Source organism: Heloderma suspectum, chromosome 2 (assembly GCF_057233095.1).
Source record: "Heloderma suspectum isolate Gila_16-S chromosome 2, 16-S_ref, whole genome shotgun sequence".
Lineage (NCBI taxonomy): Eukaryota > Metazoa > Chordata > Lepidosauria > Squamata > Helodermatidae > Heloderma > Heloderma suspectum.
In genome coordinates, this window is record NC_139459.1 from 125597480 (window position 1) to 126174195 (window position 576716).

The 576716-nt window shown below is 44.2% G+C and overlaps 3 protein-coding genes, 1 non-coding gene and 1 pseudogene across 6 annotated transcripts; 3 read left to right on the forward strand and 2 right to left on the reverse strand.

The window, feature by feature from the left end:
- Nucleotides 1–277: 277 nt before the first annotated feature.
- On the forward strand, nucleotides 278–41028 carry SNX30 (sorting nexin family member 30). Of its 3 annotated transcripts, none has more exons than XM_084834718.1 (9): nucleotides 278–596; nucleotides 22112–22300; nucleotides 25820–25930; nucleotides 29902–30060; nucleotides 31788–31983; nucleotides 32202–32401; nucleotides 37052–37138; nucleotides 38657–38809; nucleotides 40596–41028. In XM_084834718.1, the coding sequence occupies exons 1-9, from the start codon at nucleotides 420–422 to the stop codon at nucleotides 40653–40655; spliced, it is 1332 nt and encodes a 443-aa protein (XP_084690844.1). In that variant the 5' UTR covers nucleotides 278–419; the 3' UTR covers nucleotides 40656–41028. The 3 variants fall into 3 exon arrangements, with proteins under 3 accessions (XP_084690844.1, XP_084690845.1, XP_084690846.1); XM_084834719.1 differs by having other exon boundaries at nucleotides 278–536; XM_084834720.1 differs by lacking the exon at nucleotides 278–596 and adding an exon at nucleotides 18388–18573.
- Nucleotides 41029–49689: 8661 nt separating this feature from the next.
- SLC46A2 (solute carrier family 46 member 2) lies at nucleotides 49690–62009 on the reverse strand. Its single transcript, XM_084834717.1, has 4 exons — nucleotides 60659–62009; nucleotides 55496–55579; nucleotides 53293–53449; nucleotides 49690–52135 (listed from the first exon to the last, which is right to left on the reverse strand). The coding sequence occupies exons 1-4, from the start codon at nucleotides 61704–61706 to the stop codon at nucleotides 51988–51990; spliced, it is 1437 nt and encodes a 478-aa protein (XP_084690843.1). The 5' UTR covers nucleotides 61707–62009; the 3' UTR covers nucleotides 49690–51987.
- A 4535-nt stretch (nucleotides 62010–66544) lies between these two features.
- Nucleotides 66545–382410, reverse strand: PALM2AKAP2 (PALM2 and AKAP2 fusion). The gene is made up of 12 exons (XM_084834726.1): nucleotides 381862–382410; nucleotides 325082–325162; nucleotides 307652–307782; nucleotides 241771–241885; nucleotides 238385–238406; nucleotides 235620–235721; nucleotides 225309–225989; nucleotides 184915–184988; nucleotides 96137–98525; nucleotides 80924–81102; nucleotides 69645–71193; nucleotides 66545–69275 (listed from the first exon to the last, which is right to left on the reverse strand). Exons 1-11 carry the CDS (start codon nucleotides 381904–381906, stop codon nucleotides 71101–71103), a joined length of 3912 nt encoding a protein of 1303 aa, XP_084690852.1. The 5' UTR covers nucleotides 381907–382410; the 3' UTR covers nucleotides 66545–69275; nucleotides 69645–71100.
- A 76695-nt stretch (nucleotides 382411–459105) lies between these two features.
- On the forward strand, nucleotides 459106–459597 carry LOC146352717 (centromere protein M pseudogene; annotated as a pseudogene).
- A 65117-nt stretch (nucleotides 459598–524714) lies between these two features.
- On the forward strand, nucleotides 524715–524798 carry TRNAP-UGG (transfer RNA proline (anticodon UGG)). The gene has a single exon. It is a non-coding gene; the product is annotated as a tRNA-Pro (tRNA).
- The last annotated feature ends 51918 nt before the right edge of the window (nucleotides 524799–576716 follow it).

Sequence of the window (576716 nt, forward strand, 5' to 3'; positions counted from 1 at the left end):
GGTACAAGCACGGAGGGCGAGCCCCGGCAAGCGCAGCGGGTGCGGGCGAGGGCGGCGGCGAGGGCGGCCGCTCCCTCCGCCTGGGGCCGCCCGCTCCCAGCCAGAGGGGCGGAGCCCCGGCGCCGAGTCTCTCCGGGGGAAATTGCTCGCGGCCGCCGCTGCGTTGCGCCTTCCGCGCGTCGCGGGCGCGCGAAGGGGCGAGGGGAGGCCGCTGCCTGGGCGAGGCGGGCGGTCGCGCCTCTTGGCCCTGCGAAGGAGGCCGCCGAGGCCCCTCCCCGGGCGCGGCGGCGCTGCTGCTGGCAGACGGAGCTGCCCGGGCGCGCGCGGCGGCCTCTGCCCGCGGGAGGCGACCGCGGGGGCTGCCGCGAGCCGCCGTCTGCTTCGGCCGGGGCTCCTCGCCCGCTGCTCCGCCTCCCGCCATGTCTGCGGCCGGGGCCGGGGGCGGCGGGGCGGGGACGCCCAAGGCGCTGCCTTCCTCCGGGCCCAAGTCTCTGCGGGACATGCCGCACCCGCTGGCCGCCTGCAGCAGCGAGGAGGTGGGCGCCGAGCTGACGCCCAGCCCGGACTTGCAGCTGCCGCGCAGCCTCACCGAGAAGGTAGCGGCGGCGGCGGCGGCAAGCAGCCCTCGCTCCGGGGCCGGCGAGTGGGGAGCGGGGGAGGCGGCTGCGGCGGGCTTGAGAACTGGGCTGAGTTTCCCTGGCCGCTTCCTGGTGGGGCTGGGCTGGCCTCTGGCGTAGCGAGCCTCTCGAGTGTGCCTGGAGGGGGCCCGACTGAGCGCCCCCGGGCCCGCTCGGCTTCGTGGGCATGCGAAGCGAAGGAGGCGCGGGGGCAAGACGCAGGCAAGCCCTTGAAGGTTCATTACTTGCCCCCTGAGCCAAGAGGGTGAGCTGTCCGGAATCCCTGTTGGCGGGGGAGGACGCCCCTTCCGAGTACTGATCCCTTCCCCCTTGCCGTCTCCTCTTTGTCCCATTTAAACTGCGAGTTCCCCGGAGCCGGGGATCTTTTTGTCAATTGTTGCTAATTTCTTTTGTTAATTCGTCATTTATTGGTTATTTTTGTCATTTTCTGGTAAATTTTTGTCATTTTTGTTATATTTTTGTTTGTTGTTTTTGCTGGCTTTCTAAAGTGCCACTTTTTCTGATTAGGGCGATGGAAAGGATCATAAGATGACTGTTTACGTGCATTGAGGACACTTGTGCAGAGTTCTTGTCAGCTGGCAGGCTTGCAGCGGGAGCATAAATGCAGACTGTGTATTGTAAGCAGCGAGCATGGCGAGGCAATCTCTGGATCAGTGCCAGGCTCTTTCCCTACACACCAGCTTGTGTGAATTGGCATGTGCGTGTGACTTTAAGGGCGATATATATGGGCTCACTTCATTTATTTAAGTTCTTTCTGTCCTGCCTCTTAAGGCAAGCCCTTGTGAGGCTTAGCTTGCAATAAGAATCTTTAAAAAAGAATAATCCAGTATTGCTGTCATAAGCGCTTCTTTGTTGAGAAAGGTTCTGGGGCAGTATCTTTTTTCTGGCCTTGCTCCACAGGCAAGCTGTAGTTCAGTGAACTTCTGCCTGCCCTAGGAGATTTGAAGAGGTAGAAATGAGCAGTGGCACTAATAATAATCTTTGCTGGCACATTGGAATGCTCTAGCCAGTGGCAAATGGCCTGCATCAGTCCAGGAAGCTGGATTTGGAGCTCAAATGGTAGATCACCTAGGCCAGCCTTTCCCAACTGGTGTCCTCCAGATCTGTTGGACTGCAACTCCCATCATTCTTGGAAATGATGGAAGTTGAGTCCAACATGGCAAAACTGGCAGCCAGATTAATAACAGGGACTGGAAGGGCTGAGGATATAACACTAATTCTGGTCCGCTTGCATTGGCTGCCACTGTGTTTCAGTCTTTCAGAGCATGAAGGTGCCAGCCTATAAAGCCTTACATGGCTCAAAACCACAATACTTGACAGAGCGGCTCTCTTGACATGAACCTGTCCAGAATGATCAACATCTGATGCCTTCCTCTGTGTGCTTCCTCCAAGGGAGACTTGGAAGGTGACAAGGGAGAGGGCCTTCTCAGTGGTGGCCCCCTGACGGATGATCTTCCCACTGAGGCCTGGCTGGCACTGATGCTGTAATTTTTTTTGGTGCTGGGTTAAAACTGTCCTTTACTCCCAGGCATTTCATGGCATATGATGGGGTGTTTATGTCTGCTGGTTTTATCAGGTCCAGGATCTCATTGTCACTGTCTTAGCTGTTTAAATTGTTTTATATTTTGTATGTTAAAGACTTTATATTATGTTTTTATTATCTTGTATTTGTAGCTTGTAATGTTTGTGAATTGCCCAGAGAGCTTCATCTATTGGGCGGTATAGAAATGAAATGAAAGAAATAATAATACATCTGGAGGGCTCTAGGTTGCGGAGAATAACACATTCTTTAGTTGTTAACCTAGTTCTCATCCTAGCTTCGAGGTAGCTGACTTTAGGTATGTGTCCTAAATATAAGGCACAGATACTGTAATTTGAGACATCGTCAGGATCTTATATCTGGGTAGAGGCAAGTTAACCACTCTTTTGTGGTAAGCGTGTAGCTTGAGTTGTATAATATTGATGTCAAAGTGAATAGAGGCATAACGGTAGGAGTGGAGGAACAGCCTTGCACCTTGCTCAGTTCTCTCTCTCTCTCTCTCTCTCTCTCTCTGTCTCTCTCATTTTCTCCCTTAGCTTCCCATGTCTTCTGAGTCCCTCACTTCAGGTGGTGCCTCATATGGTTGCCAACCTCCATTATCTGAGCACTGCAGCTGGCTGCTGTGCTCACCCAGGAATAGTAGGTGAAAATGGCCCTGTGCCATAGAGTAGTTATTAGTTTATTTACAAATGTTTCTAAGCCACCTTTCAAGTCTTCCCAAAGCAGCTTATAGTAATAAAATGGAATGGAATTTCCCATATAACAAATCATGGAAACTGCAATATCATTAACAAACCACCAATTTAAAATTGAGCCAGGCATAATATAATAAATTCAAAATACAATCTAGTCCAGAAAGCTTAAATAAGGCTGACAGAAAAGCAGCACAAAATTTTTCAGGTGGTGGTGTTGAGAGAGGTTGTGTGTGTGTGGGGGGCAGTGTTTCAGGGGTTTGTTTGGTAAGTATGGTCGTAGCACTTGTGGGTGCAACAAGTGAACCAAGCAAGGGATACATTTTTTTTTTTTTACCTTTTTAGAACTTGGAGGGGGCATTGCAAAACAAATTGGAGGGGATCCATCCAAACTTGTGTGAATGCTCAGCTGTGTGTCGAGCACGAATTCAAAACTCTTTAGCTCTGCCGTGGTTGACAGCTGCAGGCAGGGAGAGTGTAGTAATTAAGTACCAGGAGCTTTACACAAGCTGCAGTCCCACATGACACAACATCATGTAATTAGCTTTCCATGCGGTATCCATCATGTACACCAGGTGTGTGAACAAACAATAGGTTTCCATTCCTTACACCTTAGCTGTGTGATGACAGGAGTATTGGATTTCTCATTGCTGCCTTGTCTCTTTTGCAGTAAGCCAATGGATTCCTACCCTCAGGGATCCCTTTCCACAGTGACTTGCCTTCCAAGGGAACCTTGTGTGACTGTCGCCGTTGAAATCCCTGCACAGTCCTAGGAATATAGCTTAAATGTCATTGCTTCAAGCCGTGTTTGTTCCTTTAGCCACAACTTAGGGTCCACAGTTTGTTCCTTCCAACATGGTCTTAGTGGTGTGGGAGCTGCGGCTTCCCTTGCCACTGAGGTAACAGGGTTCTAGATCAAATGGGAAGAGTTGCTGATGTGGCTCCTTTCTGTGTTAGGAGAGAAGGAACTGTGTTAGCTGTTTCCTTGTGATGTAGATATGTTTTTGTTGAATATGGTAAGCTGTACATAAATCTATTTAACAATAATGGTAATATAATAGAGCAGGGCTTGGCAACCTGTAGGCTAAAACATCTGGAGGGACACAACCCCCGTCATCCCTCGCTACTGACTGTGCTGGCTAGGGCTGATGGGAGTTGTGGCCCTCCAGATGTTTTGACCTACAAGTTGTCCACCCCTGATCTAGAGCTTCCAGGGCTAATTGGCATGAGAAGAATGCACCAGCCCCACGCTTATAGGGGCATACTAGAAGTTCCCCTCTGTTCTCAAAAGTCCTGAGACAAGGAATAACAGAAGAGTAATCTCAGATGGTTGAATTGGGGGAGGGGCTTGGGCTGAAGACTGACCAGAAGCCCCTTGGTGTGTGTGTGTGTGTGTGTGTGTGTGTATGTAGGCTGTGCTTATGAAGGAAAATACGTTTTGCACATGCTCAGAAGTCTGCTAACGTCACTTTTGCATGAGTGAGTTTTGATATTGAAATAGATCTTTGAACTGAACCCTAGTTCAATTAAGTGCTGCTCTCCCCAGTCTAGAAGTATCCTGAAATCCTGGCTGTTTGAAAGAAATCTAGTAGCTTAGCAAGGGTGAATCTAGGACGGCAGTTGCCCTCACATAAGCAACTACCCAAAAAGGTCTATTCAGGGCCTTTTTCTGGGATACCTAGTTTTGGACCTGGTGCTGTTGCCTCTCTTCAAAATACTTGGGGGCAGTGGGGCTTCACAGAGGAGCAATGCTCCTTACTTTGCTGCTGCTGAGGTCTGTGTTTGTGGTGTTTACCTACTAAGAATCAGAACTAGCGTAAGTGGTTTTTGGTCTCTGTGGCCTTGGCATACTTTGGAACTTGGGATTCCATACCTGTTCTGCTTAGAGAGGTTGGTGTTCCAAGAATGCTTATATTGTGTAGCAGCAGAAGGAGGCTCACCTTTTGCAGTCTGATTTCTCTCTACTTGGCTGGTATATGGCTGTGAGTGATCCTTGAAGGTATCCAGTTTCTGACTAATAATCATCAACTTCGTCCTGCTATGCATCTGGATGGTGGAGCCTTGATGTTCTCCTTGTCTTCGGAGGCTACCATTGCTATGCATTAGTCTGAAGAGCATGTCTTCTGCTATCAGCATTTGGTGAGCAATGCCCATGAGCCATCTCATTGCTTGCGGCGTCCCTTGAAATACTGCAGCGTGTTTTCTTGAAATGATAGGAAGGGAAAGCTATGAAGGTCTTGCCACCTCTGTTTTCTCTCTCTTCCACCCCACCCAAACTTTGGTGACTTTGCTACTGAAGCTGTGATGAGAAAAACTTCTTGGGACTTCAGATCTTTCAGGGAAATGTTTTCTGCCCTTTGTAGCAGGGACACAGAATTCTAAGCACCTGAATTGAAAAGGGTACTTCCAAATGTTTAAAACCATCCTTTACATTAGAGCTGAGCACAGGTAGCAAAACTGTAGACTAGAAGAGGTGTCATTAGTCTGTCAGGCCTTCTCCTTATAATCCAGTTGCGTCCTCTCCAATAAGGAAATATCTGAAATTTACAGTGTCTAACATCTCCCTGAAGTGTGTGGCTGTTGCTAGGAGAATCTCATTACTTAATGCCACCTGTTTTTCTTAAGATGTAGATTTAGGGTGCAATCCTATGCATGTTTAGACAGAAAAAAGTCCTACAACTCCCAGCATTCCTCAAGCTGGCTGGGGAATGCTGGGAGTTGTGCAACTTTTTTTCTGTCTAAACATGCATAGGATTGCACCCTTAAAGACAAAGGGCTAGATTGGTGTCTTTGCTCTAATCTTAATGAAGGCCCAAAATATACGATAAGATTAACCCAGTGGCTGCTTCTCTACTGTGAAACATGGAGGGTAAAGGTAGTTGGTGGGAGTTCTAGGAGATAGGATTAAGTAAGGCATCACTACCCTGGTTGTTTTTGTCTTGGAAACTGACCTCCTCTTGAGGATGTTTTTGTGGTGAAGTGGCCATTAGGCTAATGTTACATGCAGGCATGTTAAAATGTGTAATTTCTCCCCAAGAGATCACATAATAATGATGCCATACAAAGCAAAACTACCTGGCTTGAAGGAATCTATGTATGAGAGACCATACCCCAGTGACTCCTAAAGAAGTTAGCAAATGGTTGGCTGTCTCAAATTGTCGGAGGGAAGCATTATTCTAGAGTACCTTGACATGTACGAAAGATGGCAGAGATAACAATGGTGTTGTACTACCTTTGTGTTGGCTAAATTATGTTTGTTCTTACTTAATAGCCAGCGTAGCAGAGTGGCCTTTCCCAACTGAGGTTGGAACTAGCAGTTCCCAGTTCAAATTTGTATTTGCCACAAACACATAAGCTGCCCTTAGGGAAGCCACACTCACAGCCTTAGTCTCTCTGTCTGTAATAAGAGTCTCTCTGTAATGAGGGGATACGTTGACTGACCTACCATACAGGATTGTTCTAAAGTGTACTGAGAAAGTGGCTGTGAAACCCGTTGAATGATCTAATGCACAAATTAGTGGCAAAAGTGTTGGACTAGGAGCTGGGAGATCCGGGTTCTAGTCCCCACTCGGCCATGGAAGCTCACTGGGTGACTTTGGGCCAGTCACACACTCTCAGCCCAACCCACCGCACAGGGTTGTTGTTGTGAGGATAAAACGAAGAGGAGGAGGAGAATGTAAGCCGCCTTGGGTTCCTTGCAAGAGGAAAAAAGGCGGGGTATAAATACAATCAATCAATCAATCAATCAATCAAAATTATAAATCCTCAGTAGGATTTATACTCATAGGCTCTCATAAGCCACCTCCACATTTATACCAAGTATGTGGAAGGGGAGCAGGACTCTCCCTGCTGACCCCAGTGTTGTGTTGAACATGTGTGTGGGTGGTGGGTGCGGCTGGCAGGGTGCACTGTATTGGAGGGGCAGTGCACACAGTCCTGCTTTCCCTCTATTCACTTATTACATGGGGACAACTTTGAAAAGAACTTATGCCTTGAGGAGAAGACACCAACAGCTCCAGTATCTGGTTTAGCATTAGACTTGTGGTAACTAACCATGCATCCCCAGGATTTCACAGACATTGCAAGACACGAGTATGTATAATACAGTATTTGGGGTCTTCTCCCCCACCTTTGCTTTGCTAAGTATCCATTTCCTTGCAAAAAGTGGGTATGTTACTTTTCTGGTGCATGGGTTTTCGGAGCTTAAGTCTCCCACTCCTGTTGTGATGACTCGTGTGTGTTGGGAGTAATAGTTCAAGTGCACTTTATTGGTGACTTACATTTTACCTTGGCAACATAATTGATAAAAAAAACTATCAAAGCATTATACTTTACATGAGTCTTCAGACACCCTCAAACTTGTTTTGACAAGAAACTGTTTCAGAAAGCTGGCTGTAACATTACTAGTCTAATAAACAAAAATGATCATGTTATATGTAATTGAATAAGCACACTGCCAAATAATAATAAAAATGTTTTCTTTTATACAGGCTGGAATTTTACTTTTGAAAAAAGACTATCTACTCCCACTTGATCTCTCACTACAGTGGGCATTTTCATAAACAGTGATCCAAGGATTCTATTGCATCTACCACAGGCCAAACCCAGTTGTCCTGATGTGAGGGTACCATAGACTTTGGAGCATATTTCATGTGCTGTTGTGGCTAACTGCTTAGCTTTTATCAGCCTGAATTATTTCTCTGTCCCTGTAAAATATTATGGTAGTTTTCTCTGTATTGATATTGGCTCAAGAGGATAAAGTTGATTAACTGCAGACTGGCTGGATATAGTCCAGAGAATGATCTATAATTTTTAAAGCTGCAGGGATGTCTTAAAGATTTTCCATGCCTGTAAAATGAAACTGCTGGGCAAGTTACACAAAAAGGGACCTCTTTGAGTACTGAAGTGGTTGCATGATTTAATTTTTAATATAGGAAAAACTTGTGGCTCCTTTGGAAGAAGGATTTTGAAAGATGCTTCAGGATGGTGGTATTATGTACCACAGTCATTACACAGGTTTATGTAAGCCATAATTCTTGTCTCTCCTGAAATTAAGGATTATGGATAACTTCTGGGTGCCTAAATTGGGAAGAGGGAAATGGACACAAGTAAGCTTGGTTTGACACAAGTCATCAGCTTATTCCTGAACCTACTGTAGGGAATTACAGTGCAGTCAATGGTATGTGGATGTGGCAAAATCCCATTCAAATCCCGCATTGGGAGATATGAATACTTGAGTTTTTTGTGGTGTAGTTGCATGCGGCAGAACTGCTCCCATGCCATATATGGTAATGTATAGATACGTCTTGGATGGGTATCTCTCTTGCTGGCATCAGCAGACCTGATGAAAGGTGGGGTCGCTAGTATAGAAAGTACTGGCATCACCCCAACTACCCATGTGGCACAAACTTCTCTAAATGACTGTTTCCTCATGGGAGTCAGCCACAGGAGAGTTATTTGCAGACTGCAAAGGTGATGTATAAATCTGTTCTGAATCATGAAGCTTAATAGGCTAGTGACAGCCATTCTGCTGATCATATCTCACAGAGGAGTTGGGAAAAAAGAAAACCATGTGACTTGTGCTTTCCCCACAAGCTCCTAGGCATATTAGGATTCAGAAGTAAAATCTGCACATTTGGGGCCATCTGTCCTCCTCCTTCTCCTCCTCCTTTTAAATCTACCCTCGTTTGTCATGTGTTGCCCCATATTAACTAATGGCTCTTCCTTTCTGTGTCATGCCTTTGCTACTCCTTCCCCTTTCTGGATGGGGGGCATACTTAATGAGACCCTTAGTCCATCCAGCTCAGTACTGTCTACCCTGACTGACAGCAGTTCTCAGTGGTCTCGGGCAGAGGTCTCTTCCATCCAGGCACCCATCAATGTGTGCTGGATTGCTTGCCACTGGTGAGCACATCTTTTATTATGGGGAAATGTCCTGCTCTTCTCCCAACCTTGAATGCTTTTTGCTTGCAGGGGTCATTGCTATCCATGAACCTTTTTATTTATTTATTTGTTATATTTATATCCCACCTTTTTTCTTGCAAGGAACCCTAGACAACTTGCATAATCCTTCTCTCCATTTTATTTTCACAACAACCCTGTGAGGTAGTTTAGTCTGAGAGTCAGTGACGGGCCAGAAGTTACCCAGTGAGCTTCATGGCCAATTGGGGACTAGAACCCAGATCTCCCAAGTTCCAGTCCAATACTTTAACCACCACACCTCACTGGCTATAGTTACGCCACACTGGCTCTCAAATCTTAGAGATTTCTGAGCGCCACTGAGAGTTCTAATATTTTGGGATGGCCTGGAGGTCTGATGTGAAAAAGGGTGTGTGTGAATGCCCCAAGCCTAGGGAGTTGGGTTAGATATGGCCCTTAGACCTTTCAATTTCAATTTCTGTGAAAGCTGTTCAGTGTGGTAAGCTGAGCTTTCCTTGCATGCTGTCTTCACCTGATCACCCCCACTTCCTTTTACTTCCCTGAGTGTATGCCTGTGGCATCTGTCTTCATAGTTGTGCTCTAGCAATCTGGATAGCAGTTCTGTCACACCTTTCCATAAGCAGCTGCATCTGTTCATTACTGCAATTTTGGAATGGTCATCTGGTGAATGTGTCAGTGTTCAGAGCATGTCTTTAAGGAACGTTGTGCAGAGCAGAGGAACTGCTACCACAGAAATAATTAATCCAGACTTGCAGATAACCTCTTTTAGTATAATTGCAACAGCTGAACTTCTTGTAGCAAACCTGAAACTGTCGTTATCTAATACTAAATGTCTAGCCGAGGTATTTTATTAGAGAGTTTAAAATTAAGTTTTAAAATGAAAGGCAGGCACAGAATGCAAGCATGTGTAACATTGGCTGTTGCAACAAGTGGGTGTGCTGAGTCAAGACTGTAATGTGCCGATCTATGTAGTGTTGTCTGTTTGCTGGAAAGAATTGCCCCGGGGTTGCTCTTGAAATAGCTCAGAGAGAATTGGCAACAAATGTTGAGAAAAGAGTAGAGAGAGACTGGGATTAGGTTAGAGGAGTATGCAGGTGATGGGTTATTTGAAAGGGCAGGAGCAGCAACTTAATTCGTTGTGTGTTCTGGGAATGTGGAGCAAGGCATCTGGGCATCTTATAGGATCTGTTCACACACAGCCATATTTCCCCAACTCAGTGAGCACACAGAGGTTTTTCCTGGATTAAAACTGGGAGGCACACATCTTTCTTATCCAAATAGCGAGTTAGTGAAATAATTATGTCTCTTACCAGAACAATCACCAGGGCACACTCCTTGGAACTGCAGGGTATTTCAATTAAAGTGGCCTCCCAATGTTCCACCTTCCACTTAATGTTATTTATTTATTTAAAATTATTTTTAGGCTGCTTTTAAGGGTGAAACCCTAGCAATAACAAATTGATAAATACGTACTGGGCAACAGGCCAAGGAGAGGCCGAATGGGGCTTTTCTTCCTGGGATGCACAGAGCTACTTCCCTTCTCTTCTGCCACCTGCCTTCCCCATAGTAAGGCCTTTTTTTTCCTGGGAGGCAGGGCAGCTGGCAGACAGGGTGGGGCAGTTGAGGAGGCAGGGTAGAGTTAGGCTTAAATACTCAAGCAGCCCAACACACACAAAAATAACAACTCTGTCAAGGGTTTTTCAAGTGTTTGGCTTGAATGCTGAAGCAGCCAAATGAATCTTTATGCTCAACAAGCAAGCAAGTTTCAAATGAGGGAAACGTGTGTGTTTGTATGTGGCAGCCTAGGTTCTATATGTGTGATCAGGGCCCCTGATCATGTGCAGAGGGCCTACAAGCATAAGGATTGTGCCAGGACATCGGCAAACATTATAGCAGCCTTCCCCAACCTGTTGCCCTCCAGATGTGTTGGGCAACAACTCCCACCATCCCCAGCCAGCATGGTTAGTGGCCAAGGATGATTGGAACTAGTCCAAAACATCTGGCATGCGCCAACTTGGAAAAGGCTGGTGTATAGGGTAGGACCAACTGTGCTGCCCTTTCACTCTTCTGTCTTTGAACATCTGAAGTGGGGGTTCATCAGCTAGTGTTCTTGAGGACTGCTGGCTTGACTCCTATAAATTTATCTGGGCACTGTCCATGCTCTTCCTCAATCATATTTTTTCTTATTGTTCCCACTGGGTATGCTCTTACAACATCATTGTTTAAAATAATTTCAAAAAATGTATTCTTCAGGGCATGAGATGATACTGATCTTTGGCTTATCTAGTATCTTCAGTTTAGCATGCTTTTTAAAGTCAGCAGCGTCTTTGACTCTTTGCTAAACATTTTAGAATTAAAATGGTCATGTGAGAGCTTTGTTAAAAAAAAATCGCGAAGGATCTTAAACAAAATCTTGAAGGAGCTTAAACAATGTTAGGGAATTGCTTTAAGGATCCCCCCTTCTTCAATTTGTGCATCTTGTTTCAATAAAGCATCTTGATTTTACACCTTGGTCCCCTGATACTTGGTTTAGAAGTTCTACTGATTGCAGTGGAGTTTAATTTCTAATTGTGTATTAGGGCAAAAACTGTTTTTAACTCTTTCAGATCACTAGAACTTGAGGTCATAAGGTGAAAAATGATTGATGGCAAGTCAGGGCAGAAATGCCTTCTCTTACACTCACAAAATTAACTTATGCAATTCAGTGTTCCCAAGATGTAGTGATGACCATTAGCTTTGTCAGCTATAATAAAAACAACTACAGAAATAGGTCTCTTACAGGCTATTTCCTATTGGTTGGGACATCGAAATGGAGCGTATTCAGAGGCAGTTTACTTCTTACCCCAGTAAATACCAGGGACGAATTGGGGAGGGTTGTTGCTTTCACAATCTGCTTGGGAACTCCTCAGGGGATCTTTCTGTCTGTTGTCAGAAACAGGGTATTGGATCAGATGGAGCCTTGGTCTGATCTAAAAGGATGGCTCTTATGTTTTAGCAGTGGATATGCATTCTTGCTGTTAAGAGGGAAATATAAAAGTTTCTTAAAGATGCTCTTAGTAGAAATCTGGTGCTTGGAAGGTGTTTCCACGATGGTGTATGCATTAACATTCTCTAATGCAGGGGTAGGCAACCTGGTGCCCTCTAGATATTTTGGACCACAACCCCCATCAGGCCCAGCCAGCATGGCCCATAGTAAGGGATTATAGGAGTTGTAGTTCAGCAACATCTAGAGGGCACCGGGTTGTCTGCTGCTACCTCCAGGAAAAAGCCCAGTGGGAAGGGGGAGAGACCACCCTTTTTCCTTCTGCAAACCCTTAATGTAAGAAAGGAGGAACGACTTCCCATTTCCCGTTGTGCTTTTTCAGGAGATAGCAGCAAGGCACCACTGATGCTTTCTGCAAAAGCCCTGCCTCTCTTTCATATGCTGGGTTTTTGCAGAAAGGTGGGGGGAACTACCTCTCCTTTCCTTCTCTATGGAGGGAAGAAGGGGTGGCTTCTCTCCCATCCCGGGAGCTGGGCTTGTCCTAGAAGTGCCCAGGCACTCTCCAGGGGTGCTTGCTCTTGGTGAGCAGGCCAGTGAATTTATTGAACTTTGCAGGAGGAAGAATTCCTCTGAGACGGAGCTGCCATCCAAGCTTACATTTTTAAAATAGCAAAGACCAGCACACTGCCTTAGGTTAAATACTGGAATAGGAGCATTTCTCATAAAGAAAACCACCTATCTGTGACTGATGTGCTTCTTACTGTCTAATACAATATTCCAAACAGTATGATGGTAGCCTCTGCCTGGTATTAAATAAACGTCAAGCCTGCCAACACAGGATTATATGTAAAGTTGCAAGAATTTAGCACTGCAGCACAATCCTCTTTCTATTAATAGACTTCAGGGCAACTTTGCATTTGCAATGTTTGGAGAGATGGGCCAAATCTGCCAACCTCTGTGATAACGTGCGTAATTTAGCAAGTCAACAGCTGTTAAATCCTACACATGAGCCAGAAAAGGCAGGGGGCAAGTGCAAGTTGCAGTAAATATGTAGCGGGGAAGGAAGAAGCTGATAGTCATTTTGTAGCATGTGGCACCAAGTGTTTTTTTTAATGCATGATGTAACAGAAACCAGGCAACAATTTCTAATCTTTTGGCACTATTTGTGCCTATTCTCTACTTAATTTAGATGTGAAACAAGTGGATCTGTTGCCTAAACTTGGCACTGCAGATGCAAACTATATGTGTATTCAGCAGCAGGTTGACAGCAGTGAGAAGTTGGCATAATGCTGGCCAAAACTCATAGATGGTGGTCTCTCATGTAATGTATGTTTCTTCCTGCAGTGCTATGCATTGCAGTTGGCATATGAGAAACAGCTTCTCTCTGTCTGTTCTGAAGGTGGAATTCCCTTCCTACATTTGTAGAAAGCTGGAGGGTTTGAAGTCAGGACTCTGTCCTTCTGCTGGTTATCTCCCTCTGCTAATCTTCCCTGATCGCTGGAAGAAGCAGGGAAGATTAGCTGCTGGAGATTGTAAGAAGTAATCCAAGCATAAAGCCCAGCTACTGGCTCCTTTTTCTTCCTGTGTTCATAGGCCTTTAAGCCTCCAGCTTTTCTTGCAAATAGGGAGGAGCCTTCAGAGGTGTTGAACAGGCAAACTAGTCTGTTTTTCATGTGGCATGCATAAAATAATGTGGGAGACAATTTGTGAAAGTAGCTTGAGGTGTTCCAGCCAAATTGGCAAACGCAACTGCTCTTTTTTCCTTCTACGCACACACCCAACAAATGTTAGCATTCAGCTGGTGCCGAGAGGAGTTCCTCGTTTATCAGAGGCACTCGACATTCTGCAGGTCTAGATAAGGCTTCTGAAATAGAAGTGGGATCTGCAATAGTGTAGCGGTGTGAAGTGCTCTTGTGCATGGTGCCAACCATGCCCTTTTGCAGAATACTCCATTCCATTCCCCCCCCCACTCCAGCTTACTGTTTCCCCCTCCAAAACAGACCATTAGGATTCAATGGTTGCCAAGCATGCTCAGTCCTTACTTGGCTGTCTCTGGGTCCCTCCCCCAACCACCACCTTTAGGTTTGTAGGTTTGGCAGAATCCCAAGGATTGTAGTTCTGCAAACCTTCCAATTCTGCCAAGCCTGCAGATAATTCCCTCTTGTGTCTGGATGGTGTTCTGGCTATATAAAAATTAGCATTTGGAGAATGCGTTCACTGTGTGTGTTTGTGTGTGTGTGTGTGTGTGTGTGTGTGTGTGTGTAAGGATATAGTGTCTATATGATCCATGTTGGAATTGCAGTATCTGGATATTCAATATCAATATCATTTTAAATTATGCTGGATTGAGTTTTTCGTTCTCACGTGTGAAGATTGGGGGTGGGAAGAGATGGATATTGCATTGCTGGCTAACCTTTCCCAGTTTCCTGCCAAATATTTTTTCCTACTCTCTCCTTGCTATGTCTTTCCACCTGCCATCACACTGCATCTTGTTATTTTTGATTGACTTTTTTTTTTTAAAGAAGATAAAATGGAATGTGCATGTACAATACAAGGTTGAGAATTACACAGGTTTCTTAATAGGGGTAGAGAAGCTTAAGAAAATAAAACAATGTTTTGGTTTTTCCTCACAGGCCATTGTTCGGTCTCAAATGACTTGGCAACTAGGTGGGATTATGTATGTGATATATATAAAGCCTTGTGGGATAGAAACCATTGTGGCCTTATTTGCAAAGTGGCAATAAAAAATGCAGTTTGTTAGATATACAATCCTTTCTCATAAATTCTCAGGATATTTACAAAAGAGAAATAAGAGAGAATAACAAACATGAAGGCTAGTTTGACTTCTTCCAGTTGCTGTTGCCAAAATACCGCGTGTACCAATAACAAATACTTTCATACATCTCTTTATCTTGCCTCGTTTTCTGTAAACAACTTGTCTTTTAGCATAATTCTATCCTTTGTGAGAGCCAGGAGTAAATTGTTGGTATGCGTTTATCTTTTCAAACATGAGGAATCATCCTTTTCCACGCCTAATGCAACTCAAGATATTTATGCTGTTTGTTACTTGGAAAGTGCCCCAATTCTACAAGGAGATCCAAGAGTCAGTTGATGTAAAAATAATAATAATAATAGTGTTAGTTTATGGCTTATGGCCAGTGGTGTAGTGGAACCAGGGCTTGCAGGGATGCAGCACCGATGCGTTTTCAGATTAGCAGGGATGCTGATGTCATCTGCCACCCTCTCCAGCATCCCCTGTTCTCTCTGAGTTTAGCTGCAATCCTCACAGTAGCGGGGTGGTGGTGGTGGTGAATGAATTTCCCCAGCAACAGTTTATTGTTCCCTCTTGTAATACCAAGTATTTTGGGGTGCCCTGGTCTTGGATGGGCAATTAAGACCCATTCGTTTTACACAAGATCTGCTCCTGGTGGAGATGAAAATGACTAGAACTGGCTTGTTGATATAGATCAACACAGTGGCCTGAATTTTTGGACTCTGCTTGGGTGTTTAGCTATGGCTATGGGGGTCTGTTATGATGAGCACCTGCACTTCTGACTTTACTGCTACACCACTGGCTGTGGCTAAGGTGAGGTGTCTAAATACAGAACCTGGCCAAGATGGAGCGGGGGGCAGTTCTACACTCCCACAGAATGTGCTAAATTAGCATTGGGAGCATTGCATCTGCAGAAGCTGACAAATTCCAGTCATTTGGGGGATTCGTTTTCAAAGAGGTTGTGTGGAATTGGGGGATGTTTTGAATTGAATGAGTTTCAAATTCAGCAGCCAGAATAAATCTTGGCTCGATTGCTTGTGCAATTGCAGTGAAGACTGCTTGCTTATTCCTCTGGCTCCAAAGCTGGAGCTTCATTCAATGTCAAATACACTGCTGGTGCTGAAGAGGGCAGCTGTGTGTCTGGCTCCCATTTCTTTCTCTGTAATATCTAGAACAGCCATCCCAACTCGATGCTCTCCACATGTACTGGACTCCAACTCCAGGGCAACAGGTGGGGGATGGCTGATCTGTGATGACTGACATAGGCTGATGTCAGAGCAGTGTGGCATTTCTCCACTCACCCTGCAGTGCCATGACATCAGGACATGGGTAAGCTGCCCTAGACATGTTGGGGAGGGCATTAAACAGGTGTCCTCCTTAGCTATGAGTTTAATGCAGGGGTGGGCAACTTGTGCTCCACCAGATGTTTTGGCCTACAGCCATCCTTAACCAGCATAACCAATGCCACCCCCTGGTTTAATGTAACTTGTAGTTGCTGAAGGAGTTGCACTGGTTACCAGTTGATTTCGGGGCCAAATTCAAGGTCTTGGTTTTGACCTTTAAAACCCTATATGGTTCTGGCCCAGCCTATCTCAAGGAGCGCCTGCAGCAACACCAGACAGGCCGCTTAACAAGATCAGCCTCGGATGGCCTTCTCTCTGTCCCATCAGCCAGGACAGCTTGACTGGTGGGGACGAGGGAGAGGGCCTTCTCTGTGGTGGCCCCCACTCTGTGGAACTCCCTCCTAGGGAACTCCACCATGCCCCCTCTTTAATGAGCTTCCACCGTGCATTAAAAATGTGGTTGTTCAGGCAGGCATTTGGGGTGGGTTAGGGTATTTTTAGAAATACGATGTTTTTACTGTAGAATTTTATTGTTTTAAACTGTTTTATTATACACTCTGTACATCGCCCAGAGTGGCGATTAATAAATTTAATAAATTAATAAATTTAATAAATTAATAAATTTAATAAATAAATAAATTGTAGTTCCAGCCTAATGCAAGTTGGTCTAAGGCAGGTGGGCAGCCTGTCGCCCTCTAGGTGTTGTTGGACTTCAGTTTCTGTCAGCCTCAGCCAGCCTGGCCAGCGGCCAGGGAAGATGGGAGCGGGATTCTAACAACATCTGCAGGTTGTACATCTAAGAGGTGCTAGGGCATGAGCTTGAATCTCCAGCACAGTGCATGCTCAGGGATGCCCCTGGTCAACAGCAGCTGTGGCAGTTCTAGGCGGACATTGTAAGTCATGGTTGGCAGGAATGCAAGGAATCTGTTCCCCTGTTCTTTTGTCAGGGTGGATGCTGGACCTTGCATGGAGCAAAGGAAAAGAGCTGAGTGATATACAGCTCTGAGCTTCTGGTAACAGATTGAAAAGCTGCATTTGGATTGCAAGGCCATGACAGGTCCTGTTTGGCTGACACTGGCTGTTTCAGTAGTGACCATGGAAGTGCCAATTAGGGGTTGAATTGGGACTGGGACTATTAGGGAGTTTGCACATAACACTTATTTATGTTTTTTTGTTCGTTTGTTTGGCAGCCTCCCCCTCCCTCCCCATCCTGAAGCTACAGATGCACATATAAAGCACTAGTTAAGTGCCATCCTATGCAAAGCTGAATGCTTCTGTATTTAACTTTCACTTCAGGCAATACAGTGCAGTCTCTTGCAATCCTGTTTAAATTTTACCTGTGCACTTTGATTTGTCAGATTTTCAGTGAGGTCTGACAAATGAAATTCAAAGTTTGCCTAGGAGATTTTTTTGAAGTTTACAAAATGAAACAAACACATGATACACCTGGCAGTCTGATCTAGACTGCCTGTCTGTTTGCCTGGCAGTCTGCGGCTCCTGATCTTGTGATTAGTCAGCTTTAAGAATAAAGGCAATTCAGGCCTCTCTGCTCTTGCTAGAAAACCTAGTGAAGGATAGTTTATGGTCAAGAAAAACACACACCTTAATGGGGGCAGTAAAACAACTAGAACACAGACTATAAATAGATGGGTGACAAGCTTCTCCCATCCTCAAAGTTTATCTTGTGGCTTATTGTTTAGCTTTTTTTGTCTCAAGAATACATAGTAACCTGGTGAGGCTTCTTGGCCTGATCTGAATTTGGACAGCCTTGCTTAATGAACTCCTAGCTTCAGTAGCATTTCTGTTTTGCTGAGTGACTGCACATCACATACACTATTTGTTTTGTAGTATGCTTGGGTCACAGTGGCTTAGTGGTTAAGGCGCTGAACTGCAGACTGGAAGGTCGGCAGGACAGCAGTTCGAGACCCGAGTGCCGCGCGACGGAGTGAGCTCCCGTCTTCAGTCCCAGCTCCTGCCAACCTAGCAGTTCGAAAGCAAGAAATTGCAAGTAGATAAATAGGTACCACTTCAGCGGGAAAGGTAACAGCGTTCCGTGCACCTCGGTGTCCAGTCATGCCGGCCACTTGACCACGGAAGCGTCTTCGGACAGTGCTGGCTCTTCGGCTTAGAAATGGAGATGAGCACCACCCCCTATATTCGGACACAACTGGTTAAGGACACCTTTACCTTTTACCTTATGCTTGGGTTAGTTAGAAAACGATGTTCACATAATTTTAAAATGTTGCTATGCAGTTGTTCTGGATTATTGGATGTTAAGCCATTTGTGGCTAAAATCATAATACCCTGTAGGAGTTGAAGATCTTCTGTCTTTTGTCACCCCCACATATAACGTGATGAAGGAGGTGTCTAATTCCACAAAAGGAATGGTGACTACTCATTTTTACCCATTTTCTTTCCACCTTTATACTTTTGCTTAAAAAGGAATAGTCTTATCAATATTTACCTATTAACTTGCAGTGATATCATAGGAACAGAGGAAGCTGCCTTATATCGAGTCAGGTCATGGGTCCATCCAGTATTGTCTACGCTGACTGGCAGTGGTTCTCCAGGGTTTCACACAGGGGAATTTCCTAGTCCTACCTGGAGATGCCAGGGATTGAACCTGGGACCTTCTGCATGCAAAGCATAGATTCTACCATTGAGGTACAGTCCTTCCCTTAAAGCTACAGTCCTTCCCTTTGGCCAAGGCCCTTCAGTGGCCTAATGTTGAATCTTGCATGCTACAAGCTTGCAAAATGGCACAACAAAATCAAGCTTTCCACATGCCCCTGGAGGTTCTTTCTTGGAAGGAATTTGAGACATTTTCATATGCCATTCAACTGATGCCACTGAAATTGTTGATGCACTGAACTCTTGCCTTGGGCTCAGTCACTCAGTGGCTATGGGAACTTAAAACCATAGAGTTGGGAAGGATCTTGGTGGTCATCCAGAGCTGGGTGGGCAGAAGGTAAATCTCCAGTTGTTTTGGATTTCAACTCCTAGAAGTCCCTGTCAGCATGGCCAATGGTCAGGAATGCTGGGAGTTGAAGGCCAAAACATCTGGAGATCTACTTTCTGCCCCTGTCTGATCTAGAGCAACTCCTCTGCTCAATGCAGGATCTTCAGTCCTGCCTGTGCTTAAATACCTATGGTGAAGGAGAACCTACCATTCCAAGGCAGGCTATTAGGGTGTTTCTCCTAATGTTTAGCCAAAACTGTAAGAGCTGTTGGACAGTAGATTAGCCTGCTGGTGGTGGGCATATGAGAAGGGCCTCCAAGACCATGGGAAGATTGGCATGGGTGAAGGCAGTCTTTCAGAGGTGGAGCTGACGGGGCACTGATGGAGCTTGTGTGTTGAAAAATCTCTCTCATGGGCACTAGGAGTTTGGACTGTTGGCTTCAGTACGCCCTGCTTGCAAGTAAATTTCAGTGAATTACAGGCAGCTGCATTTGTTTCTCTTCTTTCCACTGGGGGTCCTTAAGCATCTCTGATGTCAAGTTTGAAAAAATGACTAAACTATGGCAGGGTGACACTAGGAACCCCCAGTCTGCCTGTGCTGGGAGTCTTAGGCCTCACAGGCAGCAGATGTAATGAGGAGTGTTAAACCTGTTTCTGGAAGGAAACACTTCAGACAGATCCTCAAATGACTGAAAGTTCCTCCATATCAAAAACAAAAAACCCAATCCTTGCAAACTGGCATACTGGAAGAAATGCTGGAAGAAACCCACTCTCCTTGGGCCACTTTGCCATATATAGGAACTTTTTTTTATGTGGAGGAACATTGTCATGTGTTCCCACATCTGCAGTCTCAGGAGGGCACTCCAGAAATAGGTTTACCCCCACATCCGCTTCCTGTGAGAACTAAGCTTCTCACTACAATCCCAACCATGTTTTACTTGCAAGTCCTTCTGTGTTCTGTGTTCAGTGGGGCTTTCTCTCCAGTGTGTTTAAGATTACAGCCCTAGAACTGGTGTGGATATCCCAGAGAATTCATACATTTGCCACTTAACTTGCACTTAGAGAACTTTTGAGGTGTACCTTCATTATACGTTTCAGCAGACGTGTGAGTACTGCAGTCAGCTATATAGAAAATATTGTGATGATGTGTAGAAAATATTGTGTCATGTGTAACAATGTGTATTGTTATATTGTGGTTTTAATGTTCTGTATATTTTAAATTGTTTTATTGTGTGTTGTTTGGTTTTAGTTTTTGTGAACCGCCCAGAGAGCTTCGGCTATTGGGCGGTATAGAAATAAATAAATAAATAAATAAATAGGGCAGCAAGTATAATACAAAACAGGCCTCTTGAGGCATTTGTGATCTGTGTTCTCCATCTATTCCAAGGATGCTGTCCTTTCTCCTCAATCTTGCTTGTTTTTTACACCCATGTGTTCTTCTGGACTCACTCCCAGTTTTCGTACACTGAGAATAATAATACACTTCTGTGACTCTAGAAACAATATCCATGCAACACCTGAAATAGGGCAGCTAGTCCTTCCTATATAGCTGGGCTGCCTCCTGTGTAAACCAGAGGATATCTTGTCAGCTGCTTGGTTTAAGCTTAATGGTGGTACTTTACCTTCTTTGTAAAGGGAGAAAATGATTAAACCCAATGCCATCTGGCTCTGGTGAAAAGTTTTAAGTTTTTAGACTGTGAAATACGTTAACTTCTAAATAAAATTAACGTTTATAACACATTTGTACCGCTCTTCATCATAATTGGATTGTTATAAAGTTGGAAAAGGTTGTTATAACTGGACTTAATCCTATTATGGACTTAATCCTATAGAGTAATTCTATTGGGGACTTGAAAGGTTTGCATCTGTGATCCTTCCTGAAGGCAAGGGATAACTAGCACAGACGGGAGACTCCGTGGTTTAACGTCTTGCAGTGGCACCTCTATATGTGAAAAATTTGGCATACCCATTTAGCATAGTTGAGAGAGAATGCCTGTGTATGGGGTGTGCCTGTGTGCATGCGTGTGTGTGGGGGAGAGGTTGGTGAAAGCAGCACAACAGCAAAAACAAGGAGTCTCTGGATCCACTGTGGATGCAGTCAGCCTTAATGTAAAATATATAAGAAAGATAGAAAGACTAGCAACAGAGTTTTCAAAAATGTATTTAAGCTAAACTCAGCTGCTGATGAGGGCGGATGCCAAAACGTTTAGCTTAAATACATTTTTTGAATACTCTGTTGTTAGTCTTTCTATTTTTCATATATTCCGCATGTCTAAAGCATTTGTGGTTAGCAAATCAGCCGTCTGTTCTGAGCAGGGAGTTCTGAAGTGCTCTCTCAAAGCTAGTGTCTTATTTTACCAATAGAGTTTGAAAGACGTATGTGAAGTCTGTGGATTTAAGGACGGCTAGCAGCAGATACTGCAACAAGACTTAGTGAAAGATTCTGTATCCCAAAGGTTAATGTCTGTTTATGGCAGAATGAAAATCCAGACAAATGCTCTGGCTGGAGTGGAAATCCGGTTTTAGAAACGGAGTGAAAGTACATGGGCACAAGGAAAAACTGGACTGTATCAACAGGAACTGCTGCACTATAGATGTTCAGAACAGGAAGAGGCTAGTTTGAGTCTTGTCTGACATGAACTTGTTAGGTGGCTTTAGGTAAGCTGCTGTTCCTTGTCTTCAGTCCACCAGCTATTATGAACATAATACTGGTCTACTTTACAGAGTCAGTGTAAGGATTACAATAGGGGTGGGCAACTTGTGGCCCTCCAGATGTTTTTGCTGACATCAAAATTCCCATCAGCCCTAGCCAGCATAGCCAATGGTGAGGGATCATGGGAGTTTTAGGCCAAAAAATCTGGAGGGCCAGAAGTTGCCCGCCCTTGGATTACAACAAGGCTGTGTACATGAAACTCTAACACCTGAAGATTTATTGGCCTTTCCCCCAACTTGGTACTGTCCAGATGTTTTGGACTCCTATTTCCCATCAGCTCCAGCCAGCATTGCCAGTGGTCAGTAGTGCTAGGGGCTGTAGCCCAAAGCATCTGGAGGACACCAGATGGGGAAGACTGAACTATATAAATGCTAAGTATTATGAGTCATGCATCCGGGTTCAGCAAAATTAATTGGGTTTTGTTCCTCTGAGCTAGTCAGCTTGTTTGGATGGTGTTTTTAAAACTCAGTAACTGAATCTTTTTTCCTTCCTTCCTTCCCTCCCCCCTCCCCCCTTTTTGCTTTGTCCAGGATCTCAGTTTGCCCAATGGTACTCCTGTAGACACTTCAAGTCCAGCCTCTTCCTCCTCGCTTCTTAACAGACTGCAGCTGGATGATGATTTAGATGGGGAGATGAGAGACCTCTTTGTCACTGTTGATGATCCAAAAAAACATGTCTGTACAATGGAGACTTACATCACGTACATGGTCACAACGAAGGTACTACAGTACCATTTGCTTCCTATACATCGTGACTTTTAGCAGGATGCTGTTGCTTCTCCATTCTGTTTCAGGGTCCTTATATTCTAGTTTAGCAGTTGGAATCATTTATCATTTTCCTGTTGTCTGTATGGTGTGCATTCTCCCTATTCCTCTACATACTGACAGTGTTGCATGACAGCATTATGAAAAACTTCCCCTGTGTATATGCACTCATACAGCCTTTCCCAACCTGGTTCTCTCCAGATGTGTTGGACTACAGTCATGGCCAACATAATGGCTGGGAGTGATGGGTTTTATAGTTCAACACATCTGGAGAAAAGAACCAGACTGGGAAAGGCTGCACTAGTATGTTCCTCTTAGTGGGTTTTAAGTGGCTTTACATTGACCTGCCTGTTCATAATATGTTCAGACTGAAATTTGAGCATGGCACTACTTTTTTGTCTAGTGTTAAAAATGTAAGTTAGCTTATAATTTGATGGAAGCTTCTTCATGCTTTGAGTCAACCTTAATCATTCTAAAATCATGGCTCCCAATGTGGGGAGCTGTCAAAAATATTTCTGTGTACTTGGGTAGCTGTAACATTTGTAAGCTATTTACCGCATAGGCCTGGTTCACAAGTGTATGTTCATCTTGTTGATTCCTGACTACTATATACTTGATAGGCAGCTGAGTGAATGAATCAGTTCCTTGAAAATATTGGTGAGTTTGAGTGGAAGTTTTATCGAAATTATATCGCCATTATAACCCATTCACATATGCAGGCTATTGGTTGATGTTGCAGTTATCGGGGTTTGCATGAAATGGTGGCATTTGGCAGCAAATCATGGGCTAACTAATTAATCCACGATTTGCTAGGGATGCATGGAGCATGCGAGCAGCTTCCGGGTTGCAAAACAACCTATGAGTGCCCCATCCATAGGTTGTTAGCATGATGTCTGAATCTTGACACTTTGGGTTGTTCATGTGTTAAACAATCCAAAGTTAACCTAAGAACAAATTGTAGGTTAAGTTTGGGTTGTTTAACCCACGAACAACCCAAAGTATCCAGGTTCGGACATCACAAGAGCAACCTATGGATGAGCCAATCGTAGGTTGTTCTTTAGAAGTGGAAGTGGCAGAACCTTAGGAGGCAGTGTGCCCATTCTCTTCCTGCTTGTGCATGGCAATCCATGGGTTGTTTAAACCATAGGTTATCCTTATGTGTGAACCAGATCATCAAGTGGTAAGCATGCATGTGTGAACCAGCTCATAGACTGGTTGGATGATGTGGAGCATTCTTGTTTTGCCACCACACACATTGTTGGTGGCCACTGGCATGGAGACTGTGTGTGTGTGTGTGTGTGTGTGTGTGTACGTGTACACATCTATGTGGTTAGCCACTGTCATAAAGAAGTGTTTTTCAGTGCTCCCCATCTTCAGTGTTTGAATCAGCCATTAGTAATTATTAACAAAGCAGCTTCTCTTCCTGTAACCTTCCTGAACTGCCATTGATGAAGCAATTTCATCTTGTAGAATGTAAACTCTAAAGTAGGCAGTACTGTACAATTCTGCAAGGTTACAAAGGACAAATCGCTTGTATGTCATTTACTGCTGAAGAGTTAAGTGTAATTTTACTGCTGAATAATGTGTTAACAGAGAATTCTTCCCCCTGCATTGGTTACATCATGACACCTAAATATCGTAGGAGGAGACAGAAGGGCTTGCTTTCTGGATACATGCATGGGCCTTCTATGCAATAGGTTTAACACAATAAATGCACACTTGGCTACTGATTTGTGTGTGTGTGTGGTCCGTATGCCTTATCTGTAAAGTATACCACTTTTTCTGTGTGGCAACATTCCGCATAGTCCATATGTACTTGGAGTTGCTCTTGACAGGTGTCTCCTCCCACCCGTTCAGTTAGAAAGAAGATGGTGCAAATTGTTTCAGAGAAAGATGTCACATTCACTTTATTAATGCATATCTGTGTTATACCAGTTTAACTGTTATGACTTCTTCAAAGAATCCTGTGTTTAGTGTTGGATCCAGTCTTGGTCATACTTAGAGTAGACCCATTACAGTCGTGACTAACTTAAGGCTCACTGATTTCAGTGAGTCTAAGTATGACTAAGCCTGGATCTTACCCAACATTAAGAATTTTGTAAGATCTCTAACTTTAGTCATAGTTTTCAGGATTCCTTGGGGAGAAGGAATTCATCAAACCACTTTTATTAAACCTTTTGAGTAGTTTATGGCTAAAGATTAACACTTGCATAGCTATGTGTTACTGGCTTAAAATATTTTCTTGATTCAGGAATTTTGCTTGTCCTTGGTGTAAATCAAGTAGCTATCTAGGAATTCCTGTTCTGAGTTCCTCAATCTTCTTGTCTGGCTTGGAGAAAAGTATCTAGTAGACATGGGTTATGGACTTCTACAGAGGTTTTCTCATCTTGAGAGCAGATAGCACATACAACTTTTTTCCGCACAGAAATAAAGGAATTTTTCACACTGTGCTGCTGTTGCTGGTGTCTGGCATCCACATCAACTTGCAGTTGGTGAAATGAGACTCTCCCTCTTCATTAATACCTCTGCTTGTAACCTCTGGTGTAAAATAACTGCAAGTGTCATCTTCTATTGGATAATGCCTCTAATGTCATTGACAAGATACGGCACTACTCTATGCTTGTTTTTCATCTGTTTTTTTTTTTTAGAGCAGAGAACTGTTAACAAGGCTGCCTCTTACCTCAGGGATGCTCCCCATAGCAATTCTCTCATTATGCTAGTACAATAGTAGCATAATGAAGGAAGTCACTGCCATTGGTCCTGAAACTGTGTAATCTCCAAGACAAGAGTTGGAAGTCAGTCTGACAAAATCTTTAGCCTTTGTGTAGAAACAAGACTGGCATGAACAGAAAGTTATAATGTATATTTTATTTCCTAGCAATCCTCAAGATTCATTGTGAGCTCTATAGAAATGCTAAGTGTTGATTTCCCTTAAGACCATCTAGAATGAGCACAGTCTTTGAAGATATAAGAACTTCAGTTGGCTAAATAATTATCTTAAGGTTATTTTTACCTTCCTCCCCCTCAAGGAACATTCTATTCCAATAACTACGAGCAGAAACTTTCATCCAACACATGTCCAAGTACAATATTGAGAGATAGATTGTGTTATCTTAAGTTGCCAGAGGCGTGAAAATTTAAATTTGAATCTTCCCTTTTGCTATTGCCTGAACGCTTCATCTTGTGGTATGATTTGTACATTTAGCTGTAAGAAAGTAAACAAGGTGGTCTATGCAGCCTTTGAAAATGAAGTATGTTCTTTGATGGGGAACATGTTGCCTTCTAGATGTTGTTGAACTGCAACTCCCATCAGACTTCACCATTGGATATCCTGGCTAGGGCTGATGGAAGTTGCAGTCCAGCAACATCTGGAGGGCCACATTTTCCCCAGCCCTGCTGTTGGTGGCTTCAGCGTTCTTTTGACTTATCCTGACTTTTCTTGCTCGCCTACCTTTTTTGTTCTTTTGTTGCTAGACCACAAGAGCAGAGTTTGGCTTGCCAGAATATTCCATGCGCCGAAGATACCAGGATTTTGACTGGCTCAGGAGTAAACTGGAGGAATCTCAACCAACTCATCTCATTCCCGTAAGTAGTAAGCCAGTAAGTAGTAAGCCAGGGCCACCAGTTGTTGAACACTTAACTATTCTGCTTTAAAAAGTGCACATCTTCTGGTTTTACAGCAGTAACGGATTCAAGGTGTGTAAAAATGCAAAGCTTGACTCATTAATTCAGTGTTAGAAAACACACAGAGCACTCCAGAGCAATCCGGTGTCGGAACTAATTTCAGCTGGATATTATATAATTCAGTATAACAGATCTGTATTTTAGCTGCTTGCCTATGCTGTTTCCTGATCACTGGACACCATACCCTACCACTCATTGTAAAGCATGGCTTTGGTTAAATTCCAAAATCTCCTTCAGTTCTTGGAAGCTGCATATCTTCTGTGAGCATGTGAAAAGGTTTCTTGGCCTGGAAATAATCTTGTCTCTTATTTTGGGGGGTGTAAGTGCTCCATTTTTGTAGGTGACTATTGCCAAACTATGGCATTAAAAAGCAGTCTCTGTTTTCGTAGAGTGAGTTACAAAATGGACGTACCTATTGGGTTTCAAAAGGCCAGACTTTGCCTGCAGTGATCTCCAAGGTGTTTACTGTACACTCTAGTTCAGTTATTTTTGAATTATACTTGCCACCTGTCTTCACCAGTCTGCTGGACTGTTGACAATGACGGAAAACTACCACTGTGAAAATCAAATGAATTTTTCAGAATGTATGTCCAGAGAGTACTTGTGACATGTGGCAGCTCACAGAAACATTTATTTATTTCTATACCACCCAATAGCCGAAGCTCTCTGGGAGGTTCACAGAAAACAAACATGACCCCTGATCATCTGTGGAGTTAGCTAATGTTCTTCTAAGTGCTCTGATATTTATTTCTCGGGTACCTACATTAACTCGGTGTTCTCCTTAAATAGTGGCAGCTAGCGGCCCTTTCTGTAGGCTTGCAATCTCAAATACCAGGCACACAAGGGAAGGGAAATGGAGGGGGAAAGTAGAGGAGGGAATCCAGTCGGATGGTGTCAGAATAAAGAGATGACTCTTAAAGGGTATCTAAATCCATCTGGCTGGTGGTCATGCTGAAATGCAGATGGTACAACTACCCAGCAGCTCTTTTGACCTGGTGAGTGAGGTTAGAATGCCATTACCCTTAATATGAACTGCTTTATATTTGTGGCAGTGAAGCTTTTGGCTTGGCATATTTAATTGCTCAGGAAACAGCTGTTTGCAGTCAACCTTCTGTGATGGAAGGGAACATTGTCAGTTTTGGCTAGTGTCAAAACATCCCATAGGGATCGTGGAGGAATATAGAGAGGTCCCAGAAGGTAGGAAAACTAAGGGACAGGAGGTCCAAAGGCAAGAAGCCTGAAGGAAGAGAGGCAACTAGGCAATGGACTTGAGAGAGCAGAACCTGCAGGAATGGAGTAAGAAGAATGAGGCAGGAGGAAAGTGAAGCAAGAAAGGGCACTGAAGACACCTTAACAGCACTTAAGATGGAGGGGTGGTCAGCATGGTAAGAGGGGAGGGAAGAGGAGTGCTAGGCAGGTTGGTCAAGAAGTAGGGTGACTGAGGGAAGTTGAACAAAGGCTTCTGAGGTAGCAGTGGGAGTATCAGCAAGGAATTGAAAAAAGGAGAGGCCAAGGGAAAAGTAGGAGTGTAGGAGAACTAGACATGAGGACTAAAGGCAGGGTTTTTTTTAATATGCTGGTTTGAACTAATAGGTCATGAACTGGATAATTTATCCATGATGGATGGAAGCAGCATATTAAACTCATTAATACTCGCATTCTGATACAGAATACCTAAGACTATCACTGGCTTCCAGCGATCTAAGATCTAAAGGCCTTGCAAAACAAAACATTTCCATGTTCCTGCCCCAAACAGGACATGAGAGTAATAGCCCCCTCCTGCTGTAGTTAACATCAAGTGGTATTTAGAACCATGCAGCCTCTGATCCTGGAGGTCGTATATAACCATCATGACTACTAACTTTACCCTCCATGAATTTGTGCAGCTTCCAAAAATGGCTTTGGGAGGGAATTCTGCAGCTAATGTGCCACTATTAATGGTCCACCTGGCCCAGCATTTGCAGGATACGTATGTTGGAGGAGAGTATTTCATGCTTCTGCAGTGCAATATTGCCCCATGTTTGCCTATTTTGGGCCCATTGGGTTGTATCCAGATTTTGTTCTACTTAGGGTAGACCCACTGAAATGAATGGGTCTTAAATAGGCACGACCAACTTAAGTCCCACTGATTTCAGTGGGTCTGCCCTAAGTAGGACTAATATTGCATATAATCTACTATACCTAAAATCATGTTGAATCACAAAAACAACATCAGGGCTTGGCAAACTTTTAAATTCTGTCACTGAAAGAAGCTTTCAAGAAATAAGTGAAAGTTGATTGTTTCCTCTCAAATGCTGGAAGAGTTGCTGCTTACCTTTATTTTTGGACATAAAGGTACAAGTTGGCCGCTTCTTCTGACCATGTAACTTAGGGCTTGTAGCATTTGTTCTATGCTGTTGAACTCTCAAGGTACTGTTACCAAACATTTGCTTTGTTCTTGTAACTTGTGTTGATTATTGTCAAGGGGAAACTTCAACTATGAACTCCCTAAACTTGACTTTTTTTAGAGAAGTGACTTAAACAAAACATTAAAGTTCATTGATAGAGAGAACCTTTCTGTTATTGCCAGATGCTCTTAAGCAATTTCTCTTTCCTTCTCCCCCAGGTTCTTAGGGCCAAACAAACATTACTATAAATCCACATCTAGAAATCGCATCTCTTTTCTTTTTCACTCTAGAGTAGGCACAGGGCCCCAATCCAGCTCTTAAAAGACCCTCTGCCCCTGAGTAGGGTCCTGATGTGGATCAGCCCCTCTGTCCCTACTCTAGAGTAAAAATGAAAAAAGACATAGCTGCTAGACATGGATTTAAAGGAATGTCTGTTCTGGCCCTTAGAAATCACGAAGAGAAACTGGCAGTTACATGAACTGTCTTCAGCGCCCTGTTGGGAGAGGTCCTAAAATTTAGAAAAGCTGATTGCCAAGCTTTGCAAACAGTTGTGATCTCTAGCGCACAATTAGCTGGAGCAGTTACTAAACATTTGGTGACAGACCAAAGCCCAATTTTGGAGTATATTTTTTGCATAGCTACATAGTTTAAGGCTACAGATAATTTGCATAGTTTAAGGCTACAGATTTTCAGTGATTGAGGTCTATACTCAAATGATCTTGGGTAGGGAATCTGAGGGAAACCTTGTAGAGTGGCTTCCAGTTAAATTGTGCTTGGCTCAGTGGAGATACTCCCAGTATAACACAGCTACTCCCTATTTGTAAAGAATAATTATCTTTCATCCCCTCCCTTTCAGCTGCCATCACTGTTGGCAGAGTGTTTAAACAAATGTTACATTCTCATGGTATAAATGACATTATGCATGTAAATTTGGTTTCCAGCACAAAGGCCTGGTTCTCACATAACGACAACCCAGAGTATGGGTTGAGTATGGATTATTGTTGGATCATGGGTTGTCATTACATGTGAAACCTGCACTGTGGTTTAACTATAGGTTGCTAACTATAAGCAACCCAGGAAGAGAACCCATGGTTCAACCATAGTGCAGGGTTCGCACGAAACGACAACCCGTGATTCAACAAGTCACGGTTCAACTACAAACTATATTCAACCCGCACTCTGGGTTGACATTATGTGTGAATCAGGTCAAAGAATGAACGCAATAGAAAGAGCTTTTATAGAATATTATAACTCCAAATGAGAATAAAGATTGTGATGTAAACATTTGTGTTTAATTATTCCATTACTTCCTATGTTAGCATGCTGCCTTCCATTGTAGCCCCCTTCCCGTGATAACTGTTCATTCTAAACAGATATGTGGTATGCCTTTCACAACTCTACTTTGGCTACTGGTCTCTCCAGTTAAAAATATATATGTTGAAACTTTGACTTCCTCTGACTTTCTTCCCCTCCCCCTCTCCCCAGCCCCTTCCAGAGAAATTTGTGGTAAAAGGAGTTGTTGACCGCTTTTCAGAAGAATTTGTTGAGACAAGGAGGAAGGCCTTGGATAAGTTCTTGAAGAGGATCGCTGACCATCCGGTGCTTTCTTTCAATGAACACTTCCATGTGTTCCTTACTGCCAAAGTTAGTAAACTTTGCATAACTTTTTCAAGTGATATATTTAGAGGTGGTTGCCTTTCTTTAGAAAAGGATGAAAAATTCCTGAAGACAATATAAATATGCTTTTTAAGTAGTACAGTTAAATTAGCCAGATTACCACTTTTGTTAAACAGCAGCCTCAGGTGCTGGTATCTGATGAAGGTTATATCTTTTTAGATATGCCTTAATAGTTAATGGAGCACATTAGAACCTAGCTGGGGCAGAGGTCAGATGGAGGGAAACGGAGGTTTACTTTGTGGAAGGAAATAGGACTGAACTGGCTTCCTTAGGAAATATAGAACTTTGAAATCTCGCTTTGAACGAGTTGTAAGAAGAGCCCTGCTGGACCAGACTAAAGGCCTATCTAGTCCTGTTTCTTACAGTGGCCATCCAGCTGCCCCAAACAGGACATGAGAGTAATAGCCCCCTCCTGCTGTAGTTAACATCAAGTGGTATTTAGAACCATGCAGCCTCTGATCCTGGAGGTCGTATATAACCATCATGACTACTAACTTTACCCTCCATGAATTTGTCTAAAGCCATCTCAACTGGTGGCCATCACCACATCTAGTGGTAGAGAATTTAGTGGAGTAGGATGGCATCTATTTGTTGCCTTGCGCCATTTTTCTGTGGTATCCTCGCATATTGCAGAACTGGCTTCTTGATTTGTAGCTTCAAGCTTGTATAACAGAATCTTAGAATTAGGTTGGAAGGGGCCTACAAGACCATTGAGTCCAACCCGCTGCTCAATGCGGGAATCCAAGTCAAAGCATTCCTGACAGATGGCTGTCTGGCCTCGTATCAATATGATACAGTGTCATTCCCTTGTCTGCCACATGCCCATTCAAATTGCTGAGGGGTGACTGAGAAAGCACCTCTTTCAGGTTTGCATATAACAAGTTAAAATGAAACACTGGAAGTCAAAAGATATGCTGTGCTATTTGTATGTTTCCTGCAGATCACGTACAGTGTTCTGACAAGGCCAAGGAATGTTTTAATGTGGAACAGCCCATAGTTCAAACCTTGTTTTTGGAAAACGTCAAGATCACCACTGTGTTTACTGCTAATAGGAGAATGTAACTTGCACAGTGTTCCTTAACCAGTTTTACCTTACTGAATTCATTGGTGACTGTTTGTTGAGGCATCTCCTTGTGGGCATGGTACTGGACCACAGTAGTTTGTCGGACCAGGCTAAGGAAATGTTAAGTGTAATATAGTACAGATCACTATAGAAAGCATTGAGTGAGACTATCTGGAAGCCAAGCAATAAAATATACGCATTTTCTTTCCTTGGCTTAAACAAAAATGATTAAATTGGTGTTTGGGCCTGTAATTCTGTGTAGTGTTCGCAATAGCCAAGATGGAAACATCATAATCTTTCAGTAGCAACAGCAACAACAAAAACACGCCCCCCCCCAACCCAGACATCTCCACCGACAGTTCAAAATGGCTGTTGCTAAGGTAATTTGCATTACTTTAACCTTGCTGTTTAGGGTTTTGTTTGGATTCACTCATTTTAATTCAGCCCACTTATGCTTTAAAGCTTAACATTTGACATTACATGCATATTGAAAACTTAAATCGAAACTCTCAAAATGAAGCTACATCACTGAACCCATTGTAGAGGAGAAGTGTTTATTGTTGAACAAATATATTTGGGAGACATACATTTAACTAATTAGCTTCTGGCTATGTTTATCTGTCACCACCAGGATCTTAATGCTTATAAAAAGCAAGGAATGGCCTTGCTTTCTAAGATGGGTGAATCAGTAAAGTATGTCACAGGAAGCTATAAACTAAGAAGTCGACCGCTGGAGTTTGCGGCTATTGGTGACTATCTAGATATATTTTCTCTGAAGCTTGGAACCATTGATAGAATAGCACAGCGGATAATCAAGGAGGAAGTGGGTGAGTAGTACATGCAACTTTCCTTGTAACTCCATTTTGTACTGCTTGAGGTTTCTAACGTAAGGAATAGTGAATGGTATTTACATTCATCGCCTCTTCAATGTGGCGATATTATCCCATGCTGCATAAGGAGCTATGTGAAAGGATTTCTCATGGCCATGGAAGATCATTGGGTTGGATCCTCTGGCCCTCTTTTTCACACAATGGATCTCTTGCAGAATACCTGGTGGAACTCCGAGAGTACGGTCCTGTTTACTCAACCTGGAGTGGGTTAGAAAGAGAGTTGGCCGAGCCTCTTGAAGGGGTATCTGCCTGCATTGGGAATTGTTGTACAGCACTTGAAGAATTGAGTGAAGACATGACAGAGGACTTCCTTCCTGTTTTAAGAGAATATATCCTGTACTCGGAGTCCATGAAGGTAAAGTGGAATTTGTGTGCGGCACAGATGCTTCTATTAAACAGCATTTCAAGTAAACCTTATGTTCTGTGGGTGGCTTTTAGGGTTTAAGAACTTCTTGCTTTGTAAAGAAAGCAGTTTGATTCCTACAGTGCTTGAAGTCTTATGTGCATAAAAACCCACTGTAGCCTCTTCAAGAATGCTTTGTGCAGTGTGTCTGTGTGTGCCATCTATCATGCTTGCACAAGATTGGTCTAAAAATGGTGCATCTTCTATGAAAATTGAACTGTTCAGATTTATGGAACTGGTGCAGTTGTAACTCTGGCTTTCTGCTAACCATGATTAGCAGAGTCAGAGTTATTTTCAGAAACATGTGCCTTCTTCCTGAAGCAAATTCTCCTTTCCCCATCTTTTCATATAATGGGCATTTGGCTTAATTATGTTTAAGGCTAACTAGGAGTCGCTGTAAAGTAAGATCTGAAATCTGCTTCATACTGTGTCTTTTCAGACTTTGGTTTAATGGAAAGCTTTGTTTTAGCTTTAACCATGATTAAGCTCAATGTGAACCATACTAAGGGGGTGGGTGGGAGTTAATGTTGGTGCCAACTGACTGCTTAATTGTGAGTGAAGGCAGAGTGCATGGAATACATGTTCCGGAGTGCATGGAATACATGTTCCACCTCCTGGTTCTCAGTTTTGACTAGACACAGTTTATAACCTGTGTATGACAGATGACTTTTCCAGCATGCAAGATAGGCGTGCGTGCATGCGTGTGTGTGTGTGTGTGTGTGTGTGTGTATATATATATATATATATATTTAACAATCATTATCTTTAAAGCAGACTGGGGAGTCAGCCTTGCAGCTAAAGCTTCCTGCGAGATTTTAATGTGTGTAATGAGTATAAGGCAAGGATAAGCAACATTACACAAGAGAAATGCCAATCTTCATGGCTAGCCAATTCACCTGAAGACAGTATGGTCTCCTTAGGGGTTCTGGCTAGCCATGAAAATGGGCATATCTCTTGTGCAAGGTTGCATACCTTTGCCTTGTATGTGTTTAATATTTCTTGTATGGTGCTGTAGACTTCACTACCACTGAGAATTCACATATACCTGCTGCTTGACAGGCTCACCCAAATTTGTATCTCAAATTCTCTGATTATGACATATAAACTGGGAAGGACAAGAGAGCCTGCTATGTGTCATTTTCATGAGGATAGCTATTAAATTAAAAAGAAAAAGCAGAGCAGTAGGAACTATTGTGATGAGACAGAATATACTGGGCAGAGTTAGTATGAACAGTCCCCAGTGAAGTGTTTGGATAGTAGGTAAACAGAGTTAGCTTTAAATATTTGTAATTGTTCATGTAGCTTCAAAGTGTGCTGAAGTAAGTGGGCACATCCACTCAGCTGCCCTCTCCTATTGCTTGAGGAATTGCAAAACGTTTGGATGCCTTTGTAGAAATCTCTCTGCAGGCTTTTTTTTAACTTGAAATTAAACCTCAAGCCTACCTCAGCTTCAGAACACTGTTGGAACAGCTGGAACATAACATATTATAATCATATATAACAATACATTTTTGCAAAGCGCCTCTTTGTAAATAGATGGAAATCCCTGACCCAGGTTCTCTCTAACTGCCATTTAAACTTGAAAGTAACAACCACAGAAGAACTAATTGATACAACTTTTTGGAAGGACCTTCGGCACAGCACATGCTTTACATGCAGGAGGTGGCAGGTTCAATCTCCAACATCTCCATTTTTTTAAAAAGAGGGGTGGTAGTAGGTGATGTGAGAGACCTCTGCTTGAGACCTGAGAGGGCAGCTGCCAATATAGTGGGCTAGATAGACAAATAGTTTGGCCTGTTATAAGGGAGCTTCCTATGTTGCACGCCTGGTTTTCTTTACTATGAGGAAGTCCCCAGCCCCAAATCTAAACCTAACTTCATTCTATTTAAACTGAGAATATTTCAGCCACCCCAACGTACCTTGTATAAAAACTAGAAAGTGCTGAAAAAGCATTTAAGATGTAAACCGAAAGAAGACTGACTTTCGCTTAAGTAGCGTACTGACCAACAGTAGAATTGATAACAGACCAGCAGTTCGGTTTCAGACTTATTTAGAAGGTAGCTTTGAGAAAAAGCAGTGGATTTTTGCGTCTGTATGTGTAGATTTAAATTGGTTGCCTGTGCCTCTGATTCTGTAGTTTGCACAGCTGAGGATGGGTGGTTTGGGGTGGGGTGCAGAATTAAGCTGCCTTGTCATTAGTGGGATGTGATGTTGAACTAGAATTCCAGATGACAGTTAGAAAAGAGACTTCGAACAGCCACAGCACGCCTGCCTCTCCTGTAATGTGGACAACTTGGTCAGAAACAAATATTTGATTTGTCTCGGGTCTGTGCATACCCTCCTAATCTGTCTATTAATGATTAATCTCTTAAGTGGCGTCCCGACATACTCTGCAGGCCAATTCCTTTTTAGCCAAAGGCAGCTAGTTTATTAGAATTTTACATGCTTGTACCAAAGTAGCAATACCTGTTCAACTGGAAGTGCTCAGCTTTAAGTACCTAATAACTATAGAAAAAAGTTGCACATAACTACTGCGATGTGAATGTCTTCCAGAGCAAAACATTCCTATACTAGGGCTTTGCATTTTAACTGCAGAAAGGGAGCATGCTACAGGTTCCATACCTTATGTCAAAGGCTGTCATCAGCAGATGAGAAGATACAGATCTTCCAGCTGTTGAAGCACTTTAATCATCATGAAATCAGTAGGCAGTACTATGGCCAGGCTTCAAAACAAAACTACTCCAGTATTGGTGCAATATGGCCAGCTGTAGCACACAGTCCCTGACTTACCTACCTGCTTTAAGGTGTCAGTGTAAGGCATAGAGCCACTAAAAATGTAATTTCTTATGGTATTGTATCTGGTTAAGACTTCGAACAAAATGAAAAACTGTCCTTAGTTAGCATCAACCAGCCATGGGTTTCAATATGGATATTAAGCTTGATGTAACCATCACTGGAATACTGCAAGTAGTTCTGTTTTGAGTTGGGGATTTCAATATCCTATCTCTCGTGTAAAATAGATCCTCCATTTTCTCTCCTAGTAATTTCTCCAAAAGTGCTATAAAATCTCTGCCATGTATTTGTTGTGTGCTGTCATCCTGCAATTTTCTTTGCTAATTAGCTGGCAATTTACTTCTTCTAAACTAAGGACGCTTCTTAAAATGGTCACTGCCAGCTGTCTTTGTATAAATGGTTCCAGAGGACTTTACTGCCACTGAAATGTAATTGAGTGAAATTGATTATCATAAGCAAGTAACAAGTTAAGTTCAGCATGTTTGCGAATGAGTCTCCTGCCCATGAGATACCAAATATATTTGGTATCATGCGCTCCAGTGATTGCTACTATTGCTGTAGACTGGGCTGCCCATCTGCGTGATTTGATTATATGTTGCTTTTTAGATCTGCTCATCCCCATATTTTCAGAGTTTTGAGGTGGGTAACAAACCTGAGAGTGATCAATATCTATTCACAACTCCTTTAAGAGCATCTTAAGGGAAGAGCTTCATAGATATTATAAGACAAAGTGATTTGGGGGACATGCACATTAAATTGAATGCCTTGCTGTAATCAAAGGTGGTGGTGGTACTAATGCAGCCTACAGTACTTGCAGTTAGGGGCCACCCGTTGATAAGTTTACAGTGCTATGAAAGCATTTTTCAAGAGTCAGTATTTGTTAGAGTCCTCAAAGTCAGAAAGGGTTATACTTGGGGTTTAAGCTGCATTCAGTAGGCTTGCAAAATCTGTATTGGGGTATGAAATGCTTTCTTATGTGTATTCTGCTCTTCCTTCAAGGAGCTTAAAATGGCTGAGCTTCATAGTTGAGTGATGACTTTGAACCCGGAGTTCCTACATTGAAGCTGCTGGGTTCCATATAGTGATCACTTCTGAAGGGTAAAGATGATCGTGGATAGAAACCAGAGTTTGTTTCTCACTTATCAGTGAATTGGCAATGAATAGCAATGATCCTTGCGAAACCAGAGATCCATCTGTGGAAGGTGACGGGTGCAAGCTGACTTTCCTGCCTCCTACTTTCCCTGCCAGCCCTCTGTGGGTTTAGCAGGCTGTCAGAAGTCCGATTGTGCTGGAAGGAAGGGATGTGGTTGGATTCAGAACCATCGTTCCACCAGTGGAGGGATACAACTTGCTGAACAGTACTCTCTCATCCTCTCCTCCCCACTGCAGCCCTGTTAATGCCCAGGGGAGAAAAAGAAAGGGAAGTCCTGTCCCACAAGTGGTATCCCTCCAGTGGCAGAACAGCCCATAGTGAAGAGACGCATCCCTGTGTGAGCTCTTCAGCGCAATTGTGGTAGCAGCAGTGGCGTGGGGGAGAGGGGCTTCCGGCAGCTTCGGCACCTGCAGTGGGCTACACCAGCAACCTCTGAGGGCTGCATGTGGTGCAATGTGTGCTTGGTGTAATGCAAGAAGACCACGTGAACTCCTTTCCACTCCCTCCCCAGCTACTAGACCTTTCCAGCCCATCCTCAGGGCCACTGGTTTGCATTCGGCTTGATGTGATTACATACCTGGAAAGACCCACAAAAGCTGTAGCTCATCTGTAGCAGAGAGGGGGAACTTGATGCATCTCCTCTTTTCTACCCTTAGAACGTACTGAAGAAAAGAGATCAAGTTCAAGCAGAATATGAAGCCAAACTGGAAGCTGTGGCCCTAAAAAGAGAAGATCGCCCCAAGGTTAGTCTTTTTGGATAGCTACTGGAGGGGAGAGAGAGATCTCTTGTTTTGCATGCTAAAATTATACTGTTGTCTTCAGCACTTTTTCATGTGGCCCTGTAAGGTCCACTTGTGTACAGCCAATGTTGGCAAGTGCAACTTAACGTGCTAAAAAACCCCATTTCTTGAAGTCTCAGAATTCAGTACTGCAAAACTCAGTGTCACCTCAAGGTAGCTCAGGCAAGGAAGTATTTAGTGAAAGGAAATATTTTGCATCTTGTGTAACTGTCCTTTTGGACTAGGCATGTTCTCTCAATAACTGCTCACCCTGATAGTGAAATGGAACCTCTGTAGGCATCTGCATACCAGATGCATTCATGGAGAAGGAAATACATTAGAGGGCGGACTGTTGTCTGCATATCTTGCTTGCAAACTTTCCAGAAGCGTCTGGCTGTCCACTCCTGTAGACAGAATATTGGACAAAATTGTCCTCTCAGTATGATCAAGCAAAGCAGTTCTTATGTTCCTATTTATGCCTCACGTGTGTTCAGGCTTGTCATGCCCTTTGCTCATGGACAGTAGCTAAGTGTTCGGTCATGATTCCAAAGGAAACATCTAGAGTGTCAAGCTATACATCTTTTTAGAAGAGCAATACATGAGGAAGGCCCTTTGGCAGCCTGCCCGTGGGAGTAAGTCCCATTGATCTTGTTTACTGACTCCTGAGTAAAAATGCATAGCAGCATGTTATAAATCTATTCAGGGCATTATGCATGTGTAACTCTATTGTATTCGCTTAACAATCCTGTGAGGTTGAAAGATAGATGAGCCAGCCAGTGAGTTTCATAGCTGTGGTGGGGAATTTGAATCCCGGTGACCCTGGTCCAAATTCAACTCTTCCTTCACTATGCTGGATAATAGGAACAACTTGGTATGTTTCCAGACACTAGGGGGATGATAGAGAATGTTCTGTAGCTGGATCAGTTCCTATATCCTGCTCCCCCCTTCCTCTTCCTTCCTCCTCTTGCCTCTGCAACAAGCACCATGCGGTCTTTCCAGAGAGGAAGCAAGTAACTATATCTCACACATTTGCTCACTTACACTCACACACCCAGCTTTAGGGGGTGCTTGTAGTTAAACAGTGTTAGATAGCCTTCTCTGACGATGTGTATAAAAGCACTAATAAAGAAAGTTGATTTGAACTTCTTTTAAACCAGCTCTTAGCCAGCTGAGGGAGAGAAATGGCCCTGGAATAAAAGACCCCCATTTGTGCTTCGCATTTGATCATTGGATAACTGCCAACATTAAGTGATGGCTTTGATTTTACAGATGTTCCATCACAGGTCAAACAGGCAGTAGACTGTTTTGTTATCAGCACATTTGATTCATTTGATGGCTATAAATCCAAGTGGTGTGTATGCATATACAAGGCATTCCTTAGTCTTTTTAGCAAGGGGGGAACCAGTCATTTTCCATTTGGCTAAGAAGATTTATTAAGTTATTTCCACAGCAAGTGCTGAGAGATTTCTTCTCTGTCTCCAGGTGCCCACTGATGTTGAGAAGTGTCAAGACCGAGTGGAATGCTTCAATGCAGACCTGAAGGCAGATATGGACAGATGGCAGAACAACAAGCGACAAGACTTTAGGCAGCTACTGATGGGAATGGCAGATAATAACATCCAATATTATGAGAAGGTAATTCTCTAAGGTTGTCACTGAATGCAGGGAAGGAACTGAGTGTGATTTAGTAACTGGCTTGCTGATGCAGTAGCTTAGCTGAGTTTGAACGTGATTGAGAATACTTTAGAATTGCTATACTTCATATTGGCTATGAACCAGTCAAAGCTATTGGTTTTTTTCACTATTTAGCCACTATTTATGCTGAGGCTGTCCCAGTAGGTAAAGCATTCCCTGACCGTTAGGAAGTCTGGATTAGTTGGCCAGTAAGAGTGCACCATGCTGCAGGTTACTCAGAAATATTTACACAGCTGTTGTGAAATGTTTGGATAGGACAGGGATGGAGAACCTGTGGCCCTCCAGATGTTGAGGGACTGCAACTCCTGTCAGCCCTAGGCAGCATACCCAGTGGTGATGGATGATGGCAGTTGCAGTCCACGGACATCGGGAGGGCCACATGTTTCCCGTTGTTGGGATAGGACTTTATGTAGCATCACCTGCTGCTCACTGGCACACACATACACCACAAAGTGATGGGGATCCTCCTGGCAATGCTAGGCTGGCTGGTTTGTTGGTCTGGCTCTTTCTGCAAGGCAACTGCATGGGGGAAAAACAAACTCTGTCCTTTTATTCCAGATGTGTGTTGAGGCTTGCTCTCTTTCAAGGGTGCAACATTCCTGGTTAAACAGAGACTGTTGATTCTGCAAATACATAACACCCATTCAGCAATGACTTAAGAGTCAAGCAGCTGGAAAGCTTTCTTAGAACTGATTTATGCAAGGAGTGGGGAATGGGCAAAGCCCAGCATCACTTTTAAAACCGTTGCATTTGGGCACTTTGCATACACCATTAGCATACCAGTGATCTTTAGCCCACAGAGTAGTGGTAGATGCAAAGGGGCCAATGTACAAATTAACTGAGGTACCAGGCCATGTAAAACACTGCATGGTTAAGTGTGATGTGTGTGCCCTTAGGTTTGCAGATATCAGGGCTTTGCCTCTGTCCTGATACCTGCAGTTTTGCAAGTTGGCAGTTGCAACCTCCTTGGGCTCTCTTATGACTGGATTTGCATCTCTTTAAAGAGTGAGTCTCTAGACATGTTGGGAATAAAGGATATAGTCTTAGGGGGGAGCTTCTTAAAGAAGTGTTTGGGGTTTTTAAACTGCTTTTGCTTGGTAGGTACTTGATCATGCTGTGTGGCTGCAGACCTGCTGACAATGGTACTACCGAAGATGGAAATGCCTTTGGGGGGGAAAGCTTCCACTAGTCAGTTAAAGGCATATAAAAAGCTCTTGGCCAGTCTTCTTCAACCTGTTGTCTTCCAGATGTTTGGGTGACAACTCCCAGAATTCTTGACCACTGGCCATGTGGGCTGGGGCTGATGGGAGTTGAAGTCCAAAACATCTGGACAGTGCCAAGTTGGGGAGAGCTGCTCTTGACCTTTTCTAGGAAGGCTGTTTATTAAACAGATGCCCTATTCCATGTGTGAACAGATCTCGCTTGTGAAGGGTAAACGGGATTCTCTACAACTTAAGATGTGAGGAGTCCCATATAAGTGAGGGCAACACGCATAAGGTATATAGGCAGTGCCTGTTAATTGAAGACATTTTGTGGCTTTTATTATGCAAGTGTGTTAAGTTAAATGGTGCTGACAGGTACTGTGTGGGAATGTAGACATTGCTGATGAAACACGTTAACCCACCATTTGCATTCTTAGGGCCACCTGGGACTGAAGGGATCTGATTTTAAGTGACAGTATGGATTGGTTCATTTATTGGTGTGTCTTTGTCTTTGGTTTAAATAGTGCCTTACGGCGTGGGAGTCTCTTATACCACTCTTGCAAGATAAGCCTGAGACCAAATAAGAAGTCGCATCTTTTTTCCCCACCCCTCCTTCCCTGCACCATGGACCTTTGACCCAAGTGCACAGTACCACTACACATACTGGAGATACACTATGCACAACTTGGTGTAAGATTCCCCCCTCCTCCCCGAAGGAACACCACCAGTGTTGAACCTTGGGACTGCTCAACTTGAAAATGTTGGAACTGTACATTTTTTTGCCACCTTTTTATTAAACCGTCTGAGTTGGCCTTGAACACTCCTGCTCTGTGATCCTTGGCTAACAGCAGAAAATGCAGGGACTCTTTCTCCTCTTGGACCACTTTATATTGAATGAAATTGATGAGTGGAACACTAAAATAATAATAACAATAATAATAAAAAAATCCTCTTAAATGCAAGGTGCAAACATGACATCTTTATTGTCCTCCCTTTTTCTTGTTAGTCAAGTATGGGGTTATCTCTTACTCAGCAGTTATCTCTTAAAGATCTCTTGGTTCTTCCTGCTTCTTCATTTGTGGAAAGGGAATATGGCTATTAGAAGATACATGCTAGATTCTGTAAGGCCTCTTTGAATTAACCTGGACTTTTTGTGTGTGGAGTGGGGAGGGGCAGGTGGGGAGGCAGAAATTGGTATGGTCTTCGTAGCATGTGCTAGAAACTTGTAGAATGTTCATCTTTGTAATCTGACCTGTCGGTATGATGTATAGTCCTTATTGTTCTACAACCTTGCTAGCCATTTCTTGGGAATGGCATGGGTTGGAGAAGTGTGTTTGTGTCTGAAAGTCTGTACACAGGATTGCCCTTTTTTCCTTTAAGAAAGGAAGAAAAATCAGATAAGTACTTAATTTCTGCCTCTAGAATTGCTGGTGTGTTTGTCATAGCTAAAGTTTGTCTCTTGGTGACCCAAGTCATGTCAAACCTTTTTCACTGCAACACTTATTACTGTGAAAATGGTCTTACACATTTTGGGGAGGGGGTAATTAAAAAGGCAAATACCATTTATAAATATGGTAATTGCATTTTACTTGTATTTTATTAACCATCTGTGGGCTTTTCTACATGAGGCTTTTAACCTGCCACTTTACCAAGGCTTATGCTTCCAGATTCTTTGTGGGATTAAGGGCGGCTCCTTTACATGTGTTTTTTTCTGGGTGTTTTCTTTCTCTGCCTTTCTATATGTTCCATTACACAACAACTAGGTGGCACTGTGGTATAGCGGAATTGTACAAATACACCAGGATTTCATGCTGCCATTGACAGAAATACTAGACTTTCCTTGTTAGGGGGAAAAATGCTATAATGGTTTCAAAGCATGGGAGAGGCCCTGGAGGATGATGACATCATGTAAAGCACTTGCAAACTAATGTGAGTGAGGAATCATAAGCACACAATAAATACCTCGTGTAGAAAGGCTCACTGAAAGAAGCTGTTCATGTCACATTTGCGGGATGACGAGGGAATTAATAGCTTTTTAAACTCCAAATTTATCAGCTTAACATTGAAGCACTGCTATAATATCTTTTCTTTTGTTCTCTCAAACCTCCTTTGTTTTAACTTATTTTTTGGCATTTTGTGGTCATTGCACCTTTTGTAAGGAAGAAGTGCCCCTAAAATTCATGACTGATCCAGCATATCTGCTTTGCTTATCTCATAACAATTCCTTGGCCTAACAACTGTTTATATGGAAGGCAATTTTTTTTTTTAGTATGGCACATTTGTTTCATAGTAAAAATAACAAAGTATTGTGGCACCTTCAAGACAAGTCTGCAAAAGCTTATGCCATAATAAATGTGTTAGTCTTTAAGGTGCCACAAGACTTGAGATGCAATCCTATGCATGTTTAGATAGGAAAAAGCCCTACAAGTCCCGGCATTCCCCAGCCAGCAATGCTGACTAGGGAACGCAGGGAGCTGTAGGACTTTTTTTCTGTCTAAACATTAGGACTGTGCAGGGACCCCCCATCCAACTTGGAAGCCACTTTGTGGCTTCAGAGGCGGGCCTGATTCAGCTCGGGCTGATTGGGGGGGACGACCCGACTCGGCCCTGAACTCGAAGTGGGATTCGGGTGGCCGAACCCTGCCTCAGGTCCCCCCCGACGCCCCCGCACAAAACCCCAGCTCCTTACCTTGCCGCCGCCTCCTCCTCCGCTGCCGCCGCCACCATCATCGCCTCCACCAGCTCCTGAGACCTGGATGTGTGCTGGCTGTTATTGCAGGGAGTCGCCATTTTTAAAAAGGCAGCTTCCTGGAACTTCCTGGAAGTTGCTATATTAAAAATGGCAACTCCCTGCAATAAGAGCTGGCGCGTCCAGGCTTCAGGAGCTGGTGGCAGTGATGATGGAAACAGTGAAAGCAGCAGTGCAGTGGCGGAGGCAGCGGCAACAGAGGCAGGGATGGAGCCGGCAGCGATGATGGTGGTGGACGCGGCAGCAATGGCAGTAGAGGTGGTGGGGGTAGGCAGCTCAGGTAAGGACCTAGAGGCCCTGGCGCGGTTGGGCCGGGGTGCCGATGCTCCAAAGTGCACCAAGGTGCTTCAGAGAGCCCCTGACCCACTCTGTGTCGCTTTGTGCCCCCTCCGCTTCATGTCGGAAGGGGCTGAAAGTGCCCCAGAGCAGACCACTTTGACTCGGGCTTCAGGCCAAAGCGGTGCACAGCCATACCAAACATGCATAGGTTTTCACCCGTAATCTATGGTGCATGAAAAAACATCCCTTCTGGATTCGTTGTACATTTACAGTGGCAAATGTATACATACCACTGTATAAATACAGTTGTCTGTTTCCCCACAACCATTGAGTGCAGTTTACTGTCTTGGCGAAATTGATTAAATTGTTAAAATATCAGATACACAAAGTGCACAAATAGCAACTTTAAGCTTCAATTTTATAGTGTACACCACAGTTGAGTTCTTTCCCTTTCAGTAGTTCCTATGCCAATCGACAAAGCTGCTTTTTAACCGAGGAGATTGAAAAGCTGGGGTGGGGAGATCCGCTGAAGGGAAACCTTTCACTAATAACCATTTGTCTTTTCTGTGTATTTGGACCTAAACTGCATGCACAGTTTCTAGCGCCACTGAATCTTGGGGCTAAATTAATTCACAAAGAGTCGGCAACTGTTTGTTGATACATCTTGCTGCGTGAATTCCTGAGAAATTCTGGCAGGCCTGTACATTGGACAAGTGCTGTAAATATTATGGCTGTTGTCTAATTAAAGAACTCTTGTTTGCTCCGTTGTATGACCTTTAGATGATTAGAGGTACCTAAATTACCCTATGATGAAACAGTAGTCCCAAAGGGGGGGAGAAGTACTTCATTTTTTAAAAAACAAAAGTACTTTGTTTTTTAGAGGGAAAAGTACTTTGTTTTTAGATAATGCATACATGTGTCACACCATGTGCTTTCTTAAGAAGCTTTCCCTCCCATTGAAGAGAGAAGGGAAAATACTACTTCTAAGGGCCATATTAGACATTATGCAGGAGATGTGAGAACAAGCATTTTGACTGGGACAGGGAGGTACATGCAGTGTACCTTTGTTTTTACTGGAAAGTAGGCTCCAAGGAAGAGCACCAAGGAAAATGGGCTGCTCTTTTTCTTCCTGCCATTTCACCACTTTGCACCCTCCCCCCACCTGCCGCTTTTCCAAAACTGATTTCCCCATCTATGAGGGGAAGAGATAAGGGTTCACTATACCTTTTTGCCCTGTAACTGCAAGAGGGAGAATAGTTAAAGCCGTGCCTTGTTCCCCCACCCCTTCCTCTTCTCTAGCCTCCCCCAGCCTGGTGCCCTCCAAATGTTTTGGATTACAACTCCCAGCATCCCTGGATGTCTGGGGATGCTGGGAGTTGTAGTCCAACTTATCTGGGGGGCACCAGTTTGGGGAAGGTTGCTCTAGGGCAGCCTCCCCCAACCTGTTGTCCTCCAGATGTTTTAGACTACAATTCCCGGCATTCTTGACCGATGGCCATACTGGCTGGGGCTTATGGGAGCTGGTGTCTGAAATGTCTGGAGGACACCAAGTGTGGGAAGGCTGCTGTGCTCAAACTCCTATGGCTGCTTTTCTTTTTCTCAAAGATAAAAATGGGACTCTCCACACATCTTGCGTAATGCCTACTTTTGGCTGTCAGATGGTGCCTCTCCCCTGTAGCTTTTGTGACCGCTTGTCTTCTTTTTTAAAATGTGTTGCTCAATTCATCAAAACACCTTTTAGTCAGTCTAACCAAGTCATTGAACTTGGTTCACATATGCTGTGCCAGAAGCTGCATGCTAGACGTCATTTCATGAAACAGGAGCCCCATTTCTCCCTGAGCATCACCCGTTTGAACTTGTTAACCGTGGGATCCAATGCTCCAGTGGCTTCAGGTGGCAGCACTGGGTCAGATTATGTTGCAATCAAATCTTCCCAAGGGATCTGAAGACTGGAATGGTTTCTAAAGTTGCTGTGCTAGACATCCACAGGAATAAAACTCATCAAACTTCTTCTGAAAAGCAGTTCCTGCATTGGGCAAAATCGGCCTTTTGCCAATTCTTGCCTTGCAGTAAAAGAAGCAGATAAGGGGGTGTTGCGTGGTTTGCTCTCTTTCTAGTTTAATCTACTCTCCCCAGACATTGGATAAATATGTGGGAGGATAACTTGAGAACTATATGAACAAAAAGAAAATGCGCCTTTCTCTTCCCCCTACTTTATGTATCACAATTGTGTGAGAGTTAGTGAGATGGCTAACGATCTGAGCTATGACAGACAAGATCTCAGTTTGAATTTCAAGTCTGCGATGAATTTGCTAGGCAAGCCACTTCTCACCAACCCTGTTTGTCTTAGGTGGATAACACTGGCCTACCTTACTGGGTGGGTTGTAAGGAATACTGAGATCATATGTGAAGCTGTTCTAAGAGTGTTAAAAAAAAACCCCTATATAAAACCAGTTTTTAATACTTGTAGTAAACAATATTAAGTGGATTTTATTCAACTATACAATTATTTTCAGCTAGCGTTTGGGATTAAGCATGAGCTTTAATTTGTACAATTTTATTGTCCCCAAAATGTTATGTGTTTTTCTTTCTTTCAGCAATTGCACTTACAGTCTGTCTCATGTGAACACTTAAGGACTGAACTGATACTTTGAAACGAAATGTTAGCAATTAAAACTTAACAGGCATTTTCCTAGCAGCAAAATGTTCAGCGGGGGTGGGGAGATTGTACTTCACTGTAGTTATATATAGAGAGTCTTATTTTTCATGTCAACTAGTTATGTTTAAGAAAAAATCCCAGAAGTCATTGCTTCTGTTCAAAATGTCAAGAAATACTTATTTGTGTCAACTTGCAGGATCAAGAATATGTAGCAACATATGGAAATTGCCAATATGTCATCTAATACCTTTCCAGGTATAAGGAGCATGGATTAGTGTCTAACTGGGTTTCTGATATTTCACTAGCTTGAAAAATCTCTTTTGATTCCCCAAAGGATGGCCTTCAAACCTCCTTAAAGTTCATTGTGTGACCTGTGGCCATGGGTATAACCTGTGGCAAGTTCACATGCATTACAAGGAATAGATGGTTAGACTGATGCACCCCGTGCATCATGTCCGGAGTCATAAGCAAGGGGAGTCTGTAGATGAAGGGAAAAACAAGAATTTCTGGAAGCTATCAAGTCTAATTTCTATTGAATGGATAAAGCGTTCTGCAGGTTTTGTTGTGCTCACCCTTATCATAAAGTCTTGAGTAAGAAATGGACTGTCTTGCATTTTCCCTACACTTCCCAATAAAATTGGATGTTAAGAAGATAAGAGTGGGCTCACAACGCTTAATGAGACCATGCTTCAATTTGATTGTACTTTCACTGATAAAGTCAGCCTTAAATTGTAATGTTGGCCGTATTTACTTCTGGAATCATGCCTTGTAAATCTCTGATCACTAAAACCAGTTCTCTCGACTTCAGTATCCTTCTGTCTGCATGTTTTAATCTGCTGCAGGCAGCAGAGCATAGCTCGCAGACTCCATTCTTTGCTCGCCCCACAGTTGGAATGGGAGATGCACCAGATCAGGCTGAAGATGCGAAGCTTTAGAAAGAGGCACAGCTGGCACTGTGTCCTGCAGAGTGCTCTTGCTTTGATCCAAAAGAAATAAAATCTGGTTGTCACTCTGTTGCAGATGTGGAACCCAGCCCATTGGAATGGCTGTAGCACCTGAGGCTACATACTGATTTGCAAGGAGTCTATGTGAATGCCTGTCATTGGCTGGTCCAGTTCATTGGCCCAGTCTGCGTAGCCTCCTATCCCTCCCAAGCAGGTTGTTCATCACTGTTGAGTCCTGGCCTTCTTCCCCTGAAAAGCAAGGAAACCAGTGACGTTGAATCTGCATCTACTATTTGTTTAATGCGCACAGCAGCACACGTGAAATCCACTACAGCACAAGAGGAGTGGAATGAGGGGTGTGTGTGTGTGTGTGTGTAAACATTTTATGATGTCAAGGTACGCCAAAAAGGGACAGGCCTTCAAACTGTGTAATGCCTGATTCTGGATTGTGTGAAGCTGCTTCAGCTGCTTGTTTAAAAACGTTAAGCTTTTTGTATTAAGCTTGTCAATATAACAAGTGCTTTTGATCCGTTACGCTCATGGATTTTAGTTACTTTCTTAATCATATGTTCACTGCTTTTCCCCAGTGTTTTTATGTGTATGGTTCCTCTATCTGGATCTTACAGGTTTTTAACAACCCTTTTCTTATTCTAAGGTTTTTCAACAAAGAGAATAATCATTTCTAAAGATATTAAACAAATACTGTAGCTCCTTTTGCCAAATATTTTTGTAAGTGTATAATGGGTGTGTGTATGTATGTGTTTCTCCCGAGGCATATGTAAAGATGTAAATGTCTAAACTTTTTTTTTACACATGTTAAGATCAGTATTAAAGTAGTCATGGTGCTGACGTAGTGGCCCACTCCTTTCCAAACTGGGCAAACTGGATCTAGAGACTAGGCAAAAACTAAGCTTTGGATAACCCTTCTTGTCCTCATAGGTATTCTTAAAGTTGCCATTTACACTTGCATTTAATCTCCACAAATAAAAATGGAGGCGTGTTGGTTTCCCAGTTCCAGTTCTTATCCCAAAGACATTCTACAGATGCAGATCACCTGTCCATTTAAGTCTGCTTGTGCAAAAATTTGGGGCATTTTCACACATGAGGTTTTAAAGCACTGATTGCTCCAACGGAGACTGCAGTACAAATGTTCATTAGCCAGCATACTCATTTGTATTACAAAGGCGCTGCCTTTTCCCCCCAGGATGGTCACACTTTTTTTTTTTTAAATGGGAAGTAAGCATGCAGGAGGGGGACCCTTGGCTGACTTAAACTTTGTGTGTGAAAATACCGTTTTGCTGATGCCATGGTGGTGTTAACAGAATTTCAAGAGTGATGGTAGCTGAGACCCTGGCTGTACATTCCACTTGCCACGTAGGGGGGAAAAAAACAACTAGCTGGGCTGCCTGATAATGCTGAAGGCTTCCTCCCACAAGGTCAAGGAAAGCTGCAGTGGCTCACCCAGACACCATCCTGAGAAAGGAAAGAGGAGGCTATAAAGAGCTGCCTCATACCAGCTCTTTATGTCTAGTACTGTTGACTCTGACTGGCAGCAGCCAAAGCCAAAAGGAAAGCAGCAGCCATTAAAATGAAAATATATGGTTGGAATGAATAAAGAATCGCAGACCAAAGTGACATCTTTCAATGAGTCAGCCTAACAATTGCAAAACACAAGGATAACAGCCAACCTAAAAATATATGTGAATCAGGGTTGGGGGTGGGATTGTGAGTTAACTTTGGCAGCTGATACTAAAGTGGCAAAAAGACTCCAGTTCTTACTTACTCGCTCCAGTTGTATACGTTGGTTCTCCTTTTCTCCCCCAGCCACTTTCAGTTTACGTATCAGCCCAAGCCCATTCCCCCTTTGTTCAAATGTCTCGTGATGTCGGGGCACGTTGTGGCCAGACATTCTCCTCCACGTGCCCTATGAAGGTGGATGGCAGTTTAGCACAGCCCCTGTGGGGCTTGCCAAGTGAACTTCCCAGTGGATTGTGCTCGATCAGTCTGTTGCGGTGCTAGTATGGCCTACTCCCCCTTTTTTATATGCCCATGTGCAAAAACAATATTATTGTGGTGTGTTTGCTATGCAGTTGAAAGCTTTTTTTGGAGACAAACTAATTTATAACGGTTGGGGACATTGTGTGTACGTTTCTGAAGATAATTACTTTTATCTGGACAAAGGACTGGACTGCTAAATATATTAAACTTTCCTTTATCAATAACTATGATGCTTTGATGTGTGGTGTCTCAGCCTATATAATGTCCTAAATACTTGCAGCCAACAACCCCCATCCCAAGACCTTGGGGCTCACTTTAGAAAGTTTACTAAAACACATCAATGTGGGGGTGGGGTGGGGTGGGGAGTAACATATTTCCAGCATATATTACTGCAGCAGGATGGTAAGTTTCCACTGGGGGAATTCTCCCTCTCTGTGGTTAAGTATGACCATAAAATGTAAAGCTTGCAGTCAAAGAACTGACTACCGAGTTCTAATCATATGTGAAATTCAGCCCCACCACCCTGGGCTTTTTTTGCATGAGGCTTTTAACCCACCACTTTACTGAGGCTTCTGCTTCTGGATTCTTTGTCAGAGGCTGCACCATCATGAGCATGATACATTAGAGCAGGGCTGGGCAGAAAGTAGACCTCCAGATGTTTTGGCCTTCAACTCCTAGCCTTACTCACGATTGGCCTTGCTGGCAGGGGCTGATGGGAGTTTGTTGCAGCATCTGGAGATCTACCTTCTACCCACCCCTCCAATAGAGATCAGCCTTCCCCAACCGGTGCCCTCCACAGGTCTTGGATTGCAGCTCCCATAATCCCTAACCAGTGGCCACACTGGCTGGGACTGATGGGAGTTGTAGTCCAAAACATTTTGAGGGCTCCAGGTTGGAGAAGGGTGATACTGATCCTTGCTTTAAGTAGTTGCCTTTTCTTGTCTGTTGCATAAAGATATTTTGACCATGTCCAATCTAAATATTGATGGTGTGTCTGCTGTGGATGTCCACATCTGCAACTTTATTGTGTTTCCACAACCAGTGTAATGACCTATTCTTTATTCATGTTCACATACAGGTTTATGTACAAAGTACAAATGTGGCTTTATCGTTAATGCAAGCAAATCTAATTACAATGATAAAACCCCCAGATATTGAGATTCTCGTTCCATTGAACTATTTCTAATTCTTGCAGCTGCTACTCAAAGGAAAAACAATGTAAAGCAACCCACATCCCTAGTGTTCTTCACCTTTACAATATAAAATGACCTAACGACAATCCTATCTGAAACTTGCTCTTGTGTTGGACAAAGTTATTTGGGCTGCAGGGAGGATTTCCCTGAGGGAATAGGATGTCTTGGATCTCTGTCCAAGGGCAAAGAGAGATCTCCACCCTCAATGGGGAAATCCAGCCATGGAAACCTCCCATCCTTACTGATGTCAGAGCTCTGATGTCAGTAGAAGCAGAAAGGCATTCCATGGGTGTGTCAGGGAAGGATTGGGGAAAGGCTTGGCTCCACAGGATCCAAAGCCTTCCCATTCCTCTGTCATGACCCCAGCTGGGCAGCAAATTTATACCAGCCCTGGAATCTATGGAAGGGAACTCTGAAGAGGACAGAAAAATGGCCCCTAAAGGCAGGGGGGGGGGAACCCAGCCAAGTGAAACTCCACTGCTCCCTTCTTTTCTGCCTTGGCAGCCTAAGCCTGGGAGGGCTTGCAACATGATGGATACTGGGCCTTGGGTTCCCTTCCCCATGGTAGGATGATCATTATTTATTACATTTCTGTACCGCCCAATAGCCAAAGCTCCCTGGGCAGTTTACAAAGTTTGCTCTGCCCTGTAACACAATGTTTGTGAAGCCTTTTAAAGTATTTGGTGCTGGTCCAGAATAGGATTTAAACTTCATTTTAAGATTGGCACAATCCTGCCAAAGTTGAATGGTTTGATATTCTATTTATTTCAGTAGAGCAGGTGCGCTAGTAAGAGCCCTGTTCTTGCTACAGCACCAACACAGGCTAGCTGGCCAAGGGATGGGTTGCTGTATTCTTCAGGGATTGTGGCCTTTTCCAGGGTTCCTGGCAGGTTAAATCCCAGTTTGAGAGCCAAACTACATGTTATGCTAATTGCATATTTTAAGTTACTGGTTATATTTTTTTTACTGTGGTGTAAGCATAAGTGATCCAGTTTGGATCAGGACCACCATGCTCTGTGAGAGGATTAACCCTCCCCCTGTTTTCCCTGGAATCCCGCCCACACATCCATTTCTTCTTTTGCTAAACCTTCCCTCTATGTGCTCTTGGGAGGGATTTGGGGGAAAAATGCTAAACACTGCGAATACTAAGTACTGGTGCTGTGATGTCAGTAACATCGTGTGACAGAGTTGGGGGGGGGGCACTTGTGGCTATCAGATGTTTTGGCCTACAACTCCCATGATCCTTCACCATTGGCTATGCTGGCTAGGGCTGATGTGCAGGCTGAAACATGTTGAGTACCACAAGTTGCTCACCCCTGTTGTAGGCCCTCTTGTCCCATTAGATCAGGATCTACTCGTAGCTCTCGGTGTGATTTGCAGTAGATCAGTAAGGCTTTCTGACTCCCTATCATTTAACAATAGCTGCAACAAAATGGCTTCCTCTTGTTCTAAATTATATGCTGGACTGAAGAAAGCTTTGGGGAACCAGAAGTGGAATTTTGTATGGAAGAACTGTGAGCTGCATTCAGTTTTGATACTCAGAACAAATCCCTGGGCTCACCATTCTTTAATTCTATGGGTAAGAATATTGCACCAGGCGCTGATTGTTTTTTATTAGAGTCCACAGATCCACCAAAGTCAATCACACAAGTGCAAAGTTGGCCCACCAGTAATGTAGTCCAACCCCCACCTCAATGCAGGAATTCCAGAGCTAGAGCATCCCAACAGATGGGTGTCCGGTCTCTGTTTGAAGACCTCCAGCGAGGGAAGTTCTGCTTTAGAAAGAGGATACCTTGGTTGCTGGGGATATTTGCTTTCAGAGATGGGAGAGATGCAGATAGGAGATCCGACTTGGGGACCGCAACTTCTGAGTGGAAAGTAGAACCAGTTCTGTGTAAAGTGATCCCAGTAGCAACTCTGGGAGACAGGAAAAGCAGGGACAATGGCAGCTCCCCCCTGTAAGGACTAATCTCACGTTCTCTGGACTTTTTTTTTTTTGAGCAGCTGAACCATCCCAAACATGAGTCAATACTGAGACTATTTCCTAAAAGTTAGGCATCTCTCACAGTGCAGACTCAAGACCAAGGTGGTCTTTCATGCAGTTGATCCAGCAGGCTGCTGGAATGTGGTATTGGTTCCTGTCCGTATGACTTCTCCTGAAAAAGGTACAGCCCCATTCTGCTCTTTTTCGGTTAAAATCTCCAGCGAGCCAGACGATACTTGTTGCTTGTATGCTACAATACTGCAGGGGAGAGAATAAAGAACCAAAAAGGAGTGAATAAATGTGTACAATCGAAAGAGCAATGGTTCTGATGACCTTTTTTTCAGGCTCAAATGTTTGCTCTCCCTTCCTTGAGCTTGATGCATGTATAATTCTCTTATTGTGAACTGCCCAGAGAGCTTCGGCTATTGGGCAGTATAGAAATGTAATAAATAAATAATTTCAACGTCAAAGCTAACACACATTTTGACACAGAACTAGCAAAATAAATTACCTGATGGCTCATAAGTAGTCAATGAATATTAGGAACAAGAGAGCCCTTCAATGGAACGTCGTAGTGTGGATGGCCGAGGTTCCAGCCTTACCTTTGATCAAGATATTCCATTCCATTCATCCTCCCTCTCATTTTCTCTCTCCCCGCCCCCCCTGCTGCAACGGACAGTCAGAATTCTGTAGCCACTGAGCGTGCTCGTTCCTTATTGACTGTTTTTGGGTTCCACTCGTGTGGTCATGTGCCCCCTTTGACAAATGGCACTCCTCTGTTTGAAGGCATCCTCTTTTGGGAGGGCTGTCCAGTCCAAGTCTGTTTAAAGATGACGCACCATCAGAAGGGAGGTTCCCCATCCCCACTTAGCCCCTGGGCAGTAGACTGAGCAAGGCTTGCAAGTCCCCTGGTGCCAGTCTTCCACACTATGGTGAGAGGTACTGTATTTCTATTTAAATTATATTAATAGGGCAGTATCCAGTGGGGTACAACCACTAATGTAAAATATGTTGTGCTAGCATAAAGCATTCTAGTGTGCCAATTGCATCAGCTGGCGCTTTGATTTCCCCAGTGAGCTTTGTGCCTCAGTCGAGATCTGAACCCAGATCTCTCTAGTCCTAGTCCAAAAATCTTTAACCATGGTGGCTCTCAATTTCTTTCTCTTTTTTTAACCTGCTTTTAAAGCAAGATTTTTCAAGGCAGCTTGCAGAAGCAATAATAAGACAGCTAAAACATACTGATAATACAGAGCAAAACAGAGCAGCACACTAGAATAAAAGAAGATGCTAAAATCGGTTAAAATCAAACAATCTTATGAATCCATGCAAACATGCACCCCTTTGAGGAGAAAAAATTGCTCCTACCTTGAACGACAGTATCTCAAAAGAAGCAGTTTGCCCTTTGCTTTGCTTACCTGATGGGGATGATGCTTAGGCAACCTGTGCCACATGACAATAGGAAGCACAACCCGTTGAACCAGTCCAGTGTTTTTTGGTAGATTTTATTATAGGCTGTTAATGTCACAGCTCCTGTGATCACCAGTGACAGCTGCAGTACAACAAACACCTTTCCTAGAAACAAGAGTGGAAGGAAAATACAACAATATAGCACTTAGCAATACAATAGATAATCATTTAAAGTAGTCCTTTTTTTCGTTTCAAAATTTTTAAAAGAATTTTTTTTCTTTTTAAAAATAACATTTTTAAAAATGAGAATGGGTTAAAAGCCAGATAAAGAGACCCTGAATAATTAGGTGCTCTTGTCTCACCTCTGGTTTGACTTGTGAAAAGTGATCCTAGCAGTTTGATTATCTTGATTATGTAGACAGAGGTGGAATTTAGAATGCATTGCAGAATTAATATTCAAAATCTCCCTCTCTCCCTTGCATAATCAACTCTGAAACAACTTCTTGAACAGCTCTGAGAATGTCTCATTCTGTAAACAAACTCTTGCAACCCAGATGTTTTCTTACTATTAATAGAACAAACACAATTCAGTTCTGGAAACCCCTATACTGAGAACGTGTTCCACTTCCCATGACGAGTCTGGCAGTAATTATTTTGACCATGGTGAACAAGTATCAGTGTATGAACTAAAAACAATACCGTTGGGGTTTAGGATTACATGATCCTTATAGTAAAAACAGCAGGTTTCTGGGGTCCCTTAAAGACCATGGAGGCTCCTCTCATGGAGGATAAGACCATCAATGGATACTAGTCAGAATGGTTGTATAGTGCCTCCAGTGTTGAAGACAGTATGCCTGTGGGTACCAGTTGCTGGGGAACACAAGCGGGAGTGTGCTATTGCACCCTACTTATGGGCTTCCCAGAGGCAGCCAGGGCTACTGTGTGAACAGAGTGCCGGACTAGATAGGCCCTTGGTCTGATTCAGCACAGCTCTTGTGTTCTCCTCACCAACGCAAGCGCCGCGGAACCCTCTTCTTCTTTTGCTAGAACAGATTAACGTAGCTATTCTTCTGAACGTGAGAAAAGCCCTGCTGGATCAGACCAGTGGCCCATTTAGTCCAGCATTCTGTTTCCAGTGCTGGCCAGCCAGACGCCTTCAGGAAGTCTAGCCGTTGTCAGAACCTGACACCCGCAGGCCTCTGTTGGGGCCCCAGCACCCTGCAAAGGTCCACCACTGCTGATGCCACCACTGGGATTTCCATGCCCGGCAGCAGGCAGCTGCAACCCCCCCCCCTTGTAAAATTCCCCACAACGTTCCCCCATAGCACTCTGGGGCACACTTCCCACTGCTGCTACGAGGTAGACCTGTAGCCTTGGGGGCCCACGGAAGGCATTTCACTGGGGTCCTCCAGCCGGTCCTGAATTGGATATCTGCATAATCAGCTGAACCTGTGGATCACCCATGATACTATTTGAATGATGGAGGGGAAGGGGTGTGTCTGCTTCTCCATCCCATGAGGACTTGTGTCAAAGTCTAAGACACCTATAGAAATGTTGTAGAAGAGTAGATAAGTCAAGTGGGAATGAGAAGTGAGCTCAAAAGCATCCAACTTTCCCTCAGATCTGGTTATTGTAGAATTCGAGTCCACGGACTGAAACGACAGGCCTGAGCCCATCTGAATTACCTCATTCTGAATGAACCAAGTCAGGAGTCTCCAACATGGTCCCCGATGGCACCAAGGTGCCCCACAAACACCTCTCTTGGTGCCCACCAGGCTCTCTGCCCCTCCTGATTTTTATTATTATTTTTTATGAATACAACAAATTAACTGGGAGGCTGGCATGCTACAAAGTGAAGTGTCAGCCTCCAGTGCTATCTTTATTCCCAAGAAAGCCTCTGGGTCCCACATCTCTCAGCCTCAATAGTTTGCCTTCTGTTAAACCAGAATAGAATTATAGAGTATTAGGATTGGAAGGGGCCTATAAGACCATCGAGTCCAATGAGTGTTTTGGAGCCCAAAACCCACCTCTGCCATTTTGTGACTGGGCAAGTCCCCCCTCCATGGCAGCCATTTTGTGAGAGTACCCACAACACATTCTCAGCACTCCAAATATGCCCACTGACCCCAAAAAGGCTGGGAACCCCTCAACTAAGTGCACCTTGTTCATAATGAAGTAAGCAGCACTGAGCTCTTCAAAGCAGCTCCTTACCATATGACGATCCTGTTACATGTTTGGATAACAAAGATCTGATGGTTGGCAAGGGAATGAGAGCAAACAGCATCACCGCACGAGCTGGAACAGAACAGAACAGAAAGAATAGGTTTCATTCAGCTTCAGATCAAACGTCCAATGCACCACCGTAGCTGAAGTGGAACAGGTGCTGAATGTCCTCCCTGCAGGTCAAATGGGGCCTGCCTGGAGTCCAGTGGTGTAGTGGAGCTGGGGCTCTCAGGGTTAAGGCACCAGGACTTTTTAATTAGCAGGGATAATTACATCATCTGCCACCCCCATCAGACTTCTCTGTTCCTTCTGAGCTTAGCTGCAATCCTCACAGTAGCTGGATGGAGCTGGCTTTTTCCCAGCAACAATATCTTGCTGTGAGCTACCCCTGTTGCAATGCAAAGCATTTGGGGGCAGCTTGGCCTTGAATGGGTAATTAAGACCAGTTAGATTTACAAAAGATGTACGAAAGACATATATCATACACACAGAGAGAGATGAATCAACACAGCTGTCTTCATTTTTGGACTCTCCTTAGGGGTGTGGCTATGGGGACTATCATGATGAGTGCCTGCACTTCAAAACTGACCATTAAACCACTGCTGCACTCTGAATCTGGCCCTCCAGGGTTCCCCTAATGGCCACACCTCCTTCCTCTGGCGCTACTTCCTGTTCTCTGACCACTGATTGTTTGGTGGTTTCCCGGCTATGGTGCAGTTTCTTCCCCACCTGGAAGGAGCAATCCCATGGCCCCTAGACATAGTCTGAGGGGCCATAGGATAGTGGGGATTCCACCCCCCCTGAAGTCAGAGCTAGCACTCTGACCTTGGGAGGGGGAGTTGGAGATCAGCCCCCCCTCCCCTGCTCCCTCACAGCTGGCGTGGAAAGAATTGTGCTGGCTGGCCTCTGAGGTCAGAAAAGCAATCTCAGAGAGGGGGGAAAGGGGGTGTTCTGGTGGGCAGGGAGGGGAGGCGACTGGAGAGGCCAGGAGACAAGCTAAACTGGCCTCTTCCAGCCTCCTTCCCTCCTTCTCCAAAGCACCATTGCTAGATTAGCAAGAAAGCCTGTGTGACAAAAAATGCAACCATCAGAAGACGGGGAGGTGAAGAGTGCTTCCATTGCTCCTCCTGCCCTACCAGCTCCAGCCTGGCAGACCGCTGGATACACAGAAGCCTCTGAAGCTGGAGGCTTCAGTCTCATTTGGGACTGCGCCCCAAAAGGATCCATAGGATTGCGTCCAGAAAGGTTGAAATGCCTCTCCTAAGGCTAGGTACTGGCAGGAAGAGCTTTAAGCTACAATATGCTGGCAGTTCTGCCATTTTGGCCCCACCCCTTTGGCCCCACCCACAACTGGAACGTGGCCCCCCAACAGCTCCTCCAAAATTGAGTTCAGCCCTGAGGCTGAAAGAGGCTCCACACCCCTGAAGCAGAAGCTGAGAAGCTCCAGATTTCAGCAGAGACATGGCCTGTGCTCTGCTGTATCGGCGTAGGGCCGATGGAAGTTGCAGTCCATCAGTGTTTGGAAGGCCCCACGTTCCCCGTAAGGGGTCTTAAGGCGAGTCCCTCCAAGTGTAGCCAAGGCCCCACATGTAATGTGAGGATCATAATACTGGCTTGTCCTCCCTACACAGTTGCTGTAAGGATTAATAAACGCCGCTTCCTAGATACTAGAGCATTGTGTTTGCCACCGAAAAATGGTTCTGGGTGGTGGTGGTGGAGTTTCTATTGGGACACAACAAGGATTGTGAGCCACTGTGATGATTTGCATAGGAAGGCGGGATTTAAATGTTGTAATAAAAGCAACAATGGAATCTCCAGCCACAGATGTACTTGAATCCACCCTAGAGCAACTTTTGATAAGTGCCTGCAACTCTTCCTTGAGGCAGCTAGCACCACCATTTGCAAACCAGGGCTGTAGGGTAAGGCAAAGCTGGATGTATCTGGTCTGAGTACAACTTCCCATTCATTTGGGGCAATTCGGTTAGCAAACCGATAGCTGACTGAAACATGCATGGTACGCATGCATGATTCACACATGCTCATACTTAGTGACCCACAGTTGGATGTGTGAATTGGCTCCACTGAAAAATACAATGTCTGCGGTGACATCGGCTGATCCCTGTGCATTGTGACTAGTGGTGCCTGGAAAATTTCTCCCACATTTTTTCAACCATTCTCTTCAATTTGGTAGGAAGTAAATTGCTTTTGAAAATAAATTCAAAGTAGGAAGAAAATTTAGGAGAAATTCTCGTGAATTGGTTCTGGGGTTCTTGTGTCTACCTTACTTACGAGGTGGAGTGTGTGAGTGTCCTGTCTTTCACTGTATAGTCATCTCTCTGGAAACCTATAAACTCCTCAACTTCCCACACTTCAATTATTTTTATATGTTGGCTGCCTTCCCTCTCTTCCCCCACAATGCCCTGACACTAGGTGTGGGATATTGTGGAGGCTGCAAAATGGGAGCCAGGCTGCCAATACAGCTGCTGCTGTTGCCACTTGCATTGGCAGCGCACCCCCCCTCCAACCCCCCCCCCCTTAGGAAAGTAGAAATAAGCTGTGCTACAACCCCTGCCAACCTGTGAGAAACTGTTGGAAAATTTCTCCTCCACCTGGGGAGATTCAGTGAAATTGTCCCCCCAATTCCTCTACCCACAAGTAGGGTGGAGAATTTTGAGAGGCTGTTTGCGGACAGCTCTAATTGTCACTCAGCTTGGATATTTGCTTCACACATCCAAATGATCGCAGTGTGCTCACCTGATGGACAAGCATGTATGAAAAACTCTGGCAGCACCTTGCTCTATTCAAGTGTTATTTTTAAATTAGTTTTTAGTAGGACTTAAAGGTGTAGCATATTGGCCCTCCTGACTTGCTGTACCAGGAAGTGCCTGAGTGAGCTCTCAGGTGCTGTAGTTTCAGTTTCTGTTCAGTATTGCCTGCAGCTGCATGGTCTGTCTTCAATAAACCTTATTAAAGTGGCTGTTGTTGGTTTTGTATCTTCTGTGCGGCCTTCTTTTCATGATATACTTCACAATTAAGTCAAAAAAATTTAATTGACTAAAAAGGTGCCACCACATTAATGGAGAGTAGTTTTTTTTTTTTTTAAGAGAGTTATTTTTAAGGTATCAAGAAGTCTTGTGGCACTATGGCATTGGTTTTGGGGACTAGAGGCCAGTGGCTGGCTTCAAGATCAGTGGCAGAAAACATCTTCGCTTGTTGTGTCACTGAAAATCTCAAAGCAGGAAATGTGGGTGTGGCTGATGCGAACCTGTTTGTAACAAGTATTGCATAGTAACAGCGAGCTATGTACCTACACGGGCATTCTGAAAACTATTACATCAGCAGCTAACTATTAATACCTTCATTGAAATTGTTGCTCAATGCTAAAAGTAGCTTCCTCGATGCCAGCTTATCCTGTACTGATCGAGTTTTGCTTGGACTGCAGTCAACCGACTATTATTCCATATGGCGAAAGGCCTCAGTCTAGAGTTAGAGGTTGTTTACTGGCAAAATGTTAGTGTTTGCCAAATGGTAGTGAAGGGATTACCTGAGTGAAGAATTCATCCAGCATAATCTTCAGAAATAAATCTCTCAAGGCTTCCTTATCCCACTCAAATACATTTTAGTAAACTAATCAGTTAACTAAATGTGTATAAATTTCATATAGCTAAAACCATTCTGAAACAAGGAGCACACTTCCTTTGAAATTAGGCTTGTGTGCATCGTAGTGGTGCTTGTAGCAGATGGGCACTTAAGCATTGCCCAGAAAGAGGAAATGCACCCACAAAAAAGAGGACAAAAGAGGGCAGTGGTTGCATAATATTTGCATATGCAAACGTATATGTGTAGGTGCACATTTAGAAATAACAAGCAAAATCCAACACCAGCAAGACCACAACGGGGATTTAGTGCTTCAGATAGGAACTGAAAAGCAGAAACGCTCCTTTCCAAAATGGGGCAGGTCAGCAGAGCTCACATAACAGAGTTCCGCTGAACGGCCTTGATCCAGAAATGAGCGCCTCCACCCATTTTGGGGCTTGCTTTATGAAGTGCTAAATCCCCAGTGCAAAAGGGATGGGGCCCACTTGCATGACAGAATTGGTGGGACTGCAGCAGCCCCGTTGGATACTACCCAACAACTATTATTTAAATAGAAATAGAATCCATCTCACCATAGTGGGGAAGACTGTGAACAGGAGACCTGCATGCCTTGCGCAGCCGCTAACTGTGGATGGGCAACTTCAAGGTCTCAGTTTCTCTCCCTTCTGATGATTATCTTTAAACTGGACTTGGACAGGACAGCCCTTCAATAGTGGGGCATGTTCAAATAGAGGATGCTCCTCTGTAAAGGAGCACACATGGCCAAAGTGTGGTGGACCTGAAAAACAGTTCAATGATGAATGAGCATGCTCGGTAGCTGCAGAACAGCATAAACCACACCAATAGTGCTTGCTAGGCTAAGGGGAAAAGCAGTGATTTGCAATCGAATTTGGCTGGTGTGATTTGCCGCCACTGTGACCACATCGCATACTGCTCCATGCTGTTAGTCATGACTAAATGAAGTCCCACTGATCAATGGGTGTACCCTAAGTATGACTAAATCTGAATCCAACCCTGATGATTATAGTTCCTAAGTATGCCACTTTCCACCACTGCTAATAAAGTAGAACTCTGTGGAGACATGAGTGGATTCTAGTCCACAAAAGCTTATGCCATAATAAATGTCTTAGCCTTTAAGGTGCCACAAGACTCTTTGTTGATTTTGCAGCAACAAATTAAGACAGCTGTCCCTCTGATAGATCTGTCTGTCTGTCTTTCTGTCTATGGGGGGTTGGACTCGATGGCCTTGTAGGCCCCTTCCAACCCTACTATTCTATGATTCTGTCTGTCTGTCTGTCTGTCTGTCTGTCTGTCTATCTGTCTATCTATCTATCTATCTATCTATCTATCTATCTATCTATCATGCTCTTATCTGGTGATGGAGGAAGAGACTCTGTCACTCTGTTTCTCTGGGCATGGAAATAGAGCCAATTCAATACGGCTTACTCCCAGGTATATGTATATAGGTTTGCAGCCTAACCTAAGAAAAATTAGGATATAAATACAATAAACAAATTCCCTTTGAGTAAAAGGTATGGAATGGTTCTGACTCACCAATGTAAAACAAATATGTCTTTCGCACAAAGGCCATAATGAGGATGCCAGCTGAGAAGGACACGATCCCTATCATGATCATTGTGGTGTCTCTTAAAAATCTGGAGAACACCAAGACTCCCAGGAAACTGGTGATGAAGATCATGTAGCCAGCGGCATTGGCATAGCCAATATATTCTGGTCCCCAGCTCAGGGGTTCCTTGAGCATGAAGAGCGGCAGCACATCCATGGCTCCTGCTACGCTCAAGTCATACATGATGGCCCCTGCAAAGAGCATGCCAATGATGAGCTTGGAAGGGACCATGGGGGGATGCCTTTCCGTTTCATGTAAGATGGAGTCTCTGTCATCATCAGCCAGCTTGCTGTCAGGATGGTCCATGGCGCTGGCAGTAGCTGGGCAAGAACTTGCAGGTTCGGGCACTCGGAGGACGAGCATGCTGTAGAGGAGGCAGAAAGCGTATAAGGCGACGCTGGAAGAAACCAGCACCGTGCCATGCTGGTAACTGAGCTGGAAACTGACAAAGAGGTGTCCAGATGCAATGCTCCCCACAAAGCCGGCTATGCCATAGATGAGCTCAATAACAATGAGGCGTAGTGTTCTCCCACTGTCGGAGGAGCCCCGAGACCCTACGGCCATGACACCGGCCCAGTAGGTGGCGTAACCTCCTGCCAGACCATGCCAGGCAGCAGCCCCATACATCACCTCGATTGGCCATGAAAACAGGATCAAAAAGAGCAGAAGGATCCGGGAGATCAAATAGCCGCCCAGAGGCACACAGATGGAGATCTTCTGGTTCTTCGTATCACCCAGCTTAGCCAGGCTGTAAGCTGTCAGCAGCGGGGTCAGGCCATCAATGAGTTTGTAGATGATGTAGAAGTTGGAGATGGCTTTCTGCTGTGCAGACTCGGAGGAGATGGAAGAAGAGTTGGTCTGGTTATAGTAATTCTTCACTACCAGCAGCAGCCCTGTGTCATAGAAAGCACTGGCAAGCTGAGCCCCAGCAACAACTGGCTCAATCCAGGTCCTCATCTCCATTATGCTAACCATGTTAGCTGGAAGTCGGTGTTTGTTAATCCCTTTGGCAAGGACAGAAGAAAGGGAGGCTGGGAGCCAATCCAGGACTTCTGATCTTGATCATAAAAGCGACTCACGATACTAAATGCAGAAGCAGAGAGCTGTTCATGACAGACTCTGCTTTTTTTTATATCTCTCTGCCTCCTTGAACAAGCAGAGTTCTTCTCTCTCTCTCTCTCTCTCTCTCTCTCCCCCCTCTCATGCTCAGATTACCTTTATGCAGCTGGGAGTACGCCTACACCTTGTCCGTTCCTCCTGGTGTGGCTTTAAGAAGTCACATGGTCTTGCCTGGGGAAACTCTCAGCCTCATTTTAGGAAGTGAAAGTAGTTTGGTCAGTTTGTTTTAAAACAGAAGTGTCTAATGTCAAGGGACTTACTCCCCCTGGGATGCAGCTCCTGGCCTCTGTGTGTAAGGTTATGAGGCTGTCTGCATACACATGGACAGGCATGCATTAATGGGTGGTGGCGGCACAGAGACAGCAAGAGACGGTGTGCTCTTATGCATTTTTTTGCTGCAACCTGCTCTGTCTCTCTCAAAAGTATTTCTCAAACCAATCCCGAGTAGGACAAGCAATAAAGGAGAGTAAGGTGAAACTGGTGTCAGGGAGAGATGACAAATACATGAAACATCTTGTGAATGGGAGTGTGTGTGTGTGTGTGTGTGTGTGAGAAACATTTGAAAACATTTCTTGATCAGTAATGGTGGGTGATGGATAAACTCTGCACCTTTGCTAATTAACCTCTTTCTCCAGTCAAGTGATTGTGCCTCCAACCTCCTTTGAGTTTGCAAACTGGGCAAAATCTTGTGTGCTAGAGAAACCTTGACCTTTATACCTATAGACAAGCAATTCCCAAACGAAGTTCAGACATCATTGTTTGTGATGAGCTCTAACATACCGGAAGGATGAGTAAATGAAAGAGACACAAGGGACTGACTGGGAATTGCTCATCTGGGAGGGGCGATACCAAGAACAGCAACAAGAGACTGTTAAGCAAGGGGCTGTGGTCAACCAACATATCGCAGATGAAAAGAAGGAACATTCTGTGCACTTGTAACACTCCTGTTAGGAAGATAGGACTCTACCTCATACCAGATCAGACACGTTCCAGTATCATCTGCTCCAGCCTTCCCCAACCTGGTTCCCTCCACATACACTGAACTACAGTCCCTGTTATCCCAGCCAGCACATCTCTATGTGTGTATATCTATGTATGTCTATATAAAATCCCATAGCAATAGGAAGGAAAGCTTCTCTCTGTTTGTGCCAGGGAGTGTTGAAGCTGGAACTGGGGTGGGATGGGGGTATTCCATCAGAAAATGTCAGATTGCAGAGTATGTGTAAGGATTTTTCATTAGGGGCCATATTTTGAGCCTAGTTGTTCTGCACTTTTTTGGGATGAGCCAGGCACAAATGTTCTCAGCACCCTGAGAGTAGCTTTACACAGGAGCATCGCACAACAAACACATCAAAACATGGGCAATATAGACATGTTCCTGCATGTTTGAATGTGCACATTTCTAGGAACCCTAGGTATTAAAGGATGGGTCTTTCAAGACACATCTAGATGTATACTAGCACTTTACATGATTTCTGTGGGAAAAATTGGTGGGCGTAGAGCAAGCACATAGGCTGTGTGATATGTGGAGCTGACTTGAAGTGTTGGTATTACAGTGAATCTTTTCCTGGAAAATATAACGTGCAAACCAGAAGGCAAGGAAAAAGTTGAAAGAGACCAATTTACAGATTCAGGTCAGCTGACTTTGCACTCTACTCTTCCTCCCATCTATTCATAAAGTGAAGGCCTCAAACAGCCTTCCCCAATCTGGTCCCCTCCAGATGTGTTGGACTACAACACCCAGCATATCCCAGCTGCCTGGTTGGGGAAGGCTGGCCTAGAACAATGATGTCCATTTGGAAAGGAGATGGGCAGCCTTGAATCAACTGCTGTCCACCTGCCTCCATGGTACTCTGGCACACTGTGCATCTTAGAAAAGTAAGTTAAACAACAACAACAACCCCCCCATAGGACAGGGGTGGGTCACTTGTGGCCCTCCAGAAGTTTCGGTCTACAACTCCCATCATTCCTCACCATTGGCTATGCTGGCTAGGGCTGATGGGAGTTGTAAGCCAAAACAGTTATAGGGCTGCAAGTTGACCACAAGTTATCATAACTGGCATATTAAGAAAGTACATAAAAGAAAAAAGAAAGGAAGGATGCTCCTGCATTGTCTGACTTATGATACAATATTGTACCTCAACTCAATCCCAAACTGTATGTGTTGCTCTAGATTTTCTCCTTCCAATTATGAACCATGATCCCCCCTCCAAGGAAACACAAAGAAATAAGAGTAACAAGGCAAATGTCAACATTCCATTAGCTGTCACATGTTCATTAGCTATGCCTTCTTCTACGTATCAGGGTGATCTATGAATGAATGGCATTGTTCAATCCCTTCCAATGAAATTCTACAGGACTGTTGTCCAAAGCAATAAAAAAGTTTATTCCTAGCACTTCCCAAACTTCTGGTAGATGATACTCTCCCTGCTCTCCCAAATTAGAACTGGAGGCACACTTTGCTCTTACATTCAAAAAAGCTGACTTTTAGAGCAGGGCTTGCAAGGTATACTTTGTTTACTAAAACCCCATTATCCGCCAAGGCCCAGTGCAAAAGACATAGAAAGAATTATGAGCCTAGGAATTTGTTTTGAGCATCAGCATCAGTCCTTCCACACAAAAATCTAATCCTGGTTCAACAAGCTTTCTTCATTTCAGCAGTATAATTTAAGGTGTCATTTTGCTGCTGCTGCTATGGTTAAATAACTGGGAGTTAGAAATCCTTGCCAATCTACTCCAAATTAACAATATGTTATTGTTGTAAAAGAAAAAAAACAACCATATTTCTTGGCACACCCTAGCACCTCTCTTGTAGTACTACCCTCATGTGCTTCCTTCCCCTCACCATAGTTTGGGATGCTGCTCTACTCAGTGCCCACCTCTGAATGTCATGTGGAGCCCAAATGGTCACCTGTCATTGTGTGAATTACTTAAATAGTGTACAGGATGGCAGTATTACAGCACATAAATCTATTTGAACTCAAGGATTCTGTCATGTCTCTCGTGTGAGAGTAGACAAATTCCCTTTAGTAAAGCACCATTTGGGAATTCTTATTTTCTACTGCATTTTATTAGCACACGAGCCATCAGAAATATTGGAATAGATGCTGTCCTTGCAGGCTTGGTTTATTTGAATGCCAAATTAGAATTTTTGGCTTCGGAAACCAGAACCTGATGATGCTTTAGAAGCCCACTCAGGGTCACACCTAATCAGTGAAGCAGGAAGCACAAGTGAGTTATGTTTTTTCTTTCCATACTCTTTAGTCAATGTGCAAAGCAGACAGCTATCTGCCTAAGTGACTAACAAGTCCTATTGAGCTGTGCTTAATCCAGTCAAAACCAAGGGAACAAGCTAGTCCTAAATAACAAGTCCCATCACTTTCAAGAGAGCTTAGTTGACCAAAATGATTAAACAGCTCCGAATTAGTTTGTTCTATCTGAGCATTTAGGTCACCTCCCAAAATAATGTGGGAATTGTCAGACTGGCATTCGAAATTTCCCAAGGCAGATTCCAAAGATAACCACACGTCTTGGAGTAACAGTGATGGTTCTCTGATGGAACATAAACATTAATACAGAAAAGGGAGATATCATTAGTGATAACCTGTAACATCTGGATGCTATTATGCAACTGGAGTTCTATCATTCGGCAACTACCCTCCAGTTCTACTGAAACAAACACTGCCAACCCACCACAGTAGTGGCCCCTTTTGTGACAACTGACAGTGGCTTTAGAGAACACCCTGTAGGGAAGAAGCATCCTCCACCCATTTCTTGTAAGAAAATTATCTGAAACTGTTGTAGATATGTAATGAACTCTTTGTCCTCTATCTGGCCATGCCATCCGGAAATATTCCAAGACAGAATCTTTAATTCTAGGAATGTTTTTTCAACCTGTCTGCTGCTTAGTCAACAGTTTCGAGATTGGGGGGCATTGAGGGGTAGAGCAGAGTGCACATTGCCCCACATAAGTGGTACATGGTGCTCACTTTCCAAGCTGATGCGAAAAGCACCTCTAGCCTACTCCACAAGTGGTCTACAAATCTAGTGCTAATCTGCTAGTGATATTTGTGTTTTATTAGAAAGCTTAATTCTATGTGCACAATTCTCACCATAATTAAATGTGTGTGTGAATCTATCCATCCACCCACCCACCCACCCACCCATCTGGGGCCCTATAGACTCTTTAGAAAGACTGAAGTGTTGCTCACTCCTAAGGATTTCATGGTATTGTCTTCCTATGCAAATTCTCAATTAATATTTTGCAAGGAATGAATGAACTGAAAAGCTCGAAGTTGGCCAATCTCTGTATTCTCGGGGACCATGGAGTGGTTTGCTTTCTAAGAAAAGATGGCACCACTTTGCAATGAAGGATTCATGTTTAAGAACATATGCTTGGGCTTGGGCATGGCCATAGCCTTTTACACAAAATCCAGAGAGAGATGTAACAAAGTGAAGAATTTCTCTGTCTTAACTATTCAAAACAAGTTTAGTTACCTTACTGAAATTGTGAGCAAGCTCTTTCCCACACCTTGATTAAAGTTTGGCAGGGCCACAGGGAGTGAACAACATTGTTCTGTGGGCCAGATTTGGCCATGCTAAGCAACTTGATAAAAAAAAGGGCAGTGCACACATTATCACATCCCCACACCCCTTTTTTGGTTAAGAAACACAGGACAAGTTTAATTTTTAATGAGAAAATAATTATATACTTGTATTGTATGCCTCACAGTCACTATAAACAGAAGCAGGGTACAACAATGAAGTGGTTAACATATACAAGACACCACATATTTTGCAACTCAGTGACAGAGGAAATGACATGTTGCAGTTTTAGGCAATGAATCCCTCTGGATTGGGAGTGAAATGAAGTTAAAACTGGCAGCTTATTATTTTAACAAACAGTTTGAGGAAACTGCTCTATCATTTTAAAAAAGAAAAGAACCCCAGATACAGCCACAAATTATAATGCTTAACTATTTGTCAATGCAGTTTAATTATATCAGTATTTGCTGCAAGAAATATTCTTACCTCTGTGTATGTATGAAGACAAAGCCAACTGCAATAATGGTGGGGGGGAGGGTTTGCTGGAAGGGTTGGAGGGCCAGAATTATATATATAATTCATACACTGGCATATATTTATAGACATCTAAGCAGTAGTGGTGGGCAAAAGAAAATAATGGAAAAAGTCAGCTGCTACATTATGAAAGCATTAAGCTATGTATGCTGAAAATGGCAGTCAGCATTGTATAATTCCTGAAAGAGTAACTGTCCATTGACAGCAGTTCACAATAATAAACCATCACAAATCTAGTTGGAGAATAGCAGAACAAACTAAGGGAGCAATCCTATGGCCGCTAGTCAGAGGCTAGATGGCCAGAGGATATGTCGGTTTCCGGTAACCGACCTTGGAGCCCATGCTCCAAGAACTGACCTTCCCCCACTCCCACGCTGCCTTGCAGGCAGCTCAGAATGGCCCTGCGCTCAGCAGAGGTGCAGAGAGCAGCGAAAACAGGGTGTTCCAGGGTAGGGAAGGCAGAAATGTCGGCATGACACATCTAGGTGTCGTCGGGCAGCCGCTTCCCCTGTTCTGCCTTCCCGTGGCTAGACAGCCAAAATTGGCTATCTAGACACAAATGCAGGGCAGCTGAAGCACGGAGGGGATGATCCCCTCTGCACTTCTCCTGCCCTGCATTGGATAGGTGGTTGCCTCTGAGTTCAGAGGCAGCTGCCTATCCCCATAGGATTGCACCCTAAGCCTCTCTTTCCTTTTAGCAAAGTCATCGCATCCCAACATGCCAGACATTGATCTCATTATTGCTGTTGGGAAAAAGCACCAGGGGGGTGGGTGGGATAGAACAAGATACTTAGAAAATGAAACATTGTCTTGAAGTCACTTTTTATTGTTGCTTTTAGAGAAAAAGGGGATTTCCTTAACAACTCCATGCTTCTTCATGCTGAGTTGACTACAACCTAGGAAAAGGGAAGAAAACATCGAATTCCAAGCAAATATATCATCTTTGGTTTTATTTCCTCCATCATAAAACCACCATTTTGCAGTAAGGGTTGCCATGTAATAAGTTGTTCCCACATCTCACCCATGCTAGCTCTTTCAGAGGCATATTGTCAACACTGGCTCAAAGACATTTTCAGCACAGAATCCAACTGCTTCTTCATAATCCTGAGAGTTTTTGCCTTGCTTTGAAGAACACAGTCCTCTGGAGTTAAAAAATAAATCCCACCCCAACTTGATTGTACAGGAAGTTTCTGCTAAAGGCTCAAAAAACAGTGGAAATGTTGGTGGTGGGCTTTTGCTGGTCAGGACTAGAAGTTCCTCACTGCAGACAGCTCTCTGTCCCTTCCAGTTGCTGTGCCCCACTTCTCTCTCCCCACATACCTATTCTATCTTCCATCTAGAATTCCTCTTTCCTATGCAGTATTTTAGACCCTGAAAATGCCTAGCACACAATCCAGTCAAAATCGAGCACTTTTAAATCCCACTCACTCCAGTAGAAGACAGTTAAACATGTGGTCCTCTGGAAATCAATGTGACAACAGTGTTTAACTGAGGCTGGATTGCACCCCAAATTCTTATAAAAATATAATCAAAACAGTGTGTAAACCATTAATATAAATATATTTTATGTAAAGTATTTTCCAATTGTATAGTTGGATTCCTTTGGTTATAAAATATGCAAAGGGTATAAGATCCACCATGTTCGGCCCATGGTGTTGTAACAACAAGATGCTGATCTGGGCTTGTATCCAATGTTAGTCTAACTTAAGTCCCATTCATTTCAATGGGTCTGCTCTAAGTAGGACTAACATTGGATACAACCTCTGGCTTGTGATTGAGCAATGCAGCCCATGCATGCAAATGGGACTCTCCTATTGCCTGCTATGGCAGGGGAAAATTCTCCTTGCATACATGGAATTCTTATCTTCAAGTCTTTATTGTTGGCAACAGAAGTTCTGTATACATGTGGAAGTTTGGAGGTTTGGATCAGAATCCACCACAGATGATGTTTTCCAAGCAGTAGGCCAATTTATATCCAAACAGTTCTACTTTATTTCCACATACAATACAGAATGAATCCTCTCCAAGGCTGTTGTATTCATCATACTACTCTATACGTACATAGAGTTTTACTGGGAGGAAATTAATATATTTAAAGTTGAAACTTCCTTGTTTGTCTAATAAAAATATCAGAGCCCAATAATAGTGGAGGGGCATTTTTTTGCCTCCCTCTAAAAAAAGAAGAAATCAAAAGTAATATTTTACTTTTTAAGCTGCATGTACCATTGTTCAGTTGCCTAAAATGTGACAAATTCTAGTCCAGAAATTACAGGTTTCCATTACTGAACATTCTACTGCATTCCCCTGAACAAAAGAAGAATAAACCGGCACCTCTAATACAGCCTTCTCCAACCTGGTGTCCTCTAGACGTGTTGGACTGCAACTCCCATAATTCCCATCTCATGGCTGAGAATGATGGGAGTTGCAGTCCATCACATCTGGAGAGCACCAGGTTGGAGAAGGCTGTTCTAATACTATGCCAGACTACAAAGCACAAGAATAAATACCACATTTCTTTTCTAAATGCCAGATTATAAAACTGTTCAATACTTTTTGAAATGTTAACTCATGCAAATGCCATGTCTGGCCAGCTTCATTATTAGAAATACCGCATCACTTTAGTGCCTTTATAGATCCTCTTTTCATTAAAAAAGAGAAATGTTTATACCCCTAGAGCTGGCAAACAGCTTTGGAGAAAATAATCTGTACACCCACATCTCTTCACCATCTTAATATTCCAACTTCTCTCTCTCTCTCTCTCTCTCTCTCACACACACACACACACACCCCGTATTCCTTTGTCAGCACTTCCCAGCCTACCCGTGAACTTAAGCTGCTATATTATCTTTTCGCTCTGAAAACACTGTTGGAACAGCAAAAATATTCCTTTAACCCCTCTCTTGTTCTCCCATCTCTGTTACCTTCTCCAACTTTTCATTTCCTGGAAACAAAAAACATTCCCCCCTCCCCATGCTCTATTAACTCTAAGACTTTTAATGTAGCATAAATATAGTTAAAGATATAACTATTTTTCTTTCATATTCCTCTCTGTAAGAATCTGACTTGAGGGTCAGTTGTTGCCTCAGTAAAAAATATTCAGATGCTTCTGATTCTGCCCTTATCTTCCTAACTCAGCTTCAATGTTCCTTATATATTTTATTGTGTATCCCCTTCTGCATCATCATAACAACCATTAAACACAGATAATGCAAATACGCACTGAGAAACAAGAGGCCAAACTGATAACTGCAAGCATATACACCACTAGAACTAAGATATTCTGATTTGGCATTTCTTTCTACCTCTTCTACCCTACCTGCAGATTGTGCAGCAGTATTAAAAGGAAACTGTATTAAGCATACTGATTATGAAAAAAGGGATGGCAAATTTGCAACAGAAAACCACCTATGATAAGTTCAGAAAAAGGTGAACGATCTGCCATCTCTCCCTACCTTTCAAAATAACAGCAAAAACAATACATTTTATTTTATGGCTAAATATATGGATTGTACATTCACATTTGCAAATTAACAGCCTCTGTTTTGTTTTTAAATCTGTTAAATTGACTTCAAAATCTTCCCCTTATTTGTTAAGAACAGCAAAAAATATATATATCTTGGTATATTATGGCTATCTAGGATATAACAGAGTAATAGCCCTCTTCTTAACGCCACTTATGGGATGATGAAGAGCTGATGTCCAGGCTCAAACAAAGCTTGAACAACTGTTTATTTCCACATGAGATGCCATCTTGTGGTAAAATGCTGTGTAGGCCAAACTCTTCCTGTTCAGGCTGTGAAGAAGACAGTATGAAGAAAGCAACATGTGTTCATTGTACTCATTCTGAAATGTGTCCTCTTGGATGATCATGGCTGCTGTTTGTTATCACGGGTGATGACATCAGCTCCAAGCCTGCAGTCTACTTCAGATTTGGGGGGGGGGGGAGATAGCAGATGCTTTTCTTAGTATAACTTTTCTGTGGGTTTGTGCGTGTATATTATATATGAATTGCTCCTGCTTGAACATACCATTGCAGAGACTAGTACATTTGTAATAAATATCAGATTAAAATGATGTTGCTTTTTAAAAAAATTTAAAACTTTGTTCTCCTATTTGGTTTCTTGATCTCTGCAATTAACAAAAAAAAAGCTCTTTCATTTTGCCAAGAGAACTATTCATTTTCTTCCCGGTTAGCATAAATCCCAGCTTCCCACCGCAGTGCTAGGGCACTCTTTCTGCGGTTGACTCTAGTAGCCTCAAGGACCTGGCAGGAAAAGAGAAAGAGAATAGAGTTCATTTGGGTGCCCTTTTCCAATTCAGGCAGACTGAAAAGCTAGCCAATGAAAAGTTTTGTGCAACTCAAAAGCTTACATCAACAGAAAGCTGGTTGACTAAAAGACATACCCACCTTGTGTCATTCTGCATATCTTATTCACAGGGACAAACATATCAACACAGCTACAGCCTAAAACTAATTTAAATATGCCAGTGAAGCAGTGATTATTTTTACATTTCCAGCTGTGATGCCTGAATTTAAGCATGGCAATGAAAAACCCACATGCAGGGAAGAACACACAAGTATCTGGATGAAACACAATCACAGTGCAAAACACAAATGGTATCAGAAGCTGGCCAGCTGTTATGGCCTTTGACACAAAAGAGCTTTTTAGCCATGGAAAACCAAAGCCGAAGTCTCTTTTCTCTCCCTGCCACCCCCACTCCCACCCCAGCAACTGGTTCATCCTACGCCTTCTGTATCTTTGCAAAGACTTTGGGAAATGTCTGACTCCATCTTAAGCAGCATGTTCAACATTTTAGATTATCATGGGTTGTTTTGGTGTTTAAACTGTGAAACAACCTTACCAGATGGGGAACAAAATGCGAGCCAACAATGAAATGTCTAGTCCACATGCTTTAGATGAGAACTCAGCTGCTTTCAGATAGGCAGTTCCTAGAGCTACTAATCATTGCTCTTCTGCTGGAAGTGGAATTGCAATCAGCCTTCCACACAATAGGGGAGGTATTGCACCTTTTCTGCATATACAATTTGCTAAGTCCCATCCATACCAGCTGGACGTGACACGCCCGTTGTGGGTGGGGAAGGGGAAGCTCTGACTCTGTTGGGCCGCCATTTTTTAAAAAACAGATCCTTTAGAAGGCCAGTAACTTCATTAGTGCCAAAGCACTTATTCATTTAAGCTTGATTTCCTGATTACTGCTCATGAAATGTTTGTTTTGGATTGGAAATATAATTTGGAAATGTTTAATTAGAAAAAAAAATCGCTAAAATGTCTCTGTTGGGGGAGGTTACATGCCTGAAAATGTCTGTGTGTGTGTGGGGGGAAGGCCCGGCATCTAGCAAGGACCCTGTTGCCATCAAGGATGTAGCCTCCATACCCCCATTGTACAAACAAATTGGACAATGATTGGATGATGGCAGCATCATGTGGATGCCCCATAAAAAGTGGGTGAATGAAGCAAGGCAATTTCACACTAAACTTGTAATGGAGAAACACCCTTTGGGTCATGGAACGCTAACAGTGTGAGCTGATTTAAATCTCCTCATAACAACAAATTCACTGGGAAGTCTTAGGAACGTCACAATTTCATCAGCCTCAGCCCTGTACCATCTGCAACAGGGGGATAACAACGCTGTCCTACTTCGCAGTGTTGTTGTAAGGCAGCCTTCCCCAACCAGGTACCCTCCAGATGTTTTAGACTATGATTCCTATCACCCTTGACCACTGGCCATGCTGACTGGGGCTGATGGGAGCTGTAATTTAAAATACTGGGAGAGCACCAGGTTGGGGAAGGCTACTGTAAGGATTACTGAGTCATGTAGTCAAGTTCTTAGAGCACTTTAAAGCACTATACAGTCATAGAATCATAGAATCATAGAATCATAGAATAGTAGGGTTGGAAGGGGCCTACAAGGCCATCGAGTCCAACCCCCTGCTCAATGCAGGAATCCAAGTCAGAGCATCCCTGACAAATGGCTGTCCAGCCTCGTCTTGAAGGCCTCCAGTGTGGGAGAGCCCACCACCTCCCCAGGTAATTGGTTCCATTGCCGTATTGCTCTGACACTCAGGAAGTTTTTCCTGATGTTCAGTCGGAATCTGGCTTCCTGTAACTTGAGCCCATTATTCCGTGTCCTGCACTCTGGGATGATCAAGAAGAGATCCTGGCCTTCTTCTCTGTGACAACCTTTCAAGTACTTGAAGAGCGCTATCATATCTCCCCTCAGTCTTCTCTTCTCAAGGCTAAACATGCCCAGTTCTTTCAGTCTCTCTTCATAGAGAAGAATAATATATCTTCATATAAACAGTCGCTAAACATTATATAAACACATGCTCTGTGGAGGTATCTAAACAACCTCGTCTTTCTGTCAATTTTATTTTAATCTCACGAAGTTGTCTCTCGCTCTTATATTATGGGTACTGCCTTTCCTCAGAAACAAAACAGAAGGGTTGGGGGTGAAAGTGGCAGCCTGTGGGTCCCCAAGGTGCAAAAATTAATAAAAAGTGATACAGCTGTTACTACACAACAGGATCATGGAAGCTGGCTGTACCATTCAGCTCTGCTATAAATACGATACTCCCTTGAGACACAACAGCCTGGCCTTTTCTTGGGAACTTCCTATGAAGAAAATTCCACCCCTGCCCTGGCACCTTATTCTACAGAGAAACAGCTCTGAAAAACTGGATACGGAAAAGAGTGTTTAGGCTGCAATTCTATACCCACTTAATTGGGAGTAAGCCACATTGAACTCAATGGGTCTAACTTTTGAGTAGACATGTGTATGACTGCACTGTAAGTTCATTAAAGGTGATATGATAGAACCACTATTTATTTATTTATTGCATTTATACCCCGCCTTTTTTCCTCTTGCAAGGAACCCAAGGCGGCTTACATTATCATCCTCCTCTCCATTTTATCCTCACAACAACAACCCTGCGAGGTGGGTTGGGCTGAGAGTCTGTGACTGGCCCAAAGTCACCCAGTGAGCTTCCATGGCCGAGTGGGGACTAGAACCCGGATCTCCCAGCAGGTTTTGCTGGGTTTTGACCCCCCCCCCCCCGCCCCAGTGAACAAAGACACGCCATGGGCAAAGCTGCCTATATCTATACGCCTCTTCCCACTATACTCATGTCTAGAATCAATCTCTGGTAGTGTTGACTTGTACCAAACGTATACCAAACACATGCTTGAAAAAATTGTTAGATTTTTGGCATGTATGATTAGGAATGTGCCTTTAAAATCAACTAGGGAGGGCTTTGGCCAAGACACTATCTTTCAGCCTAAGCTAACACACAGTCATGCACAAATCTACTGTGAGCCTAAAATACCACTCTTAGTTCATTGGGGGAAGGACCCAACATGAATGCAATACAGGAAATGAGAGCTTCTTTCCTGCTCCTTGCTTTTCTAGTGAGAGCCAGTGTAGTGTAGTGACACTGTAACTGGGCCAGGCCTGGGGACAACTCAGGTTCAAATCCCTAGACAGCCATGAAGCCCACTGGTAACCTTGAACCTCTCAGCCTAACCTATCTCACAGAGCTTTTGCGAAGACAAAAATGGAGGATATGTGTCTGCCTTGAGCTTCTTGGAGGAAAAGTGAGATAGAAATGTAATAATAATTAAAAAAAACACACCTCATTTTATTTGACCATCTCCCATGGGCCTTAATCTTTACTTGTATTTGATTCTCTCTACTCCTGGTTATCTTAAGAACCCCTTTCGCATCCTCTGTTCACAGGCTCTACCCTCTGTGCTTCTTTTTCTGTGCATAGCACATTTCCCTAGACATATCCATCCCCCTACAGGTGTCCTCCAAGACCATATAAAGGCTGGCTGACACAAAATATGCAGACACTCTGGACACGAACCAGACCCCCACTCTTATATTTCTCCAGCCCTCCCCACCATTTTTCTTCAAATGCTCAGTAAGTATTTGAATCATTGTGGCTTTTAACACTACACACCAGTCTTTCTCAAACATTTTGAACTTGGGCTTCCCTCTAAATGGGAAACGGGCTCTGGAGGACTTCCAGCCCGTGACCATAGAGTCTGCGGGTTAGAGCATATGCCACTGTGGGCAACACTGTAAGCAATGCTGTGTGGTCACACAGCCATTTGGGACACTGGAGCGTTGTCGGGGAAACAAACAGGGAGCCTGTTTGCACCATGGAGGACGTTGGGATACATGGCAAATACGTTGAGAAGATAGCAGGTAACTATGGAGGGATAGTGATTGGTGGAACCATGCGGCGCTGCATGGTTAAAATAATATCAAAACATTATTTTTTGATAAACATTTTGATATGTTTATTTGAGCTGAGAACATTTGGAAAGTGCAGAGGTCTGTGGATAACTATGTTCCAATCTGTACCAGGAGATGCAGAACAGGTCAGGTCATATCGGAATTCACAAATATCAAATTCCTCCAGCGTATTGATATGGACACACAGAAGCAACATGAGAAGAGAACACAGTAGCAGACTGGCATGAAGAACCTCCCATTCTGGGAAAAATAAACACTGGAAGACTATTCTGTGGGACAGAGACTCAGGAATTACATTGGATTGATTGTCAGTTAATGTGCACCCTGTATTTTCAACAACATGCTCACTTTATTCATGCTTGGCGATGACTCCAAAATTCAGACCTAATGGAATGAGGTGTTGAAATTAATTAAGGATATGACACATTTTACGCTACCAGAAAGTTCTGTAACAATTCTGTCTTGTCACCTAAAAGAAAATACTGAATATTTGTGTTTAAGAATTAACCTAAATCTATTGTGGGCAGCAGCTAATTGGAGGAACACATGATCTGCAGAGCTTTATGGAAGTATTAAGGTTTGGACATAGGACAAATGAAGCAGCTACATAACTTTCAGAGTTGAGAAGTGCTGTCAAGTATCAGACAAATGTGTGGAAAATTGGATATTATTCCTTGACAATTGGAATTATAAACATCATAATGTCCCCCCTTATGCATTGTCTTCTTTATCTGCTTAACATATTTCTATCCTGCTTTTTTATAAAAATGACCAAGGTTACATTTTTGATCTAAATCAGTTATAAAATTTAAAATTAACTCATCCAACAACGTGAGATAAATGTTATGCCGGGGCACTTGTAAATTCAGAATTTACACAAAAGCAGGTATACAGTGTAGACCTGCATGGTAGTAAACAATATCCCCAAATTTCAGCTGCTTACAATTGGAAGTTTTCTTTCTGTCCACAAAAACCACTTGGAATAAAAAGTGTTCCCCCACCCCACAAAGCAACTGAATCCTTGGTTTGGGGATATTTTTTGTCCCAGCCAATGTGGCATGCTGGGGTAAAAAAATGTCTAACAAAAAGCGATCCAGAGAGGCAGATCTGAGTGTGATACAGTGCCTGGGGTCACACAACATGCTAACCCGCCCAGTGTGGGTTGTTGTTGAACCGTGAGTTATCATCTGAATGCAGAATGTTTTCCTCCGGGTTGCTTGTTAACCATGCAGTGTGGCTTCTTAACCACCTTGAACAACCAACAACAAGCCATGGTTTCTCAAGGTGGCTTGTTTGAGACAAAGAAACCACATTGTATGGTTAACAAGCCACCCTGTGGAAAATGCATTGCATTCAGACAACACAATAATCCATCCTGCAGAAAACATGCTGTGTTCAGATAACACGATAACCCAGGTGGGTTAGCATGATGTGTGAACTCAGCCAGAAGTTTCTCTGAAAATCAGAGAGCATGGGACAAAAATACACCAAGAAATCTCTTAATTTTTGCTGCTGGGGTGCTTGTGAGTCCCAGCCAATCTTAATGTGTTGGGATACAAAAATGTCCCAATGGAATAAAAAACGGGTGATTATACAAGCAAGCTGAATTAAGTGCAGGTCTTCAGTAACCACATATATGCCTTCGTTTTAGGGACATTTTACTACTTCAAGATCCATTTGAATGTGGCATCAGGTAGTAAAATACCCTCAAAGTAATTTATGTTAGTTCCTTTGGTTTTGTTCCATGAAAGTTAAGAAGCACTATGGACATTTATATGATGGTTTCACAGAGAGCTCTTGAGGTAAAGCACAGTGGTGGGGGTAGGGGAATGGGCCTCATCACAATAAAATCTTGAAAAAACATATGAATTAGTAATGTAATATTTTGGTTTCAGAGCTGAAATGTTGTTCCTGCTGGGAGTTCTCAAGAGTGGAAAGGTACGAGATGTTGTGATGCAAGGCTTCATTTCTATGAGCTGCCACATAAGCTTACAAGGTGCTGTGCAAGGGGAGTACAAAGTCCCCAGCTTGAGCCACATTATTGGCCTTTTAAAGACAGCTATGTTGTGGCAAAGGCTGGGCAACAATTGGCACAGTATTGTCAATAGTTGCTATGACATCTATGGTAGGACTGTGATCAAGTTCTAGCACTGTGACAATGAGGGTACTGCAGTTGCAAATACCTTTAGTAACCTCACTGGATAGGAATGGAAATCTAGTGCACAGTTTACAGACACACTTAAGTTATGGGGCTGAAGGCTACATTACACCACCAGTCTACAATCATAGCCATAATTCAAATATTCTGATCTTAATCTAGGAAGTGGTTCTACATGGAATGCTTTTTTTGGCCTCATCATAAATAGTATCTCCAAACTGTAACTGGTCTGGGGGCAGGAATACCCAGGAACCTGCTGGTTTTTCTTCTTTCAACTTTATTGTCCGGTCAAGAAATATACATTCAAGGGGTTGGACTGAGACTTAGTCATACTTAATGTAAACCCACTGAAATGGATAGGACTTAATCACAGCTAACTTAAGTCCTATTGATTTCAGTGGATCTACCCGAAGTATGACCAGATCTGGATCCAACCCACAGTCTAGTTTGGGGGAAATCAGAAAAAAATAATAATGAAGGCCGCCCTTTTTCAGACCATCACTCTGATGGTTATGCAAAGCAGCAATTGAAGGCAAACTGCAGCAGCATGCACTCAAAATACTCATGCAAAAAAGAAAAGAAAAAAGGTGAAGCAAAAGGCAAGAGCTTGAAAAGTACCTCAGAAGTAACCTTGTTAGACAGTAATTTACAGGTGTACTGGCGAAAAGGAAAAGACCATCATTAGTACACAAAGAATAGAAAAAGAAAGAGTTCAAATTAAATCAAGAACTAATATCTATCTCACAGTTCATCAGCTGAAGCAGCTTTTAATTGTTAAAAAACCCCTACTTAGCAAAGCAAAACAGCAAATTTAAGAACTGAAATTATTTGTCATTGCCACTGCATTAACCATTTAACTATGTTAATATTGAATTCTGTTACAAATAAATTAACTTCTTTCCCAAGTTTATGACCTTTATCTCATTCCTTTAGCCAGAGAAAGGAAGAGATCTTTCCCTTTAGGGTATAGAAATACTTCAAGTGTCCAGTTAGTGTCTTGCACTCTGTTGATGCTAAATAAGTGTTCAGTTGTTTGACCTTTGTTCTTGCTGGTTGCTTGCACCACAACACTTATTTCTGATTGAACAGGTTATATGGGGAAAATGTGCCCCAAGGACATCCTTGCATGGGAACTTGAACTCCCAACTCTCAGGTGCCTCTGAAAAATCTACTTCTGATGAGGCATTCAGATTAACATCCACAAGGAGCACATTTTGTGAAGTCCCCGTGCTTTGATATGAAGCCAAACTATTACTGATTGCATACTAGACTCAACCTTAATTGGCACCGTTATGGAAATTCACTGTCATTTTGCTTACATAATAAGTCACTTTTCTGCAGATGATCAGCAATGACTGTAGCTCAGACTGAGCAAGGCAAAGAACTCAGATCAGAACCCTCCATAGCTTTTAATTTCTGCTTGAACATAGGGGACAAAAGTACAGCATTTTAGCCCCAAACTGAAAATTCAGAGGTTATCTTGCAAAAAGTAGGTTCATTGAGTTGTGGGAGAACTGCCTCCATGACAAAAGTTGTGATGCCTGCTCAGGGTTCTACCAGAACACACTGACATTGCTAGGATCCCCTTTCACCCTGCAGAACAGTATGCAACAAGCACCCACAACTGTGGGGACCAGCCATGTTGAATGTGCCCCTCTAAACTCTGTTGTATGCATGTGTGTGGGGGAGGGAGGTCCCTCATGGACACCCTCCAGGTATAGTTAAGGTCACAGCCTTAGAAAATAAAACCAAATAAATCTGCCACAATGAAACCAAATGAATTCACATGTGATCCTATGGCGGTAGGAGATTGCTGTGATTAGGGACAAGACTGTATTGGGGTGAAGTGGGGGCAGTAATGTTGCCATTTTTCTTCCCAGAGATGAACTGGCTGTATTAGTGGCATGATGTTTTTTTTTCCAGAAAGCTTTGTGAAAAACTCCCTTTCTGATAAGACTTCAAAGCCAATTTAGCATCTCTGCAGTCCATGAGGGAGCTAATTATCTCCCAGCCTTGACCTTGGTTAACGCATCAAAGAGGTCAAAGCTTTCACCATGCCTCTTTCCCAGTTCAATGGGTAGAAGCCAACTGTGTCATTCCGTTAGCACAAATGACGTTGCACTAGCAGACACTAGGTTCTGAACTAGTTTCAGAGAAGAATCTAACTAAGGGCACAATCCTATCGAGATCCGAAGTTGTAGGCTGACAACTATTCTATGCAGGAGGATCTTCTCCTCTGCACTCTGCCCACCCTGCATTCTTGGCTAGACATGCGATTTCACATATCTAGCTGGGGCTTCAGAGAGGGGGCAGGTACGGGCCTGGAGACCCCATAGGAAGCAATGCAAAGGGGCTTCCACAGTCTCCTCCTTTCCCCACCCCCCAGGAACACCCTGAGGTCTTTTTGCTCTCTCTGCATTCCATTTCACGAGCATGGAGATGCAGCCTCTGTGGTCGTCCCCACACAGGCTCCGAGGGGGAGGGGAGCACAGTTTCCTGGCTCTAAGCGCTGTCTCTTGAGTTCGAAGCCAGTAAACCAAAAAAACCTATGGCCCTCTAGACAGTGTCTAGTGGCCTTAGGAATGCTCTCTAAAGTTACATTTGTGCAAGTGTGGTTCTGCAAGCGGCTGTGCATTATGGTTGCGCAACCCATAGAGCCAGTGTGGTGTAGTGGCGAGAGTGTTGGACTGGGAGCCGGGAGAACTGGGTTCTAGTCCCCACTTGGCCATGGAAACTCACTAGGTGGCTTTGGCCCAGTCACAGACTCTCAGCCCAACCTACCTCACAGAGCTGTTGTGAGGATAAAATGGAGAGGAGGAGGATAATGTAAGCTGCCTTGGGTTCCTTGCAAGAGGAAAAAAGGCAGGATAGAAATGCAGTAAATAAATTAATAATAATAAACCCATTGCGCATAACTCTTGTGCAACCAGCTGGGCAAGTGGTTGCACAACCAGTTGCGCAAGCATAATGGGCAACCGCTTGCGCAACAGAAAGATTCAGCAAAGCTCAGCTAGTGTTATTTGAGTTTGCGGAATGACACGGTTGGATACTGCCCAACAAATCTACCTTCTAGCTGCCCCGATCACCAGGAAACAAAGGTTGTTTTGCTCATCATTGCTCCTCACAACACTGACTTCCTACTCTTGCTCTTTGCTGCTTCCCTTCCTCATGTATCTAGTTCACTCAGTTTATCTAGCAACTGCTGCAGTTTGGATGCAGTGCTTGTCCCTGGCATTCTGCCCAGCCCCCATTTCCAGAATGCTGTGATCACTTCCAGGTGGAGTGACACTGAACAATCCCGACAGAGTCCCCACCCCTGCGCAATCCTGCACAAACTCTGTTTCAAAGGGTACCACTTGAAAAGTCCCATTTCAAGAACAGAATGTGGGATTGTAAAGAGGATCACAGTAGTATGCCTCTTTTCTGCTCATTGCCTTGTGCACCTAATTCTGGAAAGGTGAGCTATTAACAGTTTTAGAAGAAATAATTAAAGACAGATTTTTAAAGCTCTACTGCGTGCAGAAAAATGGCATGGGAGAAACGGAATGTGCTTACGCTGCTCTCATCCATCCTCTCCCGCCTCTTGGTTCTGTGACTTTCGTAATCTTCCATAAGAGTCTGCATCAGGTTCTTGGGCCTTTGGGATCCTCCAGATTCATCTGATGAGGAGTCGGAAGGCAAGGGGGGGCCTTCAGCGGTTGGGGATGGAGGTGGCTTGATCTTCTCTATTTTACCTGTAAAGACCCAATCAGAATTTCCTTCTCTAGGTAACAGACTAGCAAACAGAAGCTGAAAACACATACCCAAAGGAAAGAGAATTTAATCAGTGTGCACTGGAGAGATAATTACAAGTCAGGCATCTTGCTCCTCATTAAAAAGGGCCATGTGTGAATATCAGCCTACAGATTTTCATGCTTGGCTCTGCAACTATGATAACTAAAGAATTGTACGCATCTTGCACAGAAAACAGAAGTTTGTGGCAATTCTGGTCAGAAGCAGGGGAGCATTTCAGCCTTGCTCTAGTGTAGATTCAGGCCTATACTCCTATCTTCTTTTGGAGTGCTACGCTGCTTCCTGATCGCTGGCTTAGTAGACCAGAGGCAAACTACTCCAATACACACGAGAGGGCATTATATATCCCGGAGCATGTACTAGAATGGCACCCTCTCATACATTCAACTTGACATGCTTGCCTGTAAGGCTATCCACATCGTTCCTATAACCCGAGAAATACCAATCACGATGAGTCTTCTCTTGCATGCAAAAATAATGTACAGATTTCTTATTCACACACACATTCACAAATTATTCACAAATACTTTGTACCAAAGTAAGAGTCAATTGCTATTAAGGGAAGACTTGCCTGCAAGTCTTCCCTTAATAGCTGAGAATGTTCTAGTTGCTTGGCACCATTCCCTTTCTTTGGAGATACTCAGAGGGAGCTGCTGCCTAGTAGATGGTAGCCAAAAAGGCAACACTGGGAAGGACGAGGGCAGAAAATGCTGCAATCCTGGCTCCTTATGGACACTATAGCCCTATTCAGGCATCCTTAATTTGGCTTCCTGCATTGAGCAGAGGGTTGGACTCGATGGTCTTGTAGGCCCCTTCCAACCCTATGATTCTATGATACTCACACTAACACACAAGAAGGGAGAGAGAGAACGAACACTCTGCCCCCACCCCTTCTCATCACCCTCCTTGTCTTCAAGCAGAACTTCTGAAGTGGGGAGACTCCCCTCTGTAGACGCTCTCCGCACAATGTTGAGCTCTGAAAAATCAGTATTCCACATCCCACAGAGGCTCTCCATGGATATAAGAAGCTCCCCATTTCAGAAGTTCACCCTGATCATGAGAAGGGTGAGGGGAACAAGGACAAAATGTGTGGAGATAGTGTTCTTGGTCTCCCTCTTCAGTTGGCAGGGTAATTGAGACCATCTGAATAGGGCTTATATGTCAGTCTTCCCCAACCTGGTTTCCTTCAGATGTTCTGGACTACAACTCCCAGCATGTGTGACCATTGACTATGCTGGGTGAGGCTGATGGGAGCTGTAGTACAAAACATTTGGAGGGAACCAGGTTCGGCAAGGCTGGTTTATGGTATTTTTGTTCCCGCTACTAGATTTGAAAGTGATTTTTATGGTGAGAATCTTTTGTAAGTCGCTTTGAAAGCCTCTTGTGGGGTTGGACTCAATGGTCTTGTAGGCCCCTTCCAACCCTACTATTCTATGATTCTATGATAAAGTGGGATACAAGTGTTGCACATCAATCCAGAAAATAAACAGAAGCCCTAACTTCCCCATGAGGGCCAGATAGCACATCCTATTGCATTTGGCATTGTATCTCAACCATAATGTGACTTGCATCCTGCTGCCAGGTACAGACTTGGGAGATTTGTGGCAGGGAGTGGCCCCTCAGTACAATTCATTAGCCTTGTAGTATGGAACAACAGTGCAAATCAGCAGTCTTGCATCCTAGCAGAAGATCATGGCACATTAGGTATGTTGATGGATTTCTCTCCTAATTCCCACGTAATGGCCACAGTACAAACTATTGATTGTCTAACAACAGCAGAAGCACCACCACACCCTATCCCTGTTCTAAACATATGATGGATTATTGTGGATTTTTGTTACTGGATATGACACCCTGACAGCCAAACTACGTATTAACAATATGTATCAAAGAACTATGTCCCTCCTCCTCCTCCTCCTCCTCTTCTTCCTCCAAGTGCAGGGGACCTATCTGGATCAAGACTCTAGTGTCAAGGGTGGGGTCGCTTTCAACCTGGGGCAGGTATCGTCTGGCCCTCCAGATGTTTTGGCCTACAACACCCATCAGCCATAGCTAGCATAGCTACTAGTGAGGGATGATGGGAGTTGTAGGCCAAAAATCTGGAAGGCCACATTTCCCATCCCTGCTTTAAACCTTTGGACCCCCCCCCCCACTGTGGTCCTGATCTAGATTGGGCCCCTGTGCTTGCAATTTACATATAGAAAAACCCTCCATTCACTTCAATGGGGGCTTTTTTCCTATGCAAATTGCAGGTGTGGGGCCCCTGATCCACACTGGGACCACAGTGAGGGACTGAGTAAAAGAAAAGAACAGACATAGCTCTATACTACATATTATTTATAATTTCAAAACTATTTTTTTCAGTTATAATTGAACAAGATATAGTACAACCATGAAGGAAAGCGTGGGTGGGTAGGGAGAGAAGGGAGGGAGGAGAGGGACGGTAAGGCGTTTGAAATTTGGAGGCAGATTGAATTTGGATGGCAGCTCACATTAAGTGTTAGTCTATAAAACCCATACAGAGAAGAAATCAAGCAAACAGGTCTGTGTAGGGAATCCAAATAGGTGTTCGTCCGCTGTTGTCTGCAACAGGCTGCCTGACTGAATACAGAGAGGGAAGTAAGGTCTTAGGGGGTTGGACTCGATGGCCTTGTAGGCCCCTTCCAACCCTACTATTCTATGATCCTTCAGTTCGCTGGATAATAGGCGTGGAACTTGTCCTTCTAGTGTCACAGCACAAGTCTCTTTGCTACCATAAGTGCTCATTTAAGCCATGCGGGTATATAATTTAGCAATATGCACACATCTGCAAACTCCAAGCTCATTTCCAGGACAAAACTAATATGTATCACAACCTCTGCCAAAAAAGGGGCTACCTCAGCATCATGGGGGTCAGAAACACAAAGTCAGCCACACCTCCAACATCTTATTGCGGAGAACACGTCTTTCTAAGAAGAGGCATAAGGGGGATCCAATAAGTGTGATTTTTTTGGGGGGGGGAGGGGCATTTTAACCTTAATTTTAAATCAACATACAGAGAATGTACCGCTGTTCCTGTATGGGTTATCCAGTTTCCGCATGGTGAATATTAAAATAACATGTAGTTTGACCAGGACTGTGTGTGAATTATTTGCATTTCAGCATGCAAAAACTGCTTTGCAGGTGCGTTATTTCAGGAATCAGTGGCCTGGTTCACACAACCGCTGCAGCCCACCATGACCAGTGCGAATATTTAAGCCATGGCAGGCAGTGGCTGTGGCTTATCGTGACATGTGAAGCTGGTGAGGGTGGGTTGTTGCCGTGGTTAACAAACCACCCATGATGTGCTGTGGTCTGAATATTCACAATGGCTGCTGGCACATGCTTCAACCCACAGTGGCTTAAATGAAATCTCCCCAGGCGGTGTGTGTGTGGGGGGGGGACTTTCCTAGCAAGATTCAAATGTCTTCTCTTGGTAATATCCAGGATTAAATTGCAAAAGGCAGTATATTGAAACATTTGTTGTAACTACTTTTTAATTCTGAGGAATGTGGTCTGAAAGAAATGAATGGGGGGGGGGAGAGCGAGAGCACCTTTCCAACTCCTTTTTCCTAAGTGGTCACCCTGCGCCCTTGGATAAAATGCAAACTACTATTAAGTTCCCCCCAAGTAGCAGACACAAGTCTCCTCCTCCTCCTCCAAAGAAAAGGATTAGACAGTCGCGAACAGCCCCTGGCCTGAACTACTTTCCCATCATTAATATGCATTCAGTATATGCAAAGACCAAAGAGTAGCTCCTGCAATGAGCCACTATAGCCACTAGAGGTCAGGGATGCAGCAGAAAAGGGGAAATCTGCTTAGAATAGGGAGTTACGAGAATGTAGTTTCTGTTCAAAAATCATATAAGGAACGTGAATGCGGGGAGTGCTGGGGGGGGGGGAGGATGCTTGCTAATCCCCAAATTTGCGATCATATTGGAAAAATGCATTTTTTTAAATGCACACTTTGCAACACACTTTTTAAAAATGCATTTTCACCTTTTAGTCAATGGGGCAAAAGTACCCATGCTTGAATAATACGCACAGAAATACGCACTTCTCCTGTTTGAAAAGTCCACTTTCCCATTCCAACAAGCCAAAAAAACAGGTCAAAAACAAAATGGGAGCAAGTCAAACAAGCTTCAAAGTAATTTTTGGAGAATTTAGGCAAAGTTGAAAATTCGTGGTTCTCCCGCCCCTAGCTTAGAATGAACAGGCAGTTTATTTTAAAAGGTAGATGTTAAAATAACAGTATTTTTAAAAACCCAAACGGGAGTGATATAAGGTTTCAGATAATATGGATGGGACTACTAAACATGGTTCTTACTAAAACCTGCCGTGATTTGTAGAGGAATCTAAGTGTTGATGTGAATTCTTGATCCTATACGGTCTCTCTTTGTGTAGGAAACGGAGGAGACAGCATCTGCAATTCCTCCAGTAGCAAAGCAATCAATTGCTCAAACTAGAGCTACTGGCAAGCCTTTTTTTCCTATGGTGCTTATCCTAAGAGGAAACTAGTACAATATCTCTAGAAAATTTGCCTTGGAAATTAAATGTATGACCTTGCTCAAAACAAAAGATTTCCTATTGTACAGAAATCTTGGGTCCTTAAAACCCTGCCAGTGTTGGGCACAATCTAGCCAAGGTTAAGCACATTTAAGTGTCACAGACTACAATGGGAAAGAGCTACGCATAGTCTGAATTCTCTCCCACTGAAATTAACAGGGCTTGAAAGCGCTTACCTTCCTTTGTGACTAGGTATAAAATAGTAATATGGGTGTATATTACCCACGGGTACAAACACATGGGTCAATTTACCACTGCTGTACTAACCTACAGGCAGAACATTGGTCAGTGAGTCCACCAATGGACCATGATCTATTTCTGATGGACCACCTAGTGTCTACTGATTTCTGGGATTCTTAAAAAGGAGAGGAGGGCTGGCTTGGTCTTGTATGGTCTACTTTTTTAATGGAATCCCCATGTTCCACTGATGTACATGTTTCCCTTAAAAAGCAAGGACTTAACCCAGGATCTCTTAACAGTTCAGGTATAAACAAATCTGTATTTAATGATCCAGAACATGCAATTCTCACTTAACACCTTAAGAAACACCTGACTGCATCAGATCAAGGTCTCACTAGTCCAACACTCTTTACAAGAATCCCATAGCCAGCAAGCTGCACATGGTTTAGGGGGTAAAGATGGAATAGGTGCACAATGCCTTGAGGTCTGATCCAGGGTGGGAAATTTCATTTTTACACAAGTGGAACTTGACAGCAAACAGACTGATTGGAATAAAGCAACAGAGAAATGAGCCAGCTGTCCCACCCAGTCAGATTATACACATCTTGTGATCACAGCAAGCAAGTTAGAGAAATTCTAACAGATATTTTTCAGTTATCCACAAACTATAACTCCCAGTGGTCTATTTGTGTGTGTGTGTGTGTGTGTGTGTGCGTGCGTGCGTGTGAGACAGAGAGAGAGTCTTGACAGTTAAACTGGTATTGAACCAGTTTAAGTTTTGATTTTGTTTTGGTAGTTATGCCCCATTCATATTTTTTAGATCCCTTTAGGCTCTGTGCTTCCTTCTCCTAGTCCTGTGCAGCAGGCACACCAAGCCATGGTACTCCCCCCCAAAAAAAAAACCAGGAAGGACAAAGAACATACTTCATTCAGTATGCAAGAAGTGGACATTGTGCTGTTATTAATGTGCACAGCACATTTCAGATTTTTAAAAAATCTGCAAGCTCTTTAGGTTATGTTATCAAATAATAGACTGCTTCCATTACTGCAGACTATAGTTCCTGATATTTATTTGGTTTTTTCTCATCCACCTGTGAACTCTTTTGTTGCTTCATACACATGGAGTGTGGGAAATCTTCCCATCACTTTGCATACCAAAATAACCTAGCAGTAGCTTAACGGCAAGCTACAAAAATAGTTTTAAGCTATGATGTTATCAATTGGCTTGTTCGATGTACACACGAGCTATATTACCTGTAATACTGGTAAAATAATCAGAATCGCTCTCCTGCTTCAAGCCCTTCTCAGAATCTATCTTTCCCACGGGTCCTCTGGCCTAAACACTTAATTCTTGTTCCAACTGAGTCAAAACTGTAAATTTTTGTACGTGCATTTGCTCACCTGAATCCCTTGTTACTTTGGCTTCTCTCTTTCTTCCCTTACTTCCTTTTCCTTTGTTGCCTCCCTCACTGTTGAAATTTAGACTGCATGCTCATTGCAGGGTTCTTTGTCTTTTGTTTCTGCTACTCTATGAAGTGCTATTCACATTGCTCACACTATATAAACGAACAACAATTACTACAGATTTGAGAGTACATTTGGTAGGCAATATATGTTTAAGATTTTTATTAGGCACAGTGCAACTGGATCTACGCTAAAGGAATATGGCACAAGAGAGGAGGCATGTTTGTGTACAAAATGTCCATTAATTTTCATGGGGCTTCTGAAGAAGTAGTCCCAGGTGGCCCACATGTATTTGGAATTACAAGCAGCCATTCATAGAGTTTGATTTTTAACTTCTACTGGAGTTTTAAATTTTAAAAGAAATCATGTGGTTCTTTTTTGTTTTAAAGGAACATTTCATTGATGGGGAATTTTTTTTTATTTATTACATTTCTATCCCGCCTTTTTTCCTCCTTAAGGAACCCAAGGCGGCTTACATAATCCTTCTCCTCCATTTTATCCTCACAACAACCCTGTGAGGTGGGTTGGGCTGAGAGTCTGTGACTGACCCAAAGTCACCCAGTGAGCTTCCATGGCTGAACGGGGACTAGAACCCGCATCTCCCGACTCCTGTCAGTGCACAATCCTGTATATATCTACTCAGAAGGAAGTTCCATTGAGTTGAATGGGGCTTACTCTCAGGTAAGTGTATTCAAGATTGCTGTCTTATAGATGTGTATTTGAGCTGTAGCAAAAGGGAAACTGCAACCTGCTTTCTGTTTCTGTGAAGCAACTGTTTATTTACGAACACTAAAAGGGTCATAAATGGAGACTTAGGGAAAGCTACAGCTGCCATGAGGCATCAGTCATATCCTGTTAGGAATTTCCTGGTGCTCACAGATGAGACATCTGGTATATATGGATGGTTTTGTCCCTCACTGAAAGCTGTGCAAAGCCCTGAGCACAACAAAGGCTTACAAGATACTGAATTCTTCATCAGTTATATGGATATAATTTTTTGTAAAGCAAACACCAAGTAGCAAGGATGTGCTATAAAGGGTATGAGACAGTTATGTAGTTCAACAGAAGGGTCACTCCCAGGCAATGAGGAACAGAAAATTAAAATGGTCAGTAACTAAGTACAAATCAAATTTGTTGTGGAAAATGGTACTAAAATATCCAACACGTTTTGAGTAACATGCTGCTCTTCATCAGGAGAAAATGTGAAGATCCTAAATCTGAATCATCTCCCTCCCTCTCTGTCTCTGAAATTCAGAGCTCCCTATTAGCCTAATATAATAACATACAACAATTCCTACAAAGGCTTAGCAATCCACATCTCCCTTCTATGTGCAGAGTTCAGATTTTGCAGAGCTTAGCATCAGACAGTGACCACAGAGAACAGAAACAGGAACCCCCAATTATGAATGCTAAGCATTTCTTTTTCTCCCTCTAAATCTGGCTATGTATTTGGCTCACTGCAGGAGCAAAGCTTGATGGGGACAGTCAAATCGAGGGAGGATGCACTCCACAGCAGAAAAGTGAACAAACAGCAAGAACGTTTGTCCAAAAGCAGAATGAAAAGGGTAGCTGATGCATATCCCACACCTTCAGATAATAGTTTCGAGATAGTATTTAATCTTTCATTTTTATGCTGGGCACCGGCTCACTAGGATTGGTTTAATCTAGGTTATTTTTTTTTCAAATTTACAAATACTGTTCTATTATTATACAATTGTATCCCACTTATTAACATATAGCATCACAGAACATTACTTAAAAGCAGTTATAGGGTGCTCCAAATTTGATGGGAGCAACAATGTTTAGGGGAAGGAGATTTAATCTTGCCCCCCCGTGCCACTGATTGATTTATATTTATTTATTTAGTACATTTTTAATCCACCTATTTAATCCATTAGAATAACTAATGTTCCCTGGATGGATTACAACCAGTTAAAAAACTAAAATGCCATTTTAAAACACAGTTAAAATGTAAAATACAATACGAATATTTAAAAGAATAAATACAATATAATGCAAAACATTAACAGCAGAGCAACAGATAAAACAGCCACACTAATCTAAACTATGTCTCTAAGATGCCTGGGAGAAAAGAAAGGTCTTTGTCTGGAGGTGAAAAGAAACAATATAGCTGCCGGATGAACCTCTTTGGGGAGTTTATTCCAAAAGTGGGGTGCCGCTACTGAGAAGGCCCTTTCTCTTGTAGCCACCCATCTAGCTTCTTTGGGAGAGGCACCTTGAGGAGGGCTTCTGAAGATGACCTAAGGGTCTGAGCAGATACATACAGGAGGAGATATGCCTTTAGATATTCTGGTCCCAAGCCACTTAGGGCTTTAAAGGTCAACACTTTGAATTGGGCTCAGAAATGGGCTGGAAGCCAGTGCAGCTGACGAATCGGCCAGTCACAGTTAGTAACCTAGCATTTTCCTGATGTAAATTCTCCCCAGAAATCATAGAATCATAGAATAGTAGGATTGGAAAGGGCCTACAAGGCCATTGAGTCCAATCCCTTGCTCAATGCAGGCATCCAAGTCAGAGCATCCCTGACAGATGGCTGTCCAGCCTTGTCTTGAATGCCTCTGGTGTGGGAGAGCCCACCACCTCCCTAGGTAATTGGTTCCAAATAGCTATAAGAACAAACCATGGCTTCACTGATCATGCCTCAAAAGAAAAATACTTCATTTTTATAAAGTGATTTTTAAAAATCATTACAAACCACGGCGACTGGAACTTGACATGCCTTTATTCAGGGGACAGAATTGGCGCAATATTCCTTTTAGGAATCCTGGAGCAATGGTATGGAAGTGCAGGTACTGAATACTCCATACTGAAAATGAACTGTGTTGATTCACACACACATATATTGGTAGAGGATTCACTTACATGGCTCGTAAAAACAGCAGCCCCCTTTAGATATTCCAACCAGGTAGAATAAATGTGTGTGTTTGAAGGGGGCAGGGGAGGCATCATGGCAGCAGTCTCTGCCCTGACCCATATACATTAATTTTAACATCAGAAGTGAGCCTATGTGCACAGAAACCTCTCCTCATGATTAGGAACTCTGTGAAAAAGGTTTGCAGGGTTCCTGATCATGTGGAGTGATCCTGTCTGTAACTATACGGATGGTTAAATATATCCACTGTAACTATACGGATGGTTAAATATATCCACTGTAACTATACGGATGGTTAAATATATCCAATGGACATCATTTAGTGGATGGAGACCCCATCAAGATACACACATTCAATCCTGTTAGAATGTCTGAAAATAACTAATATGGCCAATATGGTTCCCATTAGATCTAGGAATTAATGGAATTTAAGATTTTTTTCTGCTAGGAACTGAGTTAGATTAAAAACAAACAAATCCTCAACTATAAAATAAAGAGAAGCTAGGAAACCCAACAGCCCTCTTCAGGCATTCAGTTTGGACAGGCAAAGGGACAAGTATGAATGTGCAGGGTTAGCCCTGCCCCCTCGATAATGGTGTGTGGCCACACTCTCTGGCTGACACATGATTAGCTTAATCTGAAGGGGGCTATCTTCTACATATATCGAGTTTTTGACATGGGAGGCCGAGACCTTACTTCATCAGGGTTCTCATCCTCATGAAGGAAACCCTACATGCCTAGAAGGTAGCCCCCTTCAGACGAAGCCAATTACACACTGGTGAGACACGTTCCCACGTGGGCATTTGATACCCATGGGTACTGAATGCCTGAATAGGGTTCCTGTCACTGTACATTGCTGGCCTTTTATGCCACATGATCAGAGGTTAGTTACCCAGCCTTGGAAATATAACTATCCAAATTTGGCACCTCAATTATTTATGAACTCAATAAAGAACTGTAAAATATCCACATCATATAAAATCTCATTTGCATTTTCAGTCATTCAAAATTAAAAAAATATGCACATAACATGGTCCTGCTGCTAGCTTCACCCAGTGAACTCCCTGGATGGGAACCACACATAAGCCGTTCCAAGTTCCATGGGGCATGAGTGGGGTACAAGTATAAGTATGTCAGTTTACATCAGGGATGTTGAACCTTTTTCAGCCCAAGGGCTGAATTCAGTTTTGGAGAAGCTTTCCCCAGGGTGCATGGCATGTTCTAGTGGTGGGTGAGGCCAAAGGCAAGTGGGGGCAAGGCCACAGGCAAAGGGGTAGGGTCAAAACACTAGAAATGCCATCATAAGCCTTAGGAGAGGCATTTCGAACTTTTCTAATGGAGGAAAAAAATGCACAAAAGTTGGAAAATCACCAAATGATTGGTGGTTGGCAGAAGGCGGATGGGACTAGGGGAAGGGGGCGTGGCCATCTGTGAAACCCTGGAGGAACAGATTTGGCCCACAGGTCTAATGTTTAACACCCTAGTCTAGATTATTGCTTAGCCAGGGGACCATATTAAGTTTTACCTAAGAAAAATGCAATTAATATAATCACACATATATACCCTTAGCAGTTTTAATACATTATTCCCTGTAGTTCCTCAAATATTTCTCCAGTAAACACACAATAAAGTTTAATGGACCAGCAAAGGATGCCTTTTCAGAACGTCAGGTGTTGCTCTTGCTCTTCTCTGGTTTCCAGTTCTTAAGCAAGGTGTTCACATAGATCTGGATTACACTTAATACTAAGTAAATTTGCGTTCTCAAAGTGGGTTTAAGAATGCATCCATTTTCATTTAACTCAAGACTCACAATAATGCTGAAACTAAGCGAAGGAGGTGTGGTGTCGTGTAATTTTCCTTTGTGAACGGCCTACACCTGATACCTTTACTTTACTGGTGTTGAATGGGGTACGGCTACCCTTGAAAGACCAGGTCCGCAGCCTGGGGGTCATTTTGGATTCCCAGCTGTCCATGGAGGCTCAGGTGTCAGCTGTGAGCCGGACAGCGCTGTATCAACTCCATCTGATACGGCGGCTGCGCCCCTTCCTTCCCAACCATCTGCTCCCATTGATAGTACATGCCCTGGTCTCCTCTCGTTTAGACTACTGTAATGCGCTCTACGTGGGGTTACCCTTGGAGACGGTTCGGAAGCTGCAACTGGTACAGAACGCGGCGGCTCGCCTGATTAAAGGCAGCTGCTGGCGAGATCACATCACTCCAGTGCTGAAGGAGTTGCACTGGCTACCAGTTGTTTTCCGGGCCAAATTCAAGGTGTTGGTTTTGACCTTTAAAACCCTATATGGTTCCAGCTCAGCCTAACTTAAGGAGCGCCTCCAGCAACACCAGACAGGCCGCTTAACAAGATCAGCCTCGGATGGCCTTCTCTCTGTCCCATCAGCCGGGACAGCTAGACTGGTGGGGACGAGGGAGAGGGCCTTTTCTGTGGTGGCCCCCACTCTGTGGAATTCCCTCCCTAGGGAACTCCGCCATGCCCCTTCTTTAATGAGCTTCTGCCATGCATTAAAAACGTGGTTGTTCAGGCAGGCATTTGGGGTGGGTTAGGGTACTTTAGAAAACGTTTTCATTGTAGAATTTTATTGTTTTAAACTGTTTTATTATACACTGTACATCGCCCAGAGTGGCTGGGTGACCAGCCAGATGGGCAATTAATAAATTTAATAATAAATAAATAAAAATAAATTTGTTTGAGTAATAAGTGTGGCACAGTTTAAATGATATGCTGGGCATGTAATAAAACAAAATAAAAAGACAACTTGTGCAGCATTCCATGAGGGAAAAATCTCACTTAAACTGGATTGCCACACCTATTCATACAATATTAGCATATCATGGATCCACTGAGTGAGCAGTCCCCACGCTGGCACGCTAACACTGCACACATAGCGGCTGGGGGCCTAGTTTAAACAAGAAGCCAGACCCATGGAATGCTGCACGCCAAGTACTTTTTTAAAAGAAAAAAACATCCCCAGCACCACATTTGAATCAGGCCTGTGAAACATATGTAATGCTGAATGTCTAAGCAGTGTATGGAGGGAGGGAGAAGGATGAACAAGACGGAACGAAAGCTCCATAAAGACATAGACCCACTAGAACAGGTTCGCCCAACCTGGTGTCCTTCAGATATGTTGGACTACAGCTCCCATAATCCCCAGTATGTTGTCTGGGAATTATGGGAGCTATAGTCCAACATATCTGCAGGGGTGGGGAAGCCTGTCTTAGAACATACATTACTTTTCTGTTCATTTCACTCTTGCATTCATCATCACGCTGCCCAATTTTTGGTTTGCCTTTCTAACAAAACGTGTATATTTTGCCCAGATCTTCACTGTGCTCTCCAGATAGGTGAATCCAGATGCACAAACTGTTCAAACCTCACTTTCAGTTATACCTTCAGTGTTTTACCATCATCTGGCTTTAAACTGCATGAAAATCTTCTCTGAATGCCCTAAAATCATCTGTATGGTTCACTCCTTTCTTAGGGCAGTGTCCAACAGGGCTGCTCCAGCTCTGCTGGTCCCACTGCTCTCGTGGGCCCCACTGTTTGCGGAACGAGGAAGTGGTGCTTGTAAAAATAACCCTGGAAACGAGAGGAAATGCTTGTTTCCGGATCAGGACAGGTCAGTGGAGCTCCCTTCTGTGAGCAATGCTGACCTGCCCAGTTTTGGAAACAAGTGTTTCCACTAATTGTTTTAGAACTGCAAAAGCCCTGTTGCACAAGCGGTTGCTCCCACTGGTACACGAGCACATTAGCATACTACCCTTAAAATCTGGAAATACGACAGAGCAGAAAATTCAATTTCTGGCAAAGAGTCATAAGACGCCTTAATGTTAACCTACTGCCATGATTAAAATGTGATCATTTATTTACCTCCTTTGCTTTTTCTTGCAGAGTTGTGAAATACAAAGAGAATATTTATTAGTTCTACGGAATAGTGGAAGCACATGTTTGGAAATGTTACTCAGGATAGATTCAGCAGTCTTCTCACAACTGCTGACATTAAAATGCAGCCAACCAGTTTGCCCATTTGGAACCGGAACTGAGGTTTGTTCTCAAAGCAGAAACTCACAGTTTCTGTTTCTGAAGAAAACTTCCAACATATGACATTAAGATCAGAAGTAAATGCCACGTGGAAAAATACTTTTCTTGCAATTAATGAAGTTCCACTCCTTCATTGCTGAAATTCTCTGTCATTTGATCTATAACATACACTATTGTTCTACATCATTTATCTTCCATGGGAAGGCACAGGGATAGTTATAACAGATACATTCTGGCTAAGACAAAGTGCTTTCAAGACCCATTGCTATCAGATGGAGAATTAAGTACATGTGTATCACTTTCAGCATTTTCACAGAAAAGTGATCAATAAAATCAAAGTCAGAAACTCTAAACTGCTGAAGCTTGACAAACCACCAGGGGAAGCAAGTAACCACAGAAATCAGCTTTTATGAACCCTTGCCATTTTATCCATCTCTCTCCCCATCTATATCAGGGTTGGGCAACTTGTGGGCCACCAGATTTTGGCCTACAATTCCTATCAGCCCTAACCAGCATAGCCAATGGTGAAGGATCATGGGAGTTGTAGGCCAAAACATCTCGAGGGCCACAACTTGCCCACCCCTGCCCTAAATTGTAGTCTGTATCCAAAGTTTAATGGTAGCATTAAAAAAAGCCACCTCAGATACCATTTTCTTGTCCAATCTTGCTTGCTGAATGTCTAGCTCAGTTTGTTGACTTGAGTCTGCCAATACACATGGAGTGCTCGACCTTCTGAGAACCTTTCTCCTGTGGCCCTGACAGGCTAGCGGGGCAAAGAAAATGAATATCATAGAAGCTTGAGGTCTGGCACCTTTCATGTTACAAATTAGAGTCAGACTGTACATTTTGCTATATTCAGCCCATTGCTGGCATGGACCCAACTCATCAGGCAATCTGTATCATGCTCCTTAGCTGCCCCATCCTTACAATTAATTAACCAAGACTCCAGTTTATAATGTCATGATGCACATATTATAATTAATGTCAGCCAACTGCTCTTTTAAAAATAGGTGCTGTCAAACATGCCTGATTGCAGATTTTGATGAGATTGAAGATTGGCTGGTAATAGTAAAAACAAAAACACAGAACACGCAACTTCTTCACAGCTGTGTTATAACCCGAACAAAATTTTGTTCTAAAATATACATATTGCCCAAACTCTAACTAAATATATTTTAGCATCTCTCATAATGACATTTGAGTTTAAAACAGAGCACAGTGTTGTCATGTTGGCTGAACAGTGGCCCTGTTTGGCTGAAATCCCCCAAAGGTTGATCTAATAGACATCATATACCTGGACTTCCAACAAGCTTTTGTCAAAGACCCATGCTCTCTTCTATAGTACTAGAATTCAGGATCACTTAATGAAATTGATTGGCAGCAGGTTCAGGGCTGACAAAAGAAAGCACTTCTTCAATAATTAACTTATGGAATTCCCTGCCACAAGATGCAGAGATCATTTAGTCACCAGTGGCTATTAGTTATGAAAGCTACATTGAACTTCCAGCTTCAGAAGCAGTATACCTCTGAATATCAGATGTTGGAGACAGACAACAGGGGGAAGGGGAGGCTGCTGTCTTCATGCTGTGCTTGTATACCTGCTGGAAGCATCTGGTTGCCATTTTTGGACATTAGGATTCTATGATTCAATGCACCCTTGCTCTGACCCAGCAAGACATTTCATATGTTCTGTTGAGGGAGTTCTGGATCAGGGTGAAAGTTTAGAACCAAAAAGAAAGGACGCAGTCTGAAAACAACAGTTTGGCTGGCTTAAGGATAAAATGTAAAGCTCTTACCTGGTGCAGTTCTGCAAGTCACAGTTCTGGTGGGCAGCGGAGGTGTGCTCCTTGCAACAGGGCTCCGGGTCAGCTGTATACCCTGCCTTTGTCTTTTCAGCTCCTCCTCCCTTTCTTGGGCTGCGCGAATCTCTTCTTCTATCATGGACAAAGTCCTCTGCTTTTTTGATCTTAGCTTGAATGGCCCTACTGTCACCTCTGCTTCTTGCATAGCCAGAAGGGAAGCTGTGCTCCTGAGCTCAGCTGCTTCTGAATACTTGCTGAAATAGCTGACTTCTGGCTTGGGTTCCTCCACAGTGATTGGTTGGGTGGTGTGAGCAAGGAGAGATGGCAGCGGGACCTGCCTTTCCCTGAGTGAAGAGTCTTGAACTGCAGACGTCTTTGGTGCTGTATCCCGTTTCTCTTGCACAGGAGATGACACCTGAGGTGGCTGAAATGTTGAATTGTGCTGTTTCTCAGAAGAGGGTGTCTTGTCCATCTCCTCCCGCTCCTTGACCTGACAGTTCTTTTGCTCTGTGGTGTCCTTTGCTTGCTTGGAACTTACTTTGTCAGCCTGCTCAGCTATGGCTTGCTGAATGGCATTCTGAACCAGCAGACCAGCCTGGTATTCCAACTGCTCATCGATGAGCATAGAGTCAAGTAATGGTGAAGAAGGAGAATAAAAGCCATGATCACTAAGAGACTTCGAAACACTGTCTCCCCGACCCTCGGAAGGCGTGTCAGCTTGAGGTGTCTGGGGCAAAGAGAAGTCAGTAAGTGAATTTTCTTGAAGAGCATTCATTGTCTCATTGGAGGCACCACTGTCACTGATATTGTCCATGCTGAAGTCATTGGAAAGTGTTTCCAAAACTGTTGTGTCCTGAGATCTCACAGATAGTTCATCCAAACCAGAGTCCAGTTCCTCTGGAGGGGAAGACACATTGACCGACCTTGAAAACTGATCTAATAAGCCCTGCTCATCATCCCTCACCAATGTAAACACTGCCTTCACACTTGTGAATTCACCATTATCTGACCATGTCTTTGCAACCTGGCCAGGCTTAGTGGCATCACTGCAAGGAGACACTTGCATTGGGTCACCAGAGATGTTCTGAATACTGTTGTCATCTGAGATGCAAGAGACCTTCTCAGCTTTCACAATAGTTATATCATTATTGCCAACCTGTATAGTGTGTCCACACAGAGACACAGGTTTTGTAACCGAGACTGTTCGCCGGTCCATTTGGGATGGGCCTATTGGTTTGTAGAAGGGTTGGATAGTGAACATTTTGGGATTCCCTGATCTCTTGGGTGCAGCTGTGTTGTCTGGCTGACCTGAATTTTCCATTAACTGAAACTGTTTCCGTGCAGCTGAAAAATCTATTTGCTCTGTGACAATGTCAACCTTTTTAATGCTAATTGGATCAGGTGGTGCAAAGGAATAGGAGACGTGTTTCACAGGTATTGATGGTTGCTGCTGCTGCTTCTCTTTGCGTTCTTTGTATTTTTTGTGAGACTCCAAATGCTCCTCATCTAGCTGCTCCTCCAGTGTTTTCTCCTGGTGTGGATTCCACCACTTGGCCGCTATGCCTGGGTTCTTCTTGACAGCCTGGCTGCGGATGAGCTCCCGCCTCTCTTTTTCCAGCTCCATCATTTCCTCAGAGGGTCTCACTTTACGCACTCTGTAATTCTCTCTTGGGTCCTCCTCTTCAAAGAGCTTGGATGGCTTTTTGTCTTCCTGAAATGCTCTCAGCTCAAACTTAGCTTCTTTCTTAATGGTGGCTAATGTTATTTCTCCATCCTTGGAAGACCTTGAGCTTGTGGAAGAGCATGGACTCACTGGCACTTTCAAATTCTCACAGTGTTCCTCTTGTAGTATGTCCACAGAATGGCCATTTGGTTTTAGCTTCCCAGATACCACATTCATTCCACTGTGGTCAACAACTGGAGGTGCTTGCCCACCAACTACAATAATGTCACTTTCACTGAGTGCTTTGGAATCATTAGTAATGTGAATAGATGGACCTGAGCCATCCACAACAATGGATGCAGTTGGCTCCGGGGAGGAGGAAGTCATCCCATTAAAGGGGTTATCGGTAGCAGAATCACAACAGTTTGCTTCTAGCACCTCATCAAGATATCTGATCTCTTTAGCAACCTCACTGTCCAAGGATTCGTGTCTGTCTTTAAGTCCATTGTGACTGGCAGCAAGGGAAAATAAGTGAGTTTGATTGTCTGCTGCATTTGTTGAAGTTCCTCCTGTGATGTTTTTATGTTCTGAGACAAGGGCTTCAATTTCCATTTTCTCTTCCTTTGTTGCACGAACACTAGCAGGCTCCATGAAATTGGCACAGTATCGGTCTCTCTCTTTTCTCAACCTGATGTCATCCTCAGAGAGTCTAGAAGGTTTCTATAAGGAAATAGAAAGTGGGTTGGGGGAGGGAGAAAGTAATGAAGTTCTATGGAAACAAATTTGCTAATGCAAAATGCCAAAAAAGGAGGTCAACATATGGAAAACAAATTCATCTAGTACTTCTTTCCTACGATATGTGTAAAGCCTTCCAATAATTAATTGGGAAGCCATACTTGAAATCCAGTAAAACAATCACTTATAACTCCCACCTGTGCTCATTGTTGCTGCTTACTAATTGTTATTTGCAACTATTTGTTTTGTCACTCAGCTCCAGTATGAATGTGCCAAGGGACGTCCTCCTCCTCCTTCTCCTCCTCCAAAACTAAGAACTGTAAAAGCAGCTCACTTTTATATCTGAAGATTTTAAAGAAATTTGTTTAAAGCATTTCTGAAATGTAAAGAATTAAAACTGGTTCCACAGCTGAGGAGGGCACTCCCAGCACTTCGTTATTTTAAATTATGATAGAAAGCCCAATAAGGTGAGAGTACTTGTTAATTGCCACTGTAAGGGAATAGAACCTGTGGCACCAAATCCTTGTATTATGGTGCTGATAAATACTAAAGCCTAAGATCCAAAGAGTTACTTTAGGCACACTCAAGGGATTGAACATGTCCGGTGAGACTGACTTGTTTTCTTGGAATATAAGATCTGTTTACCCCTGCCCCCTGTGCCACGGTACAAACTCTTTCAAAAGTTTGCCCACTTTCAAAAGCTGATTGCCATGTGGAATGGTGGGGCTACTGTTCAAGAAATACCAGTCCGAAGCCCCTTTGGACATGTGGAATAAGTTGTATGATCCTTTTGAACCCAGTCTAAGTGTTCATTTAAAGCATGAATATTGCCATTTTATCTTCAAGAAACAACTGGAGATCAAGATGTCAAGCTAATTTGATTCTTTAGCTAAAAAGCAAGTTTCTAGCCTCATAACTCCATAGGAAATTCTGGCCTACATAACCCTGAGGTGGCTTTTCAAAATCTTAAGAAGCAAAATGATAAAACTCTGATATTTGACATTCTCAGGATCCTTTTTGTTTTAAAACACTGCAATCCTAAACATGTCTACTCAGAAGCAAGTCCCACTGACTTATTTATTTATTTACAATATTTATATACCATTACACATCAGAAGATTTCAGAGTGGTGAACAACAGGTTAAAAGAGTTAAAACATTTTTTACTTCAATAGGATTTACTCCCAGGTAAATATATATAGGATTATAACCTAAGGGCACAATCCTATGGTTCCTGGGGGGGGGTACCCTAGGGGCTATGGGATATTGCAGACGTCTCTCTCCATAGGAGGAAAAGGAGATTCACACTCAGAGGAGATATATACTGCTGGGGCCCTCCTCATTGCAGTGGTGGAAACTTGTAACGTCACCGCTCTGATGGCAGTAGGGAGAAAAAAAGGGTGCTCTTAGGCAGATTGAGGGAGGTCTTGAATCCACAGGATTCAAAGCCCCTTTGTTCCTCAGACATGCCCCCACAACAGGGTAAAATCCTTCACCAATCCTGGAGCTAGCTTGATGAGTTTCCCTTCCATAAGAATCAATGGGGATGGTGGAAAGAAAAACTGGCAAATGAAAGGGAAATAAAAGGAAGAAAGCTCCCACCTTCCACTCTGGACAGTGTAAGCCTGCCAAGGCTTGGAAGTGGCAGATCCTCCACCACAGACTCTTCTTAGCTGACTGGGATGATGGGAAGTGTAGTCTGGAGGGCACTAGGTTTGGGAAGGCTAATCTGGAAAAATTCTCCACAGCTGGAACCTATTATTTTTAATTGGATGTAAATGTCAAAAATACAAAGGAAATCCTAATGGAATGTTGGATATTATAAATAGCCACTTATTGGGTCACCTATGGCAACAATTGCTTTCAGGTGACCAAGCTTGGAAGACAGAGATCTGTGACCCTCAAGGTATTGTTGGGCTCCAAATCCCATCAGTCCCAGCCAGTATGGCTGATGGTAACGGATGTGAGAAGATGCAAAGGAACAACATCTGGAATGGTCCAGGTTCCCTGCCCATGTAGGAGGGACTTTGGCATGGCTAAATGATGAAATGTTTCAAAATCGTAATGACTAGTTAAGTCTGTGGGCCGCTGTTAATTTACAATAGTTTCTTTGTTATGAATTGCAACTTCTGCGGCTGCTAATAATAAATATGGCACAAAGCCTGAAACAAACACACACACTTCTTATGTCCCCATCCTAATAGAAAAGAAGGACTGATTCTAAAAAAGGGATGAAAGACTGGCCTATTTGGTTGAAAGCGGTTAATAACTTGCATAATTCAGGGCCTAAATTAAACAACATCTTTTCTAAACAAGTTCAATTATGAACGAAGTAGTAAAAAACCCTCAATGTGAATAGTAGCCTGAACAGTCACAAATCAAGGAAATGCATTTTCAAATGGAAAATCCAAATGCACATTTAAAATACTCAATTTGCAGTAGTTATCTTTTAGAGGCTGGCTGCCACAAGTTGATCTAGCCAAAGTCAGGAACGTGGAAAGGGCATTAAAAAACACTTTGTCCACTACAGGCAACATGTCTCACTGATTTTAATGGAAGAGTGAAACCTATGCTTAAATTTCTCCAACTGAAGATAAATGGAATTTTAAAATTGTGTGTAGTTTGCCCTATGAATGCTGACATGCAAGTGTTCTTACAATGCTTTAACTTAGGACACTGACAATTTTAAACCACAAAATGTGATCACCAAGCATTTCATTCAGGATGCATAATTGTTCTAATTTTTTGTTTTTAAAATGTTTACACTACATTTCCAACTGCATTGTCAAATAGCCAAACTATAACTTACAACTATTTTATCTAATTAGTGGTTTATTTAATTATGGATTAGTTTCCCTATTCATATTCCATGTTCCACCCAGCCAGTTTACAAGTCTACCTTATGTCTACTTCATTTTTATTCTACTTTTCCCTCCCAGGAACTTAGGTCAACTCATCTGATCCCCTCAACAGCCCTACTGAGGGAGAACACAATGATGCGAGTGTGATTCACCTAGGTCACCTGTTGAGAACTACAAATTGCAGCTGATAAAACAACAGAAGTATTTTAGCACTTTAAAGACTAACACTTTTATTATGGCATATGTGCTTGTTAAATAAAGCCCACTTCATCAGATTACATAAAAATGCTCTAGTCCTTTAGGTGCTGCAAGACTTTTCATTGGTTTTGCTACAAAAGACTAACATGGTTACCCTTCTTGAAGTTATTATAGTAGATACATGATTGATGTTCAATGAGTCTTCTTTCCCTCTCCCCGCCACCCCATAATGTTGTATAAGGCAAAAATTAGATGTGACATCATCGTGTAGTGAATCCTGCTCCCCCACTCCATTTCATTGGCCACCATTTGTAGGGATGGAGAAACCCATAGTGCAATGGTGTCACCTCACATGCTTTGCCTTACTAAACATTATGAAGAAGACAGGAAAACAAGATGTTTGGCTCTTGATTTTGGTTATGGCCATACTTCAGACATAACATGTAGTTAAAGACTGATTATCATTGCTGTGTATGGCTTCAAACCTGCATCTCCTCGGTCCCACACTCTATTCACTCCTCCACACTGGCTAAATCACCCATACCACATGTATGCTGTGTATACAAAGGTGGATTCAAATGACTTGAGTAGCTTCTTCATTTTTCTGGATTGCTGAGCAGCTGTAGAGGGTAATGCTAGAATTTACCATGTCAGGTTTTTAAGTGGCTACTTTGTGGCTGCTTTGTGCCAGTAAACAGAATTCAAGTTTCTCAACTATTTCAATATATATCATAGATGGACATATATATGCTCATATTTTTAGAAAAAGCATTCATATAATACAGATGCCCATATTTAAACGAACATACAAGATTTGATGATCCTCCAGATCTTACCATTAACATTTCCTGGATATGTTGTACTACAGGAAAATCTGTTTCCGTTTAAACATTCACACTTTTGACAAGTTTGCAGCGCTCCCAATGACACATCAAATTTCAGGCAACAAAGCTATCAGACCATTGTTTATATAAAGCTAAATCTCTCACCAGTTTAGAACTATGATGAAGAACAGGCATGCTGCAAGCTGAAAAGAAAATGCTTCCTGAGGGCTTGAACACACTGTGGCAAACGTAACTGTCCCCAATACCTCCCTGAGGGTAGGGGTACCAAGGTGTAAGACGAATTTATTTAAGTGGGGGCTGCTGGCTGACGACAATATATTATGTGAATGTGAAGAAATCCAAGACCCAGCGCATCTGATCGTGTGTCGATTACTGCCCGAGTCTTGTACTGTTGATGATCTGCAGCAAGGTAATGACAAAGCTGTGGCGGTGCCTACATATTGGCAGAGCAAAGTTTGATATGAAATAAATAAATAAACCTCCCTGAGCCAAAGCTACAATGCCTGATCTCAATCTGCTGGCTACTGTTTGGCCAAGAAGATCATTACCTAAGGTCATGATGTCAACAACTTCTGAAGGCACTTTCCCCCAAGATATAGGATGATTCTTAGGAATTACTTAAGCATTTGCTGACATAAAACTATTTATGTACTCATCTTTAGACCCAAAGCAACATCCTTTTTTTGGAAAAAGCATCTAAACCAATATAACAACAAATAACACAATAAATGAGCTTTGCCTGTAAGAAACCAATGAACAGGTAGGCTCCAGAATCCACCTGACAGTTCATACAAGGCCTGGGGTGCTTTCAGATGGAAGGCTCCTAGCACTAACACTCGGAAGACATTGTGCAGCTATTTCATGTTTTTTTCCTTAACGAATTGTCCACAGTAAGAAAGATGACAGAAGCAGCAGCAGTGAGAAAACACAGGAGGAGTACGAGTGGAACATGGTGTCACCTGGACCCCGTACAAAATTCTGTGACCGAGAAGGGCAACAGCACAATAAAAGTCTCATCTGGATGCGCCCTTGGACAGCTCATTCAATATAAGACACTACATGTGTGTGCACTCACATGTGATTTCTGGATGCACCCTCGATAACAGTAGAAGTAGCTGAAGAAAATATGGTTAGGTGTGGTTAACCAGGGTTCTGTCCTAACCATAATTTTAACCCCCCCACTTCAAACTCTGGTTTCCAACTCTGGCTAAGGGGGAACTCTGCTTAGTGCTAGCCCACCCACACATAATGGTAAATCATGGCTAAGTCCAAGAAGGAAAGGGAGAGAGCCAAATAAGCCTGCAGCCCACTCCCACTCTCTTAACTAAATCCTATCCCCATCCCAATTATACCCCAAGCTGCTTCCCCCTCCCCTTGAAGTTCTAAATACATGCTTTGCCATGATAACTGTAGGGTACGGCATTTGCGGCAAAGAAACAGTGAGTAGGGAAAGGGTTCTGCTCCCGCTGCCTTTCCATTCAAAACCACCCATTTCTGAACTTGATTTTTGCTAGGAAAAGCAACCAATGTTTCCACTAAGACAGAAAAATTAAGGTTATTCACAGATAAAAATCCATCTGCACTATTTATTACCAATATTTTAGCATAATATGAACTATTAAAATAAAACAGATGTTGCTGACCAAGATTGTTTACTTCTACGATTGCTCTCATTTGCCTATTAAAATCTGATACTGTACAGTTATTTCACAACTTCTGTTTTTAGCATACAAAGCAAAAAGATAAAGTGTTTTGCTACTAGTTATGTAAGATAATTAGCAAAAAATCCACTAGTAATATCCTTGTTACATAATTATCTCATATACATCTAAATACCTAAAATTAGGACAAGCAATTATGGCATTACACAAGTGCTGAAATTTATGCCTTTATTATTAGCACAGTGGCTGTTGTTGTAATTAAACGTATGTTTACATATCAAGATACATAAGAGGCTAATGAAAATAGTTGCCAAAAATGGCATGTGTTTTTTTTTTAAAGGAGGTCAATGGGGGACATGGGAAAGAAGAAAGAAAGTGAAAAAGTCCGATGAATAAAGAAAATATATTTTAAAAATGCTAACACTATGGGCATAAAACCAGCGTTAAATTCTTTCTCATTCTATTTCAGCGGGAAAGATTTAAAGGTTGGCTGGATCATGCCCCATATAAATATGACATATTATTGGTAGGATCGAAATAAATGAAAATCTCCATATGAAAGTGAAAGAAATACATCCTCATAATGCCAGAATGCAATACATACTTGGAAGACTCATAGAAATCAGTGGGAATTATTTCCGCATAAACAATCAGAGCTTAGCTAAGTTGTTGCTGAATACACAGATGTTTCAATATACTGTAAATGGCCTTTGTTTTCAGCATAAAAATAAAACCAACTCCAAACAGGAGAGAAAAACCACATGCAACATTTAGCCAAAGGAACTCCTGCTTTTCTTGATCAAAAGCTCTATAATAGAATCTAGACTAGGACCATGACTATTGGTAGTAACAATGGTAGAACATGGATTTTCAGTGTGTAGAAATGATAAGGGAGCCTAGGAGAACCAAATAAACTGTATGCTGGGGACACATGAACAGAGTTTGAATAACTTACTAGAAACCCACAAGGGCAGAACATGGACATGTAATGTGAGAATAGAATAGAAAGGGCTAATTAAGTCCATGGGCAAAGTCGATGTGGAGAGTCCATGCTTCCTTGTCATCAGTAAAACGTGACACCTAGATCAAACCAATTTATGTTTAGAATTCCATTCTTTCAGTTTTCTCTCTCCAGATTATACATGCATACATGCCAGTCCCACCACTTTAACAGTTCCTAAAAGACTGTTAACTTTCCAAGGTTTTCTTGCCATCTCTGCCTGGGAGCCCCAAAGGCCTACTGAAGCAAAGATAAAATGCCAATACTTCAGTAATCACAATTATACTTCATAGGAGTTATTTTAAATGATTGCACACATGAGTCTTCCACACATCCATCCCTTAATTTGTCTTTTGATACCAGACACTATGTAGCAGTGACATTTCTACAATGTACTTTAGTAAAACCACAATTATTTTCTCTGAAAAACATAAATGCCTGAAGAGCAGAGTATGTAGGGAAGCTGTGACAGTAGTAGTACAGGAATGGGAAAAACAAGAACTGTTGTTTTTTTCAAGTTCTTTCCATGCATGAATATAATGAAAAAGAATGTGTGGGTGTGTGTCTGTGTGTGTATTCACTCTTTTCGAGCCACATTAATATCCTGAAATAATCACTGTTTGAAAAGAGAAGCATTTTAACTAGATTAAAATTTTTACCCCTACAATCATAAGAGTTTGAAGGTACTCTAGAGATCATCTAATTCAACCCCTGATCAATGTGGACCTGAAATATAGGATGCAGCTACAGCATCCCTGATGGATGGCCGTCCAGCTTAAATAACTCCAGCAAAGGAAAACCCACCACCTTCTAGAGTTGTCTGTTCCAGTGTCAAATATCTCTTCCTTTTACGTAATTTCTCCTAATCTTCAGCCAAAATCTATTTCCCTTCCATTTCCATCCATTGGTTCTAGACCTGCCCTGTGGAGCAGGAAAAAACAAGGCTGCTTCTTCTTCCACATGACAGCCTTTCAGATATCTGAAGGTTGTTACCATGTGTCCCTCTAAACATACCCAGCCTTTTCAACCATTTCTTCTAGGATTTGCTTTCCTATCACCATCCTGGTCAGTCTAGATGTGCTCCTATGTGTCAATGTCCTTCTTAAAACGTGACACCCAAAACTGGACACAGTACTCCAAATGTGCTATTGTTGAATAATCTATTGCCATTAGAATGACCACTCCGGTTTCAAATCTTGTTTAATATAAACCAGAGTTAATGATAGTGCCCACAGTGCACAGTGGTAAGCAGTGAAAGGCTGGGGGTGCAGATTTGTGCTCAACAGAAGATGGGAAGCACACATGACCCTGCAGTTAGGGATGTGTGAATCAGCAAAACACAAGCTCGCTGAAGTTCTCCTAATTCCATCTCAAAGCTTGTTCCGACTCAAGCCCGTATCAAATTACGAGCTTTGTTTTTTCTTTTCACATGAAAATCCGTGTGTATTTTTGTGCATATTTTTCCAAATGTACGCATCAATTGTCCACATCTTTGAAAGGTATGCATTCTTCTTCCATTGATTAAAGTGTACTTGTGTGCATTTTTCAAAAGTGTGCATTTTTATGTGCATTTTTCAAATGTATGCATGCTGTTGAACACATTTTTCTTTGGTCTGCGAATCACATTGCAAGCAGTGTATGGACTCCAGCGGCAGATTGTGTCCAAGTCCATGTTAGGTTTGGAAGGTGCACATTGGGTAAATCCTGATAAAATCGAACCAAAACAAATTTCTCATACATCCCTACCTGCAGCCCAGCCCCAATTCCTTAACATGGGTAACAGCTAGAGAGAGACAGCATTATGTCTGCACTAACCTCATAGGCTGTATACTTAGGATTGCATTTTTGGCATTATTAGGATCCATCTCTTTCACTTTCACCTGGGGACTTTCATATATTTGGATCCTCTAATAATATGTCACATTTATATAGAGCATGAAACATAAGAAAAATTATATGGGGCAAGTTAAGCCCTGTGAAGTTCCATTGATTCCAGTAGAGAACTGATACACTAAACTAGTTGTGGGAAATGTGTGGCTCTCCAGATGTTTTAGCCTATAACTCCCATCAGCCCTAACCAGCATAGCCAATGGTGAGGGATGATGGGAGTTGCAGGCCAAAACATGTGAAGGGCAACAAGCTCTAATTCAGTGTAACTTTAGCTTTGTCAACAAGAGTTGTCTATCCTCTTCAGCTTCAGCAGTGCAGAAGATCTGGCTCTTCTCATGAGTTATAAAGGCTAACCTAATTTTCTGTCCGTCCATCCATCCATCCATTTAATGAAACCTTTGCAGATAAAACAGTAGCAACCAGCGCTTGCGCCTTCCATCAGGAAGCCTACTTTCTCACCGTCATTGTCACCTATTGCTATTGCTCCTCATCCCCTTTCTCATTATTGCTACCACTTGCTTGCTTGTTGTTGTGTCGTGTGAACATGGGGACATGGGCGAAACAACCCTTGAATAACCCTAGAACAAGCCATGTTGTTTAACTGTTGCATAACCCATGCTTGCCGGGTTCGCATAACACAACAACCCCTGGGTTGGATGTGCAAAATGGCAGCTGTACGCACCCTGCAGCCTCACCATGGGTTAAATAACCCATGGTGGGTTGTCATGTCATGCGAACCGGCCCTGTGTGTATGTGTGTGAGGGGCATTCAACCTCACCGCTGTCTCATGAATTACCTCCTTGCAGCTTCGCCAGGGTCACTTCTGGTATTAGGTCCCAGTAGGAGAAAAAAGCACCTGGAGAAAAGGGCTATGGGAGACCCACAGGCAGGGCGACGGTACTGCATTCCTCACTTTGTGCCCCCTTAAAAAAAAAAAGTTTGCTTCCCGCTAACATCTTTCCACCTGACTACAGCAAATGCATGGAACTGCTGTCATCATGTGTAGTTTGAGCCTTTATAAAATAAGAGTGGATCCACTGTAAGTTGAAGTAAAGCATATTGACCTAAAGAGTTACTTTAGTATGCCCAAGGGCTTGTGTGTGTGCTCAGTGGGAGTTTTGCACTTCTTTCTTGAAAGAGAAAAACAAACAAAAATAGAGGGCATCCCATGGCACAAACTCCTTTTGAATCCCACTGTAGTTTCCAAAGCATTTTGTCATGGGAAACCTGTGGGCTGCTGTTTGGAAACACCAGTCTGAAGTTCAGAATTAGTTGTGTGGCTCTTTAAATCCTGGCCATAGGGGCTGGAGGTGGGAATAACTGGTTTGCTATCCAGATGGCAGAAAGTAGCCTAGACTTTCATCTTGCAAGTAGTGCTATAACAGGATGCTGGCAAATTCTTCACATGCCGTTGGTCTATCCGGGCTATAACATATGACCTACTATGTGAGACTAACTACCATTATAAACAGTAATGTCACTATTTTTTATTATTATTATTACACAGCTTAACCATTTGCCCAACCATAACCACCACCCAGCTCATTTCACTGAAGCATGATTCAGAAATCTCTCTCCTCCTCCTTGTATGGACAAAAGGCAGTCCAGGAATCCTAATGAATAAGACATTCTCTTCTTCATCCCACCCCACTCCTCCTACTCCTGTATTTCCCCCCAGCAGTCACTGATTCTCCATTTCCTGCTGAGAAAAGTCACCAATGAAATCACATGCAGCACATCTGGATTATGTTTAGGTATTTATTTGATCAACACATTTTTATGAGTGTTGCCTTAGACAGGAAAAGATTATGGTGAAGGGGGAGGATACGAGAAACCCAGCAAACACATTGCAAAATAACTATTCAAAACATGAATCTTTTAAAAGCCTGATAGGATAGTCTGAAATCTCAAGTAAGTGATCAGTATAATTTGAAATCAAGATGTTTCCCTAGCTATCCCATATCCCCAACTCCAAAACCATCAGAAATGGAAATCAAGTAAGCACTTGATAATTTCAATGAAACATTAATCATCACAGCAAAATAGTTACATGCAAATATATAGTTTACTCTACATAAGACAATTGTGTTAGAAAGTGACACAAACAGATGCAGGCACCGTAAGGTAAGAAACAACTCAGGACAGATGTTGTTTAAGAAACAATTAAAAAGCAGAGAGGAAAGGGAGGGACAAACTTTTCCTTATTCATTGTTCAACCACTAGTGAGTAAGTTAATTGGTTATAAAGAGAGCCTGGGATATAATCCTAAATAAATAGTGTTTTAACTACTAGATTAAGTGGACAAACAGTGGCAAAGCAATACGAGGTTGTTTTGAGAATGGTGATATAAAGGCACCATTCTGTGCTTGCTTTTAGTTACACTTAAACACACTCCCTATATCAATGGATGCATTATTAAGAGAGAGAGAGAGAGAGAGAGGATACAAAGGAGAAACAGACTCCACAAGTGCTGTACAAAATGAGGCGGCTACCACCATTGTGTTTTTCCAGTATCCATTTGTACTCAAGTAACCTCACATACATACAAAAATATAAGCTGCATTTTAAAACAATCTCTTGAAATGGGACAGAGAGCTGTATGATCCTACAGATAACCTGAAGTATGTTACGCTGCACTGCAGCAGAATGAGGCTGTTTTGAGTAACTCACGAACAGGTCCGCAATCATTTAGAGAAAGATTTCCTGCGCTATTTCTGAATTAGATGTTGTGCAGATGTGAAGCATTTTCTCCATTCATGCTCCCTTAATCTCATTTATTATTATTGGGGGCATGGGAGCAAATTGTTATTAAGAAAGGAAAAAGAAACACATGCGTTTGCAGCTGGCTACTGCACTATGCATAGTTTGCAACAGATGAGAGCCATGAATTCCTTAAAACCTCAACTACTCTGCCTTGCAACCTTAATGATAAACCCACTCTTTAGAACTAAAACAGTTAATGACAGTACAACACATGCCATCCAGAGTTAGGAAAGAAAGAAAAAAAGAGAGCTTACCTCATTTTTCATTTAATGCCTAAAATCTTCGAGCAGAAGTATGCCCCCCCCCCCCGCTTCCTTTTTTAGCTCATTCAAATCAAATTCCTTCTCTGCCTCCTTGTGGGGCTGTGATGTCAGCAGGCTGAGGGCTGGTTTATTAAAAGGGAAAGCACAAGCTTCCCCCGACTCAACTCATTCATACAAAGAAATGTTAGAAAGCAAATGTCAGGCTGCTTCTGTGCAGTGCAGCAACACTCTACATGATCTTCTATGCTCAGATGCTTACTTAACATTTGGGTGCAGCCTCACTACTCCATAGGCGAATTTAATGGCCATGCAAATTATGCCTGACAAATAACCTGGACTTCTTTGGTATTAGTATTTCATTTAGGTCAGGTTTGTAAATAGCCACTAGTCTAGTCACTTCCATGTAGCCTGGCAGGCAAGCTTCTTTTTACATTGGAAAAAGTTGCCTGTTTTCTTCTTTCACATTATCTAAGGAGTAATTTGCATAGTTAATCCAAAATTATTCACACGCTAACCTTTGTGGTGGTGGTGGTGGATTTTTAAATGACAGATTCAAAAGAAACAAGTAACTTCTTTTTTAATCGTGCCTGCATCTGTGATACTGCTGCGATTTTCCTCCAGTTTTTGCCAAATATTGTATTAGAGCCCCTCAAGCTAGAGAAACTATAGAACTCTGGTGCAGCATCCGTTGAGCCCTGGGGCGGGGCGGGGGGAATCTTCACGATAATAGAATGAGAAGCATGTTGGAGTATTACCCGGATTTTCATGGAATTGGCTTTGGTCCATCAGGGATACACGAAGCAAGATAAGCTGAGTGTAGTGTACTTTTACAATCCAGTTTTCAGGGGTCACACAGCGCTGGAAAGGAACATACTTCCGGGTGGGGTGGGAGGAGTAGAACTGAACATCATCAAACTGGCGGGGGCTGCTCAACCAATGGGAGAGACTTGTTTCTCACCCCTGTCCAGGCTCCCCCCTGCTGCTACATTATTATGGAGAGCAACTAGTTTTCTCTATGTGTGCAGATTTCTCTGAAGAGGCCAAAATCCCCAGCTGTCCAGTGCAGCATCTGAAGGCTCCCCCTGAGAGCTTTCCACCATCCTAATTTTGCCCATTCCAGCAATCTGCCGCAGAGTTATTGCTCCCACCCCATTTTCCCCCATGTGTGCACTTCTGACTATTGCTTACACACACACACACACACACACTTCTCTCTTTCCCTGCTTGCAAAGAGAAGCTCCTGTAAACCTGAAAGATCAAAGAGGAGAAGGGACTTTACATAATAACGGAGAATACTTTACATCAGAGAAATTACAGGACATCAAAGAAGCACAACATCGCAACAGATTTCAGAGAGCAACAAGTGAAAGAGTGCTTTAGGGAGAGTTACTAAAGTTAGCCCTTAACCCTTTCACTGCTGGGGAGTCAGATTTCTTTCTTACTTTTGAGTAAACATGCACAGAAGGGGGGATATGTTAGAGATTAAAAGCAGGCTAGCCAAGGTGAGTAAGTGTCCCCACTACTGAGGTAATATGAGGGGTCGCTGCTGCGCTTCTGGGGATTTTCTCAATGGGAAAAACTATTTCCATTGGGGAAACAAGAGGGAATGGGGCATCCCACTCCTTGACCACATCATTGCCAGGTCACAGAGGAATGCCCAGGATTTAATGAGGGGGAGACATGGCACTGTGTTAAAACTGCCAGGGAGCTGCTTTCAGTAAAAAAGATGGAGTAAAAGGAGTTGCAGAAAATGCAGCTTTTCGCGGCTGGTTGGAAGCAGATTGGTGACATCATCTGTCACGAAGGAACTCAAATTGCTCTAACTTTGCACTAAATCGCTCGTGAAGACAGCCCCCTGGGCTATGCAGGTGAACACTTTTCTAACGATACTTGAAGGGTTGAGTTTCACAAAACTCCACTTTTTTTTTAGGGAAGCAAACATGCCAGTTTTTCAAAAATTAAAACTGGATTTGGGTGTGTGTGTGTTTTTGATTAGGACCACACTCCAAAGGGGTTTTTTACTCTTCCCCCCCTCACTGTGATTTCAAAAAACTGCCCTAAGGCAGCTATGTGCATTAGAAAAAAACCTCCCATTTGGTGCTAATGGGAGCTTTCCCTCCCTAATGTTAATTGCTACAGGGGGTGGTTGTCAGTCCTGTCTGTTTGGCTGGGCTCCACCTCTTCCACTCCTTCTCCACAACCAATTTCTTTATTTCTTCTCTCCACTATGACTGCTTGCTCTTTCCCTTTCCTAAATTCTGGAGCTTTCCTGCTCATTTCCTTTCTCCCGTTTACTTAAGCCCCCTGCTTCTCATTCTGCTCCTCTTAGAAGACAACAAGATGGTGGTGGTAGTGCCATCAGTGTGACCCATCTTAAGTTGGGGCATGAGCCAGTTGTAGGTCCCAACACACCAGTGGAAGACACATGACTTGTGTTAGCAAACAACTGTTCTCCTAAGGGAGGCTGACCGGGCTCAGATTCCCTTCCAGTGAACTGTGAAGATATACTTATTCAGGAGGGTGCTTGGGAAAGTGTAGGCCACTGGTCCCTTCCAGATACGCTGGATTAACTCCATTCATCCCCAGTCAGTGGGAGCTGCAATCCAACACTTCTAGAAGGGAGTAGGTTGGGGAAGGATGAAGTAGGCTGCTTTCACTGCTGTTCTTTGCTGCTGGGTGTTCTCGCTTTCTGGACGTTGGTTTCTTGTTAATTGGATTGTTTTACAGTATATATTTTTATAAATGCTGTTGCTTGCCTTGGGGCACTTCTTTTGAGGGAAAGATGGGTTAGATTTAAAACCAAAAACCACAAGCTGTAGGATATCACCCTGTAGGATATCCTACAAGCTGTAGGATATCCACCATGTAGGGGAGGATATCACCCACACAACCTTTAAGCTCTTTTTGAAGAATGACAGTTCTTTTACTAGAGAAATAAAAACTCCACAAAAAACCTAAGCAACTTCCTTTGATGTTTCAAGGAGCCAATCATGGCCATGTATTTCTAAAGGAAATTGTTAGGGGTGGAGGAGGCCAAAGTGGTTTCCTCCTCTGTTCCATCACTTGTACTCTTCTAATTCAGGCTGTGATCCCATGAAAAGCCATTTACTGTGGTTATATATATTTCCGTTCAGTGCCTGAATTATAATAATTTGCAAAGATACATCAGCCTATGAAATTGGTAAAAATGTGTACCAAGGAAGTCCAAGCGGTTTCAGCTACCCCTAGGAGGGCCCATTTTCACCCCATGGGCTGCACCTCACTTGCAGGTGCTGGAAAATAGTAAGAAAAATAAAAATGGTGTCCCTTGTGGCTATGAAGCATCATTAGCTTTTGGTGCTTCATAACAGTACAGAGCATGAAAAGGGTCAACATTAGTTTGTAAACAAGCTAGTTTCGACCCTTTCAATGTTCCATCACCACTATGGATGCTGTTCCTTCCCCAGAGAATTAAGGGGACAGCAGGGTTCACAGCGGGAGGCCACATGTGGCCTGCGAGCCCTGTGTTGGCCACCCCTGCCCTAGAGTATAACAGGTACAGTCTTACTTCTAAAAGATCATTACACAGCTTAAAAATATATAATTCGTTGTACTCAATATTAGTCCTACTTAAAGTAGACCTGTTGAAATGAATGCAGTTTAAGCACTGGATACAACCCAGTGCCTTCACTAGCACAAATGGTATACTCCAGGGGTGCAGAACATTTGGCTTGCAGAGGCTTGTGCTGCTTCTGTGGGCCCCACCTTCTCCAGCCCAGAAGCCCCACTCCTTCCACATTCTCCGCCCCAGAACCCACACTCTCCCCACAAGTCCCACCCCTACCAGAGGTTGGAGAGGAGGCAAGAAGAGAAACCCTCACTGTTTGTCTTCAGTCACAGACCAGGGATTCCACTGTGCTGCTGCTTTGCTATGTGCAAGCTTTCCCAATCAGGGAAGCCCCATGTGCAACAAAGCCTTGATGGCTGCATCCCCTTCACTCTTCCATCAGAGGAGCGATAGGAACTTAGGTAGCTCCACCCTGCCTCTGCCCCAATGGGGGAAAGAGCAAGGCAGACGAAGCCTGAGCAGAGCTGGGGACTCGGTCAGCTTGGCTTTGCTGCACATGGGGCTTCCCAAACCCGAAAAGACTGCACACAGTGAAGCCCACTTTTATTTTGGCTGGAGCAAATGATGTCAGGTGGGCGTGGCGTCTTGGTTAATGTAGTTTGATAAGTATGCTGAGAATTCTCTGTTAAGAAATGCCTAGTCAATCCCCCCCCCCCCCCGAAGTACATCTCCCAGGTTTTCCTCTAGAGAGAGACTGACTGCGGAACAGGGCATCTGTTAGGCACATGGTGTGTTTCATGAATGAATGAATGAATGAATGAATGCAGAAAATTAAGTCTGTAGCAAATATAAGCCAGATAAGTCTAAAAGTATACACAGTTTCCTGAACTGCTCGAAAATAAAGACTATTCACCATAATGGCATAACATAAATATTCAGTTTCTAAGGAAAGTTTAGTTCGTAACCTCACACAATATTTTCAGTGTCCAATATGTTCCTCATGTTCTGACTTAAGAAACACACAACGTTTAACTCTTTACCTTATTATCTGGGGGCAAAACAGTCCAGTACAACAGGTTTTCCAAAAAAGAGCTGCCCACAGTTGCAAACATCCTAACGTGCCTGAAGTCCTTCTAATGATACAGAAAACCAGGCCATCAAGACATTTACATGTCAATGCAATTATGGGGTACATCAGAGAACAGTGAAATCTCTACAGTAGATCTGCAGAAGCAAAATTATTTTTGGGGGGGGTGGGGAGGAGAGGTTGTCAAGATATATTATCTCCTGTAAATTAGTTTGTTTACACTTTGCCTGACACTCAGAAGTAAAAGAAACATGAACAGATAACTTGTTTCTCTAGTTATAATGTGTGATACACATTTTGTAAGAACACCATTGGAACCATTAACTGAATAATAGGATTTCCCTGTAAATAGGAATATTTTTGAAATATGGAATGGCTTCTCTGAATCAAATCTAAACTCAGAAAGGCAAGGTAAAATGGAGAAACAAGCCATAGATTAGCTGCAGCTTCAGTTTAGAAAAGAAACAATTCAAAATTTCCCGAATGTTTATCCTTTTGGGTGCTACTGAACTTTGGAGCCTTTAAAGTATTTCTTTATTGTTATTCTGGTTTTTATCATTGCTCTTTCCTCAGATTTGTCCTCTAGATTCTAAAATTGTGTGCCAGTTTATAAACTAAGCAGGACTGAATGTTAAAGTGTCTCCTTTATTGTACTGCATTGTACTGCAAAAACCCTCCCTGCACACAGAAACTAGCATTAGGAATAATGGTTCAGTCTAGTCTTCCTTCTGACATGCTATGTGGTGGGAGGTTTTTCAAAGAGGAGCATTGAAAGAGGTGCAGAATGTGCCTGGATGGAAGACCATTAGAAGTCCCACTGCAGAGCAAGATATAAATAACAGGTACCACAGTTCAGAAAGGGGCCGCGGTGGCTTAGTGGTTAAGACGCTGAGCTGCAGACTGGAAGGTCGGCAGGTCAGCAGTTCAAGACCCGAGTGCTGCATGATGGAGTGAGCTCCCGTCTTCAGTCCCAGCTCCTGCCAACATAGCAGTTTGAAAGCAAGAAATTGCAAGTAGATAAATAGGTACCGCCTCGGCAGGAAAGGTAACAGCATTCCGTGTACCTCAGTGTTCAGTCATGCCGGCCACATGACCACGGAAGTGTCTTCGGACAGCGCTGGCTCTTCAGCTTAGAAACGGGGATGAGCACCGCACCCTAGAGTCGGACACGACTGGTTGGGGACACCTTTACCTTTTTACCACAGTTCAGTGCTACAGCACATGCCTCACATGTACAAGGCCCCAGGTTCAAGAGCTGGCATCTCCAGTTAAAAGGATTAGATAGCAGATGATGGTGAGAGCTCTGCCTCTGAGACCCTGGAGAGACCCAGTGACAATACTGGGCTGGATGGGCAAATACCTAGTATAAGGCAGTCTTCTATGTTCCTATGTTTATTTATTAAAATAATTCAAACGAGGTCAGTCAAACATGCAACCTGCAGTGATATACTCTAGGATAAGGGTGGGCAACCTATGGTCCTCCAGATGTTGTTGAACTCTGAACACCCATCACCCCCAATCAGCGTGGCCAGTGGTCAGGGGTTATGGGAGTTGTAGCAAAAGCCTGGTCATTTTGTATGAACTGGCGCTCAGTGCTGCTACAGATAGAAAAGGATGTACTTTGAAAACAGCAGAGTAACCATGTGATTCCTATTAGTATACCCCCCCCCCCCCGCCAGCAAAATACAGTATTCTAAGCTTGGTCTAAACAGCATAGGTATGCCTTTAGAACTCTTATGTTTTTCTTTATAATGACACTGCAGTAAGATTTGAAAAATAAAATGTCTGCATTTATATAATGTATATCATAGAAATCACTACCTCACAATGTGCTCTGTCATATTATTCTGAAAGCATCAAATACATCTGTCATGACCACAGATCTAAGCTGCAATGATATAGCTCCTGAAAAGGTATCCCAGGGGCTACAGAATACACTGGATCTCCCTGTCCAAGGATGGAGCATGTATTTACAGGTACATATAATTTCATTTTGTAGTGTAAACAGGACCTTACCCTCACTCTAAAGAGCTGCTTTAACCTCCTTTTTTTTCTTTTTATTACAGAAGACCACATACCCTTTCAGGCTAATAATTATGAAGCTGAAATGTTCTTTTATTGGGAACTATATGCTACCAAACTCCATTGCCACACTAGATGTTTTTTAATTGGTTTACTGAAAGTACAAATAACCACCAAGAATGAATGCATTAAAACAATATGCTATTAATGTGATCCCTTAAACGAAACAAATGTTTCCAATCCCATAAGTTCCATGTGTTTATTTTATCAGTACAAGATAAGCTTCTGATTATGCAATAAGTTAGCAGCAGGCCAGACTATCTATAGGATTTTTTCCCCTCCCTTAAACTGCACATCGTATGCAGTGAATTCATAAAATAATTGCTGGAAATACAAGACTTGATTTAGTCCCATAGGGACATTTGCATACAAACAAGGTGCAGCACAATCCTAAATAGTTTTACTAAGAAGTCCCACTGTCTTCAATGGAGCTTACTCCCAGTAAAATGTCCACAGTATTACAGCCTTTGACTTTGTTTTGGATATTTCTAGATTACCATTGAGCAAATGTACAGATGTGTTACTCATCAGTTCCAGACATTTTGACATAATTCTGTAAGGAAATGCTATTATGAAAAGGATATCATTTTCTCCCCCTTCAATCTGCAGTATTTTGTCTGTCCTCTGTTACTTCATGGACTATGCTTTAGAATGTGGGCGGAGAGTCCATGACACCTGCAAACCTCCTGGATACTACAAATTCCATAATTTAGATACAGTTCCATCCTATATTCGTGCCATTCCAGAGAACCAAAGTTTCTTTTAATAAACTTTGTTAGAGAATGAGGGCTTCTCATAGGACTACTCAAGTGTGTGAGCATTCAGCTAACCTAAAAAAAAAATAACCAAAGAACCAGCAATCCAACAGCAATGCTCTATCATCATGAGACTGGTTGGTCTGAATTACATCCCTTTTGTATATTCTGGATACAGATAAAATCCTGGTATTATTTTAGCAGTGTACTTGTGAGCTTTTGGCAATTGATCTACTATCCAATGAAGTAAACTGCTTCACAAGCTGAGAATACATTTAGAACATGTGAAATCCAGCTGAGCACATTTTCCTTCAACAGAGGAAGTTTCCCAGACAGCCTCTTGTATTTACGGCTGATCAATATATTGAGAGGCAATCATTTAGAGGCAGCATCCAAGCCCTGTATTATACTCATTGACACTTTAAATGTATTTATTTCCAAGAACTCTGAATTTATTAAGACTGATTAATGCATTATGTAGAGTTACACTGCTCAATACAGAACGATGCAGCAAGAAGTTGGGATTACACGGATCCAAATTACCTCTTGATTTACACAGTTATCCGTGATTGTACACCCAGAAAGAGAATTTACATCAGTTGAGGAGACAAAAAATCTGTAAGTCTTTGCAGTCATGGGTTTCTTTTACAATGTGTTTTTTTTCTACAAGATTTTATCTATCATATAAACAAGTACATGGCCAACTTTTTTAAAGAAAGAAAAATAAATATAAGCTCACTTTATACATGCAATATTTAAAGAGTTACAAATTATGTTCTTTCAATTAACTGTATTGCTATTAATAAGAAACATGCATGAAACATACAGAAATGAGATGGGATCCAAATTGCTGCTTAGGCTCACCTAAGAGGCTTGTAGGTCCATTCAGCCTTTTTCCTCTTTAAAACCTGACCTGGGCTCATGGAACACGTTCTATGGTTCTTTGAATCCTGGCCATAGGATTTTTATTGGCAGGTGGATGGGAAGCATAATTCATCCCCATGCAGGTGCCGCCACCCACACACCAACAGAATACAAACAGCTAAACAGAACCCTGTTCTCCTCTTTCTGCCTTGGTGTGTAGTGTGTACATTTTTCAAGTGTTCAGGCTACTTCACTTTTTCCATCATCTCCTACCAGGATACTTTCTTTTAACCTCTTCCTTTCTACCTTCCCCATGCCACTCATTAACAAAAAAACAGCATGCAATTTATTATCCAGCGGTATAGGGAGTGGCACAACACGGAAGCCCTCCTCCACATCATGTTTTCCCCCTTACAAATAAAGAAGAATCTGCACCTAAGTATGTGATCTGTCTTATGTATGGCAGGCTACTGTAGAAAGCTGTGCATGAAGGAAGGCAACTGTATAAATATCAATTCATCAAATTAATACAGTGGGGGGGGGATGTCTTGTTAGTTGTAGAGCATCTCTACACCAGCCTAAAATCCCACATTTAAAAGGGGGCTTTCTGCTTCTGTTTTAAATGAAGGATCACAGTGGACTCCCTTTAGATGTGCCTCTTTCCCCCCCTCCCCTTTCCCCCTCCCCCTTATCTGAGTCTCCCATATGTTTCATTGGTCTAGCTCCTTTTCTTGCGGCTTTTCCTTTTTCACAAGAGGGAATTCAAGCGGAACACAAGTGGGGTAATTTGATAGCTCATTATCCTCAATCTATTTAAAAATGGAATAAGGGTGCAATCCTATGCATGTTTAGACTATGCATGCTGGCTGGGGAATGCTGGGAATTGTAGGACTTTTTCCTGTCTAAACATGCATAGGACTGTACCTTAAAAGGTCATTTAGTGGAGGAGACGCCCTGGAGGTTAATGACGTCATCTAAAGGGCCCACAATGAATGAGCAATCTCAATAGCAGGATAAAAGCTCCGTGTGGAGAAGCCTTCAGTATTGCCTGGCTTGTTGAACCCACCAGGCAGGAAAGCTATGCCTAAGATTTGGAAATCACTTTGCAAACAACCCCCACCAGCCTCCTCCATTTTGGTTGGGGATCTCTTCAACTAGGAAAATCTCCAAGCATGTAGGCAGAAGTCTGGAACCCGTGCAAAATGCCTTGCAGTTTGAGTCACCCTCCCTCCTTTACCCTTAGGATAAATAGCACCAACAGCATTGGCAATGGAACTTCACCCATCAACCCTTTTCCCATGCTGCCACCATTGCTAACTTTGCAAAAGTCCTTTAAGCTGAGAAAGAAAAAAGGCTATGAAAATGTGTTAAAAAGGTCCACTGACCAAAAATAATAATAAAATGCCATCTCTGAAGTATCAGCAGAGCCACTGGTGGTTTATTAAAAAGTCACCAGCCATATATTTGGAAGTTCAGAAAACACCATGAGAGGCATCACTCATCTAATAAGTGAGATATACTGAGCTAGTTCTGATATTTTGTATCTACTCTTCCTTGCTAGGGAGTGAAGGAGCAGAGAGAAGGGTGGGGGAGTCGCCCTTGCAGACACAGTCAGTCAAAATCAATCATCACTGCTTTAAGTAGGAGTCTTTTTAAAGGGCATACATATGCATTGGTGTTAGTGAACAGAAATATTTTAAAGTACTTTTAAAGACAATGACAACAACAAGCCAGGCAATACTGAAACTAACAAGACCTTCCCTCTACTATATTAGTTTGATGAATGGATATTTATACAGTTTCCTTTCTTCATGTACATTTTTGCATGTTCGTGCTTGTTGAGGTACATCTTGAGGCTCAAATTTCTCGGCCAGATTTCCATGGGCCAGATGTGGAACCATCACTGGCTGGATTAGACTCATGAGCTGGAGGTTCTGCATCCCTGTTCTATATGAAAAGATCAAGCTCTACCATTGAGCTATGATTCATTTGGTATGCTTGCTGGAAAGGGCTGAGCTGTCTGGCCAGGGTAATCCACGCTCTAGTAACCCCCCAACTGGATTGCTGCAATATGTTATACATGGGGCTGCCCTTGAATCCACGTTGCAAGCTTCAGTTATTACAAAATACATCTGCTGGAATATTGGCTGATGCGGCACAGTTCATCCGTATCACACCCATTTTAAAAGAGTTTTATTGGGTGCCTGTTTGCTCCTGGCCCAATTCTAGAATTTGATAGTTACCTTTAAAGCCCTAAATGGCTTGGGACCCACATACCTGGAGAAGTACCTACCTTCACACCGACCTACTCATTCTTTAAGATCATTTGCCAAGCCCCTTCTCCAGGTACCTCTTCTATCAGCATACAAAGATCATCTACAAGGGGGGGCTTACTCCACAGTGGTGCATTGGTTAATGAACGCCCTCCCTAAACAGGTTTATCTGGCACCTACACGTGTGTTTTAAAGTTTTATCTCCCATTTTCTTTTGGGAGTTTTTGCATTTGTTTTATGCTCTATACCATCCTAAAACCTGGTATGACGAAGGGCAGTATAAACATGATTTAAATAAATTAAATTAAAGACTAGGAAGGCAATCACAGAAGTGTCATGCAGGAGAAGGGTAAGCATTCATTTCTTGCATTGCTTTTCTTCTCTAAATGAACCTCCCAGAAAGCTGCTTTGGGAAGTGGGGAAAAATCTGACTGCCTCCCCCCGCCCTTCTTTTTTTAAAGGAAAATTGAAATCAAAATTGTTCTAATGTATTAAGGCTGCTGAAAAAGAGTCAAAATGTGTTCAGTGAATGTCCATATGGAGGTGCTTTCTTTTATGAACAAACTATACTGAGTTTTAAGAAAACCATAATAAGATAACATGGACTATGTTGCCAGTTTTATAATTTTCATAGTATTTGTGATCATGAATTTATTTATGTTATTTTTAACCCATGCAATAATAAAATGTTCTCTGGGTGGATTACAAAAGCTAAAAGAATAAAATATGATACAGTATATTGAACAATAATATAGATACTCTTAGGGCGCAATCCTATCCATATTTAGACAGAAATAAGTCCTACAACTCCCAGCATCCCCCAGCCAGCTATGCTGGGAGTTGTAGCACTTATTTCTATCTTAATGCATAGGATTGTGCCCTTAATGTATTATCCTAACATTGACGTTTTGGGAGATTTGGTTTTTTAAGTTAGGCTAGCATTCCTTGTGTATGTTTCTTACTAATTATTGAATTACTGTCCTTTTAGAGCCAATATATCATAACACTAAAGAGCTACAGCTGCCGCTAATCACCGAAGGTAACTAGTTATCAGTTACAGTGGAATCCAGTGAATAAGCTCAGCAGGGCTTACTCCCAGCTAAATATGCATAGGATTGTAGTCTCTCAGTACAATCCTATGGGTATTTACTCAGAAACCTATGGCTGCAATACTATGCTCAGTAACCTTGGAGAAAGCCCCACTGAACACTGTGGGACTTACTTCTCAATAAACATGCATGACATTGCTCTTCATGTTGATAGCAGAAGGCAGCAAGGTGTTCTGCTACCTCCTCTCCCTCATTTTTAATTACCCTTTGCAAAGTTACCTTGCAAAATGCTTTTGCAGATCCCTTTTGCAAAATGCTTTATTTTTAAATCATGATGCTCTTTAGATCCTTCTATTTCCATGATGTTGAATGTCCACCCACTTACTATGAAAGAACACGGAAGTCTGGAATATTTTAAAAGGCACTAATTTTGCACTATGAAAAGATTAATCAGCCCCGCTACTGTACCACAACAAAAGTGGATTTTTAAAATTTATTCACAGTCCAATACATGACACACTATGATTTAATTCTCACCACTTCTGGAAGAGGAAGTTCTTATTGCGCTTAATGTTGAAGCTGATTGGTGGGAGATTCAGGACAGATAAAAGGAAGTTCTTCTTCACACAGCGCAGAGTTAAACAATGGAATTCATTTCTACAAGATGTAGTGATGGCCACCAATTTGGATGACTTTAAAAGGGGGTTAGACAAATTCATGGAGGAGAAGGCTATCAATGGCTACTAGTCCTGATGGCCATCTGCTTCTTCCAGTATCAGAGCCAGTATGCCTATGTACACCAGTTACTAGGGAACATGGGCGGGAGGGTGCCGCTGCACTCATGTCTTGCTTGTGGGTTTCCCATGGGCAGCTGGTTGGCCACTGTGTGAACAGAAGGCTGGACTAGATCAACTCTTGGTCTGATCCAGCACAGCTCTTATGTTCTTAAGCTCGCTCATCATTCACTCATCCACTGGGTCCTTGGCTCAAAATGGGAACTCCAGCTCATATTTATGCTCTTACAGTGCACACCCACTTACTTGGGAGTAAACCCCACTGGACTCAACAGAACTCATTTCTATATAGGCAGGCATAGGATTGCACTCTTACCCACATCAGCTCCCAGGCACCTAATTAACTTTTCAAAAACCCTTTTGGCTCTAACCTGTCCTCATTCTAAAAAACATAGTCATGCCACTGTTACAATATATCTTTCATCAACATGGCAATTTAAGGAATTGAGAATCATTGCCCTTTCAGGCACTGCCATGTTGTGTGATCTGGAGTAAGACACTTTTCTGTGCCTCAGAGCTTTCCCAGACTGCAACCCCACCTCTCCTGTCTGATTTTGCATTGTAGCCAAAAAACATGTGGGAGAGAGCAGGTGCAGCCACAGCGTTACCAACTAACACTGGAGTTTTGCACAAGAGCTACTATTTTGGATATGCAACCTGTGCTGAATTAGCTATTCCTTACTCTTTCATATGGACTCAAAAGGACCAGTGTGGGAATCAGCATAGCTCAGGTGGGCCCGAAGGTGTCAGGCACACTGAAACCTACTCTCTGGAATGCCACCTTTATCTTCCCTGTAACCAGAATGTTCCTTTGAATTAACATTCGTAAAGACTGTTGTGCAGCACATTTGGCATTTTATTGATAAAATTTATAGCTTTTTTGCCAAGTAGGAGCCCCACAAGATGAAACCAACAGTAACAACTAATAACAAAATCTATTATTCTGTCACACTCCAAGGCTCCAAACCAAACGTTCTCCTAATCACTCATAGTGTAGCAATGTTTGTTAGTTTTCCTTACTTTTGTGGCACTCCAGGAGGATGGGGGTGGGGGTTTAAACTTTTCCCCTCCACCTGTTTCCCCCTTGGAATTCCATCCCCTCCCATTGGAGTCAATGAAGGCATTTTTTTCTTTTCTTTTTTTTAAACCCCCTGTGTGGGGTGGGGGGATGGAATTTCAGGGAAAAACAGGTGGGGGAAGGTTTAACATTCCCCTCCTGGTGCCCCAAGGTCCCGATCCAAATCAGGGCAACGTGTGCTTACACAAGAGTAAGAAAACGTTTAGTTTGGCCCTGATGCAGGGATGAAGAACTGCCAGGCTCTGGGGCAGATGCAGCCCACAGTGCCTTTGGATCCAGCCTGTGGCCTCTCTTCCTCACCCCCCCTCCGCCTCCTCTGCTCTGGCTCCCTTCCGGTGCTCATGCTGCTGACCAGCATTTGGTCCCACCCCGCTCTCGGTCCTGCACAGCACCGAATCTATTTGGGGAGGCCTACCTGTCACTGCCTGAGTCAGAACAGAACCAGCAACAGCAGGAAGGAAAATGGGGCAGGAAAGTGCTTGCTGAAGGAGGGCAACCCCTTCAGGAAAGGCAACAAGGAACTGTGCTTTATCAGGAGTCAGAAGCCCAGTCTGCACAGTCACGGCTGGAGAAATAAGCCATGGTGGCTTACTTCCCCCACCCTGCATGCTGGTTGTGTGCTGGGGGGATTAGCATAATTACTCTTGCCATGTTGTGCAAACCCAGCCGTGGGTAACAAGCTACCCAGAACCCATGGGCTGTTGTAAGGCATGTAACTGCCATGTGCAGGGCAGCTAACAAGCCTCTGTGGCTTATTAACCACCTTGTGATTGTATAAACCAGGTCACTGCCTCAAGGCACCTCAAGCAGCTTGAAACAGTGGCTCCCACAGCTTCCCCCACCCAACTTTCTTGACAGAGCCCTCCATTTTGGTCAGCACTTCCCTGCTCTACCTTTCTTCCTGTGGAAGCTAGTTCCACTCTGATGCAGGTAGTCACAATGGATGAGATAGATAGATAGATAGATAGATAGATAGATAAATAGATAACGTCAGGGTGGAAACTGAGCCCATAGAGCCCCAGAGCAGTTCTGATTCTGAGGAAGAGCAACAACCCGTGGGAGAGGAGCTCGCTCATCGCTCACAGGCACAGCGGCAGGGAGAGATTCCTCCTGCCTGCATTCCTGAGGACATAGTGACCCTGGAAGTCAGAGAGCGGGGGAGAGGGCCTTGCTGGACGCTCGGCGCAGACGCAGGGAGCGGCGCCAGATGGAGGGCGCCGAGAGGAGGCGCTCTGCCCGCTTGGCGCTAAAGCAACGGTCGTGTCCCGAGGACCTACGGGTAAGAGGGAGGACCTCTCCATAGCCCATAGGTTCAGAGTCTTCCCGCCCTCCTCCTTCAAACGGGGACCAACTGCCTTACCTGGAGCTTGGGCTACTCTGCTAACTACCCCAGTGCAATTCCTGGCTTAGTCGCTGGTGATTAGCATCTGAAAGAGTCATTAAGTTGTAATGGAATAAAGCCTTGGAAAGAATCCTCTTCATCTGTGTCTTGAGTTGGCTATTGGAGGGGACTGTAAGAGGCAGCTAGGGCGCTCCTGACAGATAAATGAGAGAGGGGGAGAGAGCCTGGCTCAGTTCCAGTCCACACAGCTTCTTGCCCAGTGCCCACCCTCCTTCCTTCCCCATCTAAAACGCTGTCTGAGAGAAGGAGTAAAGTGAGGAACTGATGAGATGACAAGATTCCCAGTTGCCTCCCTTCTTCCCCTAGAAAACTGAAAGAGCAAGTGATCAGGAATTGGTGCAGCTGTGCAGATTCACACATGAACTATTGAAAGAGGGGATGGGCAGTATTTATACCAGAGTAAAATATGCATGGGGAAATAAATCAATTGAAGTTAGAGATATGGGTGCAGGGGTGGGGGTCTGATTTGAGGTGATCTCTGAGCCGGATATTAATTTGGAGGGCAATAAATTACTGAAGTCACATTTGAAGTCAGACCTGGTGTAGGTTGTTTGTGTGAGAGAAAAGAGAATGAACGAGGCATGAATAGCGCGTGTGTATAAAAGACTGTGAGTGTGTGGGAGAGGTGGGAAATGGCTTTTGCCCTTTGGTCCTGTCCAAAACTGGCATGAGGCTCCTGACTGATTGCCCCCAAGGGAATGTGGTCTGTGGGGGAAAGGTTCCCCACCCCTGTTCTAATGTCACCAAGAAACAGAACCCTGGATGGGTCAGTACAAATGAAAAGGTGGAGCTACACAGAGAGGAACAGGCTCGATTCTCAATGGCTAATGTCACAATGGTCAGGAAGCAGGTATAAGCCCCTTTGTCCCCATGTGCACCCTGTAACTTTCTCCCACATGAAACAGAACTTGCCATTCATTCCTTCGGAAGGAAAGTAAAGCACCTGGGAATGCTAGCATGCCAAGAGGAAAAGGTAATCTCTCCCCAGACCCTGGATGGCTTACCTCTCAGTGACAATGTGCAATGAGTCTCTGCACACACATATGCTGCACTGCAACCCACCCCCACCCCTGCCAGTCCTTGCACTATACAAGCCCTTGACACGGATTGTTTCGATCATAACAATGGACATGTTGCTGGTGAAATAGCACAGAATAAAAGTTTCAGTAACCAGGACTGGAAAAATCCAATGTCTGGGGTGCTTTAAAATGTGATGCTGCCTTTAGGAATCTGATTTTAAAAAGTTTTTCTCCAGCCCATTTCTATAGAAATGAAAAAATATTTGATTAGAACTTTTTACTTAATAATGCTGTTGTTCCTCAAATACTTTTTTACTAGTTGAAGTTTTTTTTTAATTTTTTAAAATTTCTGTACCATCCAATAGCCAAAGCTCTCTGGGTGGTTCACAAAAACTAAAACTACAAAGTGTAGTATAAAACAATATAAAATATGAAAGCTTAAAACCACAAAATAACAGTACAACCAGAATAAAAACTAACAGCAATGCAGAGATTTAAAATACAGATTTAAAACACTAGAGATAAAAGATTAGGAAGGTAAAATGCTAAAATACTGGGAGAATAAAAAGGTCTTCACCTGGCACTCATTCCACAGCCAGGGTGCCACAGCAGAAAAGGCCCTCTTCCGGGTAGCCACCTGCCTCACTTCCTTTGCTGAGGAACACAGTCATATATATATGAAATCTCTCTCTCTCTCTCTCTCTCTCTCTCTCTCTCTCTCTCTCTCAAAAAGAGCAATACAGAATCAGTGAAAAGAAACAGCTTGTTTTATCTACCAGAACATTTTTACAATACAAAAGGTCCACAGGCCAACAAATATTTCAAACAATAACTTCTGAGAGTACAAAGTAAATTATTCTCTTACCCTTAAACCTTGTTCCATCGACAGGCAGAGTACCTGCCATGGCGCTGTATACCTAAACATCTTTGGCAATTTCACCAAGTATAACAAATGGCAAAAGGCACACCCAATCTCTCAACTTTTTGGATTAATTTTCATTGGTAATACTGAACATGAGAGGATTTTTAAAGTTATATTCTCTAAGGGTCTCTCGTGCCTGAATAACAAGCTGCAGTAACAACCATCACATTTGCACCCAGAGGAACTGAATAAGTAATTCACTAAGAGGCTTTCTTTCCTGGGAAGAGCTTAGCTCAAACTCAATTAGCAAAAAATAGGATGATAGCCTCTGAAGCTGTCACTTCCTGAAGCTGTGGGTTTTGATCATGGATGGTATAGGCTAGTTCAGATGGAACAATAAACCATGGTTTATTGCTCCCCTCTGGCATGGTCACAAGAAGACTGGATGCCTTCATTTCCACTTGTGATTAACCGTTGCTTGTGGTTTTGCTGAAACTGGCAAATTGTGGTTAATTTTAACTATGGTTTCCTTGAAATTAACCAACTTCAAAGCATGGGTCATGAATCTGGCTTGTTTCAACAAACCATAGCTAAAGTTAGCCACAGTTTAGGGTTCAGACATAACATCACACTTTGATTAATCAAAAAAATGAAAGCAAAAGCGTTTGATCTCCTCACAGCCAAACCAGAGGAGGGAGGGAAAGAGCACAGGAGTCCAAGCCTCATGATTTATCATGACATCTGAACCAGCTCTAGGTCACTTACAACTCCTCTATTTGAAGAGGGAAAGCCACTGTGCGCGCTCTCTCGCTCTCTCTCACTCACTCACTCACACACACACATCAAAAATCTACAAGCAGCCTATTAGAAAAACTATGAGATGCTTTTGAAGCCAATTAGTTTATGTTAATATATTCCTCAGGTTACATAGACAATGCAACCTAAAAAAACTAGTCAGTTGAGATTATACCTTGTATATATTTCTATTGGTTAAAAAAAGGATCAAAGGCAGCTACAGTCCCTTCTTAAAGTCAAGCGTGGGATGACCACATGATGGGGAAGAACAGATGTAATATAACATTCCATCTCTTAACCCTCATGCATTCCTTCCCTCCTCATTTGTCACAAATGAATCCCTCCTTGCCCTTCTCTCACAGATCTTAATCATGGCTAAAAAGCACTTATTACTATTGTTATTTTTATATATAGCACCAGCAGTGTGTATGGTGCTTTACATTAATTGTGGATTAACCAAATTCCTTCTTAACTAAGATTTGCTAATCAACTTCAAGCCCTGGTTTCAAATTTTAGTTAAGAATAAACCCTGACTGGAATTAACTTTAGTTAATGTCTGTGCCAGTCTTATGCTTAAACAATGATCCACAGCTACACTTGGCAACCTGCCAGCAGCAAGCAGACAAATTAATCTGACAAGCAAGATTCCCCATGGGTATGATGACTGTGTAGCCCAATCCTGTACAAAGTCAGGCATCCTTAAGTCTGGAATTCTTAAGGTGCAGGCTGTTAACACAGAGGAGATGGCAGCAGAAGAGCCATGAAGATGAAGACCTGAAAAATTGAGGGTTTTGCAACGTGCTCAGAATTGGGTTGGGAATAAAAAATGTTGGGCCACTCAGCCTAGTACTGATAGGGGCAGCAGCAGGAAGGACTGGGACTTAAAAATGCTGTGCTTTGTAGCATGCACAATCGGGACTGGGTCAGGAGTGAGTGCCACTTAGCCCAGCACAGTCAGGAACAGCAGGAGAACAAGGAGGTGCAAAGGTGAAGGTGGGAAGAAGACCTAAACGATGGTTTTCTTGCATGCATGCTATCAGAAGTTGGATTAGTAGGGAAATTCTGCTGCTAAGTCCAGCATCAGACAGCAGGACAAGACAGCGGTAGTGGTGGTGGGACCTTGAAAATGTTTCACAGGAGAGGCAGGGAGGCAGGCAGAGAAAATACCAGGTCTCGGCTTCTTCTCCAGCTCCAGCTGGGCTGTACCCTCCCACACCTCAGGGCCACTTAAGAGCCCTGTAAAGGAAAATCCAGAAAAAGAAGGGTGGCAGGAGGTGAGAACATCAGGTGTTTGTTCCTTACTGGGCTGGTTTTGTTTTGTTTTAAATGTGTGGGATTTTAAAATTTAAATGCATCCATTGTCGTTCATAAGTGTTGTGAGATGCTTTGAGGACTCCAGTTGAAATGCAATACAAATCAATAACTCAAATAAGTACATAAAATAGTGTTTTACAGACCCTGTACTTGCTTGCCCCAGTTTCCTTTCCAAGGAGGAGCCCTCATGTTTGGTGCAAGGGAAGGCATGTGCTTGTGTCCTTTATAAGTTTGTTGTGGCTTGCCTATGAACCAAATCTACGCATGTAGTGGAGAGACTTTTTAAAATTAACTTAGGGGAGAGGATATAGGGGAGGGAACCTAAGCAACTGCACAGTCTATAAGCAGAGTCACTCTGAACGGTTGAAATGCCTCTCCTAAAGCTCAGTTAGTGGCAGCAGGAGCTTTAAGCTAAAAATATGCTGGTATTTTTGGCCTTGCCCCTTTGGCCCTACCGCCTTTGCCTTTAGCCCATCCACTCCTGGAATGCAGCCCCAGAGCTTCTCCAAAATGGAATTTGGCCCTTGGCTGAAAAAGGTTCAGTACCCCTGATTTAGATAATATGGTGACACTGTAGTACACAGTGGCACAACTTGAGATTCAGCCAAATACTTAAGCAAATGCTTAATTTTTAAGCATGTAGCCAGCAATGCCAAATGTTAAACAATTTGCTTAATTTCTTGCCTTTATGATATCATATGACTGCTTTATTTTTTCTCTCGCATGATGTTCTAAACATACAAAATTGACTACTAAAAGATGAAAGCGTAACGAGCTATGGTATAAGAACTACCTGCAGAGCCGTCTGAGCAGACATGCCACACACAAGATGTGCACAAGTATTCATTTCCAGTGAACATTGGTGGTACAGGTCTGTCATAAAGCAATTTATGTAGTGCCTGTCTTCTCTTTCACTCCCTCAGTTAAAATAATAACAAAACCAAAAAGAATGTGCTTTTCCAAAACCTTTAAAAAAGAAGAAATGGCTTGGTAATAAGTACTGTGATCTAAGATGCAACTGCTTAAAAGTTAGACAGTTTATACAATCTTAAACTAAAACAGACAACATTCTATACCAGCCTGTACATCTGTAATCTTTGAAGACAGAGGCAGGCAATGTGCATTCAGATCTGTTTCATATGAGCTGCATGCATGTGAGAATTCCAGCTTTCTTTTAAAACACATTAGTAAACTAATAGCTCTCTGATAGTGGCAGTGATGTTTGAAAAATATGCTAAAATATAGTAAAAAAAGAATAAAAGAGATGTCCACATTTATAGCATTTTCTACTTATGTACCCCAAGTCTACATGTCTGCAATTTGAATCCAAAGCAATTATTAGGCAATAGAATTTTCTCTGGCAGAAACATGCTGATTACAGTAAGGATATCTAGGGGTGTCTGGCCTGCTGTGTTTTATTGCCGGCCCAGGCATTGTGAGAAGGCACATCTGTTTAGACTATGGGCCACCAATTTATGCTTTACTTATACAAACTGGATGCTTAGATAGCATTGCTGGTGTGAGAAAGTAGCCATAACCTTGGGGATCAAGTTGTTAAATGTCCTTCAGCCGTTCCCATCAGCAGATATTCAGACATCTGCTATGCATGGAATGGAGAGAAGAGTCTGAAGCTGTTCTCATCTCCGTTGTTTACCCAGAGAAACATGCAGCTGTTATGACCTCTTGACTCATCCTCATCCTTTTAAGGCAAAAGATTGCCTCTCTGTACATGCCACACACAGAAGTAAATATTAAGTAACAAGATGCTAAATTGGAATAGGCTAAGTTGTTCTAGTTGCTTTCCAGATAACTATAGAACTAGACACACAGCAATTAGCACAAATGAAGAGGATAGTTTGCTATTATGAAGTAAAATTTTAATAAGCAATATAAACTGCATGACACTGTACAAACTCATGCTAACAGGGCTGTTTTTTCTGATACAGGTCCTAGTGCAGATGTAAAGATTTTCCACTTTCCTAATCATGGCCAAGCGATTGAGAGTCTAGAAGTGCCATGACGGCTCCTGCACACTCTCCCTCCTGTGGTAGTTCTCCCCTTTCTTGCCTTTTCCAGTACTAACCACAGTTACCATTACATCAACGCTGACATTAAAGCTATTAACTAGAGTTTGCAAAACAACTTCTAACTCAGGTTTTAACTTGTCTTACAAGTCATGAGGATTAACCATGGTGCAGGCATAATGGCCATATTTGGGTGATCAAATCTGTTTAATAAGCCAGTATGAATGATATAGCTTTGTGTGACTAGGGAAACAAGCCAGGAAACCACAATTAACCATAGCTTCCGGTTACATCCAAACTGGGAAACTATGGTTAATGGCTTCCAAACAAGATAATATATGATGCCATGTTTTTAAGTTGGCTTATCTCCCCACACACACAAAGGGAGAAGCAAACCAAGTCCATGAAACGTATTCATAATTCAGCTTATTAAGGTGAGATTTGGACGCAGCCATTGAATAGTGAAGGGATGGGGAATTCATGTGCGAGAAAGCAAGAGGAGGGATGGAACACACCAACCCATAGGGCATTCCCACTCTTTTAACAATGGTTAATAGACTGAGAAACATTGGTCATGTTCAGACAATAGTAAAACATAGTTTAGTACAGCCTTCCCCAAACTGGTGCCCTCCAGATGCTTTGGACTTCAGCTCCCATCAGCCCCATGGCAAATGATCAGAAATGCTTGAAGCTGTAGTCCGAAACAGCTGGAGGGCATCAAGTTGGGGGATTCTGGTTTACTGCTATACAAATGAGCCTCAGGCTTGTGTGCTGCCCCACCCGCTTCTGGCACAACTGTGGAGCATCTTCTTCCATTATAAATTAACTACAGTTTTTTGTTTTGTCCAAACTGGGACACACATTGGTTAATTTAAAGCAAGCTATGCTTTGTCCGGACAAGCTTAAATCAAACTGTGGTTTTTGATCCTAGCTTATTTAGATAAACCACAGTTCAGTGTTGCATCCAACCCAGGTTAATCTGTTTGCTCCAAGTCACAGCAGAGCACGGCTATTTTATGTTTTATAATAGTGTCAAACATTGGTTGCACTCCAAGTAGCACCACTACAGAACTACAGAGCAAGGATAAATGCCACCCACCTCCTGCACGATGAACACTACTAGGTTAACACGACTGCTTCACTGCTATAGGCAAACCGCATTCACAAATATCAGCCATGTTGCCTGGCTTAACCTGGTTTACTGAGAACGAGCAATGTGCTAGTGCACACAGCCTGTTTGCTCCCACTTTGCTCCTCCTTTCGCATGTGTGGGTAAAACCAATGCAGGAAGCATTAGCTTAGCATGATGTCTGAAACTGGGCTCCTGGTTTGTTGCTCTCAGACAAGCCAGTATTCATAAGCCAACAAACCTTGGCTAAGCTAATGCTTCTTGGTCAGTTCTATCAACTCACAAGGAGGGAGGAGTGAAGGGACTGCATGCACTAGCACACTGCTCATTCACAGTAAAGCAGGATAAGCCAAGCAACCTGGCTGATCCTTATGTGTGGATGTGACCAATGGGTTGCTATACCTGGAGTCTACCACCTGACACCTCTCTTGGTGCCCACCAGGCTCCTCCCTGCCCCTCCCAATTTTTATTTTATTTAAGATTTTAAAAAAACTAATTATTTTTTAAACTGGGGAGGCTAGCATGCTACAAAGTGAAGTACTGCCCTCCAATACCATCTCTATTTGGGTTCAAAAGAGAGATTTTTGTGTTTTGAACCTCAGAACCCATCTCTGCCTTATACTTGGACAAGTTACTTTTCTTGTAGTCTCACCAGTTTGCCTTCTGGGAGATGAGTATTTTGTGACCAGCCATGCCCACCATGGCAGCCATTTTGTGAGAGCAGCCACAACCCTCTCAAATTCCAAATGTGTTCACTGACTCAAAAAGGTTGGGCACCATGGCACTATGCAGTAGATTCCTATCCTATTTGAGGACAATGTATTTAAACCTAAAGTGCATGATCCTTAATACTTGCTAAGTCTGAAAGCCTACCCTCTCAGCAAAAATGATTAATACTACAGGAAGGTTATTCAGACCAAGCCTCAGTTCAAATAACTGGGCAAAGCCTTCTGTAGAAAGTTTTTTTGAAATGCCTTTGAATAATATAAGGGATTCATTTCATTCAGCACTGAAAATTGCATTTAGCATGGATACATAAGAAGCATATGCACATGTTGCGTTTCTGCAGCTTTAGATCACTGTAGGTCATTTATGTGATATGCTACTTTTAAGGGGAAATCAATGCTACCATTCTGCCTTTGTCCCCCACATCTGCTTCCCCGTTCCAGTCAATCCAGAACTAGTGAGCGTAGCTATTTATTCAAGCTAACAGTCACAAGACTGTTTAGTAGCCATAATCCAAACTGAAACACGTACCTCAGAGCGGGCGACACATACTTAGAAGTGCAATGTATTTCATCCCCCGTTGGCAAAACCCCATTCTACAGTCTGTCGTGTATAAGGCCTTCTGAAATTTTGGACAATTCACAGCTAATTAGAGGTGTTGAACCCACTCCCTTGGTGCATCATTCAGCATAAGGATCTATACTTCTTAATGATAACACTTGACAGTCTGCAGTAGTTTCTCTCTTTATTGGTGACCAATTCGAGTATTTCGATTCTGTAGTATTAAGAACAGACACATGCATTGTATATTGCTACTAACCGTTCCACTATGTTATGGTATAAGATTAGCACTTCAGACAAACTAGGTCCCACATGATAATCAAGATCATGTATTTGTGGGGCGCATCTGCTTAACTGCTTAACTTCAACCACTGAAACAGCTCAAAATATGGCCACCTTCCTTTATCACAATGAATATAACTGCTGTGATATTAGCAGTTATGGGGGAAATGTACAATACCAATATTCTACAAAGAATGATTGTTAGAAAAAAGCCCACCAACACTCGTTACAGAAGTTGTAATTTTGGGATTAATGAGCATAGAGGAATGGGTGCCTGACTTCGTTTATCTGAGCAAGTTTGCCCCTATGTGTACATGTGAATGTACACAGAGGTTGAAAAGCAGTCCCTATAATGTGTCTCTTTATGTACTGCTGCTTCTTGGAACACTTGTGATTATGCTTCAGTCTGGGGATTTACAAGTCTTGAACTCCACTTTCACAATCCAAGTAATTTAGATATGCAGGAACAGCTGTAAGGAAGCTTCAATATGTGCCAGTTTATGCTAGCTGAATGTTTTGCCAATTAAAGGCAAAACCCATGCTGGGTCACGCTAAAGACATGTCCACTGTTGGTCTCTGTACTCACACTTCATTACTGCTGAAGGAAAATGTATGTTTGTTTTCACTGGAAATACACAGTATTGTACTGAACCATTCTTCAGCAATTTCCTAACTCTTAGGAAATGGGTGTTAGTCATGAAAGGTTATGCTAGGATCAATGTTAGCCTTTAAGGCGAGATACTTTTTTGTTTGACTTGTAGGAAAGAAAGCTTTGCCCTAAATGCCATAGGATTCTAACGAGCACTAGCATACTGGTTAGTATCCATCAGTTTGGGATGAGCCCTTTCTTATATGAAGACTTAAGCCATTCATACAATAAGCCCAATCCATTAATAAGTCTAATTCTTTTTTTATTTAACTGTCCCACATCAAAAAGTCTCTGATGTCAATAGCTTCCTTATAAAACTTAAAACATAAACATTATTATTAAAAACATTTATATCCTGCCTTTCCAAAACGTTCAAGGTAGCTAACAAAGAAAAACATTTTTTAAAAAATACAAATACCAATAAAAAATAGTACTAAATAAAACAAGAAAAATTAAATAAAGATTACTGTGATATATAAAAACTACATCTGTACAAGTATTAATTGGAACTTCTGGGGCACATGCGTTTTCAGCCTAGTAAAGAGAGAGAGAGAGAGACAGAGAGAGAAGGGCAGGGCAACTTGCCAAAACACCCTCCACAACAGCTGTGTACAAGGGTAGCTCTTTCAACTACAATTCTCTGAAGAATGTATGAAGTCATAAAGAACAAGACCTTATCAACAACTGGATATTTCACTAAGGCAGAGCCTTTCCCTTTCCACTTCCTGCCTTGAGCTACAAACAACTGATGTTAAAAAAGAGAGTGCATGCTTTCATTATTTATATTTCATGTAACAAGTTGTTTTTAATTACAACCCTCTCTTAAATATCAGCTAGCATATCTCTAAACAAATCTGTGGACATGCTGATATGGTTTAGGTTTTGACCAAACCTCAATTATGCCAAAATTAGTCAATTCATGAACTTACTGGGATGTCAGTGTGGTTTTTAGCTAGTGCCTTCTCAACCCACTGAAAACTGGAAACCCTAATTAAAATTGTTTCCCAACTCCTTTCAGTTTCTACCACACTCACTACTTTAATCTGCAGTAATGAAAGTAAAATTCATTTCAGTAGGGCACATAACAGTTCCTTAAACCTCATGAAGACAAAAGGCTTCTCCCAAATTTTGTAGTATCATAAAGCCTTTTCTGTTTAGCCCTTTACAGATTCTGCCACAGCTGAAGGTGCTCTAACAAAACACAGAGTAAAGAGTATCTTACTTTGGGAGGTCAGCAATATACAAGGATGATACTTCACATACTCATCTAGCTGCATGGGAGCTGCTGCCTCACATAGCTCACATGTGGCTATGGTATGAATGTGTGAATATTGCAACCAATTATGCGATCATTTCCAATCAGGTGGGATAGCACTAGGGGAAAGTGGATACCATGCAGATGGGTAAGTATCTGTGAAGACCTAAATGTAACTAGTTTATAGATGCTACATACACCAAAACTGGAACAGAGTGACACACAGCTTCAAAAATCTCAGAACAAAGTTTCAGAATACTCCCTCTCCCTTTTCAATGAGATGGGAAGGCACTAGCTAAAAACCCAATTGACATCCCAATAAATTTATGAATTAAACACATACACAGTCACATTTCTGATAATTTTAACTTGATCACCAATTTACTGCTGTGTTTTTACCACTGGCATTGCTTCTATCAGATTTATATTTTCCTTCTGTTTGTTCAGTGTTGGATCATATTTCATTACATTTTAGCAATCCAGCAATAGTCCCAAATATTCTGTGGAAACTAGCTTTAAAATAAGGACAAATGCAAACAACTTCCAAATTCAGAAATTCCAGAGTGAAACCATTTGGAATGCAGCCAATGTATGGCATTGGCACTACCGTAATAACAGAGCAATGCTCTATCCAGTTGCTGCAGCATTTTTTATATGTAGTAGTATAGTACATCATTATGAAAAATAGGAGTAGCAGCTCCCAAACGGCACCAGCCACACGAGTGCCTCAAACAACATTCAGTTCAGTAGGTTACAAATAGCAGACTTGTCTTATGTTGCTCAGCTTGGTTTAGAGAGTTTGGACACAACGTCCTTGCTGTGTGCTTATTCCCTTCAAGTCCCAGCATGAAATTAAGGGACTTGGACAGATTACAAGAAGCAAAGTAGTTATCATAACAGTGGTGACCACAGAAGGAGATGGGAAATTATAGTCTATACTGTAAACTTTTTTTTAAAGTTCATAAAAATGTAAGAAGAGCCATGCTGGATCTGACCAAGGTTCCAACTAATCCAGCATTCTATTCACACAGTAGCCAAACAGCTGCCTGTGGGAAAGCCACGAATAGGGCATGAGTAGGGAGGATACAATAGCACCCTCCCACTTGTGTTCCCCAGCAACTGGTGTACATAGGCATACTGCCTCTGATACTGGAGCTAGCATACAGCCATCATGACTAGTAGGCGCTGACAGCCTTAGCCTCCATGAGCAAAATTCTGTGCTAAAGAAACCTAAATTCGGTACCAAGCTGAATATATGACCAGTATCAGGAAATGTATATAAGTTCTCTTAGCATAATTGCTTCGGCTACTCATTGAGAGAGGCAAGGAGCTAAGCATGGCCTCCTCATTCCACAATTGTTGGAAGTCTTATTCAACAAACTGTCTGGTTTATGGAGATAATCCAGCATTGCCTATATACTTTGCAACCATGAGGGCTAGAAAGTTGCTTTAAGGAAAGAAAACTTAGATTTTAAGGCAACTGATTTTTTACATTCGGTGGCTTAAATCCAACAGTGCACAAGCAGACGTCTGCTTGTGCGATGAAACTTCTCCATCCCATCCTATCCCATCCTCTCCTCTCCGCTGCAGCTCCCCTGCACACCCCCAAATATACTCAAAGGTTCCCTAACCCTCTGGAGCTAGGCTGACCACACGTACCCTTTTAAACGGGACAGTTCCATTTTTTTCATATTTCCCGGCTGTCCCGTCGTTTTAATATAAATGTCAATTTTGTCCCGTTTTCAATTTTTTGTAAAAAACTGAATGCGTTTATCATAAGGCTCTATGCTAATCAATGCGTGCAGTAAAACTACTAGTGTGACGTAAGAGGAAGCTCCATTTCCTTTATCCAGCCAGGGCCAGGCTTCTTGAGCTAGTGATGATCGGACGCCGCCCCCTTGCTTGTCTGCAGTGGCGGGGAATTCAAGAGGCGGTCGCTAAGCCCCATTCAGCGTGTGGGAGCCAGGAGGGTGAGTCTTACTGTTATTTCTACCATCATTCCACCCATAGAGATTCTTTCTGTCCTACATTCAGTTTGATTTGGACTTTTCAGACTCATATTTTGGTTCAACAGACTGCTGATAAGGTGTTGAAAGACCCAAATTTGCTGCGTAAGATTACTTCATTGGAGAAATATTCATGGTACGATCGTGGTGAAATACAGTCCCCTCTACGTCTACCTAAATTTTCGTATGAGTTCTGTCACTGAAGAATAATTGTTAGCTCAATATGTTCATGTAATAAAACTTTTCTTATTGGCTTACTTTTTCATGAATATGGAATATTACATAACCCCAACCCGTTTTTGTCATCCCAATATCCCATTTTTGTCTCAAGGAAATATGGTCAGCCTATCTGGAGCAGATTGGGAGGGCAGGGTGGGGGTTGCAGAGGGGAGAGGAAATCCCTTCTGCTAGTGGTTTCCACTCTGCTGTAGGGATGGCGGAGAATTTCTCCCCGAAACTTCGGGGGGCCGAGCACCAACGTGTTCGGCCCCCCGAAAATGTTTCGGGGAGAAATCCTCCGCCCCCCCGCCCCCCCCGGGACGGGACTTACCTTCGCTGAATTTCCCTCCCGGCGGCGCGTCCAGCCAGCGGTTCGGCGGCTGTTCGTGCGGGGCGGGAGCAGCAGCCGGTCTTTTGACCGGCTGCCACCGCCGCCATTCCAAGAAAAGAAAAAAAACCAAAAAACCGCCCCCTGATAGGCTACGTGACGATTAACGCAACCTATCACGGCTAGATTTGCAAAATCAGCCGTGATAGGCTACGTAAATCGTCACGTAGCCTACCACGGGTGACTTAAAAAAAAAAAAAAAGCGCGTACGGATAATGGCGGCCCCCATAGGGAGCCGCCATTCGCGTTCCTTATTTGGTCGCTGTAGTCTACGTAAAGATTTACGTAGACTACAGCGACCAAATAAGGAACGCGAATGGCGGCTCCCTATGGGGGCCGCCATTAACGTACGCGCTTTCTTTTTTTTTTAAAGTCACCCGTGGTAGGCTACGTGACGATTAACGTAGCCTATCACAGCTGACTTTGCAGATCTAGCCGTGATAGGCTACGTTAATTGTCACGTAGCCTATCACGGGGGCGTTTTTTTTTTTTTTTAACTTTCGAGTTCACGGCTGGGCGAGGCGGAAAGCCTCCTCCTCGGCCTGAATTTCGGCCGGGGCGGGGCAGGAAGCCTCCCCCCCGGCCTGAATTTCGGCCGGGGCGGGAGGCGGGAAGCCTCCCCCCCGGCCTGAACTTCGCGGGGGGAGCAGCGAAGCGCCTCCCCCCCACCGCGAACAAGCTTCGGCGAAAGGTAAGGGACTTTCGTCCACCCCTACTCTGCTGGTGTAAGGAAACTGTTGGATTCAAGCTAGTATCATGTATTATCTCAACATATTATTTGAAGAGTGACATTTTATTCACTTCTGTAAATAATTTCCGTTAATGAACATTTTATTTTTGTTCATTTCTGAAAGGTTTTCTCTAATGGTAGTGTCAATCCCATGCCTATACCATAAGGACCAGGCTACTGAGTTTCTTTTTGGTAGATAAAGTTTATTCTAGTGGCAGCAGTTAAAAGGTTTTATAGCTGAAGCAGCATTCCCTAGTGGCGAGGTCTAATTAAGAACTTTATTAAATACTGAGGCTGAGAGTTCTATAGACCCAAGCCTCAAAGTTAAGTAAAAAAAGAAATAAACATAAGTAGGATAATCCACGTACTATTCCATTTCATCTGGTGATGGTGGTGGGATAACTGACAGTGGGTTTTTTTTTCACATGTGGGTTTTAGATTAGAACTATGTTAACTGACTGCTACAGCATCTAACCAGAACAAGCCTAGAAAAACAAGCAAACAAAACTTAACAAAACTCAAACTGTGAAGAATATGATATGGTGACTCTACTCACATGTTGGGAAACTGAGCATGTCTTGGAATATCCCTGAATGTATATCAGTGAAAATACCTTAGGACAGCAATCCTATGTGGGCCATAGGATATGGTCTATTCCGGGAACCAACCTTGGAGCCCACGCTCTGAGGTCAGTTCCTGGAGAACTGACCTCCCTCCTCATCCGTGCTGTCTCCGAGGCTGCGTGGAAAAGCCCCATCCTCCGCGCTCGGAAGACAAGCGCGGAGTGACTGAAAAGGGCTGGGGGGGGCGTTCTGAGGCAGGGATAGCGGAGCTGCGCAAAGACACATCCTATGTGTCGTATGGCAGCTTCCTCTCCTGGCCGTCTGGCTGGCCGCCCTGCCACTAGACAGCCAAAAATGGCTGCCTAGTGAAAAAGAGCAAGGCAGGAGAGGCGTGGAGGGAATGATCCCCCCATGCCTCCCCCGCCTTGCTTTGGATAGGCAGTTGCCTCCGAGGTCAGAGGCAGCCGCCTATCTACTTAGGATTGCACCATAGACCAATAATTTTAATAAGGAATGGAAGAAATAACTATGCTGGGAATCTTACAGAGAGCATTAAAAAATTGTTTTCCTCCATGTCTTCATTGTTTCCAGACATTTTACATCTCTAGTCTTTCTATAAAAGTGTTCCTATTACATAGTTTTTAGAAATCATTGGGGGGGGGGAGTAAAGCCTGGGTAACAATATATAACCACCTTGTCTTAAATTCTAAAAGAAATATTTCATAATCCTAACCTGTTCAATTTTTCAGAAAAAAACAAAAACGTCCTTGGAAAAAAATGGGGGGAAATGGGTTTTTCTTGATTTTTTCCATTTTTTTCCTGGGCTTTCTCATCTCTAGTCTGAACTCAGACAAACTGTAGTTAATCTTAATGATGGTTAGTGGGAAAAAGCCAAGTTGTCTATGTAGCCAGCTTGTTTTCACTAACCATAATTCAGATTAAACAGAGTTTAGGGTTCAGATTAGCACGAAACTCTGGTCAAGCTAAAAACAGGTCCCAGGAGTAAGTTGTTTGGAACAGCCAGTCCAAGTAAGAAGCGTCGCTGTTCTGCTCTGCACTAGAAGTTTCCAGACCATCTTGAGAGGTAGCTCCGTGTATAATGCATTGCAGTAACCCAGGTGAGAGGTTACCAGTGTATGGATAACTGTTGCCAGGCTGTCATGGATACTTAGAGAGCCTTTTTGATATACGGGTACAAAATGAAATGATATGAAGGAGTTCACCAAAAAATATTCAACATTTCATTGTAGATTTTCCAGTTTTAGCTTTCTTTCTCAAGCAATATTCTCTCTACTCTCTACCCCCCCTCCCCACACCCACTTTTTATCCTTTTGAAAATAGTTTTTAGAGGTTGCCAAGCTATGTTGATCAATAGTATGATGTAAGGTCCCTGAAGGATGAATCACAGGGCATAAAAAGCCTGCATTTCAAACTACTACCCATGGAGCATTTCTAGAAGGAACGCTTTTAATTAATTAATTAATTAATTATTAGCATCCATATGTTAACATGATTGCCTTATCTGCCATCAACATATACAACAATGTAAAACAACAGAATCTTAAAACAATAAAAGCAAGAACATTAAAAACAGCAAAACATTAAAACTACACATCTTTCTAAAGGCCAAGACAGTGGGGGCCAATCTTAGTTCTTGAGGGAGCATATTCCATAGTTTGGGGGGCAACACAGGAGAAAGCCCTTTCACACGTGCCTGAGAAATGGGAATCTGTGGGTACCCTCAAAAGGGCCTTAGCATAAGGTATAAAGGTCATCTGCTTGAGCCCCCAAGCCAAATCTGCCCCTTGAAGGATACCATCTCCCAGCCCTCTAGTTGGCAACAAGAGGTAAAAGTGGAATGCAGCAGGACTTACAACAGGAGGCGATAAGCCACTTTGGGAGGTAGGGACCAGGGCCTTGTGTGTGTGTGTTTCTGTACACACACACACACACACACACACACAGAAAGAGAGAGAGAGAGAGAGAGAGAGAGAGAGAGAGCTGCTTAGATCAAACATGCTGCCTGGATTTTTGTAAAGAACAGCGTCACTAAACTGTAAATCACTAACATTTTTAACATCCTAGAGTTTTCCTTGGGAGGTCTGCCATCTTGACCCCGCTAATCTTATGAAACCCAAGGAGCTCACAGTCCAGTGTGATATATCCTCAAGAGTAATTTATGCTAGTAAAAAGAGTTCAATTCTGGAACCAAATCAGAATGTATTAAGGACATACAGGCAGACCTTGAATAGGGGAAATTTCAACAGGGTTGAATGAACAATCCATTGGCAAGCCAAAGACAAGAGGAAAAATGGTAATATGCTTACAGTTGACAGCTCTAGGTTTTTGGGCCAGGCCATGATATTAAGTAGCCTTTATTATATATATTATATAACTACACAGAGCGGAGAACAAGATTAGGGTTCTAGCTGAGATGAAATTCTGCCAGTTCATAATTATTAGTTTCCTTATCTCCAGCTCTGAAAGCATCATATTACTTTTTTCTTTTTTAAAGACAACAATTAAGAAATTTCATAAAGGCAGTGAAAAGGGTACAATTTTCTCCCAAGCTGGTGGAAGCAACAGATGTACTCCAACTCTAAGGAAACAGCACACGATAAATACAAGAAAGTGACATTATCCTTGTCCAATTCATCTTCAGCGCACTCCTCTGAGACAGACTGACACCATTTCTTACCCTCTATCTGTTTTTCAGGTACAAAGAACTCAGCCCTAATGAATGAATGATTAAGCACCAGCTTGTGCTACCGTATGCCCTGGATATAGTTACCAGCGTTTCTGTACTGAGCCAAATTCTTGGAGCTCAGTTCCTTGGCACTAAATAGTAGCACAAAAGGGAAAAACTGAGGAAGTTCTGATTATTCACTTTTCCTACTCTGGGGCAAATCTCAAAATAACTACAATTTGAAATAAACCACACATGGATGGGATAATGCACCTAAAGCACAATCAAAGCACATTTCCTAATCTTTTTATTAGCACTGGAATTAAAACATACATAATGTTTCATAACTTGGCATCTGTGTAACTGGGAGCTGGAACCTCAACACACATGTTGTATAATATTCACAGAACTATTCACAGGAATATTGGGAACCCTATGGTCATATAGTTGTCCTGCACCATGAGATGGTTACCTATTATATACTATCCCTTCACAGATTCGGCTACATCAAACTTAGTGCATGCTAAAAAGAAAACAGAAGTGTGCACCATGCTGGAGATGCCTGGATGGTTCAAGATATAGTTTTAGTAAAATAAACAAGCCAAGCACCAAAAACACCAACAACACCTCACCACCCACCTGACATAACCAGTCTGATTTGGGGTACATTTATAACAGTGCTTCTTACTAAATGCCTGCTTCAGAGCCAATTTTGATTCAGCAGAATCGAGGGCAAAAGTGTTTCCTGGACTCTACAATTTCAAGCTGTGGGATGGGTTATTACAGATTTGAATGTCAAAAAAGGGGGGACCTTCTCTGAAAGTCGAATACTGGCATGGCCTGGAAAAGGGTTAACCTGAGTTAAAAATAGGGCTGTACACTGCTTTGGCCCGAGTCCCGAGTCGAGGTGGGCTGCTTCAGGTCACTTTGAGCCCCTTCTGAAGTGAAGCGGAGGGGGCATGAAGCAACCAGGAGTGGGTTGGGGGCTCTCTGAAGCGCCCGGTGCACTTCGGCACCCCTGGCCCAGCCGCTCTGGTGCCTCTGGGTCTTTACCTGATCTGCCCACCTCCTCCGCTGCCACCTCTGCCGCCGCCTCCACTGCCATCATCGCTGCCGCCTTCTCCTCCTCCTCCTCCACCGTCATCGCTGTCTCTGCCAGGAACTTCCAAGAGGCTGCCATTTTAAAAACAGCGACTCCCTGCAATAAGAGTTGGCGTGCATCCAGGCCTCAGGACCAGGCAGCAGAGATGGCAGTGGCGAGGAGAAGGAAGAGAAGGTGGCAAAGGCAGCGGCAAGGAGAAGGCAGCAGTGAAGCTGACAGTGGCGGAGGCAACGGTGGAGGCGGCAATGGAGGAGGAAGAAGAGGAGGCGGTGGCGGCGGCAAGGTAAGGAGCTGGAGGGTCGCGTGGGGGTGTTGGGGGACCTGAAGTGGGGTTCGGCATCCAAATCCCACTTTGAGTTTGGGGCTGGGTCAGCGCCCCCCCGAATCATCCCGAGCCGAATTGGGCCTGCCTCCGAAGCCGCGAAGTAGCTTCCGAGTCAGATTGGGGGGTCCTTGCACAGCTGTAGTTAAAAACACACAAACAGTAAAAAAACAAAAACAAAACCCCAACCCCATCCTCCAACCATACTTGTAATTCAGAGTGAGATGCATGGTAATCTGGAGTGGGGCTGGTATTTTTGAAAGCAGAATCGTTTTAATGACGCTTAGTTTCATACTATGTGTTCAGAATAAGAGTGTAACAGTAGGTGCATGTTCAGAAGAAAGTTGCTGTTGAGCAAGAGAATTCCCTCATGCCAAATGTCGTGTCCTAAGGAACAATGAAAGGGTGCAGCTTGAGCAGGCCCTGAGTATCCACAAACCACCAAAGAGGAAGACTGTATAGTAAAATCATGGCTCCAAATATGGTAACCATACAACTCTTAATTGCTTCTGCTTCACCAGCAACTTCACAACAGCTGCTGCTACTACTACAGCCAAAGGCTATGACTTAAGATAAGGGCTATTTTCATGGATGGCAGGCAGTATTGGAGGCATTAACAACAGCCTGGGAATCCAGTAATGAAATAATTCCCTTAACAGCTCCATAGCTAGGCTGGTGTTTGTTACATCGTTTATGATGTGTGCTTGTTTTCTTGCACTAGGCAGACCCTGAGCATTAGGGCAACAGATCTGCTAGGGCCATTTTAGCCATGTGGCAATTGCATCAGGGATTTCACTATCCATCCTAATGGCCAAGTCCAGGTCACACACTGGGGACCATTCACTTTATGTAGACTTAACTCGCAAACATGTCTACACCCAGACTCTTGGAAAGAAAAACCAGATGTCAACTCTTGCTTACTTGTGTTACAGTTTTTCCGCAGCAACTACGCAGTAACAGATTTTTAGGACCATTTCATACATTAATTACAGCGAACACAGCTAGCTGTGTGCCACCCAACCAGGGGAGTCAGCTAGTTCTGGCTTCCCGAAGAAGCTTATATGCTACACATGTTTACCACATTTACACTTTACATTTTAAAGTGTACATTTGAAACGTCTTACAAATGCACCTAAATAATTGAATTCCTGAAGTGTTCCTTAAAAAGTATAAGAAACCAGTAAGGGGTAGGATTCACAGGGTTGTGCATAAAGATTTAAAGCAATTCTTGACTTTGTGAGTGAAATTTGTGTAGTGTTGCCTAAATGCCCTGGCTTTACCTCTTATATAGTTTCCTAGAAGATGTGTTTATGAGGAAAATCCTGTTACTTGTTGATTAGCATTGTTTTAAGAACAGCTTTGCTGGGCCAGAGAGGAAGTGCTCTTTTGGTTTCTAAGGACAGGATCAAGTGAAATACCATCAAAACAAGATAAACCCTGCAGTATGAACACATTTCTCAGCACGTAACTCCAACTAGAATGTTTTTTTTTCTTTTGGGAAGTATCCTTCCACTATATTTTAAAGTCAAGTACACTGTTGACGTTGCAGTCCATTTATACACGCTTGAATCCCACGGACTTTGATGGGACTACAGTACATGTAATTGGTAGTTCAGTGGTAGAACATATGCTTTGCATGCAGGACGCCCTGTCTTCTCCAACTAAATGGGTCAAGTAGCAGGTGGTGCGAAAGATGTCCGACCTGGTACAAGGCAGCTTCATAGGTTCCTATGGCTGAAGAAACTGGCATGACTGCAGCCACGCTTTTGTACACTGTTTTAGTAAAGCAGTCCGCCAGAGAAGGAATGTACACACTTCTGAAAATGTTCTGAGTTTCAGAGTTTAGTTGTCTCTGGGCAACTAGCTAAAATGAAAATAATTACAATATCATAGGAAGCTGCCTTATGCCAAGTCAGACTAACTCTTCATCTAGCTCAGTATTGCCTATAATGACTGGCAGCAGCTTTCCAAGGTTTCCAACACAGGACTTTCCTCGCCCTCCCTGGAGATGCTGGGGATTGAACCTGGGACCTTCCGAATGCAAAACATGTGCTCTACCGCTAAGTCAGGCAGCTCTTTCCACCTGTTGCCTTCTCTACAACCTTGGGCCCGCTACATGGGATTACAAGTGCTGATCTTATCACACACTGTTCTAATGAATATGCTTAACTATCAGATAGGGAGTAGGAGGAAGACTGAGGTTCTCTTTCCTGTCAGCACTAGATACTTCCTGACCCCTCATCCTGACATTAATGGCCCAGGCCCAGTTAGCCCACTGATACAAGCACAGACTACATATATAAAAGGAATATAGAATCAATTAGCCTAATCATCCATGGCTGTAGAGAATGCAGTGGCATGCTCAAGGCCACCTGGCAGATGCGGACTTCAAATGAAGGACACAAACAGCACCAAACCTAAATTAGTTAGCCACAAAGCTACACTTGCTCACTATGCCCTTAGAAGGCTTATTTACTTGCATCCTTTGCAATGCAAACCAGATGTAGTAACTTTTTTCTTGAATGATAGGTATCTCTGCTATGTATTCACATGACTTCCAATAATATAGATGTGAATAAACATGCTGACTACCTTTTGGAACCACTCATGTCTTTTTCTAGGGCAGGTATTATAACTGATCAGTTAACCTGACAGCTAGAAAGAAACAGTTTTGATGAGTAGACCAACACAGCACTCCAGTGGTGCCATGGGTCTCCTTAAAATTTAAGGATCTGGATCACACACGTGTATGTCTGTGTATGGGTGGGTAGGTGCGACGCCCAGCCACCCTCAGGGCCATACAAGTTGCCCACCTATGCCTTAAATGGTTGTGTTTTCAGATCCAAATTATTTTGACTCAGCCCAATGTTGATCTAAGATGTAAAGATGATAAAACTGAAATAATGACAAATACAATTTGGAGTGGGATTTCAAAATGAATATGAGGGATTAAACCAATGCAGCAATGCCTGAAAACAACATATGTGATCCAAAGTGCACTTACCTAGTAGTACATGCATGGACCTTTAGTGCAATACATCTGTTTTATGATAAGAATGCAAAAATGTAACCTCTCAGCCAAAGTTTCCTATGCAGACTTACTTATGAGTAAATCCCATTGAACTCAGTGGAGACGACTTCCAAGTAAACATGCATCAGATTGGGCTTTCAGCCAACTTTCTCCAGCATGAATTCTGTAACCTAAATGCTCCTTCCATTCTAATATAGCATTTCCAGGAAAGCAAACTGTTACATCTCCATGCCTTCTCGCATGGGATCTTCTTTGCATATTCATCTAGGTTGCTACTGAACACTGGTATATTTTGGATGGGTGTAAGGATAATGGTGGTGGTGTTTTTTCAGCATACAGCAAAGGCTTACAAAGCAGACCTAATGTGCCTCCTTAAGTGAAGAAAAGGAGTTAGCTTATATGATGCTAAGTAAGAACTCTTTTTAATCTAGATGGGTCACAATAACTTTGATCATGCACTACAGAAAAATGGAAAAGTCCCATTTTAAAAATCAAGTGTTTAGTTTAGTTCTGATCAATATAGCGTTCTTAATTCAAATTTAAAAGTGTAGGAAATTCAAAAGTTGTTCTTAGCATCAACATGTGACAATGCCCTATGCTTTGATAAATGTAAATATATTTTCTGCCCTTCCAATAGTGCCTGAATACTACACAGTCCCACCATTGGAAGAAAGAACCAATTTAAGCCCTTTATTTCTCTGCCTATACCCTACCACATGATAACCACCACATGAGATGCCCCTAAAATACACTAAGATATCACGGAGGAATTTGTTTACCCACAGATGCTCACACAGTTGCTCGCAGACAGAATGCTACCTCCTGGCCCAATAAAAAAAATCACATGCACAGAAAAAAATGTTCATGGGAAAGTTTGCATTACCCCTAGCAGTTACCTAAGCCTGCTTAGGCAGACACCTGCCTCACACATTTGTGCAGATCAAGAACCAAGTCACAAGGAAGAGATTGGAGATCAAAGATTCTCAATATCCTGGCAGAAAAGATTTTTACTCCAAGAGTTATGCACAAAAAAGGAAGAGAGATTAAGATAAATTGTCCTTGGCCCTTTTAAAGCTCCAGTCCACTCATTTTCTGCCCTTCTCCAAGATGTTATGTTCTAAAAATCTTAAGGGGAGAACATTTTTCCATACATAGTTAAATAAACACTAAGCATCAAATTAAAACCAAGGTTCAATTATGTTCCAGAATTTCATTTTTCTTATTCTTAGAAACTGCCTTCTGATCACCAACGTATTTTTATTATGCACAGAACTTTATTTTTACAGGGCAGCTTTTACTACAGTTTTATTATACATTTCCAGGTGAGAAAGTGATAAGCTATACTACTGCAAATTCAAATTAACACATTATGGATAACTACCTTTTCCAATTAGATTTTAGTTGCCATTTCCCAGTTATTTCTTCCATTGTACAGACTCTTTTGTATATTCCTAGCAGTTCTAACTTTTGCATAATTTTTGTTTTACATAGTCCTAGATTCCTTAAAGAAGATAAAGGCTATAAAAATTGCAGGCCTTAAAGAGAAACTACAAGAGAATGTCACACACGCCCTATAGTTTAACATTCTGACTCATTGTAGTTCAGCTCTTTATACATTACATTGTTTTGATCTAGATGTGGAGGATCCTGAACACAATAATTTCCCCTAAGGCATTATAAAGCAAGCTGTCATTATATTATTTGCACCTTAGATGTGGTTCTGATTTTGCTTTAAGAATACAATACAATCCTCAACCCACTTCTTTGGAAGTGATTTGACAAAATACAATTGCAGAGTAAATAGGTGCTTTCAAAATAATGCACTGGAAACTTCTAGTAGAGCAAGAGTAGACAATCTTGTGCTCTCCAGATGTTTTGGACTATACCTCCCATGATCCCTGGCCATGATGGCTGGTTCTTGTGGGAGCTGAAGTTCAAAACATCCAGAGGGTACCAGATTTCCTACCCTTGTAGTAGAGCATGGGAGCCTTATGCATATGGGCAGTAGGTTCTGATAGTGTAAGGGGGACAAGGAATGTAAACACCAACTTTTAGGTAGGTTCAAAGAAGGGCTTGTTGTGGTATAATTCAACAGAGTAGATAGTAGCAAAATAAAAACTTCAAGCATCAAACCATTTAGCATTTTATTCTCCTGAGCACAAAAGGAAACAGTATTTGCCAGTTTTACCTGCTCTCTTGACCCTTTCCTGCAGTGGAAATCAGAGGCAATACTGCGCAAGTAAACTTAGGAATTTCCAGGTCAAGCAGCAGGGGCTAAAAGGTTAGTGCTGAACAAAGACAAAAAGGCACCATAGGGTCCCACTGTGTAAAATGGTTGAGAACTGGTAAGTTAAAAGGATACACGCCAGCAGTAATGTTAACAAGAAAGGGTTCAACATTAATATCAGGAAGAATGGAATGCTACCTACCAAGTGGAAGAACAAAAGGTAATACCTACAATTGCAGCACCTTTTCACAGTCCACAAAGGAAAAGTACTTTTAGTGACCCAGTAGCTAGTTCCTGTTAAACATTTGTGGATCCCAGTTAACATTTCTATGAGCTTAGGCTCAGTACGTGAAATCTAACTCACTGATAATATGCAAGGAAAATGTCCTTGCATATTATTAAATATGCATATTTAAGAAAATTATCCATGTCCCTTGGGGTCAGAATGCACTTCTGTCAAGGTATTAATTTTTCAGTGGCCGAAAATGTGGGTCCACTACTGAGCTACAGTAGGCCACTACAGAAGCCACAGATCAGTTGCAGAGCTCATGCTGTGCATAGAGAAGGTCCCAAGATCAATCCCTGGCACCTCAGTTAAAAGTATCTCAGGTGGCAGGGCTAGAAAAGACCTTACCCAAGACCCTGGAAAGCCACTGCTAATAAAAATAGACAGCGCTGTACTAGATGGACCAAGAGTCTAAGACAGCATCATACACCAAATCAGGTATTTTTATTTTCCCAGGCATTTTAGCTTTCTAGACTTTTAGCTTTGCTGTTTTAAATCTGTATTTTAAATTCCTGCACTGCTACCAGGTTTTATTGTGGTTGTATTGTTATACTGTGGTTTTAATCTTCTATATATTTTATGTTGTTTTATTGTGTGCCATTTGGTTTTAATTTTTGTGAACCGCCCAGAGAGCTTCGGCTATTGGGCAGTATAGAAATGAAATAAATAAATAAATAGGAAGGGCTGTGGCTCAGTGGTAGAGCACATGCTTGGCATGCAGAAGGGCCCAGGTTCAACCCCCAGCATCTCCAGGTAGGGCTAGGAAAGAATCCTGCCTGAAACCCTGGACAGCTACCGCTGCCAGTCAGTGCCAACAATTCTGAGCTAGATGGACCCAGGGTCTGACTCAGTATAAGGCAGCTTCCTATGTTCCTATGAACAGAAAGCTTTAATTTAAAAAATAGGAGGTTTTGGTTTGTTTTTAAGTGGAGGGGAGATAAATATTGCTAATTTATGCAATCCTATGTATGCCTACTGAGAAGTCCCATTATGTTTAATGAGGCTCACCCTCAGGAAAGTGTGCATAGGATTCCAGCACAAGTTACTTTTGCAGGGAGGTTTGCACCTTGATGTTCTGCATGTTTACTCAGAAATAAGTCCTGAGTTGTGAACATGGTACTGCAAGCTTAATACAGTGCCTACCCAATTCCATCTAATGAACTGACTACCCTTTCAGCTCAGTCCTATGTATGTTTTGTCATTTGTGGGTTTGAGGTTGTTGTTGTTTTGCATGAACTCTAGCTTCAGTGGTGAGGGAAAGGCATTTAGTACATGCTCAGAGTTTCTCCATAACTTAGCCCTAGTTTTGAAAACAGACTCATTGGCTGAATCCTGGTGAAGTCTTGGCACAAATGAAGTTATAGGGAGGAAGATACAATGAGAGCTTGTGCATAACAAGGAGGAATAGAGAGGAATTACACAAAACAAGACATCTGTTTTGATGAAGAGTTGCTGGAGGATGGTAGGATGAGGAGGGATGGTTGCATGGAGGGGAACAGAATTGGTAGGGGGAGAATGTAAGTGCTCAGTGTTGCAAGAAAAACATTCTGCACATGCTTAGAGGCACTCTATATTTAAGAACATAAGAAGAACCATGCTGCATCAGACCAAGGTCCATCTAGTCCAGCATTCTGTTCACACAGTGGCCAACCAGATGCCCATAGGAAACCTACAAGCAGGACATGAGTGCAATAGCACCCTCCCATCCATGTTCCCCTGCTGCTAACGTTGGTGAAATGTAAATAAATACTAGTAATTATACATTTGCATGCATGTATATCCTTCAGAAACTTTGCAGGTTTCTTGCCGGGGGGACACCTCTAATGACCTGTGCATTTTCATACAAATTTACCGAAAAACTGTTGGGGAAGGGGTGAATGGAAGGGAAAGCAAATCACTCCCTCCCCCAAATTGGAGAACTCCCCTTCCACATGAACTGCTGCACCTATCCTTCTGAAACTGGTTTCTGGTTTCTTACTTAGCGCTGGTTTCTTACTTAGGGACAACTGTAGGCTGTCTGTAATTTTCAGAACAATGGTCCACAAGGAACATAGGGAGATAAGTATGTCCTCTTTTGGAGACCTCAAAATGTCAAGGCCACCCTTGCACAACCCCCCCATGGCTATCATTCTGAAATTTGGCAGACATGATCTCCTCTGATGGGGCAATGAATCCTGAATTTTTTATCCACTTCTTCCAAGTAATAAAAACGTTATTGGCAGTTTCCTTTAAAAGAAAATAAAAATATAAACCCTGCACCTTTTTTTCTGACATTGGGCAGGTGTAATCTCCTTCTAGGGGGCTACTATGCCTGAAATTATCATCCAGTTCTCACCAAGAGAAAAAAGTCACATTTTTTTCTAATTTCCCATGGTAGTCAACAGGAAGCATAAGACTCATTTTTCCAAACCTTGACTCAGGTTTGGTGCTGAGCTGAAGTGGTCTGACTACAAATTGGCCTGAGCAGAAGCGGGATGTTTTCCAAAATGCTGAATCGTGGTCTTAGTTGAAGTGGGTTCGGGGGTCAGTGCACACTTATGTATGTATGTATGTAATCTATACACACACACACACAAGCACACCACACACACACACAACACACATACATATTAGACGTGCACTTAGACTTGGATATGTGCACAAATTTATGTTATGGGCCTGTGTCCCAGATCTTTTAAGAACCTAGCAACGCCCCTGCACAGCATTCTATCTTGCCTGTACTAAAAGAACAGCATTGGCTCCCAGTATGTTTCCTAGCTCAAGTCAGTGCTGATTTTAATATTTGAAGCCCTATTAGACTCAGGACCCAGATATCTGTTGGACTGTTTACTCATGTGTCTGTCTGCTCACTACTGAGATTCTCCAGATGCCCCCATTGAATGAGGTGAAGTCCATGGTGACCAGAGAGAGAACCTTTTCAGTGGTGGCACCCCAACTTTGGAATGTTGTCTCCATGGAGGTGCACAATGACATATCTTAGGTGCCAGGAGAAAAGCTTCCCCCCCCTCAAATGTTTAAAGAACTATTTATATCTGAACTTCTAAGTGGTTTTATGGTTTTATTCTGAATTGGGTTGATGGTGCTTTAGTCTTGTGGTGGATGGTTCAATATTTTTAATTATTTTGAACATTGTATTGTTCTTTTACCTGAAGTTGTTAGCCATGCCTCTAACATGAAGTACTTCAAGGTATGGAATATGAATTATGTTATCAAATAAATAAATACATAAGGACAACAAACAACTGGACAAGCCACAAATCACTTAAACAACAGTGGGCCATTTCTATCCTGACAGAAAAATCCTGCACCATTTCTGTATGCAAAATTAATTGAATTGATATTAATTAATTAATATATTAACATCCATTGCTCTTACAGCCTCTTCTTCACTAAATTTCCTTCTCACGAAAGAGTGAGTAGCTTAAATCTCCATAGGGCAAAATTAATTTTGTCTCTGTTTTTCATAGTTAAAATAGCCACTGGAATTATCTGCTCTACTAATTCCAATGCAAACTTGTGATCAGCATATGTTCCAAGACTGCTGATCTCACTCAATAACACATCTATTTACAGGATTCTGGACTTAATTTGTAAGTTATTTATGTTGATTCAGTACATTTAGAGTCTTTCTACATGAGGCATTTATTCTCATAATGGTGTGCTCACCATTCCCTACTCACGGTTCTTTTTGTTTACAAGTTCTTTAGATGATGCTGTGTTTCCAGTTTTGCTTTTGTTTTTAAAGAGCACTTTCTGCGAGTTTTTTTGGAGCAGGGAATATGTGGATTATACATGAAAGTGAAAGAAAATGCTCTTTGGATCTCAATTCTGTGATGAAACTGAAAGTAGATACAGTGGATTAACAGCCTTGTGTAGAAAAGCTCTGTAGTCAGTTTTAGAACAGAACTTTATGAGGGAAACATAATTGTACAACAGGACTTGTACTATCTGTTTTGGATTTTGCTCCCATTTGAAAATGAGTCTGAGGGTCAAGTCAGGGTTCATTCTTGAAAGTCACAATGATGTTCTGAACATGCACATCAACCTTCATTCCATATTTCAATCTTTAAGGAAGGAATCACACTGTACTGCATTTTATATTTCCTTTAACCTTCTGAAGATGGGTGTGGGAGGCTGAGCTAAGTCATATCAAACTTGAATCTAATATGTCAGTGTTCAATGGAGTTATTGCATTACAGACAAAACAAACAAGTGCTGAATGGGCTAGTTAGACCAAAAGCCCCACTTCACTTGGCCAATGAATAGCACATCCTGAACCACTTCCATAATGCACTGAAAACTTCTGAAATCTTGGTGTTTGGAATCAATTGAACCATATGCATCCTACTAGATGAGACTAGACACATATCAAACTGCTCACTGAAGATCATATTAAATCTTTTTTATTCAATGTAGATGCAGTAAACCAAACTAGATTGAACAACAAATGAATGGAGTTATTACACTCTGTAACAGAAAGTAATGAGCTATAATTGCTTAAGAATATGCATATTACCTTTCTACAATTCTCCAGCAAGTTTTGCATTAGATTTATTGAGGACTTTAAAAATGATTGCACCCATTTATATACATGATCTAAGATCCTAACCAGTACCAGTATATCTTTAAGATATGGTGGTAGGTGGACCTCATACTTCAGCAGTGATTTGATGTACAATGTTTCCAACCTCTTATACAGGGTCCCAAGTAAATAAATTTATGTGATCCGGTCCAGTCATTAGAGCAGTTTCTTCCTGCCGTCATTATCCAAGACTGCGTAAGGAAATTCTAACATTTCCTCTAATTCGGTGCCTCCCCTCAACCACCCAAAATCAACAACATCTCATTAGTTCTGCATCTGCAAAAGGTCTTTTGGGGTACCCCACCCAAAATGGAGGAAGTGTTTCATTTGTGACACACACACACACACCCCTGAACAAAATCATGCCATACCATTTATTTTAAGCCATAGGAACAGCTTATTTTAAAAGCATTCCCTAGTGACTATGACTTGATTTTCCTTTTATGTCCACGGGCTGTGAGAATTAATTGTAGCCAAGTGATTTTTTCTATTAAAGATGACTTGAGGGATTACTAGCCTACATTGAAAAGAAAAGGAAAACCCTGCCTACTGCAGCTACTTCTTAATGTTGTGGAGTGGACAAAGCATGTCCCCCACCACACACACAGTTAACTAACTTCGACATAAATGTTACAGAACTCTGAATGTGTATTTGATGTCAGCAGTATGCTAAGAGCATGGAACACAGTTGTGACACAGCTTTTCTCTAGTGGGTTTATAATCTGAAGAACGACCCACACAACTGTGTTTATCACATGCTTATGCAAAACAGCTAAATTTAACTTGTCACAGTTTAGTAGGTGAACAACAAAGGCATTAATAGAGGCCTCGTTTATTGTCTTATGCACTGTAATGGAAAACTACCAGTGCTTGTTAAACCACAGTTTCTGGTTTCAGAGATTGAAACCAGGAAATATGGTTAAATTTCTGGCTACAAACCAGGATATCAATCCACTGTTTGATCCTGCTAAGGTTTGATATTCTGATTTGTAGCCAGTGAATAAGTCAGTTTCTCCAGAGGGAAGAGGGAGTGCACAGGCACAACTTTCATTCTCAGCCTAATAAATCATGGTTTATTGGACTGAGATAGTTACATCTAAACTATCCCAGAGGGCAGGTTCCCAAAGGTTAATCTGACACTTATTCTCAACAGATTTGATGTACAAAGTAATGCCAACAGGACAAAGTGAACATAGTTTGATGGACTGGTAAAGTATTGGGAAAAGGGGTGATATAGGATGGTTAACTAACAGAGAAGCAAGGAATGGAAAAACTGGTATGTGGCAGGACAAAGCAAGGAGGTATTCCTATTAGCATATTAAATTACAATTTTACTAATGTGCAAATTACAACACAGGATTAGCCATTTTAAATGGAGGAGTCAACATAAATGTCAGAGACAGAGGACTAAACTTAATCTGTGAAAAGGTGGCTAATTATTATTTTTGACCAAACACATCTATCGTGATAAATTGCCACTCAATGGTACTCAATACAACCAAGTAAAACAGAAAAAATATGTCTAACGGAGTGACAACAGTAACCAGACACTATATGGTTCCTCACTTAGTAACAAATGTTGGGTAGGATGCACCCTGTGGGTATACCAGCTTTACTACCCTGCCACAGCTCACACAAAGGCCTACAGCTGTTAGCCTTCTTAGGAATTTGCCCACAAAAGTTCCTTGCTGCACTAGAGAACCCCATTCCCTCACTTGGTGCCAGCAAACAATACCACATGAACTCTATGCACACTTGTGGGTAGAAGACCACATATTCTACCTGCCAAGCAACCACTGCTGGTGTTTCTGCAAATGGTCAGAACACTTGCACCAGCTTGCTGACAGGAAATTTCATGCCACAATTGTGGTGGTGGTATTGCTCCCATCTATACCACCACCACCGGTTGCTGAATGGCAACAAAGCTATATAGTCTGAGTTCAGGCATACTGAGGGATTTCCAGCCAGCACGATACAGTGTTGGCAAAAGTAGCATGATTGAGATGCAAACAAGGCCTTTATCCTGTACATTGCTGGGAATATGGCCAGTCTAACTGCGATTTTGTTACAAGTGCCACAGGGCCAAATAGCTCTCTAGGTGCTAATATAATGCATTTACAGGATCCTCCATTCTTTTTTCCACAGATAAGGTTACACTGAACAATGGGGTTTAAAAATGCATGCTATTATCTTTCTTTGCATAGATAAGCAGCCTCTTTGTAGCAGAAGGTTAACAATGCACTAAGTAGATAGAGGATGGAGTTAGTGGCATTACAAATGCGCTGTAAAAAGTTACATATCTTTGAAGACATGTTGCCTTCACCCCAAAGTCTGTTCTGATGACAAGATAAACATGGATTAATAGCCTCTCTTATACAAAAGACTCATGATGGGTAGCAGCAATTGAACATGGCCCAAATTACTACTATATACACTTGGGAATTTATTCTGAATAACAAGTCCTGTGGGCTGTGGCACCTTATACACCAAAACACATTGTGATATAAGCTTTGGAGGACCAAAGCCCACATCATCAGGAGTCTGCTGCTGTAACATACCAATACAGCTACCCCTCTGTAATTCTGCACTATGCTGAGGAGAAGAATTCGATCTGTAGTTTGGAAACACCTGACAAACAAATTTAAAAGAGCAATGCAAGATGCTATAGTAATTCCTATTGAGATGCAGTTCTATGAAGTTCTGGACATGAGGCACAACTGCAATGTTTAATTGGCACTGGACCATGAAATAAGTAACCAAATGTTCTAAAATTCACAGTAGCATGTGCCCATTAATTCAACTGGCTTCCTAGTAAAATAAAAATCCCCAACCATTCAGCTGTGACCACTTTTTTAAAAAACCTTTTGGCAAGACTCGTAACCTTAGGAGCTTCAGACTGAACACACAAAGCAATATCCTGAGGATAAGCGAAACCTCTCTATTCCCTCCTCCCTTCCTCCTCGCACTGCCTTTTCAACAATATTAGATTACAGCTTAGCAACAGCAAGGGTGGAGGAGGAAATTCCTTTATTCTCACCTTCCGAAAAAGGTCTTTTTGAACATACTGTTCATTGTATATTTACTAATGTTTATTGGAATTATAGCAACTTTTCCCACCAAGTTATGAGTTTGGTTTTTGGAGCGGTATTAGTCGTATTGAGAAGGGACATGTCTTATGCAAATAGTAAAGGAACAGGAAATTAACTAAGAATTATGAATTACCAAACAGCGAGCAGTTACACTGATTGAAAATGACAGCAATACAGTCTAACAAAAAAAGCGAATCCATCCAAAATTCTATTTTAAAATACTGAAGGAATAAGTAACTAAATATATGTTTCACAGTAGTTATACCCCAGTTAGGAAAATCTGCAAGAATAAAAAGCTTCCAAAGCTAAACAAACCCAAGCAAAACCTCTATTTGGGAAACTGAGCTGTTCATGGCCTTTACAGGTTCTCTTTTATAAGTTAAACTTTACTTTTCTACACTTCTAAACAATCTAGTGGTTGACAACAGGCTTGAGCTGCAATGCAAACAGAGGTCCCCATGCCCACCTGCAACATCTCCCCAATTCATTTCTAATTCACTTTTATGCATGTATTCCTTTGCTTTCAGCATTTTCCACTGAAGTGAATGTAGAAGCACATACATGTAGATTCTGCACTGTAGAATCTATGCATATGCATTGCAGTGAACACAGGTCTGTGGACCGGGGCAAAAGAGATTAAGAGCTTTGTTCTGACATCATGCCACATTATTTTCACTTACACATTTGCAAGTAAGCATTTCTCCCATCCCAATTTGAAAACTGAAATGACAAGAAAAATACTTGGTTCTGCTAGGAAAGAATCTCAGCATTCTACAGGATGTAAACTGGGCAGAAGAACCATTACAAACCACTATTATAATCAGTATGATCTAGTATATAGAACACCGGACTAGGGGCAGGAAGACCCAGGTTCAAATTACTGCTCAGCTTTGAAGCTCCCTGGGTGGACTTCAGCCTCTCAATCTCTCTTAGTTTAACCTCCCTCAACAGGATTGTTGTGAGGGTCAGAGGAGTGGGAGGGGAACACGTACACCACCCCAAGTTCCTTGGAGGAAGGGTGGGATAAAAATGAAGTAAATAAATATTTAATAACCACTGAAATCAAAGAGAAACAACATTCAAACAAAATCACATATTTTTGTTTAATTAATACAAGTAAATTTTATTTTTGTCCCAGACTGTAAACAATAACAGGCCAGATGCACGTATAATTGGTGTGGGGGCAAGGGGTGATCCTTGTGCAGGATCCTGCAATAAGTACCCACTTTTTACTCAAGGGTAGGGAAATTGTAATATGGACTGCAGGTAGTACTTGTCTTTGTGCTCATATAAATAATTGTTCTAGACATTTCCATAGATATAACCTTAGAGCAAGCACATTTCTTCACTTTTCTTTTTAAAGTGTGCTTTAATTGTACTACTAAGATCACAGGAAGCAAAACAATTTTGCTCTTGGTTATTTTGTTTGATATTCGTTCAGTGTTTATAGGTAGCATGCATACTGGTTTTATATACAGTGTTACATGCAAGGAAGTCAAATCACTGGAAGCTATGGCAGGCAACATTTAAAAAGAAATAAACAGAAGTTTACACTCTTTGGAAACTTGAACAAAATTGCTGAGTTTAAGAGTGAAAATGAGTTAATTGCTGGTGTGCGTGTATTGTCTATCTGCAAATCAGTATTTCCAAAATAATGTTGAAAAGGAAAAATCACAGTGCGAGTGGCAATAGAAGAGATAATTGTGGGTATTGCACTATGCCTGTTGCAAAAAGGCATGTAATTTCCTAGCAAAGTTTGCCATAAATAAAGTATATGCACAGCCCACTGATGCAATGTGCATTCAACTTACAGACTGACTCCTAATGGTGAGACAGTTCAGAGGCAATGAGCCTAACATTAATGAATCAGTTCCCTGGACTGGAATTCACATAAATTTGCTTAAGCATTCCAATAGGCTTTAACTACTGGAACACAAGTACTCCCCTCCCCCCAGTTTGTCCATGACCAGGGCATTCAATTATCACTAGTGGCACTGTAAACAATGGCAATCTTACTATTATGTTTGAGGCAGTGGGTCAGTTCACACACCCAGTGCCAAACCAAGGTTTGGTGCTACATTAACGAGTGCCCTGTTCACATATTTCCTTCCCCTTGTACTCCGCTTAATTAGGTATTTCCTGGTTTGTAGTGAACCATAGTTTATCATTACATCCAAACTGCCAAATTATGATTTACACATTCCCTCCAAACCAAGATTGTAAACCACAATTTGAAGCTGGTTTGCAATCCCAGCTTTGAGGGCAAGTGCAAACCATAGTTTTCCAGCTAAGGTGTAACAGCAGACTATAGTTTGTGGCAAGCTATGAAATCATCAATTGAGTAGAGTGTAAGGGCAGGAGATTGGGTAAGGGAGGGCATGATCCCAAGGCTTGGTCATGCAGTGCCTAACCATGGTTTCCTGAACCTAACCCATTATAAATCCACAGAGAGTAAGACAAATGGAAGGAAAAAATTTACCAAAAGTGCACAACTGATATAATGATGACTAAGAGACTGAACTATGAGCTAGAATGTCCTGGGTTTAAATATCACATACAACAATGCAGAAAACCCTTTTTTTTTCACTCACTGAGTGACCTTAGGCAAGGGCACTATTTCTCAGTCTCTGCCATATTCAGTATGGTATAATGATACTGACTTATTTTTCAGGGCTGCTGTAATAAGTAATACTAAATCATGTACAGAAGAGTTTTGGATACTTCAGCAGTATATAAAGAAATGCTAAGTACTTTTACTAGCACTCTTGTTTCTGCAGGTGGTATTTGACATATGTGTACAAATCCTTACAGCAGGGGTGGGAAACCTTTTTTCTGTCAAGGGCCACATTCCTCAGAGGTAATTTGTATGGGCTGAGAGGGGTCAGAGTCAAAGGTGGGTGTGACCAACCTTTCTCTCTACCACCACCCTTTCTCTCTTTTTCTGCCCCCTTCTCTCTCTTCAACCCTCCTTCCTTCCCATCCAGCAGGCTGACAGGAGAAAAGACAGGTTACACTTGCCAGAGGTCTGATCCCTTGCAAATGGCTTTTGAAATTAAATTGAGGGCTGCATGCATCCCTAGGGATATAAGTTGCCTATCCCTGCCTTAGACATTCAGAAACTATGGAAGTTCCTCTATTTCCATCCAGTGTAAAGAAACCTGTCATCCCATCTTGTTATGCTTTCTGTCCACACATTAAGTAGATCTGTTCAGGTTCCTTGATCGCCATCTCTAGCATCTTCACACACCCACATAGTACTCAATGAATGCCATCAATCCCCCCCCCCCCAATCATGATGCATGGGAAGCAAGCCATACTCAAAACCTACTAATTTATCTTCAGACACAACTGAAATTATACACATTTGAAGGAGAAATAATAGCCTGTACATACTGAATCCATGAACCCGTACAGCTTATCTGTGCTATTTAAAGGAATGTGTAAATATGGTTCATTTACTTAACAGCTCAACTGGATGATCTAAAACAATAATCAGGCAGGTGCTTTAAACCCAACAGGAAACACAACAGTTATCTTAACAAAAAAAAAGAAAAGAAAAAAGATGTAATTGGTCCACTCCTTCAATTATAGAGCAACAAAGTTAGGTGTAAAAGCAAACTCAGCTAAGCCTCATATCTTCCAAATGAGTTGCAAACACCTACACTGAAGCATCATCATGTTAAACAATGTTTTATGTCGCTCTTTACTGTCACTCTAAGTTTATTGTACTGAATGTTTTAATTGCTGTGTTTATTATTTGTTTTATGATGTACAAGTTTTTGCTTAGTTTTTACTGTAATTTTATTGTATATACCCCAAGGGAGCCTGGTAGGGGGAGGGTGTGTTTCATATATCTATTACATAAATTTAAAAAATATAACAATTTGATCTTCACAACTATCAGAAAGAGATGAAGCTCTGTAGACCAGGAGCAAGAAGGTAGATCAGAGTCAACTTGTAGATCACTGGATGGTCTGTAGGAAATCAGCAAGTGTTTCCGACCATCAAGTGTTAATAATAGCAAACAGGTATTCCCATTCCCATTTTTCTCTCTCATTTAGACTGGTAGAAGTGCTGAAGTAACTAAGATGTAGACTTTTACTTATATATGCAGGTTGTCCCAACATACAGACTGCATGGTGCTGTAGGTAATCAGTTCTGTCCTAATCCACCATTTTGCTTAGGCTCCACTCCAACTCCCAAGCCACAATTCTGCACCTGGTTCTGGCTGGTGGACCGTAGAATGCTAGAAAAAACAAACATAGCAGATCCTGCAAACCTCAAGCCTGCTAGACAACTATATCAAAGTCCTTCAATTATAATTATATGAATACAGAAACAAGTATTGGACAACAAGTTGGGAAGTGTAAACTACAGAAACAGAATGCCAAATTATTATTAATGAAGCCACACTTCTCTCTTCAGGAAAACAATGAGAGAAGTGGACATAATTTGGATGTAACACTAAAACTATAAGAAATATGAGGCCTTAGTCACAATGACACAATCTAGATTTGCACACAAAGATTTGTAGCTTCAAAGTAAGTTCCACTGAGTTCAACAGGGCTTAATCACAAGTGAGTGTGCATAGGACTGCAAATGTATTCACTTTAACCCACAATGCAATTCATGTTTATAACTTTGGATATGGATAAGTGATTTGAAACCAATTTTGTACACATGTTGGCAGAGATTACCCTTTTCCCCAACAGGGAGAACAGCAGCAATAAAAACAATTTTGTCCACACTTTTGAAATGGAGGGGTTTTGATACAGTCATAGCAGGTATCTGTTTAGGTGGGGGGTATATAAAAAAAAAACTGGATTAGTGCATTTCTATTGGACTGCACTCTCTGTAAAGAAGGGGTGGGCAACTTTGGCCCTCCAAATGTTTTGGCCTACAACTCCCAGCATCCCTCACCATTGACTATGCTGATGGAAGTTGTAGGCCAAAACATCTGAAAGGCCACATGTTGCCCACCCCTGCCCTAAAAGATCAAGGTTGTGGAGGCTGAAGTAGCCTCAGTGGAACAAAGCACTTTCCAGCAGCTGTGGCCGTATGCCAACTGTGGCCCCTCCTGGACAGAGATAGTCAGGCAACAATTATTAATGTTCTGATAACATCCCATTTAGATTACTGCAATGCAGTGTAGTGAGGCTACCTTTAACACTGATTAAGGGTGCAATCCTATGGCTGCTAGACAGCACCTAGATGGCCATAGGATCTTTCATTTTCTGGCAACCGACTTCGGAGCCAGCACTCTGAGGTCAGTTCCCAGGAAACCAACTCCCTGCTCCCTCCCCCTTGTAGGAGAAAAAGGGGGCGTTCCTGGAGGTGGGGAGGGGATGGCGGAAGCACTGTTACGATGCTCCCTATGTTCCATCTGGCCTCCCCTTCTCCCCGCTCCAAGGCACCCTGGCTAGACAGCCGAAATCGGCTGTCTAGACACAAATGTAGGGTGGCCAGAGCATAGAGGAGAAGATCCCCTCCCCATTCCACCTGCCCTGCATTGGATAACTGGCCACCTCCGAATTCAGAAGTGGCCGACTATCCCCATAGGACTGCACCCTTAGAAACTTCAGCTAGTAGAAAATATGGATGCTAGATTACTGAATGGGCCTGGGAATATGAAACATATCTCACCAGTCTTACTGCAACTGCACAGGCTACCAGTCCATTTCTGGGCTCAATTCAAGGTGCTGACTCTTCCCTTTAAAATCTGAAATGACTGGCGCCAAGGTACCTTAAGAACCATCTTCTCCCACGTGAAGCTGCCCAGTTACTTCCTCCAAGGCCCTTTGTTGGGTCCCTCTCCCCCCCCCCCACACACACACCTTGTGAACGAAGGTGGGTAGCAAACCAGGGCAGGATCTTCTCAGTTTGATCATTTTGAATGAAACAGATCATTATCAGTTTTACAACATAAGTAAATGATCATGTTGTTATTCATGGCTGCAAAAAAGATCTAAAAATAGTGATGATTCTTAGTGCCAACAAAAGATATGAACAAATTTGGTACATTCGGTGTGGAAAAGATAACATATCAAGTAGATGACAATTTGGCAAGTCCTGGTGCCTTTCTCCCACTTTCTTCTCTCTCTCTTTTTCTCCCTCTCCCCTTCCTTCTCTCATTTTGTTAAAAGCCTCCCCAAAGATATAGAGCTGTTTATACCTATTGATTATATGCTCTAGAGATTAATTTCAGAAAGCAACATAAGTTTATATTTAATCTAATATAACTGTGGCTGCTATATGCTTGAGTTCAAATAAATATATATTTTTTAAAAGTGCAAGCGACAGTCCACACACTGACTTTTCAGAATATGTTGTACACTGAATACTAAACATCTTAAATGCACCAGCACCTCTGTCTCCAGTACATGGATAGAGTTAACCATTCTGAACTAGAAATATAGGTAAGCATAATGCATCCCCATCCAAATGGGGTGGCTGAGCAACAAAGCCAATGCTTTTGAAGAATGGGTATTGTTCCCATGGCTGTTGAGTCAACAGAACACAGTTGTGAAAGTGAAATAAATCCCTAACAGATATGAGAAGCCTCTGCAAAGCATGAATACCAATTTACATGCCCAAGCGCTGAGATAGTGCTGGAATCTCAAATATACTCCATCACAATGCTGAAATGTTAATCACATTTTCCAATATAAAGACAACAATCTTTTATCTTCATTCTACTAAAGAGTCATTTAATATACATATTCATTCTCTCTCTCATTCTCCCCACCCCTTCACCAGAACGGAAGTGATTCAGTGAATGTGTGTGATGACAAAAAAGAATTAACACCAGCAGTCCCTATCCTGGACAAAGATTATTTCTCACACCAATCTACAACTCACCTATTTAGAAATCCTTTACACATTTGATAAACAATACCTTCAGTTAAACACAGTCAACATCTTTAATGTTTTCAGGATAACATACCTACCAAATGCAACCTGCCTTGAGATTTATTAGCCTTTATCAGAGCTCTGGCATTAATTTCAGAGGGAGGGTTAAACACAAGCTTAAGTCTCTCTAACTTAAATCAACTACATGTTAAAGTACTTAACTTTGGCTGGACTGTGTGTTTCTTTACATCAGGGTGCAGAACCTCTTTCAGCCCAAGAGCAAAATTTCATTTCACAGTAGTTCTCTGGGATCCCATTCTAGTGGTGGGTGAGGCCCAAGTCAAAAGGGGCAGCACCAAAAAACAAAAAAGCTTTTAGCTTAAATCTCTTACTGCCAGTAACTAAACCTTAGGAGAGGCATTACAACCTTTTAGAATGGGGGGAAAACCACACAAAATCCAGGAAACAACAAAATGACTGGTGGTTGGGGAAAAGGGGGTGTTACCTTCTGGTGAACCCTGGAGGCCTGGACTGGGATCCTTAGAAGGCCAGATTTGTCCGCCGGGCCTTAGGTTCTGCACTCCTGCTTTACATAGTGGTCAAGAGACTGAACTCTGAGCTAGAAAGTCTCCAGTTTAAACCCTACCTCTTGTCATGAACTCACTAGGTGGCTGTAGGGTAGCTGCTGCATCTCACCCCACCCTCCGCCACACATCCTGTAATATGGGTCTACTATTACTGACCTACTTTACTAAACTATTGTATGACTGATATAAAAATATATATTAATCACACTGAACACCTGAAAGTAATATTATATGTATAGCAACAATAATATTCGGCATTTGATATTCATAAAAGCCTGGTGGTCGATAAGGATGTAGATGATCACTTAATTACGAAGGTTCCCAAGAGATACAACTGCATATGTGTTTTTCATGCCTCTTAACATAACTTCTGGACAAACATTTTGTTACAATCCTCAAACTACAAACTCTAGAATAATTCCACTGAACCAAGCTACCCTTCAAGTGAATACAACTTTATAGGTCTTTCAGTCAAAGTGTTAGAATTTGGGGGTACAACCACCCAAAGTTAAGCAGCTGCTTAAATCTTAACTATTAAATCAGTGGGTCTAAGAAGTTGATTACTTGGCTGGATAGTGCCTTTAAATAACTTTCCCAAGACTGCAATCTTGAACTCAGTGGGGCTTACTTTTGAGGAGACATTGATAGTATTGCCCTGTAAAGGGCAAACAAGACAAAAGTAAAGGGTCTAGGAGATCTGCAGCTTTTCAGTTCTAACTGATCAAACCCCAAAGATTTCAGAATGGAAGCAGACTTTAAAATCAATTCTTCAATTGTAATTTGTTATATGAAATGCCAAAGAGGTAATGAAGCTAGAATATCAGTAAAGCAAAGGATTATAACATATAAGGAAGTCCATCGAAATTTGGAATTGACAGAAATAAGTTTGTTCAAACAGTTCAGAGTTTCCACTTATCCTAGTAGGGTTTCTTGCTTGCTAATGAATCTGTTCATTAAAAATAAGGTTCAAATGAACATTCAAACATACTGGAGAGAAATCCTGGTAACAGAAGCCTAATAGGTCTTTTTAGCTGCTTGAGGAGGGTCTATTGATTGTGGAGAAGTGATGGGGAGGAAGGAGCATGTAGCCATTTTCCAGCCCACTACTTCTCTGTTCCAAATCTCCCCTCCAAGAGGCTTCCACCATTCCCAAGGGTTTCAAATGTTTGTAGACCCCTGGGGGGGAAAGCTGATGCAGGGCACAAACTGGAGTAAGGAAAAGGCAACTGGGGAAAGGGTTACATATCCTGCCTCCTGCTTTTTCACTCTCAATTGTCTCTTTAAAAAAAGCACCATCGAGCTACAGTGGCACACATCCGCATGTAACATGTTGCTTGTGACCCCTTTCTGTATATTAAATAATAAAATATGAATTTTGTGCTCAACAATGTAAAGGGCTGGGAACATATAAACAAAACACGAACAGCATTGTGTACTCACTTCACACCAGAAACACAGGAAGCAAGCAAGAACTAGTAGCGACATTCAGAAAAGACAAGCCATGTAACTGCAGCATAAATCCAGTCTAAAGGATAGGTGCTCCCTAGACTTTAATGGATATATTTCAATATAATCTTTCCTTTTTTAATACTAATATGTATTTAGAAACTTGTTACTAAGGAACTAGAAAACCCATACCTGAATATGATAGTATCACTGTGGGTATGGTATTCCATACAGGGAAGAATGCGTTTCTTCCTTTTCTCTCTGCCCTTCGTTTCTCTTTTCACTTCATGCACAGAGCTGAGTCAATGTACCCTGAACCTATGAGCCCCTCAGTGTTCTCTCCCCGCAAATTCAAGGCTCCCTAATGACCACCACACCTATGTAAGAATGCCACTATCTCACTGAGCCTGCAAAACACATACCCTACCACAACTGTGATTCTCGGTGACTATAATTTACTCAAAATGTGTACTGTCAAGCTGACCCTGATATCTCCCCTACCATCAACCCTACCCAGTTTCAATTTGCAACAGAAATTCCCCTGAGCTGCAGGGGGATTCGGCTTTCTCATCATTCCCCACATATTTGATGGGGGAAGGGCCAACGTAGCTGCAAATTCCAAGATGAAACATGGCACCTTGTGACACACACTGGAAAAGGCTCTGTTCTATTTTAGCTATCACCATATTTTCCCCCTCAAGCCCTTTACCACTTGTTCCACAGACCCCCCTATGCAGCTAGAATCCCCCCCCCCCTGAGTTCCCTCTACCATCCAGCCCATCGCATTTGATCTCTGTAGTTTATATCTCAATTATTACAGCAGGAGGGCCATTTGAGATTGGTGGTGAGAAACAAGATTCACAGCCATGTTCACAGCCCCACTCTCTCGGCCACATTCAAGGTTAAACGGAGTGGGGGGTGGGTGGGAGAAGAGGACTGAGTCAGGTTTTCCCAGAGCATCTGTGATGGCTTATTATGTTTACATCTCATAATCATTATAGCAAGGTCACCCACATAATACCAAGTTTCTCTCTTTGACACATACTCTTTCTTTTTTTCTTTTCTTTTTTTAAGGCCAAAAGTTTTGTGCCTTTGACATGCATACCTAGTGGGGCTTGCTTCTGTGTAGACATGTATAGGATTGCACTACACATCACGTTTAGTGTAGTGGAATTGGTAAACTGGCCACACAGCCAGAACCGAGAAAGGATTACATCAGGGGAGAGAGGAGGAACTGCCCCCTGGAGAGGGAGGAGGAATCCCCCCCCCCTTAATGGCATCCCTTGCAAATCCACTCCCCAGCACTGCTACCCTTCTCACAAGCCCCGGAATCCTCTTGCTTGCGTTCTCTCTCTCTCTCTCTCTCTCTCTCACACACACACACACACTCACAAACTCCTTCTCTCTCACACAGACACACACGCGGTTTACATGAAGCTCTGCAGCTGTGGCCACAGAAACCAATAGAAAAGGGAACTAAACGTCGTGCGCCTTTCCTCCCCACCCTCCCCGTACACCGCGGGGTTGCAGGCGGCAATGGGTCGCTTGCCCGCGCGTACCGAACGCCCCCACTGCCCCCTTTCAAAAAAAGATGGAGGCACTTGAGAGGGGCAATTCCTCTTCGCCCTCCCCGCGCCTTCCCCAGCAGTTGCCCTGGTTAACGAAGCCCGAGCTCCGTGGCGAAGGACCTGGGGCGGCCGCATTCGGCTCCAAGACGGGGGGGGGGGGGCGGGGGCTTTTCTTACAGGCTTTTCCTCCCACACTACCTCAGCCTCTCTCTCGCTCCCTCCAGCAGCGTTCGCCTTTGGGTTCAGCCCGGCGGCGGGGTCTCTCGCGCCCTCTCTCACTGCGCCAAGGCACTGGGGCGGGCGGCGGAGGCGACGCGGGAGCGCGCCAGCAGCGCGGGCAGCCGTCTCTTTTCTCCTCTGGCGGCGGGCGGCTTCCAAGTCCACGAAGCAGTTTGGGAAGTGATGCAGCGCGGCAGTGAAACCCCCGTCTGCGAGGAAAGGAGGTGGGTGTGTAGTGTGGGGCAGGCTCGCCGCATGACAGTGAAGCCGGCCGGGAACCTTTTTTTTTTGCTAGCTTGCAGCTCTGCTATCGCCCGCCTTCTTCTCCTCCTCCTCCTCCTCCTCGTGCCGCCGCCGAATAATAAATAAATAACCGAATGGGAGCCGTGTGGCGGTTTCGCCCTCGTTTCCGTGCACTCCGCACAGGCAACATTTTAAAAAAGAAAAGCAGCAGCAGCCTCCTCGGGTTACCTCAGCATCCATTCGAGCCCCGCGGAGCCTGCAGAATTGCTGCTGCTCGGCTCTTCTCTCACCCGGACCTCCTCCCGCCTGGCTGGGAGGGGGCACAGTCCTACACGGCCGGTCTTAACCGCAATCCTATGCCCACTTAGCTGGGAGCGAGCCCCATCGAACCCCTTGGAACCTTCTGCATCATGCGAAGCCCGGGCTCTATCACAGTGTCCCAGGTTCAGTTCTCAGCTCCTCCAGGTTTGGCCGGAAAAACTGCCTGCTGAAACCCTGGAGCTGCCAGTCAGTGTCGACAATACTGGGCTAGGTGGACTGTCCCACTGACTCAGAACTGGGCAACTTCCTATGTTCCCATGAGAAGATATATCTATAGGGCTCAGGCCTGTGCTGTTATGCAGCCTTCTTCAGAAGTGAAAAGGCACCCTAATGTTCCTTGGGAGGACTTGTTCTTAGGGAAGCGTACCTAAGATTGCCAGCCTACAGCCCTGTGCAATTACGCTTGTCATCTGTCCCTTATTTCAAGGAATGGTGCCTTATCTAGCAGTAAAATGTAGTGTTCCCTTGTTTTCAGGGAGAACTTTATTCTAGAACATCACACATTGACCCAACCCTGGACACTGTGTTACCTGAGGTGGAAAATCCAGATGGTACCCTTCCCATTTATTTATATTTGTTTAATTAGTATCCTGCCTTTCCCACCAAATCGTGCTCATGGCAGCACCATCCACACAGAGGACAATCTGCTGGGCAGATTTTCAGTGCAAGCCCAGCAGAAATGAATGGGAGCTGTGCTAGAGCATCACTGCGCACTTGTGTGGCTCCTGTTCGTATTCCATGGGCCTTGTACAGGAGAACATCTCAGTGGATTGTGTAGCATGGGCAGATCTGCCTGTACCCAGTCTGCTACCCAAAATCTGTTCCCAGAAATGGCTTGGGCCATCTGCATCAAAGACCCTTACTTACATAGAGCAATGAACATAATGGATGGCCTGGAATAGTTCATACATATTCACTCCTCCTCATGGTTGTCCCTTGGTTGAAATAGCATTAAAAAAAAAATCTACTAGCCAGTCTGTTTTGCCTTGCAATTAGTGGGGTACTAGTATGTGCATGTCCCATTGCTATCAACATGGGCAATGAAATTAATCTTTCTAGGGATTAAGAGGAAACACAAAGTGTACAAAGAAAAGGGGAATCAGATATCACTTGTTTTAAAGGATTGTTATTCCATATTCTATAACACTTCAGCTCCAGAACATATGATAATACTTAGCATATCGGTCGCCCTTCCATGCTCAAAGACCACCACATACATTATCTCACTAATCCTTACATCAGCTCTATAAGGTAAAATTGTATAGTTACTGTACATTGCAGATGCCAGTCTAAGGCTGAGAGATAAAGGCTGCCTACTGGTGAGAATATGGTTGAGGCAAGATTCAAACCAAGTACCTCCGAATTTATTTAGTACGTTTATATCTCGCCTTTCTTCCATCATGAAACTCAAGGTGATATACATGGGGTTCCTGGGTCATCTCCCCCATCCAAGCACTGACAAGACCAAGATCTGCTTAGATTTAGCAAGGTGGTTGTATTATGTGCCTTTAGTCCATGCCCTGGGACCAGTGCACAACTCATAGACAATACGCTGCACGAGCTCTGAAAGTGCACTATTCCAGGAGAGTTCCTAGCATGGCATCCAGCCAGAGACATAGAATCATAGGGTTGGAAGGGGCCTACAAGACCACTGAGTCCAACCCCCTGCTCATGGCAGGAAGCCTGATTCCCAGGCATTCTCCTATTCAAATACTAACCAGGGCTGACTCTGCTTAGCTTCCGAGATCAGATGAAATTGGGCACATCCAGCCATAGTTCCAACATTCCCTTTGTTTTCCATACTGTGCCACCAATTCTAGTTATGGTTATGGAAACACATTTTCCCCAACCCCATTTTCCCCCTCTCATTTGAAAATAAAACAAGATTGTAGGCTGCTCCATGGAGGTTTTCATAAGGAACTGACTTGTACCAAGTTAGAGCAATAATGGATGTAGTCCAGTACTGCCTGGTAGTACCTCTCTAACATTTCTCACATAGCCAATACTGAAGACAACATTTGCTAGAATTTGGACCTGAGACATCATGCTTGCATAATAATGCTTCTCACCACTTTAAAAAGATTATTTGTTACATCAGTACCCTTCCAACCCTCCCTTCAAGGACCATATATTGATGTCTCAGCCTCAGAATAATCCTCTGTGCTTGAAGTTGTTGAACCTGGGTTTCCCTTTCCCATATCCATACATAACAACTTCAGAGAGAAGGGTTGGCTTCCTCTATGTGGCTAACAGGAAGCAAATGCTTCCATTTGTAAACCAAGTAAGACTGGGTTTTTTTCAAATCTGAAACGTTTTGATTGCTCCCAACATTTTTTGCAAAATGTAATTTGATTGGGCACAGTGGTACCATTTAATTATAAAAGTGTGTGTGTGTGTGTGTAGGGAGGTAGGTTTTACTATAGGGTATTTTCATATTGTCTAAGATAGTCTTTATAGGGCAAAATTTATGCTACATAATATGTAGCAAATGTGTTGAGGTAGTGGAAAGATCTGAGTATTTACCCCATTAAAAATGGTTCAGTTGTCCAGATACTGCAACTCATCCTTTTATAATCATACAGCATAATTCTATGCATGTCTGCTCAGACCATTGAGCTCAAAGGGGCTTACTCCCAGGTATGTGGGTATAGGATTACAGCCTTAATCAACGACAATAGAAAAGCAGGATTCAATTTAAGTATAGTGAAATAAAATAAACACATTTGCTAAGAGGTTATTCATTTACTACATTTAACTGACAGTTCTAAAATCTTAATGTGACTTAGAAAATAATTAATACAATTTAAATACATATAACAAAATTATAAAATATCACCAAGCAATTAAAAAGAGCAATAGACAATCAATCTAAAAGCTAGGCTCAGTTAAAACCTTTCAAATGAAAATGATTTTAAAATCAGAAAAAGGCTTTACCCTCCAGTGAAATTCCACATGAGTCTTAGGAGGCTGTTTCACTGTGTAGTTGTGAATGGATGTGGGTGTCCTAGTCTCCCCTGCTCTACTGCCAGCACTGACCATCTGAGCAGCCCCGAAAGGGTCTGCAGCCACCAATGCAGCCCTTCATCCCAAAAAGGCTGCCCACCCCTGGCATAGATGTTATCACTAACACACACACATGCACACACTTAGCCCTTACACTACTAAAGTTCTGATATAAAAAGATACCGATGAAGTGGGCTGCAGTCCACCAAAGTTTACGCCAGAATAAATTTGTTAAGGCACAATCCAATGCTTGTTTAGACAGAAAATGTCCTACAGCTCTTAGCTGGCTGGGGAATGCTGGGAGGTGTAGGACTTTTTTTTCTGTCTAAGCATGCATAGGCTCCTTTAGTCTTTAAGGTGCCACAAGATATTTTGTTGTTTTTGCTGCAATAGACTAACATTGGCTGCTCCTCTGGACATTGCCTCATTTTTGTTACAAAAGGTAACACATTCAAATAACAACCACCATTCTCCAGCTACCCAACCCCATCCCCTGACCCCGTAATAAAATAAGTATACTGGCCCACAAAAGTGAACAGCTGACTAGAAGCTTATTCTTCTCTTCCAGGTCCTTCCAAGTCATTAACTCTGCTTCAGTGCTTAATGCACATAGTCTGCATACACTTGGTGCCACATTCCCTCCCCCCCCCCACATCCACTCATCACAAAACAATTTCCCCTCAAACCTCTAGACTTTTCTTTATTTCAGTCTGTGGCTAATTTCTCTGCGTAGACTATACTGAGGCACTGGGCACTGCCCTGAGCATTCCTCAGTAGTAATCACAGGAGACACTGTGTCCAGTTCTTCTTTTGCAAGTAATAATTTTGGTTCTGTATTTCCCCTAGTACTGGGGATTATCATTTGTCCGTAAGATCAGCAATTTATCACAACGGGGCTTAGCTGTACTGATCACTGGCCTAAACACTTGTTGTCTGACTCCAGGTTGTGTATCTTCTCTGAGCTTTCGTCTTCCTCCTTAGAATCCCATAGTGGGCCAAAGGAGCCCTTATGCTTCCCTTGCAGAAACATTACAGCCTAAGATTGCAGTCTTTTAAACCACTTGTTCTTAAGTCCATTCACTGAAGTCAGCAGAGCTGTGGATTGCAGCCTACATCACAAGATAAATCCCTACTGAAGGTTGATATTGAGCAAAGCATGACTTTTATTACAGCTGAGTAGGCATCTTCAACTGCAGGGAGACTGCCTAATTAATTGGTACACCTAAAAGGTGAACTGCTTGACCCCTTGCATATTTACCAGAACTGCCCTTCTTCTTGCTGAGCTCAGAGTGCTGTTGCTTTCTTGGCCCACACAATAGAGTAAGTTATCTTGGTGTTTTGATTTTCCTATTTCCTACAGTGGGGGTGTATTTAATTAATACTAATTAGACAGGAGACTATTAATAAGCCACAGAGGAAATCAAGTGCTGTTTCATCTAGCATATTTTAGTAAGTATTGCTCATTGCCTGTAATTTGCATTTTAAAACCTTTGCAACAGCGGAACAAAATTTGTCTTAAATGCTTTTAATAAAGATACATTTCCTAAATGTTATGAGTCTTGCTTTTGAAGATGCAGGAAAAAAAGAAAAAAAAAAGTAGGGACAGACAAGGAATAGATTACACCAGCCAGCCTTGTTTTAAATCATTGCACGTTTCACGACTTGGAGAGGCGAGGACTCAACCAAATGTTCTGGAATGAAGCAGGAATACAGATGCAAAATTAGATCAGTCTGTCATTTAGGGAAGGTGCATGACTGACTGTGGCTGTTGTTGTTTACTAAGGATTCAGATATGTGAAATGTGGTGGGGTGGCAGAGAGAAATGAGGATGTGGAGATATGAAACACTCAATAGTATGCAGCACTCAGCTGATTTGCTGTACAAACCTTGAAGGCTGCAATAGGTTCAGGTCTAGATGCTTTCTGCTAAGGATCAACAAATCTCCTAGCTACAATGGCTTTAAAAAAGGATCCATAGTTTCATGTAAGATAGACCTAAGCGGCAGCTATTAGCCATGGCAGCTAATAGAACCTCCATGTGCAGAAATATCATATCTTTCAGTACCAGATGTTAAGCATGAGCAGTGAGCATGAGCTTCATACCCTGCCCCACCAGTGAGCTTCTTGGGGCATTTGGGACCTTGATTTGCTGCAGGAAAACAGCTCTTTTAATACACACATTTGAATTGTACTTTTCATCTTCAGTTTTCAGTGGGGATGAAGGACAAACTTTAGTTGTTAACTGATTAAAAAGCAGCACTTGGGAGATGAGAGTTTGGAGCTTTCTCTCATTTTAGTCTCTTTTTTGGACCTGATGATGTACTGATAGTTTCCAAAAGGGGGCACAAATATTTTCAGAAATATAGTCATTCTTTGTGTGTTTCATGAAAGTGTAATGAATCTAGGTAATCCATCAGTCACACAGCAGAGCTGTGGGAAATGTGGAGGTCACCTTCATATGAGCTTTAAATTATAACACATTAATATTTAGTATTATAGGCAGGCAGTGTGGTGTGCTAATAGAGAAATAGTCTGCAAGGCAGGAGATCTTGGTATGAAACCAATTATTCATTAATACATTCTGTAGAGATTTGTGGGTTCTCTTCAGGAAATGGTCACTTCCCAGGTGTGATGTTTACAACCCAGTCCTAAACATTTTTTTTTTTTTTGAAGTTTTGCTAGGTTCAATGGAACTTACAAGGAACTAAATATGCTCAGGGCCAAAACAGACATTACTTTAAATTCATATGTAGCAGCCATTTCTCTCCCAGTGCATAGTGAGCCCAATCCAGATCTTAAAAGCCCCCTACTCCCCCAGCTAAGGTCCCAGTCTGGATTGGATCCTCTGCACGTACTCAAGAGGAAAAATGAAAAAAAGAAGAAGACATAACCGCTGGGTATAGATTTAAGGTAATGTCTGTTTTGGCCCTTAGAATAGGAACTTTAGAGACAAAATTTAGTGCCTATTGTTGGCTGTACCAGTTCTTTAGACTGCTGAGGGAGGGGGTACTTAAAGTTTGAAAGGTCTCTCATGCTTATATAGATACTTCGTGCACATTGAAAATTAGTGGATCAGGGAGAAGGCTAAACTAGAACCTTCTTCCTAACATGCTAGTTTTATATGTACAAACGTCCCATCTCCCACCCACAGTCCAAAGTGGTATTGACTGGCGACTGATATAGGAAGTGAAGCTTCTGAGCATGTGGAAGGGCCATACCTCAGTGGCTGAGCAATCCCTGCCATCACCAGATAGGGCTGGAAAGTTTCTTGTCTGGGACCCCAGAGAACCACTGCTAGTCAATGTTGACAATACTGGGCTAGATGGACCAATGGTCTGAGTCGGTATAAGGCATCTCCTTCTGTTGTCACTTTACATTGTTTATCTGTTCATTTAGATATTTAGCCCACCCTGTAAGGCAGGGACAGCAAGGGGTGACAACACTTCTGCTTTCTAAGAATCCATGGGCCCCAAAACAGCACAGCTTAGAGGAAACCAGAAAATAGGACTCCTCAAAATGGACAAACAGGTGGCATCTTTTCATGCCTTTTTTTGACATGAGCCTGAAAGCAACCTTCCTTAGACAGCTGGTCCTTATAAAACACATTGTAAGCAAGAGAACAGCTGCTTCTTGCTGTAGCAGGTGTGCCCATGGAGAGTTTAGATGGCCCCTTTCCCTCTGTTTCCCTTGCTTATTTAGATGTATCTTATTAGGCAAAGGTTCAGCATCAATGTTTCTTCTTAACATGTTTTTCCAAGGTGGCTTTAACCTGAGCCCACCAGGTAGGATCTTTCACCACACTGTACATCACTTTGCACTAACCTAAACTGAATCTCATTTGCCCTTTTGTTGTTTGGGTGAACGGGCAAAAAAAATAGCAAATGAGGTACACGTTGGGGTAAAATAATCTGTTCTTAATTTCACATCTAAACTGATGAAGTCTGAACCAGGGGGGTGTCTCCATGAGCGACTGACTCGGATTTACTCTGAGTTTGGAGGTCGTTAGGGATATATGATGCCGTGCCCATCCAGCAGCCATCCCGGAGTTTATCGTGGAAAAACTGGATTTCCTGAGACTGCTTAAAGTCCAATTCTTTTCCTCAAGTTGGGTTCTCCCCAGTATAGTTGCTGTGTCCCCCAATCCCTGCATTGACCTCAGGTATGCTAGCCCTGCCCAGGGGTGTGCCTTTCACCATGGTCAAAGGGTGTTTCCTGTGTGTTTTCCATCCCTGCACAAACCAGTTAGTGTCTACTCAGAAGTAACTCCCATTATGCTCAATGAGGCTTGTCCCCTCAATGCCCAAATCAGAATTGATGGAGATTCCCCTCAGTTGAAATGGCACAGTTTAAAGCACAAAGTCCCTAAATGCTCTAAAGCGCATTCTCGAGGCTCTGATTCTCTATTGTTTGGTTTATTGCCTTAGGAAGTAACTACTTTGCACCTTCGTTATAGAGATCCTGCATAGCACTGGGTTAGAAAGGGGGCTGGTTTCCCATCCCTGTGTCCCTCCCCCCTTTCCCAGCACAAGCATTTGTCAGAAGTAACTCCCATTTTGCTCAATGAGGCTTGCTCCTGAAATGCAAGTGCATCTGGAACTTCAGGGGAAAGGGGGGGAGGGGGGGAGCCTCTCACATTGGTTGAGCAGTCCCTGCCAGTCAGATGACGTTCACTCCACACACACACACCCTCACCCGGAAGTATGTTCTGTGAAGTGATTTTTACTGGTGCGGAGCACTCAGCCGCGGAGCCCTGTGTGGACCAAAGCACAGCAAAGTTGATTCCTTTAAAAAAAAAAAAATCCATACTCCATTTGCTTCAGCATCCATTGTTGTGGAAACACCCCCCAGGAGAGAACTCAACAAAAACAACTAACTCACTATGTGGTATCCATGCTATGGATCATTAGGAAAGGGGTTGAAAAAACTGCCAGTATTGTAATGTCCTTATACAAATCTATGGTGTGGCCACATCTGGAATATTATGTGCAATTTTGGTTGCCCCTGTCTCAAAAAGGATATTGTGGAGCTGGAAAAGTGCAGAAAAGGACAGCCAAAATGATCAAGAGACTGGAAAGGCTAAAGCATTTAAGGCTTTTAAGTTTAGCAAAAAGATATCTGGGTGGGATGTAATAGAGGTTTATAAAAGTATGCATGGCATGAGAAACTGGATAGAAATATGTTTTTCTCCCTTTCTCATGATACTAGAATTCTGGGTCATCCATCTGCCTTGTGACAAAAGACTAAAACACTTGGGGACTTTCGGGTTTAGAAGGAAGATGACTAAGGGCTACATTGGGGTGGGGAAGGTGTGGCACTCTAGATGTTGGACTGCAACTCCCATCAGCCCTAGCCAGCATAGCCAATGGTAAGGGATGATGTAAATTGTAGTACAACAATATATGGAGGACCACACTTAGAGTAAACAAGAACATATGACTTTTTCTTGTGAGGAGGGAGACAGGGGTCTTTTTTCACCAGATAGTAACGTACATATATTATGATTTTCTTAAAACAACAAAATGTTCAGAAAACCAGTAGTCTTCAACCTCTTACAACTTGGGACCCAGCTACAGTCCAGTTATGCATTTGGAGACCTGCCATACATTTGCATAGTTGCAATGATACCAATACAACCCACACTAGGGGGTGGGGAATCTTTATGACAACGGAATGAGAAATGCGTTGGGGTATCATCCGGATTTTCATGGAATCGGCTTTGGTCTGTCATAGGGAAATGAAGCAAGAAAAGCTGAGTGTACCGTACCTTAAAAATCTGCTTTTCATGGGTTACACAGTGCTTGAAAGCAACATACTTCTGGGTTGGCTAGGGGGAGTAGAACTGAATATCATCAACCTGGCAGGTGCTGCTCAACCAATGAGAGAGGCTTGTTTCCTGCCCCTGTCCAGGCTCCCCCTGGCTACCACATTATTATCCCCGACAGCAACTGAAGGCTCCCCATGAGAACACCCTACCAGCGCAATTCTGCCCCATACCAGCCAACAACCAGGGAGTTAGAGCTCCCACCCCTTTTCTCCTTTTCCAGGGAGTAAATACAGGGATCTAGCTGCTTCACCCATTCTCAGTATGCACCCTCTGTTGCCTGCTTTCCCCCCATTGAGAATCTGTAGCATCTTTTTCCCATTGAGAAAATTGGATCCACACTGTTTCAAGTACTAGCTATCTAGAGAGGAGGCGGCCAGGAACGGGAGCCTATATAGTGAAAACTAAAGAATGCAGGAGAGGGAGGAGGTGGCAGCAGAGGCAGTAGCAGCAGCAGGAGCTGCGCTAGCAAAGGGAGGCAACTCCAGCCAGCCTTTATCCCTCTGTGCAGAGAAGCAAGGAAGTACATAAGCAGCAGAGAAGTGCATAATCACAGCTCTCAATGGGAACAGCTGGGAAATGGAGGCTAGTTACTCCCACTGGCAAAAAGGTACAGCGTGATTCTGAAGGCATGAAAGAGTACTGTAGCACTTTGATGAGTTGAAAAGGCAGGCTAGTTACTCTAGTGAAAGACACACCCCCTAGGATCGTCCGATCATACCAAATTTAAAGTGGAGGAATGGGCACACAGCAGCTGAACCACAGGGGAGCTGAATGAAAGAAAGAAAGAAAGAAAGAAAGAAAGAAAGAGTAAAAGTACTCTGCAAAAATGCAGCTTCCCCACAAGTAAACTCCGGGGTGGCTGCAGACTGGCCACAATGTTATGTGCCACCAAGGACCTCCAAATGGTCCCAATCTGCAGCAAATCGCCCATGAAGGCAGGTTTGCCTGACGTATTAATTGAAAACCAATAAGATAAACAAAGAGACTACTTAGTTTATTCTGATGTTATTTTTCACAAAAAGTGGATTATTATAGGTGAAAATATTTTGACATCACTTCATTTTTCTACCTTTAGGGAAATTTGGCTTTAAAGATAGAACAACCAGGGGTTTGGCTATTCTACTTGCTGTAAATATGTGCGTTAATATCAGATTTGTAGGCAGAGTTGTCATGGTCCATAGATGTCAGGATGGTGCTCTTTCAATCTCCAGCTAGAGTGAGAGAAAGGGCAGCCATGGCTCTTCCTGTATATGCCCTCTGTGACCATGTTATGCATCCTCTCTTTTACCTGGTGCGCAGCACACCTGGAATAATAATTGCCTAGAACATGGGTGCAGAACCTCTGGCCCAGGGTCCAAATCTGGCTCTCTTGGAGTCCCCATCTGGCCCCCTGGAATTCCCCAGATGGCCATGCTCCCATCAGGTTCATAGTTTTGGGTTAGTCCTGGAACCGTCTCTGTCACTGGAAGCTCTGGTGGAGTCACTGACTAGGAGTGCCTTTTACAAGCTTTGGTTGGTGCACCAGCTATGGCCGTTCCAAGTAGTGATCATCTGGTCACAGTGATCCATGCATCGGTAACCTCAAAATCATATTACTATAATACTTTCTATGTGGGACTTCCCTCGAGACTGGCACAGAAACTGCCGCTAGTGCAGAAATTGGTGGTTAGGTTGCTGAGTGGGGCAGCTGATCATGAGCAGGTTTTGCCTTTGCACAGAGAACTGCACTGGCTGCCAATATGTTACCAGGTTCAAGGTGATGTTCTTGACAATATAAGGCCCTGAACAACTTGGGACCAGATTACCTGAGGGAACAGCTCTCAACACTGGCTGTGCTGACTAGGGCTCTCCTCCCTGTACCAAAGAGCAGTGAAAAATCTTGTCAATTTCCCCATTTCCTTCATCATCCCCTTTTCTGCTCTCCAGTCAAATTGGATAAGGTTGGGAGAAAGCCAAGCTCATTCCACCTAACTGTCTGCCTTTCCCTGCTTTCCAGTGAAACTGGCTGCTTTAGGCCACCCTTGTCAGTTTCACTGGAAAGCAGAGGAGTGAAGAAAACACCAGTGCAGCTGGTTGGGAGAGCACCTGTGGGATTGCCTTCAAGTCTAGTTGTAGGGCAGTACGGGGCAGTATCCAATGTAGACAGGGGAAGGGAGTGTCTTCTCCTGCTGTAGCTGGAGAGGGGTGTGTAGTCATGTTTAAAATGGAAACAGCAAAATGTGTGAACGGTGGTAATATTCCCTAACTGAAGCAGGAGAAGTTTCTGGATTGAAAATGTGAGTGCTTTAAGATGTGCAGCTTCAGCCTAAATTATACAAACTTAGAAAGGCTGTTGTGTTTGTTTTGCTGTGTATGCTTAAAGTCCAGTACAATTTATAGAGGAATATGAAGCAGGAATCTCATGCCTTTGCTTAGAAAGAATATGTCTTGCAACAATGTGCGTATTTGGCCAAGAACAATTAAGCAGGAGATGATGATGATGATGATGATGATATAGGGGATTTGTGCCCCACACTTTCTATCTCAAAAGAGACATGGAGGGAGCAATCCTATGGCCGCTAGTCAGCGGCTAGATGGCCATAGGATATGTGGGTTTCCAGGAACTGACCTCGGAGCCCATGCTCCAAGTTCGGTTCCTGGAGAACTGACCTTCCCCCCTTCCATGCTGCCTCGCACTCCACACTCAGAAGAGGAGCATGGAGCGGCCAAAATGGGGCGTTCCAAGGCGGGGAAGGTGGAAATACTGGTATGACACATCCTATGTGTCATCCGGCAGCCTCCTCCTCCACTCCGCCTTCCTGTGGCTAGACGGTTGAAATCGGCTGTCTAGCCACAAATGCAGGGCAGGAAGAAGCATGGAGAGGACAATCCCCTCCGTGCTTCTTTTGCCCTGCATTGGATAGGCAGTTGCCTCTGAGTTCGGAGGCAGCTGCCTATCCCCATAGGATTGCGCCCTTAAGGTGGCTTACATAAGTACAACAAAAACAATTGATCAAATGACAGTTAAAAACCCATTAGAAATAGATTACAGTAAGACAACCAAAACAGCAGATAATAAGTACATGCAATTTGTGAAAGCATAAAAGCATCTACAACTTCGAAGATTCCTGGATGAGACAGATTATCTAGATCCATTTCAATCTGGCTTCAGATCTGGTTATGGGACAGAAACAGCTTTAATCGCCTTGGTGGATGACCTACACTGGGAACTAGACAGGGGGAATGTGTCCCTGTTGGTTCTGCTGGACCTCTCAGCGGCTTTCGATACCATTGGCCATGGTATCCTTCTGGGCCACCTTGCTGGGATGGGACTTGGAGGCACTGTTTTACAGTGGCTCCATTCCTTCTTGGAGGGGCGGACCCAGAAGGTGGTGCTGGGGGACTTCTGTTCAACTCCTTGGCCAATGGTTCAAAGAGCTGCTGCCAGACTGTTGACTGGGGCTGGCTACAGGGAGCATACAACTCCCCTGATAAAACAGCTTCACTGGCTCCCAGTCTGTTTCCAGGCACAAATCAAAGTGCTGGTCATGTCCTATAAGGCCCTATACGGCTCGGGTCCAGTTTATTTGAAAGACTCTATTCTCCCCTATGAGCCTACTCGTGCCCTGAGATCTTCAGGGGAGGCCCTTTTTGCCGTTCTGCCACCATCACTGGCACGTCTGGTGGGAACGTGGGAGAGGGCCTTCTCACTGGCTGCCCCAAGGCTCTGGAACTCCCTTCCCAGGGGGGCGAGAGTGGCACCCTCCTTGATATGCTTTTTCAGGCACGTAAAAACTTTTTTGTTCCAGCAGGCCTTTGGGGATAGCTAGTCTGGACCTGCCAGAATATGACAGATGGATACTATGGTTATATTTCTTGTTGTCTTTTAACATTTTGATACTTTATATACTTTTAATATTATTGATATTTTTAACTTTTGTATATTTCTATTTATGCTTCTATTTATAGGTTTTAATTGTACAAGTTTTAATATTGTAAAGCCGCCTTGAGTCCCAGTATTGGGCAAAAGGCGGGATATAGATAAATGTAATAATAATAGTAGTAGTAGTAGTCGTCGTCGTCGTCGTCGTAGTAGTCGTAGTAGTAATAGTAATAATAATTAAAAACCTGCTAGAACAAAAAGGTCTTCACACGGTGATGAAAAACCATTAGGGGGAGGGGGATGGTCATGCCTTCATGAGTAGGGAGTTCTGCAATTTGTATGTTGTTGTTTATTCAGTCAGTCGCTTCCGACCCTTCGTGACTTCATGGACCAGCCCACGCCAGAGCTTCGGCCGTCGCCACCCCCAGCTCCCCCAAGGTCGAGTCCGTCACCTCCGGAATAAAATCCATCCATCTTGCCCTTGGTCGGCCCCTCTTCCTTTTGCCTTCCACTTTCCCTAGCATCAGCATCTTCTCCAGGGTATCCTGTCTTCTCATGATGTGGCCAAAGTACTTCAGTTTTGCCTTTAATATCATTCCCTCAAGTGAGCAGTCTGGCTTTATTTCCTGGAGTATGGACGGGTTTGATCTTCTTGCAGTCCAAGGCACTCTCAAAATTTTCCTCCAGCACCACATTTCAAAAGCATCTATCTTCCTTTGCTCAGCCTTCCGTATGGTCCAGCTCTCACAGCTATATGTTACTACAGGGAATACCATTGCTTTAACTATGCGGACCTTTGTTGTCAGTGCAATTTGTATGTGACCACTGAAAATAATTCTCTTTAATACAGATAAGAATGTATTGTTTTTTCATCATGCTTTCTTGTGAACCATTTCGAGCATACTGTATACAGAAAAGCAGTAGACAAATAAAAGGACTGATTGATTGAAAGGCTCTCTCTTGTGTCTCAGCCAGATGTTCTTCTGTTGTGGGAACACAATATGAAGCTTCCCCAAGTCTCTCTCCCTCTCCCCCCCCCCCCGACTTTCTCTGTATTGTTAAATTGCATGCATCATAAAATGAAGAGGCTGGGCAATATTGTCTAGCAGATCATGTCTACTTAACACATTGTTATCTTTCTTGATTTGTCTTATTAACCTATTTAATGAATGGATTTTTTAAAAAATAGGGAACCATAAATGTTTTCACAATAGATACATTTCAAAAGACTGATACACACATAATTTTAGAGGTGAGACGACATGAGAAGTGACAAGAATTAGAAGCCTGTGAAAGAGTTTCATTTGCTCAACACGCGTTACATATCCAAAGAAATTCCATTCCACAGCAGAAGGCTAAGTCAGTGTATTTGCAATGTTGATCACGCATGGTCTATATTGCTTTATATTATATATTAGTCTATAATATTTACAGTAATTGAAAAGTCATTCAGATTCCATTTGTTGGGATGCAAATTTAGGGTTTGATTTGAGTACTAAAAAAAAAAAGAGAAGCATTTGGTTCACTAGCATGCCCTGGAAATGGCTACACTATTCTGTTTGTTTTCTTTGCAACAGTGTTTTGCTGATTTTGCTCACATTGCATCAGAAATAACACTGAGTCAGCTTTCCTATTGGAAAGTGTACCAGTGTAATTAAACTTCTTTATTCAGTAAAGCATCTTTATTAAAAAAGTGACACTTTTAGAAAAAAACAAACAAGGAAAATCCTTTCAAGCAAAACAACCCAACAAAATCCAATTATGTGCGTGTGCTTAAGTTTCATTTTTTGGTTTACTTTTTATAACATCACTGAAATAGTTCTCACTAATTGGAGATTGGTGGGTGGCTTTTAAAAACCTACTCCCCAAAACCTAATTAGAAAATGTTAACACATCTGAGAGATCACATCCTGCCCTTGAAGGACATTTTATTTTCATTGAGATTCACAGGTGATACATGAACCACATAATTGGAAAAATTCCCAAGTTGCTTCCCGCTGGAGAAAAGTGGGGCACTTAAAATATCTCAGGTAGCACTCAGCAGTTTCAGCACTGACAGCACAGCATGCTGTGCAGGTGTGCAGGTATGTATGTGTCTGAGTGCTGCTTCAAATGTTCTACAGAAGTGGCAAGCAAGAACCTTCCCTTCCCAAAGCTTGTCCAGAGATATATATGTTCTCCCAATGCAGCGAATGTCCAAAGGCATATTTCCTCCCATTGGAGGATGAGCTGATAACTTGTGATTTTAAAATCTCCTTCTCTGTGGGTAGAGTTTCAGCAGGAGATGCAACCTAGCAGCTTTAGCAGGTCAGAGCATAAACCTGATGGATTAGGGTGTGGGAGCAATTAAGAGGGAAAAGGATTTGTGACATCCCAACTCAGAAAATTTGGTTTATTTAACACAAGATCTGATCCTGAACCAGAGGTCAACCTACTGAAGGGGTATGTTCTATGCAAGTCAGGATCTCTACTTCAGATGACACCTGGGCACGTGAGGAAGTGGAGAACTGTTACTGTCACTTCCGTAGAACAACTGAAGCAGAGTCCATGCATAAAGGAAAAGTTCTTCATGTTCTTATTACAATGGTGGACAGCTCATCATTTACAGTGGGAGATGGGGAAACTGGATCTGTCTCTGACCCCATCTACATTACCATGTATGTTCTTATATATATCGTTATATTTATCGGTCCCTGAACTATTTCTCCTCCTTCGAATTTCTTTTCCATCAAATTGAATGAGAATGGTCGAAAAAATTTGGGAGAAATTTTTGGCACCGCACTAATTTATATACCACTTTCCAGTGAACTACAAAAGTGGTTAACATAATAAAACAACCATAAAACTTCAGGTAAACAATTCACTGATCAACAGTAGAACTGAAACTCCATTGGCTGGGTCACACCCAGGGAAAGCCTTCATGAAGAGTTGGGTCTTCAGCAGACATCTAAAGGTCAAGACTGAAAACACCGGGTGTCAACAGGGAGCATGTTCCAGAGGCTAGATAGCACAACACTAAACCCTGTGTTACAGGTATTTCTGAGGCAAAACTCAGCATCATGCGGCACCATCGCAAATGTTCCTTCTGAGGGCTGCGGGGCCTGGGCAGGGACATATGGGGCGAGGCAATCCACAAGGGAACTTGGTCCCAAGTTGTTTAGGGCTTTATATATTAACAACAGAACCTTAAAATTGGCTTGGTAGCTAATTGACAGCCAATTGGGGTGCGATCCTATGGCCTCTAGTCAGCGGCTAGAGGGCTACCGACCTCCACCCCCACCCCCCACACTGCCTCATAGGCAGCACAGAATGGCCCCATACTTCGTGCTCGGAAGAGGAGTGTGGAGTGGTGAAAATGGGCCGTTCCTGGGGGGTGTCGGGGCAGGGAGGGTGGGAGTGCTGATTCGATGCTTCCTATGTGTCGGCTGGCGTCTGCCCCCCCGCTCCGCCTTTCCGTGGCTAGACAGCCAAAATCGTCTGTCTAGCTGCGAATGCAGGGTGGCTGAAGCGCGGAGGGGACGATCCCCTCCACACTTCTCCTGCCCTGCATTGGATACATGGTCACCTGCAAGTTTGGAGGCGGCCGCCTATCCTGATAGGATTGCGCCTTTAGCAGAGGTGTAATACATTGCTGAAAAGAGCTGCAGGTTCTGGACCACACCCAAGGGGAGCCCCACACAGAGTGCATTTCAATAAGCCAATCTTTAACAGCTCTACTGTTACGCTACGTAAGAGGATGTAGATGCTGTTTCTTCTGCCTGTGCTAGCTTTTCCTGGTTCATTGTCCACCTTCCTTCCAACAGGCTATGGTGCAAAAGGCCAGCCCAGTTTGAACTGGCTGTGGTTGCTTTCCCTCCAAAGTACACCTCAAATTGGAGAGCAACTGAAATATAGAAAGAAAAATTCAGATGCCAGATTTTGTTTTCACGATGAAACAGCAACACTTGACTGTTTTAGAACTTCCCATTTCTCTTGCATTCACCTCCTATACAATCGGTACATTCCACAGTTACAGAATAAGGCAGGGGGGAACCAGCATGTAAACCATGTTTCACAAATCTATAGAGTATAATACTTTCTTCATGAGTATAAGATACAAAACAAAAGCCATCTCACACGATACGATACTGGCTGCCATAAAGCGTTTGGAAAAGCATGGATGCACAGACTGACAACTAGGTTCATATCAACTCACCATGTCAGTGTCTGCCACTTGCACCACAGGGCTTTCACTTACATCCTCTGACCACATGTTAAATTCCTTTGGGTCTGTGAAGAGACACACAATTTTTAAACATTTGTTCTACCCCTAGGTCATTACAATAAAGAAACAATCACAACAGAAATCAGTAGCGCAAATTAAAAACAGACAAAATCAACCATAGTAGCATCCAGTCTGACAAAAAACGGCCTGGATCCAAAGCACTGCACTAGTTCCTCATGGAACTTTGGACTTGTGTTTTCTTAAAGAAGAGCTGTTTCAATTCAACCTTCTGTTCAGACTGAGGGCAATTTCAAAACAAAGTTTGTGATGTGGCATGGGAGACTTTCTCTGAGCTCTTAAACAGATAGAAGCCCTTTCCGAAGACGATTTACTTATCTACAGCACCTTCCACTAGAACACATGAGCTGTTGATGCCACACATGAAAACAATTACTTTACTTCTTTAACCTGGGTTCTTCTCCTTTGCACACGCTCCCATCGCAGAGCTGGCTCAACAGTTCCAAAATGAGGAATATCTCTTAAAACAGGGATTTTTATAAATTATTTATTACATTTATATCGCACCCTTTTCCTCTTGCAAGGAACCCAAGGCAGCTTACATGATCCTCCTTCTCTCCATGTTATCCCCATAACAACCCTGTGAGGTAGGTTAGACTGAGGGTCAGTAACTGGCCCAAAGTCACTCAGTGAGCTTCATGGCTGAGTGGGGACTAGAGCCTGGATCTTCAGAGTTCCAGTCTCACACTCTAGCCACTATACCACACTGGCTGTCACTGGCCAACATCTGTGTTCTTTGGGCACTTTATTTTACAGATAAAGTGGAAAATAGTGGAGGTGTGTTACATTCTCAGTGTAAAAGCATTACATTAATAAAGAACTCAGTTATTGTGAAATCTTCTTTGTTAAAATTGTTTGGAGCCCAGATAATATGTGAGCCACATTTGGCTCACGGGGTTGTTCTTTGCCTATCTCTGCCTTAGCATAAAGAGCATCAGAGTGGTTTAAAAAAGGGCAGCATACTATATGGCCATTATTTCATACTTCACAGCTTTTACTTGCTTTACTTTATGATTTTTCTCCAATATCAAGAGACTTACAGACAACATGTACATAGTAAAGGGAAATTGGGGAACATATAGAATTCAAAGTTAGGATGGGCAACTTTTTTTTTTTAAAAAAAATTGCACCCAGGATCATGGAATCCAAAATCTAAACACGCTATACTCAAAACTGCAGGCTGAATGAGCACCAGTTCATGTTCCTGATGTTAATTTCATCTATCTTTTTTGTCTGGCTGGGTTGCAGGCAGGCACATTCAATGAGGTGTAGGCCTTGTAAGGCAGCTCAATCAGCACTAGCTGGCTGGGCAGCTTTGGATCCACCTGTATGCACTAGCTTCACTTATGTTGAGCGCACTGCTGACTTATTTGTTCCCTTTGACTCACTGATGATTTCAGCCCTGAATAGCATGTTGGATGGTTGATGGAACAGCAACAATCAGAGGGGTAGTGTGTGTGTGTGTGTGTGTGTGTGTGTGAATAGAATGGAAACAAAGTGGAGGGAGCAGTCCATCTTCTCAGAGCCAAGGCAAACTCCAAAGGAGGAGAAGGAGATGGGGTCATTGAAGAAGGTTAAATTGGGCCAGTTCTCAGTCTTAACTAGCAGGTAAGGGAAACACTGCCTATTGGTTAAGATAGGAGACTGGCCAGATTCAACCCTCCTACACTTGCAAAAAACAGCCCTCTTGGGTAGTATCTCATGTGTGTCCTACACAGAGTAGACCCACTGAAATTAACAAGACTTAAGTTAGTCACAACTAACTTAAGTCCCACTCATTTCATTGGATCTAGTTTATGTAGGATCAACATGGGATACTACCCATTGACTCTAATTTGATATTAAAATATGGCATGTTATTACTATTGTTTATAAACAGGGATACAACAGGGATGGTATCAGGAGTCTGTATTGACTTCCAGTGTTAATCCTTATGGAGTCTAAGGATTAACACCCCAATATTTTACTCATGCACTTTCCCCCTCAAATCTCATGGAAACATTGACTTAAAAAAAAAAAAAAAGCTGAATCTTAACTGCTGCATCAATATAAAGTGGCTATTGTGTTGTTAAGTGAGAGTTTTCATGGTTTCACCATGTTGGGAAATGCAAATGTCTTGGACAGGCAGTTTTTTCATTTTTCCATTTACCTTAATTGTGGTCTAACTGACCCCAGTGCCATTTGAATGTTTTTAATGTGTGATGTTTTACAACATCAAATAATCAATTATTTTAGCATAGGAGAGTATATGGAATATGAAATAGTACAGGAGAATTTTTGTTTTACAAATTGTTTATAATCTTTGGGGTTAATTATGACACCCATAATGTGGGAGAGTTAAGCCAGGTAGAGACAGGGCTAATTTGTAGGTTGTCTCACTAGTTCTCAACCCTAGCAACTATTTCAGCACCAACAGTCTTCAACCATAGAACACATGAGCTAAGACCAGAAAAAAATGCCCCCAAGAAGGTGCAGACTGCATTTTCCTCACCACTGAGTAACTAGAAAGAGTCCTCACACAACAGAAATTAGGGGGAAAGGACTTTCATATCAGAGGATGTTGTTTTTAGACAAACTTGACTCCTGGCATCTCTTTTTTTAAGAAATGAAAGACCAGATAGGGAAGCATTATTTCAACAGATGTTGGAGAGGGATTATATTTTTTTCAGAGCATTGAAGATGCTTTGATGGAAGTGGCATGCAGAATGTTGAAGATGTTTGATAAACTAGGAGTGGAGCCAATTAAATTTTAAATTCATCAAATGCAAACTAGTTGGAAAAGGAAAAGAACACTGCCTGATTTGAAATTCAGATACTGATTACAAGAAAATGGAACCTGACTTTGAATGATCTTGACTCTTTTGCAAGAAGGAAAATAAGGGGTTTGGGCAGGAATATGCCATATGAATGTTTCTGAAGCAAGCAAACATAAGAAGAGCTGTGTTGGTTCAATTTCAGACCAAAGTCCTTTCTCTGCACTTTTTCCATCTCTATATTTTTTTGAGGTGCAGTGATCAGAACTTCACACAGTATTCCAAGCATGGTTACACTATAGATTTATATATAAAGGCTTTATTTTTTAATATGTTCGTAATGATCTCCAGCATGGAATTTGCTGTGATCTAATGGAACATTTTTACAGGGAATATCCTTTTATACTGTCGAACATTTTATACCCTAACATTTTAATATGTGCCTGGGAGGACTATTAGGCAACTCAGGGGGTCGGGGAGGTGCCACTATAACTGTGGTCATGGGCAGGGGGAGGTATGGCGTTGGAGGATTAACAGGCCAGCTGAGGAGAAGAGGGGCTAGACACCTTACAGTTGTCCCCTCTTCTGGTTCTTCCCCCAACCTGATGGTTCCTGGCAGCCTTACCAGTCTGCCCTCGGGTCTGGTGGTGCTGCTGCTGAATGCCAGGTCGGCCCAAAATAAAATCTCCCTCATCCATGATTTGATTGTGGATGAGGGGGCTGACCTGGTATGTATTACTGAGACCTGGGTGGGGGAACTGGGAGGGGTCACTCTCTCCCAGCTGTGCCCTCCTGGGTACTCAGTGCAGCACCAACACCGACTTGAGGGTCGGGGAGGGGGGTTGCTGTGGTCTATAGGAATTCAATCTCCCTCTCCAGGCTTCCTGCTAATTTGAGTGCAGATCTTGAGTGTTTGTACCTTGTGTTGGGTACCCGGGACAGATTAGGGATTCTGTTGGTGTACCGCCCACCCCGCTGCCCATCAGACTCCCTGCCTGAGCTGACGGAGATGGTCTCGGACTTGGTGTTGAGGACCCCTAGGATGATGGTCCTGGGGGATCTCAACTTCCATGCCGAGGCTGCTGTATCCGGGGCGGCTCAGGACTTCATGGCCACCATGACAACCATGGGGCTATCCCAACATGTCATCGGCCCAACGCATATAAAAGGACACACACTTGATCTGGTTTTCTCGACTGGGCAGGAGGATGGTGATCTGAAAGTGGTGGAATTAACATCTCCACTTTGTCATGGGACTCAACTTCCTGCTGAGGTTTAGATTCCTGGCAGCCTTCTCCCTCTGCAAGGGTGGGGGACCTATTAAAATGGTCCGCCCCCGGAGATTAATGGATTCCGATGGATTCCAGAGGGCTCTGGGGGATTTTCCTGCTGGTATGGCTGGTGCTCCTGTCGAAGCCCAGGTCGCTCTGTGGAATGCAGAGATGACTCGGGCGGTTGACACGATCGCACCCAGGTGCCCTCTCCCTCTAAGCAGAGCCCGGCCAGCTCCTTGGTATACACCTGAGCTGAGGGCAATGAAGCAAGAGGGGAGATGGCTAGAATACAGGTGGAGGAAAACTCGTGCTGAGTCTGACCGAACACAGATAAGAGCCCACTATCAAGCCTACTCTGTGGTGGTGAGGGTGGAAAAGAGACACTTCTTTTCCACCAGCATTGCATCTTCTCAGTGTCGTCCAGCAGAGATTTTCCGAGTGGTTCGCGGCCTGTTACATTCTGGGCCAGGGAGAGAGATGGTGGAACCCTCGGTAGCACGCTGTGACGAGTTTGCACGGCACTTTGAAGATAAAGTCGCTCAGATTCGTCATGAATTGGACACCACCATTAATGCAGTTCCATTGGTAGAGGCGTTCAGAGCACCGTCTGGTCCAGTTTTATTGGATGAGTTTCAGTTACTGAGGCCTGAGGATGCGGACAAGGTGCTTGGCCAAGTCCGATCTACCACTTGTGTGCTTGACCCTTGCCCTTCATGGCTTACTAAATCAAACAAGGAGGGGATGTCCGGCTGGGTCCAGGAGGTTGTAAATTCCTCCTTGAGAGAGGGAGTGGTGCCTGCCGCTTTAAAAGAGGCAGTAATTAGACCACTCCTGAAAAAGCCTAACCTGGACCCAGAGGATGTTAACAATTATAGGCCAGTGGCCAACATCCCCTTCCTGGGCAAGGTGCTTGAGCGGGTGGTTGTAGGACAGCTCCAGGCACTGTTGAATGAAACGGATTATCTAGATCCATTTCAATCGGGCTTCAGGAACGGAAACTGCCTTGGTCACCCTGTGGGATGACCTCTGCCGGGAGAGGGACAGGGGGAGTGCGACCCTGTTGATTCTCCTGTACCTCCCAGCGGCTTTCGATACCATCGACCATGGTATCCTTCTGGATAGGTTGTCTGGGTTGGGAGTTGGAGGCACTGCACTACAGTGGTTCCGCTCCTACTTGGATGGCCGATTCCAGAAGGTGGTGCTGGGGGATTATTGCTCTGTGCCTTGGAAATTGTGCCATGGAGTTCCACAGGGCTCTATTTTATCCCCCATACTGTTTAACATCTACATGAAACCACTGGGGGAGGTTATCCGGAGGTGTGGGCTGAGGTGCCATCAATATGCGGATGACACCCAGCTCTACCTCTCTTTCTCATCAAACCCAGGTGAGGCAGTGGCTGTTCTGAATCAGTGCCTGGGCACGGTAATGGACTGGATGAGGGCCAATAAACTGAAACTTAATCCGGACAAGACAGTGGTACTGTTAGTGGGTGGTTCGTCTGCCCGGCTAGGTGATATTCAACCTGTTCTGGAGGGGGTTGCACTCCCCCTAAAGGATCAAGTTTGTAGTTTGGGGGTGCTCTTGGATCCAGAACTGTCACTTGAAGCACAGGTGAACTCAGTGGCACGGAGCACTTTTTATCAGCTTAGGCTGGTATACCAACTACGCCCTTATCTGGACAGAGATAGCCTAGCTACAGTTATCCATGCTTTGATAACTTCTCATCTGGATTACTGCAATGCGTTATACGTGGGGCTGCCTTTGAAAATGGTCCGGAAACTTCAGCTGGTCCAAAATAGGGCAGCAAGATTGTTAACAGGGACTGGCCTGCAAGCTCATATTACACCAGTACTTTTCCAGCTGCATTGGCTGCCAGTCCATTTGCAGGCCCGATTCAAAGTGCTGGTGTTAACATTCAAAGCCCTTAACGGCTTGGGGCCAGGTTACCTGAAGGATCGCCTCCTCCCATATGTGCCTGCCCGGACCTTAAGATCATTATCAGCGGCCCTTCTCCGTGAGCCCCTGCCAAAGGAAGTGAGGCGGGTGGCTACTAGGAGGAGTTTTTCTGCTGTGGCACCCGGGCTCTGGAATGAGTTCCCTAGTGAGGTTCGCCTGCACCTACATTGTATTCCTTTCGGCGCCAGGTGAAGACCTTTTTATTTTCCCAGGCATTTTAGCATTTTAGCTCTCTAAATTTTTAGCTTTGCTGTTTTAAATCTGTATTTTAAACTCCTGCACTGCTGCTAGGTTTTATTGTGGTTGTATTGTTATATTGTGGTTTTAATGTTCTATATATTTTAAATTGTTTTATTGTGTGTTGTTTGGTTTTAATTTTTGTGAACCGCCCAGAGAGCTCCGGCTATTGGGCGGTATAGAAATGAAATGAATGAATGAATGAATGAATAAATAAATAAATTAAAAGTTAATATTAGCAACTAACTTCAAAATGGGCTATGTGTGCATGTGTATGTGCAACTATCATTAAAAGTCATTAAGGGAGGAATCCTATGGCCGCTAGTCAGTGACTAGAGAGCCATAGGATACATTGGTTTCTGGAAACTGACCTCGGAGTCCGCGCTGCCTCACAGGCAGCTTGGAACGGCCCTGTGCTCCATGCTTGGAAGAGGAGTGGGGAAGGCAGAAATGCTGGTACAACACATCCTATGTGTCATCCGGCAGCTGCTTTCCCCGCTCCACCTTTCTGTAGCTAGACAGCTGAAATTGGCTGTCTAGCCACAAATGTAGGGCGGCTGAAGCGCCTCTGTGCTTCTCCTGCCCTGCATTGGATAGGCGGTCGCCTCCAAGATACTTTCAGTGCACACCTAAAAATGTAAAGTGTGAGTGCAAAAACCTCATATATGGCTTATTCTGTTCAAATGTCTATATCCCATCTATCCAAGGCTCAGGGCAGCTTTCAACAAAAATGACAACAAAGCAGAATATCATAGACAATAGTTAGTAAAAACAATATAAACGTGTCTGGCAGCTGTGTCTTTTCATTTTTACTATAGAATAGGCACAGCGGCCCTATCCTTCCCACCTCCCCCCGCACCAATGCTAGGGGCCCAATCCGGAACAAGCACCCTGTATCTACTCTAGAGTAACAATGAAAAAAGATGTAGCTGCTAGACACATATTTAGAGCACAATCCTATGCATGTTTAGACAGAAAAGAAGTCTGACAACTCTCCGCATTCTCCAACCAGCCATCCTGGGAGTTGTAGGCCTTTTTTTTCTAACCATGCATAGGATTGCACCCTGAAAGTAATGTCTTTTTTGGCACTTAGTAGAGCTAGAATTTGGTAGAAAGCTGCAAGAACAGAGCAGCTTTGAACCTCATTGGAGAGGCAATTCCATAATCTCAGAGCAATTGCGATAAAAGTATCATATAGTTATGTTGTCAGCCAAGATTGGCTGCAGCTCCCTGCTGAATGGACACTCACTGGCAAGCCCAGGTTTGCCTTTGCATAATGTGTGAAATTACTGTGTGAAATGGCCCATAGTTTCATTGGGCACTGAGCAAACCAAAGAGGAAATATTAATTTAGGCAACCCGGATTTCCTCTGCTTGCTTGCTTAACTCTCTGTCTGCTCTGCATTGTCTGATCTCAATCTAATACAGGCTGCCTTCAGGTTATTTCTAAAACATTTTAAACGTCACTTAGGATATTTGAGCACAAATGACAATGGCAAGAAACTAATAATGGCAGTAAGCGATATCTTTCCTAGAACCTTCTGAAAGACATGTATAGTGTAATTTTTCTGCTTGGACTGTTGACACAAACTCCAATTGTTGAGTAGAAGAGGTAGATGGCAAAAGCAATAGCCTACAACTTTCCAAATTAGGTGCATGTTAGTTATTAGTGGCCCAGTTCAGATGATTGCAGAAACCATGACTGTGAATGAGCTGTGGCGCGTCTTGGGTTTGTACACTGCCCCTTCTCTTTCTCTTCTGTGAAGGAGAGTGAAAGCTTCTGTTCTCCCTCTAAGAACAAACCACAGTTCTGCATAGCTTCCATGCTCAGACAACTGTGTTTTGTTCTAACCAAAGCAGAATCAAACCATGGTTTCAGACCCTGGTTTGTTAACTAACCTTGGTTTATATGACCATTAGAACTGGGTATTTATTGGGTATAAGCAGCTGCCTGCAGTAACTATGCGGTCATAGTATCATGCACTTGTACTCAGTTTTCTATGCACCACTGTAACTTAGGTAGATGGCTTGCTACCATGCTTGAATGCATGGCAGCCATGGGGAAGAAGAGTTGACTAAATGTAGCCTCAGAGCAACTTCACACATGCTTATAACGCATCAGAGCCTATGGTTTTCTGTATGTGTGCTTGACAGTGCATGTACCAATGTCTGTTCAACAGGTATGTTTCCAGAAACATCAGCTGGCAAGAATGCACCAGCTCAGGGTCTGATTGGTGCTTGCTGTTTCTCTCATATGCTACTACTGTGATATAATGTTCATTGGCTGCCAGTCCATTTCTGGTGCTAATTCAAATGGCTAAACAGCCTGGAACCTGGATATCCTAAGGATCACTTCCTCTCCTATAAATCCACATGCATGCTTAGATTTTCAGTGGAGGCCCTGCTCCATGTCCCCCCACTGGATGAGAAACAGCAGGTAGGTATGCAGGACAGGGTCTTTCCGGTGGTAGCTGCCATCTTGTGGAACTCTTTCCCTTCCTATCCATTTGGCCAGGGCATCTACCAGGTCAAGAACTTAATTATTGACCTGGGTGGAAATTGATGATTGGTTTTGATTATCTTATGTTGACCTCTTTGGGTTTTGCTCCTACTAAATTGTTGCAAATTTGCTGACACCCCCATCCAAATACAGGATTTTTTTTTGAGGGGGGGTAATTCATTGATTGTTAGCCACCTTGAGGATCCTGTACAGATGGAAAGGTGAGTTAAAATATTTCAATAAATACATAATTTAGTAAACAGGCTTTTTGATAACATCCACCTGAAAAAGAAAGCTTGCATACAGAAAAAAACTGAGACTGTGGGTTGATTTACACATGCATGTCCATCATTTGATCTCATCATCACTATATGACTCACAGTTGACTGTGTGAACTGACTACATTGGGGAGGGAGATATTATGCTGTAGGTGATATGAAAGTTCAATATGTGGAGCTTGATCAGAGATTGCTCATTTATACATGCAGGCTACACTACTACTACTACACACACCTACCTGGGAGTAAATCCCATTGAACTCAGTGCAGCTTTCGTCTGAGTAAACATGCATAGGATCGGGCTGGCAAATCACCAGAAGCTGTGGTCACCATGTTATGATCTTTATGTATATGTGGTGAACCACTCATGACATATAAATGTCATGTGCAAAACCACAGTCAGGCCTGGATCAGATGAATAGTGTCTCGCACATGAGTGCCTTGGGTGTACGTGGGGGTCACCACTGGACTTGTGGCTTGGCAGCTCTCACATGAAGGCTTCAGTCTGTGGCATCTCTCAATAGGGCTGGGAAAGACTCCTGTCTGAAACCCTGGAGAGCTGCTGCCAGTCAGTGTAGACAACACTAAGTTAGATGGGGCCACTGGACTGACTCATAGAATCATATAATAGTAGGGTTGGAAGGGGCCTATAAGACCATCGAGTCAATGTAAGGCAGTTTCCTATATTCTTACTGGTCTGTAGTCTTGGTTAGGCAGCATACACAGGAGGTGCGTCAACCTCTTTGTGGCCACCAAATACAGTCAGGGCCAGAAATATTGGAACAAGGCTAACTGTTTTGGCAGTTGGCCTCTGTCCACCACCACATTGAAGCTGAAAGGAAACACTCCCAGATGGGAGCGAAGTCAGGACTTTCAGCTGTAATTCAAGGGGTTTGACAAAAGTGGGGCACTAACCATTCAGGAAGTACAGCCAGTGGCATACACACACCCCCATCGTTGGGGGCTCATAAGTAATGGAACAAACCAACATCATTTCACACTTAAGGATTGCCTTTAATACCTGGATTAAAATCCTTTGCAGTCAATGACTGCCTGAAGTCTGGAACCCATGGACATGACCAAATGCTGCGTTTCCTCCCTCGAGATGCTTTGCCAGGCCTTTACTGCAGCTGCTGCTTGTTTGTGGGTCTTTCTGCCTTCAGTCTTGTCTTCAGTAAGTGAAAAGCATGCTCTATCAGGTGGAGATCAGGTGACTGACTTGGCCATTGAAGAACATCCCACTTCTTTGCCTTGAGAAACTCTGGGGTAGCTTTTGCTGTATGTTTTGGGTCATTATCCATCTGCAATATGAGTGGCGCCTTTCAGTGTGGCAGCATTCAGTTGAATCTGAGCAGAAAGTATAGCCCTATACACTTCAGAATTCATCCTGCTGCTTTTATCAGCAGTCAGGTCATCAATAAACACCAGTGACCCAGATCCATTGGCAGCCATACATGCCCATGCCATAACACTGCCTCCACCATGTTTGACAGATGATGTGGTATGCTTTGGATCATGAGCTGTTCCTTTCCTTCTCCATACTTTTCTCTTCCCATCATACTGGTACAAGTTAATCTTGGTTTCATCAGTCCAAAGAATCTTATTCCAGAACTGGGCAGGCTTTTTTAGGTGTTTGCTGGCAAAGGCTAATCTGGCCTTTTTGTTCTTGAGCATTACCAGTGGTTTGCACCTTGTTGTGAAGCCTCTGTATTTACATTCATAAAGCCGTCTCTTGACTGTAGATGTTGACAATGACATGCGTACCTCCGCAAGAGTGTTCTTGACCTGGCTAGATGTTGTGAAAGGGTTTCTCTTCAGCATGAGCAGAATTCTGTGGTCATCCACTTTAGTTGTCTTCCGTGGTCTTCCAGGCCTTTTGCTGTTGCTGAGCTTGCCAGTTACTTCCTTCTTTTTCAGGATGTTCCAAACTGTTGTCTTGGCCACTCCCACTGTTTTTGCTATCTCTCTGATGGGTTTATGTTGTTTCCTCAGCCAAATGATGGCCTCCTTCACTCACATGGACACCTCTTTGGACCTCATGTTGAGAGTTCCAGTGAACAGCTACCAAATGCAAATGTAACACTCAGAACCACCTCCAGGCCTTTTCTCTGCTTGATTGGTCATGGGGTACCCAGGAAACAGGCCACACCTGGCCATGCAGCTGCTTGTCAGCCATTCGTTCCATTACTTATGAGCCACCAACGATGGGTGTGTGTGTATGCCACTGGCTGTACTTCCGGAATGGTTAGCGCCCCACTTTTGTCAAGCCCCTTGAATTACAGCTGAAAGTCCCAACTTCGCTCCCATCTGGGTGTGTTTCCTTTCAACTTCAATGCGGTGGTGTAGAGGCCAACTGCCAAAACAGTTATCCTTGTTCCAATATTTCTGGCCCTGACTGGTGGGCTGAATTCAGCTTGGTGGATCACCCATCATGCAGTAGGTCAGTGATAGTGGGAATAAATTAAAGGCATTCTAGACACCAACCAGGTGTACTGTAGTTGCTGTGAGATTGAGCTAGGAATCAGTAAGTTTCTAGGTGAAATGCCCCTTGTCAACAAGAACTTAATTGTTGACCTGGGTGGAAATTGATGATTGGTTTTGATTAAGTTATATTATCATGTTTGGGTTTTACTCCTACTAAATTGTTGCAAATTTGCTGACTTTTCCTCCACAAAATACAGGATTTTGGGGGGAAATAATTGGTTGATTGTTAGCCACCTTAAGGGTCCTGTAAACTGACAATATAGGAACACATCTCACAGGGTTATTGTAAGCATCACTGAGATGTCTGTGAAATGCTTTGAGTGCTCAAAAGCCTGAGGTAATGGCTTGTATTATTTTGATTATTGTGTGCTTTGGGGCCTAAGCAGCTGCCTGCACATATTGCAGCATCAAATCTTCTTCAATACTAGAAATGAACTGGGTTGATCTTATGTTGATGATGCCACTGTGAATGACTGTGTAATGTTGTTCTCGGCTGTAATGGGCAAAGATATTGATTGCAGCTGTTGCCCCATGTGAGAGCTACTGACAACAGCAATTTAGATAATTTGCACTCTATAGAGTTGCTTATTCTTTCAGAAGGAGTTGCCACCAGAGTGAAAGAAAAGAAAGGGCAGTTGCCAGGGAAACCCCTTTGAAATATTTCTGTGGCTTGAAAAATACCTTGCGAAAGAATTCCTATATTCACAGTACTGACAGTCTTTTGAAAACCTGCCTCTTCAGTTCACCAAGTTGTCATAAAGGGCTATTATGTCGGTTGCTTCATTATATTTCAGAGCCATCATATGCCAGTACACAACCACAAGGAGATCTCCCACATGGAAGATCTATTTTGATTTTCTTCTTTGAGCAGCTTCATAACAGACCAGGTGTATTAGATGACCACCGTTAGCATGGTGATGGGTGGTGTGTGTGTGTGTCTGGGAAAGGCCTATATTTTGCAGGGACTCCTGGCAGTATTGTCTGGAGTAGTGGGACAAAGTTTGCATGCGTGCCCCAAACTGTGTCACGTTTTGCACCCTATTGACTTTGTCCCACGGAATTCAAAGGGAGCTGTAGAGGGCCAAGCTTGCTCCTATCTGCATAGACCTACCTCTTCATCTACCTCAGAACTATAGTGTGGCCTAGAAACAACAGCAATGTATTTTATATCTGTGATGCGGATGGAGGAGCGCATACAAACTCCCCCTAGGCCTAGGATGGCCATATGTTCTACTTTACAGGGGACACTCCTCCTCTGTTAGAAGGGCTACCAGAGGAAGGCATCCTCTGTTTGAAGGACTGTCTAGTCCAAAACTGGTTTAAAGATAAAGAACCTTAAGAAGGGAGAGCAGCAGCCCATTCACGGTTGGCACCTGGATGGCAGACTGAGCAGGTACACAGGTCACACCCCACTATGGTAAGATGTATTGCATTTCTACCTCAATGATAGCAATTTATTTTTAAATTTGCATTTTTACATATACATTAGCATATGCAAATATGAGTTCCCTTTTCGGGTGATACGTGTCCTCTTTTATGGCAATGTGTAAGTGGCCATGCTACCTAAGTTTAGGGGAAAGATGTGAGGAAGAATGCAGTGCATCAGCTGGTATTAGTTATAAACCCTTTTAAGTTATAAACACTTCTCTAAGGCACTGGGTGAAGATCTCATATCTTACCTTATATTGGAACACCCCCACTGGCTCCCAGTAAGTTTTCAAACTCCATTGGAAGCACCGGTCTTAACCTTTAATGTCCTACATGGCTTAGGAGCCAAACACCTATTGGACTGCCTTCTGCTGCAACAGTCTGCCTGTCTACTAAGATCATTTTTCTGAAGCCTTTCTACAGACATCTGAAGTGTGCTGGATGGTAATGGGGAGTGAGCCCTGTCTTTTCTTTTTCTTCACATTTCAGGGTGTTCATTCAATGCTGTTGGGAGTGAGCCTTTTCAATGGTGGCTCCTTGCTTTTCCAGTGCCCTCCCCAGGAAGGCCTGCTTGGTATCCTTGCTACTATCTTTTAGGTGTCGGGCAAAAACACTTTTGTTGATCTAGGCTTTTAAGAACTGCAAACATTAGCATTTTAAAACTTAAGCGCAGTTTCGATTTTAGTGTCTATTTGAAAGGGCACTCGCTGTTTTAGTTTGTTGCATTAGTTGGTATGCTATTTTATTATTTTTCATTTTGGATGTTGGTTGAACTTTTATCATTTCATACAACTTTGTTAGCTGTCCTGGGAACATACATTTATGTGGAAGGTGCAGGATACAAATGAGGTTGATAAATAAATAAGTGAGATACGTAATCATGGCCCACCTCATATCATTTGCCAAAGTAAAATTGGTGCCCGGGTTGTGCTTATTGCACAACACTGTTGTTTTTCTCTGAAATTGTCATTGCTAAATTGGAAGAACGTGTGTCAGCCTTCGCATGATCTAATTATCTGGATTTAGAAAGAGCGGCTTGAGAAATGTAATGAATGTGACTAGGAATCCTGCATTTCAGCATGGTGAGGGGTGGAGGGTGTATCTTTTTCTCAAACCAACAGCTGGATACACCATCTGGTGCCTATTTACAGCAGGGTAAACGGGAAATGTCTGTTTGGTATAAGAATGAGCACCACATTACAAGCCTGGCATTTCTCCTAGGATAGAGTGCTTAGGGATGCCAGATTGGCTAGTGACTGGCCTAGCAATGCTGGATTTTCTTTTGCCTTTTTCCTGTTGCTTGCAGCTCAGTGCATGGTCAAGCATCACTTTGCTGCCTGGATTATGGAGTGGGCTATTTTGTTTCATTTTATTTATTTAGATAATTGATACCTTGACCTTCTATTACAATAGCCTAGAGTTAGACTAGGTTGCCTTTCGGTACACCATCAGCATTCAGAATGTTATGACTTCAATTTAATATGACCTGCTTCCATTAGCATTAATGGGACTAAAAGGGTTTAATTGGATCAGGGTGTTAGCTAGTTAGGCGAACCACAATTATGGTTCTCCATGAGCTCTGGGGGTACAAACTGGACTCTACTAATCAAGGAGGTGGAGAACGAGCAGCCAAAGTAGTGAGAATTTTCTGTGTTGCATCAGACCAAGTGTCCATCTACTTCAAAGTGCCAGTCCAACACAGCAGGCATGAAGGAGCCATGTGCATGTTGCCCTTTAAAAAAGCTAACAATCTTACCCATCAGCAGGTTGGTGGAAACTGATTCCAGCCTTCCACTCTGTGTCCTGAAGAGCTGATCAATGGGATTTCAGCTTTTTAAAAAAGGCTACGTGTGCATAGCCCCAGGTGTTGAATTGGGGAGGGAAACTAAAACTGGAGCCATGTACCAGCATTAGCACATGGCAAACCTAAGCAAGGCCTCTGGGCCCTTTGATCTGGGGAGTGGGGCAGGCTCAGAGTCAGCACTGACTTGAGTGCTAGGCCCATGGGTCTGCACTCCATAGTCACAATCAGCATTTAAATTTCCCCACAGTGTAATACTCATGACAAGCCTAGTGCAAGCACTGTATTGCGGGGAAACTAAAATGGTGGCTGCACCAGCGAGAGCAGCTGTGTGGACCTGCTCCTCCTGTCAGCTCCACTGCCAGGCTGCTGCTGTTCTTCTGGCGTGTCCTCGGGCACTGGGGCAGCAGTGCTGAAAGGAACAATGGGCTGTTGAGGACTTAGCAGCACAGCAGTCATTTTAATATCCTCACAAGCAGTGCCTACGATGTATGCATCATGGACATTGCATTGCGGGGAAATTCAAATGGTCACAGCACCACACCAGCAAGGTCACACACCCCCGGCCAAGTTCTGGTTGCCAGCTAAGCCTGGGGATCTGTGGGGAGGGGCCTGTTAATTCTGTCAGAGAAAGGGGTCTGCTGATACTTGCGGGGGACACCAGGGCATTTTGCCAGGACCCTCTGAAACCTGATGCTGGCCCTGAGTGCGTTTCCTATTTCAGCATGTAGTTCCCCATTTAGCTAGTCCACAAGCCTGTTTCCATGCACGTTTAGCCCCTTGATGGATCACGGCACAAAGCCACATTCCACAGTGGTCAGTCAGATGATCTTTAGAAATCTGAACTGGAAATCCTCACAAGAATAAACACTATTACCAATTATAACAACAAGTAATAATTATTATAAGTAATAATAAAGGATAGATCCTGACTCTTCCTCAGCCAGCATGTACTCCGCATGCAGTGTAGTTCTTATTGCAGCCAATCACTTGGTGAAATGGGCAAGATGCGTTTCCATTTACAAGTGTATCCTCAAGGTGCAGGGAACAAATCTGCTGGAATTATTCCAATATTTCTTCCTTTCAACTTTAAGACACGTATATTTCTTGACAGCCAGTTCGAATCCATCTTGTATAGATTAAATGCTGTTCTTGTTATCTGAAATGCCAGAGAGCATTTACAAATGCTCTGTGGCTCATCTCTTAAAGCTGCAATCCAATGTACATTTTCCTGGGAGTAAGCCCCATTGAAAGCAGTGGGATTTACTTCTGAGTCAGCATGCATAGGATTGCTCTGCACAGGAGTTTTGACTCCCAATCAATTCAGATTGAAAGAACTATATTTAAAACATAAAACCATGCTGCCATCATGGCTTTAATCTTAAAAACATAATGCAAAGAATGCTAGAAATCCCTAGACCACAAAGCAGTTGTGTGTGTTTATTACTTCAGAACACACTTCAATATCCCTCAGTCACCCCTGAATAACTGATGTTCTGTAATATAAAAGATCAATTCTCCTGCTCCCCAGTAAATAGAAAGCTATACTTCATTGTTATGGGCTATATTTTTAAAAAAGTGACATGTGGTAACGTTACTACAGCTATCATGGAAATGATACTCTCCCTTTCCAAACTAGACAACATAATTAAAGCACGATATTTATACATATACTTTTTGTCGGCGTGCTAATATCCATTTTTATGAGTCTCTCTTTACCCATCACATTTAGAAATCTCTATCTAAATCCAGTGTTCTCACCTCCATTGGAACTACTATGAATTCAGGCTTCAAGAGAAGCTATCAAAATCATATTGTTATCTGTAACATTGATATTGCAGGCATAACTTGAAAAAACCCTCTCTTTATACACCTCCACTCTTTTCTTGGGTTTGTGTAGGCCACTTGGATTCTCGTCTTTGTCTTCAAGTGTACGGCTATTTCCACAAACTGAACTGTGCTGTTGTGCCTATCTACTGACCTCCAGGTATCAAAGCCTCCCTTGTGGAGGGCTCATAGCTCAGTGCAGCCCTTCCCAACCGGGTGCCCTCCAAGATGTGTTGAATCACAACTCCCAGCATTTCCCACCCAGCCATGCTGGCTGCAAAATGCTGGGAATTGCAGTCCTACACATCTGGAGGGCAGCAGATTGGAGAAGTCTGGCGTAGAGTTTTTCATACACAAGGGGTCAAGTTTGTTCTCCTGCATCTCAGGTTGCAAGCTGAGGAAGCTCTCTGCCTGGGAACTTGGGGAACCACTGCTTTCTGGAGTAGACAAACGGAGCAATGTTCTGATTCAAGAGAGGCAACTTCCTATGTTCGGAATGGCTCACTTATTTAGCATGGCCAGCTACCTGATGCAGAACAGCGAATGGCACCCGCCCCCCCACAAGAAAAGTGCATATTACTGAAGGGTGGTCAAGTTATTTTGACACCTGAGGCAGAAAATCCCACAAGGGCCTCTTCCCTCCCATCCCTGGCAGTAAAAATAACAACAATAATAAAGTAAATAGCAAACAATTTGCTGTTCTGTTACAACACTCAAAATTAGATGCCTGAGGCAGCTGCCTCGCTCTGTCTGATGGTAGGGCTGGGCCTGGTTTGAGCAGTTACTTGTAGCTGAAAAGAATTGAAAAGGAAAGGAAGAGTTGGGGATAAGAAGAGGTTCTTTAGCCAACTGTTTTTTCCATATTGGAATTGTCGGGGTTCTAGGTGCTGGCAACCCTGGTATTTGGGTAGGCAGCAAGTACCCAGAGCAGGTAAGCAGACAGATAAAGAGGGCTCGTACCAGTGGAGGCTGGTGGCTCCAATTTCGGTGGGGCTGTCAATCCATTCTGGGTTTTAGTCAGAACCAGCCAGAACTCGAAAGGTACAGGCTCACACTTTGGATAGCTCTTTTAGAGTTCTGGCTGGTTCTGACTGAAACCCAGAATGGATTCACAGCCCCACCGAAATCAGAGCCACCAGCCTCCACTGGATAGTACTGTATAGCCTCTATCAACAGTAGGTTTCCTAGACTGTGGGAATGTGGTTGCTTGACACTGGAGCTACAGCAGTACATGACCGGCTCCTGGGGATCCCCTGATTCCTGGGACCAAGAGGATTCTGATCTGTGATGTTCACATCTCCGTATGAACAACTACAGTTCCCGAGTTACAATTTATGACAAACATGGTTCGATCACTTATAGCAAGCAGCTATAACCAACTCAGGCTAGGATTCCCTGATCACATAAATAAGGGTTGTTGACACAGACTGCCAGTGTGCCCTTGGGGCAGTCTCTTTCTGTCAGACTACCTCACAGGGTTGTTGTAAGGGTTGTTGTAAGGATAAAATAGGTGGGTGGGGGAAAGAACTATGTTTCCTTGGAGGAAAGGCAGAATAAAAATACAATAAAAGAAATAAACAATTCTGAATTAACCGCCTTCAAGATAAGCAAGACAATGGCTTCCATGCACCACTAAATCCATCTGTTTTTTTTGGTTTTTTTTACTGCATTGTAATAAAGAGGGTACTTCATTTAAATAAATACCATCTGTATTTCATTTAAATAAAATATCCAGTCCATGCTAAGTAGGAGGTCACTCTAAGTTAAATCTAAACTTTATATATACAATTCTAATACTAAAATATGGAATAGTATTCATATATGTAACTCAAATAAACTTCATTTGAGCAAGGTTTCAGGGTGCTAATTTTGGCCAGGGGATGTGTGAACTTGCCTTTCAGGATGCCCTGTGACTAATAACAAAAGCTGAATTAAGTCCTCTCAGAAGCCATAAACAAGTGAAAACGAAATTGATGCCTGTAGGTAGACCTCTCATTTGAGAGAGAGTCTCCTCCCTTACCAGCCTGCCTGCTCACTGGGGTCGTCTGATGAGGCAGTCCTGGTAGTTGCTTATGGACCTGCGGTCTGTTTGGAGTCTACTCTAAATAGAACCGTTAAGAGTATTCACTCCCTCTCTGCAGAACTCCTTGGCCTGTTCATATCAAGCAGGTACCAACATTGTTTTGTTTTGGCACCTGCTTTTATTAAAACAAGGCTTCTCTGACTGACCTCCCAAGGGGTTTATTGACATAATCTGATTTTTAAAAATTGAATTTTGTAGTTTGATTCTTTTTTCTTTCTTTTATTGTTCACTGCTTGTGAATCTTGTTAGATATAGAGCGGTATATAAATTCTGCAAATAAATAAATAAATAAATCTGTCCTGGTGTTGTTAGGATAATTTCCAATGGCACTCTAAAACCTATGTTTAGGCACCCTGATCATATTTCTAGGTAACCCGGGAGCAGGGGTGGTTCTGTATTTGGGGTGATCGGGCAGTGTTCCCTCTGCCTCGCCTCTTTTGGCAGAGAGATCCTCCCACAAACAGGTACATTTGTTTCAATGTACGGTGTGCACCTGGCGAGCGCCACACATTACCTTCTCCTGTGATAATCTCAGTAGAATGCTTTATATCTGCCCTCGCCCCACCCCAGTGGCCACCAGTCACAACTGCCCAGGAGGGAAGATACATGTGAAGACACTGTAAAGCTGGCCATTTAACAAGATTGTTTCCTACCATTTTTAGGTTACTGAGGAAAGGAGATAAATACCAAGACAGTGTAAAGGAGGACATTTCATAAGATGGTGTCCTCCCAGGTTCTGAACAGTAAATGGGGGTGTCTAGCCAAGGTTTTTGATTCTTTCTTATGCATTCTCTATGGTGCAAGTGGATAACTAATTTCATTTTGACTTTTGCTACAGGGGTCTGTGCCAGGGGCAAGACCATAATCCTCCTTTTCAACATGGAGATTGCATCTGGCTTAAGTCTGTCTTCCAGGCTCCATCTTACCTTTTGTTGTCTTCTGTGGGCAGGCCATGTACATTGTCCTCTAAAAACCCACTACATGTGCTGATGGCATCTCAGCCAGTGCAAGCAACATGAGCAATGGGTCCAATAGTTTCATCTGAAGCCCAGTCTAAATCATCTGTCTGCCAAGGACATGCATTCACGAAAAGCTTAGAACAGATATCATCTCTCCGGTACAGTGTAAATTTTTGAAGTGTGTCAACAATGCACATTATCTTGTTCTGAATCAAGTAGATCCGAAACATGCAACACTGTTACATATGCTACACTGTTAAAATTGTTTGTAGTGGGGATTGAAATTATGGATGATGCATAACTTCAGACGATGAATTGAAAAATTGTCCTAAAATCGAAGTTCAACTATCATTAACCATTTCTGTTTCCCCACCCATCTTTTGAAATATCTTTTGCAAAATAGCTGACCCTCATTGATTTTAAACTCCTGCATTTGTCCTCTTTAAGCATCAGCTTTTGCAGTCTGTGCCTCACCAAATCTACCAACTAGCTATACAGGTATCATATACCCATTTTGTCCTGCCTCTTGGCAATTCCCTATTTCTGTTGCCTATCTGAATTTGTAAAAATGGGGGGAGGGCGATTGTAGTAAGCCACAATACATGGCTGGTGGGCCTGTGATTAGCTTTGTAGGTCACAAGTTGTACTGATCTGCCTTTAAATCAGCCTTCCCAAACCTGGGTCCTCAAGATATTTTTTACTTCACCTCCCATCAGCCCCAGCCAGCATGGCCATGGTCAGGAATGCTGGGAGTTGTAGTACAAAACACATGGGAGGCACCAGGTCAGGGAAGGCTGCATGCTAAACTGTTAAACTGCCTACTGGAATTCGTAGTTTTACAAACATATATCTTTCCACAGACCGATAATGCTTTTATGTTCAGGAGATGCCTGATGGATAAATGACGACTAACAGTGATTCTCTGCCCTAGAACAAATGCTTCAAAGCTTCTGATTAAGTCCCATGAACACATGAAGTTCCTCTCCATGAAGTCAGTGGTCCCATGTAGCCCAGTACTCTCCAGGGTCTCAGGCAGCCATCTTTGTTACCTTGGCTACCCTGAAGTTTTATTTTAGGTGAGTAGCCAGGGACCATCTGCATGCAAAGCATATGCTATATTGCCAAGTTATGTTCCCCTCAACTCTATTCAGTCCCTACAATTACAGAACACTAGATGCTTATTATTTCTCAGGCATTTCTCACACTTTACTTCTGTATGCTACAATTAAGGTCCTTTATATCTGGCAATTGCATCACTCTTCTCCATTTGTCTGGACACATACATTTGGCTATACAATGTCACCCAGGTCAGTCAGTAAAAGGGAGGATTTGCTCCACCACAGAGAGCGATTATTTATGACTACATTCTTTTGCTCCACCATCGTTATTAACTGTGGGTGTTTATTTGTTAAAAAAATAGGTTGAGAGTGGTTGTTCTAAAAAATATTTTTAACTGAGATGTTTTGTATTCTGTTTTTAGGTGTTTTAGCTGTGAACATCTTGTATTTTAAATTTTTGTTGTTGTAAACTGCATCGAGATGTCTTTTTAGATATAGGTAAATTGTTTATTAATAAATAAATAAATAAAATGATGTGACTCAGGTTCAGTTCCCACCACTTTGTCATGAAGTAAGTTCACTTTTCTGAACTTCATTTTCACTGTCATTATGCCCCCAGTCAGCAACTGATTTAAATGGCGGCCATATTTTGACTAAGCAACATGGGCTCCTCTCCCTGACTCCCTCCCTCATGAGCTGAGGCATGAGCAAAGGGCTCCAGAATCCCTCCCCCCACCCCGATAAACAGCAAGAGAGGCTTGGGCAGAGGCCTGGTAAACCTCAGCTTCTGCTCACTATAATTTCTCTGTGTTTTGTCTTGGCTACTTATGGACAGGTACATGAGTGACTGAGGGGAGGCCTCTTGCTGCAGAAGGGTGTGTGTGGCTATGGAGTCTTTTAGCCCTGTCTCCTTTTAGAAGTAGCTGAGGTGCATAATTGTGTGTTTATGTGGTGGTGGTGGTGTGTGTGTTTTAGATCATGGAATATGTTGGAGGCTGAATGGGAAGGCTTTGGGAGACAGATTTACCAGCCCCCTCCCAGTTCCAGTTGCCGACTGGAAGTTTTTATTGAAATCCTTGAACCAAACTACATGATGCGTTAATAGTGCTTTGAATTAATGTGCTTAGAACTGGCTACATCTCTTTGTTTTGAAAACATAGGCATGGTGACAGGGGTGGGCTGATATGGATCTGGATAGGGGGAGGGGAGAGGGTTTAAGCCAGGAGCAAAAAAGGCATCTGCATACATAGTATTGGATCCCAAATCATTTTGTGGAAACCCTTTATCAAGGGAAATGTAATGCATCTTCTTGATAGAGCTGCTTGGGGGTAACTTTTCTCCTTCAGGTCACCTAAGCAAGGCTCTCTGTGAATATATAGAGGCTCCAATGCTATATATGGCTACTCAGAAGCCAGCCCCATTGAGTTCACTGGGATGTATCCCCAGTTGTGTCTAGGTGAGTGTACACCAGGAACATGTGACCCTCAAGAGAGCTGCAGTCCTTTTCCAAATCTGATGACTGTACCTCTGTGATACACTTGCTGTCATGTTTACATTATTTTTTAGGTGTACACTTAACAAATTTTAGGTGTATACATCTAAAAAGAATGTAATGTGGGAAGAGAACCTGAGACACCCCTCTCTTTTTGTGTTCTCACCTTCTAATGCTGACTCTTCGTGCATCTCATTGTTGCTGTGGCAAGAGGAACCCCATAGCTTGTTATGCAGAGCATCCCATGAGAGGGGATAGGAAAAAGATGGCAGAATCCCAAGTCCATGATGGGTTAATTAGGTGTGCGACCATTTAGTGTAATTCCAGATGAGTAGAAATAAAGAGCAGAAATGCAAGGTGGTGGTGATGATGGTGGGAAGGAAATGTGAGTTAGTACTTCAATATTTTAGTGAGTGGAGTGAAAATGTTTGGATGCAGAACTTCCTTGAGATTATAGAGCATCTGGAAGAGTGAGAATTATAGAGTAAAAAGAGGACAAAGACACAGAAATAAGTGCAGTGAAAAGGCAGTTTTATTTACTTTTAATACTATACAGAAAGAAGGGGGGAACCCAGAAAGTAGCCACAGTTTCAGCATGGCTGTTGCTGGCAGTGTTCTGAAATCTTTTTTTTTTGTCTGTATCTTTGATTTTTTTTAAATCTGAAGGGGAAAAAAGCATATACAGTCTCAAAAAGTACACTTCAGGTTACAAAGGACAGCAGCTATTTTCAGCAACTCTAATCCAGTAGTTAGCACAGCAGTTTATTGTTTTCGTTTTTCTCCCCTGCAAAATGGGATCATATTTACATTTGCTCACAAAGAAAAGTGGGCTACTAAAGCTACGCATTTTTTAAAAAAATTAAAAATAAAATCTCAACCCGTCCCTCCACCCACATCTACATTTGTCAGAAAGCTGTATTTTTACACAACATTTTCTTGAGCTCCTGTTTGGGATATGTTTCAATTATTTATGGCACACAGAAAATCTTTTAGCATTTTGGGGTTTGCCCTTTTCCTGACTTGGCATTTCACTTGCTGTTGAATAGCAAAAAAAGCTTTTAAATGGATTTGTCTCTTGCCTTGGCTTTTAAGCAATGCCTACAACCTCAGGTTAAAAGGTACAGGGCAGAACTACAGCTTTGATCCAGCTAAATGCTTGCATTGAATGGAACTTACTTACTTTTGGCTAAAAATCTATAGGATCAGCTGCAATTCTATGCACACTAACTTGGGATGAGACCCATAGAATTCCATTGTAAATATGCATAAGATTGGGCCGCACATACAGTACATTGATTTGGAAACTTGTCCACTTGAATCAGTCATCAGGAAGGCCTGGCGTGCTATGGTCCATGGGTTCACGAAGAGTCGGACACGACTTAACGACTGAACAACAACAAACAGAGTTAGGACTGGGCTGTATGGCTGCAACCCTAAAGACACTTTGACTGAGTTCTGTGGGGCTTGCATTGGTTGAGATATGCTTAGTACTAGGCTGCAAGACACGCTGTAGCCTCCCGTTTTTAACGTTTCATGCCACTCAGTTTCAAGCCGTTAAGCTAGGTATGCACGTGCATATTTCTTGACAGCCTGGAGCTGTACAAAAACTTAACTAGGGGCTGCTCTGTATTTTTCACTTTTTTGGTGTTCACCTAAGGTTTTAAGTCTTAGTTGTAAATCTTAAACAGGACCCATGATTAGGTTTGACTGGGGTTCACATCAATTAGGAGGAGCTCTTCTGTTACATTCCCACTGGCACATAGTGTTGACATTTATGGCAGAACTCCTGCTGGTTGTAATAGTTCTGAATTGCAGGCTCACATTCAAATATTTTAGGGGTCTTCAACATGGTGCCTATTGGCACTAATATGCCCACGGACATTTCTCTTGGTGTCCACCAGGCTCCTGACTTTAATTTTACTTCTTAAGATTTTTTCTTTTTTTTATTAGGAGACTGGCATACTGCAAATCCATCTTGATGTGGGTTCAAAAGAGTGGTTTTGTGTTTTGGAGCTCAGACTCCACCTCTGCCTAGTACTTAGCTTCTTGGGCAAATTACTTTTCTTATAGTCTCAGCAGTTTGCCTTCTGGGAAATGAGTGTTTTCTGACTGGCCATGCCCACCATGGCAGCCATTTTATGAATGGGCAAGCCCCCTCGGCAGTCATTTTGTGAGAACGTCCACAACACTCTCTCAAAATTCTAAATGTGCCCACCAGCCCAAAAAGGTTGGGAACTCATGCTTTAGCCTTGCTCATGTATGTCCTCCGCACATACAACTAATGTGTGGAGGACAGAGAAAGGATGCACTTCCTGGCCCCTCCCTGGATATTGTCCCCCCACCCCACCTTGAGACCCACATGCTGAGCATGGTCATCTGCAAAGGGGCATCTCTCTGCTCACATGTAGATGCTCCAAATGGTTGAGAGCCCCTGTCATGTGGAACGCTTCCATATGACTAGCTGGTCATGCCCAGCTGCCCCTTTGCAGAAGTCCATGCTCAGCCTGTGGGTGTCCAGGGCAGGGCTAGAGTCACAGCCCCACTCTTTCATCCACATGTTGGTCTACGCATGGGGGACTTTTCTGAAGAGGTCTTGGTTTAACTGGCTTGTGGATCAGGGGTTCTCAGTTATGGTAGTTTAACCAGATGCATTTTGAAGAAAAAGAAGTAATGACTGTTACTGAAAATAAGGCTTGATCTTAATTTAGATTTCAGTCCTATAAACCCCAAGCTATGTGCAATCCCATGTACGCTTGCCTCAGAGTAAGCCCGACTGAACTCAGTAGGGCTACTGTACAAACGTGTCTCGGGTCATGATTTATTTATTTATTTATTTATTTTCTTGATTGCCCATCTGGCCGGTCATCCGGCCACTCTGGGCAATGTACAGCAGTACAAACAATCTAAAACAGTAAAATTAAACATTAAAACATAATTTTCTAAAAATACCCTAACCCACCCCAAATGCCTGCCTGAACAACCAAGTTTTCAATGCATGGCGGAAGCTCATTAAAGAGGTGGAGTTCTCTAGGAAGGGAGTTCCACAGAGTGGGGGCCCCCACAGAGAAGGCCCTCTCCCTCGCCCTCACCAGCCTAGCTGTCCTGGCTGAACGGATAGAGAGAAGGCCATCCGAGGCTGATCTTGTTGAGCGGCCTGTCTGGTGTTGCTGGAGGTGCTCCTGCTGGGCCGGAACTGTATAGGATTTTAAAGATTTTAAACTGTATAGGATTTCAAAACCAACACCTGGAATTTGGCCTGGAAAACAACTGGTAGCCAGTGCAACTCCTTCAGCATCAGAGTGATGTGATCACGCCAGCGGCTGCCTTATCAGGCGAGCTGTCATGTTCTGCATCAGCTGCAGCTGTACATTTATTAGTCCAAGGGATAGGGGTAGGTTGTGTGCTTAGATATTCCTGTGAATATGTCATTGGAGTACCATAGGTAAGCTAGGTTACATAGCTAAAATGAGTTGTTATAGGATTAAGCTGGAAGAAGGGCATCTGAATAAGAGGGTTCTTAATTTTTTTAAAAAAAGTGGGTACCATCCAACTTGAAAGCTTCACCGGTTTCAGCAGGAATTATTTGAGCATATGCTTAACTGTTCCATTGTTATCAACAGGTCTGAACAAAGTGCTGACCTTTGGCCTTCTCCTTTACATTCAGTATACTTTAAACTAGCACACTTTGCTAGCCAAGGAAGGTTTCATGAATTGCTGTTTGGAAAACCTCTTTTGCAACACGTTTAAATCTGCAAAGTCTTGATTTGCAGTATGTTTGAAGACTTTCTCTTTTAATCTAAATTGATCTTTTTTTCTTTTCTTTTTAATCAATATGCACGTTCTCATTCTCATTCTAAGTAGACTTAGGAAAGTCTCTTGATAAAAGCAAGGGGAGTTTGTGTATGAACTCTGATATCTGGTTATCTACTGCACTGGGATCTGCACTGTGGCTTTATCACACATACCTGATATTTATAAACTAAGAATACAGATGCACACACAGACCAGATAGAGGCTCTGCTGGCACAGTCAGCTGAAAGCACACATTATGCAGAATGAGATGGTGAACAAAAAGTGCAATCCTATGCATGTCTACTCAGAAGTACATCCTACTGAGTTCGGCAGGGCTTACTCCAAGATAAGTGTGTATAGGACTGCAGCCTAAGGCGGGAGAATCCTAGCCATACCATTTTGAGTTCAGACTGCAAGTGGGAGGGAGGGTCATGTTTCTGATTATTTCCCTTCATCTAGTAAACTAGCATATCAGTGCAAATCTTTTTCTCCTGATGTGCTGGTATGCTACATACAGTGAGTTTTTGTTTTCTTTTTAACTAGGATGATGCTAAAACTATCCTTTCTGCAGTATGTTACACCCTGCCAGATTTTTATAAGCATTTATATAGCATGGAGCTTGGCTGTTGCTTTGCGAGTCTTCATGCCCCTGCTGCATGGTTCTGGTGGATGATGGAGGAGACTAGGAAACTCACAACATGATGGCTAAAGCGCCACACAGGAGATGCTTCTAAATGTTATGAGGAAAGTGGGAACTGGAGTCACTAGAGACTTGGAGGGTGTATTCTGCAGCATCTCCATGGCAGCTGAGCCATGTATTCTAGTCTTAAGCCCCATTGAAATTAAGAGAACCACCATGCACAGTTAAGATGAGCTCAAGTCCCAGTGAATCAAAGGAACGAACAGCCAAACGTATGCAGTTGTATTCAGAGCACAGTTCCCTCTGAGTTCAACATGTATCCTTCAAGGCATAGGATTGTGGCCTTATAAACATTCATAGGACTGCGCCCTGGGCCTTTGATAGATGCACGTTTGGAAGAAATTCAACAAATATAGCTCTTACTTGCATGGAGGTGTGCTGATGGGGAAATCTGCACCTATGAATTTCTTTCTGTCACACAGAGGAAAAACAAGGTAGCCAACTCAGGGACCATCTGAATTACAATACACTGTTGTCCATTGATTCCAAATGACATTTGGGAGCACCTCGCTGTCCCAAAGGATTAAAATGCTTCTTGATTGCACAATCTCAGCATTAAAGTTAAGCACCTATAAAGGGCCAAACCAGATGTAATGTTTGCAGATTCAGGTCTTGAAACACAACTGTGTAGAAAGAAGAGGTTGGAGGCTCATTTTTAACAGCCATTTTTAATAAGTTTGTATGTATAGATGCAAATTTGGAAATACTAAAATTGATAATGCATCAATTGCTGATGGTCATCACTGATGCTTTAGTTACTTTATGGGGTGATTGTCTTTTAATGGATAATTTTTAGATAATTTTAATTTTTTATGTTTTAGTTCTATTGTAAGTTGTCTTGGGTCTTTTTTTTTTCCAGAAAAAGACATCTATGAAATTTTAATAATACTAATATAAATACTACTACTAATATAATTTCAATAGAAATAATATTGTGATCAGGTGAATGGTGTACCTACTGATTCTGCTGTCCAGGTGCTAACCCTGTTCTTTAATGTTCTTTATCTTTAAAACTGGACAGCCTTTCAAGGCAGGACCTCTGCAAAGTAGGCAGACATGGCCACTCTGCTAAGCTCTCATACCAGAGGTTAGCTTTATTGAAAGAAAAATGCTTGGTGAGAAAGACTGCAGGAGGTAAAAAGGACAGCAGGGCGGGTGGGTGGGGGGAATGTTTGCTCTTCTCCCCTGCTCTTAAAAATGGACCCTCTTCTTTCTACATGATTGAAGCAGATTCAACAAAAATGTTGTAGCATGGAGCCCTTAACAAAGTGGGAGCGGCAACAGAAGTGTTGCACCATGGAGTGCTCCTGTCCAGGCTTCCTGTCCTTGCCTCATCCAGGCTACTCCATTTCCCCCTCTCCCTGTTTTGTGTTTCTCCCAAAAGCCAGCCAGCATTCTATGCCCACTGAGCATGCTAAGTCCTCTTTTGGGAGCCCCCTAGAGTTTTTTCCCTCTACAGATTTTTCTTCTATAAAACTTGGGGTTTCTCTGAGCCTGCTGATGCCACACTACTATGCCTGGCGGTTTTGGCTACACAGGATCCACAGCTGGAGAATGAGATAACAGCCTTCCCCAATCTGATGCCCTACAATTCCCATCATCCTCAGCCAGCAGGCCTAATCCTATGGGGATGACGGCAGTTATAATCCAACACACTAGGAGGTCACCAGGTTGGGAGGGCTGGTATACAGGATGTATCTGTCACCATCACAAATAGTTTGGCTCTTAGTAGTTAATGTACCAGACTTTGACCTGAGGTTTTTTAATGGGCTATATTCTTGGAGCTCATCAAATTGATGTATGAAACAGTTGTGTCATTCCACATGACACACAGACACAGCAGTCTCTCCATTATTGTGTGAAATAAAATTTAAATGTCAGATTTTCAAGAAACATAAGGATTTGAAAGTGTTGAACTTCCATATATAAATAGTAACAATCAATATTTAGTAGCAATTAGTGTCTTTGCTACATGTGATGCCTCCCTCCCGCCCCACACAAATGTCATATTTGCAGCATTGTATTCTTTTCTTAACAAGTGATCATAAATGTCTATCACGAAGGGGAGACATTAAAAATGGTCATGCACGGATAGGATTCTCTCTGTATCCAGAACAACCAACAGCAGTATCCTGGTCTCAAAAAGCAAATCTGCATTCTTCTGCAACATTTTTATATAAACGACATTTTCTTAAAATAGTGTTTTTGAATGATCATGCAGAAGCACTTATAGAATTTAGCTCTGATCACATTTGTTTTGACTCTTGACTTAATGGGTATAAATATTAATCTATCATATAATTTTGCCCAGCTTCTGACTGATTCTTATGTCAGAACTCTCAATATTTGTAATGCTCAAATAGTTTGCTGAGGTCTACCAATGAGATCATACAAGATGGGGCTAAGATCAGAACGACCCCTTGCGAGGGACATATAGGGTTCCCAACTTTATTTGTCTTATAATATTCATGCTGGGGGAGGGGCATTTGCAGGGGAAAATCAGTGGGTGGGAAGGAGGGGTGTTTTAACACTTTCCCTGACAGCCTATGCCCCTGCAAATGCCATTCTGGCCATTTTTAAACTATTTTCACTCCACCAAGGCTCCAAGACTAAAAATAAACTTGACCAGGGACGAAACGTTCTGAGAGCCCTTTGCAGTGAGGATTCAGTGAGCAGGGAAGGCTTAAGCAACCTCTCCCTCCTACAAATAAACATGCTTTGAGAACTTGAAATTTAAAAAGGGGGTTATAAAATGCTGAATAAATAAACACCCTATCCCCAGATTTGTGACAACCTGGCAAACAAAACTTTAGGTCACCCATTTGTGGAGGGAACATGTAGCCCTAAGTCATCTGGCTGACCTAGCAGCAGGGGTTATGAAAATGTTGGCTATCACCATCTCTAGCGTTCGTTGAGTATTAAATCCACCCGCATCCATCATACTTACTTCCACAACACTACAAAATGGCTGATTGTGCTCCTGAACAAATGTACTGGTCTTGGCCTATCCTCTTCTTTAAATGGAAATATTACAACATCTACACACTATATTATTATTTGTATATTCATCACCCAACCCATCAACCTTGCAATGGGGACAGAGAGCCATTATGAAGTGGTGTAATGGCCTATATAGCCACTTAGCAAACTGGACCCAGCTGCAGGGGTGTCGTTAGGGCAGTCCCACCTGGGCACAGGCCCCGGATCTTTTTTGAGCTGTGGCCTGGATCTTTTGAGCTGTCCTGTCCATTGACTTGCATTGGAAAACAAAAATGGCTGTAACTTCTTTAGTTTGTAAGATAAATACATGAACTTTGGAGGCTTGGTAGCCCCTATAGAACTGATTGAATCTGCCAAATTTCAGGCAGTTAGGTCCAGTGGTTTTTGTGCTAGTCACAGGTAAAATTAGCTTTTTCCAAGAAAATGTGTCAAAGCAAAGAGCTTTTTTTTGTGCTTCCACATACATGCATGGAATTTGGGGACCTGCCAGCCCCTATAGAGATGACTGAGCCTGCCAAATTTCAGACAGGTAGGCCTAGTGATTTTTGTGCTAGCCACAGGTAAAATTTGCTTTTTCCAAGAAAATCTGTCAAAGCAAAGTGCTATTTTTTTTTTTTTTTGGTGCTTCCACATATGTGCATGGAATTTAGCGACCTGGAAGCCCCTATAGAGATGACTGAGCCTGCCAAATTTCAGACAGTTAGGTCCAGTGGTTTTTGCGCTAGCCATGAGTAAAGTTTCCTTTTCTCAAAGTCTAAAACAAAAAGTAAAAACCGTCAAGTCACCCAGGGGATTAGAGATCCTAAAGAGAAGGTGTTTAAAGTGATCATTAGGAGGTTACTATCCCTAATCTCTGGTGTAGGGTTTTTTTGAGATGCAAAAAACCTCTCTCCCCCTACTTTTTCTTTTCTGCTCTTACATTTCTTTTCTGCCCCTACTTTTCTTTTTCTCAATGCTCCTGCATTGAGCAGGGGGTTGGACTCGATGGCCTTGTAGGCCCCTTCCAACCCTACTATTCTATGATTCTATGATACATGCCCACTGTTGTGAGCTTGCCTGCAATGGAATTTTGAAGAGGGAGAAGGAAGAGAAGAGCTCCATGTGAAATACTGGTATTTCACACCACATCTGATTTTACTGCCCCAAACTGTAACCTTTGGTTTCTGCGGAAGTTTAGTAGCTGCAGCACAGGAAAGGATCCAATCAGTCTACACAAACTTCTTTCTCCCCCTCCACTTTAATTTCTCCTAAATAGCTGTAGGACTCAAATAAGCCCAAAGGGAGGGTTAGGATTATGTGGCATCATGATCGAGAAACTGCTGGGGCTTTTAAATAGGTTCTACAGTTTTAAAAAAGCTAGAAAAAGCCCTCAGCCACCTCACCTCATAGAGTTCATTTAAGTACGTGCAATCCTTACAAAGCCTCCACAGCCTCCTAAATTCCTCTGAAGTACTACTCTCTGAAAGGAGCCACTTGGCTTAGGGAATTCTCTACCCCCCACCCCTGCACACATTTCCAATCACCATTCTTCTTCTCCCCTCCCCTCCCCAGTCATGTTCGTTCTTTCTTTCTTTCTTTCTTTCTTTCTTTCTTTCTTTCTTTCTTTCTCTTCTTTATTCCACCCAGAGCATATCTTGGGGAATTCTTAAAGAGAATTCTCTTTGGTGGGCAAGAGAAGTTCTGAACTGTATTTGACTTTATACAACCAGACAAGAGGGTTGGTTTTGTCCTTTTCACTCAAGCCTTTGAGAAAAGTGGGTTCGCATGGTTGCAGAGAAACAAATCTGGGGCTGCTTTGTCTGTCAGTTGCCATTATCCAGCAATAGGAAGGGCTGTGGCTCAGTGGCGGAGCACATGCTTGGCATGCAGAAGGGCCCAGGTTCAACCCCCAGCATCTCCAAGTGGGGCTAGGAAAGAATCCTGCCTGAAACCCTGGAGAGCTGCTGCTGCCAGTCAGTGTCGACAAAACTGGGCTAGATGGACCCAGGGTCTGACTCAGTACAAGGCAGCTTCTTATGTTCCTCTGGACAGAAAGCTTTAATAAAAATAGCAGTTTTTGGTTTGTTTTTAAGTGGAGGGGAGATAAATATTGCTAATTTATGCAATCCTATGTATGCCTACTGAGAAGTCCCATTATGTTTAATGAGGCTCACCCTCAGGAAAGTGTGCATAGGATTCCAGCACAAGTTACTTTTGCAGGGAGGTTTGCAGCTTGATGTTCTGCATGTTTACTCAGAAATAAGTCCTGAGTTGTGAGCATGGTACTGCAAGCTTAATACAGTGCCCACCCAGTTCCATCTAATGAATTGACCACCATTTCAGCTCAGTCCTATGCATGTTTTGTCATTTGTGGGTTTTGGGTTTTTTTTTTTTTGCATGAACTCTAGCTTCAGTGGTGAGGGAAAGGCACTTAGTGCATGCTCAGAGTTTCTCCATAACTGAGCCCTAGTTTTGAAAACAGACTCATTGGCTGAATCCTGGTGAAGTCTTGGCACAAATGAAGTTATGGGGAGGAAGATACAATGAGAGCTTGTGCATAACAAGGAGGAGGAGTTAGAGAGGAGTTGCACAAAACATCTGTTTTGATGAAGAGTTGCTGGAGGATGGTAGGATGAGGAGGGATGGTTGCATGGAGGGGAATAGAATTGGTAGGGGGAGAATGTAAGTGGTCAGTGGAGCAAGAAAAACATTCTGCACATGCTCAGAGGCACTCTCTGTTTAAGAACATAAGAAGAACCGTGCTGCATCAGACCAAGGTCCATCTAGTCCAGCATTCTGTTCACACAGTGGCCAACCAGATGCCCACTGGAAACCCACAATCAGGACATGAGTGCAATAGCACCTTCCCACCCATGTTCCCCTGCTGCTAACATTGGTGAAATGTAAATAAATACTAGTAATTCTAAATTAGAATGCATGTATATCCTTCAGAAACTTTGCAGGTTTCTTGCCTGGGGGACACTTATGACCTGTGCATTTTCATACAAATTTACCCAAAAACTGTTGGGGAAGGGGTGAATGGAAGGCAAAGCAAATCACTCCCTCTCCCAAATTGGAGAACTCCCCTTCCACATTAACTGCTGCACCTATCCTTCTGAAACTTTGCTGGTTTCTTACTTAGGGACAACTGTAGGCTGTCTGTAACTTTCAGAACAATGGTCTACGGATGTTGGAGAAATCCGCCATGGACTCCAGTGAGGCCAGATTCTTTGGAATCTGCCCCCCCCCGGAGTCTGTGGCAGAATGGCCTCCTCCCCCCACCGCCACCCCCCAAAATCCCCCCGGGACAGACCTACCTGGTGGCAGAGGCAGCGATGGTGGATGCAGCAGCTCTGGCTTGTCTTCTGGCTGCCGCCGGGCTGCTGCGGCTGCAAATGGCAGCCGTCGTAGCAGCCGCCATTTGCGTGCCTGCATTAAGCTGTGATAGGCTACATAAATACTTACGTAGGCTATCACAGCAAAGAGCAGGGGTGCAAATGGCCATCGTAGCGGCCTCCATTTGCGTCCCTGCCTTTTGCCAGGATAGGCTACTTAAATACTTACGTAGCCTATCACGGCCTAATGCAAGGACGCAAATGGCGGCCGCAGCAGCCCGGCAGTGGCCAGAAGTCCGGTTGCGGCCAGCCCCGGCCAGTGGCTCTGCGGCCTTGCCACGGAGCGGAGCCGGCTGGGGAGGATTCCGGGGGGAGGGATGGATCACCCCCCCCCATGGATCCCTGGAACGGAACAACGTAAGGGATTCGTACATCCCTACAATGGTCCAGAAGGAACATAGGGTGATAAGAATGTCCTCTTTTGGAGACCTCAAAATGTCAAAGCCACCCTTGCACAAAAACCCTTGTGGCTAGCATTCTGAAATTTGGCAAACGTGATCTCCTCTGATGGGGCAATGAATTCTGAAATGTTTATCCAATTCTTCCAAGGAATTAAAATGTTATTGGCAGTTCCCTTTAAAAGAAAATCAAAATATAAACCCTGCACCTATTTTTCTGACATTGGGCAGGTGTAATCCCCTTCTAGGGGGCTACTATGCCTGAAATTATCCAGTTCTGATCAAGAGAAAAAAGTTACAGCTTTTTTTCCTCTAATTTCCCATGGTAGTCAACAGGAAGCATAAAGACTCATTTTTTTCAAACCTTGACTCAGGTTTGGTGCTGAGCTGAAGTGGTCCGACTACAAATTGGCCAGAGCAGAAGTAGGATGTTTTCCAAAATGCTGAACTGGGGTCTGAGTTGAAGTGGGGTGAGGAGTCAGTGCACACTTATGTATGTATGTAATCTATACACACACGCAAACACACTGCATGCACTCACCACACACACACACACACACACACACACATATTAGATGTGCGCTTAGACTCGTATCTGTGTGTGTGTGTGTGTGTGTGTGTGTGTATGCAAATTTCTGTTATGGGCCTGTGCCCCGGATCTTTTAAGACCGTAGCAACGCCCCCTGCCCAGCTGTATCCAAGTGATAAGCAGACTTTTACCACATTTCTGCTCCCAAGCAGAAATCTAGGAAAATTGGGGAGTGGTAAAATCCTCTTCACATGACAGAGATTATCCACTTATCAGCTGGTTACATCATACCTTTTTAAAGTGACTGTCTCTGTTAAGCAATCTGGCAGAGTAACACTATCAATAGATGACTTGTGCATAATTCTCCATTTCCCTGTCTTGCATATTACACCACTACAGATCAAGGATAATAGCTGAATTCCAATGTCGTGCCATTCCATTTATGTTTCTGAGAAAGAATTATGCCTTTTTGGATCAAAAAGGAGACTGGAAGAGAATGTTGTGCTTAGACAGCTTTGGAACACAGCCTGCATGGGGAGTGGGGGGAACCTAGGAAAAGAATTGAAATTAAGAGAATGCTAAGGCAATCTGTCCAATGGCACATCATATCTAGTTTTGTCATTCATTTAGATAATATCACAAAGGCAAACCGGAGGAGTTATGTAAACGTATACCATACAGTACATCAGCCACAGGAAACCAAAAGAGAAAACAACCCTGTAATTCTTTTCTTTCTGTATTAATATTTAATTGAAAGGGGATGCTTGGTCAGTATGATGGTTGTATTTTATGCTTTTTTTCTTTTTTTAATCAGAAAAGGATGTAGTGATTTTGCAAAAAAGAAAAACAAATGAAAAGTATTCATGAAAACGAAGGTAAATTTGTAGAAACTTTGAAAATACAAAATATAAAAAATTGTACAGGTTACTTGCTTTTATTCTAGGAAAACATGCTGAAAAGATTTTTTTCTCTCTTTTTTTTTATTTATTTACAAAAGTTAAGGCGAAATATTCATTGTGCCAAACTGTCATGAATTTAATCCTTTCTGCCTATACTTCTTGCTTAAAATATTTTTCAGTGCTGGAACTGCAAACATGTAATCTTGATACAGATTAAACAGATAGAGAAATCTTTTTGAAAGGGCATCAAAGCTCTCTAAGGGGTATATCTACATTACAGACTGCAACTGGGAATTATAGTTCTGTGAAGGTGCTACAGATTGGCATGGAAGTGTCAGCACACTCCCCAGTTTACAATTCCCAGGGTTCTTGGGGAAGTCTTTACAGTTAAAGTGGTATAGAAGTGACATGAATGTGGAATCTAGATCTTCACCATTATGAAAACTCAGCACGAAACCTTGGCTCTCTCTGATTCTTAGATTGACTGGACGCTTTGCTTTGTATTGCACCTGTACTTTCCAACACAATTCTATTTCTATAGGTGAAGAATAGTGGGTGAAAAAATAAAATTGGTCTGAAATTCAGTGATTCCATAACAATATCTATATATATTGCCCCAACCTAGTCACTCCAGTTCACATGTGGTTTGCTCCATTCATTTTCATATGAGGAAATTCTCCTAATGTATATACAACGCCTTATCTGACATTAAATTGAGTGGGCCAACCTCTCATCATCTAGTTGATGTGCATATCAGGTCCTTTTGAATATTTAGATTAGAGCCTATATATTCACTCATGTAAATGTGCTTTACATTTTTTGTAATGTTTTGGACTACAGACTTAGACATTATGGGTTGGATCCAGATTAAGTTAGTTGAGTTTAGTTCATTGGTTAAGGTAAGTCATGACTAACTTGTTCCATTCATTTCAATGGCACTCAAGTTCAGCTACTCAGCCTGCTTCCAGATGAACAGCTCCCAGCAACTATCCATAGAAAGGCACTGTGCAGCTATATCATCTTTCCCTCCTTAACAGAATTTTTTGTGGTAAGAAAAAAGATGGATGAAGCGGTGGGAAAAAATGGGAGGGTTACAACTGGGAGATGACTACATCTGGACCCCTTGTAAAGTTCCATGTTTGAGAGGCAGTGCGATTGCACAACAAAAGCTTCATCTGGAAGTACCTTTGGTCTGGATCCAGCGCTTTAGAAAAATATCAAGGTGATGTTCTAAAACTCTTTGAGAAGAAATTAGGGCCAGCAGGGGTAAATCCACATAGCTCAAGACCCACTGTTTATTTCAGTGGAATGTAAATGTGTTTAACTTCAGCTGGTTCATGTCTACAGTTTTCAATACTTTCTTGTGCTTGATAGGAAGCCAGTCTTTGAAAGACTCCATTTTAAATTACCTCTTAAAAACAATAGTTTATCTGGTTTAACATTGGCTTGGCATACATGAAGAAATGCAGGATGTTGACCACTAAGGGCATTATTAAAATATAAACTGCAATCAATGGAACTCAGTTTTCTCCTGTATCAGAAAAAATGGTCTATTTTTTGTGCTCTACTTCTAACCATTATGCATTAAACTTTGCTGTGCCCTCAAATCTTCCAGTAGCTTCGTCTGGTACACATGCTGATGCTAAATAAATGAAGTTGCTGTGAGCCCCCAGTCTTTTCAATATCACTGCTGTTTCATTACCTTGCAAATACTTAATCCCAATAGTAACATTATGTAACATTACCTAGGCAAGTGTGAGGTTAACAGGAGCTGCAGATGGTCACCATTTTCTGCTTCCATTTCACTGACTGCTGGGATAACTTGAAAAGTTGTATGGGATATAACATGCCATTAGATACTTTGGTTCTTTTGCTAGGTTATGTGAAGTATATTGTAGCTAAGATGTAGAATTGGTGCAGGATATAACAACTTCGGCAAAAACTGAGTTCGCACAAGGGTGGAAAACAGGAGAGTCCCAATAAAATGGCCCTTTTATGGAAACTGGACTGTGTCACACTTAAACTAACAGAGAAAAACATGGAAGGAGAATATTAATGATGTAAGTAAATGTGCGCCATTATCCATTACAGGAACAAATACCGGGGTCATTAAGAAATCTTCCTTACACTGCAATCCCAGACTCACTTACCTGGAAGTAAGTCCCACTGAACTCAATGGGTCTTACTTCTGAGTAGGAATGGACAGGATTGTTTTGTTAATTCCTTTGTGCCACTGTTTGCTTGATTTCGTTATGATATGTTATATTTTATCATTTGGATTTTGAATATTGGGTTTCTAATTACTGTACTCTATAAATACAAAAGTAAAGCTGCATGAGAGAATCTATCCTTCAAAAATCTGATCTATCTTTTTTAAGGCTGTGATCCTAAGCACACCTATCTATGTGGTATATCTTGCAAACCTGACTGCAGCTGTTTTTAGCATTCTTTACATGAAGGTACCATGCAGGGGCATCTTAATGGCACAGAAAGAAAAGAGTTCAGAGCAAAAACCTTGTTCAACACAACGTTTAAAGCTAACAGTTAATACAGTAAAAGCACCATCCAAGAGAGAACACGTACGTTATGAAAAACAACCTCAGTGTCCAATGAGATTGATGCTGGGTTTATGGTCTTTCCACAGACTTATTAAACCCCTCCTTGGTTGAAATTATTTTAATGCCACTAGAAAGTATAGTTTCTAATTTGAATTTCACACACATTGCTATCAGTCAGTCAATATCTCCACAAGAAATACCGGTTAGACACAGGCTACAGGGAGGTTCATTGTAGTTGAGATATTTTCTATCAGCCTCAAATTATAGTGAATTCACCCATGCCTCTTTCCAGCTGAGACTTCATCAAAAGGCTATATTTTCATGTAAGGTGCCTTGAGGAGGAGGATCATCTATCAGTTACAGCAGTCAGAAATGGCCATTGCAAATCATGGCCTTGGATGAGCAAAAGCTTACCAGAACACAACTCCAGTGGGCTTCAAATGGGAATTCTACATGGGTGCACATTGAAAAAGCTACACCTGTATATCCATAGGTCTATTGACCAAGAAATGCTTGTATGGAACAATGGGTCTGTCCCAAAGGAGAGAGTGACAGTGGGCCTCAGGCTCATGCAGTCAGTTCTCCCCAAGTTATTTCACTGAGGGGAGAAGTGAATGACCAAACAGGAGATCCTGATGTTATGTGAATGTGGGGTTTCACATTCACAATCTCTTAAGAGATTAAGCTGTCTTTGGGGTTTAGAGAGCAAGGATAGGGAACCTGTGACCCTTCAGATGTTGTTGGCCATGCTGGATGGGGCTGATGGGAGTTGGAGTCCAATTACATCTGCACGGGCACAGGTTCCTCACCTTTGGTTTCAAGGAGATAATCACTCAAGGTCAGAAGAGATCGCACAGTCAGAGCCATGGGATCTTCTATTTGATATTCAAGTCAAAGACCTGATCGTATTTTCTCCCCAGGAACATCCCTAGGGAAAAATAACGTCTGAATATGCTCAATGAGATAAAGCAGGCAAGGTGACGATCACCTTTCATGGTGTGACTTTTATGATTCCCAGAGTATTTCTTCATGTTGAAATGAGAGAGCTATAGGCTATTTTGCTGAACCTTAAGGGGGATAAAGCAAGACTGTTTAGGAGAAATGTGAGTCACCTTAGGTAAATGGAACCCTAAGTGCCTACTTTCAGTACTCAGTCTCCAATCATTTAAGCAGCAGGACCTTGAAAGCTTTTTCAACAGTGCAAGGAGCCAATGTCTCCATTTGGTCCATTCTTTTGGATAGGTAGCTCTCTTATTTCTGCCTGAAGAGCTCTATGGATGTTGAAAGACTGTACACTTCAACAAACTTTGCCTGCTCCAGTTGAAAACGTCAACGTCCCTGCTTTGCTTGAGAACTGGGTCCTTCTCCCCTTGAAAAAAATGGACTATTTTGATTTTTCTCTAGGAACAGTATCACACCATATGGTAGTTATTATGGGTACGTATTTGAAGTAAACCCCAAAAGACTATATCACATGCCAAGGCTATAGCAAGCAGGCCACAAACATGCGTAGGCACTGTTACTCAAAAGCAAGTCATTAAAATCAGTGTTTACCCTTCAGTTGTGGCAGCCACGGGACCCATGTGCACAACACACTCATTTCAGTTTGAATGTAAGGAGGTGGAGCAGATGCACAATACTGTAAGCTGGAAGATTTAGATAAGGTCAATTTAAAATCAGTCAATTGCTACTCTCTATTTTCTAGGCAGAAAAAGAATTTAATTAACTTTTTGGTTACTTAAGTCAGTGGATGTGACCAATGTTCTGCTTTTGATGTTGGAAATTAAACTCCAAGGTAGTAATTCAGCCTTCCCCAACCTGGTGCTCTCCAGATGCGTTGGACTAAAACCCCCATAATTCCCAGCCAGCATGCTGGCTGGGAGTGATGCGAATTGCAGTCCAACACATCTGGGGGGGCAGCAGGTTCGGGAAGGCTGCTTTAATCCAGCACACAGTTGTATGCATACAAGTCCCATTGAAGCCAACACTCTTACCCACACTGAACTCTGCTCCAAGGAGCGCAAGTAGTCAAGCACCACTGCTATGGAACATTCATTCCTCTCAATGGAGCTTGTACAAAAACCCATTGCTTATACAAAGCTTACACAAAGACCCCAACAAAATGAATGGAGGATGCATAGCAGACGTGCTTGTTGGGTTGAGCCTGCTGTATGAGACCCATCCACTCAGCACTATTCTTTCAGCAGGTTTTTTGGAGCTTATATGGGAGCACTTCTTGTTGAACAGTATCCAGAATTCAGAACAAAACAAACCTGTGAAATCCCTTGGGAAAGAAGGGCCCGAAGTTTATGATATCAAAACCACAGCATGACCAAGTGCCCTCCCCTTGTCCCAGTAAAAAATAAAACCTATTTAAAAAAACACACACCCCAGAACATTAAAATGCAGTTTAAGGCTCACACGGATGTGAAACTTAAGAGTCCTGCATAATCCTTGGAGGCTGATCATACCTGCTAGATATATAAAGTAAAATTCTTCATATACATTTATAAGTTCTATAAATATATGCAATACATAAATATGCATATTAACACACATCCATCTATGCATATTCATATATTATATATTGATATAGATATAGATAGATCTGTTTCAAATATGAAAGCGGAATTTTTGTGTGTGTTCACTTTCCATTTCTCTCTCACCCATTAAAAATAATCCTAAAACAGTGCATTTGGTGAGGAATCATATTTTCACGATTCATCTCCCTTGAAGAGCTAGAAAAATCAGAGCAACCCAACTGCAAGGCAATGGAGGCAGTCACTTCCAGTTCACAGTATTGCAGTTAGAAAAATACAGTGAGGTCTAAGGGAGTGATGGAGCAGGAGCTGCCCGGAAGAAGAGGAAGAAAGGGAGAGGTGGTCACATGACAATACAGCATTGACAGCGCTTTTTCTTTTCTGTACCTGGGACTTTTTCCATTGGTAGGCTTTCTTCTTTACCCTCTGGTGAGGAGGGCTCTGTTGTGTCTGACAAGGGCCTCCCAGAAACCAACTCAGCAGCATTTCCATCCATGGTCGACACATCAGTCACCGTCTTCTCACGCAACGACTTCTCATCGTCTTCGTCAATGAGGACCAGTTCAGCCTTGATTGTCTCATCATAGCCCAGCACCTTTTTAGTCTCATCTTCATCATCAATATTTTGGTAACCCATAAATATCATTGTTACTGGGTGATCTGCACTGGCTTCGGGGACTTCCTCCCCAGAGAGTTTTGCTTGGTGTTGAGGGTTCCCGGAATGCCTTTTGCTAGGCTTGTGTACCATCTCTAGTTTTGCTTCCTTGCAAAGAATCTGTTCCTTCATATGGCTGAGGTTTCCATCTGCTATTGATACAGTCCCTCCTTTTATGCTTGATTGTCCAGCCTTCTGAATAAGTTCATCTACATCCTTTGAACTTAACTTATGCACTCCATTTTCTACCACCGCGCCTCCAGAATGCATCTCATAGACTACTTTGGTACCATCATCATAGACTTTGATTCCTCTTTGATGGGCAACCTCTGGGCCAATGGGGGATGTAGAGAGAATCTTGGTCTCTCCTGTCTGTTTGTCTTTCTCCACATTAATTTCCATGCTGTACAAAGCTTGAATGGAAACAAGAGAGGAAGTGCATGTTATAACAACAAAAAGCATGTGAATGGTTAATTGCCAAACAGACAAGCAGACAACTGTGCCCCCAAAGAAGCTGTTCCCTAAAGTGCCAAGCATTCTATGTTAGAGTTGCAGTGCATACTGTGAAGAGAAGCAGTTGTTATCCTATAGCAGTTGATGCAATTGGCGCTAGCCATACCTTCCATGAACCTGAGCGGATAGCTTCCTAATATCATCTGTTTTGAAGACATAGTGCTAAGTTAGTGAGTTGACAAGCAAGCAGGTCTACCACCATGTCTCCATGGACATATTCCTTCAAAATCTTAAGGCCAGTGTGTATGTTCGTTATTCAAGTTTTGGCTCCACTCAGAAAATGGGGCTGTAACAGGTAGCACTGAGAATCATATGGGAAATTCTGGTGACATGGAGAGCATTTTCATTAGTGTCAGATGTTCGTTTTGGTGTTGGTCAGTGCTGTAGAACCTCCATATCATCAGAAGCTCCCACATGACTGGCAAAGCTACATGTTATATCCATAACACATTGAGTCCCTATAGGGAAGTGTCAGGGAGTGCAGGTATATTAACTTGTGCACTGACATGTAGGGAAAGACTGGGGATATACTGTGATTCTGAAAGAGTGAAGAAAAGCCACAGAACATGGTAAGAGGTACAGAATGCAGGTTCCTGAGAATCTCAGCTTGAACTAATAAAGCAATTGCCTAGTCTTTATGGCTGTGAAGATATACTAGGGATGGCGGAGAATTTCTCCCCGAAACTTCGGGGGGCCGAGCGACAAAGTGTTCGGCCCCCCGAACAAGTTTCGGGGAGAAATTCTCTGCCCCCCCACCCCCGCACCCCCCCCGGGACGGGACTTACCTTTGCCGAATGTCCCTCCCGGCGGCGGGTCCAGCCGGCGGTTCGGTGGGTGTTCGTGTGGGGCGGGAGCGGCAGCCGGTCTTTTGACCGGCTGCCGCCATTCCAATAAAAGAAAAAAAAACCAAAAACGCCCCCGTGATAGGCTACGTGACGATTAACGTAGCCTATCACGGCTACATTTGCAAAGTCAGCCGTGACAGGCTACGTAAATCGACACGTAGCCTATCACGGGTGACTTAAAAAAAAAAAAAAGCACGTACGGGTAATGGCGGCCCCCATAGGGAGCCGCCATTCCCGTTCCTTATTTGGTTGCTGTAGTCTACGTAAAGATTTACGTAGACTACGGCGAAAATAAGGGCAACGCTATTTACGTAAATCTTTACGTAGACTACAGCGACCAAATAAGGAACGTGAATGGCGGCTCCCTAAGGGGGCCGCCATTAGCGTACGCGCTTTTTTTTTTTTTTAAAGTCACCCGTGATAGGCTACGTGACGATTAACGTAGCCTATCACGGCTGACTTTGCAGATCTAGCCGTGATAGGCTACGTTAATCGTCACGTAGCCAATCACGGGGGCGTTTTTTTTTTTTTTTAAACTTTGGAGTTCGCGGCCGGGCGAGGCGGGAAGCCTCCTCCCCGGCCTGAATTTCGGCTGGGCGAGGCGGGAAGCCTCCTCCCCGGCCTGAATTTCGGCCGGGCGAGGCAGGAAGCCTCCCCCCCCCCGGCCTGAACTTCGCGGGGGGAGCAGCGAAGCGCCTCCCCCCCACCGCAAACAAGCTTCGACGACAGGTAGGTGACTTTCGTCTACCCCTAAGATATACTTGAGGTGTGTGGGCAACGAATGCCATAATATCACCAGTACACTGATGATACTCAGCTCTATTTCTCCTTGTCGTCGGAGTTGGCTGAGGCAGTGAAGGTGGTAGACCAGTGTCTGGAGGCTATAATGGGCTGGATGAGGTCCAATAAACTGAAGCTAAATCCTGACAAGACGGAAGCTCTGTGGATTGGTGGTTCCCGAGTCGAGGAATTGGGTAAGCAACCTGTCCTGGATGGGGTTGCACTCCCCCTGAAGGAGCAGGTGCGTAGCTTGGGAGTACTCCTAGATCCATCGCTGTCACTGGAGCCCCAGGTGGACTCTGTGGCCTGGAGTACTTGGGGCCAGCTTTGGCTGATCCACCAGCTATGGCCTTTCCTGGACAGGGATAACCTAGCCACAGTAGTACATGCACAGGTAACTTCCCGATTAGACTACTGCAATGCACTTTTCGTGGGGCTGCCCTTGAAGACGACTCGGAAGCTGCAGCTAGTGCAAACTGCAGCAGCTAGACTGCTGACCGGAACACCTCATAAAAACCATATAACACCGGTTTTAAAGGAATTGCACTGGCTGCCAATATGCTTCTGGTTGGAATGCAAAGTTTTGGTGAAGACATTTAAAGCCCTAAGTGTCTTGGGGCCTTGATATTTGAGGAAGCGCCTCTCCCTATATATGCCTAGGGATGTACGAAACACCTTCCTAGCTCCGCGCCGAGCAATCCGCGGTGGGGGGGAGGCGCTCCGTCCCTCCCCCCGGAATCCTCAACAGGGGGGAGGTGCTCCATTCCTCCCCTCGGAATCCTGCCCGGCTGGCTCTGCTTCACGGCCAAGCCGCTGAGCTGCTGTCCGGCTCCAGCCGCCCGCAGCCAGACATCCGGCCGCTGGGCAGCCCTACAGGGATGCAAATGGCGGCTGTTGTAGCCGCCGCCATTTGCGTCCCTGTATTGAGCCGTGATAGGCTACATAAATATATACGTAGCCTATCACGGCGGGGGGGGGGGAACCCCAGCATACGCAAATGGCGGTAGCCACAGCCATTTGCCTACGCTGGGTTTTTTCCCCCCTGCCGTGATAGGCTGCGTAAGTATTTACATAGCCTATCATGGCAGGGGGAAAAAACCCCCAGCGTACGCAAATGGCGGTAGCCGCCATTTGCGTACGCTGGGTCCCCCCCCCCCGCAGTGATAGGCTACGTAAATACTTACGTAGCCCATCACGGCCTCCGCAGGGACGCAAATGGCGCCCCTGCGTTAGCCATGATAGGCTACGTAAGTATTTACGTAGCCTATCATGGCTATGAAGAGGAGGAAGCAAATGGCGGCTGCAGGATGGCCGCCATTCGCAAAGCAGCATGGACGGGAGCAGGTAAGTGCTTAGTTTTGTGCGCCTTTCGTGGGGTGGGGGGGCAGGGGCTTCGTTCCGCGATAGATTTCGGCGGGCCAAATGCACTGGCATTCGGCCTCACCAAGATCCGCCGCGGAATTCTCTGACATCCCTATATATGCCTGTCCGAGAACTGAGATCTGTTGGAGGGGCCCTCCTCTGCGTCCCACCAGTACGAGACATACACTATGGTGGGATGTGGGACAGAGCCTCCACTGCTGTGGCACCCCGGTTGTGGAATGCCCTCCCCTTGGAGGCCTGATTGGTGCAGACATTGGTCTCGTTTCAGTGCCAAGTAAAAACATGGCTTTTTACCAAAGCCTTTGAGGGCTAAATACATTCCCTAGCACATTGTTTTAACTGTTTTATTGTTTTAGATTTTAACTGGTTTTAGCTTGTTTAATACTTTAATACGTTTTTATGTGTTTAAATTATTTATTGTTTTATACTGTTTACATTGATTTTATCTGTATGTCACCCTGAGATCTTAATGATATAGGGCGGGATAGAAATGTTTTAAATAAAATAAATAAGTAATAATATCAGAAGCCAGAAGAGTTGCTCAACAAGATTTCCAGTAACCAGGGCTTCAGTGCCATGTACAGGTTCTTACCCCATCACTAGCAGACACAGAATAAGTTATGCAAATAAAGGAAATAATGCAAAACTGCTTGAGTGGATTAATTTATGCAAGCTGCATAATTCGGCAGAGAATACACACAGCCCTGCCTTACAGCTGCAAGATATAAAAGATGTGCTTCTATGCTTCCACTTACAAATATTTCCATCAGGGATTTAGACACTTTTCCTCCTGCCTACCAAAAGCAAAGAGGGGACCTTTGATCTTCCCCATGGCTAATTACAAAGCGTGCTTCCAAATGAGGCTTTTATTGTGCAATTGCCCTTCCTCATTCATGGAATTTTACATGGTGGTCCAGACAATGTCATCTTCAATTTGTATTTTCCCACCACTTCTTTCATCTTTTTACTTATACCATGACCACAACAAAAAAAAACCTTTTAAGGAAGGGAAGGCAGAATAACTGCACAACCTTTTGTTTAGTAGTGCTAAGAGCCCTCTGTCTGGAAGTACCCAAAGACTAATAAAGAGCAGTTTGGCTTTAGTGTTTTGTCTTAACTCAGCTCTGAGAATGGGGAGAGATTACATGGAAATGGAGGGAGCAGGAGTGAAATATCCAAGCATAGCAAGAAGCTGTCCTCCAGCTTTCAGCACCATCAAACAATATAGCTGCAAGATGGAAAACACATAGCATATGTATCATCCACTACCTGATTCAACCAAGGTCTGAATCGTATGTAACATCGTTCTATTTCTCTACACAATACTGACTATATGCAGGCCAGTATTACTGCACACATGATTACTATGTGTGTGATGACTGGAAACTGAATGCCTGGACTGACGCCATTGAAAAGTAGTGCATTCTATGATATGGCGAGATATGAAGGTTCTTTCTGTGATAAAATATCTCATCTGTGAAAGCCCATTCACATGTGCAAGTCACCTCTTGATGCCCTAGTCACCAAGTAATAAGCATGCATACATCATGTATGAACCGTCCCTAAGATATACACAAAAACTAAATTGGGAGGTATGAGGCAGGAACGAGCTTGTACCTTACATTGCAGACCACCTTAACAACCACTATTTCTCACAATCAAAGAAAAGTTGGCATTTTTCAGGATCTAGCCAAGGAATTTTGGCATTTCATCTCATTTGGCAGTTCTTAGCCCCAGTGATTCCAATGTCAGCTGGTAACACACATCCAATGATTGCCTTTTACAACCCATTGATTGGTCTCAACCAAACCTGTCAATCAGAAAATACCGCTATTAAAGAAAGACTCCATGTGATTTTAGAAAATGGAGACCTTGATAAAGGAAATAGAAGTAACTGGCACACATAGGAAAGAGGCATATGTAGATGCCATGGATACTGAGCCAATGTCTGTCCTATTGTTTATTTTTATTTACTTTTTCCATTTCAGTTTCAGGCCTGTTCTACCTGCAGGGCTCATGGCAGCTTATGATCTAAATGCAACACATTCAAAATACCAGGTACCATTGTTAGAGAATATGGAGTTTTCTGAGCATATTAAAAGTTACACTTCTGAGCTGACTTCTTTGTCACCCTTTCTGCAAACTAAAGACAGGAAAAGAGTGCCTTCCCTCCCTCCCTCCCTCCCTCCCTCCCTTTCATATAAATTTTACAAAGGGCTCTATAATTAAATGGCTAGAGCGCTTAGTTAAAAAGTCCCCACTGTCAGCAATGGGGACTTTTTATATAAGTGGTCTAGCCACACAGGGGTAGTGATGTTTACTCACATCGCACCAGGGCCGGAAGAGATAAGCACCCCATCCCATGTGCTGCATTCCAAGATTCAACCCGTCAGTAATTAATTAGAGAAAAACTTGATACATAGCCACATTCTATATATCAAGCAAATATCTAGTTCACCCCTAAATCTCACTGAACTCAGTTTACTTCTGAGTAAACACACATAGGATCAGGCTGTGAACTACTTTCTAAGAACAAAGAAGTGAAGAAATGGGTAAAATAATACAAGAATAGGAAGAAGCAGTCATTTTCATTAATTTGAAAGAAGACTGATTTGCAGTGCATCATGATATCCAGGAGAGAGCTGTAAAAGTCTTGTGGCCTTGTTGAAGATGACAATCCGATTGTGAGTTCAATATGACGATGATGAAAACGTCTTGTCTTGCCAACATACCTCACCACCCCTCTCCCTTTTTCCACCAAATACCAAGCAAACATAATGACCACCCTGATACTCATGACCAATTGTGGTTGAATGTACAGTGCTGTGTCATGAAAATTCTAATGCAACCAGTCAACACTGGATAACTACAAAATACTCCAGCATTGTGTATACCTCTGTGGTGCCCATTAGCTCTGCAGCACTTTCGAAAAGGATACTGAATACAAGTGATACAACTTGTTTTAAATTGTGCTTCTTTGACCCAGCATCAGCCACATATTCTACACTGGGGCTGGCCAGCTTCTGTATTCCCCCGGACACTATATCATCTATAATAAAGATGGCCTTATGTAGTAAAATAGGGATGCTTGTGGAATTCTGTCCTTGCAAATCCTGATAAAAATCCCCATTTCCCGGACTAATACGTGTATCAGAATGTAGCTATCCATTCAATTTCGTACTTCTCTGTTGCGACCAGTTCTCGGCTCAAAGAAAATATTATAATGCATTTAAAGATATGTATCTTGAGATAAAATATGTTCAGAATGGCCTATTTTAAGAGAAAATGTATTGGAAAATATGTATTTAAATTTGGGTGATATCCAATTGGACCCTTCTGCACATGTCCAGGCCCGCTGGTCCTAGTACGCAAGGAGCTCCTACCACTTGTGTGATGCGACATAGCACTTCCGGGGACAACCCCTGAAATGAGTGGAAACACTCGTTTCTGGAAGGGGCAAGGCTATGGCGACCTCCCCCTTCCAGAAACTAGTGTTTCTGCTCACTTTGGGTCTTGCCCCCAGAAGTGCTATATCACATTGCGCAAGCGGTGGCAGCCGTTTGTAGACCAGGACCGGCAGGGCTAGCCATTCACAGAACGGTCTGATTGGATACTGCTCTATGTGCTTAAATGCACATTTTCATATAGTTTTTTTTAAAAATTGCAGATTAATGCTGAAATGGGATGGAACAGTCTAATTAGAAAATGACATGGACTGGAAATAGACTGATCCATCCATCTCCACATGTTCTCCATACCTGTAAGGCCTTTACAGTATGAAGCCTATGTGCTTGGATGATGTGAGTTATTTGATTGCAGGGCTGAGGAACGAATATGCGTCCTGAAAGATTCCCTTGAACATGAGCAATGGTTCTTTGTCTTTCCAGAATGTGCATGAAGTAGCAGCATAATATTATATAAAATTCACATGGAGGCTACCAGCTTCCTTTCCTTACAAGAAAAACAGCAAGCAACATCTTAAAATCACAACTAGGTAGGGAAACTGGTGGGAGCTAGATAAAGTCCGCGAGCCATCAGTTGGTCTGATCCAGCAAAGCATTGGTCATGCTGGGTGGGGCTGATAGGAGTCATAGTTCAACAACATCTGGAGGGCCACATGTTTCCCACCCCTAGTCTATTGAATCCTGACTCCAACTGTGGGCAGCCAGATGATCCTGGAAAATTTACAAGTAGGGCATGATGAAGACAGATACTCCCTGCTGTTTGTCCCAAACACCTGGTTAGAGAAAATGCGCAAGGGAGGATGATTTTCACCCAGCAGTTTCTGGATTGTGGGACCAGAACACTACTAGTTGCATTGCTCTGCTGATGCTGCTAACACAATATCACAGTGTGTGATCGCCATGAACATCAAAAATGGCATGTTTATTTACTGAAAATATTTATACATTTTATATACGATGGTGCAGAGATCTATCAGCTCACATCCCAATATTAAACATATTTAACTTAGAAGTAAGACCCTCTGAGTTAGACCTATTTCATCCCAATATGTATTCATAGGACTGCAGCCTAAATATCGCAGAAGTCATTCATGTGAAGGATTTTCACTCAGTCTCAGGTTAAATATCTTCAGACAAACCCATGCCTCCATGCTGTAATAAGGACTCAAGCCTTAAGATTTTATACAGTTTTTTTCCAGTTGTAGTACCCTCAAACAACAGCAAAATGGTTTTGCATACACACATCATCTACTTGAAGCTTGCTGGGACCTCTGGGATTTGGGGTCCATGAGGCCACCCCACCTCACCTGCAATGTCAGAAATTCATCTGGGATAAATATTTTAGCCCAGCATTTATAGCTCCCTAGCCTTTTCTGTATACTCTGGGCACTATCCAATGCGGTGCTTATGCTCCCGTCAATTCCCTTCTGTTAATTTGGTTAACAGCCACACCCTACTGATTCCCTTCCACAAGCAGTGGGCCCTGCTGATTCCGTCGTGCAAGCGGGGCCCACCGCTTATGCAAGGGGGATTAAGTGCTTCCTAGAAGAAGCCCCGAAACCTGCAGAAACTCATTTCTGGAAGGAGGCAGTTTGGTGGAACTCACATAAGGGAGCTCCACCGACCTGCCTCCTTCCAGAAATGAGCATTTCCATTCATTTGAGGGGTTCCTCTAGGAAGTGCTAAATCTCCCTTGCATAAGTGGTAGGGGCTGCTTGTGCAATGGGATGGGCAAGGCACAGGAGAATTGGTGGGGCTGTAAACATCCTGCTGGATACTGGCCTCTGTAATGTTATGTCCTGAGCAGGTGAAAGAAGGGTTGTAAGCAAGGGTCCTGCCCCCCCCCCTTATTTACATACTGTTTACCTCACATTTTAGGTGTTCTGTTCCCAGATAGAGGGACTAAGCCAGCTACTACCACCCAGGCCCTTCTATCCAAGTTTCTTCCCTGTGACAAAACCGGGTTCTTCCCAATTACTTGAGGGTTACATGTAGAAACCCCAGCGGAGACTTGCTATTTTGCTTGCATATGAAACAACTACATGCTTGTCCTCACAGGAGTCCTCACAGTAATAATAAAAAAATGATTAATATGTATTTTGCTGAACGGACAGTTACATTTGAAGACCACCACCTCTAATTTTTTCCTGGATACATTAAGTTATGTTGTATGTTTTTGGAGTATTACTAAATCACTCACACTGGTCAATGAGTAAAGCCAATGAGACTTTAGTAGCCTAGGCCGCAAAAATATATAATCTACTTAGTGCTTCATGAGAATCAAGTCCCACCTAGATTCCACCTCTTAAAAAAGCTGGACATTTGTGTGTCTCTTGTTTTTCACAGACTTCTTTTTCCATGCTTGGAACATGCAATAAACCTTAAAACAAATACATTTGGACTCAATATATTTAATGCTAGCGCTGCTTTTTACATACAAATCACTTAATTTCCATTGAAGTCAGTGGAAAGTTAGCTGCAGTCCTGTGCACATTTATTTGGGTGTAAGTAAGTACCATTGAACTAAATGGGACTTAGATCTGAGTAAACAGGTGTAGGATCAAGCTGTTAAGCACGTACTTGTATACACATCCCATTGATTTCACTGATACCCAAGCATGTCTAACATTCTCTGGATTGCACTCACAGACTCCTACCAACTCCTTCCAGAATCAGGCCGGTGATTACTTTTCCACAAGAATCTTGCCTGTGGAAATGAATATTCTTGCCACATACATTTTTAAATGGGCAGACCAAAATGCCTGGGTTTTCCTCTTGGATGCTTATTTACACCTGTGAAATGTCCTCTCTCTCATGATAGCTCATTCAGGCTTTAACCACTGTGACTATCCCATCAATTAACACACGCACGCAACAACAACACAGAGAAACATCACTTTAGGTTGCTGACTGGTTACGTGCAGTATGCCGTGTCAGGAGTTGTTTGCTCCTGTTTCAACTACAACTGGGCATTAATCCCAAGAAATCTGATATGTTTAAAAACGATCACATCTGATGCGTTGGCTGAAAGAATAATCCATGCTCCATTGAGACTTACCAGTTACCCTGCTTGTTCCGTCTTTCCCAGGAACAGGCTCTGTTGTTCGCGAATAGAGGGATGTGAGTTCAGGGATCTGGGAGTAAATGTAATTTACTGCATCTGGTTGTCAGAGAACAGGACATACAGTTAGATTCATCCTTCTGGACCCCAGAGGCTTCACTGCTTAGGCAGCAGAGTTCCTAACTTATCACCCCGAACAATATACATCAGAAGCTTTGTGCCAGATAATTGGATCAAAGCAAGCAAAATGCAGAGTCACTGCGCTTTGACTGCCATTCAATAGTCTAGCTGAGGTCGGAGGAAGAAAGACCAGATGACTAAAAACTTTTTTAGTTGTATGTGCACGAAACTCTGTTCGGAGGTTCTAGAATTTATCAGGTCAGTGACCTCTGAAAATAAAACAAATCAAACATGAATGAACCTTATATAACACGAAGAATCAATAATAGGATATGTATCTCTAGCTCAAATGATAGCTTTAATTGCTAACATGTGAGTTCTAATCCGTTCCAGTGTAACAGAAGATACTGTTTATTTATGGTTTTCTGTTCATACACTGGTGGGGGTTTAATGCGTTTCAACAGCCAATATGTGTCTATTAAGTAATATTTGTACTCTGTTTGATATAGCATATTGTATTTTCATGAGACTTTAATGCAGTAAAATTTCATTGTTCTCCCATCATGAGGCTTTCAAGAAGCCTACAAAAATTAAGCAAGTGGTTCTTAAACATTTGAAATGATAAATGTAAAACTAAACTGTAACTTGATTTTGTTTTTAATGCTCCAGTGTGCAAATTCAAGAGACCTAAATAAATAGGCATGTGTGTGTTGTATCTTAGAAGCTGCTCCTACAAATAAAGACACAAAACCATGATTCACTGAATGTTGCACATCACTGCACAATGTCTGGTAACAGCTGCTGTGTGTTTCACAAGGTTTCTGGCTTTTGGCAGGACAACTCCTTTTTTACTCCTTTTTATTCTAAGGAAGCTTCATCTAATTTTGGCAATCTGTCATGACTTGAACATTTGTAGATAAATACATAAAACAAATTATAGACTCCTCTGCCCTCTTCATTATCCCAAAGAATGCTGCTCTAGCTATTTTGGATTCTTGACAGCCTGACACACCTCCTTGCTGGAGTACATTGTCTTTGGCAGAGCTGCTACACTACAGAATCTTTGGAAAACTAGAACTCTGGTATCTTGCACTTTACTGTAGCATACATGACTTTTATCATATAAGTAGTGGAAATGTAGTAGGTAGAAAATGAGACACTTTGGTTTCAATTCCTGCTCTTAGAAGGCATTTCCAGATGAGGTTTATAGGTGATCGGTGATCTGTTCCAGAATGCCAGTCATTCACTCAAGTGTACCTTCAGGGGCTCAGATCACTGAGCCAATCACTGCTATGCCAGAAAAAAACTAGCTGGATCATTATAAGATGTAGATTTACTGCAATCCACCCAGAGGACTTTGTTTATTGGGCAGATCAAAACTATAATAGATCATATTGGGCAGATAAAAACTATAATAGACCCAACCAGTGCCGCTAGCTGTAAACCTCCACCAGAGGAAGCACCTCTTCAGTGATGTAGTTCCTGCTGCAGTGTCAGGAATGATTATGAGTGTGTGGAGATAGTTAGCAGCTCAGATTCAGATTGGGAACAGCCAGAACTGGGGAAGATTTCCTCCCTAGTGAGCTCAGATATGGATAGGTGTTCTTCTCAGGAACTTTGCTTGCAGATGGCTTGACCTGAAGGCCCTCCCCTTTCCTCCCCCATGAGAACCCAGGTCTCAGAGGAGGAGGAGAGTACGGGGTGTGACCTGACGGATGCTAGAGTCCAGCGTAGAGCGAAGTGGGAAAAGTTAGAGGTGGAGCTCAGACGTTCCACCCGGTGGGCTATGCATGATAGCTTATGTAGGGGGGCACAACTGTAAAGGAGGGTCATTCCCCCTAAGTTATTCTGACCTGCAAGTTTTTGTTCAAACTTCTGGCAATGTCTCTGATTCCCACTTGGCTCTTCTATTGATATTCGTAATTGTGTTGAGTAGCTGTTTTCCTTTGTAGTCTGACAGTCTCCGAGGATTTGCATTCGTAAGGAACCTGGTAGCTAACTAATAAAGTAGTGAGCCTGAAGCCTGGTGCTTTGGAGTGTGTAACGGCCTTGGAGTGTGTGACGGCGAACGGAGAGAACCAAGGGACCTGGCAGCCAGCACTTCTGGGTTGCCTGTTATCATTAAAGACTTTAGCAACGTCTGGAAGAATCAATATTCATAGAGTTCCTCAGGAAGCCCACAGAACTGAATGGTGGAGTGCCTTAAGGATCAGAGTTAAGATATCAATCCCACAGACATCCTTGTTTCCAAGTATATTTCACAGACGTTTCTAAGATTTACTTTTAAGTAATTGCATTTAGTGTGGAAGTATCTGGTTATTATTCAGTTCAGATGGCTTACAACCTGAGTCAAAATACATATATATGGCCATATAAGTTCTATCGCTCTCACATGTATGTATGATTGGGCTGTTACTCTGAACTTCAGGCCATGAAATCACAGGAAAGTTTGCTGTTGGACTTAATAATTTTGGGAATAGCTTTGCTTCAGTTCCCTCCATGTTTCAGGCAGATTTTTTGGGAAACAAAATATGCATGGGCAGTACAATGGCACAATAAAAATGGTGATAGAGTAATAGTGAATCAAAAGTTGATATATCATTACCACGTACAGATATCAATCGCAGAAGAAAAACACTTACCTCCATCTTGGTGTGAAAAGCTCTGAAAAGACAAAAATGTTGGAATCAATTATTTTTTCACATGCTGTGCATTTATATAAAAACTTTGAGTGCACAAAGTGCTTTGCATAGATTATATCAATACTACTTACAGCAGTCCTATAAAGCAGGGCTGGGCAACCTTTATGTCTCTGCGGGCCACACGTGGCAGCAGTTGGGCAGTCAGGGGTCACATGTCAGTGGCTGTGGCCAGACCCAACAGTGGGCAGGGCCTAGGTTCTTAGACTCAACTCTCGCCCCCCTGGTCACACTCAATATCACTCTCTCTTTCTCTCTCTCTCTCTCTCTCACGCGCGCGTGCGCGCACACACACTCAAGCACTTTCTCCCATTTACACACTTAGCTTCCACGCAATGTTCCTTCTAGACTGGGTAGGGAAGGAGGGATGAAGAGGCTTCTCTCTTTCTCCCAACCTAGCTGGGAAGGGGAGTGGGCTGCTAACGCAGGAAATGATTATTCTGGGTCTCCACTAGCAGCTCACCCTCCTTCCATGCTAGGCTGGGAGAAAGAGAAACCTCTTCTCCGCCCAGCCTGGAAGTGGCGTTTGAATAAAGTTGGGTTTGGGATATGCCGCATGCCCTGATAATGCAGGGGAAGGTGGGTTTTTTTTTTCAGCTGCAAAATTTTATTCATTTATTAGATTTATATACCACTGACCATATTTTAAAAAATCTCTAAGCGATTTTATTAGCAATAGCAGAGAGAACAGTGGTGATGGTTAGAGTACTCAACAGGTTGCAGGAGAGAGACAACCCCCCCCCCCCGAAGGCTGCATGCAGTCTTTGGGCCACAGGTTGCCCATATGTGTTACAAAGTAGGCCAGTATCATTATCTCTGTATGGGAGACGAAGCAATGGCTTACCTAGGGCCACCTAGTGAATTCAGATTGCAGTCACCATTTGAAGTGGTACATCATTCACCACTATGCTATACCAACTCTTCAGCTAGTAGTGGCTATGGGACAGAAGGCTCCTAGAGTTACCAATTAAAATATATTGTGCGCTCTTCCATCTTTTTCTCCTGAATAGATTTTTTTTTGCAGTAAGAAAAAAGACAGAAGGTGCAGTGGGAAAACACAGGAGGGTTACAAGTGGAAGATGTCATTTGCTGGAGCTCCATAAAATACCATGAATGAGGCAGGGAGATGGTACAATAGAAGCCTCATCTGGAAGCCCCTTAGGACTAGTTGTAAATAATCCTGTAAGTAAGATGTGTGGTGTGTGGGAAAACAAATACTGAGGGCAGGTCCACATATGAAGAACTATATATTAAGAGCAGATTTGTATTGCAACTGCCATTCATTCCTCCCCATAATCCTGGAAGTTAGAAGTTGAGTGTTCCAGGAGTTCTTTCTTAAGAGATCCCAAGCCACCTTCACAGAACTACAATTCTCCCGAGATCCCTGGGACAGGGAATGACTTCAGGTCCTATTGGGCAGATGGATGTTCCCACTTTCTTTCTGCACATGCCTTGAAATTGATGTAATTTATGGAACATAAGTAAGGGGGCTGCAAAGTCATTTGGTACAGAATCCACCTAATCACTGGCTCTCAATTCAGAAGAAGTGCATCACTTCCCAGCCTGTCTAGGTGTTTATAACTGCGTATCACCAAAATATCCAACTACAATTTGCTTTTCAAGTATTCTAGATAAGTACTAAATGAAGCCTAATGTCATTCCATCAGGCTTCAGCAGAGGGAGAGACTGGAACTAGGGTCATTTAATCAGCTCGGCTAAGAAACCAGCTCCTTTTGGCTTCTCCTCTTCTTGAACAGTTTCCACCCAATCTGGTCATTATAAGAACCATTAGGAATTGGTGCCTGCATTTGCTTTCCCCCCCTCCTCCCTCCCCATCCCTTTTTCCTTTTGTGTTGTATATTTTAGATGGTAAGCCTGTGGACAGGGACTTCCTTCGTTTTTGTTGTTGTCTGTGAAATATAAGCTATTCTGGAAGCCTCTTTGGCTAAAGAATGGGGGTAAATAAATAGTAAATAAAAAAAAAACATTAACACAGCTTGAGACCATAGTGTAGATCAGCTCTCCCTAACCTGATGCTCTCCAGATGTATTGTACTACAACTCCCATAATCTCAGCCAGGATGGGCAATGGCTGGGGATGGTGGGAGTCCAACACTTGGAGTGTAGATAATCTATTCTAATTCACTCCCTCTTGGAAAAAGGTGAGTCCTTCATATAGTATCAGGAACTTTGATCCATTAACAGGAGCAACAAAACAGTGACGGCTTTCCCTATTCTGTGGATATTCCACAACTCTCTGGAATATTCTGTGGACTGCAGGATTTCTTCATTGCCAGACTACATGAGGTTAGTTCATACAATTGTTCAAATTCTTCAGATTGTTTTTTCTTTTGTCTGAAAATATTCAGAATATCAATAGTGCTGTCTGACTGAAGTGTTAAACTGTGTCACTTACAAAATTATGGAGTTGCTTATCTTAAACAAACACATCAATAAGTGGTTGCACTATTAGGTATTCTACCCATGGGATTATGCATAAATCACTAGAACGCCTGCACTGCTTGGTGGTTAGACATAAATAATCTGTGCAGAATTTATCTTCTTTCAGTGGATCTGGATTTTGTAAAATAGTCTGTATTAGTGACTTTAATTAAAATATATTTAATATTAACTTTATAACAATATTCAATAGTATTTATTAATATGTGAATAAAATCTGCCCTGCTTCTCATTACACTCTTAATAATCTCTGATCTTGAACCTTATACCTCTTTAACTCTTTTAGACTGTGGTCCTATTCATACATGCCTGGATGTCAGTTCCATTGAACTCAACAGGACTTACTTCTGAGTAGACCTCCATAGGATTTTGCTGTTACTGTGCATAGCTTTAAAATCTCCTGTTACAATGGTCTGCTGACATAATTCGCAATATATCGAAGGCAACACCTTCTGGATACCTATCCTGAACATCTAGACAACCTATACAGATACCTATGGCTGAAAGTTACTTTAAAGCAGCTACATCTTTTTTTTGGCACTCCCATAGGGGCCCTGATCTGGACTGGGACCCTAGTGTAGCAGCTAGGGGGACTATACCGGGGGTGATGGTGGTAGGGTTAAAGGCATCCTACTCCCAATGCTAGTGTCCACATCAGGCACACCCTGCACTTACATTATAGTAAAAAAGAAGAAAAAGACATAGTTGCTAGCTTCGTCATTCAAGTAACATGTGCTTTGGGTCCCAGTTGTTGGAAATAAACACTTGAATAAAGTACATCAAAACCATTAATAAAGAACATCTTCTGCTTCAACATTTCATGTTTTCTCTGAAGATTATCAGTTCCCTTTTTTCTGTTTTTTGTCTTACCTTTTGCAAGTCCTCAAAGGATTTCTCTGTCTCCTTTAGCTTCTCTAAGATGAGTCTCTCTTTGGCAGATATTTGAGATTCTTCACTTTCTAGCTTTCCTATTTCTTGTTCTAACCTGGAAAATACATTAAAGCATATCTCACTCATGTGTGGAAAACATCTCCTCACAAGGTATGCATTTGGCTTCCTAGCTGTGAAACAATAACTTACTTTGATGTTCCATTTGGTCCCGCGTCTGTCTTACAACCTCTGCCTCAAGTTCCACAGCAAGGCCAGTTTTAAAAAGGGTTAGACGCGTCTGTGCCATAGTCAGGTCAGTTTCAGTCCTGACACAGGTTTAATTGACACATGCATATACATCCTTTGATTTCTTACAACTGATTACTCACATGATGACTGGCAACTGAACGTATGATCTGAAGTCAAACTACACATTATGTTAATTATATGGCCCTAAAGTAACCACATGGGATCCTGATCTGGATCAAGAACACTAGACATATGGAAGGAAGGTTTAATCCTTCCCTCCCCAGCTCCCCCCTGCATGGTAGTTAAAGAAAAAAGAAGCCTCCAATGCCACTGGTGCAATGGAAGCTTTTTTTTTTCTTTAGCTTTCACACCAGGAGAGGATTTGGGGAGGGAAGATGGTTGATACAACAAAATTGTTCAAGTTCAAGCATGGTTCAAGCATTCTTACAATGGTGAAACAATCTCACACAGCTCTCAGCTATGAGGCCACTATGAATCTTGAGGCACTCTAACGGCCATGGGGTGGAACAGAAGTCCTGCAGCACCGCCTTCTAGGTCTGTCCCTTTAGAAAGCAATGGAGACACCATAACACCATATCTCAAACACCTAGTCCACCAAGATGCTCCAGAAGAATGCCATTGTCAATGGTAACAAAAGCCACTAAGAGGTTCAGAAGAATCAACAGAGTTTCACTCCCCACATCCATTCCCTGGTATATGTCACTCACCAGGCCAACAAAGGCAGTTTCTGTCCAGAAACCCTATTGGAATGGATTAAAAAACTCAGTGTCATTCAAGATTGTATGGACACTACCTTCTCCAATGCTTTGCTCCCAAATGATAGATAGATACTGGGTGGAAACTGTCCAAAATTCTTGGCCAAACAAGGTTTTTTCAAGGGGGGGGGGCACTAACCAGCACCCTTGTAAGGGCTGAAGTAAGGGCCATCCCTTCTCTCAAACAGGCATTAATTACCTTTGAGGTCCACTGTGCTAGCCCTGGATGATTTCAACAGTCAGGATGAACAAGGATCTAGCAGAAAATGACCAGGCCATCTCAGCCTTTCAAGTAGTTTGCCCACACATCGCCAAGGTGTACAAACAGAAAAGTATCCATCATCCATCACAACATGACCAGGTGGTGTCCTGGCTGCATTAATCTCTGACTGTACTAATTATGGCATCCAAGTCGATGTGATGTGAGCAATTTTATTTGCAAAAGGTAACACAAACTTGTCATTTTAGAGTTCTACGATTTGTCCCCCTGAGCCTTCATGCAGAAAGCCTCTCATCACTGGAAAGAGCTCCCCTGGTTGACATTGTGCAGACACAATGGTAGCAGAGAAGAACGTTTTCTTGGGCACCATCACCACCACACAGCAAGCCCTAAAATGGGTCCTAGCCTCTGTTCAGTCATATTTTCCTCAAGATGTTTGCCATTTTCACTGTACTTGTAGACCTAATTGTTTCACTGCCCTCAGCTCAAAGAAACAAGGAGCTGCTATGGCGCTGTGAGTTGGCTGAGGATTTTGGGGAGTTATTGTATTGATGGATGGAGTCATCTGATGTCCCCCTTCCTGGCAGTGATCAGGACATTGGCCAAATCTGTGGAAAATTCCCTCAGACACATCAGGAACACATCTGGAACCATCAACCTCCTTGGGAGGACCATTGAAATTGGTCCCCCACCCCTTCTGTAGTAAGAGGCAACATACAGATAAAAACTGATTAGATAATAGTCTGTCCATGAATTTTTTTTGTCATTTTAATGATCTGTCCATGGCAATTGTTTTCATTTGCTGTTTGTGTCTCCTTTTGCTAACTTATGAATGGGAGAAACAGCAATGTTTGAGCTTGCCTAAATTCTCCAAAAATCACTTTGAAGCTTGTTTTGGCTCACTCCTGTTTTCATTTTGAATCAGTTTTTCAGCTCGTTTGAATGCAAAAAGTGTGCATTTCTGTGCATCTTTTTTCAGCAGTGCAAACTTTTCTTCCATTGACTAAAGCATGAAGATGTGCATTTTTTTTTTTAAATGTGCATTTCCCCCAAATACAATTTTTTTTAACATGACAGCAAATTTGGGAACATTTCTCAAAAAGAAAAAAGAAAAAGCACTCCTGCTCTCATTTGTGTTTGGGATCACAAACAGGACATGTCCGCATGACTTGCAAACAGAAACAAAACTCTCATACATCCCTACGCTAACTTTTGAAAAAAAAGTAATCAATGGCAATTTCCTTTTGCTATGTACCATGAATGTCTAGAAACCTGATGTAAACATGGAAAACATAAAGATCCAACATGGAAAACAAATATGACCCGGCAATGCACTACCATAATCAGTGTCAATAATAATTGCACCTTCTACTGTTTCTTTCCATTTGGAATAAAGCCTTCAAAAACATTGTACTATACAGATCCTTCCTTCCGTCTGGCTGCCTGTAATTGTCACTGAACACCTGACAAGGAAGTGCTTTCCTTGTTCTTGCCTCTTAAGTGCATTACAAGCCAAAATTTCAAACAGGATTAACACTCAGCCAAACCATCTAAAACAGAGTTCAGACTGATTCATGATCAGAGCACCTGAGTAAGAAACAAGGGGGGAATACAGAGCAATGGGACAATGGGTGATATTTATGGATTTATGGATTAAATGGATTTAGTTGATATTTATTTACTAAATATTTATTAACTAAAATGGATTTAGTTGATATTTATTTGTTGTATACCTTTATATACCACCCTTTAGCAGTGGTGTACTGTAGTGGTAATTTTGAAGTGCAGGCACTCATCATGATAGTCCCCATAACCACGCCCCCAAGGAGAGCCCAAAACCTCAGGCATCTGTGTTGATCCGTATCAAGAAACCCATTCCAGCAGTTTTCATCTCCACTAGGAGCAGGTCTTTTGTAAGACCAAGCCACCACAAAGTACTTTGTATTACAACAAGGAACAATATATTGTTGCTGGGAAAAATCCATTCTCCCTCCCCACCCAGCTACTGTGAGGACTGCAGGAAGAGGAAGTCCTGAGGGAGTGGTGGCGGCGGTCGATGACGTCCAGGATCCTTGCTAATCATGCCCTGGCTCCACGAACCCACTGCCCTTCAATCATGATACCCAGGGTGGTTCAAAATAAAACCAGTATAACAAAATCCAAAGCAAACCAAAGTACACTTGAAAGCAGTTAAAACAATAACATTTTTGCCTTGTGCTTTGTGTCAAAAATGTGATAAAATAGGTACCAGGCAAGTCTTCCTCGGAGGAAGTTCCATATGCAGAGGGCACTGCAACTGAAAAGGTGTTGTCTCTGATCACCACCCATCTCACTTCAGATGGTGGGGCCAACCACAGAAGAACCTGTGCTAATGACCTCAGCACATGGGCAGACTGATGTAGGAACAGGCATTCCTTCAGGTGCCCAGCTCCCAATCTGTGTCGGGCTTTAAAAGGTAACCATCAGCACTTTGATTTCTTCTCAGAAATGGACCAGGAACCAGTGCAGTTCTTCAAGTACTGATTTAATATGCTCCCGGGGTCCTCTCCCAGTAAGTAGCCATGTGGCCATATTCTGATTTTAGTCGTTCACAGATGGTCTTCAAAGGTAGCCCTATATAGAATGCTTTACAGTAGTCAATCTTGGATAGATTAGCATGGGTAGATTATCCCTGTCAAGGAGAGGCTGCAGCTGGTGCACTAGCCTGGTACACTAGCCTGCTCTGCACCACAGAGGCCATTTGGGCTTCTTATGACAGAGCTGGATCTTAAAACATCCCCAAATAGTGAACATTGAAATGGTGAGAGCAACCCCGTCGAGAACAGGCAGGACTTCTTCTCCCTGAACAAATAAACCAACTACCCACAGCACTTTATTTTGTCAGGATTCAGTTTCAGTTTATTGGCCCTTATCCAGTCCATCACTGATTCCAGACACTGTTTCAGCACTTCTACCACCTCATGTGATTCAGATGAAAATGAGAAGTAGAGCTGGGTGGCATTGACATACTGATCATACCCTGTCCCAAATCCCCCCATGACCTCATTCATTCAATGGTTTCATGTGGATGTTAAAAAGCATGGGGCGGCGGGGGACAGGATAAAACCCTACCAGACTCAATGCCATAGGACCAATCAGTAGTCCCACAGCACTACCTTCTGAAAATAGAGACCTATCCAGAAAGATACCATGGTCAAATGGTACTGAAAGCTGCTGAGCAGTCAAGGAGAATGAGTAGGGTTGCACTTCCCCTGTCCTCCTCCTGGCATAGGTCCATTCATCAGGCTGACCAAGGTGGTTTCCATGCCAAAATCAGGCTTGAAACTAGGCTGAAATGGGTCTAGATAATCAAAAGCACCCAAGAACTCCTGGAGTTGCCATGCCACCACCTGCTCTAGCACCTTATCCAAAAAGGGGATATTTGCAACCCCAGAGTCCTAAATCTCCAACTGCAGCAGGAGACAAGGCAGCCAATGGCTTCTCCCACCTGCTCCCTCCCCAGTTCTCTGTTTGCCTCTCTTACTTGCTGCAGAGAGCAGGACTCCAGGAGGGGAGGGGAGGGGAGGGTGAGGCATGATGGCACTGCGGATAGACTAGATGGCTTGTCTCTGTCTTTAACATGAGATTTAAAATTCCATCTCTGGTATCTAGATTTTGGGGTGACTGACTCTACTGTGTAGACTAACTAAAGTGTACTCCCCATGTAGAAAGGAGACCACTGAAAAATCTACATTAGGGTGGTGATGGATACAAAGCCTCTCTAAGCTACCATGGTCATTTGCATAGTGAGCGGATTCCAAAAATGATGGCCCCCATGTGGAGCACCATCATGTGAAGGCATCTTTGGTGGCCTCCATGCCATGAGTGCGAACTGTTGAGCTGACATTTGCTCTAAGAACTAGGTATCTAGTGTTATCCCTTTCATAGAAGAATGAATACCCAGCCTGGCACCCTCCAGATGTGTTGGACTACAACTCCCATCATCCATAGCCAGCACATCTGGAGGGTGCTGGTTGGAGGAATGCTGGCCTTCTTAGAATATTCCTTTATTAGGAATTGATGTAAATCCTCTTAGATGGATTCTGTCTTCTCAAGGCTCATTAAGCAACCATGGCATTTATGCTTTTGCTTTCCTATTTCATCCAGCTTAGCCTCTCTGGTTTAAGGCTTCTGCTTTTGTCTTCAAAGCCAGGATTGCTTCATGATCTACTTCTGTAGTTGTCTGAGAGAGATTATAATTAACCAACCTGAGCCGCTTCTCCATTCCCCACAGGACTGGCGCCATCGGCCACCTTGTATTTTGTAAAAGGTTTTGGATACATACAAGTTGGTTCCTCCCACTCTAGAATCTCCAGGGTTATGGGCTGATTCGAACGTAACGTTTCTGTGTACACATATGTATAACATGTTATGTGAATTAGCAGCACACAGACCACACTTAATCAGAAACAGAATCATGAAAACCCAAACATTGAAATGCCTCCAAATTATGAAGGTCTGTCAGTACGTCAGCCCCAAGTGTTCCTGAAGAACTTGTGTATTTATTTACCAAACAGGGAAAAATGTTTCCCACAAGAGTAACAGTTGAATTGGCTTTTAGTATTCTGTGTATGGAGTGGGCACACTAATATGTATAATTTAAGTTGCTGATAGAGATTTAGGGGCATGATACAGCTGAAGTCTTTTACCTTACTGTAACCAATACCAGTACCTGTTGGAGAAGGAGGAGAAGCCACCATCCAGTGAAGAGGGAGTGCCTGCTGCTGGTGCCACCACCGCCACCATTATTATCAGCACTGCTCTCTTCTGTGGACTTCTGCCTGACAACCATTCCCTCCAGGCCCAGGCCCCTGGGTACTGAACTAGCTGTTGCTGACCACCTCCACCTGTCCCTTCTTGGAAGGAGCTATATAAGCTGGCTGGCTGTGGTGGCGGGCCTGCCACTGGCGGGGTTGCCACCAAAGGGGGCAACACCAAAGGGGGTCTCCCCCTTCGGGGAGTGATGAGGGTGAGGGCACCGCCTCCTTTCTCGAGCAACTGTGTGAGTGTGTGTGTTTTGGGTGAGTAAGCTATCCCAGGGTGAGAGCGTGAGATAGTTGGGGAGGCTGAATTCCAATCATCCCTTAGGTGAGAGTTGAGGGGTGGGGGCAATTGGCTAGGGTGAGAGGCTAGCCATAGCCTGGAAGACAGCCTGATGCGACTGTATAAGTGTGGTGTGCTTGAGCGGGGAGGGGAGTAGGCCTATTTCAATTTTAGGTTGATACTACAGTTTTCACTGGCCTGGGTTCTTGTCTGGCTGTACTGGCCTTTTGTTATTAGTTTTATGTCATTTAGAGTTGTACACGTGCTTAGGTGAATCCCAGGGGAGCGGGGAGAAACAGGGTGCTCCTACTGGAGTAATCTCGGGCAGAGGGAGGTATGGCGTTAGGGGTTGGACATGTCAGGTAAGGGAAAGATGGGACAGATATTTGAAACCTGTCCCATCTTTCGGTCCTTCCCCCATACCTCAAAACCTAGGTTGCCCTATCAGCCCACCCTCTGATCTGTTGGTGCTGCTTTTGAATGCCAGGTCAGTCCATAATAAAACAATTATTATCCATGATTTGATTGTGGATGAAGGGGCTGGCCTGGTGTCCATTACTGAGACCTGGGTGGATGTGCTGGGCAGGGTGAATCTGTCTCAGCTTTGTCCACCCGGGTATTTAGTGCAGCACCAACCTAGATTGGGGGGTTGGGGGGGAGGAGTTGCTGTCATCCATAAGGATTCCATCTCCCTCATGAGGAAACCCATCCATCCTAGCACCAGTTTTGAGGGTCTCTACCTTGTGTTGGGCCAAAGAGACAGAACAGGGATGCTGCTGGTGTACCGCCCACCCTGCTGCCCAGCAGTCTCCCTGCCTGAGCTGGCTGAGATGGTCTTGGAGGTGGTGTTGGAGAACCCTAGGACAGTGGTTCTGGGAGACTTCAACATCCACGCTGAGGCTATCCTAACAGGGCCTACTCGGGACTTCATGGCAACCATGACAACCATGGGGCTGTCTCAGTACATCACTGGCCCAGCACATGTGGCAGGACATACCCTGGACCTGATTTTTGCTGTTGGGCAGATGAGGGATGATCTGGTTTTGGGGAGAGTTTCAACAACCCCGTTGTCATGGTCAGATCATTTCCTTGTGAAGTTTGGATTGGCAGTAGCAGATCCTCCCTGCAGGGGTGGGGGACCAATTAAGATGGTCTACCCCCGGAGACTTATAGAATCCTGAATTATAGATTCCTGAATGCTCTGGGTGATTTTCCGGCTGATAGGGCTGGCAATTTGGTCGAGGGTCTGGTCTCACTATGGAATGGTGAGATGGGTAGGGCCACTGATACAATCGCTCCCAAGTGCCCACTCCAGTGCTGTGGAGCCCGTAATTCACCTTGGTTTACAGAAGATCTATGGGCAATGAAACAGGCCAGACAACAGCTAGAGTGCAGGTGGCGCAGGTCTCGGAGCAAGTATGATCGACAATTAGCAAAGACTCTTCATTGTGCCTATTATGCGGCAGTGAGGATGGCAAAACAATCTTACTATACATCTATTATTTCATCCTCGAAATGTCGCCCAGCAGAATTGTTCCGAGTGGTAAAGGGCCTGTTGGGATCTTGCTCAGGCTAAGAGAAACTGGGATTGGAACCCTCGGCCATCTGCTGTGATAGGTTTGCTAGGCACTTCAAGGAGAAAGTCGCTCATATTCGCTCAGAACTTGACGCGAAAGTTATCGCAGAGTCTGGGAACGTGCCCAGTGTTCCGTCTGGTTGTATTTCCTGGGATAAGTTTCAATTGTTGCAGCCTGATGATGTGGACAAGGTGCTTGAATCAGTCCGGCCCACCACATGTAAGCTTGACCCTTGCCCATCTTGGCTTATATGATCTAGCAGGGGTGGATTGGCTGGGTGGGTCCAGGGAGTGATAAATGCTTCACTCTGTCAGGGGGTGGGTCCTGCTGCCTTAAAAGAGGCTGTAGTGCACCCTCTCCTGAAGAGGCCCTCCCTGGACCCAGAGGTGTGTGAGAACTATCGCCCCATTGCCAATATCCCCTTTTTGGGCAAGGTGCTTGAGCGTGTGGTGGCTGGGCAGCTTCAGGTGTTCTTGGAGGACACTGATTATCTGGACCCATTTCTGTCTGGTTTCAGGCCAGGGTATGGCACTGAAGCGGCCTTGGTTGCTCTGACTGACGACCTACTCCGGGTGAAAGACAGGGGGAGTGCTACCCTGTTGATCTTCCTGGATCTCTCAGCGGCTTTTGACACCATTGATCATGGTGTCTTACTGGATCAACTCTGTGGGATGGGAGTTGGGGGCACTGTGCTACAGTGGTTCTGCTCCTACCTGCAGGGCCGATTCCGGAGAGTGGTACTGGGGGATTCCTGTTCTACCTCATGGCTTTTAAGCTGTGGGGTGCCACAGCATTCTATTCTATCCCCCATGCTGTTCAACATCTATATGAAGCCGTTGGGAGAGGTCATTAGGAGTTTTGGGGTGGGGTGTCACCAGTACGCTGATGATACTCAGCTCTATTTTTCCTTGTTGTTGGAGTCGGCTGAGGCAGTGAAGGTGCTGGACCAGTGTCTGGAGGCTATAATGGGCTGGATGAGGGCCAGTAAACTGAAGCTAAATCCTGACAAGACAGAAGCTCTGTGGAATGGTGGTTCCCGAGTCCGGGAATTGGGTAACCGACCTGTCCTGGATGGGATTGCACTCCCCCTGAAGGAGCAGGTGTGTAGCTTGGGAGTACTCCTAGATCCATCACTGTCACTGGAGCCCCAGGTGGATTCCGTGGCCAATAGTACTTGGGGCCAGCTTCGGCTGATCCGCCAGCTACGGCCTTTCCTGGGCAGGGATAACCTAGCCACAGTAGTACAAGTGCTGGTAACTTTCCAATTAGACTACTGTAATGCACTTTATGTGGCGCTGCCCTTGAAGATGACTCGGAAGTTGCAGTTAGTGCAAAATGGAGCAGCTAGACTGCTGACCGGAACACCTCATAAAAACCATATAACACCGGTTTTAAAGGAATTGCACTGGCTGCCAATACACTTCCAGTCTGAATGCAAGGTTTTGGTGATGACATTTAAAGCCCTAAGTGGCTTGGGGCCTCGATATTTGAGGGAGCTCCTCTCCCTATATATGCCTGCCCAAGAACTGAGATCTGTTGGAGGGGCCCTCCTCTGTGTCCCATCAGTACATACACTATGGTGGGACATGGGAGAGAACCTTCTCTGCTGTGACACCCCGGTTGTGGAATGCCCTCCCCTTGGAGGCCTGATTGGCGCAGACATTGGTCTCGTTTTGGCGCCAAGTAAAAATGTGGCTTTTTACCAAAGCCTTTGAAGGCTAAATGCATTCCCTAGCACATTGTTTTAACTGTTTTAGATTTTAACTGGTTTTAGCTTGTTTAATATGTTTTTAGGGATTTTTAATTCATTTACTGTTTTATACTGTTTACATTGATTTTATCTGTATGTCGCCCTGAGATCTTAATGATATAGGGTGGAATAGAAATATTTTAAATAAATAAATATTAAAATAACCAGATCCTTTTAAATGGAGCTGCTGTTGGTAGAGGCAAGATCTGATGAACCAGGGACCTTACGATGAGTAGCATGGTCTGTTAGCACCTATGCTACAGAATAGCATGACAAAATGCATCGTGACATCCCCAAGACAGGCAAGCGCTTATCTTCTTCTCTATCAACAGGGCAAAATCTTTAAAAGTGGGTTTCAACCCCGTTTCCTTTTTCATGCCATTAAAGTAAATTAGTTTTTGATAAAGAAGTGGGACACTTCTTCAGCATCAAGGACCACACTGGGAACATATGAAGCCTCAGGGTGATTGCTGATGTTCATATTTGATTAATGTAATTAGAATCAGACTAAAGAGAATAGGGAAGACCCACAGAGCAGTTAGATATGAGCTCACTAATATACCTCATGAATATGCAATGGAGGTGAAGAACAGATTTAAGGGACTAGATTTAGTAGATAGGGTCCCAGAAGAACTATGGACAGAAGTTCGCAACATTGTTCAGGAGGCGGCAACAAAAAACGTCCCAAAGAAAAAGAAAACCAAGAAGGCAAGATGGCTGTCTGCTGAGACACTGGAAGCAGCCCAAGAAAGAAGGAAAGCAACAGGCAACAGTGATAGGGGGAGATATGCCCAATTAAATGCAAAATTCCAGAGGTTAGCCAGAAGAGATAAGGAATTATTTTTAAACAAGCAATGCGCGGAAGTGGTACGAGATAATAGAATAGGAAGGACAAGAGACCTCTTCCAGAAAATTAGAAATATCGGAGGTAAATTCCAGGCAAAAATGGGTATGATCAAAAACAAAGATGGCAAGGACCTAACAGAAGCAGAAGAGATCAAGAAAAGGTGGCAAGAGTATACGGAAGATCTGTATGGGAAGGATAATAGTATCGGGGATAGATTTGACGGTGTGGTCAATGAGCTAGAGCCAAACATGCTGAAGAGTGAGGTTGAATGGGCCTTAAGAAGCATTGCTAATAACAAGGCAGCAGGAGATGACGGTATCCCAGCTGAAGTGTTTAAAATCTTGCAAGATGATGCTGTCAAGGTGATGCATTCCATATGCCAGTAAATTTGGAAAACACAAGAATGGCCAACAGATTGGAAAAAATCAACTTATATCCCCATACCAAAAAAGGGAAGCACCAAAGAATGTTCCAACTATCGAACAGTGGCACTTATTTCACATGCCAGTAAGGTAATGCTCAAGATCTTGCAAGGTAGACTCCAGCAATTCATGGAACGAGAATTGCCAGATGTACAAGCTGGGTTTAGAAAAGTGGTATGGGGATACCAAGTCATCTTGTCTGCCTCCTGAGGAATCTGTATAACGACCAAGTAGCAACAGTAAGAACAGACCACGGAACAACGGACTGGTTTAAGTTTGGGAAAGGAGTATGGCAGGGTTGTATACTCTCACCCTACCTATTCAACCTGTACACAGAACACATCATGCGACATGCTGGGCTTGATGAAGCCAAGGCTGGAGTTAAAGTCGCTGGGAGAAACATTAACAATCTCAGATATGCAGATGATACCACTTTGATGGCTGAAAACGAGGAGGAGCTGAGGAACCTCATGACGAAGGTGAAAGAAGAAAGTGCACAAGCTGGGTTGCAGTTAAACCTCAAAAAAACCAAGATTATGGCAACCAGCTTGATGGAGAACTGGCAAATAGGGGGAGAAAACGTGGAGGCAGTGACAGACTTTGTCTTTCTAGGCGCAAAGATTACTGCAGACGCTGACTGCAGCCAGGAAATCAGAAGATGTTTACTTCTTGGGAGGTCAGCAATGACAAATCTTGATAAAATAGTTAAGAGCAGAGACATCACACTGACAACAAAGGTCCGCATAGTTCAAGCAATGGGATTCCCCGTAGTAACCTATGGCTGCGAGAGCTGGACCATAAGGAAGCCTGAGCGAAGGAAGATAGATGCTTTTGAACTGTGGTGCTGGAGGAAAATTCTGAGAGTGTCTTGGACTGCAAGAAGATCAAATCAGTCCATACTCCAGGAAATCAAGCCAGACTGCTCACTTGAGGAAATGATATTAAAGGCAAAACTGAAGTACTTTGGCCACATCATGAGAAGACAGGATACCCTGGAGAAGCTGCTGATGCTAGGGAAAGAGGAAGGCAAAAGGAAGAGGGGCCGACCAAGGGCAAGATGGATGGATGATATTCTGGAGGTGACGGATTCGACCTTGGGGGAGCTGGGGGTGGCGATGGCTGACAGGAAGCTCTGGTGTGGGCTGGTCCATGAAGTCACGAAGAGTTGGAAGCGACTGACCGAATAAACAACAACAGCAACAAATTAATACAGATTCCTCACTGCTATTCTCATTAATGTTAAGCCATGGGTACGAAAGCAGACTTTGCAGCCCTGTTGCGCTAAATCTGCAATGCTCTCTTTGTCGGAATTCAGCCCTTGGTGGTCGGAGAGTGGATATTAACAGTTCGGAGAGCTGACAAATATCATGAATTATAGCCAGTTTGGATTAACTCCCATGTTAACATCACTCATATTTTTGCAAGGAAGCAGGAAAACATACAGTATATCCATGGAAAGTTAAAACTAGCTAAAGATTTTTTTTTAAAAATAACATATACATATACTTTTATTACATTGCATCTGCTGTAGTTTTGAGATCGCATAGAGATTCTAATGTCTGTGGTGGGGTGGGGGGAAAACCCTGACGGTTTTTAGACATTGAGCAGCTGGTGCTTTGTGCACTATAAATAGAGCATGGAGCAGCAGCAGGATGTAGAAATAATTTTAAGGAATTTGCATCATATGCCTTTGGTATATGCCAGGAATGCGTAACAGAATGGCAGTCCTGTTAGTGAAGGAATTCTGCATCTGCAACAAATATAGTGGCAATTTTGAAGCTTGTTTTGATACACAGCAGTGGGGGAAACCCTTCACAGCACAACTGAGAGGTGTCTCTGTAGTGAGAACATTTAAAATTAGGATGGAAGGCACAGCCATGGGCACAATCTGCAGCATGTGAAGAAACGCTAGCACAGCAAATCACATTCTGTTCTCACAACTAGCACTGTGATACAATGAATCCAGACTCATAGGGCCCTTTTACGCATTGCACCGCATCAAGCCTAGGTTTGACCCAAATGGTTCGCACAGCAGGGAGGTACAGCCAAATCCAGCCCTCCACCCCACACAATTAATACACACGTTAGGCACACACGCACACATTTGGGATATTGACTTAAGAACATCCTCGGGCCAAATTGCACATGATGTCAGGTAGGGATGTTGCAGGAGTCCGAGAGGGGGCTGGAGTCTGGCAGATTCCCCTCCAGCTAGGCCTCCCGTCCTCGGACCGCTGCCACTTACCCTCCATGTTTGGCTTGCTGATTGAGCCAGCAGGTGGGAAGTGGGCGCCCAGGGAGCAGCTGCCTGACTCCTCAGTGAGCTGCCATTTTGTGTAAAAATTGTGGCTCGTTCTTTTACATAAAAGATGTTTTATGTAAATGGAAGATGTAAAGTGGTCATTTATGCAAGATTACAGGTGTGAATAGACCATTCACACCTGTAATCCTGCATAAGTGGCCACTTTACAGCCGCCATTCATGTAAAACATCTTTTATGAAAAAGAACGAGCCACGATTTTTACGCAAAATGGCAGCTCATTGAGGAGTCAGGTGGCCGAGTGCTGCTCATTGGGTGCTTGTGCTCCCACCACTCCTGCTAGCTCAACGAGGGAGCCGAACAGGGGCGGGTAAGTGGCAGGGGTCCGGTGAATGGTGCACGGGGTGGCCGTGGGGTGGTTCGCCCAACCCTAATGTCAAAGGGGGAAATGCAGGTTTGTGGGGGCCACACGTTTGATCTCAGCAGTGGCACCAGGGAGGGGGTGTTTAACCCTTTCCTCGCTGGCCATTTTAGAGCTTAACGTCAGTCCCTTCCTGCAGCTACTTTCCATTGCAGATAGGAAAGCGTAGATAGTGGGGGTGGGTGGGGAGTGCAATTGTGATCACAAATGGACAATGGGGAAAGAGCATCCCCTCCATCAAACGTGTGGTCCCAGAGCCTGCATTTAGCTTTTAAAAATAGGGAGGGGATTGATCATGGATCTCCTGACTTCACATGCAGTTTGGCCCTGAGGTGCAATACATAACCCTGTCTGTCTGTCTGTCTGTCTGTCTGTCTACACACGCACACACAGGCTCCAATGATCCTCTTCAGTCACCCTACTCCGTTGCTGCCCGTTGCCAGCTGCTGCTACTCCTTTTCCTGATCATTTCTGCTTGCTTGCCAAGCAGAAAGCCAGTGGGCAAGCAGGCAGTGGCAGCTACCACGACTCCTCTCCACTATTGCTTGCTTGTTTGCTCACGCCATCTGGGCCACAGCAAGAGGCAGGCAAGTAAGCAGAAACGTGATAGAGGTGTACAAAATTATGCATGGTGTGGAGAAAGCGGATAGGGAGACCTTTTTCTCCCTCTCTCATAATACTAGAACCCAACAGGGTCATCCCACAAACCTGATTGGTGGGAGATTCAGGACAGATAAAAGGGAGTACTTCTTCACACAGAGCAGAGATATAAACCATGGAATTTGCTAACACAAGATGCAATGACGGCCTCCAATGTGGATGGCTTTAAAAGGGATTAATGGAAGAGAAGGCCATGAGTGGCTACTAGTCCTGATGTCTGTTTGAGACCTCCAGTATCAGAGGCAGTATGCCTATAAACACCAGTTGCTGGGGAACATGGGCATGAGGGTGCTGTTGAACTCATGTTCTGCTTATGAGTTTCCAGTGGGCAGCTGGTTGGCCACTGTGTGAACAGAAGCCTGGCCTAGATGGACCCTTGGTCTCATCCAGCAGGGCTCTTCTTATGTTCTTAGGTAGCAGTGCTGAAGGGGAGGAGCAGGTCTAGGGGGCTCTTGTCAGTGGGCCCCCTAGTAAGGTATGGGCCCTTGGCAGGTGCCCAACTATGCTAACTCTTGACGCCAGCCCAAATTCGTTCACATATAATTGGGGCCTGAAACTAAAATTGTGACAAAAAAGAACTCAAACAAGGATAATTTGAAGAGAACTTCATAAGGAAACAGAACAGCTGCAATGTAAAGAGGCACCTGTAAGGTAGACTTTTCTTGCTGCTTCTTTCCCTCCATCTCCATTGCTGCTATCTTGGAGGAACAGCAGAGGAGAAGCAGAGAAAGAAGTCAGCACCTTCCATGGTTCTCAAAGAAATACCAGCCAAAGCTGCATGCCCTTTGACCTGGAGAGAGCACAAAATGTAAAACCTTCAGCGTTGCTTCTGGACATAAGCAATAGCTCCCTAGAACAGGTTGACTGCTTTCAGTGAACCAAGATGATCTGTTGCGAAAAGAAAAGAAAAAGAACAGAAAGGAGTAGGGACCTGCAGGCATTTTAAATGTGGCTTTGAAAAAAAAATGTACATAGAAAATCATCACATTGACCAGTGACGTTTTTTCTCCCCCTATTAAGAATATGCGAATGAGCTCAGAAAGGGCAAATTCAGGCTGATCTCTCATTTGGCACTCTAGTATTATATATTAGTCTACTACTGGGCCTATGTGCACAACAAAGTTATATCAGTTGTATACAACTTTAACTGTGATTTAACTGTTTAACTAGATTCTCTGTCAGCCCCTCTCACAGAACAATAGTTCCCAAGGTTCCTGGAAAGAGGGAATGACTATTAAATCAGATTTACATGTATGATGACCATTAATTTTTCTTAATTTTTCATTAACAAATCTTTAAACTAGGGAGATCTGAATTTCAGAACAAAAATTGAAGTTTGAGCAATTTAGCTTGCCCTTGATTTTAAAAACCTGCCTGTGATCCCAAAAACTTTACTTGGATGTTTTTGATTTTAGTTATTTACTTCAAACCATGTCTCTTCATTGACTGGGACTGCAATTCCCAATTGCATTACCTTATAACACTTGGTAACAGCCCACCAATGAACCCCAAATTAACAAACAGTGCTCAATAGAAAACTGTGGTGGAAAAAAGGGTAACATTTTTGATGAGTATTAAAAATGTTATCAGCTTTTTGTTGCAGTTTGCACTGAGAGTGAAATCCAGATGTTACTTGAAGTGAGGATTGAGGTGGAGACAGAAGCCTGATTGGATGACCTCGAGAAAAAGGGCTTTGCCCTTTTCTTTCTTCGCAAGAGAAGATGCATGAACGGCCTCTTCTTGACAGATTGCCTGTCACTGCTGAGCCTTTGGATGCACCCAGCTGGGCTACTGCAGCCACTCTCACACTGCATCAGTTCAGCTCAGAAGCTAATAAAAAGGAGTGGGGAGGTGGTATACCTTTCTAAAACACAGAAACAGAGGCTCAGCTCTCTGTGGGTGGCCGTGTGCTGCACAATGCAGTTGTACAAGGCAAAGAAAGAGGTACTTTGGCCACCATCTGTTCTCACCTTTGCCTGTTTCCTGTTGCCAGAAGATGCTGTAGAAAGATGTGCAGCACAGCACTGCTGCCTTTTTTATTCTGTTCTCATGAGCTAGTAAAAGATGGTTACCCATGACGCCTTCTAGGCTAAGGGTCAGTTCACACAATCACCACAGCCCACCATAGCATATCACAAGTAGCTTTTGAAAGCTATCAAAGGAAGCTTGCCATGTGCCATGGCAGCGGTGTGTGTGTGCGCTCTGTTCAAAAAACATGAGCCCAAAGTAGTGCACTGAACTAATAGTTTGTGATTTTGGGAGGCCAATTAGAAATAGCAACAATTCTGGCATTTACCAATAACCCTCACAGTTGGCTGATCTGCTTCAGGTATCACCATGAGGGAGAGAGATGAAGCCAGCAGTTGGCATTGGAATGGTGAAGAAACACTTTTGAAAATGCTGGCCTGGAGCGCACTTTACACAGGAAAATGTCTTGGGCTGACACGGCTAAACTTCAAGATCACTAAGTGCCTTTGGGTAATGACCAAATGACATAATTTTCATTTCCCCCAGCAAATGCCAATATTTACCAGGCCACACTGGTAAGTGTCTGGAACAAGTCTGACAACAGTTTTCTGAAATACACTGCTAAATCTCAGTTATATCCAAGCGGCTGCCATAATTCAAATGACTGAAACTCAATTCACTTCTCACCATTTCTTCTAGTAAATGCTGACATTTACCAAAGGAGTCTGGAAAATACGCATGATGAAAAAGTTATCAATTCAGGAGTCTTATCTTGGGAGAAAGGAGTGTGTAAACCGGACCAACTTTTTGTTTAAGTTGGCCTTAGTCCATGTGAATCTCATGACTTGACAGACATTTTGTGTTTTTCAATCTCTACTTGAGAACATCAACACATGTGACTGAACGGATCAACATCTTTGTATCTCCCGTGAGAATGTTCTATTTCAAGGTTTTAAAATCTCTTGTTGATAACACTCTTAAAGTCCTGAAGGGGGTTCTCAGCACTTCTCCACACTGCATGATCTTTAAGTTTCATTTCTCTGCGATGAAAACTCCTGCTGACTTTTATTGCATAGTTACAGCCACACAAACACAGTCACTGTGGATTTACACATGCACATTCCAGGAAGTAATGCATCACTCACTATCAGGAGCTGCTGGATCTGTATGTGTCTGCCCATGTGCTGAACTGCAGGCGGTAGCTTCACAGTCAAATATCTTCAGGCTCTGGAATGACTCCGCCCACCCAGGCTGGCTATTGGATCTTCCTGGGCAGGATGAAGTATAAAATGACTTCCTGTTCCAGTTGAACTTTGCTTAAGCAACAAGGCTTTTCTGAGCATATATGTGCTCCTGCATCCTTGGTTACTCTCTGGTCCTGACTTCTGGCTTGCTCGCCGACCCTGCTCTTGGTTTCTTCTAACTACTGTCTGGTTCTCACTATTGGCTGACTGTTCTTCTGGCTACACACGCCTATTCTGTGTTTGCTTTTTATCCTTTCTCAATCAAATGCCTCTGCCTACTAGATGTTGGGGATTAACAAAAGTAAATGGATGTTGTCATAATGTCCTATTTGCAAAGATCTCTGTTCTGTTCAATTTAAGGAAAACAGAAGCATGTTTTCACCTCCACCCCATGTATTCGGCCATATGTGATATCTAACCCTCTACCTACTGGCACTTCCAGGGTATTTCCTCATTTATTTTTTCACCTGCATTTTAGTGCAATTTGTGGTTTCTCTGTGCAGCATTTTCTCCGTCCTCCTAGTCCAACACTATCCCCAAGAGCAGGTTCATTTCCTATTTTAAGGATGTAAATAGTTCGGCTGTAAATATTATTCTTCCTCCAATATATGTATTGTTCAGAAAGGTGGAACACAGACAATGGAGCTATGTACCCATGGCCATAGTATTGCCTGTTTCTTATTTTGCTCTCCCAACAGTTTGTATGGTCCTTGCTCATGGCAGCCACTTGAAAATAAATAGGCCATTAACTTATGGAAGAGATACGGAGTCAGGGCAACAATGTTATCTGTATTTTATGAGACTGACCATTTTTTAAATGAAATTAGTGTTCTTCTATTGTTTTTCATCTTACACAAACATTGACCTTGGATATTACGATATTTTACTGCTCACTTCCACATTACTTTTATGCCTACACAGCAAAACAAAATGGTGATTATGCTCAAGGGTACATACCCTCAACCCCTCCCCTGCTACCATGGTTGCCACTTCCTCTGTGGCCGATCCCACACAGATCCACGCACAGGTGAAAATGTCCGGCTCCATGGCTTGTCTTTCTGACACATTTATAATTTGTGCAGCTAGTGCACAGCCCCTTGGCAAGTATATTGCCTGAATGGTTTGTAATGACACGTAATCTTCAGTCTTGGGCCCACAAAAGTGATGAGAGGAAGCAGGTCCAGCAAAAGTGACAACAGGAAGCAGTCAGTAAACAGGCAGAAGCTCTGTATCCAATCCAACATCAGGAAGAACAGGGACAGAGAACAGGGCTAGCCAGAAACAAGCCTTTCAATAATCCAGACAGATCACAAAGACAAACGGACACTGGGTTTATAGGCCCATCTATGTCCTGCATTCACTGCTGCAGACTCTGAGTTGGAACGAAATTACATTAAGTTTTTGGTATCGGGCATGGTGGTTTCTCAAGGGAATTGGGTTTGCAATCTCCTGGTTTGAACCTGGTGTCATGACCAATGTCTAGTGTCTCCACAGCTTTAATCTTTGTCATCCCGCAAAAAAAACAACACCTGGCTAGCCCCCCTCCCCCAGTATCAAGAACTCTGGTCATTGCTCTTTGTTGGCATCATGGAATCAGGACACTGAATCACATGGGTGGAAGTCTACACATACCTGGACCTATGTGAAAATTAAGGAGGTCTAAGGGCTATTTCCCAATTGCGTAGTGGCAGCTGGCAAGTGTGAGCTGCTCCACATGATACAGCAGCTGGGTCATGCTAGTGCTCCACTGGGGTTTAACAAATAGTGTGAAGAGCAGACCCATTTCTCTAAACCCTCAGGGTCACTGTGCTGTGTGTGCGCAGCCAAACCAAATGCTGGTTTAAGAACATAAGAAGGGTCATGCTGGATCAGAACAAAGGCCTTTCTAGTCCAGCATTCCGTGCACCCAGTGGCCAACCAGATGCCCCAATGGGAACCCACAACAGGACATGAATACAGAAGCATCTTCCTGCTCCTGTTCCACAGCAACTGGTATATAGAGACATACTGCCTCTGCTGCATATATAGCCATCATGACTACTAGCCATTTATAGCCTTATTTCCCATGAATCTGTCTAATCCCCTTTTAAAGCTGTCCTAGTTGGTGGCCATCACTACATCCTGAGGCACCGAATTCCGTAGTTTAACTATGCACTGTGTGAAGAAGTACTTCCTTTTATCTGTCCTGAATCTCCCACCAATCAGCTTCATGGGATGACCCCACTGGGTTCTAGTATTATGAGAGAGGGAGAAAAATGTCTCCCTAGCCACATTTTCCACACCATGCATTATTTTATACATCTCTATCACATCCGTCTTTACTCACCCTTTTTCTAAGCTAATGAGTCCCAAACATTGTACTCTTTCCTCACAGGGGAGTTGTTCTAGCCCCTTGATCATTTGGGTTGCCCTTTTTGTACATTTTCCAGCTCTACAATATCCTTTTTCAGTGTGGTGACCAGAACTGTACACCGTATTCCAAGTGTGGTCACATTATAGATTTCTACAAGGACAGTATGATATTGGCAGTTTTATTTTCGATTCCTTTCCAAATGATCCCCAACATGTTATTTGCCTTTTTCAGAGCAGCCACACACTGGGTCTACATTTTCATTGAGCTTCCACCACAATTCCAAGATCCCTTTCTTGGTCAGCCACTGCCAGCTCACACTCCATATATATGTAATGTTAGGATTTTTTGCTTCAATGAACATCACTTGCTTACATGGAACCACATTTGCCATTTTAATGCCCATTCCCACAGTCTGGAGAGATCCTTTTGGGGCTCTCCACAATCCCCTTTTGTTTTAACAACCCAAAATAATTTGGTGTTATCAACAAACTTGGCCATCTCACTGCTCACTCCTAATTCCAGAACAAGTTAGTAAACACTGGTCCCAATACAGATCTTAGCTTTGATGAATCAGTGTGATGGAGAGCTGGTGTGGTGTAGTGGTCAGAATGCTGGACTGAGACTCTGAAGATCTGGGTTCTAGTCCCCACTTGGCCATGAAGCTCACTTGGTGACTTTGGGCCAGTCACTGACTCTCAGTCTAACTTCCTTTATATGGTTGTTGTGAGGATAAAAATGGAGAGGAGGGGGAACATTTAAGCCATCTTGGGTTCCTTTCAAGAGGAAAAAGGCAAGGTATAAATTTGATAATCATCATTAATAAATAAAATAAAATCATGCTGCCCCAACGTATTGCACATGCCAAAAATTACAATGTAATGGATGTGAGGTATTCATCCATTAAAGTAAACACTGGAATTTGAAATGCAAATTTAAGAAGCTCTAGTAGGCTTAACTATAGTACTAATAATCAGTGTATTTCCCTCCACAATTCTTCACCTTCTTCTATGTGCCCATGAGCATGAAGAAATAGATATGCATGTACTCACTCCTCTGAGTTTACTATGAACCATATATAAGATCAAGAACAGCAGAATGCAGGAAATGTAAAGTCTGCAGAATATGCAACCCAATCCTATGCATGTTTACTCAGATATAAATTCCACTATGTTCAATTGGATTTACTGCCATGTAAGTGTGCATATATAATTGGCCTTAATATAAATATTTTGACCTTTAAAAAATCTATATTGATAATGTTGCTCAGTGGGTTATTTTATTAAAATGAGGTTGCCAACCTTTGAGGTAAAAAATACTGGCTTTGTAGGAGGACATGTTAGTGGGTGTAGAAGCGCAAAGGAGGGGTCTGAAGCATGGTGGACTAGGGGCAGGACCTGGCACATCAGATGTGGAACAAGAGATCAACACCTGTTGTGTAATGGATGGGGCCCACCCTGGTAAGCCATAGGAGAAGCTAGGGGTGGGATCAATAGCACAAAACCTTGCTGAGCCAGCCCTGATACTGACTGGTTGCCAGAATACAGTTTTACTATATTCTGAACCAGGGTTGACCAAGAACAGAACCAGGTGTGGCACATGTGGAATAAGAGATCAACATCTGTTGTTTAATGGATGGGGCACAATCTGGTAAGCCATGGGATCAATAGCCCAAAACTTTGCTGAGCCAGCCCTGTAAGTGGTTGGTTGCCAGAATACAGTTTTTACTGGTCAGAGCAGTGAAAGTATGACCAGGTAGAAACACAAAACAAAAACACACCAGTTGGATAATATAAGTAGCCAGAGGGGGAAAAAAGTCCAAGACAAGGGTGTGTCTCACTCCCTTGCATATATAAATGGAGCCATCCATTCCACGGATGTACAAAGACCAGCCCAGAGTATCAACAACAGCATCCTGCCTCCCTCCCGCTAACCTGATTTTTCCTTAGAGTTTTTGTTTGTACAACAAGCTTTTCATTACGCAAAGCAGCACATGATAACTTCTGCTTGAACGGAAAACTGTTTCATCCCAGTGGGACAATAATTTCAAGGTTATTCCAAGTGCTCTTGTCCACTGCAAATCAAGCCAATCAGGAAGCTCCTTGATTCGTGGACGGTTCGCTCCATTTATTGTTTCCACCCTGCAGCATTTCCTGACATTGTTTTATGCGTTTCTCTTTAAGGGAGTGTGATGTGCCAGATCTGTTGGGTTGCCGCCCTTACCTTTGGTAAGGGGAATTTGGGGGATATTTAAGTGGAAGCGAAACAGAAAAGCTAGCTCCTGGCTTCTCTTTTGACATGGCCTTATGTTTCCCAGGCAGAGGCAGATTCTGGGAAGCCAGACTGGCTGTGATAAATGAATGGAACAAGCCAGCCAGGCAGTGTTTGTTCCTTTTCTTGCCTGTGTTCAGACAAATGAGAATGAAGGCTGTCTGTCAAAAGATGAATGAATTTGTTGCTTTATCAGTGCATAAGATATTTTTTTTTAAAGAGCAGTGGCATGAAGCTACAAGTTCAGAATTTTAATATGAGCTGCTCTATCCCTGTCTGTCTTCGTCTCCCCACTTTCTGTTGCTATCTCATGATGTATGAGATCATGTCAGAGTCGTCAGTTCTGGGACTGACGACTCTGCTTAATGCTCTTCTTTTCACACCTTATGGCTCTTCTCTCCACAACCCAGCCCTAAAGATAATTAGTTGGAAATAAATGTTACAGTGGGACATACAGCCAGGCTATATTTCACAATGATCATGTGGAAACTTAGTAGAAGAGCCCTACCTAGATAGAATTACCTCCCACCATCTGTCCCTATAGATCAAGGGTGTTGAACCTCTTTCAGCCCAAGGGCCAACTTCCATTTTGGAGAAGCTCGCAGTGGCAGCATTCCAGTGGTGGGTGGGGCTGAAGAAAAAAGGGGTGGGGCCAAAGGCAAAGGGGGCAGGGCCAACATACCAAAGATACCAGCCTATTTTAGCTTTAAGCTCTTGCTGTCAGTAACTAAGCCTTAGGAGAGGCATTTCAACCTTTTAGAGTGGGGAAAAAACTGCACAAAAGCTGGAAAACCACCAAAAGATCAGCGATCAGGGAAAAGGGGTGCGACTAAGGGAAGGGGGCATGGCCTTCTGAGGAACCCCAGGAGGGCTGGACTGGGACCCCAGTAGGGCTGGATTTTGCCCCAGGCCTGATATTCTGCACCCCTGCTATAGGTGGGTAAGCATATAAATCAGTCTTCCTCAACCTGGTGCCCTCCAGATGTTTTGGACTTCAACTCCTATCAGCCCCAACCAACATGGCCAACCATTAGGAATGCTGGGGTTGTAGTCCAAAACATCTGGAGGGAACCAGGTTGGGGAAGACTGATGTAGAGGCTTGAAGGGTTGGCTTTCTTTGGTGTTCCCAGCAAGGAGGAAGTCTGGCCACATGGTCCTTGACAAATTTGCTGCCATCAGCAAGAGCCAAATAAAAGCAGACAATAAATAAATAATACAATTTCAGTCACTGAAAATGGCAGTCACATCTCTGCGTCCCTCTGTGTAACATCTGTCATAACTTACTCATGCCTCGACATCATGACATTCTGAGTTTCTGTACTCTGCCACCAGCAGTTAATCATGCAAAGTAGGGGCCAGAAAACATGTTATGGGTTGGATCTAACCTAGGTTAGTTCCATGTAAGTCCCACTGAAATCAATGTAAAAAGGTAGCAAGGACTAACTTAAGTCCCATTGATTTCAGTGGGATCTAGGTGCAACTAACTTGGAACCAACCTCAAATGTGGTGACATTACGTGTGCACTGATTTTACCAATAACTTAGTTTGATCTGACCAAAGTTTGCAAGCTCTCATTTGCAGCTAACTGTAGTTAGCACTAAGACTGGTGCATCTGGAATGCTTACCTTGGTTAGCTCCAAAAAGGAATCAGAGAATAGCAATTTGCATGCAAAAAGGAAGGAGGGACAGGGAGGAGCATGCAAGCTCATAGAGTTCGCCTCATCATAGAATCATAGTTAAGAAATCAGGCCGCATTAAGTCTGCGCTGTTAAACAGATCAAAAGGTGGAAGCATGACAAAGGAATATATCACTTCGAAGCCAAGTAAGAAGCTGCCCCTATCTGTGGTTATGGAGATAGGAAATACAGTCCCGAAGCTGCACTTCTGATCCTTGTGCTGAGTCATCACTGCCTCGCCCCAGATGGCTCACAACCCCCAAAATAATGACAGCGTGTTTAACAGTGTCATCATATCAACTGCAAAAACAACAACAAACTCCCCACACAGCTAATAAGCAGAAAAATCCCCTGTTGGCTCATGGAATGTTGGAACCTGGAGGATCGGACTGTGGGAAGCAAAACGATCCACATGGGTTTCCTTCTCAGTCTTTCCAGTCAAGAGTCAGCTGACGACTTCCTGCCTGGAACAGCTCAGGTCTCAGTCAAGTCGGGTGAAATTCTTGACCCCTAGGGCTGCTTTCAAAATAGGGTGGAAGTTCCAACGCTAGATTAAAAACAGCCATCTGGACTGTTTCAATCCACGGAGAAGGAGTGAAAGAGAGGCGGCACCTGCAATCCAGACACTTGGCAAAGACCTGAAAGGGATTTCAGTCGAATTTACAGCTGGATCACAGGATGGAACACCTGCCAGTCGTTTTCAGACACTGGATAGACCACTATGTACATTAAAGGGGTTGTTGTTGGTGGCTGTTTTACAGGATCACAGTGCAACAATGGAATCAACGTTTATTCTAAGTTGACATTGAACTGACAAAAATATTTTGGTTTTTCCCCTGAAGAAGAGGTAGAAGCAGGGCAAGAAGCCAAACCATGGGGTTTTTGTGCCTACACTATGCAGGTCAGGCCTTTTGAACTTGTGAATCACCAAGTGGACACAATCCCTAACTATTGGAAAGCCATCAGGGGCTTAATAAACCTGCCTGTGCTTGCTGCCTGCCTGAGTCTAGAAAAATCAGGAGGGCTATCAGGAACCAGCCAGGCTACAGTATATGGCTTGGTGGGTTACAGGTGGTGCAGGACTGACTAAGGTGAGTGTGGACTGGATTAGTGGAAATGTACTATTTGTGCATGTAACCATGTAATTTGCACAAAGCATTTTAGCTGTGTATGCGAAGTATTGAAACTCAAGCTCCCCCCAACCCCTGCCTTCACTACTGTGTGTGTGTTGGATGAGCTCACCCTACAAACTCTGAGGTTCTTTTCCCTGTCTTGGAATAAATGTCAGTGCTGGCTTTGTCAACTAAGGAAGCAGGTAAAGGGAAGCCATTAACACGTATTTCAACAAGATTTAGATTTAGAGGTCTAGAGAGTAAAGGAGACTGATGGTGTTTTTGTAGTATCATTTTGCTTACAAATCTATACAGGCTGAGTAGGTGGGAAGAAAGTAGGTAGATGGGTGGGCAGCATTACTCATGAAGCAGCATCATACCCACAAAAGCAGCAGCACAGCCTTATAGCCTATTCTATAGGATGTTTCTTGCCTGCCAGCTCCATCAACACAAGCTCATTCTCCTTCTCTAGCCAGATTAAAATCTAACCAGTCGTTTCTTTTCAGCTGTACTTGTTTATGGTTGCCATATGATCCAGTTTTCAAGGTTTTGCCTGGATTCTAGAAAGGCCAACCTGTGCCCACTTGGACTTTGGCTGGCTCAGATTCCCAGCTTTCATTAACCCCTGTCCTGCCCCACGGAACCTAAGTCTCTAGTCCAGGGGTGGTCAACTTGTGGCCCTCCAGATGTTTTGACCTACAACTCTCATCACCCCTGGCCAGCATAGCCAGTGGTGAGGTCTCCTGGGAGTAGTAGGTCAAAACACCTAGAAGCCACAAGTTACACCTGAACTAGCCCTTGTAGAAGCAGAAATGGGGGGGGGGAGAAGCAGGGGGTATTCTGCTTGACTGAGCTTGAGAGAGAATCAAGCTCCCATTCACCGTTGTTGTAGCCCAGCCTTCCCCAACTTGGTGCCCTCCATATGTGTTGGAATACAACTCCCCAACCACTATGGTTTGTGAACTGACATGTTACTCATGTAATTACAGGGGAGCTGGCTCCATCCCAATTATCACACCTGGCTTTGTCCCCTGACCTCCGCATATTGAGCAAAGGTCTGAAGGTGGAACCATCTGTACTTGTGGAGGCTCTTCTGTGTGGTCAGGAGCCCTGCGCAATCAGACTTCCTGATCATGAGCAGCCTCCGCAAATACAGCTGACCTCCACTTTAGACCTTTGCTCCATGTATAGAGGTTGGGCACAGAGCCTGGACAGGTATGATACTGGGGGCAGGAACAACAATGCAGCCCCGCTCCCTGTAAATCATGTGGAGCCCATTCACATAAGTAATGTGTGAAGGGGGCTATAGGGTGAGACGTGAAAACAAATCTATGCCTTGGATTCACAAACCATGGTTTGATGTGACATCTGAATGCAGAAACTGTGTAGGTCCACATACATAACTGCTGATGTGCTGGATTAAAAGGTATGAGGCAAGATAAATATTTCAAAGTCTTATGCATTTCTCCTAATTTATGCATTTTTCTACTCAATTTTGCAAGTATTTCCCCCTAATATACTGCATTTTTGTACATTATTTTTAAAAAATCAACATACACATTTATATATGTATTTTAGACTGGAGAGCTGCACTGCAAAATTTGGAGAAGTGCCAATACAAAGGATAGCTGCATTTTGGTTTGCGTATTGGTTTGGAGAAGTTCGAATTAGGTAGGTTTACATTAAAATGTGAACTGAACAAATTTCTCCTCCATCCCTACTGCAGCACTGGAAAGAAACACCATTCCAGTGGCATGACTGATGAGAAGGTATGGCATATAATCCACATAGCTGAGCCTGAGACTAGGATACATCAGCAGTCAAGGAAATGTCGAGGGTGGTACAATAAATTTTGTTGCTGAGAAAGTGTTGAAAGTAGCTGAATGAAACGATGCCGAATGAAAGCCTAAAGCTGCTACAGATCCCTGTATTGCTCCACAAGACCATGCTCCTTTGATGAAATAGGCTCACACCTAGTCCAAAGTAGAACCAGGGGGGCAGCTAGGACTGGACCACCTGGAGCAGGTCTGGGCCCCTGCAGCCTAGAAGGCGCCCAAATGCAGTTGCCCCACACCTCTTTGTTGCTGCTGTTGTTGAAAACAAAACTTTCAGAAAGGCTCACTTAACAGGCTGTGGCTTCTTTTCTTTACTCTTTTAACTTTTAGAAGAGGTTGGACATGCAATCAAGGAAGCTGCAGCCATGCCCAGCATCTTCATTTTTCCAGACAGCCTCTAAGTGGACCAATTGGGCCCAGAGGCACTCTGGGGAAATCAAGATACTGGGCACAACAGCAACTTCGCTCTGAGGCATCCCCAAACTCTACTAAGAGTTAGAAGAGAGAAAGAAAAGGTGACCCTGCTTGGTAAGGATTGGAGAGAGTAAGCAAGGGGGTAAGCAAGGGTGCAGGGGGCGGGGAGAGAAAGAACAAAGAGAGAGAGCCAACATACTGGGGAAGGGGGAGGGAGAGAGAGAGAGAGTTGATGGGAAAATAGAAGCTGGGGTGGAGGGAGAAACTGGAGATGAGGAGTGCCCAGGACTGTGTGTGTGTGTGTGTGTGTGTGTACATGCGTGTGTAATCAGTGACACTGATTAGAAGGAAGAGTCAGAAGACACATACATGCAAGGATGCATAAGCCATGGTGGTACTCTCACAATGTACACAAGTTTGGCTCTAAAGTCTGCTCTAGGGGTCCTCAACTTTTTTGGACCCGTGGGCACATTTGTGAATTTTAGATTCTGCTGCAGGCACCACCACAAAATCCCTAATCATTGGGTCATCGCTTTGGCGTCTACCTTTCATGTCTGTGGATCTTAGGCTGCATCTTATTTAGCAAAAACATTTGCTTTGTGTATATTGGAAACCACGTCTCTTTAATAAGGGATTGTCTAATTCTAAGGCAGACTTGGAAGAAACTGATTATCTAGACCCATTTCAGCAAGGCTTCAGGCTTGGGCATGGGACAGAAACGGCCTTGGTTGCCTTGGTGGATGATATGAGGAGGGCTCTGGATAGGGGTGAATGCTCCTTCCTTGTTCTCCTCGACCCCTCAGTGTTTTTTGATACCATTGACCACGGTATCCTCCTGGACCACCTGGAGGGGGTGGGCATTGGAGACACCGTATTGCGGTGGTTCCAGTCCTTCCTCTCCGGCAGGTACCAGAGGGTAGCACTGGGAGAGGAGGTTTCAGACCCATGAAACCTTGGGGTTTCACTTGTGGGGTGCCACAGGGTTCCATCCTCTCCCTGATGCTATTCAACATCTATGTGAAGCCGCTGGGGGCTATCATCGGGAGGTTTGGGGTGCGCTGTCATCAATATGCGGATGACACGCAGCTCTACCTCTCGTTCAAATCTTCACCAAGGTTGGCCATAGAATCCCTGTCCAAATGTCTGGAGACGGTGAGTGGCTGAATGGGGAGGAGTTGCACAGGTTACCAGTTGTTTTCCGGGCCAAATTCAAGGTGTTGGTTTTGATCTTTAAAACTCTATATGGTTCCGGCCCAGCCTATCTTAAGGAGCGCCTCCAGCAACACCAGACAGGCCGCTTAACAAGATCAGCCTTGGATGGCCTTCTCTCTGTCCCATCAGCCAGGACAGCTAGACTGGTGGGGACGAGGGAGAGGGCCTTTTCTGTGGTGGCCCCCACTCTGTGGAACTCCCTCCCTAGGGAACTCCGCCATGCCCCCTCTTTAATGAGCTTCCGCCAAGCATTAAAAACGTGGTTATTCAGGCATGCATTTGGGGTGGGTTAGGGAATTGTAGAAAATGTTTTTCTTGTAGAATTTTATTGTTTTAAACTGTTTTATTATATATTCTGTACATCGCCCAGAGTGGCTGGGTGACCAGCCAGATGGGCGATTAATAAATTTAATAAATTAAAAAAAATAAAAGTAATTCAGCCAATTGTTGGCAGTGCAATATAGCTAATACTTCTTTTACACGTATGTTTTGGCAATGACCAGTAGTTGCTTCTTTTTTGGAAGGAGGTCATTACACAGAACATCGACATCTTGGGAATCAGCGAACTAAAATGGACAGGCATGGGCGAATTTAATTCAGGTGACCATCATATCTACTATTGTGGGCAAGAATCCCTTAGAAGAAATGGAGTAGCACTCATAGTCAACAAAAGGGTGGGAAAAGCAGTACTGGGGTACAATCTCAAAAATGATAGAATGATCTCAGTATGAATCCAAGGCAAACCATTCAACAGCACAGTAATTCAAGTCTACGCCCCAACCACTGATGCCGAAGAAGCTGAGGTTGATCGATTCTATGAAGACCTCCAACACCTTCTAGAACTAACACCAAAAAAAGATGTCCTCTTCATCATAGGGGACTGGAATGCTAAAGTAGGAAGTCAAGAAATCACCGGGATAACAGGCAGGCATGGCCTTGGTGTACAAAATGAAGCAGGACAAAGGCTAATAGAGTTTTGCCAAGAGAACACGCTGATCATAGCAAACACTCTTTTCCAACAGCACAAGAGACGACTCTACACATGGACATCACCAGATGGTCAATATCGAAATCAAATTGATTATGTACTTTGCAGCCAAAGATGGAGAAGCTCCATACAGTCAGTAAAAACAAGACCTGGAGCTGACTGTGGCTCAGATCATGAGCTGCTTCTTGCAAAATTTCGGCTGAAATTGAAGAACGTAGGGAAAACCACTAAACCATTCAGGTATGACCTCAATCATATCCCTTATGAATATACAGTGGAGGTGAGGAATAGATTTCAGGGATTAGACCTGATAGACAGAGTGCCTGAGGAACTATGGACGGAGGTCCGTAACATTGTTCAGGAGGCAGCAACGAAATCCATCCCAAAGAAAAAGAAATGCAAGAAAGCCAAGTGGCTGTCTGATGAGGCTTTACAAGTAGCTGAGGAAAGAAGGGAAGCAAAAAGCAAGGGAGAAAGGGGAAGATATATCCAACTGAATGCAGAGTTCCAGAGAATAGCAAGGAGAGACAAGAAGGCCTTCTTAAATGAACAATGCAAGGAAATCGAGGAAAACAACAGAATGGGAAAGACTAGAGATCTCTTCAAGAAAATTGGAGATCTCAAGGGAACATTTTGTGCAAAGACGGGCATGATAAAGGACAAAGAAGGCAGGGACCTCACAGAAGTAGATGAGATTAAGAAGAGGTGGAAAGAATACACAGAAGAACTATACAGGAAAGATCTTAATGTCCTTGATAGCCATGATAGTAATGTCCTCGATAGCCATGATAGTGCGGTCACTGAACTTGAGCCGGACATCCTCGAGAGTGAAGTCAAGTGGGCCTTAGGAAGCATTAGTAACAACAAAGCTAGTGGAGATGACAGTATTCCAGCTGAGCTATTTAAAATCCTAAAAGATGATGCTGTTAAAGTGCTGCATTCAATATGCCAACAAATTTGGAACACTCAGCAATGGCCACAAGACTGGAAAAGGTCAGTTTACATTCCAGTTCCAAAGAAGGGCAACACCAAAGAGTGTTCAAACTACCGCACAATTGCGCTCATTTCACATGCCAGCAAGGTGATTGTCAAAATCCTACAAGCTAGGCTTCAGCAGTATGCGAACCGAGAACTACCGGAAGTACAAGCTGGGTTTCGAAGAGGCAGAGGAACTAGAGATCAAATCGCCAACATTCGCTGCATCATGGAGAAAGCAAGAGAATTCCAGAAAAACGTCTATTTCTGCTTCATTGACTATGCTAAAGCCTTTGATTGTGTGGATCACAACAAACTGTGGCAAATTCTTAAAGTGATGGGAGTACCAGACCACCTTACCTGTCTCCTTAGAAACCTGTACGAGGGTCAAGAAGCAACAGTAAGAACCGGACATGGAACAACCGAGTGGTTCAAAATTGGGAAAGGAGTACGACAAGGCTGCATATTGTCACCCTGCTTATTTAACTTATATGCAGAGTACATCATGAGAAATGCCGGGTTGGATGAATCACAGGTCGGAATTAAAAGTGCCGGGAGAATTATCAACAACCTCCAATATGCAGATGATACCACCCTAATGGCAGAAAGTGAAGAGGATCTAAAGAGCCTCTTGTTGAGGGTGAAAGAGGAGAGTGCAAAAGCTGGTTTGAAACTCAACATTAAAAAAAATAAGATCATGGCATCCGGCCCTATCACTTCCTGGCATATAGAAGGGGAAGAAATGGAAGCAGTGACAGATTTTACTTTCTTGGGCTCCAAGATCACCGCAGACGATGACTGTAGCCATGAAATTAAAAGACGCTTGCTCCTTGGGAGGAAAGCTATGGCAAACCTAGACAGCATAGTAAGAAGCAGAGACATCACCTTGCCAACAAAGGTCCGTCTAATCAAAGCTATGGTTTTCCCAGTAGTAATGTATGGCTGTGAGAGTTGGACTATAAGGAAGGCTGAGCGCCGAAGAATTGATGCTTTCGAACTGTGGTGGTGGAGAAGACTCTTACGAGTCCCCTGGACTGCAAGGAGGTCAAATCAGTCCATCCTAAAGGAAATCAACCCTGAGTGCTCATTGGAAGGACAGAGACTGAAGCTGAAGCTCAAATATTTTGGCCACCTAATGCGAAAAGAAAACTCTCTGGAAAAGACCCTGATGCTGGGAAAGACTGAAGGCAAAAGGAGAAGGGGACGGCAGAGGATGAGATGGCTAGATAGCATCACCGATGCAATGAATATGAACCTGAGCACACTCCGGGAGAGTGCGCAGGACAGGAAGGCCTGGCGTGCTATGGTCCATGGGGTCACGAAGAGTCGGACATGACTGAACGACTGAACAATAACAACATTACACAGATAAATTTTGTACTGTAACAGTCTTTTAATATTCACTGATGTACACACTCTTTAAATTTATTTACCTGGTTCATGGAAATTAACAAATGGTCAGCGTAAATGGATTCTCTGCACCTTTTTGACAGCTAAAAGACTAACATTACAACATTGGAAGGATAAACACTCTCCTCCTACAATGCAATGGATTGAGGACCTTAGAACACTTTCAATATCTGAAAGGGCGGCATATAGACATCACCTTCAAATGGATACTTATTTGGATATTTGGTCCAATTTTGTTGCAGGCTATGTATAATTGCTAGAAAGTTGTATGCATTTCATACAAATCCATGTCTGTATATTACAAAAAATGAAAAAATGAAAAAAAAAATTTTAAAATATTTTTGGGTGCCTGTGGGCATCATGTTGGGGACCCATGGGTGCCATGGTGCCCACAGGCTCTGTGTTGGGGACTCCTGGTTCACTCTGTCAAGTGTAGATCTTGTAGGTTAAGAACAGAGCAATGACAATATTTGTTTGCTCTCCCCATTTGTTTGCTCTCCTCATTTCCCTGAGTAGTAGGAAATTTCTGGAACAGCTGTTACAGAATCCGTTTCCTTGTGAGGAAAGGGCACTGGACACATATTACATTTTTGTGGCTTATGTTCATTCACAAATATTCAAGCTGAGAATGGGGGAGCTGGCAAGTACCCAGATATCAAGTGCTAATCTTTAAAGCAACAGTCCCTTCCAAAGCAAAGAGCACATGTTTGTAGTGTCACCCCCACCTCCACTCCACCCCACCCCACCCCACCCCAACTCAACTCAACTCAACTCAGGAAGCTATGGAAACTTCTGTATTCCTTGCTGGGTACATTCCAACTGTTTCTCCTTAGCCACAAAAACATAGGTAGAGCTCCAATCTCAGCCCTGTCTATACTGGTATATATGTGCTAAAGCCAGTAGCCACCAGCCATCACAACCCACTGAGCAAGCCATTAGTGCTCATTGAAGGAACATTCTTAGCTATCAGCTAAACAACAGAATGCAGACTAGAGAAACATTTGTCTCATTTGAGTCACTATCATGTTTTACCCTGTTCCACTTAATATTTTGAATCCTCTGTTCTAAAAGCTGGAAGGTGGGAAATTAATTAGGAAGCTGCCTTATAGCAGGTCAGACTATATCTCCATCTAGCTCAGTAGTGTCAGCCTGCCTGACAGCAGCTCTCCAGGGTGTCAGACAGAGGTGTGTTATATCACTTGCTATCCAATTCTTCTTTTTACTGGAGATACTAGGGATTGAACGTGGGCCCTTCTGCATGCAAAGCATGTGTTTTAGCACTGAGGTATGTACATACCTGGGCTGTGTCTGCTTGGTGAATTAAAAACAGTTCTTACAAAAGGTATGTAAATGCAACAGGGCTTTAAAAGACTGGGGAAAATAAGCTTATATCACAATATCAGTTTTAATTTCTGAATAAAATGATTTCTTATTTTTTTAATACAATGCAGGAGGGCATCTAGTGGACACTAATGTTATAACAAGTAGGGATGTACGAAAGTCACTTACCTTTTTGAAGGGTGACATTCGCGGTGGGGGTGAGGCGCTCCGTCCCTCCCCACGAAATTCTGGCTGGGGGGGAGGTGCTCCGTCCCTTCCCCCAAAATTCTGGCCGGGGGGAGTGCTCCGTCCCCCCCCCTGAAATTCTGGCCGGGGGGGAGGCGCTCTGTCCCTCCCCCCCTGAATCCTGGCCGGCCAGCTCCGCAAATGGCGGAGTTTGCGTCCCTGCAGTCAGCTGTGATAGGCTACGTAAATGTTTACGTAGCCTATCACGGCTGATTTAAAAGGAAAAAAAAAACCTGCGCGTACGCAAATGGCGGCGCCCATGGGCGCCGCCATTTGCGTTCCTTATTTTGGCATGTCTTAGTCTATGTAAACATTTACGTAGACTAAGACGGCGAAAATAAGGGGAACGCAAATAGCATAGCATCTACGCTATTTGCGTTCCCCTTATTTTCACTGTCTTAGTCTATGTAAACGTTTACGTAGACTAAGACAGCGAAAATAAGGGGAACGCAAATAGCGTAGCGTCTACACTATTTGCGTTCCCCTTATTTTCGCCGTCTTAGTCTACGTAAATGTTTACGTAGACTGCGACGTGCCAAAATAAGGAACGCAAATGGCGGTGCCCATGGGCGCCGCCATTTGCATACGCGTGTTTTTTTTTTCCTTTTAAATCAGCCGTGATAGGCTATGTAAACATTTACGTAGCCTATCACGGTGTTTTTTAAAAATCTAGCCGTGATAGGCTACGTAAATCTTTACGTAGCCTATCACGTTTGTTTGTTTTTTTAACTGGAAATGGCGGCGGCGGCAGCCGGTCGGAAGACCGGCCGCTCCCGCACCGCCGCCGGAGCCGCCGCCATCAGGAAGATTCGCCGAAGGTAAGTCCCGTCCCGGGGGGGTGGCAGACCGTTTCACCACCGATTTCAGGGGGCTGAATGCGCTGCCATTCGGCCTCCCCGAGATTCGTGGCGAAATTTTGACATCCCTAATAACAAGTGGTATAAAAAGTGAACAAAGTTCTCCCTTCCCCCCAAATCAGACCTTCTCTAGAGGCTGGAAACAGCACCATGATATTGCCACAAAACAAAGCTGTTAATGCGACTCAAGCGAATGGCTCCATGCCAGTAAAGGCTAGTCGCAACTAAATCTTATGGACAGCAGTAAGACTTAAGTTAGTTGTGACTAATGTATTCCATTGGTTTCAACGGGACTTAGGGTGCTTCTAGATGGAAGGCTCCTAGCGCTACCAATCAAAGGTTCAGCTTCTCTGTCTATTCTTCCTTAATGGATCTTTTTCTGCTAAGAAAAATGTAGAAGAAGCAGTGGGAAATCATGGGAGGGTTTCAACTGGAAGACAGTGTTGTCTGGACATCCCGTAAAATTCCATGAACGAGGGCAATTGTAGGATAAAAGGCTCACCTGGAAGAATCCTTAGTCTCAATTAATTTTATCCTTTTAAGCTGAACAGAACTGGATTTTAGCTGGATGAGGGTTGATGTTTTTATTTGTGGAAAATGCTTGTTTTGGCTAGATATGTTGTAGCTAGGCAGCTGTGAGCACATGTTTTGTATGTGAAAGATCCCAAGGTCAATCCCAGATAGGGCTGTGAAAGATCTCTGTCTGAAACTTTGGAGGAGCTGCTGCCAGCCAATGTGGAGAATACTGAGCTAGATGACCAATGGTCTGATATGATATAAGGTAGCCTCCTATGTTCCCATGAGAACTCTCAGTACTTTGGTTTGGCCTCTGACCTCATTGGCAATTAAAGAGGAGGGAAATTCTGCCCCAACTTGTTGGTTAAAGAAGTTTAACTCACACACACCGGTTTACTGCAGCAGGATGCTTAATTCATTAAGGGAGCAATCTTATGGCTGCTAGACAGCAGCTAGACGGCCGTAGGATATGCTGTTTTCTGGGAAATGACCTCAGAGCCTACGCTCTGAGGTTGGTTCCTGGAAAACCTACCTCCCCCCACGTCCATGCTGCCTCTGAGGCAGTGTGGAGAAGCCCCATCCTCCATGCTCGGAAGAGGAGCATGGAGTGGCCGAAAAGGGGCTGGGCTGGGGGTGTTCCGGGGCAGGGAGAGCAGATCAGCCTCCTCTCCCGTTCACCCCCCACGCGGCTAGACAGCAGAAAATGGCTGTCTAGCAGAAAAAGCAGGGCATGAGAGGCATGGAGGGAACGATCCCCCCCTGCTTCTCTTGCCTTGCTTTGGATAGGTGGTCGTCTCTGAGTTCAGAGGTGGCTGCCTAGCTAGATAGGATTGCGCCCTAAGACAGCAATCCTGTGGCCCCTAGACAGTGTCTGCGGGGATATTTAATTAATTAATTAATTAATTGCCCACCTGGCTGGTCACCCAGCCACTCTGGGCGATGAACAACAATAAAAACAGTTCAAAACAATAAAATTCAACATTAAAAACATCACATTTCTAAAATTACCCTAACCCACCCCAAATGCCTGCCTGAACAACCACGTTTTTAATGCACGGCGGAAGCTCATTAAAGAGGGGGCATGGCGGAGTTCCCTAGGGAGGGAGTTCCACAGAGTGGGGGCCACCACAGAGAAGGCCCTCTCCCTCGTCCTCACCAGCCTAGCTGTCCTGGCTGATGGGACAGAGAGAAGGCCATCCGAGGCTGATCTTGTTGAGTGGCCTATCTGGTGTTGCTGGAGGCACTCCTTGAGATAGGCTGGGCTGGAACCATATAGAGTTTTAAAGGTCAAAACCAACTCCTTGAATTTGAGATAGTTTGGATTAAGATAGTTTGGATTCCTGAATCTGAGGTCAGAGACAGCACTCCCCATTTTGTATCCTTCACAATGCAAATGTGAGGGGGGCAGTGTTGTGTCTAGCTCCAGGGAACAGGTGGAACTAGTGTTGTGCCAAAATTTGTCATCCAGTTTCTTGAAAGTTTTCCTCTCCATGAAAGAGGCTTCCAGTTGTTCTGCTTCATTCTCAGGGCACTTTATAATTTATTTGGAATTTCTTTTGGTGTTGCTTTTGAGCTTACCTAATCACTGTGAGGTGGCCAACAGTGCTGTGTGTGTTTTATCTTTCTATTACACATCTTTCCACTGGTATGCTGCCTCCCAGGCTGCCTGCACATCCACATCTGAAAAAGCCCTATGGGAGGAATTACCTCATGATGTCTTCCCCTGGGCTTAAACTGAAGGGTCGGAAGCCAAGGAGGCTACAGACCGCCAGAGAGATGATTGTACAATGAAAGACAGGGCACTCACACATACTCCTTGGCCACCTCATAAGTAAGGTAAACACAAGAACCCTGAACCCAACCTATGAGAATGTGTCTGAAATTCTCTTCTCTTTTGAATATTTTTTCGGAAAGCATTTTTTTTTCCTATCAAATTGAATGAGAATGGTTGAAAAAATGTGGGAGACATTTTCAGCACAGCAATATGTGCTGCACTGTGAGGAGGGGAGCCTCCTTCCTATCGCACAATATTGCATCTCAGCGTTCTGGACATGGAGAAAGAGATCACAAAGAGCTTTTCTATATGAGGCACTTATTGTGTGCTCATCATTACCTACTCATGTTTGTTTACAGATTTTTTAGATGATATCATGACCCTCTAGTTTCACATCTGTACTTAAAGAGCACTTTTGGTGAGGTTTTTTTTAGAGCAGAGAAATGCAGTATTATTTGTAATAGTGAAATAATTTTTTTTCACTTGCGTATTTGTGCTATTCTGCTACACCACAGTTCCACCTAGAGGTTATGTAGTGAAAAACTAGGAAAGGAAACTCTATGTATAGGGCTTGAATCTCAATTCTGCTGCAAAACTGAAAGTAGATACATTGCAGCCCAATGTTCTAGTATTATGAGATCAGAAAATGTCACTCTTCACTTTCCCCTTACTGTCTATAATTTTATAAAGCTCTGTCATGAGTCCTGTCCCCATTAGACATCCCAGCATATCGGTCTCCACAATACCAAGAAGAAAAGGACAACTCCAAATGCACATAATGCTACCCACAGTTTGGTTTCGTTTCGGGAGTTTCACTTTTTTTCCCCAGGGGAGAGCTTAAAAGTCATGCTCACTCTTCCTACTTATACACCCACTTACAGATATATAACTGTTAAAAGGTCAAAGTAATTTAAAATACATGCAGGATTATAAAGCAGCTTCTTACGCAATTTTACAAGGCCAGTTATATTTCTTAGGGGGAAATACTGAAGCACAAATCAAAATAACTTTGATCTTTTTTGATCTAAAAAGGGTCAAATGATGTCAGCACAATGTCATCTAAAAATCTGTAAACATTGTGTAAAAGCACAATGGATCTTCCTTTCCATTTGTGTATGTGTGCACGCGTGTCTTTAAAAAGCAAATTGACATAATATTTCTTTGAATCAACTTATTTTGGATCATTCATAAGGAGTTTTAAATGAATGATCCAAAATAAGTTGATTCAAAGAAATATTATGCCAATTTTGCTTTTTAAAGATACGCGTGCACACGTACACAAATGGAAAGGAAGATCCATTGTGCTGTTACAATAGTCACAGCTTGGACCTCAGCCACGTTATAAACCACTACATGCTTATGGCTGCACATACTAGACTAGCATTTCAACTACTTCAGTATTTGGTCTGTTGACAGTGGCCAAATTGGAAGCTGCACAGGAAAACTGGAATCCATGCTGAATTGGGGATCTTAAGGAAGAATTAAAGATTGAAAATGGATGTCATAAGAACAGAGAAAATTGGGAAGGAGATGCTTCTTCTGAATTTTGCCAAGCAAACTGTCATGTTGGATTTAGCCTCCACTGTGTTTGGTCCCCGGTGTTTGGAACAAACAAACATAATGAGAGTGACATGAACCAGGACTCAGAAGCCCCCCAAAGATGAAACAATGAACAAACTGAAAGACAAAATGCCCCTGGCTAGGTGAGACCCAGTGGCCTGTGGATGCTAATTTACAGATGTGTAAGCTATTTAGAAGGTCCTGTACTAAGGCTTGGTCAACACAGACAATTTATATTGCAAAATTACAGGTCCCCCACCCCTGATTCAGATCGGGACTGCAGTGTGGGAGTGGGGATGGTTTAAAGACCAATACCCACCATGCTAGGGTCCCAAACTGGATTGGGCCCTTGTGCTTCCACTGGAGCAAAAAACAAAAGTTTGGTTTAATGGGTCACTATTTCGCAATATAAACTGTATGTGTAGACCTTTAATGTAATGTCTGCTTTGGCCCCTGGACTAATGTGTGGATTGGAACTTGGCTACCAGCTAGATTTTGCCCTTCTCCAAATGTTGCAATGCAGTTCTTGGCAGTTTAAACCCAGCAAAACATATATTTAAATACGCATTTTGAAAGAAAATACACATTTAAAATACATACACACACACAACCACACACACGCTTTTAGAGGGTTTAAAAATCAATGCAGATTAATGTGGAAACGAAACGTCACAGAATTATGAGTAAAAACAAAAATGACATGGAATGGAAATAGGTAGACTCAGCCACAGCTATTCAAAACCAACCATCTCCCACCTATAGTCTGAAATGAGACAGTCCACCCTACTGCTTCAGTATTCTGCCGTCCCATTTGCTACATGTCTAGACTAGGCCTAAACTTCAAGGCTCCTGAGTTTATTTACATGCTTTACTTTGGCCGAAGACACTCAAAGCTGCATACAAAAGTTAAAAATGCAAAATAAAAATAACATTTCAAAACAATCAAATCCCGGGCATTAAACCCTACAACTGGCCTTTCTTTCCTACCTTCCAAAACAGTAACGCCTTTACTAGGAATACTTAGTTGTAGCATTTCTTCAGCCTATCCCCCTCTTCGGCTTCTAGGATGACCTAAACAGTCAGTCCTTTCACTACAGATTGAATTGCCTAGGCTCCCTTGGCTTTGACTGGCCAGCCCCCCCTTGGGCCAGCGACTTGAGCCCTGAAGGCTCTACAGCCACCTCTCCTCCTCCTTTGCAAGTCATTGGCCTATTTATTTATTTTACATTTTTATACTGCCCAATAGCCGAAGCTCTCTGGGTGATTCACAGCAATTAAAAACCATAAAATACAAGAGGATAAAATACAATGTAGAAGTTTAAAACTACAGTATAAAAATAAAAACCAAATAAAAGCTAGTAGCAGTGCCGACTGAACGACTGAACAACAACAACCACATATAAAACAGAAGCTGAAAAACTAAAATGCCTGGGAAAATAAGGTCTTCACCAGGCGCTAGAAAGAATACAATTACAATGTCGGAGCCAGGAGAACCTCTCTGGGAAGCTCATTCCACAACCGGGGTGCCACAGCAGAAAAGGCCCTCTTCATAGTAGCTATCTACCTCACTTCCTTTGGCAGGGGCTCCCAGAGAAGGACCACTGAAGCTGATCTTAGGGTCTGGGTAGGTGCACATGGGAGACAATCCTTCAGGTAACCTGGCCCCAAGGTCCTTCAGGTAACCTGTCCCCATCCTGGCCCCACTTAGGGCTTTGAATGTTAGTACCAGCACTTTGAATCAGGGCCGGAAATGAACTGGCAGCCAGTGCAGATGGAAAAGTACTGGCATAACATGATCACATTCGCCCGTCCCCATTAACAGTCTCACTGCCCTATTTTGGATCAGCTGAAGTTTCTGGCAATCCTAGCCATGGATTGCCTCCCCCCATCTGCCCACCTACTTTCTCATCTCTTGACACCCTGAACTGGAGATACCACAGAGGAGAAGCATTAGGTTTTAAAGGAATTGCAAACTCTGTGTGTGTGCAGGGGATGGGGGGAGTTCCTGCAATGATGTAAACCCTGAGTCAGGTGCTCCTATTCTATTCCATTGTTTAAGAGCAGGGGTGCAGAACTCAGGCCCAGCTTCCCAACCCAGCCCTCCCAATCCAGGTCCAATCTGGCCTTCCAGTGTTCCACAGATGGTCATGCCCCCTTCCCTTTGCCCCCTTCTGCTCCCATCATTTGGTAGTTTCCTGGCTTTTCTGCAGTTTCCCCCCATTCTAAAAGTTTGAAATACCTCTCCTACAACTTTGTTACTGGCAAGAAAGGCTTTAAATATATGCTGGTATTTTTTGTATTTTGACTCCGCCCTCTTTGCCCTTGGCCCCACCCACCACTGGAATGCAGTTCCCAAGAGCTTCTCCAAAATGGAATTTGGGCCTTGGACTAAAAGAGGTTCTGCACCTCTGGTTTAAAAGGATCCAAGCATAGCCTGGGAAAGCTCCCCTGATGCAGTGTTCATAGCTGTACATCAGCCATCCCCTGATGAAAAAAAAATTACGTGTGAATGAAGTTACTTGTGGAACCTGAGAGAACAGAGGCTGAATTTACTTAGTTTTGCACTCTGTTAAACCTGCCACTCTATGTAATGCCATCTCGAAGAGCAATGTGATTATCCTAAGAAGAACAGCAATTTTCTCCCTCCCTTTCTCTCTCTCTGGCTTCCTGAGCACATAACTAAAGTCAGCACACTCCCTACCAGACAGAGCTTGTTCACATGGAGGAGAATGTGTAAATCTCAACAAAAACAAGTAAAGTCTGAACTGTCTGACAGGTGGACATACTAACACAATCTAAGGAGCCATCTTAGGCTTGTCTGCCTACCAGAGGCTTTTGTGACAAAGAGTTGGCATTTAATGTATAGCTTGCCAGCCAATGCTGATCCAGTCCTCCCATCTGGGCATAGTTTACAGATTGCTTCATCCTAAAAATGAAGGTCAGTACATCCTTGAATACAGTGAGGCATTCTTATTTTTGTTCCTTTCTCCTGCACAAATTTAGAATGGGTAGGAAACTGAGGTACTGCAGGCACTGAGAGCTAATTCCTACCCAAGTAGCCCTAGTAAACTACTCAAGGTGGGTCACCACTCCATGAAGGACGTTTTGTGTGAGACAGGAGTATAAGAGTGAACCAATGTCAACAGTATTATGTGTGATCTGCCAGGTTTCTTCTGTCCTTCTTCTTCCAAATGGGTGGAAGGAATACAGAATTTGGACAAAGTGCATATATATGCAAGCGCGCGCGCGCACACCCCCCCCCCCCTCTGGTTAACAGTGGCAGACAACGTGTTCCCAAGAATCTGGCTTGCTTTCCACCACAACTACACAATAAGGTTGCCAACCAATCAGTGTTTTACTGGTCTAATGAGTAAAACTGTCAGCTCTCAGCACTGGGGTCTGAAAAGTCAGTAAATTTCCAGCTTTTTCCAGCCTCCAACCATAACAAACCCCAGCTCCGTCCCTGAACCATCAGATTCTTCCAAACCCTGCCTCCAATTTGCAAGATTGCTCCAACTGCGGCCCTTAATCTGCTAAAAGGCCCTCATATTTTTGAAGCCAGAAGTTGATAACCCCCATAGGTGACCATCAGGCTTCGAATCAGCACTGAGCATCTTTGGGTAAGTGTTGGGAAGACAGTGCTCTGGCAGAGCCCACCAACACTAAGCCTCCCTGGGTCCCCTACAACAGGTGGCATTGCTAATTCAAATTTCCCACAATGCCCCTGACATAGCATTGCTCCAGGGCATGGTGGGAAATTTAAAATGGCAACTCATAGCTGATCACAACTCCCACTAGGTAGTGGAGGCTGGTGGCTCTGATTGTGGTGGGGCTGTGGATCTGCTCTGGGCTTAAGTCAGAACTAGCCAGAACTCTAAAGGAGCTATCCAAGGTGCTGAACCCCACCCCCAAAATAGTTTCAGCACCCTAGATAGCTCCTTTAGTGTTCTGGCTGGTACTGACTGAAACCCAGAATGGCTTCACGGCCTCACCAAAACCAGAGCCACCAGCCTCTACTGACAGTAGGTAAGCCTTTGGACAGGGGCTGACTGATGTAGCAGAACGGGCCCTTAAACCTGAAGCCAGCCCTGGCAATCATTGAGGCCACTAGCATCTGAACTGGTCTAGTGAAAACACTAGACACACCACACTAGCGAAAAGGCTATAGTTGGGCAAATTGAGTGCATACCTCCAAGCCAAAAGTATTAAGAATGTAAGAGCCCTCCTGGTTCAGCCCAGACGCCTAAGTCCAGCATCCTGTTTCCCACAGTGGCCAACCACCAGATGCCTCTGGGAAGCTCACAAGCAGGATGCGTAAGGTTTAAATACTTGCAGCCTGAGGCTGTTGGGAGAGTAAATGAGAGAAAATGCAGTACTGAAGGACAGGAACATAGAAACCAGAAAACCACAGTGTAACCTCTATGTGGCTAGGCATATCATATCTGTGTCACATGACGACAACTGCACAATGGCAACTATCACTGGGTTTTGGGGCCGTTTACTCCAGTTCTATGTCAGCTTTGGTTTAGAGAGATAGGGGAGGGTGAAACACTGATCTGAAGAACATTGCTCTAGAACAGGGGTGGGCAACTTCTGGCCCTCCAGATGCTTTGGCCTACAGGTCCCATCAACCCTAACCAGCCTAACCTGTGGTGAGGGATCATGGGAGTTGTAGGCCAAAACAACTGGAGGGTCACAAGTCACCCAGCGCTGGTATAGACTGAAAGTATGCCCTGAGCCAACAATCCTGACCTAAGCTTCCTGCTCCCCCCCGCCGTCTATTTCTTATGTTCAGCTGTAAGTACCGATGCTTATGTAGCCAAAATGGTACTGTCAGTGCACAACAGGGATATATCAGCAGGCTTGTGGGTACCCCAAGTTTGCAGAAGTGCAAAAAATCTTTAGAAATAAAATCTATGAAGGGGGAAAACCCACCCAAAAGCCATCAGGGGCCATGAGGACTGAACATGGCCTTGCAATGCTGACTGATGGCTTGTTTTTGGCAGGCACGAGGGGTGGGGTAGGGAATGAAAGACAGGATGGGAAGGAGAATGCATTTCGAGACTGGCTGGCTGACTGGAACAGTGAACAGAAACACTCTGTGCTGCAACATTAAGTTGCAGGTCTCGCTTGTATATGCTAATAATAGTGAAGCCAGTCTCTAAGTGCTGGTCCTTATGTAGCCAAAACAGAATCATCCATGCAAAAGAGAGAGGTAAGAGCAGGCTTGGGGGAACCAAAAGATGTGCAGAATTCCCCAAAAAGCTTTAGAAAAAAATCTCCTTAAATATCTCAAACAGCCTAAAGAAGACTGGGCATGCTCTGTGGGCGTAAAATGCTGACGGGCTGTTGCACAGGAGAGCCAGTGTGGTGTAGTGGCTAGAGTGTTGGGCTGGGAGCCAGGAGATCTGGGTTCTAGTACTCACTCAGCCATGGAAGCTCACTGGGTGACTTTGGGTCAGTCACAGACTCTCAGCCCAACCCACCTCACAGGGTTGTTGTTGTGAGGATAAAATGGAGGAGGAGGACTATGTACTCTGCCTCGGGTTCCTTAAGGAGGAAAAAAGGCGGGATAGAAATGTAATAAATAAATAAATAAGGAGAGCAGGGGCAGAAAACCAGGCAGAGGAGGAAGGACAGTGGAATTGAATGACTGGAATCCTGCAAGACCCTGCAATGTTTTGTCCCAGGTCCCACTCACACCTATTAGGAAATAAGCCTCACTGAAGTCAGCGAGACTCACTGGATTGTAAGAGCTTAATTTTGAAGCCATTTTAAGAGTTTGTAATTCAGAGGAAGCGGCAGCAGAGGGAGTTGGATACTCATGCCTACATTACATTCTCTCACCTCTCTTTTCTTTTCTGAAAAAAAAAAGTATAGGGGGGAGAGAGACCCTAATGCATATTTGGTCACAGGGACCTCAGGGAAATTCCATTTCTTCTCTTCTGCTCCCCTGGGGCACACCCAAAGCCACTGATGTTCCCCCAGGCACTGCTCTCCTGAAATTATCTTGTCTTTCAAGACTGAATTTCCAGACACCAAAGCACAGTTGCTTTAGGAAGTGCCAACATTTCAGCAGACAGAGCAGAGCGTTCCCTCCAATATGACTCCAGCCATCATCACGAAAGATTTATTATAGGGGATAAGCAAAGATCTATGCATGGAATGCAATTCCTTTCCCAGTCGTTTCTGCTCACAATAAAAGTCTCATGGAGATAAAATTCTGGAATCCATTTTTTAGAAAGCTTTAACCAAACGTGCCTGCAGGTACATGTGCTCAGCCACCAGGACTCTTTCTCAGTCCTGCTGTTTCCTTTTTCCCCTTATGTGTGTTTGCGTATGTACCCTGTAGTCATTTCCCCCTTTTCTTTAATAAATATGTGTCAGTGATACCAGAGAAGAGAACGTTTATTAATTAATTTATTATATTTTTAATCTGCCCAATAACCAATGTTATTGATGATAAATCATTTATATACTTTATATTTGCTGGAAATTGGGTGGTCATTTTTATAACAGGCCGCGAGAAGGATATTTATTGGAAGACCTTATTCTTCCTTATTTTGATGTTCTTTTAATGTCAAAACTCAATAAATTAAAATAGGAAAAAAGAGTGATAGAACATATGGAAAACATCTGAACAATAATCTAGCCCAGCAATGAGCCTTCCCCAGCCTGGTGCCCTCCAGCTACCTTCAGTTCCCATCAGCCCGAGCCAACATAGCCAATGCTCAGGAATTCTGGGAATTCTAATCTAAAATGTCTGGAGGTCCCCAAGTTGGGGAAGGCTGATTTAAATCATATCTGCCAGATGTTTGTCCAAAATTAGGGCGGGGACCATTTCAAAAACTGTGGGACAAACTACTCTGTGACTAGGCAAGAGTGGACTATGTGTGCTTGTGAAAGTGGTAGAGAAGCCAGGGCAGGCCCAAAACATTTGGCTGCCTGAGGCAAAGGACAAGAATGCACCTCCCTCCCCCATTCCATCCATAGAAACTGTCAGGAGTGGGCTTCTTATGCCAATACTGATGCGGGACAGCATCCTCCACCTCACCTGAAGGTAGCAGACTAGCTTAGAGGGTGCATGACATACACAGCACTGTCCTCCAGCAGAGAGAACGGTCAGGGAACCGCCACTACTGCCCCCTGCACATCACCCAGCATCTGCTGCTTGAGGCAACAGCCTCACTCTGCGTCATAGTAGGGCTGGCCCTACGAGGAGGTATTTTACTTTGGGGTGGTTCACTCGTGTGGCTGAATTGTCTTCAAAGTTCTCAGTCTAGGGCACATCATTGCCTCCAATCTTATGGAGAAAATACTGTGGGAATGAGTGTGACTTGGATAATTAGATAAACTTTTGCAGTGCTTTCGGTGATCATAATTAGTGATTGGTGCCAGAATGAAGATTGTGGAAATTGCTGCAAGTGTATCTATGCCAACCTTCCCCAACCTGGTGCCCTCCAGATGTGTTAGACTACAACTCTGTTGGCTGGGGGAGGATGGGAGTCTATGTACTAGCTATGTACTGGGGGATGGGCAAAATGACTGTGCGAGATGTGAGCATGCATGTGCTAGAGACAAAAGAGATTCTGTAATATATAAATTAATGTATGTTACTTTGCCTGCTCTACAAGAACTCAAAAACAATATTTATAAATCTTATCAAGTCAATCAATCAATCCATTCCCCTGAACCCAGCCCCTTGCACCACCCTGAGGAAGATACAGTTGAAGGAACACAGGCTGCCCCACTTGGGAGAATGGAACCTCAGCACTTCCTACTGGACTCTACTAGCCTAGAAGTTCATATTCCACCTTCTTCAGATGAGCCCCCAATAATATCCCCATCCCCTCCACAGAAGCTGGCGCTTGCATAATCAGACAAGGGTCCTTTAAGACAGCACAGCCAGCTCCCACAAGGGGGTGGGCCAAGCACAGTTTAGGCCTTGTCACTCAGCCTGCTGATGGCCTCAGCTCTCTGTTGAGGCAACACCTCTCTATAGAGTGTAGCCAACGGGGCCTACTGGGAGCTTCCCAGGATCCAGGTTTCTGCTCAGAGAGATCTGCCTTGACTGGACTTTGCTTAACCTGACTGGACTTTAACTGGCCTGATTTGACTTGACCTGTCCTGGCTTGGAAAGACTCTGACTTCCTTCACTTCGCCAGTGAGCACAAGGCCCGGAGGAACAGGATACTAGTGGAGTTATTGGGGCATGCGCTTTATTGAGGACTGGAGCCCAGTTGTCACAGTCAATAACACACACACATTTTTATTATGCCACAGGCTGTACCTATTACATTTCATGGTGCTGTGGCCCCACTGTTTGCGATTTATATATACAATTACAAATTGCGGGGCCAAAACACCATGAAATCCAAGAGGTACAGCCTGTGACATTTCTGTGCAAAGCTTAAATGTAAGTACACTGACCATTCACACTAGCAGTAATTAGTGATAACATAACCTTCCTAGCTCTGCTGTGTTAACACCTTAAATAAATCCTATGTATGTGACTATGATGGCGTGAAATTAGACTTGTATGTGTAAGACAGACTGTGTGTACTTATATATCTGTATTCCTATGAGCTGGTGCCTGTGTTTCAGCAACCGAGAAGTGTGAATGCAAAGGACAACATCCAAGTGATTATATGTGCAAAAGCAAACATGTACCTCAGCAGGCAGAGATAATTGGTGCTTCTGGATGACCTTCAGAGACAGAACAAGTGACAGTGCTGTGTTACCATGTACGCAAGAGCAAAACAGTTCATTGCTAACTTCTCCTTGCTACAGTCTTGTCGGACAGCCTTTCCCACACTCGGGTCCCCAGATCTTGCTGGACTACAACTCCCATCACCCCAGCGTTGGCCCTGCTGGCTGGGGATGATAGGAGTTGGAGTTCAAGGTCAGGGGGGCATGCTTGGGAAAAGCTGTTGTAGGATATAACTCTCTCTCTGCCCCAAAATGGCAGATTATGATGTGTTGAGAAGTAGGCACTGCTTGGTGAAAGCGTCCTTCAGCTAGACATCTAGTCCAACCCCTTATTCAATGCAGGATCTGCAATGCAGGATGCAACAACAGCATCCCTGACTGATGGCTGTCCAGACTCCAGTGAAGGAGAACCCACCACATCTCATGGCAGACTGTTTCACTGCTGAACAGCTCTTACCATTAGCAAGTTTATCTGAACATTCAGCCAAAACCTGTTTCCCAGCCACTGGTTCTATTTCGGCCCTCTGGAGCCTCACAGCTGCACTGTTGCCTCTGGAGTCCGGCGGGATTGGCAACATCACTACACCCTTGGAGGACTCCAAATCCAAGATATGTGCCCAGCACACCTTGGGGTGGGGTGCGGGTAGACTGGATTCCAGTTATGGCGGTACTCTACTCCATCCCTAACACTGAGTACCACAGATAACAGGAAACATCCTTAAGCATTGTAAAGGAACTAGAAGAAGAGAAAGAGAGAGCTAAGTCCAGCATATCACAGCTGGGTAGACACACTGTGTATCCATGGAAACGGATCCATCATGGAGGATGTGTGTGTTTTCAGCTATAGCAGAATCTTCTAATTTTATACCAGAGATGAATGCATCCACTGTGTATATTTCCTGGCTTCGGGCTTTGCCCCTGCCTCAGTAATGCAATCTTTACCCTGCTTTAATGTCATGATGTCTATGACACCTGATGGCTTGGGTACCATTCTGCTACTATAAATGACTAAGCTGATATGCTTTGCTCCTGACTGCTTACAGTCGTACTAGGCAAGCAAAAATGAATGAATGAATAAATAAAAATCTCACATCTAACACCAGCAGGTTATCCTTGGAAGAACTAGGTATGTACTGAGAAAAATGCCTGCTTAATTACAGAACTAAATCCCGTAACTTCTCAAGCACATAAGGTGAAAATCCAATATTACATTTTTGTTTACTGATACACAGTTTTCTCCTTCAGCAAAGGAGATCGTTACCTTGTCGTGGTGCAGGAGCTTGAGCACTTCAATGATGTCATGAGCTAAACCATGAAGGAACACCCAAGACGGGAAGGTCATGGCAGAGAGGTCAGACTAAATACGATCCCTGGGGAAGGAAACGGCAACCCACCCCAGTATTCTTGCCATGAAAACTAAATGGATCAGTACAACCAGAGATATGTCAGTATACCATCGGAAGATGGGACTCCCAGGTCGGAAGATGGTCAAAATGCTACTGGGGAGGAACAGAGGATAAGTTCATCTAGCCCCAGATGTGATGACGCAGCTAACTCAAAGCCGCAAGGACGGCTAGCAGCCGATGGTGCTGGTGTTGAACGACGAATCTGATGTTCTAAAGATCAACACACCATAGGAACCTGGAATGTAAGATCTATGAGCCAGGGCAAATTGGATGTGGTTATTGGGGAGATGTCAAGATTAAATATAGACATTTTGGGTGTCAGTGAACTGAAATGGACTGGAATGGGCCACTTCATGTCAAATGACCACCAGATCTACTACTGTGGACAAGAGGACCACAGAAGAAATGGAGGAGCCTTCATAATTAATAATAAAGTGGCTAAAGCCACTTTAAAAAAAGTGTATAAAGTGCTTGGATACAATCCAAAAAATGACAGAATGATCTCAATTCGAATTCAGGGTAAGCCATTTAACGTCACAGTGATCCAAATATACGCCCCAACCACAGATGCTGAAGAAGCAGAACTAGATCAGTTCTATGAGGATCTGCAGCACCTACTGGATAGTACGCCAATATTTTCATTACAGGAGACTGGAATGCTAAGGTGGGTAGTCAAACGACACCTGGAATTACAGGCAAGCATGGTCTGGGAGAACAAAATGAAGCAGGACATAGGCAGATAGAATTTTGCCAAGACAACTCACTGTGCATAACAAACACTCTCTTCTTCCAACAACCTAAGAGACGACTTTATACATGGATTTTACCAGACGGTCAACACCGAAATCAGATTGACTACATCCTTTGTAGCCAAAGGTGGCGGATATCTATGCAGTTGGTAAAAACAAGACCTGGAGCTGATTGTAGTTCAGATCACAAACTTCTTATTGCACAATTTAGAATAAGACTAAAGAGAATAGGGAAGACCCACAGAGCAGTTAGATATGAGCTCACTAATATTCCTCATGAATATGCAGTGGAGGTGAAGAATAGATTTAAGGGACTAGATTTAGTAGATAGGGTCCCGGAAGAACTATGGACAGAAGAGGCGGCAACAAAAAACGTCTCAAAGAAAAAGAAAACCAAGAAGGCAAGATGGCTGTCTGCTGAGACACTGGAAGCAGCCCAAGAAAGAAGGAAAACAAAAGGCAACAGTGATCAGGGGAGATATGCCCAATTAAATGCAAAATTTCAGAGGTTAGCCAGAAGAGATAAGGAATTATTTTTAAACAAGCAATGCGCGGAAGTGGAAGAAGATAATAGAATAGGAAGGACAAGAGACATCTTCCAGAAAATTAGAAACATCGGAGGTAAATTCCAGGCAAAAGTGGGTATGATCGAAAACAAAGATGGCAAGGACCTAACAGAAGCAGAAGAGATCAAGAAAAGGTGGCAAGAATATACGGAAGATCTGTATAGGAAGGATAATAATATTGGGGATAGATTTGACGGTGTGGTCAGTGAGCTAGAGCCAGACATCCTGAAGAGTGAGGTTGAATGGGCCTTAAGAAGCGTTGCTAATAACAAGGCAGCAGATGACGGTATCCCAGCTGAACTGTTTAAAATCTTGCAAGATGATGCTGTCAAAGTGATGCATGCCATATGCCAGCAAATTTGGAAAACACAAGAATGGCCAACAGATTGGAAAAGATCAACTTATATCCCCATACCAAAAAAAGGGAAGCACCAAAGAATGTTCCAACTATCGAACAGTGGCACTTATTTTACATGCCAGTAAGGTAATGCTCAAGATCTTGCAAGGTAGACTCCAGCAATTCATGGAATGAGAATTGCCAGATGTACAAGCTGGGTTTAGAAAAGGCAGAGGAACTAGAGACCAAATTGCCAATATCTGCTGGATAATGGAGAAAGCCAGGGAGTTTCAGAAAAACATCTATTTCTGTTTTATTGACTATTCTAAAGCCTTTGACTGTGTGGATCATAACAAATTGTGTAGGGGTGGACGAAAGTCCCTTACCTGTCGTCAAAGGGCGTTCGCGGTGGCGGGGAGGCGCTTCACTGCTCCCCCCGCGAAGTTCAGGCCGGCGGGGGAGGCTTCCCACCTCGCCCCGGCCGAAATTCAGGCCGGGGGGGAGGCTTCCCGCCTCGCCCTGGCCGAAATTCAGGCCGGGGAGGAGGCTTCCCGCCTCGCCCGGCCGCGAACGTGAAAGTTTAAAAAACCAAACAAACGCCCCCTGATAGGCTACGGGACGATTCACGTAGCCTATCACGGCTAGATCTGCAAAGTCAGCCGTGATAGGCTACGTCAATCGTCACGTAGCCTATCACGGGTGACTTTAAAAAAAAAAAAGCGTGTACGCTAATGGTGGCCCCCATAGGGAGCCGCCATTCGCGTTCCTTATTTAGTCGCTGTAGTCTATGTAAATGTTTACGTAGACTACGGCGAAAATAAGGGCAACGCAAATAGCTACATAAACATTTACGTAGACTACAGCGACCAAATAAGGAACGGGAATGGCGGCTCCCTATGGGGGCCGCCATTATCCGTATGCGCTTTTTTTTTTAAGTCACCCGTGATAGGCTACGTGACGATTGACGTAGCCTATCACGGCTGACTTTGCAAATCTAGCCATGATAGGCTACGTGAATCGTCACGTAGCCTATCAGGGGGCGTTTTTTTTTTCTTTGATTGCAATGGCGGCGGCGGCAGCCGGTCAAAAGACCGGCTGCCACTCCCGCCCCGCTCAAACACCCGCCGAACCGCCGGCCGGACCCGCCACCGGGAGGGACATTCGGTGAAGGTAAGTCCCATCCCGGGGGGGGGTGCGGGGTGCGGGGGGCGGGGGGGGTTCGGAGGATTTCTCCCCGAAACTTGTTCGGGGGGCTGAACACGTTGGCGCTCGGCCCCCCGAAGTTTCGGGGAGAAATTCTCCGCCAACCCTAAAATTGTGGCAAGTTCTTGGTAGGATGGGGATACCAAGTCATCTTGTCTGCCTCCTGAGGAATCTGTATAACGACCAAGTAGCAAAGATGCTGATGCTAGGGAAAGTGGAAGGCAAAAGGAAGAGGGGCCAACCAAGGGCAAGGTGGATGGATAATATTCTGGAGGTGACGGACTCGACCTTGGGGGAGCTGGGGGTGGCGACGGCCGACAGGAAGCTCTGGCGTGGGCTGGTCCATGAAGTCATGAAGAGTCGGAAGCAACTGACCGAATAAACAACAACAACAACACATAGTTTTCTCATATCTTAAAGCTATAGCAGGGTTACGATTAAACCAGCGTGGTGTAGTGGCAAGAGTGTTGGACTAGGAGCTCGGAGATCTGAGTTCTAGTCCCCACTCAGCCATGGAAGCTCACTGGGTGACTTTGGGCCAGTCACAGACTCTCAGCCCAACCCACCTCACAGGGTTGTTGTTGTAAGGATAAAATGGAGAGGAGGAGGATAATGTAAGCCGCCTTGGGTTCCTGGCAAGAGGAAAAAAAGCGGGGTATAAATACAATCAATCAATCAATCAATCAATCAATCATATAGAAATGTGTCTGTTCACAAACTAACAGGGTTGTGTGTGCATGCCCTACAAAAACTCATCTCCTGATAAAATATTGTGCCAAGATAACCCAAATTCTACAAGAAGAAAAGCTGGATTCCATGTGGCTTATGCAGATTTTCATTATTTTTCTTAAAAGCAATATGAATTTAGTAAATTGCCAGTTATGAGAAAGGGCTAGGGCACTGAAGCTCTGCCCTCTGACAAATGGAAATCTTAGTCAGCAATTCCTCTGGATTTCTTTGTTTTTATCTGTCACTGCCTATAATCTTTCAAGGAACAACGAGGACTAGAAACTTACTTTTAAAAAACCAAACCCAAGATACTTAGGAAACTCAGTTCTGTGGCCAAAATATCACATTTGGAGGACCAAGTGCCCATTACATGGGAGTAGAGATATGAAAGGCCAGAAATACCAATTTTTTAAAAAATGGATATCTTGTCACAATGTTTTAATGGGCCTCCACATCTCTACATGTATGTTCCATGATTAGAATTTTCCAAGTTTCTCTCTCTTAAAAAGCAACTTTAGAGATTATTTTAAACAGTAACCTCAGCCCCAATACAAATTGCCCCCACCCCAGAGAGCACAAATGTTGCCCATAAGTTTTCCCCTCCCGAACTCATAGCCGCTTCAGGGGGCGATTCAACCCCTCTCGCCCTGGCCCTAATTCCAACTGCTGTCCTGTGGCTGCTTTTTTAAAAAGAAAGAAGTGTCGGGAGTTCCAAAGAAAGGAATCTCCCGCAGAATGGGAGTTAAACTTTGGTTAAAAACCAAAGTTTTTCTGTGCTTCTGCTGAATGGCCTCATATATGCAGCCCACCACACAGATAAGCAAGGTATTGCTATATATTAGTACAGAAGAAGGTTATGGAAACGTGCAGTGGTCAAATATTTACTTCTCAGGCCTAAGAATGTCATCTGGGTGGCTGTGGTGGTAGGCATTTTGATCTGTGTGATAATCCATGAGGACATGTTCACAAGCTGCCACACCTGCAATGGAATATCCATGCTAATTTTAGAAGAATATTTTGCAAGGCAGCTGCAGCAGGGCCATTGCCATGTTGTCCCCTGAGCCTCTTTAAGCTTTGCGAGAAGCTGGAGAACTCAGTTCACCCATTTACATGCCATTCCTAAACCATTCCATGGGCGCCAGTCAGTCATTGATCTAACAGCAAGAGGGCAGTTAAACCAAATATTCACAACATACTCCAATTCCCACCTCACGTACTCATGGAGACACTGGGGAGCTTTTCAGTAGTGTGTATCAGATACCATTCACAGCCCTCGAGAGAGGCAGCTCATATCTGTTACACTTAGATTCCAACTTTGCCTCTGATGGATATTGAGCCAAGAGCTCTCCACACAAAGCCAATAAAATAGCCTTCTAATTTTGGAAGAGACTGGACATGTTTTCACATACATGCTACTACAGATACAGAAGCTCTTTCACAATATTCATACTGTTGTCCATGGGGAGACTAACCTATGAGGCAATGTATTCTGCCATTTGAATTGGGAGCTGAATTGAACGGGTTGGATGTATGGGACCAATTAAAATATTTAGAACATTGGTCCTTTTAACAGTAACATTGTTGGCATTTCATCCATTTGGTGTATTTGGATCAAAGTGAATCTATAATTTAAATCAGAGGTGGGCAACTTGTTGCCCTCCAGTTGTTTTGGCTTACAACTTCCATCAGCTGTAGCCAGCACAGCCAAAGGTGAGGGATCATGGGAGTTGTTAGCCAAAACATCTGAGGGCCACAAGTTGCCCACCCCTAATGTACCAAGGAGCTGTAGAACACCAGACATTTTCTGCCAGGAGAAATTAGTGGCTGGATATGACAGAATGGGATTGTTAAACCCTTTACAAGGCACTGTTTCAAGAGACATGATGGAAGCAAATCTTAGAGATCTCAATGAACTCCTGAAATATACTGGTTTTCAGCTGCATTTTCTGGGCATGGATTAGCAGAATGTCCAAGACGGATCAAATTACGTCCAGAAAGAGCCAGGTTATCCAAGTGTCAACGGCTTAGTGCCATAGATGTCCAAAATACCAATTTTGACCTAGCCTGAACATCGGAGTAAATACTCTGATCCATCTAAACTCTTTCCAAATTGGAGTGTGGGAAATGTTCCCCACTTTAGCTGACCTTTGGTGAGAATGAAATCAAAGTATGTGATGCCAGTTTAGACTGCTACAACTAGGCTATAGGCTTGCTCTTATTCCGTATGTTCCTTCCACTTCCTCCTAGAGTTTCCAAACTTCAGTGAAGCAGATAGTCAACCCCATCAAGGAACAGTCACATGACCCACTCTGGACATGGCCTGTCAACCATAAAAGATGCTGGTAGGCCCAACTTCATGCCTGACTGGCAGGGGAAGCAGGACTCTTGTACCGAGCTCTGTGGAAGAAGAGGAAGTTCCAAACAAATGGAGCTTTTCTTGCATGACAAGCTGAATCTGCTAAAACATCTTCCACTGCGCATAGGTATAGCAGATCAGTCTGTTTCCACTATGATGTGTTTGTATGTGTTCATTCATAATTCTGTCCCTTTTCTGCATTAAGCTGTGATTTTTAAAAAATCGCCATTAAATTTTATATTTAAATACGTGTTTTTGAATGTATTTTCTCACAAGATATGCATTTCTATATGTAGTTTCTCCCAAAATACACATCTCTAAGCATACTGTATCCTAAGATATGTATAGTATTTTGGTATATTCTTTGCACCGAGAACTACATCACAAAATTCAGAGAAAGGAGAAATCCAAAGGATAACTACATTCTGATCTACATATTAATCCAGGATGGGCAGAGCAGGGCAGTTTGCATTGGTATTTGTAGATTTATTTATTAAATTTATATCCTGCCTTTCCGGTAAAAACTGTGCTCAAGGCAGCCAACAATAATGAAATACAGATAAAATAGAAAGCTATAATGAAAACTCATCAATCAAAAGGGAAATAAACAGTGTCCGCCAGGTAAAATCTCCTTCAGCACACAAGCGAGAAGCTGTCTGAATAAAAATATCTTTGCCTGTGGTGAAAGGACAACAGGCATGAAGCTACCCTGGACTCGCTTTTGGCAGGGCGTTTCCAGAGCCTAGGAGCAGCCACTGAGAAGCCCTCTTTTGCATTCCCACCAAATGTGCCTCCAATAGTGGCAAAATGAAAAGAAGGGCCTCTACCATTAATCTTCAAACCCAGGCAGGTTCATATGGGAGAATGCAGACTTTCGAATATTGAATTCCTCAAGCTTCGCTATCTACAAGCTGTTAAAGACACAACAGCCCTTGCTTCCTTTGCATCTGGTCACCCTATATACTTATGCCAGAAAAAAACCAACAAAAATAAATAAAGCCAGTTTCTTTTTGCATGAACCACTTCCGTACATTTTAGCTTTTGTGGTTTTGTTTCTGTTTACTTTTGTTCTCTGTACGAAAGGAAGCTTTTTGGATAAAATGCTCACAGTGGTAGGTGTGTGTGTGTGTGTTTAAGCAGACAGAAATTGGGATGAAGGATACAAGCAATCCAAAAGGTGTGTAAGGTTCCAATATTGAAAGTTACACTTCGTTTTCCTTTGGTTCCACAGAATTCAGTAAGATTTGCTTCCTGGTGAAGATGTTAGGATTCCAGTTGAAAGCTGCAATTGTAAACACACTTCCAAGGGAGTAAGCTCCACTGAGCACACTGGGACTCATGTCCAAGTTAACCTGTGTAATATTGTGCACTCCCCCTCCATGCCCCAGCCCAGCCTTCTCCCTTGACATGTATCATTCCAGCTTGCCAAGGAAAGGGACATATAGATAGAGAGATCTGGATGCACTTCTAGACAAGGAAGTTGTCTAGAAGAGCTGGAATGGAACAGACCTGAAAGAGGACTCTACCATGACACCCCCCTCCATGTCTGAATTGGCTGCTGGGCTGACCCAAAGCATTTTACTGCCTGAGGCGGCCAAGATGGCCACATCGTCGACCATTCCATGTCCAAAAGCCAAGTGGACTGGCATTTCATTTTTCTTCAACACTGGAACAACCTCCTCTACCACAGCTGAAGGCAGCAGGCTAGATTATGGGTTGCAAGGCAAGGTGCATGGCCCACAGCTCCCCCCTCTGACACCTTGCTGCCACCTCCCAGCATCTGCCACCTAAGGCAACTGTATTACTTTGGCTAATGGTAGGGCCAGCCTTTTTTTTTTTTTTTTGCATGTAAATGGATTGGACTGGAGGGCTTTTTATTTTGTTCCTCAGCAGTGTGTGCTCAGGGTCACTGTACCCAGAGAGGGGTCAGCACCAAGTCTCCTTCCCTTGTAGCATCTTGCACCACGTGGCCTGAGCTCTGGTCAGGGCATGAGGCAAGAAAATGTCTGCTTTCTCAATGCTTTTCCAGCAGCGTTGGTACAATAAAGCACTAGATACTTTCCCACAGTTTAACTTCTCCTTGCTTAACCAGACACATCGGACATGGTCTCAAACTATAATGCAAATACAATAGGATTTGACTGCTGTGGTTAGAAAATACGTTCATGTGGATACTTGTCCAAATACTTTACTTAATAGAACTTTCCTGTGAAAAAAGCCTGTTACATTTATTACTTCACTGAATGCAGCAGAAAAATGAATTCCCTATCATGATAGGAAATATAAAATAAAAAGAAATGGAAACAATGATATCACAAAGAATGTGTGGATTTCCCTTGCCTGGGCATGAATGAGGTCGATTGTATCCTCCAGGATTCTCCACCACCCACTGTCAATTGTTTTTGTCACACTATGCACGCTCATGGAGAATGATTCTCCACTCAGAGCATGTGGTCATATTAGTCTGAGCAAAGGACCAAATAAGGACTCTTCATTCATCTGCACAAATAGTGGGGTTTTGTGCCCACCACCATGCACCATCTCCACATTACACTTTCTGCAGGAGCGGCCTACTTTCAGCAATAACCCCAGCATCAAGACTGTGGACTCCTGACTTGGGTGTTTGTGTGGGGCTCCATTGTTTTCAGGGCAACCAGACAGCACTTGAAGCCTCTTCCCCTGCCCCCGTCCCCCGACTGGAGTCACCCAAGGCTATGCAAGTGATAATACCACCCCCACTCCCAGGGAAAAATGCATAAAATAACTGTCCTATTCTGGCACAGCACAAGCCTTTCCCCGCCCCTGCTAGGACTGGAGTTGCCCTACATGTGAAGTTCTGTAGAAAATATAACATGTAGAAAAATCCAGAATGTGTTTAAGCAAGCTTACCTGCAGAGTTTGTGGCCTACCAAGCCAAATTTAACCCACCAACCAGGTTTGGTGGTCCACAGCAGTTCACTATTCTCCTGTTTTTGCTGTTCGCCAGGGTCTGTAAAACCTGGAGGATTTGTCAAGTGCCTGGAAGGCCACGCTACATGGCTGGTGGGTGAGACTCAGCTTGATCAGGGTCCTAGATTGGAGGGGGTGTCTAGTACATTGGCCTCTGGTGGGCCTCCTCTTATGTCCCCCCTCCCCACTCCAGCTTAGCTGGGGTCAGGAGCAGGTACCAGTACTGGGACTGGGTCAAGGTGCCAGCCATCATTTTAATTTCCCACAATGCCCCAGATGTAACGTTGCTTTAGGGAATTGTGTGACATGGAAATAGCAGCTCCAAGGCTCAGCCACTTTTTAAAGGGGGGGGGAAGGGCAATTGGGCCCTGATAGGATGTTGGTGATGCCCCGGCAGCTGCCCGAGGGTGCCCCTTGGTAATGCTAGGACTGGGCTTAGTGATAAACAGTTGTCCAAGCCTGGTCTAAACAAATTCTTTTCTAGTTTTGCCTGGTACAAGCCTCTCTCTAGTAAGAGAAGCGGGTATATATTTATTAAGATTTCTGTGGTACAGATTTTAAGTATTCAAGGCAGTGAGCTGTTATGTCAAGATGGGGAACCTGTCACCTCCCCGGATGTTGTTGGACTCCAACTCCCATCAACTGACCATTAGCCATGCTGAAGGGGGCTGATGGGAGCTGAACAACATCTGCAGGGGTATAGGTTGCCCATCTCTGCGTTACGCATACAGCAAGATCTGTCAACCACCTGGTATTGTACTGGTTAAAGCAATGAAATCAATACTAGAGTCTGAAATGCCAATAAGCTTCATATTCTTCCAGACTCTGTCCATAATTCACCATGTTCTGAACAGCTTCCACTCATAGGCCACCAGGTTCTGCCTTACCCAGAGAGCCAGTGTTATTATTATTTTAATTAAAAGCTGGTAGCCCTACAGTCAGCCTATTCTAGAGTCAGGAGACTCACTTCTTTAAAGGATCTATTGCAAAACATGGGTTTGACTAGTAAATAATGTGTGAATGAGCATTACTCCTTATATCTTATTAGTCCTTCTAAGTGTATGGCAGCACTTAGAAGAATTATAATTTGTCTATAAAACAGAAATACAGAGGTATTGTGAATAATCGCAATTTGAAAGTCTATTTGTCTCAAGTGAAAAGCATATCTGTTGTCTCATTCTGCAGCAGCCTTTCCCAACCTGGTGTCCCCCAGATGATTTGGACTACAACTCCCATCACATCTGACCACTGACCATGCTGGTTGGACCACTGGACATGATGAGAGTTGCAATTCAAAACATCTGGAGGGACCCAGTTTGGGGAAGGCTTAGGCTGGTCTGCAGCAGAATGCAAAATTTCTTCTGCTAAGCACATGCCCTTGTGGTAAAAGGATGATGCGTTGACCTTGCAGGAATTCCACTGCTACCGGAGGTCAGAGGTGACTTTACGCAGATTCTCGTTTTTAAAAAAATATTTTTACATAGTGAACACATAGGTTGTGTCTGGGTGAGTTTTGAGGAGTTAAATTTTTGATGAATTAAAAAAGGCTTATGCCAGTACTTCATTATGAGCTGATACAGCCCAAGTTAAGTCTTTTAATTTCTGTGAACCGCCCAGAGAGCTTCAGCTATTGGGTGGTATAGAAATAAATAAATAAATAAATAAATTTTAAGCCCCATTGATTTCAATGGGAGAGTGAAGCACATGTTTAGATCTCTCCCATTAAAACCAATGGGACTTAGAATAATCCATAGTTGTTTAATAAAGCCTTTGCTTCTGGCAGCTCACATAATTGCACCTGAACACTCCTCTGCAACAAAGTGTTTCCCAAAGCTTTTTGCAGCACTGTGCCATTTCTGAGATCAATACTTTTCGTACACTCTGGACATCAAAACAGAGTCTGTGTCAGTTCCACTCTGAAATGAAAAAAATTCTCACACACATCTCGAGTCATTCATGTGAAATAGGCTCTGTTTGGAAAATTGAAAAATGACTACATCAGAGAAACTGATTTTGGGTTACTTGTATGGTTACTTGTATGGGTGTGATTTCATACATATGGCTCCGTGTGAAACTGAGTTGCACAACCTCAAAGATATATGTGTGTGAATTGGCCCAAATGTGTCAAATCCCTCACATTCAAGCAATTACACTCCACAGAAAATGGTCTGGAAGCTAAGCAATAAGCAACTTGGATGGGAGACTGTCTGGAAACCAAATGTAAGCTGCTCTGAGCTCCTGAAAGGAACAGCAACAAATGCAAGACACACATTCACGCCAGTCTATGGAAGAAAGCAGATAGAATGCAATGGAAAACGCTGTTGAGGTGGAGGCAGAACCAGTCAATGATGACTCCAGGGAAAGAGGACAGGTTTTGCCTCTGATTCATCAACGCTCTTAAGAGCTGAACTTTTATTTTCTCCAACAGAGGTGATTTGGTTTTTAAGAATGAGGTCATGTTTAGGAAGTTGATAACGAAGGACTGAAGCCAGTACAGACAGATTGCAGCTCAGGGGTAGAGCACCCATTTTGCATGTAGAAAGTCTAGGTAAGGCTGAAAAGATCACCTGTTTGAAACCCTGGAGAGCCTCTGCCAGCTATTGGCTCATGTAGCTCGATACTGTCTACAGCGCAGACAATACTGAGTTACATGAATCGATAGTTTGATTCACATCCATGAAAGATTCAGAAGTTCTGCTGTGCTTTGTGTTAAATGGCTATTTCCCATTTATCAGACACCTTCTCACAGTGCCGCCCACATAACGTTGAAAATAAGGATTAACTCTGGCAGCCCAGTGCATAAAATATTTTGGAACGTACTTTTTAATAAAATTTGATACTATAAAGAAGCCTGAGCACCTAAGCCCTGTATTGTTTCTAAGCTATTTTCATAGAGTAAGGGCCACTTCACACAGTATACAGAAACAAACCCAGATGCATCACAAAGCATACTGTTCAACAGGGAACTACAGACAATCTTGGCTCTCTGAAGAGTATACTTGTAGAATACAGTCCATCTAACAGCACACTCAGTCCCTTTGTTCCAACAGAAGTGGAGCCAAAACGGGGCCACTGAGAAACAAAATGGAGGCATCAGCAAACTCAGGGTACCTCCAAGGTATGCAGAAGTACAAAACAATATTTGAAAAAACACCAACAATGGAGCAGCAGCAGCACGCCCCCCAAACACACACACACAGCAGCCGCACAACAAGCACTAAGCATGCTCAGTGGACATTAGGAATCATGGAATGTTGAGTATCAGTTCGAAAATTAAAAAAGAAAAATTAAGGGGGGAGGGTTGAGCCCTTGACAGTTTACATTAATATCCCAGAGGAAGGCATGGCTGGCTGGCTAGTTGTAAGCATGAACTGGAGAACCCCTGTTACTGGGTGAGGTTATCATGTGACATGTACTACGTGTGTATTTTTAGATCTTACACGCTGTGCGTTTTAGATATATAAAGCTCTGAAATACTGTTTAACATAATACAGTCAAACTAAATAAGGCTGGGGGCTTTCCAAATAGCGAGAAGCCGCCGCAGGTTGTATGTGGGTTTTCAAGAGCTGTAAAGGATGACTGTTTAGTCCTCAGATGTCAAGTGCCAACTTTCCATTCAGTGCTGTAAAATAACAGACTGCGATGTGGTGAAACTAACCGTAAGGGGCACACATACAGCATTCCAGCGTGCGCTTTACCTACAGCACACAGTCAATAATGTGTCTAGGAAAGTTCATTTTATACAACTGCTTTCCTTAAGAATTTGATATTGTATTGTGCTTGTGGCAGCGAAGTCTCACCACAAACACAACTTGCCTCACCCCTGGAGGAAAGAGACAGAGACTTACACAGCTGAATCCAATCCGTGTTTACTCAGTCCAACTGAGTGGTGGGTTCTGTGCACTGAAATTTACCAGTCAAAATATTGGCTGCAGGCCTCTAGTTATTTTGAGAGATGTTATGGTGGACCAGGCTCATAGAGGCGACATTCTGTGGCTATCAGTTAACAGTCACTGATCGGACTGTCCTCCCTTCCAAATTTGTCTAAGTCCTTTCCGTATTCATTTAAACCAAGTCAATTAGCAGTCACATCACAGCACAACAATGTTTCGTATCTCCTCACATTACAATGCTATTCAGTGCTGCCAGTTTACATATTTAGCAACCAGTCAACAAATTTATAGTAATCAAGGGCTCGATCACATGCCTGCAACATCAACTGATCGCTTTGCACATCTGGATGTGCCAAAGGCACAATGCCATAGATAGAACTTTCCCCTCACATCATCTCAAATGCAATGCTTTAGTGCAGGGGTAGATAACTTGTGTCCTCCATATGTTTTGGACTACAATTCCCCCAATCCCTGACCATTAGCCATGTTGGCTGGGACTTGTGGAAGTTGTAGTTCAAAACATCTGGAAGGCACCAGGTTGACTATCCCTGATTTAGTGGAATTCTCTGTAATGAAGTATATGCATGTGTGGATCAGGTCCAAGAGTACAGTGATCGTGTGTAGTGATTATTCGCGTTACATGAAAACGTACATCCATGATTGAGTATCTTCTAGCCATACATTTTTTAAAAAAATTCTGCACCAAGATATATGTTTTATAAATTATGCTGATTTTACCAACATAAATTATGCAAATGAGGCACAGTTGCCTATTTTGGTTTATTTAATAATTAATTTTCCACACAGAACTAGGCATGGCCCTATGTCCACTGGAATTCCTACTCTGCCTTCTTCCTAGATTATCAGGTTTAACACTTTCAGGCAAATATCCTTATTTCTGGCTAGAAACTTGTTTTTAAAACACACACACGTAGATTCTTTGGATTCTGAATTCAGTGCCCAATATTCAATTTAAAGCTTGTACATGGTAACAAAAATTAACAGAATCATAGAATGCACACAGGCTCTGAGTATATACCATATTATTTCTTTGCAGTTCTTTATGCTATTTCTGTAGGAGTTCTTCAGGGATCAGTATTAGGCCATGTTCCCTTTATCGTGTATATCCTTCCAGTGGTGCATTTAGGTATTTTTAGACTTAATGGTCTTTATAGGATGGGGTGGGGGACACAGTCTCTTTAGATGGCAGTGTGTATTACTTCACTTACTTCAAAATGTGGTAAGTCAATCCTTCTGCATTTGGGGGTCCTCCTGCTCAGACTGCATTTGGGGGCCCTAGACTTCTGCCCCAAAGTTTTGCCTTCATTGAGCTTCTGCATTCTCCCTCGGTCTGCTTACCTGTTCATTCGCTATTCAATACTACAGTTAATCTGATAACCCATTTTGGTGATTGGGTTCGCACCTTGCATTGCTCCTTTAGGGTTCTGGCTGGTTCTGACTGAAACCCAGAGACAGGAAATTCTCCTACATCTCTGCACTGGGTGTGTTTGGATCATTCAATCATTCTGATGCAGACACACAGAAGAAGTGTCTGCCCTCAGATCACTAGTCCTCAACATTGTCAGACTTGGAACCCACCTATAGCCTATGCTTGCATTTGGGCACCTTCTTCTGAATTTTCTACCATATATTTGTATACTGGTAGTGCTGATGCAGTGACCCAGCTTAGGTAAGGCTGGGACCCAGTCATGGGTCCTGACCCATCAGTTGAAGACCAACACCTTCACCTTAGAGGAGGCATGCCCAGAATAGTGTGTCATCAGAAAACACAGAGGGTGGCCTCCTCTTCTGAAGGCGGGAACAGTGGAGCACTTAAGGCAGGACTTTAGGGCAGATGTCTAGAGCCCTTTCAGCTGAATGAGCAGGATGGCCAGCAAATGCGGCAGGGCTGGCTAACCACAGTGTGACGTAAGTGAAATAATATACATTATGATCTAAATAGCACCCCACGCCCCCGCCATCAGTGGGGTCTAAAATTAATGTGCTTCAGCCATTAGAAGTTGAAGAAAACTGTAGCAGAAGACCAGGATATAAATGTACTAAACAGAACCAAAATAAAAATAAAAATCCATAGCATTAAAGATATAACTATTTTTGGCAACACATACAAAATGAGCTGCTGATGGATGCAAATTTCTGGTTTACCAATTATGTTTTTGTCAGCATAACCCCATGCTAGGTTTTACTCTGGTTGTATTTTTATTCTGTAGTTTTAATGTAGTATATTTTATATTGTATTTTTTGTTGTATTTTTATGGTTTTAATTTTGTGAACTGCCCAGAGAACTTTGGCTATTGGGTGGTATAAAAATGAAATAAATAAATAAATAAATGCATGTCTACTCAGAAGTATGTTTCATTGCGTTCAGTGGGGTTTACTCCCAGCTAAGTGGGTATAGGATTGCGTCCTTAACTCCCCTCAAATAATCCTATTGAACATCACAAAACCCCTATTCCTATATTTCCTCCTTGCCTTCCAGCTGCCTATGATCTTGTGCAGTAAATGGGTTGTTGGTCCACTCATGACGTTCACTGGCTTGTACCTAATGTATGTCTCAGGGTTGTTAGGAAGTAGAAAAAAAACTTCCATATGTTGAAAAGTGCTAGGGAAATAATTAATACTAATATGGCATCATTTGGAGTAAACTCTGCTCTATATTTACCTGAAAGTAAATTTAGTAGATTCACATTTTCATGACTCCAGACAGGGCAATAAACAACCTTTCCATACACTACTCAACATCAAATCAGGGTTGGAAGTGAGTGCACACATGGCTGAAAGCTGCAGCCAATTGTGGCTCTCTGATGAGTATACTTCTGTGATACATGTCTGCCCAAGCACATGTTTGTCTCATTGACACATTACATCTTAGGTGTGAAAAGCCCTGATATTATTTGGTCTCGGTTTGGACTCTTTCAAAAACTGAGAAGTATTTATTTGCTTGGGGAAAGAAGATGAGCCTGAGAGCAAATAGGGCAGAATAATGTGGAATGGGAAAATAAGGGAAGCAAGATGGTAAATTGTCTAGATGAAAGCAAACACGCACACATGCATATACGCTGTTTTACAAGGGTCACTTTCATTAGCTGTGACATTTCCCATTCCTGTAATTTGAAAGTACACTCTACACTAGGTTAAAAACAAAAGCAACTTAAAAAAACCCTGTCAAAATGGCTCTCTTGGGCTTTCTACTCAGCATTACTGAGATTTCTGAGCCGTGTATCTCAGATGCCCTACATCTGTGATACACGGATGCGATACATGTGGAACTGCCCACTGTGAAACGTAGGGATGGGGCAAAGAGGAAGGAGAACGAAATGCAAAATCCACCTTCTTGAATAAGTGGGGTTCCTTCTTTAGAGAGGGCGGTTGTCTGTTTGATAGTGTCCTCTATTTCAAGGACTATCCAGTCCAAATCTGGTTTAAAGATAAGATCCAGAAGAAGGGAGAGCAGCAGAGGCCTTGAAGTTGCCCGTCAATGGTTACCACCTGGACAGCAGACTGAGCAGGCACTCAGGTCACCTAGTCACAGTCTCCCCCGCTATAGTGAGATGTATTGTATTTCTATTTAAATCGGAGTAATGATTTCTTAATTTGCATCTATATATATATATAAGTTAGCACATGCAAATGTTATGCAATCTTTGCCCTGTTTTATCCTCTTTTTTTGGCAATGCATTTGTTCCTTTTTGGCAATGTGTAACTGGCCCCTCTGTGAATAAGGCAGCCCAAATTTGAGTTAGGCAAAGCCCCTTTTGAGCCCACTCCAGTTGGAATGGACACTCCTAGCTGCCTCTGCCATTTGCAGGCAGAGATCATGGGGCTTGATCTTCAGCTGCAATTGATGCTCTGCACAGTTGTGGAAGCTGATATGCCATGATTCTGGTTGTGAATGATAGAGGCTTTGTTTGGGATAATTTGAATATTATTGAACACCAGAGTCAGCCGGAAGGCCCATCTCTCATTACATGGGCTGAATTTTCTGCCCATCCTCTGCTTCCTGCTGCATGTTTAATTTTTACATTGTTAGAAAGCAGGGCTTTCAACTGATTTAAGGATTTAAGGGTGCAATCTCATTCATGTTCAGACAGAAAAGGTCCTACAAATCCCAGCATTCCCCAGCCAGCATTCCCCAGCCAGATTGCACCCTAAAGTTCCTTATTAACCAATTAACCAGTTGATTATGTTTTAAAAGAATGTGCATATTACCAAAATGTTCATATAGGTGCCTTTTAAGATACTGAACGAAATGCATGAACCTAAATTTAACAAGAAAGAGCTCCCACCCATGGTTTTCCTATTTGTCTTATACTTGACATTATGCCTTGTAGCCTCCAAAACAGCTTATACAGGGAGTTAAATACAAACTATAAAAAAAATCCACCAGAACATAAAACCACCAAGAAAGATTAAACCACCACCGCCACATCACACGGTATTACCAATAGTCAAGTCCTTCAGAGCATACAAACACCTGCCCAATCTACCTCTTGACCACTACCAAGGAGCAAATCCAGTGGGCCTCCTTAGGAAGAAAATTCCACAAATAGACTACTGTTTCTAGATGGCGTGATTCTACTAATAGACCACCATCTCCTAAAAGGCCCTATTTCATAGACACCTGCCTGACTTCAGGAGGCAAGGGCCCATGGAGCTAGATGGCATCAGACAATCATAGAGCACACAGGTTTCAAAGCCCATTGTTAATGTTTTGTTTTTCATTCCCTGTTACAGCAACTAATATGCCAGTTACAGCAACTAATAGTGTGCCCTTAACTTAAAGGCCCTCTGATTAAATTCACCAACTCTGATTGGTCTCCACTGAATAATCAGCTAAAGCCTTCATTGATTTATCTACAGTTGAATCAACCACAATGCAATTTTTGTCCCTGTGGGTTTACCACATACAGTCAACACGACTATTAGAAAGTAGAACCTGGGCCTAAAGATGTAGGAGAAGTTTGGGCCTACCTATGGATGTTGCCTTCAAGCTTTTTCACTTTCAGCTCATCTTCTTCTGACTGTCTCTTTCTGGCTTCTTCCTCTGCTGGAGAACCGGCAGGAATTCCTTGCAGCAACCATTTTTCACGAAGTGCTTTTGACTAGGTAGAAGGTGACAGAGAAAAGAAAGAAGAGAGGCACGCTTAGAGAGACAGTAAGAGGACTTGTGCTCCTAAATATTTAATGGCCCTCTTAAAGTCACCGATGAGCACTTTCGGCAAGACACACCTTCACTGCTCTGCATAAATCCCTCAAGGACTCATCCAGATCTCCATTCAGCCAGGGTGTCACATCTACTCTGTGTAATGCATTGGTCATTGATTTGTTAAGTAGAAGTAATTTTAATTTGTGCCTGTAAACAGACAATCAAACTGAGAAAATGAATCAAGTTTTGGCAGGGGCATTTACTCATGAAGGGGTGAGAAAAACTGCACTTGCTAAAATTCCCTCTTCCACACAACTATTAGAGGCACAAGAATTATGTCATTCTTTGTATGTAGCCGCCTTTTCTATGGTAGTTAAATCCTGACTATAATATACCTTGGAGCCAGTGTAGGGCAGAGTAGATAGAGTATCAGGTCCATGCAGAGCAGAACACCCTTCCCCAAACTGGTGCCCTCCAGATGTTTTGGACTACAGCCCCCAGCATTCCTGACCATTGGCCATGCTGGCTGGGGCTGATGGGAGTTGAAGATCTAAAACATCTTCTGTGTGTTGAGCATGGAGATCTGAATAGGGACTTCTACTTGTGAGCAGCTGGTCATCTACTGGGGGATTCGTGAGATCTGGGCAGCCAATATTACATGTGTCTGGACTGCACAGAGTCCAATGCATGAGCGCCTATTCATGAATAGTGCTTCCTATTCAGACCTCTATGCTGGATACTGGAGTTAGGGGGCAGAGGCAGCCCAAGAGAGCGACATCAGGGGTGGGGCCAGGAGCACAGCCCCACTTGTGTGAGTGCCCTTTATTTATTTATTTCATTTCTATACTGCCCAAGAGCTGAAGCTCTCTGGGCGGTTTACAAAAACTAACAAGTAACATGTGCATAAGGCTTTGCGTGCAATTAGTATACATGTGTTGTGCATACTGCCCACATGCCTTCTCTTAAAGTTGCTTTTCTGTTGTGGGGATACTTCACTACGTTCAAAAAGTTAAACATTTCATTCCAGGGAAATGTGTCTCTTCTTCCTTTCTTTTGTATTTGCCACATCAATTCACAAGACACTTACTGGATAGTATTCAATATACCATTCATGACTAGCAACAAAAAAACGCACAAGTAGCCCACTGAAAACTGCTGTAAATTTCTTCAAGACTGGATCTATATCTAGATCTACCGTAGCTGACTAACATTACACATTTGTGTGTGTGTGTGTGTGTGTGTGTGTGTGTTGGGGGGGGGGAATTGGGTTGGTCCCTTAGGAGCAAGAGCAGGACACAACAAAGTATCTGGAACTGCACCACAGGGAGCAAAGGGATAACACAATTACCTGTCCATACAAGGGATGCATGCATGGGAAAGCAAGCCCTAATGACTGCAGTGTGAACTGTTCTGGATTGCAAAGCCTGCCCTGTTCAAATGGTTGTGCAAGGAGTGGCATAACTCAATTTTCTTGCACATCTCTAAAGTAGAGATCCTTCCATAAAGTGAAGAAAACTTGTGGAAGGGCACTTTTTGCATCCAAACCATTGCCCAATAAGGGATTAACAGATTGACACCAGCAAAACATACTTGGAGATCAAGCTAGGAGCATCTCTACACCAGCCTCAGATCCTGCATTTAAAATGGGGCTTTCTGCTTCTGTTTTAAATGCAGGATCACAACTGACTCCCTTTACATGTGCTTCCTTTTCCCCCTCGCCTTTCCCCCTCCATCTCCCCCTTATCTGAGTCTTCCATATCTTTCACTGGTCTAGCTCCTCTTCTTGCTGCTTTTCCTCTTTTCACAGAGGGAACTTAAGCGGAAAGCAACTGGGGTAATTTAATAGCTCATTATCTGCAATCTATTTAAAAATGGAATACAGGTCATTTAGTGCAGGAGATGCCCTGGAGATTCACGACGTCATTTAAAAGGCCCGCAAACTTCTGTGAGTGAGCAATCTCAATAGCAGGATAAAGCTCTGTGTGAAGGAGCCCCAGAAGAGCAGAACAAGTTTATGCACATAAGCAGAAGGAGTCTAGCTGCCTAAGGATTCCTATAAATCAAAATCAAACCAGCCCAAGAATGAAGTCATGTTTAAAGGTTTCTTGTTCTTCTGTCCCCCGCAGTTTACAAAGCGGTTTTGGGTTCCATCTTTTGGACTGGTCTCCAGCCAGGTTCACCCACCAGCTGCTGTTGTTTACAGCATTTCTAACAGAATCAGTGCTGAAAAGCTAATTGGCTGTTAGCTTCCCCTGGCAAAGCAAGGAAGTGATGAGCCGTCCTAGCAATGATAATATTTCCTGGCACCAGCAAACGACTGCATGGCTCTGACTCCCAGGAGGAAACAATGGATAGTTTATCTGCATGCAGACTCAGGCACAGGTGTCTTGATAAATTTTGCTACCACTCCTACGCTAGGATTGCTGGAATAAAACTGCAAAATTCAGGTGCAATGCAGGATTTTCAACAATAGGATTATATGAAGCTTTATTTCTAGAAAACAAGGGGTCTCCTATCAGAATGAGTAGAGCCATACAATCTCCTCCTGTTCTGCCTGCCAGACACCAGGAACAAAAGTGCCAGGGCCACTTAAATCACTCTGCTCATGCAGCCCTTTCCAGGGTACATCATTATTTTTTTCAGTAACTTCATAGCAGATACTGTTGCCAAGGAAGCAACCTTTAGTTCAAGGCTGGGGAACTAGTTTTGGGTGAAGGCGGTTGACATCCCAGTTCTCCACAGGTCAAATGTTGTCAGCGGGTATCGCCCCCTCCTGACACCAGTGGCCATGGCCAAATCAAAATGCAGATGTATTTAAATTCACAGATTAAAGCAGAAAACTGGAGGGAATTATGGGTAAACACATATGAAAGTTGTACAGATCAGAAATAGGCAGATTCACCCATTCCCAAGACCGCCTCCCCATAGATTGTGATAGTGAACAGAATTTTTCATGTGTTTAACTTTGCAGGCTTTGTCTAAAGCTTGCAAAACTCTAAAATCTGTATGCCAAGAGGTGAGCTTCATGAGATCTGGAAAATATAAAATCTGAGTATGATAAATTTGTGTGTGTGTGTGTGTGTGTGTGTGTGAGAGAGAGAGAGACAGAGACAGAGACAGAGAGAGCCAGAAAGACAGAGAACAACAGTACTGATTAGAAACAACACAAGCTGTTTTAGCACAGACATAGAATGAATTTTTAAATCAGCCTAATTAAATATATGGACATACAGTTATATATAGACACAAGATCATTAAGAATTGTTGGCCACAGTGCTATGCCATGGGCAGTTTTAAATGTGTATAGCACATTTTGCATGTAACCAGCAGTTGTTTCCCTCCATTCCTAGGGAGTTTGCAAGAAACTGGAACCAAACATACTGGCCTTTACTATAACTAACTCTGCTGGGGTCTTATTATGGAGTTAAGCCAGACCAAGATGGAAGTCCTCTGCTTCCTGCAACTACGCACACATACACACAAAGACATACTGTTTCCAACTATGTTGGGATAGACAACTGTTTAATCCTTTCCTGCTAATTATACTGATTACATTCACAGATCTGGGCCGTTCCTATTCTTTTTCAAGCATATATCAGGTCAGGAGGAGGAGACTGCTGAGCACCTCAAGCTATTTTAGGGATGTGCATGTCTCTTGCCACTAGTTTATTCTAGGCTCTTTAGCATGGCTAGTGTGAGGACAGGAAGCATCAGTCATGAATCACTGATGGAAACCAGAGTTCTCTGTAATAAGCAGATACAGACTGATGATGCTCCCAAGAAATCAAAGAGCAGAGATTAGAAGCGCTAGATAAACAGGTCAACTCATCAGGGAGAGGGATTCAGCTTTGCCTCCATGACGTTTAAGGGCTGATGGGGCACAAACACACTTATGCATCACCAAAAAAGAGAAGCATCACAAGAAAAGGACCCAGATTTGCATAACATTTGCATATGTATAGATGCACTTTTAGAAATGATTACCATACTTTTAAATAGAAACGCAAATACATGTCATCACCACAATGACCTGGTTTGCATGACACTACAAGCCATGGTGGGTTTGTTTCAAAGTGTCTTGTCATGACATCTGAACCCTGCATGGTGGCTTTAGCATGGTTTGTTAACTATACTCAAGCCACCCTGAGAAGCCATTGCTTGTTGTTGGGTTCCTCGGGTGGCTTGTTTTCAGAGTGGACATTTTAACAAAGTTGTACTGTTTAAAAAAAGTTGTGCCACAAAGGACACTGGGATATATGCTGGGAGTAGGCAGGAGACCCTAAACCATGGCAAAGAGAGTAGAGCCTGATTGTCTGATAGCAGCATCATGGGTTAACAATGGTTCAAACAAGCTACTGTGGTTTGTTTGCAGGGTGGCTTATTATGTGTGAACTGCCCCAGTGAGAAAGACTGTGACCAGGTGACCTGTGTGCCTGCTTATTCTGCTGTCCAGGTGCTAACTGTGGATGGGCAATTTCAAGGCTTCTGCTTCTCTCCCTTCTGATGGTTCTTTATCTTTAATCCAGACTTGGACTGGACAGCCCTTCAAATAGAGGACACCTTCAGATAGAGGACTGTCCTCTGTAAAGTAGGACACATGAGCTTCCCCCCTCCCCTGTCCCCGTTAGGCCATTAACTGGTTGTAATTAGGGATGTACGGATTTTGTAAAATGTGTTCTATCTACATTTCTCAGATTGTCACGTGCCTTTCATTTCATTGTCCACTCATTGATGAATCGGATTTTCTTCAATTTCCCAAATTTGCGCAAATTTGCATTTCAGAAAATGAGCAAATCTCCCCCATGCACATTTTCATGCTTTAGCCCATGGGGGCATTTCTGGCTACTGTTTTATTTTATTTTATGTATTTTTCTACAGCTAAATTTGTGTAAAATTCCAGAAAATAAAAAAAAAACTGGTCAGCAAGTCCACAGAATCCGTGCAACTTGGGAAAAGCTGGTCTGCTGTGGAATCCGCAAATGGATTCATAGAAATCCAAACCCATTTTTTTCTGTTGTGGATTTCTCCAACATCTTTAGTTGTAATCTGCCCAGAGAACATTAGTTATTGGGCAGATTAAAAATGTTCTAAATAAATAAATATTTGGTTCATGTGTCACTTCACTGAACCTAGATTAATCAACAGTGAATAAATGTTGGACTCGATGGTTTTATAGTCCGCTTCCAACCCTACTACTATTCTATGAAATCCTGCTTTCAAATTAATTGTAATCTCCTCCCATTCCAACTGTAAAGCACCCTGTTGTGTCCTGAGCCACCTTGAGTACAAGAGGGACAGCATACAAATATTTTAAAGCAAATACATATAGGATAAAAGTATTCATTTAATTTATATCCAGCCTTTTGGATCCAAAGATCATGCATAAAGATCATAAAAAAAACAAGTATAAGAAGAGCCACACACAGTTTATAACCTCAAAAGCAAAAGTAGTAGGGGACGGCCTTTTCCGTGCTGGTGCCCTGATGGTTGAGCGGCCTCCCCAGCTAGGCTCAGGCTCACCTGACACCTACATACCTACATTGTGGACTTTTCAGTACCAGGTGAAAAGGTTCTGAGTTACCCAGGCTTTTCAACCACATGGTCATTGACCTGGTTTGCACGTTACAAAAAGCCACCACGGTGGAATTTAGCTGGGGGGCTTTTTGTTGTGGCAGCGGCTGCCATTTTGAATATTTGAACCATGGCAGCAGCACGCCATAGCTTGTTGTTACGTGCGAACCTGGCAAGGCTGGGTTGTTGGGGTGCTTGACAAGCCACCCAGAACCCATGAGCTGTTTTAGGATTGAGGGTGGCCTCTCGTTACATGGGAACTGGCCCAATGTGTTTTAGTGCTTTTTAAAATCTTGCACTTTTGGTACTGTCTTTTGCTGGTTTTTATCTTGGGTTTATACTGATGTTGTTCTGTTCTGTTTCAGATCTGAAGGGCACCTTCACCCATATGAGCCTGCCTTTTAAGATCATTGCTAGAGGCCCTCTTGTGTGTCCCAATAATCCCAGAGATACACTTAGTCGGACTAGGGAGATGGCCTTTTCAGAGAATGCACCTAGACTCTGGAACTCCCTTCCAAGGGAGGCCCATCTCACTTCCTCATGAATGACCTTGTGGGAGCTGGTGGAAGCCCTTCCTTTTAGGGAAGCATCTAATATCTAATTTTTAACATGAATCTGTCCCTGTCTTTTGAATATTCTAAATATTTGTTGTACGTTTTATCATCCACTGCTGGTTTTGTGTTTTAATGTTTACTGAGGCTTTGTTTTACATTGTAAAGATGCTTTTTATTGTTAATTTATTACTTGTGTTGATTGAGCTCCCAAGAGGAAAGGCAAGGTGTGTATATGTTTCGTATTTTGTGTCTTTAATGTTCGCTATGAACTGCCTAGAGGATTTTTTTTTCTTTTTGGCTGATGGGTGGTATACAAATGATGTAAATAAATAAAGCTAATCGAAATAGCAAAAAAAATAAAAAAATAAAAAAAAATGCGGCAGAGCAGAAGTTAAAATCCAAAAATCATTCCTCATCTTCTGTTATTCCTCATCTTCCATTATCAGTATATTTTTGTATAATACCTTTAAGAACTTTCCTGATTTTTCCTATAAATGCCCCTCTGTCTGACATAACTGGCCTTATAAGGTGAGAGAGCAGGAGCGTGCAGCAGTTATGATGGGAAGAAGGGGGCCACAGCACCCATAATTGCATGGCCTCGGAAACTCATGAATAGAAGTTAGCAAAAAAGCCAACAACAGTTGGCCACACACATGCCCTTCTATGCATTTCTTCCCTTTGCATTCTTTTATAGGTAATACCTTTTAGCAAATGCTTTGCGGGGTAAGTATTAAAACATTCTATATCGTCATGTCTTTACTTAATAGCAGTTATAGCAAATTTTCAAATTTTCCTAGAAGTGGTCTGGAACAACTTCTAATATTAATACCAACTAGGAGATGTTCCCTTCCATCCTAGGCATTTCTTGGTGATGAGGCACAGTGAAACAAACCAAAAAGAACTGTTATGTATGCACCCAAAGAGAGATGTGAACCCACTGACAGGTATCCCTTTCTTCTCATCCAGGTGGGAACAAATGATACCGCCAAGCGGAGCTACGAAGAAATCACGTCAGACTTTGAAGCTTTGGGAAGGAAACTGAAGAACTTTGGGGCCCAGATAGTTTTCTCATCCATCCTTCCAGTAGTTAGAAGAGGGATAGAAAGGGAAAGAAAAATACTCCAGGTGAATGACTGGCTATGAAGGTGGTGCCAGCGCAAGAGATTTGGATTCTGGGACCATGGGCTATACTTTCTGGAAGATGGACTGTTGGCAAGGGATGGGTTGCACCTAGGGATGTACGAAAGTCACTTACCTTTTCGAGGAGTGACATTCGCGGTGGGGGGGAGGCACTCTGTCCCTCCCCCCCGAAATTCTCTCCAGCCGGCTCCGCTCCGTGGAAATTCCATGGAGCCACTGGCTGGGCCACCTGCAGCCGGACATCTGGCTGCTGGGCAGCCTGCAGGGACGCAAATTGCGGCTGCCGTAGCCGCCGCCATTTGCGTCCCTGTATTTTGTCGTGATAGGCTACGTAAATATTTACGTAGCCTATCATGGCAAAAAATCCACCAAAAAAAGCGGCAAATGCAAATGGCGGCCGCCGTAGCCAATGGCGTCCCTGGGTTAGCTGTGATAGGCTATGTAAGTATTTATGTAGCCTATCACGGCTATATGGAAGAAGCAAATGGCAGCCGCAGACGCAGCCGTCATTCGCAATGCAGCACGGATGGCAGCAGGTAGGTGCTCCATTCCAGGCCCATTTTGCGGGGCGGGGGGGTGGGGGGCTTCGTTCTGCCACGGATTTTGGAGGGCTGAATGCACTGGCGTTCGGCCTTACCGAGATCCGTGGTGGAATTCTCTGACATCCCTAGTTGCACCTCACAAAGGCTGGGAAGAATGTGTTTGGTCACAGCATGAAAAACTTCATCAGGAGGGCTTTAAACTGAATCTTATGGGAAAGGGAGATGTAAAGTTGGGGGTAACAATGGATGAAGGCTCATGCACCACAACGGAGAGAACAGCTCTAATAGCGCCCAATCATAGTCTTCACAAACATGTAAGAAGAAAGCCAGACTATGAAGCACATGGTCTTCGATGTCTATATACCAATGCCCAGAGTATGGGAAACAAACAGAATGAACTTGAACTCTTAAAACAAGAGGGAAATTATGACTTGATAGGTGTAACTGAGATTTGGTGGGATGACTCTCATGACTGGAATACAGCAATTGAAGGATATAACTTGTTCAAAAAGAACAGGAGGAACAGAAAGGGAGGTGGGGTCATACTATTCTATGATTCTATTATTCTGTTTTAGAGCTGCGGGTAACCCAGCCCAAACATTTGGATGCCACTGTGTATCTGCCATCATGTGCACACCCTTTATTCAAATATTCAAAACCCTCATTAGTCTCTCAAATTTATTTAATTGAGCATATTGAGAATATGTAATAGCATCCCAGATTAAAATTAACTGCTAAAATACTGCTACAATTGCGGGGGGAAACACTCCTAACTCAACCTAGCTGTTATAGCCATAGGACCCCACCAGAGCAGGGCTTGTCCCACTGAGTCAATTATAAAAATACACCCATATGTAGAAATACTCAGAAGGGGGAAATGAATTTCCAGAATGTCTTCAAAACTCAGGCTGCAATCCTATGAAACCCTATTGAACTGAATTGGGTGTAATCTACAGCAACCTTCCCCAACCTGATGCCCTCCAGAAGTTTTAGACTACAAATCCCAGCATTCCTGACTATTGGCGATGCTGGTTGGTGCTGGTGGGAGTTCGTGAAAAACATCTGGAGGGTGCCAGGGAAGGCCGATCTATAGGATCACACTGACATTGTAACAGGTTGGTCCACAACATCATACGTCCATTGGATTCCTTTCAGGGATTCTTTTGACTGATCTCCCAGGGCTCTTTCAAATGATCAAGCATTCTAGGCACCAATAGTTTTTCCAACCTGTATTCTGGTAAATCAGGGCATTCCTCAGAAGCGTATACTAAGTGAGAAGATCAGTAATAGCTTTCCCTAAAAGTCAACTTGCCCACCATCACCAGATCAGTTTTAAATCACATTGTGAGTTCACATGAGGCAATTATTCCCCAGGACCTGTATGTGACCCAGAATTCTTTGCAACATGCAGGCAGAGTCAGTGCCAAATGTGTAAGAATTCCTTGGCAGACAAGGCAATCTGGAAAGGGTTCTCTGAAGGTTAAAAGTCTGAAAATCATGGCTATACATCTCAGTAAATACATCTGTATACATCTACAGCCTTTGCCACTCTACATGTCTAGACTTTCATGCTAACCCAAATCTCATTTGTCAGTAGTGCTGGGCCAAGGTATTTGCTACAGGGATTTTTGTAAATGTGGATAGAGGGATGTCATAATCTTTGGGGATGGGCCAATTCCTAACAACATTTTTTGTAGGGGAGGGTACTTTTAAAGAAGAGGTGGATGAAGGTTCCTGTCCCCCTTTCCTCCATCTCTTTTTTGTAAAGAAAAAAAAAGAAAGGACCCCCCCACACCTTGTCTTAAAGACAAGGCCACTCCCATGAAAATTCTTAGAATTCATCCACCTCTGAAAGTTGTTGTTAAATATCCACTTTCATTTTCACAGGAGAAATGCCTCCATGAAAGGGTGTGTGTGTAGGTATTTGACCCAACTTTATTTGGGAGACTCCAGCTATATATTTTGCTACATTTTAAAGACATTTTTATGCTGACAGGTGTTTAATTTGCTCAGAAATGGATGATCTCTTATTGTTTTTATGTACTGTTTTATCTGCTGTCCCATCTGTTTTTCTTTTGTAAGAAAATTTAATGAGATTGTTAGTTGTCTTGGACACATTTTCAAAAACAGGATGGTGGGACAGAAATGCCCTTATAAACAAAGAAACAAAATAACTCATATTTCTGAAGCTTTGTGTTCTCCCCTAAGTGTTTTTCTCAATTTAATTACTATGCTTGGGGCTACGAAGCTATTATGTGGGTGGATAATTCCCCTAGTGTACTAGTGGCTAACTTTTTTTTTTGGACAGAGTGCCTGGGGCTGAGCCAAGCATTCTTTGGAAAGAAGCTTTGTCCAAAATTTGGGAGCTCTGGGGCTTATTCACATGGAGCTTTTATCCTGCTATTGAGATGGCTCTGTCATGGAAGTGTGCGGGCTCTTTAGATGAAGCCATTACCCTTCAGGGTGTCTCCCGCCATTTTCCCCAGCCTATCCTGTGTTTTCCCCAAATGCAAAAATGTGGTATTTTTTCCAGCGCACAGAACAGGAGTGCCATAACCTCCTCATGAAATTCTCCAATAGCAGAAGAAACTGGCTTTGGAGATTTGTTTTCAGTTGTTGGGGGCACGGTCAGGATGACAAAGGCATTGAGAATGAGCTGCGGGGCGTGTCCTGAGCAGGGTTGCATGGACGGAGACTGAAAAGATTTGACAGGCACAAGGGCTTGTGCTCTCTCTGGGCCGATCTACATTTACGGGTTTTTTTCCGCTTCCAATGAGGTTTCACCGCCCGTCTTTCACACTACGCAGTATCCGCCTCGAACTGGAACCGGAATTTCCTGCTACCATCCTCCCGCTTTCAATACCCTAATATCCCAGTATTTCCTCTTAATGTGCTCTGATTTTCCGCCTTTGCTACCGTATCTGGTCGTAGTCCCCTCCCCGGCCTGTCCATATACGGTGGTGTTTGTATTTCCCTCCTGTCCAATCACAGCTCTCAACGGCCCCATGTCATCTTCCGGCTACTGATCGCATAGCTTCCTCAGCAGTCCTCGTTTCCTCAGCAACAAGCAAAGGGCTGGATGTGTGTGCGCTTGTCTGATCTCGGAAGCTAAGCAGGGTCAGCCCTGGTCAGTAGTTGGATGGACGACCGTGGAGCCTTGGAATCAGGCTTCCTGCATTGAGCAGGGGGTTGTTCTATCCCTTCAAATGAGATTAAGTTTTACCCCCTCCTATCCCCCGCTCCGGACTTTTGTTTTTTAATTAAGGCGTTATCTTCGAAGAATCGTGGCTTCTCCGCAATGTTTTTTTTCTCTAATTCAGGTTCGAAGATTCAAAGATGTGAAGCTCACTGGAGTCCGTGGCAGAATTCTTTGACATCCCTACCGAGATCAGACAAGCGTGCGCAAGGAAACAGCAGGAAAACAGCAGGAAAACAACACAGCGCTCGAGTGTGAATCGAGCTCGTGCATTCGATGAAGCACCGCAACGGCGAAAATGGGTGAGTGTGGATAGTCACGTTTTAATGTAAGAGCGTTTAACCTGACGGGACACTGAATTCATCGCGATGGCGGGCGCAATGTAGATCAGCCCTCCCTTCCTTGCAAGGAGGGGAGGGTGCATGGTTTGAGGGCGGCTCCTGCCTCTGCTCAAGTCTTGCTGAGGAAGGAAAAATCTGCGCCCAGCCCTCCCCCCGCTGGCGATTTTCCCCTTTGCTTCAAGGCACCCCCCCCTGCCAAACTGCCCAAATCCTGGCCGCAGGGCAGCGCACCGCACTGCCTGCTCGGCGACAGCAGCACCAGATGGCATCAAAGAAGTGCATTGCTCTCAAACCACATGTCTGCCATGTAAAGGTCTGAGCACATTTCTTGATTGGAGGGAGAAGAGGGTAAAATGCCTCCCTGCAATGAAGGGAGACAGATCTGATCCCCCACCCCACCAAGCTCACAAGCAACATCCTTTGTTGATTCAGAGCACCCCATTAAGTTCAATGGGGCTTACTCCCAAGTAAGTGCGCTGAGGGTTGCAGACTTATACCGTGTCAGTCCCCATCTACCAGTAACATGCAAGGGGAGGGAAAGGGGCAGGAACCAGGGAGGAATTATCACTATACCCTGAATGGCATCACCACCCCTGTGAGAAGGAAAGAAAAAAAAATAACCTGACGGGGACAGCCATCTAAAGAAAACGACCCAGTCCTGCAATGATACCGGATGGGGAAAGAACCGGCATTGATGTGGAATTCTCCACCCGTGTGATGGAGCTCCTGGTGTGCGTGTGTGTGTGTGTGTGTGTTGGGGGTGGTGGTTCCCTGGCTTACTATTTTTGCTACTATTGCTCTTTTGAGGTCTTGGCTCTCTCCAAAATCTCAGCAGCCGGCAGTCACAATTTTTCAGCTTCCTGGGATTCCCTAGAGTGAAAGCAATTGACTTCATGGTAATCTGATGTCACAAGGCCTCATCATGAAGCCAAGTGGAGTGAAGACAATGTTTCCTGCCCTCCCATTGGGGAATTCTGGGAGGAAAAAAAAATGGCAGCCATGAGCAGCTGACTTTTCAAAGAACTGTGTTGCCAGCACTGGTGAGTTTGCCCACTCACCAGTCAAGTCCTAAGTCTTATACAGTGTGCACTGTAGCAAATATTTTGTCTCTAAGTCAGCTGGGTGAACAGTGCTGAGCTGAAGAAACTAAGAGGAATGTAGGCCTGACTCTGTGCTATTGCCAGCACCAGGGGTCCACCTACTCTTGCCTAGGCATACCACAAACATGCACAATGATTTGGCTACCTATTCCTGAGAGCTGGGGGGCTGAATCTCTTTCAGCCTGAGGGCCAAATTCTATTTCGGAAAAGCACTCGGGGGCCGCATTCCAGTGACTGGCAGGGCGAAAGACAAAGGGGGTGCCCCCCCCAATAACAGCATCTTTTAGCTTAAAGCTCTTAATGCCAGTAACTAAGCCTTAGGGGTGGCATTTCAGCCTTTCAGAATGGTGAAAAAACTGTGCAGAATCTGGAAGTCACCAAACGATCAGTGCTCAGGGGCAATGGAAACTACCTTGTGATGTGGGGAAGCGTGCACGGGGTTCTGGGGAACATCAGAGGAACAGACTGGGACTCCAGGCTTGAGGTTCAGCACCCTTGCCCTAGAGTGTGGTGGGGTGGCAAGGTCTTAGCCCAAACAAGGCTTATGTGCCCTTTTACTATTGATCAAAATATTCAAAGTGATGTCCGAAGATTGAACAAGGCACAGGGAAACACCATGACAGTGAGCGAAATCAAGCTGAAAACTGTTGTTCGGACCAGAGAAGCAGGCCTCACTCAGAAGCTCTTATACTGGACAGGCCTCACCACATGACGTGCTTTGACCAATGAAGTGTTTAGATTATAGGGTGGCTATGTGTACTAATTTACAAGGGACAGTCCTCCATTTGCAGGGCTGTCAGAGGACTGTTCTCAAATTGAAGGCATTCTGGATGTGAAGGGCTACCCAGTCCACATTGAGTTTAAAGATAAAGAACTGTAAGCAGGGACATCACCAGGGGCCTTGAAGTTGCCCATCTACAGTTAGCCCATCTATTGAACCACAGCTGACTGAGCAGGCCCACAGGTTCACCTGGTCACAGTCTTCTCCACTACGGTGAGATGCATCATATTTGAATTTAAATTCATGATTTCTAAATCTGCGCCAATACCTGCCACATGTGCACATGCACATTTTATGCAAATCGGGGTCCTCTTTTGTCCTCTTTTTTGTTGATGTGTAAGCAGCCACCCTCCTTCAGAAGGCAACTGCAGAGTTTGGCAGGTCTTTGTCATTTCCCTCCTTTAACCACATCTCAGTAAGAGTGCACAGGCTGAACCCCTCCCTGACATTCCTCAGGACCCAGGTTCAGGATCGTTTTTGTCCTGGAAATGAGAATAACTTTGAGGAGGCAGCCTTGGTGCAGCCAAGGAAGCTAAGCAAAATGTGAAGAGGAAGAGAGACAATTTGCCAGCATTCTCCAGTGCAACATGATTTGCTTTGCATCTGGAGACGCACACCTCCACTTCACGGTTTGTGTTTATGCCGCGGCAAACACCCCAGCTACCACATAAAGCACAAAACATCTCTCAGCCGGTGATGTGACTTGGCAAATGTCCATTAAAGTTAAAGCAGCGGTGCCAAATTAGATCTGCAGCAGATCTGACCTAATGATATTCCCTTCCTCATTTCCCCTAAATGATGCCCACATTCATGGTTATAACTAGCAATGTGTGCACAAATCCATCCTTTTGTATATGCTCACGTGGTTGGTGGGAATCTACTGCACCGAGACGGCCAGACAAAAGAATTTCATAGACAGCTATAAGCCAGCCTGCTTGGCAAGAACCAAAACACAACAACAAGCAAGGCACCCAGCTTGCAACGTAACATGCAAATAAGCAACCAAGATGTAAGTTATCGTCTCAGCCATAGAGCAGGGGCTTGTGTGCCCTTGTATTTTGCATTAGGAAGTGGAAGCCAGAAAGAAAGAAAAAATCTCCTGGGTCTCACAGTAGTCTGAGAAAAATGGCAAATCCTGTTGTACCACCACAGAAATGCAATCATGTGAGCTCCTGATAACACAGGAGTCAATATATGTCACCAGGAGACCTATGGTGACAGTGAGAGAGCATTTGCTTAGTCTGTAATCAATTACTCCAACTTAAATGCATTACACCTACTTTAAAAAGCAAAAAACAAAGTAGCAACAACAAAGGCAGCCAGTAAATACAGAATATGGTATGAAAAATGGAAATTTAGAGATACAGGATAACAACTCCCTTTGCAAGACTACCTGAACTCTGGCCTTTGCAAGGGACATCTAGTGTCATGTACTAGCTAAGCTAATACCAAGTGTAGTGTGCAAAGGCTGAACTATGGAGCATTAAGTCTTTGGTTTGATTATTGTTCCTGTCATAAACTCCCTAAGTGGCCTTGGGCAAGTCAGTCTCACCCCCCATATCTGAAACATGGAGATAATATGGACCTACCTTACAAGATTGTTGTAAAGACTGGAGTGGGGCTATGTATGTAAGAACTTTGAACAGCTATACACATGCTAAGTATTACATCATTCTACAGAAGTCCAGAAAGAGCTCAGAATGTGGTAAAATCTCTGCTTGTCTTTATTTTTAAGCAAGCAAGTTTCTAGCCCTTATGACTACAGAGATATATCTAAACGTATTGGAGAATGTCTGTTGAAATCTCACAAGGCTGAGAAATCGGCAAATGAAGCTGGAGACAGGCAGTCATTTTCAGGGAGCTGAAGGTGGTTTGAAAGAGGAATTGTTATCTGTGGGATGTATCCCACCTTCACTTGTGGTTTAGTAGATTTTTTTATTGTGACAAAACACTGATATCAGTGGGACAAGAGAGGAGTGTGTACACCGCAGGAGTTGATGACTTTCTCAAGCTACCTTCAACACCGTTTAAGACTCCTAGTGGTCAAGGACAGATTTACAATGCGCTGTATAGCACCTTGGCCCAATCCATGGCAAGCTGTGTGGATAGCATCATGATGTAGTTTAGTCACTAGGCGGCAGTAGACTTTTGTCCTCGGTAGAGTCAGAAGTTTCCTGTTGCTGTTCTGTTCTTGTTTGAGAGCGACAATAAGGGCGCAGTCCTAGGGGATAGGCGTCCGCCTCCGACCTCAGAGGCGACCGCCTATCCAATGTAGGACAGGAGAAGCACAGAGGGGATCGTTCCTTCCGTGCTTCTCCTGCCCTGCATTTGTGGCTAAACAGCCAATTTCAGCTGTCTAGCGGTGGGAAGGTAAAGTGGGGGAGGAGGCTGCCGGACAACACATAGATTGTGTTGTATCGGCATTTCCGCCTTCCCCACCCCGGAATGCCCCATTTTGGCTGCTCCGCGCTCCTCTTCTGGGCGGGGAGAGTGGGGCTGTTCCACGCTGCCTGTGAGGCAGCACAGAAGGGGGGGAAGGTCGGTTCTCCAGGAACTGACCTCGGAGTGCAGGCTCCGAGGTCAGTTCCTGGAAAAACAGATATCCTATGGCTGTCTAGCTGCTGACTAGCGGCCATAGGATTTCTCCCTAAACTAGCTTCCTGACTGGTGTGTCCTCTAAGCCTGCCATGACACAAGCAGAACCAGTACAACCCTTTCCATAACCAGTAAAATAGCCAAACCTGAAGAATGAATGCTGAAAAAGGCAAGTGTGAAAATATTCCTAATTTCCATGATTCATGCAGGTAATGTAATTTGGCATCCCTTGATGCAGAATGTGGATTGCTTTAGGTCAACATTAATATTTTTTAGCCCAGAATACAAACAGCTTTGATTATCTTCTACATACATTAAGACATATCCCATATAAGCTTTGCACAAGCCTCTTGCTCTCTTTGTATGTGTATGTGACACCTATTCATTCATTTATTTACACTTCGACCCTACGTTTCCTTGGGGAAGCTCACAGCAGTTTGCGTGGTGCTCCCAGGAAGTCTCCCGCCCAGACACTGGGCAGGCTGAAACTCGCTTAGCTTTCAACAAGATCACTGTATCAAACTCCCATATCAGGATCAGTTTGTTTTCAATAGAAAGGTGTCCACAGAGGTATATACTGGAGCATGTGTGTGTAAGTAAACACAGGAAGCTCCCCTTTATTGAGTCAGTCAGACTATCTGTCTGCTCTAGCAACAGACCTCCAAGGTCTTGGGCAGAAATCTTTCTTATCACCCGCCAATGGATCCTTTGAACTGGCAATGCCAGCAATCGAATCCAGGACCTTCTGCATGCAAAGGAGCTGGGGCCCCTCCCCAAGGTGTAACTGATGTTCAGGAAAACCTGGATTGGTGAGGTCCAGGTAAGCAAGGCATGTTGGTACGTACAAACTGATACATATGCCACTATATACTACACAGCATGCAATGTTTTCAACCCCTAATCTACGTATATAAACACAGATTAGACTGCTGTCTAATCTGCATAGTACTGAATGGATATTTTAGTTCAATAGGTATGCAAGATTATGCTCAGAAACACACACCAACACACACACATAACATAGAGATTAAATGCTATGGTAATAAGAGACAGAAAAGCCTAAGCAACTGTGTAGCCAGGGGAGAGAGAGAAAAATACCCATTTAAGCAATGCAGCAAACACACCCAAATCCCCATCCATTGCATTTCATGGGGATGGAATGGATAATAAAATTTGCAGCAATACCGATGCATGCTATATATGCCCCCCTGTTGCCAACCTTGATTCAGCTCCCTCCTTTCCAGCAACATGCTACTGTAACTGAGAATCACACACACAGAAGAGAGACCCAAGAAGGATCTGATTAGCTGGAAGATACAGGCTCCAGCAGGGCAGGCTGCCTCATGTCGGAGCAGGTTCTTTCCAGCTCTCCAATGTGTGATCTGCATGTCTAATAACAAACAGCTCTGGTCAATCCACCCTCCTCAGCCCTTACCTTGAAATGCTGCAGTTGAAGTATCTGGTCCTCCAGCTGTTGTCTCTTTCCTTCTATTTCTGTCTGCCTTTTCCTTTTTTCCTTGGTAAAGGGTGAAAAAAAACAGAGAAGAGAAATTGCCTGTCAGGGAGATAGAGAGGCTGGAAGGAGCAAGGATGTTCAGATTTTTATTTTTATTTTTCAAAAGGGATACACAAACCAAGCCCTTCTGTACCGAAGCCACCAGATCAATCTGCGCCAGCGTTTCACCTGCCTCACCGTCTGAGGGTATGCAAACAGCGGCTTCATGAAAATAATATGTCAGCTAAGGACTAGCCACTTGTTCACAGAGGAGGAAAAGGACTGGCCTCCTATCTCTCCCTCTCTCTTTCTCAGACTCGGCTATGGGAACAGCAGCTGAGAGCAGAGTCCCCCCCCCAGGGGGGGGGCAGGAAACGGCAGGCACAGAACCTAACAACCAAATTTAAAGGGACAAACCTAATTCTGTGCATCTCTTCTAAACTACAAAGGGTGGTTCTGAACTGAGCAAACAAGTGCCCAGGAAGCTGCCAGCAAAAGTGTATGATTATGTAAGAGGTAAAACAGAGGTAGGAGCAAGATGAGTTTACAGAACTCAGACCTACTGCCAATTGAGAGATTATCTATGGACCCCGCCCCACTGCCCAAGTAAAGTCTCACTGATTTTCCTATCCTACCCAGAATGTCCAGCACATTTATTTATTGATTTATTTACAATGATTTTTAGGCCGCCTTTCAGGGTAGAACCTTTTTCCTTTTTTACTTTCCTGCTATTCTCTATTCAGTCCAAGGGGATTCCTGTGTTTTGGGTATGCTAGTCTACAAGGTTCAGTGTGAACAGGGTTATCAAGTTGAGGAGCATGTAAAAACCCTCTTCCCAAAGCCAGCCATTTCGGTTATGTGAGCAACGGCACTCGCCTCTGAACACTGCAGACAGAGGGAGTGATCACCCATGCATCTAGAATACCTGGTTAGAAAGGAAAGCTTCTTCGGCAATACTAGCAACATCCTGTCTATTGGACAGGACTAGAATCTAGGAAGGTTTTCTTCTTAGACATGCACAGCTGTAATTTCATTTATTTATTTATTAAATTTATTAATCGCCCATCTGGCTGGTCACCCATGACGTCCCATGAGAGCTTGTGAACAGTGGATCTCTCCTTTGTGGTCTGCACAAATATTCAAGATCTGACTCGGATCTTCTGATTCCCCGGAGGCAGTACAAGGGGTTCCCTGTCTCTTGCTCAGGTGCTGGGATGTATGACTCCTGTGCCGAGGGAGCAACAACTGTCAGTAGTGTTGCTTCACAGCAAGGAAGAGACTTTATGCAGGGCCATCACAGAGGTCTTTTTGTTTCAGGGCACAACAAGCAGCCCCACACACCACTATTCCAAGGGGAGGCCTATATCTCCTGCCACTGGTACAGCTATCCACCTGCTAGGAGCTATGGCGAGGGAGTTTCAGAATAATGTTTGTCCTGACTGCTTTCTTAGTTCGCTTACTTAGTTCTACCCGCATTGATACATGGTGCTTTGGATAAGACCAGCTTTGGGCTTTATGGGGAGAGGCTTCAGAAGTTGCAGGAAAGGCTGCATAAGCCTCGTAGGAAGCAATCCCACTGCCCCTAGACATTGTGTGAGGGGCCATAGAATAGTGGGGATCCCCTCCTCTAAGATCAGAGATTGAGCTCTGTCCTAGGAAGGGGGAGTTGGAGATTCCCCTCCACCCCCTTGCAGCTGACATGGAAAGAACTGTGCTGGCTGACCTCCGAGTTCAGAAAATCAACCTTGGAGAGGGGGAAAAGGGGGCATTCTGGTGAGTGGGGGAGGGGAGGAGACTGGACAGACCAGGATATGAGTTATCCCAAGCCTCCTCCAGCCTCCTTCCCTCCCCCCTGAAGCGCTGTTGCTAGACAGACAAAAAAGCCCATCTAGTAAAAACTGCAGGGCAGGAGGACGGGGAGGCAAATATTGCCTCCGCTCCTCCTCCCACCCTGCACTGGATGATTGGAAGCCTCCAAGTTTGGGGGCTTCCAGCCATTGAGGGCACAATCTATAGGATTGCACCCTTACAATTTCTTTCCAAAAGATAAGTTGAGTAGGGAGCAGCGGTGTAGCGATAAATTTTCAAGTGCAGGAGCTCATCATGACCACCTCCACAACAATATCAAGGAGAATCTATCGTCACACCCCCTGGAGAGTATATATGTGTATACACACACATACATACACATACATACACATACACATACATACACACACACACACACACACACACACACACATACACACCCCTTCTCTATTATTTATACTCAAATGGACACAACATTCTGGTTTAAAACTCCATCACAGAACACAGACATTCAAAAACAAACAAACCATTAATGAGATCTCACAATTACATTTACAGGTCATGACTACAGTCCACTGCATAGTTACCTAGGAGTAAGCTCAACTTAACTCAGTTGAACTGGTTCAACTTGTAAAACACAAGGAGCGTTAACAAAAGATCTTCAATTAACTGAAATGTAGCCACTTAGCTTTTGATTAGAAAGGCAAACAATGCTGCAAAGAGGTGTTGCCCTATATGCTGCTAGTGTGAGGTAGGAACCACATAAAAAAGGGGGAAAGTATCTAGTCCCTGCTTGATTATTTTCCTCATTCTAACTTCGTATCTACAAATCTGTCAAAAACAATAGTAAAACTTGAAAGCCTCGTCATTACCTCATTCACTTGCCAGAACAAGGCGGGTCCGTCAATTGCATTGGCACTCAGGCGAGATGATGTGATATCCAGGCTGGATTCCTGTAATTCTCTCTGCGTTGCGCTTAGGGATGTCAGAGAATTCCGCCACGGACCCCCAGAATCCATGGCAGAACGGCCTTCCCCCCACCCGCCACCCTGTGGAATCCCCCTGGGATGGAGCGTACCTGGCGGTGGATGCGGCAGCGGATGTGGCTGTGGCAGCTAGTCTCCCGGCCACTGCCGGGCTGCTGCGGCCACAAATGGCGGCCGTCGTAGCGGCCGCCATTTGCGCGGCTGCCTTTCTTCGTGATAGGCTATGTAAATACTTATGTAGCTTATCATGGCAAAGAGCAGGAGCGCAAATGGCGGCCACTACGCCATTGGTGTCCCTGCTCTTTGCCGTAATAGGCTACATAAGTATTTACGTAGCCTATCACGAAGAAAGGCAGCCACGCAAATGGCATAGTGGCCACCATTTGCGGCTGCAGCAGCCCGGCCACGGCCGGAATTCCGGCTGTGCCAGCAGCTCTCCGGAGTCGCCACAGAGTGGAGCCAGCTGGGGAGGATTCCAGGGGGAGGAACGAAGCGCCTCCCCCCCACCGCGGATGCCCCGGAACACAGCAAGGTAAGTGTTTTGTACATCCCTAACTGGGCTGTCTTTACAGATGATTCTGAAATTTCATCTGGCCCAAAATGCACCTGCTCAGTTACTGCAGGTGCTAGGCGGTCAGATCATGTGGCACTCATATTGTACTAGCTGCATTGACTGCCAGTGTGTTTCTGGGTCCAATTTAAAGTGCTGGTATTGGCCTTTAAAGCCCGAAACATTTTGGGTCCAGGATACTTGAAGGCTTTCACCCACACCAACCTACCTGCACTCAGAAATCAAGACCAAAGGCTCTGCTTGTATGCCCACCTGTCAAAACAATTAGGCATGAGGGACAGAGGATAGAGCCTTCTCATTAGTGGCCCCTCATTTGATATATACCAGGCCACATCATTACAGGCTTTCAAGAGGGTGTTAAAAGATTTTGAGTCAGGACTCCATTGGGTGCCATTGTGTCTATGTGATCTGGTTTTAATCTGGTTTTGGTCATAACATCCAAAGCTGCTCAGTAGGGGTGCACGAAAGTCACTTACCTGGTCTCGCAGCTTGCTTCGCGGTGGGGGGGAGGCGCTTCGCTGCTCCCCCCGAAGTTCAGGCCGGGGGGGGAGGCTTCCCTCCTCGCCCGGCCGAAATTCAGGCCGGGGGGGAGGCTTCCCACCTCGCCCGGCCGAAATTCAGGCCGGGGAGGAGGCGGCTCGCCTCGCCCGGCCGCGAAATAAAAAATAAAAAAAAAACAAAAACGCCCCCGTGATAGGCTACGTGATGATTTACGTAGCCTATCACAGCTAGATCTGCAAAGTCAGCCATGATAGGCTACGTTAATCGTCACGTAGCCTATCACGGGTGACTTAAAAAAAAAAAAGCGTGTACGCAAATGGCGGCCCCCATAGGGAGCCGCCATTCGCGTTCCTTATTTGGTCGCTGTAGTCTACGTAAATCTTTACGTAGACTACAGCGACCACATAAGGAATGCGAATGGCAGCTCCCTATGGGGGCCGCCATTAGCCGTACGCGCTTTTTTTTTTTTAAGTCACCTGTGATAGGCTACGTGACAATTTACGTAGCCTATCACGGCTAACTTTGCAAATCTACCCGTGATAGGCTACGTTAATCGTCACGTAGCCTATCATGGGGGCGTTTTTTGTTTTTTTTTACTTTTCTTGGAATGGCGGCGGCGGCAGCCGGTCGAAAGACCGGCTGCTGCCCCTGCCCCTGTCGAAGCCCTGCCGACCCGCTTCTGCGACCCACCACCGGGAGCGACATTCGGGAAAGATAAGTCCCATCCCGGGGGGGGGGTGCGGGGTGTGGGGGGGTGCGGAGAATTTCTCCCCAAAACTACTTTGGGGGGCCGAATACGTTGGCACTCGGTCCCCCGAAGTTTCGGGGAGAAATTCTCCCCCATCCCTACTGCTCAGAGGAAATTCTAACAACTGAAGGGTTTTTTCAGTATCCTTGAAAAGTTTCTTCCTTTTGCTTTGCACTGATTGCCGTGCACTGGCTTGCGGCCCCACTTCTTCGTTGTTTCAGGAACTGACATTACTTTGCCAAAAACAAGACTGATAATAATATTTAGTTGAGACGTTTGCTATGATCTCTTTCCCAATCCCTATGCTCTGGTGCTACAGGGAATGACAAATGGGCAATCTGTGGGGATATATCGAGCCCCCAAACCAATTTTATCTAGTCTGTGGCAGTCCAGATCAAAGGGCTGCTTACAGTTTGATGTGGCAGGGAAACAAAACATGATTTCAAGAGGTAAGAAGAAGACACAACCCACACTTTAACATCACATCACTCTTCTCGTCAAACGTAAATAATGAAAGTCGGAGCTCCAGCAAAATATTGCAGTATGGAGTGCTCCTGTTCAGGGAGCCCACTAGCCAGCCAAGCCTGTTTTCAGGATACTCCATTCTATTGCCATCCCCGTTCACTATTCTGTTTCCCCCTGCCAACATGCAGTCACTGTTTGCATGGCCAAGGAGCATGCTTAGTCCTCACTGAGCTATTTTGGGTCCCCCCTAACCCTAACCCTAGGGTTAGGGTTTTTTGCTTAGGTTTCCCCAGGCCTGCTGATACCTCCCTTCTGTGTGTGGATGCTGCTGCTTTGACCACACAACAATCCACACGTGGAGACCTGAGTTTGCTAGCGGTCTATAGGACATCCATATACATATTTGTATATAATGCTACAGGGCCTGGCATGCAGGGTCCTTGGGCAAATGTCGGGACCCCAGTGTCCTGGAAGGGCTCCTCCAGTTGACATTTGCCTGCTCTTGTGCCTCCCCTTGCAGGATTGAGCTCAGGTGGCCACAATTCAGTGGGTGGCTGCCATTTTGTTTTTCCTACAATGCCCTGGACATTGCGTCAGTCCAGGCATGGATGAGGGATAAACAACTTGGCCACCACTATAAAAACATGGCAGCCCCCACTGGTGGCTGTGTTTTTCCTTTTCTCATAGTGCCCTATATCAGGAATGGTTCTACAAGGGCTAGAGCAGGGGTGGGTATCCTGTGGCCTTCCAGATGCCATTGGACCACAACTCCCGTCATCCCTGCCCATTGGGCATACTATCTCTGGCAGATGGGAATTGTAGTCAGCAACATCTGGAGGGCCACAGGTTCCCTGCCCTGCCTTAAGCCAGCACAAAGTCCACAGCTTTGTGGGGGAAAGGAAATGGTGGAGGCCAGAAGGCGGAAGCTCCTGAGAGAGAGAGAGAGAGAGAGAGAGAGAGAGAATGCATTTTGCCAGATTACAAGGTAAGAAATGCTGCAAATGTTAGGGGTGACCATGCTTAGTGTAGGTTCACCTGTATGAGCCCCTGTTGTGCATCTGGCTTTGGTTGATCAAGCTTCAGCTTTTAGTAAAATACACTGAAGGGCATGCAAGCCTCAGGTCCCCCCACTCCTTGTCTAGGCTGTGTTGATTTATTCTGGGCATAGAATGTGGGAAGAATCCTGCCTTGGTTTGGACATTGGTTTCTCCACATTAGCAAAAATCCCGCAGCATTACTGGGGCGTTGTCTTCCAGAATCTTCGCGGGTTTAACGCTCTGCACAATACATGCGCTCCCCCCACTCCAATTTTTGCTGGTTTCCTTCCCATATGTTTCAAGTATACCACCAGCAGATGGCACAGTTTTATTGCGCAATTTCAATCTATTACAGCATTTCCAGGGTCTTATAAAATGGCAGATTCCCGCTTGAAAATGGTGGGAGAGGCATCAGAGGTTGACGAGGTCTTGAAAAGGACCTGCAAACTTTTGTGAGTGAACGATCTCGAGGGCACAATAAATGTCTTGTGTAGAGACACTCATCATATATTAACTGGATGTTTCTCCCACCTTTCTCTGAATCAAAATCAGAGTACACATACTAAAAATAAATACATCTGACTAACAAGCCGTAATAAAATCATAATACAATTTATCATAATAAAAGCCAGCTTGATGGTTTTTCAGGTATTCTGATTTTGTGAGGCTAAAATTCTATTATATTTGTAGTGTGACTGAGAAAAATGAAACTAACAGTGCAATCCTAAGTACGTTAACCTGGAAGTTGGTCCCAATGAGTTCAGTGGGGCTTACTCTTTAGTAAATGACAGTGCAATCCTATACATGTCCACTTTGAAGTTAGCCCCATTGAGTTTGATGGGACTTTCTCTTGGTAAGTGTGTATAGGACTGCAGGCTAAATGTGCTTAAGGGCACAATAGTATTCAGATAGGCAGCTGCCTCCGAACTTGGAGGCAACCACCTATCTAAAGCAGGGCAGGAGAAGCATGGAGGGGATGGTTCCCTCCATGCTTCTCCTGCCCTGCATGTTTGGCTAGACAGCTGATTGCGGCTGTCTAGCTGCGGGAGGGCTGCATGGGGGAGGAGGCTGCTGTACGACACATTGGATGTGTCATACAGGCATTTCCGCCCTCCCCGCCCTGGAACACTCACCGGAATGCCCCTTTTTAGCCACTCCGCACTCCTCTTGCGAGCACGGAGGAGGGGGCTGTTCCGTGCTGCCTCGGAGGCAGCGTGGAAGTGGGGGGAGGTCGGTTCCCAGAAAACCAGATATCCTCTGGCCGTCTAGCTGCTGTCTAGTGGCCATAGGATTGCTCCCTCCGTAACCTAAACCCAACTATGGTCTTCCAGGGCATAATCTGAAGGCACATGAGGCAGCCACCTTGCTGAAGCTATGAAGGTCTGGGTCTGGTCAGTGCTTGTGGGGAGACCACCTGGGAACCACATGTAGCCACCTCGAGTTCCACTGTTCCACAGTGGAAGAAAGGTGGGATAGAAATGTAATAAAATAAATAAATAAATAAATAAATAAATAAATAAATAAATTTTAGCAATCTGCTAGCCAAGCAGAAGCACGCAGACTACTATAGAATTTGGCACTGCCCTAAGTCTTGCACAAATGTTTGCAGAACAGCTCCGACGGATTATTTTGCTTTGTTCCACTCACATTTCTTTGGATCCAAGCTGATGAAGGTTAATAGCAGTAAAAGCTAACTACTAAATTAATGTGTTTATTGCAGAATTGCATTTAACAGCATTCATAATGTAGGATATTCTCCAGGAATGGCTTCATGCAGCAGAGTGAAGTGAGACCCCAAGTACTGGGCTATATGTATAGATTACTTTTGTAAGATTTTGCATTGAAAGAATCTGAACACTCATTATTCAACAAAGTGATGGGATTTGGTGAACGCTTCTGAAAAACAGAGACGAATGTCTTGAAAACACCACAGAACACAAAACGCAGAGCAAATGCTGTCCCGCCTACTTAATTATGTGTTTGTAGTTCCTCCAGCTGAGGCTCTGCTGTTGGTGGGATGCAGATATCCCAGGTTTGAGCCGGAGGCAAATTATACTGGGATTTGGGCTGGAGCAGGAGCAGTACTAGCAGCAACTCTGGATACTTGCTGCTGCTTGAGCCTGCCGGGGATTTGAATCGGCAACTGGAGGGATAGCAAGAGGCCAGATGTGCCAAACTCTGGGCAAAAGAAGGAAGCCTTATTCAATTAATAGGCCAGAGCAAGTCAGGTGATATTCTCTGACCTCTGTAAAAGCTTCTGGGTCAGCTCTGCTTGTTGATCCGAACAGAGCAACAGGCAGACCTGCTCTTGTTAGCTGCAGGTGGCTGCTGCCTTCAGCCAAATGAAAGGTAGGTTTATAGGTGGCCGCAGAAGCTTTGCCAAAAAAGAGAGGAAATGCATCACCAAAGAAGAGGACAAAGGGGCACTAATTTGCATAATATTTGCATATGCAAATATATATGTATAGGTGAAAATTTAGAAAAGAGAATTGTGATTCAAATAAAAATGTGTGCCTGGCTAAGAGAAGAAGGGCAGCTTAAAAGCTCCTGCATCTCTCTCTCATTCGGGTTCTTTGACCAACACAATCCACTGACATCAATGGGCCTGTGGGTAAGAAGCAGGAGTAAGGAAGACAGGAGCAGGCAAAGGGAACATTACGGCCTGCCCCAGTTGGACTGCCCCTCCCTCAGGAGATAAGAGGGTGAGCAGGGCCATTCCACCAGCCTCATTGACAGTCTCCTTATTTTTTTCGTCTTCCCTCCCCATCCCTTTTTCCTTGTGTATCATGTCTTTTTCAGATTGTAAGCCTGAGGGCAAGGACTGTCTTCTTTGCTGATTGATTGTAAGCTACTCCAGGAGCCTTTTGTGTATATGGCTGAGGAGCAGGATAAAAACACTATAAAGAAATACTATAAAGAAATAAAGAAATCCATACTTGGAGGTGCCACAACAAGAAAGCAAGAACTAAAAGTACATGAAAGATTTGCAGATTGTTCCAGCTGATGACAGTAGGGAGGCACGCCACGCACTACAAGGCAATTCAATGACATATAATACACATATGCCAGTGGTATGGGAGTGATCCCTGTGCCAACAACATATCCTTTAGCCATGCAGATAGCACAGGCTATAATAATGGTATCACTCTGTTTCTGTCTAAAGATACCAGCAAAACGGATTCACTGAGGGCCTTGGATACACCTCTAAGAAGAGGTGATCCCCCAGTAGCCCAAATCTTTCTTCAGCTTGGATTAAAATCCAGGCTGGAAAGAATTGCTCATACCCAGCCCGCTAATCTTTCTTGAAGAATTTGGAGAGTGGGTTTTTTTTGCCATGACAGGGCCCTGAAAAATGTGACAGTCCTGGCTGAAATGAGACAGTTGGTTGGGTCGGTGGGTGGGAATCCAACACCTTTCCTGCTCAGGCCTATCTTGGCTACCCTGAACTTGAAAAGAAGCAGACCATCTTGATAGGACAAATATTGATCCCTACCATAATTCACTCTCAAAACGTGGCTGAGCAACAGCGAGGTGCCGAAGCTCCATGGGGCTGCATAACCTGAAAGCACCGGGCATGGCGTTTGTCCTTGCCAATGTCCAACTGATGTTGGATCCGTTTGTTCTGTGGAGATAGATTATTTATGAAAAACATTTATATACCTTTTTATCAATGGCTTCAAGGCAGTTTATGAAAACTAAAACAAGGAAAACAACAAAATGCTCACAAAATAACCACCAGATCAAAGCCAGAGAGTTGAAAATACCCAGTAAAAACCTTTTAACATATCCTGAGTAAATATTTTTACTCAGTTCTTTTCCTGGTCCCTGAAAGGAAGCAAAGTTGGCACCAGGCATAAGTCCCTGCTGAGGGCATTTCGTAGCTGGGGCACCAGTGAGGCAGGAGGGCTGGACCTTGGAGCCAAAGTCCAGGCCCTGCAACCCCCCTGCCCCAGACGACCACCAGGAGAGGGCAACAGAACCAAACTCCATTTCCCCCCTGTGGTCATGATGGTGTAATGATTTTAAGTGAGTTTAAAACGCACTTGCTCATAATATGTTTTTTGACTCAGGGTTGGCAAACAGTATCATTGTTGTTCTAACCTATCAGGAATGTAGAGCCGCTTGTGAAGCATGGAATGGCAGTTGGAGGGGAGAAGAGAAATGTTAGTCGTGTATTTCACAACTAAACTAATTATTTATTACATTTCTATGCCGCCCAATGACCATCTAAAACCCCTCCCTCCATCCCATAAGACCATTAAGTCCGGGTTCAAATCATGTAGTTGCACCATTGTGGGGCGCCATACTGAAAAAGCCTTTTCCCTTGATGTAACAATTGATGTCACCTCTGAGGGAGCTGGTATTTGGAGGAGAAGGGCATCAGCTGATAAGCTTAGTGCATGGGCAGGTTGGTATGCGAAGAGGCGCTCCCTCAAGTATTTGGGTCCCAAGCCATTTCGGCCTGTAATGGTTAGCAACAGATTTGGAATTGGGTCTGAAAATGAACAGGCAGCCAGTGACCTTCAGATGTCTGTGCTGAAGGTCAGTTTTCTGTACCTTCTGGCTACAAGTAAGGTCAGTGAGGTTACATTTTTGCTCCCAGTTTTTTCCCTTTTCCAGTCAGTTGTGGAGTTGGCACATTTTGTGACAAATTGTACTTTACCATGTGGCTCAAAGCTACAGAACAGACTGCTCATCTTCGCTAAGAAGAATCTCCTTCCAAAGATCCTATCATGCAACCAATAGCCATCTGAATTCCTCAGCCAGGAATATTAATTACACCGCTGGGGTCTTTCTCAGTAACTGCACCATTGTCAGGGCAGGATCCTTCCACACGAAGCATAGTTCCTACACTTCAAGGGCCGTTTCCTAATGTTATTACTTGGGTAGAGGGGAGGAATTTTCTTATGATGCTAATGTAAAATAAATATAAGGACACAGCACAAACAACAGAAAAATTATAGGATGTGATATTTTGCTGACAAGTATGCTGAAGAGGTCTTCTGCTTTGTAAATAAGGCACTGTTTTCTGCACAATAAATATTTTACTAGTACACCTGAAAAATGTATCCAGTTCAAAAGATTTTTTTTAAACTGACTCTGGCTCAGTTAAAAAATAAAGTAACAAGCCAGCATCCATCACTGTATGAAGGAATGCACCCTACACCTAATCTCATATTATCCAAGTTTAATAATAATAATAATAATAATAATAATAATGTTTTTAAAATCAACATTTTCTTTTTCCACTTACAGTATTCTTATTGTGGTGCATTCATCTAGGAGTTGTTTGATTGTTTTTATACCAGTGCAATCTAGCTTGTAGAGTCTTTGTTGGAACTCACAGGATTCCATAAAAATAATAATAGTCATAGTAATAATAGGTGAATAACTGGTTTAAGGCTGTAATTCTATATTACAGGGTTGGGGAACCTGTGGCCCTCCAGATGTTGTTGGACTTCAGCTTCCATCAGTCCCAGCCAGCATTGGGCAGAGATGATAGAAGTTGTAGTCCAACATCATCTGGAGGGCCAGATGCTGGAGGCCCTGCTATATATACTTTTGTAGGAGCAAGTTTCATTGAACTCAGTGAGTCTTACTTCTGAGTAAACATGCATAGGATTGCATGGTTAGCGTGTGTATGTCTTTTTTTCTGAAGCAATTGCACTCATGCACTCACTCACTCACTCACTCCTTCTACTTCATTCCTGTGCATTTCCTGTGTCAGGGTGGACACTGAGCCCATAGAATCCCAGAGTAGTTCTGATTCTGAGGAAGAGGAGTCGCTCCTGGGAGAGGAGCGCGCTCCTCTTTCCCAGGGCCAACAGCTGACGGAGATTCCTCCCACCAGCATTCTAGCTTAGATAGCAGTCCTGGGAGTGACAGAGCGCAGGAAGCAGACTTGATGGACGCGCGATGCCGACGCAGAGAGCGGCGCCAAATGGAGGGTGCAGAAAGGAGCCGTAGTGCCCGGTTGGCGCGCAAACAATGGCTGCACCCAGAGGATCCAAGGGAAAAGGGGAGGGACTCTCCCTAGTCCTTAAGTTCAGGGTTCTGCCAGTAATTCCCTTTCAAACGGGGACCAACTGTTCCAACGTAGGGCATAGGTACTCTGCTGCTCATATCTAGTTGCTAACGGTAGAGTTGTTAAGTTGTAAAAGAGGAATAAAGCTTTGAAAAGAATCCATTTGTCTGTGTCTGGACTTGGCTACTGGATTAGACTGAGAGAGGCCTCCAAGGAGCCCTTGACATCCTGTTCCTTTTGTCACAGAGTAGGGCACTGTGATGGAAAAGAAGTACTGGCACTCTTTACAACAATGACGCCTGGCACTGTCTGGAAGCGCCTTATAGATTGCAACTCCTCCAACCATCATCTGCGACTGTAAACAGAACACAAAGGATGCTGCAATGCTGGCAAAGAGCGTCAAAATGAGAAGATACTGAGCCACTAGTAACAGAAGCAGTGGGTGCAAGGGACAGGGGTAGAGGGAGAACCCTCAATAATAAGTTGGTTGCAAGATGTCTGGTGTCTTCCTGTCATTATTTTTTGTATCCTATGCTTATTTTCCTGAGTGTAAATACAAACATTTATTTTTCTCCTGCAAAGCCAAATTCATAGATCATGACTGGGTCCTCCAAATTACTCCGCCTCCAACTTTATCCTTCAGTTAAGAAAAAACAGCGTTTCTGGTTTGTTTGTTTGTTTAATGTTTATAAACATCCTTTCCCAAGAATGACAGAATCTTCAGCTTGGCTAATATAAAGACTAGAAGCTTTGATGAAAACTTGTTTGCATTTTTGTGATATTTTAGTTGGTCCTAATAAAGGTATTACACACTGCTGTCTGGGCCCCCCCAAAAACCTCAATTACATATCAGTGTAATTAAGGCTGCAATCCTATATACGATTACCAGGAAGTACATTCCACTGAACCCATGTTAAAATTTTCTAGACAATGTGCTCTGGGTTAGGAAGAAGTACTGCATACGCTAAAACCACATCCGTTGGTCTGTAAGTAAAAGAAACTTCCTTTCCAGCCCCTAAAACTCAACTATTAACACATCTGCCATGCTAGGCTTACATTTGCAGTTGGAATGGGCTCCACTGACTAAAAGCCCTGGCGAAAAGAGGAGAGAGAACCACTCGAGAGAGGGTCTAATCAAACACAGAAGTGTGGTCTTTACCAATATTTTGTACATGGGCTCACAGGCAAATCAGTACTATAACCTGCTGGTGAATAATGGGACATCATGCAAACACCTTGAACTATGTTATTTATTTATGCATTATTTACGGCATTTTGTACGCCACCCCATAACATAAAGTAGTTACCCACTTCATATCATTCAGCAGGAACACTCAGAGCAGGGCCTCTGAGGAATATCTTAAGGTTCTATGGTACATATGGGAGAAGGCCGTCTTTCAAGTAGCCTGGTCCCAAGCCATTTAGAGTTTTAAAGGTTAAAAATAGCACTTTAAATTGGGCCTAGAAACAAACTGGGAGCCAGTACAGCTGACATATGGTCAAACCCCTCTATTCCAATTAGTAATCTAGGAGCCCTATGTTGGACCAACTGCAGTTTCCGAAGGATCTTTAAAGGCAGCCCACGAACGATATGTTGCAATCGTCTAATGGGGGGTCACCAAAGTGTGGATAATTGTGGCCAAGCTAGCCTCATCCAGCTAAGGTTGCAGCTGACATATCAGCTGAAGCTGATAAAAGGCTCTTTGAGCCACAGAGCTCACTTGAGCCTCTAATGACAGTTGTGGATCAATAAGTACTGCAAGACTGTGAACCTGATCCTTTAGTGGGAGCACAGCCCCATCTAAAAGAGGCTGAACAGCATTCTCCTGGGTAGATGAACAACCAATCAACAATACTTTCATCTTGCGGGGACTGAGCCTCAGTCTCCTGGTCCTCACCCAGTCCATTATTGTACCCAAGCACTGACTGGTTCAGGACAGCCAAAGCCATCTGGTGAAAATGACAGAGCTGGGTGTTATCTGGTTATCGGGCACACTGGTGACACCTCAGACCCATTATGAGTATGACCTCACCCTTGAGTTTCAAGTAGATATTAAACAGCATGGGAGAATGAATAGAACCCTGCAGAATCTCAAAGCATGATAGCCAAGGCCAAGGAATCTAGCACCATCTTCTGGAATTGGCCCTCCAAGTAGGAGTGGAACCAGCACTAAATGGTGCCTCCTATGCCAACTTGGAGAGCCTAACCAGAAGGATACCATGGCCAATAGTATCAAAAGCTATTGACAGATCCAGGAAAATGAACAGGATCACCATCCCCCCATCTTTCTCTTGACAAAGGTAATCCCACAGGGCAGTTTCTGTGCCTCTTGATCTGACAACTGATTGAAATGGATCTAGATAATCAGTTCCCTCCAAAAGTGACTGGAGTTGCCTGGCCACCATTCTCTCAATCACCTTGCCCAGAAAGAGAATGCTAGCCATGGCCTTTAGCTGTTAATGTCATCTCTGTAAACTGCTCAGAGAGCTTGGGCTATTGGGTGGTATAGAAATGTAATTAATAACAACTAGGGATGGTGGAGAATTTCTCCCCGAAACTTCGGGGGGCCGAGTGCCAACGTGTTCGGCCCCCCAAAGTAGTTTCGGGGAGAAATTCTCCGAACCCCCCTCCCCCCGCCCGGGACGGGACTTACCTTTCCCGAATGTCCCTCCCGGCGGCGGGTCCCGGCAGCGGTTTGTCAGCTCTTCGACAGGGGCGGAGGCGGCAGCCGGTCTTTTGACCGGCTGCTGCCGCCGCCATTCCAATAAAAGTAAAAAAACAACAACACGCCCCCATGATAGGCTACGTGACGATTAACGTAGCCTATCATGGCTAGATTTGCAAAGTCAGCCGTGATAGGCTACGTAAATCGTCACGTAGCCTATCATGGGTGACTTAAAAAAAAAAAAAAAAAGCGCGTACGGCCAATGGCGGCCCCCATAGGGAGCCGCCATTCGCGTTCCTTATTTGGTCGCTGTAGTCTACGTAAAGATTTACGTAGACTACGGCGAAAATAAGGGCAACGCTATTTGCGTTGCCCTTATTTTCGCCGTAGTGTACGTAAAGATTTATGTAGACTACAGCGACCAAATAAGGAACGCGAATGGTGGCTCCCTATGGGGGCCGCCATTTGCGTACACGCTCTTTTTTTTTTTTTTAAAGTCACCCGTGATAGGCTACGTGACGATTAACGTAGCCTATCACGGCTGACTTTGCAGATCTAGCCGTGATAGGCTACGTTAATCGTCACGTAGCCTATCACGTGGGCATTTTTTTTTTAACTTTTTATTTCGCGGCCGGGCGAGGTGAGGCGCCTCCTCCCCGGCCTGAATTTCAGCCGGGCGAGGCGGGAAGCCTCCCCCCCCGGCCTGAACTTCGGGGGGAGCAGTGAAGCGCCTCCCCCCCACCGCGAAGCAAGCTGCGAGAACAGGTAAGTGGCTTTCGTCCACCCCTAACAACAACAACAACAACAACATAGGTCCAAGCTAGGTTTCTTTAGGAGCAGTGGAATGGTGGATTAAGTTGGAACCTCTCCCTTGCTCAAAGTGGTATTTACAACCTCCTCAACTCAGATGGCCATCCCCACCATGCTAGATTTAATAAATCACGAAGGGTAAAGGTCAACCATACAAATGGTGCAACCAAGCACCTTGTCCATATCCAATAACTGAAACTCATCCAACAAAAGTGGCCCCAACAGTGCTCTAGACATCTCTACCTACACTGTATTAATTGTAGGGATGGCTAGGGATCTACGAAAGTCACTTACCTTTTCGAAGGGTGACATTTGTGGTGGGGGGGAGGTGCTCCGTCCCTCCCCCCGAAATTCTGGCCGGGGGGGAGGCGCTCCATCCCTCCCCCCTGAAATTCTGGCCAGCCGGCTCCGCTCCGCAGGGATTCTGCAGAGCTGCTGGCCGGCTCCGCCAGCGGCCGGACATCCGGCCGCTGGCTAGCAGGGATGCAAATGGCGGCGGCCATAGCCGCCGCCGTTTGCGTCCCTGCAGTCAGCCGTGATAGGCTACGTAAATGTTTACATAGCCTATGACGGCTGATTTAAAAGAAAAAAAAAATGGGCGCCGCCATTTGCGTTCCTTATTTTGGCACGTCTTAGTCTATGTAAACATTTACATAGACTAAGATGGCGAAAATAAGGGGAACACAAATAGCGTAGATGCTACACTATTTGCGTTCCCCTTATTTTCACCATCTTAGTCTACGTAATTTTTACGTAGACTAAGACGTGCCAAAATAAGGAACGCAAATGGCGGCGCCCATGGGCGCCGCCATTTGCATACGCGTGTTTTTTTTTCTTTTAAATCAGCCGTGATAGGCTACGTAAACATTTATGTAGCCTATCACGGTATTTTTTAAAAATCTAGCCGTGATAGGCTACGTAAATCTTTACATAGCCTATCACTTTTTTTTTTAACTGGAAATGGTCGGAAGACCGGCCGCCGCTGCACTGCCGCCGGAGCCGCCGCCGCCAGGAAGATCCGCCCAAGTAAGTCCCATCCCGGGGGGGGGCGGGGGGGTAGACTGTTCCGCCACCCATTTCGGGGGGCCAAATGCGCTGGCATTCGGCCTCCCCGAGATCCGTGGCGGAATTCTCTGATATCCCTAGGGATGGCAGAGAATTCCGCTACGGATTTCAGTGAGGCCGAATGCACTGGCATTCGGCCCCTGAAACCTGTGGCGGAACGGCCTCCCATCCCCTGCCACCCTGAGGAATCACCCTGGAATGAAACTTACCTGGGGCAGCGGCGGCGGCGGCGGCGGCTGGTCTTTCAGCTGGCTGCTGCGGCCACCATTTCTGTCCTGCCAGGCTGCCGTGATAGGCTACATAAGTATTTACGTAGCCTGTAACGGCAAAGAGCAGGGGCGCAAATGGCGCCGTTTGCGCCGCTGCTCTTTCCGTGATAGGGTATGTAAGTATTTGCATAGCCTATCATGGTAAAGGCAGCCACGCAAATGGTGGCCACTATGCCAGAAACGGCATAGCGGCCACCGACTGCATCCCTGCTCTTTGCCGTGACAGGCTACGTAAATATTTACGTAGCCTATCACGGCAGCCTGGGAGGACACAAATGCTGGCCACAGCACCACGTAGTAAATACTTACGTAGCCTATCACGGAAAGAGCAATGGCGCAAATGGTGTAGCTGCTGCCATTTGTGTCCCTGCTCTTTGCCGTGATAGGCTACGTAAATACTTACATAGCCTATCACGGCAGCCTGGCAGGACGCAAATGGCAGCTGCAGCAGCCCGGCCGTGGCCGGAACTCCGATTCTTCTTAATAAGGGACGGATTCCGGGAGGAGGGACGGTTGGACCCCCAACCGCGAATCACACCTGCGAAAAGGTAAGTGACTTTTGTACATCCCTAATTAATTGTGGATTACTGAAAAGCATAGTGAATACGCTTCATGCAAGAGATTTTGAAATAAATGCCACATAATAATAAATTTGTTGAGTGCCACAAGACTCATACAGCTAGGTATACTAAATAGACAGCCAGGATTGGCATCAGCTCCCTGTCAAGTTTACTGCCATGTAACGTACAAAATGGCCAACAGAGTTCCTGCTCTGGTATCCATTTCGTTATCCCAACATCAGAATAATAATAGAGAAAGCAGGATGAGAATGTGAAAATCCACTCATTCTCTGGAGCATTATCTTACACCTTAGGAACACAAGATTATCCTCAACATGCTTAATTGCAAATTCTTGCTGAAATGTCAACTCTCTTGGCATATCCAGATGCAGGCTGCTTAATTAAAACTCACTCCCAAATTTAAAACAAATAGAAGTATGGCTTTGCTCCCAAAACAAACTAATCTTGATGAATTTAAATTGCTCAAAGAAGACATTTCCCTTCCAAAATGTTGCTTCTCCAGCCCTTCTTGGGAACAAAATTAGTAAAAGTTTCACTGAGGAACATAACTGAAAACATTAAAAAATTTTTAAAGTTTTAAAGGAGCATAAACTTAAAACTTCAAAAATTTCACATAGCTTAAGAAAATAAATCTTGAAGCACTGCTTATGTTTAGCCATGGCAAATTCAAAGGGTGTTTAAAGGGTATGTCATTTTAGGAGTGAACCTGCTGTGGAAACATGCTCACCAAGTTTTGGACAGATGTACAACCTCCTCCTCCGTGATCTATAGCAGATGACAGATCTGCACAGAGCCAATTGGCCATCGCTTGTATCAGTCAAAAGCCGCCTCCCCCATTTTTGGAGCAGGACTGTGCTTTGTGTTGCTTATTTATTTTAATCTATTCATATCCCACCTTTTGGCCAATGAATGGCACTCAAGGTGGCTAACAATAGAAACTAAATTAAAACAATTTCAATTAAAACATCAAATTAACAAAATTCATTAAAAACAGTGACAGATTTTACTTTCTTGGGCTCCAAGATCACCGCAGACGGTGACTGTAGCCATGAAATTAAAAGACGCTTGCTCCTTGGGAGGAAAGCTATGGCCAACCTAGACAGCATAGTAAGAAGCAGAGACATCACCTTGCCGACAAAGGTCCGTCTAATCAAAGCTATGGTTTTCCCAGTAGTAATGTATGGCTGTGAGAGCTGGACTATAAGGAAGGCTGAGCGCCGAAGAATTGATGCTTTCGAACTGTGGTGCTGGAGAAGACTCTTACGAGTCCCCTGGACTGCAAGGAGGTCAAATCAGTCCATCCTAAAGGAAATCAACCCTGAGTGCTCATTGGAAGGACAGATAATGAAGCTGAAGCTCCAATATTTTGGCCACCTAATGCGAAGAGAAAACTCCCTGGAAAAGACCCTGATGCTGGGAAAGACTGAAGGCAAAAGGAGAAGGGGACGGCAGAGGATGAGATGGCTAGATAGCATCACGGATGCAATGAATATGAACTTGAGCACACTCCGGGAGAGAGCGCAGGACAGGAAGGCCTGGCGTGCTATGGTCCATGGGGTCACGAAGAGTCAGACACGACTGAACGACTGAACAACAACAACAACAAAGCCTTTCTGTCCATCATAAAGCCACATCTCCTCCTTCCCTGTGTAAAACAGGGAAGCTGGGTCAAAAATGCCTCATATATGTTTTCATGACTTTCAGCAGCACTTGGGGAACCTTGCACCCTGTAACACTGGTAATCACAGGGAGATAAAGCTGCATTTAAAAAATCCTGTAATTGTACGGATTGATTCCTAATCAATATGCTGAGAGCACAGGTCCAGAAATAAGGTTGCGGAATGCCAGTGGCAACCAGAAATGTAATTTTGATTACTAGCAGGAAAAGCTTCCAATTTGGGGCCGATCTACATTGCGCCCGCCATCGCAATGAATTTGGTGTCCTGTCGGGTTAAATGCTCTCGCATTAAAATGTGATTATTCACACTCACCCATTTTCCCCGTTGCAGTGCTTCATCGAATGCTCGAGCTCAGTTCACACTTGAGTGCTGTGCTATTTTCCTGCTGTTTTCCTGCGCGCGCTTGTCTGATCTCGGAAGCTAAGCGGGGTCAGCCCCAGTCAGTAGTTGGTAGGGATGGGGGAGAATTTCTCCCCGAAACTTCGGGGGGCCGAGTGCCAATGCATTCGGCCCCCCGAAATCGGCGGTGATATTCTCCGCCCCCCCCGGGATGGGACTTACCTTTCACGAATGTCCCTCCCGGCGGCGGGTCCCGGCGGCGGTTCGGCGGGTTTTCGTCAGGGGTGGGGGCGGCAGCCGGTCTTTCGACCGGCTGCCGCCGCCGCCATTACAAGTGAAATAAAAAAAAACACCCCGCGATAGGCTACGTAACGATTAACGTAGCCTATCACGGCTAGATCTCCAAAGTCAGCCGTGATAGGCTACGTTAATCGTTACGTAGCCTATCACAGGTGAGTTTGAAAAAAAAAAAAAGCACATACGCAAATGGCGGCCCCCATAGGGTGCTATTTGCGTTGCCCTTATTTTCGCCGTAGTCTACGTAAATCTTTACGTAGACTACAGGGACCAAATAAGGAACGCGAATGGCGGCTCCCTATGGGGGCCGCCATTAGCGTACGCACTTTTTTTTTTTTAAAGTCACCCGTGATAGGCTACGTGACGATTAACGTAGCCTATCACGGCTGACTTTGCAAATCTAGCCGTGATACGCTACGTTAATCGTTACGTAGCCTATCACAGGGGTGTTTTTTTTTTTAACTTTTCTTGTAATGGCGGCGGCGGCAGCCGGCAAAAGACCGGCTGCCGCCCCCGCCCCTGACGAAGACCTGCCGAACCGCTGCTGGGACCCGCTGCCGGGACCCGCTGCCGGGAGCGACATTCATAAAAGGTAAGTCCCATCCCGGGGGGGCGGGGGGGCGGCGGAGAATTTCTCCCCGAACCTTCGGAGGACCGAATGCATTGGCACTCACCCCCCCGAAGTTTTGGGGAGAAATTCTCCCCCATCCCTAATTGGAAGCGAAAAAAGGCGGTACGTGTAGATTCAGCTGTACTCTCTGATGGGAGCAACACAGTTTTTAAAAGCCACTGACAACATAGGGAAGCAGCGAGGGCCTCCTTCAAAATGATGCCAAGGTGTTTCTTGTGCTGGGACACAGCATCTGTGTCATAGGTTAGACTAAAGAGAAGGGATGCTCCAGACCAGATACAAATATACACCCTGCTTTCCTCTCCCCCATAACATCCCTTCATGGGCAGTGGGAACAAAAGTGATGCACTTACTTTGCATCTATGTAACAAGAACTGAGAAAGTTGACTCTCACTGGCTACTAGAAAACAATAGCTGGCTACCAAGCTGGGCCAAAATTGGTGGATCCCTGGGCTGAGAGACTAGGAATAAAGAAATATAGATCCATGTCGACAGAGGTCTGAGCAAAGGGGTCCTTCACAGAGGTGGAGCATATGCCTTGAGGCATAAGGCCCCAGGTTCAATGCCCGGCACATCTAGGGGGTGTTTCCACCAGTGATTTACTCCGAGCTGGGTGCATCTTGAGGTCATTAGGGATAGATGACGTCGTGGCCATCAGGCAGCCACCCCGGAGCTTATCAGGGAAAACCCAGATTTCCTGAGACTGATTATTGTTTTCTATAAAAGTCCTATTCTTTTCCTCAAGTCGGGTTCTCCCCGGTATAGTTGCTGTGTCCCCCAATCCCTGCATTGACCTTGGGTATGCTAGCCCTGCCCAGGGGTGTGCCTTTCAAGGGGCGTTTCCTCCCATTGTGCTGAATGAGACTTGCCCTCTTAATGCCCACAGAACTTCCAGAGAAACCACTCAATTGACAAGGCACAGCATGATCTCGAGGCTCCGATTCTCCTTTGTTTGGCTTATTGCCTTAGGAAGAAACTACTTCAACCCTTTGTTATAGAGATTCTATGGGTAAAAATGGGGGCTGGTTTCCATCTTTCTGCTCTCTTTCCCACAACACACTCATTAATGTTTCCTCAGAAGTCACTCTCATTGTGCTGAATGAAGCTTGCCCTCTAACTGCCCACAGAATTTACAGAGATGCCCCTCAATTGACATGGCAGAGTTTAAAGCCCAAACTCCCTAAGTGAGGTAAAGCATGATCTCAAGGCTCCAATTCTCCTTTGTTTGGTTTATTGCCTTAGGAAGAAACTACTTCCACCCTCTGTTATAGAGATCCTGTGGGTTAAAATGGGGGCTGGTTTCCATCTTTGTGTTTACTGCTCTCTTTTCCAGCACAAGCATATGTGTGTCTACTCAGAAGTAACTCCCATTGTGGTCAATGAGACTTGCTCCTGAAATGCAGGTGCATCTGGACTTTCAGGGAAAGGAGAAAGGTGGGGAAGCCTCTCTTATTCGTTGAGCAGCCCCTGCCAGTCAGATGACATTCACTCCAATCCCCACCCCCACCAGGAAGTATGTTCTGTGAAGCGACTTTTACTGCTACGGAGAACCTGCTTATGGAGCCCTGCACGGACCACATTGCAGCAAAGCTGATTCCTTTTAAAAAAAATCCAGTACTCCTCCATTAGCTTTTCCTTCTGTTGTCGTGGAAACAAGGCCACAGATAAAGAATTGCAGGTAGCAAGCCTGGGAGAATGCTTTGCTTGGATAGCTGCTGTCAGCCAGGTTAGACAATACAAGTCTTGTGATTCCCTAGATTTTAATAGATAAAATTGCAGCTCCTAGTATTTTAATGGATGTATTTTAATTGCTGCACATGAGACACATAGAAACACATAGAGATGAACGGAGCTTTCCATTTTGGTTTCTCCCCCATTTGACTTTTTTCAAATCTCAAGTTATTTCCCTCCCTTTTACAATGAAATTTGCAAATGCTGGTAAGTTCCTATCAAAAGCCACCGCAACAAAATCCTCACCCCTTTGCACCAGCCAAATCCAACAGATACAGCTATTCCCTACTTGGAGAGAACCATGTTGGACCTAACTGCCATGTAGCTGTTAGAAATAAGGAGCCTGTCAGAAAAAAAGAGGTGTTCAGCACCCCAAACAATGAACACACAAGGATTCAAAGCCATACTTTTCAGGGCTAAGCACTCAAAGCTCTCTGCCTGCTTGGACGAATCTGTCAGTTTCATTTTCTTTTGCACTGAAATTATTCAAAAGCCGAATGGAATGAAATTCTCACCCATCCCTAGAAACAAATGGTCATGGGATTGGGGTGGGTGGGGACGAGGACTGCGGAGCCTTGAGCAGGTGTAATTACTTGAATCTCAGGAAAACACCGCAGAAATGTAGGCAGACTGGTAGTATCACCCATGCTGCCAAAAGAAAAGACAGCCACAAAGGGGGATTTGTAAAAAAATAATAATATTCCAGCAGCTGCAGAATAGTTTGGGAGATTTATGTGGAAAGCTGGAAAAGTATTTCTAATTCATATGCATCAGAAATAAAAATTTCCAGGAGCCAGTGTCAGACCTTTAGACACCTGCTCTGAGCAGAGATGGAAAGCAAATGTCAGCGTTCAAAAGCACCAGCGCAGCACCAAAGCCTTAAAAATCTAGCCCTGCTTAAGTTATAGCTTCACTTTATCTCTAGAGACTTCCCAGACTAGAGCTGTGCTGAGATTTGTCTTCCAATTTCCTGACAGTTTTCTTTCCCCGTGAAAGAGGGTCCAATTTTTCAGCTTCGTTTTCAGGGCACTGTAGACTTTCTTCTGAATTCCTTTTGGTAGTGTTTTTGAGCAGACTGTTGCAAGGTGGCCAAGGGCGCGGCGTGATTTCTCTTTCTATTCTCTCATCACTCTGAAGCCTCCCCAGCTGCCCTTGCCTCTTCATATGAAAAAGCCCTGTGGGAGGAGCTACCTCACAACATCTTCCTCTGGGCTTTAACAGTAGTGTGGGAAGCCAGGAAGACTGAAGAGCACTGGATGGTATAATAAAAGACAGCACAGTCACATACACATCTTTAGGCCATCTCATAACTAGTAAAAACCTGACACGCCACCTTATGAGGATTTCACCAACTCCTCTGAATATTTTTTGAAAGCAATTTCTTTTGTATCAAATCGAATGAGAATGGTCACCAAAAAAAAAAGAAAAAAAAATGAGGAAGTTGTTTTCAGCACAGTACTATTCCAGACCATGTCATAAACTTATTGACACCTGGGAAAACTAAAAATAGGATACACACTCTGCCAGAGATCAAAGACAAGTATGTCTCAGAACAGATTTTTTTAATTGTATCCACAAATAGCATCCTGGAAAGAAGCAGTGAATCTTCTCTGATGGCGAGAGATAACTTCTTTTTAAAGGAAGAGAAATTAAAGTGTCCATTCATGATGAGTGGGAATGAAAACTAGAGATCTGGAGGCCTGGGGGAAAAAACATAAAAGGAAGGGGGAGTTTTTCCCATTTTCCCATGGGTATCATCTGTTTGCATTCACTCTGTAGTCACAAAGAAGGCTTCTTCTGTGCACTGGGAAAGTATATGTCCACAAGCCAAAATTATCCACTTACAACAGCATATACTGCTGATATATCAACACTGATATTGATAAGACAAGGTAGGTTTGAGAGTTGCGGGAACTCTATCAGTCCTTCTAGTGCTGAGCCTAGTCCCAGTGTGCCAACAGCATTCTAGCCAAAATGGGGCCAAAGACTGATGATGCCAAAGCAGAAGATTGGGTAAAGAAGCCACTGCTCAACACAGTGAGCAGAGAGGAGTTGTGAGCACAGAGCCAGTGTGGTGTAGTGGTTAGAGTGTTGGACTGGGACTTGGGAGATCTGGATTCTAGTCCTCACTCGGCCATGAAGCTCACTTTGGGCCAATCACTGACTCTCAGCCTAACCTACCTCACAGGTTGTTGTGAGAATAAAATGGAGAGGGAGAGGACCATATAAGCCCCCTTGGGTTCCTAGCAAGAGGAGAAACAGCAGGATATAAATGTAATAATAACAAATAATAAATTTGTGAAACACTGGCCCACCCCCAAAGTGTTTACACACAAGCATTTGCCACAGTCGTAATTTATACATGTAAAAGCCGGTTCCCGATATTCCATTCCACTCTACAATATCCAACAAGCAGAATGCAGGCAGGGCTGTGCAAACATGGGCTGTTCTGGTTCTCAGAGATTCCCACTGAATTCTATGGAGCAAAGCAAACAGGCTTCAATCTAAAGACACACAGCTGACTATAAGTACAACTTTCCATCACTCCCCCTTTAACAAGTTGTCTTGCTAACACCCAGCTTGCTGTCATTTGTCCTTTAGAAAACAGTATGATGATGAAACTATGCGGCAGAATTGTTATCAACAGCCGATTTTTCTGAGTTAATAAGCATTTGATATACCAGGCGGTACGTATCATGCAGCCTCTGTTTCAAGATTGTTTTGCTCAGGAAACCTACTGCTGGATGCCTAACATGGTGAGATATGACAAAGCATCCACCCCAGTAACAACAAAAACTGACAACACTCATAAAAGCAGTTTGAAAATGAAGCAATAATTCTCATAAAAGCAGTCTGAAAATGAAAATAGTAGCCGGTGAAGAAAATGCTGTTGTCCTCAGTTTCCTCATCCTCACAGGCAAAGGATGGGAGAAGCTAGCCCAGACTTTCCCAACCTGGTGCCCTTCAGATGTTTTGGATTACAACTCCCAGCATTCCTGACCATTGGCCAAGCTGGCTGGGGCTGATGGAAGTTGAAGTCTAAAACATCTAGCGGGCACCACACTAGGCTGTGCTAGACACGGTTCTTTGCAGAAGGAAGCTGGGCTAGTTCAAGACTAGAGTTCGGGAAGTCTGATCCCCAGCACCATTGTTTAATGAAATTAAACCAGGGCTGCAGAGCCAGTGTGGAGTAGTGGTTGAAGAGTTGGACTGGGATGCGGGAGATCTGGGTTCTACCGTTCTAGTCCCCAGTCAGCCATGGAGCTCACCTTGGGCCAGTCACTGATTCTCAGCCTAATCTACCTCATAGGGTTGTTGTGTTGGTTCCTTGAAATGGGGAAAAGGCAGGAAATAATTGTAATAATACATTTCAAACAAATAAATAATAAAATACATGTCTTGTGCCTCTAGTTTTTTGTCTTTCAGATGTGGAGTTTTAGATTTTTCTTACCATACAATACAATCCCAAAAAACTGTATTTTGAGAAATGCTATATAGGCTTATTTCACTACTTCACCTCCCAAGAATCAGCAAAAATAAAACCTATTTTACACTTATGGTCTACAGTGGGCCGATCTACATTGCACTCGCCATCGCAATGAATTCGGTGTCCCGTCGGGTTAAACGCTCTTGCATTAAAACGTGATTATTCACACTCACCCATTTTCCCTGTTGCAGTGCTTCATTGAATGCGTGAGCTCAGTTCACGCTCGAGCGCTGTGGTGTTTTCCTGCACGCGCTTGTCTGATCTCGGAAGCTAAGCAGGATTGGCCCCAGTCAGTAGTTGGATGGGCGACCGCCTGGGAATCAGGCTTCCTGCATTGAGCAGGGGGTTGTTCTATCCCTTCAAATGAGACTAAGTTTTACCCCCTCCTATCCCCCGCTCCAGGTGTTTTTTTTTTTTTTTAATTAAGGCGTTATCCTCACAGAATCAGGGCTTCTCTGCGATGTTTTTTTTTCTAATTCAGGCATGATCTTCGAAGATTCGAAGTTGTGAAGCTTTCTTTTGAATTCCTTTTGGTAGTGTTTTTGAGCGGATTGTTGCAAGGTGGCCAAGGTGACTCAGAAAGCGCCTCCTATATTTGGTGCGTGCTGCAAACACATTTGCTCTGCTTTGATGCTGTTTTGCTCGAGTGCAAGTTTCTTCCCCCTTAGACTCATTTGTCCACACAGCCATTTAATCCTATAGGGCCCCTAGGCTGTGGCAACCCACAGGATTTTGTTGATGACATCATAACTATGTCTGATGTGATGTAATGGATGCTCATGAAGAAAAATAACAAAAATGATCTCTTGCATCTCCCTCCATTTGCAAGATCCATTAAGGCCACGAACAAAAAATTGCCACTATCTGGCATTGGCATGTGGCTCAGCACTGAGGAACAGGTCAGAAAACCTGCTCTCTCCTTTATCATAGATTTGACCATTGCATGGCACAGTGACAGACCTGTGCAGATTAAAACACTGGCCTGAAAACTGCCAGTGATAATGCCTCATCCTTGCCCCGCCTGCCACACCCACAGTATAACTCTTGTTGGTTTATTGTGTAATGTGACAGCAACTGTTAAGTAGGTTACACTCCAAAATGTTTTGGCCGAGCAGCGAATGAATCCATTCTTCTGTGCCAAAATTCCAGAGTGGAGGGTGGCACATGGAATGGATTCCTCAACCAACCCTGCGCACGTACAAGAGGCAAGTCTTTGTAGTTGCTGTGAGGCTTCTGGCATGCTGATGGGGCAGCAAGGTAAGGGGGAACCGATACCATAAGAGACAAAGCAAGGCTTAGTGCTGTCCTCATGGCTGCTCTAGGACTCTCTTTGTATGCTCCAGGCCTCTGGCATGCCGGGTGAGCACTGATATAGCTAGGGGAAAGCACTAGGCCTCCTCTTACCTGATACATGGCTCCCAGCATGCTACGCAAGTTGCTGCCTGTTCAGCGTGCCTGAGGCTTCATGAGATATGAAGAGAGGCCTAGCAATGCCCCAAACCACTCTAGGCCTCACCTCCCCAGCATGCTGAAGGAGTGACAACATCACTGCCTTCTAGGCCTTCAGGCATGGGACATGGGGAGTGCCTAGGCCACACTACATCTCATGTATCTCCAGGAGAGCCCAGAACTCATGTGGAAGAAGGGCCTTAGGTCTGCTCCAGCAATGTTCCCAATTCCACCGGGAAGCAGTGATTCCACCTATATTTTTTTTGGAGTGGAATTCTGCCCCATCCCTAGGTTTTTTTTGTTTTTGTCTTTTGGCAGGATCTAGATTGGAAGCATTTAGCTGTCAATAATAAAGCCCCCCCATTAGGTTCAAAGTATCACATTCCAGAGTATCACATTTTTTAAAAGCATTATACGCTGCTTTGTTCTCTGTTACTAAAACATACACAGCTTAAAAAGCCACTGAAAAGATCTGCATCTCATCATATTTTCAAGGAAACTATTAGCAATAAACTAAGTTATTACAAAACACACACACACACACACACCCTTCCTTATAGTCCTAATTAAAATTTGATGGCTCTGTTGATTACCTTGAAAGGAAGCATCATTTGCAGCTTGAACAGTAAACAACAACTGCCTCAGAAGTGCTACCATATTTCCTTGAAGCAACTCTGCCACCTCGGCTTAAGAGACTGTAGTAAAAATGTGCACAGTAAAAATAAATGAGAGTTTCAGTGGCCCATTTTCTGACTTTCAGCTATTGCAAGTATTAGGGTGCAATCTTATGCAAGTTTAGACAGAAGAAAGTCCTGCTTTTCCCTACAAAGCTGGCTGGGGAATGCTGGGAGTTGTAGGACTTTCTTTTGTCTAAATCTGCATAGGATTGTGCCGTTACTGTAGCGATTGAGTCACACCAGAACATACATACAAGGGAGGCATTGTGGTGACTAGCATAAAGTACTATTAACTCCAAAGTGATGGAATATTGTTGCCATGTTTAGCCAGTGGCATACTATGTGATATTGGCAAGTCAGTTAAACTTATGGCATCATCACAAACAACTACTTTTACTGGAGGGCAACTTTCATGATGCACAGCAGCCCAAGACCACATCCCATTTTTCCAAAGGGGACTGTTGCTTGTCTTGTGGTCGTAGGTGCCAGTCCCATGATATACACCCTGTAAGACTCTAATTTGGCAAATATTTGGGGTAGATAGTAGCCTTCAAGGGGCTAGATTTTGGCCTCAGGGGATGACAGTTGCTGGCCACTAATATAGTCATTTTAGATGACAGTTCTATTTTATTCTGACAATGATATTGAATAAAATTCTATGTTTCTATGAAAAGACCAGATGCTCAAAATATACAAGGCTTGTGTTCACTTTTCTTTGGAAACCTTTAAACAGGCACACTACAAAGCCCGATTGTCTATCAATGTGCAATTGAAAGTGAATCTAGATACTTCATACAATTATTTGATGAGGAGATATTTTAGGGGCCTTCTCTTACCTAGGACTGACTTGCCACCCAGCATAGAGAGCAGCAAACCATCTCCCACGTCAATAGTTATTACTGTTCTTACATAACACTATACATGGCATTTTACAGGGTAACATAGACTAAAATGACGGACCCCTGCCCCATGAAGCCTATATTCTAAAACTGGAAAATATCATATTTGCTAAATCAATAGTGTACCGATGGACACTGGAAGATTTGTTCCCTCTGGATTTTTAAACGAAGCAACCCTATTCTCACTAATATGCTGATTGGGAGACAGTTATAATCCTATGGATTATGCACTTCTCTGAATTTTGTTCTCCACTAAAAAACAGTTCTTCACTGAAAAAACATGCCCCCAAATGCACCAAAATGCAGATATTGTAGGATAAAATGCATACCAAAATGCACATTTAACTGAGTGTTTAAATGTGAATGTTCATGTGGCTTTGAAATTAAATAATTTGCAGATTGATGCAGAAACAGGACAGAATGGACTCATGAATAAACACCCAGGAAACTGGCAAGAACTGGAACTAGAGTGATGTGTCCATCCCTAACTCTACCTCACTGCATGGCTGGAAATAATGAAACACCTTATCCACCATAAAAATCATGGTGTCCAGCACAAGGAAAAACACACAGTGTATCTTTTCATGCACATCCCTTCTCCCTGCAATTAACTCAGCATGTGTGAGGCAATGTGAAAGGCATGGAAAATGCGTTGAGCGTGCCTACTCTTTAATCCCATTTTATGGCTTGTGCTCAAGAGCTGGACCCTGTCGGAAGGCATTGTACATTTTCGTGTAATTATCCACACCAGAAGTTGGGCGAACACCAAGAAAGCCTTGACATACAGCCCAAATACCTTCTGCTATGAATGGCTATCCAAGGCACCATACTATCAGGCGGAAGAAAAATTCTGCTTTATCAAATCTTTCTCTTCTTCGAAACAAAATAAGCTTCCGAGGAAATGGCACCTCAAGTCATTGTTGCGAAGGAACATAGAGAAGCCTTTGTTGTTTATAGCCAAACTTAATAATCACAGTGAAGTTTGTACCTAGTGAGTTCAGCATATCTGAATGGCCTGGAATTAGGATACCTGATATTTTCTAAACTGACAAGTGTTGGAAGCAACATTTTCCCAATGAAATGGACAAATACGCAAGGACAAGTTTATCACGAAGCCGGATAAGCGACCTGCTTCAGGTAGGGGAGTGGGTGGCAAAATCTGCCCCTTATGTGTCAGTAAAATGTTGTCAGCATCCACAGTGATTACTGGGAGAGGGGAGAAGGAATTAGATCTCGAAGATGAAGGAGGCAGCACTGCAGTCTTGGAGCTACAATTTGGTTCCCCTAGTCACAGGGCCAGCACTACCATTATACATAGTGAGGCAACCGCCTCCGGTGACAGATGAGGTGGGGGGAGCAGCAGTCCCATTCTTCTTGACTCCTCCCCCCAAACACACACACAACCATTCCCTCTGTGGGAGGATAGAGATGTGTGATCTTCCTCCCACTAAGCTAGCCTGCTGCCCTCAGGTCAGGTGGAGGATACTGTCCTGTTTCCAGCGTTGAAGTAAAATTCAACTCCTAGTCCAGTTCACTTATGTATGTGGAATAGGAGTGGTGGCGCCCTCTTGTCCTTTTTCTCAGGCAGCAAAACGTATTGGGTTGCCCTTGCCTAGTAACTGTTGCTGGAATTAGGGAGGACTCATAGGAACATTGGAAACTACCTTATACCAACTCAGACTCTTGGGGCTTTTCTATATGATGCTGTTAATCCACTGCATCTGCTTTTGGTTTCATCGCAAAATTGAGATCCAAGCACTACACGAGAAGTGTTTCTTTTCTGCTACATACCCTCTAGGTGGCACTGTGATATAGCAAAACAGCACAGATACACAAGTGGAAACAGTGTTTTTGTTCACTTTCAGAAAGAATACCACATTTCCCCTGCTCTAAAAAAAAACTCACCAAAAGCACTGTTCGAAACAGGAGTGAAACTGGAGGGTCTCAACGTCCTCTAAAGAACCCGTAAACAACCATGAGTAGGGAATGACAAGCACACAATAAATACCTTGTGTAGAAAAACTCTTTGTCCTTCTAGTTCAGTATTATCTACCCTGACTGGCAGCAGTTCCCCAGGGTTTCAGAGAGGGTCTTTCCCAGCCATAGCAGGAGATGCCAGGGATTGAACTTGGGAAATTCTGCATGCAAAGCATGTGCTCCACCATTAAACTGTGGTCCTTCTCAAGTGAGGTTAATGGCTGAGAGTAGATTTAAAACTGAGTCCGCACCCCCTCCAGCCCTAGTCTGACCCTGTAATTTCTATACCATACTGGCTCTCCCAGATGTGCACTATAGGTGGGTAGGATGGCTTGGGGGTAAGGTGCATGTGTGTCGGGCTAGGCTGGGGTCATGAAAAGCCATGTCGCAGTCAAGATCTGGAGCATGTATTTTCCAAACCAGGTTCCTTTACTCAAGTGCTGTAGCTGGGAGCCTGAAGACCAGCAGGCTGAAGATACTGCTTTGTGGACAAGGAAAGGACAGAAAGACAGGCTCCAAACATTTACTTAGGGTTGTCATTTGATTAAATGCACCTTATGGAATTAGTACGAGAGTTAATCAGTTAGACAACCCCCACCCCTACTCTCTCTGTTTTTAGATGAATAATTGCATGTATGACAACAAATACCATCTCAGAAGAAGCATTCTTTCCTATCTGAGGAGGAATGCCTCTTCTAAGAAGCCAGCTATCACCCCTGAATTTGAAAATACTTCCATTAAAGATATTTAACATCGATAAAATCTGCTGCCCAATTAAGCAGGGATACCTTTTTACTGGCTCAGAACAACGCATAATCGATTCACAAGCTGAACATTGAAGCCCTAGTATTTATACGAGGTGGGCCCAGTCCAGAGTCTTAATATTGCTCATTTGGCTAGGAATAAACCTCAAGCTCTACAGTTATTGGTCCAAGCCCTGGAATTCCTAAGGGGACCAAATCCAACAATCTGCTCATGCAACGGGACGCTCCTCTTCCCTCCCCTCCCCTCCCCTCCCCTCCCCTTTGCAGCCACCAATGTCCCTAAGATTTACTCTGCTTCCACACACACACCTGAGTACAGTTTGAGGGCACGCAGGGGACTGCCAAGGAAAGAATTGCCCCCTCTCTCTTCCACTGGTGGAAGCCATTCCATTGGCAGGATGGAATAATAGGATATCACCCAGAGTGCCGGATTTTTGCACTGGTTGGCCAAATAGCTAAGGCTGGCCCTGCAACCAGTACTAAAATAGAGGTACTGCAATAACAATTCTGATTAGTTGATTCTGTCATGGTCTGTTCCGATGAGGAGAAGTCACAACTTGGCAGGAGATTAACTGGAACCAGTGAGGCAACACTAGTTAAGTGGGAAATATATTATATGTGATGGTGTTGTTACCTACTTTAGCTTGTTTTCCTAAATGAAGGAAGACAAACCTGCTATAGCTGCCACTGAGTCCCTGTTCTTTTTGACAACTCAGTTTTGCCATTATTTGCCATTGGTTTTGTTCAATGATACATTGAATTGAGGCCTTCTGAATTACCTTGCACTGGTGACCAGCCAACTATATTTTCAAACCGATGAACTATGCTACTTGTAGAAGAGCTATGCTGTTTATTACTCTTGGCTTTATGTTGCTGGCAAGTCTTTGAGTGAGGTAAGGGTAAAGTATAATGAAATAAGCAAGCAAGATAATATTTATTATGTGCCTATGACAACCGGAGGCTGCATAAAAGAGATTCAAGAGGACTACTTGTGAACTCAGCTCAGTCCCTTTCTGAACGCAGAGGTGTGAACCAGATTTCTACTGTTTGGGGCGAAGACGCACTTCTACAGGACGACTCACAAGCAAAGGTCAAAGGCTCATTCTTGGATACATTCAAGACAAAATGGCAAAAAAAAGTATATTTTAAGAGAATGTGTTAGGGACAACTTTTTATACCTTATAACTAGAGCAAAGTTACTCACAGAGCAAGTCAGCTTTTAAAATTTTAAATAAAGGGATTTGTGCCTTTTGGCATGCATAGTAATACACAAAGCCCATTTAGGGCGCAATCCTATGCATGTTTAGACAGAGAAAAGGCCCACAACTCCCAACATTCTCCATCTTGGCTGGAGAATGCTGGGAGTTGTGGGCCTTTCCTCTGTCTAAACATGCATAGGATTGCGCCCTTAATTGTTTTTAGTAATAGTCACTCAGTAAGTTGAACCAGTGAGTTGAAGAACCAGTGAACATAAGAACATAAGCAGAATCATGATGGAGCAGACCAATGGCCTATCTAGTCCAGAATCCTGTCCACACAGTCTTCAACCAGCTGCCTGTGAGAAGCCCATGAGTAGGACATGAGTGCAATAGCACCCTCCTGCTCACATTCCCCAGAAACTGCTGAGTAGGCATGCATTGTTAGTATTCAGCTGTTCAAAACATTTTGCATACATGTTTCAGTACCCCTTTTAAAAGTCCTATAGAGGAAGAGAAATATTATCATCCCCATATTGTAGATATGAGGCTGGGAGATACTGGCTTGCCTAAGGCCACTTGATGAGTTCATGGCTGAAGGCTGAAACTGGAGCCAGGGACTGCTTCATGACACCAGAAAGAATTAATACATTTTTGTATCTGCTGTGGCTTCAAAAGAGTTGTTTAGCGTGTTGTGGCCCCATCCCCTACTCTGCCTTGTGCTCAGTCTTTGGGCGTTTTACTTATCCCTTGTGACTAGCCATGCCTCCCACTTTGTGGGGGTGCCCAGTTTATCAAATTGGCAAATGTCCCTATGGTGCCCAGTCTCTCAAATTTCCAAATGTGCCCACAGGTTCCAAGAGGTTGTCTACCCCTGATTTAGAACATAGAAAAAGGGCTCCCCTCTCAATTACACCAGTTTGTAAGTCAGTAGTTCTTGGGCACACAACCAAAAGACTACAATTCTTTGCTCCGGTTTCAGATCGGCCAAAGAAAGCAGCCTTGAATGCAACATCTTTGTGACAGATGTTAATGCCATGTGAATGTCAGGCTTCAAAGTGTGAACTTCTCTTTCCATAGCTACTTTTCCTATAAGCAGCCAAAATGTAAAGGGAAGCAGAGGAGGGGGGAGGGGGAGAGGGGGAGGGAGAGAGAAGTGAGGACTGGGGGAGAAAGGGAGGGATAAAAATCATACTTGAGACTGACAATGGGGCCCTTGTTCTCATACAGAAATGAAATACAGCTGCTTTACAGCTGTGCCATTCTGCTCCATAAACCAAAACACCAGACAGAATGCAAGTCACTACTACCCACTATGAAGCTAGGCAATTCCAAATGGCCCACTGGGCTCTCCTGTGACCAATGAATAAACTATTTGGTCCCTGACACTTGAAGAATTTCAAGCCCAAACAGACACAGGCAGACTTCCAGAAAGTCTGCCAGAGGAAAGAATTTGGCCGCCGCAAGTTTCTTAGCTAGATAAATAAATAAATAAATCTAAAGGGCTGGTGATTTCAATGCCACAGATTTCAAAAGCCTCTCAAGATGGAAAAAGTGGGTTTATGCGAGGAGGAAAAAGAGATGCTAATTTATTAAGACACAGCTCATTTCCATGATAGTGGTGCTACTTTCTTTCTGCCCTGTAGCTCCATCATGCATATGCACGCTTGTTTCTATGGGTTTCAGGGTTGAACAAGAATGTATACACTGTCCTTAACATTTAACAAAAAGTTATTTTGCCTAGTTTACATAGAATCATAGAACAGTAGGGTTGGAAGGGGCCTACAAAACCATCAAGTCCAACCCCCTGCTCAACACAGGAATCCAAGGCAGAGCATCCCTGACAGATGGCTGTCCAGCCTAGGGATGTTGGAGAATTCTGCCACGGACTCCAGTGTGGCCGGATTCTTTAGAATCCAGCCCCCCGGAGTCCATGGCGGAGCGGACTACCCCCCGCCACCCCCCAAAATCCCCCCCGGAATGGACCTACCTGGTGGCGGTGGTGGCAACTGCGGCTCCGGGTAGTCTTCCGGCCGCTGCCAGGCTGCAGCCGGAAATGGCAGCTGCTACGCCAGCTGCCATTTGCGTCCCTGCCAAGCCATGATAGGCTACATAAGTATCTACATAGCTTATCATGGCAAAAGACAGGGATGCAAATGGCGGCCGGTGTAGCGGCTGCCATTTGCGGCTGCAGCCTGGCAGTGGCCGGAAGTCCGGCTGTGGCCGGTCCTGGCTGGCGTCTCTGTGGCCTTGCAGCAGAGTGGAGCCAGCCAAGGAGGATTCCAGGGGGGAGGGACAGATTGCCTCCCCGCCCACTGCGGACTGCCAGCCGGAACGGGGTAAGTATTTTGCACACCCCTAGTCCAGCCTCGTCTTGAATGCCTCCAGTGTGGGAGAGCCCACTACCTCCCTAGATAATTGGTTCCACTGTCATATTGCTCCAACAGTCAGGACGTTTTTCCTGTTGTTCAGCCGGAATCTGGCTTCCTGTAACTTGAGCCCATTTTTCCGTGTCCTGCACTCTGGGAGGATCGAGAAGAGATCCTGGCCTTCCTCTCTGTGACAACCTTTCAAGTACTTGAAGAGCGCTATCCTATCTCCCCTCAGTCTTCTCTTTTCAAGGCTAAACATGCCCAGTTCTTTCTGTCTCTCCTCATAGGGCTTTGTTTCCAGTCCCCTGATCATCTTTGTTGCCCTCCTCTGAGCCCTCTTCAGTTTGTCTGTATCCTTCTTAAAGTGTGGCATGAATAGTTGAATATACATAATGTATTACACATACACATGAATACACATAATGGTTGTATGTAGACATATGCTTAATTATGGTTTAGTGTTACGTGATTAAGCCTCATGATTCTAAGCTCCTATTTTCCCTCTCCTCCTACTCCTGAACAGACAAACCGTGGTTAGTCTTAGCTATGATTTAGGGCAGTGGTCTCTAACGTTTTTGGTTGGTGGGCACATTTGGAATGTTGAGAGTGTCATTCAGTGCTCTCAGAAAAGGGCTGCCAAGGGGGTGGCTTGCCCATTCATAAAATGGCTACCATGGTGGGCAGGGACAGTCACAAAACACATGCCTCCCAGAAGGCAAAGTGGTGAGGCTAAAAGAAAAGTAACTTGTTAAGAACCTAAGTACAAGGCAGTAGAGGAATCAGCTCCAAAACACAAAACTACTCCTTTGAACCCAAGTAAAGATGATTCTGGAAAACAGCACCTGACTTTGCAGCATGCCAGTCTTCCAGGGTTTTTTGTTTTGTTTTGTTTTGTTTTGTGTTTTTGTTTTAGAAGTCTTAAGAAATAAAATAAAAATCAGGAGGGGCAGGAAACCTGGCAGGTGCCAGGAGAGGTGTCTGTGGGCACATGTGTAGGCTGGAAGAAGATTGGGAAGGGGAAATGTATGAGTCCAAGACTCGTGTGTAATGCTAAACTGAAATTTAATGTTATGCCTGAACCCAGCCCATATCTCATCTATTAGTAGGGTCACTTCATTTGTCACTATCCACTACAAATACTTATGTGTGTGCGTCAGTGTGTGTCAGTGTCAGTGTGTGTGTGTGTGTGTGTGTGAGAGAGAGAGAGAGAGAGAGCGAGAGAGAGTTTAGCTCTTAGTAAGAACATTGAAAGTTTGCAATCAAGGCATCACCCAAGGCTCTTGCATATAAACCAGATCAGCAATCTAATGAAGAAGAAACCACTGATAAAGCTTTTGACATACATGTCACATAGTATTCCCCCCCCCACACACACACACAGTATTTAGCAGCATGACTTCTGTTCAGGCATGAAGACTTAAAATGTATGCTGGCCTGTGCCTGCTGGCCCTGCCCCCTATATCTCCTATGGGTTGAGCTGGCAAGTTCTGAACAGAAGTTCAACTCGCATTCAGTTGAACGTGAGTAGAACTCTCCACACGATTGGGAACCCTGACAAGGCAAAGTTTATTTCAGGAATGTAGAAGCTGTAAAAACTGGAATGGTGCGCTAGGAAATTTTTAGTTGTGCATTTCATCACTGAGGTAATGCTACATGGCCATCTAAAGGAGCCCCCTGTAAGCCCACTAAATCTAGGGTCTAAAATTACATACCTACACCACTGTGCACGGACTGAGTTTCTCCCCACTTCCTGCTTCATCGTAACCATTGTTTTCCTGATTCAGATGCCGCCCACAGCAAACTCTAGTTTCTGGGAACCAAAATCGGAACATGCAAGCAGGGGAGGACAAAGTGTGTGAATCTGAACCAATTCACAGTGGTCAGACCATAGTTCAGTTGTGATGTCTATACCTTTTAAAAAACAAAACACTGATATTGAAGAAGCAGTTCAGTTATATTCACGGCGATAGACATCCACATAGTAAAAGCATGCAATGGAGTTCCCTGTCTTTAAAATACATTACAGTTCCCTGCTGCTGACCGTTTCATAAGGGCAATAAAAACAGCTGGTCTAATATGGAGCTAAACTGATATGGAGTGAAGACCCAATTCTGCAGAAAAAGGGGGACTTGCTACTCTGTACACTCCATTATGCAAGCTGCTCTCAAATTCTTCAATAGCTTTAACAGCAGAAATGCGTTTAACACGGCCAGTATCACCACTTGAAATAACCACCCACTCTGACTAAGTACGTGTGCTCGACTTCTTTTTCTTCTCCTCATTGGAGAAATTACCTGATTACAAGAGTACTGTACCCAAACAATACCAAGCATGCAAAGCCCATTCTCAAAATGGTTCTTAAGAGCTTAGACCAAATTCTTTAAATCTGCTCTGATTTGATTTTGATTGCAGAACACAGACTGCTATAACACCACCATGGACTGCAGCATGAGCTTTTCAAGCAAAAAAACCCATTTGTACTAGGAAAACTCTTCTAATAAGATTTGGCAATAAGACCAGATATGGTTTCTAAGAAGCATGATTTAATTCTCTCTAAATGGAAGGTACTAGCAAAGTGCTGGAAAAGGTAATTAAACACCACACCGTATCTGCTGCTTCTTTCTGAAAACCACATACACAGAGACACAGTTCCGTTGTGGATTTTCTTCCTAGGCTGGAGTTTAACACTAAACATGAAAATCAGTACTCAGAATTGCCAGAAGGGTCTTTACCTCATGCCGATATGCACACCTACACTCATTTTTTTTTTTTTTTTACCCCTGTCCCCTTTTTGTTTTACAGAAGGGGGGACCTTTTGAAAAATCTATTCATTGCTATCATACTTAGGGTGGCTACAGATGCATTGCCACAAAAAGAGGAATTGCATCACCCAGAGGACCAAAGACGACACCAATTTTCATAACATTTGCATATGCAAATGTGTGAATGTATGAACTTTTACAAAATATAACTATTCTTTTTAAAAAAAATACAATACATCTTACCATAGTAGAGAAGACTGACCAGGTGACGCATGTGTCTGCTCGGTCTGCTGTCCAGGTGCTACGTACTGATGGGCAACTTCAAAGGCCCTGCTGCTCTCCCTGTTTATGGTTCTTTGACTTTAAACCAGACTTGGACTGGACAGCCCATCAAATAGAGGACACCTTCAAACTGAGGACTGTCGTCTGCCAGTTCTCCAAAATAGAGGACCATCCTCTGTGAAGTAGGACATCTGGCCACCCTCAGTGTCAGACATACAGGGGTGGCATCAAGAGTAGGCATGGTTGGGCGCATGTGGAGGGCCCACAGCCCAGCAGGGGCCCACTGAGAATTGCACCTGGAGTTTCTTTTCCTCTTCACCATTGCAACCTGCTTATTTGCCTGCCTCTTACTCTGGCCCAGACAAAGAAGGTGGCAAGAAGGAGGAGCAGTAGATGCCACGGCATCCTTGCTCACTGGTTCTCTGCCTTGCAAGCAAATGGTAGCAATAATGAGAAAGAAGATGTGGAGCAATAGCAGCTGGTGACAATGGTGGTGAGAAGGTAGACACACTGAGGGAGGGTGTCAGGAGTCCCCTTGCTGCCTTCTGAAATCCTCAAGTAGCCAGAATCAATGGTATGGGCTGTGTATGGGCTCCGATCCAACCCTGACATCATCCCCACTCCCATAAGCCCCCCCCTCGTTCCCTCCCCCTGGAGCCCCAAGCTTGTGGGGGTATTGTTGGTGGAAGAGTTGCAGCAGCAAAGGGGCATGCAAATGCTCAGCGGGTTCCCAGGAATGTTTGTCTGGCCCATAACCCTTCCAGTCCACCAAATATTGTAGGCGCCCACAGGAAAGGCGCGAGTCCAGGATCTCAGTGACTTCAAACTCCCCCCCCCCACAAGCACCAGAGGCAGGGGGGAGCACACTGAGCGATGAGGGTCATCAGAGACCGGGGGGAAAGTAAGGAGCAATGAAAAACAGGATGCACCTTCAGGGTGGGGGGAGGGAAGAGTGAACTGGGCCCCCCTATCCGAAATAAGTCTCTCCAGCCATCCATGGAGACGGAAAACATGCGCCAAAAAGAGCTCTGCTGTCTCCCTGGCCATGGGCAACCCGGAGCATGGGATGCAGTGAGCCATCTTAGAAAATAAATCCACAACCACCAGAATGGTAGTCTTACCTTATGAGCATGGCAAGTCGGTGATGAAGTCGAGGGAGAGCAGCTTCCAAGGCCCCAAGGGGGTAGGCAGGGGGTGAAGTAAGCCTGTGGGTTTGCCCAAGGGGGCTTTTGCCCACTGACAGGTCGTGCAGGTCTTGACATCCCAACACACTTGGGGCCACCAAAAATCCTGTGTCACCCCGTGTAGGGTCTTGGCAAAGCCAAAATGCCCAGCGGTGGGGGAATTGTGGCACTGACGGAGGACCTTTTCGCAGAGGGGTTTAGAAGGCACATACACCCAGCCTGAATGGTAAAGCGACCTGCCTTGCAGGGAGAAGGGGGTAGACTGGGGGCGGGGGCAGAGGCTAGCCCCAATTCCTCCACCTTTTCGTGGACCAAAGAATCCTGAGTTTGTTCAGTGCGAAGGAGCTCCTCCCAAGAGCGAGGCACCACCGCTGCCACCAGACTTTCGGGGGGGGGGAGAATCAGGGCATGGGAGGGACTCTTCTCACCCCCTGGCTGGAGGTCCGGCTTACGAGAGAGGGCGTCTGCCTGCTGGTTGTTGGCGGCCTTCACCTGGCGGATCTTCAGGTTGAATCAGGAAAAAAAACAAAGACCACCTAATCTGCCGCTGATTTAAGGCGTGGGCTGTTTGGAGATGTTCCAGGTTGCAATGGTCTCAGTTCTGGCTTCGACGGGGTGCTGCGCCCCCTCCAGAACATGATGCCACGTCTCCAAGGTGGACTTAATCGCCAACAGTTCCTTCTCCTAGATGGTATAGTTCCGCTTGGACATGCTTAACTTCCTGGAGTGGTAGGCGCAGGGATGCAACTCCCCACCCACCTGACGTGGCTGGAAAAGAACTGCCCCCACCTCATAGTCAAACGCATCAGTTTGCACTACAAAAGGCCTCCTCGGGTCGGGGTGCAACAGGATTGGCTCAGAACTAAAAAGCCTTTTAAGTTCATCGAAAGACTGGTGGGCAGAGGCAGTCCAACGAAAAGGGGATTTCTTCCCCTTAAGGAGGTCTGTGAGAGGAGACGTCAGTCTAGTATAGCCGGGCAGGAACTTCCTGTAGAAATTGGCAAAGCCCAGGAAATGCTGTAAGTCCTTCTTTGTGGATGGAGCCTGCCAGGAAAGGATGGCCTGGACCTTTGCAGGATCCATCTCTTGATGCCGTCTGCTGAACTAATGTAGCCAAGAAAGTCCAAGGAGGTCAAGTCAAACGCACGTTCCTCCAGCTTGACAAAGAGACGGTGTTCGTGGAGGCGCTGTAAATGGCTGTGACATGGCGCTAATGGTCTTGGGGGTAAGCAGAGAATATAAGCAAATCACCGAGATAAACAATGAGGAAAGTGTCCAAATAGTCCTGGAAGATGGCATTCATAAAGCATGAAAATGAGGGGGGGGGTGCACAGGTGAGTCCAAAAGGCATCACTAAATATTCGTATGTGCTGTACCGGGTTCCGAAACAGTTATTCCACTCATCCCCCTCCGGATGTGAATCAGTTTGTAGGTGCCACGCAGGTCCAATTTGGTGAAAATCTTGGCTCGCCCCAGGCGCTGAAGCATCTCAGGGATCGAGGGAGGGGGTATTTGTCCAGGATAGTGATGGAGTTGAGGCTTCTGTAGTCGTGAACAGAAGAACTGCTTGGGGAAGACAAGGAGGGGGAGGAAAGGGTTAAGGCCTGGACTGGGGCCGCTGTCCCATTTGGGAAGCAATGCTGCAGGCAGTAAGGAGAGGAGAACCATACCTGACAAAGCTCCCAAGAAATCTGAGGATTGTGCTTAGAGAGCCATGAAATGCCCAGCACGATTGGGTATTGGGGCACCTTGGCCAGGTGAAACTGAATCTGCTCAACGTGGCCCTGGGAACGCAGAGTGACCCGGAGCTGTAATCCGAGTAACTGCTCCCGAAGAGAGGGGACGCCCGTCGATGGTCTCCATCTTCAACTGGGTAGGGAGAGGCAAAGCAGGAATGCTGTGCTGCCAAGCAAACTCCTCATCCATGAAACTGGTTGTCGCCCCAGAGTCCACCAGCGCCAGGACTCCCCCCCCACCACTGGGAGGGCTGGAGGTATACAGAAAGGAGCAGATGGGAGGGGGGGTTGAGGAAGGCACCCCCCGGGTGTGGAGCAGGCCCCCCCACTGGAGACCCCCAACAGGCTTGGGGGGTGGCCTAGTCAGGCTTGGGGGCAAAAAGGAGGAGGAGGAGGAGGGGGCGGGGCCGTCGGTTGGGAGCAACAGGATCTGGCAAAGTGCCCCTGCTTTCTGCACCTAAAGCAACGATGCTCAGTGCGCCGCCGTTCCAACTCCTCTTGCGACAGCGTAGCTCGGGTTGCTCCCAGTTGCATCGAGATCTCCTCTGCCCCCGCCACAGGGGCGGGGGGGGTAGAGGGGGCAGTGGCCGTGGGGGAATGGGAGGAGGGAAATCCTGGCCACTGGAGCTCCGTCTGGTCTGCCGGCGCCCCTCCAGCCAACTATCCATCTGGAGACAGGTCTGGATGAGGTCCTCCAGAGTAGGCGGGTGGGGCGTGTATGCCAACTCAGCCAAGATCTCGTCGTTCAAACCATCCAAAAATTGGGCCACCAAAGCGGCATCATTCCACTGTAAATCCTGCATCAGCAAGCGAAAAGCAGTCGCATAGCTGGAAACAGAATCCTTGCCTTGCGTGAGGCGGTGAATATCCCGAGTAGCAGTCTCTGCGAGAAGGGGATCACCAAAAAATCCCGCCATAGCCGTCATGAAACCTTGATAGTCTCCCAGCAGGGGGTCATCAGCAAGAAGAAGAGACAAAGCCCAATTACCTGCCATGACGGAAAGCTGGTTAATGATAAACCCCACACGAACCTGATTCGTCAGGAAATCCTCAGGCTGGAGGTGCATTAACAGCTCTGACTGGGCGCGGAAAATGAGAAAGAGCCCCTTCTCACCCGAAAACTTCTCCGGCAAGGCCACCGGGCACTTGCGCAGGGGGGAATGGGGGGCAGAAGGGGTTGAGCAGAAGCCTGCAAGGCTTGAATGGCAGTCGTCAATTGGGTGACTTGCTCACGCAGCGCCTGGTTCTCCTTCGTTAGAGTGGTCAAAACCTGCTCCATGGCGCTGTCCCAGAATCAGGAGGAGGAAAACAAAGGAACGGAGACCAAGCTGTCAGGTGCGCCCTTCCTGCCTTCTGAAATCCTCAAGTAGCCAGAATCAACACGCAGATAATAGGGCTCTTTTCTAAAGCTTTATTTCCATTCAACCTAATGATGCTTACAGATGCTAATTGCCTGAGCCTAATGAGGGTAACTTAAGAGAGCTGCCTACCAGGAGGTTCTAGCCTTAGGGAATCAGTTGGTCTCCATTTGGAGGGAAAGGGCGGGAAGCCTCTGAACTTAAGGGCTAGGAGGAGAGAGTCCACCCCTTTCCCGTGGGGCATCGGGGCGCAGCTGTTGTCACGCCAAGCAGGCTGAACGCCTCCTCTCGGCACCCGCCATCTCCCGCTTGTCCCTGCCTCACGGGTGCCTCACGTCCAGAAGCTCCAGTTGTCCCTTCTCTCCCTGCCAGGGTCACTGTCACTCTCAGGAATGTGAGCAGGGAGGGGCTCTCCCTCCGGCTGCACCTCTGAACAGCGTGCGGGTTCCTCCCCACGGTTTCTATCTCTTCCTCAGAATCAGAACTGCTTTGGGGCTCTATGGGCTCCGATCCACCCCTGACAGAGGGGTCCCATTGAGACTGTCTTGCCCAAGGGCCCTCAAAAACCTGGAGCCAATACTGTAGACACACTAGGACTTGGTTGGCTTGGAAAAACCTGCCTCAGCCTGCCTGAAATGGGAACTGGGTGTTTGTGAACACACAACAGCACTAATGGGCATGGGGAGCTTCATTTTTATCAGCCTGTTTTCTGCAGAATCAGAACACTAGGTGTATTTTGCTATGACATTTGGATTCCTAAGATAAGAGATCAAGACCAGGCCCTTCACAAAAGTAACAGTATAGTATCTGGAATCATATTGGTATGACATAATCTGATCTGTGATTTAAAAGTAACATATTTAAAAGTACGCGAAGACATTTGCCAAAAAGGCAAAGGATATTCACGTTCCATTCTAAGTCGACCTCAAAGGAAAGCTTTGACAGACTACATTAGCGACTCCTTCAAAGCACAAACACAAAGGCCCTTTATTTATTTTAGACAAGGAAATTCTAAATTGTCACAAGGCAAAAATAAACTTGCCTATGACACGGGGTCAGAAATTAAACATGAGAAGCAGGAAATGGTTTAAAGTAATGGATCTCACAGTTCTAGATTTACAACAAGGCTGAGACACCATCTGTGAGCTAGTGAGAGGAAGGCTATCCATTGATTTAAAAAATCTTGGCCTACTGGACAGGGACTGGGGTGGAGATAGAATGGGCAGGGCTATGGCCAAACTTGATTGCTCACAGTCAGAAATTAAAAGGTCTAGATGACGAGTCATGGCAAACACTGGCAGATAAGGGGAGGACTCAGGGCAAAATCTGCTGTGTTAGGCAGAACTTGGAAGAACCTGGGAGGTCGGGGGCAGAATTATTAGGCAGATAAGGAATAGAAACAGGGTAGAGAAAGCTGGAGGGTCATTATGGGTGGAAATGACAGGATCAGGAGTCTTCCAGCTTTTCAAACCCTAAAACTTCCTAGTCTTTCAGTTAAAAAAAAAGTGTTAGTGTGTTTAAGATTCTCACACTAGGGATGGCGGAGAATTCCGCCACCGATCTTGGTGAGGCCGAATGCCAGCGCATTTGGACCCCCGAAACCCGTGGCGGAACGAAGCCCCCTGCCCCCCCACCCCGAGAAAGGCGCACAAAACAGAGCACTCACCTGCTGCCGTTCGCGCTGCTCTGTGAATGGCGGCCACGTCTGCGGCCGCCATTCACTTCACCATTTTAGCTGTGATAGGCTACGTAAATACTTACGTAGCCTATCATGGCTAATGCAGGGATGACATTTGCGTCCCTGCGGAGGCTGTGATAAGCTACATAAATATTTACGTAGCCTATCACGGCAAAAAAAGGGATGCAAATGGCAGTGGGTACGGCGGCCATTTGTGTCCCCGTGCAGCCCAGCAGCGGCCGGATGTCGCTGCGGGCTGCCCCGGCTGGCGGCTCTGCAGAGTTGCTGTGGAGTGGAGCCGGTCATCGAGGATTTCGGGGGGAGGGACAGAGTGCCTCCCCCCACCACCACGGATGTACGAAACGAAACAGGTAAGTCGTTTCGTACATCCCTATCTCACACTGCTGCTGGCTTTTATGTTGGTTTTTGCTCTAGTTTCCTTCTGTTTTAACTTTTCATGTTTTTATGTTATGTTTTATTAAACTATTGTATTTTATGGTTTTAAGACTTGTATTGTGAACTGCCCAGATACCTTTGGCTATTGGGTGAAATAGAAATGTAATATGTTGTATTAAAGAGATACAGGTGAGCTAACAGAAAGTGGTTTTCCTGGTTAGTTGGTAGCCCTAGGCTGAGCTGCTAAATGGCTGCACTTCAGTTCAAGTAGTACCTTTGGCATGTCCTTCCCCAGTTGTAAAATGGGACTAATATAATGAAATTCTTCATAGCATTTTTGAATGGATGACTTCTGTGGAGGTTGTCATACCCCATGCAAGTGCAAAATGCTGTATCAAGAAAGAATAATAGAAGATGGCTGTTTTTTAATTCTGAGACTTGTACAACATGCTAACCCACACTGAGTGTTTGAGTGTGGGTTGTTGTTGAACCGTGTGTTGTTTGCTGAACTGTGGGTTAGTGTGTTGTCTGAACACAGGTCAATTTCTGCAGGGTGGCTTGTTAACTATGCAGTGTGGCTTATTTTTCTTGAACAAGCCACCATGAGAACCCATGGCTTGTTCTTGGGTTGTTCAGGGTGGCTAACAAGCCACCTTCTAGAATATGTCCTGGGTTCAGATAACACACTAACCCATGGTTCAACAAACAACCCAGGGTTCAACAAAACAAACCACAATCAACCACTGAGTGTAGGTCAGTCGTCAGTGTGTTGTGTGAACAGCCCCTATTGTTTGTGGTATCTCAATATTCTGTTAGAACCTGGTGCTCTCCAGATATTTGGGAGTACAACTCCCAACATTCATGGCCATTGGCCATTCTGGCTGAGGCTGATGGGAGTTGAAGTCCAAAACTTGGATTTCAACTGGAGGGCACTAGGTTGGAGAACATTGCTCTAATGGCTTACTCTCAGTAAAAATGGTAGTAGCTGCAGCAATAAATAGAAAAGGTCTTCACCGCTGAAGAAACGGAAACTAGGATTTTTCACATCCAGCAGAACGAATCTCCCAGGAGCCATCAGGAGATCTGCCTCTTATTGCAGATTCACTTACCAAAGGTCATGCAGCCATGCACTGTTATGTTCATAACATGAGTGCTTTGTTGCCGGGGTCTTAGCTATGTTTGAATCTATTGCTCTACATGGTAAATTGCTGGAATACCAGCCTTCTCATTGGCAAGCGAAAAATATTTCAGCAGCTAACAATATGCATTCCTTGGTCTTCTAGGAAGGACAAGTGGGATCAATAAGCAATAGCCTCCTGCCCTTTCGAGGAATCCTGTTCCATGCCATACTCCAGCACGGATCTTGTGTGTGACCCTGAGCCAAGCATTCAATAGCTCTGCACTCTTTAGGCCCTCCTTTGCAAATATAAGCCTTTGAAAATGAATTCTCTGCCTTCCAGGGTCAAATGCATTTTGGTACTGAAAGATGCTCAAATGTTATGGCAATGGGAGAAAGAAGTAGCTGAGATAAATGGAGTACTCTCTGATGCAAAAAGCATCAGCTGCTGCCAGACTGAATATCGATGTTTACTGTGGTATTTTGACTATTTTCCAGCTTCAGTTAAACTGCTGTTATTTGTTATTTCTGTAGTGCTCACTGGACTTAATGGCCATACGTTCTCGTGGCTGGGTGGGTTTAGATGGGCATGTTGTATTACTTTCATTGTCAACCACACAACTTACATCTCTCTTCTTCTCATCCCGAAAAATCATTCTATGTTTTACAACTGCTTCTACATTCCTGATCTGTTAGCGCCAAAACAAACAAACAAAACCTTTTTTTGTCAAACTGTTTGTCAACCCTGATGAAAAAAAGAAATACCCTTGAGCAGGCACAGTTTTGCATTCTCACTTCCTTCCGTGCTCCCCCCATTCTGTATTTTTGCTAGATGGGCTTTTTTGCCCGTCTAGCTGAGGCATTGGGGATGTGGAGGAAAGGAAGGTGGGGAGGCCTGGGGATATGGCGTAAGCCCTCCCCTCCCCGCCCACTGGCACGCCCCTTTTCCCTTCCCTCCAAGGTCACCTTTGCGACCTCGGAGAGGCAGCCGACATGGTCCTGTCTGCGCCTGCTGCAGTGGGGAGGGAGAGGGGGTTCTGACCTTGGATCCAGGAATCCAGACTATCCTATGGCCTGCCCAAATGCTGTCTAGGGGTCACAGAATTGCTCTCTTACTTGGTAATAAGCTTCATGATGTTGTATCAAAGGATAACATATATTTAAAGAAAAATAATAATAAAATGAGCTCCTATGGTCATGTATATGCCCAACTGGGCTCCCCCCTGGAGAAGAAGAAAAGAAGCTGTGGTGATCAGCACCAGCCCCGGTGGACCTCAGTATGCCCATACTAGTTGCCAGTCCAAGTGCTGATGACTGGCCTGTTTGCAGCTTTCCCCATCACCTGCCACTCTCTGGGTAGCATTCATTTGGGGGCTCTCTGGGCTGGGAGGCTCTGGGCTTTGGTCCTGAGGCCCAGCTTTCACTGCACCACTGATAGCGCTATCAGTGCATATGATGCTTTATGCAATAGAAGAGGACAGGTCCTTGCCCCAAGGAGCTTATAATCTAAATTCAACACAGGGGAAACAGGATGGAAGCCTTCTTGGCCATCAGCATTTCTGGAAAGGAGGCACTGACCAGGCTACTGCTTCTTAACACACTTCGGTTCGAATAACAAATTGTTCTAACGAGAGCCCTCATTTGTGTTAACCTTTGAGAGCCTTGAAGAGGAAGCCTAGTCATGTCAAGAGCCAGGCTATGGCAGACACATCAGTTTAAGGAGCTAATGCCATGTTTGGGTCTAAGAATGTGTGACCTGATATAGGCCTCTGTGGTGGTATCAGTGTTAATGTTCCTTTAAAGAGGGAATTTGAAGTGAGCCACATGATGGTTTTGACAGCTGATGGCTGCACCTAGGGCTGGTGGCCAAGTCTCACTTTGTATTTTGTACTTGGGGCATGTGGATCTTTAACTGAAGGATGCATGTACCCCTCATCAAGCCTGAAGGGCGCACTCATGTAAAACGTGGCACACGTTCCTTTCAAATACTTGGAAATACAGGAAAGAACTGGGACCCTGCGTCCGAGCATTTTCAAAGGAAGAGGCAAAAAATGTTGCGCATATGCACACTGCAGGCTTTTTTGGGAGGTGTGCGCACACATTGAACTCCGGTAACCCATCCTCCAGTTACCAATTGACCAGAAAACAAGAAAAACAAAAATTTTAAAATGCCCTGGCCTGTTCCAGTGACTTTAATAGCAGTGTGAACTTTAGAATCAGCAGGCGAAGCCTTTCGCAATATGGAGATCAACATAACCTGCTCTTGTCTATGCAGCATGCCACTGTTAAAGAGACAGCTACAGGAGTCAGTGGAAAAGCTGACCACCTAACCTGAGTATAAAAGGGAGAATCAGTCCTTGCGCTTAACACAGTAATGTGTTAGGTCCCATTCAGAGTTGCTATGTTATGACTTTAGTAATGTAGCTGTATTTCTGGAGACAGAAATATAACATCACAGCAGATAGCTTTTCATCTTGAACGTAAAGAGATAGAATTTATTTATTTATTTATTGCATTTATACCCCGCCTTTTTTCCTCTTGCAAGGAACCCAAGGTGGCTTACATTCTCCTCCTCCTCCTCTCCATTTTATCCTCACAACAACAACCCTGTTAGGTAGGTTGGGCTGAGAGTCTGTGACTGGCCCAAAGTCACCCAGTGAGCTTCCATGGCTGAGCAGGGCCTAGAACCTGGATCTCCTGGCTCCCAGTCCAGCACTGTCACCACTACACCATGCTGGCTCTGTTTATGACAGCCTATACCTCACAGGGGTGTCATTTAGGGAGGGCAGAGCCTTGTGTCTTAATACATACTGCTTTTTAAAACATGTAATCTTGAATATATCTAAGAGAAGACAATTGAGCCCGGTTTGTGAATCTTAATTCCCACAACTGAACTCCTGAAATGGCCCCCTGTAGCATTTCACTTTTTAATTTATGACCAGCACCAGTATTTCTGCCTTGTATTGGCCCACAAATCCCATAATTCCCATGCCTTCTGAGATTCACTGTCTTTGGAGTATTTTTTTGCAGGAAAGTGGTCTATGCATTTCTATCTGCATCTAAACTAATTTAGTATAAGTACATCAGATAGGACTGTCAACTGATGTTCTTGTATTGATATTATTGTATTGTATTGATATTGATATCTTGTTTCATTCTCCAATGAGACTGTTCAATGTTTAGATATACACTTTAAAAATAACTCACTCCAAAAGTATAATGTATGATACGATAGCAGTTGTTTGGGCTTTTAGGATTGTGGTTTTTTCTAAGTTAAATAACTTAAAACCAGCTTATGTTACACATATCTTGAATCTGTCATTATCTATGCCATGGTGGGGTTGGCTGTAAACCTATGTGAGTTAACAGATCTTGATTCTGAGTACGCTCCCTAGGTGCTGATGAAACGTTAACGGCAGCGATGCAAGCCATCTCGGGCATATATTAAAACATCTATCTCTGTTGACCACTGTAACATGACAGGTGATTTAATCATGGCAGCTCATTCTTTGACCTATATGGCCTCTAATAAGCAAGGGAATCTCTTCTATAGGTGAATTCTTTGGACTCACACGGGAACCTTCCATTATCTGATTAATTCAAGGGATGCTAACAGACCTCTCATGACACACTAGGTTGCCCTGGCACTGTCTGGGGATTTCTGCAATAATTGTCTACCCTCCACCACAAAGTATTCACCCACTTTCAGGTGTAAAAAAAAGCCCCCAATGCAGCAGGTTGCACAGCAGGGAAAGATCAGAAGAGGAGCTGCACCAGGTTCTTACACTATTTCCTGTGAAAATCAGGCAACCAAACCAAACCAAACCCATGAGGTGGTATGGAATATATGACTGCTGCTAGGCATTATTTGAGGGTCACCAAGCCCTATACTCATTCCAAAGCTCTGAGCAGACTGAAGCCATTTTAATTTTTGTTTAAAATACCACAGGAGTTATTCCTTCTTTCCGTTGGATGACAACAAAACGTGGTTTGGTCACTACAGGAATTACCAAATAATGCCTATGCCCATTGATTCTAAGCGCCAGTGGGTGTCTCTTCAATGGATTTCAATAGCCTTTCAACCTCCCTGCATTTTTGTCACTTGTGAACAGATGTGTTGCATCTGAAGCAGGTTTTTTTTTAGTCTTCCAGCTACTCGTTTTTCCATATTGGCCACATATTTGGGAATAGCTCTCCCCCTCCTATTTTAATCTTTCTTTTCAGTACAGGATTGTGGGAAGGGGAGCTTCGTCAGTTTCACCAGTGCAGATTTCCTCCCCCTTGTTGAAACTGACAGAGTTGGTGGGATTCCACAGCAGTTTCATCAAGGCTGAGAAAAGGTCACTGCCCATCCCTCTTCAGTGCTGCAACTGCCGTTGGCTGCCCGAAGGATGGCAGGACAGTTTTCTGGTGAAAATCTATACATGCCTACTGAGAAGCCCCATTGAATGCAATGGGGCTTAGACCCAGGTAAGTGGGTATAAAACTGCAGTCTTTCTGTGTGTTTTCCTTTAGAAGCGCATGTATATGCACCAGCAGTGGCGTGCACAAGTAAATTGAACTGACAAGGCATCTGTGAAACTGGAAAAGGTTTCCCTAACCTTGTCAGTTTCACTGGAGGGAAGGATGGTGAAGCCAGAAACAAGGGTTGCATTAGGAGGGTAGCAACAGCACTGCATCAGTCTAACTGCAGGACGCTGTAGAAATAGTATGGGCCAGCAGCACAGGTAGGTGTAGGATGTCATTTCTAGGGCTACACTGAAGGTTTGTGGGTAAACATTTTGTGCGTGAAAGGGGGGCTTTCAGGACACCCAGAACACTCATGGAAAAGTCCCTCAAAAGCTCACCTTTTGGCACCAGTTGGCTTTCCGTTCACTGTCTCCCTAGGCAACTTTGGCACGTTACATTTTTTTCTCAGCGCAGTATCCCAGCCAATCAGGGATGATGTTCTAGATGTGATGCCCCCAAAGAAGCCAATCAAATCTGGCATTGTGACAATGTCACGGAGGGTAAATATAGTCAGTTCAGAGTGAGCTCAATGCTTCCTCCATCCCTCTGCAGTGGGTGGGGGAGGAAATGCATGCAGATTGCTGGTGGTGGGGGAAGACGAGGCGCGCACTGCTGCCACCACCTACTGGGTAAGGTGGGTGAAACTTCACAGCCCTGTTCACATTGGGTGCCTGCATGTATGCATTGCCGCGTGGACCACTTGCCATGCATGCTACATGTTTCTAAACCATTTTGCACTTGGGTTGGGGAAGCCACCAAATACAGTAAGTTGTGGAGAGAGCCAACACCACTAATAATACGCCCTGCAGGCAAGCACGTGGAGAGTCTCATGTACAGCTGTGTTCTGCAGAACCCAAATATTTGTGGATTGAAGTACTAATAGCACAGAAGTGGTGGATATCTCAGACTCCTTCCTGAGGAGAGAGGGGACTGTCAAGGGAACTATCAAGCGGCAACACACAGGGCACTATCAAATGGCAGCGTCTCATCCAAAGCTTCCTTCATCCCAAATCAGAGTGGGGCAATGGGGCACTGGGAATGTAGCTACGCACAAACCCAATACGGATCATCATCAGCCTCTGCCAGGAAACATTGAGCCAACCAGGTCTTGGCTGACTGAATCTGTGAAGGAAAGCTTCACTGGTCTCGGACCTTATCCACTTGTCTTGCTCTACCCTGGAGACTGATAAAGCTGCTTCCTGGAAGAAGTGCTTGGTGGAGGGGGACTAACATCAAGGAGCTGCACTTGTTTACCTGTCTCACTCTCACTCCTAGGAATGGATGAATCCATCAGTGTAGCTTTCCCTTGTCTTCAGTGTGTGTGTGAGTGTGTGTGTGTTTAAAAAACCTCAAGTTCTTTCCAAACCAAACACGAAGACATTTGCAAATGTTGGTAAATTCTTAGTTTTAAAAAATGAACTGAAACAAAATTCTTGCCCATTTGCACCAGGCAAATTCAACAGATACAGCTATTCTCAGCATGGGGAGGATCATGACCACCCACCTGCCATGTAGCTGTTAAAGATGAGGAGCCTGTCAGATAAAAAGTGGTGGCAACCTAATTCAGCACTGATGTGGTTGAAGAGACAAGACAGTCAAACCCAGACTTTAAAAGCTAAGCATTCAAAGCCCTGGCTCTGGATGGACACTTCTGTCAGTTTGGGTTTCTCCTACGGGTGTGTCAGAGAAATCCACAACAGAACCAAATGAGTTCGGATTTTCATGAATCCGACCTGTGGATTCCACAGCGGACTGGCTCCCCCCCCGTTGGGCAGATTCCACAAACTTACGGACCAGTTTTCTAACATTCCCGAATTTTGCGCACATTTTGTCATAGAAAAATGTGCAACCGCCCGCCCCCCGGCCCCAAATGTGCATTTTCCCCATAGGCTAAAGTGTGAAAATGTCAATTTGGGGGAATATGCGCATTTTCACAATGTTTGTTTAATGGAAACGGAAAACAAACAAACAAATTCAATCAATGGGCAGACGATGGAACAAAAGGTGCCTGACAACAATCCATGAAAACACAGCTGGAACAGATTTTACACAATCCATACATCCCTAGTTTCTCCCACTTTCCATTTTGTATAACCTCATATTGTTCCCATTCTAAATATTAAGACATTTGTAATTTGAGGGAAATTCTTATAAAAAATGAACTGAAACAAGATTCTCAGCCCGCCCTAATGACTCCTCCCCACCCCTCTGGAGCCTGATAAGGATCCCTTCCAGCCTGTTGCCTAGAAGGGATCTTTGGTGGAAAGTTTCTGAGAAACATGGAAAGGGTGGTGTCTGAAGGAGGAGTGGCAATCTTGACCTCCCCAGGAGAGAGATGGGGAAGAGACTGAGAGAGGAAAGCCAGGTGAGAGCTGGGAGGAAGGCTCCCTCAAGTCAGAGGTGGGGCTGGCTGCCAACCAGTGTGTGTAGGTTAATTGTGAGAGCCTGATGTTGCCCTGTGGAATGGAGATCTATTTGGCCTTATATAGAGTGTATTTTTATTCAGTGGAGGCTGGTGGCTCTGATTTCGGTGGGTGTGAATCCATTCTGTGTTTCAGCCAGAACCAGCCAGAACTCTAAAGGAGCTAGCCAAGGTGCTGAACCTATCATCCAAATAGGTTCAACACCTGGGATACCTTATTTAGAGTTCTGGCTCGTTCTGACAGAAACATGCATTGTTTTTACCCCTTGCTGCTGGTTTATGTTGGTTTTATTAAATGCTGTTTTTATCATTGTTTCTTGTTTTGTATTTTTACGTTTTTAATTTACCTGTACACTGCTCAGAGAACTCGTTATCGGGCAAAGTGTAATTAAAATAAAATAAAATGAATGAATGATCCTTCTACAGAATGCTACCCCCGTGTCAAAGGGAGCCCACCCCACAGTTTAATGTATTATTATTATTATTTTACATTTATATCCCATTTTCTTTTCTCTTTCAAGAAGCCCAGGGTGGCTTACATAGTCCTGCTACTCTCCTTTTCATCCTCACAATCCTGTGGGGTAGGTTAGGCTGAGAGTCAGTGACTGGCCCAAAGTCACCCAGTGAGCTTCATGGCCAAGTGGGGACTAGAACCTGGACCTCCCGAGTCCCAGTCCAACACTAACCACTACACCACACTGGCTCTCGGTAATTCACAGTTGAGAATCACTGCATTACATTATGTGTATGAAGGAGGGTTACTTGTTTGCTCATCTGCCACCCGAAAAGGATATGACAGAAGGGTATGACAGAAGTGTGAAGTAGCCTAGTGCTGGAACCGTTGGAACTGGACTCCAAAGCCCATTCATTTCAAGTTGATTTCCCAACTTTCTCTGGATTGTGCCTGGTGGAGGAGGGCTTAGAGCAACCCTTCCAGTCTACCAATCCTCCTTTATAATTACCTGCAAGTCCCCACATTAGTGTTATGTCTTGTAACATCTAGTCCTCCTCCTATCTGTTCACAGCAAATCTTAAAACTGACTTGGTTGTGCCTTGCTAAAGTGCCTTGAACACCTTAATCCAAAGCATGGTAAGGGCCAAGCCAGGCCTTAAGCCAGGGGTGGGCTGGGGTGACAACTGCCCCCCCTAAATATTTTTTTATAAACAAATAATTTTTAAAAAGTTTACAATTTTGTCTTTAAAAGCCTGCAAACCAGATGAACTGCCCCCCAACTTTTTGGAACCCCCCCCCCGAGAACTTTTAGGTTGGCTACAGGCCTGGGCCAAGCTACATATGGTGTTAATGATGTGGTTTGCCTTTGAATACAGTATTCCCCCCCACCCCAGAAATAGTAAGCACAGGGGCTCTGATCCAGACTGAAACTCTTGAAGGGGGAGGGTGGCTTTAGCCCTTTGCCCCCAGTCTGATCCTGATCTGGATTGGGCCCCAGCGCTTGCAATTAGCACTGCAAGTGCTGAAAAGCCTCCCATTTGATTCAGTGCCCCACCCATCCCATTTTGGCTATTTCTGAAAGGAAAATCCTTTACTCAAAAGCAAACCACGTGATCAACAACATCACATGCTATTTGGCCTTGCGTGATTACATGTCAGGGGAGACTTGGAGTCCTTTTTTTTATTTATTTAGAATAATAGGAAACGATTCACTTGCTTCTTAATGGCTAAAATATGAAATCCTTTAAATCATCAGAGGTTTTGTTCCCCAGCCAGTGAAACCCTTTTGATGCTTTCTGGAAACAATGTCAAAAGATTTTAATGCAGAGTAGGTCTGCAAATTTTAAATATAAAGGCATTTAATATTACAAAATGGAGAGGAGACCATCATGTGGGCCACCTTGGGTTCCTTGCAAAAGGAAAAAAGGTGGGATATAAATGTAATATTAAAACAACAACAACATATGAATGGATTAAGTGACCTAAGAAAAAAGAGGCTCCCAGAGCAACTGACCAAAGGAAACAGCCTCTCATCAGCAAGAGCAGCAGCAATTGCTGTGCCTACAAAGGAAATATAGAATCCATCTGGGGGCAGCTACAGTAAAACACGACATCTGTTGATCATTGGCAACACTCTGGCAGCGTTCCCGAAAATCCAAGCAGCCCCAGTCATTTTCTGTCTTCTTACTTCAGACCTGAGCTGCACAGACGTCTGCACTTACCCAGCCCAGCCCAGCCCAGCCCTTCTGAGTCTGTAGCTTTGCTTGATTAAGCATATCAGCTCTACAAACTAGGGGGAGGAAAACCTCCCTACTCTTATGGATGGATCTCATGTGCTACCTCAAGGACAAGGTCAGATGGGATGAGCAGAAAGCACAACAATAGGGTTCTTCCAGAGTACTGCAATTGTTTTATTACCCGTAAGCTAAAGTTTTTTCCTAGGATCTGTTACAGACAAAGAGACATCTTTTTTTTTTTTTTAAATGAAAATGCTGAGGATGGAGAAATTTGGTTTCAGAATACTGAGTCAGATGCTTAATTTATGGTACATTGTCAGGAATTCTGCAGAAATAGAATTCTGTGCATGTCAGACTTTAAATGTCAAAGAAAGAGTATAGTGATTACTTAGATCTGGGGTTATTTCACTAGACCTCAGATTTCCATCTACTTTCAGGACCGTACTCACACACTGCATTTGCCTGATGTTTCAATGAAAAATGAGGGCTATCCCATAGGAAGATGGAGGACAAAGACTCCCAAAGAATCCACCTTTGAATTCTCTTTGTTCTCCCTCCCAATAATCGATCATTTGTAGAAAACTGAAGATATGATTCAAAACTTGCATTGTTTAACTATTGTGCACTTCACTCAAGATGCTTTGAATAGGGTGGGTCACATAGAGGAGCTTCTGTGGTGAAAGTTATCATGAGTCCGAGTTCTTAGGTAAATTTTTAGCATGTCATGTGGACTTCCAATCCACAGATTAAGACTGTTACTAAACACTTCCTGGCCCAAACCATATTGGGGTTCTCCATGTCCTGGATGATCTTGACATGTGTTACAGCATTTTATAGTTCTAGTGGGCATGGCAAGTTCCAACTTAGGGTATCTTATTATTATTATTATTATTATTTATTAAATTTATTAATCGCCCATCTGGCTGGTCACCCAGCCACTCTGGGCGATGTACAGAATATAATAAAACAGCTTAAAACAATAACATTCTACAATAAAAATGTTTCCTAAAATACCCTAACCCAAATGCCTGCCTGAACAACCACATTTTTAATGCACAGTGGAAGCTCATTAAAGAGGGGCCATGGCGGAGTTCCCTAGGGAGGGAGTTCCACAGAGAGGGGCCACCACAGAAAAGGCCCTCTCCCTCGTCCCCATCAGTCTAGCTGTCCTGGCTGATGGGACAGAGAGAAGGCCATACATACCAGGCTGATCTTCACTATGCTAAAAAAAAATGATTGTGTGACCTGGCCTGCAAAAGAGACTTGTTGTTGAAGTGTTTTACCCCCTGGAACTCTCAATAAGCACATGACTCCACTTGGTCTAATGTGTCTAATGAAAACTATTAAAATGCACAGATTACATTCCAATTCCAGGTGAGGAAGATCAGCAATGAGGCTGCAATCCTTTTATGTGCACTTATTTGGAGGCAAGTCCCATTGAACTCAATGGGTCTTACTTCTGAGATGTGCATAAGACTCCACTACAAAGTTACCACCAAAACTATTTATACTGGTTTTTCCCTTTAATTCCGAAAACAACAAAAGCTGGCATGATGTTTATATGAGACCAAACAATGCAAGTTTTGAACCAGAAATACCTGCACATGCCTTTGAAGTAAAATAAGCCAATCTTCAAGTGATCACTGTTCCAATTTCAAGACATTTGCCAATCTAGAGTTTACACAGTGCACTAATATTTTTTGTGCACAGCGTTTCTCACTCTCACCTTTTCACCGGTCTTTCAAACATGTCAAGATGCATTCTCCTCCCACCCCCCTTTAAAAAAAAAAAAAAAAAAAGCTTTTATCAGTAAAAATGTAAACCCATCAGAACCTGATATACCATGCTCTATGAGCCAACCCGAACCATTTATTCACTATGAAGCCAGGGAGCAAATGAAGACATTAAAAAAAAAGGTGAACTGAGCACAACTTCACCAGGGTCCCTGCCCTTTGGCCAGCTCCTGTGCTGGAATGCCGAGTGCTTTCTGCCTCTCAGTTCCCCCAATCCACAGACAGACAGACAAAAGAGCCAAGTAAAATGAACCAGACTTACTGCAATCGCTTGCAGCCTTTCCTTGTGCAGTTCAGCCTCCGCCATCCTGGGAAGGGAAGGATGCAGCAAAGAAGAGAGAGAAGGGTGGGGGAAGAAGAAGAAGATACTGCAGTCACCGAGGGAGTTGCACACTCGAGTTAAGCCACAGAGTATTTGGGAAAGAAAAGCCAAGCAGGATCCTAGTGATATCTATATCTATATCTATATCTATTTAAAACAGGCACAGCTGGGAACGCACTGCAGACAGGTTCACGGTAAGATCATTTTAGCCACTGGGACTGGACTGCTGCCTGCCTGCCTCCTGTCCCCCAGCTGTAAGGCTGCTGCTAGCTGCATTTCATCGCTGCTGCTGTGTGCTGTCACTGTCACACAAGCCATCTATGCTCTGAAAGCAGCCGACTCCAGGAGACGGCTTGCATGGCTGTATTTCCCCCCCTCTCTCTTTCGCCTTGACGTTTTACAGCGTGTTCGCTCCTCCTCTGGAGTGCCGGGTCACACCAAGGAGGCTCGACATCAGCAGCGTACATAGTAATCGGAACCTGCCTGAAACGGCAGGGGAAGGGAAAGATCTGCTTTACTGCAGCCCTAGGAGAGAGAGCTCCGGGGAAAGAGGGCAGGGCAGGGTGGGGTGGGGTGATGGGGTAAAGGTGGGATTTAACACAGAAGAGCAAAGGACGTGGCATTCACCACTCAGGAGCTATTATTCAGGCATGTGGAATCTCTGAACTGTGATGATTTTTGGAGCTAAATTCGGAAAGGGATATAAGTATACAAAGCAAAACGCAGGAACGCCCATTCCAATGAACTATGTTATTTACTGAGGCTCAAACAACATATTAAGTGGCTCTCCATGATTCTTTTCTCTGTTTTGTTTTTAAAACCAGAGTAGCCTGCAGGAGGCTATGTCTGAACAAATGAAGGCAAGGCAGAGGAAGATGGCTTAACCTTTCCCGCTCCTCTGTTGTTTTTCAGCTCAAAATCACTCTCTCCACACCACTTCTTCTTTTTCAGCTCCAGAGGAAAAGATATGGGGATCTCATCTCTTTCCCACCACAGCTTAAAAAAAAAAAAAAAAGTTTCGGAAGGCAATTTTGCATTGAAAAAGGATAGGAGGAAGGGTTAAGCAGACCCCCCCCCCCAGCATTTAACCCCTAAGGCATCTTTCCTCTAAGGCACACTCCAGAGATGTTAGGTCACAACTACCATCATCCCTAGCCATGCTGTCTGGGGATGATGGGAGTCACAGTCCAAAACATCTGGAGGGCACTATGTTGGGGAAGGCTGCCCTAAGGGATGGGGGTAAGTTACAGTATGCCTGTTGGCTCTTTCAAACTTTGCAATATGCTGAGCAGGAAAAAAAAATGCATCATTTGATTTAGAGCACAATCCAGCAGGAATGTCTAAAGCTCAAGCCCCACTGAAATGAATGAAGACTGGACAACAGGATGGAGTTCTTTCCCACCCTCTCTCAATTTAGCCCAGTGACATCCTCAGCTTGAAACTGATCTCATTTGTGGAACAGTGGAAATAAAGAAATGGCAGATACACATTACAAAAATAAGGAGCATTCCTGGCACTGCCAGGTTTTAAAATTATTTTTTAAAAGTCTGGTCTTCTGCAGGGTTGGAGGGCAGAGCCCAGCAGACTCCAGATGGAGAAGTCTTACAGCAAGTTGGGTGTGATATCAATTGGGGTTGCTTTGCCTCCATTACTTTCTTTTTCTTGGAGTTTTTGGCTTGCCACTTCCCATATGGGCAGCTACAGCGGGACAGGGGAACAAGATACATACATGCTCAAGTCTCACATCTGATGTATGGAAGAAAAGGCATGGTAGGGGCAAGCTCAATGCCTTAGGCTGCAATTCTGTACTTACCTACCTGGCAGTAAGCCCCATTGAACTCAATGGTATACTTACTCTTGAGTACGCATGTATAGGATTGCACTGTTAGTGTGTGTGAGTTGCACAGTGCAAGAAGTGAAAATGCTGGTTTTACACACACATGCACACCCAAGATCCAGCTTTCCAAAAAAAGAAAAAAAAAGAGAGAGAAGAAATTCTGGCATTTTGTGGTGGTGGGAGAAATTATAGGACAGGTTATAACTGTTAAGTAAAAAAATAAATATATAGTTCTAACAACCAGGCAACCTGGCCCAGTAGCCAAACCACTAGGCAAGCTGGTGGTTTCCTGGTAGTTTGACAACCTAGATATGCCAGAGCTGCTCAACAAAGTACGGTGGACTTCTTGGCTTAAGTACGGTGGACTTCTTGGCTTACAAAGACAAACAGCTTACCAAATAGTTATGTGCACAATCCTTTAGGTTACCATTTTAAACGGTTATCTGTAAAATTCACCCACATAGCATTGCAAGTTGCCAGACAAACAACGGTCAGTTCCCCTTCAGAAGAAGCAACTTGAAAGAAAATTGGAATGTAGCTTGAAAGTTTGGCTTTGCATTAATGTCTGTTGGAACATAACCACTGCACATTCTAATTCCCATCCATCAGTAAATAGCCAGGATGGATGGATATTACACCACAGTTCATCAAGGTGAAAGTCAAGACAGATGCCCTAACACAGAAAGAAAGAGTTTCATATGTAAACAGCCTTCCACAGGTGTTTCTGATCAAGATGGAGATGCGCATTTGTATGCTCATCCCTTTCCACATCACAACACACACCTGAGCTCTAGTCCACTGGTTTCACGCATCATTTGATGTGAACGGCATGTATCTGTTGATCTGCTTCCTCATCTAGGGCCATCACTTTTTACTCATATGTGACTAGTTTCCTGTGGGAACAAATGGATTGGGGCCAGTTTTTTTTTTATTACGTCACTAGATTTCAAATTCTATCCCTCCTTTTATTTTAGCATCAGGACCTATTTTGTAAAATGTATCAGAATTAGGGCAACTTTAGAAATGACTTGATTATTTCCCACTGTCTTTTTCTAACATTCTCATTTACAGCTGAGACAGGCCTTCAAAGCACAGAACATTAATCTGTGAACGGTCTGATACAATCTAGCCATGGGACCATCTTGACAACTTCAGCATCCAATTAGTTAAGCTATATTTTATTAATAAGTACAAACAGATTGAATTTTTCTCAGCTTAGTTGGTTTTATTCTTTGGTAAGGAACAGCCGGTGTGAGGAAATCCATTACACAATAGGTGCCCCAAACAGAAGCAAGTTGACAGCACAGAATACTAGACTATTCTATTTCCATGCCAGAGTACATGTGGCAGAGAGCCAGTTCAGACAAGAGACAGAATTAGAAACATTTGAGTGGCTACAATTTTATTCACCCTTCATCATCCAACAGGCAACCTGATCTGGAAGACTGGAGGAACGGGAAAGGAAGAATAAATGGTGCTTTCAAACCATTAAATTGATGCTCAGTTCCCAGTGTGGAGCTAATCCCATGCCACTTTTGGCAATGCATGAAGAGCTAGAGATTTAGGGCTGAACTAGACGCATTGACGGCAGACCTGTGTGTAAGTGTTCTGTTGCTATCAAATTAATATGGTGTGTGTGTGTGTGTGTAGGCAATTTTAAGCACAGCATAGGTAGAATGAAAGGGGAAATGAATTTTGCCCCTGGCTATGCTTTCCACTGAAAATACTTTGTCCCAGCCTTTTCCTCCAGTAGGGCAGCAAAATTAGAAGTATTTTGGTATTTTTTGAGGAGAGAATAGGGATGGGAGAACCAGGAATGTTCAAGCTTTCCAAAATTTCACTTCACTTCAAAGTTTGGGTTGGCTCACTCCTGTTATCATTTGCAACATTTTTCAGTTTGTTTGAATGGGAAACGTGCATTTCTTTGTGAATTTTTCAGAAGTGCACACTTTTCCCCCATTGACTAAAGTGTGGAAATGTGTATTATTTCGAAAATGTGCATTTCAAAGTGCGCATTCCTACCCGCCCGCCCCACTCCCCAGTATTATTCAGACACAACTGCAAGTTCAGGAATATGTGAACATTGTCCAAAAAATTGCTCCCCTGTTTGTGTTTGGGGATGCAAACAGGGCAAGTTCAGATGATTTGTGAACTGCACTGAAATTCTCATACAAAGAACTGCTTTATGAAATTTGGATAAGTACAACATCCACAAGGTCCACACATTAGACTGGGACAACCTTCCCCAACCTGGTGCCCTCCAGACCTGTTCGCCCCTATGGATGGGGATGATGGGAGTTGTAGGCCAAGTAGTTGGGGAAGGCTGGTCTGGGAGCAGTGGATCAGGTCAGTTTGCATCAGAATAATGAACAAAGATTGAATTCCTCACGCATCCATAGTTTAGATTGCAAACATTTGGCCTTCTACCAGCTGTCTGAAGGCATACCATCAGTAGGATGACATCACAGTGGTGAGCTGAAGTTTCAGGGTTTTAGCCTCCTTCTTGGGGACTCCTAGACAAGAAATTAAATCTCGGGGTAAGATTTAATAGCCAAGCTATTTTCTAAAGTTTAAACTTCCCCTTTCCCCACTTTGTTCTTGTCTCCCTGTCTTTCCCTCTTTTTGTGGAAGGGTTTATCAGAGAGGTAGATAGGAATAAATACATTAATAAATATATTTTTTAAATGGATGCGAAAGCTGGCAAAGGCAATTCAAGAACGGTTAGATGGAGAGACTGGAGATCTCTCTTTATATATAAACAATTACTGATGGTTACCAGGCTTCACTTTCTGCTCCTTTGAGCTCCTAGGCCTTACCTCTTCTGGAGTTTCAGGGTCCGAACCTCAGGAGGATTGGCAACCTCACAGTCAAGGGTAAGTGGCACCATGTGGTTTAGCTGTAGGTGTTGATTGGCTGTAATAAGAGCTCCTCCTTCTCCTTGCATGAAGGCATAAGCAGAATGCTTACACTACGCCTCCGCAGTACCCCTTGATGTTAGGCTGAACAGCTGATGACCAAAGGATAGTCTGGCATCATCCTGGCTGCCATTTATATCTTGATGTCTCCCTCACCTCTGCTGGCCTTGCTATCTCAAAAATAGCTATATGGTGTTGGTTTTGTTGGTTTGTTTGTTTACATATTTACCCAATTCACATCTCCTAGACCTGAATGTGGACCCAAACAAATTGCAGTCAGAAATACATAACACTTCTGAGCTTGCAGTGCATTCTGCAAAAATAAATAAATACATCCCTTGACAAACATGCACACATTTGGAAAATGCACAAAGAAAAATATGTACATTTCCAAAATGCACATAAACATGCTTTAGTCAATCCAAAAATGCATATGTTTAGTAATGCATACATTAATTCATACATCACAAAAAATGCATACAATTTTCGTATGGATTTTTTTTTTAAAAAGCACATAAATTGCAAACTCTTGTGAAAATGAGCCAGAATGAGCTTGACCTCAGAAAACCCAATAATCTTGGTGAGGCTGAGATTGACAGAACTGTCTATCCCTATCTAGATCTGGCTCAAAAATTGTCAACAGTCTTTCCATCTGATACTCCCCAATGGCTAATCTGATTCTAATCTGGTTTTTGCAAATGTGATTGATACAGGATGGTGATGATGTATCATTACCATCCTATGATGCACTCATTATTTCTTCCCAAGAAGGCAGAGAGAACACAGAGAGACAGCCTCGTCATGTGACAAGAGTGTAACATTCCAAAAAGTGGGCCTTCAATGGGAGAAAGAATCTGCAAAGTCCCTTTATTTAGAATAGCTGAGTGATAAGCCCTGTTGCACTCCCTCTGAGCTTTCTCAAAGAGAACATCGGTGACTAGAACAAAACAAGCTGACTAAGAAGCAAACCACAATTCAGCTCTATTCAGTAGCACGCTCCTATGTAATACATTTATTTATTGATTTCATTTATATCCCACCTTTCCAACAAGGAAATGGCACTCAAGATGGCTAACAATAATACGAACCAAAATGTAAAATAAAAACTTAGTTAAAACAACCATAAAACAAATACATTAAAAACACAATTAAAAATCATGACAATAAAGAAATAAAAAGCACCCGACCCAATCAACCGCCCTTCAGCAACAGAACAGTTTACATGCAAAAGGCCAGCTTGAATATAAATATCTTTGCCTGGCAGCAGCAGGACAGCAAAAAGGGCACCAAGCTAGCCTCCCTCAGCAGGGAGTTCCAGAGCCTCGGAGCAGCCACCAAAAAGGCCCTCCGATCCCCACCAAACACGTGTCTGATGGTGTTTGGAGAAGGACCTCCCCTGAAGATCTTAAAATCTGGGCAGGCTCATATGGGAGAAGGTGGTCTTTCAGGTAGCCTAGTCCCAAGCTTTGTAGGGCTTTATAGGTCATGCTAATCTTATTCATGATGTATTATTTCAGTGGCAGCCAGTATCCCCCAAACGTGGAGGTGCTAAAAGTTCAACTTCAACCCCACACACCTAATAAAGCCCTCCTGAGGGCAAGTTTATACAGCAAGCAGAATCAAGAAGTAATGTTTTTCTTGGAAACTAGTATTTCTGACTGTAATGGGGCAGGTTGAATGCTTCTCCATGAGAAAGTAACTCTTCACACAAAGGAAACCACAGGTTCATTGCCACTACTATCCATTTTGGTGCCTATGAAAGTAGGCTTTTCTATGTGAACTGCTGCTTTCCAGATCACACCCTGTTTCCTTGATACATGTCAGGAAACTTCAAGCAGTGTAAAATGCACCGGCCCGGTTGTTGTCTGGGGCTCACTTCTCAGAGCATATAACTCCGATTCTGTTCAATCTGCATGGGCTACCTGTTCATTCCTGGGCTTAGTTGAAAATGCTGGTTATTACCTCCAAACTTATCTGGGACCAGGATATTTGAAGGATCGTCTTTTATCTCCCTCATGAGCCTGCCCATCCACTGTGATTCTCACCAGATACCTTGCTCTGCATCTTTGTCGCCATCCAAATTTCAGCTAGGTGGCATACGGGAAGGGGTCTTTTTGGCTGCAGCACCCATATTGTGGAACTCCCTACCTCAAGAAGCCTAGTTGACCCACTCTTTAAATGACATCAATATTATGTTAAATTAAGACCTTCTGGGTTGCGTTAAGCTTATGTCTCCCCTGCAAGTTATAAATTATTGTTGTTGTTTAGCTTGCTTTTTAACATGTAATTCTATGGTTTTTATATTCAATTTGTTGTTTGTTTTTAACGCTGTGCACACCACCCTGGGATCCTGTGGATGAAGGGTGGTTTATACATTTTTAAAAGAGATAGCTAGCTAGATAGATAGATAGACATATCAAGAAAGTTTTTAGTTGGCTCTGTGTTTTGTTTTGAGCTTTTATTCTGTGCTTCTAATGATGTGTTAAATTGTATTTTTGTTTTGTGATTCTGCCTTGGGGCCAAAAGATGGGATTAAAATGGTTTGAATAAATACATAAATAAAGCAGGACTGTCAACTGATCAAAACAAAAAAGCGAGCTGACCATAGCTTTAACACCAGCCTGATGATTTCCAGAAGTCAGCAAAGCTTGGCACAATGTGGAGATAAGCATAATCACCTAATGTTGCGGATTAAAGGTTCCACTAGATTAAACAGCAGAAAATCAGTGATCAGATCTCCCACAGTTTCGGAGGGGAGATGTTTAATCCATGCAATTTCCCCCATTTTAGATCAACCCCTGGACTTCTTTTTTTTCTCACAGAGGAACCATACAGGTATTGCTATATCCATACTAGTGTAATATCTTTATTAGGCCATCCAGAAGATCACAAAAAGATGTGCAAGCTTTCGAGATCTCCAGATCTTTTTTGGGTGTGTGTGTCATCTTTTGGTTGGCCTAATAATAAAGGTATCAAACTAACGTGGATTTACACATTTTTTTTATGGTGAACACAGCTACCTTTGTTTTTAGGTTCCCCTATAGTAACTTAATACCTTTTTTTTTTTTTTTACTTTCATCCTGCTTCTCTTTGCTTCCCCCCTGCTATGAGATTTACATTTGGACCACCACCAAGAGAGGAAGTGGCATATCTATGAGTCTCTATCAGATAGCAAAGATTTATTTAATTTTCCCTACATGTTTAACTTTCCAAAATGTAAATTCATGAAGTGCTTGTTTGCAATTCACAAGGCAGTTGCCATCAAGATCTGGCAAAGAAGCAAATATGCCAGTTGCCAGGAGCTTTTGTAATGGGTGGTACTATACCTTTCTCACCGTTATTACTGAAAACCACAACGGAAGTATTGAGATATATGAAATCCTTCAACAAAACAATCCTACTCATTCCTGTACAACTGACATCGTATTGTGGTGGTCAATGGGTTATTTCACATTCTGCAGGTCCTCAGTCCAAGGGAACAAAAATGTCTACATAAATGGGATTTTACCTGTTAGCTCACATCAGGGTCTGAAATGATAAATGATGTTACAAAGCCAAATAGAATTTACAGCCTGATCCATGTTGACTTGGAAGTAAATCCCAATGGGGCTAACTCCCAAGTAACTCTGTGTAGCATTGCAGCCTAATGGCTGGATTATATCCACATTTACATAGATGTAAGTCCCACTGAGTTATATCCAAGGGAGTGTAAATAAGCTTGCAACCTTATTACTCTTTATAACACTAGGAATGCCACTCCCATAATCCATGCCATAATGTAGCTATAAGGCATCTAAGATACCATGCCATTAGCCACGGTGGCTGGGGTAATGGGAGTTGTAGTCCAACACATCTGAAGGCCGCCAGGTTCGGGAAGGGTACCAGGTTTTTCAAGTAATTCCGGGCACGAACTTGCAAGCCGTCAGACCTGGATACCTGGCTGTACGTTACATTAAGATGGTGGCACATGAAACCAGTAAAACCCCAATAATTAAAAGTTGGGTATATAACCATGGTTTGGGAAAATCATGACTTCACTATTATGTGCCTTAGTCTTAAATACAAATATTAGAGCTCAGTAATACTGTGCTCTGCCTGCAGTCAAACCCCTCAACTCACCAGCTATTATTTGAGTAATGGAAATAGCGCATGCAATCGTATGGCATGTAACCTTCCCATCTATGACGGAACATGAATATCTGAGCAATGTGATGTGGCTGGAACCCTTGGAACGGCTGTGCTTTGCCAAAAGCGCACCAGGAAAGTGAACAAAAAGGACATTCTTGTTATTTTCTAGGCAAACAAAGAATGCACTGAGGAGGGAAAAGTGAGCAAATGTGACAAAGTAACAGAAACAACCGTTCTGTACGGACACAAGGCCGGGTTGTAACTTAAACATTCATGTTAAAATAACGCTGCGAGGGAAAAACAGGTCACATGTTCATTAAAACAAAAAGGCCATGAAATATTTCTCATAGGCCCCAAATGGACAGAATTTTCCCAAATGGGGGGAAATGGAGGGATCGCTCTGCTTCCAGTCTATGTCACTTCTCCAGATGTTCTGCTATAAAACTGTTCTGCATTAATCTATGATGATGATTTAAAAAAAAAAACTGCAATGAAATTTTCATTTAAATACTTATTTAAATAGATATTTTAAAATATCTCTCTTAAAATATTCATTTTAGGCAGAGCAACCATAGGGGTGTAGGTGGGGCAATCCCAAGGCAGAGCAACCACCTTAGCCAAAGCTCTGCTGTGCTTGTGCCTGAAGGGCAGAAGGGGAAGATGCATGGTGTTTTTCTTTTTTTGCTTTCCTTTTCTGGTGTTCCCCCTACCCTTAAACAGTTTCCCTCCCATTAATTCCAATGGGGGAGAAATGAACTACACCAGCTCCAGGGCTAGTATATGTCCCTGTTCTAGGGGCATGTCACAGGGGTTTGGATCCTGCAAATCCACAGCGCCTGACATGCCCAGGGAAGGTTCCTGGAACACTTCATTTTTGTACTTTTTCAATGATGGAGATCTGACATCAAATAAAAATCAGCTGTAGACCTTTCTGCATTCTCATGGAGGCTTGCAAGGTTAAATCTCCCCCTCCAAGGGCAGACTTCTCTCTCTCTCTCTCTCTGCTCCCAGAGGGGGAGATCCTAAACTTCTTATGGCCCCTGGGACACCCTCCCAAGAACCATAGGACTGTATCTTAAATCCCCCCCCCCCGCTCACATTTTGATACATATTTTGCACTGAGAACTTTGCCAAAGCGTTCAGAGACATGCAAACTCTGACAGGTAGCTCCGTTCCAATCAACACATTAATCCAGGAGGTGTGGATAAGGTCAGGGTTGCCGGGAAGAAGAGAGGACATGGAAGTCTTGTTCTACCAGCAACATCCTTCCACTAGTGGAATGACGATTCTGGATTGAAGCCAAAATATTTTACAGTATATCGCCCAGCTGAGGTCAATTCACACACAGCCTGAGCAGTATCTATCTGTAGCATGTGTGCACGCGCACGCACGTGCGCGTGAGAAAGAGCAAGTCTCAGGTTCATGCAACTTTCTCCCAACACATCTTTAACATCCAATGCAAAATTGGAAACTACACACGCATATGCCTCATTTGCATTGCTGCACACAAACCTAGCTTCTCATTATAGAGTATATGCATGATGTATGGTGGTGCATGGGCAGCATGTCCCCCTGTTGGGATAACCCAGAGTAGGGATGTACAAATCAGCAAAACCTGAACTCGCCAAAGTTCTCCAAATTCCATCTTGAAGCTCTTTCCAACTCGAGTCCATATCAGTTTGTAAGCTTGCGGGGGTGGTGGTGGTGTCCACATGAAAATCTGTGGGTATTTTCATGTGTATTTTTCCAGTTGTATGCATCAATTGTGCACATCTTTGAAATGTAATTCTTCTCCCATGTATTATAGTGTATTTGTACACATTTTTCAAAAGTACACATTTTTTCGTGCACATTTTTCAAACCTATGTATGCTATCGAATGCATTTGGGGGGTCTGCTAATCACATTGCAAGCTCAGAAATGTACGGACTTTGACCGCTGATTGCATCTGAGTCTGTGTTTGGTCTGGAAGGTGCAAACTGGGTAAATCCTGATCAAAAATGAACTGAAAGGAATTTCTCATTCGTCCCTAGGTCAGACCACATGTATACTGGCTCTAAGAGTTTCAGGTCTTCCTGGAGGTAAAAATGAGGTTGTGCACTCAGACATGATAATATGACACAATAATATTACTCAGAGGAAATCCAGAGGATCATATCTTGCTCCTTTTCTCTCTGGCTCACATTCTTACACCAGTTATCATGACAGGAGCTATAAGGATAACCGTTCAACAGAGATAGAATGAAGCTGGCCCCTAGAACAGAGTCAGTGGTTGCTGTCATCTGTTCCCAGAAGGCTGACACTTGGAGTGGTTGTCATTCCCCCATGCTGAAACTAAAAGGCCTTATAAGGTAACGCCTGAGCAGACCGTTAAGCACTCTGAAGTGCTCCTCAGTGTTGGAAATCCTCTGGGGAATGCGCAGCATACCTCTGGCAAAGATTACAGCACATTTTATGGCAAGCTCTCATAGTAACAACACAGATATTGTATCTTTAAATTTCAAACTCTGCGGGCTGCCTGGTCAGAAATAGAACAGCCGTTCATTCCTGTTTACTAGCCTGCTTGGCTGAGATGGATGAGTTAGCTCATTCACTAAAACCCTGATATTGGATTCAAGCTCCATTAAACTGCGAAGCCATCAGGACCTGGCTACGAACCATTGGTTTTAAAGAGCCACAGGTCCTACCTTCTCTTCAGAGTGAACATTTCCAGAACATGAGCCAAGTTAGAAAGACTGCAGCGAAGCTGCTATCGTGAAAATGGAGATTTGTGCAATGGCCTAATTTTTTTTTTACTAAGCTATTTTATGCCATTTTAACTTTACCTCCTTAAAATCCTGAATATGTTGAACATGAGCAGGGTCAGCTAAATTTACCATAAAAATGACAAATTAGGGAAACGTCTCTAGACATTTTTCACTCTAGCTGACATTGAATTTTGCCTAAAGCAAGACTCAAGAAATAATGGGAGGGCCTTGTTTGGAAAAGAAAGAAAGAAAATATGTAGGAATTTTGAAAGAGTTGTGATAAGATTAGGTAAATTCAGTGGCAGTTAATCCTCCTACCCGACTTCCTCAAAAATTCCTACTGAACAGGGCACCAGGAATGTACAAGAATTTTGTTTCATTTGCAAATCACTTGAAAATGGCCCATTTGCAACCCTGAATGTGAACGAGAATGGGAGCACATTCTCCAAAAATGTTTACAAATTCCCAAACTTGCATTTGTGTTTGCAAAATGTGCATTTTAAAAAGTGTGCACTTTAAAAACGCACAGATTAGGAAATACATGCTTTGAAAAATGCACACTTTTCCCATTCCAACCACCACCACCACCACCACCAGGTTGCAGATGAGACCAGGAGCGAGCCGAACTGAGCTTTGAAGTGAAGTTCGGAGAAGATGGACAGCTCAAGCATCCCTAGTTCTCCCATCCCTACAGGCACTCCAATAATTCCTTTGCTGGAACCCTGGTAAAGTCCACTTTTGGTTGTAACACTAAACTACAGTTTAGCGCTTCGTACCCTAGCAACAGCAAGCCTTGAGCTTGTGTGGTCCCCCTTCCATTCTCTTCCTCCAGCACAGTTCGGAGGAGATCAGAAGTTTTAACATCCTGTTTGGAGGAAGCAATCCTATGACCCCCAGATAGCGTCTGGTGGGACATAGGATAGTTTGGTTTCCTGGCTCTGAGGTTAGAGACAGGGCTCTGCCCTCAGAGCCAGGAAACCATGCTCCCTGCCCCCGCCCCCTGATATCCAGCATGGAGAGAACCGCACCAGCTACCTCTCCACATTTGGAAAATGGAGTGCGGAGATGGGGAAAAGGGGAGGAGATGGGGCGACTGCAGTACGCCATTTCCTATGGCCACCCCAGCCTTCTTCCCTCCTGCTCCGATTCCAAAGCACTTCTGCTTGATGGGCAAAATCACTGGCCTAGCAGAAACATAGGGTGGCTACTCTAATGTTACGCTGTAGTCCGGTTAAGCTTAAGAGTCAGCCATTCTTCTTTCCTTTCAAATGCAAAGTTTGTAAAATAACTATTGATCTCATTTTAGGCTCTTTTGCTAGTAGAAACTTTAATTTCTGGAAGAAGAAGATCCTACCTTCATAACTGATGGGATTATATTGCTGCCTCTTGGTAGAAAGACAGTTAGATGAGAAAAACAAAAAAGGCAAAACAGAATGAGTGTTTACCAATCCCACATGTGCACAAAGGCTAAAAAAGAGTCCACACATTTCTTTAGTGAAGGAAAGAAAACAACTGTACTCACAAGTATGCTTGCACATACAAATGCAGGCACAGCGTAGGGGTTACAGAGAGTTTGTTCAGTCTACTTTGTGTTCCATTACACCGGGGGGGGGGGGGGGAGGAGGAGAGAGAGAGAGAGAGAGAGCAAGCACATATGCTGTCAGAAGTGGAGGTGAGGGGAGAAGGGGAGGAGCAGGAAACCACAGTGTAGCCTATAGAAATCCTAAGGCTATCTATGCCTCAAATTCCCATGCATTAACTAGCTAACTGCAACACTGCCCCCTTCCTGGAACTGCCAGACGAAGTTGCAGTCTTCCCAACAATAACAAGCTCCATTTATCTTTCAAATCAATAAGAGATACTTGAAAATAACGAATGGGGGAGATCACCCATTGTATCTTGAATTATTGGGAATGATCATGTGATGGCAAGGAATCTCTGAATATCTCCCCCCAGAAGAAGAGCAGAAGAGAGGGTAGTGCCAGTCCTGTGGACTAAGGTACATGCCATTCATTTTATTAATTTTCCTGCAATCTTTTGCATGCTTACCCAGGAATAAGGCCCATATGTGTTAAAAAACAACAACTGTCTTTCATACCTGAAACTGATAGGCCTACTCAGGTCAAGGAAACAGGCTTTTGTCACCAAATGAGAAGGCAACAGGACAATAAAAATGAGCATAGTTTAATAATGCTGTATTTTTCACTATCAACATTTAATTGAAAAGTCATCTTAGTAGGTGGCTTTCAGTTTTATAGTCAGAATTTAATATATCCATCCTATGGTTATGGATAAAGATTTAGTCAATCTAGACTTCCTCTACAGTTTTAGGTTCTGTATACAAATCATAGCCTTTTTCACTGCCTAAAAGAACTTTTAATAATATTGGATTGGGAAATAGATTTTAAAATGAATGGAAGAATACACAGACATAGCATTATCAGGTTATGATTATTGGATAGCACCACAAGAAATTTCCCATATTAGAGATTTATCATACTTCATGCTGAAACCTATAATTCCTTGCAAAGATATTTAAAAATGTTGATGAATCCCATGCGTCTCGGCTGAGAATCAAAGTAATGGAATTCTGAGCTTTTCCATATAGTTTTCAAAGTCGTTAACTCTACAGACAGGCCAAAAATATTCAGGCAAAGCCATAATTGACTCACAAATGTGAAAGTTCTGTATACTGGTGGGCTGGGTAACTGTTCCATTTGCTCTTTCATTGACCGTTGAAGAGATGTGTGTGAGCTAAAGAAAGGGTTATGTGGAGGGGGTGGGTGGGAAGAGGTGGTTTCCTTGGCTAACAGATGAGTATGTGTGGAGTAGGGGTGCTCAAGCCACCACAAGTGCTCAGAGAAGTGAGTGTTATGGAGCAAGTTCGTTTGACAATAGATAGCACTTTTGTAAAAGTCAGTGCAAGGGGAACTGGCTGAGGCCTTGTATTTTGGCTTTGCCTGCCATCATAAACATACTTTCTTGGAGATAAATTTAATTGAAATCAAATTGATTTGTCTCCAAAAAACATGCATAGGATTAGGGTGGTTGTGGAAGTAATGTATAATGACTAGGAACATCAGAGAAATCCGCAACCGAGTCAAATAAGTTCGGATTTCTATGAATCCAGTGTGGAGGTTCTGCAGCAGACCTGCTTTCCCCCCCAAGTTGCATGGACTGCAGACTTGCAGGCCTTTTTTTTTGCTTGGGGGTGGGGGGGTGGGGAGATTTGTGCTAATGCACATTAGTGCAAATGCACACTTGCACTAATGCGAATTAGCACTAATGCGAATTAGTGCAAGTAGAATGAAATTCTGGTAAAAAGTATGCTCGGTTCTGTCAATGAGTGGGCGACGGAATGAAAGATGCCTGGCAATTCACAAAACACAGACGGAATGGATTTAATAAAATCCGTACATCCCTAATAACGACTTTCCATCTTTGGGAAAAATTCTGAAGCATGTTCTAAGCACATGGTGGGACACTGGACTACAGGTTGGCCATGTATCCTACTTTACAGAGGACAGTCCTCTATTTGAAGTGCCATCAGAGCATAGTCCTCTGTCTGAAGGCGTCTTCTATTTGGAGAGCCATCCTGCCCAAGTCTGGTTTAAATATTTTAAAAAACGCACACATGTAAGAAGGGAAAGCAGCAGGGGCCTTGAAACTGCCCATCCAGAGAGCACCTGGACAGCTAACTCAGCAGGCACAGAGGTTACCTGGTTACAGTCTTCTCCACTCTGCTGAAATGTATTGTATTTCTATTCAGATTATAATCATGATTTCTGGATTTGCATATATATCTATAAATAAGCATATGCAAATTTTATGCAGATCTGTATCCTCTTTTTTAGTGAAGTGTTTCCTCTTTTTTAGCAGTGTGTAAGTGGCCACCCTACTGGGCAGGCCAGTCAGGCTTCACTTATGGACAGTCCTCTGTAAAGTAAGGTAGGCCACATGGCCACATTATGAGTCACAGAGAATAATAAGAGTGCACAACACAAGTTTCAGGCTTGAGGGGGGCTTGTGCCCTCTGGCAGCAGCTGGATGGCTGGGAGCCTCCACTAAAATTTCCCACAGTGCCTCTGATTTAGCATTGCTCGGGCATTGTGAAAAATTAAAACGGTGGCTCCCAGCAAAGCTGGTGTTTTTTAAAAGGGAGGCCCAGGCAGGCCCTGCTGAGGTACTGAGGCCTTAGCTGCCTGAGGATGCTGTATGCTGATGAAGGGTCTGGTGAACGAGATAGAAAGTTTGTTTATAAGCAGGACCTCAGAAAGAGCATAGTAGAATTGATGTTCTAAGGAGCTGGCAGCTTTTGATTACTGGAGCCTTTTGGGGAAGGGCCAGGTGGCAAAGCCAGGTCAAAACCTGGCTTTCATTCATTCTGAACATTCCCATGCAAAAGGAAGAGAGACGCACAGTTTGGCTGATGGGAAAGACATAATCAAAACAGCAAGGTGACATAGACTGAAGTTAGCCTGGAGCGGAGACTGAGGAAAGCTCAAGGGGGGAAATGGATCAACAGAGCAAAACCACTGGGAAGTGGTTGCAAAGTAGGCTGCTGGGAAATGTAGTTTACGTCCAAGCATTACAGTACTCAAACATTTCATTTCAGTAATTTTATCACATCAAGGTGGTAAAATAAGCAAACAAATGCTCATAATGAGGGCAATATCTGCCACCCAAAACCAAAATTTCTCAGGGTGGCTGACAATATGATCAGGTCATACAATACGGAAGTATTATAAAAGCTGGGGTAGATGTTGCATGAAGCGAGTGAGAGAGCATAAGCAGGGGATTAAGAGGGTTTCAGTGGAAAGGGAGGAATGAAAAGATGTGGTATGGAGGGCCAAGCGAGTCTTTGGAGGTGTACAGTTAACCTGGTTTAATTGTGATCACGTCCTCCCGGGAAACCATAGAAAGTATAACGACTGGAACCATACTGATTATCTCTTTGGTATGGGATTATTGGAAGTGGGTCCAAAGCAAGTAGAGGCACTTGAGCTGATTTAAGTGCCTAGACTGGTAAATGGTCTGGGCATTGGAAAACCTGCCCAGTGGCAACTCTTACCTGTTGTTTTCATTGTTTTGATCACTTTTCATATTTTAACTGTCTGTATTTTATTGTTGTAAGCCACCTTGGGAGGGCTTCTGCCCTGAAAGGTGGCTAAGAAATATTTTAAATAAATTAATTAATAAAACCTGGCTAGTTAGAGGCAGAGTCTGAGGAACTGGATAGGTCAGGGGCCCTGCTAGGTCTGGCACCTGGCTTTCAGAACAGTGTTACTGGATGGACCTGCAAAATACTTGCTGGCTGGATACAGTAATGACCTGGGTTCAAAGGAAAGGACATGCGCATGAAGGAGCAGTGCAGCCTTGTTTGTTGTTTTCTTTACATCACTTAAGAATCAAGCATCATTAATCATTTATCAATGGTGTGTTGCTAAATTGTTCCAGAGCCAGAAGCCTTTTCCAGTGGGGGAAAAAAGAGCTTTAAAACTCCAGACTAAACCTCCAAGTTCCTGCATATTTGTAGACCAAGGCTGTGTGTGCCCCAAAGCATTTAAACTGCTTGAATTCCATTGAAGTGAATGGGATGAAGCCAAAGAAAGAAGTTCATGGATCACACACTGATTCTCAGTTATGGCTACTGGTAAATAAAATATAATTTTGATCTTCTTCGTACGGTGTTTCATGTGTGCTCCACTAATTTTATGTGGCTTTTTGTGTGCTATCCAAAAGATATTTATGGTGCATTATGAGAAGATCTGGATGCCTTTCATTAGTGAGCTATGGGAAAGGCCTACCAATAATTTAAGAACCACAACGTATAGCGGTCTTGAAATGCAGTTAGTGGAGATTTTTTTAAAAAAAGCAAACCTTGGCTGGCTTTTAATTTTTCCCTGGAGTTTGCCATGCAAAACACTTATTTCTTTGATTACTGCGTCATCAAAATATTTTGGAATTTACTTTTACATCTGTAAAATTGGTGAACACAGGTAACTAGGTGGGTGGCTTTCTGACTTTTAACCCGGAAGAATTTCTTTGTATTGCAGAGATTCTGTTTTCAGTACAGGCAGACCTTCAGTAAGGTCCAACTGACTGGGCTTGAGGGTGGCCACTTACACATTATCAGAGGGGAAAGGAGGAGGAAAACATCACCAGAAGTGTTGACAGACTTGCATAAAAACTGTATATGCTGATTTATAATAGTAAATTTATAATTCATAATTTAAATAAGAATAAAATACATCTCATCACAGCAGGTGAACTGTGTTTATTTTATTTATTTACTTGTGATATTTATATATCACTAAATATACTAAAATCCCTAAGCGGCTCCTGCTCACTTTTGTTGTTGAGGGCAACCTCAAAGCCCGTGCTCTCACTTCTGAGGGTTCTTTATCTTAAATCAGACTTGGACCGGACAGCCCTTCAATTAGAGGAAGCGTTCAAAATAGAGGACAATCCTTTGGCAGCTCTTAAAAAAAGAAAGAAAAAAGGACTGTCCTGTGCTAGTTTTTTTTTTTTTTTAATCTAGAGATTAATGCAGAAGCAGGATAGAATGGATTTATGAATGAACATATGCAAAACTGACACTGACCAAAAATACCCTGATCCCTCCCTCCTTGCTGTCAGCATTTTGTACCTAGGTGAGGTTTCCTGGCACTTTTCAAGGGCAGCCCCAATTACAATTGCTTTGGTATAGAACTTTTTCTTTTAGGGTGGAGTACAGACTCCCCTGTTGTTGCTTAAGGAAGCTGCTGTTCTCCTTTTTCTGAGTAGGTTTTTCTTATGCTATACCGCTCACGCAGTGAATGCACTCACATATCATAGCTGAATAATAACGTTTGCCTTTGGCCCCTTAGTATCCTCAAAGCCCACAACATAATGATAAATTAAACAGTGTTTGCTCATGCTACACTTGTGCATTCAAAACTCGCATTGTTCGATTATTATTTTAGTACAGGAACTGCAAGGGCATGGGAAAGGGCCTCTTTGGTTGCTAGAACAAACTTTAGCCTAGAGCTCTTAAACTGACCCCCTATTTATAGGAATATATATTTACATTTCTATTGGAACAGCAAGGCTCCTTGACTTAATAGGGTTTGGCTTTATCTTATCATTTTCACAGGATTTGTATACTTCAGAAAAGAGAGATGAATGATCATGGATTCTCTATGTAGGGATGTTGGAGGAATCCGGCTGGGGAGTGGAGCTCAATGATCTTTCATAGGCTTGCCCCCCTGGACTTTGGCTCATCTTCTGCTAGCGGATTTTCTGTATTTTAAAATTTTATTTACGGAAATAGGCATTTGCGCAAATTGCAGCTACAATTTGTGTAATTTGTGCAAATTTTGGCTGCAATTTGCACAAATATCTATTTCCACAAATGAAAAAAAAATGGAAAAAGTTCCTGAATTTCCAGAAACCCCCATGGCTTGGCTTGCTAATGCAAGCCATGTCAGGCATGTCGTGGAGCTCTGGCAAGCCCAAACAGGGCTGGATTTCCCAGCAACAGACATCCCTATCGCTATGTGAAAGTCTGTGTAGTTAAACTGTTATAGACAGAGAAGAAAAGAAGCCGATTCCAGAACAGTTGCTGCTCCCAAGGTAGAATCAGCCCAAACTCTACTGTCCAACCAGCTAAGAAGTAGCCAATAATGGGTGACTTCTGCCAAGCCTCGCTTTCTGCACCTGATGCAATTGTCTCAAGTCTATGAAATCAATTGGCACCGAAAGCCAACTGCCCATCTTTCGGTTCATAGCTATGCCTGCAATCAAATTTCTAATGCAACTTTCACATGGCATCTTTGTTTCAATTACTTAGAAGCTCCTGGCGCCCTGCCCCAGGTTTTTGAGTTTCCCAGGCAAAGATAATCTAGTAGGCCCTTACCACTGCCATTTCAATCACTTCTTCCCTGTCCACCTTGCAACAGGCATTGCTGATTAGAGGCATATGCCAGAGAGGTACAGAGAGAGGAGCTAAAGAGAGAGGGACTCTCTGGAATTCAATATCATTCTCTGTGTCACTGGTAGGAGGTCCTTCTTGCTGCTATGGGCTGAAGTGCAAGAGGCCCATGGGGTTGCAGCTATCATTTTCATGTGAATTATCCATAATAATACCGGGGCATAAGATAATCCAAGAATCTGAAAACCTAAACTTCATTTTGTGAAAACAGAATATGGCAAAAATGAATCCATTTTAATCTGGGTTATTATTTAGCAGCTCTATGAATGCTGAATGCATCCTTTGGGCTTCTTTTCATACTGGACATTTATCCTATTTGGGGAATTATCTTTGCATAGGAAAAACAAAAGGTCTGTGTGATAGGTCTGTTATTTCATCACAGTTCAAATGGAGCCATGACCAATGGCCAGAAAAACATCTCTTACACATTCCTTTTTGCCCTTCCCTTCCTTTGCCCTTTTGTTTTTTCCTACCACATTTATTCAAAATACATTTAGCAAATGTATATTTTGAGAGAAAATGCACTTACATATACATATTTAATACATATTTAAATGTGACTTTTCATGTGGATTAAAAAAAGAAGCTCTTGCAACAGAATGGATTAATGGGTGAACACAATCAAACTAATTCATTCATCCCTACTGACAATCTGCATCTGAAATGAACCTATGCAAAAGTGCTGTCCATGCAGTTTATAACATATGTTGTGTCCCTCTGCCTTTTAGTGATGACTGAACTCTCTTCGCTTGTAAGGAAATGGGTCAGCAATAATAAGAGGCATCAGAGACATTGCTAAAACAAAAGCAGTGTCATTCCACCTTCCAGGAGTTTTAAATTCCCTTGTAATTATTTCACTTGTGTGCAATTCCCTTCCAGGACTAAGGATGTCAGAGAAATCTGAAATGGGTTCAAATGATTTTGGATTTCTATGGGTGTGGACCATGGATTCCGCAGCAGACTGGCATCTTCCAAGCCACATGGATTCCACGGAGTTGCGGACCATTATTTTACTTTCCGGAATTGTATGCAAATCTAGTGATATGAAAAATGAACATTGCTGGAAATAGGTGAATATATATGCCGCTTTAAAAACCGCAACACAACATTTTATACATCTCTGATCTCTCTTCAGCCTCCACCCTGTAGCACTGTTGCTTTGTGTGCTTGCTCATTGATTGTATGCAAAAGATACCTGGGAGACACAACTGGAATGGATTAAACAAAATTGATACCTCCCTATCCAGGATGCATACATATTCTCATAATGCTTCTTAGGAATTGTAGCATGGAGGCAGGACAGAAGCAGCGTGTTCCCCAAGGTAATTTTAGAAGAATATATATATATATATATATATATATATTTAAAAAACTATCAAGGGAGCAAGGGGCCTTCGTGGGTAGCAAGGGACATGTGTGGGGGTACTGCAGTGCCTGCAGGCACTGCATGGAAGACCCCAGGTCTAAGCTATTATGTTTCATTGGTTCTGGAGACAGGCATTGTAAGTCACTGAACATGCTAAATTCGCTATCATGTTTAATGCTTAGTTACACAAGGTTAAACCCCATGGAAATCAAACAGGTGTGGCTATAGCTTAACTGGGTCAGGCTGTACCTGATACAATCCACAATCCATTCTCATTTAGAGGAATTTCTATCCAAGTATTAAAATGTATTGGGTGGGTGGGATTTTCATGGTGGAGGAACCACCACATCCTAAGTCCTGCCAGGTTGCTGTGGCTTTCTCCTCAGTTCCTTTCTCCTTTTCCCAAAAAAGAGAACTATTTGAAATGAAAAGTCAATTTGGAAGAATTGAAAAATTCTAACCAGGCTGACTCACTTGGTCAATAGAATAAATAGCTAAAGAAAAATCAGGAGGTTGACCAAAGTAACTTGAAATGCAGGGAGTTCATATTTGTGGAATTCCTTGTCGAAATGGAGGATCTATACTAAGTATATTTTGGCAGTGATTTCTTACAGAGACTGCTGACTGGTGGGTTTGACCCAGGAAGGTTTAAAGCTAAACTCCCGTAGCCTAAATTTAAAAGTTAAGCATGTGGCTAAGTGGTTTTTTGCTCAAGTGGAACCAGCAAAGGGTGAAACTCAAGGATTCTCTTATGCCAAGAAACCCATGTCCTGCTAGCAGCATAAATTCTGTCGCATTGGGCTGGGTATGAAGCAATGTGTAAACAGCAAAAAAGAAAAAGAAATGTACAATGGCTGGAGGTTTTCCAATGGTATTTCTCAATATTATGAAGAATAGGCAGTACTAAGTCTGTGTAGTCGGCAACCAGAATAGATGGGGCTGCAGGCAAATCTGCTGAAAAATTCAATATCCTTTCCTAAACCTTAAGCTGCAGATTAATTAAAACCATATACATGTTCCGCTATGTTGCCAGAAAACAAAACCCCCAATATGCTTGAACGAATGGAAGTTTTGCCACTGGCTTCAGTGGGAAGTGGATTTCTCCAGACATTCTATCTCACGCGGTCCCAATTCACACTTACCTAGAGTCAGGTAAGCATGAAAACCACTTCCCATGGCTTCCTCCTATACACAGTCTAATGATGCGGGAATGGAGGAACCACATGGGTGTCAGGAACTGCTGGGTCTCTGTGTGCCATGTCCCATGTGGTGGCAGCTTCTCATTGAAGTATCATGAGGCCCTGGGCTGACTCCCCCCATCCAGGCTGGCCACTGAATCCTCCTCATCCACAGATAAAAGTATAAGAGGGCTTCCTGTTCCCATTCAGCCTTGCTTGAGCAGCAAGGTCTTCTAGAGCTTTGGCACGTTCTTAGTTATTCTTCAGTTCCAACTTCTGGCTTGCTCCTTTGCTCCTGCCTCCTGGTTTGTCCTCTGGTTCTCACTTGCTCTTCAGCCTAACTATTAGTGGGTCCTATGGTTCCTGGCTCACGTCCCTTCTTCCCACTGCCCAGCCTTGATAGTGAATAGAGCCACCACAGAAGTATTAGAACAGGGGTGGGCAACTTGCGGCCCTCCAGATGTTTTGGCCTACAGCTCCCATCAGTCCTAGCCAGCATAGCCAATGGTGAGGGATGATGGGAATTGTAGGCCAAAACATCTGGAGGGCCACAGGTTGCTCTGCAAAGGAAGAGGGGGTTGGTACTTCCATGGTTCTTCCTACATGTTCTTATCCTCCCCATGCTGCTTCCTCCACTTCAACAATGGAATTATGTGGGAAGATGTTTAAATTACCCAGATCTGTCCTGCATGTCTTTGAGAAAGCCTTGTTCCAAGTCAATCAAAACACACTGTATTTTAGTCTGGGATTCCTGGCTTCTGGAAGTAAAACTGGAAGGTTTTTCTAAGGCAAAGGTAGGGAGGGGGAGGAGAAATTGGGAATTTATATAGCAGTGATGGCATATTCTGGCACTGAAAAAATAATTATCTCACTTATCCTTGATTTTATCTGATATCTTTGGAAACTTTCTACCTTCAGGGAACCATATCCTCAGGAACGTGACCATCGATGAATCCGGGCATGCAGCACAGGATTCTGGGTAATGTTCTATGTTGCACATTCAGTTCATTTGAGGTGTTAGCCCGGCTTGTTGGCCTTCACCATTGTTCCATGTGGACTATGAATGCACTCCAGAACACACTACTGTAGGAGACTGGTATTACCATGGGCAAGCTTTCTTCCAAGGGAAGCTTGGCTGCCATTACTCCTTTCCTGAGGAAGCCTTGATAAACCTCTGAGAAACTTCAAGATTCCCTGGAACACATTTTGAAAATAATTTCTGTAAGGTGTACTAGTCTTAAGCATGTGTACAGCTCAGCAAAGACTCAGAAGATCATGAGGCGCATGTCTGTAGAAGACAGCTACAAAATATCAGGCTTTAACTAAACTGTAGGACAGTGTATTCATTTAGAAGTACTAATTACAGCTATACCTGATCTAATGGGCTTTAATGACACTAGTCATTAGATGTTGCTAGGCATCATATTACTTCATTATTATCAGTCTTTAATGCACAGCTGAGTGCTGGCTTGCTTTGATCTTTCTGTGTTTCCTTTAGATACTTCCTACAGACCTTCACGTAAAAAAAGCAGGGTCACAACCACAAGGCCTGAGAAGCCTGACATCCCCCCCCCCTGCAGTATTCCTAGACCCATCTTTGAATTTCCAGCTTTCACTTTTAAGTAAAAAAAGAAAAGGCAATGGTACAGTCCAGAGTGAACATGCTATTAAGCCCCAATTACGTCAACCGAGAAATTAAGGACAGAATTAAGTACATGTGCAAATCTCTTGTCAACAGGGCTCAAAGATACAAGGGAGAATGCACAGGCAGCCTTGTACCCAATTGCTGAGCAAGAGGTAAACCTGTTTTGGGACTGCGGCCAGTGAGTCCGACAATGTAGGGGTTATTGGAGAGCACTTGGATGTATTTGAATAGAAGTTAAGTTTTATTTACTTTATTTAACGTGAACTTTAAACATAGTGAATGGCCTGGTATTTAAGTTTGGGACTGTTTGACATTGACTGATGTCATATTGTAATCCTGCCCCTCTCCCACAGTGCATCCTTAACTCCTCCTTCCCTACCACAAAATTTCTGACATAGGAGACTACAGCCAAAGTTTTAAAGCCCATTCTTCTGTAAAATGGGTGTGTGCGTGTGGTGGTGGGGGGAAGCTTTCCACCCAATTAAATAAATTGGGTTCATTGTTATTCCCTTCCTTTCCACTGGATTTTTTTTGTCTATGGCTTTGTTTAGTTTGCATGACTAAACAAAGGAGAGCACAGTGTTGGGAGAGTAATTAGGGGGCAATGATGGGTACGTCCTACTTTATCACAGGCTTATGAGGACAGAGGTGCAGGGTGCAAATCTGATAACACCCCACTGCAGTATCAAGTGCCTCCTCTTTCAAGCTGACCTATTAATAACAACCAGGAGATTTGCTTTGCTCAGTCCCTACAACTGAAAGATTGGAATGTTTCAATTTCAAGATATCGTGAGACATGGTCATTGTTCACCATATATGGTGCTTTCAGGGTATGGCAGCTGTTTAAAGAAGAACCGTTTGCACATCTGCGCATGGCTTCCCTTATAAATTAAGCCAGCAAATGGCAAAAAGCATGAGTCTGCTTGCTACAAACATTAATGCCAAAGCTTACAAATCAAAATACAGAAGCTAGACTGTTTGGCTGATCCGTACATCCCTAGTCTTAAGAAGATCCCATGATTTCTAACAGGGATGAATCTATGCACACAAGAAGTCATTCAGGCTTACTTTTTGTTGATGAAAGGAGATCCTGTGTAAAACAAATACCAGACCAAGAACAAATATCCAGTGCAGACATAATGCTTAACCATGACTAGTCTAACCATGTTTCATTACCTTCACCTTGGATAAAATCCCAGCTGTACAATGCAAACCATGTTTTACCTTTCTGGGCTTAAAATAGCCACCACAGGGGTTTATAGCGGCCTTGGGGGGTGGGGGAGGGAGAATTGTATTAAGATCACGATACAGAGAAAGGTGTTAGCCCCCCTACCTTCCACAGCCCTGATTCCCTACACCCACCCTTTGGATTCAGTTGAGTCAAATTTCAACAGGCTTTGGAGAACCACTTCTACTAGGCCTTCATTAATAGCTTTTCTACATCAGTGTACCATACAACCCCACATATTTTTGCACCATTTTCCTGCCAAAAATCGCCCTCCCCAGGTGGTATTTATTGCAAATACCTTCAGGGACAAATAGCAGCTCTGGGAGGTTTTGGTAGGAAACTAGTGTAAGAGCCCTGTTTGGGTTAGGAGCACATTCTGGATGAGGGTCCCACTTTTCTTAAAAATAAAAGTGTGTTTATTGGAGTTTGGCCCTTAAAACATAGATTAGGGGTGCCTGCTATACTGGTCTCATGGACTTTTCAAATGTCTATATACATGGAGGGCACAATCCTATCGGGATAGGCGTCCGCTTCTGAACTCAGAGGCGACCGCCTATCCAATGCAGGGCAGTGGAAGCGCAGAGGGGATCATCCCTCCGTGCTTCAGCTGCCCTGCATTTGCGGCTAGACAGCCGATTTTGGCTGTCTAGCCACAGGAAGGCAGAGCGGGGGAAGCAGCTGCTGGACGACACATAGGATGTGCTGTACCAGCATTTTCGCCTTCCCTGCCTGCCCCAGAACGCCCCCAAGAATGCCCTGTTTTTGCTGCTCTGCGTTCCTCCTCTGAGCGTGGAGCACGACGTTGTTCTGAGCTGCCTGCGAGGCAGCGCGGGACGGGGGGGGGGTCAGTTCTCAGGGAACTGACCTTAGAGTGCAGGCTCTGAGGTCAGTTCCCGGAAATCGACGTATCCTATGGCCGTCTAGCTGCTGACTAGCGGCCATAGGATTGCTCCCTTAAATAACGAAGGCTGACTTACACCTCATTGAAGTCAATGGGGCTTATTTCTGAGTAGAAACATATTGGGTGTAAATGAGTTAACTTGCCCAGCGGAATTTTGCCTTTCACAGTAATAATCTCATGATCCATCCACATTCTCTCTCTTTTTCCCTGTGCATGCTATGTTACATTTCCATTTCTTTTTCCTTGATAAAAAAAAGAAGGCTTGTTCTCTGAGCCAGTAAAATTTACAACAGTCTTAACTACTTCTTTCTTTGTTGTTGGAGAGTATGTGTTGCTATTGTTTTTGAAAAGTGGGTTGCAATTATAAGTAGCCATTTCTTTTGAAAGATGAAGGGTTTCTGTTTTATGCTTGAAGAGAGAAAAACACTTTGCTTACAGTTGTAGCAGGATCATAGAAGATGAGCATCACTTTGAACGAAAGGAAGGAAGGAAGGAAGAAAAGAGAACCGTATTATATAGGCCCCAAACTTTTCCGCTTGAAAAACTTGCAAATCATTTTTTCAAGCTACAGGGAGCTAAAGAGAAGTACTGTAGCTGCTTTTGTGGAAGTAAAAAGGCCAAAGCTGTAATATTAAATCCTGGTTCATAATTGCATATGCATCACATTTGGAGCTCGGCCAAATTTTCTCAGAAGATATTTTTCTGAGAAACTTTCTGGGAGAGTTCTTTGCCCACCCCCACCCTACAAAAAGGAGGCCACTTTGAAGAGGTTTTTCTGAATATTCTCCACCTGCCAAATCTGCCACACCCAATGATGTTGTTAAATGATGCTAAGTCTGGAGCATTGTGGATGATACAAAATGGTGGCCAGACTGCCAGCACAGTTGTTGCTTAGGGATGTCCCTCACTTGGAAATCCAGTTCTTTTTTGACTCAGTGGAGTTCCATGCCATGTATGGCTCTATTTGCATTGCAAGCCAAGCTGCAAGCTTTTCACCAAACTCTGGGAACTTTTTTTTGCACATTTTTCTTTCGTATGTTCCATGATTTGCACAAATTTCCATGCAATCTGCACAAATTTCTGAGCAATTTGCACAGATTTGGCCATATTTTGTGCAAATTGGTCAGGCACTTGTGCAAATTCTGGAACCCGCAAAATAAAAATGTACGAAATACCCAGAAAATCCCCAAACTGGCCCAATTCGCAGCAGACTGATTTGGGCACTGCAGTGGGAACCACAATGAAGTCGGGGGGGGGGGGGGTGTTTGAAACTCGGAAAACTTGTCAAACTCCACCCCCCAAACAGATTTCTCCAACATCCCTACTACCACCGCTGCCACTTGCAGGAGTGGCAAAAACAAAACAAACTGAAGATGCTGCACAGAGCCTCACCCTCCAGAAACTGCTGGAGAATTCTTCCTCCCTCTGAATATATTTGGTGAAATGGCTCTCTGAATTTCTGTGCCCATGAATAGGGTCAAGAATCTCAAGAGGCCATTTTCACACTTGATAGCCAAACTGTTGATTTCTTCCAGCTGGATGTGTGAACGACTCCCTTGGAAAGCATTGCACTTGGGGTGATGCAACATGATGACAGCATTAGCTGTCTGTATCATGCCTTGCTGCTCCCCTCCTCCCATCCCTCAGTGACTGAGGTGTTCCACTGCATCAAGGGCAGAACATGGCATTATGGGAAAGATGTGGCTGCCACCAAAAGCAGCAGCTCTGCATCTCCTTCTCCTCCTCGCCCTGATTATGTGAAAATGCCATAGACTGACTGAAACTTCGGTCCACTGAACTCAGTATTGTCTACACCAGGGACAGGGAATCTGCAGGCCAATTTTAGTCTGCTAGGCCTGCCCATCCAGCCCACAGGGCCTCAGGGAAGGCCCTGCCCAATTTGCTGAGTCCTGAGGTGGGGCTCCGGCATCTATTGGAACCGCTGGCTAAGGGCACTTTGCTCCTCGTCCAGCTTCCCCACGCAGAGACGTCAGGGGAGGAACGAAGCTGCTCCCCAACTGCCTGCCATTCCCTCCACCTCCCAGTCTCCTACATGACAGAAGTGACATTTTCTCATAAGAAAAAAGAAAAACCCAGGATTTAGCATAGCTGTGATTAGGCAGCAAACCAAACCACACAAAAAAAACAAAATAAAATGCCCTGCCAATGCATGTGCAAATACAGTCCATGGTGATATTGCAGGCAGGCACGGGACAGGCTGTGGCTAAGAGATAGTGGCTTTTGACAGCCCCACAGTGTTGGCCCATGTGAATACTGAAAACTGGAAATGTGGCTGAGTCTGAGTGAGAGTTGTCTGCAAGAATCCCACAGTATAGTCTAATGTTAATGTGTAGTCTAATGTTATATGCCTAGTGTGTTAGATATTGCAATGGCCACCCTGTTGCACAACAAATGGGCTCAAACTGTACATGACCCTGGGAGATCTGTAGTGAATCTCCCAGTGGGTTTTCTTTTTGGAAAGGAAATGCAGGCTTGGGAGGAAGAGATCTGTCAAGTGGATTGCTGCAGCAATGCTGGTGGTGGTGGTGGGGAGATTAACCTTTCCCCAAAGGTCCATTTTTGCTGTCAGAATAACTTCTACAGCTGCTTTTCCACTCATGGGAATCCCTCATTTTCTCCCTCCAAAGAGTAGGAAAGTAGCATCTTCATCACAAAAACACTGGGAAAGGCTTGATCTTCCCCCTACTGTTCTGCTACAGCTGAGTCCTGCTCAGTTCCAGGGAAAATCCATCAAGTAAAGCCAACGGCAGGCAGAGGTCAGAAATAGAGGGTGACCATTTAAGTAGAGAGTAATCCAGGAGCAAGGTCTGAAGGGAAGCCAAGGTCAAGCCCAGGTGAGCTGTACAAAACCAGCAGGGGCTTAGCAAGAGTCCAGGGTCAGCAGCATAGGAGATCAGTCCAAACAAGAAGCAAGATCAGGCAAGCCAGGCTGCAAGGTACTGGGAGCTGAGCTCAAACGTTGTTCTAGCAGTGGCTATACTGGAACTGAAGGAGTATTGAAGCCTGAGCTCAGCTGCAGTTCATCACAGGCCCGGTGGCAGAAGTCCTACTCTTGAGGAGGGCCTTGCTCACAAGGAGAGCTTTACTCTTGAGGAGTCTTTCTGCAAGTGGGCAGTCCTTTGCCTGGCCATGGTCTTAGCCTGTACCTTCAGGCACCGGCATTCTTGGGGGCTGGGTGGAGGCTCAGCATTCCCTTCTGACTCAGAAGTACAGCTTCCTGCCTTTCAAGGGGGAAGTTCTGAAACCATCTTTCCTGAGAGCTCAGGAGCTACATGGTCAGCCCAAGGGTCCCCTGAAGCAGCTTGATCCCCAGGGACATCTGGCTCAGGAGGCTCCAGAACGTCCTCTGAAGAGGATTCCTCCAGGGGGCCATGACACCTACTAAGACTACTGCTGAGATCAGCTTCACAGTCCCACCTAGGGAAAGAAACGTACATACTCATGGGGAACTCATGGATCTCTAGGGGGCCCTGTATAGTTTGAGCCTCAGAGTTGTATTACCAAAAAAGAGGACACAGATTTGCATATGCTAACTCATATGTATAAATGCACATTTAGTTACCATAATTTAAATAGAAATGCAATACATCTTACCATAGTGGGGAAGAGACTGTGCCTGGGTGACCTCTGTGCCTGCTCAGTCTGCTATCCAGGTGCAAACTGTGGATGGGCACCTTTGAGGCCCCTGCTGTGCTCCCTTCTTAGGGTTCTGTATCTTTTAACTGATCTTGGACTGGACAATCCTTCAAAATGAGGACGCCTTCAAACAGAGGACTGGATGTGCTCTGGAGGTTGATGATGCCATGAAAAGGACCTGCAAACTTCCATGAGTGACCCACAGCGAGTGCACAATAAAAGCCTTGTGTGAAGGAGCCCATAGGTGTTCCTTGATTTTGTTGTAGCACAGCAGCGAAGGGAGGGTAGCGTGTGGGGCAAGTGTGAACATTGTTTAAATGTCACAGGGGAAGGGCCTGCTGGCAGGAAATGGTGGGGCATCGCCAGCCATGGGCCACTGTGCCGGCAGGTGTATCAGTTGTGTGTTGCCGGTAGGGACACAAAAGAAACAAAAGGGACACCAAGAAAGAGGAGAAAAGTGGATACAGATTTACATAGTGCTGCCTGAGGCCATCAGAGGGAGAGGAAGCAGCAGCCCTTCTACTGTGCCCATGACCTGCTGAGCCTTGCAACTAAGAATATAGTGCCTAAATTTTGCTTTCTTCCTCCTCTCTCCTAACAAGCCCCTTTTCTTTCGTGTTATATCTTTTAGATTGTAAGCCTGTGGGCCAGGGCAGGCTTATTTATTTCTTATCTTGGTAAGCTACCTTGGGAGCCTTTTTGGCTAAAGGGAGGAATAAAAGGTGCTATAAACAAACAAACAAATAAATGCACCAATTCATCTGTATAAATGTGAATTTAACAACAATTACTGTCTTTTAAATACAAATACATCTTTAAATACATCTTACCCAAATGCGGAAGGGTGTAGCTGGGAGACCTGTGTGCCTACCTGCCGAGTCTGCTGTCCAGGTGCAAACTATGGATGGGCAACTTCAAGGCCAGTGCTGCTCTCCGTTCTTGTGGTTCTTTATCTTTAAGGGTGCAATCTTGTCCAGATAGGCGGACGCCTCCAAACTCAGAGGCGAGCGCCTATCCAATGCAGGGCAGGAGAAGCATGGAGGGGATCGCTCCCTCCGTGCTTCTCCTGTCCTGCATTTGCGTCTGTCTAGCCATGGGAGGGCTGAGCAGGGGAGGAGGCTGCTGTATGACACATTGGATGTGTCGTACAGGCATTTCTGCCCTCCCCGCCCCAGAACACCCCCAGACACCCCTTTTCGGCCACTCCGCACTCCCCTGGCAAGCACGGAGGATGGGGCTGTTCCACGCTGCCTCCGAGGCAGAGCGGAAGTGTGGGGAGGTCGGTTTTCCAGGAACCGACCTCAGAGCATTTGAGGTCGGTTCCTGGAAAACCAGATATCCTATGGCCATCTAGCCACTTTCTAGTGGCCATAGGATTGCTCCCTAAACCAGATTTGGACTGGAGAGCCATTCAAATAGGGGGCACTTTCAAACAGAGGGTTGTCCTCTGTAAAGTAGGGCAGCTGGCCACCCTAGTTGCCAGGCTGGAGCTGCAATTGTGTTGCAAGTTAGGAAGATGGTTAAACATCTTTAAAATGATAGTGTGTGTGTGTGTGTGTGTGTGTGTGTACATGGTTCAAAACCTTGGACCTCATCAGTTTGGCTTGTCTGAATTCTCTGTGAACGCATGATGTCAGTTCCAGAAAAAAATCCTACCATGGATGCCTACCTTTCCACTGTCAATCAGGACTGCGAGAACAGGCAATAGTTTCAGCGCCTGCACATCACTGACTGATGTTGCCTCCTTGAGTGAGCTGGTGTGAACACTTCTTTGCACTCACTAGAACAGCATTAATGATGTGCATCTAATATTTCAGAAACCGAAGGAAGGTTCTTTCTGTCATTTGGAAGCAGAGCACATTCAGTATTGAATTTCTGTCACTTGGACTTGTTTTAGAGTCCAGCATGGCATAAATGCGCAGTAGGGAAAAGGTAACAACCTGTAGGAGCCCCAACTCCCATAATGTCAGAGGCTTTGAGTACCTCAGGGAACCTGAGGAAGGACATTTCTCCGCTCAACTCAGTAACCACCTAATCTTGCCTCTGGGTAGCAATCCAGGGATTTCAAGCAGGAAACCATCAGTTCAAGATTTTTTTCGTCAGGATCCACTCTGACATTAATGGCAACCTTAGCCGCCCCTGTAATCCTATGCAGAACGGCTGTGCATCAAGGTTAGACTGCTGCTGTTCCCCCCACATGAGTGTGAGCTCACTCGTCAGATGCACGGCTACTTGCTAACACAAGCCAGATGTTGAAGAGGCTCCATCTCCTGATTAGCTGAGAATTCTCATCTGGAACGGCGCATTTTGGCCACGATCCTGAAATCCAACCACCGGATTAGCCTTCTAAATAAAACACAAAGGCAAGTGCAATGCTGTAAGGGAGCTGATGTGCTTGTGGTGATGACAGGCAGTCGCTTAGGGAGGCACCCGGTAAAATGGAGGGGAAACACAATTTGGTACAGGATCACTCACTTCCCAAATGCTGCATTACATCACTGCACTGGGTTCACTTTTAAATCAGCCTGTGTTTACAGCAAGTAAGAGAAAGACTTCTCCATTCACAGACTTATAATCTAGAAAACACATAGAAATTGGCATATATGGATTGCCATTATTCTTGCTTATTTATATGCCACCATCATTAGACATGATGCCTTACACAGAGTAACCATCTAACTATAGACAGCACCTTTCTTAAATATGTACAGGATCAGGTGCCAGCATCACCGGAGGGTTCCAGTAGTCACTGACCCCAAGTTTCATGGGATCACTCACAGTCCAAAGACAGTGAATCCAAAGACAGTCCTACCCCTGCCAGTTTTTTTTTGCTCCCAACCCCCCCCCCCCACTGCTTCTCTGATGAAGAGATCTGGAAATCTCAATAGCTTGCATTTTTGTTGTGATCTTTTGGTAGGCCTAACAAAGGTATTACACTAATATGGATTCTGGAATTTTTCATATGGTCAACACATCTACCTTTAGGGATTTTTTTGGTCCAAAGACTGAGTCATTCACTTGCCAGCATCAAAATCTAGAACCTTGTTCGTTCATTCATTCATTCATTCATTCATTCGAAGTGTGTTCATTGATTGTGTGGGGAGGGTGAGCATTCCCTGACATTCACACATTCATTTGAATGCCTGAGTAGAGCCTCCATAGCCAGGAACCCTGAAAAAGGGCTCTCATGTGGGGGCTCTCTACAGGTGTTTAATGGATATGCATAGATTGTGGGTAGAGTCTGATGTTATGTTGATGCCCTCCCTACACACATTCATTGAATGCACATTGAAAGGGTGTTTCTACATTAAGCAAAACCCCACACAAAAATCCACATCCTTTCCAGAGCTTCCTGCTTTTGGTTTCTTTGCGGGATTAGGAAGGGCTCCTTTACATGGCAGACACGTGGTTTGAACTGAGGGAGTGCCGCCCTCCTTCCCTGAAATGTGCAAAGGAGCAGGATGGGGGGGGGAGAGGGTTCTTGTTTCCATAGCTTAACTTCTGCTGTACTCTTTTCTCGCAGCCCCCAGGAAACCTCTGACTTACCTCTGAGTAGACATAAAATGTAAGATTGTGCCATAAGTCTGCAACCCTCAGCACACTTATGTGGGAGTAAACCCCATTGAACTCCATCGGACTTACTTCTGAGTAGACATAAGATCGCCCTGTAAGTCTGCAACCCTCGGCACACTTACTTGGGAGTAAGCCCCATTGAACTTAATGGGGTGCTCTGAATCAACAGAGGATGTTGCTTGTGAGCTTGGTGGGGTGGGGGATCAGATGTGTCACCCTTTGTTGCAGGGAGGCATCTTCTCCCTCCAGCTGAGAAATGTGCTCAGGCATTTACATGTCAGACACCTGGGAATCGAGGAAAGTCCTTCCTCAGCAAGACTTGAGCGGAGGCAGGAGTTGCAATTGGCAGGCGATTCTTGCCCTCACACCTGTCAAATCTGCTCCTGTACACCCTGCTCCCATCCTCAATGCCTCTGTCATCCTGACTGCGCACCCCCCCAGCAACTGAAAACAAACGCCCACAGCAGGCAGACACAGCAGTTTCTCCCGCTATTGGAGAATTTCAGGGGGACGCCATGGCGCTCCTGTTCTGTGGGCTGGAAAAAATACCACATTTATTGCATCTGGGGAAAACACAGGATAGGCTGGAGGAAATTGCAGGAGGCGCCCTGGAGGCAAACTTCCATGACAGAGCCATTTCAATAGCAGGGTAAAAGCTCCATGTGATGAACCCCAAAGACTGAATAGGGCTTAAGCATCAGTGCAACGGAAGCAGCATACAAGAGGGTGACAAGCCAGACAATCAAGGCCCAAACCAAACTGTTACTCACACCTAGGGTTGCGATTTATGCATCACTAAAAAATAAAAAGGGAATTCATCACCAAAACAGAGGACAAAAGAGGACATCGATTTGCACTGATGTTTGCATCTGCAAATCTACAAATTCAGAAGGAAATATAATTTAAATAGAAATACAGTTGAGTTTACCTTAGCACAGGGAGAAGACTGACTGACCTGTGAGTGTGTTCAGTCTGCTGTTCAGGCACTAACTGTGGATGGGCAACTTCAACGGCTCCCCTGCCTCAGGGATTTTGCCTACTATAAACCAGGCTTGGACTGGACACCTCTTCAAATAGAGGACACCTTCAAATAGGACACTGTCCTCTGCCAGCTGTCCAAAATAGAGGACTGTCTTCTGTAATGTAGGACACCTGGCCACTCCGGCTGGGGCTGGTGCAGCTCTACTACCCCTGCCTTCCCTTTGGCTAGGTTACATTTTGTGGGGGACTCTGGGACAGCAGAAGGATGGAGGCTATTAATGCAGGCACCTTGTGAGTGTTTGAAGTGAATGCTGGCACGGCTTCTTTCAGGGCAAACGGCAGATGCATGTCCATTCCTAAAGGCAACAGCAGGAAGCAGGGAGTCAATGTAACATGGAACTAATAGTCACAGAGGCAGTTACATGGACATAGGTTTGGAGAGAAGATGAAGGTACAAGGCAGAAGCACAACAAAGTGGATTTGGAGGATGGATTTGAAGGAAGGGAGAGAGGTGACACCATGAAATGCTTCACACAGGCACAATACAGAGAACTACAAAACCCAAACCATTATGGAGAAGGTTGCACTGTCAAATGGTGTGTGTGTGTATATGTAGCGCAGATGCAGGTTTTGATTATGAGAGCTGGAACAGAATGGCTTAGGGTCGCATCTCCCAAACTAGTGCCCTGCAGCTGTGTTGGGCTATAACTCCCATCATTCCCAGCCAATGTGGCCATGCTGGTTGGAAATTATGGGAGTTGTAGTCCAACACAGTTGGAGGGCACCAGGTTGAGGAAGGCTGGCTTAGAGCACATCAACACTACATACTTCAGCTGGTTTCAAAGACATCCCATCTTCTCAGAGAACCCTGGGAATCATAACTTGTGTGTGTGTGGGACAACACACTAAGGATCTCCAACAGATAATTCTCAGCACCTCACCAAAACTACAATTCCCAGGATTATTTGAGGGATGCCAGGGCAGTTAAAGTGGTATGAAACCAATTTACATTTGTGGTGTTGACATGAACTTTGGGACAAAGACTTCCTAGGTCAAATCTTATTTATTAACCATAAACTAACTCCAGACGCACAGATTCTGTGCTTGTTTGAAACTTTGAAAATTAGAGGAGTTTCTACAGATTCATGCCGCTCATTAGGCAGCACTCAGTCCTTTAAAAATACCACTTCCTTTGAAGTTCCCGTTATACAATTTTAACTTTAGACATTAGCATCTGTCAGACTTTCAAGTCTGTAGATGATGTCATGAAGCTGGCAGCTCATGGTGAAGTGTTGAGCCTGCGTAATGGGCCTGGAACTGGAAGCCTGACAACTGCCTTTGAAGCAGAGATGTTGGAACAGCAGTGGGTCAGGTCTGTATGAATAAATATTCTTTGTTTTGGAAATATCAAAAATCCTCAAACAATCCAGGTATGAAATTTTGTTCGAAATGGCTGAATAGATACTAACTTAGTAGAGGGGACTGTACTGTGGCCCAATCATAAAGTATGTGATTGGGCCACAAAATGCTACAAGTCATAGAATCATAGGGTTGGAACTAGGGGCCTACAAGACCATGGAGTCCAACCCCCTGCTCAGTGCAGGAAGCCTGATTCCCAGGCGGTCTCCCATCCAAGTACTAACCAGGGCTGACCCTTCTTAGCTTTCGAGATCAGACGAGATCAGTCACACCTAGCCCTTTGCTTGCGTCATCATCATCTATTTTCTTCTGGTCTTCTAGGGAAACTCTAGGGCAGCTTTTCCCAACCTTGGGTCCCCAGCTGCTGTTGGACTACAACTCCTATTACCCAAGCCAGCAAACCAATAGGGATTATGGGAGTTGTAATCCAACAACATCTGGGGACCCAAGGTTCGGAAAAGCTGCCCTATAATTTTTCTAGAAGACCCAAGGAAAGTAGACAATGGGATTAGATCCAGACATAGATATACTTAGAGGAGACCCACTGAGATCAATGGGACTTAAGTTAGTCCTGACCTGACCTTGGGATCGCCTTCAAGAGCAACTTGATAACTTCAGTGATATGCTGTGCAATTCTATGCATTTTTACTCAGAAGTAAGTCGTACTGCGTTCAGTAGGCCTTACTCTCAAGTAAGAGTGTCTAAGACTGCAGTCAGAGTCTAGGATTACAGAGCCAATGAAGGAGGGTGCCTGCTGTAGTTCGTTCCATCTCATTTCCATGTTAAAGTGTGACTTTTTCTTTGTACAAATCTGCACAAAAATTCTTAGAAACTAAGGGAAAATCCAATGATATTCCTACTTTATTTATTTATTTGTGTAAGAAGCATCACAATTAAAAAACATACTATAACACATAACATTTAAAATATAAAATGTAGAAGTTAAAATATATAGAAATTAGACAAATCTTGCCCCCAAACTAGCAACATTCATTGCGTTCTGTCGCACTGTCATAAGGTCCTCATGTGTACATTGGTCAGGGCACAAAGGACAAGTATACATATGTGTTGTTGTCTGCAAGTCTCCGCAGTCGCATAGGGCAGAGATCACCAGATAACCCCATTTATTCAAAGTGTCTCTAGATCTTGTTACACCCGTGCACAGTCTATTCAGTGATTTCCAAACTTCCCAGCTTTCATCGGAACCGGGTGCCAGCTCCTCTGCTGGTTCCCTCAGTGTTGATTCTTTGTAGCTTTCCATAAGTCCATTCTACTTTTGTAAGTCTACATTGTAAGTCTACACTTGTAAGTCTACATAAGTCTACATTCCACTTCCATAAGTCCATTCCACAAAAGTAGAATTCCTACTTATAGTAGACCTATTGAAATAATGGGTTTTCTCGAAGTAGAACTTATGTTGGATTTTCCCTTAGATTCTAAATGTATTTTGGGACATTTTTGAAGCCAAGAACTGCATCACAACATTCAAAGAAGTGCAAAATCTGAAGGATACTTATGTTCTGATCCACATGTTAGTCTGGAAGGCACATATCAGCTCTGTTCATATAGAATTCATGAAGATCGAATTCCTCAAGCATCCCTCTTCAGATGAATCCTTTTAAAATTCATATACTGACCATCACTGCATTTTGTGGCACTGATTTCTATGTGTAAGACATTGTCTGAAAAAGTACTTAATAGAGCTGTATGCTAATGGCTTCTTGAAACTCTCCACCCTATTTGTGGGTGGCGAAACTGAGGGAACATTTTCACCGCATTTCTACTGTGGGATAATAAATTTGAAAATAATTTTTTCAAATAAGGTGGCCAGGTGTCCTATTTTACAGAGGACCATCCTCTATTTTGGAGAGCTGGCAGAGGACAGTCCTGTATTTGAAGGTGTCCTCTATTTCATGCGCTAACCACTCTAAGTCTGATTTAAAGTTAAGGAAACCTAAGGAGGGAGAACAGTCGGGGCCTTAAAGCTCCCCATCCGTTCTTAGCACCTGGGCTGAAGACTGAGCAGACACACAGGTCACCTGGTCAGTCTTCTCAACTATGGTGATATTTATATACTATTTAAAGTATAGTTATTATTTCTAAATTTGCACTTGTGCATATGCATTTGCATATACAAATGTTATGAAAACTGGTGTCCTCTTTTGTCCTCTTTTTTGGCAATGTGTACGTGGTGACCCTACTCTCAGGGGTGGAGCTCATTATTAGCAGTGGCAGTGGTACCACAGCTTCTTCCTTTTCTAGGTTTTGTTGTTATTGTTGGTTCTTCTGCAAGTGGCAGCAACTGGGTTGACAGCCTGTCCACTATTTTGCATCCTCCACAATGCCCCAGACTTAGCATCATTCCAGGGCTGTGTGTGTGTGTGTGTGTGTGTGTGGTGGAAATGGTGACCACCATGCACAAAAATAGTGGAGAATATTCAGAGAAAATTCTTCAACATGGCCTTCTTTTGCTAGAGGGATAAGAGAAATCTCTTAGAAATTTTGGCTTCACTTTTACTTCTTCACTCTTTCAACCTTTCTGTTGTAAATCTCCAAGAGATTCTACCATGAAAAACCAAACTCAATCGAGGACACGCTTTGTGACCGCAACTATGATTTTTGAGTTGTCCATGGAAAGGGGGAAAGCTATTTCCGGGCCATGTTGCTCTTTTCCTTTGACAAGTGTTTCTGGGAGAAAAACTATTCCATTATTTGAAGAAAGGAGAACTAAGTATGCATTGCCCACTTAAGTGAGGCAATAGGAAAACTGCTGAGAGGCAAGCAAGACAATAACTCAAAGCCTGGATTAATGATTGTAGTTTCTGCCCTCCACAGGACTTTTAATATATTCTGTATTAAATACCTCATTTGTCCATCAGTACAAGCACCCTCCAGATAAGTTAAAGCTTTTTTGGGTAAATGGCTTGAAAGTGAACCTTCTGGCTTAATTTGAAGTTTGCTGCTGAGATAGCCCTGCAGTGACAATAAACACAGTCTTCTTTGTGTACACTCCAGTGGTGGGAAGGCACATCTGGGATTCATCTGGGCATCTGACGTTTGTATCTGGAGGTAATGGTGGGCCCTCTGCATGACTCCAGGCTGATTGTAGCTTAGTCTTCATTTATGTTGTTAAGTGTCAACATCTGTCTTTCCAATGAAAAAAGAAAAAGAAAAGCTCTCCACAGAGGAATTCAATTACTTTTTCATAAATGAACATCGACAACTCATTTTTTCAATTAAAAAAACCCCCATGGTCAATGTATGTTGACATGTGGGGAAAATAGCAGAATTTTGAAAGTGGTTAGGGTGTATCTAGAGGACAGGGCTTGTTGCATTACTAGGCAGAATGAAGCATCTGACACAGGCCGCAGGTGCTGGGTGTGTGTGAGGGGTGGCAGCCTCTCAGCCATGCCTCCTAAGCTCCTGAGCCATTTCCATCTGCTCGAGGACAGAGCAATATGTGTCTTGCAGCCTGCCCTGCCCCCACTAACTTAGCCTGCCGCCTTTAGGTGCAGTGAAGAACACTGTTCCATTGTACATGTTGAAGTAAGACTCAGTTGCCAGTCCAACCAGCTTCTGTAGACGGAATGCGGGAGGCCATCTTGTCTTTTGCCTCAGTCAGCAAAACATCTTCGGACAGACTTGATTTCCAAAGGGTTCCAATATCAGGGGATCTTCACTGAGAAGTTCAGTAATGGTCAACAAGCTTCCCTGAACTGATCTTCCTTTCAAATGTAAAGCCACAAGGAAGTTTCAGGTGTGTTCTGGGGAGTATTCCTAGCTCATGTGGACCAATGTACACAGGTTGGGTGGTGACAGGCTCCCCACCACCCCGAAACACACATCCTGTTGCTTAATGTCTGAAGCCAACCTACATGTGTACTATCTACTGTGTCACCTGGTTCGCTAATGGCTCCCCTCCCCAAGTGGGATTTGTAAGTGTACAATATTTACTTTATGTTCTCTGATATCAGTTAATAATTATGTTTTGTGTGACTGCTTTGACTTGCAGCTCTACATCTCCTAGTGCTACAACATTAATGAATCAATTCCCAGACATTCCCTTTCAGTATAGGTTTAATGTGTAATTGTGAGAGCACTAGAAGGCACAAATGACTGATGGTGGTACCCAGAGAGGTTTGTTGCTGAATAGCAAAGGCAATCATGAATAATCAGATCTTAGCTATCTGTCCCAAATGTGTGATATTCTGATGTCCAGTTCACACAACATCCTACAACTGGCCATCTTTTCCTTCAGATTAGTGGTCTGTCTTAGAAACAAACACAAGGAATTGCTCTATTAATAACCACTAGTCATGACAGTATTCGGTGACATTTCTTTTTGTTTACTTACTTTTAAAAATTGTAAATCACCCCCATCCAATCCCTTGGCAACCCTGGCATCTCACTCTCATTTGTCACACTTCACTCTAATCACAATATTGGGAGACATTGTCAGTAATTCCAAAGGTTAGCCCAAAGCAAAATCTAGATCAAATGTGATGGTTTTCCCTCCAGTAAAACACCTGAGGGATTTTGAAGGACTTTCAATTAGGCTAGTGAAATGCTTGAGGGGTTTCCTCAAACTGTCCATTGACACCACGTATTTCATGTAAAATGTAATTTCTTGCAAATTTACTCCTCAGAGGGGTTACTCCTCAGGCAAAATATCAGAGGAATTTCAAAGGGCCCCAATAGTTTCAATATAAGTAGAAACATTTGTCAGGGTGTTTTAAATAAATAAATAAATAAATAAATAAATAAATAAATAAATCTGCAATTAGATTTGAATATTAATGCAGATTACTAGTCTCCTGTTTAGAAAACAGCAAGTGTCCTTGTTTATTAGTATTTGTTCTGTATGAAGTCAACATCATATACACATATGGAACTTACCTATGAAGCAGGCAATATTACTTATTTTTCTAGATATGAAAAGAATCTTATAGAATTTAAACTAGCTCTGTAGTTCTGTACAGGGCTCTTTGTCATGAGCATAATAAAGAAGCTATTCCTTAACTACACACACGCACACACACACACAGACACACACACATATATATATATAGAGAGAGAGAGAGAGAGAGAGAGAGGAATACATCTATTACCAGTCCTCTGAGACACAAAGGCATTTGTGTGGTGCAGCGTCTAATTGTGTCCATGTGACAGATGATAGAAACAAACCAGAGACACCATCTTATATGGGTTATTAAATTGGCCACAACTTTATTAATTTTGAATAGGATTGGTGGAGGCATAGGGCATGGATCCCGCTATCAGGCAGCCCGACTGCTGTCCCGTTTTCCTTCCTGGCCCACCTGCCAGGGGTGTTGGTGGTGGGTGGAAGGGTCAGAGGCCCACCACGGTGCAGACCGCTAATGTGAACCCTCTCCCTCCACCCTGGATGTGGCATACTTGCAGCCACCGTGCTGACCTGGTCTTGGCGCCACATCTACCCAGATCCCTTAAGGGGATCTCACAGCAGGGAAGTGGGGAGCCCAATCCTGCTCTCTCTCCCAAACTGATCTAGCCCAATGCCTATCACACCCCACAAAGTTGTGACATAAACAATACAATTCCACCTAGAGAGCACACAAACAAATAGTTCAACTTGTTTACACATGGGCTAATCTTGCAGTGAGGAAGGTGAAAACCCTGCCCCCCTTTCTTGCCAATTAGAAGGCAGGTAAAATTCCTTCCCAGCCCCGTTAACTGGCGAGTGACTTCTGTCCACTGCAAGATCTACTATTACCAGGTGTGGGTGGGTGGGGAAGTCGGCAATGGCGCCAGCTGACCCATGAGGCCCCACTCTTTTGGGCACCAGGAGGACCAGAGAGGGAACCGCCTGCCACTACTCCCATTCAGTTTGTCTCCTCACAGTCCCACCACAGCTGAGCCAATCAGCCTTTCAATGGGCTCGGTGCTATCAGGTTCAGGAAGGTGCCGCCGCTGCTGCTCAGGCTTTTGCCAGCTCCCTTTCTTTCCCGACACTGGCATTTCCCACAATGGCAGCTCCCCAGTAAGCAGGGAACTCAGTTTATGCCATTACTTCCTTATTTTGCCATAAAAGGGACTTGCAATAAACAGAACTGTCAGAAAACAGATGTCTAGGTGGCCTAACACATAATAACCATATCTCAGTTTAATGGTTGCACATTTCTACAACAATATATGCTGAAAGCAAATAGATTTGGGACTTAATTGGCAGGTAAATCTTATACTGAGTTTTTAAAAAATGGATATATGCATAGGACACGAGCAAAGGGCTGGATGCGCCTGATCTCGTCTGATCTCGGCAGCTAAGCAGGGTCAGCCCTGGTTAGTACTTGGATGGGAGACCGCCTGGGAATCAGGCTTCCTACACTGAGCAGGGGGTTGGACTTGATGGTCTTGTAGGCCCCTTCCAACCCTAGGATTCTATTACTATTTACAAACTGAAAGCTAGCTTTTAAATCTGAACCTTCAGAAGTTCTCCAAAATCCCGTTTGTTCCTTATAGCTCCAAATATTCTTTCATGTGGACCTGGCAGGTATAAGAGGCCAATCATGATTATGGGTTTTGATCATTAAAGGCCCAAAGCTAGTGTTAGGGATAAGGAGTATTTGTAACCAACACTAGCTTCCCAGCCACCCCACCCCTGTCCTCTTAGCCTGCCCATACTGCTCATTGCTTTTTGGTATAGCATAGATGGATCTAAAAGGGGGTCCGAGAAATTCATGAAAGTTAGGTCAAAACCAGGGTGGGCAATCTTTTTGGCCTCAAGAGCCACATGTGGTTCTGGATGGTGGGTCACACACATACACACAAGCACATGCAAATGACTGCACGCAAGCAAATACACTTTCCCCGCTATCTCAGAGCCAAACTGCATACATGTTACACTAATCACATAGCACGTAGCTAGGGATGAGCAAATCAGCACAACTCAAGTTTGCCCAAGTTCTCTGAATTCCATCTCGAAGCTCATTGCGACTCGAGTTCGTATCAGATTGCCGGCTTAATTTTTTTTTCTTTTTGCATGAAAATCCGTGTGTATTTTTCCAAATGTATGCATCAATGGCCCATTAAAAAAATAGACTAATTTTGAAATATATGCATATCCATTCTGTCAGATAAAAAGTTCTTGCTTTCGGTTTAGAAGAAAAGGATGCCAGGCAGGCAGCAGTGGATCCAACACTATTTTATTGAACGTTTTGTAAAACGGGTGCAGAGCAGTCTGGACCCCGAGACACGTGTGCAAAAGCCTTTTATACCTTATCACTTCTATTGTTCTTGCCAATAGCCAATAAACAGTCAGTATCAGCTTACCAAGCCGTTAGTCATGAGCGCGTCATTATGGTTCTCCTTTTTGCTCCGCCCACATTTTTCCCGCCACTCGGGCTCCTATGTAACTGAGGCGCCAACGGTTATGGAGTCTCTTTTTCTAACAATTCCCTCCTTTAAGTCTTTACTCACGTCTTAAAGCATTTAAAACGGAGCCTCTTTATTGGTACAATAAAGCAAGAGCATCTGTTTTAACAGAGCGGTTTCTATCAATTGCTGGGATAAGCCTCTGACACAGGGGATAATGCAGCAACCAAATAATACCAGAACTCCTACCACCACTACAAGCGAGATAAGGATTGAGGCTGCTAGGTGTTTCCATTTTCCAAACCACTTTTCTAGCCAGGCAGTCAGGGGGTTGTTAATCCCTGAATTCTCGGCTAACTCCTCAGATAAGGTGGTGAGACCTTGTAATGCTTTTGTCACTGTGCCGTCTGGGGCAGTGTTGTTAGGGATGAAGGTGCAGCACCGCCCACCTAACATAAGACATACCCCTCCTTTTTCTGCTAACATCATATCAAGAACACGCCGATTTTCCCAGGCCATTTGGCTAGTGGCATCTAGCTGCTCAGCCAATCCTTTTACAGGATTCACGGGTATAATTTATAAATCTTTGTTGATTATAATAAATGTAATTGATCCAATCTACATTTTTGTTAATGGTCGCCCACCAAAACAGGGTAGACTCAAATCCTGCAGTGATTTGGTTTCTCCCTTTGAACTCATCTGGCACTCCCCTTGGCACCCCTATAGAGTCAATGTATATTTGATTATCAAAAGGGGTTACCGACCATTTCTGTCAGGGTTGGCTAGTCTCCCTTGTTGGATGAAATGTGATTGAAAAGGGGACTGCCAACTGGACCGGTCCACAAACTCCTGACCAATTGAAGGGCAATACTTCATACAACTCTAGACCCCTGCAATACCACCAGAGATCAGCCCGTGGGATTGGGAAGGAATCATTTTTAAAGCTAGTGGAATTAACACATCTCCATTTGTTTGCCAGGTTCCCTACAGGCTCCCCTCCCCCTATAAGATTTCGGTATATACATCCAGTATGGTTTCTTTGTTGCACAAAAGCTACAGGAGGTATAACACGAGGGGAGGATACAACTTATTGAGAGTCTGGCACTCCTCCTCTCCCCATGTATTAGGGTGCTGGAACAAACGGATCACACAGGTGAGGAGGGAGGGAGTGTCCCATCCCAGAGGAAAAGGCAGTACCCTTGCTACTGATCTTCCTGCAGCACAAATAAAACAGTCAGACTTATTTAAGGACTTGGCGGTGTACTTTACCCATTCTAGCCACAGATTATCAGTTTCTTCTGTTATTGGCACCCCTAATCTGGCTTTCCAGGGGCGCTTCTCTATCTCTGGGATCTTTATTAAGGGGGGCAGACGTGGGGCTGCAGGGGTCAGCCTGGCTTGCTGTACAACTTGCTTAATGGTCTGATGGACCCGTGGCAGGCTCCATCAATCTAATCCCCACTGCCCTCCCTTAGTGAGGCAAACTTTGGCCCCTAGTGGTAATTGGCTTTTCCGAGTACAAGTATAATAGGTGTAGGGTTTGGTTAATTGTATCTCAAAAACCTTCTTTCCTAAGCAAGTGATAGACTTCATGGATTTGTAGTATTCTGTCCCTAGAGAAGTTCTGAAGACTGTGTTTCCCCCTTCTTGGCAACAAGATTGTTTTGATCCCATTACTCCATAGGTAAGCAATGTTAGGATCCACAGCCACTTCATTTTAGCAAGAGTAGCTATTCTATCAAGCCCGATTAAGTCGGATCTTGGCCTTTCCTAGGTGCTGGGATTTATAGACAAGAGGCGATTGTGGCTCCTGGATGGCTTCTTCGCCTGTGTCCCTGGCAGCTTCCTGCGGGGTGCCAGTGAGCAGAGGACCGTTGCCCGTGTCCTCCTGTTCTCTCCGGGTGACAGGAGGACGCAGGAGTCGTCTAAATGGCTTCAACCGGCTGCAGTGTGTCCATTTGCTAGAACCTACAAGTTTTACACATGAATGGCTGGTTGGTCCCACTAGGTAGGGTCCTTCCCACCCTTCCTTTAAAGCTTCTTTATTCCACTTTTTCAGCAGTACTTCATCTCCCGATTGGAAGAGATGGATGGGAGCATCTAGTGGCAATCTCTGGAATGGGACAGAGTAGGCTCGTAGCTGTGAAAGAACAGACTGTAGAGAAATCAACTGGCCCCTTAACATCTGATCTCCCATTTCCCATTTGACCTCCTCCCTCCTTCCGCAGTGTACCCGAGGCGGGAATCCAAACATTAGTTCAAAGGGGGACAGCTTTATGTCTTTTCTTGGCATTTTTCGAAGCTTTGTCAAAGCTATTGGCAGAGCCTCCACCCAAGTGAGTCTTACCCCTTGCTGGAGCTTGGTTAGAGTCTCCTTGAGACTCCGATTGGTTCTTTCAACTTGCCCACTCGCCTGGGGTCTCCAGGGGCAGTGTAAGTGCCACTCTACCCCCAGAGCTCGTGCCAACCCTTGCGTAACAGCTGAAGTGAAATGTGAGCCCTGGTCGGATTCTATAACTTCAGGCAAGGAGAACCTGGGCACCACCTCCTGTAACAATTTAGCAACTACAGTTTTTGCTTGACAGTTCCTGCATGGGAACACTTCTACCCACCCCGTCATTTGACACACTATTACAAGCAAATACCTGTAACCCCTACATGGTGGCATTTCAGCAAAATCGATCTGTACTCTCTGGAAAGGATAGTACGCCCATGGTCGCCCTCCTTTTGGTGGAGGGGCGGCTCTGGGGGAATTAGTTTTCTGACAGACCTCGCAGGTTGCGGCTAGTCGATGGGCGCGTACAGTTAGGCCAGGGGAGACAAATAGCCTCTTGCAATAGTCAATCATGGCTGATGCCCCAGGGTGTCCAAGAGAGTGATGCACTTGTTCCAGGATAGCTCCCTGCAGGGTCTGTGGAAGAAGCAGTCTTCCATCCATCATCTGGATCCATCCATCGTCGTGAGGACTCACTTTGTGTTCTTGTGCCATTTGCAACTCAGAGGGGGAGTATGTGGGGCGCTCCCCCCTTCTGGGTAAGACAAGGAATGTTCCTTGGATTCCTTCCCTGGCTGCTCTCTTTGCGGCCTCATCAGCTCTTTGATTTCCTTGCCTCCACTTTTCCTCTTTTTCCCTTCCATGGGCTCGGACGTGGATAACTGCCACTTGTAGGGGTAACTGGAGGGCATCCAAGAGGTCTACGATTAAGCCGCCATTGGCAACTGGGGATCCATTTGCTGTAAGGAATCCCCTCTCTTTCCACAGCTGTCCGTGAGTGTGCACAATGGCAAAAGCATTCTTACTGTCAGTGTAAATATTTACCCGCCTTCCTTTGCCTGCCTGCAAAGCTCTTGTCAGGGCCACCAGTTCAGCGGATTGGGCGGAGAAATGAGGAGGCAGTCGTTCTTCATGGACACTCTCGCTATGGGTGATGACAGCCGCCCCTGTGTAACGCTTCCTGTCTAGCATATAACTGGACCCGTCCACAAACAAATCTTCGGCCCCCTCCAACGGTTCATCTTCAAGATCTGGCCGACCCTTGGTGTCCAAGTCTAGTACTTCAAGACAATCATGATCTGGGAGCCCTGGCCCACGTGTGGCCTGTATTGCCAGTAACAGGGTGGCGATGTTGAAGCTAGAGCAGGCTTTGAAAGTGAGGCTTTCGTTCGTTAACAAGCCTATTTCATATTGGGAGTGCCGAGCCGGGTTGAGGAATTTGCTTCCTCCCCCTGACCCTAGGATTTGTGGCACCCCATGTGGCACCCAGACCTCGATGGTCCCTCCCATTGTCATTTTCTCAGCTTCAGTGCAGATCAAGGCTGTCGCTGCTACCGCTCTCAAGCAGCTCGGCCATCCTCGTGCTACAACATCAAGGACTTTGGAGTAGTAACCCACTGGCCTCCAGGAAGGGCCTGTCCGTTGGCAGAGTACCCCTGAGGCTACGCCCTTATTCTCATGCACATAGAGTCTAAACGGTCGACTGGGATTTGGCATGGCGAGGGCCGGTGGTGACACAAGGGCAGCTTTAAGGCTGAGGAAAGACTTATTCATTTCTTTAGTCCATTTCCATTTGTCTAATTTATCCCTTTGCAGTGCCTCATATAGTGGTTGTGCTATTTCCCCATAGTTGGCTATCCACAGCTGACAGAATCCAGTCAATCCCAGGTAGGCCCTTAGCTCACGGGGGGATGTAGGGACAGGAGTGTCACGAATGACTTCGACTCTTTCTGATCCCAAGCTTCGGGTCCCCTTGGCTAAGTGGTAACCTAAGAATTTTACAGTTGGTCGGACTAGCTGCACCTTCTCCCTTGACACTTTATAGCCTCTCTCTGCTAGATGATTAAGGAGGGAAATTGTTCCATTTAGGCACATATCCTTAGCCTTGGCTGAGATCAGGAGGTCGTCACAATATTGGAGGAGATGCACCTCCACGTGCTGATGGACCCAAGGCTCGAGGTCCTTTTGAAGTTGCTGACCAAAAACCACCGGTGAAAGATTGAGGCCCCGAGGGATCACTGTCCATGTTAATTGAACCGTTGACTCACCCTCTGGGCTTTCCCACTCAAAGGCGAACAAAGGCCTCGAGTCAGGGTGGAGTGGGATGCTAAAGAAAGCGTCTTTTAGGTCTATGACAGTAAACCATGCATGATCTTCTGGAATTCTTACGAGAAGGGTGTGTGGGTTAGGGACCACAGGGTGGGGGGCCTCGATTTGCTGGTTAATGAGGCGGAGGTCTTGCACAAGGCGAAACCCTTTGCCCCCCCTTTTGACACAGCGATAATGGGCGTGTTGTAGGGGGACATTATCTCGATGAGTCGGCCTTCCTCTCGGAGCTTTGTTATTACTGGTTGTAGACCCAGCTTCCCTTGGCGGGAAAGGGGGTATTGTTTCATATGAACTGGTTTTGCCCCTTCCTTGAGAGGAATTTTGTATGGTGCTGCCGATTTGGCACGAGAGGCCCCTCCAACCCCGGCCCAAACCAGTGGGTTGACTCTGTTTTCTATTAAGCACCAGTCTTCATTTGCCTCTGAGGTGGGTTCCTCCATGGCTTTAAAAAGGGCCATTTGATAGTTGCTGCTCTGTTGCTTGGGAAGTCGTACTTCCATTCTTCCATCAGGGGTGAAAGTGATCTCAATTTGGAGCTTAGTCAATAAGTTCCTCCCTAACAATGCCACCGGACAGGAGGGGGTACAGACAAACGCGTGTTCTAGGTGTGTTTCTCCAATTTTAGTAAACAAAGGACAAGAAAGGGGCACTCGCGTTGCCCTTCCCTCAACCCCCATTATGGTGGTAGTTCCCCCACTTCCCGTTGGTGGCTTGTTAAGGGGGAGTATGGACAAGGCAGCCCCTGTATCCACAAGGGCATCATAGGAGCGACCCCCAACTTTAATTTTGACCATGGGGTCCCGTCTTACCTCAGAAACGGCCAAGAGGGGTCCGGGCCCCGGTCTGTCCTAATCTCTTTCTTGTTCATACAACACTCTTTGTTCTTCCCCTCTGCTTTCTTTCTCTTCCTGTTTCAGGGCTTCACAGTCTTGTTTCCAATGCCCAATCTTTCTACAGAAAGCGCACTGATCCTTTCCTAAGGAAGGCCCTTTTCTGTTCCCCTTTCCACCCTTCTTAGTCCCTCCTTTCTCTGGCTTGAGAACGGCAGCAAGTAGTTTTGCCTGCCTTTTATCTTTTTCTTCTTCTTCCTTTCGTCTTTCATAGACCTTCTGGGCTACCTCAACCAGGAGTCCCAAATCAGCCGCCAGTCCTCCTTCGACTTTTTGTAACTTCTTTCTAATATCTTGACAGCTATTTCCTACAAACTGCGTTGTGAGAATTCGTAGGTTATTTGGGTCATTCAGGTCGACGTCAGTATATTTCGCAAAGGCTTCTCTCAGCCTTTGGAGGAAGACGGCGGGGTGCTCGCTTTTGTCCTGTTTCATCGTCAAGACCTTTTGCAGATTGGGGGCCCTTCGAGCGGCCTGTTTCATGCCCGCTAAAACAAGCCGAAAGTATTCGGCATGTAATTGCCTTTGCGCTGCTGTGGCCACTCCCCAGTCAGGCCTCCCAATAGGCAAAACCTCTGCCATTTGCTCCTCAGTCGCCTAGGGGTTCTCTTCTCTAAATCTAGTTCGCACCCCCACAAGGATAGTTGGTTTTTGACTAAGGAAGCAAGTGTTTAACAACATCTGTGTGTCATCCCAGGTAGGATTGTGTGTAAGCCTCACATTTTCCATTAAGGACAACAGTGGACCAGGGTCCTCTTCAAAGGGAGGATTGAACTGTTTCCAATTGTACAAATCAGATATCGTAAAGGGAACGTAAACAAACATTGTCCCCTGTGGATGTTGGGTGGTAGGATCGGGGACCTCTCTAATAGGGAAGGTCAATTTTACTATTGGTTGAGGGTCCTTTCGTAAATTGTAATTAGGCCCTCCTTTGGTTTCCTCCTCTTTATCAGGCACCTTTTCCTGGGTTCGAGGCCCCCAAGCACTCTTCCTCTCTTTGAAATTTTTCTCGAGGGCGTCCAAACGACCTTGGAGAGTGTCCTCGAACTCAGTCATAGACCCAATCTCAGGAATTTTTAATGGTTGCAACTCTTGGGCAGGCTCCCTTGGGGTGGGGTGGGGGCTGGGGCAGGCGTAGTCTCCCCGTGACAGCAGTCCCATAGGGAGGAGGAAGCAACGGATCCTCAGGGGCCATCGCTGCCACCCTAGGTGTTCCCTTCCTCGTCAATTTTTTTCCAGTTATCACAGGGAGGGCCAAGGACATACATTTAACTACCCACGGGGCAGGCCTGCCGCCGAGAGGTACGCAAGTTGCCCATGAATCAATATAGGGGAACTGATCCCAACTTCCCCTCTGCGTTACTATTATGCGCACAGCAAATACCAGGGTTGGGTCAAAAGACCCCTCGGGTGGCCATTTGGGTTCTAATACCGGCCATTCCCGGGCACAAAGAAGGACAAGTAGATCCTTCGTCATCTTAGTTCCATAATCCTGCTTAAAATGTGACCAGTTGTGCAAACAACACTCCAAGGGCATATGGGACTCTTCCATGAGCCTGGATTGGGACCCGCCCATGAGGGTGGGATTTCACTCAACAAATCTCGTGCTTCGCCCTCCTCTGACCCAGCCCATCGCTGAGACAGGGAAATGCAGATCGGGGCTCCTCACTTGCTTCGCCCATAGGCATCTCACACAATCACAAACGCACCACCGTCCCGCATGTATCCCCTAAAGTAAGCTGTTTCACTTACCCCGAGGCCTCCTCTGTCCTGCCTGCAGCCGCGTCCAGCTGCCTATTGATCCACTGCCGGTGCCAAAAAGGAGTGACCACGTCTCCCTCTCCCTCTGGCGTTGGTCCCCAAGCGCCTCTGCTGCCACCGACGTGAGGAGAAGGCAGTGTAAAACAATCGCCTGTGGCCACTTCTCCTCCGCAGCCCCTCGGCTCAGCGCGAAGGGGACGTGCCCCGAAGCAGGATCCGAGTCACGGCACCAAATTGTCAGATAAAAAGTTCTTGCTTTCGGTTTAGAAGAAAAGGATGCCAGGCAGGCAGCAGTGGATCCAACACTATTTTATTGAACGTTTTGCAAAACGGGTGCAGAGCAGTCTGGACCCCGAGACACGTGTGCAAAAGCCTTTTATACCTTATCACTTCTATTGTTCTTGCCAATAGCCAATAAACAGTCAGTATCAGCTTACCAAGCTGTTAGTCATGAGCGCGTCATTATGGTTCTCCTTTTTGCTCCGCCCACATTTTTCCCGCCACTCGGGCTCCTACGTAATTGAGGCGCCAACGGTTATGGAGTCTCTTTTTCTAACAATTCCTCTTCCATGATTAAAGCATATTTGTGCACACTTTTGAAATGTATGCATTTTGAATTGTATGGAGTTTTGAAACGGACACATGCTGTTGAATGCATTGGATTTTTTTTTTTTTTTGATCCGTGAATCACATTGCAAGCTTGGAAATGTACAGACTTCGACTGCAGGTTGTGTCAGAGTCTGTCTTCGGCCTGGAACATGCAAACTGGGTAAAATCCTGATCAAAAATGAACTGAAACAAATTCCTCATACATCCCTACGTATACCTCACTGTTAGCTTTTTATTTAGGGGTACAAAGGCTGGGAAGCACTCAAAGTAGACCCCAAAAGGAGAGACATGTCTCAGGGTGCAAAGATTTTAACTATGGGAAGTCCAATGAGTGTCGGCCCCTTTGTTACTTTTAAGGCCTCCTTCAAGGGATCATTAAAAATGTCTGCAGGAATTTTCTCCTGCTGGTGATTCCAGTGAAATCTTTGCATCCTGAGACATTTCTCTCTGCTTTGGATTTAGCGTTTTAATTACTCTACTGTATGTGTGCACAGCCCCAGTTGAGATCAGGACCACTGTCCTCTAGGAGAGGAGGATTAAATCTTCCCCCCTCTGTCACTTGTTTCCTGAAATCCCCCCTGCAGGGGAGGGGATGTTAGCAAAACAGAAAAACCCTCCAAAAATGGCAGTGGAAACTTTTTTTTTTAACCTAAAAACAAACAACAAACTGTAGGGGAATTTGGTGGTGGGGGGAACAGTGTGTGTGTGTGTGTAGGGAAAAGGTTTAATCTCCCCTCCTGGTGTGCTGTGCTCTCAGTCTGAATCAGGGCCATACATTACACACTTGCTGTAGAACAAAGGTAGGGCGACATGGTTCCTGTGGGCACCAATGTGCTGTCAGACACCTTTCTTGGTGCCCACCGAGACACCCCACTCCTCACAATTTTTTCTGAAATTATGCTTATATTTTCTTACCAGCAGCTGGGATTGCTTTGAAGTGAAATGGAAGCCTTTAGCTGCCGCCATCTTAATTTCCCATGAATGCCTATGGGCAGGTTACTTGTCCTTTGTGACTAGCCAATCCCACTCATGGAAGCCATTTAATCACCCAAGGATGGTTTCTCAAACTTCTAAATGTGTTTACGGGCCAACTCTAGAGTCTAGAGTGAAATAAAAGTTTCTCCTCAGCTACACAATTAATGTAACATCTTGTTTGACCCTGACATAGCCTTCCCAAGTGGCATTTGCCTGGGCAAGAGCCACATCATTGGATCTGCCCATATGATTTCTTCCCCCATGTTCCTGGAGCAGTGTGGGAAGATGCCACAGGAAAATGGCATATCTGTGATAACATATGGATTAGCCTTGGATGTGGCTCTTCATCCAGACGTTAAGCTGGCAACAGCAGAAATTTCCTGCTGGAAGCTACAACCAGTTTGTTAAAGTTGGCAGCGTTGGCCTACTTCCATTTGCGCTGGAGATGAAGGACATCATTTGTAGATCAAACATTTCATCCTTCCTTGACCTCTGTCCAGGAATGGTGCATAGGAGGCTGTTAGTATTTCATTTTTGCATAGCATCAACTTCTGTTGATCTGGCAGCGAGCACTACTTGGAGAACAGAGGACAGAACAATGGAATTGGCTTATACAGGTGTTGACAAGAGGAAAGTCAGAACAGAATGGATTAGCTATTAGGATTTAGTTTAGGGAATTGGCATATTATCTGAAGAAGGGATTCTCCACATGACAAAGAAATCAACAATGCTGCCAATAATTGCATATATTAATTACCATCTCTAATGTGAATTGCAATTAGGAGGATTTGACCTAGTTAAAAACTCAAATTATTGCCAATATCTGCTCATTACAATCCCTTCACTTTATTTTAAAAGGCATTCATGAAACCTCTAAGATAGCTACTGCGTCAGCTTTCCTCTCCACATTTACCCTTATGTCCTGCACAACTCCCCATCCGCCTTCCCTTCTGTCTCGCTCTCAAACACTTCAACAATTCTTGGCCATGTTCCTGTCAGTACTGATGATTCTGCAGCACTTCCAGCCATCTAAAGAAGCCAGGCACTTGATGCCATACAGCTTTCAGAAATCACTTGCTATCTAAGCCAGTCCCCAAGGTTGTCTCACAATCTAGTGCAGCCTTTCCCAACCTGATGCCTGCCAGATGTTTTGGATGACAACTCGCAGCATTTGTGACCATTGGCCATGCTGGCTGGGGCATGCTAGGACTTGAAGTCCAAAACATCTGGGGGGCAGTAGGGATGTATGGATTTTGTAAGATCCATTCCATCTGTGGTTTAGCAGATTGTCAGGATTTAGTTTAGGGAATTGGCATATTATCTGAAGAAGGGATTCTCCACATGACAAAGAAATCAACAATGCTGATGTCATTCGTTCCGTCATCTGCTCATTGACAGAATCGGATCTTTTCCAATTTCCTGAATTTGTGCAAATTAGCATTTGGGAAAATGCACAGATCTCCCCTAAAATGCACAAATCCCCCCCAAATGCACATTTTCATGCTTTAGCCTATGGGGGAAATGTGCATTTTGGGCCAGTGTATTTTAATTTTGCGCATTTTTCTACAACTACATTTCTGTAAAATTCCAGAAAGTAAACAAAAAGTGGTCCACAAGTCCATGGAATCCATGCAACTCAGGAAAAGCTGGACTGTCTTGGAATCCATGGGATGGATTCATAGAAATCTGAAATAATTTGATTCTGTTCTGGATTTCTCTGACATCCCTAGGCACCACGTTGGAACACGTGGAGCAGAGCCGGCCAGGGAGGATTCCGGGGGGAGGGATTGAGCGCCTCCCCCCCACCGCGAATCAAAGCTGCAAAAAGGTAAGTGACTTTCGTACATTCTTTTCGTAAACAGCAACTGCCACAAATTACAGGTGCAATTTGCACAATTTGTGCAAATTGTGGCTGTAATTTCGGCAATTTGCGCAAATTGTAGGGTGCAATATATGCAAATTACACAAATTACGGGCAAATTATGCAACTTGCACCCACAATTTGTGAATGTTTCTATATGGGTAGGGAGGGCCATGAAAAGTTGCTAGATTTGGGGAAAAAGACCACGTCGCAGTTTGCAAATCCAAGCTGAGCCAGGGGTGCTGGGGAAATCTGGCGAGCCCCCAAAGGGCTGGATTTCCCAGCAATGAACATCCCTGTCCCCAACCTGGTGCCCTCCAGCTATGCTGGCTGGGGATGATAGGAGTTGTAGTCCAACACTTCTGGATGACGCCAGGGTAGGGAAGGCTGAACAAAAAAGCAAAGAGAACAAACGCAAATTATTTTGTGTTGCCAGAACTGAGCACCAATGGGCATATATTCCCTTCTCATCATTCATTTTGTATATCATCTAACCTGACACTCAAGTCTTCATGTTATTCTTTACTTCTCTCAAGGGCCTCCTACAAACAGAATGGAAACAAATACTTGACCCATACTTCCAGTCCTCCAACAGCTCAGAACTGCATAACATATAACCCCCACCCCCCACGCTTTAAATTGGACCATACCTTACTTAGAAAGGCAATTGGCACCAACTCAACAAAACCTAGACTGACTCAAGCTTCAGTTTCTGATGCTGGGCTTTCTGTCCTTTGATACGACGAGTGAAAATTGACATGTAAACAATGACATCAGATACATTCACAAATGAGGCCGTTTGCAGTCAGTATACCACAGAGCTGGCATTGACAGAGACTTAATTATGAAAGGAAATATGGAGACAGCCTGATTCAACGCAGCTGACAGTTTCAACGTGGAGCAGAATTTCATGCGATTAAGGAACAGTAGATTTGGCAGCAGGTATTAAATAAGGAGAATAAGCATGCTTTCTTGGTGTTTGCTTTGTGGGCTGCCATCCAAAACTAGAAACATAAAGTCCTTGGAACTTTCCCAAATCATTATCAACTCCCCCTCTGGTGATACCTTTCAAACATGGCTTGGGAAGAAATGGGCATTAAATGAGAACTGTTATGTGTCTTTAAGTCTCATGCAATTAATTTCTTGCTCACATGGGGATGATGTTTCCAATATTGTCTTTGCATCCAGTTGCAATGGTTGACATGACCCAGTCTTTGGACAATGCTCTCAAGGCCCATGAGGCTATGCAGAAATACAGGTCAGTAGCAGTCCCCAAAGACCTTGCCTAGTCCAAGGCTGCCCAAGGCCCAGTTGCAAGAAAAGGAATTTGGTTTTGTGAATTGACCCTCTAGCCCAGGCGTGGGGAACCATTTTCAGCCCAAGGGTTGCATGTTGGAGGCCACATGCCAGGATGTTGGAGGCCACATGCCAGCAGCGGGTGGAGCCACTGCTGGATTGTGCCCTCTCACATTTTCACACAGACCCATTCATCCTAACTCCATCCCCACCCCATTGACATGGGCACACATGGAAAAATGCATGCTTTTGAAAAAAATGTACACAAATACACTTCAATCAATGGAAGAAGAATGTGTACATTTCAAAGATGCACACCATTGATGTGCACATTTGAAAAAATACGCATGAAAATACACGTGGATTTTCATGCGGATACCCTGCCCGGCCCCCCGCAAAACTTGCAGTCTGATATGGATTTGAGTCAGAATGAGCTTCGAGATGGAATTCAGAGAACTTTGGTGAGCGTGTGCTTTGCTGATTCACACATCCCTAACACACAGAGATCAGTTGAGGGGGGAATTTTTGGTATAATTTCCTTATACCAAACTTGCACAGGGAGGGGGCCGAGTTTGAGAGGTGGTGTCCTGCCTAAAGCCATGTAGTGAGATGGTAGCAGAAGCAACCTTTCGAAAAAGAACTTTCTGGTTCATTGCCCAAACTGAGAAATATGAATACTATGCTATTTCTCTGTATTGTCATCTAGAGGCCTCTTAGATTTAGGATTCTGCTGACATAAGTCTAAAACTAGAATGAAGCATCTGACTTGGCAGTAGAGCATAAGGTACCCAGCAGCTATAATTCGATCAAGAAATACAATTATGCATTCAGCTTAAAACTGGCAAGAAAAGCAATATGTTTTTGAGGCTGGGACCAAGATACACACCACATCCATCTTTTTTCAGTGAATCATTATTGCACAAATTAAATAGGAAGGGTGGTCTTCCCTCATTGCTTTAATTATTCAAAGTGATCCAGTAGGATTTCTTTCTAACTTCATCATAACTTTTTCAGCAGTGACAAACATCTTCTTTCTGCTTCGGACTACAACTTGTGATTATATCCAGTAAATGCCAGGCACAAATTTTAGTAACAGTACATATGAGAGTATTAAAATGGTCTGCACATTGGTGTTGAAATATTTGCCCTTTAAAGCTGATATCAGTTGTCACAGTAGCCTGGGAAATTAGGGAGCTGGTTGATGCACGGAATCACATCTCCTGATTACTCACTGCTCCTTGAGTCACACCTGAACGTGTCAGCTGGTTCCACCGAAAAGCATTGTGTCTTAAGCGATATTCAGTGACACAAAAATCCTTCCTGTGCTGTTTGATCTCGGATGGCCTAAGCACATCTGCAAGTCACCTCTTGATGATGGTCATTGAGTGACGAAAATGCATGTGGAAACCAACCCTAGCAGAAGAAACCAAGTAGGTAAACTACCTTGTAGGATATTTATCAGTCCCATTTGAACCTGGGGACTGCATTCTACATGCAAAGCATATTTTATTCCAATGGTCTTCACACTGTATTCCAAGAAACCCTGGATTCCTTGTAAGCTCATCAAGGGTTCCTCAGTAGCATAGACAGTAATGGTGGACAAGCGTCTTTAAAACAAAGAAACAAATAGCAAATCTTTTGTTTATGATATTTTTACTCCATGCTTCAAGATATTCAGGATGTTGTTTATGGTTCTCCCCTGCTCTATTTTATTCTCAAAATTGCCCTGTGAGTCAGGTTAGGCTGGAAAAAGCGGGGGGGGGGGGAGGAAGAACGAGAGCAAGAGAGAGTGAGACTGACTAGCCCCAAATCACCCAGTAAGGTTTATAGCCAAATGAAGATTTGAACACAGAGCTTCCTAGTTCTAGTCAAAACACTCTGACCTCGGGATGGGGAACTTCTGGCCCATGAGCCAATTTTGGCCTGACAGGCCAGCCCATTTGGGAGGTGCCTCAGTCCACTCCTCCAACTGATGCCTTGTTCTGGGAGCTGGCTTTGCTCTGCCTGGGCTTTTCCCCAGCTATTAAAAGTCCATGCAGAGCTAAGCAGGCACATTGGCTAGGAACCTGAGATGCCATCAGGGGGCAGGAGTCTGCCCCTAACAACATGGACTGGGCTCCACCTCCTGATGTCATCTGGCCCAGGGGAGGAGTCCAGGGGGCAATCTGCCCCCCAGACCCAAAAAAGTTCCCTGCTCCTACTCCAGCCACTACACAACATAGGCACCTTGTGAGGGTAACACCTCCTATGTGAGAGACAACACTGTACGTTTTCTAGGGTCCTTTCGTAATTCACAACCATGAAACCTATCAGACCTGGCCAGCACCCCATGTAAACTGAGTCTGCTGGCTCCCAGAATTCTCTGCAGTCATGCAGAAGTTCCTGTGCATGCAGCTTCATTCAGAAAGAGGGCTCTGAAGGTAAAACGTTTGAAGCCACTGTTCTGTTCTGCTAAGCTACAGCTCCCCCCCGGTGGCTGGAGCTAAGCCAGGAAGTAGCCACTTCAATGGCCAGGTGCAATCATTTAATATTACATCTGTAGGAGCTTAATGGAACTGCCTTATGCCCAGTCAATCCATTGGTCCATCTAGGCCATTAGCAGACTTCAGCTGGAACACAGGAAACTGTTATAGTGAGTCAGACCTTTGGTCCATCTAGACCAGTATTGTCTACACTGATCGGCAGCAGCTCTCCAGGGTTTCAGGCAGGAATTTTTCCTTTCCTACCTGGAGATGCCAGGATTTGAACCTGGGACCTTCTGCATGCAAAGCAGGTGCTCAGCCACTGAGCTGCGGCCCCTCTCTGGCTCTCCACGGTCTTGGGCCGAGGTCATTCCCAGCCCCGCCACTGCTACCTGAGATCCCTTTTACACAAGAGATGCAAGGAATTTAGCCAGAAACCTGCCGCCTGTTGCCACCATGACCACCTCGTTGCTCTCTGTTGCTGATGTTTTATTGCCTGCTCTGCCACTGCTGCTAGTGCTGCTGGCAATCTGTCCCATGGATCTGCCTGGGGTTAACCAAGCCTGATGGCTGTTTGAATGGGAACTGTGGGGTTGACCTTGTCAGTCCTAAGACTATCCCCCAAGTTCTCTACTGGCTTAGTTAAGCCCAGTAGAGGTCTGCCTCCGCCTTTCCCGCCCCCGTAGGCACAACCCACCTGCTTGCCCATCCAGCCCCAGTGTGCGTGTTGCCAGTTGCTGAGGAGACAAGGTTGGTCAGGGTTAGCAATAGAATTGGAGTGTGTAAAAAAGCCAGGCTCTCTTCTCCCCTGCCCATGTTCGTGTGTGAACAAATGGAGTGTATGTCTTGGCACTAGGAGCAGTATCCAACTGTGTCATTCTATTAGTGCAAATGACATTACACTAGCGGAAACCAGGTTCTGAACTGTGCGCAAGAACTGTGCGCAAGAATGTAAAGTTACATTCACACAAGCTCAGTTGCGCAAGCGGTTACACATTATACTTTTTTACCCCGTTGCTCATGATGGTTGTGTAACCCATTGTGCGACCAGTTGCGTGTAGCTCCGTGCAACCTGTTGTGCAAATGGTTACACAACAGGTTGCACAACGAGTCGCACAAGCATAATGCACAACTGCTTGTGCAAGTGTAACTTTAGTTGTTGCACAACCAGTTGTGCAAGTCTAATGGGCAACCGCTTGTGTGACGGAAAGATTCAGCAGAGCTCCGCTGGTGCTATTTGAATTTGTAGAATGGCACTGTTAGGTACTGCCCTAGATCTTGTCCTATATGTGAGAAGGTGTGTTCTATACAAGTTATTTATATGTGGGTTGAGCGTCTCAGCATGTGTCTAGTTGGTTTAAATGTTGAATTCCAACATATGTAATGCATATGTATATACTTTGACTCACTTTCTTGAATTATCAGCTCGACATGGGTTTCTGGGTTCGCTGCCATGGGTTCACTGATTGTCCGTGAGACTAATATCAGCCTCGATGATCCCTGCTGGTAAAATGGTTACATGCTTTCTGAAATGTCTGCTATTCATTCCTTAATAATATGCTGCATATATGTGTGCTATACATGCCATTTGTGTTTGACATTTCATCTGCAGCTAGCCTCGCCTGCTTGAATTGCCCACTCTGCCTGAACGTTTAGTTCTGGCATTGAGTTTTCGACACATTTATTGTCTGGAGTGTATTAGCTTGAACTGAATTGGTGTGATATCATGTTGGATATATTGTTTGGGGGAGGAGACTTGTAAGCAGATGCAATTAGTGGTGTAGCGGAGGCAGGGCTCGCAGGGACGCAGCCCCAGCACTGTTTCATTAGCAGGGACTCTGATGTCATCTGCCACCCCCCTCAGAATTCCCTGTTGCCTCTGAGCTTAGCTGCGCTCCTCATTGTAGCTGTGGGGGAAATGACTTTTCCTAGCAACAATATCTTGTTCCATGTTGGAATGCAAAGTATTGGGGATGACTTGGTCTGGAAGGGCAATTCAGACCTATTTGCTTTACCAAAGATGTGCTTCTAGTGGAGATGAAAACTCCTAGAACTGGTTTGTTGATATGGATTGACACAGCTGCCTGAAATTTTTGGACTGCCCTTGGAGACTGTCACAATGAGCTCCTGCATTTCCAAATTTACCACTACACCACTGTGGGTGTGCGTGCATGCGTGTGCATAGTTCAATCTAGCTGGGTGTGTGGATGTTTTTGTTGGAGTGGGGAGGGAGGAAGTATAATGAAGGAGCTTAGGGAAGGCTAATGGGTAATGTTGGGGCACTAAGGGAGTGTGCAAGGGGGCTGTTTAAATGAGAAGGGATCTGCCCATGAGGGCTGAGTTGAGAGGGTGAAGCTTCCATAGAGTATCATATTTTTAAAACCTAAAATGTTTGTGTTTGAGTGAGTGAAAAAGATTTTGACACCCCTGCATTTTTTCTCAGACGTCCAATTGAAATTCCACTGCCTTACTCTCCGCTGCACTGTTTTTGGATCCTAGTTGAAAGCTGTATATCTTACAAGGTTGCACAATCTTAGAAGGGGTGTGACTGTGAGGGGGCGTGGCTGTGACTGTCATAAAGGGACCCTGCACTTCTGAATTTGCCACTATGCTACTGGATGCAATAGACCTTAGGGGAGCAGAGTGTTGTCTGTGGGCTTGGCCCCCAGCTTCTGACCCTAAGATCCCTCCTCCCCAGGCCCCGTTCCAGGGATCTGCTCAGGTAGCAGATTTTTTATTTTATTTCAGAAGTTGGCAACCTCTGCCACATCTGGTCAGGCTGTATTTACATCCAATCAGGATGATAGGAGGAGGGTGGCTACATGTCCTGAGGGTAGTCCTCTGTTTGACGGCATCCTGTATTTGAAGGTCTGCCCAGTCCAGGTCTGGTTTAAAGATAAAGAACCCTAAGAAGGGAGCGCAGCAGGGGTCTTGAAGTTGCCCATCCACAGTTAGCACCTGGGCAGAAGACTAAGCAGCCACACAGGTCACCTGGTCAGAATTTAAATTAAAATCATGATTTCTAAATTTGCATTTATTTAAACATGTAAACCAGTATATGCAATTTTTATGCAAATCCATGTCCTCTCTTTTTGGTGGTGCATTTCCTCCTTTTTTGGGGGGGGCAATGTATAAATGGCCACTCTAGACTGGCGGTAGGGGCTTTTGCAGTATCCCTCACACTATATTGCATCACAGAGGCCTGCTTGCATAGATATGTAGGCCCTAGTTCAAATGGAAGGCTTTCAGTTTTACCCACATGAGGTAAAGGAGGCCTGTTCCTTCACCACATGCATGTAAAACCAGCACTGTGGGGCTCGGTGTGAGCCAAGCTTCTGTGGCCTCTAACCCTTCCCAGAACAGCCATTCTGAAGATCTCTTGGGGAGAGATCACAAGAGTAAAACCACTTTAACTGTGTAATGTATACATGACCTTGAGTTGTCGTTTGATATTTGTGGTTCTTGCGTGGGCTTTTTTGGAACTGTTGATAGCACACGGCTGTTAACCTTCAGCCTTGTCAGTATGGAGGCTTTCATGAGCACTGAGTTCCCTTTGAAATACAGCACCCCAGAGATGGGCCTAATGAATATATCTGTATACTTTTGAGAAGCCATATGCTATATGCAGTGATATATAAAAACGTGTATACATGAGAAAGATTATTAAGCAGAGTCTGTTTTATGACTTCAAATATTTTCCATATGTTATCACATACTCCAGACAGTATACCAGTCTCATAAAATTAGGTTTCATTTTAAAAGGATACGTTTGTTATGCTTTTTAACCAGAAGTTATAAATGTATATTCTTTCTAGCTTAACAAAATAATAATAATAACAACAACAACAACAACAACAACAACAACCCAAACCTATTTCTTCACCCAAATCCACACAGAAAGAAACATGGCTCTGGGATTCCAGAAGTTTTGGTTTTTCTAGGGCAAGGATCCCAGATCACCCTGGTGACTTCATCTTTTCACCGACTTTTGCTAAGGGTTAGAGCTCATGTTACCATAACCACAGGAATGCCACTGAAAATGGCTTTGCTTTGTCAAGTTTATTTTAGGGATGTACGAAACCTCCCTTACTTGGCTCCGGCGGGTTCCGCTGGGGGGGGGGAGGTGCTCCGTCCCTCCCCCCGGAATCCTCACCGGCTGGCTCTGCTCCACGGGGATTCTGCGGAGCCGCCGGCTGGCTTTGCCAGCAGCCGGACATCCGGCTGCTGGCTAGCAGGGACGCAAATGGTGGCAGCCATAGCCGCCGCCGTTTGCGTCCCTGTATTCAGCCGTGATAGGCTACGTAAAGACTTACGTACCCTATCACGTCTGGGTTAAAAAAAACAAAACGTGTATACAAATGGCGGCGGCTATGGCCGCCGCCATTTGCGTTCCCTATTTTTGGTTGTCTTAGTCTACGTAAATATTTACGTAGACTAAGATGGCGAAACTAAGGGGGAACGCAAATAGCGTAGCGGACGCTATTTGCATTCCCCTTTATTTTCACCGTCTTAGTCTACGTAAATATTTATGTAGACTAAGACGGTGAAAATAAGAGGGAACGCAAATAGCGTCCGCTACACTATTTGCGTTCTCCCTTAGTTTCGCCATCTTAGTCTACGTAAATATTTACGCAGACTAAGAAAACCAAAAATAGGGAATGCAAATGGCGGCGGCTGTAGCTGCCGCCATTTGCGTACACGTTTTTTTTTTAACCCAGACATGATAGACTACGTAAGTCTTTATGTAGCCTATCATGAATGGGGGAAGAAAAAAAAAGACTGCAAATGGTGGCGGCGGCGGCGGCAGCCGGTCGGAAGACCAGCCGCCGCCGCCAGCTCCGCTGAAGCCGCTGCTGGAGCCGCCGCCATCCGGAACATCCGCCCCAGGTAAGTCTCATCCCAGGGGGGATCCGCGGGGGGCGGGGGGGTGGCAGGCCATTCCGCCACAGAGTTCGGGGGGGCCGAATGCACTGGCATTCGGCCTCACCGAGATCCGTGGTGGAATTCTCTGACATCCCTAGTTTATTTGCCATATGGCAGACAGCATTAGAAGCTCTTATGGTATGGAACTGGGCCTTCAGGTTGCAAGCATCCATGCTCAAAGCCACATTCCTGACAGGCACTAGAAGAAGCATGGAGACGCATAATGAGCTAGCCAAGCCCCATGATAATCTATAGTAATAAAAGAGGATGTCTGTCTGTCTGTCAGCATCATTAGGGACGGCAGAGAATTCCCCTGCGGATTCAAATGGTCTGCAAAGTTTTGTGCTGGTTAGGGAGGTCTGCCCCTAGTGGCTAAAGATGTTACTGATAGGGATGTTGGAGAAATCTGCAATGGAAACAAATAAGTGTGGCGGATCGGCCCCACTTACCTCTGCTCCTGGAGGATTCCGCATGGATGGGACTCGGCTGCTTGCTCAATCGGAGCCATTCCCCTCTGCGCCGGTCGGCGATTGGCAGGTTGTGCCTATAGACTTACATGCAAAATAGAGCCGTGAATCTTGCGTATAAGTCTATGGGCACTTCCTGCTGATCGCTATTTTTTTTTTAAAAATGGTGATCGGTGCGGAGGTGAACGGGATGGGTCCAGGAGGTAAGCGGCCCTCAAGCCAGGCAGCTTTGCAGAATCCTTGCAAAGTTGGACCCGCTCCGTAGGATTCGGGGGGGGGGGAGAGGAATGGATTGCCTCCCCCCCAGGCAGATTCCCCACCAGAACTGACGGTGGGGAATCCGTACACCCCTAAGCATCATAGTGCCAAGGCCATAAAACCTTGACACCTGAGACTTGGCATACATACTGTCAGGGCCAGAAATATTGGAACAAAGATAACTGTTTTGGCAGTTGGCCTCCGTACATCACCACATTGAAGTTGAAAGGAAACACACCCAGATGGGAGCGAAGTCAGGACTTTCAGCTGTAATTCAAGGGGTTTGATCAGCGGCAGCTTCAGCGGCGGCTGGTCTTCCGACCGGCTGCCACAGCCGCCTTTTGCAGTCTGGTCTTTTTTTTTTTTTTTTAACCCAGATGTGATAGGCTTCTTAAAGACTTACGTAGCCTATCACGTCTGGGTAAAAAAAAAACAAAAACGCGTATGCAAATGGCGGCTGCTACGGCGGCTGCTATTTGCATTCCTTATTTTTTGCCGTTTTAGTCTATGTAAATATTTACGTAGACTATTATAGCGAAAAAAAAGGTGAATGCAAATTGCGTAGTGGGCGCTATTTGCGTTCCTTTTTGATTCGCTGTTTTAGCCTACGTAAATATTTACGTAGGCTAAAATGGTGAATGAAAAAGGAACGCAAATAGCGTCCACTACACTATTTGTGTTCCCCTTGTTTTTCGCCGTAATAGTCTACGTAAATATTTACATAGACTAAAACGGCGAAAAATAAGGAACACAAATGGCGGCCACTGTAGCTGCTGCCATTTGCGTACGCTTTTTTTTTTTTACTTTGCTGTGATAGGCGACGTAAATATTTACGTCGCCTATCACAGGTAAATACAGGGACACAAAGAGCGGCGGCTATGGCAGCCACCATTTGCGTCCCTGCTGCCCAGCGGCCAGATGTCCGGCTGCGGGTGGAGCTGGCTGGCAGCTCTGTGGAATCCCCGCAGAGCGGATCCGGCCAGGCAGGATTCCGGGGGGAGGGACAGAGAGCCTCCCCCCCATCGAGGATTCCGGGGGGAGGGACGGAGTGCCTTCCCCCCACCAAGAAGCAGATCCGCGAAATGGTAAGTGACTTTCGTACATCCCTAGCAGCAGCCCAGCAGTGGCCAGAGCGGCCGCCGCTGCCGCTTCATCCACCGCCGCATCCGCCACCAGGTAGGTCCGTCCCAGGGGGATTCTGCGGGGCGGCGCGGCAGGGGAGGCCATTCTGCCACAGACTCCGGGGGGCCGGTTTCTAAAGAATCCGGCCTCACTGGAGTCCATGGTGGAATTCTCTGACATCCCTACGCATAAGTAATGGAACAAACCAACATCATTTCACACTTAAGGATCGCCTTCAATACCTGGATGAAAATCCTTTGCAGTCAATGACTGCCTGAAGTCTGGAACCCATGGACATGACCAAATGCGGAGTTTCCTCCCCCGAGATGCTTTGCCAGGCCTTTACTGCAGCTGCCTTCAGCTGCTGCTTGTTTGTGGGTCTTTCTGCCTTCAGTCTTGTCTTCAGTAAGTGAAAAGCATGCTCTATTGGGTGGAGATCAGGTGACTGACTTGGCCATTGAAGAACATCCCACTTCTTTGCCTTCAGAAACTCTTGAGTAGTTTTTGCTGTATGTTTTGGGTCATTATCCATCTGCAATATGAATAAGGATGTATGAAAATCACTTACCTTTCGGGGATTATGCTGATGGTGCGGGGGGAGGCGTTCCGTCCCTCGCCCTGGAATCCTCGCCGGGGGGGGGAGGCGCTCCATTCCTCTCCCCCCGGAATCCTGGCCGGCTGGCTGTGCTCCACAGCGATTCTGCGGAGCCGCCGGCCGGCTCCGCCAGCAGCCGGACATCTGGCCGCTGGCCAGGAGGGACGCAAATGGCGGCGGCCGTAGCTGCCGCCGTTTGCGTCCCTGCAGTCAGCCGTGATAGGCTACGTAAATGTTTATGTAGCCCATCATAGCTGAGTAAAAAAAAACAAAAAAAACACGCGTACGCAAATGGCAGCACCCATGGGCGCCGCCATTTGCATTCCTTATTTTGGCACATCTTAATCTACATAAACATTTACGTAGACTAAGACGGCGAAAATAAGGGGAACACAAATAGCTGTAAATGTTTATGTAGACTAAGACGTGCCAAAATAAGGAACGCAAATGGCAGCGCCCATGGGCGCTGCCATTTGTGTATGCGTGTGTTTTTTTTTTAAGTCAGCCGTGATAGGCTACATAAAGATTTATGTAGCCTATCACGGTGTTTTTTTAAAAAATCTAGCCATGAAAGGCTATGTAAATCTTTACGTAGCCTATCACTTTTTTTTTTTTTTTAACTGGAAATGGCTGCGGCGGCAGCCAGTCGGGAGACCGGCCGCCGCTGCACCGCCGCCAGAGCCACCGCCGGAGCCGCCACTGCCAGGAAGATCTGCCCCAGGTAAGTCTCATCCCGGGGGGGGGCAGGGGGGCAGACCGATCCGCCACCGATTTCGGGGGGCCGAATGTGCTGGCATTCAGCCTCCCCGAGATCCATGGCGGAATTCTCTGACATCCCTAAATATGAAGAGGCGTCCTATCAGTTTGGCAGCATGTGGCTGAATCTGAGCAGAAAGTATAGCCCTATACACTTCAGAATTCATCCTGCTGCTTTTATCAGCAGTCAGGTCATCAATAAACACCAGTGACCCAGTTCCATTGGCAGCCATACATGCCCATGCCATAACACTGCCTCCACCATGTTTGACAGATGATGTGGTATGCTTTGGATCATGAGCTGTTCCTTTCCTTCTCCATACTTTTCTCTTCCCATCATTCTGGTACAAGTTAATCTTGGTTTCATCAGTCCAAAGAATCTTATTCCAGAACTGGGCAGGCTTTTTTAGGTGTTTGCTGGCAAAGGCTAATCTGGCCTTTCGGTTCTTGAGCGTTACCAGTGGTTTGCACCTTGTTGTGAAGCCTCTGTATTTACATTCATAAAGTCGTCTCTTGATTGTAGATGTCGACAATGACATGCCTACCTCCTCAAGAGTGTTCTTGACCTGGCTAGATGTTGTGAAAGGTTTCCTCTTCACCATGAGCAGAATTCTGCAGTTGGTCATCCACTTTAGTTGTCTTCTGTGGTCTTCCAGGCCTTCTGCTGTTGCTGAGCTTGCCAGTTAATTCCTTCTTTTTAAGGATGTTCCAAACTGTTGTCTTGGCCACTCCCACTGTTTTTGCTGTCTCTCTGATGGGTTTATTTTGTTTCCTCAGCCTAATGATGGCCTCCTTCACTCACATGGACACCTCTTTGGACCTCATGTTGGGAGTTCCAGTGAACAGCTACCAAATGCAAATGTAACACTCAGAACCACCTCCAGGCCTTTTCTCTGCTTGATTGGTCATGGGGCACCCAGGAAACAGGCCACACCTGGCCATGCAGCTGCTTGTCAGCCATTCGTTTCATTACTTATGAGCCACCAATGATGGGTGTGTGTGTATGCAACTGGCTGTACTTCCGGAATGGTTAGTGCCCCACTTTTGTCAAGCCCCTTGAATTACAGCTGACAGTCCTGACTTCGCTCCCAGCTGGGTGTGTTTCCTTTCAACTTCAGTGTGGTGGTGTACAGAGGCCAACTGCCAAAACAGTTATCCTTGTTCCGATATTTCTGGCTCTGACTGTACTAAGGGTGTGCACCTTGGGGTTATCTTAATTTCAAAATGCATTAATTTTAATATGTCCATGTGGTTGAAACCTGAAGTAACTAGGGATGTATGGATTCTGTAAAATCTGTTCCATCTGTGTTTCACAGATAGTCAGGTGCCTTTCATTCCATTGTCTGCTCATCAACAGAACAAGAGTTTTTTGTTTATGAATTTGCGCAAATTCACATCTGCACACATTCAGAAGTGAAAAATGTGCAAATTCCCCCGAAATGCAATTTTTCACTCTTTAGCCTATGAGGGGGATGTGCACTTTTGGCCAAGGTTCTTTTTTCTTAGTTTGAGTATTTTCCTATGATGAAATTTGCAGAAAATTTGGGGGAGTTAGAAAACTGGTCTGCAAGTCTGAGGAATCCGCCCAATGGGTGAAAAGCCGATCCACTGCAGAATCCATGGGTCGGATTCATGAAAATCCAAACTTACTTGTTTCCAATGCAGATTTCTCCAACATCCCTGTCAGTAACATCTTTAGTCACTAGGGGCAGACCTCCCTAACCAGCACAAAACTTTGCAGACCATACAGTTTGAAACCAAAGGAAATTAGTAGGCCGAGGAACACAGTTATATGCCTGCCACCTCCACCCTTCCTCCTTCAGGGCTATGGAGTGGACAGATCATGACACTGGCACTGCCTAGGGGTGTTAGCAGGTGCCCTCACTCAGATGGGTGGGCACAATGCATCCAACTCTGACAGCTGCATAGGTATGCTTGAAGTCTTCACTGTCTCAAACAAAGGGCTATTCTAACCCAGGAGAATCCTGGACCATTTGCTAGTTACTTCTGAACTTACGAGCTGGGACAGGATTACTTGCCATGTTCAATTCCACAGTAATTGAAAGGAGCTACTGCCTCTGGGTGTAGCTCCCTCGTGTGGTGAACCATTGAACTGCACATGGCAGCTTCTGACTAAAGTATCTTCCCATCCTGGACCAATTCCAACCTGGCCATTGGATACTCATGGACAGAAGGTGTAAAAACTGTGCCTTCTCATGTTTTTTTAGGGCCCTCAAGACATCCTTAATGGACTCCCTCCCTCAGTGAGTCTGCCTTCTCACCACTGCTATTGCTCCTCATCACCTTTCTCATCATTGCTACCACTTGCGTGCTTAACAGGCAGAGAGACAGTGAGCAAGAAGGTAGGGGCAGCTACAATTCCTCTTTCTCACCACCATCACTGTCTGGGCCAGAGATAGAGAGAGAGGTGGGGAGGGAGGCAGGTGAACAAGCAGGTTGCAATGGTGAGGAGGAGCAACTCCAAGGAGCACTTATCAGTGGGCCCCTGCTGGGCTCTGGGCCCTTGGCAGGTGCCCAACCATGCCTACTCTTGATGCTGGGCCTGATTATAAGAACGAATCATAGAATAGTATAGTATAGTAGGGTTGGAAGGGCCATTGAGTCCAACCCCCAAGCTTTCTGTTTCAGTTGATCCTTGCTCAAACAAGATATTTCTGAGCTCCAGGGTGTTCTAGGGATGGCAGAGAATTCCACCACGGACTCCAGTGAGGCTGGATTCTAACGAGTCCCCCGGAGTCTGTGGCGGAATGGACTGCTCCCACCACCACCCTGCAAAGTCCCCGCGGACCGGATCCTACCTGCCTCCGGTGGGTCCGGATCCGACTGCTGCAGTCTCCTGCTCCAGTGTGCGGCCACTAATGGCGTCCTGCATAGGGGACGCCATTTGCATCCCCCCTTTAGCTGTGATAGGCTAGGATAGGTATTTACGTAGCCTATTACTGCAAAGAACAGGGACGCAAATGGCGTAGCAGATGCCATTTGCGTCCCTGCTCTTTGCCGTGATAGGCTAGGTAAGTATTTACATAGCCTATCACGGCTACAGGGGGGACGCAAATGGCGTCCCTTATGCAGGACGCCATTTATGGCCGCAGTAGCCTGGCAGCAGATGGAGGTCCGGCTGTGGATGGGCCTGGCCGGCGACTCCACAGAGTCGCTGCGGAGCAGTGCTGGCTGGGGAGGATTCGGGGGGGGGGAGGAACGGATCGCCTCCCCCCCGGCGGACCCCCCGCAGATGCAGGTGAGTGGGGTTTCGTACACCCCTAGGGTGTTCTGAGCTCATTCCCAGGCCATACCCCCAGAATGGGGCAAAACTACACCAGCCCTGGACTTGGTGTAGTTATTTTCACTCCTATTGTAATGAGGTATGGGGGAGAAATTTGGTCAGTTCACATGTTCATGCAAACTTACCCAATTTTTCACTTTCAAACCACTATGTGTACCAAAACTCAGTTATCCTTCAAAATTTGGACTTCTCCAGATTTTGCAATAGAGTTCTCCAGTAAAACAAAATGCATACAAACATGTTCATATTAGGGAAAATAACATCCAGCAATACATTATGTTAGGAAAAGTGCTTGCAAAAAAAGAGAGTGTAAATTAGGCAAAAATGCTTACATGCATCAGGAGAAATGTGCACAAAAATGCTTATGAATTTTATGGGAGCTTTATTAAAAAATGCTTAAAGTTTGCAACAAACTGAACTCAAGATTGGAAAAATGAGAAACAGAGAAACCAAAACTGATAGATTCACCCATCCCTAATATGGAACCAATGGGAGGATTTCTTTAAAACGACAAACTGGCAGCAAAAAAAAAAAAAAGCGAGGGGAAGGCATGATCCAGAAAAACTTAGGAAATGGCTATTTCTCCACCACCTCCCCACTTCAACTTGACTTAGGATTGCTCTGTAAATGGAAGTATCCAGTCTAAACTGTTGCCTTGGAGGACATCCTACCTATGCCCAGTGTGCTCTAGGAAAGCTTTCACACTGATTATACAGTCCTGAAAAGAACACTGGCAAGAGATTCTGCTATAAATGGGTATTGCAGCTCTTGGCATACCCTGAACAAAAATTAATGCTTTTCAGGGAAACAAAGCTGGGCTGTAGATGTCTGTGTGCCTGCAGGCGCCTCAAGAGTTCTTGGCTTCCTTCCATCTGCTAAAGGTTTGGAGGTAAATGTTTATGCCAAAAGGAGACTCTCATATGATTTGCTATGCCATAACATACTATGTGCTATACAAGCAGAAGTTAACTTTATAAATCTGGGGGGGGGGGAGAATTGCATTACCCAAGTGACTAGGGCCCGATGTACACTCATGGTTTTTTACGCTTCCAATGAGTCTTTGTTCCCCTCGTTTCACATGACGCTCTCACTGTTTCGTTTTGGAACCGCAATTTCCCGCTGCCCTGTTACCGCTTTCATTATGCTGATAATTCTGTGATTTCTGAGTAGATTTCATTCATGTGCTCTGCTTTTCCGCTTTCGTTACCGTACATGGGCGTGGAATTCTCCCACGCCTGTCTATATATGGCGGTGTTTGTATTTCCCTCCTGTCCAATCACAGGTCTCAACACCCCCATGCAGTCTTCTGGCTACTGATAGCATAGCTTCCTCAGCACTCAAAGTTTTATCGCCAGCAAGCAAAGGGCTGGATTTGTAGAATGTATCAGGTTCATTAGGGGTGTCAGGTTTCATGGTATTAGCTAAACAGGTATCATTTTTATAAGCAGTAGAATTTTGAGACCTATAATGGTGGAACCTTTTTTGTGTTTTTTGTTTTATGTGACTCCCCTTAACTAAAGAGGAATTCCTGTGTCCCTTTAATTCAGAACCCAGGATGGCTACTGCTCACTGTGGGTTTCCAAGTGACTGTGACCAACCAGGAAGTGAAGTCCCCTGTGAAGGAACAGAACTGTCCCCCATTTTTAGCATTTAGTTTGGTTGTAGGACATTATGGGGCACACTATTTTGCCTGTTTCCCCATCCACTCACAGAACAGGGCATTGCCATCTGAGATGTCTCCCTTCCTCTGAAACAGGTAAGTATACCTGAGCCAGTTTTGTCATTCTTCTAGGGGTGCACGAAAGTCACTTACCTGGTCTCACAGCTTGCTTCGCGGTGGGGGGGAGGCGCTTCGCTGCTCCCCCCGAAGTTCAGGCTGGGGGGGGGAGGCTTCCCTCCTTGCACGGCCGAAATTCAGGCCGGGGGGGGAGGCTTCCCGCCTCGCCCGGCCGAAATTCAGGCCAGGGAGGAGGCGCCTCGCCTCGCCCTGCCGCGAAATAAAAAGTAAAAAAAAAACAAAAACGCCCCCGTGATAGGCTACGTGACGATTAACGTAGCCTATCACGGCTAGATCTGCAAAGTCAGCCGTGATAGGCTACGTTAATCGTCACGTAGCCTATCACGGGTGACTTTAAAAAAAAAAAAAGCGCGTACGCAAATGGCGGCCCCCATAGGGAGCCGCCATTCGCGTTCCTTATTTGGTCGCTGTAGTCTACGTAAATCTTTACGTAGACTACAGCGACCAAATAAGGAACGCGAATGGCGGCTCCCTATGGGGGCCGCCATTAGCCGTACACACTTTTTTTTTTTAAGTCACCTGTGATAGGCTACGTGACGATTTACGTAGCCTATCACGGCTGACTTTGCAAATATATCCGTGATAGGCTACGTTAATCGTCACGTAGCCTATCACGGGGGCGTTTTTTTTTTTTTTTACTTTTATTGGAATGGCGGCGGCGGCAGCTGGTCAAAAGACCGGCTGCCGCCTCTGCCCCTGTCGAAGACCTGCTGAACCACCGCCGGGACCCGCCGCCGGGAGGGACATTCGGGAAACGTAAGTCCCATCCCGGGGGGGGGGCGGGGGCGGGGGGGCAGAGAATTTCTCCCCGAAACTACTTCGGGGGGGGCTGAATACGTTGGCACTCGGCCCCCCGAAGTTTTGGGGAGAAATTCTCCGCCATCCCTACATTCTTCCCCCCCACTGTTGTTCTAAATCTGGCTTTTCTACTCCTCATGTGGCCTATTCTGTGCCATGGAAACATAAAGGACTCCATTGAGCTTAGGCTTTCAAGTACTGTGTTACTGTTTTTCTAGCACCTTCCTGCTTCTTATTTGGTGAACCGTAACTCCCTGCCTCTTCTCTTGCTGTATCATTATTATTAGAAATAGTCAGCTGATCCGGTACTAGGGGATAAAAATATTAACCAGTACCTTCCTTTCTATAAATATTTATGGTACAATAAAACCTAGGTACTTTCATTTGACCCCTTCATGGATCACTGCCTTGTTGTGGCGAAGGGGCTTGTGTAACTCAGTGAAGCCATAAGCTATGCTGTGCAGGGCCACCCAAGACGGACAGGTCATGGCGGAGAGTTCTGACAAAATGGGGTCCACTGGAGAAGGAAATGGCAACCCACTCCAGTATTCTTGCCAAGAAAACCCCATGGAACGTATCACAAGGCTAAAAAAGATGATGCCGGAAGATGAGCCCCTCAGGTCGGAAGGTGTCCAATATACTACTGGGGAAGAGCAGAGGGAATTTCCAAGTAGCGCCAGAAAGAGTGAAGCGGCTGGGCCAAAGCCGAAAGGACACTCAGCTGTGGATGTGTCTGGTGGTGAAAAGAAAATCAGATGCTGTAAAGAACGATATTGTTTAGGAACCTGGAATGTCAGATCAATGAATCAAGGTAAGCTGGAGGTGGTCAAACATGAGATGGCAAGATTGAACATCGACATCTTGGGAATCAGCGAACTAAAATAGACAAGCATGGGCGAATTTAATTCAGGTGACCATCATATCTACTACTGTGGGCAAGAATCCCTTAGAAGAAATGGAGTAGCACTCATAGTCAACAAAAGGGTGGGAAAGGCAGTACTGGGGTACAATCTCAAAAACGATAGAATGATCTCAGTACGAATCCAAGGCAAACCATTCAGCATCACAGTAATTCAAGTCTATGCCCCAACCACTGATGCTGAAGAAGCTGGGGTTGATCAGTTCTATGAAGACCTACAACACCTTCTAGGACTAACACTCAAAAAAGATGTCCTCTTCATCATAGGGGATTGGAATGCTAAAGTAGGAAGACAAGAAATAACCGGGATAACAGGCAAGCATGGCCTTGGTGTACAAAATGAAGCAGGACAAAAGCTAATAGAGTTTTGCCAAGAGAACACGCTGATCATAGCGAACACTCTTTTCCAACAGCACAAGAGGCGACTCTACACATGGACATCACCAGATGGTCAATATCGAAATCAGATGGATTATGTCCTTTGCAGCCAAAGATGGAGACGCTCTATACAGTCAGTAAAAACAAGACCTGGAGCTGACTGTGGCTCAGATCATGAGCTGCTTCTTGCAAAATTTTGGCTTAAATTGAAGAACGTAGGGAAAACCACTAAACCATTCAGGTATGACCTAAATCATATCCCTGATGAATATACAGTGGAGGTGAGGAATAGATTTCAGGGATTAGACCTGATAGACAGAGTGCCTGAGGAACTATGGATGGACATCCGTAACATTGTTCAGGAGGAAGCAACGAAATCCATCCCAAAGAAAAAGAAATGCAAGAAAGCCAAGTGGCTGTCTGATGAGGCTTTACAAGTAGCTGAGGAAAGAAGGGAAGCAAAAAGCAAGGGAGAAAGGGGAAGATATATCCAACTGAATGCAGAGTTTCAGCGAATAGCAAGGGGAGACAAGAAGGCCTTCTTAAATGAACAATGCAAAAGAAATCGAGGAAAACAACAGAATGGGAAAAACTAGAGATCTCTTCAAGAAAATTGGAGATCTCAAGGGAACGTTTTGTGCAAAGACAGGCATGATAAAGGACAAAGAAGGCAGGGACCTAACAGAAGCAGGGGAGATTAAGAAGAGGTGGAAAGAATACACAGAAGAACTATACAGGAATGATCTTAATGTCCCTGATAGCCATGATAGTGCAGTCACTGAACTTGAGCCAGACATTCTCGAGAGTGAAGTCAAGTGGGCCTTAGGAAGCATTACTAACAACAAAGCTAGCAGAGATGACAGTATTCCAGCTGAGCTATTTAAAATCCTAAAAGATGATGCTGTTAAAGTGCTGCACTCAATATGCCAACAAATTTGGAACACTCAACAGTGGCCACAAGACTGGAAAAGGTCAATTTACATTCCAATTCCAAAGAAGGGCAACGTCAAAGAGTGTTCAAACTACCGCACAATTGTGCTCATTTCACATGCCAGCAAGGTTATGCTCAAAATCCTACAAGCTAGGCTTCAGCAGTATGCGAACCGAGAACTACCAGAAGTACAAGGGGGGTTTAGAAGAGGCAGAGGAACTAGAGATCAAATCTCCAACATGCGCTGGATCATGGAGAAAGCAAGGGAATTCCAGAAAAACGTGTATTTCTGCTTCATTGACTACGCTAAAGCCTTTGATTGTGTGGATCACAACAAACTGTGGCAAATTCTGAAAGACATGGGGGTACCGGTCCACCTTACCTGTCTCCTGAGAAACCTGTACGAGGGTCAAGAAGCAACAGTAAGAAACAGACATGGAACAACCGAGTGGTTCAAAATTGGGAAAGGAGTACGACAAGGCTGCATATTGTCACCCTGCTTATTTAACTGATATGCAGAGTACATCGTGAGAAACGCCGGGTTGGATGAATCACAGGTCGGAATGAAGATTGCCGGGAGAATTATCAACAACCTCAGATACGTAGATGATACCACCCTAATGGCAGAAAGCAAAGAGGATCTCAAGAGCCTCTTGTTGAGGGTGAAAGAGGAGAGTGCAAAAGCTGGTTTGAAAGTCAACATTAAAAAAACGAAGATCATGGCATCTGGTCCCATCACTTCCTGGCATATGGAAGGGGAAGAAATGGAAGCCGTGACAGATTTTATTTTCTTGGGCTCCAAGATCACCGCAGACGGTGACTGTAGCCATGAAATTAAAAGACGCTTGCTCCTTGGGAGGAAAGCTATGGCAAACCTAGACAGCATAGTAAGAAGCAGAGACACCACCTTGCCAACAAAGGTCCGTCTAATCAAAGCTTTGGTTTTCCCAGTAGTAACGTATGGCTGTGAGAGCTGGACTGTAAGGAAGGCTGAGCACTGAAGAATTGATGCGTTCGAACTGTGGTGCTGGAGAAGACTCTTACGAGTGCCCTGGACTGCAAGGAGGTCAAATCAGTCCATCCTAAAGGAAATCAACCCTGAGTGCTCATTGGAAGGACAGATACTGAAGCTGAAGCTCAAATATTTTGGCCACCTAATGCGAAGAGAAAACTCTCTGGAAAAGACCGTGATGCTGGGAAAGACTGAAGGCAAAAGGAGAAGGGGATGGCAGAGGATGAGATGGCTAGATAGCATCACTGATGCAATGAATATGAACTTGAGCACGCTCTGGGGGATAGCGCAGGACAGGAAGACCTGGCGTGCTATGGTCCATGGGGTCACGAAGAGTCGGACACGACTGAACGACTAAACAACAACAACAACAACAACATTCATTTGAATGTTTGTTGTTGAGCTAATTACTCCACTTTGTCCTATCACCCTGGCCATGTCACATCTTTGCAAAAGATTCTGGGATTTCCTTGTCAGATGAGTTCACGTGTACTGATGTGAATTTCCAGGCCCATGTGAACAAGCAGATGCATAACAGGACTGTAGAACAATATAGCTTTAATCATGTCAATGTGGGCAAATTTATATGAGATGCAGGACCTATACAGAGACTGCTGTGTTGAGCAAGCCTCTCAAATACCTTAGGCAGAGCCAATAAAATTAACTGTACACGGTATCTCATGCTGCAAGCATAGTGTCCTGACTTTTCTCCCCTATTCATAAGTATTTTGTGTTTTATGTATCCTTCTTCAGACAAGGAAAAGGCAGCAAACAGTTCCTTTTCAGTGAGTCAGGTTGAATCTAGCAATAATTTCCTTCTTCTAAGCATTTAATTTCCTTCCTTTCATCTGATCAAGAACAGCAAATATTGAGACTGATGTGACTTTCCATATTAGATACTGATGCTGATGAAACCATCATATGACTTCAAAATGAGAAAGTGCAGCTGTGATCCTCCCTGAAATTCAAATTTTTGATCTTGGAAAATCAGATATGCTCTTAGCCTGGAAATGAAGTGAATCCTGCTCAAGTTCATATACTGTGCAGTAAATATAATCTGATTGGCAGCATTAAGGGATGTTGCTTATTTGATAAATATACTAAGATTAAGTTGACTGATATGAAAAGGAATACACAGTTTTAAAGATCAAGATAAGGTTATAGAAGGAATCCTGGCCAAGGAAGGAAATGAGAATTTTCAGTAGGGCATCATGTGAGAAACGTTTTTGCTGAATGTTATTAAACTAAGGATTGGCAGGATGAAGCTTCACAAACATTTTACACAGGTGACCCCCTATGAAGATCTGCTTGTATTTAGGCCCATCTTTGTCACTTTTACTCTGGTTTCAGAGGTATATGGAACCACTTCTACTACATTATCCCAACCTGTGCCAAGAACTCATAGAGGAGACCTGTAATCCATTTGTGGATTTCTGGATCCATCAAAATAATTGCTTAGTCAGATCACAACAAGGTCTGTCTTGTACAGTTTCCAAGAGCAGCCAGCTAGATACCTTTGGAAGCTGAAAAGAAGGATATGAAGGAGATGGCCACATACCTTGTCATAAGTTCCCAGCATCTGATATTCATCAGTATACTGCTACTGTACATATTGTTTCCCATTACGTCTAAGCAATCCCCTAAAATATGGAATTGTTAGAGCTTCATATCTGCATACATTGACTGTTTCCGAATACATGAGAGCATTCATGCTCGCTCATTTCAACGTGTTGCCCTCTGCACAGTTAAATGGACAATTAGGGATGGGCAGATTCCAGGTGGGAATCTGCCCACAGGGGGAGGTGATCCATCCCTCCCCCCGGAATCTGTCTGTGCTGGCTGCGCTCTGTGGAGATCCTATCTAGCCTATCGCGTGAAAAAAGAGACGCAAATGGCATAGTGGACTCCATTTGCGTCCGTAACGCTGTTAGATTAACCTAAATGCAGCCATAAATGGCTGCATTTAGGTGAACCTAACAGCTCTACAGCTGCAAATGACATCCACTACGCCATTTGTGTCCGGAGTTAGTTATCCCTCACTTAGCCAGCAATATGGCACGGCAATGGCGGCCGGCTCCGTGGGATTGCTGCACGGAGGAGCCAGCTCAGACAGATTCTGGAGGGAGGCGGAGGTAAGTGCTCCATTCCGCCATGGACTCCAGAGGCTGGATTCCAAAGAATTGGGGTCCATGGCGGAATTCTCTGCCATCCCTACAGACAATTCAATAAGATCCCAATTAACAAATGTCTTTGTGCAGAATTGGCGCAATAAAGTCTATTGATCATGTACTCCTGCACTGAAATCTGTAGAGACTGCAGTGAGAAGCTGATTCTCCCCTTATTAAGAACTCTCCCTAGACAATCTTCTGAAGAGCTCGAGATGTTTTGTTTGAAGGATGACTCCTCCTATATCACTGAGAAGGTTGCAAGTTTCTTTGTTATTTCAATGCAAATTAGGGGGGAAATTAATGTTGGCCCCATTTAAACATTTGTTGTTTCTATCTAATTACTCATATGACATGGGATTGGCAGCAGTTTGAATCAGAGACCGTGTCTTCTTGTGCATGGCAATGTTGACGTTGACCGCTTTTGGCAACCTCCCGTTGCTTAACTCTGCCACCATTTTTTTGGGTGGGGACAATATTTTTGCAGCAGCAGCTAGCAGAGACAATTCTTAAGGAAAAACAAGATTTTAAAATAAATATCCACTTGACAACCTCTCTCCCTTTACCTGCAGAGAGAGATCACATTCAACCTTGGATTGTTCTGATTATCTTTATGATTAACATTCAAAGCAAATACAGTTTTTAGGATATTGAAATATCATTGGTGTGTATAGATGCCAACTTTTTCCTTGGAAAGTGTGCTTTCTGGCTATGGGTGCTGGTAAAATGGATCAAATTAGCGTGGATATGAATGCTATCTTGAAGGTGGCAGATCATTACTGTAGCCCTGTTCTATTCTGTGAGTTAGAACATGAGAACATCAGAATTTCCACAGATTAGAGGCTGCTCTGGATGTTGCAAATATGTGCTGGTCATAAGTCAGGGATCTACTTGTGATCAGTTATATCTCTCTTTTGTATAAAAACTTGTATTGGGCTGCGAATGTAATAAACAATTCATTCATTCATGCTGCTGTACATGTAGAGCGGTAATAAGGACTGTTGATGGACTCTAACTCCCATCAGCCCCATCAAGCATGGCCAGTGGTCAGGGATGATGGGATCTAGAGTCCCTTATGTAGAGGGTTTTGCTTAGCTATCATGGCAAACAGTCATTTATAGAATTTGTCTAGTCTACCAAAATTCTGTTCTTTGTGAATTTATCAGTCCAGAACTACATATTATGGGAGACACACTGCTGCTGGCAAGAGTGGCAGCCTTGGTATCTAGTTCTTCCCTTCTTCCTGTAATGCTAGTGAAACTGATCACATGATGCAATTTCATCACACTGTGAGCTTTCCTACTCCCATCAGCCACAACAAGGGTGGGGAAAGTCACAGCATGATGGATTTTGATTAACTAGACATGACGGGGAGAGCTATGTCCACAGGCTGCCATTTTCAGCAGAAGCCCCAGGTCTCTTGTAATGTCTGTCCAGTGGCAACTGCATTTCCTTTTAATTGCTCACACTGAGCCAGAAGATGTACTATAGAACTGTCTCACTTAGAATACTGGATATATCTTAATATAAGCCAGGCTTATGTGTCTGACACACAACTATAAATCCAATAGACACACTGACTGCTAAATACTCAATGTTATACAGACTTGATTAAGATGGGCGGGGGATCATTCCAAGCAAAAAACCCTGTCCAGATTATACTACTATAAAATTTGTTAGGTTTTTTTTTTATGGTACCACAAGACTATTTTTTTTGGTGCAGTTCTTGTTTGATTATAACTTTGAGTTTCAATGCAGTTTGACAATTTCCTTTAAAACAAATTCTTGGAGGATATGGCTTTGAGTACTGAATGCTCAAAACAAACAAGAAAATAAATCCATCACCTTCATGTCCTACTTGCTGGCCATAGTTGGAAGCAGAAAGAGAGACTAAGGGAGCAATCCTATGGCCGCTAGACAGCAGCTAGACGGCCATAGGATATGCCATTTTCTGGGAAACGACCTCGGAGCCCGTGCTGTGAGGTTGGTTCCTGGAAAACCAACCTCCTCCCACGTCCGTGCTGCCTCGGAGGTAGCGTGGAACAGCCTTGTGCTCCACGCTCACAAGAGGAGCACAGAGGGGTTGAAAAGGGGCGTGGCTGGGGGCATTCCAGGGTGGGGAGGGCATAGCTGTGTGTACCACACATCCAATGTGTCGTGCAGCAGCCTCCTTCCCCACTCTGTGCTCCTGCAGCTAGACAGCCACAATCGGCTGTCCAAAAAAGCAGGGTAGGGGAAGTGCGGAGGGCACAATCCCATCTGTGCTTCTCCTGCCCTGCTTAGGATAGGTGGTCGCCTCCAAGTTTGGAGGCAGCCGCTTATCTCGTTAGGATTGCGTCCTAAATGATCCCTGAATCTAATTAGCAAGGCAATTCTTACATGTTAAACTTAATATTATTTCTAGATTATTTTACCAATGATACCCTTCTTGAAAATAATTGTTAATAGTAATGGCTGTCGATGCCTTCTTAAGCAGCCTAATCATGAGCAATGCTAGCGAGCCATATGCATCGATAGTGCAATAGGATTTGGGGGTAAAAGAAAGCAATTCCCATAACACATGGGGCGTATCAGAGGACTGTAGCTCTGTGAGGATGGGAGCTGCTAACTGTATGCTGCACTATCCAGGATTCTTTGGGGAAAACGCATGACAGCTAAACGGGTATACAGCAATATACATTTGTTGTGCCCATAAAGTACATTGTGTGCAGTCAGAGAAAGCAGGTTCAACGCAATATCTCTTCATACTATTAACATTGCATTCTGCTATGACAGGGATGGGAAACATGTGGCCTTCCAGATATTGTCAGACTGCAACTCCCATCATCACTCACCATTGGCTAAAGCTGATGGAAGCAGTCCAACAACATCTGGAAGGCCACATGTTCCCCACCTTTGTTCTGTGAGCTCTTACTGTAAATTTAACAATTTTACAAGTGGACATTGTTTTGACAACACTGGGCAGGTGGCTTGATACTTAAGGCATTTTGTTTTTACTGATAATGGACTGGAATCATATCATTAACTTTTCAGGGATCCCTTTGAACATCTTAAACCAGGGGTGCAGAGCCTCAGGCCTGCGGACCTGCCCAGGGTCCCAATCCAGCCCTCTGGGGTTCTCCAGAAGGCCACACCCCCTTCCTCTGGCCCCACCCCAACCACTGATCATGTGGTAGTTTCCTGGTTTGGGGGCAGTTTTTTCCTCATTCTAAAAGGTTGAAATTCCTCTCCTAGAGCTTAAATATTGCCACCAAGAGCTTTAAGCTCAAATATGCTGGTATTGCTGGTAGTTTTGGCCCTGCCCCTTTTGCCTTTGGCAAAAATCTACCGCAGGAATACGGCCCCTGATAACTTCTCTAAAATGGAATTTGGTTCTCGAACCTGAAAGAGGCTCTGCAGCCCTGTCTTAAACATTGCTTGTCTGATTCCAAAATGCTGTCAGCTAATCTGTTAGAACAGAATGGTTTTCAAGGTAAATGATCATTCATTCTATATCACTTCTTGAACAAAGAACTTCACAATTTTCTTATATCCTAAAATGACTGAGGATTAGGACTTATTTCTTTATTTTAAAAGCAGCTCTCTTACCTATTTCCCTGAAAGAGAACTCAAGGCAGTGAACAGACAAAATCAGCAGTCTTTAAAACAACAATAAAAATCCAAATTAAGAAACAAGGACAGTAGGTATGAACAGCAGTTAAATGCAAAGAGGAAGCTTAGCAGGACTTTGTGTATCTTTCTTTCAAACTGAAGAGAAAGAAACACTCAATTCTGTGACTTGCATACATTATGCAAATTTGCATAATTTCTGTTGCATAATTTTCTCTGCTGTGTTTCAAATTTTGCATAATTTATTCTCGTTTTTGGTAGTGATGGATTGAGCAAGGAGGTATGTAGGTCACTGAAGCCCTGCCACTTTGGTGACAAGACTTAAAATCTGATTCAGCCACACCTCTAGCTTCTGAGATCTCATCAGGCATATTTCTGCAATCATAAAGGCCAGTAACTTGTTCTTTTGAAGAAAAAAAAGAGATCTGGGATTCTCAAGAAGATGAATTCTGCACCCTATACCATATTCTGTGGGTTTTCTGCATTGCTGCAGTCCTGAGAAATAAACTGAGTGCAGACTGCTAATCGAGCTGTGCTCTGGATGTCATCTCACTGGAGTCCCTCTGCTGGGAGCTAATGAAGGAACTCTCCCTAGAGTAGGTGAAGTTGATTAACACCTAGCCTGTGATATCATAGATTGTGTAAAGGGGACAGTCATGATCAGTGGAGGCTGGTGGCTCCGATTTTGCTGGGGCTGTAAATCCATTCAGTCAGAACCAGCCAGAATTCTAAAGGAGCTATCCAAGGTGCTGTGCTGAACCCTATCCCCAAATAGGTTCAGCACCTTCAGTAGCTCCTTTAGAGTTCTGGCTGGTTCTGACTGAAACCCAGATTGGTTACACAGTCCCACCCAAATCAGAGCCACCAGCCACCCCTGGTCATGATGAATTTGCAGGCTCCTGCTTAAGAGAAACGTCCAGAGGCTGTTGAAGAAATCACATTTTTAAAGAAGTAGGACTAGAAGAATTTGCTCATGGGGAAGCTCAAGGGCTTTCTCTAAACATATTGTCAGTAAGAACTCAGGCACAGTTTGGATTTGATATGCAGAATGACTACTTGGGGCCTGTTTCCATGAGTGATTTACTCCGAATTGGCTGCGTATGGAGGTCGTTAGGGATACATGACATCATGGCCATCCAGCAGCCACCCTGGAGCATATCAGAGAAAAACAAGATATCCTGAGACTGCTTAAAGTCTGATTCTTTTCCCCAAGTTGGGTTCTCCCTGGTATAGTTGCTGTGTGCCCCAGCCCCCTCATTGACCTCGGGTATGCTAGTCCTGCCCAGGGGTGTGCCTTTCACCCTGACCCCAGTCATGGGGTGTTTCCTGTGTGTTTCCTGTCCCTGCACAAACCAATTAGTGTCTACTCAGAAGTAACTCCTATTGTGGTCATTGAGACTTCTCCCCTGAATCCTGTGGGTTAAAATGGGGGCTGGTTTCCATCTTTGTGTTTACTGCTCTCTTTCCCACAACGAACCCTTTAGTGTCTCCTCAGAAGTAACTCCCATTGTGCTGAATGAGGGTTGCCCTCTGGGTGCCCATATCAGTACTTACAGAGATCCCCCTCAATTTAAATGGCACAGTTTAAAGCCCAATTCCCTAAATGCGGTTAAGCATGATCTCGAGGCTCTGATTCTCTGTTGTTTGGTTTATTGCCTTAGGAAGTAACTAATTCACAGCTTTGTTATAGAGATCCTGCGCAGTATCGGTTTGGTTAGAAAGGGGGCTGGTTTCCCATTCCTGTGTTCTCCCCCTGCCTTTCCCAGCACAAGTGTCTGTCTGTCTGTCTGTCTGTCTCTCCTCAGAAGTAACACCCATTATGTTCAATGAGGCTTGGGGCTTGTTGGGAGGCTTGTCTTACAAATGCGCAGAAGGGGAAGTACCCACTTTGTACCTTCCTTACAGAGCCTGAAAGTGTGTGTGTGGGGGAGCCTCTCTTATTGGTTGAACAGCCTCTGCCACTCAGATGCCACTCCAATCCCGCCAACTTACCCAGAAGTAAGTTATGTGAAACCACTTAGAATGGTGTGATGTACACCCTCATGGAGCCCTGCCCGGACCAAAAGCGGCTCCTACAAAAATGCGGGTAAACCACTCCTCCCTTCTCCTTCTGTTGTTGTGGAAACAGGGCCTTGGAAATTCATCTCTCCATATATTATTGATGGATGGCTAACAGAACTCTTAGAATTGGCAACTCAAGGGCAAATGACATATGCTTACTGTGGATGTGCGAATCAGCAAAACTTGAGCTCATTGAGGTTCTCCAAATTCCACCTCAAAACTCATTCTGGCTTGTGTCCGTATGGGATTGAAAACTGTTTTGGGGGGTTTTTGTATGAAAATGAAATTTTTCATGTGCGTTTCTCCAAACGTACACATCAATTGTGGACATTTTGGAAATGCACGCAGTCTTTCATGCACAAAGAATGTTTCTGCACATTTTTTTAAAGTATGCATCCCTTCATGCACATTTTACAAAGGGATATATTTTCCAAATGCATTTCCCCTCCTGGGAATTGCATTGCAAGCTCGGAGACGTACGTACTTCGACTGCAAATTGCATTTGGGTCCACTTTGGGACCAAAAGGTGTGAATTGGGTATATTTGGGACAAAAACGAACTGAAAACAAATTTCTCATACATAAAGGAACACCTTGCACAAATTCAATGGCATCTGGCATATGGGATGCCTTTTGAAATGCTTTGGTCTCAACAAAATTGCCCCAAACAGCACTTGACTCCTTGGCCAGCTGACATCTCCGCTTCCCACCTCCTGTTTCATTGTTATCATCTAGTCCGGCACCCTGTTTCTCACCGTGGTCAATCAGTTGCCTGCAGGAAGTCTACAAGCAGGGCTTGGGCAAGAGGCCTTTCCTGCTATTGCTGCTCTGAACATGAAGGTTCTATTTAGCCATCATTCTTAATAGCTATTCAGAAGACTATCCTCCATAATTTCCCTCCAGATCTCCCTTTAAAGCCATCTCAACTGGTGGCAATCCCCATATCAATTCTATAAATGAATGATGCATTGTGGGAAGAAGCTTTTTTTTTTTTTTAATACTCTTCTGAATCTACTGCCAATCAGTTCACTGGATGAGCCCAGATTCTAGTATAATGAGAAACTGAGAAAAATGTGTCTCTAGCACTTTCTCCACACCCATGTATAATTTTTGTAAACCTCCACCATGTACCTTCTTAAAGCCATCTTTTTTCTAAACTCAAAATCTCATGGCTTGGATGCAGATTTAGTCGTACTTAGAGTAGACCTATGGAAATCTATCAGTCTTAATTTAGGCATGACTATCACAAGTCCCATTGGTTTCAGTGGGTCTTCTCTAGGTATGGCTAAATCTGCACCCAACCCCATATGTTCTAGCCTTTCATCATTGGGAAGATACTCCAACCCGCTGCACGTTTTCCAGGTCTACAATATCCTTCTCGAGAAGAGGCAGCCACAATTGTACACAGTATTCCATGTACAGTTGCACCCTCGCTTTGTAGGAGAGTATTACAATACTGGGATTTTAAAAAAGTTTTCTATCCCTTTCCTAATAATGCCCAGCATGGAAATAGCTCCCCCCTCTCCGCAATAGCTGCACACCAAGCTTGTGTTGCTGTTGACCTAACCACTGTAACCCCAAGATCTTTCTCCCGTTCAGTCACCATCAATTCAGATTTCATCCATGTATATGTGAAGTTATTTCTGTAGGGGCAGCCATCTTACCCTGTTGCAGCAAAAACAAAACTATTATTTGGCACCTTTTGTTGTTCAGTCGTTCCATGATGTCCGACTCTTCGTGACCCCATGGACCATAGCACGCCAGGCCTTCCTGTCCTGCGCTCTCTCCCGGAGCGTGCTCAAGTTCATATTGATTGCATTGGTGATGCTATCTAGCCATCTCATCCTCTGCCATCCCCTTCTCCTTTTGCCTTCAGTCTTTCCCAGCATCAGGGTCTTTTCCAGAGAGTTTTCTCTTCGCATTAGGTGGCAAAATATTTCAGCTTCAGCTTCAGTATCTGTCCTTCCAATGAGCACTCAGGGTTGATTTCCTTTAGGATTGACTGATTTGACCTCCTTGCAGTCCAGGCAAATTTATTATGGCATAAGCTTTTAGGGGAGCTAGAGTCCACTTCATCTAGTCCATGAAAAATTATGTCATAATAAATTTGTTAGTTTTTAGGTGTCCTAAGGCTCTTTGTTGTTTCTGTGAAGTTAGGAAGATATCCTTCTGGACCTCTTCACAGTATTTGGGTTTTTCACTAGGGATGTGTACTGTATTTGGCTGAAACTTGAGCCAAATTGGTCCCCTTCAGACCTTTTCTGGCACTTCTCAGGTGAAGTGAGCTTCCCTCTGAAGTGACTAGGACCAAAGCTGAACCTTTCATGAGGCTTTGTTTGGAATCTGGCTTCAGAAAGGCAGACAGCATGTCTCAAAAAATGTTAGTGCAATACCTTTATAAAAATGTGCAAGGTTTTGAGATCTCCAGATCTCTTCATCAGGTAAGATGTAAAAAGAAAAGCAGGTTTGGCAAGGGAGGGGAGAATGGGGAAACGTTGGGGTGATTTGATGGTGAAGTCACAGTGTCTGCATGTTCAGAGTTCCAAGAGGAAATTGGGGAGGAGGGGTCTGCAGACATTCACATTAGGCTCTACTTGTCATGTGATGTTTCCAAGGTTGGACTTGGAGCTTCCTCTATGGTGGTTGGGAACAAGAAAGAGAAAAATGTTGGATCGCCCATTTTGGAAATATAAAATCCAGTCGTTACTCAGATGTGTTTCCATCCTGAGCAAAGCACACAGGGCCATTTACCAGTAGATCACAGAGAGAAATATGGCAGTCTTTATATTAACCAAGCTGGAGATAATTTTCGATCCTCTGGTTGGCCTAATAAAGGTATTACACTAATATGGATTTGGGTTTTTTCCTTAGCTCTTCTACCAAATTTAGCTTTTCTACAGTGAGATCGTACATTGGAGGAAGAGGATTTTACACCACCTAACGCTGGGAATTTATTCTCTGAGGGTTCATCCTCTTCAACTACTAGGTAAAGCCACTCAATTTGGCTTCACTTTACTCTTTCTTTCTTTCTTTCTTTCTTTCTTTCTTCTTTCTTTCTTTCTTTCTTCTTTCTTTCTTTCTTTCTTTCTTTCCCTAGTATAGCATCTAATATTACTGGCATTGTTTATTATTTATGGTTATTCTTGCATATATCTTAATAAATTACTGATGGGGCAAAAGAACACATCGGGCAGTATCCAACACTGCTGCTCTGCTTGTGCTATTGACATAGCACTAGCTAAGTGACCTCTAGCTTATGCCAACAGCGTAAATTAGGGATGGACGAAACCTCCCCTGCCCGCGCTGCATGCTGCTTAGTGAACCTTTGCTACTTACAGTGAGTAGCGTGGGGCGAGCTGCTTGGCCATCTGGGTGGCTCTTGGCAACTCTTGTTTTTTCGCTGAGGCTGTGCTTTTTGTTTCTGTAGATCTACTGTTTGCACAGTATATCTACACCACAGTGACTGTAAAGGTTCATTTCTATAGCTGAAATGAACCTTTACGGCCACTGTTGTGTAGATCTACTGTGCAAACGGTGGATCTATGAAATACAGAGCTTCATCTTGAGCAAAAATTGAGGCTTGCAAGGACACCAGGCAGCTACGGTGAGTTCTGGCCTCACACACAGGGTGGGGGGTGGGGGTGGGGGTCCACCAAGCTGGGTTCAGGGGTGTGGGGGGATTTGGCAGGTTCCCGGCCCTGTCGGGTGCCTGCAGCATCCCTAGCATAAGCTGGTGTGACGGGTTTCCTGGGGAGCTGCCTCTGGCGCTACATTGATAGCATAAGTGGAATGGCAGCATTGGATAGTGTCCATCATCAACAAATTTGAGAGGTGGGGAGGGGTGCAGACTTTGGCCTATTAAGGATTCTCAGATTTCTAGAGCCAGTCCTGCCTTTGCCCTTCTATAAATGGGTCCTCTGGCAATATTCATCATACTTGGAGTCTGAATATACCGAAGACTCAGCCGTTTAAGTCTTGAACAACAGGTTTATTGTTACATTGGGTATAAAAGGGAAATAAAGAAATAAACCAAGTTCTATGTTTGCTACAGCAATCTATTCACTTTTTCCTGCAGAAGCAGAAAAGCCCAAGATGGGCAAATAATACAAGCAACATAATTCTTTTTCACAGAACAAATTTCACATTATTTTTAACTTTGTTTCTCTATGCATCATTGTCAGCCTCCTCCTAGACATAAGCCATGGGATTTGAAAGGGTCACAAAATAGCTCTAATTTGAGATACATAGAGAAATGATATAGGCTAATACAGTTTTGAAAGAAATACAAATGCAAGACTGTGTTGGCGTTGAGGAAAGTGTTTATAGTAAAAAGGAATTTGTATCGCTTCACAGAATGAGAGGAATATTGCATATTAGTCACTAACTTGCCGTCCAGCTTTGAATCTATTTTTAAAACCAGATAAAACATTCAAGAGAAGCCCACAAATCTGCAAGAGGGAAATGTTCCAAAACCATCCGTTCTGCATGGAAAAATGTGGAACTCATTAGTAGAAAAGCCTTGAAGAACTGTTCGTGTCTTTAGAGAGACCATACTTCGTTTTCTACATTCCTAAAGGTATAGAATATAGATAGACACAGAGACATCATGCAACTATGGTGGAGTTGGCAGGAGGAGAAAACCCCCTGAAAACGTACTTAGTGGTCAGTTTGTTGTATTTACTTATTACATTTATTTCCCACTTTCCTTTCATTGTGAAGTTCAGGGAGGTGTACACGGGTTCCCAGGTGGTCTCCCATCCAGGGGCACTGAGCAGCCCCAGCTGCAGTAGTGGGCTGCAAAACCTGCAACCTCTAAATCTGAAAGCAGCTTGCAGAAAGCGGCTTGGCAACTCTTCTATATTTGCTCTCCCAGGCAGAGAGCAGAAACTGGACTTTTATTGAGCCCTCGGAAAATGTGTGCATGTCTGACTTCGTGGGTTATGCAAGCTATGTGGGCCTGTAGCAGCTTCTGCTACAGCAATTGGTAGTAACAGCAAATCATCTGGCTGTCCTAGAAGCAAAATAAGCGATAACTAGGGCCGGCCGTCTCATGAGGCAGTGTGAATCCCCTGCCTTGTGCGGCAGATTGGAAAGGGCGGCAGATCCGGGTGCCCACTACCAAGTGTCCTGATGCCACTGCTGCCCTGTGCAGCTCAAAGTAAGGCATTGGGTGGGCAGACACTCTGGAGATCCACGCTGGTCATTGTCCTGCTGCAGCCAATACTGCAGCAGGAAAGCAGCCATTGCAACCTCTGGAGCAGCTGCAGCTACCGCCGCAGCCCACCCTAGGTCTCACTCTGTGTAAGGCTGCAGCTAGGGATGCTGGAGAAATTTGAGATGGACTAAAACGAGCTTGGATTTCTAAGAATCCGACTGGCGGAATCCACTGCAGACCGAACCCCAGAGGCCCTGTGTAGTCTGTGGACTTTGGGATTATTTTTTTACTTCCCCCAAATTTACGCATATAAATTCGTAGGAATATATGTAAGTTTCTGCTGAGGAAAGGTTGAATGGAATGGGGGACAATACGCTAAATATTACGTTCTGAGGTAAAATTATGTAAATACATATGTAAATACTTATGCAATTATTTGCGTATTCTGCACGGCGAAAAAATATATTCGCATCTGTCTGTGGGCGGACAACGGAACAAAAGGCACCTGACAATCCGTGAAACACAGATGGAGCAGATTTTACACAGCCCATACATCCCTAGCTGCAGCAGGGGAGCAGCTGACTCGGCTCTCCACAGAGGCTGCCCAGCCAAAATGCCTCACCCTGACAGGTCCTTTTCCAGAGCGGGCATTGGCAGGAAGGTGACCCTGGAGATGGGCCTTTGCTGCCGTGGCACAGGCACCCTCCAGAGCCACCTCCCCGCCAATGCTGTGATCTGAAAAAGGACCCCTTAGACAGAGTAAGGTATTGAGGCTCCCTGCTTCCAGCAGTGGCATGCAGTAATGGCTGGCACTCCCTATCCCCCCACCCCCAGCAGTAGTGGCTCATGTCCTCCATCCAGCAGCAGGGTGTGGTAGTGGCTTGTGCTCCCCGCCCCCCCTCCATGGCAGTGGTGGCGGCACGTCCTCCTACCTCAGGTGGTGAGAGATCTTGTGCTGGCCCTGGTGGTAACCCAAGTGCAGGTTGAAAAATGATGGAATTTAATCCAAACAGTTAAGAAATCAACAGCGTTAATATATTTGGGAGCTACAGACTCGTGGCACTGGATTGCTCTGGCTTGTACATAGCAGATTCTACCTTACAGTGTGTCTATCTTACAGTTGCCTGTTATCCACTCCTGTCTTGTGGGTATTTGCCTCTTCTCTTTTGAATGGTGTGTGCCCAATGGTATTTCAGCAGCCCAACAGTTAATTATTTCTGGTCTCCTGCAAGTTCTCTGAGGCATTTATCAGTCCATGAAGGGGGAGGATGGAGTGAAAACAGGGAAATCCTAATTTATGAGTTTAATATATATCTCACGATGGTTTCCGAGCTCATAGACGGATTTACAGTGTATGCAGGTCACTCTATCAGTTTCTCCACAACTGTGCTGGAGAGACTGCAAACACATCATACATCAAATCAATTCACCAGCACCATATATATATATATATATATATATATATATATATATATATAAATAATCTCCATCCATCCAAAATTCCTTGCCCTGTCCAGGCTTCTGCCACATCTGCTGCTGACTGATGGTAAGAGCGTTAAGAAAGATAACCTCCACTGATGTATTTCCGAGGGAAAATGCTATAGCAGAAGTCCATTTGCCCCTTCTGGGGTGAGTGGGAGTTGCTGATGAGTGAGAGCACCTGCTCGCTGACCCCCCATCCATAATTCCTTCATGGGGAGCTACTCTGCTTTGGCAGCAAGGGGGAGAGTGGAAGTTAGTGAAGCAAGCATCATCCATCAGATGGGTATGTAGTGCCTTAAAAAGGATGTAAAGCTGGTCTCCAGTCATGCAGGGTCTGCCTGTGGACATATGTTTCTTTTAATTACTTAGGGTGTAATCCTATGCATGGTTAGACAGAAAAAAATCCTCCAACTCCCAGCATAGCCGGCTGAGGAATGCTGGGAGTTGTAGGCCTTTTTTCTGTCTAACCATGCATACATTGTGCCCTTAATGTATGCTGCCTTGGGTTCCTTAAGGAGGATCATGTATGCTGCCTTGGGTTCCTTAAGGAGGAAAAAAGGCAGGATAAAAATGCAATAAAAATAAATAAATAAATAAATAAAGAAAGAAAGAAAGAAAGAAAGAAAGCGAAGAAGACTATAAGCCAGCCTCCCCACAGTCTGGTTCCCTTCAGATGTTACTACAGTCTCTATCATCCCAATGGAGGGGCTGTGAATCCATTCTGAGTTTCAGTCAGAAGCACCCAGGACTCTAAAGGAGCTATCGAAAGTGCTGAGTTCGGCACCTTGGATAGCTTCGTTAGAGTTCTGGCTTATTCTGACTGAAACCCAGAATGGATTCACAGCCCCACCGAAAATGGAGCCACCAGCCTCCACTGCATCATCCCCAGTCATGCCAGCTGGGATGATGGAGATTGTAGTCCGACATATCTGTAAAGGCACCAGGTTGGGGAAAGCTGGTGCAAGCCGTATAACAGGAGTGTCGAACCTCTTTCAGCCCATGGGCCAAACTCCATTTTAGAGAAGATCTGGGGGGCTGCGTTCCAGTGGTGATGCGGAGGCACAGGCAACAGGAGGGTGGGACCAAGACTACAACAAAACCCAGTGTATTTTAGCTTAGTGCCAGTAGATAAGCCTTGCGAGTAGCATTTCAATAATTTAGAATGGTGGGGGGCGGGGGGGACTGCGCAAAAGCTGAGAAACCACCAAGTGATCGAAGGGTGGTGGTGGTGGTGGTGGTGGTGGTAAGCTGGAACCCCCTGGTGGCATGGGGAAGAGGGGATGGCCATCTGGGGAACCCCAAAGGGTCAGATTGGGATCCCCAGCAGGATGGATTTGGTCTGTTCCTTTAAAGGGACAGGGTCTGTCCCTTAGAATGAAGCATCTGTCCCTTCAAGAACATAGCATGGCAGGGAAGCTGTCACATCATTCATCTCCTGCCTCCATCCACATCCACAGAATCAGTCTGTCCCATGATGGGGTCTTCTGTTTATCAGTACTTGAGAGGGATATCCCCTCAGTTCTCACCTCTCCCTCATCCCTTCCTGGGTTAGTGAAGCAGCACGATTGCCCTCTCTCTAAGCGTCACTTCCCTACATGCAGTTCACTTTAGAGCAGTGTGCAAATGGCCTCTCAAAGTTCTCCACCCGATTTGTGGGCAGAGGAACTGGGGGGACAATTTCACCAAATTTCTCCTAGGGGAGGAGAAATTCTCCAACAGTTTCTCACAGATTGGGCTCACTAATGGCAGAGGTTGTAGCACAGGTTATTTCTTTTCCCCCTAAGGGTTTTTTGGTATATTGCACTGCTTCTGCAAGTGGCAACAGCATCAACTGCGTTGAGGCTTCCAGATTTCTGAGGCAGAACTTTGAATTTCTTTTGGTGGTGTTTTTGAGCTTACCTATTCACTGTGAGGTGGCCGAGGGTGCTGTTCGTGTTTTCTCTCTCTATTATACACCTTTCCATTGCTCTGCGGCCTCCCAGGCCACCTGCACTTTCTGAACTAAAAAAGCCCCATGAGAGGAATTGCCTCATGACGTCTATCTCATGATGGTTTTAACTGAAGTGTGGGAAGCCGAGGAGGCTGCCGGCTGCCAGAGATGACTATACAATGACAGACAAGGCAATCACCCACACTCCTCAGCCACCTCCTAAGTAAGGTAAACACTTGAACCCAAACCCAACCCATGAGAATTTCTCCAAAATTTCTTCTTTGAATTTCTTTTCAAAAGCAATTTATTTTCGAATGGTCAAAAAATGTGGGAGAAATTTTCGGCACAGCACTAGTTTTGTGGCACAGCCACCAGGGCCCAACCAGACTGGAGGGCTTCCCTCCCACTGTCAATCATTCCCCTACCCCCAACTCCACAGTGTAAATATGGACCTCATTTTCAGATGTCTTCCTCTTTTACTGGATTTCTGTGAGGACCTGTGCACAAGCATGTAAGTTGGAGCATGTAGCTTTATGTAGTTCGGTATGTTATTTAAAGACTGATTCTTTCATTTACTCCATTTCTTCCCATACTTGACTTTTCTTTGTCTCCTCCTTTTTTGGTTTAATAAAGTTTTCTTAATTTAGACTTCAGGGTCTAAAGGGGAGGGGCTGTAGCTCAGTGTGACAGAGCACACGCTTTCCATGCAGAAGGTTCCAGGTTCGATCCCCAGCTTCTCCAGGTAGGGTAAGTAAAGAATCCTGCCTGAAACCCAGGAGAGATAAACCTGGGGTTAATCTCTCTCAGCTTTGCCCTCCAGGGTTCTCTGTACAGCAGCAGGCAAGACCTGGGGGGCAGGGAGGTGGAGTGGCAGTGGTCTATCGGGATTTGATCGCCCTCACCAGGTGCCCTATCCCAGAGTATGCTGGGTTCAAGTGTGTGTATTTGATGGGGATGTTGGAGAATTTCTCCACGAATCTCCGGGAGGCCGAATGCCAACGCATTCAGCCCCCCGAAATTGGTGGAGAAACGGTCCGCCCCCCCCAGGATGGGACTTACCTTTGTCGAATGTCCCTGGTGGTGGTGGCGGCTCCCGGTGGCAGTTCGGCGGCGGCGGCAGGTCTTCCGACCGGCCGCCGGTGCCGCCGTTTCCAAGTAAAACAACAACAACAACAACAAACGTTATAGGCTATGTAAAGATTTACGTAGCCTATCACGGCTAGATTTTCAAAAAACACCATGATAGGCTACGTAAATGTTTACGTAGCCTATCACGGCTGACTTTGGGGGGGGGGGGAAAGCGCGTACGCAAATGGCGGCGCCCATGGGCGCCGCCATTTGCGTTCCTTATTTGGGCACGTGTAGTCTACGTAAACATTTACATAGACTACGGCGAAAATAAGGGCAACGCAAATAGCATTGCCCTTATTTTCACCAGAGTCTATGTAAATGTTTACGTAGACTACACGTGCCCAAATAAGGAACACAAATGGTGGCGCCCATGGGCGTCGCCATTTGCGTACGCGCTTCCCCCCCCCCAAAGTCAGCCGTGATACATAAATGTTTTCCAAAGTCAGCCGTGAGCCGTAAATGTTTACGTAGCCTATCACGGCTGACTGCAGGGACGCAAACGGCGGCGGCTATGGCCGCCGCCATTTGCGTCCCGGCAGGAGACGAGATTTGCGGCCGGAGGGACGGGGTGCCTCCCCCCCAGCCAGAAATTTGGCCGGAGGGACGGGGCGCCTCCCCCCCGGCCAGAATTTCGGCGGGGAGGGACGGAGCGCCTCCCCCCCACCGCGAAGCAAGCTGCGGGACCAGGTAAGGGACTTCCGTCCATCCCTAGTATTTGAAGGTGGGTGCCCGGGACAGAATAGGGATTCTGTTGGTGTACCGTCCACCCTGCTGCTCAACAGTCTCCCTTCCTGAGCTAGCTGGGGTAGTCTTGGTGTTGGTGTTGGAGACCCCTCGGCTTGTTGTGCTGGGGGATTTCAACATCCATGCTGAGGCTGCCCTGTTGGGAGCGGCTCAGGACTTCATGTCTGCCATGACAACCATGGGTCTGTCCCAGAAGATATCTGGCCCCACCCTTGCTGCTCGGTGCACTCTGGACCTCGTTTTCTGTGCTGGATAGGGTGATAGTGATCCGAGACTGGAGGAACTCTCTATAGTTCCGTTGTGACGGACAGATCACTACCTTGTGGGGTTTAGACTTGCTGGCACTCAGAACCTCTGCTGGGGTGGAGGGCCGATTAAGATGGTCTGCCCCAGGAGGCTGATGGATCCAATTGGTTTCCTGACGGCTCTTGGGGATTTTCATTTTGCCTTGGCAGGAGATTCTGTCAAAGCCCTGGCCGATCTCTGGAATGGAGGAATGACCAAGGCCATGGACACAATCGCTCCTGAACGTCCTCTCTCATGAAGTGGAGCTGCACCAGCACCCTGGTTTCCAAGGAGCTGGCAGTGATGAAATGAGTGAGAAGATGATTAGAGCGACGTTGGCAGAAAACTCGGAGTGAATCCGATCGAACGCGGGCTAGAGCCTATTTGAAGGCCTACTCTGTGGCAATATGGGCAGCAAAGAAAATATTTTTTTCTGCCACTATTGCCTCTGCAAAGAGCCATCCAGTGGAGCTATTTCGAGTGGTTAGGGGTCTTTTACACACTAGCCCGCAAGAGGATAATTTAAACCGTTGGACAGCCCGCTGTGAACAATTTGCTCAGCACTTTGCAGACAAAATTGCTCGGATCCGCTCTGACTTGGATGCTATAGTTGATACAGACCCAGTGGATGTAACTTTGGCCCTGCTTGTCCAGTGTTGTTCGATACTTTTCAATTTGTACAGCCTGAGGATGTGGAGAGGATCCTGGGAGAGGGGAGAGCCACCATGTGTATTCTAGATCCTTGCCCTTCTTGGCTCATAAAAGCAGCCAGAGGTGGACTGGCCAAGTGGGGGAGTGGTTAATGCCCCCCTTAGGAAGGCAGAGTTCCAGCCTGCTTGAAGTAGGCAGTGGTGAGACCTTTGTTAAAAAAGCCCTCCCTGAACCCCACCATATTGGATAATTATCGGCCAGTCTCCAATATTCCATTTCTGGGCAAGATACTGGAGCGCATGGTTGTCAAGGGCTCCTTGGAGGTCTCTCTCTGTCTAAACCAGTAGCCAAGTCCAGACACAGACAAAGGAATTCCTTTCAAAGCTTTATTCTTCTTTTACAACTTAACAACTATACCGATTGCAACTAGATCTGAGCAGCACAGTACCTATGCCCTAAGTTGGAACAGTTGGTCCCCATTTGAAAGGGAATTACTGGCAGACTCCTGAACTTAAGGACTAGGGAGAGTCCCTCCCCTTTCCCCTTGGAGCCTCTGGGCGCAGCCGTTGTTTGCGTGCCAACCTGGCACTTCGCCTCCTTTCCGCGCCCTCCATCTGGCGCCGCTCTTTGCGTCTGCGTCGCGCATCTACCAAGTCTGCTATCTGTGCTTGGTCACTCCCTGGACTGCTAACTAAACTAGGAATGCTGGTGGGAGGAATCTCCGTCAGCTGTTGGTCCTGGGAAAGAGGAGCGCGCTCCTCTCCCAGGAGCGACTGCTCTTCCTCAGAATCAGAACTACTCTGGGATTCTATGGGCTCAATGTCCACCCTGACAGTGGTGGCCTCCCAACTCCAGGGATTCCTGGATGAGACAGATTATCTAGATCCATTTCAGTCTGGCTTCAGACCTGGTTATGGGACAGAAACAGCTTTGGTCACCTTGGTGGATGACCTACGCCGGGAACTAGACAGGGGGAGTGTGTCCCTGTTGGTTCTGCTGGACCTCTCAGTGGCTTTCGATACCATTGACCATGGTATCCTTCTGGGCTGCCTTGCTGGGATGGGACTTGGAGGCACTGTTTTGCAGTGGCTCTATTCCTTCTTGGAGGGGTGGACCCAGAAGGTGGTGCTGGGGGGCTCCTGTTCAATTCCCTGGCCATTGGCTTGTGGAGTCCCTCAGGGTTCTGTTTTGTCCCCCATGCTATTTAACATATACATGAAACCACTGGGAGAGGTTGTCCGGAGTTTTGGGGTTCGGTGTCACCAGTACACTGACGGCACCCAACTCTACGTTTCCTTTCCATCTAATTGCAAGGAAGCTGTTGGGGTGCTGAACCGGTGTCTGTCGGCAGTAATGGACTAGATGAGGGCAAACAAATTGAAGCTTAATTCAGACAAGACAGAGGTGCTCCTGGTCAGTCGAAAGGTAGATCAGGGAATAGGGATTCAGCATGTGCTGGATGGGGTTATTAGGGATGGCGGAGAATTTCTCCACGAATCTCAGGGAGGCCAAATGCCAACGCATTCGGCCCCCTGAAATTGGCGGTGAAATTCTCCGCCCCCCGCCCCCCCCCCGGGATGGGACTTACCTCATGCGAATGTCCCTCTCGGCAGCGGGTCCCGGCAGCGTTTCGGCGGCGTTTCAGCAGGGGCGGGGGCAGCGGCCGGTCTTCCGACCGGCTGCTGCCGCCGCCATTACAAACTAAATGTAAAAAAAACACACCCGCACATGTGATAGGCTACGTAACGATTTACATAGCCTATCACGGCTAGATTTCCAAAGTCAGCCGTGATAGGCTACGTAAATCATTACGTAGCCTATCACGTGTGTGTGTGTGTTTTTACATTTACTTTTTTATTTCGCGGCCGGGGAGACGGGGCTCTCCTCCCTGGCCTGAATTTCGGCTGGGCAGGGCGGGGCGCCTCCCCCCCGGCCTGAACTTCGGGGGGAGAACCGAAGCGCCTCCCCCCCCACCGTGAAGCAAGCTGCGGGACCAGGTAAGAGACTTTCGTCCATCCTTAGGTGTACTTCTGGATTCAGCCCTGAGCCTGGATGCCCAGGTTTCAGCGGTGGCCAGGAGTGCATTTGCACAGTTAAATCTAGAGCAGCAGCTGTGCCCATTCCTTGAGATGTCTGACTTGGCCACAGTGACACATGCCTTAGTTACATCCCGTTTGGATTACTGTAACGTGCTCTATGTGGGGCTGCCTCAGAAGTGTGTTCGGAAACTTCATCTGGTTCAAAGAGCTGCTGCCAGACTGCTGACAGTCTGCTGTAAACAGACTGGTTACAGGGAGCATATAACTCCCCTGTTAAAACAGCTTCACTGGTTCTGTTTCTGGGCACAATTCAAAGTGCTGGTCATGTCCTATAAAGCCCTACACGGCTCGGGTCCAGGTTATCTGAAAGACCGCATTCTCCCCCATGAGTCTACTCGTGCCCTGAGATCTTCAGGGGAAGCCCTTCTCGCTGTCCTGCCACCATCACAGGCATGCCTGGTGGGAACGTGGGGGAGGGCCTTTTCAGTGGCTGCCCCAAGGCTCTGGAACTCCCTTCCAAGGGAGGCGAGAGTGGCACCCTCCTTGATATGTTTTTGTAGGCATATAAAAACTTCTTTGTTCCAGCAGGCCTTTGGGGATAACTAGTCTGGACCTGTGAAAATATGACAGATGGATACTGTTTTTCTTGTTTTTTTTATGTTTTGATATTTTTACAATTTTAATATTGCTGATTTAATTATATTTTTAACTTTTGTATATTTCTATTTCCCCTTCATGGATCACTGCCTTGTTGTGGCGAAGGGGCTTGCGTAACTCAGTGAAGCCATAAGCTATGCCGTGCAGGGCCACCCAAGACGGACAGGTCATGGCAGAGAGTTCTGACAAAATGTGGTCCACTGGAGAAGGAAATGGCAACCCACTCCAGTATTCTTGCCAAGAAAACCCCATGGAACGTATCACAAGGCTAAAAGAGATGATGCCGGAAGATGAGCCCCTCAGGTCGGAAGGTGTCCAATATGCTACTGGGGAAGAGCAGAGGGTATTTCCAAGTAGCGCCAGAAAGAGTGAAGCGGCTGGGCCAAACCCGAAAGGACACTCAGCTGTGGATGTGTCTGGTGGTGAAAAGAAAATCCGATGCTGTAAAGAACAATATTGTTTAGGAACCTGGAATGTCAGATCAATGAATCAAGGTAAGCTGGAGGTGGTCAAACAGGAGATGGCAAGATTGAACATCGACATCTTGGGAATCAGCGAACTAAAATGGACAGGCATGGGCGAATTTAATTCAGGTGACCATCATATCTACTATTGTGGGCAAGAATCCCTTAGAAGAAATGGAGTAGCACTCATAGTCAACAAAAGGGTGGGAAAAGCAGTACTGGGGTACAATCTTAAAAATGATAGAATGATCTCAGTACGAATCCAAGGCAAACCATTCAACATCACAGTAATTCAAGTCTATGCCCCAACCACTGAGGCCGAAGAAGCTGAGGTTGATCGGTTCTATGAAGACCTACAACACCTTCTAGAACTAACACCAAAAAAAGACGTCCTCTTCATCATAGGGGATTGGAATGCTAAAGTAGGAAGTCAAGAAATCACCGGGATAACAGGCAGGCATGGCCTTGGTGTACAAAATGAAGCAGGACAAAAGCTAATAGAGTTTTGCCAAGAGAACATGCTGATCATAGCAAACACTCTTTTCCAACAGCACAAGAGGCGACTCTACACATGGACATCACCAGATGGTCAATATCGAAATCAGATTGATTATGTCCTTTGCAGCCAAAGATGGAGAAGCTCCATACAGTCAGTAAAAACAAGACCTGGAGCTGACTGTGGCTCAGATCATGAGCTGCTTCTTGCAAAATTTTGGCTTAAATTGAAGAACGTCGGGAAAACCACTAAACCGTTCAGGTATGACCTAAATCATATCCCTGATGAATATACAGTGGAGGTGAGGAATAGTTTTCAGGGATTAGACCTGATAGACAGAGTGCCTGAGGAACTATGGACGGAGGTCCGTAACATTGTTCAGGAGGCAGCAACGAAATCCATCCCAAAGAAAAAGAAATGCAAGAAAGCCAAGTGGCTGTCTGATGAGGCTTTACAAGTAGCTGAGGAAAGAAGGGAAGCGAAAAGCAAGGGAGAAAGGGGAAGATATACCCAACTGAATGCAGAGTTCCAGAGAATAGCAAGGAGAGACAAGAAGGCCTTCTTAAGTGAACAATGCAAAGAAATCGAGGAAAACAACAGAATGGGAAAGACTAGAGATCTCTTCAAGAAAATCGGAGATCTCAAGGGAACGTTTTGTGCAAAGATGGGCATGATAAAGGACAAAGAAGGCAGGGACCTCACAGAAGCAGATGAGATTAAGAAGAGGTGGCAAGAATACACAGAAGAACTATACAGGAAAGATCTGAATGTCCCTGATAGCCATGATAGTGCGGTCACTGAACTTGAGCCGGACATCCTAGAGAGTGAAGTCAAGTGGGCCTTAGGAAGCATTAGTAACAATAAAGCTAGCGGAGATGACAGTATTCCAGCCGAGCTATTTAAAATCGTAAAAGATGATGCTGTTAAAGTGCTGCATTCAATATGCCAACAAATCTGGAACACTCAACAGTGGCCACAAGAATGGAAAAGGTCAGTTTACATTCCAATTCCAAAGAAGGGCAACGCCAAAGAGTGTTCAAACTACCGCACCATTGCGCTCATTTCACATGCCAGCAAGGTGATGCTCAAAATCCTACAAGCTAGGCTTCAGCAGTATGCGAACCGAGAACTACCGGAAGTACAAGCTGGGTTTCGAAGAGGCAGAGGAACTAGAGATCAAATCGCCAACATTCGCTGCATCATGGAGAAAGCAAGAGAATTCCAGAAAAACGTCTATTTCTGCTTCATTGACTACGCTAAAGCCTTTGATTGTGTGGATCACAACAAACTGTGGCAAATTCTTAAAGTGATGGGAGTACCAGACCACCTTACCTGTCTCCTGAGAAACCTGTACGAGGGTCAAGAAGCAACAGTAAGAACCAGACATGGAACAACCGATTGGTTCAAAATTGGGAAAGGAGTACAACAAGGCTGCATATTGTCACCCTGCTTATTTAACTTATATGCAGAGTACATCATGAGAAATGCCGGGTTGGATGAATCAGAGGTCGGAATTAAGATTGCTGGGAGAATTATCAACAACCTCCGATATGCAGACGATACCACCCTAATGGCTGAAAGCGAAGAGGATCTCAAGAGCCTCTTGTTGAGGGTGAAAGAGGAGAGTGCAAAAGCTGGTTTGAAACTCAACATTAAAAAAACTAAGATCATGGCATCTGGCCCCATCACTTCCTGGCATATAGAAGGGGAAGAAATGGAAGCAGTGACAGATTTTACTTTCTTGGGCTCCAAGATCACTGCAGACGGTGACTGTAGTCATGAAATTAAAAGACGCTTGCTCCTTGGGAGGAAAGCTATGGCCAACCTAGACAGCATAGTAAGAAGCAGAGACATCACCTTGCCGACAAATGTCCGTCTAATCAAAGCTATGGTTTTCCCAGTAGTAATGTATGGCTGTGAGAGCTGGACTATAAGGAAGGCTGAGCGCCAAAGAATTGATGCTTTCGAACTGTGGTGCTGGAGAAGACTCTTACGAGTGCCCTGGACTGCAAGGAGGTCAAATCAGTCCATCCTAAAGGAAATCAACCCTGAGTGCTCATTGGAAGGACAGATAATGAAGCTGAAGCTCCAATATTTTGGCCACCTAATGCGAAGAGAAAACTCCCTGGAAAAGACCCTGATGCTGGGAAAGACTGAAGGCAAAAGGAGAAGGGGACGGCAGAGGATGAGATGGCTAGATAGCATCACGGATGCAATGAATATGAACTTGAGCACGCTCCGGGAGAGAGCGCAGGACAGGAAGGCCTGGCGTGCTATGGTCCATGGGGTCACAAAGAGTCGGACACGACTGAACGACTGAACAACAACAATATTTCTATTTATGCTTCTATTTATAGGTTTTAATTGTACAAGTTTTAATGTTGTAAAGCTGCATTGAGTCCAATACTACTACTACTACTACTACTACTACCACTACCACCACCACCACCCTGGAGAGCCGCTGCCAGTCAGTGTTGACAATACTGGGCTAGATGGGCCAATGGTCTGACTCAGTATAATGCAGCTTCCTATGGTCCTGTGAGGTCCAGTTGTAGACCTTATGCACCCAAGGAGTAATCTCCCACTGGGGAGGCCATTCAGTTTACACTACACTGTGGGGCCCAGAGGCATTCTTGGAAATAAAGATGGTGCTGGAAGAAAGCATTTCATTTTGCAGCATGCCAGCCTCCCAATAAAACAAAACAGATTTGAATTAAAATAAGTTAAAAAATGAAATGAAAATCAGGAGGGGCAGAGAACCTGGTGGGCACCAAGAGAAGTATCTCGGGGCACATTGGTACCCATGGGCACCAAGTTGGAGACCCCATTGCTATATTTTGATCCAAGATTGATAAGGAGAACAGGCTGAAGGTTGCTCAGTGAAGTCTGGGGGACTCATCTGGCTTGCTGTGTCTCTTCTTCTGACTTAACAACCTCATAGAATTGTGAGGCTCCCTTCACCCCATAAGCCAGATATTATTTGAAGGATAACGGTAGAACAAAAAGTAAGAAGATAACATGACAGCCAGCCCACCTTGCAGAGTTGGTGTACATCATTCTTCATAGTGAATTAAAATCATTTTTTTTAATCCCACCGTTCCATTTGTACAATGTCCAAGGTGACATACAACATGGAAAACAGACTTATTATGCAAGTGTCTACATGTTTTGTTGTTGTTGTTCAGTCGTTCAGTTGTTTCTGACTCTTCGTGACCCCATGGACCATAGCATGCCAGGCCTTCCTGTCCTGCGCTCTCTCCTGGAGTGTGCTCAAGTTCATATTCATTGCATCGGTGATGCTATCTAGCCATCTCATCCTCTGTAAATCCCACAGAGGTCAATGGAGCTTAATCCCAAGTAGATGTGTATAGGAGTGCAGTCTTAATAAATAAAACAAAATAAACAGGTCAAAACAGCAGATATAAAACACCATCAGATGTAAAATACCCAGACAAATAAGAAACCAAAGAGCTCAGAAGACTGAATACTTGTCTTGACACTGTGAGAGAAGGCCATCAGAGTGGGAGGGGGAAATGGGCCTTGCTAGGTAATGATTTCCAGGGAATGCCCTTTCCTGGGTCTTTTTAGACTAGCCTTCTCCACCTTGATGTCCTCCAGATGGACAGCATCCTGAACTTGGTCAGGGAGGCATGACTTGAAGGTCCCACTCTGCCATGAAGCTACTTGTATGACCTTGAGATGGTGTTGCAGACCAGCTTGGTGGCCCCAGCATGGTGGCCATGTTGCCTGGGAATTATGCGAATTGAAGTCCGACACATCTGGAGGATACCAGGTTGGAGAATAGAAGGCTGTTGTAGACTAGGGACCAAAGCAGATGTAGGGATGTATGAAAGTCACTTACATTTTCGAAGGGTGACATTCGTGGTGGGGGGGAGGCGCTCCATCCCTCCCCCTGAAATTCTGGCCGGGGGGGGAGGTGCTCTGTCCCTCCCCCCCGAATCCTGGCCGGCTGGCTCCGCAAATGGCTGGCTCCGTTTGCGTCCCTGCAGTCAGCTGTGATAGGCTATGTAAATGTTTACGTAGCGTATCATGGCTGATTTAAAAGAAAAAAAACCGCGTGTCTACGCTATTTGCGTTCCCCTTATTTTCGCCGTCTTAGTCTACGTAAATGTTTACGTAGACTAAGATGTGCCAAAATAAGGAACGCAAATGGCGGCGCCCATGGGCGCCGCCATTTGCATACGTGTGTTTTTTTTCTCTTTTAAATCAGCCATGATAGGCTACGTAAACATTTACGTAGCCTATCACGGTGTTTTTTAAAAATCTAGCCTTTTACGTAGCCTGTCACGTTTTTTTGTTTTTGTTTTTTTTTAACTGGAAATGGTGGCGGCGGCAGCCGGTCGGAAGACTGGCCGCCGCCGCCGCATCGCCGCTGAACCGCCGCTGGAGCTGCTGCTGCCGCCAGGAAGATCCGCCCAAGGTAAGTCCTGTCCCGGGGGGGGGGGCATGGGGGGGCAGACTGTTCCGCCACCGATTTCGGGGCGAGATTCCGAGATTCGTGGTGGAATTCTCTGACATCCCTAACCAGATGTTGTTTTTATTGCATGGTTAACAACAACCATAAAGAGCCTCATGTGGAGCAGAGTGGTAGGTGGCAGTATTGCAACTGAAACTCTCCCCATGACCTGAGTTCGATCCCAGAGGAAGCCAGGTCCCAGATAGCCGGCTCAGGTCAACTCAGCCTTCCATCCTTCCGAGGTCGGTAAAATGAGTACCCAGCTTGCTGGGGGAAAGGTAGTCACGACTGGGGAAGGCAATGGCAAACCACCCCACTATAGTCTGCGATGAAAACGCCAGCGAAAGCGGCGTCCCTCTAGGAGTCAGCAATGTCTTGGTGCTTGCACAGGAGGAACCTTTCCCTTTTCCTTAACAACCACACCTGGGTTCCTACACAATGTAATACTCAGTGTGAGGCCCTCCAATTTCCTTTGTGACTGAAGAGTGTGGGGAAGGGAGGTTTAACTCTTCTTTAACCTAAAGTAATAAAGGAACTGGCAGAAGAACTCTCAGAACCGCTGTCTATTCTCTTTGAGAAATCATGGAGGACGGGGGAAGTGCCAGATGACTGGAGGAGGGCTAACGTTGTCCCTATCTTCAAAAAGGGTAAAAAGGAGGAACCTGGGAACTACAGACCAGTCAGTCTGACATCAATCCCTGGGAAAATTCTGGAGCAGATCATAAAGCAATCCATCTGGAAGCACCTTGACAACAATGCCGTGATTACTCGAAGCCAACATGGATTTGTCAAAAACAAGTCCTGCCAGACAAATCTGATCTCATTTTTTGATCAAGTAACCTCCCTTGTAGACCGTGGGAATGCTGTAGACCTTGACTTCAGCAAAGCTTTCGACAAAGTGCCCCATGATATCCTGATGAGCAAACTAGCTCAAAGTGGGCTAGATGAAACAACGATCTGGTGGATCCACAGTTGGCTACAGAATCGGACTCAAAGAGTGCTTATCAATGGGACCTTCTCAAGCTGGGGAGAGGTAATGAGTGGGGTACCGCAGGGCTCAGTCCTGGGCCCAGTGCTCTTCAACATTGTTATTAATGACTTGGAGGAGGAAGTGCAGGGAATGCTGATCAAATTTGTAGATGACACAAAATTGGGCGGGATAGCTAATACTTTGGAAGACAGAAACAAAATTCAAAGTGATCTGGATAGACTGGAGCGCTGGGCAGAAAACAACAGAATGACATTTAATAGGGACAAATGCCAAGTTCTGCACCTAGGAAAAAGAAACCAAATGCACAGTTACAAGATGGGGGATACGTGGCTCAACCACACTACAAGCGAGAAGGATCTTGGAATTGTTGTCGATCACAAGCTGAATATGAGCCAACAATGTGATGTGGCTGCAAAAAAGGCAAATGCTATTTTGGGCTGCATTCATAGAAGAATCGCTTCCAAATCCCAGGAAGTACTAGTTCCTCTCTACTCAGCACTGGTTAGGCCTCATCTGGAGTACTGTGTCCAGTTCTGGGCACCACACTTTAAGAAGGATGCAGACAAACTGGAGAGGGTTCAGAGGAGGGCAACAAAGATGATCAGGGGACTGGAAACAAAGCCCTATGAAGGGAGACTGAAAGAACTGGGCATGTTTAGCCTTGAGAAGAGAAGACTGAGGGGAGATATGATAGCACTCTTCAAGTACTTGAAAGGTTGTCACAGAGAAGAAGGCCAGGATCTCTTCTCGATCATCCCAGAGTGCAGGACACGGAATAATGGGCTCAAGTTACAGGAAGCCAGATTCCGGCTGAACATCAGGAAAAACTTCCAGACTGTAAGAGCAATACGACAATGGAACCAATTACCTGGGGAGGTGGTGGGCTCTCCCACACTGGAGGCCTTCAAGACGAGGCTGGACAGCCATTTGTCAGGGATTGTCAGGGACTTGGATTCCTGCCTTGAGCAGGGGGTTGGACTCGATGGCCTTGTAGGACCCTTCCAACCCTACTATTCTATGATTCTATGATTCTCTCCTCAGCAGTGATTCCAAAGAAAATCACCCCTGGTGTGGCAATTAACATTAGAACAAAAAGGTCCCATAAGCCCTAAGAGGTCCCAATGAAAATCCCCCTCCCCATGCTGAGTATTCAATTAAAATGGGACAGGCATGGCTGCTGAGCATACAATGCAAGTAACTCCTGGTTTGACCCCAAGGGAGACTTTTTCTTTATAAAGGAGGAGTCATTCTCTCGGGTGGCAACAAGCATGTAGTTTTGCCAGTTCCAAGAAAGCTATACTTGTTCCTGTTTCTGTATGGTGGTTCAAAAATGAATGAAGGCAGTCCTCCAGTTGTGACAGCCCAGGCCAGACATCACTCCCAAACCATGGTTTGGCCTTCTGGGCCATACCTTGTCCTCCTTCAGTCTTATGCCAAATTTCTCCTATTTTGTGTTAAATACAGTTTGCCTCATTAAGACATAACAAGATGTGGTTGTTGTTATGCATTAAGAATGGCTCTATAAACATGTGTGTGTGTGTTCCAAATGTTATTTTAATGTACTGTTTTGGTAGTTTTTGAATTTTAAAGTTTTCTTGTAATATTATCTAATTATATTTTTTACTTTTATGCTTGTAATTTGTTTGCCACATTTGGTGGACTTAACTTTTATGAACATTTTAAATAAAATTTAAAAAATAAAGAAGAAAAGGAATCAGAGAGTGTGAGGGGAGAAGGAGCATGTGGCTGTGATCCCCCCCCTCTCTCTCTGTCACTCACACAGAAACATGTGGATGGTCATACCTGATCTTAGCTCAAGAGACCTTATCTCTGATCTTAGCTCACCTTATCTCAAACAGTTGTTGATCCATGATGCGGACAGCAATTTTTCAGTGAGGTTTTTTGTTGTTGTTGTTGTTGGTTGTTTTTTTTTAAACTATTTTGCATTTTTTTTCTCCGTAAAATGTTCCTGGAGGGACATTTGTTTTAGGCAGGGAAATTCTTATGCGTGCAGTAGAAAATCTGATGAAGAAAATCTATGGCCATACCCTTGGGACAGCTACTTTTCTCAGCCAAGTCTACTTCACAAGGTTGGAAAGGTGAAATCGCATAACCCCATGTGTGCTGTCAGGGTGGCCATTTGTCCTACATACCAGAGGATAGGTCTCTATTTGAAGGGCTGTCCAGTCCAAGTCTGGTTTAAAGACAAAGAATGATAAGAAGGAGAGAGCAGCAGGGGCCTTGAACCGTGCATCAACGGTTCACATCTCAACAAGCAGGCTGAGAAAGGCCTGTAAGTCCCCTGGTCACAGTCTCTCCCACTTCAGTGAAATGCATTGTATTACTATTTAAATTAAGTAATTATTTTTAAATTGGCATCTATACATATATATTACCATATACAAATTATATGCAAAGCTGTGCTCTCTTTTGTCCTCTTCTTTGGCAATATGTATGAGCGGCCATCCTATTCTCTGAACAACTTGGAGAAAGAGGAGCCAAATAGAACAACTATAGAAACCATTTAACATATTTCTCTTCCAAGAACTAAAAGGGGAGACACTCATGGAGTCTGAACCTCAGAGAGAACAGGTTAAACTTAAACAATTTTACTTTCAATCATTGTAAGCCCCTTACTTATTTCATAAGACTGTAGCTTCTCAGGCTGCTGAAATGCAGAAATTATGGCTCCCTGGTTTTTGAAAGCTGGAATGACCCAATGGCTGCAGTCACATTTTGGACATTCCAACACCTCAGCACTGGGCCAGTGGGCTAGTAGTAAAACTCAGCTAATCAAACCAACTGCTGCAATCCATCAGATGTAAAACCATCTGAAGGCAAGGTATTTATAGCCGCATCATGATTCCTTTGCTGGTTTTGGAAAGTACAACTTTTTGGCACCAACGTAATTAACATGATTGTGCTCTGAAAAACGTCAGCATTGCACTAAAGCCCACTAGTAGGCTGCTGTGCTGGAAAAAAGGACAGTGATAAAACAAGCAAGAATCAGGACCTCTGGAGTAAATCCAAGGCAATGGCTTGCCAGAGTTATTGAAAATAGGGCCTCTTGAAGAAAATTAAACCAGTTACATTAACTCATGACCCTTCCTCATGTTTATAGAGGCCTCTTTTAAATTTGTTTGCTTTGTCCTTCCTTCACCCTAACATAAGTCTCTGAAAGATGTATTTGTTTATACAGGCATTTTAACTAATTCTTTTGTTCCTTGGATTTCCCCCTGGCTTTTATAAGTTTTTTTTTAAGGGGTTGCTTTATTGATCTTATACAGTTTTATTAATGTCACTTTGAGTATTTTATAGAAAACAGTATAAAATATATTTTATATATATTTAAGTATAAATTATATTCCATTTTCCCTTGTCCGCCCTTATGCATGGACCTCCCAACACAGCTAGGTGCAATGTCTGTCTCTTTGTTTCAAATCATATCTCAGGCCTCATTTTTTCTCTGAAGGCTTTAGCTAACCCTCTCAGCCCTCAGCCCATGTGTCATCTTTTATAGAGGATGGTCCTCTTGAAGGACTGTTAGAGGACTGTTCTCTATTTTGAAGGTGTCCTCTATTTGAAGGACTGCCCAGTCCAAGTATCATTTAAAGATAAAGAACCATAAGAACTGTTGCCCATCAACACTTAGCACCTGGACAGCAGACTGAGCAAGGCACACAGGTCACCTGGTCACAGCCTTCCACACTATGGTGAGATGTATTTCTTTTAAAATTATAATTATGATTTCTCAATTTGCATCTATGCATATAAATTAGCATATGTGAATTTTATGCAAATTGGTGCCCTCTTTCATCCTTTTTTGGTGGTGTGCTTCCTCTTTTTTTGGCAATTTATAAGTGGCCACCCTAACCACCAGGAGCAGTCCAGAGTGAGTCAGGAGTCAGGAATCAGAATGATAGGGCAAGCCAGAAAGCAGGACTGGAAAACAAGCCAGGACCATAGCGAAAAACCAGAAACACAAGATACACCAGAGCTCAGGTAGACCTTTTTGCTCAAAGTTCCAATGAGACAGGAAGCTTTCTTATACACCTTCCTGTCATAGAGGAACCAACGGCCAGCTTGGGCAGAGTCAGTCTGGAAGGTTCTTCACTGAGAAGCTGCAGTGACACCTGTTCCTTCTCCCCCTTGAGCCTTTTGTAACTTCTGTAAACCTTCCAGAGAGCTTTGGCTATGGGGCAGTATAGAAATATAATAATAATAATAATAATAATAATAATAATAATAATAATAATAATAATAATTTTGACTCCTCTTGGCTTGAGCTGTAGCTGGAGGGTGAGAATGGGCTGTTGTTGGGTTATTATTTATTCCCTTCAAACATCCATCAAACGCCATCCAGGTTCGGATGACGTGATAAGCCTTGCTTGGGCGGCTGATTGGGCAAATTGCGCTTGACATGTGCCATAGCTTTATTATTATTATTATTATTATTATTATTATTATTATTATTTAAATTTATTAATTGCCCATCTGGCTGGTCACCCAGCCACTCTGGGCGATGTACAACACACAATAAAAACAGTTTAAAACAATAAAATTCTACAATAAAAACATTTTCTAAAATACCCTAACCCACCCCAAATGCCTGCCTGAACAACCACGTTTTTAATGCACGGCGGAAGCTCATTAAAGAGGGGGCATGACGGAGTTCCCTAGGGAGGGAGTTCCACAGAGTGGGGGCCACCACAGAAAAGGCCCTCTCCCTCGTCCCCACCAGTCTAGCTGTCCTGGCTGATGGGACAGAGAGAAGGCCATCCGAGGCTGATCTTGTTAAGCGGCCTGTCTGGTGTTCCTGGAGGAGCTCCTTAAGATAGGCTGGGCCGGAACCATATAGGGTTTTAAAGGTCAAAACCAACACCTTGAATTTGGCCTGGAAAACAACTGGTAACCAGTGCAACTCCTTCAGCACTGGAGTGATGTGATCTCGCCGGCGGCTGCCTTTAATCAGGCGAGCCGCCGCGTTCTGTACCAGCTGCAGCTTCCGAACTGTCTTCAAGGGTAACCCCACGTAGAGCGCATTACAGTAGTCTAAACGAGAGGAGACCAGGGCATGTACTACCGATGGGAGCAGATGGTCGGGAAGGAAGGGGCGCAGCCGCCGTATCAGATGGAGTTGATACAGCGCTGTCCGGCTCACAGCTGACACCTGAGCCTCCATGGACAGCTGGGAGTCCAAAATGACCCCCAGGCTGCGGACCTGGTCTTTCAAGGGTAGCTGTACCCCATTCAACACCAGGTCAACATCCCCCAGCCTCCTCTTGTCTCCCACCAAAAGTACCTCGGTCTTGTCAGGGTTCAGCTTCAGCTTATTCCTCCCCATCCAGCCACTCACCGTCTCCAGACATTTGGACAGGGATTCTACGGCCAACCTTGGCGAAGATTTGAATGAGAGGTAGAGCTGCGTGTCGTCCGCATATTGATGACACTGCACCCCAAACCTCCTGATGATAGCCCCCAGCAGCTTCACATAGATGTTAAATAGCATCGGGGAGAGGATGGAACCCTGTGGCACCCCACAAGTAACTGGCCACGGGTCCGAAACCTCCTCTCCCAGTGCTACCCTCTGGTACCTGCCGGAGAGGAAGGACCGGAACCACCGCAATACAGTGTCTCCAATGCCCAACCCCTCCAGGCGGTCCAGCTTAAACAAGACATTGTGGCTTGTTTAGCCGATGATGATCATGTCCAATGATAGTGTTGCCCTTATTTTCGCCGTAGTCTATGTAAAGATTTACGTAGACTACAGCGACCAAATAAGGAACGGGAATGGTGGCTCCCTATGGGGGCCGCCATTATCCGTACGCACTTTTTTTTTTTTTAAGTCACCCGTGATAGGCTACGTGACGATTTACGTAGCCTATCACGGCTGACTTTGCAAATCTAGCCGTGATAGGCTACGTTAATCGTCATGTAGCCTATCACAGGGGCGTGGTTTTTTTTTTAACTTTTTAGTTTGCGGCCGGGCGAGGCGAGGCGCCTCCTCCCCGGCCTGAATTTCGGCCGGGCGAGGCGGGAAGCCTCCCCCCCGGCCTGAATTTCGGCCGGGCGAGGCGGGAAGCCTCCCCCCCCGGCCTGAACTTCGCGGGGGGAGCAGCGAAGCGCCTCCCCCCCACCGCGAAAAGCTTCGATGACTGGTAAGGGACTTTCGTGCACCCCTAATATGCATTGCATCGGTAATTCCAGCTAAAAGAAGATGTCAAGATTTTAGTTTGATATGGAGATAGTGAACTGTGTTCCATCACAAGGTACATTTGATGTGTCTGTAGGATTACTTGTACTTTTCCTCACAGTATGTTCCCAGGAAAATAGTGTGGATAGTTTACTATATTTCTCCCCACTATACAATATCTCATGGTGACATGTACAAGGGTATATTATTTGTCCCCACTTAGGAAGCCAGATGATGGCAAAATATAATCTTGATACCACTTTATTTGCATTTGATTTATGACAGGACCAACGACAGTATACAAATTCAAACCAGCATGATAAAAACATTTGTAAAGTCAGCACAATAACATCACGACCTCTCATAACCAGCACCTTAACAGGATGAGCCCTGATAAGAACCCTACGCCTTCTCTACCCTATGAGACCTGGGACTTTCATTAGTAACAGTGTTATCACATTACTTGGTTAACATGAAAGCTTGTACAAAACTTACAAGCAGCTTTCCCCAACTTGGTGCTCTCCAGATGTGTTTGACTACGACACCCATGATATCTGACCATTGGCTTATGCTGGCTGGGGTTGATGGGAGTTGAAGTCCCAGACATCTGGAGGCCACCAGGTTGAGGAAGGCTGAGCTTCTGGTTGCTAGTCAAGGGTTATTTTCTCCTTTCTTCTGTGCTTCTATTTCTGTGGAACTAGCAATGCCACCAACAGGTGAAGCAAAATACTTGGTGGATTTTTGCTGCTCTTGTTGCACTGTTTATGCTGCATGACAAAACAGCTGCCCTTCTCTTTTTGTGGGTCTGTTAGAGGGCCAATTTCATGTTGTCCCACCAAAGTGTTTCTCCCTCTCTGTCCCATTGGAGTTAGCAATCCCAGATGACTTGTGTACCTGACTCCAGCGCACATTTAGCTGCTCTAGCTGCCGAGAAACAGTGCCAACACAGTTATAACTGGGAAATAATGGCTGTTTCAGCAGCCAACCAGCAAGGAAATAGCAGGCGAATTATTGAGCTGCAGAGATGTGGAAACTGATTTTGCATATGGACGGGACCTGAAAGACCATGTCCGCTCCAGCAAAAAACAAAAACACACACACACATACCCAAATCCTAGCAGTTTATTATAATAGAAATTGAATAGTGCTTCATTTTCTGCTTCCCTTTATAGAAGCACAACACACACGTGAATGCCTAAACAAAAGCAAACAGGTCAGTTACCAGCCTCCCTAGATCAGCCTCTGTTGGATCCATCACCATAGCAACATTCTTAGGGAGAAAGGATGCTTGCCACACAGAGCACATCCATACGCACTCCACTGCAAGGGCGGGGGCTTTCTCCACAGCTCTTTGGCAGTTTGCACCGTGGTAGTAGCTGGTTTGCTCTTCCATTGTTCATTACTAGCGGCAGCTCTTGTTGATTCCAAGGGGGAGTTGTGAGACTATTATAATTTCCCTCTTGGCCCTCTGGATTTCTGTCTTCCTCACTAGGAACGTTAAGAGCAAGCGCTGAGCACAGTTTGCAGCCCAGCTTGCAAACAAAATGAGAAGCAATCGGAGAAGGCTTTTTTTTTTCTTGGAAGTGATAACAACTCATAGCCAAACCAGATTGTGCGTCTCTGTGTGTGTCTCTCTCTGTGGGTGACTAAATCAAATTGGTAGGCTTTCCCAAACTCATTATAGTCTATGAAAAAAAAACAAACCCCAGCAGTGCGGTGTATGAAATGCTTATTTTATTCGGTCCTATCCATGCACCAGGCTGTTTCTGAGATGCCTGTCTTTTCTCACCCAACCAGGCTGGTCCATTTATGCCTGTAATGTTGCCGAAATGGCCCCCTTATGGCTGCCATTTGCATAAGATTAGATTTACTGAAAAGAATGGGTCCCCCCTTCTTTCGTTTTCTTTCTTTATTTAAAAAAGGTGACTCGCTGAGGGAGTGGATGATGGTGTGAGCGCTCGCAGACGGGTCTGGTAAGTGCTGCGGCCTTGCGTGGCTCGGGGAGTGGGGGTGGAGGCTCGGTGGGCGCAGTCCAGGAGGCCAAGGGGACGGGAGACTCCATCAGACTCCAAGCACCCCTTGAGCACCCACAACATCCCTACACATGTCCAGCCTAGGATTATTCCCTATGTAAAACTGTCTTGCTTCTCATGATCATGAGAGACCTGTGCTGATGCATGTTAATTTAAACACTCTTAGTTTTTGCCTAGTTTAGGTTATTTAGAGAAGTTTGCTTCTTTGGTTCCTTTTGTGATGCCTGTCTGATTTCCCTCTTCCCTGTCTTATTACATTCCAACACTCGCCGTAATCATGTTTCTTTATTATACAGTCAAATTAAATACTTCCATCCTACACACCTTCACAATGGGAGAGCAGATCAGGGGAAAGCAAGCTGAACTTCCTGCACTGAGCAGGGGGTTGGACTTGATGGCCTTGAAGGCCCCTTCCAACCCTACTATTCTATGATTCTATGATTCTATAACTCATTTGAGCAGTGAGTGGGGAGTTTGCTGCCCCCTCCTGGGCTGAAAGTTAAGCTGCAGCTCTTGGAGGTCCTCTCACTCAGGAGTTAGGGTGAATTGAGAGGTGGTAGGAAATGTGAAGTTGGGATGTAGCAGGCAGGGTTGTGCCTCCATGGTAGCTGGGCAGTCTCCACACTGGTCTCTAGATCATATCCTTCAAAATTAAATGTTAGATCAGCCTTCCCCAACCGAGAGTGTCCCAGATTTTTGGACAACAATGCCCATCATTCCTGACCATTGGCCATGCTGGCCAGGCCTGATGGGAACTGTAATCCAAAACATCTGGAGGGCACCACATTGGGGAAGGCTGTACTAGATGATGATCTATGAAGGGAATTAACAGTAATGTAGAAGAACTCCCTATTCTGACAAGCCTAAAGCTAGTGGATTCCATTTCTTTCTTGTCCTACATGCACTTGGGTTTGCTCAGGTTTAAAATAGTCACACATTACTGCAAACACATGCAACTTTTTTTTTGTCTGGCTAAGCAGTTGTTGACACTTTACTCAACAGCAGGTTGTCATTTATCAAGATACATGAAGGGTGGGGCTTCGCTCATTCACCTTGGGCTGCAGCTCAAAAACTAAATTAGATTTTATTTTCAGCATTTTGATAAATCATCATCATAATCTGGCACAATTCATTCTCTCCTGTGCCAGACAGGATACGATACTGTAGAAACTTTTCTTCACATCCCTGCTTCCTTGCGAGCCTTCAGCCAGATGTGGTCGTGCCCCAGTGGTGCAGTGGTACATTTGGAAGTGCAGGCGCTCATCTTGACAGTCCCCATAGCCACGCCCACAAAGAGAGTCCAAAATGGCAGGCAGCTGGGTTGATCCATATCAACAGACCAGTTCTTAGGAGTTTTCGTCTGCTAGGAGCAGGTCTTCTATAAAGCTAATGGGTGTTAAATGCCCATTCGAGACCAAGCCTGTGAGGATTGTGGCTCAAGGAATTCCTCAAGAAGGAACAAGGAATGCTGATGGTAGGGCAGGGGGCAGATGATGTTAGTGTCCTTGCTAATAAAAAAATGTGTGGGGCTGTGTCCCTGCAAGCCCTGGCTCCACTACACCACTCTTGTGCTCTCTGATAAACAATCTGCCCAGCCATTCCCTGGAATAGGAGGTCCTTCAGAAGCTCTCATGGAAGGATCCAGCTGACCTGCTCCTCCTTTGGCATGGAGCATACTTGCAGGCTACTACTGCTGCAAGGAAGAGGAAGCTGCCCTTGTGGCCCTGGAAAGGAGCAGGGCTGCCGGATTCTTTTAGGCAGCTGCAAAAGGGCCTCTCATACCAAGTACTGGCTGGGTGCATTGCAATGTGCCTGGCACATTGTGCACCTCTGGCCAAAGACTGGAGGGCGAGGAGATGGGGGGCAGAGAAGAGGGTTTCATAATGTCCCATGGGGTCACCTCTCCCATAGCTCAGTATAGAGTTGTATGCATGAGGGCGGTGGCATGCATTTGCATACAATATTAACATGCAAACATCACTTCTGATAGTGATTCCAGTTTAAGAAATCATTTTTTAAAAAAATTTGGATTTTCTTTCTAATGCTCTGTGTGCTCATCCAACAAACTTCCCATTTAAGTACAACACTAGAGAGGTATAGACACAAAATCATGAACACACACACACACACACCAGAAGGTGTTCATATCTCACCGTGTCACACTCTAGTGTTTTGTGTATAAATGAAAGCCATTCCCTGGGCTTCCCTAAAATCTCTGCTCTTTGGCCCTCTGCTAGCAGTTAGATGGATGCAGCCAATATGCTTCCTGACAGGTGCAAGAGAAACCTTGGTGGAATGTCTCACGCACACGATACGTAGATGAAGAGTGATGAAGCAGTGTCACACATCTGTTTCCTATCTAACAGCCATGATATTGCTGCCACACAGACACCAAGAGCACTTGGTTTTCTCCATAGCTTCCAACATGGCAGCTTCACCTGTCAAACACCTGTGGAGTGCAATCCCATGAGTATCTACTCAGAAGTAAGTCCCACGGTTTTCAGTGGGGCTTATGCCAAGGTAAATGTGTCTTACAGTGTAATGCTGTGCATGTCTACTCAGAAGTAAGTCCAACTTAATTAAATAGAAGTATGTGAAGGTTTGAGACCTACAGACGCAAAGGGGGAAAAGATCAGGCTTAGAGGCCTAGGTTTTTTTTGTTCAGAAGGGGTATCCCTGAGAGGAGTAGTTTCAGTTCTCCAGTTAGGTTTCAGTTTCATTTCCCCAGTTAGTTTCATTCCTTCAGGTTTGAAACAGTACTTTTAAGGGAGGAGGGTATAAAAAGAGAGCGAGAAAACCAGTAAGAGGACAGTTGGGGAGACCAGAGCAGGAAAAGAGAGCAGGAAGAAGCAGCCTGGAGAAGTTTAAGTACAGCTAGGGCAAAGGAGCTTGCGTTTTGCAACTTTTATTTTCTCTTAATGCCTTTTGTATCACTCAGCTCTATTGTGTAATTACCTTCAGTTGTGATTTGCTTGCTTTAATGTACCAGTAAAGTGTTGTGGTTAAACCTAGGGTTGGCGGAGAATTTCTCCCCGAAACTTCGGGGGGCCGAGCGCCAACGTGTTTGGCCCCCCGAACAAGTTTCGGGGAGAAATTCTCCGCACCCCCCGCCCCTCGCACCCCCCCAGGACGGGACTTACCTTTGGTGAATGTCCCTCCCGACGGTGGGTCCGGCCAGCGGTTCGTTGGGTCTTCGTCCGGGGCGGGAGCGGCAGCCGGTCTTTTGACCGGCTGCTGCCGCCGCCATTCCAATAAAAGAAAAAAAAAACGCCCCCGTGATAGGCTACGTGACGATTAACGTAGCCTATCACGGCTAGATTTGCAAAGCGTTCCCTTATTTTCGCCGTAGTCTATGTAAAGATTTACGTAGACTACAGCGACCAAATAAGGAACGTGAATGGCGGCTCCCTATGGGGGCCGCCATTTGCGTACGCGCTTTTTTTTTTTAAAGTCACCCGTGATAGGCTATGTGACAATTTACGTAGCCTATCACGGCTGACTTTGCAGATCTAGCCATGATAGGCTACATTAATCGTCATGTAGCCTATCACGGGGGCATGGTTTTTTTTTAACTTTTTAGTTCGCGGCCGGGCGAGGCGAGGCGCCTCCTCCCCAGCCTGAATTTCGGCCGGGCGAGGCGGGAAGCCTCCCCCCCGGCCTGAATTTCGGCCGGGCGAGGCGGGAAGCATCCCCCTTGGCCTGAATTTCGGCCAGGCGAGGCAGGAAGCCTCCCCCTCCGGCCTGAACTTCGCGGGGGGAGCAGCGAAGCGCCTCCCCCCCACCGCGAAAAGCTTCGAGGACAGGTAAGGGACTTTCGTGCACCCCTAGTTAAACCCTGATCTAGATCACTCCACGTCTACAGCCTAAACCCCATTTACTGGAAACAAGAAGGTAAAAGGAGGAAGGTGGGACTTTTAAAGAGGCAAGAGATCCTTAAAGAGTTGCTCAGGGGGTCCAGGTCATAAGGAGAACCTTGACAGAGTTATTCCTAAGAAAGTGTGTTGCAGCCTTAGTTTTTCTTTCATACACTCATATGCAGAAAGGGTGTAAGGCTGCACACATATATGGAAGTATGTTCCATTGAACCCAGTGGGTTTTACTTCTGGGTATATCAAGCTCTACAGTACAAAAGTGTAGGACTAAACTGAATTTGGAGATATGTCAAGCCAGCTCTCCTGATCCAAATTTGCTTGCAAAAAAGGGTTGCACTAATATATATTCACCTAGAGAAAGGATTTAATAAAATTCTGTGGCGAGTTCACGAGCACTGTCTGAGATCTCTCTGATTCTCTGAAGATTACCTCACAGATCGTCTGATGCCAGGTTCCTGTTGGCGTTTCGGCTGTAGGGATGGCGGAAAATTTCTCCACGAATCTCCGGGAGGCCGAATGCCAACGCATTCAGCCCCCTGAAATTGCTGGAGAAATTCTCCACCCCCCCTGGAATGGGACTTACCTCTGTCGAATGTCCCTGGTGCTGGTGGCTCCCAGCGGCGGTGCGGCGGCGGCCGGCCTTCCGACCAGCTGCCACCGCCGCCATTTCCCAGTAAAAAAAACACACAACAACAAACGTGATAGGCTATGTAAAGATTTACGTAGCTTATCACGGCTAAATTTTCCAAAAACACCGTGATAGGCTATGTAAATCCTTACGTAGCCTATCACGGCTGACTTTGGAAAAAAAAAAAGCGCGTATGCAAATGGCGGCGCCCATGGGCGCCGCCATTTGCGTTCCTTATTTGGGCACGTGTAGTCTACGTAAAGATTTACGTAGACTACGGCGAAAATAAGGGCAACACCATGGGCGCCGCCATTTGCGTACGCACTTTCCCCCCCCCAAAGTGAGCCGTGATAGGCTACGTAAGGATTTACGTAGCCTATCACGAGACTGACTGCAGGGACGCAAACGGCGGCGGCTACAGCCACCGCCATTTGCATCCCAGCCAGCCAGGAGGATTTGCAGCCGGAGGGACGGGGCGCCTCCCCCCCAGCCAGAATTTCGGTGGGGAGGAATGGAGCGCCTCCCCCCCACCGCGAAGCAAGCTGCGGGACCAGGTAAGTGACTTTCGTCCATCTCTAGTTTCGGGTCGTTGCTCGTGCTGTGTACACAGGAACATTGTGTGAATCGAGCTGTGTCCGGACATGACATTTGCACAACTTTCCTCCATAGACCAAAATGGGGCTGCTAATTCAGTCTAAGGGAGAAAATTTGTGCAGATTAGGAAAGTTGCACAAATCGAACTGGGAAAGTTGCGCAAATTGAATGCAGACACACGTTCACCAATTTATGAATATTTTCAGTGGACACGTGCTCACACTCACAGTTGTAGTCGGGGCTTTGAACAGGGCATGCTCACATGTTTGCAAGCAGAAAAACTTCTCATACATCCCTACTTACTTGCCGGATTGTGTGCTCCTCAGGGACTGGCAATTTTGGGAAGACACAGGTGGAGAGAGCCAAGATTTGGCTGCAGAGATGCTTCTAGGTTTGAGGGGACCCTTGGAAAGTTGCTTGCTTGGGGGCCCCCTGCCATCCCAGCCCTCCTTTCTTTAACCGCAGGGGGGTTTACTGTGTGGGGCCGCAGTAGCTCCTCCACCTCCTCCTCCTGAGTCCTGTTCCTGTTTTATCAGTGCCGACCCATCATTAAAATGAAGCGCTGCAGCAGCCAGCCGGTCTAGGCTGAAGCTCTGAAGCTCACCATTTTAGTTTAGTTTAGGGGAGCACAGCCAATAGGGGCACAGGAGTAGTGAAGGGGCAATCTTTTCACCACCCCTGTGCTCTCATTGGCCATGACCCCCAAAGGCAGTATCTGATTGTTTCAGATGCTGCTACTCAAAGTTAATCAGGCCTAGCCAGCATAGGCAATGGTGAGTGATGATGGGAGTTGTAAGCAAAAACATCTGGAGGGCCACCACTTGCCCACTCCTGCTTAAATTTGCTGCTGGACTCACTGCTGCCACACTCCGCACTAGCAGTTACAGCACAGCTGTGCTCTTAGCAGCCCTGCTGCCATATATTTAATCTCAAAATGTCCAGATGCAGCATTCTTCCAGGACATTTGAGGAGGAAAACATGGCAGCCACCACAAAAACATGGCATTTATAATTGTAAATTTAAGTGCATTGGAACCACAAGTGCCCTGTTGCCCAGTAATACCATGCATCTACTGGAATTAGTGGAGGTTGGGGGATCCAAATTTCGAGTACAGGTTCAGAACTTTGTGTTAGGTTTCTCCAGGTCTTAACCATGCAACAGGCATCTGATAGGAGGTCTAAAGAACTGCAGTTCCCAAAATTCCTTGGAAGTGTTGCTACTTAAGCTTGCATAATCTTCTAACATAGATATAGTCACAGATGGCAAAGGAAGAAAGCCAACATCAAGGATTTTTCTCCCTTGTACAGGTGCACTATTTGGCTTACTACTGAGCTCATAATAAAACTACAAAACTTCCTTGTTGCTTTGTTCCCTGCCCCCTACATATTTCCAATAATGATTCACTAGAAAATTGTTCATCAGTGTCAAATTAACAACAGAAACTTTACCTTCCTTTTAAAGAAGGAGAAAGAGAAGGAGAGGGAGAAGAAGAGCAATAAGCTCAACTTCACTAGCTCAGACAACGGATATATATTTCAAGCTATGACTAATCAATAGTGTTTTGTTCAGCTTCTCTTGGTTTCAGCTAGAGTGTTGTTGACATCTTTTGCGAAGTATGGATGACTGGGAACTTGAAAGCAATTGAACAGAGGCAAGTAGAGAAGAAAGAGGCTATACAACTGTACTGGGGACAAGGAAGGGGACAAAACAAAAAGAGGAAGCCAGAGGAAATGCACCACTTTCAGAAGAGTTCTATAAGGGTTTGCAGATCTTCTTCACATTAAGATCATCCATTTTTGGAATGTTGATTTGGCAACACCTAAGAGTAAACATTCAGTCCTCTCATTGGCCAAACCTCCCATTGATTTCAGTGAATGAATGAATGAATGAATGAATGAAAAAGCTTTGCATACAAAGGACAGAATTTTCTCATTAGACCTTCACAGATCCGATGCCTAGAGCTGGGGTACCAGAAGAGAGAAGAATGGCTGTGGTCAATGGAGACCCAGAGGTGCCCGAGGAGGTCCTAGATCTCCCCAGATTTAGTAGATTGGAAAGCCATGGGATTTGATTACCTGGCTTAGTGGTTGGCCAAAGCCGAAAGGACACTCAGCTGTGGATGTGTCTGGTGGTGAAAAGAAAATCCGATGCTGTAAAGAACAATATTGTTTAGGAACCTGGAATGTCAGATCTATGAATCAAGGTAAGCTGGAGGTGGTCAAACATGAGATGGCAAGATTGAACATCAACATCTTGGGAATCAGCGAACTAAAATGGACAGGCATGGGCGAATTTAATTCAGGTGACCATCATATCTACTACTGTGGGCAAGAATCCCTTAGAAGAAATGGAGTAGCACTCATAGTCAACAAAAGGGTGGGAAAAGCAGTACTGGGGTACAATCTTAAAAATGATAGAATGATCTCAGTACGAATCCAAGGCAAACCATTCAACATCACAGTAATTCAAGTCTATGCCCCAACCACTGATGCCGAAGAAGCTGAGGTTGATCGGTTCTATGAAGACCTACAACACCTTCTAGAACTAACACCAAAAAAAGATGTCCTCTTCATCATAGGGGATTGGAATGCTAAAGTAGGAAGTCAAGAAATCACCGGGATAACAGGCAGGCATGGCCTTGGTGTACAAAATGAAGCAAGACAAAGGCTAATAGAGTTTTGCCAAGAGAACACGCTGATCATAGCAAACACTCTTTTCCAACAGCACAAGAGACAACTCTACACATGGACATCACCAGATGGTCAATATCGAAATCAGATGGATTATGTCCTTTGCAGCCAAAGATGGAGAAGCTCTATACAGTCAGTAAAAACAAGACCTGGAGCTGACTGTGGCTCAGATCATGAGCTGCTTGTTGCAAAATTTCGGCTTAAATTGAAGAACGTAGGGAAAACCACTAAACCATTCAGGTATGACCTAAATCATATCCCTGATGAATACACAGTGGAGGTGAGGAATAGATTTCAGGGATTAGACCTGATAGACAGAGTGCCTGAGGAACTATGGACGGAGGTCCGTAACATTGTTCAGGAGGCAGCAACTCAATCCATCCCAAAGAAAAAGAAATGCAAGTAAGCCAAGTGGCTGTCTGATGAGGCTTTCCAAGTAGCTGAGGAAAGAAGGGAAGCGAAAATCAAGGGAGAAAGGGGACGATATATCCAACTGAATGCAGAGTTCCAGAGAATAGCAAGGAGAGACAAGAAGGCCTTCTTAAATGAACAATGCAAAGAAATCGAGGAAAACAACAGAATGGGAAAGACTAGAGATCCCTTCAAGAAAATCGGAGATCTCAAGGGAACGTTTTGTGCAAAGACGGGCATGATAAAGGACAAAGAAGGCAGGGACCTAACAGAAGCAGAGGAGATTAAGAAGAGGTGGAAAGAATTCACAGGAGAACTATACAGGAAAGATCTTAATGTCCCTGATAGCCATGATAGCGTGGTCACTGAACTTGAGCCGGACATCCTCGAGAGTGAAGTCAAGTGGACCTTAGGAAGCATTAGTAACAACAAAGCTAGCGGAGTTGACAGTATTCCAGCTGAGCTATTTAAAATCCTAAAAGATGATGCTGTTAAAGTGCTGCATTCAATATGCCAACAAATTTGGAACACTCAACAATGGCCGCAAGACTGGAAAAGGTCAGTTTACATTCCAGTTCCAAAGAAGGGCAACGCCAAAGAGTGTTCAAACTACCGCACAATTGCGCTCATTTCACATACCAGCAAGGTTATGTTCAAAATCCTACAAGCTAGGCTTCAACAGTATGCGAACCGAGAACTACCGGAAGTACAAGCGGGGTTTCAAAGAGGCAGAGGAACTAGAGATCAAATCGCCAACATTCGCTGCATCATGGAGAAAGCAAGAGAATTCCAGAAAAACGTCTATTTCTGCTTCATTGACTACGCGAAAGCCTTTGATTGTGTGGATCACAACAAACTGTGGCAAATTCTGAAAGTGATGGGAGTACCAGACCACCTTACCTGTCTCCTGAGAAACCTGTACGAGGGTCAAGAAGCAACAGTAAGAACCAGACATGGAACAACCGATTGGTTCAAAATGTGGAAAGGAGTACGACAAGGCTGCATATTGTCACCCTGCTTATTTAACTTATATGCAGAGTACATCATGAGAAATGCCGGGTTGGATGAATCAGAGGTCGGAATTAAGATTGCTGGGAGAATTATCAACAACCTCCGATATGCAGACGATACCACCCTAATGGCAGAAAGTGAAGAAGATCTCAAGAGCCTCTTGTTGAGGGTGAAAGAGGAGAGTGCAAAAGCTGGTTTGAAACTCAACATTAAAAAAATGAAGATCATGGCATCTGGCCCCATCACTTCCTGGCATATAGAAGGGGAAGAAATGGAAGCAGTGACAGATTTTACTTTCTTGGGCTCCAAGATCACCGCAGACGGTGACTGTAGCCATGAAATTAAAAGACGCTTGCTCCTTGGGAGGAAAGCTATGGCCAACCTAGACAGCATAGTAAGAAGCAGAGACATCACCTTGCCGACAAAGGTCCATCTAATCAAAGCTATGGTTTTCCCAGTAGTAATGTATGGCTGTGAGAGCTGGACTATAAGGAAGGCTGAGCGCCGAAGAATTGATGCTTTCGAACCGTGGTGCTGGAGAAGACTCTTACGTGTGCCCTGGGCTGCAAGGAGGTCAAATCAGTCCATCCTAAAGGAAATCAACCCTGAGTGCTCATTGGAAGGACAGATACTGAAGCTGAAGCTCCAATATTTTGGCCACCTAATGCGAAGAGAAAAACTCTCTGGAAAAGACCGTGATGCTGGGAAAGACTGAAGGCAAAAGGAGAAGGGGACGGCAGAGGATGAGATGGCTAGATAGCATCACCGATGCAATGAATATGAACTTGAGCACACTCCGGGAGAGAGCACAGGACAGGAAGGCCTGGCGTGCTATGGTCCATGGGGTCACGAAGAGTCGGACACGACTGAACGACTGAACAACAACAACAACAACAACTTAGTGGCTAAGATGCTGAACTGCAGACCGGAAGGTTGGCAGGACAGCAGTTCGAGACCTGAGTGCCACGTGACGGAGTGAGCTCCCGTATTCAGTCCCAGCTCCTGCCAACCTAGCAGTTCGAAAGCAAGAAATTGCAAGTAGATAAATAGGTACCGCTTCGGCGGGAAAGGTAACAGTGTTCCATGCACCTCGGTGTTCAGTCATGCCAGCCACATGACCACGGAAGTGTCTTCGGACAGCGGTGGCTCTTCGGCTTAGAAATGGAGATGAGCACCACACCCTAGAGTCGGACATGACTGGTTGGGGACACCTTTACCTTTAACATTTGTAGCAGCATGGTTATGTTCCCCAGGGTGAGGTTTTTCATAACTTTGGTACACATGAATATAAGAAGAGCCCTGCTTGGTCAGAGCAAAGGTCTACCTAGTTTAGCACCCTGTTCTCAACAGTGTCTAGCCAGATGCATCAGGAAGCTCTGAAGAAGGACATGAAGGACACCCCTGCCCTCCGTGTGCCCCCAGCAACTCACATTCAGAGGCCTGCACTGGAGACTAGTGGCCCCTACGTCAGTGGAGCAGTGGATCCTCTCTGGGTTTCAGTCAGAACCAGTCAGAATTCTAAAAGGAGCTATCCAGAGTGCTGAACCCTATCCCCAAAATTGTTTTATGAGAAAGGGAGAAAAAATCCCTTATTTTATCCACTTTGTCCATACCACACATAGTGCTTTAACATTCTATCATGCTTCCTTAAGTCAACTTTTTTTCTAAACTAAGAAACCTGAAACACTTCAGCTTTGCCTTTCCACTTATGAACACTCAGCTCCCTCGTGTTCATTTTGGTTTTCCTCTTTCACACTTTTTCTAGCTCTACAATATCCTTTTTAAGGTGAAGGTGACCCGAACTAGGGATGTACAGATTTTGTAAATTCAATTCCATCTGCATTTCATGAATTGTCAGGTGCCTTTCATTCCATCATATGCTCATTGACAGAATTGGATTTTTTCCAATTTCCCGAATTTGTGCAAATGTGCATTTCCACAAATTCGCACTTGCGAAAATGCACAAATCTCCCCCCCCCCCCCAAATGCACATTTTTGTGCTTTAGCCTATGGGGGAAATGTGCATTTTTGGCTGGTGTTTATTTTACACATTTTTCTATGACTAAATTTGCACAATATTCTTGGAGGTAAAAAACAAAAACAAAAAACGGTCCAAGAGTCCATGGAATCCATGCAATTTGGGAAAAGCTGGACTGCTGAGCAATCCATGGGTTGGATTCATAGAAATCACGAAAAAAGTGCCTGAATTCTTCAATAAAATAAAAGGCTAGTTTACATTAATTTATGCAAATTGGGGATAATTGTGTTAACTTATCCACAGATTGGATACAGCTCTTCATTATCAGTGCTGAGATGCACCATTTGCTAATGCACAACTATGCAACAGTCACAGAACATCTCTGCTACCGGGCCCTATGTGCTAGGGTTTAAGGTTTCATTACTGGTGTAGAAAGTTTGAAACAACTTGGGAGCAGGATTTGAGAGAGCCCCTTCTCCCTTACGAGCCTGGTTGGTCACTGAAGTCATTGGATGAAGCACTCCCAGTGGTTCTGCAAGGACCTGTGGTCCATTTGAAGCCCACTCATTGTATGTATGTATGTATGTATTACATTTCTATACCACTTAATAACCAAAACCCTCTCAATAAAAGTAGAGATTTTAATGTATTGTCTCCCTCTCTGTGGAACTCTCTGCCTGTAGATATCAGGCAGAAACCAGCATTGCTTTGTTTCTGCTGCCCGCTGAAAACATATTTATTTATTATTTATCCCGCCTTTTTTCCTCTTTCAAGAAACCCAAGGCGGCTTACATTATCCTCCTCCTCTCCATTTTATTCTCACAACAGCAGCCCTGTGAGGTAGGTTGAGCTGAGAGTGTGTGACTGGCCCAAAGTCACCCAGTGAGCTTCCATGGCCAAGTGGGGACTAGAACCCAGATCTCCCAGCTCCCAGTCCATCACTCTCACCACTACACTACACTGGCTCCCTATTTAATGAAGCCTTCCCTGATTGATAGTAGGATTTTAAATATATTAGTTCTGTATTTTGATTCTTCTTTCTTTTCTTGTTACATATAGAGCAGTATAGAAATCCTGTAACTAAACAGGCAAACTTCTCCGTTAGATGAAGCAGTGGTCATTCTACTGCCACTATGTTTTACGTGTAGTGTTCCTCATGTGCATCCTTGTTACCATAGCCTCTTCACCTCCCTATGTTTTCTCTCCACTGTTGCACCTTGAGACTATAAGCTCTGTGGGGCAGGGAGCTGCTCACCCTTACTTTCTTTATGCTGTGCAATGTCATGTACATGTATGATGCAGTATTGATAAAAATGCAGGAGACTAGTAAATGTGCAGATGCACACAATGCCACACAAAGGTGGTTGTCAAGCAACAGATCGCCATAACAAGCAGTGCTAAGACACCTCTGTCAGCACTACACCCATGAAGGAAATGTCTGCACGGGGCTTTTCAAGCCAATCTATAATTCATTCTATTCACCTCCTGCACCAAATCGATTACATTTTAAAATGCAGCATTCTTCATCCTTTGTTTCAATCCCCTTGCCTTGCTTTCAGCACTTTTGACGGACAATATGTTTATTGTTGATTGAAAACTGCAATTTCATAATAATTTTGAGAAGAACTGGCAAAGTTCTCCTATTGTTCTTTTGCAGGCATTCCCAGGGGCCGGTGCATGCTGGCGGCTCGAAAAGAAACATCTTAAAAGCATCATAAAATTCTACAATCAAACTGCAACCAGTTCAACCACAGCCAGAAAATTTAAAAACAATTGGGGAGAGGGAGAGCTCAAAATAAAATGATAACCAGTCTACCCTTTGATCACAGATTGGGACCCCCCCAAAAGGGGCCCACATCAGGGGCCCCAACTGGATAGACAAAACCTACATGGGTAAAGGTTTCTATGCATGTAAGGTAATAGAAACACAGAAAGTTGCCTTATACCGAGTCAGACCATTGGTCTATCTAGCCCAGTATTACGGACACTGATTGGCTGCAGCTCTCCAGGGTTTCAGGCAGGATGTTTTCCTGCCCTACCTGGAGATGATGCCAGAGCCCAGAGTTTGAACCCAGGACCTCCTGCATCCAAAGCTGGTGCTCTACCACTGAGCCACAGGTAGGCCAGTTTCTACCATATGTTAGCAGCATGATCCCTCCCCATTAACCTTCAGTGAATGTGTAAAGAGGACCATCATTAAGGATGGTAACAGAATCCTCCTCAACTGGATTCCACCCTGGATTTTGCAGTTCTGCACCTCCAGTTATTGCCGACAAAGGTCCGTCTAATCAAAGCTATGGTTTTCCCAGCAGTAACGTATGGCTGTGAGAGCTGGACTATAAGGAAGGCTGAGCGCCGAAGAATTGATGCGTTCGAACTGTGGTGCTGGAGAAGACTCTTACGAGTCCCCTGGACTGCAAGGAGGTCAAATCAGTCCATCCTAAAGGAAATCAACCCTGAGTGCTCATTGGAAGGACAGATACTGAAGCTGAAGCTCAAATATTTTGGCCACCTAATGCGAAGAGAAAACTCCCTGGAAAAGACCCTGATGCTGGGAAAGATTGAGGGCAAAAGGAGAAGGGGACGGCAGAGGATGAGATGGCTAGATAGCATCACTGATGCAATGAATATGAACTTGAGCACACTCGGGGAGAGAGCAGAGGACAGGAAGGCCTGGTGTGCTGTGGTCAATGGGGTCACGAAGAGTCGGACACAACTGAACGACTGAACAAAAACAACCTCCAGTTGTGGCCTTCTGGAAGAGAATTTAGGGGGCAGAATCTGGTTGGATTCCGAAGGAGTTGCTTCAGAATTTTTCCAGGAGGAAATTAAAAATGTGTGTGTGTGTGTGTGTGTTGTGCAATGGTGTACCACTGCAATGTAATTTCATCATTTCACCACTGCACAGTTTTGCACATTACCTCCACCACTAGCATAGCCCAAAGTCTGAGATACAGATGTTTGCACAATTTCACCACTGTGCAATTACAGGAGATAGACATAGAGAGATGACAGAGATCGAAATGGAGATGGAGACAGGAGACAGAGATAGGGATGAAAGAGGCAGAGACAGAGTGACAGAGACAGAAACAGAAATAGATGAATGGTACAAGTATGTGATTCTGCTAAGTTATATTCTGTGATCTGGATTTCTGATGGGAATTAACCAGGCAGAACTAACCTGGTGTCAGAATCTCAGAACAATTATCAAACTGAACTGATCCACTCAGTCCTAGTTGTTGTCAGAAGACATTTGCTCCTGGCTGTGTGCAATTATTTTTAAAGAAAGGACAACCCCAATCCCACTTCAACCTCTCAAAATCCCAACCAAATGAAGAAAATAATTGAAGAGACACTGTTCTAGAGATTAGATGGGATGTTTGTTTAATAAAAAGTTTTGTTTTGAGTAGTCTTTTTTTCGTAATACTTTTTATTGTACTTTTATCTTTATAAATGAACCAAAGAACACCAACAACATAATCATCTTCTACAGTTTCCAACATTACAGTATTCTTAAGAGGACCCATCAGTAATGAAATAGAGAAAAAAAGAGAGGAATTGAGGAGGTAATATAAAAAGGAGAAAGAAGGGCAAAGGGGAAGGAAACAGAAAAAGAGAAGAAAAAACGTAAAAACAGAGAAAAACAAAGCAAACTAAACAGAAGTTTACATAACAAACTTAAATTTAAACAACATTACACATAAATTTCAAATATCACTCTACTTAAAGATTATACCAATGTTACAGGTCAATACAGCAAAAGTAATCAATTTCAATATTGTATCTTCAGGCTTATCACAAAGAAGCAAGCTTAGAATTCATTTCCATTGGTCATATCATGCCTTTTAGCTACTATATAATGATAATGCTTAAGAACAACCAGCCAAAAATATTTACTAATCCTAGTATCATAATATTGATAATATTGATAATAATAATTAAAAGAAAAGAGATTATAAAGGATAAAAAATAACAAAAATAGGACAATCACTAATACATTTTATACTATCTATATTTTAGATAGTATCATTTCTAAATATGACATTGAGCATACATTTATTGTGCCAAATGCTAAAGGGACTGATTATACGATTACAGTTCAATTCACAAGAATCTCCACAAAAAATCATAGCCTGCGCTTGGCAAGACAGGTGGAAAATCTTTTTTGAGGATCAAAACGAGATAGAGTTATGTTATTTCCGGATTACACCAAAGAAATTGTTGATAAAAGAAGGCTATTTACCAAGGCGAGAACTCTAGCAAAACAAATGAATCTACAATATCATTTAAAATATCCTGCTACGTTTTGCATTTTTTCTGAAGGTCAGATGAAGAAGTTTCTAAATCACGAAATGGCGGAGGCGTGGCTAATCGGAAAAACACGTGAGACTTCTGCTCTAGCTCCATGAACTGGAATTTACAAACATGTTTTGTCAGTTGTCTATGTTTAGTCTATAAGATTCAGGTTAGGCCAGAGACAGCTGATTATGTATATCCGTTCTTTTTCTTTCATCCTTTTCCTTTCCTTTCTTTTTCTTCTTCTTTTAAGATGGCTATGATAGACTGTATCTAAATCTTCTGTTTGAGTGTGTACAGAAATGTGCACACTCATTTATATATTTAGAAATGTTTTGAGTAGTCTTGAAGAAGGAAGGAAGGAAGGAAGGAAAGAGAAAGAAAGAAAGAAAAAAAGAAAGACATCTATTCCAATTTGTAATAGATCCAGGAAAACCAGATTTAGGTCCTTGTGCCAGAAGGGGTATGGCACACTTTGAGATCTCTGGCCCCGGTATACTGTTGGTGATATGATTGGGGGCCAAGACACTCCTGTCCATACACAGTGTATCCTGGATACTTGGGCCTAATGGGAAATGTTGTGCAGCCTCCATGGGGTCTGGGGCCTTTAGAATCAAAGCAGGCTTTCTCTGTCATCCTTTGTCTGCTCCCAGAGAATGCATCGGGTTCCCTGAGGGCAGAAGAGATGGTGGAGTGGGCTTGATTAATACCCTGAAGGCCTTGGGATGCAAGGATGACCTGGATGCTACTGCACATGTATGGTGCATCCAGGCCAGGGAAATCAGGTTTAATTGCCTTTATTTATGTATGTATTATTCAAATTTACATACCACTTCCCACAAAGTTATCAAAATGGTGAACGTAAAGTACACTGGCATAAAACATAAAAATATAACAAATTCAGGGATCATGTCTGCTGGGGCATATTCTTTCTTCTAGAAGTATTCCCCCCATATCTCATAAGTGTAGAGACAAGCCATGACTATTCAGTGTTGAGAAAAGGTTACTCCCTAATTTTTTTCTTTAATTTTACTTAAAGTACTGAGACTGGTACTGAAAAACAGGTTCTGGAGATAAGCCCTGGTGAGCCTTGATTCCTGGGTCATATTGAATGAGAGTTTTGTCATAGATTAAGGATATTATCTTCCCACAACTCACCTCCACATCAAGCAAAGTAAACTATCAGTGCCAGGTGTAGTATATTGCCCCCCCAAAATTAAAGTGACCCCTCCACCCCTCATTCATATCCCATAAGAATAAAGAAATAATGCAGTCTGTATGTTCCAACTGAGCAACTTCTTAAAATATATGGACCCATGAGGAAAAGGAGCTGGGGCGAATTTCTAGTAGAAAAACCACTCCAGCTCCTCTAAAAAGCTCCCATATCTGTCTTCTGCTGCAGACTGAAGCCTCCACTGCATTTTATAAGGAAGAAAATGTGTGTGTGTGGGGGGAGCAGGCCAGGCCTGGGGGGAAGGGGGACAGGATTACACTTTCCCAACATCACATGTAGTTTGTCCCTGAGCATTCCTCAAGTAGCTCTTCTCAAACATCTCACGTTGTAGTTGAAGCCCACAAATGCAGGAAATAGCACCACAATCCAAGAAAATGAGGGTCATCAGTCTCCAAAATTCCAGGCTGAATCAGAGAGCAACAGATCCTCTCTGGTCATCACCACCTCATGGTGTCTAAACTGTGGAAAACGTAAACTGAGCCTAGGAAGCCAAGAGCACAGAAATACCTTCTTTACGGTCCTATGAAATGTGGGAATGATTGCCCTTTAAATATGAGACCAAAGTGTCAATATTTTAATGTCTCATATACTTTGCAATTTATAACCCTCATACCATATCCATTTCAGTGTTGTATATTTTTGTTGGCTTGTTTTCAGAGGTATTACCCATTCCACAGCTGCACCCCACAGAGAAACAAGGTTATGATAATAAGATAAGCCAAACAGAGAATGCCAGAAGGGTCCACTTATTATTATTGCTGTGTTTTAATAAGGCTCGTACGGTGCTAGTGCTTTCCCGACACTGCTCTCGTGAAGGTCAAAGGGAGTATCACATATGTGAGGCCAGAATTTGACCAAAGGAGTTTTGAGTGAGAGGATCCAAAGTAGCGGTGTGGAGACCTTAAATTAAAAAGCTAGAATCCAGTCCCCTGTATTGTCCAGAGTGTCAGGGTATTTTCATACATAACATGTATGAAAGCCTTGGGCTGTAACCAAGTTAAACTTACCAAATATATACTTACCATGTGTACACTTGTACGCCAATCCTGGTTTTCAGAGGCCCAAACTAGACATGACAATAATGATGCAGTTGGCCTTCACGTGATCATTTTTTGTTTAGTAAATAGCATCCTCAGGAGAGGGATCCAGACTGAGACCAAGGTGCAACCAAAGGATTAAATCCCTTCTCCCCACAATCCGGCTGTGGTTCCTATTCAGATCTCCCAGGGCCAGCCCTACCATGAGGCAAAGTGAGGCAAGCACTTCAGGAAACAGGTTTGGGGTGTCATTAAAGGGCAAGAAATATTTATTTGCTTTGCTATTATCGTACTTTTACTGCCAGAGATATTCCTGCAGCTTTTTCTGCCTCATGTGCCAAAATAACATGGCTGTCCTTGGGAACTATGCACCTAGACTTGGGTGGCTTGGTGGGGGGCACCATTTGCTGCTCTGCCTCAGGCAGCACAATGTCTTGGGCCGGCCCTGAGATATCCCCCTGCCCCACAGTTGCTATTCACTAAACAATTTTTTTTAAAAATTCATACATATACCAGCTGTGTGTGTGGTTATTGTCAGTTACATGTAATACACACACACACTTCCAAATACATGGCTGTCTTGTTACTTAATTACACTTTTCAGTGTACACTGAAAAAATCTTAGGTTCACACCTAAAAACATAATGTATAAAACAGTCCTAATAGAGAAGACTGGGAATGAAATGGCCTGGCCACGCAAACACAGTTTGTGGCTTCCCTTTGAATCCTAACTAGGGGTCAAACTACGTGTTATGTTAATTGCATGAAAGCAATTCATGTGCTTATTTTCAAACTTTTAAATAGCTTCCATGTGGTAGAAGAAGGATCAGGACCACAGCATGCTGGAAGGATGGATTTAACACCCCCCCCCCCACCGTGGTCCCTAACCTCCTGTAACCCTAGGAGGGAGTGTTATCAGAAGATACATTTGGGTTTTGCAAATGCTGAAATGTGAAGCAAAATTTGCCATTTTGTGTGTCAGGCCAATGATTATCTTTTATATTGCAAATGCTACTTATAGATATTTCCACAAAACAAAAAGAAAAATGCTGACATATCTATTCCAGAATCTAGTTAGAACAATGTATTGTGAGCAAAATGAGAGCATATCAGAAATATGTGACATATTGCAAGATCCTGGATTTTCAGAGGGCTTGTTTATAACTCCTGTCTCACAGGCAGCGCTGCTGACAGCCTTGTAAAGCCCATATTATACTGTAAGATCCCCTTATTATATGCCATCCTGACACAACTATTTTCTTGTACTATGTCCATGACTTCAAATGACCTGCTTCAATGTCTCAGGCCCAAGAGAGTTACAGAAATCTCATCACATTTATTTATTTACTTACTTACTTACTTACTTACTTACTTTATTAATCACCCATCTGGCTGGTCACCCAGCCACTCTGGGCGATGTAAAACAAGAACAATTTAAAACAATAAAATACTACATTAAAAACATATTTCTAAAAATACCCTAACCCATCCCAAATGCCTGCCTGAACAACCATGTTTTCAGTGCATGGCGGAAGTTCATTAAAGAGGGGGCATGGCGGAGTTCCCTGGGGAGGGAGTTCCACAGAGTGGGGGCCACCACAGAGAAGGCCCTCTCCCTCGTCCTCACCAGCCTAGCTGTCCTGGCTGATGGGACAGAGAGAAGGCCGTTCGAGGCAGATCTTGTTGAGCAGCCTGTCTGGTGTTGCTGGAGGTGCTCCTTGAGGTAGGCTGGGCTGGAACCATATAGAGTTTTAAAGGTCAAAACCAACACCTTGAATTTGGCCCAGAAAACAACTCATTAGAGAGCAAGAGCTTTAAGAATGGGGCTGAACCAGATTGGAACATAACAGAGAAAGGAACAATGAGTTCTGTCTAGGAAATAATAATAATAATAATAATAATAATAATAATAATAATAATAATAATAATAGTAATAGTAATATAATGATGATAGGGGGGAGGTGGAGTCAGGAACTCAAATGGCCAAGAAGAAGGATTCTCAAACCAATATTGAATGCGCACAGACAATGTTAGCTTTATAAGTAAATCAACAAGAACTGAGAGCATCACTCTTTGGGGAATGTATGAACAACAGGAGAAGAAGCAAAGGAAGGAGAATAGTGACAGAGGTCTGTGGAGTTGCTGAGAGAGCTTGTGCCATTTGTTCTGTCTCGTGTGAGGGAACAGCCATCTCCGATAGATGTCAACTTTCAGCCCTCTCTTCTTTTCAGCAATGGTTGTAAATGAAATATGACTTCCACCATTAATTTGGAGCGAATGAGAGGAGAGAGGGCACAATGGCTCATTGAAAATCAGCACGGAGAAGAAGTCTGCTACTGAAGACATGTTCACTGATCGGGGGAGCTCCGAGACATTTCATTAACATGGCAAATGAACTTTAGATAGCCTTTCTTGATTAAAGCCCTTCATTCATTTATTTTTAGTAATAATATCCTTTTCTATCCTTTGGTTTCCAGGAAAATGCTTTTCACTTATAGCGGGAAGCACTGAAATCCCTTTCTGTTTGGCCCATTTTAGAGGAATGGAAGGGAATAAGATGAAAGCACATTAGGATCTTACTGTTGATATTGATCTTAGCTCTTCAACTTTGGATTTTTAGCTAATTTTAAGGGGATGTTTCATATTGCTTCAAAATCTCCCATTACTCACCCTGTTATACCATTGACATAGATCAGCTATAAATTCATAAATAAATAAATAAATAAGTAAATAAATAGCATAAAGTGTCCCTCCAGAGTGTCTACCTGAAGGCTATATTTATATGGGTAAACACACCCCCAGAGAGGCAAAATATGAGAGGTTTTCTCCCCTTCCATGTTAGAGTAAACAAATGTCCCCCAACTTTTTTTGGATAGGGGCACATTTGGAATTTTGAGAGGGTGTCATGAGTGTTCCCACAAAAGGTCAGCCAAATTGGCTGCCATGGTGGGCATGGCTGATCACAAAACATTCATTCCTCAGAAGGCAAACTGGTGAGACTCAGAGCTTTCTACACAAGGCTGTTAATCAGATAAGAACATAGGAAGAGCCATGCTGGATCAGACCAAGGGTCCATCTAGTCCAGCATTCTGTGGCCAACCAGGTGTTGAAAAGGAACCAATAAGCAGGACATGAGCGCAACAGCACCCTCCCACCCATGTTCCCCAGTAACTGGTGTACATAGGCTCACTGCCTCTGGTACTGGAAGTAGCATATAGCCATCAAGACTAGAAGCCATTGATAGCCTTCTCCTCCAAGGATTTGTCCAACCCCCTTTTAAAGCCATCCAAATTGGTGGCCATCCCTACATCCTGTGGTAGCGAATTCCATAGTTTAACTATGCGCTGTGTGAAGAAATACTTCCTTTTATCTGTCCTGAATCTCCCACCAATCAGCTTCAGGGTATGACCCCGGGTTCTAGTATTTTGTGAGAGGAAGAAAAATGTCTCACTGTCCACATTCTCCACACCATGCATAATTTTGTACCCCTCTATCAGGTCTCTTACTCGCCTGTCTTGCGCTGTCTCCCGGAGTGTGCTCAAGTTCATATTCATTGCATCGGTGATGCTATCTAGCCATCTCATCCTCTGCCGTCCCCTTCTCCTTTTGCCTTCAGTCTTTCCCAGCATCACGGTCTTTTCCAGTGACTTATCTCTTCGCATTAGGTGGCCAAAATATTGGAGCTTCAGCTTCAGTATCTGTCCTTCCAATGAGCACTCAGGGTTGATTTCCTTTAGGATGGACTGATTTGACCTCCTTGCAGTCCAGGGGACTCGTAAGAGTCTTCTCCAGCACCACAGTTCGAACGCATCTTCGGCGCTCAGCCTTCCTTATAGTCCAGCTCTCACAGCCATACATTGCTACTGGGAAAACCATAGCTTTGATTATATGAACCTTTGTCGGCAAGGTGATGTCTCTGCTTCTTACTATGCTGTCTAGGTGTGCCATAGCTTTCCTCCCAAGGAGGAACGAGCAAGCGTCTTTTAATTTCATGGCTACAGTCACCATCTGCGGTGATCTTGGAGCCCAAGAAAGTAAAATCTGTCACTGCTTCCATTTCTTCCCCTTCTATATGCCAGGAAAGGATGGGGCCAGATGCTATGATCTTAGTTTTTTTAATCTTGAGTTTCAAACCAGCTTTTGCACTCTCCTCTTTCACCCTCAACAAGAGGCTCTTTAGATCCTCTTCACTTTCTGCCATTAGGGTGGTATCATCTGCGTATCTGAGGTTGTTGATAATTCTCCCGGCAATCTTCATTCCGACCTGTGATTCATCCAACCCAGCATTTCTTCTGATGTACTCTGCATATAAGTTAAATATGTAGGGCGACAATATGCAGGCTTGTCATACTCCTTTCCCAATTTGGAACCAATCGGTTGTTCCATGTCTGGTTCTTACTGTTGCTTCTTGACCCTCGTACAGGTTTCTCAGGAGACAGATAAGGTGGTCTGGTACCCTCATCTCTTTCAGAATTTGCCACAGTTTGTTGTGGTCCACACAATCAAAGGCTTTAGCGTAGTCAATGAAGCAGAAATACACGTTTTTCTGGAATTCCCTTGCTTTCTCCATGATCCAGCGCATGTTGGAGATTTGATCTCTAGTTCCTCTGCCTCTTCGAAACCCCCCTTGTACTTCTGGTAGTTCTCAGTTCACATGCCTAGCTTGTAGGATTTTGAGCATAACCTTGCTGGCATGTGAAATGAGCGCAATTGTACGGTAGTTTGAACACTCTTTGGCATTGCCCTTCTTTGGAACTGGAATGTAAACTGACCTTTTCCAGTCTTGTGGCCACTGTTGAGTGTTCCAAATTTGTTGGCATATTGAGTGCAGCACTTTAACAGCACCATCTTTTAGGATTTTAAATAGCTCAGCTGGAATACTGTCATCTCTGCTAGCTTTGTTGTTAGTAATGCTTCCTAAGGCCCACTTGACTTCACTCTCGAGGATGTCCAGCTCAAGTTCAGTGACCGCACTAACATGGCTATCAGGGACATTAAGATCTTTCCTGTATAGTTCTTCAGTGTATTCTGTCCACCTCCTCTTAATCTCATCTACTTCTGTTAGGTCCCTGCCTTCTTTGTCCTTTATCATGCCCATCTTTGCACAAAACGTTCTCTTGAGATCTCCGATTTTCTTGAAAAGATCTCTAGTCTTTCCCATTCTGTTGTTTTCCTCGATTTCTTTGCATTGTTCATTTAAGAAGGCCTTCTTGTCTCTCCTTGCTATTCTCTGGAAATCTGCATTCAGGTGGGTATATCTTCCCCTTTCTCCCTTGCTTTTCACTTCCCTTCTTTCCTCAGCTACTTGGAAAGCCTCATCAGACAGCCACTTGGCTTTCTTGCATTTCTTTTTCTTTGGGATGGATTTCGTTGCTGCCTCCTGAACAATGTTACGGACCTCCGTCCATAGTTCCTCAGGCACTCTGTCTATCAGGTCTAATCCCTGAAATCTATTCCTCACCTCCACTGTGTATTCATCAGGGATATGATTTAGGTCATACCTGAATGGTTTAGTGGTTTTCCCTCCGTTCTTCAATTTAAGCCGTAATTTTGCAACAAGAAGCTCATGATCTGAGCCACAGTCAGCTCCAGGTCTTGTTTTTACTGACTGTATAGAGCTTCTCCATCTTTGGCTGCAAAGGACATAATCCATCTGATTTCGATATTGAACATCTGGTGATGTCCATGTGTAGAGTCGCCTCTTGTGCTGTTGGAAAAGAGTGTTTGCTATGATCAGCGTGTTCTCTTGGCAAAACTCTATTAGCCTTTGTCCTGCTTCATTTTGTACACCAAGGCCATGCTTGCCTCTTATCCCAGTGATTTCTTGACTTCCTACTTTAGCATTCCAATCCCCTATGATGAAGAGGACATCTTTTTTTGGTGTTAGTTCTAGAAGGTGTTGTAGGTCTTCATAGAACCAATCAACCTCAGCTTCTTCGGCATCAGTGGTTGGGGCATAGACTTGAATTACTGTGATGTTGAATGGTTTGCCTTGGATTCGTACTGAGATCATTCTATCATTTTTGAGATTGTACCCCAGTACTGCTTTTCCCACCCTTTTGTTGACTATGAATGCTACTCCATTTCTTCTAAGGGATTCTTGCCCACAGTAGTAGATATAATGGTCACCTGAATTAAATTCGCCCATGCCTGTCCATTTTAGTTCGCTGATTCCCAAGATGTTGATGTTCAATCTTGCCATCTCATGTTTGACCACCTCCAGCTTACCTTGATTCATTGATCTTACATTCCAGGTTCCTAAACAATATTGTTCTTTACAGCATCGGATTTTCTTTTCACCACCAGACTCATCCACAGCTGAGTGTCCTTTCAGCTTTGGCCCAGCCGCTTCACTCTTTCTGGTGCTACTTGGAAATTCCCTCTGCTCTTCCCCACTAGTATATTGGACACCTTCCGACCTGAGGGGTTCATCTTCCGGCGTCATCTCTTTTAGCCTTGTGATACGTTCCATGCGGTTTTCTTGGCAAGAATACTGGAGTGGCTTGCCATTTCCTTCTCCAGTGGACTACATTTTGTCAGAACTCTCCACCATGACCTGTCCATCTTGGGTGGCCCTGCACGGCATAGCTTATGGCTTCACTGAGTTACGCAAGCCCCTTCGCCACAACAAGGCAGTTATCCATGAAGGGGGGCCACTTCACTGCTCACTCCTAATTCCAGATCATTGAACAGATTGAAAAGCATCAGTCCTAATACAGATCCCTGTGGGACCCCACTATTTACTTTCCTCCATTGGGAGAATTTACCATTTATTCCTACTGTCTGCTTTCTGTTCTTTAACTAGTTACTGATCCATAAGAGGACCTCTCCTCTTATTCCATTACTGCTAAGTTTGCTCAGGAGTCTTTGGTGAGGGACTTTATCAAAAGCTCTTGGAAGTCCAAGTTAGGGATGTTCGAAACACTTACCTGGTTCCGGTCGGGGCATCCGCTGGGGGGGGGGCGCTCCGTCATCCCCCCGGAATCCTGGATGGGGGGGCGATCCAGTCCTCCCCCCCAGAATCCTGCCCGGCCGGCTCTGCTCTGCGGTGGCGCCACAGAGCAGCCGGCCAGGGCCGTCCACAGCCGGACTTCCAGCCGCGGACGGGCTGCTGCGGATGCAAATGGCGGCTGCCATAGCGGCCGCCATTTGCATCCTTCCAGACTGCTGTGATAGGCTACGTACTGTATATTCAGTGGTAAAATTTTGGAAGAGCGTGGGAGTGCAATTCCCCTAATGCATGTGTTTGCCTGGCATTCCTTGCAAAGCCAAAAATTGTGGAAGCCTGGTTAGGTGCTCAGCAGTTTGGCTGCTTTCCAGGAACATTAGCAACAAGACAAGTACACAATCTTCAGCCTTCCTCCCAATCTTGGAGCTGGGGAGGGAGGGGGCAGCTACCAGGACAGTTCCCTCCCACCCCCTACAGCTCCAGCGTCTGGAATGGTTGCTTGTCATCCTCACCTATCTTCTCATGTTTCATTTAATCGCTTGGTCACCAACAATTAACCATGATTCTCTGAAAGACCATAAGTCATGTTAAAGCTTGTTCATGGCCTGCACAATACTACCCCATTTCCCTTCCTGCTTCCTTTTTCTGGAAGCTAAAGCCACTTCCTTCTTTTTCTGTCATGCGTTAACGTGGCACAGTAGTGAATGAACATGGAGAGGATAACTCCTCTGTGAAGCAGTGTCTAATAAAATGGCTGCCTCAGCTGCTTTTAATAACCCATTCCACACTAATTCTCCAAAGAGATTTGAGTGTACAAGGAACACAGGCCCCTGAGGATGTAGCTGAATATAGCTGCTATTTTCATTTGAAGAATCTATATGTAGAAGAGAAGGAGGAGGCTATAGGTCATCATTCCTGGGCTGCAAAGACAGTGGAGATAACACCAAGCACTGTTACACACAAAAGTTAAAAAAAGAAAAGAAAAAAGAACACACAAGTATAGACAGAAGCTGACAACTGCGAGCTGTGAATCAGGAACACCCCAGTTAAAATATCATCTCAGGGCCAAGCGTAGAGCTTCTGATTTTCCTTAAATAGTTACAGGCAGAAGGGGCGATTTGGGGTTTCACAATGCAGGGAGTGGAGAGTTTTGTCCCTTCTTTCCCCAGCTACACACTCCACCCCGCCCCCCCCCAACGCACACACACACATACACACACAGAGCCAGGAACATTAAAACGGATGAGCAACAGTGGGAGGTCTGGGGGGTCTTTTTTGCCCATAGATCCCACCTGTGAGCCACACTGGGAGGGGAAAAATTAAAATAGTATTTTTTAAAATTGCCAGTTTGCTGCTGAAATTCAGTGGCAAACTATCCCATAGCGCACAGTAGTTCAAACAGCTAAATTTGACTGCTTAGTGCTCTGCAGCAGCTATGGAGGTAAAAAGGGACACATTTAGCTTGCAAGCAAACTAGGTTTGTGGGTTTTAGTGCTCTGTAACTGCTGCAGAGTGCCATTTTGTTTGTTATTTTTTAAACAAATTTGGCAAGGGGAGCATCGGTGGGGGGGTGCATGTTACCCACCCCTGGTTTAGAATGTTCCCACTGGTGCCAAGAGCAATTAAAAACATAACATTCCTAGCCATATTGGGGGGGGGGCAATGAGGTGCGGTGGTTGGGGGAGGATAAACCCCCCCACCCATCATGCTGTGTCTTCCCCCACAAATCCTGCCCCCATGCATGTAATTACTTCAGAAGGCAAAGCTGCATGCTATGCATTAAGTGTAGTGTGTAGGTTGACCCTGAGGGCCAAAACATACATTATGTTAAGTCTGTATCGAGCAGCTATATCTTTAATTTTTATTTTACTCTAGAGTAGATGCAGGGGGCCCAATCTAAGTCAAGACTCTGGCACTGCGGGGAGTAAAATGGGAGTTAAGATCTGGATTGAGTTCTTGGCACCTAGTCTATAGTAAAAATGAAAAAAAAAAAAACCTATGTAGCTGCTAGATACAGACTTAACGTAATGTCTGTTTCGGCCCTCAGTCATGAAAGTCCAAGGCGATCAAGCACTGAGCTTCATAGGAATCTTCTTTATACTAGGTCAAGCTACTTGTCCATCTGGTCAACTATTGTCTAATCTGGTTGCAGCTTTCCAGAGTCTCCGGCAGAGGGATTCCCCATTACCTCCTATGTAATCCATTCAACTGGAGATGCCAGGCTTGAACCTGGGACCTTTTGCAGTCAACATCTATGTGCTACCACTGACCTATAACTATAGTCCCTCCACTCCTGCACCTTCTCAGGCAAAATGTTTGAGGAAGTTCAAGGGAAGCTAAAAGAGTTTCAATAAGGCCAGTGAGATTTTTCAGGCGGGCTCCCACATGTCCCCTACCACCAGGCTGAGTGAAAAATAGAGGCTCTCAGACAGAACATAATGAGCAGACAATGGTGTCCTCTCAACACTCTTGATCATCACACTACCAGTTTCCAGGCTGGTTCAAGTAACCCAGTGCAACCTGCATTTGCTGTGAAGTAGTTCCTAGGCAGCATGTCTCAGGGCTGCTTCATCAAGGTAGGCAACTGGATCCTGCAGATGTTTGGACTACAACCAGTGGAAGCTGGTGGCTCCTATTTCAGTGGGGCAGTGAATCCACTCTGGGATTCCCCAGTCAGAACCCTAAAGGAGTTACCCAAAGTGCTTAACCTTATCCCCAAGTTGGGTTCAACACCTTGGATCACTCCTTTAGGGTTCTGACTGAAACCCAGAGTGGATTCACTGCCCCACTGAAATAGGAGCCACCAGTCTCCACTGACTACAACTCCTATAATCCCTTACCATTGGCCATGCTGGCTGGGTCTGATGGGAGTTAGAGTGCAAAACATCTGGAGGGCACCAAATTGCCTAAACTAACTCTTCCGGAAACATGGATATCCTTGTGAGTAGGCAAGCATGCCAGTGTTTGGTAGTGGATGATGAAGTGATGGACTTGGATTGGAGAAACCCAGATTATTGTGGTTGTTGGATTACAGCTCCCATCAGACCAAGCCAGCATAAACCAAAGGTCAGAGATGATGGGAGTTGCACTCCAACTACATCTGGAGGGTCACACATATCCCATCCCTGTAATAGATAAAATGTAAATAATAATAATAATAATAATAATAATAATAATAATAATTTTTATAATTAAAGAAAAACATGCAAGGTCTCCAGAGCCCCTGGCTGGTCCTTTTAGGCTCAGAATATCAGACCAGATCAGGGGTGCCATTTGCACAGGATCTATTTCTGGAAACACAGGGAGTCGCCATTTTAACAATGGTGACTCCCTGGAAGAGGAAGAGGGCTGCCAGCCGCCGTCCCAAGGGTCCAGGAGCTGGTGGTGATGGCACTAGTGGCGACAAGTTCCTGGAGCAGGAAGATGGCTGCCGGTGTGCATCCCGATGGCACAGGTAAGGAGCTGAGGGCTCACGTGGCGGGGTGGTGGGGTAGGGGGGAAGCAGGATTCAGCCACCTGAATCCCATTTCAGCTCTGGAAGCCAAAGTGGATTGGGGCCCCCCTGAAGCAGACCGAAGCAAAGCGGGCCCGCCTTGGAAGACCCGAAGTGGCCTTGAGGCAGGCCGGGTGTGTGTGTGTCCCTGCACATCTCTAATTCCTAGCCCTCCTGGGCTGAAGCAGAGGTGATCTTTGCCTCCCCATCCTCCAATCTCCTTTATTTTTGCTATATGGGCTTTTCAGCCCATCTAGCTAGGGTGCTTTGAAGGGGAGGGAAGGAGGCTGAAGGGGGCTCAGGATAAATAGTTTCCTGGCCTCTCCAGTCTCTGCCCCTCCCAGGCCATCAGAACACCCCCCTCTCGATTTCCAGCCTTGAAGAGGCAGCCAGCCTGGTTCTCTCTACACTGGCAGATCTCTGACACCCCCTTCCAAGGTTGGAGTGCTTGGAAGGTGTTTTCCGAGCCATGCTCACTCAGGGACAATAGGATCGCTCTCTTAATTACTTAAAATTATTCAGGGTTTACTACTCCAGTGCATCTCTCTTTCTAGGTGGGGGCTTCATGCTCCACTCACAACCAAGAGAATTGCCATGCTACCTTAGATCTCCAACACCAAAGACCCAATCCGAGACTAGTACCAACTTCCTTGGGAGGCAGATTCTATCATCCATGTTGATTAGTGGCATGCAATCCAAGAGGGCTCATGAAACCAAAGTCAGGCCAGAGAAAGCCAATCATAGCAAACTGTTTCACCGCCTGCCATACAGTACTATCATATTCCCCTTCTGCTTGCCAGTATCTTTACACAAAATGTAGTACTAGTTGGAGGTGCCAATTAACCTACACTGTATTTTGTCACAGTTGTGACAGGAAAGTTATTAGTTCCTTTTGCAGCCATAGTAGCCTGCCAAAACAAATAAACCATTTTCCAGTGCCATAGCTTTCTTCTGTATGATGCCAGTTGCAAAGACTCACCACTTTCCTGGGAGATAATAACAATTCCACTGTATACCCAAGCCAATGGAACTTCGCAACTTTCCCCCGCTCTGATTTATTAACATACTTGGCCTTTCCTCATTCCCTGGGCCTAGATAATTCCCCATCCAGCCTGTGTATGACACAAGGGCTCATAAATCACTACAAGAACCTCATTTGGATCTGTCTTCCAGACACTGGCTTAGAAAATGGCAGGTAGATTCTCACTTAAGACCCTAGGTGATGGATGGTAGTGTTTTTCTTCTCGTGGACTCTCGTATTGTTTCCTATAAGGAAGTTGCTCATTTCCACTTCATCCTGCTATGTGGACCCAGGCTTAGAGCCATCCAGCTGGGCCCTAACAGGTTGTTAGTTTCTTCTTCCTCCCTTCCTCCTGACCATGAATCAATTCAGTTAACTTTGTGCTCCAATGTTATTCACTCCTTTTTCTTTGGATCCTGTGGAACTCTTTGATCCTGTGTCTGAGGTCACAGGTCCTCCCATTCCTCAGCTTCTCCTATCCTTGATGGACAGGTTATGAATTTTATTTGTGCACTATTCATTTTATTGGACAATCGCTTCCTCCCTGTCTGAATATGCTTTAAGCCCTGGCAGGTAGACCCAGAACACTTGGGAGCCTGGGGAAGCGGACTTCTTGTCATTGCTGCTGCCCCGGCATTTCCCTCTTGCTGCTGCCAGACTCCATTGAAGAAGAGATGGGAGAACCAGCTGTGAAGTATCGACCTTGGTGAGAAGACCTGACCCTTTCTGACCTGTATTTAAGCCAAACTATTTTGGCCCCTAGCACTAGCAGTTAGAGTTGGGATAGTTTTTTTCCCTTTTGGGAAAAGGATAGGCAACCTCCAGCCTGCAGACCTAATCTGGCCTGAGAAGGTTGCCCACTTGGCCTGTGGAGGCTTGCGTTTCCTCTGCAGGCGCTGCCTACTCCACTCTCCCTCCCCAAGCCCTGCCCCCTGGCCTGGAGGCTACCAGAACTTTGGGGGGAAGTGGGGAGAGGAATCCCCTTGTTAACTCTGATCTGTGATGACATTGGGCATTGATACACCATACCAGGTGGTATGGGCCCGCCCCTTTGACAACATTCAGTCCACAGAGGGCTGGGAGGGGTTCAAGGCTTATCAGCCTCTCCACCCCGAATTTTGGTTGCCCAGCACTGTTTTAGTCTGTTCATTTTAATATTACTTTGTTCTTCAGGGATTGGATCCAGACTTAGTCATACTTCGAGCAGACCCATTCAATGGTGGCTAGAGACCACTGGGAGTCCTGCAGGGGAGTCCTGCAGGAGCTGGTCCAGCTGTGAGTCCTGCAGAACCTGGTCCCTGCATCTCTGGCTCATTTTCGCCTGGCCTGGGCGAGCAGGGCCTTGGTTGACTCCAGCGACAAAGGATCCTGCTCCTGTGGTTATTTTTGCTGTTTTTATATACCCTTTGTTTGGCCTTAGTATGGATTATTGGATGGTTTAATCTTAGTGTATATTTGTTATTAATGAGAGATGTATTGATTGGCCTAAGTGTATGATTATTTAAATCTGGTTATGACTATGGTGGGCATATGCCCTACTTTACAGTGAACAACCCTCTATTTAAATGTGTCTTCAGTATGAAGAGCTGTCCAGTCCAAGTCTGGTATACAGATATACTATATAATAAAGGTATACTTTTCTCCTTCATCGGGAGCAATAGTCTTCTACAGTTGACTGTCCTTCATTCTCTGGTAAGTGTTACCAAAACATTCCACATTCATAGACTGACTAGCTAGGAATGAGTAGAATGGATCAGTTCAGTTTGATAATTGTTCTGAGATTCTGATATCATGTTAGTTCTGCCTGGTTTAATTCCAGTCAGAAATTCAGATCACGGAATGTAACTTGGCGGAATTCTTCCCAGAGACAATTTCTCTCTCTCCCTCTCTTGGATTCCTGCATTGAGCAGGGAGTTGGAGTCAGTGGTTTTGTAGGCCCCTTCCAACCCTACTATTCTATGGTTCTATGATTCTCCCCCCCCCCCATCTCATGCAATTGCACAGTGGTGAAGTATCTGTATCTCAGACTTTGGGCTACAGTGATGGTTGTAATTTGCAGAATTGTGCAAGGGTGAAATGATGAAATAGAGCCATTCCACCATTTTATTCCCCCCCATTTTACCACTGCAGTGTCACACCACTGCACAATCTCTCCCACCCCTCCCATTTTTAATTTTCCCCTGAAAAAACTCTGAAACACTCCTTTGGAATCCAACCAGATTCTGCCTGCTAAATTCCCATCCAGAAAACCATAACTGGTAGTGCAAACTGCAAAATCCAGGAAGGAATCCAGTTGAGGAGGATTCTGTTACCTTCCTTAATGATGGTCCTCTTCACACATTCAGTGAAGGTGCACTGAAGGTTAATGGGGAAGGATCGTGCTGCTGACCTATGGTAGGAACTGCCCTACCTGTGGCTCAGTGGTTGAGCACCTGCTTTGGATGCAGGAAATCCCAGGTTCAATCCCTGGCATCCACAGGTAGGGCAGGGAAAACATCCTGCCTGAAACCCTGGAGAGCCACTGCCAATCAGTGTCCACAATACTGGGTTATATAGACCAATAGTCTGACTCGGTATAAGGCAGCTTCGCATATTACTGCTCTATGGATGACAAAGTTTGGCTCTGGCCCATTCTTTATTAAGTTTCTGTTGTAATATTTAAGTTATGTTTATTGAACGATTGGGTTTTGTTTCATCTGAATTAAAGTTTTGTTAGTGCATTGTGTGTTCTTTCAAATATGATGTCATACTTTGACAATTTTGATGCTTATTCTGAGTCACTTTGGCTGTGGAAAAGTGGCATATAAATAAACTAATGGTGCACGCACATTTCCAGGTCTAATAAATCATGAGAAAGTTGAGAGAAGAACGTCCAGTTTCAGCCCACCCCAAAGTGAATGGGGATTTTTCTTTTTATCCCCTTGAGGAAGTAGTTTTAGGAAATTGGACAATGTTAGTTATCTGCTTTCAGTGCTACTCAGTATTGTAAAAAATAATAATATCCCTTTCCTGCTGTGATTATGTGAACTGATTTTATCCTCTAGGACATTTTAATAATTGCATTTCTGAGGAGAGCAGCCATAATGGAAATTCAACATACAGAGAGCCAAACAATAATCATAGTGTAAATGAACGAAGGGAAAAAATCCACATGCTGTAAAGTGATGCAACAGAAGCTACACAAGCATCTCAGTGTGAGACAAAGCCCAATATGAATGAAAGTGAAGTGATTGTTTCAGAGTTGCTATAATAACCCACTGGACAGGAATCAAAAGGAAACCTATGAATTGGATCTCAATCACTGTGGGTTAAAAAAAATCCTCCTGGAGAAGGCCAAGATAAAAGTTATAAGGCAAAATAATAGCATATATTGCTAAGAATTGCCACAGGTCCAGCAAGTTAAAAAGTGCTGAAAATTGACATATTTGTACTCTTTACTCCAAGCTGTGGCTCAGCATACCATATATTTCTTTTCACATTTTGGTGAAAACTACTGATGTATGTTATTCTGGCTTGGCAAGAAGATGTGCCTTTCATTGGTTTGGTGGAATTCTGAGCAGCAGTTCAAAAGTCATTAAGGTTTTTCCGCTCCATGAAAGCTGAGGGCAGCAACTGCTCACAAAGTTATGTCGCTTGTACTCCAGGGGAATTCCATTACAGAGGGCTTCTGTGTGCCATGCCTATTCCTTTAGTTATGGAACGTGACCTCACAAGGTGAGACTACATGGTACTACTCAGACTGAGACCCTAGCTTGTGTGTATGTGTGTGTGAGAGGCTGAATCTACGCATAGCAGTTATACCGTTATCATACTGTTATCATAACTATTGGTACACATGACACCAATGGGCACCAATATGATAATGGTATGATAACAGTAAAACTGCTATGTGTAGATTCAGCCAGAATCTAACCCTTTGCACCCCCACGGTCCCAGTTTGGATCACTCCCCCCCCCATCCAATTGACATTTCCGAAATAGCATTCAGTTGTAAGGGAAATTGCAGGTATCGGGCAAAGGGTTAAACCCCTTACCCACCACTCTATGATCCTAATCCATATTAGGTCCCATGAGTATACTTTTGAGTAAGCAAGAAAAAAAAACCTAGCTACTTACTTAAAGTAATATGCATCTTCAGGGAAGGTTTTTTGGGGTGGGTGAGCGGGAGATGGAATGCACAGCTGGGGGAAGTAGAAGGATTATATACCACCTTTCTAAAAGCAGAAATGCGGCCCAATCCTTGCTCTTACTTTCTGTGTGGTGGGCAAAGGACATGCAAGGATCATGTTTTTCATGATCCTTGCATGTCCTTTTGAGTATATTCACAGATTACACTGAACATGCATTTACACTCTATACACGCTCATTAAGATGGCTGAGAATAGCCCTATTGAGTCATTCTCATTGTGTGCAAGCTCCACACATGAGGAAGGGAAGTGGGGATGAGCTTGCTGGCTATGCCCCCTCCCTCGCCATCTTCATCACTTTCTACATGTGGAGGGTGACTGTCTGCAGAGGGCAGCCTCCCCTCTCCGTGGACGTTCTCCCCGAGATTTTACAAGCCCGATTCTTGAAGTGCAATCATTATTACCATTCCCTTAGTATTTAGAATCCCATTTATCAATGGGTAAACTTGCAAGACAGCAGATCCAAATACACTGGGGAAAGGGGAGGGCTGCCAACATTGTAATTACTACTGGAGGCACAGTTGTGCCTCCAGTAGATAAGGCGATCAGTCAAAAAAGGGTTCTGCACAGTTGTGCCTCCAATAGATAAGATGATCAGTCAATAAAGGGTTCTGCAATGTTAAATGATATATTTCCTTTTAAAAAGCAAACAAATTCAATGATCAAAAACTCTTCTGGTTCAAGACCAGGGTTTAAGAGTCATGTTGGCTCAAGCTCCACAAAGCCAGGAAACGGGAAGCTTAGGCTGATTAACACGCTTTGGTTAACACGCCCCGTGATCAGTGATGATGTTGTGCAATGTCACAAAGTGTGCAAACACACAGTTAGAGCCAAAGCAGACACAACATGGGTGACCCTTGATCAGGGTTTCCCGTAGTCTTTTGTTTTCATTTATTCCAACACAAGGCTGCTAAGCTGATTGAGAAAGCAGGGCTGGAGGAGGCCGGGTTTAGCCCATTGGTGCAGAAACCCAAGCCTGGTGGGCCAATTCAGCTTGGCTGGGGGTCCAAGGGCCACACCCCTTCCCCTCTCCCCTGAGTGCCAATCGTTTGGTGGTTTCCTGGCTTTTGCAAGTCTCTCCCCCCCCCCATTCTGAAAGGTTGAAATGCCTCTCCAAACACTGACTTAGAGGCAGTAAGAGCTGTAAAATATGCTGGAAATTTTGGTATTTTTGCCCTGCCCCCTTTGCCTTTGGCCCTCTCCACCACTGCAATGCAGCTTCAAGCGCTTCTCTGAAATTTGGCCCTCAGAGGTTCAACACCCCTGGTTTAGCCGTTTTTTCCAGTGTTGTTTCCCCACTCTCAGAACATCCGTCTATCTTCACTCATAGGCCAGATCACAGAAGTGGTGAGTAAATTACAATGGCAGAGTATTATTTCTGAGAAAAATGGATGGAACCGATGCTTTAAAATGTGTTTAAAATGACATTTTTCTCCCTCTCTCATATTACTAGAACCCTATGGAGTCATCCCATGAAGATGATTGGTGGGAGATTCAGGACAGATAAGAGGAAATCCTTCTTCACACAGTGCAGAGTTAAACTATGGAATTCACTCTACAAGACAAGATGATGGCCACCAATTTGGATGGCTTTAAAAGGGGGTTAGACAAATTCCTGGAGGAGAAGACTATCAATGGCTACTAGTCTGGATGGTTATGAGCTACCTCCAGGACCAGAGGCAGTGAGCCTATGTACACCAGTTGCTGGGGAACATGGGTGGGAAGGTGCTGTCATGCTCATGCCCTGCTTGTGGGTTCCTGGTTGACAGCTGGTTGGCCACTGTGTGAACAGAATGCTGGACTAGATGGACCCTTGGTCTGATCCAGCATGGCTCTTCTTATGTTCAAAAGCCCAAGGCAATTTTGGGTTGTACTGCTGTGGATCCTTTCTCAGGAGAGATCTGACTGCTGGTGAAACATTGAACATGCCATATGTGTCTCTTTGGTTGAGCCAGACAGATGGTGATTACTTGAGCAATTCCATCAGTGTCACCCCCAGTGCTAAAATTAACAGCAAAAAGGGCCATCCATTTTGGTAGAGGAGTATGCCTAATCTCTAATCCCTCTTCCCCAGTAAAGATTCTGGCTTTGGGTATCTTCCAGATGGGAAATGAATATGAAAACATGTCTAAGGAACTCTTTCAATTCCGTAAGCTACTTGCATTGGTCCTTGCCTTCCCAATACTTCCAAAGCCCTTGACGTTGCAGATAGACTGGCTGCCTATTCACTTCTAGGCCAGGTTTAAGGTATTAATACTAGTGTATAAATCCCTAAACAACTTAGGACCGGGATACCTGAGACAGCGCCTTCTTCCTTACCAATCTGCCCAATCACTGAGGTCATCACAGGGCATGTCCCTGGTGGTTCCACATGGACCCATGGCCTGGCTGGAGTCCACCAGGAGAAGAAGAGCCTTCAGTGTGGTGGCCCCCTTCCTGTGGAACTCCCCGCCTTCAGAGGTCAGGCAGGCTCCAATGTTGTGTTGCTTTCGGCACCTCCTGAAGACACTGTTATTTCGAGAGGTCTTCCTTGAGTGACTAGCCGCAGTTTATTAAGTTCAGAATCTGTTTCTTTTAAAATGTTTGAATTGTTTTAATATGGTGTTCTATTCTTTTATCTTGTTTACTGCTCTGAAATCTTTGATGTGGAGTGGTATATAAATATTGTAACTAAAAAGAAATAGACAGACAGACAGACAGACAGATAGATAAATAAAGGTCTAGTCCTTTTTTATGACTTGCCAAGCCCAATAAAGCACAGCATCTGAGATCAGAGGAAACCTGCCAAGAGCGAAAATGTACAGCGAAAATGTACAAGCAAGTCATATAATTATTTCTTCAGCCTGGTGTCCCCGCCCCGTCCCCTTGCTTCTTTTCACACATTTAATTAGATAAATGTCTCACTCCTCTAGTTCACAGTCTGAAGAATTTGTTAGCTTCTAATTACTTCTTTCCACATTTGTCCTTAGCATGCCCCTCTATGACCATTCCAGCAAGAGAAAGGATTTTTGGCTACAGCGCTAATATTCATCAATAATTATAGGCACGTGGCCACCATTTCAGATTTCAGTGCAGGGAAGCAAAAAGAATTTAATAAGGAAGGCTCAAAAATTCACTCCTGGGGGGTTTCTTCATGATGACGGAAAGAGATAGAAGGAGAAGCCAATCATGGCTTACCTGGATTTTTCAAGGAGACGGCTTTGGTCTGCACAGGGCTCCAGAAGTGAGTGTATCGCAATCGCTTCACAGAACAGGATATGTTCAAAGTCAAATTGCAAAAAGAAATACAAGCAGCATATTTTATTTCTTGTCATTACTTTTTTTTTTAAGAGGTTGTAAAAACTATAGTAGTGTTACCAATACAGATCAAACTGTTGTTTTTTTTGTTGCTTTAATTACTATCAATGTGTCCCTTACCAAAAATGTAAGAGGGCTGATCAAGCATCCAGCAAATTCAGCATTCTGTTTCCAACGGCAGCCAAAGGAGAACCTTTGGGAATCACACAAATTCACATGAACTCAAACAGCCATGCTCATATCCACTGTCTGTCCCCAGCATCTGGGTAAACCCATCTCAGCAAGGTAGCCTTGACAGCCTTTCACTCTAAATGGAAATCATTTACGCTAAAGCAGGGATGCAGAAACTCAGGCTCAGAGGGCAAATCCAGCCTTCCTCAGTACCCCAGATGGCCACACGCCTTCCATTGGCCCCACCTCCTTTCCCCCGACCACCATTTTTTGGGGTGGTTTCCTGGCTTTTGTGCCATTCCCCCTCCTCCATTCTAAAATGTTGAAATGCCACTACTAAGGCTCAGGTGCCAGCAGTATGAGCTTTAAGCTAAACTATGACAGCATTTGGCTCCACCCAATTTGCCTTCGGGCCTGCCCACCACTGGAATGTAGTCCTGGAGACCTTCTCCAAAACAGAATTAGGCTCTTGGGCTGAAAGAGATTCAACACACGTGCTCTAAAGGAATGTCTTCTTCCCCAAACTTCTTAAGGCTATTTCAAATGTTTATAGAGCAAATAACAACAACAACCAGGTTTGTCACCAAGGGCTGTATCCAATCTTAGTCTAACATGTCCAGTTCATTTCAGTGGGTCTGCTCCTCAAAATAGGACTAAAATTGGACTAACAGGTGTACACTCAGCAGGAGCTAAGGGGGTTAGACAAATTCCTGGAGGAGAAGGCTATCAATACCTACTGGTCCTGTGTGCTACCTCCAGTACCAAAGGCGGTGGGCCTGTGCACACCAGTTGCTGGGGAACATGGGAAGGAGGATGCTGTTGGTCTTGTGTCCTGCTTGTGGGTTCTTGGTCGACAGCTGGTTGGCCACTGTGTGAATGGAATGCTGGACTGGATGGACCGTTGATCTGATCCAGCAGCGCTCTTCTTATGTTCTTATGTTCTTACATTCAATTCCAGCTCATCGATAAGTAAATGTTTGGAGAAGCCCTTGTTTTTAAGAGATTTGGCTGGGTTGTAGGTCAAGAAGAAGAAACTCTATTACCGCGATGTTAGATCTAACAGGAATTGTCTTTATTCATGAGGAACAGATTGGAATCACCTTCTAAAACATACCAAAGGAGAGCTGCTTTCAGTTCCAAACTTCTGTTTTGAGTACTTTCGTATGACTTATGTTTTATCATATATATTATTTCTCTGATGTTCTGCCAGATGCCACATGAAAGACAGGGATCACTTAAATAAAATAAATTGTCACTGTTTGGTTCCAAGAAATGAATGGAAAAATAACATTAGCATGATGCTAATTCAGCCTCATCATCTTGGTGCCCTCAAGATGTTTTGGATTACAGCTCTCATCATCCATGGTCATTGGCCATGCTGGCTGAGGCTGATGGAAGTTGTAGTCCAAAACAATTAGAGGATGCCAGGTTGGTGAAGGCCATGCTAATATATTTCTCTAGCAGCCAGCACTCTAGTCATGTGGCATGATGCTCAAGTCTCCAAAAGTTCCTTTAAGAGCATCTCTGCATTAAAGAAAAAGCCCACAGTCCTACCAGGCTTTCTCATTGTGGAGCCTACCGTGGGCTCCCAGATGGTGACCATGTGATTGCTGAGAGGGGAAGTTTTCAATTTTCAATCAATGTTCCATAGTTCTCAATGAAACATCACCATCTTGTGGCTGTTTAATAGCTCAACAACAATTGTACACAGTGGGGAAAATCTGGGATATATTTAAATGCCTCATTATCTCCTGATCTTTTTAACTTGGAATAATTGGGGAATACAGCCGGATGTGCCCTGGAGGTTGACAGCATCATGAAAAGGACCCATAAACTTCTGTGAGTGACCCACCATGAGTACACGATAAGAGCCTTGCGTGATGGTACCCTAAGTCCCCTTGATTCTTGTGGGAGAGATTTAAGGCATAGAGTTGTCACAAAAATTTCACACCAAGTAAAATTTTGGGTGAAGGTGGGAGGTTACTCCTCCAACAAAACACTTGAGGAATTTGGAGAGTTCAAGCAAGGTGACTGAACTTTCTCAGGGGCATTTCACACATAGCTGATGCTTATTTATTTATTGTGTTTTTATCCCGCTCCTCAGCCAAAAAAGGCTCCCGGAGCGACTTACAATCAATGAACAAAGAAGACAGTCCCTGCCTGCAGGCTTACAATCTAAAAAAGACACAACACACAAGGAAAAGGCAATGGGGAGGGAAGAGGGAGAAAAAAGAATTAGGTGGACTGTCAGCAGGGCTGGTGGGATGGCCCTGTTCTCCCCTCTCATCTCCCAAGGGAGGGACAGTCCAACTGGAGCAGGCCCTGATGTTCCCTTTGCCTGCTCCCTCGCTCCTTCTTCTTCCCCACAGGGCCATGGATGTCAGTTAACCCTGTTTGGGGCGGGGGGGGGGAGTCCAACTGGAGCAGGCCCTGATGTTCCCTTTGCCTGCTCCCTCGCTCCTTCTTCTTCCCCACAGGGCCATGGATGGCAGTTAGCCCTGTGGGGGGGACAGGACTCCAACCGGAGCAGGCCCTGATGTTCCCTTTGCCTGCTCCCTCACTTAATTCTCCCATTGAAATCAATGAGTCTGACGGGAGCTTAATTTTGGCTGAATTGTGCTTGTAATGTAGAATCTGAAAGCTATTCATAGGGTCTAGGTTTTTAAGGCCCAGCCCTAAACAGGTTTAGAGATTTCTGGTTTCAGAATGGGCTCGTTCTGGATTTCAACCCAGTTATCCAGTCCTTTGTATTTCATTTTAAATTTATGGCATTAACTGATGGTTGCAATGCTTAAAGCCATTAAGACAAGAGGATTTTCAACCTGTGATGGTAATGAAATTCAAGGTACCATATTCTATACACCAGAGATGGGCAATTTGTGGCCCTCGAGCTATTTTGGTCTGCAACTCCCATCTATGGTGGACACCCATCAATTACGAAAAAAGAGGAAATGCATCACCAAAAAAAGGAGGCAAAAGAGCACAGTGATTTGCATAACATGTTGCATATGCTAGTATATATTTATATGTGCAAATTTAGAAATTATTATTATAATTTAAATAAAAATACCTCTCAGCATAGACTCAGCACAGCAGTGACTGTGACCAGAGGACCTGTTTGTCTGCATGCTCAGCCTGCTTCCCAGGTTCTAATCATTGATGGGCAACAGATTTCATGTTTCATTATCTTTACACTGGAATTGGACAGGATAGGCCTTCAAATAGAGGATGGTCCTCTGGCAGGCCTTCAAATAGAGCACCGTCTTCTGCAAAAGAGGACACCTGGCCACCCTACAACTTCCATCAGCTATAGCTAATGGTGAGGGATGATGGGAGATCTAGGCCAAAACATCTGGAGGACCACAAGTTGCCCACCCCTGCTATAGAGAGAAAACATCGAGTGGAGATGATAAAGCGGGAAGGAATCAAAGAAAGAGGCTGTCAGCTATAAAGTGATATTCAACATGCTTTATTTCTAGGGACAAATAATAGCCAGATGTACAGTGCAAAAGAACACACATCATGTTGCTTGATTCACTGCAGCAGAAGTCATAATATTTGTTGATAACAGCCTTCGAAATGTTGCTTGGAACCCCCCTCTTGTGAGATACCGCAGATCCCATTTGGCATCCAGAGGTATGGAAATAGCAGAAAGCATGTGAGTTAGGAAAGGCCCACGACACCATTTCCTGCCTGCTTCACACTATATTTTTAGAACAGAAGTCTCAGTGTTTTTGGAACATCCACCCAATCTATCAGTGGTATCTCTCTCATGTTTCAGTTAAGGATCCTTACTCCCTTTCTCTTTTTCAGCTGTGTTCGTCTTCCAGTCCCACAGTTCTGAGATACCCACCAATTCTGGAACCCTACTCATGCACGAAGCTGCTAAGGTTACCATAATCATCAGCGCCACAGTGTATCCTCTTTCATCATGTGGCATCTTGGGGAAGGAAGTCCTGATTGTGGTATCCTTGTGCTTTGGTTTGCATAACGGTTTTACGTGTTGCTGTCAGGAGCCACTGAACTACAGGTGGCAGCCTTCTCCATGAACTACCTTCAGGCTCTGCTCTGGACTTACTCCACTAAGCTGGCCATGAGATCATTCTGGCAGGAAGGAGTATAATGGGCTTCCTGTGCCAACTGAGCCTTGCTTGAGAGACACCGTCTTCCTGAGCTCCAGAGCGTTCCTGTATCCTTGATTATTTCACAGTCTTTACTTGATCTGCTCCTCAGTCCTGCCTCCTAATTTGTCTTCCAGTTCCGACTTGCCCTTCAGTCCTGACTTTTGGCTTCTTCCTCAATCCTGCCTCCTAGCTTTTCCTTTGGTTCTGACTGCTGACTTGTCCCATGGCTTCTTCTGCCTGGCTCCCCTCTCACTCTCCTGGCTCACTGCTGCCTCCGGCCCAGCCCCAACAGAGGCCGAGGTGCTAGCAACGTTCACACTGGAAACAGCAGTGCTGGCTCTTGTTGCACTTTTGGCGGCAGCCCCGTCTCCATTCCTGCCTCGCCTTCCTAACTGCTCATATTAGGAAATCCAGCAGCCAGAGCTCTTCCTACCGTTGGATCTGTAGGCCAGGAAATATTCAGTGTTCACCGAACTGCTGCTTGCCATGTGACTGTCAGAGCCATGCCAGTGTGCGAGTTACAGGCTTGCCCTCTATGCTGCAGAATGAGTTTATGCCTGGCTGCCAGGAGCCATTGAAATGCAGCTGGCAGCTTTGTCACTGAAGTACCTTCAGTCCCTGGACTGACGTCAGTCACCCAGCCTGGTCACTGGATCCTTCTGAAACTTCCTCTGCTTCACCAGGCTTCTTGTCTCCTGCAGTGGTTGGATGAAGCCTGGCTTTTCAGACATAAATGTGTAGATGGTGTCAATACTAGGAACAGCGGCAAGCGTGGAAAGACCCCCAAATACGCTGGTCGCAGTCATGTAAAATCACGTATGTGAGCGATATGGAAACGACCAATCAGAAAGCAAGCAAGAAGTAGCCAGGCAGCCAGCGTCAGAGAACTGAAGTATAATGTGTTCATCATGTGGCAGCTTAAAAGACTAACCACTTTGTTATGGCATAAGCTTCTGTAGAGTCTGATGGGCTCCAGTCCATGGAAACGTATGCCATAATAAACTAGTTTGCCTTTAAAATGCCACAAAACTCTGCTATTCTTTTCTAAGCTAAAATGTCAATGAGTTGGATGTTTGCATTCAGGGGATCCATATGGATTGATGAAAGAGATGCAAGAGACTGATGAGATTGATTGAGATTGATGCAAGAGATTGATGCAATCTATATGGATTGATGCAAGAGACTGAGATTGATTCAAGAGATTGATGAGATTGATGAGTTTGATTGAAAATGATGCAAGAGATTGATGCAATCTATATGGATTGCTGCAAGACATTGGCCATAACCCACAATGTATAAGGAAGCTATTGCTCTCTCTCTCTCCCCTTCTCTCTCTCTCCCTCCCTTCCTCTCTCGCTCTCAATCTCTCTCTGCACTTTTTCTGTGTAGCAAGAGTGACATCTAGTGGCTAGCACAAGAAGCATAATTTCATTTTATCTTCAGGTTAGATTGCTGTGATGTGTCCACCCTTTGGGTTTACCCTGGTGATATTCCACATTACAAAATTACAAGAGGAAAAATGTCAAACAATTTGGCATAGCTTCCTCAAACTCTATGTGGAGTAAAAGACTGGTGCCAACTGGTGCCAACAGCTGGAGCACACCACACCACACAAACCAATGAACAACTCACCCCTCTCCTGTTTTTCTTCTCTTTTCCCTCCTCTGTCCTGTTGCCTCTCCTCACTCCACTCCACCATCTCTGTGTCTCCCTCCAATCTCCTCCCTTTCCCATAAGAATCAAACTGCAGCAAGCAACGTGCACCAAGTGAAAACACAAAACTCTGCTAATCCAAGTTGGGAGAGGGGTTGTGGGTGGGGGAGAAATTGGGAAATTGCAGTTAAGCTTGTAAAACAACCCCCTGAAAAATCAGAAATAAACTCTTAATGACAAACAAACAAAAACATGGAAGCATCATGTGACACAAAATATAAGCTCCTGGCCGCTGAAGAATATTTGACACATCTAACACATCAAACCTCAAGTAGGCAGGCTGCATTGGCTTTCAGGTTGGCTTAGTGCAATTCAAGGCATTCCATGTAATCCAGGGCTCCTTAGTATGATTAGCCATCTAACCCTAGCTGACCAAGAACTCATTTTAATCCAGATGGGGCATAGAGGTGTGGGGCTGATGGTCCCTAGAACAGTATTGCCCCAATCACTACTACAGGATCTGCCTCGATTTCTGCTCACCCACGTAAGCCGAAACTGCATATCCCAGCAACAGTCCAACATGGTCTTGTGGAGACTTAGTGCTTCCTGTTCTTTTAACCATGGTTAAGAGGTTGGGGACACACTGCAGGCTTGCACACACGTTAATTGCCCTGTTCCTTTTCATCACCAGCCATCATGTAGCCCTACATCTGCTCTGATACTAAAGCTCACAGTGGATAGCTTTAACCCAGAGATTAAGGAAAGTCACCTTCAATCCCAAGCGAACCACGGTTTGCTGTCGCACTGGGTGCGGCTACAGCCACAATAAATGCTGAAAAGGGAAGGGAGCAGGGATTCACATGGGACAGAGTGAGAGTGACACAGCTTGCCAGCCCACTGTCTTGAGTACACAGCTGGCACAAGGGAGCTCAATGTCAGCTGTTAACAGTCTGTGTAAAGACTGAGGGCTTATATGCTTGCTGAGCCAGATTCACCAGCTGCAGTTGGATCTGCTCTTTCATTGGCTACAGCTAGGTCTTCTTCCTCCTAAGTAGACCCTTCCTCCTGAGTAGACCAGAGGTGAAAGGCTCTTCTGGTGGCCAGGTGGGTGCGCCTCTGATGACGTCTCTGAGCATCCCACCAGGGCCATCACTGCTGGTGTTCTGGAGAGCCATGGAGTTAGGGAAGAGTGACAGGGACCACAGAAGGGCTGTGGTCAGAGGGGTTCTTTGGGACCTCAGGCAAGGCAGCCCTGGAACAGAACTCCTCAGGTTGCTCCACGTCTTCTGTAGAAATGAGGTGTGCTGATGGATCAAAATCCTCTTTATCCAAAAAAGTCTCCCCTGGGCTTGGGTTGGCTGGGAGCCTGACATCCACAGAACGGAACTTTCCACAGTATGCAAACCCTAAGAAAGGAAGCTACAGATGTTACCTTGTGCATGTGTTGGGGTGGCTTCCAAGCAAATGCCCTTCCAGTTTTGTCACACTTTGTCTCAATCAAAACACACCTGCAATTGAAATAATCACAATATATCATTCTCATGTACACACTTCAAGTACAATCCTATGCATGTCTATTCAGAGGTAAGTCCTATTGAATGAGGAATTGATGAAGGTGGGTATAGCAGGGGTAGGCAAACTGGGGCCCTCCAGATGTTTTGGACTAAAACTTGCATAAACTCAAGCCAGCATGGGCAATGGTCAGGGATTACAAGAGTTGTAGCCCAACTCATCTGGAAGGCACCAGATTGTGTTAGTGGAGGCTGGTGGCTCTGATTTTGGTGGGGCTGCTGATCCACTCTGGGTTTCTGTCAGAACCACCCAGAACTCTAGAGGAGCTTTCCAAGGTGCTGAACCCTATCTCCCAAATAGGTTCAACACTTTGGATAGCTCCTTTAGGGTTTTGGCTGGTTCTGACTGAAACCCAGAATGAATTTACAGGCCCATCGAAATTTGAGTCACCAGCCTCCACTGGGTTGCGTACACCTAGTGCATAGAACTGCTGTCTTGAACTGAAGGGGATTTGGCCAGGGCCACACAATGACTCCATTGGCAGAGTTTAGACAAGAAAAGAAAACAGGCTTTCCAAGGCAAGAGCAGCTGCACATTGCCTACCAGATCAAGCCTATTCTCCATTATCCTCTGCTTCACATTAGCAAAGAGACTAAGGAACCAATAATCCATTTGCAAATGCTGCCAATAATAACAATAATATTTTTTTTTTTTTAAATGGTGATGTTGATGATGATGCGTTGGGCCCAGATTTATATTAGTTCAACTATGCTGGAATAAGTCAATTCCCTTGCCCCCTTCTTCTCAGAGCTGCCCCTCCAGCCCCTTGAAAATGCTACTGAGATTCAGGAGCCATACGAAATGAGCTGAGCTGTTGGGAGGGGGAGATGGTGGGTCCCTCAAAATTAGGCAGAGGGACCTTCTATGAGCAGAGCCTTGGCTCTCATGTATGGTCCCTTCCTCTTGGGGTAGGCCAACCTATTATTATTATTATTATTATTATTATTATTATTATTATTATTATCTTTAATGTACTTTTGAATCAACCCTCCACTCAATGAGTGCCTGAGGTGATTTATAATAACCTCATAAAAAACAGTGGAGCAATAACAATGACCTAAAATAAAACTAATGAAGTACATATGACTAATGACAGGGGAAAGTTGTTCTAAAAACAAAGAGTGGCATTAACCAGAGCCACCAAGTCCCAACTAAAAGGGCAACCCAAATAAACAAGGGGCTGGAGGAACTCCCCCTGTGAGGAAAGATTATAACGTTTGGGCCTTTTTAACTTGGCAGAGGGGAAGGTGAATAAGGGTGCAATCCTATGGCTGCTAGTCAGTGGCTAGAGAGCCATAGGATAGGTCATTTCCCAGAGAACCGACCCCTACCCTCTTGCACACTGCCTCATAGGCAGCATGGATCAGCCCCACACTCCAAACTTGTAAGAGCAGCATGGAGCAGTGAAAACGGGGTGTTCCCTGGGGTGGGCTGGGGCAGGGAATTCAGAAATCCTGTATGACACATCCTAAGTGTTGTCTGGCCACCGCTTCCCACACTCTGAGGTCCCGTGGCTAGACAGCCAAAATTGGCTGTCTAGCCACGAAAGCACAGTTGGGGGAGCGAGGAGGAGATCCGCTCCTCATCAGTCCTCCCACCCTGCACTGGATAGGTGGTCGCCCCTGGGGTCAGAGGCAACCATCGATCTTGAAAGGATTGCTCCCTAAGGGAAGTCATGATTGTTGTTCAGTCGTTAAGTCATGTCCGACTCTTCGTGACCCCATGGACCATAGCACGCCAGGCCTTCCTGTCCTCCGCTCTCTCCTGGAGTGTGCTCATGTTCATATTCATTGCATTGCTGATGGTATCTAGCCATCTCATCCTCTGCATCCCCTTCTCCTTTTGCCTTCAGTCTTTCCCAGCATCAGGGTCTTTTCCAGGGAGTTTTCTCTTCGCATTAGGTGGCCAAAATATTTGAGCTTCAGCTTCAGTATCTGTCCTTCCAATGAGCACTCAGGGTTGATTTCCTTTAGGATGGACTGATTTGACCTCCTTGCAGTCCAGGGGACTCGTAAGAGTCTTCTCCAGCACCTAGGGATGGAGGAGAATTCCGCCACGGATTTCAGTGAGGTGGAATGTACTAGCATTCGGCCCCCCGAAATCCGTGGCAGGATGGCCTGCCCCCCTGCCCCCCCACGGATTCCCCCTGGGATGAAGCTTACCTGGGCCAGATGTTCTGGACGGTGGTGGCTACGGCGGCGGCGGCTGGTCTTTCGACCAGCTGCCACGGCCGCCATTTGCATCCTGGTCTTTGCCGTGATAGGCTATGTAAGTATTTACGTAGCCTATCATGGCAAGCCAAGCAAAAAAACCCCAACGGCGTACGCAAATGGTGGCGGCTACGGCGGCCGCCATTTGTGTTCCCTATTTTTCGCCGTTTTAGCCTACGTAAATATTTATGTAGGCTATTACGGCAAAAAAAAAAGGGGAACGCAAATAGCGTAGTGGGCACTATTTGCATTCCCTTTTTCCCCACTGTTTTAGCCTACGTAAATATTTACGTAAGATAAAACGGCGAAAAATAGTGAACGCAAATGGCGGCCGCCGTAGCCGCCACCATTTGCGTACGCTGATTTTTTTCTTTTTTTGCCCAGCCGTGATCGGCTATGTAAATACTTACGTAGCCTATCACGGCAGCCTGGCTGGATGCAAATGGTGGCCGCTACGGTGGCCGCCATTTGGGTCCGCAGCAGCCCATCCGTGGCCGGAAGTCCGGCTGCGGACGGCCCTGGCCGGCTGCTCCACAGAGCCGCCGCGGAGTGGAGCCGGCCAGGCAGGATTCTGGGGGGGAGGACTGGATCACCTTCCCCCCTGTCGAGGATTCTGGGGGGAGGGACGGAGCGCCTCCCCGCCCCATGAATCAATTACGCGAAAAGGTAAGTGACTTTCGTACATCCCTACCAGCACCACAATTCGAAAGCATCGATTCTTCGGCGCTCAGCGTTCCTTATAGTCCAGCTATCACAGCCATACGTTACTACTGGGAAAACCATTGCTTTTATTATACGAACCTTTGTTGGCAAGGTGGTTTTTCTGCTTTTTATTATGCTGTCTAGGTTGCCATAGCTTTCCTCCCAAAATGCAAGCATCTTTTAATTTCATGACTATGGTCACTGTCTGCGGTGATCTTGGAGCCCAAGAAAATAAAATCTGTCACTGCTTCCATTTCTTCTCCTTCTATATGCCAGGAAGTGATGAGGCCAGATGCCACGATCTTCGTTTTTTTAAAGTTGAGTTTCAAACCAGCTTTTGCACTCTTCACTTTCACCCTCAACAAGAGGCTCTTTGGATTCTCTTCGCTTTCTGCCATTAGGGTGGTATCGTCTGTGTATCTGAGGTTGTTGATAATTCTCCCAGCAATCTTAATTCTGACCTGTAATTCATCCAGCCCAGCGTTTCTCATGATGTACTCTGCATATAAGTTAAATAAGCAGGGTGACAATATGCAGCCTTGTCGTACTCCTTTCCCAATTTTGAACCAATCGGTTGTTCCATGGAAGTCATGATAGAGGTGTATAAAATTATGCATGGTGTTGAGAATGTGGATAGGGAGACTCTCTCGCATAATACTAGAACCCAAGGACATTCCATGAAGCTGAATGGTGGGAGATTCAGGACAGATAATAGGAATTACGTAACACCCTACAAGATATAGTGTTGGTTGGCAACTTGGATGGCTTTAAAAGGTGATTAGACAAATTCATGGAGAGTAAGGCTGTCAATGGCTACTAGTCATGATGACTGTATATTACCTTCAGTATCAGAGACGGTATGTTTATAAAATCATTTCCTGGGTAATATGAGTGGGTGGCTGCTAGAGGACCCACGTCCTAGTTGGGGAACAAAATGTTGGACTACATAGGCCTTTGGCCCGATAGAGCAGGGCTGTTCTTATGTTCATTGCACTCTATCCTTGAACCCTGGAGTCTGGGTCCTGTGCAACACTCTCCATCCTGACTTCTTCTAATTTCTAGCTCTTGCCTCTTCTGAACTTTTCAACACTCCCCAGCTTGCTTGCCAGCTTCATTTACATTAACTTACTTCATTTATATTAACTTGCTTCATCATTATTAACTAATTCTCCCTCCCAACCTCTTGGCTCATCAGAAGGGCCAAGAGGGCTCCACCCTCAGGCAGGGCTCAGGTTTCAGAATGTTGTATTTTAGAAGTTGGCAATCTACAAGTAAAAGCTTCACGTCATATTTCACTGTTATGTGTTGAGCTGCTGTTAAAGACACAGGAAGTAGGCCAGTAAATAAGCTGGTATTCTCTACACTTAGTCCAGCCACCCTTGGAGCATGTCAATGAATCAGAGGCTGAAGTGAGTTTAGAGGTGGACAGAATATCCCATTGATACACACATAAATATATAAAAACTGAACGCACACAAGATGTGCAGTAGATGGCAGCAACAAGTGGTCTTTGAAAGCTCTGCAAACAAAGGGTTGGTCTATTAATAGAAGACACACAATTGTAAGCCATTTTTAGCTCTTGGAGAAGCTATCCAGAAAATCTGTTGTTAAAATTACTTTGATTTCCTTTAATAGCCTCTTCTTCTGGTGGCGTGGCTGATAAAGCTATGTCAGGTTGCCTCCAATCAGCTCAGCTTTTCAGGAAACTGTTATCTGGATATAAAGACAAGCTGGCGCTATTTCCATTTCCAGGATGGCATTAAATACAACACACAAGCTTTATACATGAACAAGTGTTTGTTTGCATGTTTCATCCTCTGAAGTCCAAGTCCATACGTTTCCGAGCTTGCAAATGTGATTTGTGGAACAACAATGTGTTGAAAAATGTGTACATTTCAAAAATGCATATTAAAATAAATACTTTAAAAAATGCATACAAACACGCTTCAGTCAAATGGAAGGAATGTGTACATTTTAAAAAAAATGTGCACAATTTATGCATGCATTTGGGAAAATGGCCATGAAAATACACATGCATTTTTGTGCGAAAAGACAAAAACAAAGCTCACAATCTGATGAGTCAAGACTGAGCTTCAAGGTGGAATTTGGAGAAGCTCAACAAGCTCAGATTTTGCTGATTCACACATCCTTTCCCATTTCACATCCTACATGAATGATAGGGATGCCGGAGAAATTCGAGACAAACTAAAATGAGCTCAGATTTCTAAGAATCTCACCTGCGCGGAATCCACTGCGGACTGGCCCTAATCAGGCTGCGTGGAGTCTATGGACTTTTGGATCTTTTTTAAAAAAAATCTTTCCTGAAATTTACACAGATTTATTCATAGGAAAATACACAAATTTCTGTGGAGACTGGTAAATATACGCTGAGAAAAGTTGAATGGATGGGGGACTATATGCTAAATGTACTTACAGAAATTACATAAATTGTTGTGAACCCTCTTACAGAATTATTTGTGTATTTTTCGGCATAATAAAAAACATTCAAAACTGTCTGTGAATGGATGTTGGAATGAATGACACCGCACAATCCATGAAACACACGTGGGATGGATTTCACAAAATCTGGACATCCCTAATGGCAACAGCAACAAAAAGGTTTGCCATTTAGGGATGTCAGAGAATTCTGCCACGGATCTCGGTGAGGCCGAATGCAAATGCATTCAGCCCCCCGAAATCCGTGGCGGAACGAAGCCCTCCCGCCCCCTGCCCCGCGAAAGGCGCGTGAAACAGGTCACCTACCTGCTGCCATTCACGCTGCTTTGCGAATGGTGGCCGCAGCTGCGGCCGCAATTCGTTTCTTCACTATAGCCGTGATAGGCTACATAAATACTTCAGCAGCCTATCATGGCTAATGCAGGGACGCCATTTGTGTCCCTGCGGAAGCCGTGATAGGCTGCGTAAGTATTTACGTAGCCCATCACGGCAAAAAAAAGGGAATGCAAATGGCGGCTGCTACGGCGGCCGCCATTTGTGTTCCCTTTTTTTTTGGCCAGGATAGGCTACGTAAATATTTACGTAGCCTATCACGGCAAAATACAGGGACGCAAATGGCGGCGGCTACGGCAGCCGCCATTTGCGTCCCTGCAGGCTGCCCAGCGGCCGGATGTCCAGCTGTGGGCGGCCCCGGCTGGTGGCTCCATGGAATCGCCATGGAGTGGAGCCAGCCGGAGAGAATTTCAGGGGGAGGGACGGAGCGCCTCCCCCCCACCATGAATGTCACCCTTCGAAAAGGTAAGTGACTTTCATACATCCCTATTGCCATTGGGTGTGTCTTCAGCAGCAAATAGCAGCCATTTTTGGTCCTCTGACAAGCACAGTGCTGTATATGTGTTTCCAAATATCTATTTATCTGTCATATCCAGAGTTGCCATGTGTGGGTATACAGTCTAAAAAAAATGAACATTTAAGGACACTCTTAAATCTGCCTCTTGAGATTAAAAATAAATAAATGAAGGAGAGATTTAATTGTGACTGGGGACCATCCCCTGGTATCATTACAACAGATGTATTTTCGTTCAAGAAATACTAGCCAAAGCTGATGTGAATGGTGCAATAAAACCATAAAACTGTAACTTAAAAATAGAAACAACGTGCAATGTTCTTTTTTCCTTACATAGCTTTGATGCCATTTGCACTCAATCCTTTATGGTATGGAGCTTGAACAAACCGACATTCTTTCTCAAATATTATCTTTTCATTTTCATCTGCTTGGCCATGTTGCTATATTATAATCCCATTATAATCAAAGTATCAATTTTGAACGAACAGCTTGTAATGATATAGTAATTCCATTCTGAAGACTGAAGTAGTTTGTAAGCTAATAAGTTTAGCAACACAGAGTCTAATCAGCTAATGACCTCCTAGAAGAGGTCCATTTATGCATATTTGATTTCTCTTGGCCTTGAAAGGAAAATGTAAAGCACATTTGTTTAGCAAGGCATTTGGGCTGTAGAGAGTAGAGATGCTTGAGGAATTTGATCTTTGAGAATTCAACGCAAATGTTTCTGATCTGAACTTACTGGACCAATATGTGGATCAAAACATAGTTATCCACTGGTTTTCATACTTCCGAAATGTTCCAACACAGTTCTCAGCTAAAAAAAGAGTACATATCAAAATAGGTTTAAAATGTGTATTTTGAGAGGTATTTTTTTAAGTGTATATAAATGCATTTTTTTCATGCAATTTTTAAAAAATATTCACAGGTTAGAATGGACTAACGGGTGTACACATGCGAAAGTGACACAGATAAGATATAGGCTGATTCTAATCCATAATAGAGAATGGAATCCTAATCCCAATAAAGGCAGTAGTTGTCCCATTAAGGCAGAAACAGAAACAAAAATATGATACTAATGAGTATGTTAATTTGGGTAACAATGCAATCCTATATGTGTCTACTCAGACGCAAGTCCCATTGAGTTGTATTGTATTCCCAAATAAGTGCTTTGCAGTCAAATGTTCTCATGGCATTTCATCAGTATAAACTCTGTTGAAATTACTGTGGTTTGTTCCAGTAGAACAAATCCTCCCATCATTTACTAGTTTTTCCACCTAAGTGATTCCAAAGGCTTAATTAGAGAAGCCCAAAATTATGGGCCATTTAGTTCAAATTCTTGTAGATGAACCTTCTCTTGGAGTTGAATTCTTTATTATGATTGTAGACGGAAGTATGAAAAGGCTTAGGTCTGAGTCACTGATGAAATTTCAACCAACATGAACTCCGAAGAATACTGGGGAGGGTTCTCAGATAAAACATCTGAGGAATTTTGAGGAAACTGAAAAAACATTTTGATAAAATAAGAAAAAATGTCTTGCCACTGGGAGGGTTTCTTCACTGCTAATCCGATACAATTTCCACCTCTGCTTGTTTCTTCTGAATTGCTCTTCACTTCCTGTGGTAAAAATGATAGGAAAGGAAAGGATGGGTTTTGTTTTGCATGACATGTCAAAACTCTTCAAGTGTTTAACAGCGCAAACTTACACATGGCTACTCAAAAGTAAATCCCATTTCATTATACAGAAACTACTCCCAGGAAACTGGGTACAGGATTGCAGTCTAAATGAACCAGTCTTGATTCATAAGCAAATTGAATCTGAGAGGTCAGTTCTACTTATAAGACTTTGAAATTCAAGAAGGGTGCCATAAATGATGACTTCATGAGGTGCCATTTTCTTGACTTTGAATGAAATGCACTCACTTTCGGAACATGTCACATTCACCTTATGCAGACACATACCTTTCCATACATATAGTAGAATTGGCCTGATGTGAACACTATGCCACGGGTTCTGTAAAACCCTTGTCACTGATCAGAATTTCTTCTTGGGCATGTAGGATGTCATAAGTGAGAACAATTTATTCTGAAGATTAAAAGCATTGAGGGTTCCGATTTCATAGAAAGAAGCGCAACATTAGATCATATGAGTCAGAAAGCATTACCATTCCAGTGAGGTGGCCACTGTAGCATTGTTCCAGTTGGGGTATTCTATTAAAGATAAAGAAGGAATGGTGCCAGACTGTTCTGTCACCACTTGAGGCAGTGGCAATATTGTTCTTGTCTCAGAATAGCAAGCCCATCACTCCCATGCAGTGGAGGCTGGTGGCTCCAATTTTGGTGGAGCTATAAACCCATTCTGGGTTTCAGTGAGAACCTGGCAGAACTCCAAAGAGGCTATCCAAGATGCTGAACCTATTTGGGGGTTAGGGTTCAGCACCTTGAGTAGCTCCTTGAGAGTTCTGGCTGGCTCTGACTGAAACCCAGAATGGATCCACAGCCCCAGCGAAATTGGAGTCACCAACCTCCACTGCTACCCAGTATACAATTTTGGTTAGTTTTGTCCTATCCCAACCCCTGGAATAGCCAACAATGTCTGGGATGAAATATTCCATTACCTTGCAATGGTATTACTATTAGAAGCAATGACACCCTAGTACACTTCTGATATCTCTTTGGTTTGTACATCATAATGTATTCAAGTCAGACCTTGAAGACAGCTCCTGTATTGACTACCTTTCTGTACAAAAGACTGTCACCTGCCTCGACCATGGGAGTGCAGATGAATTTGAAAGCTCTACTACCAAGCTCAGTATATTTTATACTGTACTTGAGACTAGTCTGCATTAACAACCGTGAATAGTCTTTCCTTTGCACGGCTGGTAGTAAATTCATATTGATTCTCTTTCTGTGTGTGTGTGTGTGTATGTGGTGAAGGAGATACTCCACATGAGCCATTTCATGGTGCCTAAACGCTCATCCATTGGGGTAATAATGTTTTCTGCCTCCTTTGGAAATGTGTTGTGTCCAGTCTTATAAAAGAGGCAATGCCACACATAAGTCATCATTAGTCATAGCAGATTAAGCAGGCCTGGGAAATGTAGTTTCCAGGGTGTCTGAGGTCCATGCCATATTTCAGTAGTCCGTGTAACAGCTATATAGCCTTCCTGGGGTCTCTGGCATCTATGATGCTGCTGAAGCATCTTTCTAGGTGATGATGCAGCATGCCGGGGGTGGGGAGAAATTTGCCATTCTCGCAACAGGAGCGATCAGGTACGTGGGTTGATGGGAGAGGAGAGTTCTTTGCTGGTTTGGATTCCAACCCAAGTTAGAGAAGACCTATTAGGGGAGAGGTCTTCGGTTCAGAATGCAGGTGTGAAATAGGAACACGCTAAATTCTTTTTGTCCACTGGGTACTTCCAGGTTTTGGCAACCTCACTAATTGTGTTTGATCAGTGTGACATCACCTCAAAAGTGTGCGCACATTGGCTTAAGAGCAAAGAGATGTAGAGTCTCTCGGGAGCTTTGGGAATTTATCAAGCTGAAGAAGAACTGCCTGATCATCCCATCTCTTGAATAAGTATCTATAGGACTGAAACATCTGCACAAGCTCTTGCATCATCCTCCCAGCCAGAACCACATTGGCTCTGTTGCAGAGGGGATGGGGGAGAAATTAGTTTGGTTCACATTTCACCTAATTCACACTACCCGAACCAATACACGAAGCAAAGGGCAGTTGCTTCAATATTCACACTTTCCCGAATTTCGCAGTGCAGTTCTCCAACCAAGCAATGCACACAGACATGTGTATATTAGGAGAAATGTGCATGAAAATATATAGAAAGTCTTCCAGATTTTAATTTAAAAAATAACCAGTTATAGAAAGTGCGGCATAGGAATGATCAGCTGCTACGAGCTGAAAGAAATCTGGCTGCTATTTCCTGCACTTGGTATTATTTTTGGTTATCTCTTTGCAGGTCGTATTGTTTGTTAATGCCTCAATGCATTGGAAAGGTTTGGTTTATTTGGGTCTGGCTTCCACTTTACTGGTAGATGAAAACTGACAGTATGTTGTAATGGTTGATATTGCCTATTTTATAATTAGCTTGAATGATGTTAGCACTAGTGAAATGAAGTATTGGGGTTATTTATTATTGTAATGCTATATTATTGCACTTGATGTATTGGTAGACATTCTTGTTTTTGTACTGTAATTGTGAGCCACTTTGGGCACATTTTGAGGGAAAGTGGCATACAAATTAAATGTTGATGATGATGATTGCAAACTGATGCAGAAGTGGGGCAAAATAAACTCAAGGCTGGAAAAATGAGAAACTATGGGCCAAGGTTATGCTAACTGCTAGCATGTAGTTGAAGGTTAGGTTTTATTTACTCTAGTGTAAGCATGCATGGCCCCAATTCAGATTGGGACCAACACATACTGGGATGGGAGAACTCCCCCCCCCCCGAAAGTCTGTAGGGCATTTGAAAAGTTTCCCGGGGGACAGGATTTCAGGAAAAGTGCTGGAGGGGAAGGTTTAATCCTTCACTACTGGCGCAGGGTGGTCCCAATCCAAAGCAGGGCTGTGCTTGATTACACTAGAGTAAATAAATGCTAACTTTCAGCTACAAGCTACATGATTAATATAACTTGTAGTTTGGCTTTAAGAGAAATCAAAATTGACAGATTCATCCATTTCTAGAGAGGAGGGGGCTGCAAGGGAAAGATCAGCAAGTTGGGGTGGGGATTAAGCATTTCTCCTCCTCCTCCCTCCTGTTTCTCCCTGCAAATCACAGCCTCCCTTGCCATTTTGCAGCTGTTGTGGTGCCCAGCCCCACACCCCAACTGTCTAATTTGAAGGAAAGGAAGGGTGATGGCAGTAGTATTATAAGGAGAGAGCTCACAAAATGTCACAGCTGAGGGAGACATGAGCTCAGCTTCACAACTGAAACGACAGACGCGCACACCAGCAAATTGAATATTGGCTCTGTCTTGCCCCAGCTCCCATACATACTTCAGGCAAACTGTGTACCTTTCCATTTGCAAAAGCATCACATGAACATTCCTGATTTATTTGCTCACCCGTTGCCGGGGGGCCATGTCCCGCTCCCACCGCCTTTCCCCCAACCACCTAATGTTTTGTTTTCCCCATTCTAAAAGGCTGAAATGCTTCTCCTAAGGCAGTAAGAGTTAAGCCAAAATATGCTGGTATTTTTGCCCCTGCCCCTCTGGCCCTGCCCTTTATGCCTTTAGCTCCACCCACCACTGGACTGAGGCCCCAAGGGCTTCTCCAAAATTGAATTTGGCCCTCAAGCCGAAAGAGGTTCCTCACCCTTGGTTTAGGCCTTGATACTGGAGAGGAATAGATATATTTGGACTGATCACAGTGAGAGTGCTACTAAGTCAGTCCCATTGCTGTAAACATGGTACACATCTGTCTTCAAGCGAAAACACCAGGCCTTGCATATCTAGTGGTGGGAATGGGAGAGGCACTTAACCCTTTCTTTACCCCTCTAGATGAGCAAACACTCATCTGGAATCCACGCCAAGGAAAGGTGATTTCAGAGGGAAAGCAGTGGACATATCAAGAGGGAAACGTTCCTCCCTTGCTGGTTGCTTCTCTGCTGCAAATTGCAACACCCCCCCCCCCATTGCTTTGCAGCTCAGCAGGAGAGACCCAGGCAGTTTGCCCTACATCTTCATTCTCTTTTTCAAGAGAAAGCAACATTTAGAGTCAAGCTGTAGAATTGATTGTTTTGCAAACAGACAACAAAAGCTCCCACAAGCAATAATCATACATGCTGGATGTGAGTTAGAAGGACGGTCGCCCTGTGCTGCTATTTCTATCACGTACGCACACACTCCAGAGGAGTTCCAAGAGCTGGGCTGCAACAGAGTGTTAATGCCTCTGAGGGACTGGATTGCAGGTGAACTGATCGCTCCACATCTCCCAGAAAGGCAGGAACAGAAGAAAATGGATCAATCTTCTGCCCCCCTTGATCAAACCTGTTCAGCTGAGTGCAAAGCCTGGCCTTTGCTTTGACAGGTGCACACTAGACAGGTATGAGCAGAGCTCAGAAATGGACTGCAACTGCCCCATCCACATTGGCACCATAACCTACCCTCAGATGTAACATGGAGGATTGACTGAGTGTATCCCCATTTGTGATGATTTCACAGTGCCCGGGTGTATTGCTTTCTCAGTGGGGGGCTGGTGGCTCTGATTTCAGTTGGGCTGAGAATCCATTCTGGGCTTTAGTCAGAATCGGCCAGAGCTCCAAAGGAGCTATCCAAGGCACTGAACCCCTACCCAAAATAGGTCCAGCACCTTGGATAGCTCCTTCAGAGTTCTGGCTGAAGTCCAGAACGGAATCACAGCCCCACCGAAATCAGAGCCAACAACCTGCACTGCGCTCCCCATGTCCTGGTTTCCCCACACCACTGACACTTCCCTGTAGGAAAAGCTGTCTAGCCTACAACCTGCATATGCTCATGTGAAGAACAGAAAAGGAAAAGCTACAGTTAGCTGTGCTTTCCCAGTGTGTGCCCACGTGGTGAAGGACACGACATGTGTGAGCCCTTCTCACAAGATGGCATACACAAATGCTTTCCTCTACACAAGAATGATATCCATATGATATGATAGCCAGGGCACTGAGATCTGCCTCAGAGGCTCTTCTAGCAGGGCTGCCTATAAGGTCAGATTAGCTGCCAGGCACAAGATTTAGGGCCTTTTCAGTGGTTCCCCTCCCCGCTCCGGAACTCTCTGCCCACTGAGGCATGCATGGCGTCCAAAGTTGAGGCCATATCCAATGCTTAAGAAAACATCCGATTTTTAAGAAGGCTGTAAAAACTAAATCCCGCCTGCTTTCCAGAGCAAAGACTAACCATAGTATTGTTTCAGTGTAGAAGGGAAGGCTAGATGCCTAGCGTCAGAGGAAATACCATGCCGCCCTTGATAAGGAGTGTGCTTAAGGAATTTCCTGTATCACGCAACCATCATGTTCTTCACAACCACAGTTATTGGGCAGTATCCAGCCCTTCCCCTGAGTTAGCAGGAGCCGTCACTAGTGCAAGGAGAACCTGCACTTCCAGAAGCAGCCAGGAAGAGCAGAAACACTTGTTTCTGAAACAGGGCAGGTGAGTGGAGCTTGCAGGAGGGAGCTCTGCTACCTTGTCCTGTTCTGGGAAAGTTTCTGCTTGTTTCCCAGGTTGCTGTAGGAAGCACCTGTTCCTGTTGCACTAGCAGTATGTCCCACTGGCAGAATGGGACCAGTGGTGGTGCAGCAGCAGTATTGGATACTGTCCATGATCAACTATTTTATTTATTTATTTATTACATTTCTATCCCGCCTTTTTTCTTCCTCAAGGAACCCAAGGTGGCATAAATAGTCCTCCTTCTCCTCCATTTTATCCTCACAACAACAACCCTGTGAGGTGGGTTGGGCTGAGAGTCTGTGACTGGCCCAAAGTCACCCAGTGAGCTTCCGTGGCTGAGTGGGGACTAGAACCTGGATCTCCCGACTCCCAGTCCAGCACTCTAGCCACTACACTACACTGGCTCTCTCTGTACTATCCTTTATGGTCATAGATCATAGAAATCATTGAATCATCAGGTTGGAAGGGGCCTACGAGACCATTGAGTCCAACCCCCTGCTCAGTGCAGGAAACCTGATTCCCAGGTGGTCTCCCATCCAAGTACTAACCAAAGCTGGCCCTGCTTAGCTTCCAAGATCAGACGAGATCAGGTGCATCCAGGAATATTTATTTATTTATTTTCATTTCATTTATATACTGTCCAATAGCCAGAGTTCTCTGGGCAGTTCACAAAAATTAAAACCAAAGAGCACACAATAAAACAATATAAAATATATAAAACATTAAAACCACAGTATAACAATACAACCAGAATAAAACCTAGCAGCAATACAGGGATTTAAAACACAGATTAAAAACAGCAAAGCTAAAAGTCTAGAAAGCTAAAATGCTAAAATGCCTGGGAAAATAAAAAGGTCTTCACCTGGCACCAGAAGGAATACAGCATAGGTGCCAGGTGAACCTCACTAGGGAGCTCATTCCACAGCTGGGGTGCCACAGCAGAAAAGGCCCTCCTCCTAGTAGCCACCTGCCTCACTTCCTTTGGCAGGGGCTCATGGAGAAGGGCCACTGTGGAACATCCACATTCATACAGCAAGGACTCAGAGCTCCTCTGGTTTTTTCTCGTTGCCAAAGGAAAATGTCTATAGACATTCAGTCTTGTTCACATAATGGCTACCCCTCTGTGGTTACATTAATCTCCCAGGATAAATTAGGAGTTGGATTATGCACTAAGAATTACCTTGCTTTTCAATAGCCCACAGAGGCCCAAACAACATCGTGTGTGTGTGTGTGTGTGTGTGTGTGTGTGAGAGAGAGAGAGAGAGAGAGAGAGAGAGAGAACTCAACATATTTAATTGCACAAGGGCACCTCTTTAAATGCAAATGGGTGCTGAGGATAGACAGAGGAGCCATTTCCAGGGACTCTCACTAGGGCGTCCTCAGTGCGAAGGAAAACGCACACACAATGGAATCTGATTTTTGCTTGCCAAATTTAGTGCTCAGTGCCAGGTGGGTGTTTCTTTAAAGGCCTGTTATAATTCTTCCATAGAAATGCTTTCTAAGACTAATTGATTTCCCACAGGAAGGAGCTGGAGTGTCAACAGAAGCCTATTTGAATAAAATTTTGTGATCTTTGTTTACAGGGATGATGAGCTGTTTATCTATCCCATTTCCCATCCATAGCTGATTTGCCATTCCGATCATGCCAAAGGTGCCATGGGTTTCCAAAACCTGCTTTTCATCAGCAGAGAAAATACTTGAAGCCCAGGCAAAACGAAAAGAAAAGAAAAAATCTTAAAGAATCCCGACTGTGCCATTTTCTAACATTGTCCAACAACAACAACAGAGTGGGTGGGTGGGGTGAAGCTGACAAAAATGTTACATGATTTAGGAGAGTCAGTAGATTCACCTGGGCATGGTCATGAACAGAATTTCACTCGGGTACCTAGCACCAGTTTTCAATACCAGACCTTAACTACAGTGGCAATAGATGGATGTGCTGAGTGCATATTTTTCACCAGAGTAACTAAAAAAAAAAATTAGATGTTTAGACCACTTAATGGATGATAGGGCTATTAATGGCTGTTAGCCATGACAGCTAAATGGAAACTTCATGTACAGAGGCAATATACTTGTAAAAATCATGTACTGGGAACAAACCATATAACAGTGATGGAGACCTGTGGCTCTCTAGATGTTGTTATACTACAACTCCCATAATCCCAGCCCATTTGCCATGCTGGCTGGGGCTGATGTGAGTTGGAGTCCAGTAACATTTGGAGGGCCACAGGCTCCCTGCCCTTGACATAGGGGATCACCATGCTCTGCTTCAGCCTTTCCATAGCTCCCCCATTCCCAGTCCCAGGAACTGTCCACCCACAGAGACTCTGTCTCATTAAGACTCAGCCTCAGTTTGTTGGCCCTCATCCAACCCATCACTATGTCCAGGCACTGGTTCAAAACATGCACAGCTCTTCTCTGTTTCAGATGTCACCATGAAATACAAACACCTTGCCCCAAATCTCCTAATGACTGCCCCCAGCAGCTTCATATAGATGTTAAGCATTGGGAACAAGATGGTACCTTGCAGAACGCCACAGCATAATTTCCAGGGATCTGAAGCCCAGTTGCCCAATGCTACTTTCTGGCACCATCCCCGCAAGTAGGAACAGAAACATGGTTGTCGCAGAGGCCATGAAGTCCTGAGGTGGCCCAGTCAAGGCCACCTGGGCATGAATGTTGAAGTCTCCCAGGACTAATATAACACCATGCCCAACACCATCGTGGCCAGCTCAGTCAGGGAGGCAGTTGGGCAGCAGGGTGGGTGGTACACCAACAGTCTCACTGGTTCAACAATAGGTACAGGCCCTCATAACCTGCCCTGGTCTAGAGGGGTTTCCTACTGAGTGAGGTAGTATTCTTATGAACCACAGCGACCCCCCAACCCTCTAGTTTAGGCTGATGTTGCACAAAATACCCAAGTGCACAGAGCTGGGACAGATTGACCCCATCCATCTTGCCTACCCAGGTTTTGGTGATGCATGCCAGATCCACTTATTCATCCATAATCAGATCACAGAGGAGTGAGGGAACAGGCTTGCCATCAAGCACCAGCAACACCACCAGATAATGCTAATCAAAAATTTGCTTTCGGTTTTAGAAGCTGTTATCTTCATTACATTCCCCCCAAACAGAATAAGGTCTTGTAACATTTGTTTAATCAATTGCCTGCTCAATCAATTAACTGCTCAGTCATTTAAAATCAAGACTCTTAATTGGCAGAAAAGCCTTTAATTGCCTAAAACCCTATCTCCCATTTACCTGCTTCAATAGCAAAATTGCCTCATTGCTGTTTCAACTAACATCTATTAGTGGCAGGAGCTCTGCTTTGGGTTGTTGGTTTTGTTCTGATTTCTTTTATTGAGTTTTAAATCAAATTTACAAAATGATAAAACAAAATGTTCAAGTGAAAGAGAACTTGCTTTACCAACTGCAGTATTTTACAATTGGCTGAGAAATACTAACTATCCAGGTACCAAGAGACTGGCAGCTGGGATTCCTTCAAGGCCAAGTGAGAGCCTCTAGCTGCTGCCATCTTAATTTCCCATGAATGCCTCTGGGCAGCTTACTTGTCCCTGTGACTAGCCATGCCAACTCATTTTATGGTATGCCCAGGACGGTTTCTCACATTTCCAAATGTGCCCACAGATGCAAAAGATTGCCTCCCCCTGGACTACCTGAACAATTTGTCCATGTATCAGACTTACACTGTCATCTTACATAGAATCCACCACAGAACTGGGACAACATGATACAACAGGGCATAATACCAACCCATCAAATTATAGGAGTTATTCTCAGGTCAGATCCACTGTAATTCAATCATATCAGCACCCGCTCAAGATGTTTTGCTGCAAAAATCATCATTCTCTCTCTCTCTCTCTCTCTCTCTCTCTCCTGCCCCCATCCTTGCTAGGAAACACCTCAAAGAGTCTCGCTACACTATTTCAATAACAATTCCTGCCTCCCTCTATCCTTAGCGTGGGCAATTTGTAGCTGTCCAGATGTTTCGGCCTACAACTCCCATCAGCCCTATCCAGCCTAGCCAAGGGTGAGGGAGGTTTGGAGTTGTAGGCCAAAACATCTGGAGGGCCGCACGTTGGCCACTCCTGTTCTATCCCTCCCTCATGGTGCCACCCGAAACCAGGCACTTCACTTTGCTGCATGGCAGGGACAGCCCTGAATCCTATTGAGGGTAACTGTCCACTCTGTTGGATTGCTTATTTTAGCTCTTCCTCTAGCTACTGAGATAGCCTAAGCTTCGCATTAAACATAGGCAAGACAACTCTACTACAGTTAGGAAGCAAACTGTTGATAAGACTACTTGAATTTGCTGAAATTGACAAGCTTATACATACGCTCTACTCTCAAAATGAAGCTCAACTGCCAGGGTTGATCCCAGAGTTCACTGTGCTTCACACATTTGTTTACTTTCCCTTTGTCTTGGGGAACCTTCTCCGGTTGGTTTTTCCTGCCAGGGTTGATGGCGCAGAAATGGGGTCCGTTTTTATCTATTGAGAAAGCTTTGGCTATTGGGTGGTATAGAAATGTAACAAATAAAATAAATATCTTCTTGAAAATGGGAATTGCAATTTTATAAATACAGAGAGGAATATATTTCTGTTTTAAAAAAGAAAATAAACTTGTGAAAATATTACTATTAGAAGAGATGGGAAGCGGGTGGAAAGAGAGTGGTTTATCATCTTTGTTAACTTTGCCGTGCCGGTATTGGATGAAACATAACCCATTCTCTATGAATCTGCCAGTGAGTTCTGTATCTTTCTTCTTTTGGCCTGGTCTACACATTGCCTTGAGTGGAATGATTTATATTTTGAATGTCATTTGTGAGCCACCTTGAATTTCTGAGTGGAAAGGTGACATATAACAAAATGGAAGATACTTTTAAAGCAAAACATTTACAAAAACAAATGCAACAATGCAAGCAAAAAGTAGCTGATGGGGATGCACACTGGGGGAAAAAACTTTTTCCAGGTTTAAAATTATTTTTGTAATTTATTTCATACAACTTTCATTTGTATTTAGTTAATTTTGCATTAGTGGATTTGGTTTTCGGATTTCATTTCATTTCATTGGGGGATGGGTGGGATTGTTCTTTCCAATGGAAGATCCACCCTCTGTTCTGCCGCTTATACCGCTGACATTTTAAATCCAAACATCACGACATTTGCAGACATAATTGGTCTCCTTCAGGGCATCCTGAAGAGATCAGGGAGATCAGACAATTGGTCTCCATTTGATGGGCAATAAGAAAGGGGTGTCATCCAATAAACTTTACTTTCAATGACAGACCAGCTGAATTTTGCCACCCATAACTCTACACCCAAATGGCAAGAAATTTGCAAGCTTTATAGAACTCCATAGGGGAATAATACTGGCCATATTTCAAAAGGCTCAGAAAAAGGCTGCCCATATCAAAGACCAGGGGGAAAATAAGGCCTTTTAAATTTGAAATCTTGGGTCAGAAATTCAGCGGGTTAATTAGCCTGCCTTATCCTTTGAACTGTTCTTTGAACTGACATGGATGTATAACTTTGGCAGTCTGTATCCAAATAGCATGAAATTTTCCGGGAATTCACTCCAGTAGTCCCTCTGGGCATCAGATCTGCCAAGCTTTGAAAAGAATGGTCATAAGGTGCCAATCTTAAGGGCAAAGGGAAATTTTCCTTTTAAAACACACACATTAACAGAGCAATTCTATACGTATCTGCTCAGAAGTAAGACCTATGGAGTTCACTGGGGCTGATTCCTAGGTAAGTGCATATAGGCTTGCACGGCTAATGTAATGAAAGACCAATCCCTTTTCACCTGGCAGGTGTTTTAGCAGCAAGGCTAGGGGGAGTATTTCTGTGGTGGGGTGATATGGAAGAACATCAGTCAGATGATGGGAGACTTCAGGGTACACATAAGACAAATGCTTTCTTGATGCACATTGGGGGAACCTCCCAGACATTTTCAGAGTGGGCTGAGTAGTGCAGTCTCCTCAGGTGCAGCTGCCCTTAGCACTCTTCTTCCGTCTTTATTTACAGGTGGATTCTCACTAGGGATGTCAGAGAATTTCACCACGAATCTCAGGGAGGCCGAATGCCAGCGCATTCGGCCCCCAGAAATTGGTGACAAAATGGTCTGCCCCCCCTGCCCCCCCCCCCGGGATGGGACTTACCTTGGGCGAATCTCCCTGGCAGCGGCGGCTCCGGCAGCGGTTCGGCAGCGGTTCGGCGGCATCGGCAGCGGCGGCCGGTCTTCCGACTGGCTGCCGCCGCCATTTCCAAGTTAAAAAACAAAACAAAAACATGATAGGCTACGTAAAGATTTACATAGCCTATCACAGCTAGATTTTTAAAAAATACCGTGATAGGCTACGTAAATGTTTACGTAGCCTATTACGGCTGAGTTAAAAACCAAAACCAAAACCGTGCGTACGCAAATGGCGGCGCCCATGGGCGCCGCCATTTGCGTTCCTTATTTTGGCATGTCTGGTCTACATAAACATTTACGTAGACTACGGTCAAAATAAGGGGAACACAAATAGCGTAGACGCTACCCTATTTGCGTTCCCCTTATTTTTGCCATAGTCTACGTAAATGTTTAAGTAGACTAGACGTGCCAAAATAAGGAATGCAAATGGCGGCGCCCATGGGTGCCGCCATTTGCGTACATGCTTTTTTTTTTTTAACTCAGCCGTGATAGGCTACGTAAACATTTACGTAGCCTATCAGGGCTAGGGGTGGACGAAAGTCACTTACCTGTCCTCGAAGCTTTTCGCGGTGGGGGGGAGGCGCTTCGCTGCTCCCCTCGCGAAGTTCAGGTGGGGGGGAGGCTTCCCGCCTCACCCAGCCGAAATTCAGGCCGGGGGGGAGGCTTCCCGCCTTGCCCGGCCGAAATTCAGGCCGGGGGGGAGGTGCCTCGCCCGGCCGCGAACTAAAAAGTTTAAAAAACAAACAAACACGCCCCCGTGATAGGCTATGTGACGATTAACATAGCCTATCACGGCTAGACCTGCAAAGTCAGCCGTGATAGGCTACGTTAATCGTCACGTAGCCTATCACGGGTGACTTAAAAAAAAAAAAAAGAGTGCGTACGCTAATGGCGGCCCCCATAGGGAGCTGACATTCGCGTTCCTTATTTGGTCGCTGTAGTCTACAAATCTAGCCGTGATAGGCTACGTTAATCGTCACGTAGCCTATCACGGGGGCGTTTTTGTTTTTTTTTCTTTGATTGGAATGGCTGCCGCTCCCGCCCCGCACGAAGACCCGCCGAACCGCCGGCCGGACCCGCTGCCGGGAGGGACATTCGCCAAAGGTAAGTCCCGTCCCGGGGGGGGTGTGTGGGGGGCGGGGGGGGTGCGGAGAATTTCTCCCCGAAACTTGTTCGGGGGGCCGAACACGTTGGCGCTTGGCCCCCCGAAGTTTCAGGGAAAAATTCTCCGCCATCCCTAATCACGGCTGACTACAGGGATGCAAACGGCAGTGGCTACGGCCGCCGCCATTTGCAGACCCGGCTGGCCAGGATTCACGGTGGGAGGGACGGGGCGCCTCCCCCCCGGCCAGAATTTCGGGGGGGAGGGATGGGACAGCTTCCCCGGGCCAGAATTTTGGGAGGAGCAATGGAGCGCCTCCCCCCCACCGCAAATCAAATTTCGTAAAAGGTAAGTGACTTTCGTACATCCCTAATTCTCACCTGCACAGTGATGCAGTAGAGTTGATCCCTGTGGCTGCTAGGGATGCTGGAGAAATTCGAGACAGACTAAAATGAGCTCAGATTTCTAAGAAACCGACCTGCAGAATCCGTTGCAGAGTGCCCCCCCCCCCAGGCCGTGTGGAGTCTGTAGACTTCTGGATGTTTTTTTAGTTTCCTGAAAATTACCCATATAAATTCATAGGAAAATATGTAAGTTTCTGCTGATGAAAGGTTGAATGGAATGGGGGACAATATGCTAAATATTACATACTAAGATAAATTATGTAAATACATACGAAAATACTTACATAATTATTTGCATATTTTTCCACACGATGAAAAAATATATATTCGCATCCCTCTGTGGGCAGACAACTGAACAAAAGGCACCTGACAATCTGCAAAACACAGATGGAGTGGATTTTTCACAGTCCGTACATCCCTAGTGGCTACGCTTTTTGGCTTCCATCTCTGAGCACACCTTTACATTTTTGGTCCAGTTCCTGCCATTGCAAGAGATACATTTTATTGTATTTCTCTGACCAATTATTGTAATTGTCCCTAGCTTTCTTGTGGAAATAATTGTTAAAATTTAATTATTACAAATAATTTGTAATTGTGCTTTTGATTTATTTGTTTTTATGATTGTTTTAATTATGTTTTTGGTTTAAACTTGGTCTTATTAGGTATGTACAGAATTTGTTAAATCTGTTCTGTCTGTGTTTCATGGATTGTCTGGCAGCTTTCGTTTCGTTGCCTGGTCATTGACGGAATCTGATTTTCTTTTTAGAGATGTACAAGAATGTTGTTCCTGTTTGCAAATGTGCATTTGCGGTAATCCACACCTGTGCTAGTGCACATTAGCACAAATGCATATTTGCAAACGGGAACAAAATTCCTGTGCATTTGCCTAATTCCCTCAAAATAATAATAATAATAATAATAATAATAATAATAATAATAATAATAATAATAATAAAAAAACTGGTCTTCATGACTTGGAAAACTCTGTCCGCTGAGGAATCCATGGGTTGGATTCATAGAAATCTGAACTCCTATGCAAGTATTTCAATAGGCACTCATAGAATCATAGGGTTGGAAGGGGCCTACAAAACATCGAGTCCAACCCCCTGCTCAGTGCAGGAAGCCTGATTCCCAGGCGGTCTCCCATCCAAGTACTAACCAGCACTGATCCTGCTTAGCTTCTGAGATCAGGCAAGATTGGGTGCATCCAGCCCTTTGCTTGTCTCATTTGAATCTGTTGGGGATTTCTTTGACATCCCTATTATTGTTAGTCGCCTTGACTGCCATTTTTGGGTGGAAAGATGGAATATAGAGCAAATATTAATATATATAAAGCAAATATAATAATAATACAGCCAAGCTGATTTAAGGGAGCACAATTCTCTTTTCCACCACTTCCCTCTGCAAAAGGGGATAAGGAGGTGCTTCCATTGCTAGCCTTGGACCTAGGAGCAACCATGCAGGGGTGAAGCTCTATGTTTTATGCCAAAAGGAGCCAACTGGCAACTTAGGCCATTTTACTGTAGATGTTCCATTTAACATATCACTTATAGACGAAGATTTATAGTTAGTAAATTCCTTTGTTTCTTTAGTGGTTTTGATCTATTATGTTCTTCTTTTTGTTGCCTTTATATTGTTAATTGTATCTGGAGATAAAATGAAAATTCATGATTAAAAAAAAGAGCTTTACGCTAAAATATGCCAGTATTCCTTTTAGTTTTGGCCCCACCCCCTTTGCTTTGGGGCCCACCCACCACTGAAATGTGACTCCAGAGCGCGTCTCTGACATTGAATTTGGCCCTGGGAGAGGTTCAGTTTCCCCGCATTAGAGGCTTTGGGTTCAGCTGCAGGACAGCGCTCCCAGCAGGGAGGCAGCGGGGAGGCTGGGCGGATGCTTGTTGCGTTGGGAACATGGAGGCAACATATGCTGGAGCAGCCTACCCATTGCATTTAGTGCTGGTTCAGCTCTAATAGTCACTTACTGAAGCAAGCCTTGGCTCGAGCACAAAGGGACACCTCACCCGCCTGAGGAGATGAAGGGAGGGGTGGAGGGGTCCTGTGCCAAGGAGCACCCAGCCCAGCAGCGTCTCCCCTCCCCTCCCCTCCAGGGCCCAGTGGCTGCAATAAAATTTCAAAGTGTATTTTTTTTTAAAGTCTCCCCCCCTGCATCTCCCAGCAGGAATGGTTCACCTAGATCTCTGATGGTGGTCGGTTTGGCCATGGAGGGCAGTTGCTAGGCACTTAAAAAAAGATCTGTGGCCCAGTGTTTCAATTGGCATCTATGGAAGGTTATTTTTCTAAGCTTAATTGCCATGTGGGGGGGATTGGAGGGGCACAGTGCACACGGAGGGTAGGGTTAACCTTTCCCTCCCCAACTGTGAGCCCCCAGGAAATTCCTACCTGCATGACAGGTAAGATTAGGGGCCCGGGGAAAAACACCCTCCCATTGGCACCAATGGACACTTAAGGCTCTGGGGAATAGACCCAGGGCCATGGGGAAAAGATTAGAGGCCAAGTCCTCATGGGCCTGAGCCTAGCAATGCGCCTGAAGCCTTCCTCAGAGAAGGCAATCTCATCCACTTCTTGGATAGAATCATAGAATCACAGGGTTGGAAGGGGCCTACAAGACCATCAAGTCCAACCCCCTGCTCAATGCAGGAAGCCTGATTCCCGGGCGGTCTCCCATCCAAGTTCTAACTTCTAACCAGGGCTGACCCTGCTTAGCTTCGGAGATCAGGCACACCCAGCCCTAGGGATGGCGGAGAATTTCTCCACGAATCTCCAGGAGGCCGAATGCCAACGTATTCAGCCCCCCGAAATTGGTGGAGAAATTCTCCACCCCCCTGCCCCCCCGGAATGGGACTTACCTTTGGTGAATGTCCCGGGCGCTGATGGCTCCCAGCGGCAGTTCGGCAGCGGTGTGGCGGCGGCGGCCGGTCTTCCGACCGGCTGCCACCGCCGCCATTTCCCAGTAAAAAAAAACAACAAACGTGATAGGCTACGTAAAGATTTACATAGCCTATCACGGCTAAATTTTCAAAAAACACCGCAAATAGCGTTGCCCTTATTTTCGCCGTAGTCTATGTAAATGTTTACGTAGACTACATGTGCCCAAATAAGGAACGCAAATGGCGGTGCCCAAGGGTGCCATTTGCGTATGCGCTTCCCCCCCCAAAGTCAGCCGTGATAGGCTACGTAAGGATTTATGTAGCCTATCACGCGGCTGACTGCAGGGATGCAAACGGCGGCGGCTACGGCCGCCGCCATTTGCGTCCCAGCCGGCCAGGAGGATTTGCAGCCAGAGGGACGGGGCACCTCCCCCCTGGCCAGCATTTCGGCCGGAGGGACGGGGCGCCTCCCCCCCGGCCAGAATTTCGGCGGGGAGGAACGGAGCACCTCCCCCCCACCACGAAGCAAGCTGCGGGACCAGGTTAGTGACTTTCGTCCATCCCTATCTCGATCCCTTTGCTGGTCTGGCTCTTATAGAAAAGTGGTGGGGCATGACATTTAAGGCACAATACTATGCATGTTTAGACAGAAAAAAGGCCCAATGCTTGCTGGGGCATGCTGGTAGTTGTAGGCCTTTTTTCTGTCTAAACATGCATAATTCCCTTCAATTGGAAGCAAATTCAAATGCTGTAATTTTCAATTCTCCTCTTCGGGTATCTAAAGAATTATAGGATCCCACTGCAATTTTCTATGCAGACACTTCTCCAATGCTTTCTAATATTGTGGCTCAAGATTTCTGTATATGAGAACATTTTCACAAGATGCTCCTGCCTTTTCACTCTTCCATACAAGGGAGATAATCGGTAAATCTTTTCTCTTTTGAATCTGCCTTTATCTTAACCATTTCTATTATCACCCATTTAATACACCTTGGCATGTATCACCAGCCTAATTCTAAAACAGATTTTTACCAAACCACCATGACTCATTCACACCACGCAATGAGTAATTTCATTTTCATAGCAACTGAGCAGTAAAACAGAAATAACTTACACAATGAAATTTGGTCTCACAATTTATTTTCTTTTAGAAATCTCTGCTTAAGGAGCAGCAAAAGACTGTAGGATCCTGCTTGACGTCTCCCTCCAGGTTTGCATCAGCACAGAGTAGCAATACCATTCAGCCACATATAACGGGCCTAGAATTATCTCTACAACATAGTCTGTAAGGCATAGTGCACAAGACCAGCGCAAGTGTTTCATCGTTATTGATTTTTGGCAAGACATTCTTTCTATATATTTTTTTCTAAACATGATTACATATAAACACACTTTCTCAGTTGCACTACTTAGGTACCAGAGAGCACAAGATAAATAATATTTTTCTGGGGAAAACCCCTGGGCACACCAGGTCTTGAACCAGGGGGTATTTTCAGTAGGGTATTTTCCCCTGGAATTGAGCTCATCTGGGCCGAGTATGTACATATAGGGACGTATGAGAAATTTGTTCCTGTTTGCAAATCATGAACCGCCGGAGCCGCTGCCAGCCTGCCACCAGGGACATTCGAACAAGGTAAGTCCCATCCTGGGGGGGGGGGGGCTGGGGGGCAGACTGTTTCTCCACCAATTTTGGGGGGCTGAATGCACTGGCATTTGGCCTCCCCGAGATTCATGGAGAAATTCTCTGACATCCCTACCCAAACATGCAGGAGCAGAGTTGTCTGGAATGTTTTCCATTTTCCTGAACTTTTGTTTGCATTCAAAAGTGCACACCTGCACAAGTGCACATTTCCATCAATGAAAGCACACATCCCAAATCTGCATTTTCACACTTTAGCCTATGAGGGGAAATGCACATTTTTCAATTGGGAAAAATGTGCAGTTTGAAAAATGAACATTTTTCCTGATTGGGGAAAAAAACCGCTTGCATTTGGGAATGTGAATAAGGTGAACTGAGCTTTGAGGAGGAATTTGGAGAACCTCAACAAGCTAGAAAATCTCATGTTTATCCATCCTTGCATATCAAACAACAGGGGAAACATATAACATTATATCTGGGCCTTTAGCTTCTTATGCTTCATTTTGCATGTAATGTGCACAAACCTTGCAGGGGCGCCATTTTGAGGGGGTGGGAGGGGGCAGCCCCCACCTCCGCTGCCTATGCACATTAGGCTTAACTTGCAAAAGAGCCTGTGCACGTACCAACTGCACATCCATCAGCTCTGTACACGTGACTGGGGACCCTACTTTCAAACTGAATGCATCTAGAGGATGGAGGTGAGATCCCACTCCCCACCCCTCACCCCTGCCCACATGCAGGGTCTCTTTGTCTGTGCAAATGCACCTGTGCAAAGCTTAGCCATGAACAACAAAGAGCAAGAGAACCGCTGGGGACAAGTGGCAGGCTCAAGCACTGATCTGCAGAGCCAAGAAGTGAGAAGGAGGAGGAGGAGGTGACTCAGAGCAAAGTGCAGACTGTGCTACCTCTGTGGAGGACTTTGTGAAAAAGAAGTGGGCGCTGTCATGCCTGCACGCAGGGGTGTCAAACTGCTTTCAGCCCGAGGGCCAATTCGATTTTGGAGAAGTTCTCCAGGGTTGCATTCCAATGGTGTTTTGCCAAAGGCAAAGAGGTTCTTTTAGGATTCAGATGTAATGACCACACAAGGGAGTAAGAGCGCTCTTTTAGGGCAGCAATGTCATCAGTTTGCTGCTGTACCTGCTTCTGAGTGGCTTCTAATTAAGTGAGGAGTGCAGTGAGAAAGACCCATCCTAGCCCTATCATCATCGTCAGCCCCCCTTTCTCCCCTACCCCCAATACCAGTATGCATTTGAGCACTGCACTGGGAGTAGGGCCTCCAAACTCTACCATCCCAGAATCCCATGACACCGGCAGAGTCAACCAGTTCAAAGCTTGAACCACCAACACACAGGCACTGGAGCCTGGCCCACCGAGGATGTGGTTCTGTCCAACATCTTGCTCAGTAGACTTCTTTTCCCACAAGGGCATTGCCACTGAATCCTGCCAACTATGCCAGTTTGTTTTGCCAAAGGCTAAGAGGTTCTTTTAGGATTTGAATGCAATGACCACACAAGTGAGTAAGAGTCCAAGAGTTATTTAACTAGCAGGCAGAATAGTACAAATAAACATAGGATGTTAGAAATCAGAGCTGAGCAACATACCTCACTCCTCCATTCTGCTGTCGGGAGCCCCAGATGAAAGGCAGTGGAGAGACTCCTTTCAGCCAATGCACAGCACCTCCACACGGTCCTGGTCTGTGCTGAAGCTCCAAGTGAGTGAATTTGGACTTATATATCCAAATTCTCCTGTGGCTATGTGCTGTCTTTCACAGCTCCCTAATCAATCGCACCCCTTGTGATGGTCTCGTGATGTTTAGCCATTTTTTTCATCTTACCCAAAAGGTAAGCTAAAGCAGGTGGACCACAGCCAAAGAGATCCTCTCTCCCTTCCAAGGCCCTACTATCCTGACTTGTTTGAAAAAGAAGGAATCAGGCCAAGAAGCCAGAAGGCTCTTAAAGAGGCCTGATAGACCTGGTTTTTAAGGTCTCACAGGAGGCTCAGGCATAAAAGAACCAGTTGCAGCATGTCACACGACCTCCTCGGTATGCAAAAGTCTTCTGGTGAATTTCCTCTACAAATGGCAGTTGGGGACAAAGGCAAAGGAGGCATGGCCAAAATATGAAAACTACCAGCATAGTTTAGCTTAAAGTTCTTGCTGCCAGTAGCTAAGCTGGGGAGAAGCATTTCAACCTGTTGGAAGGGGAAAGGAAAACTGCGTAACAGCTGGCAACCACCAAATGACCAGCAGTTTGGGGCAAGGTTCATTGCCATCAAGGGAACTCCAGAGGGCTGGATTGAGACCCTTGGTGGGCCAGATTTGGCCCAAAGGCCTGGGGATCCACACCCTGGTCTTAATGGAGTAGTTTCCATGAATACTTACTTATTCTCTACCAGGGACAACAGTTTTCGATTAACAAAGGTTTGTTCACCGAATGCACCTGTCAATCTGCAGAAAGACTAGTTTGGGGGCTATTGGGCCTACCCAGTTCATGTACACAGCCACTCATATCACCTACATCTGACCTATTGTTGTCCATTCCTCCACAAATGCATGTTGAAGCCATGCCATTCTGTTCTATATCAAGCACACTGTGTCCATCACAGATCAAGAGGTTTCATCATTGGACTGGCCTGGTAGCATGTCTTTGGTCCACCAAGGGTTTTCTACCCTCCATGGGAATCTAACCTCCTTTGCATTCTATTCTTTTTCAGTTTGTGTAAATATGAATAAACGTTCAGAAGGCTCTGTGTTCCTTTAATTATATACTAAGACATCTGTTGCAGTGAAAAGCTTTCACACTCTTCTAAGTACCACTTGGCTGCAGATAATTGTGTTGCAGCTTTTGTGCAGAGTCAATTAGAAGCTGGCTGAACTGACTCGACATTAAAATGCTCAACAGGCTCCTTGGTCTTGCAGCAAAATGAAATGTTGTTACTCTGTAACCTGCCTTGAGCTTCAGTGATTCAAGAATCTCATTGCCACCAAAACTAGCACAGTATCTCTTCTAAAAACTAACTCTTCCCACCCCCCAACCCCATCTTTCCGAAGAGTCCCATAGATTTATAAAATGTATATCTCATCTGTCTACTGGAAATGGGTGTCTTACAATAAAAGATGCATTTGTTTATTATTGATCATAGGTCTGTATATCCTGCCATGGGCAGTTTGCGAAATATAGATTAAAAAACCAGGTTACAACATAATGCTATAAAAATTAATACACTGAAACAAACAAAAGTAAAAACAGCAGACAACAATACAGCTTAAAAACATTCGGGATAAATGAAACTAATTTCAAGCGCAGTTAGATTACTGCAATGCACTCTATGTGGGGCTGCCTTCCAAGTACGGATGTACGGAACAGTTACCTGCCATTCCGGGGGGGGGGGACCTGCAGGGGGGGCAGGCGATCTGTCCCTCCCCCCGATTCCACAGAGCCACCAGCTGGCTCCAGCACACCAGCGATACGGCCGCCATTGCTGTATCGCTGGTGCTCCAGCGCGGGCGGCAGGCAGGATCCGGCCAGCGAGGACTTCGATGGGAGGCGGAGGTAAGTACTCCATTCCTCCAAGGACTCCAGAGGTCCGTGGAGGAATTCTCCGCCATCCCTACTTTGAAGACAGTTCGGAAGCTGCAGGCAGCTTGTGCAAAATGCAGCAGCCAGATTGCTAACAGGGACCAGAAGGGCCGAACATATAAGACCAACTCTGGCCCACCTGCACTGGCTGCCTATATTTTTCCGAGTTCAATTCAAAGTTCTGGTTTTCACCTATAAAGCCCTACATGGCTTGGGTCCGCAATACCTGATGGCACGTCGCTCCTGAAATGTACCTACCCGTACACTACGTACAGCATCTAAGGTCCTCCTCCGAGTGCCTCCTCCAAGGGAAGCTCGGAAGGCGGCAATGAGGGAGAGGGCCTTCTCAGTGGTGCCCCCCCCCCCATGGAACAAGCTCCCTGATGAGATCCACCTGGCGCCAACATTATTATTTTTCGGCACCAGGTTAAGACCTATCTCTTTTCCCAGGCATTTGGCAGCACATGATGAGTTTTAATCAGTCCTGGATGTGTCTTTAGTTATGACTGATAGTTCAGTGTGTTTTTTTTCCAGTTATATGTTGTTTGTATATAGTGTCTATGTGCTTTTATGTGCTTTTTTGTAAATGGCTTTTAAACTTCTATATTGTATTTAATATTTTAACTTCTGTAAACCACCCCAAGAGCTTTGGCTATGGGGCAGTATAGAAATGCAATGAATAATAAAACATACACATACACACACACACATAAGGGAAGATTCAGCTGAAGTGAAGCAGGTTAACTTCCCATTGGTTCCAGTGAAAGAGTTATGCATGTGCTTAAATCTCTCCTGCTAGTTTAACTTGGGCTAGACTGTGCTCATAATTAACATCAACTGATCAATCAATCAATCAATCAATCAAATCACAGCTCATGAAGTCAATTGGAGCTGATGACGAAAGCACTACAAGAATAAAACCAAGGAGGTTGCTCTGCTTGATGCCAGCAGATTTTCCCCAAGACTTGCTGCAAGCCAGTGACACGGGAGCTCCAGAAGACAATTTTATATAACAGAAAGTTGAGGAAGGAACTAGAGGACTGGCTATCCTTGACTTGATCCTAACCAACAGAGATGACTTAGTGGATAAAGTAGCAGTTACAGGAACTCTGGGGGAAAGCGACCATGTTGTATTTGAGTTCTTGGTTCTAAGGGAGCAAAAGCCGAGTGTAGTCAAACGCGTACCCTGGATTTTAGGAAAGTTGATTTTAATAAACTCAGAACAATGATCAGTAAGGTCCCATGGCAAGCGACTCTAATGAGAAAAGGAGTCCAAGATGGGTGGGAGCTTTTAAAAAAGGATTCTCAAGGCACAATTACAAACAATTCCAACAAGAAGAAAAGGTGGAAGACAACAGAAGAAGCCAATGTGGCTTCACAAAAAGCTTAGAGATGACCTGAAAACAAAAAAGGACACATATAGGAAGTGGAAGCAAGGACAAGTAACAAAGGAAGAGTACAGGCAGGTAGCACAGAATTGCAGGGATGGCATCAGGAAGGCTAAAGCTGAGAACGAGCTGAGGTTAGCGAGGGATGCTAAAAACAACAAAAAGGCTTTCTTCAGCTACGTGCACAATAAAAGACAGAGGAAAGAAATGGTGGTTCAGCTATTAAATAAGGATGGCAAAATGATAACAGATGACAAAGAAAAGGCAGAGGTGCTCAATTCCTACTTTGGCTCAGTCTTCTCCCAAAAGAGGGTCTATGACCCCCCTGGCAAAGGCGAAGTACAGGCTGAAGGGGCAGGATTGCAGCTTGAGATCGATAGGCATATGGTCAAGGAACACCTAATTACTTTGCATGAGTTCAAATCTCCAGGGCCAGATGAACTGCATCCTAGAGTAATCAAGGAACTGGCAGAAGAACTCTCAGAATTGCTGTCTATTCTCTTTGAGAAATCATGGAGGACGGGTGAAGTGCCAGATGACTGGAGGAGGACTAATGTTGTCCCTATCTTCAAAAAGGACAAAAAGGAGGAACCTGGGAACTACAGATCAGTCAGTCTGACATCAATCCCTGGGAAAATTCTGGAGCAGATTATAAAGCAATGCATCTGTAAGCACCTTGAAAACAATGCAGTGATTACTTGAAGCCAACATGGATTTGTCAAGAACAAATCCTGCCAGATGAATCTGATCTCATTTTTTGATCAAGTCACCTCTCTTGTGGACCATGGGAATGCTGTAGACATAATATACCTCGACTTCAGCAAAGCTTTCAACAAAGTGCCCCATGATATCCTGATGAGCAAACTAGCTCAAAGTGGGCTAGATGAAACAATGATCCGGTGGATCCACAGTTGGCTACAGTATCGGAGTCAAAGAATGCTTATCAACGGGACCTTCTCAAACTCGGGAGAGGTAACGAGTGGGGTACCACAGGGCTCATTCCTGGGCCCAGTGCTCTTCAACATTTTTATTAATGACTTGGAGGAGGAGGTGCAGGGAATGCTGATCAAATTTGCAGATGACACAAAATTGGGAGGGATAGCTAATACTTTGGAAGACAGAAACAAAATTCAAAGTGATCTTGATAGACTGGAGCACTGGGCAGAAAACAACAGAATGACATTTAATAGGGACAAATGCCAAGTTCTGCACCAAGGAAAAAGAAACCAAATGCACAGTTACAAGATGGGGGATCTGTGGCTCAACAACAACACAAGCGAGAAGGATCTTGGAATTGTTGTCGATCACAAGCTGAATATGAGCCAACAATGTGATGTGGCTGCAAAAAAGGCAAATGCCATTTTGGGCTGCATTAATAGAAGCATAGCTTCCAAATCCCGGGAAGTACTAGTTCCCCTCTACTCAGCACTGGTTAGGCCTCATCTGGAGTACTGTGTCCAGTTCTGGGCACCACACTTTAAGAAGGATGCAGGCAAACTGGAGAGGGTTCAGAAGAGGGCAACAAAGATGATCAGGGGACTGGAAACAAAGCCCTATGAAGAGAGACTGAAAGAACTGGGCATGTTTAGCCCTGAGAAGAGAAGACTGAGGGGAGATATGATAGCGCTCTTCAAGTACTTGAAGGCTGTCACAGAGAGGAAGGCCAGGATCTCTTCTCGATCCTCCCAGAGTGCAGGACATGGAATAATGGGCTCAAATTAAAGGAAGCCAGATTCCGGCTGAACATCAGGAAAAACTTCCTGACTGTTAGAGCAATACGACAATGGAACCAATTACTAGGGAGGTGGTGGGCTCTCCCACACTGGAGGCCTTCAAGATGAGGCTGGACAGCCATCTGTCAGAGATGCTCTGACTTGGATTCCTGCATTGAGCAGGGGGTTGGACTCGATGGCCTTGTGGGCCCCTTCCAACCCTACTATTCTATGATTCTATGAATTATTTACCTTCTATGGTAGAGAGGGGTAGCAAACTTGTTTGTATTGGTAGGGTTAGGGTGCCTTGGGCAAAGTGCCCTCTGGTGGCTCCTGCCTTATATTGATGGCCCTCTCAGGCTGGCTTGGCAGGGACATTTCAATGGTGGCTATTCCTATCAATGGCTACTAGTCATGATGGCTTTATATTACCTCCAGTAGGACTGGCATCAAGGGTCAACATGGTTGGGCACCTACTGAGGGCCCACTCCCCATTAGAAGCTCACTGACAAGAGGCCCCTGGACTTGTGCCTTCTCTTCACCATGGCAACCTCCTTGTTCACCTTCCTCTTGTTCTGGCCCAGATCATAGTGGTGGTGAGAAGGAGGAACAGGAGATGCCATGGCTTACTTGCTCACTGGCTATCTGCCTGCCTGTCAAGCAAACAAGTGATGGCAAAGTGTATGAGGAGCAATAAAAGCTGGTGACAATGGGGACACGTTGAGGGTATCTTGCCCAAGGGCCCTCCAAAACCTTTAGTTAGCATTGGCAGCAGGTCACAGAAGTCTTTTGTTTTCCAGTTGGCTTTTCTCATCACCCTGCTACTGCCATTTTCTTCTGCCTGCTTGAACAGAGATTGGGCAGAATGGTAACTGTCTAAAAACACACATACTGGCATACAGTATTAAAATATATATATATCATGATGATTGATCATTTTAAAGATACTGAATTAATTTGGCTGTGAATAGTAATATCTCAACAGATGAAAGAATAGGGTGGGTATCAAAATTTTTCACCATTCATCCCCCCTCCCAAATTAAAGACTTTGTTGTTCATTTCCCTTTGATCTGCTATCAAGATAAGCCTAGAAGGGAGTTCATTTAATTAAAAACTGAAATGATCAAGTTACCTCAGAATAAAGCTTTTAATCATCAAGGAATTGATTTTCTGGAGACAAAAAGCAGCATTTTAGGTCACTTAAGCTTGTTCACACATGCATGTTCAACACCTCATGACAAATTGCATGTGTGAACATGCCACTGCAGATAAGAATTTTCATCCCACCTCACACCACTTCAAATTCAATGTTTTTCAATGGAATAACTTCAGATATTCAGCTGTCATCATTCTTCAAGTGTAGAAAAATCAAGGTTAGGTCACCCATCAAATGAACTTCATGGCTCAGTAGGGATTTGAACTCAGGGTCAGGCCAAGGCCAACATCCTATCCACTATGTAAGTTGACTTTGTACATTTTTTCCTTGGACAAAACAAGACAAGATGCATATTGTGCATGGCTCTAAGGATCTTGCAGATCTCAGTTTCCTTATCTCTACCATGTTATAATATAACGACATCTAACTTAGTTCTTCGGAAGCCCACAGAATGATCTCATTAGGAACATTGGTTTCAAAAACTGAAAGCAAGGGGCAAACATGGCTGGAGAAATACACAAAGATTAGATGAGAATCAACATAGCTGCTTGTGGGGGGGGGGCAGAATAACCTAATTTGCATTCGGATTCTGTTACTCTTGCTCCATCGTTTTGTTTTCGGAGTGACAAATGTTCACTCCCCTATTTTCCTGAAAATTCTCATTAAGAAGTATAGCAATGAAGCTTCAACCAAACCCCACCGTCCATTCTTGCCCTCCAGGGGTCAGATGCAGAACACAATTCAATCTGGCAGGTTGGCACATTGGATCACTTCCTAGCATATCAAGAGAGGGTGTGTTTCAGGGTCAGGGGTACAATGGTGGTGGTATAATACATACTGCAGTGCACACAGCAACACTGCCAGTATCCAAACAGGATTATCTCTCCAGCCCAAGGCCAACATCCTATCCGCTACACAGGTTGGCTTTGTGCATTTTTTTTGTACAGAAAAATGGGCTCTCTGCCTGTTGAGGGCTGTCTATTTTGAATAGAGCTGTTCCAGAGATCAGAAGTTCATACTGGCCATAACTTTGGGGGCAGAATTACTTGTTATGGCTGACACAGGGCAGCAGCCCAAAATGCCACCCTTTGGTGAATGCTCCCACATCTCCTTGTATCATTTAAATGCACTTAGGCTGAAATCCTATACACACTTACTTGGGAGTGAGAGCCACTGAACTCAATGGGACTTACATTTGAGTAGACATGTATAGGATTCTGCTGTTATCCATGTAGTGATGTCATCACATTATGTGTTTCCTGGCATTCCACAACTCCATAGCACTGGCGGCTAATTGTATGGGTGGGGAAACAGCATGGGTAAGTGTGGCTAAACATTACTGGGAGAGGTGGTCAGAATTTGACACCAGACTGCCAGTTTTGGCAGCAGCCCCCTATCGAGTGCAATGTCTACTCCTACCATTTGTTAGCATTACCTCCATTTTAAAATTTGATGTACTTCTCTTTGGATGCAGGGAACATGGGAAATAAACAATCATCTAGTGCTGAAAATAATTACATGTTAAGGAGGCTAAGAGGAATTTCCATTCTGTTGGACCACAAAAGATTTTGTGCCAATGAATGCCTGGGCTGTTCTCCTCTACAGATCTCTATACTTCCCCCTTCCTTACTGCTGTATCAGCAGAGGCTGTTGGCCCTGCTTTCAGTGGGGTGGTGAATCTGCTCCGGGTTTCAGGCAGAACCAGCCAGACCTCTAAAGGAACTATCCAAGGTGCTGAAAAGCACCCCAAATTAGGTTCAGCACCTTGGATAGCTCCTTTAGAGTTCTGGCTGGTTTTGACTAAAACTCTGGGTGGATTCACAGCCCCATTGAAATCAGAGCCTCCAGCCTCCACTGTTCTGTACGTTATCGCATTCTATATAGAAAGATGGGGAAACTGTTTCAAAATCATCCGCAAAGAAGTGTCACCCATGCTTTGGCTCAGCAAAGATGGCCGGGAGTTTTGAACACACTGCCTCCGTGACAGATGCACATCATTATTAAGGATTGCAACACCATTTGGTGTAATTATTCCTGAAATGTTTCAGCAACTCTGTGCTGGGGCTTCTTCGGAGAAATAAAAACAACAGCTGCTCTCTTCTTGGTTACCAAAATAAATTATTATAATAAGCTATTTCAGGTCTGCAAGGATAAAGAAAAGATTATTGGTACTAATTAGAGAAGTCATATCAAAATTCTCCCAGAGTCAGATACTCACCTTACCAGACATATCCCTTGTCTACTTACAGCTGATCTGTGCTAAGCAAGTGCATGTAAATCCACCAAATTAAAACAATTGCAGTCAAATTATTATAACAAGATCACTAAGAAAACATAAACATCTCCCCCGCCCCAAGATGGGAACCCAGACTACAGGGAGACATTTGAATACAATAGAAACAGGACATAAAGTTTTCTCAGAGTAAGAGGCTAGGTGTCTGTCTGTCTGTCTGTCTGTCTTTCTTTCTTTCTTTCTTTCTTTCTTTCTTTCTTTCTTTCTTTCTTTCCCAAACAGTCCAGACCACTTGCAGTAATGCCTCAGGCATGTTAGGTCTACCTCCAAAATAGAAACTTGAGGAAGTTGTTGCAGGTGGTCACATATACTTGTGCCTTCCCCACCCTCCTCCCACAACAAGCTGCACCAACAGATCGTTTCCTATTTTTGAGAAATTCTCTTTATCAAGGGAAATTCTTAGTTTCTTCAAAAACTTCCAAATGGCTTCTAGGACTATCTCATTTCTGATTCATCCACAGAAGACCCCCACCATATTCATCATCATCATTTATTAAACATCTTTCTCGGAAAAAGTCTCAAGGCATCTTAACAAGAAGTAAAATATACAAAAATGTAATACAATTTAAAACAATTTAAAATATCAGTTCTATCACGTGCTGTCAAATGCCTGGGAGTAGAGGAAAGTCTTAATCTGGCACCAGACAGATGACAATGTTGGGACCAGGCAGATCTCACTGGGGGGAGCATTCCACATTTGGGGGGGGGAGGGAGGACACACCACTGAAAAGGCCGTCTCCGTGGTTGCCATCACCTGAACCTCCCTTGGAGGAGGCCTCAGATGCTGATCGTAGAGTATGGGTATGTTCATACTGGGAGAAGTACTCCATCAGGTCCTGAGGTCCTGAGCCATGTAAGGTTTCATAGGTTAAAGCCAGCACAATGTATGGTTTACTGAATGTATACCTCTTCCACATAATCTTGGCTGCACTGCAAATCCGGTGCCCCATGAATGCATGAAGACAATTCTGTATGCTGGCTGCATGAATTGACCCTAAGGCCGCTCCTGATGAGTTATGTAGTGCCTGGGAAAAGATCAGGTCTCAAAGCACAAAGTACTTTATCTTCATACACTTGTATAAATATTTTTTAAAGAAAAGTTGCAATTTATATTCCCATATGCCCTTCATAACCAGCACAAACAACTGGTGTGTATTTTGTACTTACAAATTTCGAGTCAAATATAAAACCTGCCCTAAGAAGCAGCCAGGCAGCTAGACCCTAGTAATGTATAGTTTAAAATGAAAAAAAAATGAGGTTCTATTAGAAGGAAGCAATTTGGCATGTAGCAGAGCGCATGCCCTGTACTCCTCTGTTGAAGCAGTCATCCCTCTCAAAAGGAATGCAATCCTATCCTACTGTGAGCTTAAAGTTTTCTTTTCCATTCTGCCATCACAGTGAGAGATGTCTAAATCCACAGCTTCTCCCCTTGTTAATACCCACTACAGTCAAATTAACAAATGCATTCAGTCAATGAGGATTATTTTAATTTCAGTCATAGTGCGCTTTCTGGGCGGCCATTTCACCTTTCAGAATATAAAACTAAATGAATGGATGTGCATATATGAAAAGACCCCAAAGCAATTTATTTGTGCCCTGCTTTCTCAAATGTGAAAAATATATCTTCATCTCAGCTGACAAAGCCATTTTGTGTACTGTCTCCAGCAATACGTGGATGGTGTGTGGCTGCAGAGGTGTGGCTTAGGAAATCTATCCACTGCTGGGCAATATGTTCCCGAGTTCAGCAAATCTATTTCGCGTATTCAGATAATGTATGTATTCCAAATCTATTAAGCATATTTTGGGGTGGGGTGGGGTGAGGTGAATAACTAGGTTCACAGATTTGTTTAATCCTTCCAATACTACTACAAAAAAAAGACGGCTAAATTAGAGGATTCTTTGTTACTTCTTCTAATAACAGAAAACTATCATGGGCCAGTGGGAATACTGATTGGTTTGGGTCATATGACAAACTTGCCTAGCAGTGCAATCCTATACATGCCTACTCAGCTGTAGGGATGCTGGAGAAATTTGAGACAGACTAAAATGAGCTCGGATTTCAAAGAATCCAACCTGCAGAATCTGCTGCAGAGAGACACCCTCAGGCCGTGAGCCCATGGACTTTTGGATGTTTCCTTTACTTTCCTGAAATGTATGCATATTTATTTGTAGGAAAATACACAAGTTTCTGCTGGGACTGGTAAATATACTTGGGGAAAAGGTGGATGGAATGGGGGACAATATGCTAAAGGTTACGTACTAATGTAAATAGTTTAATTGTTGCGAACCCTCTGACGGAATTATTTGTGTATTTTCCCGCATAACAAAACTTTTTTTTCAATCCATCTGTGCAATGGATGCTGGAACAAAAGGTGCCTGGCAACTGACAAGCCATGAAACACAGATGAAGCAGATTTTACCCAATCTGTACATCCCTACTCAGAAGTGAGTTGCACTGAGTTCAGTGGGGCTTATGCCCAGGTAAATGGGGATAGGTTTCCAACTATTTATTTATTTATTTATTTATTCATTCATTCATTCATTTCATTTCTATACTGCCCAATAGCCAAAGCTCTCTGGGCGGTTCACAAAAATTAAAACCAAAAAGCACACAGTAAAACAATATAAAATATAAAAACGTTAAAACCACACTATAACAATACAACCAGAATACAACCAGAGTAAAACCTAGCAGCAATGCAGAGACTTAAAATACAGATTTAAAACAGAAAAGCTAAAAGTCTAGAAAGCTAAAATGCTAAAATGTCTGGGAAAATAAAAAGGTCTTCACCTGGCACCGGAAGGAATAAAGTGTAGGTGCCAGGCGAACCTCATTAGGGAGCTCATTCCGCAGCTGGGGTGCCACAGCAGAAAAGGCCCTCTTCCTAGTAGCCACCCGCCTCGCTTCCTTTGGCAGGGGCTCACAGACAAGGGCTGCTGAGGATGATCTTACAGTCCGGGCAGGCACATATGGGAGGAGGCGATCTTTCAGATAACCTGGCTCAAAGCCGTTAAGGGCTTTAAATGTAAATCTACCAGCTTTACAGCTGCAAATGGTGCCCACTATGCCATTTGCATCCGGAGACTTACTTAGCACAGCGATACGGCACAGCAATGGCTGCCAGCCGTGTCGACATTTGCCAGCGATGTGGAGCTGGTGGCCGGCTCTGCAGGATCAACAGAATGCAGCCATTGGTGTCTGTGGTGGAATTCTGCCCCATCCCTACTTGGTGGCTGGGTGAGCTGCAGAGGAAAGTGTCAGCCTGCATCCACCCACTACTTCCATTTCCTAAGAATGTCTCTGAGCCCCACATGTGACCCAGATGCATTCATGGGAAATGAGGATGGCAGCAGCTGCAGGCCCACACTTTGCTTGAAGCGATCCCAGCTGCTAAGAACATTTGTTAATTAAAGAAGGTAGGAGGGATAGGGCACCAAGTGGGCACCAAGAAAGGTATCCAGAGCACCATATTGCCTACCCCTGGTTGAAGCTTAGTTACACCCCAATCCTAAACATGCCTATTTGGAAGTACATTCCCTTTCCTTCAGTGAAACGGATTGCCGCAATATTTGCTCAGGAGCACCACGTTTATGTTTCCTTCCCTTGTCCCAAGTGAAATCCTTACGCAAGGGTAGTTCATCAGGATTGCTTA

Bases quoted from the DNA above. Each gene is read 5' to 3' on its own strand.
- SLC46A2 (XM_084834717.1), bottom strand. From the start codon at position 61,706: ATGGTTAGCATAATGGAGATGAGGACCTGGATTGAGCCAGTTGTTGCT. The intron at 55,580-60,658 runs GTGAGTCAGAAC...GTTCTGTTCCAG, and splicing joins GACATATTTGTTTTACATTG to CTCGTGCGGTGATGCTGTTT. The intron at 52,136-53,292 runs GTAAGCAAAGCA...TCTCCCCTGCAG, and splicing joins CTAAGCATCATCCCCATCAG to TATTGTAGCATACAAGCAAC.
- SNX30 (XM_084834718.1), top strand. From the start codon at position 420: ATGTCTGCGGCCGGGGCCGGGGGCGGCGGGGCGGGGACGCCCAAGGCG. The intron at 25,931-29,901 runs GTAAGTAGTAAG...CCCTCTCCCCAG, and splicing joins AACCAACTCATCTCATTCCC to CCCCTTCCAGAGAAATTTGT. The intron at 38,810-40,595 runs GTAATTCTCTAA...TGGTTTAAATAG, and splicing joins ACATCCAATATTATGAGAAG to TGCCTTACGGCGTGGGAGTC.
- PALM2AKAP2 (XM_084834726.1), bottom strand. From the start codon at position 381,906: ATGGCGGAGGCTGAACTGCACAAGGAAAGGCTGCAAGCGATTGCA. The intron at 238,407-241,770 runs GTAAGACAAAAA...TTGTCTTTTCAG, and splicing joins CCTTTGAGGACTTGCAAAAG to AGCTTTTCACACCAAGATGG. The intron at 98,526-184,914 runs GTGAGTTGATAT...ATTTCCTTATAG, and splicing joins AAGTGGCAGACACTGACATG to AAACCTTCTAGACTCTCTGA.